The sequence below is a fragment of the Agelaius phoeniceus genome, chromosome 7 (assembly GCF_051311805.1).
Source record: "Agelaius phoeniceus isolate bAgePho1 chromosome 7, bAgePho1.hap1, whole genome shotgun sequence".
Lineage (NCBI taxonomy): Eukaryota > Metazoa > Chordata > Aves > Passeriformes > Icteridae > Agelaius > Agelaius phoeniceus.
The window spans coordinates 31,687,406-32,259,352 of record NC_135271.1 but is presented as its reverse complement, the minus strand read 5'-3'; the positions used below and the strand labels follow the sequence as shown (position 1 = coordinate 32,259,352).

The 571,947-nt window shown below is 38.1% G+C and overlaps 8 protein-coding genes and 1 long non-coding RNA gene across 22 annotated transcripts; 5 read left to right on the top strand and 4 right to left on the bottom strand.

The window, feature by feature from the left end:
• Positions 1 to 102,734: 102,734 nt before the first annotated feature.
• Positions 102,735 to 277,097, top strand: B3GALT1 (beta-1,3-galactosyltransferase 1). Of its 6 annotated transcripts, XM_077181447.1 has the most exons (7): positions 102,735 to 102,911; positions 180,648 to 180,787; positions 225,692 to 225,795; positions 225,942 to 225,993; positions 266,563 to 266,694; positions 271,514 to 271,552; positions 272,126 to 277,097. In XM_077181447.1, exon 7 carries the CDS (start codon positions 272,355 to 272,357, stop codon positions 273,333 to 273,335), a length of 981 nt encoding a protein of 326 aa, XP_077037562.1. In that variant the 5' UTR covers positions 102,735 to 102,911; positions 180,648 to 180,787; positions 225,692 to 225,795; positions 225,942 to 225,993; positions 266,563 to 266,694; positions 271,514 to 271,552; positions 272,126 to 272,354; the 3' UTR covers positions 273,336 to 277,097. The 6 variants fall into 6 exon arrangements, with proteins under 6 accessions (XP_077037562.1, XP_077037561.1, XP_077037563.1 ...); XM_077181446.1 differs by lacking the exon at positions 225,942 to 225,993; XM_077181448.1 differs by lacking the exon at positions 266,563 to 266,694.
• Positions 277,098 to 289,051: 11,954 nt separating this feature from the next.
• On the bottom strand, positions 289,052 to 366,369 carry STK39 (serine/threonine kinase 39). 4 transcript variants are annotated; one of them, XM_077181443.1, is made up of 17 exons: positions 366,034 to 366,369; positions 349,963 to 350,075; positions 344,928 to 345,036; positions 343,460 to 343,601; positions 343,026 to 343,081; positions 341,250 to 341,359; positions 341,050 to 341,151; positions 340,724 to 340,857; positions 337,465 to 337,513; positions 337,293 to 337,358; positions 323,291 to 323,413; positions 323,130 to 323,162; positions 321,102 to 321,169; positions 308,897 to 308,949; positions 306,988 to 307,056; positions 294,555 to 294,619; positions 289,052 to 290,542 (listed from the first exon to the last, which is right to left on the bottom strand). In XM_077181443.1, exons 2-17 carry the CDS (start codon positions 349,975 to 349,977, stop codon positions 290,468 to 290,470), a joined length of 1,269 nt encoding a protein of 422 aa, XP_077037558.1. In that variant the 5' UTR covers positions 349,978 to 350,075; positions 366,034 to 366,369; the 3' UTR covers positions 289,052 to 290,467. The 4 variants fall into 4 exon arrangements, with proteins under 4 accessions (XP_077037558.1, XP_054492331.1, XP_077037559.1 ...); XM_054636356.2 differs by lacking the exon at positions 366,034 to 366,369 and adding an exon at positions 365,532 to 365,883; XM_077181444.1 differs by lacking the exons at positions 349,963 to 350,075; positions 366,034 to 366,369 and adding an exon at positions 349,042 to 349,162.
• Positions 366,370 to 397,965: 31,596 nt separating this feature from the next.
• Positions 397,966 to 495,662, top strand: CERS6 (ceramide synthase 6). The gene is made up of 11 exons (XM_054636546.2): positions 397,966 to 398,277; positions 431,732 to 431,837; positions 434,167 to 434,297; positions 447,071 to 447,128; positions 460,272 to 460,322; positions 462,904 to 462,996; positions 469,023 to 469,151; positions 472,520 to 472,626; positions 486,360 to 486,516; positions 487,490 to 487,513; positions 489,801 to 495,662. The coding sequence occupies exons 1-11, from the start codon at positions 398,108 to 398,110 to the stop codon at positions 489,960 to 489,962; spliced, it is 1,188 nt and encodes a 395-aa protein (XP_054492521.1). The 5' UTR covers positions 397,966 to 398,107; the 3' UTR covers positions 489,963 to 495,662.
• A 4,557-nt stretch (positions 495,663 to 500,219) lies between these two features.
• SPC25 (SPC25 component of NDC80 kinetochore complex) lies at positions 500,220 to 505,034 on the bottom strand. Of its 2 annotated transcripts, none has more exons than XM_054636432.2 (7): positions 504,947 to 505,034; positions 504,519 to 504,687; positions 504,365 to 504,430; positions 503,493 to 503,639; positions 503,240 to 503,344; positions 502,835 to 502,933; positions 500,220 to 501,881 (listed from the first exon to the last, which is right to left on the bottom strand). In XM_054636432.2, exons 2-7 carry the CDS (start codon positions 504,670 to 504,672, stop codon positions 501,748 to 501,750), a joined length of 705 nt encoding a protein of 234 aa, XP_054492407.2. In that variant the 5' UTR covers positions 504,673 to 504,687; positions 504,947 to 505,034; the 3' UTR covers positions 500,220 to 501,747. The 2 variants fall into 2 exon arrangements, with proteins under 2 accessions (XP_054492407.2, XP_077037556.1); XM_077181441.1 differs by lacking the exon at positions 504,947 to 505,034 and adding an exon at positions 504,797 to 504,911.
• A 6,743-nt stretch (positions 505,035 to 511,777) lies between these two features.
• G6PC2 (glucose-6-phosphatase catalytic subunit 2) lies at positions 511,778 to 519,663 on the top strand. The gene is made up of 5 exons (XM_054636662.2): positions 511,778 to 511,995; positions 512,316 to 512,425; positions 515,462 to 515,573; positions 516,286 to 516,401; positions 517,608 to 519,663. The coding sequence occupies exons 1-5, from the start codon at positions 511,778 to 511,780 to the stop codon at positions 518,117 to 518,119; spliced, it is 1,068 nt and encodes a 355-aa protein (XP_054492637.1). The 3' UTR covers positions 518,120 to 519,663.
• Positions 519,664 to 520,255: 592 nt separating this feature from the next.
• Positions 520,256 to 549,972, bottom strand: LOC129122389 (bile salt export pump). Of its 2 annotated transcripts, none has more exons than XM_054636187.2 (22): positions 549,849 to 549,972; positions 549,014 to 549,185; positions 546,745 to 546,869; positions 545,796 to 545,970; positions 542,638 to 542,751; positions 540,588 to 540,698; positions 539,521 to 539,646; positions 538,521 to 538,724; positions 537,110 to 537,280; positions 536,538 to 536,739; positions 535,711 to 535,789; positions 534,649 to 534,784; positions 532,925 to 533,083; positions 530,199 to 530,303; positions 529,939 to 530,100; positions 527,927 to 528,130; positions 525,824 to 526,065; positions 525,567 to 525,723; positions 524,602 to 524,799; positions 523,628 to 523,834; positions 522,764 to 522,910; positions 520,256 to 522,206 (listed from the first exon to the last, which is right to left on the bottom strand). In XM_054636187.2, exons 1-22 carry the CDS (start codon positions 549,965 to 549,967, stop codon positions 522,006 to 522,008), a joined length of 3,516 nt encoding a protein of 1,171 aa, XP_054492162.2. In that variant the 5' UTR covers positions 549,968 to 549,972; the 3' UTR covers positions 520,256 to 522,005. The 2 variants fall into 2 exon arrangements, with proteins under 2 accessions (XP_054492162.2, XP_054492164.2); XM_054636189.2 differs by having other exon boundaries at positions 535,711 to 535,786.
• On the top strand, positions 532,546 to 537,007 carry LOC143694521 (uncharacterized). Its single transcript, XR_013183074.1, has 2 exons — positions 532,546 to 533,005; positions 536,559 to 537,007. It is a non-coding gene; the product is annotated as an uncharacterized LOC143694521 (long non-coding RNA).
• DHRS9 (dehydrogenase/reductase 9) lies at positions 547,151 to 570,959 on the top strand. Of its 4 annotated transcripts, XM_077181440.1 has the most exons (8): positions 547,151 to 547,263; positions 548,462 to 548,551; positions 548,922 to 549,225; positions 561,772 to 561,896; positions 565,881 to 566,211; positions 567,759 to 568,017; positions 569,247 to 569,410; positions 570,242 to 570,959. In XM_077181440.1, exons 4-8 carry the CDS (start codon positions 561,849 to 561,851, stop codon positions 570,490 to 570,492), a joined length of 1,053 nt encoding a protein of 350 aa, XP_077037555.1. In that variant the 5' UTR covers positions 547,151 to 547,263; positions 548,462 to 548,551; positions 548,922 to 549,225; positions 561,772 to 561,848; the 3' UTR covers positions 570,493 to 570,959. The 4 variants fall into 4 exon arrangements, with proteins under 4 accessions (XP_077037555.1, XP_077037554.1, XP_077037553.1 ...); XM_077181439.1 differs by lacking the exon at positions 548,922 to 549,225; XM_077181438.1 differs by lacking the exon at positions 547,151 to 547,263 and having other exon boundaries at positions 548,210 to 548,551.
• LOC143694551 (bile salt export pump-like) lies at positions 550,500 to 556,705 on the bottom strand. The gene is made up of 7 exons (XM_077181863.1): positions 556,630 to 556,705; positions 555,981 to 556,002; positions 554,796 to 554,843; positions 554,656 to 554,704; positions 552,623 to 552,864; positions 550,868 to 550,955; positions 550,500 to 550,526 (listed from the first exon to the last, which is right to left on the bottom strand). The coding sequence occupies exons 1-7, from the start codon at positions 556,703 to 556,705 to the stop codon at positions 550,500 to 550,502; spliced, it is 552 nt and encodes a 183-aa protein (XP_077037978.1).
• Positions 570,960 to 571,947: the final 988 nt, after the last annotated feature.

Sequence of the window (571,947 nt, the reverse complement as noted above, 5' to 3'; positions counted from 1 at the left end):
AGACAATAATCCTGTGCAGATTTTAGGGGAACATCAGCACCTGAAGAGCTCCAAGCATGAGAAACATAGAGCACCATTTTCACAATGTGTATTTAAACTCCTTACAGATCACCAGCTGCAACTAAAGCCACAGCTAAGCCTAAGTTCAAGTGCTTAGTCCCTCAGGTAAAATGCCAGCCTACCACTGCTTTCCAGCACTTTTCACAATCAGGGCTTCTATTCCTGAAGGCCTCCTGCTGTGGCCTGGGCACATTGTCTGCATTGATTCCCTTGTTCCAATGTTTGGAAAGCTTTGGTGCATCCTGAGTGCTGTATAAATAGGTCACTGCTGTAGGTTTTGTCTGTGGTCATATGGTTAAACCATTAAAATCACTGGAAATACCTTGAATTCCCTGCTGCTTACAGAGCAGGGAAGGGAAACACAAGATAGTTTTGTCAACAGAGTATGAAAATTTCATATATAACATATCTGTCAAAACAGAATGTCAATTCTGTAATACCAGTTCTTCTTCCAGTCTTTAGAAATAAATCTTCACCTCAGTTAGAACAATAAATTATCAAAACTCACAAACATTTCTGAAAATGTTCTTATGTGATCTGATTTCTGTGCTCATGTTTTCTCACCCAAAATCTCACTTTTCTTGATGCAGCACTAGCATGCCATGACAGTGTAGGAGGAGATGCTAAGAAGGCATTCTCCTCTCCACTTCTTTTATTTTAGCAGGGACAGCAGGTCATGAGTTTCTATAGCACACTGAAGCCATTTCCCCATTACCTGATTTGGTAGCAGCACCCAGCCACATGGAACATGCTTGAAACAGTATCCATATTATTCCTGACTGGCTGCAAGAAACCAGCTCCTTGACTACATCTGTGCAAATTAAAACAAAAAAGGCACTCATTCCCTGCAGTATTGTTATTGTAACACTATTTGATAACATATATCCTAAGAAGCTGCAATTTAGTACAGGAGACACCTGATTTCGGTGTCTACAAATGAAATCCTTTAGATTTCTACATGCATTTAAAATTTAATGTTAAACTGAAAGAGATCACATGCAGAGGAATTTTTTTTCCTCATCTCTCAAAACTCAACCCAAATAAAGAGAATTTCCTCCTTTTCAATGTTAAGTTTTTTTCCAATTTTTATTCTTTTCTTCATCATTTCCACATTTAAGTGATGATGCACAATTACTTTCTGAATGCCTTGTCTACGTTGAAATCTGTAATATTTGTAATATCTGTAATATATTCCATGTATATTACTTGAATAGTCATGTCTGTCTTAGGGACAGACAGCCCTGTGGTATTCCATAGGATGGATATTATATAGTCAGCAAATAATGACAGTGCTTTTAAAACTAATATGTATTATCAAACCAATAGATTTTCTTACAGCACACAATGCTAAATTAATACTAAATATGTAATTTGTTATATTAAATTGAAATAGGTCATTCAAAAGCACCCCTACACAGCAGTCCTGTTTTTCATCTGTTTACAGAAAAACATCTACTTCAATTCATTATTTGGCTGCACTTAATGCTAGAGTTGCACAGACAACAAGTACACTACAGCTGCTTTACTTATTTGGTCTCTGGTTTCACAAAGTTTTAGTGATGCACAATTCTATAATAATGACACTAAAAATGATACAACCATTATTACTGGGACCATAACTGGAATTGCAATCTAATAACTGAAAAGTGATGGGGTTTATCAGGTGGTGCAACCTGTTTCCCAGGGAAAGAGTGAACTGCAATATTTAATATGATAGCACCACTTAGTGTTCAAAGTGGATATGGCTTTGTAGTCAGTACTTTTCTTAACAGCTGCACTGCCACCTTAAGAAAAACAGTGATGACACTATTTATATCTCATTAATCTTATACATGAGAGAAGTAAAGCATGGATACATACGTGCTGAATATAAAGATATTGGAAGAAAAATGTTTAATACTTATCTTGATATAAATGACCCATATGGAAGTATTTACAGGATAAAAATCACTGCAGTTTCTTACCAGCATCTTTTCTTCAAAAGCTAAGACACAATTTTTGGCATGTTTAGTCCTTTAGTTCCTTTTCTACTTTGCTACTTATAATAGATCATCCTGAAGAACAGAACAGATTTACCCTCTGCCCACACTTCCCACTGAAGAATATTATACCACATAATCTGCCAACCTTTTATTCATGAACATGATCAGCAAAAGGAGATGGTCAGTAATTGGTTTCAGAAAGTCTTGGCTTGGCATTCAGCCATGTTAAAGTCACAATGCTTGTATTAATGTCATGGTCTCCTCACAAGGATTGGATATCTGGGAAATTAAAATTATCCTATTTTCTTCTCCAGCAATCCTTTTTTCTGTCAGTAATGAAATATTGCTGTCTCAGGGCTGCTTCACTGATGTCTCTGCAGTGCGCCAAGATCAGCAACTTCCTCAACAGTCTGAAAAAGATTTTCATTGGAAAATTTTAACATGCATTTATTCTAATCTTCCCTTCCTCTTAATTAGTAGTTTTACATTTTTCTACAAAAATTGTACCATCAGATTTCACCACTGAAATTTTCCAGTTAGGTTTCTTTCTGGTGTTATATTGTCTCTCTTCACCTGACTTTCCCTTACCATGTATTCTGTATTTTAAGATAAGCCATTTGCAAGATGCAACGAGTTTCTCGATGCAACGAGTCAATATTATCATAGACAATATATGTCCCAAAATACACAGTATGTAAATAATTATCCATAAAGCCAAAATCACAGTGTTCTGAAGTGCTGTTTCACTGCTTATTAATTGCAGAAAGTAATATGTTGGTCTGTATGATTCCTGTGCTCTTCCATAGTTTATCTACCAGTGGCTTGAACTAAAGAAATAGTGGACTATTATCAGCCACATCTTAAGATCTTTTAAAATCTACTAATGAATTAAAATGTGGTTATGAAATTATCTAACTATTAAAAAAACCAAAAAAGTGAAAAATTAAGCAGCAGGCAAAATTTGCAATTACAAATTTTCCTGTAATACACCCATTCCAAAGCAATGTAGAAGCAGTATCTGAAAGGTCTCACTGGGCTGCAGTCTCAGTGGCCTCGGAGGATGCACAGAAAACACTGTTTCAAGACAATGCTTTGAATTAAGGGAATTATGCACTGCTTTCACTCTTTCACCTGCCCGCCAACAGTGGTCTCCAACTTCCTGCTCAATACCTGCATATTTGTTTATTTATCTTATTTTAATGGAATTTCCATCCACAAATGCATCCTGTTTACAGCAGGCTGAATTGAACTTCTTGACTTCTTGTTGACTATAAGAAGTTTTAAAGAAAATTAGTATTTTTAGAACATCTTTTGTATTGCTAGATGTTTGGTTTCAATATGAGTGACTAAGCCAACATTGTAGAGAGATCAAGTTAAGCATTTAGTGCAAAACATCACTGGATAACTTGATGCTTGCAGCATTTGTTTATTGATTTCACTTTTGAAACGCATTCCTTTGCCATTTCACAATAAAACAAGATGAGGCACAAAGTGGATGAAAAAAAGTATTTTGCAGAAAAACGTACTTTGTTCAAACCTTGGCTAAGCAATTCATTTGCATACTAATATCTAAGCAAATCTGCTTAATTTTGAATATTAAAAGAAATATTAATGCAGTATTTCAGTATCATACTGATTAGTTTGTCCTGCATGAGAGCATAAAATCTCACCTGGATGTGACATGGATTTTTCAAGTATTTTCCAGTCACATCATCCTGATATGTTCAGAAGAAAAATCTTCTGCATTGCTGTGTATGTCTGTGACATCTGTGACATTTGAGAGAAAGGGCTATAAAAGACCAGAAAAGTGTGGATAGATGAAAATATGGTTAATATTTTAATTGCCATTTTATAAGCACTTTTAGAGTAGAAAGAAAAATAAAGATGTGTTTAATAATAAATAAGTTTTACCAGGAAATTAAGAAAAACTTCTAATCATAAAATGGGTTTGTAGAAATCTCCATTTCACAGCCCCATCAATGTAAGCATTTATCTCATTTTTGAACATGAAAACACACATAGTAATGCAGATGACGTTGAATATACTTAACATTTATGAAATGCATATAAGTATTCTGACTTAAAATCTAAATAAATGCTAATAAATTAATACTGAAAATTAATGCAGGCAGAGATTAGGTGCTTTTCAAAACTTATTTGTTTAAACCAAGTCTTACACTAGCTATTCATATTTACTATCTTTTTCCCTATATGTTGACTAATTTTTGTCTCCATCAGTTTTAATTGTACTTTCACAATTTATACTTGAAAATGAAAGAGAAATTTGTTCCCGAAATCAAAAGCAAAACTTCCATAAAGAAGTTTTCAGAGGACTATACTATGAAGAAACAAAATGATTACTTCAAACAAAGTGACTATTTTCTAAATTAAGGATTTTTTGTTTTCTACCTGCTGCAGTTACTGTGCCCACTGTGTTGTTTTGCAAAATAAACCAAGTTTACTAAGCCCACGAAATCATCTTGGAATCACCAGGACTGTGTGTTCACAGTATCCATCAGAGGGCACCCTCACCTAACAGCAGAATGTATTTTAAGAAAGGCCTGTCTAAAAGCTTCAGGAGGGAAGAAACCCTCTGGACACTATAGTAAGAGAAAAGTCACTAAATGCCCCATCCCTGGCAATGTTCAAGGCCAGCTTGGATGGGCTCTGACCTGGTCTAGCGAGAGGTGTCCTTGCCCATGGCAGGGGGGGATTGGAACTATAAGATCTTAAATGCAAACCATTCTACAATTCTGTGACCATGATTCTATGGAAAGTATTTACCAGCATTTTCTATACATTACACTGAAGGTAAGACAAGATGTGCCATTCTTTTGTAGCAAACCAGTAAACACATTGCCAAGTCCACTGTGGATCTCAGAATGGGTAGGCTGGAAGGGACCCTGGAGGTCATCTATTCCTGAGCTCAACCTGCCTGCTCAAGCAGGGTGACCCAGAGCACACTGCTGGGATTGTGTCCAGACAGCTTTTGAGTATCTCTAGAGAAGAAGACTCCACAATCTCTCTGGGCAACTGTTCCCATGCACAGCCACCCTCACAATGAAGTTCCTCCTTGTGTTCAGGTGGAACTTCCTGTGCATCAGTTTCTGCCCACTGCCCCTTGTCTTACTGATGGGAAGTGCCAAGCAGGGCTTGGATCCATCCTCCTGACAGCCTCCCTTCAGACATTTACCGACAATGATGAGGCTCCCCTCAGTCTTGTTCAGGCTGAACAGGCTCAGCTCCCTCAGCCTTCCCCTGAGTGAGGTGCCCCAGATCCCTGCTCACCTTGGTATCCCTTTGCTGGACCTGCTGCAGAACCTCCACGTCCCTCTGGTCCTGAGGGGCCCAGAACTGGACCTAGCACTTTGGATGTGCCTCAGCAGGGCAGAGTAGAGGGGCAGGATCAGCTCTCCTGAGCTGCTGGCAATGCTCTTGCTAATGCACCCTGGGACACCACTGACCTCTTGGCTACAAGGGCCCTGCTGGCTCATGGACAGCTGGTTGTCCTTCTCCTCAGAGCTGCTTCCCAGCAGGTCAGCCCCCAGCCCGTGCTGTTGTGTGGAGTTATTCCTCCCTGGATGCAGGGCTTTGCATTTGCTTTTGTTGAATTTCAAAAGGTTCCACTGTTTTTTCTGATTTTGCCAGTCTGTAGTTAGAGAGATCTACAGAGATACTGCATTCACTCTGTTTGTTTCCTTTAAATGAAGTCTGATCAGTAGCCATTGCCTTGTCTAGGCCCCTGTACATTTAGAATCTGATCTTACTTACAGATGTAGTTGCACTGAGGAGTACCTGATTACTCCTGATTTATGTATTGTAGCTAACTTATGAGAATAGACTTCTGCCATTTCTATGAAATACCAAAGGGAGCCTCTCTTAATCACTCCCTGACACATTTCTATTGAATAGCAGTAGTTCAAAAAAAACCATCACTGATTTAAGAAAAAAATGAAAGAAACTGACAGTCATTTCCATGCCTTGAATCACAGACATAATTAATAGAAAACTTTAAATATGTGAATAGAATAGTAAACATATTGAAAATTTTTTTTACATAAGAATAAAATTTATTTACTTGATCTCAAACTGTTCATTAACTTTTAATACTAACTTTTAGTGTCAGAGATTGTTTTGTATTGTTTCCAGAAGATGCAGGTTGTCTCTGATGAATTTTAGGAATATAATTACCAATTTTTAATGGAAAATTATTTTCATCCAAGCTAATAACCTATTAAGGATTATTAATTCGAATTGCTGCCCTTTGCTGCCAGAAAATGTGTCAAATGAAAGGAAATTCATGTCCTGATGTGTTAAGCTCAGCAACAGTTTCTTTAGATGCTTGTTTTACCTTTTCTCACTTTTTTTTTAGCAGAGTACCATTAATTACTTTTCTTTGTCTTAATATTTATTTAGCCTGATTTCTTTTCCACATTCTGCTCTCATTAGACCAAGGTGCACACAGTTATTTAAATGGCCCAAATCAAATAGAAGTGAAAATTAGAACTACTTAGAAACATATCCAGTAGCAAAAAATGGTATTTATTTACTAACGATACTTATTATACTAATATTTATAATTCTAAGACCATCACCTTTTCTAGGCTCCTTGATAAGTTTCCCTCTTGCTATAGGAATAAAAAAGATCTGTGTCTCTTCTTTCAGCACCAAAAATAAGTAAGTTTTAGGGAACTTTGAGTATTTTAGGAATATTTAAAACAGGAAAATTTATCTACGATGAGTAAGACCAGCAGCAATTGATACTTGACACTCAAAAATTTGTAATAGATGACACTGTATGTTTTGTTTCCCTCTGTGTATTTTGTTTCCATCATCATCCTTGTTACATCTTTGTTTGTTTGTTTGTAAATACGACTATTAACACCTGGTAGACAACCACATGTGTAATAAAGTATTTACATTAAAAGGACAAAAATACTAGTAGCCTAAGAACTTACAACCATTATTATTATAAATATGAAACAAATTATTTGTTTTATGGTGTTGGATTTTTTCCCTTTTCCTCAAGAACAACATGCAAAACACTTAGGTTACCCATGAAGCCAAAAAACCAGTAATTGATAATGTGCTTCACTTACTTCCCGTCCTTTTATGAAGTACATTTACTTCATGTACTTCCACAGAGCTCTTCTTTGTCTTGCAAGGCATTGCACTGATTTTCCTGAAGATGGAAAACTCTGATTTAGAGCAAAGCAAGCCTTCTTTATCTCCAGGATAAGGGGGAACCTTGGGCAGACAGATAGTTCAGTCTCAATACTTACTCATTCACACCTGAGATCAAAGACAGGAATGGTGACGATGCCTTGGGTGCCCACTGCAAGCTGACCTGCCCTGAAAAGGCAGTGGCACCGATGGCCTTGTGAAGGCTGACCTAGAACAGAGATGAGATGAAGTTAAAGAATAAAGTAGGTATTTATTAGGAGGCCTCAATGGATCCACCTTGGGCAGCACAAGAGCCCAGCCAGGGTTACACCCCAGGTGAAACCAAAATGGTCACAAAATGGACGATCAGTCACAGGATCTCACACTTTCATAAGTTTTGGTCCATTAGCACATTGGAGCTAATTGTCCAATTACAGCTCCAGCCCATGAAGTCCCATCCTTGTTTTTCTCTCTTCAGTCCACCATTGTTTATGCTCTTGGGCCTGAGACTTGCATCAGTTGTTCTTGGGTCCCCAGCTAGAGAAGGAATTGTTTTGTGTACCCATTCTGTGACGAGAGCTTACTAATATGAAGTATTAGTATTATTATAATTAGTATTATTCATATCCCCTAATATGAAGCCCAAACCCACACACTAAAGCAGCACAGAATCTGAGAAATACAAAAGCTAAACCTGGGGCATCAGCACTTCATCTCAGCGCAGCAGCAGGCTGCAGTGATTATCCCATCTATCTTTAATGTTACCTTGAGTGCTTCCACGTGTGCATTACAGCTGACAGGAGTACAACCAGGGCCATGAAGACATTGTCAGTGATTGTAAAAAGATGAATTTGACCTACTTACCCAGACATGAGTAGCATCTTATTTTCAAGCATCAGAGGTGGATTACACACCTTATCTATATAAACATGAAAGATAAAAATAACAAGAATTTGACAGGTGAGCTGAAAGGACTGCTATAAAATTTGAATTTGGAGGAGTGTGAGAGACTGAAGACAGGGAAGAGTTAGCCCCTGTCTTGGCTTATGCCTTTCCTCTCTCCAGCACTGAAAATTGAAAATTCTCACTTAGTTTCACTCAGTTCAGGCAGTAGGACAGGAAGGCATGTAGCAGGAGATTGGCTAAATGGTGCCTGTGAGGCTTTACTAATAGCATCTACCAAATGAGAACTTCATCTTCTTTTAAATGCCTGTCAGCTATACCATATTCCATATTGACATGACCATTTATTCTTATCACACCACAAGATAATTCACATCAATGGTACAACCATTCTGGTTCCAGTAAGGTTAAATATTTTAATAATTTTGTTTGTTTGTTGCACTAATTAATGATGCAGCCCATCCAATATTATCAGGCCAGAGTACTAACCTTCATATAACAGACCTAAACTTTCATCTGTACTGCATCTCACCTTGCTTTTATGAGTGCTCAGCAAGTGGAAAGCCTGACAAGAACACTCATTTATGATTAAACTGGTCTCACACTTTCAGAGAGAAGCATACAAATGGATGGAAAGCAGACTCAGAGGTCATGAGACAAAGAGGGTTCCCACATTAAAGAAAACAGGAGCAACCGAGTCTGTTTTATAAATGGATTACACTTTTAAAGCCTTGCGTGTAGGAGAGTTGTGAGCTGGTTTGAGTTTTCTTCTAGTAATTGCAAGATGAAAGTCTTGGGGAAACTTAATGAGACACTATTTCCTAGCAGTCCCTCTCCAGCAGGAATTTTCTTTCTAGCAAGGGCTGCCTAGGCTAGCTTTTGTTTCAGAGGCTGAAACAAACAAAAATAAATGGAGCATTTGTGTTATGAGGACAGTTAGATCCTCAAAGAGGATTGCTGTGTTGCTAGAGAACCTGAGCATCCAGATTAATATCAAAGGATTATGATTGCTGAAATACAGTTAGCTGAAAACAGATCCTTTTTCTATTTTTTTTCTTTCTTTTCTTGTGCAGAAAGATGCATTCAAGCATTCTGAACAAAACAGCACTTTGATCTGTTCTGTGGACTTCTGTCACATACAAATCAGAGAGTTCCTGGTACTAGAAGATAAATTGCTGATCAGTGAAATTGCATTATTTTCACAGATAAAATTATACACATTTACAAGAACCTTAAACAGTATCATTTACTCATCATGCTTTCAATACAGCATGAGTAGTTGACTGCATCTTGAAAGAAAGAATAAGTTGCAGTACTTAGGCAGAAGGAAAACTCTGTAGAGCCAGTTTGAGTGAAAAAACCAGAAGGAAGAATGGAAGGAAAATTAAAGAATAATACACATTTTTTGGTAGGAAACAGAAGATATGAGAAGGAAAAAAAAAATGCATGTAATTGGGAGCCTTTTAGACAACACAGTTCAAGATGACTTCAAAATAGATCTGGTCAGACTTTTCAAATTCCATTCTGCTGGGAAGGTTTTCACTCTTAATCAAAAAGAAAACCCAGAAATTGTGAAGCTCCCCCATGGGTATGAAATTAAGTCTGTCTTGTTTCATTTAGTTTAATTTCATTTCATTTCATCCATTCATCTTTGTAACTCCTTCTACTGACTTAATTCCTAGCGCTGATGAAAGTCTACTAGCAGAGTTTGTGATCCTAGGAAAAACCCAAAAAATCCACTATTGATCTCTTAGTACAGCTGTGATCCCTAAACTGCAGAACACTGCATTGGTAACTACAACATCATCATGAACAAGAATGCTTAGACAGCTGTTGTGAAGAAGGCAATCTAGAAATGAAGAACAGAGAAAGACAAGGCTAAGGATGCAAGAAGCTTCACGGAGATCATGGCAGATGATCTCCTTGGAATCCTTCAAGCACTAGAAGTTCTCATTCAGACTCTGATGCTGGACATGTTCTTGAGCTTTTACAGTAACTTTAAGTAGTGCTACATACAGAATCTACTGGGCAGAAAGCATGCAATTTTACCCATGGATTTACCAAACAAGACCTGAAACAAAGGAAAAGCATGCGGTCTCCACAGAAAGTAGTATAACTCTCAGTGGCTTTGATAAATACAATATAATCATCATTTTTGTTACAATGGCCTCAGAAGATAGGATTAAACAGTTTCAGATGAGCCATATTATTTAGAATCACATTTTGATTATGTGATTTACCCTCCCAGCTATTTAGGTTGTGTAACATCCACTGTCTGTTTAACCAAAATGGAGTAGCTGATGATGGATACTTTTATACTGAGTGAAATTGACTGTGCAGCTGTTTAAACACTGAAGGCACTCAAGCGACTGCTTGAGCTATTATTGCTAGAGGTACTGCATTCTGAATCAAGCTCTAACTAGGAAAGAAATACCTTTCACGTGATTTTCATGAAAAAATACCCTGAGAGTTACTGGGTGAGTACCACTAAAAATACGGTTTGTAAAAAAATTACTTAAAATTACACCATTAAGTCTGTTTTGAATAACATTTCCCCAGGGCTTACAGGACCCTGTTGTGAATTTTTCATAATTTCTATATTGGAAACTTAAGGAACATGATCTACTTGGAAAGAAAAAAGGATATTAACAACAACAACAACAAACCTACTATATTTAGTCCTATATTCAATAAATTACCTTCTTCTAAACCAGTAATGATCAAGGTGCTTTGACAACCTGGTTGGGTTATTTGCAGGAAGTGGAACTATTTTGAAACAAAACCAGTCTTCACTGAAAAGCATTCATGTTAATTGATAATTATCATTTTTTAAAAAATCAAAATTTAAAACTCTGTTTAGTTTTCTAATTAAAAACAGCCTGTGTATTAAGTTTAGCAATACTATTAGGAGCATATGTCCCTAAAAAACCTCAGAACAAATGTTGATTTTATTACCTTCATATTCCTCACAGGAACATAACAATACAGGCCAAAGGGATGTTCCACAGCATGGAGGGCACACTCAGCACAGAAACTGGGGGAGTTGGCTGGGAGGGGCCCATCACTGCTCAGGGTGGGCTGGGCACCCATCGCAGGGTGGGGAGCAGCTGTGTCCTGTTTCTTTTTGGTTTTATTTCTCTCTCTCTCATTTTCATGACAATTATTATTAATAATGATAAATTAATATCCATTAAGTAATATTATTGTTGTTATGGTTGTTGTTATTATTATAATTAACGCTATTATAATTTTTCCCATTACTAAACTATTCTTGTCTAACCCATGAGTTTTGCTTTTTCCCCCCAGTTCTTCTCCCCACAGAGGGGGCAGGCACAGAGGGGAGTGAGAGGGCATCTGCATGGTACTTAGTTTCCAGCTGGGTTTTAACTAAAACATGCAATTTCTTTCTTGCTTTACAATCTTTGTCACTACAGTAATAGGTAATAGTCTCTAATGTACAGAATTGGTAGGTTGCTAGTCAGTCCCAATTCAGCCTCAGGACTTTTACAATAAATCAGTTAATAACAAGTACATCACTGGCTTTGACTTGAATTAACATTTCATAGTATGTTGAATTTGGTGGTACACAAATTCGGTACCAAATTTGTTGAATTTGGTGGCACAATAATAGTTTTGAGTATGACAGATATCACAGACAACACTAATTCAGTCCTTCTTGCATTCTATAAAAATTATAAAAATGACACCCTTTTGGAGAGAAAAAATTACCTGTTTAGAGATGTCAAACCTTTCAGCCTTGCAATTTGCTTTTCCACAAAGAGCCGAAGCAGATCAAAAACCTGCTTTAAAATGGGATAAAATAATAAACTAGAAGTCTTAACAGCTTTTCAGAAATACAAAAAATAGCTGCAATTTGGTACATAACATTAATGGTGCACTATTAACTCCCAGCTGCAGGACAGACAGATGGCAGCATACAGCCATACATTTGCAAAATGGAGTAGAATTTCAACACTGACCTTCTGAACCAGGGGCTCACAAAAATTCTATACAAGATTTGCTTGTCTCACCAAAGCTTCATGGGGTACTTACAGGCTAAAAAAAAGTAACAAAAAAATAGTGTTCACTGTCATTACTGGTACCTTTTGTGGAAAAAATACATGTAAACAGAAAAGAGACTGCAAGAATAAATGCTAAACTGACATAAACCAAAAATGCTGTTTCTAATACTCCAGCAACTAAGCACACAGACATATTTGTTGTTACATTTTTTAGCAGAATATCTCTCTGCATATGGTCTTATGAAAAACAGTTACAAAGATAGACTAGCATATGGTTTTAGTTTGAATTGATACTTAAAGAGTTATTTTAAAGGGATACATTAAAGGCATATTTTAAGACTTTTGAGTGTTGCAAAACACACACAGCTTTCCACTAACTTCAGTACATCACACATCCAAATTAGAAATTATGTTCATGCTGGTGACTTTCCAAACAAGAAGGACACGTTAACCATGTTAAGGAACATCATACAAGAATGTCAATCTCCAGTAGAATTTTGGAAAGAACCTATCACAAAAAATATTGATAACTGCTATATGAGCAGAAACAATACTTAATGAACAATACCACAACATTTTTGTTTCATTCCAACATCAGAACCCACATTGTTTAGAAGTTACTTGAATACACAAGCCTCACATGTAAAACAGATGAATAGTAAAAAATCAAAATGTCAAAATTTAGGTCATAGCCCACATACACAAAGGAAATATATCACTTCATGAATCACCACTAAACTGAAAGATTGCTCCCTTCTGACCTGCCCAAGAAGTTTATGCTGATGTAATCAGACAGGAAGGATCTCTGCAGCAAGGGTTTCCCAGAAGAAGCTGTAAGGTACAGGAAGAGTAAGGAGGGGAAAGAAATTCTCAAGCTTGCATTTCCTAAGTGTTGGATGCACAGCTTCTTGCTAGCAAGTCAACAGAAAAGATTCCTGTTGTCACCAGAATATGAAAATGTGAAAGGTTTTCAAAGACACCAAGAACAAAGAAGAAGGTCCACAAGTCAATCACCATATGTTAAGATGGAAATGTGGAAATATAGCACTAGCACCATTGTTTTAAGACTTATGTGTTAAGGATATCAAGAAAAATTATGCAATATAGGTTTTGCTTCCCTGCCCTTCTCACAGTGATTTTTTAAATAGAAAGACTAATCTTGGCCAGATTTGATAAAAGTAAATCTGTCAGCTATTAAGAATCTAAAAGTTCTGGGCAACTAAGTGCAGAGGGTCTAGATGATATTAATTCCCTCAGAGATGGAATCACCAGAGCCTGAGTGCAGGAGTCATTAGTCACCAGAGCATCCAGATGGGACAGAACTGTTAGAAATACTTGAAGTTTGTATGTCATTCAAAGGGTAAAATAATACAGAAAGCCATAAATGTTATGTTCTGTTATTTCCAGTATTAAAAAACCCCAGTGGAAATGCTTTTATGATGTTATACAGCCTCTTTTATATACTGAGCATGGTTTTACATGACAATAGGCATCTAAGTATTCACATAAAATAGGCACATGATAATTTTTCAGATAGCTCAGATTTGTACACATAGAGTGCAAGATGAAACAGCCTGATATCCCTCTTCTGAAAGGAAACTTCACAAAAAGAAAGACAACTAGAAGTGCTATTTTCAGTTCCATCTTCCATCAATTCTGGTTTCAGCCAAGTGACTTGGGTGTTACTTAAGGCACTTAAGTCATCACTTGAAATATATTCTGGTTTATTGACCATGGAAGAAAAGAGAAGAAAGACCATATGACCTGTTGCTACAGCTGTGTAACAATTAAAAGGAAGAAAATTGGATTTCAAATCCACAGACTACAGTGGTTTACAGATACTGGGCTATTAAGGAAATTGTCTTTGGGAATAAACCCATTCCATGTTTTTTTGAATGTCAGGATTAAATTACTTTTATTGTTTCAGGAATCTTCATTCATTGACACTGTGCAACTGTTTCATGCTTGCATAAATTTGGAATGGATCCTGAGCTAATTAGTCGTCATGGAGTCCTTTAAACTATCCATTTGAATTTAATGCTAACTAAAGACCTTGCCAATCTGTTTGCCAGAATAGAGGCAAAACACAGGTAGCAATATCAGCAGCTGGATTTCTGTATCTCATTTATTAATGGGCTGGTTATATTCTTGAGTTCATTCTTTTATCTTATCATTTACATTATAGGAATCAAAAGACAAAGCAAAAGGTGAACCAAAGCACTTCATCAGGTCCTTTGCTTCTGAGTTCTGCTATTAAAGTTGCCCTTCTAGGGTCAAAATTTTTGAAGGTAACTGTTGCTGTTGCTTCCCTCTGACATGCAGCACGGCTAGTTTTCTTTTCAAAGCTTCTTCAGCTGAGTATGGGGCTCTGAAAGCTCTTCACAAATAGCAGGGTAGTGTTTTTCAGGCTGCCTTCTCCTACTGACAGATGCATGCTTGGAAGAAATCAATCTTTGTGGCTAGCCCAGTTTCCAGATTGGATATGGGTGGTCAGTTCTACTCAAATAAACCTCCCAAATCACTGTGACCTCTCCTCCATCCTTTACACAGACAGAAATTCTGAACAGCAGGAGAGGCAACTCAGATACACAGAGACATGGGTTTAGACAGCAGTAAGAAAGTAGCTACACTTTTTCCAGTATTACCGTAAAGAGATAATAGTGAGCCATTTACCACATAGCAGCACACTATCCAAAACTGTACACAGATTGACTTCTTCTATGTGTATTTCTGCATTAGAAGTAATTGTAACTTTGTGAATTCTTGCCATTTAATATTGCCACACCCTTAGGGAGATAAGGCAGGCAAGGTAGAGTGGTAGGGAAGCCACCTGTATGTCCAGAACTGCAGAGAAGATGGCATGGACATACACAGAGGTGAAATAATGTGACAGAACAGAAAGAAGTCTAAAGCTAGTAGAGCATTAGTTGGATTGGTAACCAAAATTACTCACAATCTGTCCTATTTCAATCAGTATATTCGTGTAAATGAAGGGCAGAAAGATGCTCAGATTTTTTAAAACAAAGCTTATAGATTCATTCCCAAATACCCTTTCTTCAGGCTAGTTGCAGCAACATAGTGCATAAGGAGACACTGGATAGAACTTTAATTCTTTAGCATATATCTGATAAAGTGCACAATATAAGAAAACATTTCAACATTACTCAGCTGGCCACTCCATTATTTCTGCCAATCAGATAAATGAATGCACGGGGTTACATTTGCAGTCCTTATTTATATAGATAGATTTAGAATCCCCCTCTCTTAATCCTCCTTTAAAGTAATCCCCTTTCATGTGTTCATTTTAATTGTGCATCTTGCTGATGCCTATTTTTTGTTTAACATAGCAATCAGAAAACCATCAAGTAAGTAACAGCACAGAAAGCACAGAAAGACTATTTCACAAGGGACTATTTCATAACATAATATTGAAAAACAACAAAAGCAATTTTTTTAATGGTGTAATTATCATGTAATTCCTGCATGAGGACTGAAGCAGCCTCTATATGCTCTGTTATGTGAATCTTTGCTTAACTTCTATGGCCAACCACAAAAATGTTCAAATAAAGTGCATTTTAAATTAATTGTGCTGATGTTTCAGACTGGGAGGTAACATTACCTAAGAACTGTATCAAATTCATGAAGCTGGGTCTGCACCTAAGCAACCAGACTTTGAAATCTCAGAGGCCTTTTCCTTGAGTTTGATGGATGAGCATAGCTGCAGTGGCAGGATACACCAGCCACCTGAGCAGCATTCCAAAGAGGGAGCTCAACTGGAGCAGAAACACATTTGGAAGCACTGTGTCACCTGCACCAAAATTAAAATGGTGCTTTCTGCCTGATTTTTTCCCCTGTGGCCAATTTCTAAGAGGAGTAATATTTTTGGAGAGAAGCAACATTACATATACAGAAAAGAACTTCTGTCCCAGAGTTGTTTTGGGTACTTGAACATATCTTATTTGCTTCTTACTATTCCTGCTTGGTGACAGTTCATTATCTGCCTGGCCATAGTGAAACCCTGCTGCCACGGGTTGAAATTGTCTTCACTGCAAGCATCTTCCTCTATTGGTTCATGGCTAAAGCATTTTGTACTGGAATAATAGTAGAGTCCTGCATCTATATGCATGAATTAAACACAATGGTATAATATCTCCGTCACCATTTACTTCTTTTTTGTAGCAGAAATGATCATTAATAAACTAAGGACAAAATCAATTACAACACTTATTACTGCCTGAAGGAAGTGGGGCAGAATGAAGACTGCTTTACTTCCACTGCTGTTGGAAATTTTACCTAATATCCTTTTAAAATCATAGAATCACTGAGAAAGTTTCATTCCTCTGTGTCAGCTTTTTTAGTGTTTCAGACTCAAAGCTATTTTTACAACTGTGTCTAAGTGAAGAGGTTGAGTGATGAAGATTGTAGATGAATCTGTAGACAGAATAAAATAAATGTATTTTTCCTGACTAAGTATTATTTGGCCATATTTTACTTTATATCCCCTCCAAGGGTTTCATATAGCTACACTAGACTATTTTTTTTCTATCTGCCTTCCAACAATAAGTTAACACAGTCTCCCCATGTTTTTGGCAACAGCTCAAAACTGACCTAAAATTTTCAAGATATATGACAAAATTTTGCACATTTGGGTACTTTTGCAGTGAAGAAGATGATTTTATTTGAATGTTATAAATGAAATTTAGAATGCTGTAAATACTTACAATTTGGTGGAGAAGAACTTTTTATATCCCAGCACACTTACTCCATCACTGTTTAATGGAGAAATATTTTCCCTGGGATATATCTTTTTAGCCTGCAAAGCATATTCAAGATTTTTTCTTGTTTCAAGTTTGGAAGCAAACAATACTATATAAGCCATCCTAATCTTTCAAAGTTCAATATGTTATCCTGGATAATTATATCATTCCAGTCATCATGCTTTCTAAGAATCTGTTTAATATTGAAAGCATAATAGAAAACTCATTAGAAAAATTGCACAGTAAAAATTTAGTTTAAAAATTGAGATACTCTCTTAATTTTCTATGCATTTATTTTTGTAATTATTATTGTCCTAGCTTTATAGCTTGGCAGTTACAGAAATAGTGTAATTACTATTAGCATCCTATAAAACATTTTAAAGTACTTTCATAAAATTGAAAATCATCTAGTTTGTGCCTCCGAAATTTGCAATGGAAAATGAAGAATGAACCCCGTGATTGAGGAGTTATTTAAAATTCCCTTGTTATTTTGGCTATCAGCAGGAACTGCTTCCAAATTACTGATGGCATTTCATAGTTCTTTTAAAAAAGTGCATACTTTCAGTTTTAAAGATTTAACATATTTGTCAACAGTGGCAATTTAAAATAACCTTTTTGTTTCAAATAATCCATATTAATTTCATATTTAGCATTATATGTGTCTTAACCTGAAAGTAATGGCTGTTGCTATAAGAGCTGTAGGACATATGAAGAAATAAGCTAATGTTTTTAGGTTCAGGCTTAGGCTGCATTTCTTGAAAAAAAGGCAAAAAAAGAAGTACTTCTTGCTGCAATCACCATGTATTTTCCATCCTGAATAAGAAGCCCCATTTTAATTTAACTTTTTTGTGAGTACTGTCACCATACCCTCCCACAGGTAAAAATAAAACACTGACTTTTCATATCAGAAGTCAAAGTACAGTTTTGTACTAGTGTAACCCTACATAGTCATGATTAATGACCTGACTGTGGCATTTTCATAAGGGTTGGAACTTTAATGTATAAGTTAAAATAATGGTTCCATTAAAATCAATAATACAATTCCCAGTGACTTTAGATGTTTAAGAATTTCACCCACTGCCCTTTGCTTCACATTGTTCTTGATTATTCATTTGGAGATTATATGAAAGATGAAAAATATCAGTTTTTATCTATTCATAATCTTTTAGATAAACTCTATAGGCTGTTGTTTCTTTAACATACATAAGTGTTCTTGCTAGGCACTAAGAAATCTGACTTTCAAGTATCTCTGTCCAAATCACGTGAAAGCAACCACTGAGTTGAGGCTTCCCTCGTAACACTGTACAGATACATACAGAAAAGCATATCTAAGTTTCAGCAGTTATGTATTCATATATTTGTTTGTGCAGTGGTGTGAAGATTAAAAATTTAAATTTCTTTTAAGCCTGAAAATTCTTTAAATGCTCTTTTAGAAAGCACATCTAGAAAACATTTTCAGTTCTTGAATAAATAATCATTAAATCACTCTTCTGCATATAGTAAATATGGATGTTAAGTAAAAATAAATCTAACACTAAGTAAGGGGTAAGAGATATAGAGCAGACAAGAAAAGCTTTTTGATGTATTCTTTCCTTCAGCCCATTGTGTGATGTCAGTATTGCAGAGCCAGAAGCAGGGCTGTACCAACAAAGCACCAGGATTTCCCTCTTGCATGTCAGCATGGTTCTACTGCTCACTCTCTATCACAACATGGGCACCAAACACACAAATTACAAAAAAAAAAAAAAGAATCTCAACTTGATTCAATGTTACTACCTGATATATATCCTTAAAGCACTTTGTCTTCAGGTGCTTTTGGGCCATTGGATCCTTATACTCATATTTGTCTCCATTAATTATACTGCATTCCAGAGGGTTCCACTTCTGAAAGTGGTACTGTGTCCTACTAACTAAAATGTCTAATTACAAAGAAGATGGCCAAACATAAAAAAAAAAAAGAGAGAAAGGTATGGGGTTTATGATTGAAATGAGCCCCATGACTTCATGGGTCTGTATCTAAAACTGGCATTTACATGGAAATTTTTATAAAGGCATTTGGTGTGAATTGATATCTCAGTATCTTAGGCAAAGATAATATTGATAAAACTGTATAACATGCTACACAGTCCAAACTGCAAAATAAATTTTTTTTAGCTACATTTTAACCATCTAAAGAGAATGCAAGCAATCAGATAAAGCTTTGATGTCATAGAGAAGACTGACTGATCCTAAACTATGCTATACTGTAAAACAGGTGCTCAATAGCATCAGAGCACTAAATTATTTGACTACACTGACCCTCAGCAGCATTACTAACATATCTATTCTTGTCCCAAGTATATCAGAAATGACTGGTTCAGTGCTGCCATCAGAAGGCACCAGAGATGAAAAGGAGATTTTTACCTGAACAGCCTGATTATATCAGGATTTGAGTTCTTGCTCTTCCCAATGAAATGCTGAATTTGTCAGGAGAGAATTGTGCCAAATGTTGGGCAAAAATTTCTGTGTGTACTGGTGCAGTTGACCTAGGATAGCAAAACATGGAAACAATAATTTGTAACTGTAGCTATCACATAAAGTAGATTAGCAGCTAAACTGTAGAAAGGCATACTAGAATCCTGACAGCTAGGAGGTTTGCAGAATCCCATTTCATGCTTTTACTTGCAAGAAGTATGAACACAGAGATAAAAAGCTGGCATGTTTCATCTTCCCTCTACTCTAGCCAGGTCTAATGGAATTCTGGCTATCAATAAAACAAAAGGGTGATTGAATTTTGACACTCTTCTTGTAAAAGTGAATAATAAAACAGAAAACTTTCATCTTTGACCATGGTTCAAGAGAAATTACCCTTGTGTTTCATGTTAAATTAATATTTCATGTAATTCCATTTAAAATTTGGAGTTATCCACTATCATTTGCTTATAATGATTTCATTTCCATTTGATTAGATGTGCTTCAGCTTATTGTCATATTCATTAACTACATCCACTGCCATGGGACTGTAATGCTAATCTGTTTGTTTGGATTCAATTCCCCCAGTCAAACAACCTGGGCAGAAGTGCTCTTTCTTGGTTTTACAGGTATGTAATGTCTACTTCTAAATCAAGAGTATGAACTTGAGATTACTGTCTCTGCTGTAAACATAGGTAAAGAAAAACTGAAGTTCCAACAAAGTGCCAGGCTGATGATGCTTACTTATCTTGATTCACTAATTGATTTTCTGGCCTTAGATATCTTTAAAAAGCAGCTGGGCTTTTAAAATACTGTAATTTTTCATAAACTGATGAGTAAGATTTTCATAACTGATGAGTGAAATTTGGAGCCTACTAGCAAACATTCCCGCTATGGTCCCATTTTCAAAAGAACACATTTACAATATTTACCCCCTAAATTTTGTTTTTCTGTTATACATTGTTTCTGAAAATCCTCAAGACTCTCAGAAGCATTCTTGCCTACATTTCTGTATGCACACAAAGATTTTCATCCTTCAGCATTTCTTTTGCAACTAAAGCCAATAGGACTTTAGTTTGTAAGGACATAGGGAGTATGTATCTGCATCACAAATTATGCCAGTGATTTTTTTAAGTCAAAATATGATTTAAACTGATCAGAGGATCACCTTATCTCATTCTTTTGAGATCTTCTGCTCGAATTTGTTTTGATCTCTAATACAGACTGACATAAAAATTAAGTTAAATGATAGAGGTGGCCTCAGACCCATCTAGAAAACCAGATGTAAATCCAGGGCTAATCAAGATTCAGTACTGAATTATAGGCTTGAAATATCACATGCCTGGGTGAAGGAGTGCCATAGAGAGAACTTTGTGTACATTGCTAAGATCTTAAATGCTCAACTCAACATCTTGTTCATAAAACAGTACTTGCCCATAATGAACTTACCATGATATTACCAGAGGGTCAGTCCAAAGGATTCTCAAAACAAGAGCCACCACTTCAATGCTGACTACCTTGAACATAGGTATTTCTGTGTTGAACTGAGGAAAAAGCACAGAAAATATAAATAAAGGATGTTTGGATAAAAATATGTAATGTTTACTGCAAAAAGCCGAACAACATCAAAACTATTCTTGTGAGTTCTTGCTTGAACAGAAATTAATCCTGAGCTTGAAAAAAAGACTTTAAATTTTATGATAATTATTTTAAGTGAAAAATGCTAATAAGAAAGCTTTAGAAAAAAAAACCCTAAATACAAACCAGAAAATTACCTACTGCTAATTTATATTTTAATTATAAATTGATTTTACCAGACTGTTTCTTCTAGTTGTTTCAGTACTTATCTAAATTCAAACTGCAAAGTGTTCTGGGTCTGAGTTCTTACTGTTTCCTTTGATACCCTTCTTGAACAGTTCTGGCCCTATTCTTGCCCCAAGAATATCCCTCTAGGGATCTCACTGAAAAAACATTACTCAGGACTATTTTACTTATATCCTATCTGATAAATTCATTCATTACACAGAATAGATCAAGCATAATAGAAAAGTTCTTTACAAACCAACATTCAGCACAAGTAGAAAAGGGATGGCAGGGAAAGAAAAATAATGGCAAAATCTGTAGGGCTTTTAGTGAAAGCAAAGGATTTGTTCAAATTCTTAATCTAGCCTTAACCTATTCCACGTAGTGTCTAAGAGGGAGAGTGGGAAAGAATAGATCAAACATCTCTAAGGCTACATATTAAGGAAAAAATATCCATGCTCATTAGGCCTTTTAAAATTGAGAGTAAGATAATTTTTAATAAATGAATTGCTATTTAGATTGAAATTAGTTGTCTCCTTCCCCTTCCAAAAGACTCACATTGGAGACTGCAAAAGAAAAAACAGTTATTTCTCTCTGTCCTACTCATACTTTAAGCCCACTGGCCAATGGAAAGACTACTAAAAGTCCATGTGAATTCACAGTAGTGCTTGACATTTTGTGCTGGTTTTTTAATTTATCAGACATAAATTAAACTCCAAATAATCCACTCCCCTTCTCTCGCCCTTTCTGGTAAAGCAGAGAATATGGCTTGGGGTCACAATTTGGTGAAAGCACAAAGAAAGGATAAGACATGCACAATAACAACAGCAACATTAACAGCAAAACCTTACAAAAAGAGGAGGTGTTTCGCCCCCAAAAGGTGTTTACCACTGGGAACAAAAGCACTGTGGGGTTGCCGTTTTCCTGTCACTCCCTTGGGCGCCTTTGGGCTCAGCCAGGCTCCCTCTCAGCTCAGCTGTGACTGGCACCACTGCTCTTGATCCCTATGGTATTACAAAAGTCAGACCCATCCTGCACATCAAGACCAGTCTTCTTTCTACACTTTGAAAAATGCATTTGGTTGCATAAAGGTTCTGAACAGCAACTGTGCAATTTATTAAAGCATGGAAAGAAGTATCTGAAACCAGCAGCTGGTTCATTTTAATCATTTGTCAAGATGTAGATAGGCTACAGAGCTAGCTCTTGAAAAATGAGGTTTGTGTCCCATAAAGTCAGATAAGGATCTTTGCTGTTGTGCTTTGCTTTCCAAGTTTGCTCTGTGTAGCCAACATCAAGCAGTGTCTCATGCTGTTGGTTTGTAACATGGGGAAAAGTCAAATATTCAAGAAAATTTTTAACATATTGAGGGATCTTGTCTCATGACACTTTCTCGGTTATTCTGTATCTTACAAAAAAGTGTGACTTTGACATTTTATGCTGCTTCTTACATCTGTATCTTGGAAATTTCAGAGATGTTCAAACAGTAATTCACAATCATCCAATAGACATCTGTCAAGCCCAGACACAGCAGAAGCAATGATTTCCTGTGGCTGATCTGGGACAAGGTGATTAATCAGATATTCTCTTTTGCTCAGACCTCCTGTAGAATTCTCAACAAGAATGTTTGAAGGTAACAGCTACTTGCTCATCCTCAGCCAAATTCAGATCTCTTAAAATTCAGCATGGTCCTATATGTAGAACAGAGAAAACCACCAAGGTAATGCAGATTCTAGGAAGAACAGCAGCCATATTTTTCTAGTAACAACTTGACAAATATACTGCAAAAGTAATTACAACACTTGAGCCAATATTCTATCATGAGGTTTCAAGTGTAGGGTTTTCAGTTCTTCCTCACTGACAAAGCTTTTAAAATCTTATCTGACATATCTTATTGTGTCTTTCATTTTACACGGTCTTTTTTTCTCTTGCTGGTATTGTTGCAGATATGAATCATAAAGTGTATTTGCATAGTGTTAGGAGTCTATTTTCTTTTTTACATGCAAGATGGAACAACATTCTTTAATTCTAAAAAATGTAGCTATTCAAAATGTGACTCATGAAATACTCAAGCTCTTAAGTATTTAAAAATACTACTAATGAGGCTGTCATTCAATCACTCATTTGGGCATACCTGTAATTTTGAACATGGACCTGTTGAACCCCACTCTTGCTTGAAGATAACAATGAAATTCAGGACCTTGCTGGATCAGAACCCAAAGGAAGTTCATTTCAATCTACAATAGCAGCCATTAAAAAGGTGGCTAATCTAAGCCATTTACAAACAAGAGATTTAATGTATTTATATCTGTTCTGTTCTTCATGTACCTAGAGACAAATAACCCTAGAGACACAGACTCCAGCTTATTAGAGCCCAAAACAGTATCTTACTAGTCCAGTCATACTTAAATTTAGTGGCAGAAACAGGAAATATATCTGTTTTCTCAATATCTGTTAAATACACCATCTCCTTGACTGTTATCTTCCCCTTCTATTTCTGTTCTCTCCTGTCACTCCCTCCCACCCCTTTCTCCTGCAAAAACATGAAATGAAAATATACAGAAAGGTCAAGGATAGAGAGTTTTGTTATTGATACATAGAAAGGGCTCACAGCTAAGTAATGACAAGTTTAGTCAGGAGTCATCCAACTCCATTCTCTTTCCTAAAAAATAAAAAGCATTTACCTGCAAAAACCTCCTATGGCCTTAGACAGGCTATTAAAATAGCAGTGTAATGTACTACCCTTCATTACTATCCTTTGTCTCACTAAACATTTGTTTCACATCTATCAAACCATTCAGTGCTACGTCCTGTTTCATATCATAATTAGGATCCCCAGAAAAAATAATTTATTGCTATTTTGTGTAGTACATAGAACAGTCAATAAAAAAAACCTCCAACATCTGGATATTTTATTTATTTTGGGGCTGTGTTTGCCTCCATTTCTTTTACTGCAGCTCTACTCACAGCTTTGCACTCAAACCGTCATGACTGCTGCATTTACGGTCTTCTCTCTAAATGACTCACTTTTCTTCTTTTGTCAGTATCTCTGGGTTCTTTAAGGGATCTTATTGATCAGAAGACAATAGAGCTGACACTTTAATTCAGCACTATCCAGTCTATGCTTCTGCAATTCCTTGAAGTGCACTGAAATTCCAGAACATCCTACTTTTGATTAAAAAGTCGGCTCTAAAAATATTCAGGTTTGTCTCGGTTTCAGATTTTGAATATATCTGAAAACAGGAAGGGCAAGAAAGGAAATATTAGTTTAAAGAAACCCACACACTTTCAAACCAATGCTATTGTTCAGCCATACCACAAAAGGAATAAAAGGAATTTAAGGGAGAGTGTTGAATGAAAGAATCAAATGTTCACATTCTCCACAAGGGAGAATTCCAATTCTACCTAACTCCAAAATCATAAAACCACCCTCTTAATCATGACAGGATCTGAGGGGGGAAAAAAAAAAGAAAAAAAAAAAAGGAAATAAAAACTGTTAGCAAGCTGAGCAGCTTTTGTCAAGGTTGAAAAAAACTTTTACATGGTCCTAGGAGCCTCAAACTCTGCAATTGTCAGGTAACATCTCCTGTGACACAGACGTACTGAGGAACATGAGAGCAGGAAACAGACACTTATCAGAAGTGAAGTCTTAACCCAATTCCATCTGAGATGAACAATGAAATCACAACTCCTTTTAATGCTGAAGGAAATCTTCCACACACCACTTAGTCTATTAAGCTCTCCTCAACTGTATATAAGTAAAAATTTACAGTACTACTCCTTCAGACTTCCAAATATATAACCTAGAATATTACATAGCTTATATAGACTTAGCAAAATATATTAAAATATTTATATATCAGAAGCATGTGACCTCAAATAAAGCCATGATTGGATGAATGTGTCCTCTCCATTAAGCTGTGGTGATCATTACAAACCTACTCAAATTTCCCATATTTTATTCCTTTGCAATGTATGTCTTTTTCTGAATGAGAATTTTCTCCCAATCTCAGGTATATTTTAATGTTTTGTTGTGCAGAACTTTACATGATTTCTTCCACAATTTCATGAGTCTAATTAAGGTATTTATTAATGCTTTCTAAGAAGGTAATTCCAATACTGTGGAATTACCATATTTTCTTCTGAGAATGAGAAAGATCCCAAGTGTAAAACTTTCTCTATCCCTGGAGCAACAGGACTGAAACATTACCCTGGAGAACTCAGTCCAGAATTTTTAATTCTCCAGGGACACAATGTCTTTAGGCATTCAGACTGATTAATTAATAAAAATAGAATCTGGGCTATCACCTGACCTCGAAAGCAGAAGTTCTTCATTTTGTATCCAGCTCTCAGATTGCTACTATCACAATAAATCAATGTGCAATGCTTATTGCAGTTTCAGCAACGCTTATCATGGATTGTATACAGTCAGTACCTTCTATTAATTTTCTCTAAACAGAAGGCTTTTCCTGAGAAAACTATTGTAATGTAAACTACACTCTTTCATACTCTTACACTTTTTAGAAGGTTTAAAATACTGAAAGGACTATCAGGGGCATTCAAATTAATTCTAAAAGCATGAAAATGGGAGGCAAAACACTTGGCATCACTTGTAGAAACAAGATGTGATCAGATTTTAAAAAAAATATGGATGTCCGCTGTGTATGTCTGCTCTGCCTTAGAATGTGCACTTGTTGAAAATTATTACTGGTTTCACTAGACTGTCTTGTCTGAAAAAGTGCTCTCTCCTGTACTGTTTTGTTTACAAATGTTGTTCGTGGAGTGAAGTGTTGTCAGTGGAATGCTTGAATAATACTGTGGACATACTGAATATGAAACTGCTCTCTCACTGGAGAAAACGGGAGCAACTATGCCAAGTCATTAAAATAGGTTGGTTTCAAGTCAGTTTATGGGCACACTCAGGGCCATATAGGGTTTTTAATGAAGATTTCAATGTAATAATAAGATATTAAATCTTAATCTCAATCTAAGGTATATAGTACCTGTTTTTAAAAATTAATTAATTGAGCACAGAATTGTGGCACAGTTGAAGCAAATTTCAGGAGAAAGATGATTTGTACTGATGTTCTGGACTAGGCATTGAATGATCTTGGATCCATTCCCAGTTCTGCCCTCAACTTCATCTCGAGCCACATAAGCTTCTTTAGACAATACTGCAATGCTGTTTAGATATTTTAAGATGCACAGAGGTTTATGCTAGGGTTTTGAAAACACTTAACTACACTTGGCAATTATATCCTCTGGAATTTGGAGACTCAACCTCAAATGTGGCCTGTAGACAGATGATAAAGAGCACAGAGTCCTCGTTCAGACAATACTTGATCCAAGTCTCCAATTGACCACCACACCTCAGCAACTGAATCTAAGAGTTAAGTCAATACCTTCCCGCTGCTGGGGACAGCTCACTTTCTGTACCTGACAGAATTTAAATTCCTGTGATTTAGGGTGATTAGCCATCCCATAGTCACTAAGTAGAGAATTTTGAATGGATAACCCTCTGGTTACCAGAATAAATCCCATCATTTAAACATGGATATGAGTTTCTGGTTGAGGTTTCTACATCTTTTTTTTTTTTCCCCTCAGTATTAACGTCCTCTGAAGAGATTCTGACTCAGACAGCGTCAAACGAAAATTTTGAGCAGAATAATTTGTCATGTTGAAGCTAGACATATTCTCAGAGAAAATATGTAAATAATTGGGAGTTCACAAACATTTTCATTTTACTGCTTACTCACATAAGGACTCTAATTAGTGCAAATCACTAAAGCCCAAATCGCTGAAATCCACTGACAATAAGACTCTTATGTTCCTTAACTCTTTCTGAAGTGATTTAAAATTAATGTGCATGGCAGAGTAGATAGAACTCTAACCTAAAATCTGTACAGCCCTAGAAGGTCCAGAAGAGGGAGTAATTCCCAGATATTATTTTTTTTAAGAGGGAATAATGTGCAAGGTAACCTTCAGGACAAGAATGACAGCTCATATGGAATATCTTAGCTCCTTTAATTCAAGACTTTCTATATAGCCAATGAACTGGGTTACAACTGTAAGTAAAAGAGAAGAGTATGAGAACAACAGAAGATAGAAACCACAACTGTTGATATGGTAAGATCAGGATGACTAAATCCAGTGGACAAATACACTTTTGTGCTGATGTACTGGGTGCTTTCCAAGAATCACAGAACCATCAGGGCTGGAAGGGAACTCTGGACATTATCTATTCCAACCCCTTGCTGCCAAGGCAGGGTCACCTAAAACAGGTTATACAGGAACATGGCCAGGTGGGTTTTGAATATCTCCAGAGGGGGAGGCTCCACATCCTCCCTGGGCAGCCTGTTCCAGTGCTCTGCCACCCACAATGTGAAAAAGTTCTTCCACATGTTGAGGTGGAATTTCTTGTGTTTTAGTTTACAGGTATTGCTCCTCCTTGTTCTGCTGGGCACTGCTGAAAAGTTCTTGGAAAGCATATGTTCCTGTTAGCTGCAGACCCACACAATAACTTCCACAGGCCATAGAAACTTCCACACTAAACATTAGGCATGTGTATGTCCACTATTGATTCCCAATTTAAGAATGATATTCCTAATAGTGCAAGGCAGGGAAATACTGTTTCAAGCATAAATCAATAGTATTTAGGATGCCAAGATTGTATCACTTCTGGTGCCAAGCCCATGGCCCATCTAAATGTAGCAAGGTGGGACAAATTGCAATGGCCATAATAATCATTAACAAAAAAAGGATGCTCTAGTGAGAGTGCATTAATACCTTGAGAGGACATATCACTCCATTCTGGGAAGCAGTTACCTAAATATGACAGAGGTCAAGGAACTTAAATGCTTTTGAACACTGCACAAATCACCCCAATTGTTGGAATGATACTTGCATATGAACACATCAATATTGCCTGTATACAAAATAAATGAATAATTAAAATACGTAAAGAAAACAGCCTAAGCTGTTTGTTTTGCTATTTAAAACAACAGGTTTACATAGTGCAATGAAATATTTATTCACCATGTTTTCTTTTTGCTGATCTATTTTTCTGGATTGATTACCTCTGAAAGCTTTCCTGACATGAGCTTTTGTATGCTGACAAAGGCGAGGTGAAGTGAAGCATCTTGATTAGCTCGAATGCAGATCAGCTTCTAGGCAAGCTTACCAGAGCAAGAAGAACAGAGAGCGTGTGGTCAGGGAAATGCATTGATGCTAAATTAGGTTTTAAAGAGAAGAGTAATCCACCCTCATATTTTCACAGAAAAACTAGCAGATAATACTTACAACTGAGCTTTTAAATTTGGGGTCAGTTCTTTTGAGAAACAGTAACAAAAAGAATGGTTGGCTTTGATTGCTGTGAAAGCTGAAGGCATTCTGGCAATGTGATGCCTCTCACTGAGCAGGCTTCAAACCACACCCATGCCTGGACTCCTAAGACCCCCTGACCTTGTCAAACTTTCATTATACTGGACTGAAACTGCATCACTGTACATTATCTATACACGTGTCCCTGAAAAAATATATTTTAACAAAATCCCACAGTTTTATGACTATTTACTGAGCTTAAAAGGCAAATAGACTCATTGAACTACTTCTGCATAATATATTAACATCCTCCAAAGGATTATGTTGCCCTTCCCATACATGAGGGTCTAGCTCTACTGTTAAATTCAACCTTCTAAAGCCTATGAAAACCACAGCTTACACTGTGCAGGAAGATGCACAACTGTTTGGCTGCCATTTTAAATACTATTAACCAGGTGCTTTCTCTGTGCTTCCCTTTCCAGTTTAGCCCACTGAAGTTTTAGCAATTGTTGGGGCACAGATTTTAAGTAGCTATGTGTTACCTCAGTATCAGTTTATTATTTCATAATTTATTAAAAATATGCAAGTACCATTAAAATTATTAATAAATCATCTAAGTTCCTACTGACACAAGCTCCAACAAATAGCTATATTACCCAAGAAATTAAAGAAGAACAAAAAAAGTGCCAACAAAAATGTGACAAATTTGAAGATCTATTATAGATGTTATGTTCTGTTGAGGAAAAAAAATTATGTTGTCTAGGATGAAAAGAACGCCATTCCAATAACAATCCTCAGTAACTACAGAGTCTGCTTAAGTCAGTGCCAACTAGTTGCTGAACAGTTTACAGGGCACCTGGGGAGGATTTTAGGCCTGATCAGTCTCTACCACAATCTTGATCTTGTGCAGGCCACTGATCATGCAATTTATCTACCTTACAATAACTCCAATTTATGCTGATTTTTAATAGCTGTAGTAGCAGCATTTTAAAAGGAATAATGTTTTTAATTAATAAAATAATTAACTAAATACCAAATAAAGAACTTGCTAGCTTTTTCTACTTTGACTACCACATTTTTCACTGTTAATTTCCAATATTTTGCTATTAATTTCCAATAGAGATTTCAGCCAAATGAATGTGTACTCATTGCTCGATAACTCCATTTGACAGCTTCTATCTAGCAAGATGTATCAAAGCAATTTTCTTACTACAAAACAAAACACATGGATTATTTTTCTCTTTCCCCATCCTCAGGATAAATACAAAATACAGATTTTAAGAAATGCAACACAGACTAAGGATGAGGTTGAATTTGATAACAGATCAGACGTGCTACAGCACTGAAGGGTCACAAGAGCCATCTCAGCTCTTCTACCAAAGTGCCTAATTCAAATTCTAGTGCTCAACTAAGTCAGTTTATTATTCCTTTCACATTTCTATGAATATTACAGACCACTGTACATGATAATTTGACTTCAAAGCTACCCACTAAATTGAGGGAGGAAATGCCCACCTGACCTCATGATGTCGCAGTTTGTGGCTGCAGGAAAGTACTTAAGCAAACCATTTAAGATGCATGTATTTAAGATTTCCTAAAGCAAATTTTTAGCAATTAATTCATAATGGGAATAGATTTTTTTAAAATTCCATTCCTTACTACTGGTAAAACAACCAAAAAATATAGGTTGGCTGCTTGTTCTCATCAATACATCAGTTCCTTGTGCGTACATATAATTGTCACCAGAAAGAAAGAATAGAAGCTTGAAGGTCAAAGATTATAGGGAAGCCCAAAGGAAATAAAATGCCAAATTTCTACCCATGCTTATAGGAACATAAAGGATTACAGTCTGAACAATATTATCTTTTTACCTCATTATGAAATCTTGCAAACATTCCACCCTTGCAGCTCAATTGCCTTTAGAAAACAGTCATTTCAATGAAAATTTATGATCTCTAGTTCTGGCTCTAGAAACTAATTATTAAAAATATTTTTTATGCAAAAAGAAAAAACAAAACAAACAAACAAAAAAAAAACCCAACCAAAAAAAACCACCCTAAAATCAAACAAAACAACCTCCCCCCCCAAAAAAAACCAACCAAACAAAAAACAAACAAGTAGAACAACCAAAACCCCCCAAAACATAAATGTGCTCTACAGACATTTAGATAGGCCTCTTTCTGCATACATCCTTAAGGTCATGGGGTTGTTTTAATGCTTTTTGAAGTGTTCCATTTATTTCACACTACAGGGACAATGCAGTTACTATGTTTTCACTAATAGCAGGCTCTAAGAGAAAAAACCAAAAACTGAGCCAATGATAACTTTTTTTATCTTCAGCTAGGCTGCAAACCCTGAATTCATTCCTGAACATCGAAAATGTTCATCTTTGCAAGTCTGGGAAAAAAGTGTAAAAAACCCCGAAGCTCTAGGAATCTGAACAGAACCAGAAAGTTCAAGCACCTCCTCTAGTTCCAAAGCACCTCTGCTGTAGATGTAAGAACTTAAGGATTTTGCCTGGAATATAAACAGAAGCTGCATTCGCACCTACGATTTCATATGGGCAGAAGTTTCTCTTCTGCATAGAAAGATAACCAAATTCTCTCTTATATTTTCTAGTTACTGCTCTGTCCCTCTCCTATAAATCAGGTGGCAAAAAACCACGGCACACTTACTCAATATAGTCATGGTACAAATATAACACAGGACAGGAAACAGCCCTCACACATCTGCCTCAACATTTGGGACTTTATCAAAAAGAATGTAGAGTAGAGCAGAAATTGGCATTGCTCTACCATGTAAACATACACCACCTACAAAATCTTCCCAAACCATCCATTTTACATAATGACTCTTTTTTCTGGAAGTATCTGGGCAAAAGACAAAACAAAGATCTTGAATTAATTAATAAAATTTTGTAGTATTGTGTGTTTTCTCCATTTTGAAAGCTGTGCTGCTAACACAAAGAATCTGTTATTAGAATGTCTTATAGCACTGACAGAAATTATTTAGGAGTAAGATTTCACATGTAAAGTTCACAATGACATTTTTCCTATGCTAAAATTTAATTCAAGAGGCATTTGCTGCATTTTAATAAAATGTGTCACTGATTTCAGTATTTTTTATGATTCTCTGTGGGAAATGGAGAAAATTTTATTTTACATCCAATTTAGTTCCCTTGCTCAGGCTTTAAGATATATTCTGGTTTTGAGTGCCATTTTCAAATTATCTGCCAATCTCTGTTCTCAGTACTTACTCTTGCTAAGAGTATTTTTTTTTACCATATGTTCACTATTACTCAACTGTTAAATGTATTTTGAAATGCATTCTTTGACTGAGCATCTAATTCAGGAAAGAGTTATGTGTTCTTATGTTCCCTGATCTCAGGGAAAGAACAGGTCATTGATCAGATTGCTTTCCACACTCAATGTATATCATACGGCTCAGCTTAACCTTAGATGATTTCATAACTGGTTTTGCATGAAGTACTTGTATGCAGAAGGTTTATTAGATTAACTAATCTATTTCCCAGCTAGGGAAGACCTTTAACATCACTTTCTGACTTCCAGTTATGAGCCAGGAATTGGGTATGACAAAACAAGATTAACATCCACATATTTACCTGAAACCCCAGAACCCAGGACGCACTTCACTGCTTGAGACAGAGAGAAGCGTTATTCTTTTGCCTTAATTTTCTCCATTCAGGAAGGGAAGAAATATGAGAATTATACACTTAGCACAGACCTAAAATAATACTATAAACACAAGAATTAAAGTCATACTTTATTCACTGAAATGTTAATCACTGAGCCGCATCAGCTTTAGCATCCTCAGCATCTCAATGCAAAATTTATCACATTTGGAAAAGGATGGGAGGGGAGAGAGGAAAAGGAGGAAGAGAAAAAAATTCAAACACCCATATAATAATAAATAATAATCCCATTTTTACTTCATGTTAGATCTCATATACGATATTCTATCAATTTCTCCTTATCCCTGGACAGTTCTTTCTACCATTGCAGTTTACCTCCAACTGATACAGATAATTTTACTCCTTCAGATAAATTTTCCCCATGCAACTTTTTGACAAGTTCGCTGTATAGTTGTTAATAAAGGATACATTAGTTTATAGGGATGGAAATAAGCCAATTTGATGTCAATATTAAGATAAGTAGGACTGTTCCAAGTAACTGCACAGCATTTTGGCTACAGTTTAGTGGTGTTCATGGAGAAAATACGCCTTGTGTTAAACAAGACATCACAGGAAACGACCATCATAGTCTCTCCTTAAAATCTCCAACATTAAGAATAGTTCACTGAAGATGAATAAAAACCAGCTAGAATAAGTCAATCAGGGCTAACTGCTAACAATGTATTCTGTTTACCCAAACATTTAAAGGCAGGGAAAGGGAGAGCTGATATCCCAATCACCTGATCCCATCCAAGCATAACATGCTTTAAATAGAGCTATGTAAGTTCTTTTTATCCCAGTCTTCCTGTGGTGTGAATGATTTTTTACATCATCATCCAGAAGTCCTTCCTCTGAATCCTCATTCAGTTGTAGCTCTGGGAGGAGACTAAGTCTGGATAGTCTTAAATTGTACATATGCAATCTTGCTCATAATAAAGAAATGGATTCCTAGTTTTAGTGTTCTTGAAAGGTTATCACTCAATGTAACCCCAAGAACACTGTAAGTATTGCAGAGCAGGTTAAGTTGCAAAGTGTGATTCTGCTTTATGACCTTCACAATTATTTTGTCATTCAACCTAAGGTAGCTCACAAAACTAGTACTAACTTAGACTTAATACATATGAAAAGGAAATCAAGGTTATTACTGTCTACAGAAATGAAGAAATCCTCGCAAACAAAACACATGAGGTAAAGTATTAAATAATTCATGTAGTTGAGCACTTTGCAAAAAGTGCTCACTGTGAATTGCATATGGATATCTGGTTTTATGACTGGAAAACTGATCTTGAAACACCAGAAAAAAACCTCATGTCATTAATTTTAAATTCAAAGCAATATTGAAAAGAATTGTATGAAGATCAACAAATAACTACAATTATTGTGGAAAATTATGAATAAAACATTAAATTGCAGGCTGTAAGCCCCTGGGCACTTTGCACCATTAAATGCATTTCTATTTTTATATCTCAGCTCTCTCTGAAAAAAGAAGAAAATGAAAAACTTAAAAAGAAAATTACGGTTCTCTTACGTTCAGCAAGAGAACCTTGAACACTTTCTTTGTTATGAATAAAAATTACATAGAAATGAAACTCATCTTCTAATATAATATCGTTTAAGTACAAAAAACAGGAACTTCTTCAACAAGAAGGAAATTGGAGGGCAGAAAATTTCCAATATAGCATGTACATCTTTGGGTACAATACATATATTCTGATGCACCAATTTTTCTGAAATTGGCATTGTATATACAAAAATACACCTCAAGAAGATATAAGTAATCTTTAGAGATTCAACAGAAGCAGCAATTACAACCATTACTTTCTCTTCTTATCAGGATCTCATGGTCCCTTGAAAATTTAGTTTGAAGGTCACTCTGATTTCTAGATTAATTAGATGGGAAAACTGTATGATGCCTTGATGCATTCTATTTTATGTCTGCTGTTTAGACCAGATAAATTAAGGTTTTTTTCCATAGGCGTACATGTTGTCTATGGTCTAAATTTATTTATTTGGGGCATAAACCTTTTTTTGGTATCATTTTATGTCATTTCTTTATGTAACAACTACTGTTTCAATGAGTATGATGTCAGTGGTCAGTGTTACAAAGGTCCTTGCTGTAAAATGCATTACTCAGAGAACTCTTTCAGCTTCATCATGTAAACAATGTTCCATTTCTTTATAATGGTTGAGTTTAAACATTTATACTTATCTCTATCACTACAGTGCAGTGTTTCTACTTTCTGATTCTTGTTAAAGCTGATAACCTTTTTCTTTGTTTTAAATCTCTGAACTCAATTGTTGTGGACTTACCAAGTAGCCACTTCCTTCTGTTCAGTATGCCTTTTTCAAACAATTGTTTTTCAAGCATTTAATATGAATCATTGCAAATTTCTGTCCAGTGGCCTGATTGCTAACATCCAAGCCAACCTTAGCCAAAAACGTTGGCCTTCTAAAACCAGCTCAGCTGCACATGCTTCAGTACAAACAAGGTCCTGTGCAGTGCTCAGTTCTCCTCCCCTAAGGCAGAGACAAGACAAAATAATTGTGCACTTGCTTTTTAAATCTAAAAATAGTTCTATAGGTGAATTAACCGTGAATTCAAAATCAAGTACAAGGGAGATAACGCAATCACATACACAGCACATTATTAAATTTACTATTATTTATTGCAAGATCAATGTGTGGTCTGATTTTCAGCTTCTCTCCTATACCAAATCTATTTCATTTTAGCAAGCTCTATCCTGATGCAAGACATTGAAGTCTCCTCACCCTCTTAAGCCTATTTCACAACATTCAAAAACCCTCTTCTGATTTATTTTCCAAATTTATTACTGACCAATAAACACAAAAAAATAACACATCTAGGTCTAATTCCGTATTGGTCAAAGTTAATGACACCCCTATACAGAACCCAGGAGGCTCCTAACTTACAAAGGAAATTACAGGTTTTGTTTCACAAATGAGAAACTCTTCTACATTCATTTACTGATAGAAAGTTGACTACATTGTTACTGAACCAAAAATACTGACTGGATCTTATAAATACAAAACCAACTATACCTTCAAAGGCCAATTACTTGCTGTTTACTTGTAACTTGTGAGGACCTTCAGAACAAGCTGGAGCTGTTTTAAGATCAGCCCTTGAAATAGAAAATGGGTATTAAAAATGTTGGACAATACGATCATTGAACACCTCACTTCACGCACAACATGCTTTACAGGCATTTCCAACATCCAATGAGTAAAGTAATGCTGAAAAAGCTGCAAAAAAATCTACCATTTTTCAAAGAGAGCAGGAAAATTCCAGAGCACAGGCAAATCCTAGAACTGTCCTGGATAAATGAAAAGTCGGTCAAGTTTACTTTTTTGCCCCACATGGTGGCCAAAAGACAACTAAGGAAGATTGGAGAAAAAGAATAAAACAATCTTTAAATGTATTGAAAAAAATAATCTCAACAATAATTGAATCCATTTAATTAAAAAATTTATTCAAATGCTTAACTAAAGTTTGAAATAATTTTCTGAGTCATATGTGGGTCAAAAGTTGAGACTGGAATCTGAAGAGCCAGTGTCAAAATTTAGCCTGAAACTTTAGATAGAACATTTGCTTTGTACAGTTACCAGCAAGAGCTAAAAATATATGTGATAAAGATGGAAAAATAATAAATTTTGTTAACTGTTTTTTTTAATTGCACCTTCATGTAGAGAATTCATATTCCATTGGTATAGCTAAATAACTCCAAATAACAAAATACCTGGTAGGACTGTGCTGTAATAGAGAAGTGCTTCTAAAGGCACATAAGTGATAAGTTTATCACTGAGCCAATGCCAAACATTGAATAGTACTAAAAGAAAAGTGCTGTCTACTTTAAGAGACCATAAGGCTTTAAAAACTGATCTTAAAATGCAAGAGAAACAACAGATATAACCCATGTTATGCTGAACCTTCTTCTGCATAACTGACATTAAAAATTTCACAGTAATTTAATTTTTTTACTATTTTAATACCAAAAGTAATTATATTTTTACTACTATATATTTGATCATAGAACATATTTAAGGAATTTAATGAATTCTTGCAGAGAAAAGTTAATGTCACTAAGACAACACCATAGTAGAAACCAAACCAGTATTCTGAATAGTTACTAACTGAGGGTGACTGCAATTGTTTCAGTAAGGGTATCTACAATGCACTGTAGGCAAGAATATTGACATTAGAGAAATTATCACTATTTCAGACTGCATAGGCAAACTACTTCAAGAAATGTCTAAAAAGCAGCACTTGGGCCTTATAAGTAGCACCATGAAGCAGGGCATTAGGAGTGAATTCTCCATAGACAAAATCACTGCAGTGTGCTCTGTGCTTATAAAAGTGTCCCAACCAGAAAGTGTCAAAATTTCTGATGAATTAGAGACAAGTGCCTCTTGTCCTTGCTTTAAAAATGCACATTTATTTCCTGTTTCCTTTAAAATAATAATTGAAGAACTACTTTGTGATGATTACTGTTAAAGAGGGAGAAAATAAAGATGAAAAAGCAAAAAAGGAGATGACAGGAGCTGATTCACAGACAGATCATGTTCAGTGTTTCTTGCTCACTATAGTTCCCCTGACAGCAGAAATACTTTGTATGCCAACTTCTGATTAGCATGAGTAGAAATACAGCATTAATTCCCAGAGGGATGTTAGACATTCAAGGAGAGCAGATGACTGATCATATAAACAGCAGCAGACAATATATTAATAAATCAGCAGTATTTCCAAGAGTGCTAAGTGACACTTGGCAAGTGACATAGTATCTAACTTCACAATACACATTACTGATGTTCTTGAATTGCCAAAAGGAAGCAATAGTTCACTCATATTAATAGTATTTTCTGCTTTAGTAGGTTCCAAGAGTACCTCTACTGGAGCCAACTCAAGTCATCTTCTATCTCAAATATGACTCAGCTGTCCAAGACCATTCCCACCTAATCTTATAATAATACCTTTTATTTTCATTATCATCCTTTTGATATTCAAGTAATACCTGCCTGATTGGCATAATTCAGCAATGGAGCGCAAAACATCCTTATACAGAATCCTAGGCTATGTGCACATTTTCTGAGATGACATGAAGGCACTAGGCACTGACTTTACAGAACATCATAACTGATGGAAAAGCTGTTGCTGCTCATAAAATCATAAAATTAAATATAAAGCCTTTCCCAGACAGCTGGAGAACAGGTTCGCTCCGGCCATTTATATCAGATAGCACAAGGGTCTCAAATTATGTAAAAATGATTCATGGTAGCTACCATACAGATGGTGTCCCCCTTCCTTTGGGGTCCAATAGGATAGGGTAAAGTAATACAATTTGCAGTAGGCCTCAAGTGTTCACAAAACAGAGGGGAGAGAAGAGGGAGGATAAAAGTCAAGCCACAGAACAAGTGCAAGTTCTTCATCACTCCCATGTTCACCTATAGTCTGAGTGCCAGAAAGGGTAGGGACCAAGAAGAAAAGCTGTGGTGTAGAAGTCTTTGATCCTCTTTTCCTACTAGGAATCTACATTGATAGTCAGAATACTAATGCTGCTAAGTTGGAGCAACTACAGAGGCATCACATCAGTCAGTCAAAATAAATCCACTCTGTTTTGACACACTGCATAAATTACGTCCTCTTATGTACTACCACAGAAATAGGATAAAGAAAAACAAGCTAAACCTGACGCCAAGTGTCATTTCTCTGGAGTATAACACAACATTGTCCCACTTGCCATATTCACTAGGGAGATGAGTGAAATCTCCACAGTGCCCTAATACAGCTGTTCACTTGACACTTTCCAGGTAAATTGATGAACTTAGGTTCAATTCAAGTGTTTGTCACTGCCAGCCTGGAAGCTGCTCCAGAAAATAGCATTTTCTGAGATAACCGACCTTGAAGTTCAGCTAACTGATACTGCCTTAATCAATCAAAAAATTGACCCAGCAAATAAACTGGTAGGTTTGTCTATAGCCAACCATATGGTCATCCCAACAAGCCTGCCCGTGAATTTGTCAGTAACTCATAAAATATTGCACAGCATTAAGAAAGCTGCTGGAGCTCTGGCAATAAAGTAATGTTGAACAGCTCCTTTCTGTACATGCCTGGATTTATTTCCAAATGAGACAGCACAAAATGTATCAAATATACATAAGAAACTGAAAATCTCAGTCCCTCAAGTGAGTCAGAATCCCTTTGTGTTGCTTTAGCCACATAGAGATCAGAAACAAACTCAATTTCCCCAGCCAAAAAAACTTCCCTGTGGTTGCAGAACTCATACGCAGTCCCTCTGGCAGACACAAAGCTGGCACTTCTATTCCAGCTTCCAGCCTCAGAACAGAAGCACAAGGGGCACTGCTGGACTTTCTGTCTTCTCTGTTGGCAGGCTGTTATTTAGAGGACAGTTGAAAGACTTTAGATTATCTCCAAGACTGCTCCAAACTGCACCAAGTTGGCATAAATCTAGTCTGGGAATCAAATGGGACTGCAAAACTCAAATACTCCAATTTTTTTTCTCAGATTTGACCCATTAGTTACCAGGTATTCTACTTCTTGCTCACTCAATCTCTCTTCCTGTTGCAATTTCCAAGATCTTCCCGGCCCTTTGAATATGAAAATTTAACAATGGCATTAATAAAGGAGGTCTTAATTACTGTGAATTCTTAAGTTATCTTAATTCAAAGGAAAAATATTAGTAGGGAAAAGAGATTAGGTGTCCCCCTAAATCATCACATTTGAGCTTTAATCTCAAACAAACCAGGCAGACTGAGAGAATACTTTTTTTATCTAGTTTTAATAACCCCTACCTATTTTCTCAGATTCCGTCTCTACATACTGAACTGTTTCCTTTTTTTCTGCTGGAACACTGCTTGGCTCACAGAGTGGCAGTTATGTATAATGATTATGGGATGCACTGCACTCCTCAAATAGATGCTTACCTTTACTTTTAATTCCTTAACAGCTAGGCTGCTTTCTAACTTGCAATTTTTGTTGTGTGTGGCTGGCAACACAATATGAGCCTTTTGCACCAAGCTTCTTTTTCCTCAATGCTCTCAATTTTCCTAAAAAGCTGTTTGTAAAATGCCATGCAAATTAGAAGAGACTGAGAAACTTCTGTGGGTGGAGAACATGTTAAAATAATATATTCATCCCTAATGGCAATGTCGGAATAACTGTGCTTTGCCCTTAGTCATGGATTGGAATCACACCTATCAGCCAGCAACATTATGCACAAACGTTTTCCCCCTCAATAGCAGAGGATTGTACAAATATTAACTGGTTAACTGAGGGGCAGCTGCTCTGCAAGGGGAGGTGAGCTGCAACAAGCCCAGCATCCTAAAACCCTTACAAGAGAGTTACATTAAATAAGGCTAATATAAACAAAATCAGGTTTTCAGAATACTTTTTTGCTAACATGAAAGACAATTAGAAAGGATAAAGGGCATAAAAGAAACAGTATTCGAAATATCTACTCATGCAGTATTCTCAGTATACAGATTATCTGATATCAAAGAACAGCAAGAAAAAAGACCCAATAAGACATTATTAATGCTATCTAATCACACTGATTCATACTAGACTGAAAAATCCATTAGAAATACTTAATAAGGAAAGATAAAATTAGTTTCTTCTATACTTAATTCCATACACACATTTATGGCTGCCCTAAGCCCTTTATGAAACTTAATGCCATCTTCAAGCCCTTTCCCACTCTTTATTAAAACTTAGAGATCTTACATGTGGAAATGTGTATTAATGATACATTAAGACTGCAGAGTTATAAGAGATAAATCAGAAATATTTATTTCTCACATATGCACTCCAATGGACCTTGACACAACATTACTTTTTGCTGTGTGATCAACTCTATCTTTACATATGTAATAATATTACTATCTTAAGAATCACGCACTTTGAACTTTCTGGCTTTAAAAGGAAATCCGAGTCCTTACCAGTGCATTGATAGAGACTTCAGACTCCATTAATTTTTATCTTCTTTAGACCAGAATGAAGGAAATATTGTCAACTACATTTGAAGGGACAAAACACATGTTTTCTGTTTTTTAAAGGCAGTTAAAATACATTCAGAGTAAACTCAGGAGAGTCTTTCCTATAGACTCAAAGGCTGGAGAAGAACTACTCAGCTTGTCATCAGCAAAAGTAAAATGCAATTACAGCTGGAGAGGAGGATTTTAAGCTGAGCATGGAAGCAGATAGGAACATCTGAAAGGTGAAATGACTACACAAACACCAAATCGACTGACACACAGTGTTTTCCCTAGGCAATGAGTATCATAGGTAAAAGTCTGAAGTGCAAGAGGAGCACAACCTGTCTGCAGAAGGCATGACTCCTAGAATGCTGACAGGAAAATTCTGCTAGAGGCACTTCTGTAATTTATTGTTTGTTTTGCCTTGGGGAAGTGGGGAGACAAAACAACAAATGGATATTTTATCACTGTACTGAAAATGTATTCAGTTTCCTAAACAGGCATATATTTTAGCTCTACCATTTTTTTCTGTTCACAAGAAAGCTAGTCTATGAGAGAAATCATGGCATTTCATAGCAATGACAGTTGCCAGTATCTTAACTCATTAATTGACTTCTTGGTTCCTGTTTTCCATATTTAAAATTTCTCTTGTCTTTTTCACTGTTATTTTTTAACCTTCTGTTTTCTTTTTTTTCTCTTTGTTAAAGTGTATTCTCCGTACTTAGTGATATTTCATTTTGCCAGACAAGATAATTTGGCATCACTTTCTTATAGAATCACTAAGGTTGGAAAAGACCCTCAAGGTCACAGAAGCAATGACTGGTCTGAACTGGAAGGGATTCACAAGGATCATCAAGTCCAACTCTTATAGGCCCATACAGGGACTATACCCACAACCTTGGTGCTTCTACTGCCAGGTCAATACTAAGATCATCAAGTCCAAGTTTGTAATCACAGAGTTACTTTGCAATACTTTGCATTTATATTATACTTTTTACTTTGTATTATTTTGGGGCAAACAATAAGTTTTTGTATTTTTGTTGGCAACCCCAGAGCTAATTAGTCTCTTGTTGAAGTGGGGAGAATTCATTCTGACCAGCACAGAGAATGCTTTCTTCTCTCCCATCTGAAGATGCAACCAGTTCTATGTGTATAAACAGATAATTCATATTTCCATAGGAAAGCATCAACATAATTTCTAAATTCAGATGACTTTTAAGTATTAACTACAAGCATATACAAGGTGAACTTTGTCCTTTTTTTGAGTTCTTCATAAAGCAAGGACACAACCTAAAAACTTTCCTGAATGACAAGTTTTTCCATAATGTAATTCTAGATACAGAGTAGGGTTCAAGTTTATTATCCACATGAGATCCATAACCTATGAATACAGTACTGTTAAAAAATGTCATTCCTTTCATAAAGTATATACTTTCCAGCTGGGTGCAAGTTAAAATAGTTTGATACTTATGTTCTTGTGAAACTAAAGTGCAGATGGACGTAAAATTTGTCATGGAGCCCAGAAAAAAAGACATCTCCAGGGTATTTTTTTTCTACTACAGCAGGCACATACAATTCAATATGTGCTCCAGAGCATTTAGTTCTTCTAAAAACAGTGTCAGCAAAATTTCTGGGTCTCTTTCATAAATATTTTAAAAATGTTAATCAGGCTGAAACATGAATGTTTTTTAGCAAGAAGGCTGTGCCTCATCACTGAAGGTTTAGCAAGAGGAAAGCAGCACAGAGTTGCAGCTAAGTAGATTCCAGCAACACTTTTATTGCACACATAACTGGATCAACATTTTACTAATAGAGTTAAATTTCAAGCATTCAAGAAGCTCAAAGTCCTGACATCCTGGAGTCTCACACAGAATACATACATATTGCTGACATTGCAAGCAATTTGCCTATGGTACCTCTCAAAGACACTCAAAAATCTGTACTACAATATTGTTGCCTGAAGGGTGTCTCTCACTTTCAACAACTCCAGAAGCTATATCAGAGAATTTGTCTGATTTACAAAAAACAATTTTATCAAGTTTTACTTTAAAAAGCATCCATTACAGCTCACATGTTTAACATAAACCTGCAGCTAGGAACATCAACAAGTCCAGCAAAATAACACACCAATGTCATTTCATATAATAATATATTTTATATAGTAACACACCACGGAGAATGCCACCTGACATGCAAAACTCTACAGACCATACCACTGTATTTCTATCACTGCACAGGAGTTACTAATTTCAGTAATAGCAGCATTACTGAAAAATGTTGCTTTGGCACACTGAATCCTATGACATCTACTTCTTGACTAAAAGCTGCACTCTTCATCAGTGTCTTTTCCCCTTAGGCATATTAAAGTCAAATTTTGAATTTATGCTATGCTGTCTCTCTCTCCCTCTAAATTATCTAAATATAGGAGTTTAAATTGAGGTGGTTTTTTTTTCCAAAAGACTGCACACATAACCAGATTTCAGTTTTTTCTTTTACATATCAATTTCCTAATGCAGCAAAAAGGAAGAAAAACATTACCTATCCATTGATAAAATGAAAACAGACATCCTAGGCAGGTGTTTTTTTTCTGTTTGTGGCTCTTTCTCATATGAAGCCAATCAGAATTTTTTAGCAGTCTCATGCTAATGACATGTTTACTTTATGAATACTAAGTTAAATCACAATGCCTGTAAAAGACTGGTCCCCAGGTTACACGCTATCAATCTCATTTCATGGCTTCATTTTTTTTACAAAAGCAACAGCAAATCAGAGAAGCTCCAAGGAGGCTCACGGCAGTTTTACACCAGGCTCTTTACAAACATTAAGGACACAGTCTCCAGGGCAGGGAGCTTACAAAAGAACACTCTGCTCCTAGAGGATCTGGGCACACACTCTGAGTGGCCCAACTGCTGTCAAGCCTTGCAAAGTACTTATTCACATAGATATAAATGCTTCTGATTACAGTTCTACTGAACTAATTTTAAACCACTTAAACACTCTGCATTTAAAAGCACAGAACTTCTGGGCTGACAACAGTCCCAACTTCCCAATAGCTCTGCAGATGTGGCTATTTCAGGAGTCACTGGTGAGAGAATGGCTTTAGCATGAGGTGCTGGGACCTGCACAGATGGGAGCAGATGAGGCAGGATGTGTCATTTATATCAAAGCCCTTGGCCAAACACCAAATCAGTCTCCATCCCAGTCTGACTGGATAAGGTACACTAAAAACAAACAATCCTTACAGAAAAAGTTTCCGGTTTTCCATGAGGGAATGATGTAGTCAGAAGTGTCAGCCTCCCTGTTTGCTGGGATGGGGGCTCTCCTCCTGATGTGCTGCTGCCTTCGTGGGTGGGGGTGGCCAGTCGTGCCCCACAGGCTGCAATCTGCACAAAATGCAGCACTGCCACACAAAGACAGCTTCATATGTGTGAGTAGGGGAAGGGCTTTTCACATCCAGTAACCTCTGGGTAAGCCAGTAGGGGTTTTTTCACTTGAAAAAGCTGCACATCCTTGATTGTTGCTAGACACTATGCCCATGCCCTTGTGCTGGATTCAGATGGGGCAGTTAATTTTTGTCGCAACAGCTGGTAGGGAGCTGTATTTGGGTTTGTGCTGAACACAGGGTTGTTCATATAGAGATGTTTTGTTATTGCTGAGCAGGGCTTACACAGAGACAAGGCCTTCTCTGCTTTTCATAGGGCCGTGCTGGAGAAGAAGTTTAGGGCTCATGGGAGGCTGGGAGGGGACACAGCCAGGACCAGCTGAGCACAGGGATATCCCACACCACAGGGTGTCATGCTCACCATACAAACCTGGGGAAGAAGGGGGAAGGGGAGGTGTTTGCAGTGACAGTGTTTGTTCCCAAGTCTCCTTACGTGTGGTGCAGCCCTGGCTGTCCTGGATGTGGCTGAGCACCAGCCTGCCCATGGGAGCTGCTGGATGGATGCCTTGCTTGGCTCGGTTTGTGTGCACAGCTTTTCTGGTACACATTAAACTGCCTGTACCTCAATCCCTGAGTTCTGTATCTTTTACCCTTCAGTCCTCTCCCTGATCCTGCAGGTGGGCAGTGAGCAAGTGACTGTCTGGGGCTTGGCTACTGGCTGGGGTCAAAGCACAATAGTCCCTAATAGCACAAATGGTTGTCACACAAATACAGGACTAGAAAGACATGATAAAAATTACCAAATTCACTTGAAAATATTAAAAATTAATGCCTTAGGTCTCTTTCACTTTTAAAATCTTTAATGCATTATGCAAGCCAGACTATTATTTTTAAATTCTTAAGATAAACGCTCTGGTGTATTCTCCCTGCCACAATCCTCAGGTAGCTGCTTACCCCAGCCTGTGAACAATTTGAGCTGAAAGGAAAGCCATACTGACAGAATTATTACTTTTTCCTTATTTAGTATTCTCCCTATAACTCTCCTTGTTGAATAACCACGCTCAACTTAAACCTCAATAGAGAAAACAAGGAAATCTGTAATAGGTTTTTGTGAATCCAAACATTTAGTTTTTCTAATTAAAGAAAGAGTGCAGCAATAAATAAATAAAATAGGCGCTGTGGTGGGGACTGCCTGCCACAGCTGACAAGGATTAGGAGACACACTCCAAGCACAGCTGGCTCAGAACAGCATTGCTGCCAATCTCCATGGTTTGGGAAGGGAAGGAAGAGCAAGAAGGGAAGATTGATGCATGCTAAAAATCCTAATCCTGATATCAAACTCTTCTTGGATTATTTTTAAGGTTTCCTTTTAATACCAAAAGTAATGCTCATGTCTGAAATGATGTCCCCATGCATTCTAAATAACAGCCCTCACATTTTAAAAGAATTCTGAATCCCATCAGGACCACTGGCTGCAGCAGGGTTATTAACACACTGTGGAAAACTCATCACATTCTTGTAAAAATCCTTTTCCTACAATACACGGGGGAGATGAAAGCAAAAATACCATGGATTGGCAATAAAAATGACAAAGTAGCAAAATTGTGAGGCTCTTCAAATGAGTTCACTCACCCAATCAATTTTAACTCAAGCCTATACAGTCACCACACTGACTCTGTGAGGTGGAAGGTCTTACAAAAAATTAATGAGACTGTGGATATTATTTCATGACCTGCTTCAAAGAGTATAACTAAATGCTGCTAAAAGATTGGCTCAGTATTCCCTCTACCTCCAGTTCTCAAAGAAATATTCATTCTGTGTGAGCAGAGACCAGAGAGTAGTTTCATGTCTTCTACAGCAGGCCCCAAACACATGTAATGCCCAAGGACTACCACCTCCAGTTAGCACTGCCCTTTACTTTCTAAGGAGGCTTTTCTTTAAGAGCTCATAGAGCTCCTTCACCCTTCCTAGCACCTTAATTATCTTGTGGTTACACAGAATTAATATTTCATTGGTGAGCTAACCAAAATCAATTAGCCACAACGTTGATTGGTAATCACAAAATAATTTGCCTTCTTAAGAAAGAAGTAATTGTCCCTATAAATTAAATTACAAAATATTATAAATTAGAAATATAAATTAAAATTATGAATTAGATTACAAAAATTATGACTGCCTTTCTGGACAATAAGGACATATCAGACTTAATTGACGGGTGTATAAGCAGCTTCTGAAGTTGTAAATTAATCTCATTCAGAAAAAACATTGTACATCACTGCACATACTGGAAAACAGGTCCTCTGTTAGAGCATCACCAGCATACAAATATACTGTGACTTATGTTGAAATTATTCAATGAGGAAGAAGGTGAAAGGAGGCAAATTACCTCAGAGGCAGGAAAGTGAATCCAGTGGCATTTCAATCCAAAAATATCTTCACTGAAGCTTAATGGAAAGACCCAGTGAGCAAATACACTCCCCACCATGACAATCTAGAAGGTGCACAAACCCTGTCCCTCCCATTGAAAGAGTTTCAGTAATGAAGCAAATTAAACTAGATGCTTTTATGACCTTTTTTAACTTTGTTTTCTTTCTTGACTTTGTCTTTAAGGTCTGTCTTGATACTAACACTTCGTTCAGATCACTCTTTTATTGTACAGATGTTACCCAATGCACTTGGACTAGCCTGTCGTAGTCTTTGTTCTGAGCTTTGGTGAATTGCTTAGGTCAGCTCAAGGCTTGTCCGCATTGATTTCTGCTTCCCTCAAAAAAGTGGGACCTTTTTAATCTCTGTTTCATACACTGTATCAAATTTTAAATCACCCACTCATTTTCAAATTGTTTAATATTGTCAAAACTGACAACCAAGGCTACACTTGTGTTGACTGACCCCAGTATACCAGACTGTAACACACTGAAGCTCCCATCTGCTGAACTACAGGAAGATTAAATATAAAATGCATTTACTTCCAGAAGATACTCACATGCTCATCATAATAATTATCTGATGCAATCACAATAAATATTAATATATTCAAAAGAGTAATAACTGCTCCAGTGAAACCTTTGTTTTCCCTTTTGAAGGCACATGGCAATAACTATTAAAAGAACAGTAATAATGTAAACAATAAATATTAGTAATACTGTCTTTCATGTGGAAAACTTAACCAGAAATCCCTCTCATGACAGTCTCAGAAAGATGGTTGAGATAACTACAGTATACTTGTTTTAAGATCCTCAGTATGGAACTCCCTTCTAACTTAGATGCAGTGGTATTATGGATAAAATCCCTCATGCTGAAAACAATGTCATACATCATTTCACCAGCCATTCCTGAGAGATGTTAAATGCAAAATTAAGGCATCCTAAATATTCTTCTCTATAATGGAGGGTGAGTGAGTAAGCAGAGTGAGCTCTGGTCTCTAGAGTTTGAGGGGTGGCCATCCACTGTCACCAGCTGTGCTTTTAATGGATGCCACTGTCTCTTGCAATCACATAAGGGTTATTTTCAATGAATTATACTAATGAAATTATTAATAACAAAGTCATAACACATTCTTCCCAACAAGCTAGCCAGTTGCAATTTTTCAATATGAAAATAACTGACCAATTAAAGAGTTGTCCCAATTGAGTGAATCATACCATAAACCTGGGAATTTCACCCAGATATGCAACACGTGTTGCCAAGGCTTGCTCTGCTCACAAATTCACAAAATGATACTGCTTTGTATGCTGATTCATATATTCCTGCCAAGCTGAAGCTGTAACAGTTATATGGGGCTGCAATTCAGGGCTCCCAAAACACTGCCTACAGTGATGAGGTTTTCATGTAACTCAGAACTTCTTATTTAAACTCAAGTTTCAGGGATTTTTTATTAAACTCAACATTAAAACTATTTTTTTGTGCACCCTCATCCTGCATTATATTCCCAAAGACATTTATGAAACTGCCAGCCAAATACAAATGGAGAACAGATGGTACCCTAAAGTAGACAGGTAATATGCATCTCTGGGTCACCTTTTATCATAACCATGAGGAACAAGTTGCTGTAATCCTGGTTATATCATTATAGATTTCTGTTCCTTGTTCTCTATAAAAGCAAAGAGGTCTATGTAGGATCTCTCTCCACTTTCACATTTGCTAAGAACAGGCTAACAAAGAAAGCCACTTTCAGAGGACTGAAATGTACATAAAATAGCCTCACAAGGACTGTGCTTGAAGACTTATGAGGAATTACAGAAAGCTGATACCAATCAAGAAAATTCTTATTTTAAAACATAATCCTATTGCTAAAAAAATTTAAGATATTAAATAGATTTTCTTAAGAAAAAGCTAAATGCAATAAATTGCTTAAGTTCCTCAGTAGCTCCAGTTAGGCTGCTCAGTTACAGGAGCTTTAAAAATATATAGGAGCATTCTATCAGCTCACAAGGACAGACCTGGGGGAGCACGTGGAAATTATGGAGGTGTAGCAATGAGATGGATGATCCTCAGAGCAGGGATTTCACGCTCAGCAATATTTGCCATGAGCTTTCTGAACTTTCTGTTTAAGACACACCATGAAACAACTCCCTGTTGCCTTGTAGTCATTTAGCCATGATCAAACTTGAGAGGGAAAAAACCTGCACAGTAATTTGGCAATTCTGTGTACTAACTACAGAGATGTAAATATAACTGGCAAGGGCAGAATAGAGGAGATTCTGCACATAGATTTTTACCCACGTCTCATTAAACACTAGACAGAAGCATGAGTAACATATAATCAACTTGTAGCATAGTAAGTTTTATCACTATTTCAAAGGCATGGGGGAAAGCTGAAAGAGTTTTTAAATATTTTAAATAAATTTATTATTTTATACATTCTATGGTCTTCTGTTTTTAAAGATTTCTTATCATTTTTATGAATTACAAAAAATGTGGCACAAAAGTGGAGCAAGAGGGTACCTTAGTGTACCCCTTACTTTGCTGAAGAGTCCTTTAAACTTCTATAGGAGAAGGAGCTTTAGTCTGAAAGTCAAAAAAGTTTCAACTACACTAAAGAAAGAAAAACTAGCATAAATCAAAGAAAACTAAGCATGTCACACCAGAGCTGACTGAACACTTATTCCTCCCCAGCTGGCTATGCAAGGAAATCTCAAGTTAGCCAAGTAACTGAGAGTAACAATGAAAAACAGGTGCTGCCTGTGTGAGGGTATTTTTATTATCTACAGCACAATCCCCCCAAAGATATGTCCCTAATGACACCAAGTCATTTGGGGAGAGCTTGCAGAAGATGTTCTATCCCTCCTGGCTGCAGTCCTTGGAAAAGGAGTTCTGAAGGCTAGGCTGGCTGTGCTGAGGAGCTCATGCCTGCCCACCAGGTCAGCAGCCCAGAAAACCCAGAATTCAGCTGCTTTTCCACAGTGCTGAGGTGGGCCAATGTCAAAAGGCAGCATCTGTTGACCACAGTCTTCACCTGCTAACACACAATTGTGACAGATGTGGACTGGGACAGGCGAGGGAGAGAAAAGACAGAATAACAGCCTTGGAACATAGCAGATGAAAACAGAGTGAAAGGGAGCAGAAGATCTTCAAAAATCCTTCTAGCGTTTTTCCTGTATGACTTACACTCTGTATTTTTCATTCACAATGAAACTTTTTAAAGCAATTCTGTTTGTTATTAGGAAAGCCAGCTGCATGGGAACGTGTGTCTCTTTATACAAATTGACAGTACTTTTTTATCCATTTGACTTACAATTTGCCAATTGTACTTTTCCTCCAAACCCTTCCTAGGTACTTAAGAACCAACAATTTTTTACTGGAAGGTGCTTTGTTCCCTGCCAAAGAGCACTGAAACAAAAGCTGTTGGCTGCAGCCTTTGGCAGTGCTAAGCAGTGTAAGGTGAGCACACGCAGCCCAGCCAGAGGCACAGCAGAAAGCATACCTTACCTCCATGCCTCACTAAATAATACATTGGCAACGCAAGCATGCAAGAGATTTGGTGTCTCGTAACTACTACCAGACGTGGGTCTATCAAGCCTCATGCTCGTTAGTCAAATGAGACCAATGAATTAGAGAATGTTCAAAATTTTCTTTCTTGAAATACGCTCAAAATGAGTGCAGCAGAGCCCCAACTGGAAAACTTGACTGAAAAGAACACAGTGGTAAGAACCTCACTGCAAATAGGCAATTTGTGCTTTTTTTGTTTGTTTTTTGTTTTGTTTTTGCAAATAGGCTGTCTAGTGGGGGGCCTGATACTGCTCATGTAATAGATGAGAATGATGTGGATAAAAGGAAAAATAATAAGCATGTCTTTCCTCAATCCCATGAATATGAATTATGCACTTTCTAGTCCTCTCTTATTAGATGATAAAATGTGTTCATTTTGCTGGTGAGGTATGAGAAATTACTGTTTCAGTGTGATTTGCCTTAAAATACTGGAACCTTGTTACACTAGCTAGAACAATGTCTGTCATAATTCAAAGTTGAAACAACATTTAAAGTTTTATTATTTACCTATGCATATTTCTATCAGGATAAAGGTTGGCATGTTAAATGATAGCCCCAAATAATGTATTTTCTCAAAATATGACTAGGAATTTATAGTAATGAAGAACTGTTTTAGCGCTTCATAAACTTGCCTGAGCTGGTTTTGTTAAGAAGTGTCTGAAATGTAAATGAAGAAATGTTACAGATACTGGAGGCTCTGCTTACCTGCAGAAGAAACTGCCAGCTTTTCAAGCAACAGCATCAGAAATGTGCCCAGCTATTGTGTGTGCATATAAAGAGTCCTAAGCAGAAGACAGATTATTTAGTAATGTGGTCAGTGAATATTGCAGTTGGAATACAGGCCTGCTGTTAATCCCTTCCAACTGAACAATTTTATTCTGTTCTTGACTAGATTTAGTGGAGATCTTGGGCAGATACTGATCTCCTCTTTCACCCCTCTGTGCCCCTTCCCAGAATTGCCACAAAGTAAGGGGTCAGCTGCTTGTTGATCTGTAGCTTCCTCTGGATCTTGTTCTTCAGTGCTTTGGGAAAAACATTGGGTTGAATGATATACAGTCCTCATTTGCAATGTGCTGTTTTTTCATAATTTATCCCAAGACGTCCTATGCAGCCTCATGCCAGGGATTCCTGAGAGTGCAGATTGATTAGAATCAGGATGCAACCAAAAGGGAGGTCTCAGATGCAAGAGCTAGATGAAGTAGCACAGCAGATCATGAAAAGGTTTTTGGGGTTTTTGATGTGAAGGTCTTTTTTGTGTTGTGGTTTGTTTTGTAAGGGTTTTTCATTGTTTTGGTTTGTTTCTTTTTCAATTGAGGAGGAAATCCAGCTCAATATGCAGTGGCAATTGCCACTTATTTGAAGACTGTTTTCTCAAGTTAGCAGAGGGCCTACCAGCACAATATGCATGATGGTATCATCCCATGGGGATACAAGCAACACTATTCACAAATAGTTCTACAAGTAAACTGTATCAGTTTCTCCTTCACTAGTGAACAAATGAAAGAGTTTACATGTAAGAAACATTTAAGATAGCAAGAATATGATGCAAATGCAGGTAGCCATTTTGCCAAAGGAACACAGAGCAGAACCTACGTAGCTTTCCTCAACAGCTTTCCTTGAATGCATATGATTATCTACTGATGGAATACAGAGTCTGTGAACAGTAGAGGAGGGCATGTCTCATTGACAGTGCAAGAAAAACAACACCGTTTCAATACCATACTGTGAAGACAGATTTATCAACAACTTTTGATTTTAAAAAAAATCCTGACATTTACCAGATCCCTGCAGTTCATGGGTACACAAAATCCTTTCCATTGCTGTTTGTTCAATTTTTCAGATTTATAACATTAAATGAAGAATTACTGTGGGCCTCTTATTAAATTAATAGGAGAGAGATATAAAAGATCCCAGAGAAGAAACACAAAAAAAGAAAACCTACAATTTGACTGCAGTGTTTGAATGCTATATCATCACTGGTCTCATAAAACAAATGCAAAGGTTTATAGGTAGCCTTCAAAAAGAACTACTTGTGAAGCTTATATAGCATTTTAGATACTTTTTTCACAAAAATTCCATCATCCATTTCTGCCAGAATGACTGCTCACTAACTAATTTTTTCATACTGTAATATTCACTTTTCCACTTTCTGCCATGGCAGCACACTTGAATCTCCAAACCAAGGAAAATGAGAGGACAGTGCTCCCTGCAAACTTTTAATCTGACTGAAACCTTTATCCTATCACATTAACAATAACTATGTTGCTCATTTTTATGGGCTCTTAGTTACCTGCTTATAGCAGGTGTGATAGGACTGAAAACATGACTGTAACAGACTGTACTTCTGCCTTGCCACCAGTCCCATTCATGAGTGGGCTCCTATTATGCACCACCTGGGAAGAGGAAAGTCACAGACCCACAGATCCAAATTTGCCTTCTTTTCAGTGAATTGGAGATATGAGATAGCAACTCATGATATGTTTGGGGGAGAAATAAATAGGCCAGAGGACAAATATAGATAGCTGAGAGCCAAAAATAGCAGACAAAAGAAAAAAGCTCTGATACTTGATAAAAGCAGCAGTATCTGTTCTCTGTGTCAAATAAGAGGATTTTACAGGATGGGCAGTAAAAGTTAAAAACTTCAACCAGCAGAACCAGTATGAAATTATAATAATGACTTATGTCAAAGTAAAAATCTGTGCTTTTCTCATTTCCTATATTTTCTTCCTACATTTTCAGAAAGGCACCACATTTCAGAAAGACGCTAAAAAGCTCAAATAACAATGAAAATAAATTACAATCCTAGATATCAAATATTCCTCAAACATTTTACTCGACATAAATTACTGTTGGTATTCTACAGTGGTTGAAACTACTATGAACAAGTAAGGAAAGAAATTAGAAAATCAGAGACACCAGTAATAAAAATTGTGAAAACATCAAATGACCTCTAGAACACACCCAAACCTGGTTTGGGTTTTTTGTTTTGGTTCTCCCCTCCTTCCCAAAGTTTCAGAGGTACACTTTCATTAAAATACATTTTTAGAAAGTGGCTGAAAGTAAAGTTTGGGCCTACATTCAAAATTATTCCAGACATAAATGCAGATATTACAATGAAATCTCTTTTGGGGTGGGAATCCAATCATTATAAATTACAGAATTTACACACAATTTCCCTTCATCCAACGCTTACACATGAACAAGGCAGATACTCACTTTATCCACTTATCAGGCATTGGCACCACAAGAGTAAAAGAAGGTAGCCACAATAGTTAACAGTATTTACTTTTGTCTACCACATTGGTAGACAAGAGTAAAAGAAGCTACCACAATTGTTAACAGTATTTGAGAGCTGTGAGGGACAGGCAGGTGCACTCCAGACTATTTTTGAAAAATGGCATAACACATACCCTGAAAATTACTGAAACCAATGAAAGGACCCACCAGCAATGAAGCAAAATATAGGAGAATGTGGGTATTGCATAAGCACTCTCAAGCAAGTTAGGAAAACGCTTCTCCACAGCCTAAAATCAATCCTTAGATGCAGCATAAATCAGGAGTATTTAAACCTACAGCTTGTGAGTTAGGATGAACATTGCTGCAACTGGAGAATTTAACAGCTGTTCTTCATTTTGGGCCAGAAGCCAGACCCACTCAGCATCCTCCATGGAAGAAGCACACATGGGAAGGGAAGGAAGGATGTCACTCTTTTGCTTGAAGGAAGGGTTTGGGAGACACTTTGTATCACTTTAAGAAACCTAGCAGGATGCTAACCATAATCCCAATGTAGTTCTGACAAAAAACTAAAGGAGAAACAAGTCTTGGGCCATCTTCTGGTTATACAGAAGATGAAAACTGTGAGTGAAGAAACTCCTTTCATATTGTTCAAGAAAGGTGGACCTTGAAGTTTCCTTTTAAAATAATTCTTGGAATACATCAAATACCCAGCACTCCTCATGTATTTTTAACTCCTAAGTAAAATATTACAGACCACATTAATTCTGGTTAAAAAATTACTTAAAATGCCCAAAGTCCAACTCCCACCAATGCAGATTAAATTAAACTCTATCAAACACAAGCATTTTAAAGAACAGCTACACACACACAAGAATACCTTTCCAAAAGAAAAGGACTCATGAATTGAGATTTTAGTTACTGGTTGGGCTGCAGTTCTTGTTAACATTTCTTTCTCCTTTCTGTTTTAAATTCACATTCTTTTTACTTAAATCTCCTTTAGAATGAGACATGAAAACTTACATTTGAGTATTTGCTACAGGGCAGAAACAAAATCAAACCTGTTGGGAGCTGATTTCAGGGAAATGGGAACAGAATTCATCAACGGGTGCAAAATAACAGAATGGCAATTTTCCTTCCCAAGTGTACTGTAAGAAAGACAGAATAAGTCTTTGTGAGCATAGTCAACTGATCAGAAAGGCTGGATATCAACACTTAGCAATTTACCTGACAAGAGTTACAGTGCAATTAGGAGAACTACCCTGGGTTGTGTTTCCAGGCTACCCAAGCAGTCTCTTAGCTAATGCAGTAGCCCTTCTCTCCCAGCTGATTTAAAATGCTATGACTCAAGCCACAACACAGACAGCTGTATCAGGTCTTAAAGAAATCAGCAGTCACCTGTCACAACAGCTTTCATGCAGCACACATTGATTACCAGGCACTCATTCATTAACCCCACTTTGTTTGGAATTCTCACTAATTACATGCTTGCTCCTTTTCCATTCATGATAGACAGCAATTCTGCTGTCAAGCTTAAGAATAAAATGTCTGAACAGCACCTTTAATTCACTTTATAATTCACATATTCCTCTTGAATGAACCCTTTCACTGACTCCTACTGGATCTAATCTTACTGGATCTCACATCTCCCATTGGGCAGTGGCTTCTGTCCCAGCCACCAGCCTGTGTCCCAACCTGTCCTGTGACCCACAAGGGCTCCTGAACCAGTCTGTGGTGGCCTCTGCTGGCACCATGCACTGGTCCCTGACCCCAGGTACATGTTGCATTGGCAGGGCATGCTGGAGCTGGCAGACTTGCCCCTGCAGAAGGGCTCCGTGGAGCTCCTCAAGCAGAGATGGGAGTCTGCCAACACGACAAGACCAGGCCCAATGTTCCAGCACTCACCACTCCCACCATCCCTGGTGCCAGACAGGATGGCCCTGGAGAAGATGCCATCAGACAGCAGGAGGGCAGATGCATTCAAGGAGGAGCCTTTGGGTGGATCTCAGCTGGAGCACGTCCCTGTCACAGTGGAGGAGCTGCGGAGCCACTTTGAGGCGCTGGGTGGCAGGAAGGTGAGTGCCTGGGTGGGATGGCACCTCCAGGGAAAGAATGGAGGGGGACCCAGAGCAGCTTCCCCAGCCTCACACTGCCCCTCTGCTGTGCCCTGCTGGGAATGGGAAGCACTGGCCACAGCTCCCATGGATGTCCTGGGGAATGTTTGCATCGGTTTGTAAACAGTAGTTGTCATCCTCTATTATTATCTATAGCTTTCCTTACTGGGTAATTTTATTGGTCTGTTTCACTGTAATGGTTTCTGAGTGGTGCTAATCGCCAAGCTATCAGGTAAATTAGTGTGCAGTTGTGCTTTGCTTGTGCTTTTTAGAAGAGGAAATACCAAGATATTTCACAGAATAATCTGAGTTGGAAGGGACCTACATGGATCACCAACTCTTAAGTTAAAGGCCTGAGCAGGGATCAGCCAACACAACCTTGGCATTATTAGCAGCATACTCTGACCAACTGAGTGAATCTCAGGATTTCATATTAATGCTGAGAGAAGAATTCCCAAGTGAAACTATTTACAAACACTCCAAAACTTTCTAAAGCATTTGCTTCTTATTTGTAGACCAGTACTCTACAAATAATGTTTCAATGAGAAACTTGCTGTGATTTTACACATTGGCTTTCATTGGCATTAATATGACAGGCCTGGCCAAATTGCAACCTTTTTTTGGCATCACATTTCTGTCTGAGAAACATCTCTGATTTCTTTGAGCTATCTGGGGAGAAGTTAGACTTTTTTGGAACTTTAAAAATGCTTCACAGAAGTAAAGGATACTGAAAAGGTTAGTAATTTTTAAGATAGGGTGACTTCATTCATTATTGTAGCTAGAAAGTCTTTCACCAAGTTTTATCTCTACTGCATAAAACCTGAAATGCCCTTGCAAGGTTTGGTTGCTGATAGAGTATTTTATACCTTCCACATTTGAATTCCTCACTTTTTGTTCACTTATCAGTTTAAAACCAAAAATTAACTTGTATACCCCACCTCACAATTAAAGACTTATTAATACTTGATTTCATAATGTGTTCTGCTGCAGGATGACCCTGCCAGTCCATGCAGTCATTTACCCATTTCATTTTAATGCCCAGGGAGATTTAAACATGGCTTTCTGGTCCAGAAACTGCAGTTCAGAATAATACCTGCTGACAATTATATAATTCATACACAAAATTGAGGTACTAAAAGGCATTATAAAGCTTTTTTATGTGAACAGTAAAATAAAAATTCATGTGATTCATGAAAAAATCTTTTCATTGGCTTTAAACATATAACACACAAAGTAACAGGAACCAATAAAATAAAGGTTAAAACTTTATGGGGTTATTGAGCACTTTAAAGACCATATAAAACAGCCATAGACTGCTTCTAAGTGGCATGTTCAAATGCTTTTAAGATGGAGACCTTTTTGGTTGATCTTAGAAAATTTTTTAAGGTAGCAAAAAACCCTTTTCTTCCTATGCAGCAAATCATTCAGTATTGCAAACATGATCAATCTTGCAGGAGTAAATTGGTTCTATTTTTAATCTTATTGGAACAAAGTGTTCCTTATTGAGTGAAAAAGAATAATATTTTGGAATTAAACAGCATTATTCTCTTGAGAGAATTGAAGACTTTTCTTTAAATATACCGAAGATATTTAAAGGTTCCTATTAAGCATTTGATGTGTATCAAGCTAGTGCTGAAGACTTAAGAGGTTAGAGTTAACAGTGGTGCTTATTAATATTAATGATTGCTAAGTGTTTTAGTAGTTAAATATTATACCACCAGCTAAGAAAATTCCCATGAAAAACAACAGAATTTGTATTAGGATGCCTTCAGAAGGCACATCCTGACTATACTTCTATCTTCAAGTAGTGCCTGACACAAGAAGATACTTACATCACAATATAATAAAAGGCCATAGAAAGGTTTCAGTGCTCTGACTGCTTAAGATTCAATCTCTTTCAGCCATAGTACATTTCCATGGGAAGGAGGGGGGAAGGATGAAGAATGAAATTCTGCATTTTCCTTGGATTATTGTAGTGGTTTCACCCCGAAGCCATAAAAAGTTTTACATATTGCTGTTTCTAATTTTGTTCTAGCCTAAGTCAAAGCCACAGAAACCACAGTAAAATCTGAAAAATTTAGACAAAATGTCTAAACAAAATGCCAGTGAACTACATCAGTTATCTTATGCACAAATGAATATCTTTACTAACTTTATACTCAGAAAAATTGCCAAATGTTGGAACCCTGCTTGGATTATCTCTTCACTAACCAGACTTTCAACACAGGGCCCATTTTATTACATTATTCCATAGGAAAACCAGAATTTATTCTGAGGCAAAAAAAACTGCTGATGAAATATTTTAAAAATCTCTCTTTCGGGTTGCATTTTTGCTGCAGTGCTATTATTTGTACATGTACAAAATAAACAGAGAAAATCCTGTCAATTAAATCATGCTAAACCATAAACCCACTTTTAAAGAACAAGATCAATCATATAAAGAACACTCCACTGCTTCTGAAGTGAAAGACATCATTATAGACAGTTGCAAATGTATTTAAACTTTTCCCAATCCTATTTATTTGCAAAACTTCATATTGCAATAAATAACACAAACTGAGGAAATAGTAAACACCAAGTTCAGTAATTTTGAAGCTAAATCACTTGGTGAATTCAAATTACTTTGAAATCACCTGAGGTTATTCCAGTGGAACTTGGATGTATTTCTTTCTTAGGAGTATTACTAAGTTAATTATTAAGTCTAGTTTTGGAGCCTTTTAATTTAGGCCTATTGTATCAGGCCTGTCCGCATCTTTTCATTATTTAGACAAACTGTTAAATAATTCCATTCTGTTAAAATGAAAAGTACTTTCCCCTTTTCTATAGAAAATGATGTTTCTTAGGAAGTAACAATATATTAAAACATCAATTTACTATACTGGTGTCTCACTCACTAACTAGTTTATTAGCACACAAAAGCATGGAAATGCTAAAGCAACTAAGACTTGTGTTTTCTGCAAAGTGATTATCTATGTTTTTCTTAAAATATGTGAAAAAATCCCAACTGAGGAAGTAATTTCATGCTTACTTCTTAGAGAAAACTATTCAAAGAACTCATTAAAACCATTCATTTAAATAATCTGGTATATGATCATAAAATTGTGTCCTTTGCTGAAAACATATTAACTGCTGCCAGGAAAATAAATGAAGGCAACTGATGTTTAATGTAAAAGGTTAGACCTTCATTAAAATTGTCCAAACAAGCAACATCTTTTCTTCCCTTAGCACTCTCAGAAACATTTATATTAATTTAGCATAGCCACATAATGTGGAAAAGAATGGAAACCCCATGAAAACTGTAGGTTGGTTTTGTACCCTGTTAGCACTTGCATCATTTCTATTTTTGCTAGGGATGAATGAAAGGGAGTGAGTGCACAGGATGGCCCCAAAATTCCCCTTGTTGAAATGCTTGCTATTAACGGGAGTGCTGTATGGTCAGCCATACAGCACAGATAGATTAGATAGAAGCATAAAGATGGATTTTGGCTTCATCTTGTCCTTAACTCATTCTTTTTGTGACACATGCATTCCCCCATTTGTTTTAATCAACATTCTCTAATGTCAAAATATTGCACAAGGAAAGACCAAAGTAAAGAATCTTTAATTGCAGATCGCGAAGAACAGCTTTTGGTAAAAATTCAGGATACTTTTAATTTTTTCCCCATTAAGAGGAAAGCTTTTTCCTGTGCTTTAGTTTCTAAGTAAGCGTATCAGCTCTTTACAGGTAACTTACAAAGCATCTAAAGAAACAATCCTCATCTCACTTTAGTTATTCCTATTTAACTCAGCTCTAAACTGGCCTGGCTTTTGACAGTTTGGAAGATCTATTACATTTTTGCCTATCTAGAAAGTGTATGTCAGACTTCTTACTGGAATTTACAATGTTTTACACTAGCAAAAGCAGCTGTTCTAGTGGTAAAAATGAAGCTTCCCAAACCTTCCTTTGTTCACAAAGAGTTTCCCAAACTATTACAGTATGTTATGCATGTGTGTGTGTGTATACACAGACACACAAAGGTCTTCTATAATGTATTGTAGAAGTCTAGAAAATGAGAAGAGTGTATTACACAAAAGGCTTTTTAGAAATAAAAGACTTTTGACAGTTTTTGAGACTCCCAGGACTTGAACCTGTATCACTGCAGATATGACAGAGTTTGCCTTTAGGTCTTTCAGTAAAGACCATTGATGTTAAAGAGCAATATCATTTAATTATGCTATTATTAAATAGAGTAAACACAGAAGAATCTCATTCACTTCAGGAAAACTGAAAAAAAAGAAAACCATCAGGTTGGGTTTTTCTTTCCATAGGCTAGTACTGTAATAAAAACCTATTTGTAGAATAGAAGTACCTATGTTTTTTCTACATGAAACATGAAAGAAAAACAAGTGATTTTAATTTAAAAAAAAAAAGCTGTGGTGGTTGCAAGAAGAAACTAGATTTTACAACTAACTGCATTTTCAAAAAATGGTAGTTTCTTTCCAAAGAGAGAGGACATTTGATATTTTTTATATTTCTTTAGGGCCTGATTTATAAATTACCTTCTGCTAAGTTCAGGATTATAGCAGACTGAAAATTCTTTGGCTCAAGTCTCCAGAAGGCAGAGAAAAGCAAAGAAGCTCTGCCTTCATGTGCAGATGCTATCTCTTATGTGACTCTGTGTTATTAAATAAGCACACCAAGAGGATGAGGAACTGAGGTATATGATACTTGGGATTTCTTAAGAAAAGTGTACACACAGAGTCATGAAAGCATTCTTTAAAGATATAATCACTTATAAATTATCCAAAAACTGGGTGTTGTAGAAATAACTAACATTTTTAAATCTTCAGGGATCAGTAAAGCTAGCACCTTTTAACTTAGAAACAAATCACCACGTGCATTGTGCTTTGTACAGTTTCATCTTGAGGGTGAAGGACTGAGTTTTCTAGGTCATCCAAGAAAATTACTTCTTCCTTTTCTGACACATAAGTCAGTAAATACCTCGCTTTAGCAAAGTCTATTTTTGTTGTATGGTTTCCAACCTATTAACCAGCAGCATCAGAGCTTGATAACCTCTGTGGAAAACTGACCACACAGCACATGGAAAGGCACAGCTCCTTCCCACAGTCAGTGGCCAGAGAACGATGTTTGGAAAGGTGTATTTTATTTACAACATGTTCTTTCACTTCATCTCCACATTTAGTTTAAATTTAGTTCATAATATTTTATAGACAATACTTCTTATCCTAAAAAATTTCTTGAGTATTTATCCTGTGTGTCAGAACAAATCTCAAAATATTTTCACTTTCATTCTGTCTGCTCTATTTTACCAGCCTGCGGTAGTTCAATCAATTCTTGAAGCATGAAAGGGATGTGGAAAGATGAGAAGTAAATACATCATTACTAGTATGTCTTTGGAAACAGCTCTTGTAGGAAAACACAACACTGAGCTGATTAGGAGGGAAATAAGCTTGTGACCTAAAGCCTGAGAAATCAGGCATACAGATGCTGGTATGCAGAAGAGAGCATATCCATAAATTAAACAAGAGTGAAAGTGTACAACAGCTTGCAGAGTACAACATGTAATGTGTCAAATGAACATGATCAAGTTAATCAAATAAGCATCTGCACCATACTCATAATTAATATTTCAACAGGATATTATACATGTAAAATAAAATCTCCACTATGTCTATTGGGTTATCTTTCCTCCACCCTAAACTGCATTTGTGAGAAGAAACTGTTAACAATTCTGTTCTTCTCTGACAGTGTCTAGTACAAAGAGGAATGGACTCACCGTGCTCCTTAAGTTGTGAGGTTGAAGTGAATGGGTCCAAACAAACCATACTCAGGAGCTGCATGTTACTGCCATGAACCTTCATGAGAGCAGAACAGTTTCTGTATTTTCAAAGTACAGCAGAGAGGACTTCCCATCTTTACATGTCCAAGGCACAGGCAGTACCATTTATGGGTAGATATTAATGTTGGCCATTATAGGGCAGAAGGTACAAATCACCTGCTAAATACACTTTACTACATCAGCCATCCTAACAGAAGAGATCCTTCAGGAATCCTTTCCACTATAAAGATCTCAGCTGTGTGCTTCTGTTTCTGCTCCTTTAGCTCTGCCTTTTTCCTGTTGGCAGCAATTCTGCTTGCTCTGTTGCCTCTTTCAAAAACATGCTGTGAAGATGCCTCCCAGATGTTCAATGCCTAGATTTAAAGCAACATGGCATGCTATCCTAAAGCTTAGCAATTATGGGGCATTTAGCAAATGGGAAATGAAAATTTAAATGAAAATACCACTGCCATACTTGAACACTGTTTCTTTTTTCTGTCATGATGTGATGGGATGTTTGTTTCAACTGTAACACCTGATTAACAAGTCTGGAATAATAGATGTTACTGCAGATTAGCCAGTCTGTAAGCTCTGAATACCCAGGGGTGTCCAAGCTATGCATGGTATTTCTTTAAAGCTGTTTATATGAAATTCTGTCACAGATATTAAAGATCACTGCTGGACTGTGGATATGAAAATGGTCCGGAGTAATACTAAATTTAAGATTCTCCCTAATTATACACATTGACTCAGAAACTCCATCATTTATAGCTCATCTTGAATTCCCTGCAGCTGCATCTCTTACATAATAACCTCTTTATATGCTCATTGTTAATCATCCATTGTTGAGTCTGTTTCATTTTTCCTTATTGCTCATTTTCAAACATCAGTCTACTATCTGACCAAATAAAATGCTATTTCCTAAAAAAGTGAATGCTGATAACCCACAATTTTACTATCCTTTATAGATAGTAATATGTGGGGAAAAAAACTAATTTAAAAGCATGCAATGAATATTAGGCAAAAAAAGCCTTTGCTAAAGATAGTTGCTATCTAGAGCCAACACAACTATTCTATTAAAAATAATAATTTTTAAAAGTATGGGTTAAAACTTAATTTAGCTCACTGAGAAAAAGTTTACAAGGAATTTTAAGTTCATGAGTGCTTTGACCACCAAAATTCCCAGCATGCAATTCTCTCTCTGGGGGCACACTAAGCAAATGATGTTGAAGGTGCCCTGTATAATTCCAGAATAAATGACAAATGCTGGGCACTGGAACATAGATTACTTTCTGTAATTTTGTAAGGAACATCAGAGAATGCACCACATATTTAATTTTTTTTTAATTATCGTATGTTTAATGGAAATAAATACATTTCAGCCTTGATAATGTGTCAACTCCTTGGACCTTGTACTAAGGGAAAGACTGCAGCTAAACTTAAGCGTGTGCATTTCACTTTTGGCTCGTGACTGCAACAGAGAAATCCACCTCAGCTGCTTGAACAACTAAAGGAAAACACTTCTTTCCACTTCAAAAAGTGGTATCAGTTAAATCTGGGAACCAGCTTTACAGGAAATTGTCAAATCTTAGCACCCAGGCAACATTTTGGAAGGATACAAAGGGGAGGGTTGAGGAAAGAGAGTATGTACAGCTCAGAGTGCCTACCAAGAGCTAGAAGTACTGGCCATTTTGTAAGCCATTTGCTTCCCCACTCTGCTTTTGTTTCTGCTTCGTATTTTAGTTTCTGTTTCACACCACAATATACTTCTAATAATTTGCAGCTATTTAAAATAATTACAAAAATCATGAAATAGCAAATGACTCTGGAAAATGACAACAGAAAGAATGTAAATGTCTGCAGCAGTGCTAGACACAAAATGATTATTTTAGAAAACACCACTTTCACAATCATTATTTTCTTTTGCTGAAAGGCAGGCACACACACTGAGACATTTTAAGAATGTTGAGAGGTCTAAACCGATAGGCCTCTGTATCTAAGTAAATTTCAGCAAGAAGGTGCAAAGAAAAGCAAATAGTGTCTGTGAATTTATAAGAAACAAACAAAAAGCTGGAACCCCCACATGTTCTCATGAAACTCCCAAAAAATAATGTTTGTTTCTACTTGCATACATTCAAACAGTAGCACTGATAAAGATTACTAAATTTCCACTGTACAGGTGAAAACACAGAGATAAGAAATTACATCCCTAAATATGCTCTTTAAGAGAAATACAATAAAGAAAAGAAGGATAAACATAAGTTGACACATGAATTTAGTAAACAGCAGTGTTCTTTTACAACTGCAATGCAAATAAGATAGTAAGTTTATTGTGGACAGTTCAAATAAAACTTGATTGCACTAAAAAAGACCAGAATTCTATAAAAAAAGTGTTGGTGTGGATCTTATTTAATATTGTGGTAGATGTTTTTCCAATTACTTTGGAATCACACGAACAGAATGTGCCAGTTATATTTGATTCAAATGTTTGGTAACATCTGTACATTTTAAAAGGCAAGAGAGATATAGAAAGAAAATTATTATGTTTAATTTTTCATTTCAAACCTCAGTTTGTGCCTCCTGTGTGGAGAGCCTTTTATGCTGCCTCAGGTCAGGATTCTGGAAAAACCCTCATAATATTTTTGGTTACTAATCACACTGGTTTAGCAGTTTCCATTACTTGGACCAAGCCTGGAAATTGTAGTCTGTGAATGTTGGTCAGAAAGCTAGGCTGTCTGTGATCTCTATAGTCTTACATTGCTGTTCTTTTTAATATATTTCATATTAAACACAGCTGTCTCAGGCCCAGACTTCACCTTCTGCATCTTTTTCTGGTAATGTACTGTTAGTTATTTATATAGACTTCTAGTACACACTTAGTATAAATTCTCTTTGATGTTTATGTGATTTTATTTAAATTTCCTTTCAAACACTGCAGTAAGTTTTACTTCTACCAAGTTGGTGGGTTTTTTTTAGTTTTTAGTCTTTGTAAATTTTATCTTGATTTATTTTTTAATGATATTTTACCTGCCCTGCTCTAAAAAATGATACTCAATCATTATAGTACCATAATACTTTAAAAAGGCTTATTCAAACTTGTTTGACTATTGTCAAATTACTTGGCTGTGGCCACAGCTTCTTTATGTGCTTATAAAAGACACAAGTATTTTGTCTGCCAGTAATAACAGTAGATATGGGCCACTGCACAGGATTAGTTTAGGCAGGGAAGTTTCTGTACCTACTGTATGTCCTCCAGTTGTCTATGTAATCCATTGTCTAGCTGCTGATTTAGCACCAATCTTCATTATCATGCTGTGAGAAATGCTGTAACATTGCAAATCAATATAATACAATTGGCTGCATATAACTGTGGGTGACCCTAGCAAAAACTGAGACATCACATTACCCAAGACCGTTTACAGTACAAATTCAAAGTATACCAGCTACTGTGAAAAAAAATTATATATATATATTTGGCTATATCCTAGCCAAAACAAGCAGAGATGGCAATTCTGCAAATAGATCTTCTGTTTCCTCAGGGGGACACAAGCTCTTTTCAGGGCCTCTGTTTCATGTACACAGCACAGCTATTTTATACCCTTCCTCCAAAGGAAAACAGTCTTATTTTAAAACTGTCTCCAGCTGAAAAGGTTACACATCTCTGGATCTGCTCTGGAGATAAAATGAATGAGCAGGTTCCAGGCAGCTACAGGGATTCTTTTCAAAGCCTCCAGAGAAATTCTGCCTTAGTGAAATGGAACATTGCAGAGCATCAGCCAAGAACCACGGCTTTGTCTCAAAGTTTCCTTACTGGCTTCAGAGAGTTTATGTAGCAGGTGTTATCAGCACTCCTCTCTAATAGTCACCCGAGGGGGTCTGTCATCAATCTTAATAATGCCATCAGCATTCCAGCAGATGGTAAACATGATTCCATGCACTCCCATTGCACCAGAATGGATTCTCACCACAATTTTAATTACAGATGAGAAATGTATCAGAAACAGTCTTTTCTCATGCTGGTATTTCCAAAGGTTTTTTCCAGACAGGAGAGGATTGTACTGTTTTATCTTTGTTTTGGTTTTTTGGTATTTTTAATTTCACTCTGATTGAGAGATTTACAGATACTATCAACTTGCTCAGCACAAGAACTAGCATCAAATAATTTCTGTGTACTCTCCAGCAAAGCAGGATTCTTGTTTTGAATTAGAGATTCTTGTTTTGAATTAGAGATACCAATTTTTTGTAGACCATGTAAATGTTAGTAAATGTTAGGAGTTAGTTCTGCAAAGTGCAACCTGAATTGCCATTAAAACAGTTATTTGAATAGAATCCTAACTTAAAATTAAAACCCAAGTAAAATGCATTAACAGATCAAGATTTTATGTAACTTTAAAGCAACATATTTGATTTGTAAACACTTATCCTACTGCTCCAGTCATGTCCTACCTCCTCATACAATTACAGATTTATTATTTTCCTTTCAACTTACACTTTCATCTTTTCTCTTTGGGCCTATTCCTTCTACCCCTCTTTGTGCATTCTTGCACCTGCATCCTTTTAGTAGATACCACATAAAAAGTGAAAGTTAGGTGGTAGACAGCTTTCCTTTAGGTAGCAAATGTAATGGATGAAGTTAACACACACAGGATGAGGAAGAGTGCATCTTTTGAATACATTTAAAGATGTCCTTTAAAAATATTTAATACTTTGAACATTAACAGTAGATCTGAAAATCTACTTTATATGCTAATTCTTCTTGCAATCCAAGGTAGTTCTATGTATGCAGAAAAGGTAGTAGTAATTTGGTAAATAGTTTTCCTCTATTTAAAACTTCATGTGTTCTGGCTTACTGACTTTTAGATTAGTGCAGGACTGGATAGCAAGTGGAAAATTCACTATCTAAATGAAGCATAGCCACTCAGTAGGCCAGTGAAATTGGAATCTTGACTGTTGGCATTTCTAACTGCAATGATTGCAAATTCCTTGAAATTTGGAACTCCGGTGCTTCATTCTTTTCATCATGTCTAGAGTATGAGATCAGAACATAAAAATAGCTTCTTGTGTCATCTTTTTCTGAGAAGCACATGCAAAAATAGAATATAATATCAAAGGCAGTACATAAAACTGAAGTAATTACATGACAGGAAGTTACTTGAGTATGGACAGACTTCAACAAATTATATCCAACAAAAATCAAATTGTATAATGCTTTTAACAGGCTGCTCAACAGAACAGTTTATATCCCAGTTAAATACCTGATCCCAACAATACCATACATGTAGATACAAAAGCTTGATATGAACTGAATGCATTAACCAGAAAGAAAAAAAAAATCTTTTACTTTTCATTTGGCAAGTTTTGCAAGAGTTGCATGCATTAGCCTCTGATTAATTACCTCTTGGCACTACCTCAGTGCCTTTTCAAATGTTAATTCTATCCTTATTAAGAAGATGTCTTTGACATCCACTGTCATTAGGCTATCTGTATAGATACCCCAATAGAAAAGAATGTAAATTAAATTTATCCAGATTAAATTGAGTTTATGGTAATCATAAGTCTCTTCCATAACTTTTTCACAGTAGGAAATACTGTGAAATTTTAAAAATAAATCTGAGCTCTAGCAGTGCAGCTGGAGCCATTGTGCAAGAAAATCATCACCCCAAAGCCCTCACTAAGACAGGGTTGCTCTTTGCAAAATAGGGTTAGAGCAGCTTGAGACTGAAAGTACCTTCTGCCATAGTAGCCCACATCTCAGAAATCTCTTCATAAGAGAATTTATGTGAAAACCTCTTCAGTAGGACCAAGACCAGTTATTCCTGTAATTCATATTAAAATGGTCCAAAAAATGCTTTTTTTTCCCCTAAATTCCTATTAAAATTTATGTGGAAAATACTAAGTTATTTAAATTTTATAGGTAATGGAATTGCTACCACAGAGATGTAAATTTGGAAAAACATCATAGATACATGCTACAAGTAAATAAAATTCAGAGTTAAGAGAAATGCAAATCAAATTTATATTGGTCCTTGGTTTGCAAGAATAAGAGTAAGAAACAGTAAATTCTGAAGTTTTTAGCCATTACTGGTATCTACAGGGAAAAAAAAAAAGAAATAGAAATTATAAAACAAAAACAAAACAAAAAAACCCCCCAAAAAACCAACAAAACCCCAACCTAGATGAGTTTTTGTTCTCAACGATGCAAATGGTAACTGAAAACACAGTATATTCTGAGTTCTCTATTTTGTTCTAATATGGTAGAAGTTAGAACATCATTGAAGTGATTCTCTGGTGTTCACTTGGGAAAGCACACACAATGCTGGGGCAAGATCATCCTGAGGCTGTTCTCATTTATGCCAGGTACTGGCTGCCTGCAGTACCTGGAGGAGCCAAATGTGATCTAACAACATGCACAGCTGCACTTCTTTTAATTTCTTCTCTCCCTCCCCATCCTTCATTTCTCCTCTGCAGAGCCATTTCTGCATCATGGATTGTCCATAAGACAATAAGGGTCAGCTCTTGAATGGTTTTAAACCAAAAAAACATAATTATTATTAGGCTGTAATTGTAACTTATAACCAACTCTGAAAAAGGCTACAAAATTAATAGCATTTTTAAGGCACAGCCCTTCCCATACAAAACACCCTATTCCTTTCAGCCACGTGCTGTCTCCTGCTTCCCCTGGCACACAAGCATGTCCCTCCTCTAGCACACCCTCATTCTGGCCAAGCTCTGTCTCCTACCTGTGCTGTGCATTGTAACCCAGCCTGGTGACAGAGCTTGTCTCACTGCCACTGTGCCACTTCTGACTGGGGTGCACAACCTGAGAGTATCGACAGACTAGTGAGGAAAGAGCATGGGAGTGTCATGGAGCAGAAGAACAGCTACTTCCTTCACTCCAGAAATCTTTATCTTGCTATTAGCATCCAAAAATACTTTCCATAATAGTCAAGGGAAATATGCTTCTAACTGTAAAAGCAATAATAGAATAATTAGAATTAGTTTAAAACCAATTATCTTTTGTTTATATTATTAAATCTGTAAAACTGATAAATAAAAGGCAACAAACCCTACAGCATTGGCTAAGATCCCCTGGGCCATGTTTAGGTAAATTTGTTTAGGTTTTCCAGTGTATTGTTTGTACCTCCTGGCCCTTCTGCTAGAACTACCCACCATATCCAAGACCACTTTTCAAGTTTCATTCAGGAGCAGCTGTGGTTGTGGAGGAACAGAGGGGGAAGAGGGGACAGACTGATGCACAAGATAATGGATGACTGGTGATACCTTAGGTATTTTTGCCAAAAAAATGGGCTTTACAATACTCCAGGTAACAAAACACCTTTAGCCTCTATGGTCTAATAATTTTTTTCCATGCTGACACATCATGCAAAAACTTCCTGTTGCTGTCAAGCAAGAGCTACTGTGACTGACTGTTAAAAAATGATGGATTTCCACAAGCCATAACCTATTGTGCATGTGCTGGAAGGAACACTCTTGCAATGAATGACTACTGGTCAGGATGTGAAATACAACCCATATTTAAGATAAGAACTAGCAGCAGGTCTGAGAAAAGCATAAATTTATTAAAGATGGGTGAAGCACAATTGTCCTTGATTGCCAGGGATGCACTCATTTTAAAAGAACATTTCCAATGCTTGTTCACTTTTAGCTTCATAAAATCCAAGGTGAACACATATAAATTGCTTAAGTTTTACTGCAAAAATGGCTTTTACAATTTATTTTTCATTATTTCCTTTGTAAGATTTCTATTTGAGAATTCACTATTTTGCAATGCATTATATTTCTTTCTTTTTTTCAGTAGTTACAGGAAAATACTCTCCAATCTCAGATAATCAACTCAGGGGTCAAATTATTCTGCTTCTTACACAAATCATGGATAATATCTAAGTCTAAAAGCAGTTAGAAGTTACTTCCATGAGATCACATACAAGAATAACACAAAATTTGTATACAATAATAAAGCTGCCTGCAAACAATAAAAAGGAAGTAGTCTAATGAAGCCTGTACATTTTGAAAACCTATACCATTTAAGTAATTAATGGCTCTAGCAGATAAGTGCTGCAAAATCTTGCTGGAGAGATTTACGCTGTCACCAGACCAACCACGTAGTCACTTATTATTCTGATAGTGTACTTCTTTTTCAGGAAATGGACACGCAGTGAACCTTTCAAGTTACTCCCTTGCAAAAAAAAAAAAAAAAAAAAAAAAAAAAAATTTATCTTTGCTACTGCAGCAGTTTCAGTTATTTACTTAGCATAAGACCTGTAGATGAGATTTTACAGCCATTGTGTCCAACTCCATACCGAGTAGCACATTGATTGCATGGAAGGAAGGAGAAGCACCCCAAAACACAAACGGTAACACATTGAAGCCTTAGTTAGCAATAATTTACCCATTATGCCTTGAAGGGTTGAGACCACAGAATGATTATGAGATGCTAATGATATTGTATAAACTATCTATATGGAACATTGGCCCACTACTGTGATAACCAAAATTCAGTTGATAAGGCACAACAGAATTGAAAATCAAATTTCTGAAGTACAAATGCTCATCTACATCTGATTTCCAAGACATTATTTGCTAGTTTTATGTATTCTTACATAATGATAAATGAAGTTAATAAAATTCCCTCTGTCACCTTTTCTATGCACAAAAGGTGTTCAAAGGAACAACTGGTAGTTAATCCATTGGTTGTCTGTACACTCCATTTGCCCCAAAACCCACATTTCTTTCCTATTTATAACTTGCAGCACATATCCTGTTGATGTCTTTTAACAGGAAACAGAAAGTGAGAGAAATTCACTTTCATCACCATTGAAGAGTCAGCCTGGGAACCATTCTGCCGTTTCTCAGGAGGAGTCCAGCGTGAAAAGAGGGAGAGCAATCTTTGAAAAGATGTCATCAGAAAATGGCCACAGCAACAGCTCTGAAGGTTAGCATTGCCCCATTGACCTGATACCTTGCTTTAAGGCAGTGGTCTCCAAACCTTTCTGATGGTCACCTCTACCATTAAAATATTTACAAGTCTACCCTCCTAATGTTTGTATATTTATTTACAAATCATGTATGTGTGCTACTCTACTAGTACAACCTTAGGCAACATATACCAAAATAAAAGTTAAAGTAGGATGGATGAAAAAAGAAATATTTAAAAAGTATTTATTCACAAAAAAATATGAGATCCCTGCACCTCAAAGGACTGTCTTGCATAGCCCCTGGGGTGCACATATTCTGCTTTGGAGACCAATGCTTGATGATATCAAAAAGTAGCTATATCTGTGCTTTGGTTTAACAGAGAAAGAATATGCATGATCAAATTTTCTGATTAAAAACCACTTATTGACTTCTGAGTGTCTAGGACTTGACCTTATATAAAATAACAGATTACCCAAATAAACAGCATTCAAAGACTTGTCCAGTCTCCCAATAAAATTAATAAGCTTCCTACATCATATCAAACAATTATTGATTCTACTTTTTTTATCAGAAAACGTTTAGACTGCATATTTATCTATGTCAGACTCTAGAATTTTAAAGGGAAAGGGAAGCTTGAATTCATAAGACCTTTTTTAGCTAATGCTGCTAAGTTTATTAAGCTCATAGTTCAAACTACAGACCTGTTCTTTTATCAAGTTTAACTTTCAGCCATTGGCTATCTGCTTTCCTTTTTTCCCCCCCTATCAAACTAAAGAGACATTTAATACCCGCTCATTTCTTCTTGGAAGGATAATTATATTTTATGACCATATCACTCCACAACTATCTAAGATTAACTAGACAGAGCTGCAGTTCTCTCTGTGGCAGCATTTTTTGTGCAACTTCTCTGCATCTTCTGAAGTTTTTCAGGTATCTTTGGATTTAAGAAGTATTTTGTGGTGTTTTCCACTTCTTTTAGAGATCTCTAGCACAAAGCCTTTTTTTTTCTCCTCTCTGATAAGAAAACAGAATCCTCCATTCCACATCCACTTGGCCTTTGAGTCTAAATATGGCACAGCATGTTTCAGAAGCATTTTTTGATCCACCAGGAATAACAAAGAATATGATTTAAGCAAAAACGCACAGTCAACAATTCGCACTTCTTATACATTTAGCTTTTTCCAAAAATGTGACAGCCCCACAGGGGATAATGTTTTTCTATGTTCCTGTGAGAACCATAATATCCCATTTTGGATTCAGACAGTCTTATGATAAGTAAATTCCCTACAGGCTCATTTTATCTTGAAACCACTGGTGAAAAATCTTAAACTTCTAATAGTTGAAGTCAGGCACTGAAATCTGAAACTCTGCACTTGAACAAATACTCAGGTCCTGAAAAAATAAGATCATGCTGATCCATAGATTATTTCTCCCATCACTGTGAGATTTGAGATTTTATAACCAATAAAAATATATGCCAACTTGCCTCAATTTTTCAGCAAGAACAGTACCCTCAAACCACTAAAGTGCTATGGAAGTTTTTCCTAAATGTTCCAGTTAGACCAAAATCTTATTTTCCTAGAAGAGGTATTGAGCAAAATTTACTGCTCTATGACTGAGTTCCAAAATCTTCTGTTGTCTCCACTGTAAAACAATGAAGGCAATGCTCTCATATTGCTGTTCATATGCTGGAGAAGCCCATACTGGATAGCTATGGAGGCATATTGTTGGAAAAAAAAATGGCAAAAAGCTAGAATTCTGAAGTTCTATTACACACAAATGATTGGTCAAGCTTCATTTACTTTATAGAATTAATGTAACTCATGACTAATAAAAGAATTCAATTCTCTGTAATAGATACCATCGTACAAGCTTCATATGACAAAGGCAAACAGATTTTGTTGGCATAGCTCAACTTCATAAGGCTCTTCTTACAACTAGTTCATTTTAAAACATACATGTATCTCTGAAAGAATCAGAATATATCACACCTTCAAATTTACTTGAATGAGCAAAGCTTAGAGCAAAATGAATGAGCAAAGGTTTAGATCATTTAATCTCTCATACCACTACAAAGAGTTTCACATTATGTTATAAACTAACTAGCTTCTTAAGTCAAAAAATTTCTGTTTAAAGCTAACAAGAGAATAGTTTCTATTACCTTCACTCCCCAGGTGGTTAATATTATGTATCTATTAAAATGTTTTTTAAAACAGTCCATTAAATTCATTAGCCTAATATCAGCAAGGAATTACCCACATCTTACTTCATGCACGTGAGTATTCCCATTGCACTTCATAAAGCTATTCACATGTTTATGACTATGCACAATCCAAAAATCCCTTGTTGAACCAAAATACCAAGAAAGATTTTTAACTCCTTAACATTCTTAACAATTACAGCAATGGCTAGTAAATTTCATTCTGGTGTGTTACATAATTCAATCTGCCTTAAAAATTAACTGACACTTTTTGGCTGCGGTGGACTATCTCTCTGCATTGCCAAAGTGTACTTTCAATTTTTTCATGGTTTTGGTTAGCTTGGGTTTAATGCACAGACTTATTTGAAAAACAGCAGTTCTCTCTCTCTTCTCATTTCTACTTTCCCTAAAAAGCTCTTTTACTTTCAGCTGATTTTCACTGACTCTTTCACTGCTGCTATTATTATTTCTTGAACTGTACAATTCTTTTGTCTACCATAACATGAAATATGCAGAATTACTGCATGGTATAGGCATAACAGCAAAGAAAATTTTCCTTTTGTAAGTTATGAGTAGGGTCAGGTAAAAATACTAAGAAACTGAGTATAATTACACTGATATCACTCTTCTATGCATGTCTGCATCTGATTTTTATTGAAGATTAGTATTACTTGTGATATTTGCTTGCTATATCCAAACCTTGAACACTTATGCCAGCTTTAGAGGGAACAGGCAGAAAGGCCAGGTGTGCCTTGGAAACCTTATGTTTGGTGGGAAACCCCTTCCCTGGCACTAGGTCCTGTGCCAGAGGAATGGACACTTGTTCAAAAGTCACTTTTTTGGTTGCATTTCTCCTACCACAGACAAGAGAGATGATCACAATATACTTCTTCCCTTTGTCTAAAAGAAGGAAAAATATCTTTACACTAAATTTAAGGCACTTTTTGGGGTACATGGAATTCTTTTGACACAGTCAAATGAGTGCAGAAAGCAGCAGAAGAACCCCCTAGTGCTAGTAACTCAAAGCTGCTTTTTCAAGCATCCTCTGAGCTGTTGTCTCCACATGCACTGTAGCTGAATTACCAATAGTTTTAGGTAAGTCTGTAACCTCTTCACACCTTGAAACAAGTTTAAAATGTAGTTAGCAATGGAGTTAATGTTCTACATGGCTTTAGTAATAAACCAACTAAAACACACCCTAATGTAAGATCAGTAAACAACTGAAATCTACAAAAGACTCAGAACAGACTTCAGTAAGCAAATTAATACTATAAAGTCTAAGGCTAATTAGAACATAATATATCTAATTATAATAAACTACTTATAGTACTCAAAATTACTTTTTACAGTATAAAAGAACTCAAATATAACACTATCAAAAAATACTACACTTGTTGTTTAAAATTTATAATTTTTAATTAAAAATGCTTATTGCTTTTACCCAAGAAATTTCCCCTCCTCTGAAAAGTTTCATTGACTTAAATTTTTCTGTACTCCCTAAGCTCTAAACTGAAAATAAGATAACTTGTTTAAAAATTGATGATACTTCTTTCTGCTACTGCTTCTATTTCAAGATTTAGAAAAATGTAGTTATTTTCCTCTTAGAAAATACCATGTTTGTTTGTACTTACAGTGGAGTCTCGCAAACTTGTAAGAGGACTATCTAAAGAGAGCACTCCCAGGGCTGATAACACACTGCTGGATTTCCAGGAGACTGTCTCCTTTAAAGAAAGAATGGCTATGTACAAGGCTGCTGTGTCCTTTGCCCATGTAAGACATCAATGGTTTCTTACCTTCCTACCTCTCCATTTGCTTTGCACAGTGACACATCCTGCATTCTTTATTTACCCAAGCTGACTGATGGACCATTATGGGGATCAAAATTTGACACCTAAATTAACAAACCTACTCAGCAAACTAATTGATGCATCAGTCTCTATCTCTGCTGAGAGAGATTTTTCATGCTATGGAGCTTTGGTCACCTGGACAATTCCCTTTAACTCATTAGAAGGACTGGGTCTTTCTTTCACTGTTGCAGGAGCTGCATTTATTAGGGCTATAGGCTTGTGATAGCCAGCAGCTTCTGCATTACTAAAATTATTACTAAATAATAAAATCATACTGAAAAGCACATTAAGTTTAGACCTCCTGCTGTTCAAACTAAATAATTTGAAATTGCTGCATTTTAAAATAGTTGCTCTATGAGACAAAGTGTATGAATAAGTATTGTTTTGTAATAAAATTATTTAAAATTGGCATTATATAAAAGTACTTACAAAAAAATACTTCTTAATTTTGTTTTACAACTCTCTTGAGATGTCTATCAATAGGATTAAGTATTTTACTGCAACTTTTAAAGTATTGACACCACGTAGCACAGAATGTATTTGGTTAACAGAATTTGTAAATTATTAAAATAGACCTCCTCACTACACAGTGAATTATCAGTCAGGAATATCCGAAAACTGTGTCTTCAGATCTCAGCCAGGAAAATCTTCCTCAGTTCTGCATAAACAGTAAGGGTTAAAAAGTGTGGTTTTACCATATCCTAAAATCCCAGCCAGAAGTTGCAGCTCAGATCCTTTGTATAATGAACATGGCAAAAACAGTATTTATGATTCTCTGAGTCATTCCTGCATACTGCTTTAAAAAAAAAAAAATAGGTCATAGAAGTATGCTTTATGTGCAAATAGAAAACAACTGATCTTTATCACTCTAGAGTTCACAGAAGACCAAGTTCTGTACTGTGCCTGGTGGCCTGGCAGCAGTGAGGAAACAATTCGAGAAAGTACAAAGGATGTCTCCAAAAAAGACCTTTGCTCAGTACCAGCACCAACATAGATCTCTACAGGTAACAACAGCATTTTAATACTATCAAATCTGGTCTGCCCTACTAGATAACTGAGGAAAGAAATATTAGTGCTTGCTTTACTGATGAGTTTTCATTATGACTAAGACAATATTTCTCTAATGTTCATACTCATATAATTTTATATTTGAGATGTACCACAGGATTCATATATTTTTTATGCAGATGAACACTCACTATAGATTAGACTCAAGTAGACTTAGATTGAGTAAAGCAGATTATTACTATGGCAGTATTTTATACCAAAACCTGTCTATAAACTATGATTTATACATTATCATGTGTCACATTGATATTTTCCATTTATTGCACTTGATGTTAAGTCATTTTCTTTCAAAAGGAGTTTTCTGCTTCCACTGAATTGAATCTAATAAATTTCCCTAGACAGATCAAAAATTGCACAGAAAAACCCAGACATTACATGGAAGTAGAACAAAGCAGTAACTAAGTGTTACTTCAGACAAAAGACCTTTACATTTCATTGCTTCATTAGGCTATACCATGAAAAATTGTTGTAGGACATAACAATTTTGTACTATGTGAAATCCCCTGCAATAAAGTGCTGTACAATCTGTCCTGTACACTCTGAAAAACAGTAAATTTCTTTACCATCCCGCACTTCTTGGAGAGATTTTTAAGCAATATTGTTCTCCCAGCTTTGTAGAAAAAGACACATTAACATTTGGCCATAGGCTTCTTTTAATGTTAAGTAAGTATCATCATATCTACCACTAATCTCTCATTTCTTATACATCAGTATCTATATCAACAATTTGTACAGACAACAAGCACAACTCCAGTTTGTAGGGAAGAAGACACAGTTTGCTGCAGGGCTATGAATGCATCTTCAAGCAAGCAGAAAAATGCCATAGTGGCACATACCCACAGTGGTGCATAATCTGTGCTAATAGGAAGTGCTATGTACATGCTTTTCAGATGATGTGGCCCACTCTACCTGCCAGTTTTATGGGTGAAGGAATACAGAGCCCTGTACAGAAATTATGTGACTTTTCTCTTACGCAGAAACCAATAATTTCATTTCTCTGATGTCTAGATGCATTTTCCCAGGACATCCATCTCTCCACAAAGCCACTAGAATAGTTCCATTTCTCCAGTCAAGATGTGACCTCAAAGCATACTTATCCACATATTTTTCCTCTGTGGCTAGTTGAGGAGGCTCTCTCAAATCATCAGCAGAAATAGCCACACACACTGAAAAATGAAATCACTCAGACCAAATGGAACCATCTTTAAATTTAGGTTAAATAACTTACTGCAAGACCATAAAATCCCATTTCTATGTAACATAACTGCACTTTCATGGAAAATGGGATTATACACTTAAGTAGTTGAAAGATTATTCAAGGTCACTGGATCCATCCTGGGGCAAAACAGAAAACACAGTTTGAAGACAGATCTCCAGATCTGGATAAATTCAAACTATTAATCCAAGATAAAATAAGGACTGTATACAAGGATGCAATTATTTTTTTTTTAAAGCAATTTTTAATTTTTTTAAAAGCAATCTAAATAGCTGGACATTCTACTACATATTCAATTATTGTATAAAGAGTTTATGACTTTTCATTCAAAATATTGTCATCAAATATGCAAATATGAACTATTCATCTTCCTGTTTTTCTCAGGCAGCAGCTATTGCTCTTAGCTCTCTACATTGTACTGGAAATTGGTTCTTTGTAATAGGTACCATAATACCAGTAGAGCTCAATACACTCATCTCCAAAATGGTGAGCAGCAATGAAAGCTGACCACAGACTTGCCCTGTGCTCATAAACTCAACCAGAGTCTGATTAGAGACCTGGTTTGTGATCTGACCACCGGCACCATAAGCACCTTCTGGCTCAGCCACCAAGATGAGAAGAGGCCATGAGCTTTGGTGTCACACCTGAGCAGGTGCCAGCCTGGAGTGCTTTGCTACCCCAGCTCAGCCACCTGACGGCTCAGGCACAGCCTCAGTGCCCAGTGTCAGAAACGAGCCATTGCTGGCAAGTGAGCTGAACCTCCAACACAGCAAAGAGTGGAATACAGAGAAAACATCTGGCATTCACTCACCCATTCAGTACAGAATGTCAGAACTGACACGGCCATAGCTACCCCTCCTTCACTGAGGGTCATTCCAGAGGCATTTTCTAAGATGGCTACAGTAGGAATTGACAATTTTCTAGCAATTGCAGAAAGACTGAATAATGGGACAATGTCAGTGAATGGTGAAAACCTCACAATTTTATGAAAATCTTTCATATAGTGCCCAAGACACCCTAAGTATATACATACAAATAAGCAAGGCTGACAAATCATAGGGATGAAGTGCAGATAAGTGAAGTTCTTTTATGAAATTTCTGCAAGACTCTCACAGAGCTGGTGTGCAGCGAGACTGTGCTAAAGAACATAAATAGATAAAAAAGCATTACTTTGAGGAAGAAATAAAGATCCATGCAAAAGAGTCATTCCATTGTCACTAACTTTGTAACTGAAGATTCAGGATCACAATTGACTTCCACTGCTGCTTACAAGTTTGTACATACTGTTCATTCAGAACAGAAAGTTCTAAATTTGCCAATACATAAACAAAATTATATTAGCCAACTTATGGCAGATTATATGTTGATATACTGCTATGTTGATATAATTATATGTTGTACCATAATGTACAGTTCAACTAAACATATTATGCATCAATTGTGAGATAGTAAAAGTCTCTTGTGCTTGGATGAACCTCTGAGCCATTTGATCCCCTTGAAATACATACTGACATAGAGAACTGTATACATGTTATATGCATATTTACATATAATGTAGTGTACATATTCTGAGCTGAAAAACAATTCTATTTTTGAAAGAGAAAGTATGTTGCAATTGTTATTAGAACGGAAGAAAACTAAAAATATCAGCACAAAAAAGCAAACGTTGTTCTAAATTACACAGAATTCTTATTGAAAAATGTGCCAGATTTGAATTATCAGTAACTGTTCTACCTAAATTATTGCAGTACAGAAGCACTAAAGTTGTTGTATGGGCCACTAACATAAAATGTGTGTAGCAATTACAGCTCCCTTCAGTAACAGAATCTGAATGCCTACATAAAAAGACCGCTCCTCTAACAAAACTTATACACTTATTCTTGGATTTACATGTTTATTTTTAAATACTATTGTTTTAGGTTAGAGTGCCTTATTACCCAGAGACACACCAGTACACTACAGTGCTCTGTGTTAAGCACCATGCAGATGTGCATGGGAAGGCCAGCAGCCCACACAAAGGGTGAAGGGAAACAAATGTGAGAGACTGGAGGATAAAGAAGTCTGAAAGAAAATTTAAAAATTCTGAGAAACCATCCACGAGCAAGCAGCATGCCGACAATCGTCCAGCTGACAGGGTTTTCTGAAACTTACTTATGCTATACCATAAATAAAATGTAATTGACCAATTTTATAGAATATACTACAAAGTCCATGGGATCTACAAAACATGCCACAACCATAATGGGGTAGACTAAATTAACCCTACCTACAGTAATGCTATATCTAACAGTTGGCACTTATAGAGGAGAGATGAAACCACAGGTGGTCTAACTCTGCACTTGTTCAGAGTAATAAATGAGCAGCATTTAACATCGTGTTACAGGAATTTCAATTAGCCATTTTGACTGACACACAAAATAAGAAATCCTCCACGTCCCTCTCCCTCCCAGCATGCCCAGAGCAAGGCTGGGTAATTATATCATCAAAATCTGGCTTATAATGTTTGGGCTGCATTTTCAATGGCCATTGCTATAGCATTAAATTATTATGGTCTTTTGCAATATGGCAACTACTTCATAAGCAGTACCAAAGTTACAGCAACAAAGCACTAGTGACATTCAGATTAGATTTGCTTCCTGACTACATTAAGTCATAATTGTATTTCTTTTTAATGCCCCACACCATTCAAAGGACACATAATGACTACTCTGAACATATTTCATGTCTCATGAATGAGCTTTTCCAGTAATGAGAGCTTGAATTACATATCTAAAGCATGCACATTAAAACAGAAAAACATATCTTAAATGAAAAAGCATATATATGCATAAATATATTAAAACTCATATCCACATAGAATGAAAAGGCATATTAGACATACACCTCCACAACCATTAAACTGAGAATAGATGGAAAAATTTACATTCATTCTTTCTGAACTGCCTCTTTTCAACCTGATATGTGGTTAGCTCAGCATCCCTCACAAGTGTTATGTACACAGAACCTGCAAGTGTAAAACAGGACATCCTGTAAAAGCAGGACATGCTGTGACCTGCTCTCCTCAAGCCTCAATGAGCTCCAACAGTTCAGACAGGATTGCTTTTGATACTGGTAGTGCACTTAATCATTTACTGCGACAGCAATAAGAAAATTTATTCCACCCTTTGTTTGTACAACTTTAATTCATCTTATAGCTGAAACAGGATTTGGCAGCACAGAAGTGGAAAAGAATTCCTAAAGCCCATGGAGGGAATGCTCATTGTTTCTATGCCATAGATCTAAGAACCCTTGCTGCCCACTGCAAGGCAGGAATCACAGGCCAGGCAGTGGATGACCCCTATATTGATTCAGCAGAAGTATTAATGGAGATGCAAGCTGTGCAAGCATTCCTTAGTTTGAAGGTGGATCCCATAAATATATGCTTTCTCATGGCTTGACTAAGAGAAAGAAGTAATTTCTTGCCCCACAATTAACTGAATTTCAAGTACTAATCAGGACTTGAGATGCAGGAAGCTTAGAGCTCTATGCTGCACTAGATGTACACCAGCAATCTCAGAAACACAGTACTGCCTCCATTCCTGTTCAAGTTACATTGAACACTTGGGAAACTCTTGCTGAAGGGACCAGAAGCTCCTTTCATTTGAAAGCTTATTATCAGTAGAAACTAATAGACAAGCTTCCTTCTAACAAATGAAGAAGAAAATATAATTTGACATGAGTGAAATTATTTGTTAGATGGCTCTGTGTGCATGGGAGAGGAAGCCCAGGACTGCTTAATAACATCAGTCTTTTTGATTTATTTCTTCTAATCACTAAGTCTCAAAGTACCCCATAGACACTGGTAATGATGTAACACAGGTTCAATGGCAGGCTTCAAATAAGAAAACAAATCACTGTCAGAATCTGAAGCCAAACCAAACACAGACTCAGAAATCAGTTTACACAGACATCTTGGACAGTGCTTTAAACTCCTGAGGATACACTGTTTATTACACTGCAGTTGTCAGGCTCGTAGTTACAAAATATACAGTCCCTGTATATTTTACAGGATCTTTTGGTTACTTTATGGGTCATATTTTCCACAATTGCAATTCAGCATGATTTTTGCATTGGAAGAACTTTATAAAGCATATGCAGGGAGTCATCACCTCATAGATATTACACTTCCTTTTAAAAATTTCATTAGCATTATGTCCACTGCCAGGCAACAAGTTGGAGGCACAGCACATAAAGCCAGAACAAGTCCTCCTTGTCACCTCTGCCCCCTTCCAGTCCAATTAGGCATTTCATCTATTCATGCACCTTGCCATATCTGCTGCGTCTTGCTGCAGTAACAAAGACTTGACATCTGCGTTATAAAAAAGCCAGTTCCAATGTTGATAGCAATAAATATCAAAGACAATAACAATGGCACTCTGCTGTAAAATGGCTGCTCTTGTTACACCATTTCTATCAGAATTAATTTCTGACAGCCCTCGAGGAAAAAAAAAATCTGATTTACTATTAGCTGTTAATGTGAATTTTTTTGGTTTGTCTTGAGGAAACATCAAGTAGCAGGCACCACACAGTATCAAATAGCACCAGGGAAGCTGAGTGCAACGAAATGACCTCTAAAGAAAGTCAGACAGAAGCCTCTCAAACACAAGAGGTAACTACTGATACATACCTGCTTTGTTTCTTCCTTCTTTACCTCTTGGTTACAGAAAGATCTGGATTTTCTGCTGAGAGCTTATCTCATTACATAATAATTTTTACAGGTGTTTCACTACATGTTTTTAATGTATTATTGTTTTATCATGATAATTTTTATATTTACATTGATATTTTTCATTGATGCAATATTTTAAATATGGTTTCAGAAGTATGTAAAATTCTTAGGCATTGCACTAAATCGTGAGTAAAGCAAAGGTTTTGTGCACAGGTTTCTCCTCATGAGCAAGTTATTCATGAAATGAAAATGGCTTCTACATTCACTCAGCATGACACAGGTAAGAAGTGGCATGAGAATAAATGCTCACAAATGAGCAATGGCAAATGCCTTTACTCCCACAGATGTACTGTTCTTAGCATTTAAACATGAAAACACACACTGCTCCAATTCTCAGCACAGCTCATTCCTGAGCTTCAGTGGGACTTCAGAAAGGAGTTAGAATTCAGTATGAAGAGATTATGTTTGCATAAGGATGTGGCTTTAAGTATGGTCTGAGTTGCTTGAAAGAACAGGGGACTTGACAACTTGTCCGAAAATATAAGCAAACACCAGTCCTTGTACATACAAAGCTGTGGGTGGGCACGGTTCAGTTTGTAGCTGACCTGAATAATCTGCAGAATAGCACAGTGAAGAAGATCACAGTGTTAAGACACTGCTGCTGCAGCTTAGCCCTTGAACAAGAATTCATGCATTTCATTGTCCCACACACCTCAGTCACCCTTTGGCCCTGCCACACGACTCAGGTATGGTAAAACAGTAGTTTATATCATGTCCCTTGACAATTATGGTGACGTTTTCTCTACAGATTTCTGTACTGATCAAGTTACTCTAGTCTTCCACAAGGCTAAACACAGTTTTTCCAAGATTTAAACGTTTTATAATTCACTGATAAAATCAATTTCATAAAATGCAGATTGGAGGAAAAACAATCTTTTTTATTCTTCTTCCCATTGCAGTAATCAATTCAGCTCAGAATGAAGAGCTCCCAAAGACTGTAACACAGATTTTAAAAGAGCAGATTGAGAAGGCAGCTCAGGAGAAGGCTGTTCACTCTGACAGAGAGATCACAACATCTGCTAAAGAAGTAAAGGTCTGTATTTTTAATGAGCGATCTTTCCTTATGCAAATTAGAAGTTAAGACTCTGGTCTGCCATGCTGTCTGATTTTCTATTTTGAATAATTATGATTTAAAATGTAACTTATGGAAGTGGTGGGAATATATAAACTTCAGGAATTAAGTGCACATAATATAACATGAAATACATTAGAAAGCTCCATAAGTACTTACTGTATGTGACAAAAACAATTCAAGGTAAAAACTTCTGCATTTTCTCCTCTGATGAATAGTTTCCTCTTTCCTTGTTTTGAATCTGTAAATATGTATAATTTGTCACCACAGACTCTCAGAAGCCTGGAAAATACCACTTTCAAAAGAAATTAAAATGAACACAAGCTACAGCTAAAGTTTGTTATGCTTATAGTGCAAAGTCTGCATTTGTTGCAGTAAAATCTCCAAGACTGCTCAATCATCATTTTGCATGAATTCCACATTTCTTTTCACATATATTCTATGATGCAAATATCACAGCTCTTAGCTCAAAAGATTGGTTTTATGCATTCTGAGCAATAGCTGATAGATTGTGTCTTTCCAGATCCTTTTATAATCCTATTGCTTGGATGCTTGCAGAACTAGCTTTTGTGCAGAATAGAAAAATTGTTTTCTATATTACTGTGCTTAAAAAAAAAAAGGGGGAAAAAAGAAGGAAAAAACAACCATAAACCACGGACAACCCAACACTTTTGCCCCTAAAGATGGAAAATAAGTATCAGGAAATCACATTGACTTCAACAGTTCATCTGCTACCGCTACAACTTCAGCAAGCAGACTACAGGAAATTTCTACACCAAGGAAAAACAGGATGGAACCTCTACCTCTGCCATTATTTGCTCCTGATACATGGAAGCACAGGAAAACTTCCAAATACTTATGCAAAAGCTCCAATGGAAATATCAATGTATTTTGAGTCCACTAGACCAGCCAGCTCTCCAACAAAGTCCACTGTGTCCACAGATCTGTACCTAAAGCAATTTATGTGAACTAAGACATTTATATAGTTGTTTACACCCAATATTAAGAAAACACTTAGAAAAACATTTTCTAATATTTTATGTCATGGATCTGTGTCATCATCTTATTGCAGGGGTTCCATACTGTTTCCTCCTTAGCACAAGTCCCATACCATCTTTGTGTTTCTCATGGGCATCTCCTCCAAACACTAACTCTTCCTTCTTCTTGCAGTAACCAACTCCAGTTCCCTTCTCAACCACCCACCCCACTCTTTTATAGCACTCTTCTTCTCATTGGTTACAGCTGTGGCCTGTTAAAGTCAGGCATGTTCCTAATATTTGATAATTGACCCAGCTACAACTCCTTAGGGTAAGATTACTTTCTACACTATTTCTTATATTCTATCCCCCTAAGATCTGAAACACAGAATTTGATTTTAGATATACAGCAGGATGAAGGCTTTGCCTTCATCATTCACAAGGCCAGAAAAATAATGCCCAGTGGCATGAAATCCAGAGAGGGGAGGTCCTGTCTCTAAGACAGGTCTGTGAGAACCAGCCTTTTGTTCCATTTCCATTCCATGATCCTCCAGCCCCAGATGAAGCTAGAAGTACTGCAGAGAAGGAACCATTGCAGGAAGAAATGGTAAAATACTCAGCCTGAATGTTTCAGATGCAGCCTCTTGACGTGCTGCATGCACATGCCCTGGGCTCTACAGGAACTATGGACAATGTCCTTGCATTAGGCACAGGAGGTGGTGGTGCAGGCTGATGGGTGTTTGAAATGCAGCCACCGAACTATGTGAATAAAAATCTCCAGAGAGGAACAAGTATCAGCTGAAACATACATCTAAGAAGTTTCTAATGGTGCTTTAAAGACTCTGAGGTACATGCTGGAAACACAGAACCTGGATAAACTTCAGCAGCTCAACCCAGTTATTTCCCTTAACTTGTTGCGGACAAGGCCTGAGCTGAAAAAGAAGCTGACCTCTTCACAGAAGATTAAAGAGAAGTATAATGTGTTTTGAACCTCAGTCATAGTGTGTTACCAGAGAGAGCTTCAAAGGTGGGAGAATGAAGCTGTCCATGGATAAGACACCGAAAAGAGGCATTACACAATAACCCACCAGATGAATGCAGCCTTTACCTGTGAAAATAAAACTCCTATGTGTAATCTCAGTGGAGGAAAACATAAACAGTGCTACACACATGGCAAAAAAGCTGAAATAAAGCCTTGGCACACACAGGATCCAAAGGAATTAAATTCATCTGAAACATCCACTACAAAAATCAGACAAGCAAGATCAAGGTCCCACAGGAGATGCAGCATCTCCTGTAAATTAGAGCACAGCAGAGTTTCTGATTCTGAATTGGATGGCAACGATACCCTAGTAGTACAAAAATAAGACATATTAATTCAAATAGATATATTTCCATGAAGTCCAGAAGACTGAGAAGCTGAAGATGCAGGAATTTAGGTTTAACATGGAGAGATCTATCCTGAAGAATTTAATGCAGCAAACCAAAAGATACTAAAAATAAATATTACAATTAAAATAGCATTGCTGTTGTATTTGAAATACATTAACATGTTAGAAAATGTACATGGAATGCACCTCACTTTTCATGTTTAAAATTAACACATCCTCTAAACTGAAGTAAAATGTCTGTATAAAACAGCTGTAGAGACAAAATAATGCTCATGTTTTATGCACATCCATTTTTAGTTCAGTAAAATACAAGATGTGACTTTAGACAAAGTGAACTGCGTTTCAGTGGGTTTTCTGTTTCAGTAAAATCATTGAAATGGTTTAAAAATTACTATGCAATTTTCTAAAAAACCAAAGTGCTATTTCCTGCTAGGTAATTTAACCAGTTCATAAATCTCTAGTCTGAATTTAGGCAATGAAACGAGATGTCAGGGTCCTGGTTTCACATCACTAAGGAGTGAAGCCACTCTGTGTTTCTGTCAAAGAGCTGAAGCCCATTATTTGTTTCATATTGAAGAAAATTTTTAACTATATGATGTGAATATATATATATTAATAATTGAATATGAAGTAAACATGGAAAATTAAGCATGACTTCTTTCTTATGGTGCATGTTTTACTTAAAAATTATATTAAAATAGCATTTAGATTGCAAAGTTATGCATTTGAAACATAGAAAATATTACATATCCTACTGAAAGATGAACATCAGTGTCCTCCTTTTTTGCATCTATTTTGGGCACTGAAAATGGATGGAATCCTGCAGGAAGACCAGATGTTGCCATAGCTTTAGCCATTTGATAGATGAACCAAATGCTTATGCTTGAACAGCAGAGGAAACGGCAGAACAAAGCTGAACACTCCTGCACCAGCAAAACTCCTGAAGAGAGAGCTTTGCTTTGGGATTCCCAGCACTGTGCACCAAGGGAGGGGTGCTACCTCTAATCACTCTAGGAGCAGAATTAAACATGAGTAGGTTGTGAGCCTGTAAAACGAGGCACAGCCTAGTGGTGATCCAACAAAATACTTCATGCGGTGGGTTGGCTCTCACTGCCAGCTAAGTCCACACCCACTTACCCACATCCCACAGTGGGCTGGGAGAACAAATCAGAAGAGCAAAACCGAGAGAGCCTGTTGGCAGAGGGAGAGGCAGGTTAACAGAGAAAGCAAAGCTGGGCCATGAGCAAAGCAAAAGAAGAATTGATGTCTATTCACTTTGGCCTCAACATGCACAACTGTAACTTGTAAACACAAACACTCTGAATGTCCCTCTTCCTTCTCCTTTCCCTCCAAAGTTTCTATTGCTAAGTATGATGCCATATGCTGTGGAATATCCCTCCAGTCAGCTGGGGTCAGCTCTCTTGTTTGCGTGCTCTCCCAAGTTCTTGCACATCCCCAGTCTACCTGCTTGGGACTGGGTGGGAGAGCAGAGGGGGAAGAAGAAGGGACTTTGACACTGTTCAGCAACAGCTAAAACACTGTGTGTTAGCATCATCACAGATGACATCATTAGTCACCAGCACTTGAGCCCAAATTCAAAACAGCATTCATTGTATGGGCTGCTATGAAGAAAACTATCCCAGATAGTCTCAGTAAAGGCAAGTATGTTAAGAGGGAGTAGAAATACCCAGTTCCAGTAGAATAGAGAGTTTTCTAAAAGTTAACCCTCTGGATTTTCTTTTTAATCTCTTTCTATCTGGTAAATATTGATGACCTCAAATAGCAGACCAGCTTTTTCCTCACTGATTTTCTAGGACCATTCACATGTGGTGGGTTGACCTGCTTCTTCCAGCCACTGTCCCATTCCACCTCCTCAACAAGATAAAGAGAAAAAATAGGATGAAGAAGCTCATGGAACAATTTAAAGACAGGGAACACCATAAGGACACTTACCAATTATTTTTATAGCCATGGGAAAAAATAATCTCCAATTAAGATAGATTCAGATTGTGAGAAACAACACCTCCCCTCCTGCCCTCTTTTTCATGGTCTCAGCTTTACTCCTGCCTTTCCTTGTCCCTCTCCCACCCCCAGTAGCACTGAGGGGATGGGGAATAGGGGGCTGGGGTTAGTCCATACCAGTTCCTCTCTACTGCTCCTTCCTTCTCATACCTTTACCTTGCTTCAGTGTGGGCTCTCCATATGCCACAGCTCCTTCTGGGAATACCCGCCTGCTCCACTGTGGTGCTCCCCAGAGGCTGTAGTGTGGATGACTGGATGACAGCTCCTGCATGGTCCTCTCCCCAGGCTGCAGGGAAGTACCTGCTCCCATCGTCTCCTCTACAGGCTGCAGGGGCATCTCTGTTGCAGCGTCTCCTCCCCTTGTTCTTCTCTGACCTTGACGTTTTCAGGGCTGTTTCTGACCCTTTTCCCCCTCATTCCTGGCTGCACATGCAGCTTTTGCCCTCTTGGAACATGTTTTCCCAGAGACAGGAGGAGCATGGCTGAGCAGCTCTGCCACGCACTGCATCCAGAGCTGGTTGTACCCAGCATGGGGCAGGCCCTGCTGCTCCTCACAGAGGCTGCCCCCAGCCACCAAAACTGCCCCACTGCCACACAACACACAATCCAATTTCAAGGAGATTAATATTGCCTCACTATTCCTAGTCCTGGAAGTTGTTTTGGAATAAATTTCCCTTAAATTCCCTTTTTGCTTTCCTCTTCTCTTGACTTGCCTTCTGAGGCACAACACTCACAATCAACCATCCAACGAAGCAAAGTAACCATTCAATGAGACCATTTTCCAGGATACATGTCACCATTTTTGCCCCTCTAATTACCTTATCTCCTTCCTCTCCTCCCTCTGCACATTCAGAATACTTGTGTACCTAAGAATATTCAGCTGAATCCTGGTGCTCGGCTCACAAGCAGTCCGTGCATATGGACTGCCCCTTTCTAGCATGCGTGCCCCTTACTGGTAGGAAACTTTCTATTCATGTTTTCTACTTTCTAGAGAAATAGTTTTCTTCATAATTAAATACACTTCACAAAGGCTTTATAAAGCTGTTAATATAAATGTAGCTACCTTAGTATTAAAATTCAACTGAAAAAAGTATCAGGTCTGACAACTACAATTTTAAAACACAAATAATTATGTCCATAGCATATTTGGACAATGTGAGTGAGCAGTCTGGAGGTTACCACAAAAGGAGTAACCCCTATTGTGTATTTGGCATGGCTAAGCAAAAAACCCTCATCAGAATTTCAAACATCCATCCCTACTTATTGATCTTTCATTGTACATTCAAAGCTTGTACATACATTATATTCAATTCCACTTATACTAGAAAACCTTCTATTATTCTACCACTTTTCACACAATAATTAGTTATTACAAATAAACGGAAGATACTGTACCTAGTAAAGTCCTTTCAAATGCATGGATTCATGCAAAGGGTAAGTAGTTTTTGACTTTCCAAGTATTACTGTTAGTTGAACAAAAAGGAAACCCTACAATAAACAACTGAGATACCAGTTAATAGAAAATGGAAAATGTTCTAACAAAATATATGGACTGATACTGTTAAAATCAAATCATAACATGTGGCTTAGACTAATGTGTAACCTTTTACTATGTGGTTGTAGAAACTGCAGATTCAGGAATATGAAACATGCAAACTCTGCCAACAGAGAGTTTACCCCATGGAGTGTCTTGTTGCTGATAAGCAGAATTTTCACAAATCGTGTTTCCGATGTCACCACTGTGGCAGTCAGTTAAGGTAAGAAGTACCTGCATGTTCACTCACACAACCCTGCTTTTGAATATAAGTACAGATGGTAAAATTATTTTCAACTGTAGGATTATTCAGCCTGTAGGATGCTGGGTTGACAGAGTGGTATCCTGAGTTCTCCTTTTCTTCTCTGCTCCTAACATCTACACTGTGACATGGAATGAGTCCTCTAAATTTCTTATAGACATTTCTTATAGAACTGTTCAGTCCCAGAACCTTCCAAATTCTTCCCCATATTACTTCCTATGGACCACTGCTGACCTTCAGGGTAGCATGAAACAGAGGCAGGATGAAACACAGGAAACACAGGAATTCAGGTGTAATTTAAGATTTGCAGTATTCTTAAATTACAAAAAAAGTAATCTGCAAAACACCAAATTTTCTCTTTAATTTTCCTCATTCATAAAATGAATTATGATGGTTCTCTGCATTAGCAAATCAGTCTGTAGCCTTCATATAAAATGTAGAATTTATGGCCCTATCTGACTGCAAAGACCCAACAATTTTGAGATTAACACACTCTGGGTTATTTACACACATTTCCTTTACTTCATTTGGGAGAAGAATCCAAATATAAATCAAACACAAATTTCTATAATTTGCACAAAGACTAAATTCTGCTGCTACTTTGTAGAAAAACTGAGGATTTGGACATTAACAAGATGAAGAAAAATGGTCCAAAAAGCCCAGAAGTGCTGTGGAACATTTCTATTTGAAACATATTCTGTGCAACAACCAAATGAGTTTATGTTCTTTCTTAAATCACCAAGCATGACTCTTCTCCTTCATTTTGACTTTGAAATTGTATGGAAATTCACAAGTAAAGATTTAAGATACGTTTTTTTTGGGGGGGGAGAGGGGGTAGAAAGGGAGATGTGTATGGTAATTTATTATATGTAAAAGCATAAAACAAATTTTCTTCCTTTTGGCAGCTTGGGAAATTATGCATCTCTCCATGGAAAAATATATTGTAAACCCCATTTTAAGCAACTTTTCAAATCAAAAGGAAATTATGATGAAGGTTTTGGACACAAGCAGCATAAGGATTTATGGAATTCTAAGGATCAACTTAGTTCAATTAACAAAACTCAAGCTGCAGAAACAAATCCCATTAACAGCATACCTGTTGAACCTAAACCAATTACAGAAGTTGATAAAGGCTTGTACACAGGTACTGATGGTGCCCGTCCTGATATTTTGGATAATAATTTGAAAACCACAGAAAGAGGTAAATTAAAAATGACATGGCCTCCTTCAACAGATGATGCAACATCTAAGAAAACATTCTCTATTGAAGAATCAGCTAAAGTAAATAAGTCAAAGTGGCCCCCAGAAGGTTTTGCTCAAGAAGATTCTAGTTTATATACAAATAAATCTCTGGGCAACAAAAAGGAATCTCAGAAAAATCCCACTGTGATGGAGCAAAATAAAAAAACCACCACAAATTCACAACAAAATCAACACTCATCCACTCTGCCTGAAAAAGAGTATACCAATACCGGTAAAGTAAAGAAAAATGAAGCAGGCAATAATGGAAAGGATGAGGAAGCTGGAAATGTGCAAGATAAGGTGAATAAACTAGAAGCATCAGAGAATAGGGAGCAAAGTGGAAAGGATATTAATGAGGGTGATAATGTAATTGTGGGTAGTACTGGGAGGAAGCAAGAGAAACAAATTAATGAAACTGATAATTCAGAAGTTGTACAGGTTACTAACATTGATGATGTAACACTACAAAAGAATCACAAAGAATGCAACTTGAATAACAACAATAATAATTATCCCACTTTCTCACATCGAAATATTTGTACACAGAAAACAACTCTCTCAGCTGTGTCTACCCCAAAGACAGCATTAAGCCATGCTATTTGCACTGAATCAAAACATGCCTTTGGAAAGCTGGACAGTCAGTCTGGAAATGAAGAAATATATGAGATATATGAACCTCCTGAGAGCTATTCTAGTGATTCTGTACTTGCACAGGATGAACAGAACTCAAAAGATGAAGATGCGGTTACTTCTAAGAGCCTTGCTCAATTCAATAACAATGCCACGTGTCAGAAGTCTCGTAGGAGCAGCACATTCAGTTTGAAGAAGGCAACTAACACAACATTGTCTGTTGATACCCAGTTGTTATGCACTGGAGAAGAATCAGGATATGACAAAAAAGACAAAAAGCTAAATACTATTTCATCTGACACTCTGAAGAAATCTTTTCTTAAAAAAGACAATCTGGTTTTAAACTGTGGTCTAATAGACTCTGCAGATGTAAGTAAAAAATCCTGCAGTCCATATTCAAAAGAACATGGAAATTATGATACAGAACTGAATTATATTAACGCTTGTCAAGAAAGTGAAATAATCCAATTGGCAAAGACTGACACAAATACAAGCTTAGATTTACTGAGCTCAAGACATATGGCTGTTTCATCATTCCAAGGCAAGAAGGTCGAGTTCAAATGGCTCACTGCAAATGAAAAAATTAAAAAAATAGATTTTATGATGAAAATTAATAAAACATCCAAGTGGTCAGCTATGTCTGTCACTCATTACAAAGTATGTCATAAATAGGTATTTCTTCAGTCTACTTATCTTAGTCTTTCATGAAGAATTTAATATCCAGAGATTGTAATACCCAGACTTTATTCAGTTAGTTTATATTTAAGACAATGAAGATGTAGATTTTTTTTTTCCATCTGTAATTATAAAACACCCCTTGTTTTTCTATGTTTCTGAACATTGCAATGAATATTTTATTACACTGTCCTGGAGAAACATAATCCATTTCAGTATTTATTATTTGTAACAACTTCAGATGTGAAGCACTCAGTGTGAACAAAGGAAGAAAAAGACTTATTGTTTTTTCTAATGTATTATTACTTTAACTGAACTGTTGCTCCATGACATATTATGTACACTGGTTGTGTTAGCACATGCTAGAAAATCTGGGGTTTGGTTGAGATTTTGGGGAGTTAATCTTTTTTGTTTCCGTTTTTGCAGTATAATGTAATACTTAGTTTGAAATGGATCATTATTGAATAGTCACCACAGCTGGTTGGTGAATAGCATTGTTTTGTCATATTCCTAGAGCTGCTACTAAGTTATACTGAGTAACAGGGGAGAAAAAAGTGTGTAAATTTTAACATTGATAAAACTAAACATCCTAAATAGAACTGAAACAGGGTTTGGGGGACAATGGGCAATGAAGGCTAGTGGTTGTTTCAGTAATTAATTCAAAGTCATTTTAGCTGAAACAGCTCTCCAGTGTCATACTTAAACCTGTACAAACTTAGGCAGATCCAGTAGCTTTTCTTTAAAACCTATGCTTAGGGATTAACATTTCCTCACTTAACACTATTCCATTCTGTATGAACCAGCAACATATCATTTAACTGTTGACAATGCATAATAAAAAAGCACTTTACAAAAAATATTCTGTGATTTTTTTTAAGATTAATTTATATATACTATTTTCCTTAAATTGTTTGTGAAATTCTTCATGCAATGACAAGTTTAAACCAAAGTGTCAGAGAGAAAAGGAATCATAATCAAAATACATTTTTCAAAATAATTCCTGAAGGACTCAGCAGAGACAGGCATTTGAAATAATTTACAGGAAATACAAGCTGATGTAAAACATTTAAGAAAGTGTGCCTCAGACTTCTAGAACAAAACATTGTCTGTACTACAACTCACTGCCCAAAGCAACAGGGTTGTGGGTAAGTGGGAAATCCACATGACTCCTCTACACTACACAGAAACAACCATAAACTATATACACACATCAGAAAACTAGGAATAGCATTTTTTCCACAAGCATATTTAATAGTATATTGCTCCAAGGTATTCTCAGTAAATGCAGATATAGAAGATCTCTTTAAATTAATGTTACCAGAAGAACAGCCTTTTGCACAAGACACTCCAATACCACTGTATTTGAGAACTTTATTTAAAAGCATTAGCCTACAGCTGCTTTTCAACACCTTAGAATCATTTCAGCAAGATTTCTCTCTCTCTTTTATTGCTCCCCCCATTTGAGCGTAACCATCATAATTTGTTTTTTAAAAGCCAAGAGATTACTACATAGCACTAAATGATTTTGCTCTCTTTTATGAATAGATAACAAACTAAAAATAACATCAACAAAATTCCTGCTAAGACAACAACAACAACAAAAAATCCAGAAAATGCATGCCTGAAGAAAATTAAAGGAATTTGACTGGCATATTTAGACTTCTACATGAATTAAAATGTTAAATCTCCCCCATTTCTCAAAACTTTTTATTAGACAGAAGATTGGTTTTGGCTGTATTAGTTAGGAAAGAGGAATTATCTTGAAGGTGAAATGGTGGTTTATGTGCACATGTGTAGGTGTGATCCTATGCAAGTTAATGATTCAGGAAAAATCTAACATGGCTGCAATATTTGTACCTGAAGTACAATCCTATGCCATTTGTCATCCTCTGCATATTTTGATGAATTTAACCTTGTATATACTACAACCTAGAGAAGTGACAGATGTCAATTATGATAATAAAAATTCACACCAAGAAATCAGCACCTCTGAAACTATCTTTGGAAACTATAGACCTTTCAGCTTCCCCCAAACAAAATCAAAAATGAGTCAAAGAAAAAGTGTGTTCCTTATGGCCAGCTAGATATGACTAAAACAAAGGCTTTGTTGAAATAGTATAAAAGAGCAAGACTAAACAGAAATTTTTACTCCCAGAGAGAATATTATGTAAAGTCAACTTACATAAAAGACATACCATATGGGGTAAATCTCTTTGGAAATTCCATGACTGAAATTCTGTTTAGTATGGGACAGACACAGAAGTGCAGAGCCTTCCTCTAGTGGATTCACCAGCTTTGCATTCTCTTCTCTTACTGAGTGGCTTTTTTACTTCTGCCAGTAGTGAGGATGAATGTTTATTGCAGAATTATTTATTTGAAGCACAAGCCCTATTATATTGTTTGGGGATTCTTATACAAATCATAAAGATGACATGCTCTAAACATGTTCTAGAAAACTAACAGCCATAGGTAATAAAATATTGTAGAAAAATGTAAATAACCTAAAAAAGAAAATTTAAGTAGGAGAGCTCTTCAGAACTTCAGCCAAAAGCTCAGTGCAGAAATAATCAGAAATAAGGTTTGAACTCACTGAGTCTTAAACTCCTTTCCTTCCAAGGCAAAATGATCAGAGATGTCACCCTGATGTATACACACACATTGGCACTGCAGAAGTCAGACTGTGGAGAGAATGCATATAGTAGCTGAAAGTGAGATTGAGATAAAGTGTGTAGAAAGTAGCAACCTTATATGTTTTCTGTAAATGAAATATTAAGTGAATAGTAACTCCTTAGCTGCTAAAAAACTTTATACATTTTAGAGAACCCATACAGATTTACTGCAGCCAAGGAGCTGGTCTATATTGGTTTGGGAAGAACTAGTGTCCATTAGAATTGTATTTCTGTGAGGGGAAGTTGCTATTCCAAGTTTAAGTACGATCAAGTTATCCTCTAGGCTTTCTAAGTTTTGCTACCTGAGTTTAAATAAGCAGCCATCAGTCTGTAAAAGTCTCATTCTGTGAGAAGCTTGATGGCTACTGAGAAGAATTCTGGTATTAAACCTCCTATTCTCTCAGCAGGATAGCTTCCTCTGGCTACTCCTAAGTTTCATCCCATGGGCAGGATATTCACCCTAAGAAAGGACCTTACAGTCATGGAGGGCAGAGCTGATCCATTTCCAGCACAGCTGCAGCCAAGCACTGTTCAACAGCAAAGCTGCACTGATGAGTAGCAGTAAAATGAAACTTTCCCACATCATTATTTAGTACAGGAGACTAGCAGTCTGAGCAGTATATTTTCACTGCCTGTTATTGGCTAGTGAAGATGTTCTACAGCTTTTAGAACACAGCAGGGTTTGTGTATTCTTCAATACTGAAAAGCACCAATTAGAGAGATTAAAGAGCCTGATTTAATGGCTGGGCCAGCACTGAATTTTAGAGAGCTTCTAAATTTGCAGTCCATTTGCAACTTCATTCACATAATTGGCACAAAAACTTACTTAGATTTACTTAAATTGTTTTTATAGGTGCAGCATATCAACAAATTCTTTTGAAGCCTTTGTAGAGTCAGGCATCCTCAAAACTCTTGAAAGAGACCTAAGTAAGACTTTGGCTGTACAGCTGAAGTGGACTCCCCCTAAGTGAAGTACTTGCTGAAGCAAAGGCTGGATTAGTTGGAAAAGTGTAAATGCCTAGTCTGTCTTCTGTTGAGCACTTATCTCCTTCATACATATCAACAGGCAGACCTACACTAGTTATCTTAAATGACACAGTGCTCAGGGTACACAACTGATCTATGCTATGGATCTGCCTCGTTCTAACACAATATGTCTTGAAATATCCCTCCCATAAATAATTATAGTTCAGGCCTTATTTTCAAAGCGCAGGATAATCATCAGAATTACTTATAAAAGATTTGGGTTGCTTCAGTCAAGTATACCTCCAACTGGTAGGTGTAATTGCAAAAACATTAACTACCCTGACTACACTCCCAAAAACAGGAAAACATGAAGACAAAAACATAGATTAAAGCCTTTGGCTCTTTGCATTCTTTCTTCCATTAAGAGGAAACTAAGTTAAATCCTTTGGGTAAATTTTATTGCCTTTCACAAACATTTCACCTTGTACGTGGGTTACATTTGATGATTTTGACATGAAAAGCATTTTTAAATGTTTTAAAGAGAGGATCTGCATTAAATTTGGCTTAGAAACATAATTAGATTGACCTCACTTTTGGGCTTTTTAAAATAGTAAATTACAATTCAGCCATGAAAGATCTGAATTTTTCAGTATAGTCCTTAAACAAAAGATAAGACAGCTCTGTAATGTACTACTTTGGGAAAAGAAGAAAAAAATGGCTGTTCCTCATTGCTCCCTCACCTCCCTTCTCCTAAGGCAGGGTATGAGAGAGAAAGAGTTCTAAAATTCTTAAAAAGAATAAGGTCTATTAAAAATAAAATTTATTTTTAATCTGACTGTACATCATCATTTTACTACAAAGAGACATGAAAAATCTACTACACTTTTCAGCAGGTGATTTGCAAAATCCCATAATCTGTTTAAATAACAAAAAACTAGGAAAACTTCAGGGTTGCAACCCATTTTACCTTTTGGCTCTTGCCACTGCAGCCATCACTATCAGTATCCATATAAAATTACTCTTAGACTGATGAAATGGTACCTGTAACAGATGCTGACAAGGAATAATGTCCTGTCACAACAAATACCTATGAAGGAGCCATTCCTTCCCCACAGAAACTGAATATTCCAAATCAAAAAGCAGGATGGTTTTCCACTAAACCTTACTAGGGAAAAAAAAATTGACCACAAAATTTCTTGATCAAGAAGTCATCTCTCAACAAAAATAGAGATGAATTTTCAATGAATGAGATGAAATAGTTAAAATAAGGGGGAATGAAGGTGCAGCTGTACCAAGAGGGGATGGAACACTAAACAAAGTACTTCAATATACAGCTTGGTAAATTAGATTGTCACCCTAATTGTAATACTGGTGCACATATCATAATAAAAATAAAAAACAATCTATTTGAAATATCCTCTTACCACTTATAATATGCCTCCAGTTTCTCTCTGCAATCACAGTTAAGATCTCTACAGGACATTAGATGAAAAGGAAGAAATAGATAGCTATAAAGTCAGCTTGTGCCGATGGACACAGAAAAAAATTCTGCAGTTCCAATCTTAAGAGCTTTTGTACAGCTTTTCATAAAACAATATTAGAGTGGAAATAGTACATAAACAGTGTCATATACTGTTCTAAACAGTGTTTAGAATCTCTTTATTATCTCCTATAAACTGCTTTTCTGCTTTGGTAGGACAGTACTGCTATACAGATTGGGTCTGGGTGGCCTTGACTGAGAAAACCATTTTGCCAGCAGTGGTTCTTCTGTGCCCAGAGAGAAGGAAAGGAAAAGTTGCATTACCAGGCACTGGCAGCTATCCATGCCAACAGCATGCCATAAAACAGCAACAGCATGGACTCAGCTTCTTGGGCCAGAATAGGAAGCCTAAACCTTTTCTTTTTTTCAAAAAAAACCATTAAGACAACAACCAAGAATACCTTTCTATGTTTCTGAAGGCATCATGATACAAACATTTGGCTAATAACGTATGGCAAACTATATCTGAAAATACTAATGTTATAAACTGAAATACTGCAGAGTGCAGCATTATCCTAATTTTTTATTTTTAGAGAAAGCATATGTGCACTATAGGAAGGAAAGGAAAATGAGGGGAAAATATAAGGCTAATTTACCTTATTTTTAAGTACCTCTAAAAACCCAGCTTTATAAACTTCTTCCAAATAGCTTCCAACCAATTCAGTGGAGTTTGGATTAAGTGTCCAGATATTTATGCTCTGTGACATTTCAAGACTACTGCAGCACTCCAGAAAACAAACCATTTTCTTTAACCAGCTACAAATTTCATCATCACCTACAAGAGACAGAAGTGACAGCATTGCTTTTTTGACATGAAGACCCTGATACAGAGAGAAGACGGTTAACAAATGAAATTCTGCACTTCCTGTACCTTTACTGAGTTTGTTCAAACATACTATATTTACTAATACCCCCTATATTACTGATTCATTCATTACTGACCTTAATTTCTAAACATTAATCATAATTCACAGGGTCAGGAAATAAGGTCAGACAACTTCAATTTTACCATTGTCCAACATCTGAGTGCTTGAATTTGAAACTTTAATGTTCTTTTAATATATCAGCTGAAGACATACTTACATATGTGCCAGATACAGTTCAAGTGATTGAGCTCTAGAAATTCAAAGTCTGGATCAACTTGAAAGTTATGAAAACTGTTAAAGACCAGCATCAAGGTATCCTGCTTTATGGATTTCTAGACTTTTAAAATGTTAGGGGTAATTCCTCCCCATTTTCAAGTCTTTGAATGATAAAATATAAATCATAGAATTTTCAAGAACTTTCTAGAATGATTCTTCTTTAACACACATTGAATGATTCGGTGAAGCAGAAAAAAATCCCCACCTACACCTGTCTGGGGTGGTTTCTGTAAATTACACACTCTTACTCAAGCTAAGCTGTAATGTTAAAGTCTATGTTTTATTCTATCCTACACAGGCAGGTATGTACTTTAATTGTGGGAAAATGTAATGCCATTCTAGTAATGATTTTGCATACTTGCCATTTAAAAAAATGCAGCTTTTGATTGCTGATAATTTTGTCTCATTATCCATTTGGGGAGAAGCTTTCTGCACAGAGGAAAGGACAGACAGACTGATTTACTTTTAAAGCTTTACCAAAAGGCTTTTTCCATTTCCAGGAAAAATACCTGGTAAGAGCATAGATTTTTTTTCCATTCTAAAAAAATATCTTTCAGCTGAAAAAATTTAAATCAATCTTTTGCCTCAACTTTGATCTGGTTCTCTTCTGGCCATATTTGCAATATAGCTTTCCATTTCATCACATCACATTATTTTTTTATGGTACAAATCATGTCCTCTTGATATACAGCCAGGAGAATATTTTTGTTAGGACTTCTTTCTGAATTGGTGCAGCAGCTAGAAGATCAATTGGAGATTGTAATCAATAAAGCCTGAGGTAATATTTTAAATAATTCAATAAATCAAAGTATTAAATAATTGTGCACGTAGCAGGATTCATCCCTTCTATGCTCTGAACAAAGTAAGAGTCCCAAGAAAAACACTGTGCAATCACAAAATTCAAGACTATAAAGATAGCTTTTGAGTTCAGGCATTCACATTTTCAAACTTAATGATCTTTTAATGTGATACATGAGTATCACGCCTGTAAGCATATAAATATATAGATACTCATGTATACATAAGTAGAAGCACAAGCAATCAGCAAATTACTGTAACACCAGCTGTGTATATATAGAACTAGGGAGCTCAGAGCCACTAAACTGCTTCATAATGAGGTGGCTTAGCTGCTTTCCCCCTCCCTCTTTTTCTGTCATATATTCTGTGCTTCCTTTGGTTGCTCTTCTACTATCATTAGAAGCTCTTTGGGACTGAGACTTTAGACAAATTTTTTCTTCCAGATTATAAGAAAAAGCACACAGCCAAATATTCCTGATGTAGTTCTTTTATCTCTGAATAAATTTTGGTACCAATATCCTCAGTCCCTTAGTGGGCAGACATCTTTATCTATGAGGAGGCCACTCCAGCAACAGAAACGTGTGAGTAATTTTTCTTAAAATGCTCTTCAACGAAAATAAGGGTAACAGAAACTTTTCTGTGTGTCAATCATAAAATAGTCCCAGTGATAACAATTCCAAGCTTTGCAGTGTTAGCACCAGGGAACATAACTCCAGTATTCTGGTAGCTGTGTACTTCAAGAAAATGGAAATTAAGGACCTGTCACATTCCACTACTGGTTGCATCCTCTTGCTGATAAGCAAGCAGATGACATAGAACCAAGCTCTCTGGTTTACAAGTAGCAATTGCCAAATCATCCTCCAAGAGGTTGAAAAATTGAAAAAAAAAAGGAAATTGCATGCAAAATTATAAAATAAGTGAAAACATTAATCATAATTAAACAGAACCACATTGATTTTTGCCAGCTGGATTCAGCCACTGACTGTGATGGGAAGGCTCTTCTCTCTTGGTTAACCCTCCTGAGAGCAGGATTAATTCTTTATAATTAATTTCTTAGGTAATAGTGCAAATATTTGTCAAAACAGTTGATCCACCACAAAATTAAATATGGGTTGGGGAACAATAAAAACTCTTAATTTATTTAAAACAAAGATAAAAAATACTCAAACTGACTGAATCAATGAAGGGGGAAAAAAACGTTCTTTATATGAACTGGTCACTCATGCAAGACAGAATTACTTGGATCTGAAAAATGGTTCACCACCCATCCATTCCTCTACTCAAAAGGCCTATCTTACATCACTGTTCAAGGCAGTTGCAATTAAATATATATTTATAGACTCTTAAAATACTTTTCAGTATATTCATTACATTCACAGTGACATTGCTCTGAAGGACGCTATATAAATGGAAGCTGTGCTTGCAAGTGATCACTGCAGATAAACAAATATCTTGAAGGACTCACTCTGCACACAAAGGAAGTTGCCTTGCTTTGTTTAGGGGAGATTAGCTCCCTCCAGCTGACATAATACACGGGAGATAACAAAAGGAAACACTTTGCCATGCAGTGTGAAATCAAATCCCAATGCACCTTCAGGGGAGTGCATGAGGGGGCAAGTTTGTGGGGGCAAGAACCCTTTGTCTCCTTACTTGTCTGTACAGTGCCTAGCACATAACTGTGATTTGCATCTCACAGCATACATCTACATGATATTAACAAAAGGGTTACCAAATGAGGCTGAATAATGCTAGCAAATTGTAACACAGTTAAAAATAAATAATCAAATATTCCTCCCCTGGATCTACAAAAGGAGTGCTGCATCCATGCACCAGTTAAGTATTCAAACCCTATGAGAAGGGAGGAGTGAAATAATGTTTACCTCTAAGAGGTCATTTTACAGTTTAATGTAAAAGATCTGCCAATTATAGTACGCTTACAGTACACTCCAGTACTACAGTACTGTTCTCCTAAAACCTGAAGTTAAAGTCTAAAGGGTATACAGCATCTGTGTTTCTTTTCTTCATAAAGGAATTTCAGGATAGTTCCCACCACCTGCCAGAATCCCCAACACCAGCACTTAGCCCAAAGTTCACATCTTGTTGGCTGTCTTAACAGCTAAAACAATTATTTAGTAGGTGTGATTCTTAACTTCTATCACACCTGTTGATCCTGGACTGAAAGGACTCCTGCTCACAGAGCTGTACAGAAATTACATTTTTATACTGTTTCAGCTATCAATAGGAGCAGCTCAGCTCATGTATGTCCTTTAGTGGTTTCCAGGAGTACAATATTGTTTTCCAGAAAGAACTGTTGAACTGTCTAATGGGACTGAAGGCTAAATTACAGTTTTGTGGGCTGAGATACAAAAAAAATCCCCCTAGTTTATCGGGGGGACTGTTAAGCTTTAGAATATGTGTACTGTAAAGCACTTTAATGAACAGACCCATATTTCAGGTGTGCTGCTTTTTTTTCTCATCTCTTTTCTGCTTTTAATTATTTGGTGCTTCTACACCATAACAACATCTTCCTCTGAGTTGTTTCATCTCATGAACAGGATATTTAGTTGAAATGTGGTGTTTTGTCTTTCTTTTTAAGGATTTAGCTCACTTACACACTGAGGTGTGCATATAATTGCAAAAAGCTGCAGTAGAACCTAAAAGTCCACTCTTTAATATGAACGTAAAATTCAGATATGATTATCTGAATTTCTGTTTACATTTTTGGATAAGTTTAAAGTATTAAAACTAGTCACATGTATGTTCTAGAAACTAGAAACATGTATGTACTAGAAAGAGATTCCTTTACAAGGATTATTTTTAATATTTCCCCCTTCTCAGCAGGAGTTATAAAGCTATAACTATGTAATGCTTTAGTCAGTTCTGTAATATTTGTAAACTGTCCACAGTAAATAAAGTGTGTTGGGTTTTGGGTTTCTTTCCAGATAACAGTATGACTGATATCAAAAGTTTAAAAAACCCTGCTTTAACAAAGAGTAAAAAACCCGATGCCTTTTCTTAAGTATATGATGCTACTATTAAAAATGTACTTTATCAAGGCTTGAATCAGTTCCTGAAATAATAAAACCCATTTGCTAGAAGAAAACATCTCTGAGCTGTTGCAAAGTGTCTAAGCACATGAGCATTTAAAACACTTCTCCTTATTTCATTCCAAACAAAAGTGGGTGCATTGAGTCTTCACACTGGACACAGCAAACTCAATTGCCACCAAAAGGAAAAAAAAAAAAAAAAGTAGACTGTTGAAGAGTGTGAGGTAAAGGGCATGACTTTCACATTGTTTAACAGTACTAGCAGTTCTGAACTCAGCACAGATGAGGGTACCTGCATCTGGTACAAGGAAACAAGGAATTCTGTCTGTAAATTGGATCTAATATTGGCATTAACAATGTTTCATTAAGGAATTAACAAGCATTTGCTTATGACCAGATTAACTTGACAGATTATTTGATTTCAGAAACTTTCTTATTTAGGCATGAAATACAATGGCAAGCCACTAGGAATCAATAAATCTCCACACCCTTTTGAATCAGCAAAGAAAGGATGAAACTAGGCAAGGGGTTCTACTGGACAAGCAAAATCCAAAACAGTGGGTAAAGACCATCAACACTGAAAGGAACCCAGCAGAAAAATACATTTCTGAAACATTTTCAAGCATTCCACCTTGCTTTTTAGACAGACTGGAAAAGCGGAAAGAGACATTTCTTCTCTGTATAACCGAAATCTTAAGAGTCTAATAATTATTAGTTCTAGAAGAAGAGTAGTAATAATGCAGTTGAAAATGATGTACTCCTCTCTTGCTCTTACATTCCCCCTTCCCCTGCTCCCCTGGATCTCTTGATCAGTTTCATTCCACCCTAATGTGAAGGGGTGACTTTGTGAGCATTTGGAGTCCTTGGCCAGAAGTCCGATATTCAGAGTTGTGACTTCTTCCCCCTCCTCTAGTTTCCCCTTAAGATCATTTTTATCTTTGCAAGCACACTTTTCTACCTTTTTCTTTCTTCACTGGTTTGCAACCCTAATTCTCCACCTGAATTTACTATGCTACCTTTTAGATCTATCAGGTAGTGTATCTTTGCAACCTCCAAACCCACTTTCATCCAGTTCCAGACTTGCATTTCTTTGAGTGACTGCAGGTGAGCCGTTTATCACCACGGGCCTCCAGTACCAAGCCCATGCCTCGTTCCTTAGTGCCTTATACCAATAATCCTCCATGATCCATCCTCGATGTTCACTCCTCCGGGTCCTGTGGTACCCCAGCAGACCCGTACGCCTCTACAGTACATCACTGGTTAGCCTGCAGAACACCTCGTTCTACAGAGTAACAACAATGCAAACCTATGGATGCACCACATAAGCAAAAGTTAGAAACAGGCACCTGGTCCACTGGCAAAAACCGCTGCTACAGCGGAACCAATTTAAACACAGGTGCGGGCAGGTGGGGCACTGCCAGCGGGACAAGTTGTGAGGCCTTGCAAGCCCCGCAGCGCAGCGACAGCCGGAGCGATGGAGGGTCCCGCACCGCGGCGCAGCGGCCGCCGAGGACGCGCTCCTGTGCCCGCCGGGCCGCGCCAAGGTCGGCGGCACCGGCAGCAGCTGCGGGATGATGCCTGCGGACAGGGATTCAGCTCAGTGGGATTTCCTTGCAAAAAATACATCTTCTTCCACTAAATTTTTCTTATTTTAAACAAAGCGCCCTGCTATGAAGCTCCATGCTCCTGTGCAGGGGGGAGCGGGCAGGCACACGCTCCCCACCGGCACGGCCGGCCCTCAGCCCGCTCACGTTTTCCAGAGCGGCCGGGGACGGGCAAGGTTGGCCCAGCTGCGCTCGTTACCACCACCGGCCCCCTCTGCCGGGGCTGCAGCGCGCCCCGGAGAGCCCGCGGCGCTGCCCCGCGGGCACACCAAGCACAGCGCCCAGCGGGGACAGCGGCCGCGGGCACACGGGCGGCACGGCCCCGGAGCGGCTCCCGCTGCCCGGAAGCGGCGCTGCCGCGCGGAGCGGTTCCCATTGGCCCGTTCCCGTCACGCCGTCCCGCCCCCTCGGCGCGGCGCGGGCAGCCATTGGCTGCGGGCGGTGCCAGTCGGCGAGGGCGAGCTCCGCCGGTGCCCGCGCTGCGCTCCCGCGCGGCGCGCGCTCTGCCGGCTGGTGCGGCTGCGGGCGGAGCAGGGATGCGCCCCGGCTGCGGGAGCGCGGCGCGGAGCGGCGGCAGCAGCCCGGGTGGCCGAGGGCGGCGAGCGCGGCCGGTAAGGTCCGGCGGGGGATGCCCGTCCTCGTGCGCATCCCTTGAGCACGGTGCCGAAGGGGCGGCCGGCGGCGCCGGGCAGCGGTGCCGGCACGGGCGGAGCGGCGAGCGGGCGGGATGCCGGGATGCCGGGGGCGGCCGGCGGCGCTGGGCCGCGGCGGGCAGGGGTCGCGGGCGGGCGCGGTCCCCCACCGCCCCTCGCCGTGCCCTTCGGGCGCGGGGGTCCCCGGGCGGGACCGGCGGTGCGGTGGGAACTTCGTCTGCCCCCGCCCGGCTGGCGGCGGCCGGCGGTGCCTGCGGGCGCCGCGGCGGGGGGCGACATCAGCTCTCCGGTAGGGGCTGCGGCGCTGCCCCTCGCTCCGCCGCCTCGGGAGGGCCGCCGAGCGGTGCCGCCGAGCGGTGGCCCCGGCGTTGCCGGCGGGGGTGCTGGCTGGAAAGGCGGCGTGGCGGGTCCCGGCGGCGGCGCTGCCCCGGGCGCGGCTGTGCCCCCTCGGTAGCGGCGGCCGCGGACGCGCCCCGGGCCCGCGCTGGGGGCGCTGAGCGCGGCCCCGCTGCTCCCGGGCGGAGGGCTGAACTTCACCCTGCGAGGGAGGATTCTGCTCGAAGGGATCCCGGACGCCCGGCGGGGAGAGTCACACAGGCGAAGGCGGCAGCGGTGGTGATGTGGCCGCAGACTGGATCTTAAAGTTGTTAACACAGTTAGCTCAAAGAAAAGTTATTTTAAAGTAAGCGTATCGGTGACGGCTGATACATGACCACTGGCTATTGAGACGGAGGAATTAGAAAGAGGAAATCCCGTTTATCCCTATGCACTCCTTTCCATTGTTCTTCAACCTACTGTACTTTTAGTGATAAAGGCAATATTGGAAGGCTTTGAAGTGTTGTCTAATCTTGTTAATTTAGATAAAACAGCCTTTAGATGTTCTGTAGAGATGTCGTTGTAAACATTAAGTATCTTGATTATATAACATTTCAAGGAATCTGCCAGGATGTTGCCAGACTTTGTGATGAAGAACCTGATCCTCCAATCATGGAAATAAAGAGGAGTTTTGACATTGATTCGGTAGGAAGCACATAGTATCCACAATTAACAGACCAAGGGAAATTAATTCATGTTACCTGTTGGTTATTTGGCATCTCTTGGGTTTGGGTATTTTAAACATTTAAACACTGCAGAAAATGTAAAGAGCATTTCGTTTGATTCGGGGTTTTTTTTTTGTTCCTCTGTACCATTAAGTTTCCTTTTCTACTTTCTAGGATTGTATTGATCTTGTTCACTCTTTCTTGATAGAGTATTCTGATTAGTTAGTTATAAGGACGCGTTCAATCACGTGATGCATAACGTGTTTTCAGAAATGTTTTAAATCATGACAGATGCAAGGGTGAATAACCAGTGCAAACACCATTGTAACACATACATGCCCTGCTTTAGGGAGCTGAAGCCCATTTCTACAGCTGTGGGGAAGGCACAAGTAAGTGTAAAAGATTTGAGGTGTGGAATTTAGAGCTGACACAGGTTAAATATTGTTCCCTCCCTGCATAGTTACCCACTAAATAACATTTTTGGCAGAATGTAAATTGCTAAGAAATTTCAGTTCTTGTACATTCCTAATTCTGGATAGATCTATACAGGTTCAGCAAATGCCATATTGTCAAACCAGTTTTTCAGAAACCTGAGTTAGTTAACCTGATTCAATGTCATCAGAGTATTTTGTATTACAGTAGAGAACAATCCTCGTCTAAGTATGTCACACACAGCCACAATGCAATGTCTGAGATGCACTCAGTTTTGCTCATCTGCCTCATAACATCACCCAGTCTTTCCTTATGTGCTTTTTCAGGAAAGAAAATCCGAAATTTTTGTGGTTGCTTTGTGGAAGAGAGCAGTGAAATCTTTATAGATTTCAAGCTGAAAACACTAAGCTTTCTTGCTTGTAAGTGACACCAACATTTAATCTAAAATTTTAGTTTGTGAATGGGTAAACTGAAGAACAGAACCTTCAGCACATGAGCAGACTGTATTTGTGACAGTCCTTTCAGTGGGGTTGTTCCCAAGAGAACATGCATGCAGGGGAATGTATGCCAATGTATTTGCTACATCTTTCTCTTAAATACCTTTTTTCCATGCACAATTCTGAAGAAATCTTTTGCAAAACATCAAAATATTTCAATGCAGTCATTTCAGAAGGGTGCTCGATTCAGTGTTTATTCATCTTCTTTGTCTGTAAGTAAATAATGAAACTTTTTGGAGCAGCAATCATTCCACCACTGAAGTCAATATAAGTGTATTAAGTATTTGCTTGTTAAAAAATATTAATCAGCTGTAGACTTATGAATATTAATAAGTATTATAGTTACATAATGCTCATACCTAGTTAAAAGTTAGAGAAAAATGCAGAAGTTTCAGAAATTTTTAGCTTGCTTTTCATGGTTTTCTTCTATATAAAAGAAAATGAGTCCATCTGTATGCCTCCCAACAGTAGATATCCTGAGTTTTCCTAAGCTGCTTTTGTAGTAGTAATTTTTACAGGGTAGTTTCACTATACGTCACATAATAAGAAATCTGGAACTGAAGCAGTCAGTTCTGTCATGTTCTCCACCCTGTTGCTTATTTAGTTAAATAAAGATGGATAATAAAATATTATTGATGTAATTTGCCATGACTAGTAGGAAAATTATTTATTTTGATACAGCTAGGGAAAACAAGTGGTATGCTTTTTAGAACTAAATGTACTTCAGAAATAAGTACATATGTACATTCAGTTGAACCAATGAAGAGATGCAGAAGCTCAGGGAAAAGATGAATGATGCATGTCATAATTGTTTTAGATTATACAAATGGTACACTGATCTGTTTGGAAAAGCCTATGCTGTTTTTGAACTGCAGTTAAAACATGGACTCATGGCTGTTAGCTGAGTCTCTATCAAACACAGCAACTCTACATGCTGGTGTGTGGCAGCTCTGCAGAACTCCAGACACACAGAGGTATAAAATGCCTCAGCACTCAAGTGTTCCCTTTGTTGCTTACCCACAGGTCTCAGATGTTTCCAAGCAGTGACAGTATCTGCTGCTGCCTAGCAGTGCCATGGGCACAGTGACCAAGAGTGCTCTGCTTGAGCACCTCTGTGTCCTGAGAATGCCTTTCAAGGAACTTGGAAAAGATACACTTAGACAGGAGTTCAGCCCCCAGTGCTGAGAACACAGCTCCTCAACAGAGGGAGAGAGGCAAAGGTGGGCAGGTTGTTCTTGGACTGACAAGGCTGCAGATATGTTGGTGGAAGAGATCAGCTTTCCCCAGCACAACCAGGAGAAAGAAAGGATGTACAAGAGTCTTGGGCCTGTCTGCACCTATTTTAATACAGAGATGATCAAGGTGTGATAATGAATGAATTACAGGTCTCAATTACAAGACACCCCTCTACTTGTATCACTACCTAAAACATAAAATTGCCAGGTGTTGCATGTATAGTGGGGAGTGGACATTTCTTAACCCTCTTGCATTCTGATTTTTGTAGCTCTCAATTCAAACTCCCAAACTAGTGAGAATAATCCAGATATCTGCAATAGTTTTGCAATATCTGCAAAACTCTAATATTCCGTTAAGGATTAAAATGTGTAATTTAATGCTTATATAAGTGTATAATTTAATGTATCACTACAAATACTTATGAAATAAATAAATATGTATTTTTGCACTAGAAGAAGTCAGCAGATACTGGTGAGGGAGCTAATGGTGAAGGGTGCAGTGAACAAAGAAAATGCTACATAACTGAAATCTTGTGAGAATACTGTTGAGCTACATTTATTCATTTCTGTGGAGTGCATAGCATACCATTTCACTTTGCAGGTGTTCTGTATTATCAGTAGTCTCAAAATATTGTAATTATAAAATGCCTATTTTATGTATAAACAGTTTCTGTAGAGGAAGGCAGAAAACACCCAATAGATACTGGCTTTTGCATTCAATTTTTTAAGACTACCATCTGAGTACCAGTAGGCTTTAACTATTACTGTCTTTTGAGACTTAGTTTAGTAAAAATGTGAATGACTTACATGGCTAACCTTGCTTCCCTTTGAGCAGTTCTGCAGCTCAGCCTTTTGAAGGGCTGATGTTTGTTTCTTTTGTCCCTCAGCAGGTGGCTACAGTTTCACTGAAATAGCTGATCTTGCTGTGGAACAACATCTGTGGCTTTCCGGGGTCACACTGCTTGGAGTAATGTAAATATTTCCTCCTGGGTCTGATCATTGTTTTTGTTTAAAGATACAGTAGTAATTTATTGCTTAGCATAGGATGTTGTGTTGCAATTTATACTGAAGGACTGCTGTTACTCAAATCTGACCTCCATCTTTCACAGCTGCCAAGAAGCAGGGGTGTAACTTGAGTGGATTTTTAAGAGCTCAATAGAAGATACTAAAGGCAACTGAAGTGCAGAACATCAGAAAAGCTCTGCTGGGTCAGATCAGGGGACCTTCATAGTCAGGGTTCAGTCTCTGACACAGACATTAAGGGATGCTGCTAGGGACTATACACAAACCTAGCTGTTTTATGAACCTGTTCTCTTGTACTCTTCTTGCATACTTGCTTGTCATATTACAGATCCTAGGTATGTATCTGCTCAGTGGTTTTAGAGCCATTTGTGGACCTGCAGACCAAGAACCTTTTCAAACTTGCTTTCAAGAATCTTTTTCAAACTTGCTGATGCTTTACTATCTTCACAACCTCATGTGGCAGCAAGTTCCAGAAGCTTACTACTACCTTTGTAAAAAAGCACTTAATTCTTTATAAACTGATGTTGTGCTGGCTTTGTAAAAGGTCCCTTAGTTCTATTACTAAAGGATTTAGCAAGCAGCTTTACGTTAGTTTATTTATCATCTTCATGACTTGATTGATCATATCCTGCTTCAGTCTTCTTTTCTGACTAAAGAGCCCCTCAAGTCTCTTTTTCTAAGGCAGGCACTCCATCCTTGTGGTATTTTGTTCTCTGACTAGAGCCTGTTCTTGAGATGCAGAGACCAGAAGTACTTGAGACATGGATCGACCAAGGTTGTATAAATGTGCACTGTCTTCTTCTCAGTGCCTTTCCTCATGATACCCAATATTTTGCTAGGGTTTTTCTTGCTGTTGTACATAAGGATCTGTCAATAATGACTGCTGGATTTTTTTCCTCCAGTCATTTGTCTGCTTGGTGTGTATGTGACTGAGATTATTTTTTCATGAGATGTATTAGCCTACATATATCTATACTGAAACTCATTTGTCATCTTTTTGTCCACTCTGAGTCCTGCACAGTGCTTCTGGAGCTCTTTGCCACCATGGTGGCATTAGTTCTGTGCACAAAGACAACTTCTTTTGTTTGTCTCCATTTTGCCAACAGTATTATACCGTATGAGGTTTTTTGCATGTATGTCTGTGAGGAATAAAAGTGCCATGGCATATCAGACAAGGGTGTTCATAGATTTAAAATTAATTTCACTGTAACACAGGCTTTGGTTTTTTGTTGGGTTTTTGGGTTTTTGTTTTTTTTTTTTTGCACCTCAGTAAACTCAGACAGGTTAATGCAGTGTCCAGAAATCCAGACCACATAAAACAGAAAGAAAACTCTAAAAAATGCCATTCCTAGCACTTATTCCAGCTGCAATGAAAGGGGAAGTGAGAATGGTGGTATATGGTATTTGATCCATGTTGATTGCTGTTAAAATTATTTTCAATTAAAACCAAAGAAGCTTTTAAAAATATTGGAGTGCAAAGTGATATTTACTCAAATACCTTTAATGCTTCCCTAGCCTCTCTATGGATTCAGTACACAACAGTGTTAACTCCAATGCTGTCTAATTAATCACCTTTCATTTGTGAACTACATTTCATAGTAAGATGAAAATAATAACTAAAGCTTTTCTTTCCTCCCTCCCAGTTGTATTAGAGGTTAGGCTGGAAGCCCGCCATAAGAAAGGATCTCTTCATGTTCCTTGCTCAAAGCCAGGCCAGTCATTTGACACTCAAAGCATGTCACTTGGAAAAGCTGATGCACTGCCAACAGCACTGAGAGAGAGGTTTAAAGAAACATCAGAAATGTATTATTAGTGTGCTGTGTTACTACTTAGTGTTACATAGTAATAAATGTGGTTTCACAGCGGGGTAAGAAACTCCAGCAGCCCTTCTGTGATGATCCTATTCTCCCTTCTCCCAGTCACAGTAACACCATCCTCCCCAGCCCTTTGGAGAACTACTTCAGCTCATAAGTCTGGCAGAAGATCACTCCTCTGCCCTGGCCACTGACTTAAAAAGCCAAAACAAAACAGAAACCCATTTCTGCCAGCTTGAATCTGCTTCACAGAGGACCTTATGAAGGCTGTGCAAGGGAGGACATAGAACTATGAAGGTAAATGCAAAAGGAGAGCAAGATGGTTGAACAGCAGCAGTTAATAATATGTGCTTGTCAAACCCCAGTCTGAAGTGCTGTTCTGTTTCTTGATTTATTGTTGTTCGAGTACTTGGCAGAAGTACAGGACTATTTTAGTAGGCAGCCTATTGCTTTGTTAATTTAAATATTTAGCTTAAAGAATTACATTTTACTTCCTTTGAAGAAAGGCCCCAGCTGCTCTACTACCAATTTATGAGGTCATATGCTGTGTAAATCTGGTTGTCTAAAAGACTGTTACCAACTGTAGTTGACTGCAGCAATAGGATTCTTCTTTCATCTTGTTTTGCTCTGTAATACAGTTCATCAGAACAGCTTTTTCAAAGTAGCAGGTATTTAAGTACATAACAAATGTATTTCTACTACTTGATTTTTGTCATGGGTGGTTTAAAGTTTTATTCCTGATCTATTAAATGGGTGCTGTTTGCTGGAATCTGTAGCAACCAAAACAAGGCGGTTTGCCAAAGAAAAAGGGTTTGGTGTATTCCATTTGCTTGGTGTGCTTGAAACCCACCCAGTGCTACTTCATGACAACCATGTCCATGTGCACAAGTAGCTGCAAAGTCAAAACTGCTTTCTGTTGGCTGATGCAGCTCAAAATTAGTTTAGTGAGCTCATGGTAGCCTGCAAGGATGTCAGGGATGGACATGAACACTGTCAGCCTGCAGAGTCTTTTTCCCCAGTACTTACAGGCCACAGAGGTGATAATTGCTGAATCTGTGCTGAATACATTTGGCAGCAGTGATAGAGCAGTGCCAAATGTGCTGCTTATCTGCCTTAAGCAGACTATCATTGTAAAAAGTGGAACTTGTGTTCCATTGTTCAATTGTGACAATATCTTCTTGTGTTAAGATGTGTGCATTTATCTAACATTTTTATAAGATATTTCAGAATCATCAGCCAAATTTTACTATAGTCTTCTGTACAAAAAAAATACTCAGCTGTAGGTACAATGGTACATGTAAGTTAAGCCACACCATTGTGGGCATCCAAAAAATATTCTACTAAGTTAATTTCTTTCATATGTATACTTTTTTATAAGGTCTGTTAGGCAGCTAGTAAGAGTGACATTAGTACAGTGTACTATGAAAATCTATTCTATTAATGTTTACCTAAAGCTTTCAGCATTTGCAATATTTTTCCATGTAGAAAAATAATACATTTAACTTGGATTTCAGACTTTGTAGTAAAGCAAATGGTTTTTCTTTCTGCCAAGCTTTTGAGTATGCTAGATTTTTGTTACAAGGCCCCAGAAAATGCACCTAAGTGCAAATATAATCATAAACCAAATTCTGTTGTATGTAGTTTATACTGTATTTGCTTAAAATAAGCTAGGCAGTAACAAAGCACTGCTAAAAGTTGGCAGTGCTTTGTTACTGCCTAGCTTATTTTAAGATTCAAATATATGAGGTTTTCATCACAATAATTAAACTTCAAATGAAAGTTTCTCACCAAGTTAGTGGCAACTAGCTCATGTTGAGTCTGATGTCTCTACTTGTTTGGGATTCACCTCCACCCAATCAGTTTGTTAAAGATCACATTACTTCTGCTCTGAAATACTTTTACACAAATATTTTGCTGTGTTGCAGCTAAGGTGAAAAAATGTTTTGTAAACCCTGAAGAGACTGGCCTCCTTGCTGGTGATTTTCATGTGCAGATTTCAGATTACTGTACAAAGTCAAACATTCCCATTGATTAACCAGGCATTGAACTGGGCCAGAAAAGTCTGGAATAGAATTTGAGCATCTAGTTTGGATCATAATAAACATTTCACATGGAAGATATACTGCTACTGGGGAAAAAAGTTTTTATTCTATCTAGTTCATTAAATTAGAAGTAAATGAGAGCAGTATTGAACATATTATGTCCTAATTACTAGTGAGGAGGAGATACTGAATACCATTTTATTAGTATCTTATTCTGAATATTTCTTAGGAAAAAAATTTTTTTTTTTTTTGCTCATGTGTGCATGAACATAGAGGCATCAAACATAATACTAGTTAAACTAAGAACTAATTTGTAGAAGTTCTGTACTGTTTATTCATTTGTAATAGGGAAATTAAATAAATTAAATACTTCTGTTATTGCTGCTGATCCCAAACATAAATAGACTCAATTCTGTTGAGAAGTTCCAAAACAAGATGTTTACTGTGAACTGGTTTTTTAGAGAAGAAACAGTAATTCTTTGTCTTTAAGATTGGGTATTGATACCAGGTGAAGTTCCCTGTAAACTGATTTTGGTACTGCAGCTCACATTCTAAAATGGCTCTTTATCATCTGACACAATAAGAGTTTTAATCTTATGAACTATCATGACAAAAGTAGGTAGCAGAAGAATTTAGAAATAAAAGCAGAAAAGCTCACCTGCAGGTTTTGGGAGAGGAAAGTCATGCATCAGCTGTCCACTTGCAGACTTCTTTTTAATTTCAGTTTTCTGAAACAAAATTCAGTAATTCTTTTAAGAATGTAAAACATAAAATGACACTGCAAAACAGCTCAGTGAAAATTCACAGAAAATAACTGAGTCAAAAGTAATAGGCTTTCCTCTGAAGGTGTTACACTTGTACTGGGTATCAGGTTATGCATCAAGTCATAGATAATGTGTAAATGAATGTGGATGATGCAGCAGAAGTGGTCCATCATACCACAAGCAGTCACAGTTGGCTTCTGCTAGATTTTGCCTTGCAAGGACTTATGAGAACCAAGACAGCCCACCTGGAGATGGAAAAGTTCCCTGAGCCTCTGCCTGCTGCTGCATTTCGCCAGTGGCTTTTGACTGAGGCTCTGACTGTTGCTGGCTGGGTCATTGCAGATCACTCTGGCTGGCTGTCCTGGGATCCCAGGTCCCCTCAGAGGCATGCACCAAGGCACAGGAGTTTGAGCCTTGGCCAGATTTTATATCATTTTAAATGATACATTACTCTATTAACCCCAAAGTCTGGGGAAGTCATATATCAGGTAAGGTATCCCAGATGAGGTCACCTGGAAATCATCTCCTTCATAATTTGAAAACGGTGAGAAAGGAAAATTTCTTTATAACCCATAAAAGTAAGCAACCTACAAGTGCTAATCAATCTTGTCTTTTGTAAACCATGTCCCTGTTTTCTGAGCAGCCACTCAGCCAAGTTACTGCATGCTTTCCTTTTGCTGCTGGAGATCAGTTTGAGGTGATTGCTCTGTGGAGAGACTTCTGGCATGAGCAAACAAAGTCAGTTACGTGTGAGCAATTCCTATGCACTTTGTACAGTTGTCAGTGAAATGAAGACTCAGACCTGTTGTAATTTTTGTGTAAGACCTTTTGGGCTCAGGTGGTTTTGACTGCATGTGACCTGATATTTCAGAACTATTCAGAATTACTGTTAATGCAGCCCTTGCTATCAAGGTACCAGTAAAGATTCTGTATGTTTTTCCAACTTTTATAGATTTACCCAAACTTTTTTAAAATTAAGGGGATTTTCCCACCTTTCAAACTATCATTTTTATGTTATTATTATTATTATGTTACATTATCAATTTTTATGTTATTGGGTCAAGTTTCCACTTACACCAACATGCAGTTGTTTACAAGTAATTTTTAGTTTTAATTTTTAGTTGTGCTTTTAACAACATGACTTCAAGCAGCTGTATTAAAAATACTGATTTTACATTTTAGAAAATGTTTTGTAAGTCTCTTATAGAAAAAGCATGTGTGTCAGGTAGAACAAAGCAATTACCATCCTGTATGTTGAAACATCCTCTCAATAAAAACTATGATTATTAATACCAGAAATCAGTTTTGGTATCAGTTATAATACAAATGCTTTTAGTAAAGAAACAGTCTTTGAGACTGAGGTATGAAGATTAAGAAGATGTTAAGAAGATTGCACACAGTGCAGCACACACATGGTGTCAGGTTTGGCTCCTGGATTCCCTGCTGCTCTGACCACCACGGCAGACTTGCTCAGGCCAGAGATAATCAAAGGAGCAGTCCTGGCTGGATGTGGTAGATCTGTTTCAGTCACATTATGCACATGGCATGGCCAGAACTGACTGGTCCCAGCCACTGGAGAGCAGCTGGGAGAGTGGGATGAGATCTGCTGGGTTGGGAAGTATTTTTAGGTGCAGGGACATACACGGGTACCTGGTGGCATTTGTCCTTGCCTGGGTGGGTGCAGTTCAAGGACATACAGCTGGGTCCCCTGGCTGAGCCTTTGCTAGTGGCACCACAGTTGTGTGAGAACACTACAGACTCAAGTGGCTGTTAACTGGTTTGTGACAGCCTACTCCTCTTGCAGAATCTCACACACTCAAGAGTGTGGCCTAGCAGTTCCAAAGTGACAGTAAAAATACTGGTCAGAAGTTTAGTTTCAACATTTCTCAGTTCAAAAATAATATGCTGTATATGTATTTATGCATTCCTACATTGTTAATCTGTTATCTTGTGTACTACCTCAGAATTCTCTAATTGCTTCCATTTTGTACATGTTGTTCTTACGTGCCAGGATTTCATAACTCACTGGATGACATTTTTGCCTGATTTGTCAAGGAGGGCATGGTACTAATAACAGTATCTCTTCTTAGTTATCTGATAGACTATTTTAATGGAGGAAAATAAAGCAATTTGTTTGACTTTCATATATTTTCATTGTTGAAAAATAAAACGTTGATCTTTCGAAGATGATGACCGCATCTTTCATATGTAAAACCATAAAGATTGTTGTAATCTTAGTTTCTTTTACTATACAGTAGCTAGGTAAGAATGTTAATGCTAGATGTATAAATACCAGGTTATCTCATAGTATATTAAGATTTTTTAGTTGTTTTCTCTTTTAGAAGACAAAGACTTATAGTATCTTAGCAGTTCTAATAGGTGATAATATGAAAGAAAACTAAAAGAGCCATGGAGATGACGTGGCATTTAGAAAATAATGAAACCCATATTGGTTGAATTGAGGACTTAAACCTGGAAGACTGTTTCTTTCTTTAACTAGTAAAACTTAGGCTAGAAATTTTTCAATGAGATGCAATGACATGCTCAAAGACAAATAGATTTTTCTGACTCTCTAAGTAACACAGTTACATTGTAATGAAAATGCAGGAGGTGTTCCCTGTGAAGCACAGCACTAATATTTCATGTATAACCAATATGGAAGTGATTAAATTGCTTTACAAGCAAAGGTTTGTAGCATAGTAACAGGAAACATTACAAGCTAATACTGCCTCTATCTGAAGATGTATTGTTTTGTGCTAATGAAATATTGTAATAACCTTGCACACCTTTAGAGAAGAACATCAACTAAAGCTCTCTGGAGTTATTCTTCAAACAGTATAATTATTCTGCTGAAATAATTTTTATGCAAAGAACAGTTAAAATAAACAGAACCATAAGAATGAAATGACCAAATTAAATGTTAACAAATGCATAAAAGGTGCGCTAGTATATAAGTATGCAGATAGAAATAAAATATTTTTTCAAAAGTAGAAGTAGTTGATTGCCAAGTGGGTTTCACATTAATGTCCTTATTCAAAGCCTGCTGGAATAACTAAAAGTGATCTCCAGTAACTCAGTTAAATTCAGTCAGTCTTAAGTTCCTTCCCTTCTTCCCTAAGAATGAAAAGCCAGGACTTCCCTGAATTTCAGTGAATCCAGTTTTCAGGATTTAGGTAGCTTCAGTATATTTAACAGCTTTCTTTAGAACACAGTGTTGTAAAGATTTATACTTTCCTTTTCCACAAAAACTGTAGCCTTCATGAGGATAGTATCTGTACTGAATTTGTTTACTGCCAGGAACACCTTGCTCAATTTTTGCACTATATTTGTACTGGAAATAATGAGAGAGATAAAAAAGTGGAAACAGTGTGAGTGTGGGTGAGAAATTTAATTTGGCAGTACAGGTAATATTATAAGTTGACATTCATTTTAAGGTTCTAAAGTAGATTTGAAATAAAATGGTATGTTCTGTTTCTTAAGGATGGTTTGAGCATTGCTAGAAAGCTTGTATATTATTTTTTTTATTTTCTCTGAGTGTAAAGTTCACAAAACTGTTTTTATTTTTTTTCTCTTCTGATCCAGCTAGATTTTCATACATGGGAAGGCATGCCACATCCATATGTTCTTTGTTCCTTTAAAATATGTAGCTCCCTCATCATTTGGGGTGTTCATATGACCCCGTTATTTCTTGTTATGAGGCAGTTCAGAACTGAACTAAAAGCTGTTACCTACAGATTTTTGTGCCTGTTAGCTAAAAAGGGAAACAGCCTGCCCCCTCTACTTGCTACATTATATAGTGGTATGACAATAGTTCTTTTAATTAGGTCATTAAGACATATACAGTAGACTTGGCAGACCTAAATTACAGAATGTCACAGAAAAGTCAATAGGATGTTTGTTCATGAAATGAGAATATCTGTGAACGAAAGACTGTACTGCTACTAATAAAACTTTGCATCAAGGTTGAATTCATAACGCACTACCAGCCATACTGCATTGATGGAAATGCAGTTTGAACTCCAATGTTTATTCAATATGGAAGTGATGAATACATGGCTCTAATAGAAATGCCTTTTTTTGTGCCAGGTAGTTACCCAGTGACTGAGGATGAGTACTTTGGTTCAGGAATTGGGCATATCAGTTAGCACTGTTCTAACCAGGATTTATTTCAATGGCATTTTATGAAATATGCCAATTTATGTATAGTATTTGACTTCAGCTGGTGGTGACACAGAACTTCTTAGAAAAAGCCTTTCTGCTTCACCATGTGAGATGCTGTCCAGGACCCTGTTCTAGGGTCATGTAAAAAATTGGCAACAACTCGTATGTGAATTTCACTTACACTTTAGCAGGGTCAGTTTCACTAAAGGGTACCAAGGGAGATGCTTGAAGTGTAGTCACATAACACATGCTTTGATTTTTATCAGAGGTATCTGTCAACAGAGTGGGGGTGGTTGCTGTCCTGTTCAAGTGAAAGGACAGATTTCGTTCCCTCCAGAGGTCTGTAACAGTTCCCAAAACAGAATTTCCTGAAGGGAAAGGACAATGCTGTTCTGCTTTTGCTATTTGCTGTGGCTAGCTAACAGGTGCTGTTTGCTCTTCTGTCCTAGAACTGCTGTCTTTTTGACTATGCACAGGGCTGCATGCCAGTGGAGGCTGATGTAGATCAGTACAAAAATAGCAAACTACCCTCTGCCTAAATGTGCTAACCTGAGCAGCCTTAGACTTGAAGGCTGGGCTTCCACTGGGGAAGTTAACTGTCTACTGTAACACCCTTTCCCTTGCAGAGGTGAGGCAATTCCTAAATATTGGTGGAGGGTTCTGTTCATTTGTGAAGTATTAATGTGCTGTTATTATTCTGTTATTACCTTTAAAATATTTTATGGTGTGTTAAAATCAATAACAATGTAACAGCAGCCACATCTTACTTATGAGGTGTGATGCATGAGCATGAGGCTAGTTGTTTCTAAACAAGGACTAATTTCTGTCTCTCCCCAGATATTACGTAAGTTCACTTAAATAGATTCTGGATGACACAAGAAGCAATAGTCTACTTAAAAGCTTATAGTTCTTTGAAAATAATTGCAATTCCATTCAGTATGTGAATAATGAAAGTCACAAAAGACTTCAGCATTCCACAAAATAAATCCAGGGTCTTCACTCTTGCCAGCATGCTGGGTGTTACATTTTCCACCTAAAATGGATTTCTAGCTCATAATTCTTGTATAAATGGTTAGTTTTTATTGGGAAGATATTTCTTGGTTTGGAAAAATACTATTTTTTCCTTGGTGCTAAAATCATTGAGGTGGAAGGTTTGCAAAAGAAACTTGAGCATCAGAACCCAAACAAGGCAAAGGGCTAAAAACGCATCTTAAGGACCATTAGTCAGAACAGTTTGAGGTGACAGTAGCCAAGATTGTTTTATATATGAAGTTCATCAAACAGAAAGTTGGTTTCTTTAGCTGGAAAAAATGCCTAAAGGGGTATATTTTTGCTGCAGTTGCTAGGGAGCAGCTTACACTGTATCTGTGGGATATAATGTGAGTCATGTAAAATGCACTATGCTGATAATTTACCTCAGAGTGGTTAGAGCTGAATATTACATTCACAGAGCACATCTCATTGTACAAAAAATGAAGATGAGATGGATGTTCTGAGTAATGTTAGGTGACAGAGCCACAGTGGTATACAAGGCACAGTACACATGTCAGTCAGCTGACAGGAGCATGTCAGTGCTACAGGATCCTTAGGTGGGGCTCTGATTAGGTGAGCAGAAAATTAATACATTGCCTACATGGGAAGAAAGAACACAGCAGAGGAAAAGTAAAACCTGTGTTTTCATGTATTTGACAGCTCTTTGGAATGAACAAAGTCCTGAGAATGCCAAATAGTGTAGTCTTTTTTCAAGGCCAGCTCACTTGACTGGCAGTCTGTGCTAGCAGTGGTATGTTGTTTAACAAAATGAGGATGGGTAAACTGGGGGGGATCTGAGTAGCCCTGCTCCAAAGTGAAAATGCTCCACTGCATTTGGAAACAAAACTGCTTAGCTATGAAATGTCAACATCTGTAATATAAACTTCTATAATTACTTGGTTACAGGACTTTGTAATTTTATTTCAGAATCTGTCAAATTGGAATTGTTTTGGTTGAAAACACAGTCTAAACAGTCCAATATTATTAAAACTGTAAATGCAATACATAAATTATACAGCTATAACACTGGATACTTGCTTTTATAGCAAGCATTAAGCATTTCCAAAAATTATCAAACTATTGCTATAGATTTCCATTTTCATATAATAGTTAAAATCTCAGCAATATTTTTTCCTTACAGCATCAATACAGTGATACTGTCTGTTAATTGCTTCGGTCATTTAGGCACTGGTGCACGTTTGTCTCACATACTGTACACAGAGATTGAGTGTGTTTTCCTCAGCAATTACTGCATTTGTTCAAAGTGAATTAGAAAATCAAAAATGTTAGGAATACTCTTTAATTAGATGATTAAAGAGCCCAGTAAGTAGTGTGATGTTCAGATAAAAACAAAAGGTATTCTGTAGCATTTTTAGGCCATGGTAGAATTCAGACAGGACAATGGGTTGTACTGTGCCATGAAAGGGTCTGCTGTTTCTTGAAATCCTGTATGGCAAATATTTATAGTTTTCAAGTAATTTTATCCTTCCAGACTCAGCTGCCTCACCTTGAAAGATGCTTTCAATAAGAAATCTCACAGTAAGCTGTCTGAAAACATGATGCTATTCCTAACAACAATTTGAAACCCATTGGACTTGGCCTTCACAAAACTTTGTGAACAGATACTATCAAAATGCAGCTGAAATTAATGAAGTTATGTACACTAGCTACCCTAGCCAAGGATTAAAAAAACTCTTTCATAATCTGCTTTTGCAATTTATTGACTTCTCCAACCTTTTCTAAATGTTAGAGGGTTTTTTTTCCTTCTCTAGTCAGCCTTTGACTCTTCCAACAGTTTAGCTCCTCTAAGTTTTTCATAAAGGTCCAACTTTTTTTTCCCAAAGACAACTTTTGATATTGTAGAAACATCTCAAATTGATTCCAAAGGCTCTGTTCACAGTACAGTCTTTAAGTGATACCTCCTTTTGAATAGATTTGTTCCCCATGCATTGTTCTGAGAAGCAGTTTCTAATTTCTGAAATGTTTCTTTTTTAATAAAATACAATAATTTCCCTCTGTAGTTTTTATATTTTTATATAATTGATTAGATTTTTATAATCTGTAATTATTATATACAGTCATATGTTTTTCACTTAGCTGTTTGGGTTTGCTTTTGTGAATGAAGGATGTAAAATTAATAATTCAAAAGAGAACATGACTAGACATTGTAATTGCTGTTGTATATAATTGTCTGCTATCCCACTTCTGTTCTACTTCACTTCTGAAGTAGCATAATGCATTTCTGTTAGTAACACAAAGAAAAATATTTTGTAAAGAAACAGTCTGAAAATATTTTAATCTATCTCTTAAAATATGAAGTACATTATTTCTATTCCTTCTTTCCTTCTATTCAATTTAAGTGGTCAGACTTGGACAATGGGCATGGGAAACACCAAGGCACAGTCAAATACTTTTCCTTTTCTTGGTACAATGAAAATATCTACCTGTTTTTTTAAAATGTCTGTTGTTTCTTATCTCCCAGTGATAATTTTTTTCAGTTGAAATGTTTGTTACTTACAAGATTGCTAGGATTTTTTACCAGTAATGATCCTAATAACCATATAAACAGTTTCTAAAATAACCTTGAAAATTCTGTATAAAAGCTACTTAGGACTAAGAGATTGTTATGCATTCTTTCTGAAGCATTAGAGCAGCAAGAAAATCATTAATTGTGGTTTGGCATTTTTCAAGTCCTTTTTTTTGCCCTGGAACATGTCTATTTTATTTAACGTATCAGATGGGAAGTTGCACCTCTGCTACAACTTTTTTGTCTTAGATTTATAGTTTGCTTTCCAACTAACTTAACTCTGTGGAAAGGACAGTTGCCTTGGGCTTTTTTTACAAACCTGAAGCAGATTTGATGCAAAGTACTGGATCCAAATAGCTAATGTCTTAGGGGAGGAAGGGGCAAAAGTTGGAAAATAAATCTAGAACTGGAATATAAATGTTTAAATGGGATGTAATTTGCCCATTCTAAATCACAGTCTGGATCTCTTAGTTATAAATTAAAATCTATTTTTTTCTGAAGTCCAGCTCTAATTTCTTAGCACCTTTTTGTGAAACCGGAAAAATTTTGTTCTGTCTTATTTTAAAACAACCCTTTCAATCTGAAAATGCCACCTGAGTTTTCAAATATTCACAGAGACCATACGCAATCTTACATAATGAAATAATATTTTTCTTTTATGTCTGTTGCCATGGTTTAAACCCAACCAGCAACCAAATGTCACACAGCTGCTTAGTCACTCCCCCACTGGTGGGATCAGGAGAGAATCAGAAGAGTGAAATCTGGAAAATTCATGGGCTGAGGTGAAGGCAGTTCAGGAGGTAAAGGAAGAGCTGTGCACACCAACAAAGCCAAACAAGCAGCAGCTCCCATGGGCAGGTTCAGCCCCTCCAGGACAGCCAGGGCTGCACCCCACCTCACAGTGACTTGGGGAGATGAATGCTGTGACCCCCCAATTCCAATTGTCCCCCTTTCCTCCATCTTTCCCATCTTTCTATGCTGAGCATGATGTCTCGTGGTCTGGAATGTCCCTTTGGTCAGCTGGGGTCCCCTGTCCCAGCTGTGGCTCCCAGGCACCCCCAGCCCCTCTCCAGTGTGGCCGTACAAGGAGCAGAAAGGGCCCTGGCTCAGAGCAAGCCCTGCTCAGCAGTAACAAAATATCTCTGGATTATCAACCTGTGCTCAGCACAATCCAAAACACAGCCCCCTACCAGCTGCTGTGCAGAAATTTAACTCTACCCCAGCCAAAACCAATAGTCTGTGAACTAAGATGGATTTTTAAGTAAATATCTGTCCATGAGGGTCATTCATAGAGATTGCAGTTAATTGATAATTTTCCTGGAGTTATTCTTGGTAGTTCTATTCATTGAAGTCTGCAATAGCACCATAGTTCAGTTTGTGAGATAGCCATATAGTGTTGCAAAATAGCATGCATTTCAGTGTCACATTTAATTTTAGAACTGTTCCACCAGTCTCCCTAATTTCATACATAATAGTATAACAAATAATGTTAATTATTATAGTATTCCTTTTTACATGTATGTAATTTGGATGCCCTTGCATGAAGCAGCATAAATATAAAAAAGGACAACAGCCCCTTCTCCACAGTACTTGAAGTTTGCTGTTAATGATTCAGTCCACATTAGATATATGAATTATAGAGTATATCTGCATTTGTAATTTTTGCTGTCAAGCAAAAACATTTTTAAAGGGAGGGAAATATCTTCTAGTAAGATGTATTTTCATAGACTTTAGTTTCTAATCTGATGGGATTGTTGACAATCCTCTGATTGATTTCTTAGGTCAACTGAGAATTCAGGTTTTCAAGACAAATAAAAATTTGTAAAGTCACCATGATTTACGATGTCTTGCTACTGTCTGCAAATGTCTTTGCACTTCCCATATTTTTTCATTTTTAAATACTACTACAGAGGAAAACAATATGGTAATAGTAGTGGCTTCTAATTTTACCAGTCATGATACTTCTTGTTGATTTTGTTGAAAAAAAAAAAAAGTAGACTTTGGCACTGAGCTGTTAAAGCTCAGATATTTACAGGAAGCAAAGTGAACATCTGTGAGCTCTATTTCCAAAGGAGCCATCACCCAAAAAGTGTAGGCACTTACATGCAAATCCTGAGCCCTCTGAGGAAAATGTTCAGGAATTTGAGGTGTGGCATAGGGAAAACACTGGAATGCTGCTTCTGCTCCTATAATAAATATCTATAGATATTTATGTCTGAGCTGGCTGAACTGCTGTGTCCATTCAGTTAGTTTGGCTGCTTTACACCACATACATACAACTTTAAATGCCCAGAGGTAGCAATTGTGTGAGGAATTCAAAGCCATAATTTCAAGGTGAAATCCTGACCTCTTTAGTGCCATGTATTCTGTAGTCTTAATGTACTAGACAGTAGCTGCATGTTTACAAAAGGCTGAATGAACTTTGGGCTGCCCACAGACAGCAACTGTGGGATGGACGAGCATTCCCTGCTGTTTTATGTTGGAATCACAAGCCAGGGCTGGAAGCTGTTTCAAGGTGACAGCACTGTAGCTACTCAAGGATGTAGCCTACAGCAGTAGACCTCCACATTTTAATTTTGCTACTATATGTGCTTACACATACATTAAAAAGTTTGGCTTTGCTGTGCAGAAGTGATCCAGAGATTCTGAACAGTAGTGAATCATCTGATTCTGCCATTACACCCTTAATTTTCCCTACAGTGTTTATCCCAGCATTTCCACCCAGTTCTGGGATGGCTGTAAATTGGTTATTCAAGTTGTAAGAAAAAGAAAATAACCTAGAACAGTGAGAAATAGAATGTACAGTGAATCACTGCCAAGGTCTAACAATCCTGTTCCTCCTAATAAAGACTCCACTATTGCTGCTCAGCAAGCAAATACTAGATTTCAAATAATAGCTTTGACTCATTAAATTCCCTTAGTCCCCCCACAGCTCTCTTTTCTGAAAGAAAAGATGCTTCTACAGTGTAGTTCATATAAATCAGATAATCCTACCAAATGGCTGGATTGTGCAAGAGAGACCAGGTTGTCTCCAAGCTGCCTGAAGATGGAGGTGAGGTTGGACAAAGCAGATAGCTGCATTTCAGTCAAGGAAGAATAATTTTAGGGGAATTGTGTTAAATGTGTTAAATGTGACTAGTGTCAGTCTGCTCAGGCAGTTCCTACCTGTTCCTCCATACATACAGACCAGCTACTCTTTCTATGTAAGAAAGCCACAGACCTATGTAGCAAAGTCTTTCAATGACTATTACACTTGGCAGAGACTGACCAAGAAGCAATTTCCTTCAGCTGGCTGCATTGTGGCATCAAGTTTTAAACCTTGGTTGACCCCTTATTCCAGCTCTAAGGATTGTAAGTCAGGCATGAATTAAGTTATGTTGCCAAGATCTCCTTAATGCAACTTTTAAATGTAAATAAAGTTGCAGGAGTGCACTGCAAGTGAGCTTTGTTATGATTGTGTCCTTCAGTAGGTGTCTCCTTCTCTGGAGATACTCAAAACCTCCCTGAATGGGATCCTGTGTAAGTGCTCTAAGTAATCCTGCTTTGGAAGGGAGCTTTGACTAGATGGACCTTCCAACCTCAATGATTCTGTGATTCTGCATTCCTCTGGGAATGAAGCTTTGAACTCTGATTGGGTTTGGCTTTTTTAAACTGATGAAGGTACCTAAATCAGTAACACTGTCTTAATTTAGCAGTTGCTTTTAAAAGGCAACAAGACCCACTGAGGAGCTCCATCATTGTAGACTGCAGTCACATCATTGGTTACTCTTGCAGGTTCTGGAGATGCTGAACAGGCCTCAGAGGCTCCATGTGGGTTATGCTTGTTTAGTGCAGGCTTGGTTCTGTTGTTTGTTGTTGGGGGTTTTTTAACTGCCAACTAATCTTGAGGAAACTTGAGATCAGCATTTCCTTGATGATAAGGAAGTGAAAAACTGAGAGCTCCTTGTCTGCTTTTCTGAAGTATGGCACCATTCAGATTGATAGCATCCACAAAACATCAGACTTATTGCACTTTCCCACTCTCCAGCTGCTCTGTTTGGTACCATAAGATATGGGGTCAGGATGGTATGCCACAATTATTCATTCTTTGACAAATGAGACTTCCATGAATAGGAAAGGGAGTTTTGTTCACCAATAGAATGTGAGGCAGTACAAGGATCTTTCACTAGCGCTGTATAGGGGATCTCTTTTATACCTGCCCTTTCCTAGGACAGAAAATTGGCATGGAATAATGAGAGCTTGTATTCAAAAGAGGGGCCTCTAAAGCCACAAATTTCTCATAAGCAGTTGTCAGTAATGTATGATTTGTGCCCATATGTCTGGCTCATTTTCCCCAATTACAAGGATTTTCTGTGGTCTAATCTGATATATTCTAGATGTTCAAAACAAAACTGAACAATTGTACTACATATATATTTTGTAGTCTTCATTAATTTGTTTGGATTCACAGCCCCCTGAAATTATAAAAAAAGTGTATCTGATAAAGATACACGTTTCTGATAGCGGCAGTTTAATTAAGCATTGTTTTTCACCAAAATTGGTGGTCCAGAAAATGACATATAATTGAAATTATAAATCACTGTTAATACTAATTAAAATTAAGATTACTGTCTGCCACTTGCATGCTTTGTTAGACATCTGATGACAGAAAAGATGGGTATGAAATACTGGTATGATCGTACAGGCCTCCTTGGCCTTGCTGCCAATCCTTTATTATTAACTCAAGTAGAAAACTTGGCAGGTGGAGTTGGGTTTCTGACCCTTTGAGAAGGGCACCTTCCTTTGACAGAAGGACCTGTTTCAAACCCCAAGTCAGAAACAGGATTAATAGGTGTGAAAAGCAGTTGTGTGCAGACCACAGCAAGCATGAAAAAGGTTAAGGCAAGATTCAAGGTCCAGACAAAGAGTAAGGCAGAGCAATGAAGAAAGCCATGTGGTTATGTGACTGTTACTTTGTTAGTTGTAGTGTATAGAAAACAGAAGGAATTAGTCATTAAGTTATTTTGGAAACCTCAAAAAACCCTCAAACCCATAAACAAACAAGCAACAACAAGCAAAACCAAATGAAAAGAAACTGAAAAAGCCCCAAACAAACAAAAAACCCACTAGGGAAAAGCTATTGCTTTCTACCTCTGCATTTAACATGAAATTATTTAATGTAAGTTTTTTCATTTACCCCTGAAAATGGAGTACATTGCCTAACACAGGCATCTTCATACAAAGGGCAAGAAATAGCAGTGACACCTGGATAAATATCTAAACCCTGCTGTATGATGATATGCATTCAGGGACTGTATAGTGTGTCCAAACCAATTTTTTGCACTAAATGGTGAGAGCCTAGTAGACAGAAACTTTAATGGTAATTGGTACCTATAAGAGTTAGAATAATGCAGGCAATAAATAATAAGAATGATCCTGTTCAAGCCAAAGGAATACTTAGCCTGACTAATTGGGGGGGGGTGGGGAAGAAGTTTCTACTATTTTTATCATTTTGTTCTTCATATGTATGTCCTGGGCTATCAATCAGCTTTCTCTACCTGAAGCCAGCTGGCAGGTGACACTGCAGTTTATTAACCACCAGTAAATAAAATGTTATGCTCCAGAAAAATTCAATTCCCAAATCCCACCCCTAAAAATCAATAAAGCTTCTCCTCCAGCTAAAGCATTTCTTATGAGTATTCATTTTTAAAATACAGCAATTTTCATCACCTTTCTTAAAAATAAAGATAAAAAATAAGACGAAATTAATATTAAGCGCAATGAAAACTATGATACTAGAAACAAGTCTCTTTTTAATTTTCATAAACATTTAACTTTTTTCTATTTGGGTTGAAAATTAAGTTATTTAAAATTAGTAAGGATGAAAAGATTTATTATATCAGTCCTTAAAAACTAAAATCATGTTTGGAATTTTGGATACTTCTACTGTAACTTTACTCTCACTCTCTGAAGTTCCTGTTCCTGAGTTAAACATCACAAGACTGGCTACTCTGTTGAATAAGATTTTATTGCATTAAGGTATATCATAATGCACCTAAATAATGTTGTTTTTGTCAGTCAGTACCCAGCTGTGGTTTAGTTTGCAATTTCAAACTATAATGAACTAATAAAATCCAACTCAATCTTTATTAGATTTTACATCTTTCCCTTGAAATATTTGGATGCACTCTCATTCAGGAGGTGGCAGAGCAGTGTGACCCGTCCCGTCATGGAGGCACGGGGTTCTGTGCTTTGCTTCTGAGGTCTACAGAAGCTGCCAGATTGTACAAATGCCTTTTCCACCTTCCCTTGGATATCAAAGCTGTATTTAAACTTTGCTAGTGTGGTTGTATCAAATTAAAACTCCTGGAATTCTCTGTGTCACCTTCTATTGCTGCCAGTGAAATCTGGAGTCTAGTGTGTTATGGTTTTAGCCTCAAAATAGGCTGCTGTTAACCCTTAGGATATTAACCACTCAATGCATTCCCTTTCTTTCTGATCTTTTCCAGCAGACTCTAGAGCTCTGTACCTCAAAGAGTAGTACACCTTGCTCTTGGTGCAAACTGAAGCATTCAGCCCTTCATGGAATCAATGCAGTCTAACAACTTTATCATATACATATCCTTAAAAAGATTCTGGGACTTTCATTGATTGACACAATATGGTCAGTTGTCCATTTGTTCTGAATTGAGTGTACAGGGAATTGTGTTACTTCCTAATCCCATACTCCTCTTCAGAGAAGCCTGTGCAGATCTCTGAGGAAATACCTATTCAGACCCTGTTGGTTCAACCCACCTCTGTAATCAACCACCACACTTTTAAGATGAATCTGGATGGAATGTAATCAAACTCCTACAAAAACAGAAAAATATCTATATGGAATTCTAACACAATAACTTGTTAGACAGCTCATGTTCACTAATACATGTCTTAGCTCAAAAAAAAAAGGTATGTAATATAGGAAAGAAAAATTGTATTTTGTTAATGATTATGCTAATTAAAAACATGCTGGAATATGGTGGGGGGGGGTTGTTTGGTTTGTTTTAAACTGAGCTTCTTCCATGCTCATACATTTCTAGATGGGAATAATACTAGTAGTCCTACACCTTTAAAAAGTTATGGGGCATATTTACAATGAGAAAGAATTATCATCTCCCTATGTTTAAGATAAGTCACATGGAAAAGGTACTTGAGCAAAAATGAGAAATAAAATATCTACAAGCGACGATGAAATTCAAAGAAACATCATCAAATAAGGCCCACAAGTTATCTCAAATCTATGTATCAAATTTGAGCCAATTCACTAAATTAAAATGATTGGAATTATATTCATGTTATTTCTGCCAGTTACATTTTCCTGGTTTACCCCAGAACATCAAGAAGGACATTATATACTGATAAATTTTATAGCATCTTATTCAATCACTAGAAATATATTGAAGCTTACATTTCTAAGAAGCATTGACAAGATGATAACTGCTAAAAATTCTGCCCAGTGTGTGGAACAGGCTATTTGGGGGTTTTCAGTATGGGAAAATACAGAAATATAAGAAAGAACATGAAAGTCAAGACAACCATTTTTCCCAGTTGTTTTTGCTTGTCTGGCAGTAGGAGTTATTTTTCTCCCCTGGGTAAGGTTTTACAGTCACTGGGAGTAAAGTAAAGCGTTTTTTGTGGTCCCTCTCAGGAAGCCATCTTCCGTGGCTGGGTCAATCCAGCAGTGGCCCTTTTTCCAGCCAAGCAGGAGCTGTGTAGCTGTGCCTTGCTCCCAGGATGCAGCAGAGGCTCCTCTCCTCTGCCACTCACCAGCCCTACTGCTAAATGCATCAGCAAATACTCCCGTTCAAAGCCATGTTTGGCACTGAAAGTCTGTGAATTTTAGTTGTGGCAGCTAATTGTTGGGACAAATGAACTCGCTGTTGGGAACAAATGATGTTCCAGCACCTCTGGAAACATCATCATGTAACACTGTTGGTGCATTTGGGTAAATTCAGGACACCAAACTGAAGCTCTGTCTGGTTCTAGGTAGCTTCTGAGAATAGGGATTCCTTCATTCTCTAGCTTTCTACAAAATTATTTTTCTACATTGGAAAATGGAAAATCCACCAGGCAGACAGTTTTCTGGTTTGAAAGCCTATGGGAAAAGTGAAACTAGTTTGTTTTGCCTTATCATCTGGATGAAGAAATAAATCATGTCATGCCTTTAAGAAAAATAATCACACTTTATTCTTCCCCAAATGGTAATATTGGTGCACAGAAATGAGAAAAGCTGTATTGCAATTGCACTCTTCTGATATTGCATTTGCTTTATTCTAATTTCCATGTAAAAGGAATTACTTGCATGTTAACAATAAGAAGAAAAACCAGGGCCCTTCTACCATTAGATAATCTAATGCCAAAAGCACTGCCAGAACAACTCTCCTGACATTATTTATGTAGGGGAGACAGTCAACATCTATTATGTTGTTTTCTTCATCACGCCCCTCCCCAGGCATGCTGAGGTGTAGTGTCAGAGACATGGAAGACAGCATTCAGCTACATTCTTACACTGAGGTGAGAAAGTCCCAACCAAAGCCAGCACAGTGAAAAAAGGGTAATTTGTAATAAAATGAGATAGATGGTATTGACAATCTGACAGGGCAAATGGTTGTTTTCAGTGGGAATGACTTGCAGTTAGCAGATAAGGTCAGACAGAGGATGTTTTGTATCCAAGTCATCATCAGCTACAAAAAAAGTTACTACTTTCCCCTGGGCAATTGGTCTTGTCATTCACACCTGTCTTTACCACTTTTCCTGATACAAACCTGACTTTTTTATTCTTGAAGCCTCTACGCTAACAATACACCTATATATCCTGGGCACAGAAGGTAAAGGGGGAAAATAGAGGCTTCCATTATCTAAACCAACATTTAAATACCTAAATAAAGCAGCCAGTTCCTTAGTTTGCTCATGAGGTATTCTGGTAATTCAATATCTTTTTCTTGACTGTATTCACATTTTGCAAAGGAAGGTTCTACATTAAAATCTAGAAGACTTATATAAATATATCACTCTGTAGAGTTGATTCTTGGTTTACTTTTATGCTCTTCCAGAATCATCCCATCCATCATGAATTTACTACAGGTCACTGGTCCCAGGTGAAAGTCAGGCTGTGTTACAGTGAGTAGGGAAGACAGCTACTTGTGTTATGCACACCCCAAGGATATTCCTCTTGGAGGAGACATGGAAGAAGCTCATGGATTTCTGGGCATTAATTTCTAAAAAGAGACATGAAGTTTTGATGCTGCTTTTCAGCTTTGAATTTTCTGGCTAAAGCAGCATGGTACTATTCAAAACTCTCATGTACCACTCCAGATATGCAGTAAAATGCCATATCCTCTTTGGGTATGTAACAACCCAACTGTCTGTATTAATTACATAAAAATGGCACTCTTTTTACTCTACTCTTCCCAAACCTATCACCTGATTCATGTAAAGGAAACATTTTTATACCTTTTAATTCCAGTTATAATCTGAAGAGTGAAACATGGCAGAATTTTAATTCAGTCTACCTTTTTTTCTTCCTGAAAGCATCAATGAGCATCCAGAGAATGCAGGGAGATAGTGAAAGTTCTTACTGTACCTTTAATCTACTGTAAGAATCCTTTTCTTGTTAATAATACATGTGAAAGAATGAACTTCAATGGACTGATTGGTTCCAGGTGCTCTAACTGTGTATCTCAAATGGTAACAATGAAAGCAGGGTTTTTAGAAATAGGAGAGTGTATTTAATATGTAAAAAAAACCACTTTATATCCATTCATTTTCTGGGCACTACTCTAACCACATATTTTTAGTACATACTCAGTTTTTGCACTAATCTAGGATTTTTTCAAGGCTTCCCTTTTGTGCCTTTGTCAAGCAGAATTTGAGTAGAATGCCTGAGTAAAAAGTAGAACACACTAAGGAAGAAATCTAGCCACGCAAAAAAAAAAAAAATTGCACATCATGCTGTAACAGTAAATAACCTTTTGCACTGTGAAACAAAGGGAAAGCTTGGTGATTTTCCAGTGTACTCACTTGGCACTCAACCCTCATCCGTGGGATCCTCATCTGTGTCACTTCCTATAATAGTGAATTCAAATAAATTAATTTTCAGTTTTCATTGTTTCCTGCGCTCTCTCTCCTTCTATTTGTTTATTGTTACTTACTTTTGTGAGCCTCTCATGAGTTTTGGTAAAAAAGCCAAATGTATATACAGACTTCTGATCTTTTTAAATAGGGAATAGATTACTGGAAAGAATGGGAAAATTATCAAATATAAATTGATATTGCTGGAAATTAGTTCGTTCTGAGTTATGTCCTATTATCAGCTGAATTCTACACAATGCAAATCAAAAAACATGGAAATAAAAGTAAAAAAAGAAAATTGAATTATTTCCAACTTCTCTTTAATAAGTGTTTCATTCGTAGTAGAGAACCAGAGCATCTTTCCTTCATAATTAGAACCAGAAAGCAATAAAGATTGAGTGAGGATCCTGGTACATGAACCTGACACCAGAGGGATGGAGGGTGGGAGTGCTCCAGGAAATATTTAATATCTGTGTGTGTGTGTTTGTGGTGTGTGTGTGTTCATACATGTACTCTGAAGAGAAACGGGAGATGGTGGCAAGAGATCATTAAAAGACTGAGGAAAAACAAGTGCCCAGTGAATAGAATTAATAACTGAGCAAGGAGGTTAAGAATGAAACTTGAAGGTGTTGGGGTGTGTTTCCTAAGCAGACTGCTCATACTTTGCAGGCAAGAGCTGTGCAACTGTGATGAGAAGATGGGAATGAGACCAAGGAGGAAACGTAGAAGTGGGCAGGTAGCCTGTAAGAGCAGGTTATTTTTGAAAAGGACAAAAGTCAAGATTTGCAAGCTGAGTCAGCATTGTCACTTATTCAAATACATACTCCTGAAGATCCCAGAAAGATGACATTAGGCTTTTAACTTTCCTTTTGTATCAATAAAATCAATAACTTGAACTTTTTAATGTCTATTTCACGATCAGCTTTTCAACTGAACCAGAGTGATTCCTGCAGGCATGTAAGCAATATAGCTTCCACAATACAAATGTTTTGTACTTGCATATTCTTACTAATCACTGTTTATGATCCCAACACTATTCATGGTGGATGTTCTGGCTTCTGGATAGTGGCTTTGTTAGCTAGAACAGATGCAAACATAGACACACTATCCTGTCCTTTTCATGTTTTGTTTCTTTAGCAAGAATATAGTAATATCTGCTAAGGATGGAGCCTGGAGCACATTTTTCAGAGAAATAATTTGAAATGGCCACCCAGCTCTTTCAGTGGCTTTATTTGCAGCCCAACATAAAAACACGATTTATTATTTTGTTGGGCAGAATAAATAACTACAATTCAATAAATCAGAAGCTGAGCTGAGGCTTAAGGGAGGACATTGTACCTGTGCACTGCTGAAGAGAGCAGTGGGGCCCCAAAGCATCCCCTATGTGCACCATGGGCCTGAGTCACCACCAGGACCTTCTGCATCATGCTCTCACTGCTCTATTACTGCCAGATATGAGCAGGCTCTGTGCTGGTGCATTTGTGCCTTTCCCTTCTCGTTCCAGGGCTGGACTATTTGCATCAGTGCTGTATGAAACTCATAAGAAATCACTGAAGTGTACAGAACATAAAGACCTCACAACAGTGTATTAAAACAAATGACTATCACTAAACCCTCGTCTGGGATTTTGAAGACATAGAACACATTTATTTCTCTAGGCATTAGGACTTCAAGAGCTAAATTTATATAATCTGACAATATGCAGCATTTGTAGAGCTGCAGCTGGCTTTTCATAGGTATTCTCGAAATAAAAACTATTTTATGTGCTGAGAATCCTGAGATGGAGCTGTTGAGAGTAATTAGGGAAATATAACCTTCCCCAGGAGCGATATGCTTTTGGAAACAGATTTTGAATCCTTTTTGTTATGAAGATAACTTACTGTTTAAAGAGAACTGTACAGTTACTCATGTTTGCATAATTATACCTTTATCTTGCCAGCTCACTGTGGAAAGCATCATAATGGAAGATGAGAAAATGTTGTAAGGGTGATGGAAATCTTTTTATTCAGACAAATCAGTGGTAGTCCTCTGCTATTGTTTTAAAATATCTGTCAAGATGTATAGAAAAATGCTCTTGTAACTTGAAATTTTAATTTTATTACAGTCAGTATAATGCTTCTTTCATATTAACATACAACTGGTACCTTAAGTAAACACTGAGGTCATGAAAGAAGGAACCACAACCATGGCAAAATTGAGTATCCTGGTCGTAGTGTTTTCCTCTATTATTTACTGATTTATCTTTGGTTCAAATGCAACATGCAGGGATTAAAATACATTTTCTGAACTTGGAGTTCAGGAGAATTTCCAAAGGCTTCCTGATCACAATGTGGGTTTTTGCAATGAAAGCAGCAAAATTGCCTACTCATTGCAAGGCTACAAAAGACAGAGAGATGGATGACTTTGGACCAGTGATACAGTTTTTTTATGTTATTATTTTAGTGATAAAGCAGAGGAGGAGGGAAATCACAACAACTCAGTGCCAATATATGACCAAATTATGCAGGCACATTCTAAATGATTTAATTTAAAAACTGGATACATGTCAAAGGAGATTTGAGAAGTTCATCCTTTAAAAATTTTAACAAGTTCACTCCAGAGAACAATCTTGAGGCAACCTATTCTCAATTACCAACCTTACTGAGGTCTATTAAAATCATGAAAAGGATTTGACCTGAAGGATTGATCAATTAAATTTTTCTCTGTGTAATGGCAGATGACTCACCTAGCAATGCTGACCTTTTTATGAGAGCCTCATGCTGGCATTAGGACAGGTTGGCCAGCAGGGAGAAACACAACAGAAGAAAAAAATAACTGGAATGTGATTCAGATTTGTGATGGAAATTGATCACATAATCCACAGATCATAGGAAATGCTACATCATACAGCAGACTGCTAAAGAGTGAGCTCTTGAGCTCTTTTTAGATCACTGTTCTGACAGTGGAACAGTCTTGTTGAGTCTCCTAACACCTTAAACCATAATGGAAAACAATCAAGTCTGACTGAGAACTCAAATTCCCACAGGAAACAGCATACAGTGCCTAAGAGATTAAGATACCCGTTCAGTGACGTAAAGGTCAAGTACCATTGAATAAAGGGAAAAACCTACTGCACACTGCTTACATTAGGCTTAAATTATAAAGCAAACCCTTTGTCAGAAATTTACTCTCACAAAATAACTCAATAGTACTAAGTGTTTTGATGATTTTTATTATTTTAGAAATTTTATCATTTATCGTTATAGGAATCAAAGTATTTATCATACTGAACTCACTTGAAGTGAGCAGATTTGGTCTAAAGATAGTTATTTCAAGAGAGACAATATTTTATCTCTGCTAGTAGTATCAGTATATGTGAAAAAGCCAAACAGTTCTGTCATGGACCAGGATAATGCTTAAGAAATGGAAAACATCTCTTCTGGCAGGTTGACTACTCATTTTTGACACCTGGCTGGTCCAATACTGAGCACTTAAATTTATGGCATATGACAGTATGAAAAATAAGGCATTGTGCTTGCATACACAGAAACCCTTTCGAATTTTTCACAGCTGACTTGTACAATATTTTCATTTTTTACTAAACAATTTCTTTCAGAAAGTTTTCTTATAAATGCTTGATTATACAAGGATAGTCATTCATTTGTCATGCCTTTAAAAGGTGTATGAAGTCTACCTAAGAAGCCTTTTGGGTGTGTTACAAGGCTATATAGTTTTTGTTCCATTATGTTTGCTGGGCAATTTAAACTACAAATGGAAAGTTGGTTTGCTTGAGTGCTGTTTGTAGCAAAGGCTGATAATCTACTAAAGTTTTTTGGCACTGAAACTTAAAAGTCTACTGTTAGCAAGAGAACACTCTCCCAGGTACTGAAAGAACAGTAGAAATCTGCATTTTTCAAATGGCAGTCAGCAGATGAAAAACAGATTATGTCCTTCTACAACCCTACATTTATTCTTGTCCCTGTATTCCAGTTGTCTTTAAAATGCTGAAAATGTACAAAATTGTTCATACAGTCCCTACTTGAAACAAGCTTCCTTATTTACTACTTCCTTCCTCACACAGTATATAAACACACAATTGCAGAAATCCCAGAACTGTCTTTTTGTGTGTTCCATAGCCTGTGTCCAGAAGTTTTGTTTTACCAGCTCTAGTGAAAACCAACCTGCATGTGTTTGTCAGTAGATTAGCAAACCGTTACCAAAATTAAATACTTCCCATTTTTTGGAAGTGCAAGAATGTTATGTAATATTACAAAACTGGTTGGCTTCAGTGAAATGCCCTGATAATAAGAACCATAAAATATTTGCATCTCCATTTAACCTTGATTCTCTTTCTGGTTGCTGAGCACTGAAAAATCAAAGCTAGTTCATTTTTGTATGATTCTGTGTACCTGCCTTATGGGACTCACTGCAGGTTTTTGGGGGGAAAAAATTCTGTTTTTCAAGAAGAAATCCCATAAGAATTAAAGTAATTTGAGTAATGGCCAAGATTTTCAGAGAGATTTACAGTTCTCTAATTTCCCCTACTTGAGAAAGGCAGAATTCACAAGCTCCAGAAGCATTAATTAGCTTGTCTAATTAAGGTATTATAAAAATTTACAAATAAATTACTCTCTTTTTTGTACGAAGAAATTTTTTTTATACTCTGTTGTGCCTACTTGTTAAAAGACCACACACACTTGCACTGTAGAAGGATTTTAGTACCTGGCCACAGACTGAAGTGCATGACAGGCAGAAAATCTTCAGTCACCTTGCAGTTTTGGCACTGGCCTCTTTTTGGTGCAGTACAGCACATGCAGCAACTTAGGGGCAAGGATTTGCTCCACTGGCAGTTCAGAAGGGAAAGTCCTGAGAAGAGTTAGAGGGGACCTTTGGCTCCTTGGAGTTCTAAATGAACAGTCAATTTAGCTAAACCATGCATTGACTCCATTTGGTTGGATTTTTTCTAACAGAAAAGCTTGAAAACTCTTTACAAGGTATGGGAGAGCTCTACTCAATACAGTGCTTTAATGCCTGGACAAAATCTGCAGCAGTAAAGATGGGATTTTTAGATGGTCCATATTTAAGATTATTAAAAATTGTTGTGAAATCCTTCTCCAATCCATTCTGCATTTCATATTACTCTTCAGAATATGAAGGGAGAGAATTAAAAGACCAAAAAAAAAAAAGACAAAAAAAGAGACAACTAAATTAGCTGTTTCACAAAGATTACTAAAATGTTGTAATTGCATATAATTATCTGTAACTAGATAGAAAAATATGTGCCATTGGAGATGTAACAAGAAGTTACTTCAGACAGCTGTTCTTTTCTGCCAGAACAGGCTGTGCTCAATTATGTAAAATCAGAATAATACAAAAGCATATTTTTATATTTTAAAGCTCTCACAATTTACTGAGATACTCTACATGGCTACACAGTACTGATCCTTGTGGGAGAAAGTATTTTGAAGAAAGTTATAAGAACTAGATTTGTTTTTCTTAATTCCATGCTAATTCCATCCAATACAGTTCAAGCAGCTGGTGCCCAGGACCGTGGCCATGTACTGTGGTGGTCCAGTGAAGATCTAGGTGGGGGGCCATGGAAGAAGGCAAAGCATCTGTGCTGAGCCATTGTCTCAGCAGCCTAATAGCAATTTCTGCAGATGGTCCAAGGTAATTGGTAAGAGGGAAACTTTTTGGGTAAAGTTCTTCATGTTTATTGTGCACTAATGATCCCATTTTGGAACTGGCAGGGTTTGCGCATTCAAGTTTGTTCAATATTGTACAATAAAATAGTATTTATAGGGTTTCCAGTAAGGCTAAGTGATATTCCTTTTTCCTTTTAGTAAGATCATCAGAAGAAAGCCTCCTTTAGTTTTAGCTGCTTTTTCAAATTGTTTCAATTTAGTTCATGACTCCACACAGGCTTATTTCATCTGCAGGATGACAAAAGCTTTCTTGATCACATGAATGTAGTTTTCTGTTAATGAGAACTCTTGAGATTTCTAACATGAGCTGCAAATTTACAAAAAAATGTTTTCTTCTTTTTAAGATTAATTTCATGGAATACTACTAAATTAGGTCAGGCATAAAATGTGCAGGCTCATGCCTCTAGAAAGAACATAACTGCTACCATTCACTAATAAGAATATATTCTAATAGCATTGAGGTTAAATCTCCAGGCATCCCTGTTTGCCTCTATTTATAACTACTAAAGTATAGGTGAAATACTAACCATGTGTCTCAGATAAAATGAAGAGGGAATACTATAACCAAAGTATGCTGAACATGATTTAAAGAAAAAATTTCACTGTGCATTTTATAGAGCTATTAAAGAAATATAAAATAATCAATAATGAGATTTATGGTGCTTCCTAATATTATTGATTTTTTTAGTGTATAGAGTAGGTTGTACTAGACACAATATATTTTCTAGTTTAATTACTGAAAATGGCCTTTTTCTGCTTTTGAATAGTCAATGCTCCAAAAAGAGAGGGGAAAAGGTAGTTTTTCAAGATACTATTTTCCTGTCACAGTTTTGATTTTCATTTAGAGTCCTGAGGAATTTATATGGTGTATCCAGTCATAAGTTTTTACTATTGCACATATCTTGCAAAAACTGTTCAACAAACATATTTCTTCATTAAAGAAATAACAGAAGTTCATCGTTACTTGCCCAGTCTGCTATGAAGATTTCAGTGTAAATGAGCTATATATAGCAGGTCTGTTATCATAATAAATTTTCATATTAAAAAAAAAATTATGCCTAAAAACCCCTCAACCCTCATTTGTAATATGTAATTGGTGTTAGATTGACTTTTCTCTGGTAAGATAATATTTAAAATAGGGATTACAAAATTTCATTGACCCGCTGGCATTTTCTTTGCCATCCACAGGGGTGTTTCCTCTGTCTTCAAGTGTAACAGAAGTGATTTTACTTAGTATTCCATTAATACTAATAGTTTGTTCTCTATAAGATAATTGCAGGATCACTTTTAGGATGACTGATAAGAATTCAGATGTAAAACTGGTGCCATTGGAGCAGAGATGGTTTTGATTCTGCTGGAGTTAGAGCTGTCAAATTCCTCCATGGAGAGGTAGAGACTACTAGAAAATCAAGATTATTCTGCTTCAAAAAAGTTATTTCCCATAATATAAAAAGCAAAGAGAAATGCCCTCCCTTAGGTAGTTGTTTTTCATATAATTTTTTAACTCTACGATTCATTTAGACTGTTTGTTATTTCAGGATGCAGAAAACTGGGTGATGGAGAAAGGCATGTAAAAGAGAAAATAAGTAACAAAAGGCAAAGGTCGTGCAGAACAAATCATTAGACTTACTGAGAAAAAATGCTGAATTCCCTTATGCAGGTAACTCCTCTCAAATAAACTCTCTTCAATTTGATTTTGTGGTGCTGCACTACTGGGCTAGGAAACCCAGTGGTAACTCTTGAAGATCACTGAGTTGCAGTGTCCTACTGGGAATATTTCGAGAACATATGTCCAGTCTTTACTGTTTAAAAAATCCTCTGTATCAACTTCACATTTCTCAGAGTGAGAGCTGCAGCATTATTCAAGCCTAATAAGTGGTACTGGATTTTGTAAAATTCAATTGCAAACCCTGAAAGTTTAGTGCCACATATTCAGGTTTCTGTTCTTTAGGTCTGTCCTTGTCCTCATCAAACAAAGAACATTCCAGCAGGCATTGATACAAAACAGGAAATCTCTTACTACAGCTTGCAACTCATTAAAGGTTTTCCCAGTTGGCAGTAGGGGGATAAAAGCTCTTATAAATGGATTGCAGGGGAGATAGAAATACAAGGAGAAAACTGTTATATGGATTAATGAAGAGTTGATGAAATTAGTCAATTTTAAAATAGTTGGCAAGCTGAATAAATGTATTTAGGTAAATATGCTCTCGAGAGATAGGAGGATCAGAATACAGCATAGAACTTGTAAAATAGCTATTTAAGTAATATAAATAAGGAAATGCTTGAGGAATTTTAATATTCAATATATTGTCAACATTTGTGCTCCTTTTAAGACGCTAAAATAAATCATTAATGTAGTTCCTGAACATCTCAAAATTAGTTTTGTAGAAGCATGAATACAGTTCTGTGAAATATCTGAAAAATGGGGACAAAGAGAAAAAATGAAAGCAACATCAATCTTTCTTCTAAATCCTAAACCTGAACAATGTAGTGCTCCCTGCCATTGTCCATACATTTGCACCAGCTGGTGGTATTATTCAGAATTGTGCTATGATTCATACACATAAAAAACTTGAGATTGTCACTTCTCTTGTAGTTTCCTACTAGGAGACTTGAGGCAAGATGGCATATGCAATCAGCTAACAGTCTTTTGTCAGGGACATCAGCTGAACAAATTGATGACTTTTTCTGTGCTGAATTAAACAGCGTTTTTTCCACAAGTGTCTCATACAGTGACAAAGGCAGAAAGTGCTGGCAACTGTTTGGAACTCTGAAAATGTGATTTAAAAGAAAGCTACCTAGAGTGTTTTGTTGGGAACTTCTTTATATCCTTGTTCCTCAGTCATCTGTGTTAGTTATTCATTATAGTTCTAGTAATTCTTCTTTACTAGTTATCATCTCCTAAGAGTCCAGTAGAAGTGTGGCAAGAATATTTGCTATTTTGGCTCCTTCATTTTTTTTTCAGTCTTCTTTTACATTGTTTTCATCATTCATGATCTTACCAGAAAATGCTTTAGAGCTTTTCAGGTCAACAACAGAAAAATAATATTCCTTATTTGAATAGTTTTGGCTGAGAGAAAATCAAAAGTGTTCTACATGCTGTTCTATAATTATTAAAGCAGACCTGAAGTTCTGTGTTTATAAGAAGGAAAGATGTTCATGTTTTTGTTGGCATTTCTAAAAATTTCACAGTTGCCTGAAAATGAGGTTGTTAAGGAATTCAAAATATGATGGTGACAATAATGCTATCTTAAATCAACACACCGACAGTTTAGAATAGTAAATGAGGAGCTCAGGTGCCCCGGAATTATTTGATTATTAAAATCAGAAAGAAGAAACATTATGTACCTCCTTTGACTCTTTAGAAACCTCCTTACATGGATAACGTCATCATCATTTTGAACAGAAAAAAAATGTGATTTTTTTTCATACATCCTTTAGCACAACATATGAATGAATAAAAGATTACACAAGTACACAGTTTTCATGGTTTGTTTCTCAAGATCCTTTTTTCTTTTGTTTAGTTTCTTATTTTGACATTAACATTGACTTAATATTCTGTATAAGTTATTTCACAGATAACATGTGTGAAAATTCCAGATCACTTGTGGATGACCCTAAGGACACAAATTTAATATTCAGATCTTTTCAGACCAAAGCCTGAGCAGGTTTAGAGTGAAGTGAAATGTGGCACTTTTTGTGAACTGCATGAGAAGTAAAGAGGGGAATGTAAAGCCTCTTGCCTTCTTTAGTATCTCATTTTTGTGACATATTTCTCCCTTTATAATGAGCATTTACATTTTGAGAAGCCAGACATCAAGTCATTGTCTATAAACACACAGTGTTAGGGAGGTGTGAGCTGCTCTGACATCATTTTGATCCTATTTGAATGACAGTGGTTGAAAGTTCACTGCTACTGTTTTGAATCCTTTAAGGTAAAGTGAAGGAGAAGGCAAATAAAAAAGTTCAAAGAGTGGAAAAAAGTGGGAAGGAAAATGAGGGGATGCAACAGATAATTCTCAAGTAAAGCATGGAAAACAGGAAGAGTCAAGAAAAAAAATGGGATATAACAAGTTGTTAATGATGACAGCCCTAGTTCTCAATGAAATGGGGATACTGGCTGTGTAGGTTACCATTCCCTCCCTGTCTGTTCACATTGTTCACCTCCTGTGCTGGTCTACCTTTCCTGTACTCAGTAGGATTAAGAAATTTTTGCCTCCTGGGGAAGTAGCAAAGTTTTATATTAAACACAATGTGTATAAATAGTGTATTTTTAAAAAAATATATATTATATATATGTATGTATAGATATACATATATGTGTAAGTAAGATCTCGCTCTTGTTTTGGATGTGCACTCAACTGTTTTAATCTACACTAGAGTCTAATTGGCTCACTGAGGAAAAAAAAAAGAAACTCCCATCATGTCTCAAAGGATATGAGTCCAAAGAGTCGTAATGCTCAATGGAGTTGCAAGCAAGTGTCAGGGCATTAGGGTGATTACAGACTTTCCATATTTCCAAGGAAAGTGGATTTCTTTGCTTGACTGGAGAAATAAGAACTCTCAAGCTGAAAAAGGAGGTCTCAGTAGACACTAAGTTGAGAATTTCAGCTCTATGTCATTTGAATTGATTGAAACATTTAGCTTGGTTTAAGTATGCTATTAACCTACAGTGCCCCCAAAAGAAAGCAATATTGTACTTCAAAGAATTCTGGAGGATTTCGTGTTGAAATCAGCTGACTTACTGTTCAAGGGGGAGACAATAATGCTGGTGGTGTTCATGTTTCCTGTGAAGTATGTGAACTGATCCATCACTCAGCTATTCTCTTAAATTATTTTACATGTTAAGAACAGCATTTTATCTACATTCCTCATTTACCTAGTTGAGTTAATCACATATTAAAATATTACTATGAGTGATACTGCAACAATAGGACAGCATTTAGCATCAAATACCACTTCATTATAAGCAAGATTTCATTTTCATACTACTCCTGTGTCTCAAAGTAAGCAACAAAAATACTAAAGAATTAGTAACAAGAGAAGGTATTGATTCAAGTTCCACATTTTCTTTTAACATAAGCCAAATGCTACACTTGTGTAATACCAGAAGAGGTAAAGCAAGTATAGTTTCTTCCTATTTAGATGTGACAGTCTAAAATAAATTATTTTTAGAAAAAGTTTACTTTTAGAAAGGAAATAGCATTAGACAGAATGTCAGAAGCCTCAAGCTGACATTTACCAGTCTTTACCAGAAGGAAAGGTAATTCTAGCTTTCTCAGTTTACAGCTGAAACTTGTCAGCACCATCCAATGGCTACGTCCACCATTAATACTCATAATACCTCTTAGACTCCAAAAATACCTTAGTAATCTTTGCATCAACTCTAGATTTCCAGACTAGTAGCTGAGTTTGGGCTTTTAAGAAATTTGGCCCTATATTTATGTTGTTTTCATGTGAGAGTGATTCTCTGAATCCAAATATCCCTGCCCTCTATCTTCTCTAATGCTGTACATGACTCAAACTCTCTGTCTCTCTTCAGAGGCTTCCCTGGGGATTGTTTTAGGGTCTGCCTTTACACTGTTGACAACTTTTGTGTCATTCATTCACTCTAAAAGAGAGCCTAAAAATTTAAGTTCCTAACCTTGTAGAGATTTCTCCAGATTCTGATGATGAACAGCATTTCTTTCATTTCCCTTACACTAGCACATAAAGTTATTTAGGATGACAGTGGAAAGTTAGAATTGGCCAGCAGATTGGCTTGAGGAAGAAGAGCAACCCTACAATACACATAGCAGACATTTTGTCAAATGCTGTATAAAAAGTAGAGCAGTGCAGTGAACATGAGATAATCTATATTCATGTCAGGATGCAAAGTTACTTAATTAAAAGAGAATAATAAGAAAATAATAAGAGAATCAATAAAAAAAGCTGATGGATGTAGTAGCTGTGAAGAGTTTCTTCCTGTTTCTTAACTGAGACAGCACTGGCTATCCAGACATAATACAGCACCATATATGCTAGCAAGGTACAAGATGGTTGCTAACTGAAAAATTGCTTGTTCTGCAGCAAGGAAGCCAGGTGATAAGTTACATAGTGTGCTAAGAATTTAGTTGCTTGAAAAATGAAAACTGGTTTGAAAATTCAGATGCACAGATTTCAAGATTACCAATGAAACAAAAATCTTGGTAGTTGCCCAGATGTCCAATTTTAACTTGGCTTTTAGTTGTTGTTACTGTCATTAACATGCCATGATTTCACTTAATAAATACAACAGAGTATTATTAAGAAATAAGCTGGAGTGTTTTGGAAAAGAACAGTTCAATGAGGCCACAGAGGGAAGGATAATCTCAGGGAGAAGAGTTAATAATAGTTCCAAGTAAGTTTATACTGACCAGTCTAAAGTCTGAAATATTTGTCCATGTTATTTTTCTTGGGAGAGATACAGGACATGAAACTTACTTTTTTTTTTTTTTTGACATTTTGCTTACATTCAAGTATTAGATAATGTACACAGAGATCTAATTGATAAATGCTGTCTTTTTATATTGGGTTTTAGGGGTCTGTTTTCTTCATGAAAATAATTATAGAAAATCTAAAAGGCAAAAATGGATTTAGTCTGAATTTCTTTTTGATGTAAGAGAAAGAAATTACTCATTTAAATCACATTTTCTAGAAGTAATGATAAACTGCTGCTAAGGAAACTAACATGCCATTTAAATATAACTGATTACTGTAATCCCTTATATTAACCCAGTGACTACATGCTTTGCAGTAAACATGATATTTAAAAGTAGTGAGAATGCTAAAAAAAATCTCTGCCAGTAAAATAAGAACTCATGCTCAGAATTCATAAAGATTTTTTTTAGTGAGGTGGTAATTTTCTGATAATATCTACATTTTATAGTATGTGTATTTCAAAGTGTCCTGATACATCTTAATTTTTCAGGTAATTATACCTTATTTTATTTAGCACAGCCTCGCTTTGTCTGTGGACTGAAAAACAAATAAACATCACTGTAGAAAGCCTGCAGTCTTAAGATTCACCTGGCAGAAATAATACTGGCAGCTTTACTACCAGTCTACTTTCCACATCTTTTACCCAAAAAATAGACTGCAATGTATTTCCCATTTGGAAAAACTCCATGGTGCTAGCAGTAAAACAAGATCAACGTCTAAAAACATTTACCTGTTAAGCTCTGTCTTTATATGCCTTCCTCTGCTTCCTTTTACTAGCAATTACTGTACTTTTACCTCTCAAGAAAAACAATTCAAAGTCTTTATTTTTACACCCTGAGTCTTGCTTTAACCATTGGACCAGCCTCAGTTGCAAAGCCAGATGTTTATGTTTCTTTAAAATATCAAAGTTGGGTGGATTTTCATGTTTAGAGATGCTTCAGAGGAGACACCAAAATGGTAGGTACCAAATCAGGCTACAATTTGCTGTCAGGGTCAGTGCATGTAAACTGTGTGTCAGGATTAAGCAAGTACCAAAGTAATCCTCGGTTGTGCATTGCTTGAATATGCAGCACGGAGGCAGTTTGGTACAAGGGGGCTCTTTGGTGCCAGAGGAGGCTGTTGGAGAGCAGCCGAGAGCGAGCAGGGCTCCGATGGCGCTGAAGTGCACACCTGGGTACACATCACTGCCCCAGCTTGAGAGAGGGGCTGGACTCACCTGTGTCCCACAGTTCCACAGCACTAGTACCTTTACTAACTGCAGTTACTGAATGATATTGAACTCTCACAAAAGCAAGTCCTGAGAGAGCTTTTCTGTAACAAACACAAAACCACAAGAAAACAAAATCGTCCGCTGGCCATTCCAGTAGGATGCTTTAAAATTATAAAAGTAAAAATTATTTGCAGTTTTCTGGATGCTCTTTTTAGTGAAGTTAGATATGCAAAATATAATACATTAAAAATTTAGCTTATAATTGGTTTACCGTATAAACAGACTTTAAGAACAACAGATAATGTGTTTTTAATACAAAACTCTGGAGTAACTTCAGTGCTTAAAAAAATAATAAAAAATATTATCTCTGTGAAGTTATTACTTCATTTACACTAGGTCTCTTGGTACATCTAGAATCCAAACAGATGTCTTGAATTAATTGAGTAGACAGGAGTGATAAACTTTCAAAGCTCTGCTGACCTTGTAGTAACTATCACAAATTGCAGTACCTGAAGAACTTATTCTTTTGCTTTTATGGTTAATTTTATCTTTGGCTAAAGGTCAAAATCAGTCCATTCAATAAGCAATTTAAAATTAAAAGTTCTAATAACATTTCAGTGAAGTTCTGTCATTCTATTACATAAAGTGATTAAATGTATGTAATTATATTATTAAATTTTCTAATGATTGGTTTTCATGTGTTAAAGAAGTCTGAAAATACCCCATGCCATTTTCAGAATAGTGTGTTTAAGTACATTTTCTTACATAGATTTACTGATGCCTGTAGGTTTTGGACTGTGTTTGGTTTTAAGCAGATTATTTTTCATGGACTTTACCTCAAAAAGTCTTAACTTTGATGTAATGTGGTATTTGTTCTGAAGCAGAAAGATAATTTTTAAAAATAGAAGTGTTAATCTTTTCATGCATGTTGAACTCAGGTTTCTGAGTACTTCCAACAAAATAATCTACCCTACAGGGTTTATTATACTGGGTTTATATTATACTGGGTTTATGTCATATAACTTTCTAAATACTACTTTTACAAGGTATGGATATAATAGTATCAGCTCAAATGATATTTTTAAACATAAATATACTCAATGCTTTACACTAGGAAAGCTAAATTAACATTTTTAAAAGGAAATTTTGTGCAGTAAGGAGAATTTTTTAAGTATAATAAGGAAATGTCAGTAACGTACTCTCAGTACTATTGTCAGTAATGCTCAATGTAGAAATCATGAAAGTAAAACCTAATTTCTGAATGGACAGAACAGAATATTTGTTTATATATAATATATATGAATATCTATTATATATATATTCACATATATTATATATGAATATATAACAGATAATATATCTGTTCATAATATATATGAACAGATTTGTTCATATATACCTTTTCACAAGTCAGGAACAGGAATCAGAAATTACAGTTCAAAATTAATCGAATCAAATTTGATTTAAATCTACCCAGATTTGTTAGAGGATTGTGTACAAGCATTCCTTGAGTTTGAGCTCACATTTATTTCATGAGCAAACACACACAGGTTTTCCATCAGCCCAGGTTCTCCAGGGAGAGCTTAGTCTTTACTGTGAGGGTCTGTGTGCAGGGAACCACACGTGCAGAGACCCCATCACCACTACTAGGTTGTAAGGTACAAGGCAACCTGGAGAGAGAAGATCAGGAGACTTCATGGCTTGGCTGCACTGCTACATATTCTGCCTTGTGGAGATTGTTGAATGAACTGAATTTAGTCCTTATTTAATTCGTAATGTAATTGCCTGGGAAGTCAAACTGGAAGGAAAGCTCCACAAACCCGGACAATAGAAATTATTTATATAAATAATGTAATACTAGAAGAAAAGGTGAACTAGAAAAACAACTCCAGGAACAGGGAAGCAGAGGATAGAAGAAAGAAGAGTTGAGCTGTGTTATTAAAATATAGTGATCAAAGATCACAAGTAATGCTTAACATTTTCTAAGATCAAATGAACAGCTTCCTAAAACTAGAGACTTTGGGACAGTGAATATCTCCAGTGATCCTTTATTAATACAACTGCTTAAAAAAAGAAATTTAATACACGCAAGAAAAAATAAATCCTGTGTTCCCCTTTGTGAGCTTCATTTTGTGAAAAGTTATTTTCAAATCTCATGCCTAAGAGAAGGAATTACAACTCCTGCTGTACACATGCAATTGCTTCAAGTCCAAAGTGCATGAATCTCCAGATTTTCTCTGTGGAATCCATTTAATCAATTGCTCAGATACAACAGACTATTTTGCAATAGTCTGTTGTATCTGAGCTCATACATGTTTAATGATATAATATGAGCTTCAGGACAAGTTCACGAGGTGACAGTGGTCCAGCCTCAAAATAAATTGAGTTTCAGCTTTCTGTGCCTTTTCACATGGCCAAAATCCCTTGAAGTGCTGGGATGTTACAGAGAAGCACAACAGTCTACTTAGCAGGAGGGCTGAGGACACTGAATTTGAGGCATCTGCAGTTTTCTCTAGCCCAAAGACGAGGAAGAAAACTTAGTGTTCCCTATGGTAGGCTGGAACATGAATAAAAGGGACCCCAATACATAAAAGGAATCTTTATAACACTGACAACATGCACAGGGAAAGCATTCAAAAGCATAATAAGGGTTAAAAAAAAAAGAATTGTCTGTAGGAAGCTGGGGCAAAGAAACAAAACTAAACAATGACTTCTACCAACTCCTTTCTGTTCATATATTCACTTCTATTCAGGATTCTTTACTGTGTCCTTTACTGATGGCTAAGTGCTTGGCATCAGCCCTGCCAGTGCATTCAGATCTGTGAGGGAGCAACACTGAGCCTCTGTCAGAAATCTCAATTCTTCAATGCCCTAGGCAGGTCATGAAGGAGCCTGGTATCTGCCCAAGCAGCACGGGCACAGATTAATGATTACCTTCCCAAGTTTCTGGCCATTCCAGCACAGTCCTGGGCAGTTGCTGGCTGCTGTCCAGTCAGCAATTTTCCAGTTCAGAAAGCTGTGAGTAGCTGTGAAGAAACACAAATCACAACTATCTGTCCTTGGCCTGTGCAATAATAGCCCATGGTCAAAAACCAGCCAAAGACAGAAGATACCCAAGAATTCGGCAATGCTATTTAACATTGGTGTCTGACATCTTTGCTGTTTGTAAAGGCACTTGGCTAAACTTTCTGTACATTTTGGGGATCATAGCATGGTATTTTATTCATAGTAACAAGTCAATATTATGCTGTGGAGATCTTTACAAAAAAAATCTGATTCCTATCTATTAATTAACATTATTCCAGCTACTAATTAAATGCCTGGGTTTTTTTAATATAATATACCTGAATTCTTATCTGATGATGCGTAATATATCCAAACCACAGTTATAACTTTGATGACATCAGAGGCTTGTTAGTGGTAACAAACATGATAGATTAGATTTGAACCCCCCTCCATTTATTTGCATTTTGTGGGAACTTCTTCAAACTCAAAGTTTAAGTGGGAAAAAAATCTTCCCCAAACTAATATGAGGATGAATGCAGCCAGTACAGCTCTGCACACTATTTTCTTTTACTCTTATCACTATGCAGTCAGAATATATCTAATATCATGTAAATTCTGATCTAAGAGAATTAGATTTGTTCCATATCTAGTGAATACCTTCAGTGTTTTGGAATAGTCAAGTCTTAAAGCTGGAAAATTAAGATGCTGGCCCAGCATACCATTAGCTTCAGATTATTAATGAAAATTTAAGTACATTAGCACAGTAATATAATGGAGCCTACTCTTCTTCAAAATATCTGGACTCTTAATGAAAAAAGCTGTAAAACAAAATGATCATGGGAGTCAAGAATAACAGTATTTATTTAAACTTACATGCTCCTACACAGTTTGTTCCTGACAAATGCTGGATTGGGCAAGATTGACTTAAGAAAGAAGCAAGTTGGGCATCAGCTATCCCAAGGTGAGGGAGTACAAGACACATGGAGGGGAGGCTGGTGCCAACCAGAAAGACTGAGGAGGCAGCCATGTTGTGGCAGTTCTGTGTTCCCCTTGGCATGCATATTTTCTTTGCTTAAAAAGTCTGCATCTAGCTATTTAGTGAGATGCCACTGATGTATTTTTAAGCCATCTCAGTTTGACTGGGTGTCTTTTCCTTGAAACAAGATCTAGAACAAGACATTGGTGGGAAGTAGATTATTTCAAAGATGCCGTTTTACCAGTAAGGAAAAATTGAAACAATTTTAAACCACTGTAATACAATCTTTGTATATTGCAGCTCCTGTGTGATCCAATACTCACAAAACTTACTTTTGTAGGAGCTTCTGGCTTTAGAGAATATTTTTTCTGGGTCTCATAGACAAATGAACTGTAAGGTTTGCTAACAACACTGGATAAGCCACTTTTTGATGTGAAAATATTCTATCATTTTGGGTGAAGATTTTCTACAGGTAAGACATACCCAATGGGCTCACAGTTTTAAGTCCTTCTCTAAGAGCCAAAATGAAGAGTTACTCACTAATAATCCCCTTCTGAAAGCCCAAGAATCCCCTTTTTGCCTAAGCCTAGGACAACATGAGAGAAAATGAGCAACAGCATCTGCTCTTCCTGGGAAGACTGACAGACAATAAAGGCAGCTGGATTGAGTATTGAATATCTGAGGACCCTTGAGTCCAAGAATTCAGCCCTGGTGTGTGGCCTTGTGATCAGAAGCAAGTGAAGCTGTAGCATATCAACTAAAACACAAAAGTGTTTGTTAGAGATTTCCTAAGAGCTGCCAATACTTCATTTCTATGAAAGCTTTATATGAAGGTTCTTAAATATGGACAGGAACTAAGACTGCAAATGCTGGCAGGGGCTTCAAAGAACAGGACACTGCAAGGTGGTGAACATAAAGAAGGTAGAGGCTTCTTTAGCACTTGTACACCACATAGATGCAAATTATTTCATTGTCTGTTTCTGCATTGTATTGTAAGCATAGCTTATTCTTCTCAGTGCTACCATATGGGGTGTGCTTTTGAACACTGTTTGACAGGTTTTTTCCTAGAATTTGCTCTGTTTAATTCTCCTTAGTTTTTCAGTTACAGAGGTGTTTTGGCAGAACAGGTTATAAGGGTTGGACAATGCCTTTGGTGTAGGCTTTTGGTCCATTTTGTTGCTTTATTGTGGGTGCTGGTTTGAACATTCACCCTGCACATAAGGACATGGAATGCTATGTCTGGTATGTCACCATTTGCTCTAGCCTGGCCTGCAAATTCTGCTAAGAAGCAACCAAGGACCCAGCTACACTTTTGGATATAACCCAAACAGAACTCAGGATAAATGGGGCAAAGTGTGTAAGGAAACACTACAGTTGAGAAAGAAATAACAGTACATAGGACTCAGTTCTCCTTTGCAGTATAATGATGTTTACTGGGAATATCCCTGTAGCTAAAGTGGAGGAATCTACTGAATGCACACTGTGCACTGCAAAGGTCTTCACTGGGATGTAGAGATCATGCCATACATTTACACTCAGCTTTATTACCAACTGATTTTCTTGTGGGAATGAGTCTTAAAGCAAGGGGGTTCTAAGCCTGTCAGAGTCTGAGATGAACAGGAAGGAGCATGTTCTGTACACCTGGCAGAAGAAGAACTTACATAAACTGCAGTTTTGAGCAGTACCTAATGTGGCGTAACTTTGGCAGAGATTATTCCAAAATGTTAAAATTACTAGAATGCTAAAACAACAAAATAAAAAATGGAAAGATTTACAGCTGATGTATATAAGATTCAAAGTGTATACCTGAAGCATGCCAGTAAAAAATATAAAAACATCAGTTGGACAAAACTAATTTATCAGATCATTGCAGCTCAAAATTGAGAATCAAGTATGACAGACATAGGGACATACATTCTTTTTGGGTTGTCAGGGTGAAGGAATCATTTCTAGGATGGAGAAATAAACTAGTCATATAATATGCCAAGGATGCATGATCTCCAGAAGCATATTTTTCCTATATGCTGTTTTATCTGAGCTGCTAGTTGAGAGTAAAACCAGAGATTATCCTTGTTGATTGGCTAGGATCAGAACAGGATTTAGCAATTGCAAATGCTGGAAATACAGGAGCTGAGATATTTATACATACACATTTTTGGGACAGTCAGGGCATATCTAATAAAATTAGTTCCAAAGTGATGCATGAGTCTGGAGATGAAGATATTAGTGTTTTTCATGAATACAAGGTCACAATATTTTAAGTAAATCATCTAGTACCAAACACAGTTTGCCTGAACCTAGTAATATGTAACCCAGAACTCCACTGAATGCTTGTCTAATCTTGCTGACAACTTGACCAATAATGCTATTTATAAAATGACCTACACTAAAAGAAGTGAAATACGATAAAGCAGTTGGCTTGCTCTGACTGCTGCAATAATGGTGGACAGTTCAGATGTGATCCACACATATCAAAACAGGTTTTTTTAATTTATTCAGATTGGAGAACAGCCTTATTTAATATATATGCTCAATTTTCTTTTCACAGTCCAATGTGCAGGAACAGTTGTCCCAAGTAGTACTGTGCCATGGCTCAGCGTGGTGACATTTGAACAGTTTTCTCAGACAAACATACACAGCCAGGACCCAAGAGTAAGAAGATGATAAAAAAGGCAGCAGCGCTATCACACCAACCTTAACACTGAAATTTTGATCCTGAAGATCAAAACTAAGAAGAGCTTGAAATAATATAGATACATCTCAAACAGTATTTCAGGTAAGGACATAACAGCAAGTCTCCAGAGAAAAGCATCTGGGTCCTGCCTTGTAGTAGAACCTCTAAAGCAAGGAGCAGTGTGGCAACTTAGATTAGCACTGGAGGTTTGTTATGTGGGTCAAGCACCAGACATTACAAAAGAAGGAAAAAATACCATGAATATTAAACTATTAGCAACTTAAAGAAGACTTTACTGCCCTAGGACTCTGAGTAACACTGCAGTCATTTAAATACCTGCTGTCTAGCAGATGTGACAGCCAGAGTATGTGCTGTTAAAGAGGCATCGTAAGATTTGGGGTGACTTTGTGTACTCTTTTTGTACTTCATCTCACTGCAAGACCCAGTAAGAGCAGCAGGTTTGATCAGAATATGTGAGGAATCCAGAAGAAGAAAAATTTTTGTATTCAAAGGTGCCTTGGGCTCTGAAGTCCATTTTAGAGAGAACTTGCATCACAGTTTAATACTTTAGTATGCCAGGTATATCTAAGACCATGTTGATTGCTAAAACATATGTTTTCTTATAGATCTCTATGAGTAATTAAGGTACAACTTTCAGAAAACATTGACAGTATTAACTCTTCCTAAGGAAACCACTAGCTCAGTTATACATTTCATTGTTTGTATTTTCTTTTTTAGAATTAAGTTCAAGTGAAAGGAGACTAAAACTACAGTTAGAGTATTTATGACTGTAAAAGGCAGAGTGTTACTGTTCAGTAAAATGTATGTTAAGTCTGATCAACTCTGTGACCAAGGGCACTCCTCGCAGAGCTAAAATGAAAACCAACAAGGATGTTTTGAGGACAACAGTAAATCCAGATTATGTCTGTCTGTTCAAAAGAAAGCTTACAGGTATGAGGTATATGAAAAAACACCTTTTTTGAATACTTATTACTGTCTCTGATCTTTCAAGATGATCAATTCACTGCTTCCAATTTCAATAAAGAGATTTAAAAGGGAAGAAGAAAAAGGAAAAGGAAGATAATGAACTCACAGGGGCACCTCTTAAGTGAACAGACATTCCAATATGATTTTTTTTGAAACAATTGTTAATTTTTCAATTTATAACTGCTTTCTTTCTAAAGAAACTTACACTAGTTTTTTACAGCTGGAAAGGATAGTATTACTTGGAAAACATTTATAGATAGAACTTATTTTTAATAGGCAGCAAATTATTGCAGCATGTTATGCAAAGGTTCTCGAATTTAAATGCAAATGCACAGAGAGAACACAGGGAGACTTGCAAGAACAAATCAAAGTACTGTAACATCATTTAGCTTTTCTAGGTAGGATAGGCTGGATGTGTAAGCCCCCTTATATTTATGGTTAGGTAATGGATTTATTGTGTTTTGGTTCTAGATTCTCCATCTTTCAAATTTTTCTTTGCTCCTTTTTTTCCTTTTGGTAGATACCTCAAAATGTTAGCATCAGCAGCAGAAAACAGATCAGTAAATAAGCTTTACAGAGCACATACAGAAATACTGGAGGAAATAAACTTAGGCATGAATTCTACCCTCCTCCATTTCTCCAGTTATTACAGAAATGTGGTGCCATATATAGATAATCTTGTTACAATGTAAGCTGCTGGAAATGGCTGTAATCATTCTGCCATTGTATAAAGGCAGGGATTTTTTTTTTTTGTGATGAATGGAACAGAGCTAAAATCAGGGTATTTTTCCACAAGATATTACTAACAAAGCTGAGAAAACAAGAAGTCTTAGCCCATGAAAATTAGAATGTTTGGTTTGGAACATGAATGACAAGACAAGGAGTCCCAAAGCTCTTCACAAAGATAGCAAGAATATTTCCTACTCTCAAAACATTCTTACTTGAAGGTTTTCATTGAAAGCTCCTCTTAAGGACTTATTAAAATGACTTAAAATGACTAATATTTAAAAATATTAGACGTTATTAGAATGCAATACTTCTAGGAAAACAGTGAGAACAATTCTAGACATGTAAACAAAACACTGAAAAAGGACAAAGAGCAAATATTATTTGAACGCAGTGTTTTACCCTATGCAATATATTTAAAGAAAAAAGTATTTATTATGTCAAAACTAAATACAGTATTAATTTTAAAAATACAAATATATGTGTAAATATATTGTCAAAAAAGGGACTCTTGTAAATTAACTGAAGAATTGTATCCCTTCTCTGTCACTGAGAAGAACTCTCTACATTTCCCTATTTTTCTAGTCTGATTGTGTAGGAACAAAATGCTATCTGCTAGTAATCTGAAAACCACATCATATGAAATTGTTTCAATAATGGAAGCTGTATGTGCATCAAACTACCAGCCTGTTTAAAAGTGCTTGAAAACATACTCTGAAGAGAAATTTACATTTCTGCATTTCTGTGCAAAAAGCATACAGCAAAAACTGTAAAATGTTCCTATGGAAGTGCTGGCTTTCTGTTGTTTTTCCCCCATTTATCTTAAGAAGGAGGCTGCCAGGTCGAGTTGTGAAGCAGGCCCTGCCTCTTCCTGCTTTGAGAGCAGCTGGGCTTCTTCTCTTTTGTGAAATTTTAACCTGACATTTCAATCTAAGTAAGTAGCACCAAGAACAAAGGTGTGACTTTCTCTCAAATGTCTCTGTTGCACACAAATCCTTCCATGGTTTTAAATGATGCCACATTCTGGGATAGCAGGGGAAGAGGGGAGGGTTACTATCTTTATGTGGTTCATTATATTAATTATATATACTTTGATGATATATATTTTATTCTATTCCATTTTTAATATTGTATCATTTACTATTATATTTTGCTAATACAATATTATGTTCAAAAGATTTATGCGTAAATCCTGACATTTCCTTAATTGCAGAAGTTCTAGCAAGGGTAAGTTATTGATGAATAATGTATCAATAGTGGGAGAAAAAAATTCCCCCCCTCTTTATAGTAGGGAATGCTCCTTTAATTTTGTCCTCAACAAAAAGTTTACACAATTTTGAATGTTTTTTCTCCCCTTGAACCTGAGCACTTGTATGGAACCTTAATCTTTGTTATGGTGAAAAAGAATCCATACTGCCTATGTCATATTTGAGGTAATTTTTAACTGACTATGGCAAAAAAACCATGATGCAGACTTACTTACAGTGATCCTGTTGCAGCTGGGATATCTCCATCCAGTGAACTGCATGATTCCAGCGTGACTGGCAGCAGAATCTGGCACTTCTGCTTCTGTTAATATTAATGTAATGAAGTATTTCAATGCACACAAGAATTTAAAAATATCAATAGAAGCATTTAAGGCTATTAAGATTCATTATATAGGCTTGACTTATACATGTAACTAGAAAACAATACTATAAAATTTAACTAATTAACTAAAATGCTCAAATATTTTACAAGGCTGAGATTGATATCCAGAAATATTCCATAGGATCCCATTCTGAAATTCTTTCCCCAAAACAACATTGCATTCCTTAATACTCCTCATTTTTCCTGGTCCTTTTACCCTTCTAGTTATCTAGATATTAAACTTTTTTTCTGACTACTGATTGTTTTTTGGTTCCAAAAAACAGAATTAGTCTTAGGGATGATTTAATGTCAACATTCCAAGGGAGCTAAGAAAACAAAATATCTTTGTTTGAAATGCTTATATTAGAAGTAATATAAGCCAACAGATAGAAATGATGCCAAATATGCTGCATCTTTCAAAGATTCCATTGCCAAGAGTACATTTTGAACTGGCCAAGTTCAAATGGGTTTCTTTTTATTTCTGAAAGAAGAGTGTTGGAAAAGTTGTGTCCAGCTTTTTTGAAAGCATTCAGCTGAAAATCATAAAATGCTTTATTTGTGATTATACTAATGTACTCCATATTGTCATCATTTTCAAGTCCTATGGACAATTATAGCTCTAGCAAGGATTACTTCCTGTTTGGAAGAAAGTGAGTAGATAAAGTCATTGGGTATTTTATTCTCTTTACAAACAGACTAATATCAAAAGCAATGCACAGTGTACTGCTCACAGGGCTGACATGACATCCCAAGAGCCCCAGAAACCAATTTGTTTCAACCTCCAGCAGCTCAGTTTTCCCTCCCACTGTTTTAAGAACTCAGACAAATTCCTTCCTTCATGCAGTTTTGCTGAAACAATTTGTTACTGTAAGCTGAGATGAACTTAGTACTACGTCACTTCCCCTTCTCCCACGTATTAAATCTTGTGAGAAAGATTTTGTTTTCTATTAGTATTTCTCTATTCACCTTAGTAAGGGCTGCTAAATACTTTTTTAAATGACAAAAATAAATCGGGATTTTCACAGTATTATCTTGAAAAAGGTTTTTTGTCTACTGTAATGCAAAAACCTTTTTCATGCAAGCCCAATGTTTCTTGACACCTTCCTGATTTAACTTTGAGACACCTAAACTTGTGAGAAGAGGAGCCCTGATCTCTAGTTCAAACAGTCAATAGGGTTTTTCCCTCCCACCCCTCAGGGCTACTGCCTGACTGACACAATTCCATGGCTGCTTTACTGCAAGATATATGGGCAGCTGCTGATAAGTGTGATTACACTTTCTTTTCCCAGATTTGCATGGCAGTGCAGTACATCTGCCTGAGCCAACTGATTTTTTGCTCTTTTTTTGATAGTTTGGGGTTTTTTAGCCAAACTAGTCCATGATCCAGTTTATCATCTGGCTGTACAAATGACAGTGGGGTGATGTAGGGTTGGCCATGAATAAAGGGAGCAGTGGGAATCACATCTTCAGTGAGGGGTGGCATTCCTAACAGGGCTAGGTGACTGTTCAGCTACAGCTGAAGTACAGCATCATGCCTTGATGGAGAAAAGGAAGAAGGGAGAATGAGATGAGGTTAACTCACCACAAAGTTAATCCCATATATTCCTCAAACACTTGGCAAAGAACAATGAATTCAAATTTTCAAACTGAATCCATTTGTATCATGTTTCTTCCTTTTGCCCAAATGTATGAAGTTCAATTAATGACTTGTATTAAATAAATGAGGTAGAACAATAATGGATCAGAGCAGCAGAATTACAATGACAGAAATGCTCACATTTAGAGGGAGGCAGAAAGCAATAGTAATCTTGAGAGAGAGATAAAGGGATAGAAAATGGAAACAGCACAGCACATCAATAAATAACTTCCAAATGAGTATGCAGTATACGGATATGAAAACATCTTTACTCATGCAGAGCTCCTAACATATCCTCTAGGCAGAACAAGCACTCAGCTAAGAGATACTCAATATTTCAGGTCAGGGTTTCTAGTAAACTGCAGGTGATGGAGTTCTTATAATCTACACCTCTATAAACTATTCAAGTTTAAAAAGCATCAAAAAGAAATACAGAAATCTGAAGGGATGGTTAAAAAGAACAACAAATTGAGAAAAAATAATACTATCAGGCATGGAGAGAAGAACATTAAAGCAATTGTAGGGGGAACAGTCCCAAAGTAAATCCATAGTGTGCATGTTGTGGGGTAATCTCCATTGTGAATAATTAATGTGACTTATAGAGAATAATGCCAATACTAAAATCTAAAGAAAAAATACAGTACATTAAAATTACTACTTTTGCAACCATAGAGGTACAGATATTAATGTTTGTCAACATTTTTTTTAAACCTAATCATTTAATACATTCTGCAAACATCTATATTTTAAATCCACAAGGGGATGGCTTCATCTATTTCTGTTTTCTAGTAGTGATTCAAAAGGCCTTATAAATATTCAGAACATTTTAAAAATGCTAAATTACATTTTTTAAGTAAATAATAATTTATATTTTTCTTTTCAAAGTAAAAAATTATTTTTATTTTTCAATAAATAATATATCACCTACCAGCCAAAGGAGGTGATTTTCCTGCTCTGCTCTGATGTAGCCTCATCTTGAATATTACATGCATTATGTACATGCATTACGTAGATACATTATGTTTTAGGCACCACAATATAAAAAAGGCATTAAGCTTTTGGAGAGTGTCCAAAGGAAAACAAGAAAGATGGTGAAGGCCTTGAGGGGGACCTGTATGAGAAGCAGCTGAGGTCACTTGGCCTGTTCAGCCTGCAGAACAGAGACTGAGGGGAGACCTCATCACAGGTCTACAACTTCCTTGTGAGGGGAAGAGGAGGGGCAGCACTGATCTCTTCTCTTGGTGACCAGGGACAGGAGCCAAGGGAATGGCCTGAACAGGTGGTCAGGGTCCCCATGGAAGTGGTCACAGCACCAAGTTTGACAGAGTCCAAGAAGCATTTGGGCAATGCTCTCAGGCACATGGTGTGACTCTTGGGGATGGTCATGTGCAGGGCCAGGAGCTGGACTTTGATAATTCTGATGGGTCCCTTCCAACTCATTCTATGATTCAATAAATATTACTGTTTTGTAATACATGTGTTTTAATGTAATTCATATTGATTTAATATCTACAGCATAAATTCAACACAATTTGCAGAAGTGCTGAGCATTTGTCATTCTTTAGGTAACATTTATCTTTTGTAAGGTACAGGCCCTTGTGAGCACAGCCTATGTAACTTCATGGAGCACTCCAGTGAAGATAAGCAAAAGTGAGACATGAATAAGCCTCTAGGGTTTGTTCCTCTCTTAGCCACTTCTTAACCTGAATTTGGTGCTCTTGTTCTAACTGTGCTCCTATGTGCCTTTCTGGAGTTCTGCTATTGTCCCTTCCCCATATGACAGATAAGTACTAGGATGATGTTTCTTAACTCCTTAACAAATGAAGAATGACTTAATAACACAACAAGAAAAAAAAAGAAGAGTAGTGCTATTAGTATTTAGAAAACCTACTAATCTTGGCTGAGACACACAAACTTCCAGTTTTCCCATAGCCTGAACACTCAGAGATGAGAGACATAATCTGAAGCAGTAGCAGAATCCTGATGTTTACAGGAGACTGCTCCTTGTACAGAGCTTATGTCTTAGAACACTACTGTTTAAGTTAAGTCCCTTAAAAACTTGAGTCTGTCTTTTATTATGATGCTACAGCAGCAAGAACAGGGTAGAAAATATACTCTGAATTCCAACATTACTGAAATAAGAATTTTCTCGATAAATAATGTATCAAAACGTGGAGGACTGGATGAAAGGGAAAACTTGAAAACATGCTGTGCAGTGTTTAAAATACCATGAGCTCATACTTGGAACACAATCATTATCATTTTTTTATGATTCTGTGATGGGAGGCTGTAGAGGGTGCAGCCAATCATGGAAACATAAGTCCTTACTTGCCAATTAGTCCCACATGAAAATACTTCACATTTTATAAGGGAAGAGTAATAGGTGGCTTATTCTGTCTCCATATCAAAACAGTTTCAAGGCACTAATCACAGCAGTGTGCTATAATTATTTGATTCAAACTACATTTAAACTATCACTATAGAGACAGAAAATGTCTAGGCAGATGCAAGTATCTCTCTGCTGGCATCATTACAGTTGTACAGAGGCTTCCTGATATACTGTGGATGAGTTGGTTTTCTCCTTAGCTAAACTAAGCTGTGTTGAAGGAAATGTCACATTTTGAAGAGAATACAGTTCAATTCTGAGAATACAGTTCAATTCTTCATTGCCTTGGTGAAGCCATGATAAAGCCTTGAAAAGACACACATGATCAACTCTTACAGTTTACAATAATGCTCAGTAGATAAGAACACCAGAACATTAGGAGTACGGTGAGGTTTCTTGCTATGGTAAAGTTTCCTAGAAAGTGCAAGCCCAGTGGTGAAACACAACCCTCCTGCCAACTCAGTACTATAAATAAGCATCAAAAGTATACACAACCCTTACAGGATTTATAACTTGTTCCAAAAGTACCCAAAATTTTTAATTTAAAGTACCCAAAATTTTTAATTTATTAGATTATGATAAAGTCTTGTTATTTACAGTATAAAACTGAAAAACACCATATAAATATATATTATATATTTATAATATATAATATATAATATATATTTATAATATATAATAACTACATATTGTACATATAAATTACATAATAGATACATAAACATATAATATATTAAAAACTATATATATTCGCATGCAATTCAGCACCCTCCATTTAAAAAAAACAACATTAATTAGGAAAAAAAAAATCTTGTTCTGATTTTTTGTTTCCTGGAGGCAGCATAAGAAAAACAGCTTCTAGCAGCAGGCAGCCTGGTGTGAGCAGCCATAAAGATGACCTGGTTAGAAGGTTGGGACACAGCCTGTCATCTCTCTGACAGTGTAACTCCAAAAAATACTTCTGATGGTGCTTTTCGGCACAGTTACTTTGCAGAGCCTGAATGCTAGAGAAATTGTCCTTGGCTCAGTGAGGATGTTTTCTGTCCTCTTGATATGGACAATGAGCCTGTGAGTGCTGGTCTAGCTTAGGGGTGTGTTGAGCAACATCTGATCATTTGGGTTCTCCACAGAGCTGATCAAAGCATTCTGACAAAATGTTTTTTACAGGACAAAAATACATGTTCATCATAATCTGTAAAACAACAAATACTTGCAAAATATGGTTTATAAGAACAAAGTGATGACTCTTGAAATTAGAATTTATGATTTAACTACTTCAACTAGGAATATGCCCTAATTTGACATTTTTTAAAATGCCAAACAAAATGCTGTGCATTCTTTGTTTTGAAACAGCTTTTTTGAAAGAAATTTGTAAATAAAATATGTAATTTAAAGGGTCAAAATCCTTTTGGGTTTATTGCTAGAAAATGGTTTGATTAAAACAAACTGATTTTGGAAGGGATAAAGATTCATTCCATGACAAATTTCAGAACATTTTGGTTCATATATTGGATCTCAAAAACTCTTCATTTAAAATTTAGCTTAATGTTAAATGTGCTAAGTTGCAGTTTAAACTAGAATTAATTACTGTCTTTAACAACTAAATACAATGCATTTGTATTGATACTTTAGACAAGAAGATAGCTGAATACATATGAAACCCACTGTTTCTGCAATTTGGGAAGGAATCAGTAGGAGGACTGAACAAAGAAATATCGTACAGTCAAGCTTCACATGACAGAACAAATGAAAATTCCTATCTCTACCAGAATACTGTGCAACATGAATCATAAGAGAGAAAATAAATAACAAAGACAAAAGAAAAGAGAGGCAATAATACTGAGTGCTACATGTACAACTAAAGAAATAAAGGAAACAGAGAGCCAAGTATCACACCGGTGTAATGGCAGAGGACAAATTTTGCATAGAATCTGTAGAAAGATTGAAAATATACCAACAGCTTTGACTTCACTGTGGAAGAAAAACCTCAGCCTTTGTTCATACTGCATAAAGTTTCCAGCACTCTGTAACATACCTCCCTCAGCCATTTGCAGAATATTGAAATAACTGTATTTTTTAATTTTAAAAATCCCTCAAATCTATGGAAATCATCAGGTGTGTCTGTGAAAACCCAAACACATCAATGTTTTCTTTTTCTCCCCAGTGAATTTTGTGTTCTTCAGAAGGCACTAATCTGAGAGCAGTATGCTGTTCATAAACTGAAGGACCCAGCACACTCTACCAGCATGCTGAAAATCTGGAGCTGGAGGAATTAATTCTAATGAGGGTAGGGTTTCCCTGCAGGAGAAGTCCTTGTTGAATCTGCCTAGACTGCCAACCTGGTTGCCATATGTCAAGCTAGGAATGTGGCAGAGATAAGCAAGATTCTAAAAAACCCCAAAACTGTTACCTGCCTAGTGTTCTTCTCAATGCATTTGGAGTCTAACTACCAGGGTGTGAAGTGCTCTGCAGTTCAGCCTGCACAGTCATCTTTGGAAGTGTGCTGATGCTGCCTGCATTTCACCTCAGATATCAGAATGAGCATGAAGAATTTTTTTTCAGGTGAGCTTCCCAGAACATTCAATATCAGATACTTGCTGCTGCAAATAAAGGCAGTAAGAGGCTGATCCCATATGCAAGTGGCATTGAGCCAACAGTGCACGTGAAACTCCTGCCCCAAATGGTCTGTGAGGCATAATCCCTATTTGGGAATTTTGTGACCTTACAGAAGGTTTGAATTCTTAACTTCCTTCAATGCAGTGAACTTCAGCACTGGCTCTCACAAAAGAATTGGGTAGCTTATCTTTCACCCCATGCTGGATGCAGGCATTCAATCCTATGAATCAGAAGTGCTGTGACTGCCTTGTCACATGAGAAAGAAGGGCTGACATCTTTAGGATTGTGCTTCTCAGCAAGGCAATGCTAAGAAGGAGGAGTTTGTAGGAGTGTCTGTGGCTGCAAAGTTGCACTGGCCCCTCTTCAAGCCTGGAAGCTGAAAGATTGTCTGCTTGACAGATCACAAAGAAAACTGCAGACTCAGGCATGTGGGATCCTGGTGCAGGACTGGAGCTGTGCTACAATTGGTACAGGTCTTGGTACCTCTTCTGCAATGAAAGGGGAATCAAAGGGGAGAGGATCAGGCTCAGTCTATGAGACTTCATATAAAAGTCTCAAGAGCAATAATCTCTATCTTCCTGCAATTTTTCTTTATTCTTTCTCTCATTTTCTAGGTTTTTTTTAATTTCTTTTCCCCTAAAACCTTTTACATTTTTTCCTGTAATGTTTCTCCTCTTCTCTGCTGTTTAACTTGCCCACAATTTTCAAAAACAATAGGATTATGAGTCAAAGAGAAGGATACAATTAACAACTAGTTACTCTTGCTGTCCAAGAAAAATAGAACACTACACAGTCGGAACTCAGAATAATAAAAGGCCTCTTTGCTAAAATGTTTTTATTTGAAACCTAGTTGCTCTAGCAATGGGTTCTTTCCCAACAGAGAAACACACTGAGATGAAAGAAATCTTGGAAAACAGAATTATCTGTCCAAAAATGCATTCTGAACAAAATACAATGGTTATCCTCTCACTATTGCAGTCAAAGAGACAAAAGGGAAAACTGTGTGAAAAAAGCAGGCAAGAGAGCTACACCAAACACGCCGGACTGAAGAGTAAGGAAATAAGTACCTAGATAACAAAATTACAATGACCTGATTATAACCTTTAAATTTTTAATATGATTCAGTATAAAGTTACAGTTCAGAGTTCCAATTTGATTTCCAGTTGCTAGCATTTTGCCTATTTGAGAATAGAGAGCAAAATAAAAAGGAAGACTGCAAAGGACAGCCTGAATCTCATCTGATATTGGATCAAGCTCCTAATTTTTTCCTGCATTTATCAACATGAAATGGACAATAAAAATATTGCCTATGTGTGTGATTCTTCTGTGGAATTTAGGCTACTAAATGTGTTGGGGGAAAAAAGTTAATTCTCTTCCTTGCTATATTGCTTATTAGTTTTGTGGCTTTGCAGACTCCTGTAGCAGCACCCTTATCAGATTATCTGCATACTGAACTGTGAGCCCTCAAGAGAGAATACTGAAGTAAGGCTTTGAAAGCATCTTGAACTATGCTAGCACAGGAAGGAAGAAAGCCACAGTGAGGTCCCTGCAAAGACTACCATGGACTCAAATCTGTGGCCAGTGTCACGACAGCCTCTCAGTAGAAACTGCCAGTTCTCAGTTTGCCCTTCTGTCCTTAGGGACAGCAAATATTATAGCCCTTCACAGTTGCACTTTCACATTTGCTTTTCATTTGCATTAAAGGAAATTTCTTATTTCTCTCATTGAACCATGATACAGGGAGAGCTTCTTATAATTAATTGTTACTTTCAAATATACGTTTTTTTGAGTTACAAATATGTACTTTTAATTCAAACATCGTAGTTATCCTTATGGGAAATATTTGATGGTACTGCTAATTCTATGCTGTAAATTACCATATTTTAAAATTTAAGTATGTGGTCTATTGTGAATTATCTGTGACAAAGCAATTCCCTTTTCAGAGAGTGGTTTCAGGGTAAAAGGCAAAGTGTTAAATACCATCCCCAATGTGTTGAAGGATACTTAGTAATAACAAGCTTAAAAAGAAAGGTTGTGCTGTGTAATCTCTGAGACAAATGGTATATTTGACAGAGCAAGTTTAAAGTGCTATGTCTTACTGGCAGTGTAAAATCACAAAGAGCAGTGCTTTCAAATGGTTTCTTTGGCATGTACATACAGGATTTCAAAATGTATTATCCTTACAATTCCCTATTCAAAAGTATGCATAAAAAAAAGCTGACCGTTCAGAACAAAAAGTAATATAATCACACTGTTTTCACAGAATTACTGTTTATTTATTGGAAGGCAATAAACTATTTTTTAAATTCTATAAGGCACTATGGGGATAGTCATTATTTATCTATGAATAGTTATTGTATTGGGGTCAATTCAATTTACAACATTATCTCAAATACTTTCCATTACTACTTTCTACATTTTGAAGGGACATCCTTTCCAATCCTTTGTATTTTTCTAAATAGTTGTAGCATTTGCTTTTAGTTCGCACAAAAACTTCATTACTGGTTAAAATTGAGTCTTTGTTTACAGTGTATCACAGAAACAAAATGAATGGTTTTGATAAAAATATACTGCTTCAAATGTTAGGGTAGGGAGAAATAGATTTGATTTACAAAAGAGTCCTTCAAGTCTTTGTCTTTGCTAGTATGAATGTAGAATAGCTTTTAGTACTGTCCAGCAGTAAAGGAGAGAACAGAACAGGTATTCCTCCCATTGCTATTTGGCTGTGTATATAGTACAATTTTGGTTAACTGAGTTTAGAGAGAGCTGTAACTTTGCAGTGCCCCCAAGAATCAACCAAAGCCTTTTTTTACAACTTTCTTAAATCAAAATAATTGTATAAATCACTGAGGCATCAAGTTTGAAAATATTTCAGAAGTCTCATATTTTTAATTTTAGAAAGTACCCTGGGAATCAGTTAGAGATAATACACAAAGATATAACCTTTGGCAGGATGAATTAAAGTCTAAACTCCAGATAATCTGTAGCTTGAACATATAATTGAATTTTCAAAACTGAAGATCTACAGCTTGTGTTGTTTGTGCAGCTGTTAATGGTATCAAATCATGAGTTCATTACAACTTTCTGATAAATTGTCTGATATATGATACATTGAAAAGGCAGGGAAACATCATAAATAAAACGACTTTCAACAACACAGCATGAATGGTCAATGAAGGATGACTTTCCTTCACAACTTCTAATTTGTACCTTAATGAGTTTCAGTGGACAGGACAATATAATTCTTATAAAAAAATAGAGGGGCAAAGCAATAACCTGGCATATACTCTGATTCTGCTTGCTCCTAGATTTTGAAGTAGTAGTCAGATTTTATTAGCTGCAAAGGAGGTATCCATGTTTTGGTTACCTGCTTACTGCACTGATATGGCCACACTGAATCCCACAATTTAGTGCTTCACTGTCTCTTCCCAAATAGACACAACAGATTTGTGCTTTGTAACAGAAGGAAATAACTCTGGCTGTTAGAGTAAAGCAAGCTGCCATCACAACTATTCACTGTGACTTTCTAGGCATAAAACCATTGTCATAGAAGGAAATTTCCTTGTAGGTCCCGCCACTGGATTCAGGGAGCAAAGGCACAGGCAGGGGGCACAATGGGGATGACACACAGCACATTCCCCTTGCTCCTACTGGGGCTTTCCTAAGCCTTAGAAGCCTTGTTCAGACTTAAAGGTAGAACAAAAAGAAAGGTGCAATTATGCAGGACAAAGGACATAGTTGAGATTATCTGCAACAATATCCTTGTTTTTTTCCTAATTCTCCAAAATTTACAATCTGTAAATTCTCTGCAGGCAGAGAAAGATGACACACATAGTTTATTGATACATGTGAAATCTCAAAAAGAGTTTTTCTCTTTGTAAAATCATCCCTTAATAAGAAAGAGGACTAGATCCTTGTTTTGATCTCCAAGTATTTGTATTTCTCCAAGTAATTATGATTATACTGTTTTAGGATTCTGAATTACCTGAAGGTGTCCTCTAAACGTTAATTTCCTTTTACTGGAATGATAGGATACTGTTTGAAACAAATGATCAAAGATACAGGGTTTCTTAAGATGAAATAGCTTTGAAGATCATAAACAGACCCCTGGAAGGGAAATCTACATGGAAATTATTTAGTCAGATTAAGAGGCAGAATTTGAGATGGCTCTAATTATTTCTGGTAGGAGGATGACAAATACAGGGGCAGAGATGAGTAAGGGTTCAGAGATCTGTATTCTGCATGGTTTTCAGTTTGGGGTTTTGGGTTTTTTTTCACTCAAAAGCAAGTAAGTTCACTAAACTATCTTGAGTCTGATATTAAGTATTCTTTCACTTGGAAAAATCAGTTACACACTGTTAGGGAATCTGCAGTCTAGCCCTAATGTCTTTTTTTTTTTTTAATTTCACAGGATTTTGCTTGCATTTGTCATGTTTAAATGTTTTATGTATAAATATTTAAGGGATCATTTGGAGGTGACAGCTAAGGTAGATAATTACTGTTGAGCCTAGACTCTGACTAAACTGCTAAATCCATGCTAAGAGAAACACCAGGAAGCCTCCTACTTCTCTTACCAGGAACTGCTGGTAACCTTTGGCAGATACAGAGTCACAGACATCCATTTTAGGCATACTCTGGTGGAGTTCTTTATGCAAGGCAAGTCATAGTCTCATGAAAGAAATCCTTTTGTCATTATTTCACCTGCATCCTGTCATCATAATTTTAAAAAGGTTTTCATGGGAATTTCTTAATTCCCTGCAATTCAACACTAAACAGTAGTTCCTTCCTCTTTTAAGGAGGTTCTTAGATGGCAACAAATACTACTGCTGCACAGAAGAGACAGGAGCTAACTCAAGTGGATGAAATAGTCATTGAGAAACAAAAATTGCAAAAATACTGAGAAAGAATGTGTTATCATGTACAATATTAAGGCTGACTTACTGTTTTTAACAGTTTAAAAGATAAGTTTGACCTTTTTTTTCATCTAGACAGTCCATGTTTGGAAGGATTCATTTCACATCACAGAAAACAAATTAGGCCTTTGCAATTAATGGTTTTAAACATTCTAATTCCATTGAGGCTTAGGAGGCAAGAAAAAGTACACAGAAGAGAAATCGTTTGGGGAAAACAGTAGGAACTGACAAAACCAGCAATGGATAGTGAGATGAAATTGAGAATTGAGACATGATGATAAGCAGCTTTTTAAAGATGCCCTCTGCTTGTGCTTTGTAGCTAAAGATAGAGGCCTGGTCATCTTCCCTGGCAAACCCTTCCATGATGGGCATTGTTCCCATGCAGTTGACACCTGACTGTTTCATCCACCTTGTTGTTGCCCCTGCAGGACTGGAAGGCTTTTGCTGCTGGCCTATAATATATTAACTCTCCATAGAAACCTAAGTATCATCATTAAACATCCTAGACAGTTACAAAGTACATGCATTAAATGAGATATAAATACTCAGATTTTTGAGATAATCTGCATACAAAAGATTCTTGGAGAATTTTAAAACTAGAATTTTGATAGATTTTTTTCAGTATAGATTTGGAGCACTGTCACAAAGTTAGGGCTTTTCTAGCTTTCCAGACAACAAAGTTGTCTTATCATAGCAACTACAATGTTACAAAAATGTTGGTTCATACCTATTAATATTTTTCTCCAAATTACATCACATGTTAGAAACTGGAAACCACCTTTACTGCATCTTCTGACAATATTTTAAAAAGATTTACACACCCTCTGCCAACAAATAAGAAAGAGACTTATATCTGAACAGGTACATTATTAAAAGTAGAAAAGCAGCCCAATTTCTGCTTTATTGTCCAAAACTCAATTTGGTTTCCTCTAGGAGCAACACATCATGCACTATTACCCAAGTGATGTCTCTCCAGATTAGTACAGGGAGCTATTCTCTCTGTTAAAGGAAGAATGCTTTAGGCCACAGAAGAAACATAAATCATTTAAAGGCCCTCTGCACAGCAAAGGCAAAGAAACTGGAAAAGGGCTAGGAAAATCTAATTTGGTGCTGCATTTCTGTTCTTGGTAGGGACTGTTATATCTTCCAGTTTTCAAGAGAAGCTGAAGTAGTAAAACCTGCTGAAGAAGATGTTTCTAGAGGTGGTGGATTTGCTGCACTGGGCAAGCTGCAGCCTTTTTTATTGTAATTGCAGTCACAGAAGTGTTCTGGCTTCCCTTTTACTGAGATTTGTTTTGGTCATTCCACAGCAGTCTATTGCAAACCCACTGGTTGGTGGTGCATTGGTGCCAAGATTTGATAACTTATTTCAAAACTCTGGCTTATTTGGCTATGTATGAGCAGCAGGACTTGATAACTCATTTCGAAGAAGCCTGAAATAATTCCATCTGGCCCTTAGCATTTCCAAGGCAAGCACAGTGCATTAAGCCCAGAAAAGGCTGTAGGTCACCAATGTGCTTTACTTTTGACAAATCTTCATGGGCTGTTTTTCTGAGATTGAATTTGTACTTTTATTTCCTCCTATGGAAGCCTACTTATTTTTCATTGATTTCCATTAAAGTAAGGAGAGCACTGATCCAGAAACAGTTCATGAATTGCATTATCCAGTTTAATTAGAGGGAACAGAAAGTTTCTCCACAGACAGAATAGTCAGCATTCAGCCTAAAATGCAACTTTGGACAGTAATGGCTGCAGCTAGCAATGATCCGAAGTTAGAGCTAGTGCCAATTACCCCTTCCACTCATTAAGCACTACATTAAGAATGATGCTATAGGATGCTCTCTGTTTTAATATTTAGTACTGTATAGCAAATATGTAGGTTTAAATTTCTTAGTTCAAACCTGTGTCAGAAACGGTCCAATAGCAAGTTCATTTGAATTATGTATGAAATCAAATTCTTGTTCTGCCTTTTCTAGCTGTCTATAAATCTTTTTCTACCAAGTCAATTAAATATTTGTAGTAACAAAAAGTAAATCTGTATGTACAACAAACACCGTTGTTACTTTGCTGCTGCAATAATTTTATGGACAGGATGTGAAATCTCAAAAGTTCACCGATTAAAGTATACCGGGGAGAACAGAAAGATATGCATCAGCTGGGATCTGTGCAAGGGAACTTAAAGGAAAAAAGAGTACACAGCATCTTAACCAGATCATGTAACCCTAAATTCGCTGTTGTAACATGATGATACTCAAGTACTTGCAAGAGATTAAATGGCATTGGGTGGAGGCAGTTCTCAGATTCTGGCAATAAATACCAGAATCTGGTATTTATCTGGTATTTAATCCTGTTCAGACAGGACAAGGTTTAATACAGTCAGAGCATTCCAGGAAATGTCATAGTTCCGTTTCACCATGTTGATATTATATTGTCATACAATTAAAAAGAAAAATACTAAGAGATTGAAAATACCCTATAAAACTTGTATTTTGGCTTGAAACAGTGGAAAAAATACTTTATGATTAGAGCATGAGGGCATGGCCAAGCTAACAGTTAGGTTCTCAGAGCTATCCAAAATGTCCTATTAACTTTTTTTTACCTCTTTGGCTTGAAGGACAACTTACCCTTAACAGAGTACACCTAGAGTATTGGGTCAGACACCATACCAACTGCTAAAACACAGCTAACATTTACTAACCTTTGTTTTTCTACATTTCATACCTACAGAAGCCCTAAACCATACTCTGGATTCAACTGAAACTGAGGTTTCAGTTTCTTACAGTTGTAATGGAAACTTTGTTTCATAGAAAGGAACAAAATGTCAAAAAAGTCAACGTGTATTTTCCCTGGATCTGATCAATAGACTCTGGCAGTGGGATACACAAAACTCAATTCTGCTCAACAGAATTTCTGTTGAGAAGGAAGAATTTCTGACTGTCTGCTCCACAACAAGAAGGACTAAAATAAACACAGCTGCAAATGTGGTACACCATCTTACCTAGCTAAAAGTACCTCATTTTGCCAATACGGGTTTGTATTGGGGCCACTTCCAGTTTTAGAGTATGCTTGTTTGGATTGTCTCTTCCGTCTGAGAATTGAGCTGGAAAATTTTTATAGTATTTAATCACCTTTGATAAACACATCAAAACTACTGAGAGAGCTACATCACACACTGTAAACACAAAAAAAATACACAGGATTATCTGAATTTTTTCAACAGGAATTACTACAACAGAGCTGAAAACTACCAGTGAAGGTACTTTCCATGCCTGTGTAATGGCAGCATCTGAAGCAAAAAAGAAATACGACCAGGTAGATTTTCAAATTTTGAGTATTGGTGTGAAAAGTCTACTAGTCAAAGTGGCTGCAGTTTGCATCTATTCACCAAGGGAAAGGCAGCAGTTCAGGCAAGTTCAGTGTGAACTGACCACCTGCACTGTGGGCTCTCACACTGATTCTTATCCCACATAAAGTTCATTCCGTAGCAGATGCACCATCAGTGTTCAAGTTGTCAAAAATGAAGTTACTTCAGCTGCAATTCAAAGTACACAGATGGACACGAGAGGTCATGGGTAGGATAAAATTAAATAGGTCGTGCATAGATAGCCTTACATAATCTTAATTGTTAAACAGTAAGCATGTAATTTTAAAACAATATTGGCATGGCTTAAAAGGCTATACTCAAATCCAGCACAGTGATCTCCTTTGTTTTGCAAATCTGATCAGAGGAGTTAGTAACACCAGGGAAATAATATATCTCTGCATGGAGAGAATTCATGGTTGAAAGGATGGTGGCACAAACAAACAGCCAGCAAAAATTTCCATTAAATGCAATGCTGGTGCCTCTGTTCTATTCCAGGACAATAAACTTCAGGCACAACTACTTGTCCCATGTAGATCCACTACCTCCAGCAGGCATGGCCCAAGATCAGGAGAGGATCTGCCCAGCGAGTACATGAACATGCCACCACCAAGGAATGTGGAACTGGGTGGGAAGCAGAAGACTTGAGTCTGTACTAGAATGAATGAATTAGACCTAGCAGGCAATCTAATGGATGGATGGATGAAAAAGGAAATTTATCTCAGTACATAGTCTGCATAGAAATAGTAAAAAATAATCACAGGATCATAAGGTATTTATTATGGCACATTAGAAAACCTTTTATTTTTCAAGAATTTACAGCAGCTCCCCACAGTTTCTTTCTAAAACCCCATAGCTTTGAACCTTTTCAAATACAAATTCCTTGCACACAGAATATACAGTATGTGCTTAGTATTCATGTAGGATTTTTGCAGGTGAAAAGCTTTTATTTTATTTTGATAACACTTTCCTAATTTGGATATAAATCTAGCTTTGTATCTTTTCAAAAAGAAAAACATAGTTTATTTATGTGATTATTCTCCCTATAAATCATATAATATACACTGAGAATATGCTGGGGGGGGAACTATTCTCTCTTTTTCTTTTTGCACTATAATATATCAGTTTCTGTGGCAATAATTTAAACTCCTAAATGTTGTTAATGAAATCTTCTATTAGTACTGTTCTGGGAAAGAGATATTTAAATACCTAGCTCTGAAACATATGGGCTTGGGAAATGTTAAAAATGTGGCACAGAATTCCTTGAAGAAGCTGTATTTAAAAAGAATATTATGCATCAATTTTGCATGTTGGATTCTTTTGTTTTTTAAATAAATGCCTACAATATGTAGTTCTTTTCTTATCTGTGATGGGATTCTCATAAATAAAAGGTCTCCAAAATTAGGCAGTCCTTACCATCACAAAGATGTCCTAGTTACTCAGCTGACATTTGTACTTCTAGCACTGGCCATCTAGAGGCAGTGTAAGCAATAAAGCAGATATATCCAAGCTCAGGTAGGTGTGACATGCCCCTGAGCATGGCTCAGTGTCACATACTGCTGCTGCAGGGGACAGCAGCTGAGCCCAGGGCAGTGATGCTCTGAGGGGCTAAGGGCCACCTGAGGTCTGCCATGAGAGCAGCAGGGCTGCATGCTCAGGTTCATCAATCTTCAGAGCTAGGGGAAGAAGTTGTTAACAGATAATCAGACAGACTCTGGATTTCATTTGCATCCTTCTGCAGCCTGTGGTACGAGTCTCTTTCTCAGTCACTTGAGCACTTTTACCACCTAGCACTCCTCCTATTTTTCTGTAGGACATGCTGATGTCACATGATGTCTTTTGCACTTTTCCAATGCCACATAACAGTATTCAAGGATTTGTGTGTTTTCAATAAGTATAAAAGTTTTTTTAATAACTATCTTTAGTGAGACATATTTCTGTTTGATGGTGCACAGGAAAAATACAAAGAAAAAAGACTGACTTTTCCTGGGGATTGTAGTCTCACAAATTACAAGAATTAGATATTCTTGTGGAATTCAGCACATAGTTTAATGCAAATCAGATCCACTATACAATCTAGAAATGTACATATGTTGAAACCTAGTTTTTTCCCTAGCTATTGCATTTTCTTCATTGTAATTGGTTCCTTAATTTGAGGCCATAAAGGCTGACTCTGACCCAATACTGGGCATAGATAAGTACCTTCTCTCAAAAGAAATTACATGTTCTGGTATTATGATGGCATTCCTTGTGGGATAAGATAAAATTTCTTTGCAAATGTCTGGTTTTTATATATAATGATTTTATTAACTGCTTATATTTATTTTCCTCCAAAAGATTTCTTCAATAATGTCTAAATGTATTTCTACTTAATAATAAACTGTCATCGTTTTCTACCAGAAAAAATTTAGAAAAGCATGATGAGGTGCACTGATAAGCACAGCTGTATCTTCCTTTCTTACATATGGCCTTTTTGCAAATGTGTTAAAGAATATACTTCTAAATTCTTGTTAATTTAGCATCTTAAGAAAAGTTAAAAATATTGCATGCGATGTGACATTATGGTTCAAGCATGCAGTGTTGTAAGAACCACCTAATGTATTTTCTTTACAAAAATACTAAAAAATTCATAGGAGAATGTGAGGATACAGAAAGAAAATTTTCTACCAATCCAATAAAACTGTTTGTCAGATTCCTCTGTGAATTGCAAATTCAGAGCAGAACTGACCATTGCAAAATCTCATGTAATTTTAAAAAGTCACTCTAACACCAGTAACTGATAACATTCTGAAACACCATCTTGAAATCCTGAAGACCAATATTTGTATCCCTGAACAGAGGAATGGAAGAACACACAGATTACATATTTCTAGTTGTGTTGTGGATGGAGGGTTACAGCTGGTAAGCCTGGACATGAACCTGAAAAACTCTTTTTCACCTCCATGATATAGTCACCACTAGAAAGCCCATCTATAATAATTGGTAACCCAATAGTCCTCCTACCCCAGTGTAATTGTTTTCTGAGTGGAAATACACCATCTGATCACCACACACACCCAGAACTGTATCACAAAACTACCATAACAACAGACTGGCTTCTTTTTACCAGGCTTCTCAATCAGTTGCCTAATGCTTCAGGAAAAACAAAACAGCTTATAAACCAGATTCTGAGTGAGAAAATGCCTGACTGAATTTTAAAATTTGTTCATTGCCAGTTACAAACTCATAGTATCTGATTCAACAGTAATGGATACTGGGCCTGGAGGGACAGTAAAGAATTAACTCATCTGAATCTAGTCAAGGATAGACACTGGGGGTTTTGTCTTACATTAATTCTACTATGCACGTTCCATCATATGCCAAGCGCGATGGAAAATAAAGGAAAAATAAGATTAGCTTAAGGTTTTCTAAATATAGAAAAGAAATAAATGATGTTTTATCTAATTGTTCAAGACACTGCTGAAGATAATGATTAACCAATGCAGGGTGGTGAGAGCAATATAAAGTAGGTTAATCATCTAGAGCTCATGCAAACCCTGTTAGCCTCTAGTCAGACATTTCCCTAAGGTATCAACATAATTTGAATTTCAAAAAAGAGATTAACAGAATATAGTTCTTTCTTTTTTGTTAAATAGGGATTTGGACCATATAAAATCAACTTTACCTTTGCTAAATTTCTGTGTAATCATCTGATCTGAGCTAGTAGCTTAAAACTGAGTTATGTATTTCCCATTAGCTCCAGAGAAGGTAGTGGCAAAGCTCCCACCAAGTTTTTTAGTCCTTAGTCCAAGATACTAAGTACTTGGAAATTCTCATGAAGTTAGATAACCTCTGGTAGATGAGAAAAGTTTTATGCCATGCTATGTTACATGTCTATGCTCTCCGTTCCATGGTGATACAAATCTGTACTCCATCAGGGAAGTTAATGTAGCTAACTTATGCCACCTGGGCATCTGATGTACACACAGAAAAAATAGCTAAAAGATGATTTCCCAATGTAATATTCATAGAAATGAAAAGCAAAACTAAGAGGAAAAACCCCATCATTCAAACCATGACTGTATGTATAGAAAAGCAGCATTTTTTTTTCACTATCTTTGTTTTCAGTTCTAGATTGTAGAATTTCCAAAACTGCTTCTCATGCTGTTAATAAAGTGTGTTACTGTAGTACTGAGGAGCAGAAATTTAGTGAGAATATATTAAATCTAATTGATTTTAGGCAGCCATCAGGGATATTCATAAGAAGGAGAAGTGACCTTAAAAATACTGAGCTCTTGCATTGCATTTGTAGGATGCGTCATTGTTCTCTCTCAACTCCCACTCCCCAAATTTAAAAATCTAAATTTTGCATTGCTGAGAACATTACAGGCATCATTTTGAAATTAAAAAGAGATGATGTATTAAAAAATTGTTTTAGGTATTTTTAAGTCTAGCATGGTTGATGTTACTTAATTTTCATGGCTTCGGTAATGACTGGATTTATAAATTTTACAGTAGCAAAGGTAACAAATTCTCACGAGTGAGTAAGCTTCTTGAGTCAAAAAAATTGTCTTGTAACTTCTGTTTCTCAAAATGAAACAAAAAATGACAAAAAAAACCCCACCTTAGAAACAATTCAACAAGTCCCACTACTATACTACTATTAAAAGACAATTGCTAGAAATAAAAAGCTTGCCTATTAAGTTCCTCCATCAAAACAATTAAGTTTGAGTGGGAATTCAGAGGGCTTTTGATCTACTAAGTACTAACTACAGTGTCCTCCTAATGCAAGTCATGCATAAACAATTTACTTAGCTATTGAAAGTTCTGAATATGAACCATAAAGGACTGGGCATTTTAACAGTCTAAAAAAGATGCTAGATAGGTAATTTTGTATGTATTAAAGGCAGTGTTAGAGATTTATAGTCCTTTTAAAAGGATAGAGGAAAAGCAACTTAAACAATCCTGATAGGAAAACTCCTGAACAGCACAAAGATTAGAGTATCACTATACAAATGACAGTTACTTGCCATATATATTTTTTTTTCTTTTTATGTTTTTACTAGACTTAGATCAGCATTCAGCTCCTCAGCACATGTTTTGAATTCTGCTTTTCTGGAGAGTCTTACCCTAATTTTTTCACATGAATTTATTTTTTTTTTTCTTTCTTTTAAAGCTGAGCTTCTTTTAAATGTTACAGGCTACACTGTCTTAAATAAGTCTTGATTTTATACTTATGTTTTTGGAGATGATGGGGAGAAATACAGATGACTAGAGAAGCTTGCACATTTAGACATTGACAGATTTGCAAAAATCTTTCTGTTTCATCCTAATCCTATTTTTTTAGGCTATTCTCTGATTGACTAAACTGACATCTTAGCAAAAATTATCAAACCCATTTCCCTTTGAGCTTCATTTCCAGTTTAAAAGCTCAGTCATCCATAAGGCACTTTGGACTTCAAAGATGGTGAATCAGACCCATAGCTATGGCATGTGTAACCTTGGAATTCATCATATTCTGTATATTAGATTGGTATTTGCCCCATTTTCTAGAACAATGCCAGACCCAGACAGACAATGTTTATTGACCCTGTTTTTTTTGTTGCAGCTTAAGACATATACCTCCATAGTTGACTCTTTTCACATCTCTAATTTAGAAAAGATTAATTCTTTTCCTTGTAAGAGGAAATATAATTGCCATATAATCTCAAGAGCCCAAAATTACTTCTTCAATCTGATTTTGTGCTTCCTTCAAATTACATTTTTTTTAAAGAAGGAAAGGAAGAGGAAAATCAAACAAGCTAATTTTGATTTTATAAATAAACCCACAAACCCCAGATTCTCAGTACATAGAGGAAAACTAATTGCATACACAATACTTCTAAAAGTAATAGGGGAAGCATGCATTTCTTTCTAGAAATGAAATCATCTGGGATCTGATATAAATTCTGGAAAATTGATATATTACACTAGATTTCTTTATGTAATGTCATTGAAAATCTTCATGTTGGAAATTCCAATCATGAAGTAAATCAAGACAAAATTATGACCAGAAACTAGGAATTATTGACTGTTTAGGTACTTATATACACAGCAGCACTCTCATTCTTCCTCATAAGGGCTGGGAATCACAGAGTCTGGAACGTATTTCTTATCCTTGCACAAATTTTGGAAGTCATGGTCTCCATTCTATAGAAGAGGGCGAAAAGCCTAGAAGCCATGGAGGGAATCTGAATTCCCCTGAGTCCTACTCACTAGGCTAACTCTGTTATATTCCAGACATAATGGTTAACCACATCTTTGTCACCTTGAAACAGCAAACTCAGTTGGAAACTATACATATCTAATTTTTCGGTGCTATTAGGGGACATGAAAACATTATGTTTGTGATTACCATTTATCTTCTAAATACGGTGGAACTTTTAAAATTTTAATGTGACCTGAAGGGGTGTGTTTTTTAAAACAGTTCTGTTAAAAGACAAATAATTGATCAGATAGTTCCATGTGTCAATAGTCATCACAAAGAGCTTCTGGTGACAAGAACCTCTTAATTAAGTTAAATTAAATTAAATTTCTTGACAATATTTTTTTGGTCTTCCAAAGACCCCAGAACAGGGTTTGGTGGTCTCTGAACTATGTCTGATTTGAGCTGAGCTTTTAACTCTTCTGTCCATTGCAACTATTTGCTCTGTCCTATCCTGCACCATCATAAAATAATTATTGTTTACGACTCACAACAATAAAGATCAGTAGCATTTAGGCCAGTGCCTCTGCCAGGAAGAGGACTAGAGGCAAGAGAAGAGCAGAAGCAAAGAGTGTGAGATTATTCACGTGCTGCAGTTCTGACTCAAACCACACATGCCAAAGGGAAAGTGACTGATTCAGTTCTATGGGTCCTTCTACTTTGATAATTTGGCAGCTAACAACTTTGTGATCCTGATAAACTTGCTTTCAAACTCCTGTCTTGGCTGTGCTACTCACAGAAGGAGCAAGCAGAGAGGAGAAACAAAGCACTGCTTTTCCTGTCTTCACACTCTCCAAACTCTCTCTGCACCTCCAGTTCTTCTCCGGTAACATTCACAACATCACTCCTCTGCTAATCTCTTCCTGTGTAACACACTTCAAAACATGATTTCTCACATATAACCAGGGAGAGGAGATACTTTGCATAAGAAAAATGAAATCAGAGACAGAGATATCTCACAAGTAAGTTTAGGACATAGTGTGGAAGTTTGGACAACACATCACGTAGGATGTAAGAGGACCAAAGGAAGCAGGAAAGAGAGAGACTTAGGCTCACATTGCCATTGCAAAGTTCATCCAGCTCAAAAGTATGCACCAGCAGCAACTGCAAATACAGTTAACTTCTTACCCTACTAATCCTCATTTTACATACTTGTTTATACATAGCCCATTCAGCCTTCAGCAGCAGAGCTGTCTGAGATTTGTAATGTGACGTTTCATGGATGCATGAATATTTGAGCTGTAATTATTTTATCCAAACAGGTTTGTTCTACTTTAATCACACTGTAACTAGATTTCAAAATATGTGTCTTTAGAAAGCACTCAGGGGGAAAATAGGTATCAAAATCTTATTAATTGTATACACAATAAAAAAAAAACAGCAGTATAGAGCAGTGCATGAGGGTAGGGAAAAAAGGGGGGAAATCATACAATTATTTAAAGCACAGAGATTAACTATTTAGACTCCTACAAGCAGGCAAATTTGTAATAGATACTGGTAGTCTCAAATACTTGGTAATAATTAATATAGGATGATGAAATCCATTTAAAAATAAAAAATAATCAAGAAGAGTCTTTTCTAAAAAAGTAAGTCAGCATCATGAGCTAAAAATTAAGGAATAAGACACTCTAAATTTAACAGTAATTTTTAATCAGAGGCTGAAACACCAAACAACATAACTAAGATGGTTTTGCAGTTAGCAATTGATCTGCTGTATATTTGAAAAAAACTTCCAGGGCAAAAGGAAGTATAGCCTTTTGCATTACACTGCAATGAGCAGATTAGTTAAATGAAGTAAGAACTGTAATAAAGCCCATTGTATAACAAGGAATGCCCCATCTCAGGCAGACAGCTGGTTTGCTGAGTTCTCATATCAAGGTACAGTATTTCTAGAGCACTGATTTTTCATCAGGATGGAATCCATAATGCTACAAAAGTGAAGAGGCACAGAATCAGCCCTCTTCTTTTATACAAAGGATTATAAAAGGAATTAAAAAACATGGACATTTTAAGCAGATTTAATTGTTCAGTTGAGATAAAAGATATTAAAAGTACTAAAAATAGGAACTACTTTTTTTTCAACTGACAAAGCATCAGATGTTATTTGTTCTTTCACTCAGAAAACAGAAACCAGTTGTTTGGATGTCACTGTTGGAAAAATCATTGTGTGAAAGTTAAAATGCTTACTGGAAAAGCACAGTTCAATTAAGCATAGTCTGCACAGATCAGTCAGAGAAGGTCATGCTTTCCTGACACAGGAGTACTGTGAAGACGTTACTGCCATGACTGATGAAAGGAATTCAGTAGATTTATGATACCCTGATTTGACAGTGCCCTTCCCTCAGAAATTAATGACTACAAGACAGTGCTAGGACATCAGGAGTAAATGAAACTGTTAGTTAAAAATAAGAGCTGGAAAAATACATTTGAAAGCTTTTTTTTTTTTTTCAATGTTTTTGGGGGGAATTATGTAGGTCTAAATCAAACTTCTAGTACACACAAATTATTTAGCTTGGGACAAGGGTACTGACTCCTTTTAAAGGGCAACTAAATTACAGGGAGATTACATTACCCAGAGGAATCAGCAGATGACCAAGTTGACTCTGTTATTTAAGATGCTTAATACAGACCAGCTGGACAACCACTTACCATGGAAAAATAATGTGTTATCCCATGGTGAAACACAAGATCTTTACTGTGTCTTTGGAAAACTCAAGCATAAATTAACTGGTCTGTACCTACATTCAGCATCTTTTTAAATGCCTGCCTGGAAGATACAGATGTGTAAAACTTATTTCATAAATTCTTTCAGTGCCCCTAATGGAACAAAAAACTTCTTATATAAATATTAAGCTACCCAATACAACAAGAGCAGATCTAGTACAGAATCTTAAGAATTGCTGATAGCACTTGGAAGGTGTCATCTATGAAATGCAGCAAGTTTTCAGAATAATTGCTGAAGAACTCTATCAGATACACATTAAAAGTTCTTTGTTTCCTCTAACTGAAACTTGTGTTATTAAGTTACATTTAAAAAATGCTGATTTTTCTCCCAGATGAGAATTGGTATAAAGTAATCAGAAAGAAAACCAAGACTGTCAAAGACAAAGTCCAACTGGGCTAGAGAATCAGAAATGATGAGTGCAAGAGATAAGCTTGAAACTAGGATAAGGGATAACAAAAGGCTGGATAAAACATACATATCCATAACGATGGGGTATTATCACAATACTTTTAGAATCAATTAAACTTTCATTTGGTTTTTTCCCCTGAACTTTTTCTTCCCTTGATCTGGTCTGAAGGGATTTTATTGTTCATACTTTTGAGATCAGTATTTTCTGCAAAGGAGACAGTCTGCCTTTTCTGGTTCATAGGTTAAGACACCATGGTCCTTGGAGCTTTCAGCCCCAGTGTAGGTTCTGTACATGCACAGGGATCCTTCCCCAGTGAACTCAAGACTCCAGACCCCAACATGATTTCCTCTGCTTCACAGCACGTCATGTACAAACACTAGCCAGTAGCCTAAGCCCCTACAACTCAGAAATCTGAGATTTCCAGAGGGTAAGCTGATCTGACTTGGTTACTGAAACACTGCTGTAGATACCAAAAGAACTAGAGCAGATGGAGTGACACCCCTAGCTGCTTAGTTTTGAGCAATGGGAAAGGCAGTTCAGGTATGGACGAACACTGGAGCTCATTATCATTTTAACCAAGCCATCTTTATGTAAAGGTTTTAAAACAGAACCAAGTTACCATGGAAACTGATTGAAGCAAAGACTTACTGTAAATTCTTTTCTAGACAATGATAACAGGACTGACAGGTGGGCTGTAAAAGGAAAACGAGTGCAATACAGAGTAAGGCATGTTGACCTGTTTCCCCTTCACAGAAGTGTTGCCATTTATAGTTCTGCTTTATCTCTACATTTTCTATGGTGATATACTGAAAATACTTTAGAAGAAGTTCCCATCTAAATGAACCTTTTATTTTGTCATAATCATATTTGCAAGGGGATATACAAGAAAAGAGAAAAGAGCTAAAGGGCAGGGCACTCCACTTCTTTTCCCAAATTATTCTGTCTTACTAGAACCATCAGGGAGGGAAGCCATCTCTCAGGAAACACATTTGCATAAAATGCCCTTTCTCACCAATATTTATATTTTGGTCTTGAAATACACTCTAGGTATATTTACATCCTAGCACAGTGCTCCCCTTGTACACTCTGAAAGAAAGTAACAGGAATTAAGTGATTTTACTCAAGAAATACCTCTTTTCCCTTTCCCATAAATTTAAAAGTATACCTATTTTCTATAATATAATAGCAATCCTACTAAAAAAAAAGACTTGTCTCTGTAAATATCTTTCTTAGCCTGATGAATGATGGTAAGAATAACAGAGATTAGAGTACCCAGTCCTTAAAACACAGTGCCAGAGTTTTAAGAAAGGAAATTGGCAGAATGAACAGCAAAGCTTGTACCTTTTCCACTTGGAATAGTCAGCTGGCAGCACTGGTAAAGATTTCAGCATATGAATATGCAATTCTTTTTTTTTTTTAACTCTGTGCTGAGTGTTGCTACCTGCTGTGCTTAATATCAGAATTTGTTATCATTAGAGAAAAATAATGTCTTTTGCAATGTAATATTCTACCAAAAGGAAGGCAGGAGAAGGGGGAGATTCTTGATTTCAATCTGATACTTTTCTAGCCCAAAGTTTCTTCTTGGCTCTACCTCCCAGATGAGCTGTGTTTGTACATGGCCTTCTGACACAATCTATAAAACATTTTTCTTCCAAGTTTTAGGAGGTTTGCTGTCATCAACAGACAGGTTTGGTCCCAGTGTACTGGAACCACAACAGACAGTCACCTTTTCCAGCAGGTTTGCCTTGCAGCTAAAAGTAACAGCAGCAGCTGCTTTTGTTGTTAGAAGCAAATATATTTCTCACCTTCAGTCTCTGCCTTTCTCAGCACTGAGGGGGTGGGGACTTGACAGATGGTTCCTGCTATGAAATTGCAGATAAAATGGTATTTGGTGTATGGCATAAATTTCCAGGCAAATAAGAATGTTTTTCATTTAATATCATCCCTGTGAAAAGCTGGATACTTAATAAAATGTGGCATGCTCTAAGGCAACACATCTTACATGTTAAAGTGTATGAGGATGAGCCTTGTGGCAGAGCTCCCTGATAAATGATGTACAAGGCAACTTTTACTTGTCATAAGTGAGTTTTGATGTCTGTGTTTATTATATGTAAAGCTTTTTTGTAATCAGACAAAAGGAAACACAAATCCTAATTCTACTCTTTTTAAGCTAATTACATCTTCTATTCTGTCCACTGGACAATATTGGGGTGTCTGAGCCACAGAAAGCTGCCAGTCCAGGCCCAGCTGTGAGGCACACTTGTGCAGAGGTTTGTGCAGTCCTTGAGACTGGACACTCAAGGATTCCTTGCATTGAAGGTAGAGCCATTTAAAGAAATCCATTTTAAGTACTTCTATGCTTTTTGTCTTCATTCTGACACAAATCCTACTGGAAAAGGGTCAAAATATATATCTACTGTCCTTCTCAAGCAAATAAAATTCCTTGGCACTACTGTACATTCCCAATTTTAATTCTTTTTCATATCTGGTTGTATGACAAAAATGTCTTGTTTCAAATAGTCTTCATCCGATTCTACTAAGAGATGTTTATCTTGGACTTACTTAAAGAAGTCAGAGGTTTAGAAATAAGAATGTTGGTAATAGTTAAGGTCATAACACAGGACAGTAAAATTTTAATTTACAAATTCTCACCTAAAGGCATGATTACTCAAAGCAAAGGTGGGGAAAAGATGCAAAAGAGATGGAGAAGGGATTGTTTGGAACTGCAAAAAGCCAAGATATAAGTTCTGGGAGAAAAAAAAAACCGCAACAAAAAGAAACAAAAAACCCAACAAACAAACCCCACAACCCCCCAAAGAACAAAACAAACCAAAACACACCACCAAAAAACATCAAAGAATGATAAACCAGAAAACAGAACAGATGAACCTTAGAACCACAGTTCACAAAATTGCCATTTGCAATTTAAGGATATCAGAATTCTGTGAAAATCACTGAACTTTGCAGAGGTGTCTCAGATAGGCACCTTGTAAACTTCAAGACCAGGCCTAAAAGAAATCAGGTCAGTGCTGCAAGTAAACTCATCTGTGACACCTCTGAGCATCAATGGGCACTCTAAAGGTGTTGTTTGGGCTTCCAGAGGACAATTTGACAAACACTTGTATTCTCTGTTTCTCATAAATATGTATTTTCTGTTTTAAGACACACATTATTTCTACATGTTTGTGTTGACACATTTTGTGAAAAAAATGTATATAAATAGGTTTTGTGCATGAAATTAAGTGGTTAGTAGCATAAAATTATGTCAGTATTCATATCTGCAAACTTATTACTTCAGTACTTGACCCCAAGTCTCTAATAGTTCTATCTCTGTTTTCATGGAAGACAGAAAAAAACACAATGAAACAAGAAGTCTGTCATTTACACATATGTAACTCATGCATTTTTGTCAATGCAGGTTTTTCAATATAGACTTCACACTGGTTTCATATGTGATGAGGAGACAAGCAAACAGTGGAGAACAGCAGTAGATGCGATGAAGATAAGCAAGAAAGAAAAATTAAGGACGAAAAGACAGAGCTGTTTCTAAAAAATCAGGTAAGGAATTCAGCTGATTCTCTATCAAAGTGTAAAATGTACAAATAATTGTGCCAAATAGTTTATCCTGCCCTTCCTAGTATTTCTGAGAATTCCTTCTATATGTGTCTATATATATACATATATAGGACATATATACCCACACAATACATATACCCTACTAACCCCCAATCACACAATGAATCACCTTTTTGAGCAAAATTGCTGTTACTCTCAGTGCAAATATTTATATATTGCTGGTATCCTACAGTTCTTTTAATAAAATCAATTTCCTGTATTTATTTCCTTTAAATAAACCATTGTACTAGTTGCTACAGGAAGCCAATTGAGTAGTGGTTGGACAGAGGAGTAAAAGGGAGTTGTGCTGTGTGTGCTCCTGTTCCCTCCCAACAGCCCCAAGTTCTCAAACCCTTGGGGCATTACAAGCACACTGCAGAAAAGCACCATCTGCTGTCACCCACCCCTCCCTTCATACAGGTGACAGGTGGAAAGTTCCTTTAGAGCTTGAGCACACTTAGATTTCCTAAGCATGACCAGAGAGGAGTAGAAATATATTTACCAAAGACCAAATCTGGACAAACAGGGAAGAAAAATTAATCCTTTCCTCATCTGCTCTCCTGCTTTGGAGAAAAGTTGCTGCACCACTTATAGTGTCACAATGGGAGACACAATGTGGTGGAGACTGTATAACCTCTACTCCCTAAAACAAACTGGACACTGGGCTCACTGCACATTACCTGATGGAACTGTTCACAACAGAAACATCCTATAAACTTTTCAGTGATACTTACTTTCAGAATAGTCTGAAACTGTATTTTTGTCACAAACAGAAGATGAAAAGAAAACTACAGCTAAACATTACAAATCTATCTACTTAATCAATAACTCTCCCTTCCACTCTCAAAACTAAAGGTAACCTAAGATGCTGGTATAGCAACACACATGAAGTATTAAGAAATGGTTACTTACAGGGTTTTGCATTCCTAAGTAACACCATCAGCTTATCACACCAATTTAGTATATCCACAAAGCTGAAATTCCTTTAGAGTTTGGCCCTAAGTACTTTAACTCATCTACAAAATCCTTATTTATGCTAATATTTAGTTTTCAGAGAACAGCATCTAACGCTTCCAGACAGCATGCTTCAGAAGACTGACTCCAAACCTATGGATATTTAAAACTGAAAAAACACATTCTTGAATTCCCAAGAGCTCTAAAGACATGAAAAAATACAACAGTCCTTAGCCAAGCCTCACAAACTATACAAAACTCATTATTACTGTTAACACATCAATTATGTGCTGCACAATTCATGATAACACAATACTCTGCTGATAACAACTTTGTGGAGTTTGGGAGGACTGCCACACGCTGGGACGTCCTGCCACTTCCAGGTGTGCTGTTGACTGATGGCTGCTGCATGTTTGCAGAGTATCAGCAAGGATGCCTCCAATGGGAGAAGCAGCATCATACAGCTGGAGTTTCTCTAAGATATGCAATATTCATCAGTTACAAACTTGGGAATGTCACACTGTAAAAGCTACATGATAAAAGACACTGCATGGTGTTACAGTTGATTCCATTTGTCATATGGTATGTTATTATATTGCATTACCCTGGGGAGGGCAATAAAAGGGAAAGAACAGAACACACTCAAGGCATATAGAAAAACAAGGGCAAATTGCATAGTTCCTAATTATATCAATAAGATCTGTAACTGAAACAGAGATGCAGCTAAATAATGAGTTGAAAGTGCAATACACTACTTTCCAGCTACTGAAAAGCAACAAACTCTATCAGGAATATTTTAACAGGAAGAAATTGCCAGCCACTGCATGTAGAGGTGTAGCGACAGCATTAAAGCAGATTTGACTTAAAAGTCAGCAAATGCTATGTGCAATGCTACACATATTCCCAAAATATGGCTTTACATCAAAGACAATTTTACATGGGGTAGGCTGGAGAAAACATTTATTCAGTAATCTCTAAATGAGATTCCATAGGCATGGCTATAATAAAACCAATAAATGAATTATTAAAACAATAAAGTGGGAGCCTATTTGCTGAAAACAGTTAAAGTAAAACAATAATTAAGTATGTCCATTTGATATCAGGTGAGTGAGCTGTCCCTAGGACCTAAGAAATTGCAAAACAAACAACAACTCCACATTTAAAAATGCTTTCTATTTACAATATATCAGAATTCACAAGCAGAATTTTCTGACTGAAACAAAATCCAGCCCAGTTTAGATCATTCTTTGGGAGCTATTATTCAGTCACCACTGAAATTTTAAATGAGAAATATTGTGATACCAAATACCAGAAACATACAGGCCTGCTGGTTTTAGGAGTAGTTTGGCTCTAAATGCCACAGTCTATTAAATAAGAAATTTTAAGATCTGTTAAAAGAACAGAATATTTTCAAATTATTCATGATAATTGTGCAGTATTTCAGATGACATCTTCAAATCTGTCATTTATTCAAGTGTTCCATTTGAGCAGCCAAAAAGTAGATTGCTCCATTTAGCCAGAACTCTAGCAGGATTAAAGCAGATGGACTCTATTAATTCCAAATATTTCCTATTATGGGTTATGCAGTGTGCTTTCGTGTTAGTTTTTACCAGCTATTAGGAAGATTTTTTTTAATAAGTCATTTAAGTGTCTCAATGCCATTTGAAGAAAACAGAAGCTCACAGGTGAGTAAATAGAGGATCATGGCTGTATGGCCCTTGCTAGCTTGTATTCACTACCAAAACCCACTGGGGGCAGTTTACCAGTCTCAAGGTTTGCCACAGCTCTGGTTAACACCTCTAAATACTACCAGCAATGGTAGGAGAGGCCAAGCTGTAATTGCTGTGCAAATTACTGCATCCATTTTCATCTTTCAGCTAATGATAACACCAACTCATGACACGTTCTCCAGTGACTTATCAAAATTGATGAAGTTTTCACACATTTATTTCAGTGTATGTGTCATTCATACTTCTGTTCCAGCCATAAAAAAGGCTGGTGGCAGAAATGACTGATGTCACTAAATGAAGGTTATTATTCAGTGAGAGATTAAAAAAGGGAGGGAAAAAGCCAGTTCTCACTACTATAGTCAAGGGTGTTCCTTGCTAAGCAAGCAGGAATCTTGAATATGACTTAATGGACAGCTCAAGTTTAAAGACACACTGTTGGAAATAGACTTGCTCAATTACCAAATATTCTTCTGTTATTATCTTCTTTAAAGGAAATCTGTTTATTATTACATGACAGAGCAATATTTGTATATTTTTTGTTCTAAGAATGAATTGAATTCCATATTAATGAACGATAACTAGTGGTTGACAGAATTAGTGTTTACCTTACCCTACTACATTGGGAATTCAAAACCAAGTTTTAAATACTTTGATTTCTGCTATTCTGATAAACTCTGTCACCTTGACAACCACCATAAATGAATGCATTAGTTATGATAAATTTTCAGAGCAGCAGTTCTAAATTTAGAATGGAAAGTATCTTTTTAAAATACTTAGTAATTTCTTCTGGAAAGACAGAAATGTTTAATTAAATGTGGGAAATAGAATGTCAGTATGAATTCTTCAGACTAAAATCTTATCATGTCTTATCATAGCATGGTTATTATTTCTACTACTATTTTTTACAAAATTGACAAATTATTCAAGTTTCACATTGAAAAACTCAGAAAAACATCAAGAAAATGATAAATGATAGAGTTTGGGAGTTGAAGTCAAGGAAAGAATCATGTTCCAAAGCTTTCTCATGATGAAGTTTTTTCTGCTAGTCCAATTCATTTAGGCACTTACTTTTTTTATTAATTGATCATGACCATACTATAGTATAATATTGATTATCTTACATGTGTTCACTTTCGATGTGTTCAGTTGGAAATGCTGGTAGGCCAAGAATTTGCTGTGTTTCAGAGGAAGAACAGTCAATTACATTCAGCAAGAAGATCAGAAATAAGGTATTTTTATCCAACCACAGTTTTTAAGTAAGCAAGGTTGACAAGTGGTAATATCTTAAGAGGATTTCAGAAATGACAGAATCTTAAAGATGTAACCTATTCAAGAGTACACTGACCACTATAAAACCATCCTGTCAATTACACACACGTTGCTTTTTAGTGAAAATGCAGCATTTGAAAATTTGGAAAAATGGTTATGTAAATAATAAACTGGTTATATAAATAATAACTGGAATAATAAAATTGCTAGTACAGTCAACTCTGACTTTCACTTCCAGAGGCACTACTAAATCCAATTTTATAAATACACCTCTATTCAAAAACTTGAAAAATAAGCAACTTCTCTGTGCCTTAGAGGTGCCTCAGACCTAGCTAAACACAATTTGTGTATATTTTAGGCCTGCCTTCTTTTGATATATAGTTCAGTTGTCAACTCTTATAACGTTTCTTCTAAAAAGATACTCTGCTGGATATTTGCAGTACATTATGAACAGATGTTATACCCACTCTGCTAATTTGTGCTAGAGTACTTGTCTCTTCACTGGATTATTAAGTGTTGAAACCATGAGTGAACAATAGTATAGTAAAGAAAATATTTAGGATTTCATTGCTTTTTCTAAATGAAGTTATTCACAGCTGGTGCTTCCAAGTTCTTCCTTAGTCCTCTTCCTTATTTTGCTTCCAAAATGCTTCATCAATGCTTCCTCATTCTAAATCTAAGTCTTATTAAGGCAGCAAAAGCTGACAGACTCTTTAGGTAAACAAATGGAAAAGACTCAAATCCTGATCACTCAGAATGATTTTCTGTAGTTAGAAGAAACCTCACTATCATTTGAGAGTAAGGGCCACAATATGCCCTTAACAGTCCAGCAATGTTATTTGTTATTTTTAGGGGAAATTTTCAGTAAGCAGATCCCATTTTGCAAGCAAGGCCTTTTAACTGCCCTGTGTACAATGCACAAATGGCCAATCCACTCACGAGAACTGAACAGCTCCCTGTGCCCTCATTCCCACAGATGTATCTCTGTGGTTTTTGATATAAAGGAAAACAATTATTTGAAGTAAACAACAGAATCTGAAAAATTAACAAGATGAAAAGTACAGAACAGTGTTTTCTGAGCAAGACTCTGCCACCCTTCTTTATGCCCTCATCTCCAAGAACATTACACCTGATCAAGCTGCATCCTAAAAGCAACATTAATTGCCTTCCTGGAACAGACTAGCAAACTGCATGCTCAGATGATCTCTATAATTTCTTATTTTTAAAGCCAGTGACTGCAATAACATCATGCTAGCAACAATTACAGTATAAATCCTACATAACTGTGGAGAAATAAACCTGCACAGCACCTAAGCGTCCATCAAAATGCAATAAGTGGGAGGTTTTTTTTAAACTGGAAAATGTAAGATTGAGCAGGACTGAAAATACCCTTTTGTAATTCCCTGCTTATCCCAGCAAAAGACAGTCTGATTTCTAAAAAGTGAGCTAAAATGTAAGAGATATAAATTCCTTTTAGCTGTTTAGAATATTTTTTTTTTGACATTGCAAATGACAGTAAATGTGATTAATGGTTGCTGATAATTGGAGTTTCATTTGAGCGGTTATTACTTGTCAGTGACAATTAATAGCTCCACAGACCCCCCATTCATTTCACAATATTAAAGAATGATGGCTTGTGGGAATTATGCTAAACTAGCACATTCAATTAGATTTTGAATTTTATAGTATATTGAATAACAGTTTATGGTTTTATAATAGCAGTGATGGTTTATTGTTGCATGGTAATCACTCTCATTACATGTAAGCATATCTGGAGATTTACAATTTCTATACCCATTAAAATTACTCAATTACATGTTAACATTTCTTTAAAACTACACAGTGCTTTGGTCTTTATCAGTAAAGATAATTTTTAATGACAGTTACATTGTTTTTTTCCCAGTATTTGATGGGCAAGATGCAATGTTTAAGGGATGCAAAAGCAGCTCATGCTCCTTGGTACCAAGCACCAGCTGGACTGACACCTGGCATGGCCACCCAGCTGCAAGTGTCCTGCTACAGCTGGCTGGGCTGTACACACATAGCAGGCACTCATTGTCTCATCTGATCACTCCCAGAATGGTAGCAAGAGAGGAGGGAAACCTTCAGTAAAGGGAAAGATACAGTTTTTGGAGAATCACCTCCAAACTTGAGAAGTATCCTCACCTTTGGCCTTTTCTCCGGTAAAAAAAAAGAAAACTGCAAAACTTCCTGCAGTCTGAAGAGGGAAAAAGCCAAAAAAAACCCACAAAGCACTTCAACAGGAAGGGAGAAGGAATCATTACTGGCAGAGAGAAGCCCATGACAGAGAAAGAGCTATGTAAAATAAAGTTGACAGAAAATGTTATCTGGATCAGGACAAAATGGTGCATAGACTTTAATGTGAGAGACTAGAAAGGGTATTTTTTTTTTAATGTGACAACATAAAACTTAATAAAACAATTTTTGAAGTTTCTTAACTGAGAAAGCAGCAGGCTCTGAGGTTTAACATGCTCATAAGATAAATCTTAAAAATGTAAGTATACTAATAAAAATTCTGCCACTCAGGAAGCCAGTGCATTTCTAACACAGACATCTATATTGTCAGGATGATGACATCTATGATGTCACAGATGATTCAATAAAGTTTAATAAAGTGGGAAAAGGGACAAAGTGGAGAAAGAGCTTTATAAAGTTAAGGTACCTACTGATTTCACTTGCATGAGTGCTTTGGTGTAGGAATTTTCTTGACTTCAATTTTCTGATGCAGAGAATACCAACTGTATGAGAATACTGTAAATAAATGTTTTTTTCTGCTTTGACTCTTATTTCAACATGCTCCTAAAGTCTACTGATAATTTTACTTTTCTACTTTACTCTTAGAAAAATTATCTAATATACCTCCCAAATAAAGAACATTCAACTAATTCAGTCTTGTAATTTTCTTCCAAACAAGGAAGTTATCCTAGTGTAATCCAAGGTAAGATGAGAACCTATCTCACAAAGCACTGAATTATTTTAGCAAGCTAAATTAAGGGAAGAGTCAACAGTAAAAATTATTTATGATAATTCTAGCAAAATTCGAAGTCAAAACTGCCACCCATTACACATTCTATTTTATGGAATAATTCTCCACCCAGCAATGAACATTTCCAAGTCAATGCTAAACTCAGAATGAAGTCAATGAGAACAGGATCAAGACCTTTCTTATTACTATTTGATTAGTTTGTACAGGTTTGCAAAGGCAGAAAATTACTGTTGGTGATAGGGAAACCTCCAATTATGTACTTGTTTGTTTTACTGGAAAAATCATAATATGAAAGTTTGGTTGATTATAGAGATATATGTAAAACCTCTCTGACTTACTTGACTTGTGGCCTTTGGACCATCTGTTCAGAAATATTTTTTCTTATGTTTTCACGATACTACTATTAGTTATTTGTTGTATATTAGCACTTCACAGCTCTAATTAGCATTTGTTCTACTTTGGCAGAGACTCTATAGACCAGGTGAAACCAAGTGCAGAATAAGTTGGGACTAAAAAAACTAACCAGCTTTGCAATTCCCAAAGTAAATTTTGGCTAAGTGTACATTAGGTGGCTTTTTAGACCAGTTGTTTTTCTTATAATTTCTTTTCAATTCCCAATGCTATCTGGAAAATGAAATTTAAGGAAAAAAAAAAGAAGACATTAAATTCAATTATGACATAAAACATCATGACTAAGGAGAACGAAGTACATGGCACACATATCAGTAATCTGATGGAACAGGACAAGGGAGTTCAAAAAAGCAATTCAGTTCTATTCTTTGATCCAATTTAATGAAACTTTAATCTTTCTATTGTAAAACACAAATTCAGGCATTGCAATGCCTGTAGATACAATTCTAATGTCTTATTCAGACAAATCATTTTTGCTGGTCAGTAACTCTCAGGTTTGATAATATCAACAAAGAGAGTCCTATAAAATGTGTTCCATTTCCAACACTGAATTTATCAGGTGGGCCTTCCTTAAGAACTTCTGGCAACATCATATAATGCATATCAGTAATTCAATTACTATTTTAATATATAGTATTTTATTTATTAACACAAAAGGGAACTAGATATTTCCTTAAAGTAAACTCCAGAGTGTAGATTCCCAGTTTCTGTGTGCCTTGCTCCTTCTCAAGTACCCAAGAGTTTTAGTATGCCTTGGCCCATAAGATAATTCAAATATGCATATATTCAATAGTATAAAATTCATCAGAACAGGTATGCAAAAATTTAGAAGCTGAAACATGCATTTTCTGCTTTGAAGAATTGTTTGTTGTTTTGTTTTTTACTATGAATAGCACCTGTAAGTATTGAGCATAGCAAAGCCAAGCAAGAACATAAGCTGGAAGCAGAAAAGATGAACAGGCAACACAAATACTATTTTATTCAAATGAAATTGAGGTTGTCTGAGTAAGTTTTATAAACTTGGACAAAACATCTGCTAGAAAAGCTTTCACTAAACCATCAGCTTCTACATCTTTTCAGAGGATATATATTCTAGTGGCTTTGTCCAGAAAACTAATTATATTACTATGAAGTGAAATGGGAAAGAATTCCCCCACATGCTCTGGAAGACTACAACATCAGAGATAAACATTATCTTTAACCCTTACTCTAAAACCTATGCATTTTTTAGAATTTGTGGGGTTTTTGCTTTTTTACTAATCATAAGAATTATAATGAATGTAGCGCTGGAGATTTTGACCTAATAGAAGAAACCAAAAATTTAACAATATACTGCTGCTGTGTTTATGCTTACAGTTTGTAGCTTCATTCCTGAACTTCAGAAGAAGCAAGATTCTTTTAGCCTACACTGTTGGTGTAAAAATTTTCTCTCCCCTACTTCTGCCTTGCAAATAAAAAAAAGCCCCAACAACTTCAAAAAGAGTTTGGCTACAATTTTCAGTAGAAGGCTCATTAATATTTGCTGTCATTTCAGAGCAGGAAAGACCACACAATTATATTAAGTTTTCAACAGATGTCTGTATCACAGCTGCTATATTAACATCATTGCTATGCTTATCAGGTGCATGAGTTTCTCACATAAGCCTTCTCAGATTCGTTCTTCTTACTTTCTATAACTTATGTTCAATAAGCAGACAAAAGTTTCTCTGAGCTATCCTACAGGAGGTAATTGTTCTACACTCTCTGCAGTTTCCTCTCCAGCACTATAACATACATCAGTTGCTAAGTGTTTATTAATTAGTGCACTTGCAGTTCAGTCTCTTAATGAGTGAAATTAGATTTTGTGGCTTTAACCTAGAAGAACATGGACTGAAAACACACACGTATATAAACAGGTCAAATTACTTCCTTGGCACGTGGGAGAGGGACTTGTAGACTTGACTTTTATTGCAGGTGGCACTTGACTTGATGTTCACTGATTGTATCAATGACTAGAATGATCGCACCAAGTATGCCCTCTCCTCTCATGGAAAAACTATTTATCCACTCCTACAAGGGGCTGTACCTACGACAGCAAATGAGTCAATAATTAATCAACCACTCATTTGAATTCTGCTTACATTTGCCTGAAACTGACAGTCTTGGTGAGAGACAATTAACCAGTCTTGGAACACTGTCAGTGCTAGGAATGTACCACTTGAGTTCATTCATTTGGAAAGTTGAAGACTACATTGTTATCATTCCCAGACTTGATTCAATAGCTCCTATTTACATGCACACACTGAAGAGAACAATTGTGGTTTCACCATTTTTACTAGAAATATTGCTGACACCTATGTGCATTAAGCAAATTATGCCCAGAAACCTTGGAAACCACGATAAACACAACTGTTTGGAAATATTCCAGCAAACAGATTTTTTCAAGATCTGTTTCCATAAACCAGAAGTATTTTCCTGAAGTGCTTTGTATTTTATGAATTTTCACTGAATGGAAGTCACATTGATAGGATCACTGTGTGGGCTTGTGACAGGTTGCTCCAGGAGATACAGAAATGTTTCAGATCTTTTTAGTTCTGAGCAAATATGATGTTTTGAGAAAAATGGGATTAATTAATGCAAAATGGAAATATTTTAATAAGCTTTTTAAGGCACATTATTCCCACTTTTCGTATCTGGTTCCCAAAGTAATATTGAGAATGACCTCTAAGAAGTACTTCAAATTTTGGGCTCTAGTAATGGCCACTTAAAGCCTTTATAATTCTGCAGGTAACTGCAGCTATATCATCATACAAACAAAAGAAAAAAACCCATCCCAAACACAAGAAGTTGCAGATGCTTTTTCAGATACAGAATTAGTGCAACTTTCAAGAAATAATTTTTGCCCAAATTTTTTGTCAGCTTTGTTAAGTTTACCTGATATGCCTATGTCAGTTACAAATTGTTTCTACAAGAGCAGATTTTATCTTATGATTTGTATGACTATCAGTAGAGATAAAAACCCAGGAGAATAAAAGGCTTTTTATTCATGCTAGATAGGGAGCGTAATTAGCAGTAATTTAATTCTGAGAACAACTCTCACTTTATCTCCCTTATTTCACCGAAGAGCTACTGCTGAGATACTTTGCCATATTTTTTTCCTTCCAACAGGAAGAAATGCACCTTGAGTTGTCCCTCCTCTCATTTTTATCACAAAGAATTTGTATTAAGTATTTACAGTGTTCCAAGATTAAAACAAAATAAACAAAGAAGAAAAATAAAACCACCCCCAAACAAAACAAAACACCACAAAAGTAAACAACCAAAGCCACTAGAACCTTGTCTATAATTCATTGAGATTTGACTTTGATGAGGGTTCTTCCAGTTGAATTCACAAGGACACAAGGTAATTTTTTAGCCAGCTGGAATAAAAATAGCTGCTTTTTTAATATTTTTCCTTTTTTTTTAAAGCAAAGTTCTTCATCTTCTCTAATTCTAAGCGGCAAATACCAGGAGGAGAACTGCACAGTAATTTATGAGTGCCCAGAAACAACGAGTTTGCTGTATGGTTCTTCTGTAGGGAGTTACACTTCTGAGTTTCAACTATGCAATATTTCAGAGTGAAGTGAACTTCATCACTGCAAGATTCTTACAGAGGAGATCCCCCCTCAGCTACTTCTTGCAGAAATAGGCATCCTAGGCAAAGTATGTGTAAACTTTGGGCTACTGTCTGGCAGTTCAACAAGAAAGACAGAATACCTGTTAAATGTGCATTACTCAGATTCACCACTTTGAAATTAGTCATTTAAGGTTGGCTCTATTCAGTTCTTTCAGCCTATAAAAAACTGACAGATGGGGAAGCTGCACTACAGTTCAACAGAATAACACATTAGCTTCTAGAATTCTTCTACCTACATGCTCTGCCTGGCATCCCACTTTCTTGGAGGCCTGAATAGATTTGAATTGCTACCACACTAAAAAGCATAGCATTACATTCTATCAAATTGGCTGGTAGTCTCTGATTATTTCCTCTTGGAAGCAAGATTTAGAAAAGTCGTTTAATACAAACATTTACTTTGTAAGAAGGCTCTCCTCATTATAAACCTCTCCTGTAAACACTATCAGATGGAATTTTTTTTTCATATTTTTCTACTGCAGCTATTTCAGAAAAGGCAGTACTCTGACGTTCTCTGAAATTTATTTCAGCCACTCTGCATGACTAAGACATTTTGTAAACTCAGAGTGTGAATATAGATTAAGATAATGTGATAAATTATGCAGAACATAATTGATGAGGAAATGGTTAAATGGGAAAAAAGAACTGCAATGTGAGTAAATTTGCATCAAATTCTAAACATTTTTATTGTCTATTATCATTTTGATTAATCAGTACAAGTATGCTTTGTTTCTTTTATTTCTCTGAAGGGAAGCAGGCAGACTATATTTCTTGGTAGCCTTCTTTTATTTTTCATTTACAATTAGAGTCTCTACTCTTAAATTGTAGGACTTGCTTTTCTAGAACATTTATAAAGATTTAGCTTCCTAAGTACTTGAAGTTATTGGCTATAAAAAACTTCATATATTCCCACCAAGAAAGAAGCACAATGCATGCAGACTTTGTATCCCTCTGAATTACAGCAAAGTGGCACTGAAATTTTCAGTAAAAGTAGTTGGTTTTGTTTAGAGAGTACTATTTCATCACTATTTCTGGTTAGAAACATTTCTGACTTTTAGCGTGGAAATGTAGCATTTGTGTTGGAAAGTCATTCTTTGGTAAGAATGTTTTCTGAGAGAAAATAAAATAACATACTTAAAAGAAAATAAAATACTTAAACTGTATGTCAATATTTTTTCAAATGAGAAACAGCAACAAAGGCATATGGGAATTTTGGGGGTTTTTTCAACTTTCTTTCAAAATGATTCTTAGTGGTAAAGCTGTATCATGTAAGACAGTGCTTCCCCAGAAGATGTCAAGGTATTTAAAAGACGTGTAGATGCTCTTTGGGACAGAGTTTATTGGTGGACTTGGCAGTGCTGGGTTAATGACTGGACTTGATGGTCTTAGAGGTCTTTTCCAACCTAAATCCAGATTCTAAGATATAGCTCTTGCCATAAAAAATTTCTATATTTCAAAAAGTAACAATCAGAAATAAATTATGTCTGCAAAAGGCTTCTCTATTGGTATTTTACTTGAAAAGCAATGGAAAAATCTAAAATTTCAAGACACAACAGTGTCTTTAATGGTCTACATTGCTTTTTTATTCAGACAGAAAAGTCTTCATCAGCAAATTGGTTAGTAATAACTCTAATAGCTCTCTAGGAATTCATTATACCAATAAACTATTTGTTAAATTAAATCATGTCAAATTACTGAAAAAAATTCTCAAATGAGGGTTAAAGGCTGAGACTTCCAAAGGAAATCAGTTTTCAGTTATTACCTGTTTTATGGTGTATGGGTGCTATATGTGTAGGTTTTTGCTTCTTTAAAAAAAAATTAAGACTGTGTTGCATAAATTCCTTATTGTGCCTCATTATGCTGTATACTTGACTTGCAAATTGAATTCTCTGTGAAAGAACTTGATAATTGTTGTTCGTGAGCTCTGTAATAAAACAGATTGGGATTTTTTCCTATGATCCAACAATTTTCAATAGAATAGGTCCTTTATAAGACATATTTTAACACTCCTGTAGATTAATAATGTGTTAGCAGAAAAAGACAGGTTAAGCCTTGCTCAGTTATCCCTCCATTCCAATTACACTGTGACATTAAATCTTTGACATTTAATAACAAAGACCATTTCACCCATGGCTGCCTCAACTGCAGACAATTTATGAAACAGCATCCCCTCCTAAGAAACTGTTCTAAAAGGTGGCCTTCTCACATGCTGATATGTCTAACTGCCCATGTAAATTAAATAAGTATGTAAAATTGGTCATCTTACACTTACCTGATGGTTTTGACTACAGAAAGAGGGGTTAAAGAGCTGGCATAAATTTTTTTTGTAAGTGCAGTAGTGTTAATGGACCAAAATAAGAAAGAAGCAGGGTACAAAAGAAAGTATTTGCATGTACATATGTCTTATTTCTTTATAGTCTTTCACATTTTTAATTTAATTTACAGGTTTAAAAGTCTTGAACTGTTTTTCAAAAACCTGCCATTAAGCAACAATTTAGTGACACTACTAAATAAGCCTCTGAATTAAAACTAGTCTTGTCTCCTCAAGGTGAACTGAGTGACAAGGTGTAGGACCAGCTGAAGATGCTTTCCAGGACAAGCATACACACTCCTTATCACAGACTATAGGCAAAGAAATCTCAGCTGGCTGCTCATCTGGCTCCAAAAGTCAAAGATTCAGAGTTTGGTCTGAAATAATTAGCCTTGTTGAAGAGCAACTGGCCTCAGGGTTTGGACTAGAACCTCCATGCAAGACCAAGCAAAAATATACTAATGCATCAGCTGACTTGAGGATTGTCTTGAGGACTTTTGCAGCAAGTTCCACTACATGGTGGTGTAAAACAATACCCAAACCATTTCAATTATCTTCTGCCTCTAAAATAACAAGTATATTAAGTCAGGTGTATATAAGACTATCATTTTCATCTTTTCCTGAGAGAATTCAGAGAGAATATTGTGCAAGAAAAGCATTTTTGGCAAATACTATTCCCCCTGCAAAACGTTACAATTTTCTACCACCATGCACCCTAAAGAAAAACTGGAAATAAGGTGCACTAAGTGTTGTTGAGTGCTCGCAGAAAATCTCACTTTGACCGCATTCAACTACTCTGGTTCTAGATGATGAACATAATGTGAGAGAGGTTTCCCTGTGTGAAGGTGGCATCAACCATGCGAAGAAACAGGCTGGAAAAGGCTAGACTTGTATACAGCAAGGGTACACATTTCCAGAGTTAATTTAAATTTATATTTTGCTTGAATACCTAGATAGTAAAACAGACTCTTGAAAGTACTGCAGTGCACATTTCTCTAGTCCTTTCTCATAGATTAACTGTTTCCCTTCCTACAGCAGTAGGACTTGCCATGGGTTTACTGTTTCCATATTTATTGATCAGTGGTTTCTCACCTGCAGAGGAAGGTGCAATGGTCTCCTTTCCAACAGCCTTCAGCTGTGCAAAACAGTTATTTATCACATGCAGGAGGGCCTGCTAGTGTGGAACTGGCAGGCAGCTACAAGTGTTGGAAGTCCCACTGACTTTTTCCTTTGAAAACATGTTCCTTAAAGCTCCAAATGAGGAAATCATAATAATAATTATCAAATGCTTCAAAATAATGCTAAACTGAGTTCTGAGGCTATGATGATACAGAAATAATTCACTATAAACATACATCCCTGATCCTCATATGGGAAGTTGGAAAATATTTATGATGAAGTACAATTAAAGTCTGATTCACTGCCATTAAAGCTGATGAGGGTTCTACCCCTAACTTCCATGGCAGCAGTTCATAAAAATGTATTTACGGGGGAAAGCAAAAGTAATTAATATGTATGACTGCATGAATTCTTATATATACAGATATTATAGCTCAATACATTCCTGTTTTCCAAAGTCAATGCATCTGAAAAAAAGGCAACAATTTTGTCCTGTGTCTAATTTATTGTTCTTATCTTATTACGATATATTTTAATAATGTGTCTTCATGTTTCCCATAAGCTTTTTTTTAATGTCTAAAAATGTCTTCAAGCTCTTCTATTTCTGCTATGAGTTAAATTTCTATATACATTATGGCCAAGTTTCTGCTAAAAAAACCAACAAAACTTATCTGTGAACCAGGAATTGAATTTCCTTACTCTACTTAAATGCCAGCAGTAATTACAACACAGGACTTTGTCTCATGAAATTTTTTTCGTTTTTTAAACCAAGAATTAGAAGTTTCAAATTCAAACGAACGTATTATTTGGTTTATCTGAAAATGCAGAGTCAGATCCAATTAAACACAACTAACTTCAAAAACTGCCACCACTTCTGAGGGTGAATCATATTCCTGCCAGCAATGGGAGAGTCTCTCCAAAGTCTCTCACCAGCCACAAACATCATTTAGCCCAGAGGGACCAATTCTGCTGAGCTCCTCAATGCTGACATTGTCCAGTTAGTGTGGCTGCGGGTTATCTCTGCAAATGAAGCACAAGGGCTGTTCATCTCTATAAAGTTTCTTGGGCTTAAATGAGCAGAGGAACTGAAGGACCAGCGAACTGTAACTTGTATGGGACTGATGAACTCTGAGAAGGGAGGCAAGAGATGGCAACTAACTACTCCAATACAGAAATGGTGATCATAGAGCAGTTCTGTACCTTCAAACAGCATTAATTTTTTGTTTCTACAAAGAGAGAATTGACAAATCCAACTCCTAAAAATACAACAGCACAGTCAGCTGGAGGATCCTGATAGAATATGCTGAGAACTAAATAAGAATTTACATAAATGTAGCAATTAATGTATAAAAGCTACTTGTAGATCATAAATAAGTCAGTAATTAATGACATCTTGGCCTCCTAACAAGCTCCAACACTTTAAGACAGACTGAAGCAAAGTAGCTATTTTAGAATTTTTTTGCATTCAGGGTCCTCCAGAGAAAAGATTCAACAGGATAGTCCTGCAGAATATCTCACTAAGAAATCTTTTCTGTGATGCAACTGTAGTGCTATCTTGGCTTTTCTAACTGGACAGTTAGAACTTGAGAACTGAAGAAATAATTTGTCTCTGTAGATCTTCTCCATGTGCTCATTGCCTGGAATTCTGCATTAAGATGTACAACTTTTTATATGTCATTTTAAATCAGCCTGCAGCAGGTACACAGTTATTTGAAGCTATATTCCAAACATTCAATTGAACAGAACCACACAGTCACAGAAAACCCATTCTGTCACCTAGACTGTCTATCCATTGAATAACTGGCCTAACCTGCCTCTCTGAGTGGGATGCTGAATTTTCCAGCTTTTATACTTAAGTACATTTCTTCAGATGCATAAAAGAACCCCTTGTTCTTCTGTAAAATCTGTTTCCTTTCATCTGAGAACTAAATAAAATATCTGGAAGTATGTGTAGGGAACAGAATGAGGAGAAGTGAATTTTGGCAATTTCTATGTTGAAGGAAACAGATACAGTAAAGAAGACTTCAAGGGCCCTAAAACCATAAAGAACCTTGCTTATGAGGTGAAAGGTGGAAAATTAAAAATTTCAGAGTAACATTTACAGACAGGAAGATTTTAATCAGCCTGAAAGCAGATGATTCTTCACCACTAAGTACTGTCTCCATGATAGCTGTAGTTCCATAACTATAATTAATCAGCAGCAGAACATATGCTGTTAAGCCAACTACAATTTCTGAAAAAATGTAACATATTCAAAACACCATCTAATTTCACTAATCTCTATTTTTACAATATGCTCTAATAGGATTTAATGCTAGTAGTCTTTCAAGAAACAGATTTATCTGGGGAGTCAAGGCTAAAATATATTATTAACATGGATAAAAAGTTTTCCATTCAGAAAGAAAAACCATGGCGTATATCTGATTATTTGATAAAAAATGTTAAAAAAACAATCACAATAAGGTGAAGAGAAAAGTTTTGAAAGGATCTATACCAACAAACTACAAAAACCACTGATGTGTTGCTCAGTGATCCTCAGTAAAGCTGAGCAAGAAGTTTCAGACAAATTAGAAACTTAATTCTAACTGTGTGTCCACTCCTGGATTGTAAGATAAAAATCATCTAATTGTTTTCTCAAATAAATCAGAACTACTGATATGTCAGCTCCATGACTGTCAGCCTCCCTGCCCAACAAACATCTATATATCATTGAACAGGGCAACTCACTAGCTGGATGTCAGACAAACTGTTGGAACAAAATTTTCACTTCTCTCACCTACCTTTATTTGCTCTTAGCTCCTTTCCTTCCAGACATCACCATGTCCACCATGGTAATGACTATTTTAAAGCACTGTCTCTCCTTTTGTCTGTTAATACTCATTTCACTTGGAAGGGGGTAACTTCATTCCATATTCCGGTTCCACCTTCTGCCCTCTGTGACTGTGCAATTATTTAAAAGTAAAAAGCTAAGAGGCATGCAAGTATTTTTAAAATCCAGTCTGTCATGCCTACACGCCTTCTCCAACAAATATCAGTCCTATCTCAAAGGTTAAAATTTTCTATTTTGTTGGGAATAAAAGCATTTAATCTGAACACATTCTCTTCTTCAGATGTCCACTTACAGCTGTGAAAAATTATTTTTATATAGCTTTATTTTTCAGCTATTTCACTGCTTTTAGCTCACAGAAAGAAAAAAAAAAAGGTGTATTCATTTGTCATCTATATTTCAAATATCCTGCAGAAGTGTACTAGATAAAAAACTGAGGAAAAAAAAAAACTGACCAAGTCTATGGTTTATATAAGTTCTTAAGAGCTGATTTTTCAATTAAGCAATTTCCAGAGCAAGCCATATCCAAGTACTCTATGACAAACACAAACTTAGTCTTGCACCAAGAGACTGAGACACATTTCCACCTACAGTAAACATTAGCATTTCCATTCCTCCCTTCAAAGGGTGTCAAGAATGGCATTGTCACAGAACCAATTTTTCCATTATACCCTGGGAAAAAATGAAAAATTATGAACAGAAGAATGCTTCTGTGAGATTGCTAATGTACAAGTGACTTGTGCTACAAAGACATAGGAAATTTTCATAACTGCCATTTGAGGAAGGGCAATGACACTGATTATTCTATCACAGACTAATCTGCACCTTGATGTGAAATTATGTTCCGGTGTGATAACCTGTGACCCCTAACAAGGATCAGACAGATGTGTCACAGCTGGTTACTACCTGAAAGCAGAAGGTACCTGTGTACCAAGTGACTGCTGTGTGGATGCAGGTGTGTTTGTAAAGCTGCACTGCTGCAGAAGATGCAAAAACATTGTAGCTGCCTGGCAGAACAGAAGCATTACAGTCATATCAGTGTGGCCATGCTTCCAAAATAGTGTTTAACAAACTTCTTTTTCCTTTTTCTCCTTTCTGCTTAGGCCCATCTGATGTGAGGTATAGTCATGAGTTGAGCATATTACTGAGTGTGGGTAACACACAGAAAACAGAAGGCTGGGTCTCCCCCAGGCAGCCTGAGCCCATTCTGCCCATGCTCTTAGGGAGCTAGATACAAAGTCTGTCCTGCTCACACAATGCTCTGCTCTGGCTGTGCCTTGCTGCATCTGCTTGAGCACAGGCCCTTCAGGTGAGCTGCCACCAGCTCCACTCACTCCATGACCCAGGAATGTCTATTTTAAGAGACTAGAAGAAAATTTAAAAATCAAAGAAGAAGGAAGGAGAGAGTACTGATAAGCTTGGTCTTCAAGAAGTTGGCAAGGACACAAGAGAGAACAAGAAGAAAAAAAAAAGCTTCAGTAACAGGGGAGAGAAAAAAATATTATGGAAACTGTCCTGTCATGACAGGTTAGAAAAAAAGCCAGCAGCAGACCCAGAAATAAAAACTGATAGTGAAGCATGAGAAAGGGCAAATGAACTTTGCTTTGCAATGTGAGTGTGATGATGATAGGACATAGCAGAAGTGCAAGGAAAATAGCTGGATAATGAACCTAAGTAAGGGATGAATGATGAAGTGTTGGGAAGCTGGATATCATTGCTCTTAATTACAGTGTTATAATTGAATAAGATGTCAATCTCATGTGTGTAAGGCAGTGTTTCCTAAAGCATGAGTTGGGCATGACACCCTTGGAGGATTGTGTGGATGCTTTGTACTGCACACCCTAGATAGAACCTCCTGCAGCCCTCAGGGCGTTTCATTCATAGAAGCAACTCTGCTTTTAATCTGGGTCACCTTTAACAGCAACCCCTCTCAATTCTCATTTCTCACTCAATTGGTGTCCTTCCATAAGTCTTCTCTTGTTCTGCTGCTGTGACTGCAATTCACAGAACACTGGATTATGCTATAGTTACCCATGTCTATTTGGACATGCATTTTAATGGATAGTCTGGATATAGCACCAGGTTAAATTCAGGGACACACTAACTGAATGTGAAGCACAACACAGAAAAGACAACATTCAAATGAGAGTTTGCATGCTAACACTGCAAGCATATGATATTTAAGAAACAGATCTACCTTACACTTTGTTCCTCTCCAGGATAAATAGGCCTGACTCACTATTTGCTGATTGGATACCACCAGCACCATCTCAGGTGGATGAGCTTGGTAAACTACAGCTACTTAGATAGAAGAGACCTCACCCATCTGTTGGAAGAACAACAGGTCCTGAATCAAGAGGCTCCCCACACATTTTCTGTTCCATGGTGCTTATACAGGGCTTGCACTTATTCATTGATTGAGCAGCAAAGAATATTTTTTCTGTTTTCTGAGGCTTCTATGCCTCCATATGCTGCACTCAGACTTATACCATAGGCAAATTCAAATCCCTGAAATCCTAGCTAGATATGGAGGGAAGTCATCAGACACAGAGGCTCATATCATTCTCAGCTTCCCAATGGTCTGTAACTTCATCCATTGTCAGGCCAGGGAAAGGGCCAAATAAGATCAAAAAGTGCCCAACAGCAGATTCATACAGGCTGCACTCACTGCCTTTTGCTGCCATGCAGTGTAAATAGAGCATTCATCCAAGGAATAAGAACCATCTTTCAATCGGTGCCTTAAGAATATGTAAGTGTAAAATTTTTCTAGGCAAAGCTATTCCAGTTTTGGGTCTCTAGTGACACATGAGGCAGAGATAATATCAGCTAGGCGAAACAGGAGCAAAAGCAAAGATGTTCTTAATGATACACAAAATTCTAATTAAAATGTCTCAGCAAGCATTGAAATTTATTTGCCACTGTTATTGTGACATGCATACTGAATTCAATGTCTAATCAGTGCTAATCTGTTCCAATGCTTGCAATATCAGCAACATCATTGCAGACCACAAGTAGAATTACACAAATAATGAGGACAACTCAGAAAAACAATTTAGAAAGGTCCTTAAATCCAAAATAATAGCAAAATTACAAGAAATTCTGTGACCTCAGAAAACTGTCTAATTCTCCTTCAAGCCTCACTGAAATCTGCAGCTGGGGGCAGTACTTGTTCCTTTAAACAAGATAACCCTGGTACGGAAAAGTGTCAACACAACTGCTATAATTATTTCTATCTTAAGAATAAAGATTTTTCCCTGCCTGCCTACAGTCCAGACCAGGATTTTTCTGTCTGTAGGAGCCTAATTCATTTGTTCTACTGAAAAAGAGAACATACATTGTAAAGGGCTTACTTTTCTTGGTCCTGTTGCTTCATTTGTTCTTTATGAACAGATACAACATATATACATTTTTAAGATCTCTTACAATGCATATGTTGTTTAATATGATCATTTGCTTATGATTTAATTGATGCCAAAACAGAAGCACCTACAAACATTTTTAATGAGTTGCTTTATTTTTTAAAAAGTACCTCAATAGCTTCCTTAAGGATCGGGGGCACCGGCTGAGCAATCAGTTGATGATTTTTATCATAATTACAAGATTTAGCATCTGCCAGACCAAAACCTGTTTCCTAAAGAACAGAAGGCCTGACCTTGAGTGGAAAATAAATCTCAAGTCGCAATTATGAAAATTATAATTTCTCCCTTTTCCATGAAAAGTTTGCCAAGAAAGTTAAATTAATTTCAGAAATATGTAGGGACACTGCTGTTAAACTACATGGAAATCTGAATATAAAAATTCCTTTATGATCTTCTTCCAAAGTATTCTAAAATCCAAGTCAAGTGTATTTTAATCTTGCACTGGTACAGACCTCCTTGCTTCTCTAAAAGGCCACCAAAATGCCACTGAAGTTAAAATGGATGAGTTAACCTTTTGAAAAGTACTCACAGCCCCACAATTATTCTGACCTTTGACTGTACAATCTTTTAACTTTCCTAGCTATTCATTTAATGCCCATTTGTAATTTTTAAAATTATTACTACACGATTGAAAACATTTTTTTGGCAATCCATCACTATGACATGTAGCAGTTTGCAACAATGAAGCATTTTGGTACAGGCAGTCTTAATTATTTACCAATAATAAATAAGGCATAAGACTTATGTAGGGGAGGCAAAAACTACAAGAGGGGTGGAAGCCCACAGAGAATTGCTGTGAAATGTTTTTACAACCATCTTAATGCATAAATCTGCTTTGATAGATAGATAAGTGCTGAGATTAAAAAAAAAAAAAAAAGTAAAAACAAAAGCAAACCCTTCCAGCCTCCCTCCAAAAAAACAGATGTGGTTATGGCTCATCCTTCAGCAAGCAGAGAAGGTGGTCTCCAGCCTTGGAGACTTCACTTAGAAGAACAGGGAAATGGTCTGGATTCCACTAAATCCTATACAGCTAAGGCAGAACCGGAATTCTTACCTTGATTCTGTTCATAATGAAACGGAAATTACACTGACTAGCACTAAAATGTCATCAACAGTCATGAAACAACAGTTTATCCCCCATTCCTTCCAAGTTTGGAGGTTGATTTAGATTACCAGTAACCTGTCTCCTCCACTGACAACAATTCTGTAGATCTGTATCAACAGCGTACTACTTGAAGCACTGGTGACAGTACATTTTGGTCAGCAATGTGACTTCACAGCCCAAGTGATCTCTTGGGCACTTCTGCATCTCCAGAATACCTTTTCTACATGGTCTCCTCTCTTAAATGTAGAGAATCTAAGTTTGCAGGGCCATTTCAGAGCGACAACACCCAGTGCAGAGGGTTAGCAAAGTCAGAACACATTTCTGCCCTAATCCCATGTTGAAACAAATTCATAATGGGAGAGGAAACAGACTGTGATGCCAAAAGGAAATCTATAAATCAGATGCAAAATTATCACATGGAGCCAATTGAAGAGCACAACAGCATCACCAAAACAAAACTAGTATTTATTACTAAGCTCCACTGGCTTTGGGAGTACTTTTTAACCTACTTCTCAGTAAGGACCAGTAAGTAATCAATATTAGGTCTTAAAAGTCACTCGTGCACTGATAAATACAAAGGCCAGAAGGCAAAAGCATCCATAACTCAGCAGTTCTGTCACCTACATTTCTGTCACCCCTTCCTTATCACCTGGAATTTTTGAAACTGTAAAATAGAAACATGTCCAGTTAAAAAGAATGAAAATTGAATAACCTAAGCAAAGTAAGGCCAAAAAATGTATCATGAGCCAACTGCTTGATATTGAGTAACTCTCAGAAACTGCAATGCACAAACCCTGGAGGTAATAACAACAAAATCCATTTTAAACCACAATGTATGTAGCTATGTTTGAGAAATTATTCAGACACCTTTTAATTAACATTATTATTTCAATTGTTTCACAGGAATCTTAGAATAGTTCATTCTCTCTTACAGCAAGCTGAATAGATAATACTGTAGCTTAACCTTCCTACAAAAAAGTAGTCTATACTTCAAGTTATTTTACTGCTACCATATTATTTTTTGCAACTCTAATGTCTGTCCTTTATTTAATATTCTCCAGATATGCATTGAAAAGAAATCTGAGAGTTTAAAGTGAATATCACTTCAGCATTGATTAATCTCTCAGCACACAAGAATTGTAACAAGTCAGTCCTACATTCAAACTTCGAAGAGATTTTTAATTACTGAAGAAGCAATGAAACTTCCAAGAAGTTCACTAGAAATATGTCAACTTATAAAAGAAAAAAAAATCCTAGAAACAAGACATTTTAGTGGAAGGGAAAAAGCAATCACGGAATTTTCTAAAGCAGTAAGAAAATTGACATGTAGTCAGGTTTAAATCACAGCGGAAATAAAGTAAATATCAAATGAGAAGAGTTGACTGCTGGATCCCAATGGAAATGCCTCAAATTAAAGCAGAGACATGCAAGAGTGAGAAACCTATCACAGTAACCTTTTGCAATCAGGTCTGCATTACAAAACTATTTGCGAAAGACAACTAAACCCTCATCCAGTGTACGTGGCTCAGAATTAAAGGCTAGTATTGAGACAGTTCCTTCTCTGGCTGTTCTCATAGTCAGAATAGCAGGAATCTAAAGCAGTCATTGATGAACATGAAGAGCTAGACTGAAAATTGATTATGTTAGGATGAAAAATGTTCCAAAGAACTTCCATTAAGTATGTTATTAAATTATCTGATCAAATATATAAGGACATTGCCATAACATTAAACATAATATGCTATGAAGTCCAGCATTTTTCCTCTTAACGGAACCTTGAAAACATGTCAAGTATATCCCATATATTATTCATCAAACTGACACCTTTCGGGCTGGCAATTTTTTACTTTTCAATATGTATTCAGAATATGTATTTCTGACAATTGTTTAAAAAAAAGTAGCCTTATCAGGTGCGCACTACCACCTAAATATTTACTTCTGCTGACAGCAGAGGTGGTTGAAAGCAGCACTACCTCTAGACCATGCTGTCCCTTACAAGTGCATCAAAGTTAGAAAACAGAAAGAGAACCAGAAGTTGGAGGTTTGTAATGAGAATTCGCCAATTTTTCAAAATTAAACCATTATGTAGACAACTGAATGATTTCAATAAAATTATAGCAGAATTCAAAAGCAGATCTTCTGATGAAGCTAAGAGAACCAGCTTCTCACAAGGAAGTTTCCCTGGTTTTCTGTCGGCACATTTACCCACTTTGCTAGCAACTTGCTGAAGGCCAAAACATAAAAGTTAGCCCAGTCTGAAACATGCAGGCGTTTCATTTACCATCTATTCACACAGTGTATCAAGAATAAGACTGAATAACTTAAATGTCATAACACTGAAATTAAAAATGCCCAATGTATAATATTTCCAAAATGAAAGAAGTTCTTCATTGACTTCTGACATTATCCATCAGGCTATATTTTAGTTGAATTAGGCCACTGGAACCCTTTCCAAACTTAAAATCATCATACATCATTACAACTTCATTGGCTAAAATGGCAAAATAACATTAGGAGCAGCATCGCGATTTCACCTGGCAAATAACTGCTATTAGGGTCTTATGTACAGAGACATAATAACAGAAACATAGGTAATTACCAATATCTAAAATTAAGAGATAGTACAGTTTTTCTATACTTCACAATTCATTATAACTTGGCATTTTGATCTTCTGTATGGGAAACTGTTTTAACCCTGGTCTTCAATAATGCTTACTATTACCTTCAAAGGTGGGTAAACTGTTCCATTTATTCAGAAATAAGGATGACTGTCTCAAAGCATAAACAGAAACAGTTCCCTAACTGCCAAAGATCAGTGCTGGAAATTTAAGGTTGTTATCTTAAAATTTTCTGAAAAAACACCAACAGATGCAGTTAGGGATTGAGGCAAAAACAGTGTTAAGTTCATCCATCTTCTTTCTGTTCTGTGTAAGAACATTAGAGTTCAACAGTGAAAAGATCAGCATTTTGGAATTAGCAGATAAGAAAACTTGCCAGGCACTCTTGACATCAGTTTCTGTTACTCAGAATTGAAAAGCTTTTATCTCATTCTTTGTCACAGTCAAAAGAGATGACTGCTTCTCATGCTTCTAACAGTGGAGTGGGTCCAGGAATATATTAAATTGAAGCCTTTTTAGTTTTTTGTCATACATGTTTAAAAGCAGAGTTTTGCCTGTTTATGCATTCTATACGTATTTCAGAACATGGTCTTGAAATGAGCATTACGTGTACTAGGTTTTCATTCTCAAGATTTTCCACTAGAAGAAAGGAATTTTGATCACAGTCCATTGTGAGAGATGAAAAAGAATGGAACAGTTTTTTCAGGGATAGAATTCTAGTTCACTAATACTAACATGTATCCTTCCTATTAAATACCAAATTCATCTAGCATAATGTTCACAGGCATAACAGCAGTAAGAATGCACAGTGAGATCTCAGGTTATACCACTATTTCCTTATTAAACACTGTAGAGAGATGAAATCCAGAGCTTAGACATGGAACACATTAATCTAGAAATCTAAACTATCTTAAATATAGGATGATATAAAAAGCATAAGAAAGTAAACCTTTCAAAGAAACTTTTCAAGAACTGGAATGAAATAAATGCTTCTGGAAGTTGAGAAAAAAGTAGTTCTCAAGGACATGTGGTAAACTATCATTTATCATTCTCTCTAAATGTGTGATATAGATGTACAGTTAATAACAGATTTTACTCTCAATGGTACACAAACTGGGATCTGAAAGTAATACAGTCAGTTATAAAACCAGCATACCTCCTTGTACAATGTGGGAAGAAATATCGTCTCAAAACGGCATTTTGGCTTTATTGCATATAAGAATGTGATAAAAGCACAAAAATCTACCACCTTTTGATATCATAGATGAATTTATGGATTCACAAACTATAAATCCCGTGAATTTCCCAAGGAATGTTATTTTACTATTTATTCATTTTTGTAGAGCTCCAATTCCTGAGTAGATTATTCCAGTAAGACATTTTAGAAATAATTTTTACTGATAAATGTTTCCATGGCAAAAAACGTTCTTTTTATTTATGTGCAGTGTGTGACTCAAGCAATGGAATTCTTCTACTGTTCCACTCAAAAGTGTTTTAGTATAATAAGTATTTATATATATTTTCCTAATTTTCAGAATGATTTCGCAAAAAAACTTTATAAATAGGGAGAAATCATTGCATCACGGGTGTGTACTCATTCCACTTACAAGTAATTAATTAAAAGCCAAAAAAGCATAAAGAAACTTCCTATGACACTCAAGTTCCATTTTCCCTTGAATGATCTTCAAGCAATAAATATTTCCATATTCACTCCATAGCATGTCAGTAGCATATAACCACTTATGATGGTCAGGGATCCACCAAGGATCACATACCCACACTGAATTAAAGTCAGCACATCATCTCAACAGTAAATTTGTGGAAATTATTAATAATTTACTTGCCATTCATAATTTACTTAATATTTTTTTGCCTTTTTTACTTACTAATGAAATGTCTATGAGTGGGTCACAATTCTCTCATATTTATTATTCATTACAACTGTTTGCTGAATAATTTCTGCAAACAGCTCCTCTTTTGTAGCTCAATCCCATTGTGAATGTTTATTATTCAAAATTTAGTCTGTGAAACTAATTAAGCCATTATTAGACTTTGTTCAGTGTTTGCCTGAACATTATTTTTATAACCAGTATGAGTTCTCCAAATACCCTCCTCTCAAGTATGAACTTAAATTGTATTCTTCGATGAACACTCCTGTAAGGCTCCTTTGCTAAAACATTCATCACAAGCAAACAGCATGAAATAACTGAATTTTAAAATCTGTATAAATATTGGGGGTTATTTTGTTTTCAGGACCAACTACGCCTACTAATAAAAGATAGTATAATCTCAATTACTGACCTGCTTAAATGACCCAACAAGAAGGTCCTACTCTTCCTCTCCTAGTCAAAATAAGGAATACCAGAGTAGCAGAGCTAGATGCTTTATTTTACATGTTTCTTGTACCAAGTTTTTCCAAGTATTCCAAGCACTGCTTGAAGCAATATGGCAATCATTTATTTAATTGCTAACATCATTGCAGGGTGACTCTAAAACTTCTAGGGTTTTAGTGGAAAGGAGAAGAGGAAAAGGGAAATACCCAAAATGAAAGTGTATAGTTTATACATCACACATACATCACACTCTGGATGTATATAGTTTATACACCCAGAGCCCCAGAATTTTCATAAAACTGACCTCCAAGTATTTGTAGAGATTCTCATCACACATCAAGAACTTAAAGCCTTTTCACTTTGTTTTTCTGGTTTTATTACATTTTGAGACCTGGCATACATTTGCTCATGTCTTCAGACTTCTTGCCATCTGAAGGGCACAACAGTTTTTTGAAACCCTTGTTTAGCTGCTGGGACTTAAAGGTAAACACCAGGTATTGAGAGATATGTAATGAATATGAGAGACCTGCCATTGCTGAAAGGCAGCAGTGTTCCAGAGCTCCTTTACAACTTTGAGAGGACTGTAGCACTAAGAATTAGAATTGAAATAATATCATAACAGCACACAAACTCACAAAAAGTTTTCTGCAGAGGGATGCATTTTACACTGATTCACCCCTTGATGGTAATTTAATCTGAACTCAAGGGCAGTAACACTATTAATACTAGCAATGATCTGATTCAAAATTCAATGATTGCTAGAATTAGTAATTCCACTGGATTTTAAAGAAACCATTCAGAATTTGTCTCTTTGGGAAACAACTTTTTTAAAATGTACAAGGGAAAGATTTTTTTTAAAATTTTGCTCCATTTCCACTAGTGAATACTAAGACAACTTAGTCATATCTTCCTTTCCAGGAAAGGTCTCATATTTTCTCATGAAATTGCTAGCTACATTCTTTTACCAGTGTGCTTTCTTCTTTGTGTTAGCTCCAGCCTTATTTACAAAATTGGAATGATGCAGTGGGAAAAGTGTTTTAGAATGAAAAGGTATTTGAAGCACAATACTGATTCAGAATAGTGGAAAAATACTGTAATTAGAATACATTTAATGAGAAAAGGAGACCGGGAGGGAAAACTTGTGGGGTTTTTTGTCAAAAATATTTTGAGATATTTTTGTATTAATTTTGCACATTTTACACATTCTGTAGCCATTATCTCTCCCCAATAATATGAATAATTAATCTAGTATCATCACTCCTCACATCTTATAACAGTTAAGGCTTTTTTCCAGCTGGAAATCTATGCACTGGTTACATTATTTATTATCATTTCAGAGGTACATTGAATGTAGACAATTTTTGGATCTTTTTCCTTCCAGGTTAGGAGCTGAGATTTTTCCCTTTCTTATGTGTTATCTTGGTGTGGATGAAATCACAGACAATAGCACACACAGCATCCCACAGGGAGCTGCAATACATTTCATGTCATTGAGCTAGCCACAGTTAAGAAACTACATGCTGCTAGTGAAAGCTACATTGCAAACTATTCCATGCACTTTGCTGCAATTTCTGAAAATTCAGAACTTTTACAGCCTCATTAAGGAAGCTTCTTGTCTAACATAGGCATCTTTAATTCAATTTTGATGTCAGCTCCTGAACAACAGCAAAGTACCACCACAGCAGCTTTACTTTAGACTGTGCTGTCATTGGATTTAATGTTCATACCACATTTTTTAAGACACTGTGAATGGCAGTGAATCTTGCAATGAATGTTGGAGATGCTATGAAGAGACACATCACTTTCACTATATAAGCAAAAAGAAAAGCTTTAGTGAGTGCCTGTGTAAGATCAAGAAAAACGTTTAAAGTACTTTAATACAATTGTTCTTTAAAAGAAAAAGAACCACAATGATTCCTAGTACAAATACTGCTATTTGTTCACAAGATGTCAGACCTTCTATCTCCTTTCCAAATACTTCATACACTATGGGTACCTAATGGTCTATTACCTTAGACTTCTTCAGGTGCATTTGCTGATCACTTTAGGTCATCAGGCAGTGGAGATGAAGTACTAAAAGCAAAACACACATCCTGAGATTTTTCCTTTTGTTCCTACTTATGGTTCCCTTTGGAAATACAGGCTTTATCAGGGAAAACTGCTACTTTTGAAATAAATTCTAGTGGTCCAGTGAATTGAACCTCCTTGAGGTGTATTTTTCTCTGTGTTGCCAGGAGAGTTCATCAGGACAATCTGTATCTGTCAGCAGTTCTTGAAAAACCTTGTAGCAAGCCTGCAATAGTACTGCCATAGAGATGTAGATAAGTGACACTGATTACAGAAAGAAAATTCTACCAAGCTTACTTCCAATTGCTGGTGAAGAATACACACAGGATTAATGTGCATGCTTCACTAGAAAAAAGAGTTATATTTTATTTATTATGAATCTCAGACATTTGGGACTTCAGTCTTCCAGGACAGTTATTTTTCCTTGGGTTATAGAAATGGCTTTGCAACCAGTTACATGTTTTCAATTTTACAGTCTTCTTTCCTGAGCATTAAAGCAAGCTCCATGAAGTTAACACAAATTAATTATATCTAACTGGCTGACACCTCTGCAGGTCTATAATTGTGTGTTACCTTGCAACTCTATATTGTCTAAATGATTTCTTGTTCCTTTTGGCAATTCCACACACTGCTGAAGGATTACTAGAGAAATACTTCTTATTACAATATTGTACAGAAAATTTAAATTCTTATTCAGATGTAGACAATATTTTGCTGAAAGACATTTAGTATTAGTTTAGAACCTTCTTACTGACAGCTGCTCAGCAGGACAAAATCTCTTCATTTGATCAGAGTCTTCAGGCAGTCTCATGAAAGCTGTTACTGAGAAAGAGAAATTAGGGTTCTCCCTCTCTTTCACCTTCAGTAATGCATTTATCTAAATGTGCAAGGAGTCTCAATTTTAATGTTTTTAATCTACATATATATAGAGGGGGGTTAAAACTAGAGGTCCCCTTTAATCCAAACTATTCTATGATTTATGAAGGGTATGGTTATATTAATAAAAAAACTGACAAAGGATAAATACAAAACAAAACCGTGAAGTTTCACAAAACTAATTTGTTGCATAAAATTGAAAAATAGCAGAAATTCTGAATGATAGTTAAAAGACTCTGTTAGTAAAACAGTTGCTTCAGGGTGCAGTTCAGTATGATTTGCTGACTTATTTTTTGGTACCACCATCTCTATTTAGCTGTAATAAATTTCACATTATAGCACCATGTCACATAAAAAGGGGAGATTTCCTTTACCCTTTCCTTTACTCCACTCTGCATATTTGTCTGTCTGCACCTCAGGGAAGCTGAGACCCTTGTGCCCAACCAGTCTGTCAGTACCCCAGTAGGGAGACCCTTCACTGAGCAGTCCTGCTGGACTGGAGGGGGCTCAATTGACTTATTCAGGGACCCACCTACACCATGGGGGAAACCCTTGTGCAGGTGTTTCCACTCTATGACCCCTTAGTGAGTGCTCCTCTTTACCCCCTGCCAACAACTGCCAGCGCCTGTGAAGGACTCACACCAGCAGCTGACAGAATAACACCCTTTATTAATAAAAATTGTGACAGATTAAGGTTCTAGGATTCTCAGTGATAATATTTGACCACAAAAACATATACAAAGAAATATACAGGCAAGCTCTAATCTCCAGTAAAAGTATTTAGCACATATAGAGCATGGTTCTTACCCAATAGGTATTCCTATTGGTAAGAAAACACATTCAGCTAGTTGAACAATCCCTAGAGTTATGATGGAGTCCTCCCTAATTCTTCCCCCATTCTTGGCTTACTTTGATACAATTTCTTGGTGTTTAGGTTTTGCTTGAGTGACTTTAGCCACACATACCTTTTTTACTGATTGGTGTAAAGCTCTCTCACTGCTTTTAAAGACAGAGTCAAAAAAATACAGATCACATTCCCAGAGAGGGATGGTTATATCTTGGAACCACTTTGGAATGGAGGTGGTGTGTTGATATTACAATTAGACTGTAATGACCAAAGTTCATCTAAGGAGAGGGATTTCACCACAGCTGTTGGCTCAGCAGCAGGACATCCTCCCCCCTCTCCCTGGTTGACACTTGCTATGTGACTTCTCAGCTGCCAGGTACCATCGAGCTCCCCTCCCTGCAAGGATTTCAACAGAACCTGACCACTCTGCTCCACCCTCCATTTCATCCCCTTTAGCAGATGCTATGGTGGCACACTGGGGGTGTGGGGAATCATCATAGAGTAGGTCTCGAGCATGCCAACCACATTACATCCAGGGAGCAACAACTGTATTTTTCCCTATAATTTCCGTAATGCTAAAACTTCTGTTAGGATGTGAATATAACTTCTCTGTTTCCTGCAATTTTACAACCAGCCAACTTTCCACACTGCCATCTAAAGAATAAAAGAAAACTCTTCATTCTAACACATGTAGGTTCTCCAATCTTTGCTTTCTACTGAACAACCTTTGTACTTATGTACAGTGGTCCTTTTCCCTGGTGACCTAGAGATTCATTAATCAGGCATAGAAGATGGTAAAAGCCATATGAGATATTGATTATTTCCTAAAAAAAGGGTAACTTGGAAGTCTTTTCACCCATCCACTGTGCCCACCTATCAATATCAAAATACCGGGTTCTGAGGCCACAGGGCTCAGTTTACTCACACAGTACCAAATATTCTGTTCATGACCATGTTCATGCCTCTCTGCATTGCAGTTCATAATCAAGTGTAGGGTGCAGCCTTATTCCCAAGTCTTGTGGGACAACTTAAAAGATGAATTAGATGGATATTATGAAGATTTCCAAATAGCAAAACACACAAAAAATTGATTTTCTCATTTTTATCTCATGAACCAGATTTCTTTTCAGTTGGATCACAGCTGACCACATATTCATTTTCTCCCAATTACAAGGCATAAAAATTCCTCATTTTGTTCTTGATACTCGTTTCCCTGAAGCTTAATTTACGTTACTATACTATTGTGTGTAACTGGTTTTATGTCCCTTAATGTACTGTTCTGTTTGGAAAAACAAACCAAACAACAGCAGCAGCATTCTGCCTGTGGATTTGTCCAATGTCTGGTCACCATCCTTTTCTATTTTGTACATAAAACTGAGCAAGATAGCTCATTTTTGCTGCCATAAAGAGAGATTGCATCTAAGTGGGCTTGGAGCAGACAAAATGTTAATCTTGACTTGAACTGAGAGTATTTGTAACTAAGCACACAAAGAGACAGGATTTGGGATGTTAATTAGGTGTCATACTGCAATGCTTATCTCATAATTCCACATTCAATGGACTTCTGAAAAAAGCTGGCTTAAGAAGGTCCTGCCTTTCCTTTGAAGCACTGTAAATGCTTGTGAAATTCTGCTATAAACTATGTCATGAACTCATCCAGGTTAAGAGTAACTCTCCAGAAAAAACTGTTATCCCAAGTTAATAGGCTTACATCTCTATAGTACATATTTCAACAATACAGTTGGGAGTGACCACATGGTCATGGGTGCTTAAACAGTCTCAGCAGCAGAGCCCTCCATATCCAGACTTTTAGCCCCAGGGTGTGGGCTCGTCCATTTTTCTACCTTGTAAAAGAAACAAAGAAACTCTTGGCTCTGTATTTAAAAATTTTCAAAAGTTGGATGCTTACATAAGAACAGGGAATAAAAAGCCAATTTATTCAGAAATTTCCAGCTTCAATCATCAAATCACTTTTTTAGTAAAGATGTCTTGAGGATATCACCAGAAAAGAAATTTGGAATGTGTCATTAGGTCAATCCAGTGTATCTCAATGTGGACCTTAAAACAAAAATGGCATGGGCTGCTCTTCATGTAGATCCCAAACATGAGCATTTTGCATGTGACTGGAGTATGTCATATGGAGTAAAAATGCCAATGGGGGTTTTAAGCTAAACTCTAGAACAAAGATTATGAGAAAGATTTCCATATTACCTAAATAAAATGGCTTCTTCTATGGGCATAAGATTGAAATTTAAGCATGTCTTGCTGACTCCTACTCATCTGTGAAATATCAAGAGTCAGCACTTTATAATTTAAAAAGAAAAATCTTGTCACTGCAGTGCACAGAAAAGATGAGATTCAGAGGATGAAACAGCTGTGCAGAGAATGACCTTGACGTTTGTAATCCCACTTTCTTTTGCTACAGAAATGAAAGAAGGTCTAGGTCTTACATTAAAGAAAGTAGGGCAGAGACCAGAATTTCTTTAAGTTTTGCCACTGCTTCCTGCCACTGCAGTCAGAACTGCTGTGTATTCTGAGCACACAGTCTGGCAAACAAAGGCTTAGGTTTTCAGAAGTTTTAACAATTCATAGGTACAAGTTAAGTGAATTGACTTGCTCGCATTAAAAACTCCAGCTCTGGACAAATATTAAAAATTGTGTTCTTTGAGAAATTAGGTAATGAATATTTCACATTATTCATTCAAACTGGTCTGTACTTTGAGGATATATTATTGTGCCATAGTATGCTGTAAAACAGAAATAATAGTAAATACTCATTCCACAAGAATATTATGAAATGTAGACACTAACATTTCTAGTTTTCATGGAGCCCATCAGTCTTATGAGAAAATCAACAGTGTCCTATTCAGAGAAAGATTTGAATGCTGCAGTGAGTCAGAGGGCCACAAACTGAAAGAAGCTCATTTTTAAATGACATATTTGCAAAATGTCTGTTAAGTCAGTACTGTCCATCTTGTGACATGAATGAGGCAGGCAGGGAGAGTTGGAGAAGAATGGTGTGCTCTCACATAATTAAAGCCTGCATCATAACACAACACATTTCAGCCCAAGTTCTTTAAAAGTTTGGCTAAGCTCCTAGCAACTGAATGAAAACTGTTACAATGAGAAGTTCTGGGAACTGTAAATAGAGCCTTGTTCCCCTGCCTTAGATCTAACACACATTTATTACAAAAATCCTCATAAAACTAATGAAACACTTTGCATAATAACACAAGAGCAATTTCAAAGAGCATTCCAATGGTGGAAGATCAAATTTTTCAAAAGGCTTTGTTTATGTTTCAAGAATTTTGAAACAGAAATTCTCTTTTGAATATGAGCTACTTAGTTATTTTCTATGCAAGACAAAAGTTAGGAATGAAAAAAAATTATATTGACAAGATCTGTTCATGATATGAGTCTAGTATAATCACTCAGATTATGACCTCAGAGTCAGTGTGGTTTAATTAATATTTAAGTGCATGTACTATAGCTACAATCCCAGATTCCTATCTATTATCTGACAGATGATTACTACTATTTGGCATTCAAACAGCTTCCAAAAAATAGGAAGTGAAAAACCGACTAAGAATAACATTTAGTGACACAGCACTCTGTTATGCAAAACAAGCCTACATTAAATACTAGATCTCATAAAAACACACACACACACAAACTTGGTCATCAAAGTACTGAAGTATTAAAGCACAAGCAGGCCCTAAACTAAGGTGAGTTTGGGGTTGTGTTTTCTCTTTGTTTAGATTATGGTCTCACATTTCAGTTCTGCAGATTAAAAGTTTGTGTGGTAGTGCCCATGAGACCCTAACATCACAGATAAATCTGAAGAATCAGAAGCCTCAGATCTGTGTTTCTGAGGGTAAACCTGAGCACTGCATCCATACCAATGCTATACAATATACTGTACACTGCCAGGCTTTGCAATACTCCTTGTCATTGCCCCACTGGTAATATTGAAGAATGCCATGAATTCAATCAAAAGCAGCTACAGTGACATCTGCAATTAGAAAGTGATTCTGCAGTTAAGCTATTCTTGCCTCCAAGTTAACAGGATTTTGCTTAGCATCTGAAAAAGGAAGTAAGAAAGGACAAATACACAGGAAGCAATCTAGTACTCCTAAATATCTGATTGTTACCACTTGAGGGCATGTTGACTTACCTCACCACTGAGAATTTTTTCATTGTCTTTTTCTACATCCTTTCATATGATAAAAATTGTTTTTAATATTGACACATATACATTTTAAAACTACCCAGAGACACATTTTTACTTCTATATACTGCTGAAGGAGAAAAAAATTCAAGCTGAAATGTATCAGCTATTTTTGCTGATGCCCAAAGTATGTACTCCTTCCCTTATTTCTCTGTAGCTCTTAGCTTGGATTTATAAATCCTGTCAATTTTATTGGTGTGACAGACCACACTGTCACCATAAGTTGTTATTCTTAAAAATCTCACACTACTTACAAGGCATTTGTCTTAGGTTTACAGGTCCTTCAATGAACATATTTACATGCAAGTCAATCTCTTTTGGTTGTAAATTCAAAGTGAACCTTTCAGGTGTTGCAGGGCTTTTCTAAGGCCAAAATACCTAGTTATAAAAAACCTGAATGATGGAGCACCATTAACAGGGATTGCCAGAACAGATTACAACAATAACGTGAAGAAAGTGTTAAATTACTTATACAGACATTTCATCAAAGTCTCTGCTCAACTTCCTGTTTTTTTTAATAGATGACAGATCTAGTTAAGATTATCTTAAGTCAAGAACTGGACAACTCATGGAATGATAGAGATGAGAAATAGAAGTACTGCCAGTAAGGGAGCTAAGCGAGCAAAACCCAGAGCAACACTGCACTGCAAGCGGGAACTCAAGAGTAAGAGCAGGAGTCAGGGGCTAAAGATCAGGGATGATATCCAAGGCACAAGGACAAGGTACCAAGGTACAGTAACATTCAGTGTGAGTAAAACAAAAGCAACCTGCTGAGTGTCCCAGAGCAATGAGTGCATTTTGGGCAGCTACCAGTCAGTCTGACACCAGTTTTCAATCCTGGGAGACCAGTTCCATGCAGGCCACCTCTGTAGTTTAGCATTTAAAAAAGAATAAATGCATCTCCATTTGAATTTTATAAACATAGGACAATTTCCATGTACAAGTATAACATGAGCACTTAAAATACCGTAGATACTGCTATGTAGTAAGAGGTCTGATTAGGTTATTGAGAGCTTTTGAGTTTACAGTGATCTCAGCCCACCATTGTTTTCTGGGTTTTTAGTCTTTTCTTCATTTCAGTGACAGATTTTAGTCAGATTTAGAACTTTCTCCCTATGTACAGACATATTGCTTGCAAGAAGCATCACTGTATGTGTGAAAGCAAATATGTGGCTGTTTATTTTATATACCATAGCAGAGAAATTGTCTGCAATGTGTGTGTGAACCTATCAGCACAGAGGTAGAAGAGGTATTACACTTCATCTGCAGCTGAAAATTCTGTCAATTGACAGAAAAGGGGCAGAGTGACATGGGAAATGCAGACAGGCAGTACATATAAAGAGACAGATAGCAAGTAGACCAGAAAAAAAGGATATGAAATACATTTGATACAGGTGAAAGATGTCAGCTTATTGCTTTTTATTTACAGCCCTGCATAGAAATGTACAGTGCTTTGCCATACAAAAATTAAATTGATGCAGATAGCTCAAGGAGTAGGCATGTGAAATCAGAATTGACAGGAAAAGAGAAGTAGAATGAGTTTAATTATTGTGGAATAGGACCTACTTTATCCTCTGGTCATCACAATAAAAAATGCAATTAAATATTCTGAAGAAATAGCCAGTGTCTTGGTAATGAGACTTAAAATGTCATTATACAATGTAAAGTGCTCAGACAGGAATTAGTGATAAGCAGGTAAGTCTTGGAGAAAAAAAAAGTGCCAGACTAGAAAATACATAATAGTAAAAGCAACACAGGGACATATCTGAGAAAGAGGTCTTAAACACTAAGCAAAAACTATTTCCTGGAAGGATGTAATCTCAGACCAGCCTTTTCTATAAAAATTACAGAAAAGATAAAACACAAACAGAACTTCTTATGAAGAAACGCCAGTTAATTTCTGCTCCCAAAATACACCCTAAAGATAGCAGAATCCAGAAACATTATCTCAGAATACATCTTTCACATTTGTACACACTTAATTGTTCTGTGTGATGCAAAAATATTTTATTTACTTCATTAATACTTGAATTTTATGAAGGAATTGAATCTTGTAAGGATTCAAAGATTCAAGAGCAGTTGAAAGGATTGCTTGAGATCCAAATCTAGAATAATGCTCAGCTAGCATAGTATTTCACATTCAGACCCCAAAATTATGATTACTCAACATGCAAGTGCTCTTTGGGTTGCCTCCACCTATGATCTTTGTAGAAAGGAAGTAAGTTCTGTGAAGACTGAAGTAAGAGAATGAATAAGGTAATTTTCTGTGAAGTTAATTATAGCAAAATTACTTGTTTATTTTGGGTTTTTGTAAAATTATCACAAGGCTTGTATAAGCATAATGGATACATGTATCGTGCCTATAAATTCTCATTCATATGGGATAAACCACTGTAGCAATGCTTTGAAGTTAACGAGCCTTCCCAGTTCATTACAGATAAAAATACTGAGTTCCACCTTCAGTATGAAATTAATAACTGTTAGCAGCGTAAGCAAGCTTTGAATTTAATTTCGGGTACCACAGAAGCAGCAACAGCAATTTCTTTTCATACATTTGAGGTATATAAAGACAGGCAGCAAACACCAACCCTTCAAAAACTCCCCAAAATGTTTTTAATTACTTTTCTAAATTTTTTAAAATGTAAACTTAAGACAGTAACACATAGCAAAAATTGTTTTTACTTCCAGCACTTTGAAGCAGTAATCGTTTATTATTTTGCACTTGATAGGATGAGCATTATTTACAACTCTAAACAATCCTGAATTTTGAAAGTCTGACTCTATTTCACAAAGCAGCAAAATGATGTTTTACACGGGATGCGTCAGAGAATAAATACTTTCAGAAAACAGACAACTTGACAATATTTCTAATGGGAACACTTTCACCTAACAGAAATAATAAAATGTATTTTCCCAATGGACAAGGAGTTACTTTTTAGCTGGTTTTCTTCTTAAAGAATCACAAAAAAACCCAAAGCTTTAAGATCATCAAGTCTAACCATCAACCTATCACTGCCAAGTCCACCCCTAAACCTTGTCCCTACGTGCCTCATCTACTTATTTTGCATATGTCCATGGATGGTGACTCAACCACTTAAGTGGACGGACTGTTCCACCACTTGATAACCCTTTTGGTGAAGAGTTGTTTCTTCATATCCAATCTAAACCTCCCCAGCACAACTTGAGATCATTTCCTCTTTTAATCATCATCAATTAAACGCAAATTGATGTTCTGCATCACACACCTTCTTCATAACTAAAAAAGTGTCAAACACTTCCCATTTGCGGCTGTCATTTAACATAAAAATTCATGAGGCATCTGAGAATAGCTTACTAGATCACATTTACATGGATAACTCAGTCTGCACAGGCTAAGTAGGACTGAATTAATGAACGTACTGTTGCTTCACATACCAAAAGCATGGCTAAAGGGATAATCCTCAAATGCAGAAGCAGGGACTGGGAGATGCACTGGCTGCAGTCATTGAAGTCCACTGCAATCTCAAGAAGCTAATCTTGCTCAGGTCAGGGCACTTGATCCATGTTATTGGGAATGACTCAGGACATAAGCAATTAGCCTGTGTCCACACTTAATGTTTTCTTTCTCCTCTGTCCTGTTTCATTCCCAAACATGCTGTGATTGTGAAAGGCAGAATGTGACACCATAAGAGACTTACATCTTCTCTGCACAAACACAGTCTGGGTGGCAGCAACAGAGAAAAAGCTTCCCCTAGGGCATACACTAGGATTATCAGCAAGGGAGGACTACTTCTGGATTAAAGCTTTGGCCCACTGTCAGCTACAGCAAAACTCCCACTGAAGTCAGCAGAGCCAGGATTTCATGTCTGTTGCAGCAATTTTGACACCCTGCCTGTTCTGCCTTGGGACTTCCAGCCAGCACAAAAAGGGTCTTAACAAGTGCCAGAAGCCTTTGCATTATGAACTGCAGGCAGAAGCCCTGAAACCATTCACATAAAAACAACCAAATACTCATCAGCCATTTGAGAAATTTAAGACACTGCCAAGCTCCAGGGGATTCAAACCTGCATGCGCAAGTATGATGTTTCACATTAGCACACCATGCTGAAATACTCTTGTCTGTTAAAGTGCTGTCTTTTTTTTCTTTTTATGAAAGTGTTATGGCAGAAGATTCATGTTTTGACTGAACACAGAGCAAGAAGCAAGCTAAATTATATACTCAATACAAATCTCATGCAATAATGATGAAAGGACTGTAAAATGACTGCAACAAAAGCACACACTTCATGAAGTAAAGTCTCCTCTAAATTCAGTATGTGTAGGCAATATAGGGAAAATGGAAATGCATTAAGAAAAGATGAAAATGTAAATCAGACTGGCCAAAAGTCTTAATGACACTGTAAAATATTATGATAAGTCTCTGTTAAAAATATACTTAGTCTTTGTCACTGCATATAAAACAGATAGAAACCTAGCGAGATGTCAGAAACATAACTGTAAGTCAAGCTGGCATGGAATTACAGTGCTCAACAAACTCAAAGAGCCAGTTATAAGTCCCTGACCTATGACAAATTTTTGCTGACTTCAGCACTAAGCAAAAATAACTCAAATAATTGTGGGCTGCAGGACTAGACCTTGGTCATTATTTTATCTAAACACAGGAGGGCCTCAGTTTAGTGAGGATGGCATGAATTTTGCAATGAACACCTATTTTAAAAGCAGTCAAATTCTGCTGCTACTATTCAGTGAAGAAGCAACCACTTGATCTCAGGCAGCATACAGATGCCCTACTTACAATATGTTACAGTCATTACAAAAGAAATGGATATTTATAGTTGTATATATTAGACTTACATTGTCATATAAAGACAGACACACACACAATATACTCTATTAGATTAGTTTAGATTAATTTAAGATGTTGGGTTTTTTTCCTAACTCTTTGAGACCATATTTTAATAGAAGCTTTTATAAAAGGTTTAAAGCTTAGAACGGGATATATTTAGAATTCCATTCAGCTTCACAAAAAAAATATTTGATCAAAGAAGTGCAATTCAAGATCTTCTAGGAATAAAATTTCTCATGCAATACTTAACATTTCCAAATAGAAATACCATCAGAAAAAAACAATACTTGAGATTCAATTCTAGGTTTTCAGAAACAGCTACAGAAAGTCAAAGCAACAAAACATTTCATTCTAAAAGCTTTAGCTGCTGTTTTTTAGTTCTTTATCAACAGTCCATCAGCCCTTAGCTTTAAGAATAGCAATTATGATAGTGGTCATAACTGGTTTATGCTTGCTTAAAAAGATTACTGCTGAAGTTTACTGAACTACTCTGGCTTGAGTAAATGCATGGCAAAACCCAAGCATTGGAACACCAATGACGCCACTCCCACTCTTCCTTTTGGATGGAGGCAAGGGAATAAAGCCACACTAATATCAATGAAAGATAACTAGCACAAAGTAAGTCATACATTAGGCATCATCCTATGCAGTGATAAATTCTTTGGCGAAATGCATGTTTGGAAGAAAAAAAAAAGGCTAGGGAAAATGAATGTACATTAAACATGATCATCATTCTGATGAGATATTTAGTTATACAGCCCTCTCCTAAGTTATACTTCCCTCTTCTACTGCTAAGTAGGAGGACATATCATGATAGCCATTCTGCAGAACATTCATCATCAGAGAATTAGGTTCCTTACAAAGCTTTTTTTCTTAACACTTTCTTATTTGTGTCTGTAGCCAGTATTTTCTATTTGTAGGAAATTATATATATATAATTTTTTTAAGCATCCAAGGAAAAAAATAACATGAGTTATTCCTCTAATATAGTTGTCTAAAGGCAGAAAAAAGTCAGATATATTCTCAGATATTCAGAACTGGATCATTAAAAAATTCTCGTTCACAGGTGGTCATTTACTAATCATATACAGACAACAAGGTGCTTTGATTCCTGTTTCTATAATTCTAAATTATTAACATTTGACTGTTATATCTAAATATTAAAAAAAATATCTTCAGACTCTCCATCCTATTTCTTTTTCAGTGTTCTAGAAATCCTCCTGGATAATGCCCCAACATTCCCTCCCTTCACACAAAAAGCTTGACATTCTATGTTTTCTGATTAGTTGCTGACATTTTTTCATGCAACTATTTAGTGAGAATTTTTTTAAAAAAGTGAAGGATCACAGAATCAGAGTTCGGAACAAAATAAGTCAGGTGTTACCTTCAGAAAACCTTTTAACCTTTTTCAACTTGAATTTTCTTTCCTGGGTGTTCCTTTGGTTTTATGCTATGCTATATATAATAATCACTGTTCTGTCTTCAGTTTACCTTACTTTGTACCTTCATTTACACTTTTCTTCATCACATTCCTGTTTGTCTAAGTTTATTTTTCATTGCATGGACCTAACCACCTCCTCTCAGCTTGTCCCTACATTCACTCAAGCCCACACCAAGTGATCTAAACTAGCTTTAGCCATGGCTTAAAAATTTTAAAACTTGCCTGAAGCCTTTATACCTCCATCTTTCCCCTCATAAAGAAGTTGGAATCTCAATAATCTCAACATGAACAATCAGCATCAGGAGAAAAAGTGCTTGCCTGGGGCTTTTTTTTCCAAATATTTTAGAATATGTTACTAAGAATAGTAAGTGAGAATCCCAAAGTTACAATAAAATGGTGTTAGCATCAACAAATACATCGAACTTCATTTTTACTTAACAGTGAAATAACAAAGCAGAACCAGACTAGAGTATTTTATTTGAAAATTTTCTCATTATCTCAAAGTGATACCTACAGCTTAAATATAAAATTCTAATTTCATATACAGAATTGAATCTGCTGTTTGGTTAAGTTACTAACTAGTCCCTTAGACTAATTCACACATATTGTATACACAAAGTTGAGAATACATTTTTTTTCAACTGTTGGATCACCTGATGAAGCTCTACTTAACTACAAATGATCGAATGCCTAACAAAAATACAGGAAGAAACAAATATGGGAATTGTGCTGGATACTGGACTCTTGACAGATGTTCCAAAACCAGTTGATACTGGGCATTTATTCCCATTTGTGTCCCACAGCTGTTTCACAGCCACCTTGTATTACCTTAACAAGCTAAAGTGTGTGGACTCTCCCTGAGCAGAAGTGTAACCAAACCCACAGGGATGGGAGCACCAAGAAACATTTAAACCAGCACTCCACCTTTAATAGTGGGTAGAATTCTAACAAGACCAAGCACTTGAGTTTTGACCACTTAAGAGAGTTTTCCTCTGCTGCAACTTAGATCCTTGGGTAACAGTCTTCAGCACATAATAGCTGAGGTCTGCCAGGAGGTCTTTGAAAGAGCCCTCTTCTCTGCATTACATACACATTCTTACAGTCTATATGTCAGGGCAAGAAGCCCAGATTTTGTCATCAGCAAGAGCACTGTGCAAGATTGCTGTCTTTTCTAAAAGCATTCCCTCCAGGGAATTCAAAATGATCAGGCAGTTTCAGAAATGGCAATCTCAGCCTGGGCTGAATACAAATCAAATACATAAATGAAATTGCACATCACTTAACACTTACTGATGAGAGTATTGACAGCAGCATGGCCTTTTCCCCTAGCCAGGATTCTTTGAGTCTAATTTTACACACCAAAATAATTACACTGCTCTTCCATACTGGTATCAAGATGCTCCTGACACTACACATTGCCAGATTTCAGTGGGCTGAAGGTTACCTATTAGGGCAGACTCATTAGTGGCCAATATGTTTAATAGGAATTTAACAGTCACTACTTTGTGTGTTGTGAGGATGTTTGTTTCCAAAATAATTACAGCAATAAATTGTAAATACAAGTCTGAGTTTAATTCATAAAGCAATTCTATACTTTTAGAATGAATAAGTTCTAATTCCTTTCCATCTTTAAACTACAAAAATCAGAAATAATTTCTCACTCTTTTGACCCTAGTCAAGATTTTAAACTCTTTTGGATGCATAGCTTAAAAACGCTTTGTAGTTTACAGTTTATGTCCTACCTGCTTAAAAGAAATATTTCACACTTATTTGAAATTCAGACTGCAAAGTGAGTGATTGGTGGGGAAGCAGAAGCAGCTCGATTACTATGGAGAGGCAGAATTTTGTAAGAAGCCTCACTGAAAAAAACTAATGCCAACAGCATTTATGATTCTCAACTCAAAAAAAATTTAATAAAATCTAGTATATTTGAATCTGCATAAAACCTATTCTGAAAATAGATTGATATTGCTAATATTTCTTAATTGAAGGAAACCAACCACTGATTCCTCTTCCACTTCAATTATGAAATGAAGGCAAATCATCTTGCATCCTTTTCATCCCATCACATCCCTTCTCTACTATTTGCCCAATTCATAGGCTACATCCCACTCCAACAGAAATGTGCTTAAGAGTGTGAGAAGATGATGCATTCCAAACAGGGTTGTTGATGGCTGAAGACCGTAGTTCAGCCTCAGCATGGGTAACTGCTGGCACTACAATGCTTACCTTGAATGAGACAATATTGGGAAGGTAATATACAAACAGCTAACAAAGGTTAAAAACTTCAGAGTTTACCACATTAGGCTCTAAATTGCATTAAATAGACTGAGGGCCAGAGCCTAACCAATCTTTTTACATACGACCAGAAAATATTGCATTTCAGTTATGTTGTGCTACAAAAAGTAGCAATTCTAATCCCTAATGTTTTTTCAATTAGAAAATGAAGCAGTATTTTTTTTAATGTGAATTTTTTAATTCAAACTATTCATAGGAAAATTTAAAAGAAACTGTGATAAAAATGTCACAGAAAACCAATTCCAAGATACTCAAGTTACAGACCTTTTCATACTTCTGCCTCTCTTACACCAAAATATAGTGGCAACTTCATGCAGTGCCTCTAGGCATAAAACTCCCTGATATAAATTCAACAAGATAGAGAGCAATTATACATTCTGACCTGAATTTCTTCATTTCTCACATATTTCTAAAGCAGAGGTGATTTCTATTTGCATTTTACAATTTTCCGAGTCCGCTAATTGCAAGGCATTCTAACATAAATGCAAATTGTCTGGACAGCCACCATCCAGTTTCTAATGGACAGGTGCTCATATAAAAATTCAACAGCATCAGCAACAAGCTAGCAGTAACCAGCAGGGTGAGGGTAGAGAGAAATGACTTGACTCTCAGCTGAACTTCCTGTTTAACCACAAGGATAATCCAATTAGGTCAAGGTCAAGTATGTGAGAGAGCAGCTGTGCCACACAGCAAATAAGGGTTGCTGGTATATTGATATATATAGTAATAGTGTTTTGATTTTCTCAACCACCATTTCATGTCTTGCAATGCAAAGCTGCTGCAGGAGAAACAAAGTGCACTCCTGCACTCTTAGCCTTGCTTCTGGGCTCTGTAGGTTCAGGTGCCTCACAGGCTGCTTGAAGCCTTGTGGCAGGGCAGTTCATTAGCACTCACTGCAGCACTTCAGTAGCCCACCTCTTGTCCACAAGGAAAACATTAAAGCTGTCCAACATAGTAACTAATAACCAACTAATCCTCCTCCCATGGGATGAGATATGTTTAAATCTCCCTGGCAGAATGAAATGAGTGGACTGGTGGTGACATTCTTATCCACAGAAACTTATTCTCAGATGTAGCACACTTAGGACCTGAATTAACTACTACAAATAGATGCTTGCAACATTTAGTGATTCTGGGACCTGTAGTGCTTTGGCTTAATAATTTATGATTTTCCTTCTTCAGTAAATGAAAAAAAAATTGATTTATGGCAGTAAATGCACAGGTACTGAAAACGGCAGCTGTAGTTTTTTTGATACCCATCTGTCCTCCTCTTACTCCATCTGTTTCCTTCACTCATTGCACTGGAATTCAGCTTCACAAAATGCAGTCCAAACTCTTTCATGTAGCACAGTGTAAGTTACCTAGTAACCCAGCTAAAAAGCATTTTCAAAATAAATCACTCTCCTTGTACTCTGTAGAAGGCAACAGACATGGATTTTGTGGTTAATATATGTCTGAATGGTTTTTTCAACAAAATATACAACTGTCAGCAAATTTCCTCTGATTTCAGATGGTACACGTGGAAATAATACCATAAAGGCTCATTATTTTAAACAACTATTGATTATACCCCGGGGATTTTCACCAATTCCACTTGATACTGCTTTTAAAATGGTAAGTACCTTCATAATTTTATGATTTATAGACTGCCTCGATTTTATAGATAATACAACAGTAAAAATGCACACTAATATATAATGTCATTTGATTATATAGCTTTTATTAAACAGTGTTGACTGACTTTTTTTATTCTTCAACAGTTCTTTGGCCTGTTAATGATTAAAGATTTGGATTTCACTCTTTACACTAAATGTAAGTGTTTAACAGGAAAAGAAAACCTAAGAAAGCACTCCCTCCTTTACAATCCAATATGGAACATAAAATATAAAGGCTGAAATGAATTTAAGGAAGTTCTGCATAGTACAAATACAAAAGCTACTACTAAAACCCATTTGTTCTACAGAAAACTATAAGCAAAGGCTATTTCCATTATTATCCCATATTTAAGTCATTGTGGTACACGAGGTCAGTCAATGGTCAAGAAGGGAGGTTGCTGTTACTCTATAAAAGGGCTCACACTTTAATTATAAGTACCTCTGTTCATGGTATCCTTCACTTTCACACTAATGTGGTACCTTGAATACCTACATGCCTTAAATACTTTGGTTTATGCATTTACCACTTCATTATTGCTATCACAATAAAAGGAGACATTTACATTTTCTTTGCACTACAAAGCTCTTTTAACTGACACTGAATTTATACAGAATAGAATACTCAATACTAGCATACAGAATACAGTGGACAGGAAAACACACAACACTGGTGATAAGTTCCTAGGTGATAGGAACTATTTCTAATTTCCTTTTTTTTTAGTGCCATACATTATTTTACTAAAAATTCAGTAGCACAACTGCCTGAAAGAATTTTTTCTTTCAGTCAAAAGCAATAAACTACATAACCTCTTGAGATACAGAAGTGGTTATAATATAAGAAAACTTGAAAAGATGTGGTAAGAATTTAGGTTGGAAATGTTTTTCCAAGTTGAAAAATAGAAACAAATTATGATAATAAGACTTTATAGAAATTTCATATTGCAGATCCATTATCATGATGTAGGTGACTGAAAAATGCGGACTGCAATTCTTTTAATCTTTATGTGTATTTAAATACATAAAAGTCAATTCTTCCTTTCTGTGGCAGAGTTTGAAATACTTGCAAATGAAAGCAAAGAACTAAACTGCTGCTACTAACCATACAGAAAAAAAAATTAAGTCTGTATACCTGTGGTCTTTAAAAAGCATTAAAAATTAAGCATTTGCATAAAGATAAAGAAAGAAAACACATGCAAAAACATTTATCTTTTAGACATCTGCATGCTACTTATCTCAATCTCTTTCATAAATAGGAACTAATTATGGAGAGCTTGAAACCAAGACAATGCCCTACAAAGAGGCAACCTTTTGTAAATATACCCAAAATAGTGTGAGTAAATCTGTATCATACAGATTCATATTTAACACATAGATCTTTTTGGTCTAATCTTTCTCCTTTTATAAGCAACAATAAAACTTTTACTAATTCCATTAAAAGCAGAATGAGCCTTGATGTATTCTTTCTCTAGTAAAATTACCTGCACTGCAGAGTACCAATATTAACTGTGAATGGTAGAATTGTAAAGGCTCTAGTGAAACAAAGCATTCAGATCTCTAAATTAATGCCTGAGCTCTGACTTTAAGTGAAGACAGAGATCAGCAAGTCAGCTGCTGCTCATATTGCTTTCTTATTCATAATTGAAAAACCAGAGGCTTAGGGAGTACTTGGCAACCTAATCCATTCCTTCCCAGGAATTTTATATACGGTTCCTTTTAATATAATTTTATTCTCCTGCTTTCTTCTCCTGCTATAAATATAATTTCAGAAACAAGTTTCATCCAAGGCTAAATTTCAAACCTCAAAACTGACACAATATAGGGGTCAGCAGTGAGGATGAAATTTCAAATATGCTGAATCAATCCTGCCAAGGTGGTATTAAGGCTCCTCAGTTTCAAAGTGTACCTCAGCTGCTCTATTTGGACAGTAATGTTCCCCAGAGTCACTGCAGAAGTGCATAACAAGCTGTTTCTCAGAGCAAATAGCAACTCTTTATATATCAGCAAAAGAAGGCTGGCAAAGGACAAAATAGAAGACCTTTCAGCCACTCAGAGCTGCAAAGAGCCCTTAGAAGGACTGCAACAGTCCTGAGTCAGAAAAAATATTTTCTTTGCAAGCTGGGAGGAAGAGGTGGTTGGATGGACCCAAGGAAGTCAGCCAAGTTAAAAGTTGCATGCTGGATTTCACAAAATTAAGCACAACCACGGCCTTTATTTTTAGACACCTGTGCTAAAGGAAGGGAGATTAAGATGCCTGAAATTATTATTCTTCACAGGCAGGGTCACTCAGAAATCTGATCTGTATTATTGCAGACGCTTGTAAACACTGATTCACCAGGATACAGCACTGAGCTATAATTCACACTTAGCACAGCAACCCAGCAGCCAAAAACCGTGTCCCATTAGAACAGTATATGAAGTGACAATTTGCTGTGCTGCTATACAAAAATCATAATGGGAAGAAATACCTTCAGGATTGCCCTAAAATACCATCTGTCCACAGAAAAAGGCAAAATACATGGATTTAAAGACAATATTTTGCCAGCCAGTAGCAGCAGTAAGCATTATCCCTTCCCCCTACCCTTTACCTTAAAAGGGACTATTCTAAATCACTTGAGTTTGGCATATACGTTTTCTGTGACAAAAATAAACCGAAGCAAGTGAATATGTAACAATGTGCAAAAAAGCAGAGCCCAGGGTGGAAAAAACAACCCAGTGCACATGTTCTGTTTGCCATATACTGCTACCCTGAAGTGCAGAATATTTGCAAAAATATAGGGAACTCTGAATGGCAGCAAGAGGCATTTGCAGCCTAGATCAGTCCTAGTGTGTGCCTTCAGAGACCAATTTTACACCAGCTCATCTTTAACCTAAATAGCATTTACATGAGTTTCAAATAAATCACTCATTCTTAGTCCTAACTTCCTGACTCAGTGCAACAGCACTATCATGTCAGTCCACCTTAAAGTAAGGGCAAAATGAATTATGTAACTAAGTCTAAGTGGATGCACTGGGCATAGTAAAGGAGGAATGCAGATGAACATTTAAAGCTAAAGCTTTAAAATTAGATCACAGAAAATGCATTTAAATAGTTACAACAGCAATTATTTAATTTCAAACTACTCAACACTATGAGACCACAACCTGAAAATTTATTCTATGACTTTAGATTTTTAGACAGCTGCTAAACTACCAGATTTCAGCTTTCCTTGGTTAACTGATCAGAACGTGCTTTTCATTCATTCTTGGTTTTAAACTTTTTTGCTAATGCAGAAAATCTGCATAATACCAAAAACTGAGACTCAGAGATGGAACTTGATCTCAAAATAGCAGGGCTTGTTGCAGTTTTTGGTATTTTTCTAGTATTTAATTAACTAAAAACTTCACTTCAGAATTATAGTTCACTGACAAATAGCTTCATTACACGGTGATTGTCTGTGGCATTTCACATTCTTCCAGAAGGCTGATTTCAAAAACATACAAACTTTGGAGGGGGGAGTAGCAAGAAGGAAACAAACTGAAATAACCTTAGCTTACATTACAAAAAGGAAAATTCCCTGTTCAAGTTCAAACTAAATGGCATCTTGGAGGTGAGAACAGAACAGTAACCACATCAAGCAACTTGTGTGAATGATGACTTGGAGAACCTGGCAAAGAAAAAGAGGAGAATCCTCAAGGCAAGAGATGCAACAAACCAGCTACCTGCATGGATTCAAAGAAAAAATGGGAAATTTTGACAGTGTGTTTACAGAGCCTTTTGAAAGACAGGAAAATAAATTGGAAGGGTTAAATAGGATTTATTAGTCTTTAGAGGGATAAGTCTTTCTCCCTTTTCAACTTGTGCACCATCACATTCAACATTATCAGCAGGTCATTCTGTACCTTCTCAAAGTTATAAACAGCAGTCCAGATGCCACAAGCATGGCAAAAGAGATGGCAACCTTGGCTGTGCCTGGTCTCTATGCTACTGAGTAATCTATTGTAATCAAGGCATTAAAGAATAAACCCATTACAGTTTCATGATGGCAACTTGAGGAGATACACTAAAATTGCAGTTTTGTATGTATATGGGGAGGGTTAGCCCTCTGCAGAGGGCCACAGGTCTGGCATGGAATTGCTCTTCAGCTTGGTAGGCAAACAACATGCACTGATCTTCAGCTCAATAAAATGGGGATGCCTCCACTGCAGAGCAAAGAGGTGACATTTCACTTCACTCAAGCATCAGATCTCCTAGAAAGAAACTATATTTCCTTGGTTTATTTATACAAGTTCAGAGGATGCTGATATCCATACTTGCAAAACAACCATTGAATGCTCTTATATAGTAAGGAGAACTGTAGAAATATCCAAGACCGAACCACAGATAGGCCCAGTTCTCCATAGAGTCAAGGCTGCATATTCATCCACGATAACCACTGGTGCCACACTGAAATACACCACGCTAATGGCCAGTCTGTTCCTTTCCTTGTTGTGCCCAAGCACTCATAGGTAACGTACAACTGCTTGGTAGCTTTTGATCTCTTCTGGTCAGGCCAGTACTGCAACCTATTTTAACCTATTTTGGATTAATTCTTTGTCTGTTGGCTTTGTCCCTTCCTTTCAGACACTGTTCAGGTTTTGGCTGGGACACAGTTTTCTTCATAGCAGTCTGTGTTTTGAATTTGTGGCCAGAGCAGTGTTGACAGCATAACACCATCTCTCTTCATACATTACAATTTCATTGCATATATGTGGATGACTTTGACAATCAATTTGCAAAAAAAAAAAAAAAAAAAAGGAGGTTTAGGATCTAGAAGGTACATTTCCAAAGTTTAAAACAAGAGGTACACTCAATCCTTTTAATGAATAATAGGCTAAGTATACACACCACTTACAAGTGGATTTCAAAAGGTTCCACATTTAGAACAAGTTCAGGAAACAGATGAGATGAAATTTTTAAAAAAACTACAAAAACAACCCTAGCAACACATCAAACAGTGATTACTCCTTGCTATTCATTTACATACAGCATTCTGTCAGCCAGTAACAATCATTAAGCATTACCCCTTTCCCCCACCCTTCACCTTAGAAGGGACTATTCTATATCCCTATCTATTCCTGTAAAAACTGATCAACAGCAGTTTTATGTCTTTGTTAGAATTACTGCTGCTCAAAAGTGGCAATTCTAGGACAGATTTTATTGTTTTGGCTACTAACATAAAAAAGTTCCTGTCCTGCTGAATCTTTTATTTCTTCTTCCCATGTTGTAAAAAGCACCCTGATATCTCTGTAAAAGATACATCACAGCATAACTGCATCCTCTGCATTAAAGACAGGATAGTGAAATGTAGGATCAGCATTTCTCTGACAGTGCCTGCATGTCTTCTGGTTGCCAAGGTACAAAATAGATTCAAATTTCTGGGGTTTTCATATATGAAAACATCTTTTGGGGAAAATGTCCAAACAAACATTGTGGATGAGAGATTTTCTTTGTTTACAGAACAGACTACATCATGAGGATCAAACTTATCCACTTCATCTCTCACCAGTAATCTAAAAAACACTGCATGTTTAGTAGTTGCCTGAGGATTTGCTTTCCTTATCTCTTCAATCTTGACAAAGGGACCATAAAATGTGCCAGGTAAAGGTAGCTTTCACAGTTACTAACCCAGACCACCTTATGTGGAAACAAATCAAAAGCACAAGTTCATTCCACAGAAGCTGTAAAACAGTTTCCATACAAGATTATTTTGGCCCAAGTAAAGTGACACTAAAGAAAGATTATGTTAAAAAGCATTCAACTGTGCATCAGCTCAGATATAAACTAGCTGACATTCCTTACAGGTGTATTGTGTATCCATCACACCCAGATGAATATCCTCAGGCTAAGATATATTGAACTACTAACTGCTTTCACTTAGGAGAACATGCATTGGCAATATATGATAAAGCATCTGAAGCAAAATAATGGAAGCAAAAATTGGACACATGACTAATTCGCTTTTTACTTCATCTTGAATCCAATACCATGGTGAAATTATTGCACAGGACTACAGTTGCTGTTACTTTTCAGCAAATAATGAGCATTCTTATTACTACCAGTAAATATTTCAAAATCCAAACACAGAAAATCAAATATTTCCTTACACACAATAAAAATCCTATTTAAAGAAAAATTCCAGAAAAAACAAAAGAATTTGAATCAATTCAACACTGACACTCAAAGACACATTTTACATGTAGTAATAACTGTACATCCTTGAACCTTTTCAGTTTTATAGATAAAAGTGGAACTGAATGTTTAATTGTATGCAGATGGTTATTTTTATTTCAGTAAAGCTAGCACAAAAATGGTCTAACAGAACTTGGGTCTTTAGTTCATTCCATAACTTCCTGTGCATTGCAAAGGCACAAGACCATAACTAATCAAGATTCCATGACAGGTATGAAATGAACCTTAATCAATGCTCTTAATGTCTCCTACTATGTAACCTCAAAGATGAAGTCTAAAGCCTAAGTATTTTGGACAGTGCAAGACAATGATCCTGAAATACAAGAATAAATTACATTACACTTACAGAACAATCTTGACAAAATACCATCAGAAGATATAGCCTCTCCTAGAGTATCAACAAATGTTCCAGGAAATAGAAAAGTGTCTATTTTTAAAAGAAGTTTGACAATTCAATTTTAATTCTTGGTGCATCTGGTGTCATTCTGAATGCACAGCGTATCACAGCATCTCTGGATGAAATAACCAAAGGGCAGAACAATGACAAACTCACAGCATTGCCCATGGAGAATCCTGCTTCAAACTCCCACCCAGGCAGCAAACATTGTACAGTAGCCAAGGATGGGCATTACCATTCACCAATAATACCCTCAGTTTCAAGCTCCCTTTATCTAATAATTAAGTAATATGCCATGCACAAACATTGCTTATTCCCAGTTTGCTGTGAGAGTTATGTTGTTTCAATTCCTATTCCAAGCACAGAAGCTACCAAGTACCTCAGACCCCATGAGCCCTTCTTGGCATTATATGGAAATGGCTTAAGCACATATCCCAGGTCTAATAATTCCAAAGAAAACAGAATCTGACACATTAGTTTTAAAGTGACTGACTACAACTATAGAATTAAAATTGCATCAGGACATGATAGGCAATGAAGGAAAACATTTGCCATTACGGTGACTGAAGATGCTGGAGGTAGTGCTGAGACACTTTTGTGAGCAGTGAGATTAGGAATGGAGAGCCTTTAACATTTTTCATCTGTCTTGACTTGCCTGATTACCTGGATATAAAAATTTTGGTTCACTATTTTCTAATTTCAACCTTGCAATGCTACTTCATGTCTCCATAGAGCCAAAATTCCTGGTTTGCACAAATAGATTACTAACTGCTCAGAAAGGTGTTGAAACTTTAGGATCTCCATAGGCACCTTGACCCAAAAAGTTGAGTTGATATCAGAAAAATCACTAATGGAACAGTGAGTCAGAACAAAAGTATTGATTAGAAACACTTGATAATGTTGTGGCTAACCATAATGTATGTATGTCCTACCCTAGGGCAGCTTCTGGCAGATGTGTGGTCATGTTTACTGGAAAGGTTTAATTTTTTCACATTTAGGCATATTTCTATTTTTGCAAACAGACTAGGAATAGACATGAAGGGAATTTCTTTTTAAATCTAAAGGAACATAAACCAACTAGAATTGTAGAATACATTCAGAAGAATGTAATCTACAAGTCATTTAAATGCACACTAGTCAATACCTGCAATGATATAATCATCTTTTCTTTTACTTCAGAGCTATGTCAACATTAGGTTTCATTTCACTGCAAATGCTAGCAGTTAAAATATCAGGTTTTGTACATACCATTAGAGAAAAGGTCTTTCTTCTCATTTCTATATGTAGTACCAAGGTATTAATTTGAAAGTTCTGTTTGCCTAAATAGGGTACCCGGAGTTTTATATTGTCATTATAATGTCATTCCGTAGCACATCTATTGCACCTCTAGCTACCTGTTAGTGCATAAGTAGGCCAGGCAAATCGGTGGTTCCAAGGATCAAACTTTGCCCACTGCATGAGAGGATTATGTCAGATGAGGTGCTAAGAATCAGCCATTATATATCCTTTCTATAAAAATTTAAACCACTGAGAGCTTCACTTTCAGTGTGTATTTCAGGAGCAACATAGCATTTAGAATAATTAAACAAGCAAAAGGCACCAACACAAGTGACTGGATGTTTAGGCTTCTCAGTGGGCTATAATTTTGTGTATTTCCTACTTTTATCAGTCATCACATTTGTCTAAATGCACACAGATTAGAAATTTCATTATTCAAAAACCTGCACCCCTGAATCACAAAGGCATTTGCTTCTCTGTCAAAGAAAGCAGAAGGTATTTGAAAAAGACTATTAGCTGACTTAGCAAACATGACAAAGGCATGGTAAAGTTACAGGGTAGCTGGTCAAGAGTGTCTAACTCCATATTACAAGATGGTCCACAATTTAAAGGTCTGGAAAAAAGGATGGAAGAGGCACTATTGTCTGGTTACTAGTTAATAGTATTATCTTTCTATATACCCAATCTGAATATACAGCCATATATTCTTAATGAACACAAAATATTTGTAAACTTAGTTTGGCATTTTCCTAGTGCAAATATTTCAGCACTGATTCAGCATTCCCCAAATTTTTCACCTCTGATACTTTCTATAGAACAACTGATTGACAGAACCCTCAGAATTTTAGTAATCCTATTACTAACAAAGCTGTAGCATTCATAGATTCTTAGTATTTTATAATCCCATTCAGGTATATAACTGCTGATTATTTTACTGTAATGAAGTTATGGACTGACAGATACTTCTACAGATAGTAAGAATGAACAGTCTGAGTAAGATTTGCAACATGTTCAGACTTGGTATTTAGTAATGCTTAGCCTAAAAATAATCAACAAAATATTAATCCATATCTAAATGTCATTGGGAATTTCAGAGACACCTTTGTAGACCAAGAAGCACAATCTGCTTTTTGCACCTGAAATCACAGGCAGGGTTGGAAAAAAATAACACAAGAGTGTATTTTTCATCTTGCTGTGAAAGCACCAGCACATTTAAAACATCACTCATAACAGTAAATCAAAACCTCAGTAATGCTTGTTGAAACTGGCTTTTAAGATGGAGACTGAGCAAAAAGACCTTTTAAAATCAGTTTTAGGGAATATATAAATTGTTTGAACATTGCCATGGACAATCAGTTTTAACAGCATATGTCCAACAGCCTAGTTACTTGCTGTTCTGGGAGCCTGCCAAAGAAAGAGATCCATCCAGAAATTATGAGGGGGAAAAAAAACCAAGAGAAACTGGGTAACAGCACGTAACTTACACACACCTCTAGCTAGACAAAAGCTTTTCATCTAGCATACATAATCATAAAATCAGTGCTCCTGACCAATCTTGATTTTAATAGAGAAATACTCCTTTTAAAAAGCCTGGAATTCCCTATTGACAAACAGTGCAGCAACACATAAGATTTATCCTACTGTGCATCTTTCCCCAGGAGCAGCTGAGAATTATTAATGATACAAGCATCACTGAACCACTGAATGATGTAAGACCACCTACATTTTGTAGATAGAGAAGAGCAGAGGCCATAAACCAAATCAGCAGGAAACCTTACAGCACAATTAATATCTCCTAAAATATACTCCTGTTTTAGCTTCTAGGAAATGTTTCACTGGAAGATAATATTTATTAAAGCAGCAGCTATCCCCATTTCTCAGATTATTATTTCTGACAGACACTGGTTACCAAGGGTTCAGTTCACTGTTAATAAAGACCTCTGGTGAGACCAGCTTGAGCAGCACTTAAGCGAATTCTTTTGAAATAAAGCTGTGTCTGCCCTGAGAAAGCCTGGTCTGGGTGTGTGCTAACAAGCAGGGTTTTGGTTCAGCCACTAAGAGAAAATCTTCAATACCTAACAGCAGGTTTAACCTCAGCTGCTCAGCCCAGAGCCAGCAAACCCAGCATGGGGCAGCAGGCAGCTCCACTTCAGTGGCTCTCACAAGCCGCTCCCATCTGGTTGTACTCAGCACCTCTGCTGCTCTCACACCACGAGCTGCAGCCTTGTGGCTTCTGCCCTGAAGCAGCCAAGTGAAGGAGCAGCCCCCGAGGGCAAAGGCAGACCAGGCCAGCAGGGCACCACAGGGCACAGCTCAGCCATACTCAGCCAGGCCTGCCCTGCCCCACTGGCTCATCCAGCACATCCGCCTGGGAATTCAGTTTGGTTCAGAAATGTACTTTTGCTTTTCCAAAGTGAAATGTGCTAGAGACACCTTAAATCCAGGCCTGTCTCCAAAATCTCATGATATCCCAGTGCCCACCTGGCCAGTTAAAACTCCTGCACTCTGCAGAGAAATTTTATGGATATGAAACAAAGGGAGGAGGAGTTTTGTAGCCCATGAGCTCTGTTGTCTAAGAACAAGGAGCTCTAATTTTTACTTTCAGGACTATTTATTTCTTTTACACTTAGAATAGAAAGGATCAGATGAATACCTTAACTGCAAGGCCTCAAACAGGACATATAGGAGACCTGCAGCTTTCCTCTGGTGCAGCGTCTCCCATGTTACCAGTGTGAGACAGACCATGAGCACCACTGTGAAGCGCTGAATTCAGTGAATGAGCCTGGTGATGGCAAATGGGGATGTCACACTGCACAGCAATAGACTGAACCTTGCTTTTTTGGGAGCTGACTACACCCCTTTACTCAATCTACCTGTGTCTCAAAGCCAGGACTGCAATTAAAGCTGAGTCCTCCAAGTTCCTTGGGAAAGGAGAATTTATCAAGACAGTTTAAAATTTATTTTGCTGTACTGTGTAACAGAAGTCAGTTTGCCTCTCACAGGACCTAAGCATTTAGGACTCTCTTCTTCCTTGTTTTCCTTGGCTTTTTTGATGGACTTTCCTTTTTTTTGTCTTTTTAATTTTCATCTACCTAAATTAAACATTTCCAGGAACAATGGCATGTCAAATTTTAAACTTCTACTTCCTATAACTTAATACTTCTAGTACTGTAACCTGTGTTTTTCCTACCAGACCTGATTTACACAACTCTTTTCACACTTCCTAGTAGTCAGTGGCTGCAGTCATCTAAAGACTGCATTGTAAATAACTGCAACAGCAGGAAAGGCATTGCCAGCAAAAAACATATAAGAATACTGAAGTGTTACTTAAAAATAACATTAGTTTCTGGACAGATGTGCAAGAGCTTACTTTCATATTAGTCCATGTAAGCCTACATAATCTCCTGACAATCCGGAATCTAAAATAAATGCTTTGTGCATCACTGCATACTCATTTGACCAAAGGTTTGATAACATGCTTTGGTTTGATATGGATGACTGAGATTCTAAAGAAACTATGTGCAGCAACAAGCTTACAGAAACATACAATTTATGGTGAGATTTGACAAATGCTCTGTACTTTTCTGAGAGCTTTTGTACCACAGGGGATAGTGTGGTGAATACGAGTGGTAAAACGCCTGCTGATTTTAATAAAATTTAAGTCATACAAATGATGGCTGCACTGAATCTCCAACCCTTACGAGGTACTTGCCCCTCCAGGCACTGTCATTCCCCAGTATTCTCTGCACTTCCAGTTGTAAGAGCCCCATAAAATGAAATGCTCATATTTTTCATAAGTTATGCTTTCACCCATCCAGCTACTCAAGTCTGCATTAATTCTGCTTTTTATGTAGCAGACAGTCCAACAGGAGTGACTTCTCAGTCTGCCTAATGCCTCCCCTTAAACCAAAGGTTTATTTACAACTGTCCAGTATCACACCCTTTAGAGGCCAAGCAGACTGCATAGAGGCACACCTCCCTGAAGAAGTGGAAAATATCTCAATAAATGAAAAAATTACTGTGAACTTCCAGGGAAGAGCAGACATTTCCCATCTGTTCACACTACTACTGTTGCTATTTATAGAAGCTACCTTGACATTAAGGACTTCTCAAGTGATACAGTCAGGTTTAGCAGAAGGATGTGGACTTTCTGCAGAGAGGAATCTGGCCCTAAGTTACAACACAGCTGAAATGAATCAGAGCTACACAATTCATATTTAACAGAACAATGAACAAGGTGCAATATTAATAATATTAAAGTTCGCAGTATTAATAAAAAAATCTTAATCACATTATTTTTCACAAACACCACCAAGAAACCAAATTCTAGGAAAATCATAGACATCTCTGTACTATCTCTACATGTCTTATTCTCCCTGACTAGCATAAGTAATATGAATTACAAAATACCTGGCTGAATGCAGCAATATTTCCTTTTTGCCATGACTGTCCAGTGTTAAAGCTGAATATAAAACATTTCATTACTTTAACACTTACTTTAGGCTTCAAAAACTAGTGCATTTCAAATAAACTTTTGGTGAAAGCTTTATTTCATGTCTCAGCAGTAACAAAGTCTATTATAATAACATGCATGAGATCTAGAGGTTCAGCAGAAAGATGATTGTAACCTTTATATCCACAGCAGGGAGATAGCTATTTCCTCTCCTGTCAGGATGATTTATTCAATAAGTGAAGAAAATATGAATCTTAAATTGCATTATTTTTTTCCCCTGCATCTCAAGAAACAGCAGAAATCTTAGGAAATTAAGAACATGAACAAGTACATGAACATTAAATATTGGGCTTTTTGGAACAATGAACTGAATCTCATGAACAAAGAATACTGCAAATATTCCATACTTGGGATGGTTAAATCAAGAAGGCCTCTCCTCTCTCTTCCCTCTAACTTTTTGTTCCTTCCCCCATCTTTAGTTTTTACCCATCTTCCTTTTACAGAGGAGTTTATGAATTGTTCTGTATAGATAAGGATTCATGCAGTTTATATCCAAAGACAAACTCAATCTATTTTTGGTAAATTAATTAGCAGAAAAAAAAATTATCTACTGGGAATTTTAAAAACTGAAGTTTAAGCAGGAGAGGTTTGAAAGAATGAAGTACCAGGTATAAAGAAGGAAAGAGTTTAAAAAAATCAGGTCATTCTCTGTACCATACCACCAATAGAACAGAGTCTATCCATGAGGTTCAACAACCTCATCCATAAGTTCAGCGCCAAAATTTTTGGTTTTCATTTCTATCTGATGCCTTATCTAAATCACCTTCTCCATCTCTTGAGTATATTTCCCTAAATTATAACAGGAGGAGTAGAAGTAAGGTAAAATTTAGCATGAAATCCTACATTTTCCCTAGAAAGTTTAGTGGTCTTAATTTCAGAAAATGCAACTGCAGCAGGAAAGGATCAGAAAAGAAAAATGGAGTTTAGTCTCTGGCAGCACTATAGAGCCAATGGTACTGTGGTGACTAATAATGACACTGAATGCTTTCAGGAGGTTCTCATTCACTGTAAATTTTTGCAGCAGTACTGTAAAACAGCAAACAGTATCAGGAGAGGTCACAGTAACTACATGCTCTCTAATGAAGTTGTTTCATGGTATAAAACCAGGAAATCTAGCAAAGCAAAACTCACATAAAAGACTATGATTAACTCTCACATTTGCTACCTTCTGAACTGTATTTTTTTAAAAAAAGAGACTTTGACAGCATCAAGAAATATGACACTAATGAAATCCATAACACAGCCTGAGCAGATGTCATGACAAGATGAGAACAGAGCAATGTAACCACAAACAGTGATAGTGGGTGAGGATGAACCAAGCATCACTAAGAATAAAGAACAATGAAAGAGTGAAATTGTTCTATTTTCTCATCCAAATTTCTCAACTGCTTCATTCAAAGCCCCTTCTAATAAGCAAGTAATATAGGAATATTTTAATTATACAATTTAGAATGAAGTCAACCATGTAATAAAAACCACAGGGCCACACTTAGATTATGTAGGTTCTATTAAAATGGGATGTGTTTACTTCCTGATTTTAAACAGAGCTCTTCTTGCATTACCCTAAACCAACGTAGATTTAAGATCTCCATAATCACATTTAGCAAGGCACTGTGTGCAAAGCAATAAAAGCAGTTACTCAGTAGGGTTTACGATGCATATAGGGTCACATCTTGTTGACTTTTTTTATTTGGTGTTTAGGTCAACTTTACAGACCTACATGTAAATATATTTCAATGCACATTCTCTACATTGTTTGAAGGGCCAGCACATGTCCTCAATTTTCCCCTCTCTACATGTATACTTGTCTCATAATCTATGCCCAGTGCTCCTGTGAGGATAAACAGATGTGTGAATTCAGTTATCTTCCATCAGTTGTATTTATCCTTGGTCATCAAATAAGAGGTTTCTAATCCCTACAACTAACAGCTCAATATTCTTCCATTATCATTTATTATTACATGCAGGCAATGAACATGCATGCTTAGGCACTGAGCTTAAGCATGATCCTATAAGTTGTAAATACATTCCAGGGAGCTGTTAAAAGGAAATCAGAAAGGTGCATTACCCAATAAAGTGAGATCATAAAACCATACACTTTAGTCACTTCAAAGAAATGAATGTACTTCCCCAGACTCCTTTTGTAAAATCCCAATCATCCAAATAAATGACCTGTGAAATAAGCCTCTACCTAAATTAGTCTATAACCTTCAAGTCCTTCCGCCACCAAAATCTCAAGTCTTTAACATGACCACATTCCTCTCATAAAGTAATCTCTAAGTTTCATAGGTTCACTCCTCAAGGAATATATCACAAAGGAACAGTACAATTTCCCCTCTATTTACTTTAGGTTTATGAAAAACATCACAGGAAGGTCCAAAGCACCATTTGACTGTGGAGAACTGGTTACTATTGCAAAATGCAGCAGTCTGATACTGCAGGCATCCTCTCAAGAACATGCTTCTCCTACCCAATGTGCAACTACTGATTTGGCTCATCCCCAAACTTACCAGAAGCTATGAAACTGCAATCAGTATCCCTCATAACTTACACCACTAAAGGCCCTGGTATACAGTGTTCAGTGTGGAAAACATGAAGTGGAAGAAAGCACCACTTGCACACTATTTCTCACATGCCATTTCTTTGTAACACCACACATTATTATTCCAGATACATATTTAACTTCTCATAAAAAATTCTTCTGTGGTTTACGAGGAGAGGAACCCCCACAGTGCTGGAATATGTAACGGAAATAGGAGCATTTTGATTTTATACCACAGACATAAGTCACTTGCTAATTGGATTCTTACATTTGTACATCAGCCTTTCATCTCATGCCTCACTGCCCAGGAAACAGTTGCATTTGTTCTCGGCTCCCTAATTCTGATATAAATATATCTGATAGTAAAACAGTCATTCATTCAGACTCACCTGATGCTTTAGATTTTCCCATCTGAAGTGGGGCTTGAGGACATGAAAGGTGTTTTGCCTGTAAGGTGTCCTTCTCCTCACCGTGTCCTTTAGGTGATGTTCACAGAAAAAGTAGGACATCAGTGATCATTGTGTCCCATGGCTCCAAGTGAGACAGGTAGAATGTGGATAAGCAAATCTACCTGAGCAGATAAGGAAAAAAGTTAACTTCAATAAGTTTTTGCACAGTGAATAAATATTTATGCAAGAATCAGAAATTTCTAAAATTGGTTAAACCACAGGGTAGAATCCCACAAGCAAAGACACCTATAGATGCATCCACAAAAGCCAGCACAGCTCCAAATTGTCCCAGCAAATCCAAACCCATTTCAAGCTGTTGTCAAGCATCAATGCAAGACCCACTTATATGATGGCACTCTGCAAAAAAACCCCACCTTTTTATCTGAAATAAGAAATATTTCTATATATATTTGAAATAACATATATATGTAATAACAGATATTTCTATAGCATAGGTTATAATAGTCTTTTATTATAACTTTCATATAACTTTATTATAACTTTCAATAATTTTATTATAACTTTTTTTTTTAAGATCTCCAAATAAAGACAAACAAAACCCCTAACCTCATTTTACTTCAGCAACTGCTAAACTACTGGTATCATATTGTAAAGTCATTCCAGTTTATAAGGAACCTTTCAGAGACCTAACTGATAAATTAGATAATTAGAAAAGAATATATGAAAATCCTACACCAAAAAGAAAAATCAACAGTCAAAGGACTAAAAGCAGTAGAACCACCTCTGTACTCAACAGAAAATTCATAATCAATGCAAAAAATGTGTTCAATACTCTGTTCAGTCTCTAAGGGTTATAGTAATCGATTCTTTTGTCAATTCACATTTTCTGAATTATTTTCAGAATTTCTTCACTTTTCATACTAATTAGGAGATAACTAAGTGAATGCTTAGCCTCCAATATTAGGTTTATTACCCCACTTTTTTTCCCTGTAATTTCTCAAAAAAAGTACCAGTTCTTTATTTCAGAGTCTAAATCACCTTTTTAATTTTCTCCAATCTAATTAGCATTTTCTTTTTAGAATATTCAGGTACTTGTTGGCACAAACCAAAGAAAAGTTTCAAAAGTAAATGTATGAGAATACATAGAAATAAAATGGTAAATTCAGACACACAAACAACACAAATTTATCCAGTGATTAAAATAAAGCACTACTCTTTTGCTTATCCAAACAGGCACAACTAATTAGGACTTCACCATTTTTTTTTAAATTGCAGTTCTTCTTTGAGGTAAAAATTTCAAAATACATTTTGGCAAATAAACATGAACACTGAAGAAATCATGACCTAAATATTGATATTGCACAAACAGAAAAAAGACTACATTAATCAGATGAATTATTCATTCCACAAGTTATAGGAACTAGGATGATACATATCCAGGAGTTTCACTTTAATAATTTTTAGGCAAATTAAAATGCCAGTTTTTAGCATTTATATGTAGTTCCATGCATTGCTATGACTAACAAATCTTTATAACTTTAAAAGTAGTCACCAATCCTAAAAAGAGAATTTGCTAGCTGTTAGTGCCTCAAAATTAACAAGATAACGGGAGCAAACCCATTAATAATTTAGCAAATAATATATTGCTAAATATCAACTTTTACATAGCACCCATCTCTCTTTAAAAAAATGTGATATGGAAGGAAAAGTGCCTATCCTTAGTTATCAAGTCCCTGCAGCAAGCAAGTGCCTGAACTCGTTTATTTCTGATCTTAAAAGTCCCAGCTTTACCTCACTCATTGAGTTGCTTCATCTCTACCAGTCATGAGGTTCACAAAACAAATAAAAAGCCACAGAGCTCCATTTCCAAAAGCTGGCCACAGCAACACTGCCTTCCCAACCAGCTGCAAGAGCCCAACACACACCCCCACCCCAAGCCCAAGGTGGGATTGTTTGTTTGTTTGTTGTTCTGCCAAGCAGATCCCCCCAGGCAGAGTCACAGCCCAGGGCTCTCGCTCCATCCCATGTCCAGCCAGACTCCCTGTGCCAGGGCTGACAAGCTGAGAAGGTGGGGGGAAAAAAGGGAAGGATGCTTTCCTGCAGGAAATTCATGGGTTGAGCATCATTACTTCAGATTAATCTGACTTTTCCCTGCCCTAAAATAGCACTGAGGTCTATCTTCTCATCTGCTCTTCAGCACTGGCTCTGCCCAGCCCCTGTCCTCAGCCCTGGGCAGCTCTGCAAGAAGGGGAAGACAGCAGTGCCATACAACCTGTAGTTAGGAAAATCCCTGACCACAGACTTCCATTCGGAGATTATTTTTTTATATAGGAATAAAATTTGAAAATATAAACCTTCAGATCTCCTCCATTAATACACATGAATTACTTTAATGGGGCAACAAAAACTTGACCAGCTGAAGTCCGGTCTTATAACTCCTACAGGATTTATGGGATTAAATTTGGTGTCTTTTTAGAGTCTCACTACTGTATAATTCTTTACTTTTAAGCCTCTTTCTCACCATGTTTCAGTCCCAGAAGTTCCCTCAAACCATGCAAATACATTTCTGAAGCATGGATTAGGTCTCTCATATTTAATAAAAAGTCTACTTAAATTATTTTTCAGCTTTGTTCAAAGTGAATATTGTGAAGTCTTTCAATGAACTGAAGATATCTCTATTCTGTTCAAACAAATCTACTCCAATATTAACATTTTAAGGACTTATGTAAAATATTACCAGTACACATATTGTACATCCAGTGTTTGTCCCACAGCAGCAAAGCAGAGCAATCTTTTCGATCCCCTGCTGTATTGCAAGTCAGAATCATACTTCAGTTGCTTCATTCTGTTTTGTATAACATTATCCATAAAACTTTCACCTTTTTTTTTTCCCCAGAATTACTATAGTCAGTAGTAATTACTTAAATCTACAATCAATCAACCTGTCTCACACCACAGCTTCTCTCCCAACAGAAAGGGCTAAATAACTCACAGGACCCCGAACCTCATCTGCATTCCCAAACTTGCATCACAAATTTGGAAGCCATTTTACAAAGCGACCTGCTTTATAAACCTCTATAATGTGATTTAACCCTGTGAGATGGGGCTCACACTGTGCTGGTGACCAAACAAGGCCACTTGTGCAGCAGTACTCGTCTGAGCCCCCAGAAGGGGCCAGCACCTTCCTTGTCCCTGGAGGAGCCAGGCAGAGCTCCCAGCAGAGGGGCACCCAGGGCCTCACTGGTCACACACCTGAGAGGATGCAGAGGTTGCTCTGTCCCAGCCACCAGCTGAGCTTTTACTGCCAGCAGCTCTGCACTGGGGACACACCTGAACTCAAGGCAACACCATCAAGACCACAATATCTCTTTCCCTCCCATCTCAGCATGTGTGGTGGGCCACCAGCCTCTCAAATTATCCCAGAATTTGCTTCTAAGTTCACTTTTTGACAGGCAGGCCACTCATATTTTGTATTTAGGCAGAATGGAACTATAGCATTACATTATTTGTAATTAACATCACACTCTGGTTCTGGTTTTATGCCCAGTTCTGTAGGAGAGATCTTACACTCTAATCAACGTGCTTTAATGGGATTTTATTTTGAACTCCTTAATGGATCTTATTTGCTTTTATACATTATGTCCATTTTTTTCTGCCTACAGGGTCTATATTCTGCAACTTAAATATTTGATTCTAATCCTATTAAAACAAACAAATCTATAAGCATTTAAAGGCTGGTTAAAAAAAGAAAACACCTCACATTTCTGGACTGCTAAAACCACTGCACAGCTATGCATTTTCTCTCCGTCTCTCAAAAAATTGATTTTTAGAGCTTTGCCATGAGCCTTTGCAGTGCTTAAGACAAATAGATTGTATTACTGAATCCAGCCCTCAGGAATCTTACTTCAAAATAAATCAAAACCAGAACCATTCTTTCCTGCAGGCCCACTAAAAACTTGTGTAGAAAAAATAATTAACAGCTTCACAAAAACAAAGTAAGTTTCATGTGACTAGAGCAGTGTATAGAACACTAATAGCATGTTTCTACTGGCTAAATGGAAAATGAAGATAACAGAAAAATACTAATAACCCTTGTGTACAAGGACAGTCATCTCCAAGTAGGAAAATTAATTAATAAATTATTGCGCAAAGCTGTCATTTTTATGTAGCTGTCAACTGCTTCAGATTCATTTTTTTCCAAGGTCTAGAAAATGAGGTCAAGATCAGTTTCTGCCAATTAATTCAGAGAAAACTGTTGTAAAAATCACAGACTTTCTGAAAAGCAAGCATTTCCTTTGGGCTCATTAATATTCTAGTTAGGGAAAAAAAAAATTTCAAAGTTCAAAATAAAGGGTCACATCATTCAGCCATAGCAAACCATCATTATTTACATACTTAGAGAGAGCTCTCTCACTGCTACATAGACATACAAGTATGTTATATAGGTCACTATTTATAGTCACTAAACCTGTGGGTTTACTGACTTCTATTGTCCCACACCAACATGTATAGATAATTAATACAAATGAGCTAATCTTTTGCCCTTCTATAGTTGTGCAGCCCACAAGCTGGTGTCAGTGCAGCTGGTCCTTCCCTCCCTTGCACTCCTGCCCACAGCTGTGCTCAGCACTGACCCCTCAGACAGAACTCGAGGCTGCCCAAGCTGCCCTGCAGCCACAGCACCCCCGGCTGGGCCAGGCTCCCTGCCCCACCTCCTGAACACCTGAAAGCTCTTTGCACTCCTTTGTTCCAGGAGGCTGTGCTCCTCCCACGAGGTTGATTCTCAGTGGAGGCTAGAACTCATCATACATAACCACCCTGTTCACCTGCCACAGCCCCATGACCAATACAAGATGTTTATGAGCATCTGCAAGAGGCAGCTGCATCAACTTCTGCCTGCCAGGAGAATCCCACTGGGGGCTTGAACCTGAACACTTGTGGAAAAAGATATAAACATTAGTATGGGAAGGAGAGACATAAAAGGCTTTAATACTTGGTATTATGGGCATTGTAACTGATTTTAGGTTTTTGCTTATATTATCAACAGTACTCCAGGTTGCTCTTATTGCATAAAGAATATATTTTTCAGTTTCCTCTGCAAAATGCAGCTGAAAGAATGCAAGAGCATTCCCCGAAAACTGTAACTTTAAACCATGATTTCAATTTCCATTGTACAGGAAGCTGTGGCTGGTTTTATTGTTATTTCTTCACCTGTCCTCACCCATTCATATTCATTTCAACTTACAATTCTCAGCAAATCAGTTGAGGACACTGACTTTGCCTATCTGCCTGCCAGATTTGGCATTGAGGTGGAGGGATCAGCTAAAAAAGCCAGTGAGATTCTGGTGTTATTAAGCAGCTTCCTAAAAAAGCTGCTCTTCACAGAAAGCATAACTATAGTGGTTTGGCCTATCTATCAGCTTGGGAATGAATATGGCCTCAGAGCAAAGTTTGGCCCTCCTCAGCTTCAGCTATTCACATTTACCTCTAACTTTAGTTTTAACTTGAATCTTTGAAGCTCCTGATTTGTGTTAGCTGTGTTAGGTCAGATTTCCTGTCTCTGCTGTAAATGACATTCCATTTTCATCCAAGCAGGGGTTCCTGAGGTCCTCTTGACCCAATCAATTAGAGAACTTATTTTTCTTGTGGCTAAGCTACAAGAAAAAGCTACATTTTCCTTTCATCCATTTAACCAGCCTACATACACTCTCTATCAAGTGAACAGTAGAGCCACAGCTTGGGCCATTTATTTGCTCTATGACTTTTCAGAAGGAACTAAGTTGCCTGTATAAAACTATAGTTCCCTAGGATGCATTCAGAAAGCTTCACACAGCTTCTGAGAGTGCAGGAAAAGCAACTGGACCCAAAGGGTGCTATGTTCCACTTTTGCACATGCAAAACCAGGTCAGTGCTACACACCCATCCACCACTGACTGTGAGGTCCTGCTCTGTGGTATTAATAGTAGTTACTTATGTAGAGGTGAGTCAGTGCAGTTTATCTGTCCAGTTTTTTCTATGTGCAATATTCACTACTGCAGAAATACTACACTGATATTTAGAACTAGATTTTTTCTACATAAAGCTAAACACTTAAAAAAAAGGAGATAATCATGCCTTTCTATTGAGAATCAACATTAATCCCTGTAACTTTTGACACATCACCAATTCATATCTCAGTTCCATTTGCTATAAGTTATACTTCAAACCAAACTCCCCAGATTTCTGAGATCTACACAAAATCCTTGTTGCACCACTTCCCTCACAAATGCCCCAGAGCATTACCTGTCCCATCATACCAAGCACTGCTTTCCAGAGGCTTCCTCACTTCATCATCAGGACACTGCCTTCACTGTCCCCATAGAGGATGCAGCATCTATCCCACTAACTGGAAAATTCAGCAGTGGACCAAGAACCAGCTCTGGCCTGGGACAGACAAGTGCTGTAGTGTGTTTAAGAAACCAGCCTCTTCTTTGCAGTGCCTGATAAATCACAAATGCTGCTAGTGCTTTGTGTTTCTAGATAAAAAAGCTAGTAGATATCCTACAATCTGGTCTTTAAAACTTACATATAGGCAATTTTTCACACTTAGATTGGGTGTTAGAATCTGAAGTTTTAATCTTCCATTTTATTCAATGTGTCACAGCAGAAAATACCACAGTATGAACAGAAAAAGCTGAGATAGGAAAAAGCCAAGTTTTGGTTGCACATCTGATGCAGATGAGCATGTTTTAACTTGTGCAAATCACAGCCCCTCTTCATTCATATTTAAAATAATGATGAAGATAAAGTAAGTCACTGCTCTGGTGTTTTATTACGGAATGTTGTTAATGTCAGTCCATATCTGCATTCAAAAAGAAAAAAACTTACAAAAATATTTTATTCCCTTCGATTATTTTTTTAAAAATTTATTTCTGGTAAAGAGTGAATCCAACACCTTCATTTTTGTCACTAGACAAAAACTTCTGTCTTCTTTTGTAAGAAGCAGTATCAGCTCTCAATTCCTGTAACGAGCTGTACAGAGGTGGAGAAAATGCAATGAAGAAACAGGACCAAAATTCAACACTAGTCACTCCAATTTTCTGTAACATTCCTGAGCACTCAAAGTTTCCTATTTCAGATCAATGCATAAATTATATTTAAATTTTATTGTGACTTTCACTATGTTCTCAGAAGCACTCACAGCTGTAATTTGCCATTTTAGTCTAAATGAAAGGAGTACATTTTGCTCTCATTGAGCCACATAACCTCATTGACTTCAGTGAAACAAAGAGCATGAGAATGAGTCAAGCCTAAGTGCAATTACAGGATGTACACAGAATGCTCCATGTGCTATTTACAATGTGATCACATTTTGGAGTGAAAGGTAAAGCTGATCCTGCTACAGTAGAACAACAAGATAATTTTAAAGGAGCAGCAGTAACATATGATGTGCTACTGAGTTCTGCTTTAGTGCTTTTCATTTGTTAGCATTTTAATTTGGTACTGAACAAAACTAACAAGTTCACAAACAAATATTAATGCAACGATAGCAGCATGCTGCAAGGTAAAAAGATGGCTACAGCACATTAAGGTTCTCCTGTTTAATTTAAATCAGGGAATGGAAAAGGACATCTTATGACTTTTCTTGGAAATATTTTCTATATGGAGAAAACACATAAAGGCATGCTATGAAATTAACCAATAAAACAGTGTTTCAAGGCAAACATTAGAATATTAAATGACGAGTACAATTCAGGCTTGTTGCAACTCCAGTGACCAGATATAACAGCTCCAGTCTCTTCAGGCAACCTTTAGAGGTTGAATTTTCACATCCCCATACCCAAGTCCTGAAGAACATGCTCAGCAGCCACTTCACCACCTCCTCACCCAGCCCTCAGTCCTGTTCTGCCTTAGCAGCTTATCATGGCTCACGTGCATATCAAAGCAGTCACGATACAACGGCTTCATAAAAATCACCCAGAATTCACAAGTTGCATCTTTATAAAGTCCCCAACTGCCAGACAATAGTGTAAATGTATAAAAATATCCACACAGGCATTTTGCATTATAGCTCAGCAACAGAAAATTACAGTCATTATAAGTAATGAAGTCTCTGTCAGGCTTCAGTGATGGGAAAACTGAAAGACACTTAAAGAGAACATCCCTCTGCCTTCCCCACACACACATCCATTTACTGGTGCTTTCCAACATGGGCACAGCATGACAGTGAGGAGAAGCAAAGTAGCTGCTCCACCCACCACATCTAAGACACTGCAAGGTGAAGATTCCTTTGGGAATCAAACTTTAGGAGAGGCTCAAAGCAAACACAATTTCTGCTCTGTGAGCCAACAGCAGTGGTGTAGAGAGGAGGTGCAGACTTGAAAGCTTCTGCTGCTCCAGCATGCACCAAGCAAGTCCTGTAATTGGGGATCTACGGCTTTGGGGGGATGTGTCCTTTGCCTATCCTACATCACTGATGCAAATCCTCATGGAGATTGGATTACTTTGTTCTTTTCTCTATGCTTTCTATTAAACCATGTTTGCAAAGGATTAAAACCAGTAAAGCCAGCTCCAGTAAGGCTCCAATGATAATGTGAAACAAACATTCAAAGTCCTTGAAAATATATGCAGAATTTAGACCCATTTTCCTTAGACAGAATTGAGAAGAATAAAGCAGGTCACAGTAAGGACAAGTCAGCTTGCAGACACAATCTCAACTGGCTAAAGCAAATAAGCTTCCCATGTCCATCATCTGGCTGGAACCACATGGCTGTGGCTGGCCACAAAGTGGAAACTGAAGACCAGATCTGAGTAACACTAAACAGATGCCACAGCTTCCACAAGTTTCCAATTTTGCAGCACAGTTTTATATCCTGAAAAGCAATGACCTTTTTTTACTGCCAAGTTAGCGATATCCTCCTTTCACTCCATTCTGCAAAATTACCTGGCCATGAATAGGAAGATAAAGATTTTTAAAATATGAAAACTTTAAAAACATGAGAAGTAACACCTCAAGCCTGGATTTAAATCATGTTGTATGCTGAAATGTCATTATTTTTTTATCAGAAGGTTTTAAAAAGCCAAGTACCCCATGGCTTAGTAGCCTGAGACATTTAGTGAGGACTGCTCACTGAATTTTGCTATAGATCTGATTGGTTTGAGATGCAAAAAATGGTTGTAATTTAAGTGGGTCTCCAATTTTGGGAAGATAAATATTGTTCTATCCTCCTTTGACAAAGATAGAAGCATCATCAGCACAATTGTGGGAAGAGTGTAGAATGGCTCAGCATTGCTCTTCCCAAATTCATGACCAAATTTCAGAAGTGATCCAAAAAATTGTAGGAGCAGATGTGTGTCAATTCAATCACTACAGCTGACTGCAAATGCATGATAAATTACATTTTCTGATATTTTCCCAGACCAACTTTAAAATCCTAGAGTGATTGGATGTAATCTATGATTGGAATAACAACATAAGCATCATCAGAGAAGTGTATTTCACAAAACAAAGGTTCAAATAGCACAGCTACTCGCAGAATTGGTACTACTTCATTTGGCAATCTGTGTGCAGATTTGTCACTTGTTCAGCTGTTCCTAATAGGGTCATTTCTGTAGCAGGCCTATAGTGGCTTATGCTTCAGGATGATATGAAGTTTGCAATAGCACTCTAAAAACATTCCACATTATAAAATCAGAGTGATTCACTTGCAATGTGAGATGATTGGATAGCCTGCTCTGAGAACTTCAATTTCACTTCTGTTGATATGCCTTGGCTTTCAAAGTGCTTAACCTCATTTCTAGGATGGAAGATGTTATCTGGTCTGTCATTAATGGTCTGGAGATGATAGAACTTCTTTTCTCTTTAATCATCATCATAAAGTTCACAAAATTATTTGCTTCAAAGTAGCTTAAGTTTGAGATTCTAACCCAAAACTTGATGACAAAAAATTCAGGGCTCTGTTTAGATGTGACAAGGACACCTGAAAGCTAGGGAACATAGAATAAATATCCTATTACACCTGTCCTATGTGGCAGGTCACCAAATTAGTAGCACATAGCAATTAAAACCACTCAGATTTTTAGCTAGTGACATCTCCCCTTGACCTCCTGGCAGCAGCAGAACTTTCAGTGCTTAACTTCACAGGGCGGGATGAGCAAGGGTCTAATACAAAGGGAACCTTTAGATCAAAATAGAAAATTTGAAATAAAATGCTCTACAGTAAGTACTGGAGATATATTTGCATTAAAAGCATTTATGAACAATTATTTCAACTATTTATATCCTGTACTACCTGCTGGCATCTTTTTAAATCAGATCCTATTAAGTTATATCCCCAAACTTAAAAGCTCACAGCATAATGAAGAAAACCAAAGCCCAGCAAAGCAAATTACATAAAACTATAAGTAGAGAGGAAAATATGCAAATTAGAAGGATAATGGAAACTAATTAGTGTATTTTCTAAGTACTCCTGAGTTTGCAGAGAGAGGTAGCACTGTTTGTGAGATGATTTTATATAGCAGACAAAAGAACAGATGTGATTTTAGGTACACAACACCAGCAAGGCCTGAAAAAGGAAGCCACAGACTTCAGCCTAAGGGCAGCTTGCAAACAAATCTCCATGTTTAAATTAATTATGGTAATCATTTATTAAATTTGAAAGAAAAAGCACCTTTGGAGAAGAAAGTAGTATTAGCAAAAATGGAGATGATTAGGTCCCGTGGGACAAGCTTGACAGATAACTAATTAATTATTATCCTTGAAACATTGAGGGTGTCCTACACAGAAAACTAGAATGTATCATTAAAAAAGTAACTATTGAATACATGATTTGTATCCAAGAGTACTGAGGAATTTCTTTCCCATACTCTTCTTACATGAAATGATGATGTTAGAGAAAACCAAATTCTCACATTTCATCCTGTAAGAACTTTCTAATCGCAATAGTAGCAAGAACCAGAATGTTGTTAGAAGGTAGGGAGAGGGATCTCTGGAAAAATTATTTCACCATATGAGCTGCTGGTGGAAAAAACTACAGTTTAAATACACTCAGCACATAACTAATTTGATTGCTGTTTTATACCAATGTAAAAATCAAATACATTATGTTCTTGTTAATGGACTCACTTGAAACAGATTGGGTCAAAATACAGATATTTATACACAACAGTCCACCAAGATTATCTCTCAGGTTTTGTATTATTGAAGTTTTTCAAGGAACTTCCAAAATGATGTATTCCCTGAGACACAAATATTCATTTCTTTTGATACAGATTTTTTCCCCCTATTTTATTTTCCTCTTAAAAAAAATAAAAATCAATAGATTTTTGGAAACTGGACAAGTGGTCTGCCACAAGAAAGGAGTGGAAGGGAAGATGTAGCAAAGCAGAAGCGGTGTAACAGTGAGCCTCCTGAAAATGTCAGTGTCTCATTTGAACCCACAGTAGTCAGAGAAGCAAAGTTCAGGATGATACCAATGAGAGTTGCATCTAATAAGGATGAGACCATAACTGTCTCTGAATAAGAAACACTCCCACTTTTAAATAAGTGCCTGATATCAGAGCATTCAAGAGCTAAATGAGCTATTTTCTTTTGATGTTTTAAAAGAATCCTAAATCTAAAACTGTATCTACCAACTTAAGCAATGCTCTATTCATTTTATCTCCAAGCTCTATTATCAAGAAACCAAACAAAAGACATTTTTGGTCAGGATTGCTCAGTTACCTTGATTTTACATTTTTAAATAAATATCTTTGAAATCTACATTCAAATCTCCAAGTTTTATTGATATTCCTTTTTGATAAGTGGAAGTAAAATAATTCCCAGAAAGATAACTTTTCCAAGAGAAATGTAAAATGAGTGATGACAAGACCTTCATTCTCATTCCAGTAACTCTGATCCTCCTTGAATGCTTCCTGACCTTACCAGTGCCAAGGAGACCATATTAGGAGTCTTTCATTTTAAGTATCTAGATATGGCAATAAAAAAGAATTCTGCATTCATAATTGCCCATAATGAACAGGCACTTCTGCTAGCATCAGAGGTGGAAGGACACAATTTTTCCTGGTGCTGTGGCTTTGGGGGGAGCTGGAGAATGCTTCAAAACTCATGCAAACATAATGACTAATTCATTGCAGCAGTCAACTTCAGCACATACAATGCCTATGGTTTTTCAAACTGTATGCTAAACCCCCATGTGGTAAACATGTGCAGCTAAGTCCAAGTAATTGCCTGAAATTTACTCTCTTATATTAATCTTCAACATAGAAACATAAGAGATTTTTGGGTTAGAAGACACCCTAAAGATCAACTAGGTCCAACCTAGTATAGTTTGGATTCTGTACAGGATCATATCTTTCAAAATCTATATAGTATTTAGCAAGGTTATTATTCAAAACAAGTAAGCAAAATAGCTTTTTTAGGCTGGTTTTTCTTTTATTTACTTTTTAAGTAAATGGAAATAATTTGTTAACTCAGACAACCTGGTCCCTCCAACTACACTAGAGAAATCTGAAAGGGGAACTTTTGGTATAGAAGAGAAAGCCAAGAACCTCGACTACGTGACTGACAAAACGATCAAGGCTTCTACTTTTCAAAATGTAGAAACTGGCAGCATCATCAGTGTTAGATCACCAACGTGGGTGATCTTCTGACAGACAAACAGTATTGTCATGAGCAAGTGCACTAGGCAACTGCTGGGCACGTTTCTTTTGATATCTTCAGCAGCATCTGTAATGTTCACGTTAAAATCTGGAACTGTCATTTGTTAAGAGGTGTTTAGGCTTGGTTTAAATCCATTACACTTCTAATGCTAACCTGATGGTGCCAAGAACCATTTCCACCAAATGCTTTATTCAACAAGACTTAGAGTTTTGTCAGATGTGCTTCCTGTCATCCTCCGTTATGCCAGATCTTTTGATATCTAGCAGAAAAGCTAAAAGTAAGGATAAGGGTCAGCAAAATGTAAGGAATAGAAAACTTTTCTTTCACTTCTCCTGTTTTCATGTTGTTCATCAAAATCACAATTTAAAAATCTCAGACAACACAAGTTTCATTTTCATTTTAATTGCTTATCAATATAATGCTATAATAACTTAAAAGCTATGCAGCAGATTTACCATGAGAAACAGGCATTATAGTGTGAAAATTCTAGACTACTGTTCTTTATACAGAGAATTTAGTGCTAATTATGCACTTTTTGTGATCTCATTTTTGAAGGAATTCCTGTACATCAGAAGACAAAACCAAATATTTAAAAGTCTGAAGGTCAGATGAGGGTCTTATTTCTGAGCATGCAATAGAGAGCTGTAAATGTTACGTGAACAGGCACTCTTCCTCCAGTTATGTGGTGCTTACATTTCTAATTACAATAAGAGAAAAATAAGATCTATTTATTTCAAAGCCTTTAAAATTATTATATTTAAAAATTAAAGCAAAATTTTCTGCATCTACACATTCAAATCTAAATCAATATAATATTGAGGGATGCATTTATATCAAAATTCCGATCATTAATTTTCTTTCTAAGCAATATCCTTATTAAGGAAGATGCAGCTCTTTAGCTAGAAAATTAAAGAAACTATTACAGTTGCACTGATCAACAACTATTGCAACTATCTAATGAGCTCTTATATTGGAGTGTACATGTTTATTTTTACAAACATCTCAGAATCTCCACTACAGACACCACCCATCATAAAGAGCCATTTCATCAGAAACAGATCATTTTTCTTTCCACTGCAGACTAGATCCACCAGTTGACACAAAGGAGCTGCAGATGCAATGCCTGCTGCAGCTTAGATTCTCTCCGGAGAATCTGAGACTCACTTTATCCTGACTACAGTTTATTTCTCTGCTGCTTGTAAAGCACAACTAAGAATGCAAAACAGTTGACTTGTATGTGAGAACATCAGAAGTCCACTGGCATTTAAGAATTTTTGTTTGTCTTGCAGTCTGCTTGGTTTTTGTCTTATTTTTCTAATGCAAAGTAAAGACTCTAAAAGCTTTATTTAATTTGAAAATAACTGTGTTTATATTAAAATGCAAAACATTAGCATTAGAAACTTGATCTGGGCATAGCCCAGTTCCTACCTGCCATTTTCCCTTAAGTTTAGCTCCTGTGACAACAAAATAAGGGAGAAACCTGCCCCCCAAAAAGGTATTAAAAACAATAAGCAGAAATGCTGGACATGGACAAGGCTTTGGGTGGTGAAGGGACAGAGGTGATAATGAGAATTCTAAAAGTAGCAACAGAAATAATCACCCAGACATTTGGGAGTTGAAAAGCACAGGTCCACTTTTTGAGACAGCCACTACTTCTTTCAGTATTAGCTAGACATAATAAAGAAAAGAGGGAATATAAAATTCCCATCTGGTATTTAAAATTCCAGAAGCCTGACCAGCTCTTTAAATGTTATCACATGCTAAAATAGGAAAAGCCAGATGCTACATTTATAAAGTCTATGTGCTGCATCCTCTCAAAATCCAAGAGCTGCCACTGCTAAATCTAGTCTGTTTGGATAATTAATCAGTTAAACAATTAACCTTTACCAGAGAAATAAAGCAGTGCATGGTGTGAGATACCAACAGCCATGCACTGCCCAGGCCAATTGCAGACACCAGAGACAGAAAACCAGGCATCAGCAGGACTTGGAAATGATCCTTGGTAAATCAGCCTTTCCTCAGAACACATTCTGGATTTCTCATGTTTGGAGTCTACAGCTGTAGCTGCTGATCTGTAGTTAACTATGCTGCCATGGGGCAAGACAGGGTTCACAGTAAACAACTCTATTTCTTCCCACTACATCTATCAAACAGATCTAGGCTCTATTCAAAATAATTTAAAGAAAGAAAAAGAAAAGCAGCCAAACCAGAGGCCAAAACACATACTAGAAACACATTGTGGAGCCATTTCAGAAGTATTTGGTACTATCTTGGGTGTTCTTCAAGAAGGCTACTAAGCAACAAAAAGCTTGCAAATGTCACAAGACCATGCCACTAGAGATGAAAGATGACAGCAACAGCAGTAGCACAAGAAGCTTGACACTCATTTATAAATTTAGAAGTCAAAACTGTAACTGGAAGCAGTATCTGTATGTGCATGTAATCTTGGAGCAGAAAGAATGAATGAGCAACAAAAAGGAAGAATCTCTCTTCAAGCAACAGCTGACAACAGGGTTTGTGTAAGTGTTATTAATGCTGAGAGACCCAGGCAGACTGCAATAACCTCACAAAAGTAAGAGGAAAGACCTGACCACACTTGGCCAAAACCCCTCTCTTAAGCCACCCAGAAAGCACTGCACTCCAAGTTGCATGCAAGCTGTTAGTCCTAGGTGACCTCAGCAATAGATGTGAGCTTGGGCTGGTTTGCTCCCTGAAGGCCCTTTCTTATGCATTGGGTGGGATACAAAATATAACATTGTTCAGGCAAAGTCTTTGCTGTAACAGACAGCCCCAGATGACATTGTCAGGTATGTGCAGCAAACCAAGCACCTCTTCCCAAATGCAATGCCTATGATTAAATGCATTATTTAAACAGAAAGCAGAGCAGCAAAGAGATGCATGCTCACTTTTAGCTGGCTGAGACTACTTCTGCAATCACCTTGTTCTTACTCATCAAGTCATTAAATTGCTTAATATCCACTGGATGTCAAGGAAAAGCTTCCATCAAGCAGGAGAGCACAAAGTGTGTGACTAAGCAGCATACTATCACAATTATACAATCTTATGAGACCTCTTCTACCACACATTGCCCTTGAAAATTTCAGATTATTCCAGAGCATGAAAAAACACTGAAAAATATGTTTAATTTACACATGGGTGTCCTACACTTGCAGAAGTCTATATCCATGGACTCTCCTGGGGGTATTTTGTAGAAAGATACAGAACTAAACTTCCAGACCTTAACAAAGATGCACTGGGATGCTGCCCCAGACCCAACATGGGAGGTAAAATCATGGGGCATTAGCTCTGGCTCTTTTTGAGCCCATCCCCACTGCCAGCTGTGGGGAGGGCAGTCCAGGCAGGCACTCTTGGACCAGCATCCAAAGCACCCCAGTGTTACTGTCTTAGTGGAAAAGTTCCATACCTTCTCAGTGATTCCTCATGGGCACCTCCTCACAGCACTGACTTGCACACCACACAACCAACTCTCTCTCCTCAAGCAGCTCACCCACTTTTTTTATAGCACTCATCCTTATTGGGCACAGCTGTGGCCTATAAAGGGCAGGCCTGTTCCTAATCTTTGGTGATTAGTACAGCTGCAACTCCTCAGGGGTGAGATTGCCTTCTGCACTATCTCTGTTCTCTTACATTCTATCCCTCCACACCCCAGGACTCCAGCCTCCATCTCTTTCAGACTGAAGGACAACTGGGTGGCTGAGAATACCATTGTTTTAGGACTGAAAAATCCTTCACTGTAGCATTGTAGCACCAGGATTCAGAACTGCTCTGGGAAAGGAGTTATCCTGGTTTGTAGCTTATCAGACAAGAGGAGATAAATGAGTACTGCCAACAGGAAAAAAACAGGGCCAAGCATTCACAGCTCCTCTTAAGTTCAGTTGCAGTAACACTGCTGAATTTTGTATAAACCTTATAACAAAGGGACAGTAACTACACTAATCAGAAATATTTTCCCTAGGCAAGAAGAAATTATTCAAATAACACACCACAGCAAGCTGTTACAGTCCTGTGGTCCTGACAATGCTGTATTGAAACAAAAAATGATCATCCTTAAAAAAATTTCCTTCATACCCTAGCATTTAATCTCAAATGTCAACAGTAAATCTATAGCAAAATGAGTTTAATAGGCTCTGTGGGCATTCAAGATCAACTGCCAAACAAAGAAGAAAGGCACAATTGAAATGCCCACTACATTTCTTTTCTGCATCTATCACTTAAAGTCATAGCTAAACTCATTTCTAAAACATACTGCAAAAGGAACTTCACACAGCAGGTTTTTAAAAACTTAGAGATCCACCAACAGAGGTGATTTAATTGGTTTGGGACCTATTTTTCAGGTTGGTTTCTTATGAGCACTGTAAAATGCTTAATCCATCCTGCAGAAGATTGCTCAGTCCCTCTGAAGGGCAGTTTTTAAGCAGCAGGTGCCATGGGACACTGTTATTCAATAGGAGTCTAATTTATGACTGGCATTCAAGGATACAGATGCCAGCTGTATAAAGACAAGTCCCTGCAACCTCTCTCACCCCCGGAACTTGAGATGCTGGAGCATGCTGAAATGTGAGACCTTCTTCAGTGACTCAAGAGGTATACAGAAAAAGAGGTAGATGCCGTAGAATACATAGTCTTATAGACTGACATGGAATACTGTGCTGCAGTCTCTGGCTTTGTGATATTGAGCAAATGTCTTTGACATTTTTATCTACAGAGGTGGCTGAGAAATGACCTACCTCTCAATCCAATATATCTACTTTTGGAAACTAGCAATGTTATTCTTGCTACTGCTGGTTTCATCATTTCTCAAATTAAAAAATGTTATGCCTAAACTTTTAGTTACTAGAGCAAGGCAACTGATTTTTCATGTATGATACTATCTGATGGCTTTTCTTCCATATGTGCTAGATATAGATATAATTTACAGGTTATTTCCTGCCAGCCAGGATGATAATCTGTTATTGCTTGAGGAAGAAAATACTTTTGGTGGTCCAGATACACTGTACTGGGCACCTAAAGAGTGATTGTAGATTTTTGTCTGTTGTCATATCACTAAGACACTAAAAATCCCATCCATGCTTCTTCCAAACAGCCTAAATTAGACAGCAAGCTTATTCATACTCAGCTTGTCAAGTCACTTTTAAAAACTGATCTTGGTTTTTGGAGAACTTTTTCCTATGTTTTATAACTCATTGCAAAGCAATCTTCTTATGAGTGTTTTTCATATACGCTGTCATTCTGAAGTCTTTAAAAAAATGTTATCCAACACCAACCCTGCCCTCTCCTCCTACAAGAGAGAGACTACTTGTAGTAGTTTATTAAAATGGCAACATATTGCCATATTAAAATTGCTTTTATGATCATAAATGCCACTTATTTAAGTCACCATTACTTTGGGCATCTTGGATTGCTGCAAGGTCGAGTGAACACCTAGAACAAGAACAGGTTACGCAAAATAAAGTTATACCTGAAAGATGACGAGGCAGATTGACTTCCCCAACTGTTTTGGTCACTAACCCTACCTAGATTTGAAGTATTCCCAAGTACAGTGACTAAATAGTGTGTATGTGCTACTCTCAGGGGGTAATATTGTTCCTAGAAGTGTTTAATCCCACTCAAAGCCCTGATAGCCAGAAGGTGGATCATTCTGCCACTGCGTTACCCAGTGAAGGTGCAATTTATATCAGGCTTATTTTGAAAACACATGTCAACAGGAGGAAGATGTACATATCAATCTGGCAAAAAACTGCACACCTTTTAGTAAAAAATCCTCATCTTTAGCTCTATTTATTGTTATAACTTCATTTAACTGCAAGAAATTTTCTAAAACTTCAAAAAGTCAATCTGTTTCAAACCATAACCACAGAAAGGTAAATAATTTTGACACCAAGTAACTTCTGGCTTTTACTTTGGATGTATATAGAGAAAAATTACAGGCAAACCCAAAGCTTTATTATTTTTAGCTGACCTGAGGGATTTAGCAATTTAGGTTTGAGATACAGATTTTTAAAAAGGATTAGCTGCATATTGGCTCTTACCTTCCTAGCAGTGGACACTTTAATCAACATTTGGAGAGAAAACCATACCAAATTTTGTCGCTTTCAAAACATTTGGACTAAACTTGTTAATAGCATTGGCCCAATGACAAAGGTTTGACCCCACATGCAAGAACTATAGGAACCTGATGAGTAAGTGATTGATATGCCACCTTCAAAACCACAGCCTGGGATTGCATTTTGCCACAATATTGTACAACCCTTGGCAAGCGACCAGCAGTCTATCCCTCCTTACACCATCTGGAGGAAAAAAACAACAGCAAAAAAGCCTCGGCACACTCTCTGTTTTGGCAAAGACACGTGTGGGAGAATAGCCTACCTCAGCCAAGCTGTCTTTGGCTTCTAAGAAGAATCTGGCTGATTCAGAAGCTTGTGACAGCCTCTCACTATGTTTTCATTTTCTGTCAAAATCAGAAAATCACATCCATCTTCAAAATAGCAGCACATTCTCAAATGCTATTCTATTCATGCCACTTAAAGCTGCTAGATGCACGATCAGATTTCCTGTTAAAATCCAATTAGGTTTCCAGTTTAACTTCAGAGTGATCTCAGGAGAGTTAAAGGATCCAACAGTTTATTTGGTATTGTGAAAACAAAAAAAAAAGTTTAAAGGGAGAGTATTTTTCTTAATTCTTGACAAGTCCTTGAATTGTTTTCCAAAACTTTCCAGTAGTTACTGAAATTTAAACATAAATATTTGATAGGCAGGCAAAAGCTTTTTGGTTTTTCACTTGTTTGCAATTGATGCAAGAGGAAGAAATAGCTGAGTGCTTGGTCTTATTCTTGTGTAAGGAAATCTTGGGGCTATTGCTACAGTTCCCAAGGGAATAAGGGGACCTTCAGCTCTCTAATACTTATTTAAGGCAGGAGTGTGGTCATGAACACAGGTCTGGCCCATTTTGTCTCATCCTCTCATTCCAAAGTGACGATGCTTCTCGGCTGTGCTGATCCAGGCTTTTGTGTGACCGTGAGGCACATCTGACCAGGGAACTGATCAGACTAAAAATCATCATGAAGCATTAAGGAATGCATGAATATTTTTGTGGCAGTGCCAGCTTACAGACACACTGGCTCTAGTTTCCCAGATGCAAAGAAATGTTTTCCATCTTGATCTCATGTAGTTTTTTTATCAGCTCCTGAAGCACTCTCCTCCAAAAACAAGGCACAAGCAGTTGAGGAGGAGCAAGATGAGCCCCTTTTTCATGCTCTTGCTTTTCCTATTAAGGAGGGGAGCATTAATCCCCCTCACCCACTGAGGGGTCCTGAGTTCTGAGAGGGCCATGTCCTGGCTGGAGGTGAGAGACTGACTGCCTTGTGGCAGCCCAGAGTGACCCAAGGACAGGCAGCCTTGGCCCTGCCATGTGTCCAGCAGCATCCACCACTGCTCCCCTGTCTTGCTGCAAGAGGCACCTGTAGCAAGAGGCTGAGAGGAAAATGATCTGGAATAGGGGTTAGAAAATGTACAAAATTATTTGACTTTATCTCAAAAAATTGCTATATGGAGTTTAATTGATCCAGCCAGTGCACAGGAGGAAGAATTGAAATGGAGTTTTTTACCCAGCATATTTTTCACAGAATGAATTAATGCCTTGCTGAAAAGGAGATTTGCAGTTGGCATTTCAGGCAGCCTTACTGCCTGGCTCTGGAATTATTTGCATTGTTGTTCACACAAAAGGAGAATAAACTCAACCACTTGACTTCCTTTTTCCTGAAATAAATGTCTAAGATCACAGTTCAGAAAGGAAAGTAAATGGCAGATGGCAGCATCTTTGCAAAGTACACACACTCTGAGCTATACAGACAGGGAAATTGTTTTATTCAAAGAAAAACACAAAAAGTGAGGAAGAATAACAAAGCAGTGAAGTTCTCATTAAAAGTACTGGGGTAGCTTTTGGTTACATTGTTACCACATACACAAGAGACAAACAAGAAATTATTTACATCCTTTGTTTTGTGGCATTACTTTTCATTACATCTGGCAAGAAAGGTTTTTAAAGAATAAATTGAATTTTTTTGCACTTAGATCATTTGTCTTCCTCTCACCTTGGACCATTCCCTATGGGGAGGCTTCACTCTGCAATCCAGGCAGGATTCCCTGTCTTCCTCTGTGTGCCCAAGAGCGTTTAGCCAGACACCACCTGCCCCTCCAGCAGCTCTTGCCCCACTTTCCTGAGAGTGTCAGGAAGTCATTCTTTCCTCCCAAGCAGCAGAACAAAGCATTACTGATGTTTGCATCAATTTTCATGTTTCCTGCCCTTTTTCCACATAAGGAGAATGAATCTGAGCACACCTTCTTCCTTGGTGGACAGACAGATTGCCAGTGGAGACAGACCCTGGCTGCATCATGGAAGGGAGTCCCATGTTGAGCACTTGGTCACACAGCAAAGCAGGGCTCCTGTGTGATCCCACAGTAGTTGGTCCTAGAGCTGCTTTACTGCATTTCTTTTCACTTTTGCTTCCTGCTGCCTTTGATATCAAAGTAGCCAGGAAATAAATGGAACCAAAAATTGCAGACTGCTTTAAAATCTCTTTTGTTCAAGAGATCTTTCAGATTAAAATAATGCTGAAAGGAGATTGCTAAAAGTGAGAAAAGGTATGCTTATGCTGAGAGAGCCCTACACAAGAGTTAAAACAAGCTCAGGAGAATCCCTGTTGTTTCCAGCCACCTTATGAACCAAACACCTTCCTCCAGAGGTCTTGGTTCACATTATTTATATAGCAATCTCTTCTGATTCTGCTCAAAGACTAAGCACCTCCAAAGTCTGGAAAATGATCAAAAGGGGTGTTTGATCTTATGCTGCTTCTATAAGAAAAATCTCCCAGAAGAACGTGTCTCTGTTAAAAGTACTCTATTTAATTCTTACAACCTTGTGGTATGTATCAAGATTTGGACCCTTAAATTGCTTGGCATATTTTATTACTGTGTTATCTGCCTCCTTGGGGTATACAGCTGCTCAGTGAGCTTGTGTTTATAGAGCTCTTGAAGGTCCACAGATGGAGAGTGAAGAGAAGCAATCTATATTTTTTACCATATATTCATGTACCCTCTTTTTCCTTAAGGCTTGGCCTCGAACACATGGATAACTAAGGTTTGATATGATTCCCTTGGGCATAGTGGCAGAACATATTTTCTGTTTATTGCTTCACAAAGTTGATTTCTATCAGTATTGCACTCCATTCCCTTCCTAGCAGGAGCTGACACATCCCAAAGAAAAGTCGGTGATAAAAAGAGAATTTTGTCTGTTGAGCTGCATCAAAATCAAGGCAGAATCAAGGCACAAGACACCAAAGCAGAGAAACCTCACTGTGGTCTTCAACACCCTCACAAGGGGAACAGGAGGGGCAAACATCAGTCTCCTCACTCTTGGGACCAGTGACAGGACCCAAGGGAATGGCATGAAACTGAGTCAGGGGAGGTTTGGATATCAAGAAAAGTGTTTTTACCCAGAGGGTGGGTTGAGCACTGGAACAGACTCCCCAGGGAAGTGTTCACAGCACCAAACCTGACTGAGTTGAAGAAACATTTGGACGATGCTGTCAGGCACTTGGTGTGACTCTTGTGGTGTGCTGTGCAGAGCCAGGAGTGGGAACAGAAAACACTGAGCTACACTGAGTCCAAGTGGCTGCATCATCCTCTCTGGAGCAGTCCTGTAATCACACTCTTTACCTGTGCCACAGCAGTTTCAGTAGGAGTCAGTACAGAGGAGCAAGACTGTTTTCCCTGCTTTGCAATCCTGAATATACTTGAGGTCATCTTTTATATAACAGTTCTTTGCCTTTGTTTTGAGAAATCCTTCAGTAAGGGACAAATGAGTCTACATTTATACCTACATCAGCCCACTACAGACCATGCAATTACAGGTGGAGAAGCCAGCTGAAGAGTTTCCAATTATTCTGGGCAGTTCTGGTTATGCTTCCTTAATCACAATAGGATAAAGAGAAAGCAAAATGTGCTATCAGCATAATGAGCCCACAGAAATGGGCCATTACATTTAGTGACAGACAGACAGACAAACACATAAGGACAAACATTAGGAAGAAGTTGGTTTAGCTATTTTCCTAGTTACCAGTCACTTTGAATACCCCTAATTAACAATGCCCACAGACAAAAGATGTAAGAAATTAGTTAGTATTCCTGACTGCTCACAGAGATATCTGGGATTTGAAATTTATGTTCCCTAGTGAAAGCTTTTAAAGTAGACATGGAGGACATCTCTAAGGACAAAAGTGATGAAAGTAAGTCGATGAAGAATTCAGATTTAGTCTTTTACCAAAATGCACTTCTTCCTGCTGCTTTATCAGATACCTAAGATTATCAGCCATATTCTGCCCAGCTGGGAGATAAGAATTATTAACAAAGAAATTCTTACAAAATATTCATCAATAACACTTTGCAAGAAAACTTCCTCAATTTTTGCTTTTAACAATTCTCACAGGAGCCAGGTTAAATTCTGATCTGAGCACAAAAGGACAAGCTGTCTACTGGTTGCCTTCTACAGAGACACCCAAGCTACTTTCACTGATATTAATACACAGTTTTCACAATTTTCGTAAAGGAGATACAGTGGAAAAATAAAGAAACAGTTTTTCGAGCAAGAGGGTGGACTAGGTAGGCATAGCTGATAACCCCGAATGAGGTTTCACTTCAGCTAAGGAGGCAGCCACCCATTTATGATCCCAAACAGTATTTTCCAAACATCCTCTCAGCTGAGGACACAAGCTGCTGCACTTTTGAAATATCATAGAAGAATGAGGACAGTTTTACTCCCATGGATTCACCAGGATATATATTTACCAAATAACTACAGCATGCACTCCTTTATTTGATTCATCCAAGAAACTCCAGTTATTATGAGCCCGTCTCAAAATCATGCCACAAGAGATAGGGCCTCTTATGTTGAATGAATGTTTGAGTGTAACATTGTCCAGCCATCTATTCAACTGCAAGCTTCAGAAAACTAAATGCTGACAAATAGTCTGGGGTCATGTCTGTGAAATGCTCCATATGCGCCAGCTGAGTCTGAGGCTAGCTTGCTCTCAAATGTTAACAACTTTGCAAAAGCAATGCCCTCTTTTCTGCAGCAGATTTTTTTCTTGTTCAATCTCCAATAAAAGTAGGTTTTGATTGAGGTTTGAGAAAAACCTCATCTATCATTTAGTTATGACAAAGTGAAAAGAAACCTGTTTCTTTGTTCTAAGGCAATTATGTACAGCTAAAAGCCAGAAGTGCTGGCCCTGAGCTGTGCTGAGGTCAGTGGGCCTGTGAGCACCCACACTGGCTGGTGGCCACACCAACACTTCTGCAGAAAACCACTCCAGGTATTTAAGGCAAACATCCACGGCAACAATTCCCCTTTTCAGTCAAAGAGCGAATCCCTTTCCCAACAGGCCTGTCCCTTCTCTGCAGGGTAACTCTTTTGGGAAGCCCAGGCAGAGCTGCAGGGGCTGGGAGTGGCAGCTGGAGCTGCGAGGGACAGAGCCCCGGGAACGCGGAGCTGCGGAAGGCAGGGGGCACAGGAGGGGGCACAGGAGGGGGAACAGGAAGGGACACAGGAGGGGGCACAGGAAGGGGCACAGGAGGGGGCACAGGAGGGGGCACAGGAAAGGACACAGGAGGGGGCACAGGAGGGGGCACAGGAGGGGGCACAGGAAGGGGCACAGGAAGGGGGCACAGGAGGGGGCACAGGAAGGGGCACAGGAGGGGGCACAGGAAGGGACACAGGAAGGGGCACAGGAGGGGGCACAGGAAGGGACACAGGAGGGGGCACAGGAAGGGACACAGGAGGGGGCACAGGAAGGGGCACAGGAAGGGGGCACAGGAGGGGGCACAGGAGGGGGCACAGGAAGGGGCACAGGAGGGGGCACAGGAGGGGGCACAGGAAGGGACACAGGAGGGGGCACAGGAAGGGACACAGGAGGGGGCACAGGAAGGGGCACAGGAAGGGGCACAGGAGGGGGCACAGGAAGGGACACAGGAGGGGGCACAGGAGGGGGCACAGGAAGGGGCACAGGAGGGGGCACAGGAGGGAGCAGAGGAGGGGGCACAGGAGGGGGCACAGGAGGGGGCACAGGAAGGGGCACAGGAGGGGGCACAGGAAGGGGCACAGGAAGGGGCACAGGAAGGGGCACAGCCAGCCCTGCCCGCCTGGTACAGCCCAAATTACTCCAACATCCAGGCTTAAGGCAATGCTTTCAGAAAGCCCTGACCAGGAGAGCCCCAATAAACTGAGGGATCTAATTCATAACGAACCAGCTGCCAAAAAGAGTTCCATGATTTGTTCTTAAACAGGAGAAAGAAAGCAATTAAATTGCCATTTAGTTGTTTTATGTGGGCTGTTTCAGCACTTCTTCAAAACAAAGAGAAAATCCTGGTTTTATAAAGATAGATTCATTGAAAAAATCTGAAGTGGAAAATACAGAAAAGCCACTCAGGCAGATTTACTTTCATGTAGACAACGTTTAACTCTTAAAAGACTACAGCAACTCTTTCAAGATTAGGGAAGTTTTAGTAGGACAGGAAACTTTTGCTGAAAATTCTATAACTTGCATTTTCCCTATGGAAGCTTTTGGTAAGATTCCCCAGTGGACACTACATTCTTAATCTTAGTTCACATTACAAGCAGGTGGTAAATACTGAAAAACAATTTATAAATACTACATTTATTTCCAGAGATCAATTCTTCGATTTAATGATGAACTACAATCAAAACCATCTGCAAATCAGCGTTCATGAAAGGAGAACTGTTAGTATGAAATATGTACTTGTGCAAATACTTGCTTTCACATTCAGGTGCTGCCTAAGGTAAAGTCTATCATCAATATATTTGTGAACAAGGAATGATCCAGAAATATTTGTCCCCATTGTCTTTGAGGAAGAGAAGGGAAGCCAGCCTCTTTTAACATATGACAGCTATGAACCTTCTTAATAGAAGAATTTCTTTTTCTAAAAAACATGGACCTGAAATGAAGGTTTGTACTTTCCTCCATTCAGCCTAGGACTGTGGCTTCTGCATCTGTTACAGCACCTTTCCACAATGTTATAGAGAAGAAAGTCATTCTTTGCAGCACTGATTTGGTTTCAGATGCATTGCACACAGGCAGAATAAGCATTTAGAGTATTTAAGAAACTTTAAATGAAGTTCCCAGAAAGGAGATTGCAATCTTCTGCTAAATCACCTGTGCCATCTGTCCAAAATTTCCCCCAGAAACTATGAAAACATACAGCCTAGAACATAAGAGATCCCCAGATTTCCATGTAGATGTGTTCCTAATGTTCAGCATAATTATCTTCTCAACAAGATTTAGTAATAATGACAGACTTTTCCTTAGGTAATTTACAGATTTCATAAATGGTGAAGACATTTCAGCATCTTGGTCTATATACAGATGAAAGCCATGATCATAGAAAACTTACAAAAATGTCTCTTCAGGGAAAATGAGAAGAGTTTGCTACATTTACTAAATAATTTAGCGGCTGCGTTCCCTCTTTTTTCCAGGGAAAGGAAAAGGTACATTTTAGCAGAGATGCAGAGTGTTAATTTGACTCAATTGTGTTCTGCCTAACAGACTCCTGGGTGTCAGGATGAACAGCTGTGATCTCCCTTGGCTTCTCACCCAGGGTCATCCCCAGGACTCAGTCAGCATCCTGCCTGCTGCACCCAGCACCTCCCTCAGCAGTAGTGGCAGGGCATGGATTACAGCTGTGGCAACCAGCCAGGCTTCAGGAGCTGTGGCTCCTATCAGGGGTATCCACTGTGATCTAGACACATTATTGCAACTGCACTTACATAGGACAGGCTTTTTTGAAAAAAAGATCAACAGCCTCTCACAGAGACAGCAGCATTCCAAAATATTGGCAAAATATTGCCCTTGATGAGTGACGTTAGCTGAACTCATTTGGCATCTGCCTGAAAATTACCCATGAATAGTTATCAAGATTCTCAAATGTGCTCATTATCTGGAGGATTATTCTTCATGTGCAGTCAGCTCATAAAAAGTTTGCTGCAAATACAGTCCTCATCCAGACAATTACTTACAGAAGTTACACAGTAAAGCTTTGTGTGCTCTGACTGGCTGGCTCCTCTGGCTTGCACAGCACGAGCTGTGAACAGTGCAACCAAATGCACAATTTTGTGTCACAGTACGGAAACACAATGCTGAACATTTGCTTTTTGTCATCCTCTATCCTCAGTGCTTGAGTCTTTTATTACTTATAGTATGACTATCAAGTTAGAAAAAGGGACAGATTGAATTAAAACAATTTTAAAAAAAAGGATCCAAGAGCTTAAACATTGCTATTGTCCTGCTAGAAAGCTTTCTTTCATTCAGAAGAAGAAAGGAAAGGACATGACACCTTCCTTTGCCTGTGTACTTATCCCCAAATGTGATACAGTCTATTCCAACAGACAAAATCCAAAGCTGATAAAAGCTTTCCACTCTCCCTCTGATATCCCATATCCTCCTGGTTAGAAGGTCTTTGAATTTCAACACCAAATTAAAGAAGATCACGGCACAAGTAAAAAAAGTCATCCTTATAGTGATGATATACTGAATCCATCATCTAAATGTATTAAAATACAATATAAAAATGAATTTGCTACACACTTAAATATTGAAGGCAACTTTTGACATACTTACGATTGATGAGGTTAAAAATATTCTGAATAACTTCTGGGCAAACTGCTAAAGGAAGTACAGTAACGTGGGCTTTCAGTCATTATTCTGATCATAGTGATCTTAGTTCACATACTTTACTCCTCTTTTGGAGGAGTAATGAGTAATGAGTAATTAACCCAAAATTTTTAATTCACTATAATTTGAGTACATAAGTTTTACACTGATTTCACTCCATATAATTCACATCCTTGACATACAAGTCCCACAAGGCTGTAAATTTGTTACAGGTCACAAGACATGACAACAAAAAGGTCTGCTGTCACAGACTTTGATACTGTGAATAATTTTGCAAAACTCCTAGAATTTTTCCTGTGTCGCAGCTAAGCCTGAGTTAGGATCTTGATTAATTAGCATCATCTTTAATAATAGAATTTGGCAACCTCTGAAATTCTTGACTGCTAAATCATCACAAAGTAAGTCTTTCACTGCTTAGTTCATATTTCCTAATCAAGCCAGGTATTTTCTTATACAAATACAAAATACACATCCTTGAAATTACTGGGCAGGACCAATGTTACCAGAAGTAATCTGTAGGAGCATTTGCCCTGTGGCCAGAAAAATACACAACATAGCTACTTATCCAACCCCTTTGTGATCCTACAAAGAGGAAGCAAAATCAGTCCTGGAGGCAAAAATAATCTCACCTAAATTACAGACCAAGACTTCTCAGCTACTTGCATTAGCTATTTGTACAGGTATTGTATTCACACTATTTGCCAATTTTGCTTATGCTCTTTTCTTTCAAATTTCTTCCCCACGTATAGCACAGAGCTCAAGTAAAGAAGGAATATGAACTTTAATTTTTACATTTTCACCTCACAAAAGCTGGAATAGGAGGAAGCTCTCATTTTGGTTTTCCCCTCAATCTTCCTAAAAAATAAGTAAATATAAAATTTCACTCATCAGGAAAACTACAGCCTGTGCACACTTAACCACTTCACCTGCACTTTGCTCAAAAATTCTGCAGGGTTGGTGTAGAACACTCCAAACCAAAGCAAACCATATCAACTCTTTTTGTTCTTTTTAAAAGACAAGTAAACAAAAAAAAAAAAACAAACCCACCAAATATGCAACAGGAAAAGATAAATTTGTTTCAAGACCCAGCAATCAAAGGATCAATATAAGAAGCATTCATCCCACACAGCTACCTACAGATTTCATAACTGAGAAAAAAATTCCCTACAACAGATCAGGATCTTTTTTCAAAATGGAGTAAGGTTTTTGTTTCTTCTAATCCTTTCAGAGCACACAAGATTGGATATCACAGCCATGACATTACAGGACTGAAAAGCAATTTTATGTAATTTTGCAGTTTGTAAGAGCCATTGTTTACAATTTTCCTTTCCCTCAGATCTGCACAGTGCTCATGGTAACTAATGCACCTACCCTTCTGAAAGAAAAGATGTAGAACACCATACACTTTTAGATAATGCAATATATAGTTTCCTAAAATAATACATCATATGCAGAATATTACACTTACTTGTGAGACCCTAATTCTGGAGTCCATTAAAACAATAACTTACATATCTCTCATGCTACAGCTCCAATCCATGACTGCTGTGTTTCTTTCTTTATTAATGCAGTTTTCTAGACTTTACACTCTTGTGTCTTCATTATATTATGGCTTTTTGCACTTGGTGGTTTTCCTCACTGGCATTTCCAGTGGGAGCATTAGCAGAGCTTCACAGTGAAGTGAGAAACACTACCAACCTACCAGACCAAGGATGGGATTTGCCTTTCTTAGAACAGTATCTCAGCAGGTTGTTAAAGCAGGATACATCCCCTCTCTGGACATTACAGTAGCATCTGTGTATAAATTTATCACAACCATATTTATTTAGGATGTACATGTGTCTGCCCTGCCAAGATTGTTGTGTTCTGCAGCCCTGTGGAACAATTAGAGATCCCGTTTAAATGCACTGCTCCCAAACATTTGCTGGTACTGCTTGATGGGAACAGACTGCAAACCCTGAGTCCTGTGACAAGCAATGAAGGAGATCATAGCCCACCTCAGGCTAATTAAATTGCCCCAGTTATAGGGCAAAATGAATTGAAAGTGATGAAGCTCTGAAACAGGCAAAAAATTCACATTACCCTAGTTTGTAAAAGGGAAGAGCAGCATGTGAGTTCTGGTCATTAAATAATTAAAAGTGCATGTAATGAAGACTAGCAGGACAGTACTAGCTGTAAGAATTTATAAGGAGAATACAGTCTGTATAGATTTAGCAAATGTTCAGGTTGTTTCTCTGTTGTTGTTAAACGGCAGCATGGAATAATGCACAGGGTACCCAACAGTCCTTTCACACTGATGGCCTGCCGAGGGGGTGGTCTGACTGCAATGTGTCAGTGGTGTGAAATCAGAGAGGACATTTCTAAGACAAGGCTTCTATCTTTTTAGAATACATATTTTGTTCTATTCAAAGTAAATATTAAATATTTCTGAGACTCTTGCAAAAAGCACCTCTGTTGCAGGCGTCTTCTATCCTTTAGCTCTGAAGTAATGCAACAGTAAAACTCAGGAAGGTGGAGCCTGCAGGCACTCTCCAGCTACTGATGCGCTTGGAGTCAGCATTGAGCTAGCAGGCTTGAGGCAGCTTGTCTCATTTCCACAAAATTATGACAAACTGAACTGGTTCCCAGCAAAATTGCCAAGAGCAATGGAAGGTTCAGGGCTGGCACATTCCCTCAATCCAGGAAAGTCTCAAAACTACCTGATGCTGGAGGCAAGACTGGAGCAGCCCAAGATAGGGCTGCCAGTGCCAGAGCCCTGTCCAGGCTGGTAACTCTCTGCACACCAGCCAGTGAAGTACCACCATTACTAGGCTGCCATTGTGATTCATTTTACATGGTCCCAAATTACGATTGCTCATGGAAAGACTGGGTTGGGGGGAGAGGAGAAGGAAACCAATAAGAATAACTGAATTGTGTTATTTTATTTTTAGACTTTTATGGAGTCTGCTTGAGCGCTGATCTTTGCATGGGTAAGACAGCATACATATCTCTCTCTCTCTTCTGTACCTTTCCCAATCAGTTCCATTCTGTCTGATTTCCACCAAAGTGTGTTCTTGTGAGCAGGACACACATTAACATTTGGACCAAATTAGATTTGTATTTGTGTCCATAGCTGTCACAGATGCCGCTGATCCTAGAACAAAGTACACTATTTTAAATTTTTTAAATAATTTTAAAATGTTCCACAGGATATTTTGAAAGACTGGCCAGAAGAAATGCTAAGAAGCAAGAAAATGAGAAACCATAAAATCTATTTTCATATACCTTTAAAATTATCTAAATGGTCAACATGCTATGCATGCTTGTCTTCTTTTATATAAAATCATCTTTGAGAAATTACCAATCATAAAGGCATTACTTCAGTTACACTGCTCTATTCCAGTACACTACCTTGCATTTTGGTATCTCATGAGAAAAAAAAGAAATGTCTGAGAAATGCATTAAGACACTTATCTTATTAATGGTCAACCATATATAAGCTCATTTTCATGCCCTAGGCTTTTATGGTCTCACAATGGAAATTTTTTCTTCGTATTTTTCAGAAATAACAGAAAATTCCAAGAAATGGAAGCCGCTGCTAGTGAAAGAAGAAAAGCTGAGTATCATCAGGGTTAATAGCTCCTATTTGAGATCCATGAATGATTACAGAGTTACTTTTCTATATCGAACTTTCAAGTTTCATTAATAATATGCTGCCTCTCCAGGACACAGGTGCACTCACGCTACAAAGGCTATCGGTTCGTCACATGGAATAGAAGAGCTAGAGGAACAATGGCTTCAAAGGTCTCGTGTTTATACATTTTGACAGTAGTTTGTTGGGCAAGTGCTCTTTGGTACTTGAGTATAACTCGTCCTACTTCTTCCTACACGGGCCACAGACAGGTCAGTAGCATATCCATAGCCAGAAAAAATGTCTCCTTTGGCAACATAAGAACTCGACCTATAAATCCACATTCCTTTGACTTCCTTATCAATGAACCCAACAAATGTGAGAAGAGCGCCCCGTTCTTGGTCATTCTTATCAGTACGACTCACAAAGAGTTTGATGCAAGGCAAGCCATTCGAGAAACGTGGGGAGATGAAAACAACTTCAAAGGAATTAAAATCTCCACACTATTTCTTCTTGGGAAAAATGCAGATCCTGTGTTAAATCAAATGGTAGAGCAAGAAAGCCAAATTTTTCATGACATTATTGTGGAAGATTTTATCGACTCTTACCATAACCTCACTCTGAAAACGTTGATGGGGATGAGGTGGGTAGCAACATTTTGTTCAAAAGCAAAGTATGTCATGAAGACAGACAGTGATATTTTTGTAAATATGGACAATCTTATTTATAAGCTGCTCAAACCTAACACCAAGCCAAGGAGAAGGTACTTCACAGGTTATGTTATAAATGGAGGACCAATAAGAGATGTTCGCAGTAAGTGGTACATGCCCAGAGATTTGTATCCCGACAGCAATTACCCACCCTTCTGTTCAGGCACTGGCTACATTTTTTCAGCTGATGTAGCAGAACTGATTTACAAAACCTCCCTTCATACCAGACTTCTACATCTTGAAGATGTGTACGTTGGACTCTGCCTTCGGAAGCTGGGCATTCACCCCTTCCAAAACAGTGGCTTCAATCACTGGAAAATGGCCTACAGCTTGTGCCGGTACCGCAGGGTGATCACAGTGCACCAGATAACACCAGAAGAAATGCACAGAATTTGGAATGACATGTCCAGCAAGAAACACCTTAGATGTTAAGATTTCTACAGATGTAAATACCTTTTTTAAAATTTTGGTTGAGTTTGGTTATTTTTTGACAAAGCGATCTGCTGACTTACAGGTTAAACTGTGGGATATTAACTGTGAGAGGATTTTTAATGACTGATTTTTCATTCTCACTTTGGCTACTGGTTTACAAACTTCAGGCTCTTTTTCATAAGGACATTATGCCAACTGAAAGAATCTGGAGTCAAATCTCAGATTTTGTAAATTATCATCTATTGCACATATCCATTCTTGCATCTGTGTGTAAAAGGACAGTAATAAACTATTATGAGCTGCTTAACAATTCACACCCCAGCCTCTGAGATATGACTCAGGCTCTAAGAAATGAAGAATTACAAACATACTTTTATTCTCCTTTTGACACCCTACAACCGTCTCTATTTAGAGCCTTGTTAATAAATTAAGCAGCATACATTTGCACTGAAATTATGTACCTACTTTGACATGTGTATTTTATAGTACGTGTGCAATTCCCAAATAGCTTACTAATGGTGTAATAGCAGAATTTAGACAGGTAAGAACATCAAAGTTTCATTGGCCTTAGAAACAAACCCACACACTGAAATATATTTTCATCCACCAAATGGCATTTCTTTAAATTATTTCAGAATAGCCCATTTCTTTACACTTCTTAAAATAGCCCATAAGGTATGTAACACAATTTAAAATTAAGTAAATCTGTAGTGAAATAAGGCAGGGGAGATATATGAAAAGCTATCCTTAAAATATATGAGAAAAGCATGAATATCTTAACTCTTAATTTCAAAGCAAGGCAATGTCTGTCATTCGTATTAATGGCTTCTCCATTAAACACCTTGAATAGCAATATATAATTATACTGAATGCTAAAAGTGTCAATAAGCAGCATATTTCAACATCAGTCAGTGCACTATTTACCTGAAAACAATTAACACAAAAGCAACTTTTTTAAGGGGAAGCTTTACTTTGTGCTGCAGTACATATAGAAACAAGTCCTAACAGATTTTTAATGGTGTGGAAATGAGGACTTTAGTCCAATAAAAGAATGCAATAAATTTTCTGTTGACTGGACATAAAACAGAATACATAACATATATGTACAAATTTCACAAGAAAATAGAGGAGTTTTAAACAAAAAAACTATTAAAGCTACACAAATTATATCCTTTTAAAAAACCTTTTAAAGTTCTTAGTTTACTCATCACAGTCAATACTCACTGAGGTCCCTCTCAGGAGATCAAGTACACAAGACTTATTCAAGTTTCATAACATACTTATACGTATTTTGAATATGAATGTTTACGAAATGTCATGAAAACTCATTGATAAATTCAGGCCATCTCTATTCAGTACCACCTTATAATAAGGAGGTGAATATGGTATTGCTCAGCAAATAACTTGGAATGAAGAACTCGCCCACAAGTTACAAAAAACCAAAACACGTATATTATCAGCTGAAGATTACTTACATCATGCTCAGCACACACAGAGTCTCATTCATTGCAGCTGGCATTATGTGTAACATATGCAAAACTGTTAAGCCTGTATGTTATTCAGAATGTCTATAAAGTTGTCAGAAATTAACTGAAGAAGAATTTAAAGGGAAACTTTGACCTGATTTTGCCATATACAGACCCAGCACTTTACAACAGTAACAGAGGAATGAAGGTGCTACCCTAAAAGGTTTGCAGTTTCATGGAAAATTGTTAGTCTTGTTCACAGATGCAGCACTATCATTTCAAAAGAAACTACTTGTAAATAAGGTAAAGTGTACCTGGCTTTTAAGGCACTAGCAGGAGCCATCTCAAGCAAATCTATGTCAGATCTGAAGATGAAGCTACACAATAGGCAGCCTAGGAGTTACTGTTAACAGGAGCTTGTGTACCCTTCATAAATAAAAATAACCCAAACCAAAACCCCAGTAATTTCATAAGAACACTAAATCTCTTACAGCATAATTAAAGATTTATCCTTCCCTAGTTGATCTAGTCCTTGTTAAAGCTGCTATGCCCTATTAAATCCAGAACTTCCAAGGTACAGCTAATTGCATAAGTGAATATATAACACACTGATTGGGTGAAGTTCAGATTTCCTTACACAAGCCCCATAATATTCTTGTTTATGAATGGAAATGTGGGAGGAATTCATCCCCAGTCCTTGGGTAAATCAGATAGCACAGATGCCATCCTGCCCAGAACATACTTTGTAATAATTTGAACCCGCAGGCTGCAATCACTTCTGCTATCCCTCTGCACTGTGCAGCAATTTGGGGGTTCTGAATCACAAACAAATGGATTTGGTTGCCTTATTTCTGCTGATGCTTCTGTGGCCTTTGCTTAGTAACCAGGAGGACAGCAGGGCTCCCAGTCCAGATACCTCAGGGCTCAAGCAGCATGGTAGCCTTGAATTTCTCCTAAGACAAGTAGACTGCATTAATAATTGCAAGGCACACCTTGAAAATAATATCTGAGAAAGTGTATTTCCTGCCATTTATAAACAGACAGACCTTCAACAGAAATGTAAATGTTCATCTTGAAACTGATGTACATATTTCTAAGGCATTTTCTTCTGTATTCAGCTGTATATATGTGTCAGTCTGCTTGCTATGTAGAATTCTGTTATGCATGGAGCTGAGTGAGGCATTATATTTGTCCAGTGTTTCAAGAGCCTTAAGCATGTGTGCCCTAACTTTTGAATGTACAAGATACTTTTTCTTTTGCTGTCAAGTGAATTTAAAACAACACAACAAAATCCTAATTTTCTACTTGTATTAATTTTCTGGTATTAGATTTCATTAGCTCGTTACACTTGGATTTATTGTTTTCACTTTGCTCAGAAATTTCACTATTGGAACCTGGATGTGGAAAGGTAGCAATACATCTACTTATGGGGACAGTTTTCCCTTCCACTCAGTAGTATTTGTGCCATGTGGGATACTGTTAAGAAACAAATGTTTTCAATAGACTTCCTTTAATCAAAAAAATATTTACATTACTTAAAGGTCATTTTGTTTCATTGGGCATGGGACAAATGACAACTTGGTTAAACATGCTGGCTTCTAGTCACTTCAAAAGTTTGACTGTAATCACATTTTGATTCCAAAATGCATATGAAAAAAGCACATTGAGCGAAGCAGCTGGGGGGAAAGTGCCTCTCTTTAGGAGGAATTTTTTCACAAAAGCATTTTTTCCTTTTTTATTTTGCTAAAACTGTGAGAGTATTCAAACAGAAGCCTCAAGGTTCATTTTCCACATTTCCTAATAATAATGTTAAGTATTAATTTTGATTCTTTGAGGGTTCTTTGTCTTTATAATGTAGATGGCAATGGCAATTTGTAAATGAAGAGTGTAATTAACTAGAAAAGCTTGTCAACAGTAACCGAAATTTAGGTGTAACATTATATATGACTGGCTGTACTTATGTATTTATTTGTCTAAATTGTATATATTGTTTTATCTGTAGTGTCTGTAGGACTGCATTCTTTTAGATTAATGTATTATTTACAGTTTTGTGGGATTGCCAGCAAAGCTGCTAATCAAGATACTATTTTTTTGTATCAATGTCAAATAATAATAAAAAAAAAATCAAGTGAAAAATGGAAAGTGTCTTGTAAGTTTTCTTCTTCACCTCTTTCTAGAAATGTAAATTGTATTACCTGAAAACAAGTGAATTGGCTCATTTGTCATGAGGAAGAATATTGTGCTGTTAATGCAGATTTTTTAAAAAAAAATTAAATAAAATAAACCAAACAAAATACTACTTTTATTCATTATTTGTGCAACAACTTCATCAAGCTGATGTCCATATGGATCAGGTATATTACTTCATCTAAAGCTTCTGAACTTCATAGCAGTAATATTAATGCAGCCATGGCAATATCTGGCAAAGGGATCATCCTCTGCTCTGCCCTATTTAGCTGCTTTGGCACCCCCAGCCAATGAAACCCAGCTTTGGCCATTCTGAGGTGGCAAAGCTTTTTGACACCCTCAGCAGGGCTCTTCTGCTACTGGCATGGTGTCTTAACGTGTGGGCTTGCAGCCATCAAAAGCTGCACACAGGAGAAAAGGAGAAATGTCCCAAAACCCACATCACATAAAACCACAATAAAGGTGTTTGAAGTTGCTGTATCATCAGCTGGGTCACTCATATAGAGAGAAGGGGTCCTCCTAGTCTCTCACAGTGACCATGACAGTGCCTTTTGCTTCCCCCACACCCCACAAAGCACCAGAAAATAAATGAAGAATCACAGTCTGAGTACACTCAGATTACCCAGTAAGTCTCATGTAGCCTTTGTCCCCCAACACACATATCTTAACATGTCTCTCAGGGAGGTCTGGGCAACTTTAGGGTCCTCATATCAAAATAAAAGCAAAAAACCAAAATAACACAAAAGTAGGAAGAAGTCCCTTTTCTTGTAAGAACATCAGAAAAATTAACCTCTCCCCATTCTCCCCTGTGGTTTGCTACATAGAACAAAGCATCTAACCTCTTTTCCACTGGCTTTGGAGCTCAATATCCAAAACTCATTCATGAAATGGAGGAAAAATAACCCCACCCCTGAGAAGAAAGGTAGCTTTGGCAAACCAAAGTGGTCACCAGAAGTAGCTGAAGCCTGCAACAGAGTCCTCAGGCATCCCAGCAATGTCTGCAGCGATGCAGCAACCTTACAAACCACACTGAGATGCTTTAAAGCAACCAAGAGTTTCACATACAGCAAAACCCCTCCAATCGTTTTCATCTCTCTTGTTTCCACCAAAGCAGCCTGAGTCTAATTGCAACACTTACATGGTGTTTAATTAATAGACAGCTTGGAGATATACAGATATCAGCACTAGCAGGGCAGATTTCATGTAGCTTGATTATCTTAATTACAAGCATTCTATTTTCTCATTTACTTAATTGATTCTCATAGATTTTCCAGAGAAATTTGCAGTACCCTAAGTGAAAATAATATAGAAAACCTTCTTAAAAGTGCTGACATTGGCCTGTTACAGCAGCAATGCACCAAAAAAGGAAGATCTATATGACACAGAACATTGTACCGAATAGCATCTGCTTCCTTTTCTCTTGTTAAAAAATATGAATTTATGAAATGGAAGAAGAGGAGTCATCTGGGCAGAAGAAAAAAACAAAGAATGTACCTTATTTATTCAACCGCACCTGCAATTAAGTTGTGTCAAGTATCTCCTCTGATGACTTGCCTAACACAGGAAAAAAATCCATTTTTCTGCTAGGTCTGCATATTAGCTGAATCTGCATTATAGCTCTGCCTCACCTGAAAGAGCCAAGAGCAAGAGGCATTTATTAGTCATGCAAGATTTATCCTTGAGCACTTGTTCTGCAAAGGCAGCATTACATATCAAGCTGGACAGAATTAAGTGTGGTGGTTTTGTAATGCAGACAGCTTTTATTTGGGTGAAGCAAATACCCCAAACTTGAGGTGTGCTAGCTAATACCTACCATATCTGCATCTATCAAGCATCCCTTTTCTCTTTAAGAACTCCTTTCTCTGGCCTATTTTCTAACATGACATCTTTCTCCAAAGAGAAACAGGACCTCCAGGTATCTCAGGATAGCAGTAAAAGCAAGGGGGAAGGAGAGAACACCCCACATCATCATTACAAGCTTTTCCCTTGATACAAAAGTCACTTAGCCTTGCTCTGTCCTTCTGTACTTTCTATCTGCTTCAATCTGGTACATTTCCCTGTTATTTCCCAAACTCTTTCCATTTTCTTTATGTGATTTTGCATAGCTCAGCATTCTCCCATCTAAAAGTATCAATTCAAACCAGCCACAAAGATAAGAACACAGTGTTTCTAAGAAGAGAGGGCCCTTACCTGACAGGTTTACAGTCCTACACTGTCTAATACCTGGCAAACTGATTTCAGCAAGTTTCAAGGGACAAGCAGCACTTTAAGTTGTTTCTTCAAAAATCTTTTCTTTGATATTACTTGGTTCAGGTATATAGGGGAAAAAAGATCTATCATCTTTCATCTCGCCTCTGCCTGCAGAGATCACTATCACAAGTCTAAGGGTTGTTTGGCTTTTTTTCCTTATTCCTTTTACCTTTCCTCACAACCTTGGATAGTTCATCAGAACTCAAAACAGCATTTTTTCATGTTTCACTTTAACTCCCACTTAATCAAGTATGCTTTTTTCCACAATTTCAATGTTTTAACCTTTTCATCTGCTTCTGCTCTCTGTGTTGCCTTTGCTCTCCTCATATCTCCCTAACAGTCAGACATCTGGTATTGAATCTGTTACCAGAGTATTTGCATGAAGGCTGAGCACAGCAGTACTTCTCTCTGTCGCTGTCTTTGAGCTATCAAAAACTGCATTATCGGATTCGTTTCACCAGACAGGACACCTTATCTTACTAATATCACATTCATAGCAGAAGATGAACTTCCGCTAGCCTTTGGAACAGACTCTGAGGCTGCGAGGCTGCCGTAGCTACGGACATGGCAGGTGCTGTACAGGGAACGTCCCAGCGTGCCCGTTCCCGAGGCTCGGCACTTCCAGGGCCACACCCGCCCCGCTGGGACCGGGGTGACAGACACAGCCGGGGTGACACAGGCACGGCCGGGGTGACACAGACAGCCGGGGTGACACAGGCAGACAGCCGGGGTGACACAGGCACGGCCGGGGTGACACAGGCAGACAGCGGGGTGACACAGGCACAGCCGGGGTGACACAGGCAGCCGGGGTGACACAAGCACGGCCAGGGTGACACAGGCACGGCCGAGGTGACAAGGCACGCCCGGGGTGACAGACACGGCCGGGGTGACACAGACACGGCCGGGGTGACACAGACACGGCCGGGGTGACACAGACAGCCGGGGTGACACAGGCACGGCCGGGGTGACACAGGCACGCCCGGGGTGACACAGACACAGCCGGGGTGACACAGGCACGGCCGGGGTGACACAGGCACGCCCGGGGTGACACAGGCACGGCCGGGCCCGGCGCTCCGCGGAGCGCTCCCAACAAGGGAAGTGCCGTGCTCTGACCCCATCCAGCCCCGGCTCCCGCCGTGTCCCCGTGTCCATCCCCGCGGCACCGGCGCTCTTTGTCACACGGCGCTGGCGGCTCACGGCCTCTCGCGTCCCCCCGCAGCTCAACCCCGCGACCCGCGCCAGCAATTCCCCAGCAGCTGCCGGCACACCCATACTCCTTGCAGTCTGGGGTTAATTAGTTTTATACCGAACACCATTTCCCCTCACAAAGGCCACCAAAAGGCCCAGAGCATTCAGAACAAACCGTGCAAGGTGCACTCAGCTCTGTGTTACGTTTACCATCACTTTGGCAGGATGGGTTATAAAATGAAGAACTGCTGCCCATGGAGAATGATGTCCTCTTAGGATGAGCCAGCCTGCACTTCCCCAGCACCGCTTCATTCTAAGCATAGCTGGACTTTGAATTAGTAACACAGCTGATGCCAAGGTTGATGATAGGCTGCTTTAATTGCTCATTAAAAGGCAGTATTATTTACTGCTTTGTTTCTTGGATTCAGCATTTCTACACATGGGGATAAAAGTAATGGGCTAGGATAAAGAATATATACAGCATGTAATTAAAATTACATTTTTAATAGGGGAATATACATGCACACAGTGCAGGTGCTGTCACAGAAGTAGAGGTTATGGAAGTATACTTTTTAAATTGTATTATACTGCAATTTAGCTGTCACTTCAAACAGATGGGTGAGTTGTGCAACGTTTTTAAACTGATTTAATTACTTGCAAAGGTATTGGCTTGTGTTAATTGGCACAATAAATTACACAATGGTTCACAGATTCCATTAAAAAGGACTTAGAACATGTAGTATCAATAGGAAAATAAACTGAGCCTTGCAAGTCAGTATTTGACAAAATAGTTATTATTGGCTGTTTGTTTTATCAATTCATAAACAAGACCAAAAAAGCCCACCATTCACACAAGACCACGTGCCTAACATGATAGGTATTGATGTATAATTGTATCTCAGAGACAAGTAAAGACAATATATCCAGCCATATGCCCAGAAGAATGATCAGACTAAGTAAATGTAAATAGGTGACCCTTACTTTCCCAAAAATACCCCACATGCAGTTTATCTCGTGAGGGATAATTACTGCTGCCCTTCTTTAGGACAAAGCCATTTACTGAAACACGAGACACTGGGAAGAAGGTCCATGAGCACATGTAACAGCTTTTGAAATATCTAGGCTTCTACTCTTGTCAATTTAAGGTTTAAACTCCAGATGTTGCTTCTTGTCTTAAACTCCAGGAATATCCAAAATCCCCTAAAGTCAACAAGTAGTAAAACGTCTAGCCTATTAAGTACCACAGCAAACTACACCTGTATCAGACAGACAAACAAAATCTGTAGCAGCAATGGTCATCAAACTCTGTAGCAGCAATTTTAGGAAAGCCTTCTAGCATAAGCAGGCAAAAACCTTGCAGGATCTTTGGTTACACTTTGGCACAAATTCTACATTGGGGAAGAGCACATTATAACTTGGAGAAAAGATTATGGTGGCCCAAAATATTACATTTTAGGATTTCTATGAACTAAGGAGAGTGAACCTTTAGCAGACAAAGTTATCTCATTTGTGACAAATCACCTATTTCCTGAACATTTAAAATGAAATGCTTTTGAAATTTTTTTCATGGTTTTGAAACTGCTGTATGTGAAATGTCATTGAAAACAAGCCTGCACTTGTATCTTCTGCTGAACACCAGAGATACACCACTTCAAAGGAGTACATTACATATTATTTGAATGCTGGGACAGACACATCAGTAAGTAAACTAAAAATCATATGAATTGTCAATATTAAAACTACCACCTGGCCATGTTTCCCCTTTCCAGCAATAATTTCATAATTCCTTTTCTATGCCTTTCATTTCAATAGCACCTAAAAATTTACTATTTTTTAATGCACCACAATTTCTGTAAACTGCATTTTGTTTAATGTAATGCAAACTTTTAAAAGAAAAACCAGAAAAAATCCATCTGGAAAATTGTACTTGCATGTGCAAGACTGGCTGGCAACATGGACATGAAATACAGAAATAAAATGAGAAAAATTTGCTTTTTCCTCAGCAAGTACTGTGAGGATGGGTGACAGCTCATGAGAAGACATTAGGGCAAACAGCACTGCCCTTTCCCAGGTATTACTTTTACTAGCTGTGCTACTGCTGGAGAGCAAGAAAACCAGATCTAATCAAAGACTGAGTGTTGGTACTAGAAGACCTTTACAGGTCCCTTCCAATCCAAACCAGTCTATGATTCTGTGTTACTGCTCCTTGCAGGGGGTTGGACCAGATGACCCTTCAAAGGTCCCATGCAACCCAAACCCTTCTATGACAGGAAGCAAAGAGAACATCACATCATCACCACCACATGTCAAGAACCCCTGGACAGAATGAGGAGCAAAGGGACCTTATGTACAAGGACTAGACAAAAAATGTGGGAACTGCAGATGACAAAAATATTCATTAATTTGAAACCTATGTCAGATAACAAAGATTTAGAAAAATAAACATGTTCTGAAATTTCATGTACACCACTGCTTCTAATTTGCATGTTTATTCTCAGTTTGTTGTAATGCCAGGATGTGTTCTTGCTTTAAGCAATAATTCACAATGGGTGAGACATTATTATCTGTGGGATTTTCTGCTGCCTGGAACACATCAGACAATTGGCAACAGATTTATCTGAACAGTTCTGAAAGTACGTATTTGTGAAACTGCAGTTTTAATCATATCAGGAGCCACACCATGATGAAAAGCAGCATTTTCAGGAGGAGTAGTACACATTCTGTCTTCTTCCCACAACTCTAACATCTTTTCCAATAAACTCAGATCACTTCATTTAGGCCAAAATTACATGTTTGATATAATAAATATAAATCCATACACATAAATACACAGAATTCCATGAACACAAAGCATTTCTAAATGAGTAATTAATGTAACTAAGTTGTAGCTCAGTAGCTCTCATCCAAGAGTCTAGATACATCTTTGCAAAAATCCTTTTGGAGAAAAAACAAAAAAAGAAAGCATCAAGCAATAGAAAAGTGCAGGAGTTTCCTCACCCTTTCCATCTTTTGTAGAGCATCAGGTTTATGGGTGATTTGGCAGTGCCCCACCTGACAGGCAAATTTACAAGGTTAGCACTGAACCTAATCAGAGATAATCAGAAAACTCTTTCTCTCTGCTGTAATTTTCTGCTTGGATAGCTCTGCTATGCTATTATAAATAAGAAAAGCTTGCAGCACAAGCAGGGTAGAAGACTTTAGAGAGATTTTAGTAATCACCTTCCATTCAAATCACACCTACTCTTTAATCAGGATTGGATCCTGTTGCATTTTATACCCCCAGGAGTAAACTGACTCATAATTGACACAGATTGGGAGTGAAATTTTAGTCCCACTGAAGCTGTTGTGAAGTATTAGTAATTCATGGGGCCAAGATTTCACTAATGGTCCTTCCCTCTGGATCCTCTGTTCTAATTCAAGGCAGATTTCCCCACCCTTTTCCTATTTCTCATAATATCCAGTGGTTTGTTTTAATCAGAGGTGATCTAACAAGGAGAGAGAAGAAAGAGAGAGTCGGAGAGAAATAGATTCTGAATGCAACAGGATTCCTAGCTGATTCTATGAGATGATGGGAATAGTTGCAGGTTTAACAACCTCAACCAGATAACTTTTGCACTTTTCCTCATTGTAAACACTTCACAAAAAGCTTTCCACAAAGCTGAAAAAAAGAGTTAGGAATTTTATTTAATTTCACAAATTGCCCATCTTGCACTATCAGAAAGCTGCAGCTTTCAGCTTATGCGATAAGATCTCTGCAACAGAAGCAACCTGGGAAACTGTAAAATCAATTTCTTTGCCCAAGTACAAAGTCCTGCAAAAAAGGCATAGTAAATTTACCTCTAGGAAGGTACTTTTTACATCAGAATAGAGCCCTGCTAACTTCTGGCTGCGGCACATTCAGAGGCAAAGACCCCAGCTCAGCTCCCGCCGGGGGAGCAGTGAGCGCACTCGGCGGCCCGGGAGCAGCGGAGGGAGCAGCGGAGGGAGCAGCGGAGGGAGCAGCGGAGGGAGCAGCGGGCAGCACGGCCTGAGCCCGGGGAGGCCGGCCAGAAGAGGCAGCACTGACACCCACGCTCCCTTCTCCCGAAATATTTGTGTTTGCTGACCATTTACACTTGGTTCTTCCTTGGTCAATAGCAGAGTAGTAGCACAATGCAGGGCACTGGCAACAGATTCTCCTTTGCCAGAAGGAAACAACCAAACTTACAGCAACCTTAATACAAATAGCAGAGGTAAGGTAGCAGTCTTCAAAAGCTTTCCTTGCCCTCTACACTATAAACCACCACAGGTACAGTACAGGTGTGGGTTGTGGGGTACAGTACAGTCCGGTGGGTTTGCCCCACTCCAATAGCAGAATGCCAAAACCAATTCCATGCTTTCAAAAACAGACGCAGGTAGAAATGCAGGCTTCTCCCTCAAAGCAATTAGTGCTACACAGCCTATCTTCCAGAACACAGCAGTTTTACTACCTGTGAGGTTACATCTTTTTGCCTACTGATTTATTTTTATAGGACAAGAGTTGCACAAAGTCCACCTACTCAAACCCCCTCTCTAGTCACTCTCTGGCTCTTCTGCTTCATTATTTATAATTGCCTGTTGATGACAGCTACACACACTGCTTTTTATGTGAAAAGACAATTTTATTACCAAATAACCACCCATTCCTATACATTCTGAGATGTCATAACTCAATTTTCCTCAAAGGAAAGAAAGTGAGATTGATGGGGTCTACAGAGTAAACATGGCACAACTCAGAAAGCCTTTTTACTCAAAGTTAATCTAAAGAACCCCAGCACTCCTACTCATGAACAGCATATTTCCTTAATGAGTCTGAATGATTACACAGATGAAAAAGAACCAGGCAACAATTTTGTCTCTTTCCATAAGAATAAATAAATAAAAATAAATCTCCCAATTTGAAACATTACTGATTTTTTATTAATTTTTAGAAGGGGAAAAAAATGAGTAAAGGCATGTATTTTCCATCTACTCCAATTCTATTTTGTGTATCTGTCCCTCTACATAAACACATCCACTTGCATAAGTGATTTCCTACACCCTACTGAGACAATAAACAAGCACAGCCTTTCAAATTCATGCTTAAAAATTATGCACGTCCCAAAAAGGGCAAGATTGCCTCCTTATTGGTTTATGCAGGGAAAATTATATTTCTCCTTCTTACCACATACTCTTCCATGTCTCTGTAATTGCTCACTGAGCCACCATTGCCCATATTTGCAATGTTATTAGTAGCAGACAGCTTTTCAACTACTCAGTTTGATTCAACATCTCAGATGAACACAACTGTGAAAGCAGCTTGATGAGCATCAATCTAACAATCATAAAGCAGATATAAAACCACATTTTTATGTCCATTGCAATGTTACTCTTAGGCATTGAGGGAAAATGAATAACGAAAATGTCACAATGCTCAACTAATATGCCTGGATTATTTCATCAGCTGGGCCACTGTGCAATAAAATGCAAGGAAACCAGACTTTGCTGGAGTTTTTGTGGTTTGAGTAAACCTGGCTGTTCCTTAGCAGAGCTCATGCACAGGGAACTCAAAGATGTAGGTTCCTGATCCTTTTCCAACTTCTCATTTTAAAATAATTAGCATTCTTTGTGCATGCACATGCATGAGTACACCGCAAGACAGTGGAAAGGCTGCCCACTTGATGCAGCAGAAAAACCCACAGCAAGTGACAGAATAAGGTTCTATCATAATTGATTCAGAGAAAAAATAGACTAACTGCTATTTGTTATCAACAAGGTTTTCTTTTGGTTTTTTGCTGCTTTGGTAAAATGTGGGAGGGTAAGGTGGGAACGGGTGGCAGCATCCTCTGCTCCCTGCTAAATAGAAATCAGCATTTTCAGTGCACTCAATTAGCAATGTTTTATGTCTGTGTCAGAGTCCTCATCAGAGCTAATTGATTTCAGGCACAGGCAAATCTCACCATTCAACATCATTATGCAGAGGTAGGTGGTGAAAAGGAAAACAGATCTCTGATTAAAGAAAAGCATGAGGGGGAGGCACACCATTTATAAGCTGCACACAGCATTCCCTCTCAGAGAAATAACAGTGTTTAAAAACATTTTGAAGAGAGATGCCTCACAATCAAATTTCATAGGACTGCCCTGGAAGCCCCAAAATTGGAGATGTGACAATGGACCAAGTTATGTGAAAAGGCACACATCTTTATCTCAGGAGAGAACATGGGGGAGAGAAAATTCAGTTATGTTTCCTGACTAATTTCCCTGCTCCTCCTTCCACTCCTACTCACTTAGGGTGTTCTAGGGCAACAGAGGAAATTGTGATAGTACATAAGGTAATATTTTAGAAAACAAGAATACTAATCAAACGAGACAGCTGAATTGCAGTTTGAATGCACAACTCTGTACACGTTGGTGGGAAGATTTGAGGTCAGCACTTGTCAGAAGGAAGACACGTGCTCCTGTTCTCTTGGCACAAAAAGCATATGTTGCCAGCATGGGAAACAGCTTTCCTGGCCTAAAGCCCACACTGGAGTCCCACAGGATAAAAGGCTGGAAATGTCCCTTCTCTCCCACTTCTTTACACATGCAAAACCAGTCTCCAGATCTGGCTTTGTGCTAAGCTAAATTCTATGTTTATATTCATCCTAACACTTTGAAACTAATAAATGCAGAACTGCATTCTGACTGACTTTCATCTCAGTCCACAGAGCTACTTTCAGCAAGCTGAAGCACAGCACACTGGCATGGCTGGCTCCGTGGACACTGACATTAATCAGTCCACAGAGCCTGCAAGTGCCCAGCTGCAGGCACTGGCATATAATCACCATACAGATGATTATATTTTTAGCACCATCTAATTAAGCCCTATTTTCCTGGCCTTAGAGACAGCTACATGGTAGCTCCCCTGTTCCAGCTTCACCTCATTAATTAGAGACCTTTTCTTTCAAACAAGACAGGTGCTGTAGCCAGCACCACCAGCACCACTACTATTTTGGGGCAAGTAATGTCACATATATAAGAACTTCACCCAGCTTCTTAACACTTTTCATGAAAACATGAACAAATTAATAGCTGCTAGATTTCTCCCTTATTACTCAACAGAGAATGTGTATAAAATAATAGAAAATGATGTGTTTATAATAATATAAATTGCTATGATGTTCGCCATTTACTTCTACTCAGCTTGCTCACTGCTTTCTACTGCGATGCACTATATATTTTCAACTTCTTTTTACCTTTTGTATATACTAAAAGTATAAACTACTTACGAATGTCATTTTAACACACTAAAGCTTTAATTACCCTTTCTTTCTACCTTTTCAAAAATGCATTTTGCTCACATTGTATTTATACACAGTATCTCAGCAGTAAAAACAAGAAAAAAGTTTTAAAACCCAACACAGCTGTGGCAACAGTACCACATGAATTTGCTGCCTCACTGAACCACAGAAGCATCACCATATTTCCGCATCAGACCACAAGTGAGCAACAACTGTTACGACTTTATCTTGGTACAATACTGCTGCCTGCCTCAATTAAAGCATTAGATTCTTCATTTAGATACCTCCTGCAGCCCCAACCAGCACAGCAGATGAGCACTTTTGACAGCTGCTACTCACATCCTAACACTTTTTCCCAGCTTCTGGGGAGGTGTATAGCGAGTGGAACATGATTTTCATCCAGATATATATTCAATATATATACTGATATATATACAGAACAGTGAAAACAAGAAGCTTCCCTGAACATTCACTTCATCTGAGAAAGTATTGGAGCAGTAGTGTTATTGACTAATTGGATTAGTCAATAACAGTGCAATGGTTAGAGAAATGTACATTAAAAAAATCCCATAGCAACGCTCAGAATTTAGTCCCTCCCCATCGCAGTGCTGCCAGTTATCACCTGGGTCACTGGTGTGAGCAGGTTTCAGGTCCCTTTTTTACTTACTCGCACTCGGGCTCAAAGATGAAGAGCCAGCTGCGAACCGCTCCTGCCCCGCACACGGCCGCGCTGCGCCCTGAGGCCGCACAGCCGGGCCAGGCCTGCCCGGCACCCAGCCACGGCCAGCACGGGCCCGGACACAGTGCCCAGGCCCCGGGGAAAGGCTCGCTCACCCCTGTTCGCAGCCGCACGGCTGCCAGGAGCCAGCCCAGCCCAGCCCAGGGCCCGCAGACAGTGCCCAGGCCCCGGGGAAAGGCTCGCTCACCCCTGTTCTACACCGCACGGCTGCCAGAGCCAGCCCAGCATAGGGCCCGCAGACAGTGCCCAGGCCCCGGGGAAAGGCTCGCTCACCCCTGTTCGCAGCCGCACGGCTGCCAGGAGCCAGCCCAGGCCGGGCTCGGCGAGCAGCAGCAGCCCCGAGAGGCCTGACCGGCCCCAAGGTGCCTCACCTGGGCCGCCGACCCTTCCCGCTCTCAGCCCACACAAACCAGCAGCACAGGTTGTGCCCCGAGAAAGACATTTATTTCTTGAAGTAACCCCTTGGGAGACTTAGAAAACGCTTCGGCAAAATCTTAGCAACCCTCTCCTCCACCGCCTCCTCCCCAGCTGCTGCCCCCAAACTAAGGGCAGCAGCCTTTTGTAATAACAACTCTAATCCACTCAGAGCATGGAAACTCAAAATACAAATCAGTTTGTGCAATACATCTTTATTTTAATTTTATTTTTTTAATCTTTGCAGTCATCTTGGAGTAATCATCATGTAAACAGTAGGATGGGATGGGATTACATTGAGTTGTATGCAAATAGTTCTAGAACACCTCAACGATTATGACAAGGCATTATAAATAACTTCTCTTAACAATATATATTTGCCATTTTCAGTACATTAAAGAGCTGCCACTTATCTAGGATTAACTAGGAAGTAGTTTAAAGTGTAACCTCTGAGAAACATGTCTCCAAATGTGGAAGTCTTTCTAAGGTTCCCTAGCTCCATAACATCCATGTCACAGGTTAAGCAGAGGGCTACTTGGGTCGAAGTGTTTTCTTTGTAACAGAGTTTTACTTGATCATTGCACAAAGCCCTATTATTTTCACTCCACCTAGGTATTTAGCAGAACTTCAAATAAAGCTTTAGTTCCATTCTTCAAGTTTTTATTCATTTGTATGAAACTGGTCTTTATCATTAAGGGTAAGTCAGATCAGAGATGGACACAGTAAGCATTCTACCTTAACAACAGTTTACAGTAGCTCTAGCTCATAGACTCCCCAATAAAGCATAGTCAAAATATTCTAACACCTTTGCTACTGTATATCCCCTCCTCGCTCAGATAACTATATATATTTCTTGTACCATATGTATGGTACTTCTAGAAAATGGAGATTATTTATATAAGCAGCCTCAGGCACATTCTTAAAACATTAATATCTGCAAGGCACCTCCCACTCCCTTGAGGATCAGTTTGTGGACTTGTTTTTTGATACACAACCAACAAAAGCTTGCTAATGCCAGATCAAATGATTTCAAAAAACCCCTAGAAGTTACTAAATACTTCAAAGACATACCTGAAACTTTTTTAAATAGTGGGAGATTAACTGCAAATAGCACATAATCAAGTCAAATAATTTTCTTATTACTAGTATGTGTAATGCATAAATATATGAAAAATAAAATTCACAGTCATTTTTTTAAACTAGAATTCAAGTTTGGCTAATATTTCTAAACTTTTATATGTATGTTAATTTCTAAATGTAACAGAACAGAGGCAGTATTATTAACCACAAGTACAGGTAAAATAGTATCACCCAAAGTCCATGAAAGAAGTAAGCTTGATAGAAAGTTCCTTTTGTAACCAATAAATACAGCCACCTGAGAGCATTTCCACAGGCTTTTCACTCTGGGGGAATCCAAATCAACTTCTAAGAGGCATTTAGGAGCATTCTGAACGTTAACAGCAGCGGTGTAGCTGTGGGCTTTGCTTGTTCTGACATTGTGAATTGCTAGATAATGAAGCAGAACTCAGTGTGTGGTGCATTAATTTTCCTTTGCATCTAAGCTGGCTTTTTCGCAATCTCACAATTCGGCTTGGGGTCAAGGGACAGCCATCAGCTGACACTTAACTGAGCAAAACCAATCAGTTTCACTTCATCAGGAATCTCAGTGCCATCACAGCCAGAGGCCTGCAAGTACAAACAGAAATGTTTAGTATATCATGCTGCACAGGAGCATTTGACAGCCAGGATATAAAGTTTCCCCATATCGCCCAGTCAGCAAACACTTGATTGAAGGAAAGCTTTCAGACTGCTTCATGTGGCCTCAGTAAGCATGCAACCAATTGCATCCTTAATTTTAGCAAACTCTTGTCATTAATATTAAAAATTATGGAAAAAAATACTGGAAAATGGACACCGAAATACCCAAAATCTTTAAACCAAACTTTCCAGACTAGAGCCAAATTTGCTTTTTCATGGGAGTAAACAGTTTTCACTCATGAAGAGCATCTAATATACATGTATAGAATCTGCTTTTTACCACTGTGCTGTACACAGCAAATGTCTCACGAGTCCAGTCACCAAGTTAGTTCACCAAACAGCTGAATTTTTAAACAAGAAACTGAAGCGGTCTTCAGTAAAATAGTAAATAATAATATTTGCAAAAGGACAGCTCCCTCCTGACAGTACAATCTAGTACTTAAAACTGTACAGTTTAGATTCTTCAGTAAAGCCTGTCACAAAACAAATTGGCACAAGTAATCTGTTCATTTTTCATATATAACAGTAAGAATATAAAATCACTTTGCTCAGAACTAAACAATTACTTTAGGTCTGTTTTAGAAAAAAATATGCTGGAGGCAGAGTATTTCTGTCTTGATTTTTAAACACCAAAGTTGCTTCTGTAGGACAAAAGTAACATTTTAAATAACGGGGTTTTATACATTTTTATCTATATGGTACAAAAGTCAAAATATTAATAGAATTGGATTAAAAGTGTGCAATGCTAACTTATGACAGATGCCTTCAGATTCATTTGCATATCACAAAATATCTCCAACAGAACAATTGGTCCACCCTATAAAAAAGCTTTTGATCCTTTTTTGCATTAGTAGCACTTGAACCCTCTAATAGAACTGATTTGTGAACATGTGCTGTAAAGTTAAGAGCTCTCAGATTGTGCATAGAAGGTGCACTGACACAATCCATTCAATTTTTATGGCCAGAAAAACAACCGTGTTGACACTTGTGGAAGTATTACATCAGGCTACTCCTGCAAATTTACTTTGAGCAGACACAGAGAACAGAAGTTCTCTCTTCAGATAGTATTTCATATCTCTTATTCCACAGAAGCAGCAAATTAAAGGTCTGAGATCATCAATCCTGGTTACTATTCAGATATCTGAATGGTGCTTGGAGTGGGAATTTACCAAATAAATGGAGTTTGAATTTTGCACTTAAAATTTAATGCTAAATAGTGCTACTATTACTAACATTTTTCTACTCTCTAGCTAGCTATCAATCTCCTCCAAGTCATTTTAAGTAACATATCCAGATGCATATAGATATTTAAATGCCTTTCTTATCAATAAGTATTAATTTATGTATATTTAATGCACCTGGAATCTATTAACTTATATTTTGTGCTTAGCATAAATAGAAATACTATACACAAACTGCAAAATAAAAGTGCTTGGGAGAGACTGAACACACTCTTTCATTATTGGGTTTCTTTCCACCCTTTTTCATAACCAAAGTCCTTACACAAAATGCAAATTATGCTGTGCAATGATTTTGTGTTTCCTTGAGTGTTTCCAAGATTATTTGTGTCTTAAAGCAGCCTCCTTCCCAAAGTGTGGACAGCTGGATCATAGAGGGAAGTTTTCATTCTGTGTTAGCCAAGACAACTAGGGGATATTTAATACTATTTATGTTCTGCAGAATTACGTCATGGCAAGAGCAAAGATAGATTGTGTATAAAATATGCAAGAGAGGGAATCCAACCCCTGCCATCCAGGCACCTCAGCTTAAAAATTTTCTTTACTATTTTGATAATAATTAAATACCAAAAAATAGTTAAGACATAAACTGTTCCTTTTTCACCCCAAAGATGGACAGTTTGCTGTTTGAATAGAAATATTATTTACCAGCAAACTACCTGTAACAGCAACATGTAAGCAGAGAGATATTAACCAGACTCCTTGTCCAGAAATACTAGCAACTAATCCTAGACTAAGAAGTATTTTTCAATTGAATTTTCTGAATGGATATAGGATTAGCTACATTTAGACCTTTAATCCCCATTAAATATTTACCAACAAAATTTGTTTTAATCAAGTTGCATACAAGTGCTCAAATTCAGTGAGATCTTGCTATGAGGTAAGAAAGACCCAGACATGCATACAAAGATATGAGAGAGATCTCATAGGCAACAATTCACTTAGCAACTTCACTATACAATACAGAAATAAGCAGAAACAGAACATATATTGAATTAATCCAAGGAGAAAAATAAATTAGGATACTTCTTGTTATGGTCTTTCCTCATGAAAATAGCAACTAGTGCAGGAAACTTAGGTCAAAAGTATGAGGAAAAAACTAAGGTTAAAAATTAACCTCCAGAATTCCTACCCATCTAGTGGAATTTACCTACAGTAGGGACAAAGACATTGATTTTGGATTGTCTGCTAATACTGAGTATGGTAAGGAGCAGGATAATATCAGCATTCACTCACTGGAATTGAAATTCTATGTGACATTGACTAAACCTCAGAAATAAATCCAACTGAATCACCAAAAAAATAGAAAAAATATCCCAACCTAAATTTTCAAGTGGATTTGTTTTCAAAATCATACATAACCTGGATACTATGGGATATTACATTTTGGAGTCACAAGCCTCTATTTTAAGTGTGGCAATGAGAAACCCAGGCTTCTCAGAGCCTCTGGAGTATCTGTTACCTAAATGCTCTTGCTGAGATGTCATTTACTACACAATAGAGCCAAGTCAGATGTTTAGACAGCAAGAGCACAGATCAGCTGCAAAAAGAAAAGCAGTAGCTTTTAAGCTGTATTTATAGCAAAGGCCAAAGAAATGAACTTGAGTTACATGTCTTTATTCCCCTACCCCAAACCCTTCTCACAAACAATGTGGAAGTTCAGGGGATTTCACTGGATTGAAGAGGAAAAATGAGTTCAAATGAGTCAGCTAAAACTCCTCAGATCTGTATAAAGAATGACATGGGAAGAAGAGTCTTGAATTAATACATCATCATCAATTAGGTCTAAAAATGGCTATCTACAGCAGCTGCTTTTATAAACAAAGCTGTGATTCTGGAGACCTGCTTATCTAACAGACATCCAGTCTAGTCTCTCATGTGACTGGGTCACTCCCAGCAAAAGGTGCTGAAAGCTAATTGGTATTTACAAAACTAATAATTCAGTAGCTTTAGGTATATACATTTTTCAACTTAATTTTAACAATAAATAAAAACAAACACAGCACATCAATTCTGGCTCAAGTTTTTGTGATTTAAATTTATTAAATTAAATCTATCATGCTACGATCAATATTGACCAAAATTAAGGACCCATGGTCCAGTGTACAAAATACAGCACAGAAAGGAGTCCCAGGCCCCAACCCAGGGTCTGATGACATACATACAGAAGATAGAAAGAGGTAGAGAAGCACAAACAACAATAAAATACACTGGGAGAAAGACCAACATGCAGGGGTGGATGGTCAACTGAAAGAAGATTGAAAAGGACTAAGGGGAGAAGTAAGCAGTGGAGAAGGTGATCTGTATGCAAGAAAAATGGGGACAGGTGTTTGAAAAAATGGGATTGGAACAATATGTCCATCAGCAGAGGACATTTCAGCCAGGGGTGAAGGAGTGTAAACCTAGCTATTGCAGTTTTCTCTGCTTTACTTCAATTATTCCCAGGAGTTTTCTTACTGCAGCTTCTCACCTAAACCTCAGGCTGCCTCAGAACTCATGTGACTGAACTGCCTTCCCCATGCAGTTATGGCACTGTCCTGTCAAAACAGGGTTTCAGCTTTTTCTCTAATACATGGAAATTTCAGTCACTTTATATGTCAACACATTTATTCAACAAAGTATCCGTAACTGAGATAGAATCCAGATTCTTATGTGAATATTTTGATAATTTGTTTGTTTCTTCCATTGATGCTTTTACTTACCAACTTAAAAGTCAATGTTTTCAAGGCCTTTGGATCATCTACTATCTTCTGTAAGTTAGCAGCAACTGTAAAAAAAGTCAAAAAAATGTGATTTACAGAAAATTGCATTCAACTTGACATCAAGGCTTTTGTTGAATCTTCTACTTAATTCTACACATATATGTGCTGTAAATTACCACTCGAATCATTTAATCCCTCTCTAGCTGTTGTTTCAGAGGGCAATTGGGCTGCCATAAATCCTACTTCCTTTCTTTCAGGGTCACTGATAGCTTGTGACTATGTGAACTGATTCAGTTGCATGTTTCATATTGCATGTCTTTAGGAAGTGCAGCCTTTCATTTAAAGTCAGCCTGCTGTGGAACAGCTGAGGGAAGTCAGCTGCTGCTGGGCTATTCCCCCAGGAGCAAACCTTCCAGCTGCCCTCAGGCAGTTACTGGCAAAGGTATTATTAGTGCTTCTGCAAACAGCAGCCCACGATCAGCAAGTGTTTTAATGAACTGGCATACAGTTGGCTAAGGTGCATCAGGGATGTATTGAGTCTTTAAAAACCCTAACCCCACTCCTGATTGATTCTTTACCAGGGAAGAGATTAAAAATTTCCAAGTAAAAATAGAAAAATTGGATTTTTAATACATGTAAATAGTTAATGTTAATTACTTTGTTGTTGTTGCTACTTAAACACTGTATCAGAATTGAGTGGTATTTTGGATGGTTGTCATTCCTCAAGAAAGCCAAGAACAGTGCTCAGTAAAAGACTACGGGACACAGCTTTATTTATTTACTTATTTTTACTTTTAATATGAACTCAAGTCAGAGACTTTTACATATTAAATATGCTTTATTTTTGTTTTTCTGATGGACCATATCTAGAGTGGGAAATGTGTAATCAAATAGAAGATTAGGAGGATTTAAGGGAAAATGTCACATATTTTCAGGCTATGCTTGAAAACGAGAAAGCAGACTTATAAAGAGTCCATAATATTAGAGTACAAGTTTACATTAAGAATAGTCAAACCTGCAGTTTCCTCCAGAGAGATCTTTTCAATTTTAATCATACATATTCAGCATTTTCAAGTACAACTAGCATTTCACCTCTGACTTTGATACTGTGTTTTACATTTTCTGGACTTTACAGAAAGGCAATAGAAATCATTTAGCCAAAATAATGTCATTAATCACAGTCAATCAAGTAACCATGAATGCAAATCCTCCCAAAAGCCTACTCTTTCTGCAATATCTGAAAGCATATGTAATTATCATCAACTAAGAGCCAAGTATTTGCACACACTTATCTAGCAAAACCATACCATCCTGCTGGTATCTTTTTCATTTTTCTAACTCCTTGCTTTTGTTTTGCTAGGTCTTGCCCTTATTTAGACCACAAGGGCAAAAATTACAGGCATTTTGAATTTGAAATACTTAAAGTCAGTATTTCAGGAAACTTTAAAATATGGTTCGTTACCTTTAGGGATGAGACCATCATTACTCTTTTCACCTTAGTGCAAGCCATACCTTCTAGGACCTCAGTAAGTACATAGCTTTGGATGTGTCATTCTGCACCTAAACTATTTAAAATCTGGGTTCAAGTGGTAACCTAAGTGGTCACCTAAGAAAAACATAACCCATAGACTGCAGGTGTCCATGGCATCCCTAGTTTGGTAAATTCCACTGGAAACAGAGCCTGCAGCACAGGCAGTAGAAGCCATCCAAGCAGGTGAAAGTCCTTCCTGAATGCCTGCAGTCCCTTCCAGTCATTTCTCCAGAAGGTCTGGGGATCCCAGACAGTGAAGACATCCTCAGAATTATAAATACAACAACATACTCTACAGTTGAATACTTATCCAACTTTAAATGCAATTAAAGGTATCATTTGCAGTAAATAAAACTGACTTACCATTCCTGTAAATATATTTCTGAAAATTTAGGACTATTACTAAACCTACACAGTTTGGACCACTAAGTATGCAAATTTTCCCCAAAGACACCAAAAAAATTCATGCCAGGCATACACTCGTGACAGTAAAGAATGCTTTCACTTACAAGCAGTTGCTGTTACTGTTCAGGCCTATACAGAATTAATTGTCACTTCAGGCAAGTAAAAAACCCAATTATTTTTAAGTGGAACTATTAGGCTTTATAGATTAAAATCTCTTCCAGCTACTGGATTTAGGCTCTTCTCATTCAGGAAAATTATTTACTAGGCCAAGACTCACTAACCCTCCCAGTACAGTTCACGTGCAAAGCTCTAATTTGGCTTAAATACAACAAATGAGACTAAAGTTTCTAAATGCTCAGTTTCTAGATGAACTCAATCACATCTGCAAACATAGTGAGAAAAATAACCATCCCATTCTCACTGCCTTCCCCTACGCCACAGTCCCAACAATTCTTGTGTTGCAAGTTGGTTTAAAAAATCAATTTAGTACAGTAACACCCTCCCTAAAGTAAAAAGGAGTTTCATACTAGGACTTTGTAGAGAGGCAGGAATTGTTTTCTCCACTGGTACTTAGATTATTTGGAAAAGTGAAGAGCATTTTAAAATACACGTCTCTTTACACCTTATCTCTAAGTTAAGTATACTGCAGTTCCTATTGACAAAGCCATTTTTCTTTGAAATAATCTGAAGTCATGCCTTGGATGCTGTACTTGTGAAATTCATAGATTAGCCCCTGCAAGCAGCACTAATTGATAATTAAACTCCTGTTGGGAATTCACTGTTTCTACAAGACCTGGATATCCTATACTCTTTTATTTTGCAGAGTGTTTTCTCAGTATGTTATGGCCATGCACAGAAGAAGAAACATGAACAAGAAAAAATTAAGTGGTGATGGAAAAATCTTTGCCAGCAGTAACCTCAGGTAAATAGAGTATACTTCAAATCATGCCTTGGAGTAAAAGCTCTCTTTAGACATTAGCAGCAGTTAGGACAAGAGGCTTTTTGTTGTTTACAACAATAAATGAGGTCCTGTTCACTTTCTTCAGAAGGCTTCTGAAGGACATGTAATCAACCTACACACCACAAATCATTCCAGGTTCTTTTGCAGGTTTTGCTCAGTGACAAATGGTTGTGCCACTCTGACAAAATAAGAGTCTGCACTTGCAGAACATGCAATAGCAGAAAAGGTCAAACCCAGCATATAAATATACAGAACACAGGGTGTTAATTGCAGATGGAATAAATTAAAAGGCCCCATATAACTAGAGACGTTTGCATGTATATAAAATACAAATTACTCTTTGCTATATTACAATTTTGGCCAACAACATAAATTACAGTTTTTAAATGAGTGATTTATATGACGTAACAGAACAAAAAAAGGCCCCCTTCAAGATCTTACAAATACAAGATAATAACCAAACTGGGCAGTCTCAAACAGCTGTTTTTCTCCTGTGATGTGACAAAGTGCTCTCTCTCTGGTTACTTAAAATTCTTAACACGGCATGAAACTTAACCCTAATGGCTTCTGAAGAGGGAAAACTTCTGGAAAAGTTAAAATTAATGAGACAGTAAATAAAGCTATATGAAGTACAGTTAAACTATTTCCAGTACAATGCCCACCCAGCCAACTAAGCCAGAGCCATCTGGCATAAACACAGACACAAGCAGAATCTAAAGCTTGAGATGATATTTCCGGGGTGCTCTCAAAAGAATAATCATTCATCTGCTTTTCCATTTTGCAAAGAATGGATGGGTAACCTCGGAAATAGCTCATGAACTCATGCTTAGGTTCAACAGTTTGCAAAGCTAGTGCATATTGTAATACTGAAATTCAGATATGAGGAAAGGGAAGTATTATTCAGGCACAAAATTACTGTCACTAAAAAAAGAGAAAAATTATAACCTTGGAGAAAATGAAAAATATTTTTAATAAGTTAGAAGTGAAATACTTTTTATGTAGTCTAAAACTCAGTCTATAAAAAATAGCTACCTTCAACTGCTCCCTACTTCATCAACAGTACGGCTGTTAGAGAAGACAAGCTCAAACCTCCACAGATTTATTGGCTTTCCTGCTGATTGTTTCAAATATTACCTCTTCTCCAACAGTAGGCAGTTATTTTACCATTTTCATCTGATACATGGAGCTCACCATAATTAACTGCCTTGGGAGTCTGCTGGTTTGAGGATTAATGCTGTGTTCTCCTGTATAGGTCTTAGGACACAGGGTGCTTGAGTAGCAGGGAATACTTTTAAGTGGAATTATCACTCCTAAAAATTCAGCTACTGGTAGGGTTTTCCTCCAAAGGGCTGAATTTATTATGCATGCTCTTGAAGCCATTTCACATATTGCAAGATGTTCATTGCAATCTATGCACTCATTTATATTTCATGCTACACAGTGGTTTTCATGCATTTGCAAGTTCAGAACGAAGTCGAAACTAAGTTTTAAAACCTAGATAGTACTGTATTATAGTATTTTATACAAACAATGAAAACAATCTGTGTTTAGACCTTTTGGTAACAATTCCTCCAGATCTCTGTCTTGTTATTATCTAACAGCTCACCAATTGTCTGCCTTAAAAGATTAAAGGGCTCTTCAAAGAGAGATCAAAAAGTTCACTTAAGTGTAATGTGATTCCATTAGTTCAACCATTCAGGATGCTTTGAAAAAATTCCTTCAGTTGCTCTACTGAGCAAGGGAAATGTTAAAGCACTTGAAGATCTGTGGCAGCTAACCAGCAAGTGTTTATTGTAAAGGACTGCAAGGACCTAGACATGATTCTTGTAAGTAAGAAATAAAAGAAAACAGAAAGATCAACAGCAAACCTGGCTTCTCCTCTGAGAAAGCTATTGGACATTGATATGGCAGAAGCATTAAAAACATTTAGAAGTGTATTATTTATGAAGAGTGTGTCATTAGGAATTTATCAAAGGGAGATTAAGGCTCACAAATTTGTCTGAATTCTCAAAGTGTGTTGCTGAATCAGTAGATATAGATAAAAGACAGTGGAAATGATCTCCATTTCAACTTTTGATACTACGATAATTTCTTACAGCTCGATTTGCAGCTTCACCATCAGAAAACACAGCTTAAAGAGGGCAGGTACAGGACAACAGAAGGCCAAAGCACTTCTGCTTTGAAAGGAAGACCAAGACTGGAAATGGTCTCCTACAGCATCCCAGTGAACAGGGATCCTAGTGAACAACTTCCACCTGCACTTTTCACAATTTAAAACAATTATTAACACCACTTGAGATCTGTGGTTCATATGAGTTCTGAGCCCCAATACTGTATTAATTTCTTATTCCAAACAGACATCCTAGGTTTAGGCTGGCTCATGTAATTTTAGACATTAAGGATATTAAACAGCATTTGGCACCAGGCCATCTGGTTCCAAAAGAACAAAAAAAAGAAAAAAAAAGAGAAAAAAAAGAGAGAGGCTTGGCTGGGACCAAAGCTTTAACAACGAACCAGTTACCCTAGGTAATTCAAATGAATGGCAGAGACATCAGGGGGGATATTCCTGATTGACTTCTACCCACAAATAAAGACTTGCAATATTTACCCTTGCTCAAACTGAAAAAAAAAAACCAACTCAATACATGTACAAAATAATAGCAGACCTTGAATGTCTTCATATTAAGTGAATTAAGATCAATTAACATGGAGTATTGATATCCAGGGGTCACAGGCAAAAACTGGAAAACTAAGGCTTGGTAAAGTAATATACACATTGTAATTTTTCTTTAGGTAACTGATGGAAAAATTCACACCAACAGAAGCAGCACATTTTATAAAACAGGAGTACTGTATCCAAATAGAAAGTGGCATAAGTTAGTGCTAGAAATCTACCTATATCAGTTCCAATAACACATTATTAAGCTCCAGAATTCTCAATTACTTAGTATGGCTATCTAATTCCAAAGAAACATTTTATATTCTACAGTCTGTGAGAAGAGGAAAAAAAAAAAAGAAAATACCATAACTGTGACAATTGGTTTTATTGATAATTTAAAATATTAATTGTAGAACTGGAAAATTGTAGCTTTACCCAGAAACTTATAAAAAATGAGAGTTGATATTTCAACTTGATTCTTCTTCCCCCAGAGGATGTGAAAAATGCTTAGGATAACCACTGCAAATTTAAAACAAACTAAAAGGATAAGTAAACAAAGTAAAAGGATATTCTACTTTCCTTTCTAAAAGGATAAATGGAATATATTTGGGTAATTAAATACTTACGTATATTTCAGACCTTGATTCTTCATGTGCCTAATGGAATAGATTATTTAGGAAGGTGAGGGATGAGTATATACATATTTTATCACTTCCCCTTCGTTTTGAGGATCCTGAGCATTCTAGACCTCAGTCTATTCTCAAATGAACATTTATAATAAAAATTTAGACCTGCTGCCCCAGCACTGCTATCAGGGCTATTTAACAAGCCTGAGATATTACAGTAAATTGTTCTCTTAAATTCTCTATACAAAAGAATGAGAGTACTGGGTTGAAAAATTCATTTCCCTATGACTGAATGTAGATATCAAATGCTAGTTTTCAGACACAGGTTTTGGCAACAGTTTGGTAATCATCAAGATAATGAAGACAGCTCTAACAAGTATCTTCATCACACTGGATTCGATCTGAAATATAGGTCTATGCAGAAATAAGGCAGATCATATTCTGCTATGCATATTATTACTTTGCAATCTCCTTTCCTTATCAGGTCTTCACAAGTCCTCCTGTCCCAAGTTCAGCTATGAATTATAGATAATGTTCTGACAAAACTATTAAGAAGATGAAATAGCAGCCAGGCTACTTCAATACCTTGTATCTGAAACTTGAAACAAGAAGAATATATTTAGAAAAGACTCCCTGATGTGCTGGAGTTAGGTTCTGAAATAGAATACATCTAGTTTGAAGAACCTCAATAAATCTTTATTTTGACATACTAGCCCCTGGCAGAGAAGTGAATGCCAAGGAAATAAAGAACAGCAAGTAAATTACTATTGAAAACAGGAACATTACATACATTGCTGCTTTTGCAATTTCTGATTCAAATTCACAATTGTTTTTGTTTTGTTTTCTTCTTAACTAGAAAGGAAAGTCATTTAAACTTTGATTCAAATCTATGAGGAACAGAGAGTTTATCACTTACTGTATCAGGCAAAACTCAAACTAATCCCACTAATAACCACATGGATTAATTCCTCATTCGCACACTTAAGTAGGAACCAGTGGACTGCAGGATGAAAAAAGGAACTCTCTTTGAAGGCAGTTATCAATTCTACCTTTTATTTTTCTTTAAAATAACTTATAATTATTAGTTACTTTATCATGGCTGTAAGACAGGTACATTTACTATGACACATGAACACACATTTGTGTGTGTGAAGAATAATTTGCACACTTGGAGAATTTCTTATAGCACATATTTATAGTTCTGCTATAAACCACAGCAACAGTGATTATTCACCTAACACAAGGTTTTTTGCACCTTGAACCTTACATTTTCACCACACTGAAAATTCATCACAGTGGAACTTCCGTGAAACCTGCCAGCTTCACACAATACACTTCCTCCAGTGCACCTTTTACATCCAACATAGGAGGTCTAAAATAATTTAGGTGCAATTAGACACAAAAATTCATTAGCTGCAGGTGCACCTCAAGCTTCCAGAACTCCTGGCAGTCTCATCATTATGAGTCACCCTTCAGTGCATTAGCTCTAAATGAGCCAGATGTGTTGAAATATTTAAGTCCTTGTTAAAGCCCCCAGGGATTTTAGAGATATTCTTCCACTTGTAATGTATTTGCATATCTTGCTAAAGAGATACTGAGTTATGTACACATGTTGAAGGCACGAAGGTTTCTACAAAATGCCTGAAAATACAGTCAGGCTTTCATTAAATCTATATGTTTTCTTTCTGGATAATATAGTAAAAGTAAACACAAAGTATTTAGTCTATCTAATTTAGTTGAAATTAATTTGTAAGAATCTATAAAGGCATTTTCTCATTACAAACTTTATGGGTAAACTGAGCTTTGGAATAAATAAAATCGTGATACATTTAATAAAAATTCAGTTATTTAACTCAGTTTGAACCACAAGTAAAACAAAACTTCTAAAAAATTTCCTAAATATTACAAAAATCAGTGCATCTCAAAATATCACTGCTATTAAATGACAAACCTAAGGTGCCTTCAAATGGCAGTGCAGTTCCAGTTAGCCACCCATACTGCTCTTTGAACACAAAAATGTATGCAGTATGTCTTCCACTCGTGCAGCTCTATCCCATTTCCTAACTGCAGTAAGATGAGTTGGAATTAGTTAAACAAAAGTCATCACTTCATTCCATTTCAAAGATGACTACTCTAAAAAGACAAAGTAAAATGAGGTATAAGCAAATGTAGAGCAAAACCTAGGAAAGCAAAAGGATATTTACTGTGTAAGTCCATTTCTAGGAATGTGGATTATCAGTGCCACCATAAACTAACTGTACTAACAAGCTGGGCTGGTGCTTTTTCATCATTCTATTTTAGTTTATGACAGTACCTTCAGCATCAGCAGACATACTCTAAGACAGTCAGCTGTTTCAATTTCAAATGCTTTACTACTGTGAGTAATTGGTAACTATATATTATTGCTACACTATGTTATATATATTACTTACTGTTTAGCAACCCTTGAAATAATGTTATTCTGGATTTGGTCAGATACATGTTCTCTAAACTCATGGTTATTACCCTATCCACAGCCAAGCTGGGCTTTCTTTATAAATCTAGATGCCAATTTAAGTTCTGTTTACTTACAAAGTCATTGTATCAAACTATTATGGCATCTATTGTATTCACACTTACAAGAAAATATTCAAGATATTGATGAAAAAGCTTGCTACATTAAAAATATAACCTCATTACAAAATACAATCTGTTGGTTTTCAGCTGGTTCTTCTAAACACATTAGGCCTTTCAGCAGGAAGCTTTATTTTTAACTGACTAAAAGCTTTTCCTCTGGTTACTAAGTGGATGTCTCCAACATCTCCAACCAAGACTTTCAGCAGTAGTTTACGTCACATGTATTTAAAAGTGAATGTGTATCTTCTATGATGCTCAAAGTATTCAGAGATACTTTTTTGACAAAAACATCTTTTAAAAGGTACATTAGTATAGTAGAGGGCAACTGCACATTTCTTGATGGCATGGACATCAAGGCTTTTATTTATTCAGTATTCAGAAAGGGAAGGGTGTGGTGGTTATGTATATACTGCAATTTAGTAATTGTAAATACACCTTCAGGTTGTGAAATTTAAGCAAGAACTCCAGGAAATTAACTGTAGTCTAAGGCTTCATTGTAATTATATGCACATTGTATACACCAGTGGAGTAGGACTGCAACTACGTGATTTTCAATAGAATCAACTGTTGATATGATTTGAGTTTTCCTTATGGTATCAAAAATATAATGAAGTATTACCTGATGAACATTTACCACCTAATATACATCCATTGCATACAGAGACACATTATCTCAAAAGGAACTTTGAAAATATTCCCTCTCTGATTCAACATAGATATTTCTGCATAAAAATACCTCATCAGCAAGATACCACTGGCTCCAAGGCTCATTCCCCTCTGCAAACACAAATTCTAGTCTGCTTTTAAACAAATCTCTGTGCTGATTCCCCTGATCTAGGGACCTTGTGTGAAACAATGCTAAAAGAAAAGAAATCAGCCAATCAGAGCCAAACCTGAACATCAAGCCAGGATTTCTCCTTTTCTGCAGAACCGATAGCTGAACTTCATGTACATCAGAAAGGAAATCTTCCTGGGAAGCCTGTGTTAAGTGAGGCAAATCCAGCAAGATTCAAGTGAAGCTTGTTGATGCTTGGAAGCAAATTCTATAGAACTTAAGGTGTCAGCTTTTAAATTCTATACACTAACAACTTCAGCTCACACATGCCATGGCCATTCTTCCACAACAGCATTTGCTGAGTCCTATTTAAATGTCCTTTCAGAAGATCAGCCATTATGCCAACAAATTGTTGAGTTCAACATAAAAACATGGATTTTCACCTTCCTCTCTTGTCCATGTCTCTACATATTTTAACATCCATGAAAAGAATCTACAGGAACAGCTTCCATGAGACTATCTCAGAATCTTGTTTTCATTCAGGTTACAGTGGCTGAATTTCTCCCTGTGTCAGCTAAAAAATGAAAGGCAATTTATCACCTGCTTTCAATCTGGAAACTAATGGAATCAGTTCTTCTGGTGAAGAAGGTTAACCAAGCTCTTCCATACTATTCCCTTCTTCCTATATAGGAAGATTTTAAACCTTTTGAGTGAACAAGGTGCTAACATAATTTTACACAGAAAATTATTTTTGTAAGCTGATTTGCATTTTAAACACCATCTGCTCTCTTATATGACCTCTGGCTTTAAACTGAAACACTTCTTAAGATTGCACTGTTACAGTGAAATATTCTAACAAAGTGCAAATTTAATTTTTAACTTAATTAAAAGCAAAATTGCATTTTGCAGAAATCTTCCTTCAGTAAAATATGAAATCTGAAGTAATTTTCTAGGAAGGTAACAATGTCCAAACATATTTGAAAACTTCACAGGTGAAGCAGACACAAGATTATAACATGAATTCACTCAAGAATTGGTGCCTGTGGAGCTTGAGGTAAGTTACATCATAAAAAACCCACCATACAAACTAAATAAAGATTAATATAAACTAAAGAGAAATTACTGAAATTAAATACAATTTGATTCATTTCATTAGATAGAAGAAATTTTATTTCCTTTGATTTTTTTAGTACCACAGTAAAAGATAAAACATGAAAGTACAGAAGGAACCATCATAATACTAAAAATCAAAGTCTGATGCAATTCAAAACAGGGACTAAGCAAGGAAGTAAACTTTTATCACTAGATAGTGTCTCTAACCAAGCCTGATAGGGAAAATCTTGTTTAAATATTTGTGCTTCTTCAAGGACCAAAATGCTATCACTGTGGTATGGGAATTTATCACAGGAGGGACATCTATTTTCATTTGCCTTTCCCCCATCATGCCCCTTGCAAGATGATAACAAATCCCATTCATGCTGCCATTTTCACAGAAGTACTGGCACTTTGCATTGAAATGGAATTTTGCAGCAAAGGGAAAATGAAGAAGGGAAAGGATTTCTCCCTGGGTCCCAGCAGGACTTGCACTGCATCATCACCAGCTATGACTCAGAGTGCCACCTGACTGCCCAGGCAGTCCAATAACAATTCTTTTGTTATCCAGAAAAAAAAAAGTCTTTTTTTTCGAAATGAAAATTCTGCCAGAAATATTATCAGCAGTCTGGTAATGAAATTTTTCATACTGGATGTTTAAATGACAACAAACCAAGGCCAAGCAACTCCTCCTCCTGAACCCTTAAAATAACCATGCAGTAGAAGTGACTTTAAGAGCGCCTACAGCTTGTGTCATCTGCAAGCCTCTTTTTTCTTTATTTCTAAAGAAAAATACTTTTTCTTTAGAAATAAAGGTAAAAGAACTGATAAGAATTTTAGTTCTTAGATCAGCTAGAATTAATCTGTATTCTGATAATCAAAAAGTACATTTTTTGCTTCTCTCAGAAGGAGTTTAACTACAAATGCAGTTAAAATGTATTTTAGATAATCTTCCAGGCAAGTAATGAACTTCTGGAGCTGTAAAACACTCTCCATACCACTGAGGAGTTTGGTAAGGAAATCTTAACCTACTGATAAGAATTTGGTTTTGACCACAACACAAAAATTGACTTGGTTTTATTCCTTAATTCAGTTCTCCCTCATCTAGCATATACTATCCCCCCCTCTGATTTTGGTGATTATACATCTGCTGGTCTTGAGCATCCAGAAAAAAGGAAGAAGATGCAGAGAAATAAGCACTTCCAAATTAATCATCTTTATGAAGCACTGAATTTCAAGAAAAAAAATTAAAACATTACTAAGCCTGGAATAGAAAAATAGAGAAGCATCCTTCAGTCACCAGAAAACATTTCTGAGTACCTTTTTTTTTTTACTACAGAAATAACACCACTAGATGCAATTTCCATAGGTCCTGAACACTGTCTTCCTCCTCCTTCTATGAACCCAAACAGAAGACTAACTTCAGAGTTGCCAAAGCACACTCTGCAGTATCCTACTGACAAATAATTTTATTGTTACACAAAAAAAAATGAAGTTATCACAAAAATGCTCAATCATAGACTTGTCAATAATCCTTCAGGAGAAATATGTTATATCACCCCTCTCAAACCACTGAAGAGATCTGACTTCTAAAAGCAATTCTTGGACTGGTATCAAAATTGCCTTGTTGATTGAACTATGCATACATGAAAGCAAAATTAGGACAAAAAAGATTTTCTGAAAACCAGCATCAGAGAAAACATTTTTTCACATCCATTTAACACAAACTTGTCACAAGAGTATAATTGCAAACAAAAATGTAGTTTACCTATAACTACATCATGGCCATCAACCAGGCCTGCAGAGAACAGCTCCTGAGAAACGCCATCTGCTGTGTCTGTCCAAAAGGTGAAAGGAATAAGTGTGAGAGTCCAGAAAAACAACAAAATGTATCAGTCATCCAATGCACTTCAACAAAAAATATATTTTAGTTCCAAAACACCCAGGGAGGCAGGATTGAATTCAAAATTATCTTTAATTAGGAGAAAAAAAGATCATAATCTTATCAGCCTCTGCACAGCAAATCACATAAGGTAATGATTCATTGCAAACCCCCCAGACCTCTCCTGGCCACCAGCACTTCTCTCTTATCTGACTACATCCTCATATGCATTTTGCAAGTTCAGTATCTTCACAACCAAGAAAATAAACTATGCATTAGCGTGGTTTTCTTTATGCCCTCCTTTGTTGTGCATATCTACGCAGAAACATGGTTGAGTAGGCTTTCTTGTTTGTTGCAAGTGGCATAAAGGACTTACATGAACAGTCATTATTTTGAGATCTAGGTTTTAAATAGCTTTTAAGTATTGTGAATCAGGAAATTCAAAGCTTTGGATGGATTTCCTATTAACTGCTGTACCTGAGTGGGTGAATTCCTAAGTCCCTGTGACTAGTACTTGCCCTGGATAAAGACCTTAGAAGGTTTATATGTAAGTAGGCAGGAACAGCAGGAACAAGCCTAAATTCCAGCTAAATCTCAACTGTAATGTGGCCCCAGCACCAAACACCCAAATGGAGCTCATGCTTTGAGACAGTTAAACGAAGTTTTATCATTTCCTCAAGAAACACACACAGGGAAAAGCAAGGTAGCTGTGCCAGCTGCAGCTTCTGGAGATGAGAAGCACAGCTGCCTTCTGGCTGTCTCAGTGAGTGACTATAGGAACAGTCCTGGTCTATCCTCTTATTTCTGACCAAGTAGGAATTCTCAGATGGCTTAAGTAACTGCTTCCCAAGTAATTCTTTTGGCAAACTGAGATGTTCTGTGCCCAATTAAGTAACAGGCCTTTTTTGTTTTTACGCATTGCCAAAATCAATGAGAAAAGCAGGTAGACAACAGAGAATAAATCCATGCACAGAACTACTGCACATGAAAGATACTATGATTTACTGTGAAAGAGACACCTCTTCCAACCTGGATTTAATTTTAGGTGAAAGCTCTTTGAAGGCTTCTCTAAATAAAGTGAATACTGACTTCTAAGGAATATAAAATAGGTTCATAGTTCAAAGGGTTGCAGATTAACAAAGATGATACCTTCTTACACAAAATATTAGCCTTCTATGCATTTCATCCCAGTAACACTTGATTTTTTCAAACAAAGGCCGCTGTACAAGTTCTTACAGCTCTTAGCACTGGAAAGCCTACAGTTCTATAAGTATGCAGCAGAGTTTAAAGTTTCAATACCAGAATTTCTTTCTGGTGATAATACCAAAGCTAGAGATACAGCTAAACTTTCAGCTGAAGACAGCATTTGAAAAATGGTGTGCATTTTATAGTGGTTAATAGAGCGTCTTTTACTATAAAAGGAAAAGAAGCTCAAATATTACTACCATCACCACGTACACTTTTATGGCTACTATATTCTATTTCCTACAATGTTTTCCAAATGTGAAAATGGAAATATTGCTAGGCAAGATCTTATATACCATATAGATAATTTCAATAAGACATGAAATTGATAAAAGTCTACTGTGAATAAAGTTTTCTAATATATATATTATGCAACCTTGCCACTAGAATTTACATACATTTGCAATTCCTACTCCACTGAGGTTCCATATAAAGCTCTGCACAGTAGGAAACATTCCAGAGAGGCAGTCTGCATGAAGCATAAGCAGTAATCCATTTCTGAAATGCCTTTTTAAGCAGTAAGAGAATAATTCAGTTGCAGGAGCCTTACCTCTGCCTGGAGTAAACTCAAACCGTATGTCATTAAGTTCTTTCCTGGAGTTCCTGAAAAACAGTCAGTGCATACATTAAAATGTAATGAAGGACAGAACCACTATTCAGTTCCTACACCCAAAGAATACCTCTGGCATTGACAACCACATTTTGTGTGTTTTCTTGAAAATACTGCTCTCCCAAAGTACACAGACTGGAAAGACTCCATTGCATTTTCATGGCAGCATTTTGGGAAAACTAGCAGAAAAATATGCTTGAGTTGAAAATGCATTCAGTACCATAAAGGATAAAATAAAGTCCTCTGATAAATATTTTCCTTTTCATATTCAAAAGACATTCTGCCATATTGACTCTAATAGTTCAACACAGTTTGAGTCAGATACCTTATCCTCCAAGGACAACAGTAGATTCACTTGGACTTAAAGCTCCCTATTTGGGGTCACATTTATACAAAGATGTTTAAGAGACAAAGTATCCAGCAAATGTTAAATGCTGAAAAGTAGTGGTGATGCACAGTGTTTATAAAAGGGTAAATTCTTTACTCCAAATAAGTAAATTCTTTCACTGACCATCCTTGTCTCAGCAGTGAGGTTCCACCTACACATAAAATGAGCAGTAAAATGTTAAATCCCAAGGTTTTTTCGTCTTCCTCCTTGCCTCAAAGAATGTTTTAACCAGTTCAGTGTGTGATACAGTCTTAAGGGAGTTAATAGCAATGTTATAGAATTCCTTTACAGCCTTATACTGCGCCCCATTCCATGCATGTTTACAGCTTCAGGTTTAGTTAATAATTTCTTCCATCAACAAAACATTTGCCCCTGCAAAACAGACGTCCATCTCGTTTTTGGAAATGACAAGTCAGCTGAGCACAGGGAGGAACCTAATTGCTGTAGCCCCTCTTTTTCCAATGAATAGCTCAATCCACTTGAAATGCTAATGGCAACAGAATGTGCTTTGCAGTTCATTATTCTTCTCCTCAGCAAGGAAACTGTATGCAAGCTCCTATTTCAGCATACCAGGCCATGAAGTCTTGCTGTGGGAAAGCTAAATCCAATAGGTAGGCATATTCAGCTCTGACTTACATCTATTACTGCTTGCTAAATACTTCTAGGAATGTTACAGAGCCAAAACCAGAATCATACAGAAACACAAAAGCCAGAATGACTGGCAGCACACACAACAGTAAGAGAGCAAACCCTGAAAAATGAGTGTGCCACATGCAGTGCTTAAAATGAAAAGTATTCATTTACTGAATCTACTAAATGCTTCAAAGCTAAAGGAGTTTCGGGTTCCCCAAATTCTACTCTAAATAAAGAACTGTAGAAGTTAAGATCGTGAACACAAAGCTGCAGATAATGAAGCTAGCCAGCTTCATTATCAGCTTCTTTCTCTCTCTCCTAGAAAAATATGAGTGGCTTTCTGTTAAAACAAACAACAACAACAAACATAGAAAACATCAACTTGAAGACCTATCTCCAGGTTCCCTTTTGACAAAAACTGTTCTCCAAAAAAAAGGAAAATGCACAAAAACTTAGCATTATTCTTAAATAAGAAATGTTCTGACTGAATGTCTGATGTAACTCAAATACTCATTTCCTGCACACACTTCCGAAGAAACAAATCAAGTGAATAAAGACTTTCACACCTTTGTAGAGGTAAACCAGGAGGTAGGAACTAGATCACCTTTAAGGTCTCTTCTAAGCCAAACCATTTTGATTCTGTGACCAAGAAACCTAATCCATTAGGTTCTCTAATTATATTTTTCCACAGACCTCCCATAAGCAGTATATCTACTATATAAAAAGGCACCAAGTAATTATGAACTCTTATGAAAATCACCAGCTTCTCACAGCTGTTTGAAAGACGAGCTGCTCCTGTTACGCTCCTTCCTCATGCAGGATGCACATGGGCTGTATGTTAATCTCCAAATTCCAAAATATCCCAATTAAAAAGTTAAGGAGTCAAATCAGTTTATTTTAGTCAAGGTGAAAATTTATTAAAGGTTGATATATATTCAGCAATCCAACTTTACTATTGAGAATTGTAACACTCTGAACTATTTTGAACTTAGGACACTGCTGCTTTCTTTATAATGGTATTCAGCTATTCAGGAAAGAAAAACAATGAAAGTTTGGCAAGATTAATTTGCTAGAAGCCTGTAAGTGCTTTTGCTTATTGTTCCATTACCTGCCAGACGTTTATTGATTTCCATAAATTATGTATTCCAATATATAATCCACCAAATAGCAGATGCACTTGAGTTCTCCCCTAAAAGCACCTCATGCTCTTTTCTAGCCTTTAGACACTTCTCTGGTTCTAGTTAATGTCACTGTAACTGCAAATTAGTTTGCTAGCTCCCTTGGTGAAAACTGTTTGGATTTGTTGATTAATTTGCAGGCAGAGTTTGCAAGCAGCGTTTCATTTGTTCCTTTTTTTATCTTCCATCCATTACACTCTTATCATGCAGCAGCATACAGACTTGATTTCTGCTATATAGAAATAGGATTAGAAAAAAGGCACTTAGTATCTTTGCAATTAATAATTTTATCTTCTTCATCATTTCTTAATGGTTCCTATTTTCTCAAATGCATTTGTGAAAAAGTTATTTCTGTTTTAAAATGCCAACTCAGACCTTTACACCATCTCTTATAATACCTCTTATGTGCTTCTAGCTCTGTGCCATTACAGACTAATATACCTTGATTACCATGGATAAAACAACACCATCCCTCATCTCTTTTTATAATGTAGTAAGTTTTAAGTGCTTTGTGCATTTTTATTCACTTCAAGTTTCTTTTCATTATGCGTTCACCTCCAACAGGAAGAAATCCAAATGTTTTGAATAAGGGTGACACCAAAGCATGCCATGCTAAGGCATTTTGGCAGCCATCTTACCAGCAAAGTAATTTCAGAATCTAAAACTTCCCACTTTGTGAAAGCATGTTCTGCAACTCCTCATTGTTTTTTTGTTTTCATCAGAAGCACCTGATGTGCACACCAAGATTGCTAAATCTGATTTCAAGGGAATAATACTTCCTCAAGGAAGTTGAAAAAGCACAAAGGCCACCCACTTAGCCCCTCACCTACAAACTTTGGCAATCCTGTCATTAGGATATAAAAGATATTCTGTTTTGAAGGAAGTTATTTGCAAAACAATGCTAATATTGACCAAAATCACGATTAGAGAATAAACAAATTATGCAACTATTCAGACTGACATGGTTCTACTGACAAAATCATAAGACATGAGAGAGATTTCAGGCATTTGCATTTAAAGAAGCCTTCAAATAATTACCTAATGATAGCATGATTCCTGCTACAGTCAATTATCTCTGTTCCACATGATTGACAAAAGATGTGCGTTGTTGAATTAAAATAGAAAATTGTTTGTGTAATGATACAACTGTAAATTAGAGACATTAAATGTCATTATTTCTTTTGTCCTTAAAAGCAGAATGTCTGTCATGTAAGTGCAATTCAGGAAAATGAGATGTCTTGGAATTAAACTTTAGGACTAAAACATGCTGGAATACTTTGATTATGTATCAAGCAGTCGATTTTCTTTCAATTTTGCCATCTTTTTTACCCTCACAAATTTATCCATCATTTCTTATGCAGAGTTATCAAAAACATCAGCTTCTATTTCACACAAGCTTCAGCATCTTCCATACAGCCCTCAGGGAGAGTCTGTATTCCTGGATGAGATGCATCCTACCATAGCTAAATAACTGTATATTCTTCCTTCCCAATGTAAGAAAAAAATTTCTCAGACAAGGTAAACCAAAAGAAGTGTGTGTGTGCAGGTGTGTAAGAACATCCACATTCTGCCTCTGCATTTCTTGCCTAATTTTCAGACTTCAGTTACTCAATCATCACATGTGGTTTCCAAAACCTGATGTAGGGAGCTAAGCATCCAAGAATGCAGGTACTGACAGAATGGTAACCACCACAGCTGACTCATGACTGCAAGAGACAACAGCAGAATGCAGAATATGTATTCTTTTCTAGAAACAGAAATAAGCTCATCTTTAACCAAAACTGTAGCAATTTTATTATGAAAGCACCATTAAATGGTGCCACATGGCACCCTTCACCAGTCAGTTTTTCCCCTCCTCATATTCCTAATAAGCCCTACTCCCACCAGGACAGAAGCTCCCTCACCATGAGGGACTGATGACACTGGCCAAGTCAGTGCGCTTTAACAAAAAACACGTGCTAAAAAAAAAATTAGGAAAAAAAATTATCTCACTTGTACAAAACTTCAGACCCACAGATGTTCCTACCATCTACAATTTGAACTGCATTGAAACTACCATGGAAGCAAAGTTAGAATGAAAAAACAAGACAGCATAGCCTAAGAAGCAAGGGTAAGCAGCTTGGCATTTGCACTACCTCACTGCAGTTGTTGCTGTAATTAAAATCACAGAAGAATTCAAATGACTTGCTCATTTAGACTGCAGAGAAAGCAGAAGTTCATATCAAAATGAAGTGGACTAATCAGAGTGATAGGTGGGTTATACATCCTAGAGGTGTACTCATCCAGTTTTCATTCTACATCTCTAGGGCAAGATCTTAGTGCATACAATGCAAGAAATATAATTGAGGGGGGAGAAGGACAGAAGAGTGGGGTTTGCAGGTTTATTTAAAAGAAACTTTACATGCATTTTTCTTCGTGCTGGAAAAAATGCTGGAGAGACAAATGTTTGGCCTCACCAAATGTCACTCAAATTTCAAAAGGTCATCTGCCTTCTCTCAATAAAGTGTCACCCATTTTTGTCTTTCACCTGCTTAAGGCAGAAAGCCCAGGACAAACACAGTTCCCCATGAAGTCTATGTAGCCTTGTTTTCACACTGGTAGCTTATTTCACAGGTGTTGGGGTTTTTTTATTAAAAGCAGAATTTTAAGTATTAAATGCCTGCACTGATGATCCATAGTACCTGTTTATTATATCAGTTTTGATTAATTAAAACTTTATTTCAACTTTATTTCCAGAACATAGTTAATAAACACACAACAGTGAAATACAAACTGGCACTTTACTTTCAATATTATAAAGAGGATGAGGGAATAAAATATTGGAATAAACAAGTAAACAAATTAATTCATCCCATATTTAAGGTTTAGCCAATCTCAATCCTCTATACATTTATGTTCTCTGCCTTACAATTTTCTTATGCTTCAGCTGCGGAATTTAGCTATTAATCTAGGGCACAGCAAGTGAGAATCCTCTCCTACCTCAACAGAAATCAAAGTTCACTTTTTTCCTGCTCCTACCCCACTTTCTTGATTTCTGAAGTCATGATACTATGCACACAGATGAACCAAAGCAGGAATAAGAGGCATTTATATTTATTCATGTAATTTTGTGAATCAGAACACAAAGGCTCCTGTGGGATTATATAAACACAAGAGAACAGAGCATTTGTAAAGAAGCATTAGCCTCCAGAGGATTCACCACATGCTTGTGTAAACGCCTTTATTTCTGACACTTTGATGCTCAACTGTCATTTAATAATCAATACCCAGGCTCCTCCATTACAAATTACCATATTATCAAGAGCAGATCATGCCTGTTCAGCACTGTGGAGATGGCTCTGCTCTACTTACTTTTAATTACTTCAGGTCAATTGTAAATTAAATGAAAAGGCATCACTGCTAACTTTTGGTAAGAGCAAAAGAGATCTTTGAATTCTCTTCTGCTTCCAGATGAAGAAGAATGGGACTAAAATCTCTCTGTATTAATAAAATGTGGTCCCAAATAATTATTTTAAGTTCATCAAAAGCTTACCATTTACCTCAATGGTTCTGGGAAAACTCTGAGTTCAGAACTTAGCTCCCTCTATAGATATTACTGGAAGAAGGAAATACATTTAATATATGATGTTTCACTATCAAGTTATAGGACTCAACAGTTTAATTTAACACAAAAAAATGCCACTACTATTTAATCATCACATGATCTTGGGTAAAGAGCAGATCCCTCAGATGATACAAACACTTGTTAATCAGTACACATCAAGAGGTAGCAGCAACACTAACAGCAAAGCACAGCCAAATGATGCTTTCAAGAGTGGAAAACATAATGCCAAAATGAAACATTGTCATTTGGCTGATAAGCTGTTGGAATGACACAGCAGCAGTTACCTGTTAAAGATTTACTGTCTCTATGCCACTTACTGTACAAAAAAGGCAAGTGCACATTAAAAAAAAAATCAACCACAAGGGAATTGTTATGGTCACAACCAGATCAGCCTGGAACATTGCCCAAGGCTCCAGAGCAGCTGATAGCTCCTCCCTCAGGAAGGGTCTTGATAACATCTTTCTATCCATAGCTGAGAGGTCCAAGTTGCTTAAGATGCAAAAGAAACTAGAGTCCTTTCCATCTAGTGGAAATGGATGGGATATGATAGTGAAACCTTGAAAATGTCTGACAAAAAAAACACAAGAAAACTGATACATTTTAGAAGTGACATATAAACGTTAAATCATTTCTCTCAATCCACTGGTTTACAGCCCCAAGTCTACATATTATGACAAAGAAGTGTTAGGACTAGAGACATTTTAAATATATCTATATCCAAATATGCTACTTCTCTATTTCTGCAGTTGCTGATGCCAGAAGCTAAATCAGAAGAACATTAAAAGCCCTTCAATTTTTTTGACTTGCTATGTTCATTTCCAGCTAAGTCAAGCAGCAAATTCTGAAACAATATTTTTTGCCTCAGTTATCAGTGACTCATTTCAGTGCACAGGCAGTGAAAAGCAGTATTCACTTGCATCATCTTTTTTGAAATTCACACTTCCTACCTGCTCTCATACATCAGCAGTGGGAATAACTTCAAAAAGCTATCAAGTTTTTTTGCAGCAGAGATGGCAATATTGATCATGAGGTTTTTTCCTCTGAAAGTACTCTCAAGTAGCACAGAAGTTTTTTTAAGAGCAGTGGTAAAGATTTAACTTCTGAAAAGCATTAGTTTATGACAAGTACTTGAAATACAAGGAAGGGCACACACAATTATGTTTAGAATTTATTAATGTAGTAAAATCTTAATGCTTGGTAGAAACCTAGAAGGAACTGGAATTAAGTGCAGAGAACATCAGTAATGTTAAAAAAAAAAATCACCTGGAAGTATTCAGAGAGGATTTCAATAACAGAGAGGACAACATGCACATAATTTGATCACTTTGTTAAACATTACAGTGCATTGTGGTTATAGTTGCCTTTCTGGATTTGCCTGTAATTTAACTTATCCACTCTGAGTGTATCACTGTATGTTTTGATACCAAATATTATTGAGCAGTGCACACTTTAAGGAAGTCAAACCTGCATTAAAGTGTTTTTTTATTAAAAGCAGACTGCATGCTTGCATGACTGAAGTGATACACCATCTGCCTGACTGATAAGAAATACCACAGCAACTTAGAGATTAAACAAACAAAGCCTTGCTTTGTATGCTTCTGTATGCCTGGTGCACAAGAAGAGGGATTATAACCTGTTATTCCAGTAACAAATTCTTCAAGTTCAGCGTTGAAAAATAGCCACAATGCTTGAAGCAAAATGCCACTTCCTTAAATCAGAAAGTGTAAAAGGCCAATCATTGCCAGGAGGCTGGGGGTGTTTCAGAATAGAGCTCTAGAAAAGTGATTTTATTTATGAAATCAAGACAAAAGACTTACAACAACTTCTACAGGTATATGGAGTTTTTTTAATAGAACCTTGTAATTCCCCAGTGCACAAAACAGGCTTTGAGAGGAAGGCACAGAGAAACTTTTGACTTTATCCAAATCAAAGAAAGTTTTAATCATGTTGAATCACAAACTGCCTGGAAGTCTGAATCCTTTTAATCCCACTGCCTCAGAGTTTTACAGCGCTGATCACCTGTCAAACAAAAGGAGACTTCTAGGTAAACCAGAAAGACACCTGGCCACCACAAAAATTACAATCTGTATATCATCCATCTAAAAGTCATGGATCCTGACTAGCTTATCAAAAAGAGTGGGAAGCATGGAAAAAAGTCTAAGCTTTGTTTTAAACTCTTCAAAGGTTTAATCTATTTATCCTGCCAAACTTTCTCTTTACAGTAAATCAGCTTCACCAGCAAAGTCTGCTCCTATGTTAAATTCTTGTCCCACCTGTGTCCCAGTGCACCTCTTGGGGCCATTTACTGGCCCCACTAGGGCAATAACAATTGTGAGGCAAAACAAAATAAATAAAATCAAGTTTATTTAAAATTTTGCCTTTCCCTCAAAAATATCAGAAGTCACAAACCAACCAACTGAAAGCTGGCTGCTGCTTTACAGGGACCCAACACAGTCCCAGAACATCCCCACCAGTGGAAAGATGGAGTACCACACAACTAAAGTGGGAACCGAAAAAAATTACTTCAAATGCTTTCAGCCCTGCCCAACAGCACCACATTCACAGGCCAGTAAAACTCATTTGCCAGTAAAATATTTCCATTTGCCCCTTTTATTCTTCCACTGGCTTAATTCATTTAGTGTGCAGGAACTGTATTAAATTAGGTCCTGGGACATTCCAAATTACTGTCAATAAATTATCTGCCTGTCATGGAGCTAATTTAACCATCTTAGATTGCTTCAGATAATTTGCAATTCTTAACTATTAACCATTAACAAGTCTCCTAATTTAACAGAAAATATCTGTTATTAATCCAAGTAGTCAAACCCTCTACTAGTGACCTTCCTAAATCTGTAACAGCAACAGCTTGGTTAGATTGGAAATTTCAAATCCAGGGTGGTAATTCCTGCCCACTTCCCTTCCCTGGTGCTGTGAACAGTCCTGTTGGAAGACTCAATCACAGGCAATTGCCTTGGCCTCTCCCTGCAGAGTTCCTGCCAGGGTCAGATGCTGAGACACGCGGTGTTCACAGCCTTACTGGAAACAAATTTGGATTACAGATTTCATTCCTCCCTACTCTCAAATACCACTTCCTCTTGAGGGTGAGGATATAGAAGCATTGGCATTTCAAAGTGGCAATTGCTCAGGCTGGGTCAGAGTTACACACTGTGGTAACTGATCCAGCCAGTGAGAACCAGTATTTTCAGCTCACTGCAAAATTCAAGCACGGTCTCTTAACTACATCAGAGCTTTAAAACACTAATGGCCCATATTAAGCATTTAGTACTAGATCCTTTCAAGAGCTTTTCAGGGAATTACCTAAAACAGCCTGCTGATAATTTCCCTTTTGGGGCAATGTACTCCAAGACACAATACTGCAAAAGATAGAAAAAAAATTGGAAATTGCTGTCTCCAGCCCATGAAATAACCCTGACAGTAGAGAATTTTTTGACAACTTAGCTCACACTGAGAAAACTATGAAAACAGAAAGGCATTAAATATCTGTAAGGACAGATAAATCCGTTAGTCTGGATGGTTTTCCCTTTTCTTGAGTAAGGTAGTTAAATACCACCATTTGTATAAAGAGTACCATGGGATTCTTCAAAAATTATTTCAGACTGTGAGCTGTGTTTCTGCTCCACAACAAGGCATTTGCAGTAAACAGAGGATGGTGTTAATTTAGCACACCCTACTGAATCACTGAATGAGTCCAACCCTGCTGTGACCAGGAAAAAAATAATAGAACCTGACCATCCAGGTAAAGAATTACTTAAATGCATTAATTCTTCTGCCAGAAGAATTGCTTCATGAAAGCAATTTTTAATTTTTATGGGTACTATTAACCTTGTTCTGGAACATACTGCTAGGAAAAAAAAATGCAAGCTAACATCTAAAATGCAATGGGGGGTGTCATGGTGTAGCTTCACTGTAGAAGAGGAAAAAAAAAAGCAGGAGCACTTTCTTCCTGCCCACCTCTTGTCACTTTTAAAGGTTGCCCATCTCTTTACCCTTTGCCCTCTCCCAAATCCCCAGGCACTACTCTTTAAACCTTATGGTCCACACTCCCAAGCCTCATACTAAGTTGTTTCTGCTCAAAAAGCTCTGTTTGCATCAACTTGCATGACAAAGTCTCAACAGGGAAGAGGGTCAACAGTGAACAGGAAGCACAACTCAAGTGCTACCAAAGGTACCTTGCTAAAGACCTTATCTATAGTCAGCCAGTGGCTGCCTGAGCTTTGGTGAGTGTTCCATAAGCAAAATAACTCCTGCCTTTAAATTAGCAAATATACAGAAATTCTAAGTACTGTCTCTGCTGCTGGGTAGAGATATAGGCAGCTTGTAGCCCTCACAGTCAAATCAGCCCTTCACAAAGTGCCAAACAAAAGAAAAGTGTGTTACTTAGTGCAGCCCACACCCCTACACTGCCCCCAAACGCACACACACACTCTGCTCATGTGCTAGCTCTGACCCCACTCACATGCTCAGGCTGCCAGCAGAGGCAAAGTCTGTGCCAAGATCTATAACTCTGCCCCCCTCCTACCACTGAGACCAGACACAGCCAGAGCTCACATAGGACAGAGGTTTGCACTACACAGCATTCTTCCCTCAAAAGCAGGAAAGTTAAAATAACAAAATCCTGCAAAATTACACACCAGATTTTTGGTTTTCTCAACACTGCCAACAGAGTTCCCAGGCCCAAGAGCATATCTGCCTTTCAAGACTGGTTTTTTTCTGTTTAATGGAAACTTTGTGATTCCTAAAACAGAAATTCTTGTTTCTTCCCTCTCTACCAATAATCACCTGTATGTTCATAAATATAAGAAATTAACCTCATTACTACAGACTTGCTTTTAGAGAAGGTAGGGAGAGGGAATTTTTTCCAGCCATGAATTAAAGAGGATCCTTAAAAAGAACAGAAGTTCATTGTGCAAGTAAGAGCTTGGAAACTCAAGTCTCCCAGGATCAGTCCTCATTCACTTGTGGTCTTATTCACTTATGCAGTCCTTATTCACTTATGCAGAAAACTGAAAGCATAATTCCTGATGTTTCACTGTACTTACGGGTCTAAAATGTTTGCCCTCTGAATACGCCAACACTGCAAATAACTGGGTAAGAAGCTAATCACTCTCTGGGTTTTATGATCATTTATAGATAACCAAAGCACCTCACTGGTACATCCACACAGCAGTACAAATTGGTCTGTTTGTAAATGGTTTCATCTACCTGCCAGCAGAGAGATGAAAAAGAATATTGATAGCATAACTGGGCAGTTATGTAAATTGGACAACTAAAATTATTCCAAATAATCTCTAAGTCTTTCCTATCCCCACAATAAAATTCATTAATCCTCTTTTTTACACAACCTTTGGCAGCCACGCAAATTTTTTTGCAGCTGCCACTAGAAAAGTAGTCAAAGGGAAGAAAATAGATTTTGAAACTTGGCACTCATTCTGTGTAATTGGTTTTTTTCTGATTACAAACGGTGGAACCAGTACACTAAAAATTTTTGATGCTACTGTTTTAAAGGTATTTGTTATGCATAGATATGATATTTGTTTCTAACATACTGGTTGGAATTTTCTAATTATTTCTGGCTTCTCATGTTTTTGTTAGCATAAAAAATAGTAACACTGAACTTTTCTCCATAGCGATAATTAGGAATTTACAACCTCACATAGATACCCTGTCAACACAAACTGGATGTAAGCAAGTTTTAAAGTGAGTGGTAATAAGCTTTTTAAAAAAAAACATTAAAAAAGCTATCATACACATAAAAAGCTATCAAAGTTTCATATGCAGAAATAGTTTTATCCAAGAACTAGACTGCATAATTAAGTAATTCAAACCTTAGTTATAAACTAATTTTAATTAAAAGTAATCTGACTAATTTCAACTAAGTAAAAATTTAAGTCAGACAAAATATTTGTATCCATTTTCTAAAATACCCATCTCTTTTCCACAGTGGCTGATCAAACTTGCCAGTGAAAAACATTTTGAGTAGGCAACTTGTAATACAGCTATGGTTTATTTCTGTCAGAGGCTGACTGCTGAAGTGTGAAAGAAACTCATTAAAAGCTTCTCACTGTGATTCTGCATTATAAGGAAAAAAAGAAAGAAAATACTTAATGAAGGGTACACTTAGCCTGAAGACACATTCATATTCTGCTTTTAATTTTGCACTATTTCAGTAAGCAATTAAAAGACAGCAATTAGTCACAGAAACACTATTCATACTGGTCATACTGGGAGATTATACACTTCAGCACTGATTTTATGTTAATATTATGAGAGTAATGAGGGAGATCAAGATAATACAGCTAAATAAATAGAAGAATCTTTTACCTTAATCTTAAGACAAGATTCACCGCACATGGAACTTCACTGTATTCCTCACTAACAGCAGGCTGAGACTATTAGAGAAAAAAGCAAAAAGTCTTATAAAGGATGCCAAAGGGAAAAAAAAAACACAAAAAACTTTCCATGCTAACAGTTTGAAGTTAGCACAGAATATTTAACACATTCTCTAACTTTAAACACTTGCAGTACACAGCCTATAATATAGCTGATACCAGTAAAATTCCCATATTTCAATTACAGAGAAACAAGTAATAAATAAGGCCTGCATTAAACCACTGAGTGTAGGAGCTTGTAATCCACCTTGCACCAAAGCAACAATTACCTATTGAATAATATGCACACAGTAAGAATTCCAAACTGCTACTCACATTACTTTTGTGTAACAGTTTTGGTTGTTAAGGAAGTCTTACATCTACCCATATGCAAGGAACTAGCAGCACATCAAAGCAGATATCAAGCTCAGAGGATGTCTTCAGCCGAGAAAAATCAGTAACACTGATATCTTTCACCTTATCACTCCTCCCTCACACTGTGATATCCTCCCAGCTCTCAACTAAAATCTCAATCAAGTCTCAAGCAAAAGCGTATCCTACATACAGAATGCACCAGGCTCCTCTACCCTACTATGATTTCATACCCACCTTGGCATATTTTCACCAGTCACAGAACAGTCTGTTCAGAAGTCACAAAGGGTTCAGAAGCCCTCCCAAAATAAAGACTTGCATCACAAATTTCATTTGACTTTTTTTAAACAGTTTTCCATATCAAAGCCACTTTAAAAAAAATTACACAAGATCTGTATTTTATTATCTGTGTATTTTCAGCAAACATTATTGAATTTTTGGAAAATTCTTTTTCACAATCACTAAAATGAGAGCAGGGTTTTTTCTGCTTCAGTTAAATTCCTTCCATTCATATAAGCTACTATTATTTATGTGTCTTCAACAGACATGTTATGCCAATATAGAGGAATGTGGATCCCAAAGACCCCAGAGGCACACACCAAGTGTGTCACACACTAGTGACAACATGCACGAGTCTTAGTTCCAAGTCATCTTCTAGAGCATTTCAGGAAACAAAAATCAACAGAAGACTTCAAGCAGAGGGTTTTTTTCTCTTTCATAAACTAAGCAACTTTTTAAATTATGAGTTACCTGAATAAACCAGGTCACAAGTAGTAGAACTCTCAACATTTAAGACAGTAAGACTGTGTGGTGAAAATCCTACTTTTGTACCCTGCTTACATAAAGTATCTGAGATGCTGAAGAGCTGTGTAAATTAGGTCTGCAATGGAGACACTGGGGTCATCACATGAGCTAACAGGACTAAATCTGACAGGAAGTTGCTAGGCTTTCAGAAGATTTCTCTGACACCAGTGAAAATCAGAGAATCTAAAATAGCAGGTGAAGTGGCAAGGGTCACCCACCCAAGGAACAGCTATGTTTAAAGACCACTTAGTCTGTAAGCCATAATTCTATTAAACAATTGATTATAGTAGTGATGCTTCCCACACTTAGCACAGGGCCATGAAATTCTATATGGTATTTTATTCTTCTGAGTTAACCTAATATGCTTCAGTACTGAACTATTTTATTGTCTATGGAAGGAAATATTTTAATTATAAGCTACATGTCATGATATAGATACTAAGAAGAAAAAATATTTGGAGATGACCTAGCTACTCCAATGCAGCCTTCATTACCAGTACAGACAGCAATTAGTGTCATCTAGTTACAAAGATTCATTAAAAAAAGCCAAATTACCTATCTTCATGAAGTCTCCTGGGCACAAACATAACATGACTTTTAAAGTCCTATCCATCTTATCCACTGTGTGCTGAAGTTCATTGTTACAGGCACAATGGCATAACAGCTCTATCCTCACAAGCACTTGCCATACAAGGCAGCAGAACAATACTCCCATCTCAATTCACATTTTTAACAGCAGACATGAAAAAGAAATCTCTTTACTCAAATGCTTGGAAGAAAAATAAATTGATCAAGACATTTTTACCTCTGCATTCTCCTCCTCCTTCAGTCTTCGTGACTGGAAAACAAATGCAGTGAGACATGAGCTATGCAGCTTTATGCAACAAAGATCCAGAAATACTAACAATTAACATAAAGACAGAATGTCTTTTAGAGTATAAGTGTCTTGGCACAAACACAAGATACCTTTTCCTGAGAAATAGCAGCTTTGCCTTCCTCACTCTTCTCATCCATTTCATCATCACTCCATTCCCAGTCCCCATCTTCTGTTTTATGGAGGTGACCACTGGAACCTGGCACTCGTCTGACCTACCAAAATATTGATTACTATTACACAAACATCTTTCTTGGTGTTCTGGTTAATCAACAATTATTTGCAATTTTTATTCTGTGTGCTCTCATTAATTTGCTGCAGGAGCCACTAACATATTCTAATAATATCTGACCTCCTTAAGCCAGTGGTGTTTCAATGCCTTGCATCAAATGAGCAGTGATCAACTTGCTTCTACATTCTGTTGGTTGGTGGCAGTGATGGAAAACACAAAAGAGGGGAAAAAAACTAAATATAAAAATCTGACTAGAAAAATTATGGTGCTTTTCAGCATAATGAAACTTAAAATAAAGACTAAACTGGTATTAACCCTGCTCTAAACCCCTATGGTTTGCTGCAAACCATAATGTGCAGAGACATGCAGCATGGGACAAATTCCAGCTGCTTCTAAATCCTATCAGGAACTATAAACAGCAAGATGCATAATATGAAAATAGTTTAGACCACTTCAAGTCTGAGACCATGAGCCTCCAAGGAAACTGTGATTCAGGCATTAATACAATTTTTCCAAAGCAGATTTTCATAGAGAGCTGGGCACTTATGCTATTCCTGTACTGGGTTTAGGCCAAGCACAATTTGGAGCTGGCTGGCCAGACACCACAAGAGCATGAGTGATCAGAGTCTTCTTCCAAAACATTGTTCATACACAAACAGGTATCTTGATGTCTGTCTGGACTCTTCCCCTCTTCACTTCCCAAACACCCACCTGCTCCTCTCCCTTCCCTTTTGCATACATAAGACTAAACCAGAGAAGAGAGTGAAGACCTCACCTCACTTCTGCATTTCCTTCAGTCCTTATGATATTCCTCCCTTACATTTATTCCCTTTACAACTGAGTTAGAGTGCCCTACTCAGTTTCTCCATATTTTTTTCTCATTTGTAACTAAGAAGAAGGGAAACCTATGGAGGACACTGAGGGAATACCCTATGCCATCTCTTGATGGACAAATTCTGCACAATTTTCCCTGTTTCCCATAGCAAGTTCCTATTGGACCAATTTTAGCCTAGTCACCTCCAAGCTTGGTAGAAGCAGCTCATTTGTTTTTGGGAGGAAGGAGTAGGCAGACACCAAAGCAAGCAGTAGCACAGCAATTCTTTCCCCAGCTGCAATCAGCCCAGGCACAATCAGTGGGCTCTTACACTCTACAGCATCAGGGATCAGCACAGACACAAGGTAATCTAGCAGGCAATTTGCCTGCTGCTTGTGGATGTAATTTATTATCCTTCAAGGAGACTGAGCTAGGCTTTTGTTTACAGCACAGGCATCTTCCAAATGGCTCTATACAAACCTAGCAGAGGACATCATCCACAACTAAAACCATGCTTTTCCAGCACAGTAGGATATATTGGTTTACAGACACATTCAAACACTGCATCGTGCACTAAGCAGTATCTTCTCCTGCTACTTCCATTTTCAGCTGTTTTGGAGACTTATTCTAAACAGAATTATTTTAATGGGGCTTAATGATGCTTGCATCATTTGCAGAGAGGAGCTCATTTCAAGTTTTTAAATAGACTGTCTTTTAATAAAAAATAAACAAATGGCCCAAGTACAAAGTAAAATACCATGTTAAATTAAATTATTTTCTTGAGAGGTTTCTGAAAGCAGGAAAACAAGTTTAGTGGTACTCTGTTTCAATCAGACTGATTCCCACCAACACACATGTTCACAAGAAAGAAATTATAATTTCAGCAAAGTACCCAACCTCTTCAACTTTCAGAAATGTGAAATTGTTATCTAGAACATTTTTTTAACTGGTGCATGTGCTTAACACTTGCAACGCTTGGCGAACTAATTTGCACAATTTTTAGACTAACAAGCCTGGCTTTGATCACTCAGCTCTAGTTAAAGCCACAAAGAATCAGTCACATATGGAGGGCATGTACCCTACCTAGGTGAAGGAAAGAGCACAACTGGCACACTATGCCTGCAAATAAATTGTCTCTTTGTTCATCGTAAACATCTCACTCTAGTATCAGATGTTGGATGGAAATATACATAATTTATATAACATATTAAATTTCTGTTCTGGCTATCATTTGAGATACTAGTAGCAGAGACTGATACCACAGGCAGCATGCTTGCATTTCACTCCAATAATAACAGCATTAATGCAGTTGAGAATGTTCTATATATTTCGCCTGATACCCTGCTACAGGTCTTCCATTTTACAGAGAGAAATAAAGAAGCAAACAAAGGAAGCTATTTATATACAAGGGCACAAAGCAAATCCAGGACAGAACATGGAACCTAAACAAACTTCCTGTGTATCTACAGAAATAAGTAGTCAGTTGGTTACATTGCATGCAGTAGCCATACAAATGTAATTTCCCCATCAGCTTCAGTCAAAATACACAAAATCAATAATTCCTTATGCTAGAATTGTATATCTTTCAGGAAGTATTTCAGAGAGAAAGGAAAACAAATTAAAACATGCTCAATCCTAATTTGGATTTTACTGATTAAAAATCTAAACAATCCTTCCAATTAGGAACTAAACTGAACCATAACTTTTGCTAATAAAGAAAACAATGAAAGTTCAGTTTTACGAGACAAATTAACGCATATTAGAAAACATATTTCACATAAGTTGGAAGACAGAATAAAAAATTACTTTGAATGACTGGCAGTTAAACTACAACCAATACAAAAGCAGTTCAGAACATTGTGTTAATGTCCTCTCTTCTTAAACCAGTCTGAATGCTGCAAATATCATCATGGAAAAAAACCTTAGTCTTATGTTTTTCTCCTACTAGGGAAAAAAGTTAGAATTTGCAGTGTTTCATAGTCATACACAGAAACTATTGGAATACTCCCTCCCAGAGAAATCAATTTTCAGAACATTGTAATGTACAACCAAAAGCTGTTTCTAGGAGGAAAAGCTTTATAAGTGACTGCCAACATTACCAGAGCTGTGGAAGAAAAACATTATGAACATCAATTAAAGCAGAGAATGTTGAACAAATCAGTGAGTGAAAAAACCATGACCACCACAGAATATTAAGCCTTATATTAGTAGTAGTATTGTTGTATATGTTGTTCTTGGTTAAAGCTTATTGCAGAATTCAACACAGTCACAAAGATTTAAGTTTAATTTAAACTGCTGACATAACTCTTTGTCCCCATCTTTTTAAAGTAGGATACAGATAATTTAACATTCCCTGCCAATTACACCATGCACTAGGAGAATGTGTGTTAACAGATGAACAGGGCAACTGTAAATCCCACCCAGGGAAGGTCAGGCCTAATCAGCCTGACAGAGAGAGAACTTCATCAGCAGAATGCAGAAGCTGCCACATTTCCCAAGACTTGATGAATAGAAGGCAACAATGTAGAGAAGCAAAACATAAATTGTTTTTTTCAAGGCACGATGTGCTCACTATATGTAGATGTTAGAGACTAGGGAAAGAAGAATCTATTATTCATTACTGATTCTTTAGCTGCTGCAATCTCTTTGCAAGTTTATTTTTGCAAAGTGACAGCAAAGGGAATGAACACTTTTTGAACACTAAGCATTTGCTACATCCTTATTCACAACTGCTCAAAACAGAAAAGAATTGGCCCCACTTACAGATTATTTTATTTCAGTGCCTGTAAGTTAATAAAGAAAGATATAAAAAGCATACACTGTGGGATACCAGTGCATACACATAAAGCATTACTGCATTTCATACATGGTAGAACACGTGATCTTAGACTACATTACAAATCCAGTCTGTCAGTAAGAGCAATATTATGCATCTACTTTATTTTTCCTCCTTCTGCAGGAAGATGACTGAACTACTAACACTGACTTTCCCACTATCTGAAATATTTAAGGTTTTCCTATTGAAGCTCTGGCAACCAAATATTTGCAATAGGGTCCTGGAGAGATTTAAACCAGCATTTTTAAACTTTGTTCCACAGAAAGACTATGGTGACCTGAAAGCATGGGAAGTAAGATGCATTGGTGTAAGTAAAACTGATGGCATTAATAAGCATTAGCATTGAGTATCATGGAAGGTGCCTTGCCACCCTCCATATAGAGGTAACGGCCCAAATTTAATTTGTTCCTGAATTCCTGGAGAGTAGCAGATGTGTAGATTCCACACATTTAAAGCACATCCACAAAAGTCTTTGTGGAACCCTGACACTGCTTCCTATTAGTTTCTAACTAGAGAACAGTCAGTGCTGTTGTCCAGTTTTAGCATTTGTGTATCTCTACAGAGGGCAAGCTATACTTTTTTATTTTTCATTTTTAAACATATATCCTTCCAGAAATACTGCAGCTGGAGATAAAAGTGTCTTTTATTTTACCACAGCTACATATTCGAGTACAGTAGTGGAGATATACTAAATCCCACATACCCCAGAGAGCAGTAATGACAAGGTGATTATTTAAAAACTTCACCTTTTTCATTTTCTGCAGTCTGTCCTCATAAAAGCCTAAATTTGATTTTCAGGCAGAAAAAAAGAAAGACCAGTCAACTGATGCTGTATACCTTCATGTCGCACTGGTTCTTACAGGAGACTGGACTCCCACTGCTACACAGATCCCAGAAGATCTTATAGAAAACATATACTCTTCCAAGTATGAATATTTACTTGGTAATTGATAAGGAGAGGGTTTTTGCATAGCCATTGCTCCCCTCCTTTTTTTTTTCTTTAATCTCAAGTTTCAAGAGCTTCACTTCTCATATGACATTCTCTTCAAGAGAAGTATTTATAAAACCAGTTCCATGCTAGTTATTTTATGGAAAGAACAGTGATGAGGAATAGGACATAACTGAATAGTTTTGGGTTTAGCACCACACTTTGCTCAGTGTATTTTTCTCTCAAAAGAAATCCCTAGACCAGTTCCTTCCATACACAGCTTAAGCTTATAGAGCAAACAGATTTTATAACTTTTACCTTTCACCATCCTGCAAACCTTTCCTGAATGCTTCCAAAGACAAAAAAATCAAATTTTCATCTCCACCCCATGCATGTATTTTTTATTTCAATGCAACAACGAAAATCAGCCTATCATTGTGTATTCAATTATGGTGCAAGTGTTTTGCTTAAAACAGTTACAGCTTTAATCACAGCTTAGCTCCTGAGGTTAATGGCAAGAAGTCACTTTCTACAGTATATATTAAAGTCAAAGAACACTGTTCTCTTTGCATAAGAACACCTACAGTGTAATCACATTTTTGCAAAAAAAACCAAAAACACAAACTACAAAAACCCTAAGGTCCAAGACAGCACATGAATTCCCACATGTTCACATCATCCTTTGTTGAAGAGTTGTAGCAGTACCTCAGGAGAAGCAAGTCCCCATCCAACCCAGTCTCACAGATCATGGGAGCATCCTAACCCCTTCTCTGCTGACCATTCTTAAACTCCTCTGAATTCATTCTATTGTGAAGTCTTATTTTTATTCTGATGGAAACCACAAAACTTCTGCAAGCCTGAATGTGCTTTATGCAATTCAAACCCTTTGTTTTTCTCACAACAATTTATGCAGGCTATCGTTATTAATGGGATGTACCACTACCTTGTAAAAAACAATTCTGGCCATCTGCTTCGTAGAACTCAAAAAATGCTAAGATATCACAGTAATTTGGTGTTAATGTCCTCTCTTCTTAAACCAGTCTGAATGCTGCAAATATCATCATGGAAAAAAACCTTAGTCTTATGTTTTTCTCCTACTAGGGAAAAAAGTTAGAATTTGCAGTGTTTCATAGTCATACGCAGAAACTATTGGAATACTCCCTCCCAGAGAAATCAATTACACTGGCAGCTTAAAGTCAAGAAATACAAGGATCATTATATCTTTCTTCATGAAAGAATACTTAATACAGGAGACTGATAATTCTGCATCGAACGGGATTTCTTCAGCTTTCTACTGGATCTGGAAGAGCACCCTTTTTAAGGGATAACACAGCAAAAGTCAACAAAAACCAGATCTCTGTTTAAAAAAAAAAAAAAGACCACTTACTTGAAATATTTATGGAACTGGTTTGTTTTTATAAGCCAAACAGTATCATGGTTACATGATGACAAGTGTGACACCCAAGGGCATGGCCATCAGTTGAGAAGACTGCCATGAAATCTTACCTAGGCTCCCAATTTAGAAATGGAATGCAGTGCAGCTGTCAGTGAGAGGAAAACAAAGCCATTACTAGCTGAAGAGAGACAGGATGAGGGAGCACATTCCTGAACCTCTAGAGGAAATGATGAGAAAAGTACCAGTGAATCAGTGTACAAGTCCTCCCCCGCTCTGGGGCATTCTTTGCCCAACACCCTCCTCTTTTCCACTCTTCACCAATTCTTCTATTGCTTAGAGACAGCAAAATGTAGTGGCTCAAAGTAAGACACTATTTTGTTATCAAAATATCTTGTTTACAAGTGCAGGTATTCTCTGAACTCTTAATTCTGCTTTCCTCAAACATGAGGTTTTACCTAAATACTGCAACATACTTATTATCTCTGCTTTCAGCCTGAGTCCAAAATTGGAATCTGATTTTGCTTTGAGAAATTGCAGTTTTGCTGAAATTCCAGTCACATGGAAAACGTGAAATTTAGTAACTCAGTATGATTTTTGCTTTTCAGACATTATTTCTACATTTATTAGTTCAATTACATAAAGTTCATTCCTGAATGTTATTAGCTGCAAGTAATTCTTTCACTCACATTTTAACAATAGTCCTTTCAGGCATGAACTGTACCTGTGCTCAGGAGGATGTTTTCAATTAATTGTGCAGAGGAGATACATTGTTCCACAAAAGGGTCACTCTGCCTCCAATACAAGGAATCCCAAATGGCTGACAGGCATGACCCGATGGCTAATTCACACATGCAGAGTGAAGCTCTTTTCTATCCTCTTTCTTTTCCCTGCCTGCTTCCCCTCCACCCTTCCAATCTAATTAAGGTGCCAAGGCCAAGGGTACCTGGCAAGAATCAAAGAAAGCAAATCAAAGATACAGCAAATTGCTGAAGTAGCTTAGTACTCTGAAAGATGATGAAGACAGATCCAGATCTTTAGAGTTTTCTTTCCTGGCTGCTCAGATGAATGCACATCATGATGGTGAATCACTGGTAGAAGACATTCCACTAGAGGGATCACTAGAGCCACCTTGATAATCATAATTTTCCAATTCCACCATGCTTTTCTATCATCCAAGCAGTGTACTTTCTTAAAATAACCAGAGGTGAAAAGAAAGAAAAATACAGCCTTATGTAGAGCTTTCATTATTCAGCAAAAAACTCATTATAAGGTAGGTTTCACCGACAGCATTAGAGACACAGTAAAGAATATTTAGGAAAACAGTATATTACTGTAGAATTCAAATAAGAAATTACTATGACTTTCAATTACTTTCAAACTCAGAGGCTTGAAAGTACCATTTCAAGGTGAAACTTTAATTTTTACCTTTTTCTATTTTCTCCAAGGTTTCCAGTTGCTTATGTACATAAGAGAAATTACTGTAATACACATTCTGCATCTCACACAGATTTTAAAGAGACCTGAATTTATTCAAGGTCTCTCTCAAATATTAAGGTGATCAAACTTAAACTTGAGTGTAGTTCTTAAAAAAAAAGTCATAAATTAACATGAAAATAATTAACATAGTTCTGCAATTTTTATAAAATCTGATTTTCTAAAACCCCAGTGTTTCTGTTTCAGTCAGATATCAGGAAGCAGCATGCATTCTACCAGCCTACTGCATTTAAAATCGCAGAGCTGGAGGGAGACTCGCAGCCTGTGATGCAGACTCAGCTCAGGCAGGATGGGTCCCGCCGGCTGCACGGCACTGGATGTGGCTGCCCTCTGCTGCCAGTAAATCCCACACTGCCGGCATGCGCATCCCTGACTCTCTCTCTTCCCATACTGACTTTACCTTTAGCTGCAGCTGCGCTGTTTGAATAACCTTCTCGAGGAGCTGCTTTTCAGAGCTAAACAGAACTATTACTGTTCCAGACCTTCTTTCTGCTCTGCTGGCCTTAATCTACTTGTTCTGGCTAAAACCTTGAAGTTTTCAGCTCCAGACATAATTTTAACTCCTTGAGACAAGAGCACTTTTCAGCTAAATTAAGTCCCCTATAGTATTACTGGGTAACACCATCTCAAGGATGTCCTTGTCACCTGTACTTCCCTTGCAGCTCACCCCAGGAACTTCCAAAAATACCACCGGTATCAAGCACAAGTGCAGGGGGAAAAGGAGTGTCAAAACACATGACACACAAAATTATTTTTACTATTATACTTGTAAAAGCTTTACAGGGTCTAACCAGGAAAACATATTTACACTTTCTTCAGATGCTTGAGCCTGGGCTCTTTTTCTTTTTGATTTCCCCCTCTTTTTTTTTTCTTTTTAAACTATGAGGGCTAAATATTTAATTTCTCCATATAAAAGCAAAAATTCTCCCATACCTACTCATCAGTCTTTAAGCAAATGGTAACAGGTGGGAATGCTGCTTCTGAGCCACCTGTCTTTTAGAGAATCCTCTTTGTACCTGCATGACTTCCCTGACAAACTTCCCAAAAATATACAAAATCACAAGTATTACACACTTCCACATCCTGCCAAAACTCCCTGTTACCTTTATGAACAAAGACAGGCAGAAAGGCTGCGTCTTCCAGAAAGGAAATCCCATGACAGTAAGCTGATGCTGCCTGATCAATTGACACAACATTGATTTGGCCTATAAACTGGGAAATTTATTAAATAAAAACTTAAGTCCATTGAGACACTTTTACTTAGGGAGCCATTCCAAGTCCAAGAGAAGCAATCTGGTATTGGATGTCATGCAAGTGAAATGTTTGAGGTTTAATTTCTCAGAGGGTAAACAGGTAAAACCAGCACCTTGCTGCACATTTTCAGTGACAGAAAACCAAATCCTTACAAAACAGGGTAATAAAATAGGATTATCTTCTGCTTATTTACAAGGCTTAATCCCTGATCAAAGACTACCACCAGCATCATACACACCCAGACTTCCTTTATCCTGTCTTGATTCTTTAATCATGACTCCTTCAGCAGCACTTACAAGAAAATCCTCCTCCAGTTCTGCAAGTTTCAACAGCTTCGATAAATGCCAAATACTTAGAGCTACTGCTCTAAGCAGAAGAGCTTTCAATACACACCAACCCCCTGTCAGTCCATGTTCAAGATGTTTTTGAACAAGTCAACAGGTCATGAACACAACATTAGCTGAGGAGCAGATCAATTCAGTCACACATGAGACAGGGACTTGCTGCAAAAATGAATTCTGAAGTGTAACCATGATGGCCCATGGACTGGAACACACCTTCCAGTCGGGAACAGGGCTACTTTTCAACAACTAAGATGAATCATGTACAAGCTTTTAAACTCTGCCATAATAAGTAATCCAAGTTATTTTAGATATGCATATGGCTATTTGAAGTACAAAGGCACTCAACTAAGCCATACTTTGTTTCAAAGCTCACTTCTTTAGGTAACAATTAGATCTATTTGAAAAGGCACAAAATCCATCCTCACAAACAACCACACAGTTAGTATAAGCACCCTATGAAATAAAAGATGGACAAACTCATATAGTGCATGAAGTTCCTTGCATCTAATGGCACAAGCACAGCATGGCAAAAACACTAAGTTGTCTTCTTCCTTACACGAAATGTTAAAACAAAGCTGATGCAACTACATGTGTCTGCCCCTTCCAATTCTACTACCCACTAATGCAGGCACTGCCTTCTCATTATTTGAATTGCTGTCAAATTTACATTTGGACACTTGGAAGAAGTGTTTTTATTAAATTTCCCTTCCAACAACTACTTGAAAATAAAAAAATTACTAGACATGGTGTGAGTGGCAATTTCTCCTTTTTTTTTTTAAGTGATATTCAACCATATAAATACAGTTCCACTATTTTTTTTTTTAATTTGTAGCAGTGTTCTGGATAACCTGGACAATTAATCCTCTGCAATGGAAGGCTCTCCCTCACACAAAGCCTTGCCAAACACATATTTATAGTTCAGCGACTGCCTTTCAGAAAAAGTGTTCCAGTATAACCCATGTCCCTTCCTTTTATATGTCAATATTATTTAAATAAGATTTTCTTATACTGTAAAGAAAAATTAATATACCATTATATTAACAATCTGATTTCAGGTTCATGTTGCTCTCTGCTTTGCAATTCAGCTGGAGTCCAGCTGTACTAACAAACATCACAGGTGAGATGTATCTATCAGATTAAATCCATTCCTGAAGCAAGGAAGGACTGCACATGTATGTCTTGCTGAGGTGCAATCATGATGTTATAGCTGTCCAAGAAATCTGGGATAAAATATTTTTCTCATTAAATGCAGAGGATTGATGATATCTTATGTAATGAAATATGACCATTACCTTAAAATAGCTGTACTGAGAGGCTAGAATTAAAACCCATCCATAAGAGCATTTCTAGTGAAGTATAATAAAAACTGGTATCACTCACAGTAATCATCTCTTCATACTGTCAACAGGTTTTTCCCACTAACACAAAACTCTCAGCTCTAAAAAAACTTTCTATTTCAAGCAACTATTAGAAGTTTTCTGTTACAAGTTTCTATTACAAGCACAATGCAATACCATCATTCCAAAAATAGAATCCAAGCCAAATTATTGCTCAGATTTTTTTTTATTAGCAGCACTTCAGACGGCAATAAAATGAAATGCAGATACATGTTTTTCCCTGTTCGCTTTGGAGAAGTGGCAGTCATGCAGGAGATTTGAAAAGTAAAAAAATAGGATTATAAAACCAAAAAATTGACCCAGGGCCTTTAGGCATACAGAGTACTTAGAGTTATAATTAATTTTTTAGTGTGACAAGATTTGAAAACTGACTGCGGAACTCTAAAAGCTGTTTCAAATTGCTCTCTTCCAATACAGCAATCCTAATCACAAATGAAACAACTTAGTGTTCAGTTCAAAATTAAAACTACTTCAGCACATGCTAATAAGTAGTATATGCAAACTCTTATATGGTGGGCTGTTTTATGGCAGCAGTGCACATGGCCCTCATCCCAGCAGGACAGGGCAGGCTGCTCTACCATCACACCATCTAACCAGGCAGAGGCATGGAGTGCCAGGGCTCCTACATTGATATCAATAACAAAAGTGTGGCTTCAGAGCATGTCCCTGCTTACCCAACCATACTGAGCTCAGACCATTCCTCAAAGCCTTTCCTTCAGCTCTTGTTGATAGCAGCAAATAGCAGCGATGCTCTCACAGGTGAGCAGGCCCATTAGTGAAACCCAGAATTGCCAGTAAGAAGTTGCAGGGTGTAACACTCATTCCTGTGGATCAGTACCAATATGTATCGAACCAGGTCCTGCACAGGAAGAGGCAGGACACGCTCCTCCTGGGTAAGTGGCTCAGCATTGTCCTTAATTACTAGGCTAGGGCAAGGAAGGACATCATTTAAAATTCAGCAGAATTAAAAGCAAATAAAACAATGGAACAGGGGAAATGTGCATAAATACATAGCTTACAATTCTAATGTTACACAGTATTTTAAACACACAGTGAAGATGTTGCTCAATTATTAAATTGGGGTTTAAAGCGGGACATATCTTTATAGCACCAAATGTTCTCCTCACACATACAAGACCTGCGTATTTGCTTTCAGGATTTCACAAAGAGACCTGAACTCATATTTAGAAAAAAACAGATGCCAAGAATAAGCTATAAAGGCAGAAGCAAACACTATGTGGGAACACTATGTCAAGAGAGAAGAATTTCAAGTTAAAACTAAACTGAGACTGGAGTGCTGGGCAACAAGGCAAAGCAATTATACATGTGGTAAATGGAAGAAAAATTAGATTACCAGAGGGCAGATCTGACATCTGTACTAGCAGTGGTGCTACAGATCATTAGTCATAGGCATTTCACAGCAAGTGCCACAGAAGATAATTTAAGCAGTGATGACACCAGCTCCTTCCTATCTATTGCTCTAGTAATATTAGTTTTTCAATTACAGGTGTTACTTCTTCCAAGAGAAACCTCTTAGACATTTTACATGTAAATGTTTAAGCAACCAAACTCAACTTACACAAGCTTTTTAAACAAAACCCCAGAGTTTTATTATTAAAGTACATTTATATTTTATGGTGTCTTAAAACAGCAGCTACATGCACAGTTCTAACAAGTAAATTAAACTTTAAATCCCCAATGAATTTTAATATTGTGTCCTTTTAAAATATAAATAATTTAGCATTTTCAGTAACTAAAATCAAAATATATTCCCCATTTATGATGTAATTAAAGACATATTAATTTGTATCCACCACTGTATAGCTTTGATTTCAGAAGATTCACACCTCTTTCAAATTAGAAATAATTGTCAAAGAAGCAATTCAGAAAATTATTTCTGGTGGCGTAGGGCAGGCTATCCTGCATTCCCCTCGCAGTTCCAAGTGCTCTGTTATCTAAAGGAGTATAAAGTACTACGTGCGTGCATGCATGCGCTAACCGGCAGTGTCTAAAGCTGACCCGGGATGCAGCGTGCAGGAGGCCCAGCTCTGTCAGGAGCCTGGCTGCTACCAGCACATGTCTGGATCCCTCCTGCGCTGCCGGGGTGCAAACCCAGAAACACAGGACGGGTTTTCTCCGGCTGGATCTTGGTTTGTGTGGGCATTGCTGCCACCGCACGGCCAAACCCTGAACACTCCTCCTCCCCCTTCGCAGGCTCCAAACTGCTCAGCACGACACTCCTGCCACAAACCCTCTCAGCAGCCCCTCCTACTCAAGCCTCCCAGAGCCCACCACCGAGTTCCCAAAATTACTTCCATACGAAGAAGATTCGAAGGAACTTGAAGCACGCAGATCTTGCTGACAGTCTCTTTCAAATGCAAGCCACCAGCTGTGAGAACATGTCAGTGTTGTAGAACTACACTACACCAATAGTCCCAAAGACAAGAGAAAATGGTGCAGGTGCTGGTCAGGGTAGCTGCAGCCCAACTGACATGCCAACAAAGGCTGAAACAGCTCCTTTTCTAAAATAGCTTCCTCCAAATATCCCCCCAGCAAAGCCTGCTTTTAGAAGGCTGGACTCAGCACACCACTGTGTCTGTCAGCTGCAGAGACTCAGCAGGCTCTGAGCAGGCACATCATACTGAAGAGAAATGGTGAGTTAAGTCACAACAGAAAGGGAAAAGGGAGTTCAATAATTTTTCACACACAAACAGGAGTCTACATTCATTCCTGTTTCTTAGCTCTTATGAACAGCAGTTTGCTTCATATTGAAAGATTTTACAATACTTACCTATTAGGAGTCACAATTTTTTTTATTCTGCTGCCCATGACTTGGTAAGCTCATTTATACATGTGCCAAAGGCACCACAGAAATACAAGCATAGCTGTGGATTTAACTCTGTCACCTGTGGAATAAGGCTCCACTGGTCTGAAAAACTCAGCAGCACTCTTGCAGAGTTTTAACCTTTTTGGGAATAACATTTGAAATAATCCAAAGAACCAGGCTGTTTTCAATAAATACCATTTAAAGTATCTTCACCCTTTCCTTAGGTGATCAATGAAGATATGAACTGTGCAGTTTATGAACCTATATGTTTGCAGGTCACCTTTTTTCCTCACAACTACTTCACCTGTAGCTTTCTAAGAGGAAGTGAGAAAAAAAATCCTATCAAGTATGACAAACATCATCTATCATTTTGACAAGGTCAGAAAGGAAGTAAAAATGCTTCAGGGCTTCCTAGAGAAAACAAAGCTACAGAAAACATTCATTCAACACTCACTATCTTTGATGGACTGAATTAAAAGTATGGCTCAGTTAGTCAACTAAAAATATAAGGCAACTGAGGAGTCTCTGCTTTATCTTCCACACTAGATGGAAAAATATGTGAATACACTCACCTTTTTTGCTCTTTGTGCTATATTAGGTGTTCTAGTGAGCAGCTTTTCAATCAGGTATTCTCTATTCTGCAAAACCAACATTTGTTAAGTTAAAAATCAATAAAAGGAAAGAAGACATTTCACATAGATTTTAAGGCAGAGCAAAATTTACTCATAGGGTTAAACGTTTTACCTTGGCTTTCTGGAAAAATTTGCATTTTAAAAGTTCTGCTGCTGTGGGCCTGAAAGATCAATAATAAATTAGAACAGAAAACAAAGACCCCTCCCAGTGAATACAGTACAGACGTTAGTTAAATGGTACGTCTCTAATACTTTGAATTAGTACTGTATGAATGGGGAATGAATGATCATAGCTACTGAATTAATTCACACAAACTCACTTACCACACATGAAAAAAATTAAGCCTCTCTATGGCAAAAATACCAAAAAAGAGAGAAAAAAAATCAGTCTCTTAAGCTGCCATTTCCCACCCTTTTTTGTTCAACACAAATGCATTTAACCTTTTAAAAAAACAAATAAGACAAAAAAAAAAACCACAAAAAAGGCAGGTATTGCTTTCTTCCCCAAATGACTATGAATACAACTAAAACTTTGCTCCACAGCAATAAAAGCATAGTTACATTTTCCATACAGCAGCATCGGTACCTCCTATTGGCATCCTTTTACCTCATTGATGTCAACAGATATTCTCAAGAGCTATACTGACACTATTTACAGGGTGCATAAACCAAAGAGTCATCAGGATAATCTTCCAATCAAACAGACAAATACAAACCAAAACAACAGCTGTAAGGTAAAAACTGACACTTCATTTTTACTTGCAGCTCTGTTTAAGTCTGTTTCAGCATTTCCAAGAGATAACCACAATCTCACAGCTATCAAAGTGATTACAACAGCAGGTTTTGTCTCCCTAGATTCAGGAATCTAAAAAGACACTTATCTAGCCAAAGCCAGACTCTGGTACTGAAGCAGACTCTGAAGAGAAAGTGAAGCATCTCTTGGGATGAGATAAAATCGTTTCCATTAGGAGCCCATACAGGACTAATTTTGATACAGCTAAATTTAGGGAAGTCAAAATCTTCAAGACCCATAATTTCTAAATAAACAGAAGAAACATCTGCTCTAGTTTTCCATTTGAATTCCAGCAAGAGATTGAATAGAGAACAAACTAGGTAAAACACTTAGAAAGCTTCCATTTGGAAAATCTCAATCTCAAAAAAACCCAAAAATCTGACCTAATTTATTTCTTTGAGGACAGATCAGTAAAGTTAGTGAGCAAAAGAGTAGTAGTAAATAGTCTGTATGTATATATCAGTTCATACTTGCAAGGAATAATGAAACAACTTGACATTAACAAAACATTGAATTTAGACAGACAACAGGTTCCATAGAGCACAGTTTTCTTCACCTCCAAAACACCAAGTTCTACAATAAAGGAGTTTCAATCACTGCTCCTGTGGAGACCACCAGACTTGGTAGTAATTCATAAATGTATCTTGGATGAGCAAAAAGGAAGGGAAAACCATTTAAAAGAAAAAATAGCTTCTGTGCCAAAATTTTAGAGTTCTCAAAGTACAGTGCTATCACATCTTACAACAGGGTTATGCACACTTAAAAGCTACATTTTAGTAAAGCTTCATCCAAACTAGTGTTCTCCATTCCTCTACCATTAATTATGCCAGAAGCTTCTGAACTGGCCTGGACATGTTTTCTGGCCCTGTTTTCCACACAAGCTGCAGCAATGAATTGCAGCTGTGGACTGTGAGCAGCATCCTTGGCACTGTGGAGAGAGAAACACCCAGAGAGATCCCCAAAAGAAAAACATCATAGTCTGAGACAGCAGCAGTGCAATGCCTGTCCTAGAATTTGCCACAAAGAGAGAGGACTTCTCCCACAACTGACATCATGGCTGCTGGAGGGATCTCCATGCAAAATTACATCCGGGATTCCAAGAAATATGATGACCCCCCCAGTATAAAAAAAATTGCTCTATACCCGTTTCTATCTGAACATCTATTTGCTGGTCTAATTGTTCCATTCAAGGCAATCTGCAGTATGAAGTTATTTCATGTGATTTAATAAAGCTATAAATTTAAATAAGTACCTTAAACACCAAAGCCTTTACTACATGTCAGGTAACTCAACATTATGTATTCAAGGAGACAAGGAAACCTCATTTTATTTACTTCTCATTCATTTATACCACTTTAATCTTGCCTGAAAATTGCTAGATACAGGAAACTAAAAGAAGCTTGATTATCAAGAGCTTGATTATCCATTATTATTATTATAATACCTATCTGTAAGCAGCCAAACTGCAGCACTAAGCTTAAAGCATCAGGACTTGCTACTAAGACCAACAAGGGTAAGGGGTTTGAGAAGCTGAAAGCAGTACACAAATGAACATTGAGTGAAAAAAATTTCAAGTATTTCAAGAATAAAGATGTGGCCACAATCTTTGTTGTTAATTGTACCTGTTCTCTAGTATTCCTGCTGTCACCTTTTCAATGTGACTCCCTACAACCATATCCTGCACTTGGGCTAACATTACATTAGGAAGTACACGCCACAAATGACACACACGATCAGGATTGCTTTCTCAGAAAAATCTTTCCACAAAAAATAGTATCTCTGAAACTCTAGAAAACAGTGATACACTAAACACTTTAGGAAATAAAGCTAATTACAATGTGCTTCCTACAATTCTTCAACAGAAAAAAGCCTGCAAAAATGAGTGTGCATAAAAATGAATAAATAAATTAATCATTCAGGGAACTTGGGATACCAACAATGGTTTTGAAATAAATGTTTAATACTTTCATCACCTTGATTTAAAAAACACAGCAAGAAAGAGCAAATAAAGACACTATGACATGCAGTTCCCTACATAAACATGAGGAAAACTCAACAAACTTGGAGCCCCTAACTTTACAGTAAAAAAGAAAACAAAAACATTTTAGCAAGTCATTTTCTCTGGAAATATCCCAGTTAAAAACAGCAAGTTTATGCCACAAAATGAGAAAAATCAACATAAAATTATTCATTTTTAATTTCTTTTAAAGGCCAAGAGAATGATATATTTGGTTACCAACTGTTCTGCTGCTCAATCTGAACAGTCTTCTTAGACTTGTGCACAGTATCAAGATTTATATCTTCCTTCAGATGAGAAATTAAGATGTAGAGCAAGAACTTTTATTTGATCCACGTTTAATTCAATACTATGTTTAAGTATAAATACATTAGGTTAACAATCAGAAAAGTAGTAAACTTAGGGAACAGTTAAAAGGCAATTTCTTCTCCCCAGATGGACGTGACTGAAGACTGCTATTTCCAAAAGTCAAACCATACACTTAAAAGATTCTATCACTGGAACTTAAAGTAGTCTATATTTTCAAAAATAATGCTATTTTACATGGCAATGGTGACTTACCTTTTGGAAGGATCTTTTTGAAGGCATAATGAGATTAGTTTCCTAAAGGATTTGCCATACTTTTTCATCATCTCCTTGTCCTCTACACCTGTCTCTAAAGTGGGAGGGTCATTTTGAAGAGTTAGCATTAACACCTAAAATAAACCCAAAAATGAGGTGTCATAAGCAAAACCAATTGGAAATTTAGAAATTAAAAGAAAAAAAATACTCCACAGAATACATTTATTTAGATACCCTGAGTTGCTATTGAAAATGCAGTAGTACTAACTATCTAGCAGCATTAGTAATACAGCTAACAGCATTAACAATTACAAAGTGATTGTTACTTTCATAGGAGGGTATTTGTGATAAGGTGCTGCTCCTGTTGCTAACTCAATGGCTGTTATCCCAAAACTCCACATATCGGCCTTGAAGTCATAACCTCGCACCTGAAACAGAACCAGAACAGAAAACAAAGGTGGTGATGTCTCAAGTTCCAAAATAAAAAGATAAAATGTTTTAAATTTTTGATTAGCATTAGAAATACCTGCTCCATTACTTCAGGGGCCATCCAACAGGGAGTACCAACAAATGTTTTCCTTACTTTGTTACGAGTAACATCACCTCCAGTTGCTAAAAATGCACTAACACCAAAATCTGGGAAAGAGGAGAAAAGTTGAAATCTGTTAAACTGCCAACAACAAAGCAAAAGTTTCACATTTTAGAAATAACGTCAGTTCCTGCAGGAAGGCTTATAAAAACTCTCCATTGCAAAGCTGACCTTTGCTCCATGATACACTGTTCATGAAATGCTATAGAATAGAAGGTACAGTTTTATCAGGGATAATCCACACTAAAACATCCTCAGGTTTAACCTCACAGTATGTGTCTTCCTGGATAAAGTTGCAAAGGACTCCAATACATCTGTCACCTAGGGTTTTCAAATATTCACTTTGTGCCAAGGTTTGCATCTGATATTGTTCAAAGACAAGGCGCTTCTTCTGCATAGCAACTAAACATGAATCTGATTTGAACAAGAGACAATACTTGATGTAATTTCAATTCTTATGAGAATTGGACAAACCAAAGGCAATCAGAAAAGTCATCACTAATATTCAATTAATAGTAGACCAGGACATGAATAACTTTTTCCAAATTCTGAAATAGAATAAGAAAAAAACCCAAAAGGCTGTGTTCTGTTAATCTGTTATTACTTCAAGGACAGCTGTATGATGTAGTAACATCATAGAGGGAGAAGTAGGCGTGTAAGTGGAAGAAAGAGCAGGTTCCCACTGTATGTAGAAATACTGTCAATTTTGAATGGAGCTGTATGAAGAGTATTTTCAACTATACTAGTTACAATGCAGTTATACTGAAATAGAGTATTTCACTATAGACTTCAAATTATTCCCTAATGCTTTCCTGTTGTTACCTGATTTTAAGGTTGAAAAGAAAACACCTCCAGTAATTACAGAAAAATGTAGATTTATCATTATTAGACACTGGCATATTAAAGCCCTTAAAACACATGTTTACGTGGTACTTTGAAAGCATAATTTATATAAAAATGACAACTTCTGTCTATAGCCATTTTTATTACTGAGGGCTCTCAGTGCTCAGTAACCCTCTTTAGACTGTGGGAGGCCTGGCAGTGTGCTGGGGGAAGGGGCAGGTATCACCACCTGCTCCCATTGTTTTCCAGATAATCTGATACCAGTCTGAGAGATGGGATATGAGCCTTGCTCTTACGAGACCAAATAATTCAATTCTTACAGATTACAGCTCAAGAAGCACATCAATGCACTCAGAGGACATTTAAGATGCTAAACTGTATCCAACAGATACCACTGCCAGACAAATGGCAGATATGCCAAAAATAATTCTCAGTGAGATATATCTCTTACAGCTCAGTAACTAGTAAACTTATAGTCCAAGTCCTTATGATGGACAGTACACACAGATTGTTGGATCTCCAAGAACTATTACAATTACTTGCAGAAAAAAATGAAATTAACAGAAATATCAGCTTCTACAATTTGCAGGCTGTTTAAGGTGCATGGGTGAATAAAATGGAAACATTAAAAGGACATTAGAAAACTTGCCTTAAATATTTGATGTGACACAGAGAAATATTGAATAATTTGAGTCAAGTATCATTAATCAAGAATCCTGAAATCTGAAACTGGATAACTTGTGGCTACAAAACCCCAAAAGGAATAGTTAAAAGCCAATAGAAAAACTTTCCCCCTTGATACCAGTTGCCCCAATCCAGCTGCAGTTACCTTTTGCTTTTATTTATTCATTACTCTACCACCACCATTACCTGCTATTTGTACAGAGCCATCCTCACCCAGTAGAATGTTGCCAGCCTTCAAATCTCTAGAATGGACAAACAGAGGTTAGCATGAAAGCACATACTGTGCATTTTATGCAAACAAATAAATATTGCACACTGAATAGTTTCACAATAGAGCATTTTCAAATTTAAAACCGAGAAAGGAAGCTGATGTGTAAAATGTAACTGAATAACATGAAAACAGAGTGCAGAACTCCAACTCTAACAAATTTTCACATATAAAAAGACCAGAATTCAGCTCAAGCATAAAGGAGCAAAACTCAGGAATAGATTTTAAGAAGGTAGATATTTAGGTTCAAAGTCTGGTTTACCATCTTTTATAAATACAGTCTCACAAACTAAAGCTTTCAACAAGCTACAGTCAATTTTGAAAATGCTTTTCATTATGTATATGCTCCTACCTGTGAATTTGCCCATTCCTGTGTAGATAGTCTAAGCCCTCCAAAACTTCTTTAAGAATTGTTGCTATTATGGGTTCTTCAAGCACACCATTTTTGTGCTCTCCTCTGTTGACAATATACTTTATTATATCAAGCATTGAACCTGCATTACAGATCCAGGAGAGGAAAAAAGCATATACAAAGCATTATCATATCAGATTCCTTAGAAAGCTGTATTTCTTCATTCTTTCTATGCTACTGCAATTTAAATTTTTGCATGTATGTGTAAATGCTCCATGTAACTAGCTCTTAGAATAAAGCACACCACTAACCCATTCAAACAAGATATAGAGCACTGCTTTTTGTCAAAAATACTGTAACACTTAATGCTCCATTAGAAAGATCTGCTAACACTTGCAAAGCAACCACTAATTAAAAATTCAGGAGTACCCCATATTTAAGCAGACATGTACTGCAAAGATCTTGGATTATTATCCAGTTTAGATCACACTTCATGTATTCACAATGTAAACACACAGCTGCAAGATTGGAAGGAGACAAATACAAACAAATGATAACATTCCCAGTGACACACAGTTTGACATAGAACCTCAGTTATTATACACTTCAAGGCTTTTAATGGAAACTTTTTTTTATCCAAGTACTATTCAACAGCTCACAGTAAACTCCTGTCATGAATCACTTGTTTCTCTCATGGTCTATGCCTGCTTCTGCTTGAACTGACCAATTCAACAAAATGTGACACAACAAGTGCTATGAGCACTTCCCCTCCTTGTTTTCCAGCATCATGGTGAAGCAGCCTGCTGCCATCAAGACTAATCTTGAACAACATCAGGTAACAACCGGGACCAGAACAACCATTTTCTTCTGGGGCCTCTCTTTTCTGAACTACAAGCACATTAAGTTCAGCCTCCTTTTTCCTCTTTCAGAACTAAATAAGAATTTCATACCAGTAGCTATTATCATAAAAAAATGCAATGAGTGTTTGGTTAGCTTAAGCAATAAAAAAGGATGCAATATGCGTAATACTTGGCCTAGGATGGATCTTGCTTGAATAAGGAATGAGTAATACTCATTATGAAATCAGATATATATGCATTCTTATAAAAATACAGAGGATTCTAGAGAAACTCCATAAAACATCACACTGAGAGGATTGAATTCATTCCAATCAGTTTTCCCTACACAGCCTTAATAGAGAAGTTTCATAAATTGGTTCAGAATGAAAATTAAATTCTGTTTATATAACTACTGTATTTCAGTAATTCTGAGCCCATCCTATGAATACAGTTATACAAACTTTGTAAGCTTGCACATTGCTCCTTAACATGCCTACATCTCGAGGTTCATCCTATGCAGTGTCTACCCCTTTCTCATTAGTTTAGCTCAATGAACTCACAGGTGGTACATTAGGGAAAAAAAATCCTACAACTGCCTTGCAGCTAAACAAGTAAAACCAGTAACTTACCCCCACTTAATAGCTTCATAACCAGCCACAGTTCATCCTTCACCACAAAAGATGTGTAATAGGTCACCACATTAGGGTGATTGCACTGACTCATTGCTTGAATTTCTTTCTGTAAGAAATACAAAGCCCAAAACAACAGAGCCAGCTATCAGTTTTGCTAGTATAAAGTTTAATTTCCAAAGTGAAATACTATAACAGAACTAAAGTATGTACAGAGTATGCATCAAGGCATTAAAACATTTCAATTTACCTAAAGATCTGCATGCAAGAAAAAACATTATTGCTAAGAACATGAGGGAAGTTTGGCCATAACATACAGGCATAGCTACACCACTTTTCTCCTGAGAACAGCAAAGAAATTACTGTTAAAATCTCAAATTCACAGTAAGCAATGAAGAATGAGTAGTCTCCAAGAGCTGAAGGTGTGGGTAGAGGCTGGACAACAAAATGCAAGGAAAGGTCAAAATCTACTGCATTTTCTGTTCAAAAGTGATATGAAGAGAAGAATGGGAACAGGTAGGAAAGGAGGAAGGAAGCCGTCGAACAAAGGACAAGCACCACTGGCTCAGCTGCTGTGGGACAGACAGGTAGACACCAGAGCCACACAAGTAAACAGAAATAGAGAAAAAGCAATATTACAGGCTAAAAGTCATAGGAAACAATTGACTAGAGGAACACAGAGTCACTAACAGATGCACAACGTGGCACTACCAAGTAACAGCATCTATGACACGCCACAGCTGTACACATTAAGAATGACTGTCTTGTATCTGTTAATTCAAGCAGAGTTCTTTTTCTATTCACTCTTTCACATAATTGTTCTGTAACACCTTTCTGGCACTCTCATTCTTCTGCCAATCTTTACACAGGAGCATGAGGCCTCTTCTGTACCACAGGGTTTGAACTCACGCCAATTTAAGATGTCCCAACCCTACTTCTCCCTCTTTACTTCCAGCCACAGAGCCCAAATCCACCCCTGGTGCTAGAGGACATGCCCCTGGAGGGTGAGCTAGTCTGGAAGCCAATCCAGCTAAAAAGGTCTTCCTCCTCTCCTCTATCCCTGAAAAGCAACTGTTTGAGGGGAACCATTTCTCTTTGACTCAACAGCACTTGTGCAAGTTACACACTAAGCAGGTCCCACTTAGGTTGATTCAAGCTGCCAGAAATGGCATTTTCAACTTTAAACTTCATTTTAGCAATTGTTTGAAAGAGGTTCTTTGTTATTTGCAATGTATTCAAAATCACAGCTGGTTTCTAACAAAAAGTTAATTATATGTATTAAAGACTGGGATTTAATCTCATGGTGCTTGTAGGAAACTATTAAAGTCATGCTGTAGTTTGACACACATTTCAGCTTGTTCTGCTGTCCATAGTCCTCCTCCTTAGACAATTTGTGAACCCTGAAACACAGGGTGAAGGAAGAATGCCTGGATAATGAATCAATGAGCCAGAATAATAAGAGCAATTTGCAAGATAGCTCCCTGTCATCCCCCAGAAGACAGTAGGTGAAAGACAGAAGACAGACATGTAGAGTACATTTCCCTCTCCCAGAAGACATGTCATCTTAAACACAAGTCCAATTACTGCCTCATGTTCTTAATTCAGCTACCCATTCCAAACCTTAACTGTAACTCCCCCAGTCCTGGTTACTATTTCATTTCTTACACTGTTACATTGTTTTCCTATGCTGATAATACAACAGTGACTCAAAAAGTCCAGCTGACACCACTGGGCAAAAATGCATCTCATCTATTTTTCTTAGACATTAATAATGCAGAAATGTGACTAATTGACTGAGATAATCTTCACTATCTTTAACTGAAAAGTGTTTTGAATATTTTACCTCCCTGCATCAACTCATGGGCAACAATTGAGCTACCACAGTAACCATTGCCAAAGGCACCTTGCATCTCAGCTTCCATGACTTTTTTTTAAAAAGAGTCTTTGCAAAACAAAAATAAACAAACAGCACCTCATGAGAGATAAGGGATGAAATTTTAGTCAAGAAAGAAATAATATCAGACTTGTGGTTCTAGAAAACTCCTATCACAAACAGAATAGTAAGCCTCCACAGACTTCATCTATTTGGCTATGGCCCACGATATGCACAGGTGAGAAAGAAAAGAATTCATTTAAAATACACTGCCAGGGAAACGGCTTGCAGCAGAACATTCAGGAGAAAACACTGGAGCTTTCTCCACATTTATGCCACCTCAGACATTCAACAGCAGCAAAGAAGTAACAGCAATTTAAGTCTCTCCCTCATCCCTCTCTTCCCCCTGCCTTGCACTAGTATAGGCATTTGTGTGCTTCACCAGGCAATATGCCCAGGTTAAACGCTAACCTCTTTCAGCCAGGTTACTCCTGATCCAGTTTCACGGAGCAGCTGCATAAAAATGTCTTTCAGCCTAAGGGCAGGTGGGTGACACAGTTAATAAGCAACTGCAAGACAGCTCCTTTCCGTGCTGGGCTGCAGCAGCAGCGGGCCGGGCCATGAGCGGGCCGGGCCCTGAGCGGGCCGGTGCCGCCGCCCCGCGGGCCCGGCTCCCGCGGCCTCCTCACACAGCCGGGGGCTCCTGTACGCCTCCTGCCCCCGGGGTAAACACCGCAGAACGGCCAACAGCCTGGAAAATCCCTTCAAGCAAATTCTACACAATGTTCTGGCCTTTGTGGACTTGAGGGTTTGATTGTTTTAAAAACCTGGAGGTAAAAGAACAGGGAGGACACCCAGTCAGGACAGTGCTAAGGACAGGACTTTTCCCTTGGCTTAGGGGGTAAAGGTACACTTAGGTTGCAATAGTGAGAACACGGGACATTGCAGGAAACAGAGTATCGAATTTCAGGAGTTTGGCAGTTTGTGTAACCTCAGTAATATTTAAACTCCCTCCCACACTGCCTTTCTATTTTAATTGACACTGGCCCAAATCCTGTCTGCTTCTATGGGTTGATGCATTTCCACTTCTCTCAAGGCCACACAGCTGAGAATTTGTGAAGAGTGCCTGTGCACAGTATTCATAAGCACTCTGCACCATCATTTTAAAAAACAGCGTGTTCAGAGAACAGACAGTTTTAGAACATCCCTGTGCCAACAAAAACTGTTTCATCAGAAAAATGATTAAAAACTGATTAAGCTCAAAATTTTTAGACTCAAATTCTGCCAAAAACACAAGAACACTAAGTACTATCAACTGAAATGAAAATGTTACTACAGTTGTAACAAGAGTTTTGAAGGTCAATTATGCCTTTTTCCAGAAAAGTCTCTATTTTTCAAAAAAAATTTTAAAGTTTCTCTAATAGAACTGAGTCATAGGTATACTGAAGAAAAAAGCTAATTATGTATGTGTACGCATGCACATATGTGTACACACTTCTATAGCTCTCCTAACCAGGATCCAGGAAAATCCCAATTCATGTTCAGACCAAAACAGCTCAACAAATTAAAGAAACAAAAAATCTGAGCACAGAAAAGCAGAAATTGACTTATGCTATAAAATAAAACAGATGGTATGGACAGTTGTCTTTGTACCAAAAGAAAGCAATATAGTACCAAAAATTCAAGACCTACTGCCTCATTTGACAGACAGTGGAGACATGTCAACAGTAAAGACACTCAAGCATTTGGCAAGGTAACTTTTTACAAGCTTGTAACTAACTGCAATCGTTTCTCCAGACCACAACAATTTCCCTTGCAGATTTCTGGCAGTTTTGTCTGGTTTTGCTTGTTTGCTTGTGACGTTTTAATTCTTAATTCCCAGTATTAGTTCAAATTCTAACCAAAAATTTCCAATTCTGACCAATTTATCTTACAGTTATTAGTATTTATTTTTTAATAGAAATGTTCTTTGGGGACTGTAGCTGTTAATACATCATGCACAGCATCTCACCTTGGGCTTAAAGACAGTTCAGAATTTATCTTTTGAGTTTTCAGTTGACAGAATTCTCACTGCCTCAGAAGCAACTTCCACTACCACAATCCTCGTAAAAAGCACAACAAAGTCGCATACAAGCGGTCACATAAACTCAAGGCAAATGCCATCAATCACCAGGGGAAGAGCATTTTGGGTCCTCCACTGTAAAAAAGCCATTTTATCTGAAGAAACTGGACGGACCATACCCTCTGTATCAAATTCAAGATATCTTTTGCACTGGCAATTCCCTGCTGAGGAGATCATTTCCTTCAGAGGCAGGAATTTCTGCATTAGAAAAAGCCCACAGTCTCTAGGCTGTAGTATAACCTGTGGAACAGAAGAGAGTGTTCTCACTTTTAGAATGGTTCTGTGTCCTTCAAATCTTCTTATGCTGCCTATACATAAACACACAAGTCTTACAAGCACCTATCTAGGAGCATTAGAAAGCAATAGGTTTTGTGTTTCAATAGTTCTTCGTGAATTTTCTGGATTGCCATAACCAGTGCAGAGGAAAAACTCTCGCAGTTCCTTTACAAATGTCTTCTTACAGGTCCCTTTCCTCTCTGACCAGTGGCCCAAACAAATAATATTCTTCAAACATTCTTGTTATGCCTATCTGATAAATTTGTGTTACTAGCTTTAACAAGAGTTTCCTTGTTACATGGCTGTGCAGCCATTCCTCCTTTTCTCCTTAAAAGTTATCATTATGAAATGATCCAACATGTTTTAGTGCTTCAGACATTTTAAGGAGACTTACTAAATTTTTTCTGCATATTTTTAATCAGTGTTTAACCAAAGGAAAATGTATCTTTCCTCAGTATTAAAAAACAGACATCTAGACAGTAATAGCTTAAAAACTGAGCTTCCAGAAAACAAGAGTTTAGGGTCCTGCCACAGTAATCCCAGGTTGATTATCTCAATATTAAAGTTTGCATATATCGTTTTTGTGACATGAAAAAATATGCATTAAAAATTATCTTTAGGGAATGGTGTAAGTCTTTAAGATTATTTTCAAATCCTTCTCTCATATCCTGCATAAAATTCTACCTCACTCTTGGACCAAGCAAAAAAAAAGTCAAAACAGAAGGTAAGTCTCCATGTAACATGCTGCCCCTTTATCTACTTACAAGTAATTCATCCATACTGGTTTGGCATTTTTCTAAGTTGATCCTCTTTATTGCTACACGTTCTTGCCTGGGTTTGCAGAGTGCTGCCTGGACAACTGCTGTAGCACCGCTACCTGAAAAAGGGCAGGAAAGGAACAGTCAGAGATCAACAGAGATTCACAGATGAGGTAAACCAGTGACCAGCATGAGAAGCCCATACTGACAAAGAACTTCAAAGCTGCTGTTTATCCTTTTTCAGTGCTTTCTCCACATGCATACCTTTCCACTAGCAAGACACCTTTCACACATCTCAGATGGAAAAGAAAAACCTGAAAGTTTCTTTTCCATGTACCACAAAAAATTACAAAGCCAATGATTTCAAATGACATACTCATTTATCAAGACATAACCACTACCTCAATGCATTTTGTAGTTCATTACACTTCTGTCTTTGGATACAACTGTTTTAATCAAGAACATGACCTGCACAGTTGATACATGGAGGGGTGGGTACTATGCTTTATCAATTGTTCTTTTTTTCTGTACTTTTAAGCCAGTCCCTATTTAACCAGGTTTTTTGCTCCCCTATCCAATGAACAGAAAAAAACCCCAGTAAACTGTACATGCCAAATCTTCTACAGTTCCACCAGTGTTCATGCTCATTCATCACGACTGGAGTAACACCCTACAAGGAGCATGCTGATCCTTGTGAAGAGCACAGGAGGCACAAGTACCACACCAACAGTGACAAGATGCACGTTACTGAATGGCCCAGCAGAGAAAGTCACTGATGTTTACTTGGCATGCAAATCACATATGGCCACACAACTATGCTGATAACAAAGCCCAGGGGAATTGAACAAACATGGGGGGAAGAAATGGAATGATTTTCTCTAGAATGCTTTATTAGTGAACCACAGGAGTAAAAGGCATTGTTACTTTTATCAGGCACCCGCTGGCATTGACCCAATCAGTATTGTCTCACTAAACTAATGAAATGATTGCCAGTAATATTCAGAAGGAGTTTTGCTCAAGTTGCACATCTTGTTGCCACATCAAATATAACAATGTGTTCTTCCTCAAATAATTACATTGTGCTCATGCATGCAGAAATCTAAAAGCTCCCAACAAGTTTCTACCCGTAATTCTAAATATTTCAATATAAATTATGGATTTCTGGTAAGTCATTTGAGCAACATGTTATATTGGCCTGCTTATAAACTATATTCTATTTATTTGGCATGTCCTAGATGAATACAAATTGTGAACAAAAAGCCTTTTGTTGTCAAGCTCTACAAACGTGGATTCAGTTACCAGCCGACTTAAGAACAATTGAGAGCTTTTCCCTCTGCACATCTGAAAACAGCACCAACAATACTTCATGACTGAAAGTTATTGTACATGTTTTAATTGCTATTTGCTTAGCTATTTTCATGTATTGATGGTTCACATGATGTTTTCACTAAAATCACAAAACTTTTTAACTGCATATGAATTTTGTGTCAAAATTCTGAGCTCATCTTTAAAAAGAAAAGTCTCTTTAGAAAATCTCTCAACAGGACTAACTAGTCATGTTTCTGCAGGATGTGGTCACAGACAAATATTGACATGTCCTGTTCTGTCTGCTTACAGAATAAAGCCTTTAAAAATTCCAATAATGTAGGTAATAAAAGAATTAAGAGATTTTAAAAATTAAATCAGACATCCCAAGGAAGAAACCACCAAGTCAGCACAATTCAGCTAAGGTAAGACTCATATACATCACTTTAATAAATTCGTCTTGCAGTAGACATCAAGACACAAATCCTCTCATTACTCTGACTACACAAATATACATTGAAACAGGAGAAAGTATTTTTAACTATTAAGAACACAGGAAAAAAGACCAAGATTTTCCTTATGTATCTTTTTCATCTATGCCTTTAGTTTTATCTACTTGTAGAAAACAACCAAGATCTTTGCTTTTAACATAGATTTGTATACAAAAGCCTCTAAAAAGACAAACAGAATAAGCATACAGAGAATTTATTCACCCAATGCCATGAAAAAAGCTTAACTTTTCCTCAAGTTAAATGACAGCAAGTAACACTTCAAAACACTTTGGAAAAATAAACTACCAAAAAAAGTATACTTTTCTGTGTTTTCTTCTCAGACAAAGGTGACTTACAATGGGACGTTCTTCACCACATGACTAAGAGGTGCTGACAATGCAAAAAGCTTTTTAGGTTTAGAGTAAAGCCAATATACCAAGTTTCTTCTTTCTCCAGCTTTTCTAATTCTCTACACAAAACACTAGTTTGAGAGTAAAGTCAAGTCATGCAGTCTTCTCGGTTTGACTTATGTACATAACATATCAAACCTGCTTGAAAAAGCAGTTTCACACACTGAAGCAGGAGCCAGACACTGAGTAGCTATATGCCTCCCTCCTCCTAAAGATGTTCTCTCTTTCTCTGGCTCACAAAGTGAACAGCCAGGGATAGAGATAAGGAAAACCTGCAGCTTTCACATCTGGTCAAAAGAGTCCTTTTGTCTCACCTACCAAACAAGGAGAAGTGTGAAGTGTTCCATAGGAGCAGCTATTAGAGACCAGACTACCTAAATAAGCATTTCAGTTGAAAGGTAACAGAATGCAGAACTAATGAACCTATCAACATACAGTGAAACTAAATTGTCACAAGCAACCATTTAGCATAACAAATTAGGATCACAGAAAATGATTGCATAGAATAGATTACAGTCAACCATTCCTTGTCAGAAGGTAGGGCTTCTTCAGATATTGAGCCTTGCAAGTCTTCCAAAACCCTCAAAGCAGAGAATACTAACTACAACATAGCCAAAACAGACTGGTTTAACACCCAGTCTCTGTTTAGGAAACTGATATAGTATAATGAAATCTCAGGTTGCATAAAACCATGAAGCCTTTACAGCCAGTTGTCTCCTGCAGAACAAAACAATTACCCATGGTAATACTAAAAAAAAAAAACAGCTTTGTAAGAACAATGGGCTTTTCCACTGCTGGAAAAGTCATTCTGCTACAGACATGTTCTCTTTGCCAATTTCAAAAGTTAGCAGTGAAACAATGCAATTTCAGACCACATCAAGATGCCTACTACTCCCATTTCACAACAGACAACAGGTCAGAGTTTCATCTTGCCCTGGTGTTTTTGCTGCCATCCTCTCTAGTGTGAGCATGCCCTCACAGCCAACCTGTCCCTTCATGCTACAGGCCATGCACTCCCTACCAGTCCCATCCTCAATGCAACAGAGCCATTAGAATTGCTTTTAACCATCTGGGTTCACACAATAGAAACCTTCACAAGAGCTTCTTCATATGGCCAACTGCACCTCTTCTGAAAGGATGTAACCTAAAAGCAGTTTTCTGCATTCCACTTTGCACATACTCCACAGAGAGCATATAAAAACTCCACAAATAGTCATCTGGGATTGAAGCTTACCCAAACAAGTTCCTTCCAGTTGTTCTAAATTTGACAGAAAGGTATTTTTTCCTCTCTCCTTTTTTTTAAAACATGAATTTAACCCTTGCAGATCCTGACTTGACAAAGAGAAGGATATTTGACATTAACCTTTTAGTTTTAACTGCTCTCCACTAGTCAAGTCTCAAAAATACAGTGGGGTGAGATGGTTGGACCATATCACTGGCATATTGTACGTGCCCACATCCTTCATACAAGGATGTGACACTTCATTTATTCCATTATTGCTAAAGGTCTGATACTTTCCACTTATCATGGCACAGTAACTGTATTCAAAATAGACCACAAACATTTCTTTTCAATTTTGTTCTTCTCCTTAAAAACAAAAGCCCATTAGCCCATAATGATTCATCCAGTTTCTCTTTTAGTGGCTCAGTGTTAGTCTCTATAGTATTTCACCACAAACCTCTTTTAAAGATCTCTGCAGTTTAGGTCACTAACAAAAGAGACCTTCCCCAATACTACACTGGTTCTTATTTTGGAAGAGGAGGATGAAACTTGTTGAGAATGGTAAGTTTCCTTGTTAACTAGGTATCTGAAGGGCTAGAGAACAGTTGCAATTGGAGTAGACTAAATATCTTATCTCAGAATCTATACAGTACCAACCTATGGCACCTGCATTTTTGTACACTTCTGCTCCCCCAACCTACAGAACCCTCCTAATAATACTTAATTTCCCATGACATCCTAGTTTTGAAGAAGAACCCCCCTAGGTAATACTTAAATGTAACTCCTATACAGTGTAACTGCAGGATTCCTTTTGCATGGAGCAGAATGCATTTGTGCACAAATCTAGATTAGGTTTCTACTTGTGAATACATGTGGAGTTTTTAATGTAATATACAAAGTACCTGTACTTATATATAAGCTTGGAAAGGTATGTTGTATGTGCTGTATGTTGCACACAATATTGTGCAGCATATTTCCAGCATTGCTAAATGTCTTATGAACCAATCAGCCCTTCAAAATATTCCACAGCAGCCCTGGGCTGAACCTGGCTGGTCTCTTCAATTTGGAAAGAATTAATTCTGTTGGTGGCAAAGCAATACTTTTGGTTAACAAACAGAGAACAAAGAATATTTAACTCCTTTCGGTTGCTACATTTTAGCCCACAATACTCTAGACAACTTTCAGTATTACTCACTTTCTTTCATATTACTTCCACTGATTAAAATAAGTTATAAATCAGCCAGGTAAAGCTCATTTACACCTCCATACTGAACTCAATCTTTTGGAAACTTAGCTTCTTCACAGAAAACGAGCCATTATTTCCCTTTACATCTTCACATGACAAATACTTGAGTTTTTAAGAAGCTCACAATAATCATTCCCGCCCTAACAATTCCTGCCCACTTTGTGTTCTGAATTCATGCTAGGATCAAATCTCTCTCCTTATACCTCACTTGGATACTACTTTGCTTATCCTAGTAGTTATGATATAATTCAGTTAAATACACTAAGTGTTACATTAAATCAATGCCCACACCTAGAACTGCTACTTCTGCATTTTTGACATTCAAAGATTGATCTCTTTAATTCCTCAATGAATTTGTTTTGCAGTTGGACATTTAAAAACATTGCTATTATGGCTAGAGAACCACTGGGTTACTCAATTGTTGTACTTACCTTTTTGTGGGAAATTAGCTTACACAAAATCAGAGATCTAGCTGAGATCCCATACTACTTTTTAAAAGCCCATTGTATAAACAATCCAGAAAAATCTTTCCAAATATGCTATACAGATATTTCAGTGATTGTAGAGAAGTCATAAATAGCCTAAATGTTGATGCCAAATGATTATGCATCATAGAAAAGTTCTATGCAAGTGTTAAGACAACCTGTGCTAAAGCAAGCTTCAGCATTAACCAGATATGATATTCTCCATTCAGAAGGAAAAAGGCAGGGGGATTCACAAACAGCAATAAACCCCCACATGCATGAAAAACAGCCACAGGAGGAAATGACCTAGCTTTCTGAGATATTCTCTTTATTATCCCACTAAAATAGTAAAATAACTGGTTATAATAGGTGTTTTGCCTAGATAAATTACAGGAAATATTTTAAAGTTTACTGTGATATAGCTCTATGTCAAATCTTTAGAACAGAATAAAATTTTCTGCCAAAAGCACGTGAAATAGAACTATTTTCTTGAACACACAGGGTACTAGCATCAGAGTATAGCAAATACATGTCAATCACAAACTAATTATTCAGGAAATATGACAAATTGGAACTGTACAAGAAAGTTGAGAAGCTCTACCAATGATCTGGAAAATACAAATCTTACTTCCCTCCATCAGAGAGCTCAGATGTACTATATTGCAGGATTTCTTCTGAAACATCTTTCTTATCTGAAGAATAATCAGCTATCAACACCAGCCATGGGTAAAAGAATTTTAAGTGTTCTACTGTCACTGACAAAGGTATTTAAGAAATCTGTAGCTAGAAAGTGAAACCAGATATATTTAGATCTGACATAAGTTTTTTTAGTAGTGACTGCGTTCAGCTTTAAAATGTAGTATCAGCCTAAGTGATGGCTTTTTGCTTTCAGACACTTTCTTGTTAAGGACACTTCTGCCTAGAGCCATACAGAGCTCAGCACTTGTCAGCTTGATACAATGCCATCAACACACTAAGATTAGACTGAAAAGTCCAAGGATGATCATTAACTATGTTTGGGGCATTCAAGTAAACCTTTCATGGAAATGTCAGCATAACAGCTGGTAAGGAAAACCTAAACAAAAGCAGTTCACTTTCAGTAGGTGTTATTTTCTCCCTGACTCGTCCTTTAAAATAGGTGAGTCATCTAAATAAAGTTGAAAGGAAACTGTCTAGGGAAACCCCCTATTATAAACATTACTCAAGATGAAATTCCTTTTGCTCTGTTCCACATCTCAATTATCTTCTTAAGAAGTTTTATTTATAGGTGAGCAATGTCTACATTAAAAAATCCACAATCTCACTGTTTGAGACATCAGAGTTATCAGAACTGCAATTTGCCTTGTGGAAATGTCAGGATAAAACTGGTGTGACCCACAGGCCCTGCTCCTGACCCCGTGTAAAGCAAGTGGCATAACTAACACCACTTGATAAGGCAAGCAGGAATTCCCTGTGACTGAATGAGTGATGTATTCATTCCTTTCCCCCTTATTCTCAGGCACTGAAGGTCCTGTCAACCAAGTAGACAAATCAAACAGATTTCTCCTTCCCTCCTGCAGTCTCATCCCACTACACCCTCCCTCCCAGCTTCAAGATTCCTGGGAATCATGGTGATCACTCCCTCTTGTACAGCACTGAACATCCCAGATCCCAGTGCTGGTGATGAACTCATCACTGGGAAGTACAACAGCATAGGGAATACTACAACTGCCTGTAACATCAAGCACTTACAAGTCCTGAGTAAGGAACTTGGACTCAAGCTGCTGGTGGACACTGAGACACTTGTGGCCAGAGATGCTTTCATCATCATCTGCTACCTCTGAGGACTGACTCGTATCTTCCATATCATCTTCCAGTCCAGATTATGATTGTTATATTGACACTTCAGACAATGCATTGGGTTTTGACCTGATCTGCAGAGGGTTCCAGTCATTGGAAACAGTAAGCTAAGTTGTATTAAAAATTCTATGATACTATGCTGGGGCTGCCATGGGATAAGGACAAATGTGGATGTACAGTACTCCACATTAATGTATCCAACAAATCCATATTCATTCTGCATTTTTCCAACAAAAAGCATGAAAAAGAGTGAAGGATACAACTTGATTAAGAATTTATGGATTTTATCTGCCATGTTATTATCCATTCATCCTCATTTGAAAAGAGCATGGATTCTGATCATTTCATTCTCCCTGTTGTTTCATCATCAATATAGAAACCATTATTCAATATGCATACAACTCTAAAAATCTGGGAGGCAAAACCCATGCTGAAAATTTCTCTGTATAACTATGTGAGAACCTGGTATCTGGTATTCACTGTGGAACCAAAAGTTACCTTACCAGGGTACCATCAGAACTCCACAGAACCCCCTTATAAAAATAGAACAAATTGAAGATTTGCTATGCTGAGTCAGATCTCCTGCCTAGAAAGAAGCTGTTAAAAAAGAACTACTATTCATTTCTGAAGTAGCACTATAAACAAATTGTGGTGTTGATTTAGTCAGCATATTTTATTGTTTCTCATTTGGTTTGAAAGTAAACACTTGGAACAATTCTAATATGATGAATGCAGTATTTTCCAAGTATTCCGGATGTCACCACATAGTGCATCATTCTCTTCCGAGAATGAAAAACAGCAATCCACCAAAACAAAGGCATTATTGCTACTGTAGTGTCATAAAGATCTCGAATTAATCCAGCAGTGTTGAGCTACAAATCTTCAGCTAGTTCACCCCAACAAAATGGGCCTCCTAGAATTTGAGTCTACTGTGACCACACATTACAAGCAGAAAACTTACCTATTTCCCATATATTGCTCCTCATGAAACAATGGCAGAGTTGGAGCAATATGAATACTATCATATCATTAAGTTTTCATTAGGCAATTCTAATCCAATTCTAATGAGGTTCCTATTATTAGTCTGAAGTGGCTTAGAGTCTGGAAGCACAAGACACTAAGAGGAATAAATTATAAGCTTAAATTCAGTGCCTGTAATAAAGCGTCTTCAAAGCAAGAAAGTGAGAAGGAAAAAGCAACTTTATAATTACATGGCCATGCTTCTGAGTCCAAAATGTTACTTCTCAGAAGTCTAAAGCAACAGCTTAAGTTTATGCTCTTGTTCATATTACTCCTAAAAGACAGAAACCACAATTAACAAACACAGTATTTTCCTGGTCAGTTAAATTAACTATTTTTGTACCACTACCCTGAACCAAGTATACTTGGCACATAGACATTCAATATGGATCTTGACTTTCAAGACCTTTAAGCAGACAATTCTTCTGAAAGGATGATTAGGAGCACAAAAAAGCTCCAAATTTTCAGTCTGCTTCCAATTCTAATTTTTCTAAGTGCAGAAGCATAGCTCAAAAGCTACGTAATGATTATGTTACATCAGCCTATAGGACACTCTCAAGTTTCATCTATATTTAATTTACAATCAAAATACCTCAGAGGCATTTAGACATTCACAGGAATAATTAGGCTAATAAAATAATTCAGAAATTGTTATTTGTAAAGATAAAGGATTAATGGAGACAGCTAATTTATCATACTGAAGTTTCACTTATAAGGAAAAAATAACATTTTACAGAGAATTCTTTCCTCAAGACTTGTATACCATACCAGTCTCACCTCATTCTGCCTGATAATGTTCTTACATTTCTGCTGCATGATAATGTTCTTAAACTCACAAGCTTCAACCACACAACCCTTGTGCACATCCTAAGACCTTCAAACTTAGCAAGAAACAGTCAAATCTAGTGGAGCTGTAAGGATTTTATCCAACTGGAAGGGCTGTGCTGTAGAAGGCAGAAAGGCAGAAAAATCCACTCACTCAACAAAGCTCATTCTTTATTTACACAGGTAAGAAATATCAACATACACTAAGTATGATTTTTTTGGGGATGAAGGGAAATTTACTTTTAATTTTGGGCACCAGAAAATGTCCTAGTGACATATTTGTTTTCTAAGTGCTACAAGTACTACAAGGTACTCCTCTGCTCAGCAGTATCCCAGTGACTCCAGCAAACCCAAGAAGTTAACAAGAGTAGGTAACTTAATTTGATTTTTAGGGTCTATTCTTTAAACATTAAGAATTACTATTATTACTGAAAGCAAAAAAAAAGCCTCTATCAACTGCTGCCTTACAGTTCCAATTTATTTTGGAAGGTCAAATGGACAAAGAGAAAGAGAGAACCAAGGCAGTGCATACAAGAATTAAATATGACCTAGACAAGTAGCCACTATACGAGCCACCCAGATCTCCTTTGCATGGAGAGCTCACTGTGTTTTCCCTTCAAGCCAATCAGAACAGATGTGGTTTTGTTTCCAGTTAACAAAGAGAAGCTCCATTTGACAAACAGATTCTGGAAAAAAAAACCAAACAACTGGTCTAGGACCTAAGAGAAAGTGATTCTTGACAAAAAGAAAAAAAAAAAAGTAAAGCAGTTCTTAAGTTGTTTCAGAACAACATCTGACCCAATCTAAAATAGCTTTGCCAAGTCTGAACTTGGCCCCTGCCATCAAAGCACAGTGCTGGTTACAAGAAGTAGCTCTACTCTGAAGATGCAAAGCCTTTCTGGTGTAACACTTAGCAAGGGGCAAAATCATGTAATCCCTCCAAATTTCTACATGCTCAGCAGTAGAGTGGCTCCTCTTCTAACACTCAAGCAAATCCTGCAGAGCCAGGACTTGGCAGGTATTGGGCCTTAACTGTAAGTAGAACTTGGATGGAAGGGAAAGAAAAAGCATAGGGAGAAGAGAGCAACCAATAGGGAAGTAGGCAGATCAGAAGAGCAGGAAAGCACATTTTCTCTAAATTATCATTACACAGCACCAGCCAACTGCCTGATGTGTTGATATATATATTATAGTAAACAAGGTAACTTTAAAACAAGCTTAATATCTTCATTACTTCCAAACAGAAGAAACCCAAAGGAAGCTCTTTTTTTTCTTATTTACAATTTACATTAATTTTGTTTTAAAATTCACTAGATTATAAAAAAAAGTTTGAACATTGAATCAATTAAAGTTTTACTTCGATTGAACCAATAAAAACTACAGCTATGTACAACCATGTCTCCAATTAGGGTATTTCTAACACACTTCCATTAAAAAAAAAAGCATCAAGACAAGTCCCTTCCCCAACACTACCATGTGGAGACAAAGCAAATAATTAACAACTTCAAGCTCTGCAGGCCTCATTAGCAGCACAGCACTGTGAATGTTCCACAAGGTGTTTTTCAATTGTACCATGACCAACTTTATGCTGGCAAATGAATTAAAAGCCACTCCTTATTAAAATACTAAGTGGGGATTTAATATTTCCACAGTTTCTACAGATGGTTATTAGCAGACAGAAAATCTCAACCAATTATTTCCCAAAATGTAAAATTTAATTTACAAAATTAAACTCTTCCTGCCAAGCTGAAATTGTATTCAGTTAAAATTAATATTACAAAGGCTGCATTTAATATGTGCATGTAAAATATGCTTAGGCTGTTGTAGTAACTTTTAAGATTTATTGTTAAGGAATAGAATTTACTTTGGAGCAGAATTAAGGCAGACACTTTTCTTTTTACCAAAACTTTTTACAAAAAGACATTAGGTAGCATTAAGTGTTGCTTATTAAATTATGCAGACTCTCATGCAAGAATTATGGAGGTTTTGCAAGAGCAAATACAAAATTTTACCATAGCTTTAGTTGTTCGTGTGGTATTTCATTCAGTACAGTGTGATTTACTTTACAGCACATACATAAAAACTACTGCAAAAGAAATACCTTCAAATGTTAAAAAAAAATCCTGATTCAGCACAGGGATAAGAAATTTTGGAAAATGTGAATGAGACATGAGCATCTGATTAACAGAACAAAGAACTGTAATTTCACCTTTAACTGTAGAGGCTTTTTAAAACAGTGTACAGCACTGCCAACATGAACATGGGTTCCTGAGGCTCATCAACATTGATAGTCAAAGATCTCTGATTGCAACAAATATAGGAAAGTCTCTTCTCTGTCAGACAAAGAACCATTAGCAACACATGCAGCAGGGGAGGAAAAAAAGTCAATCACATACCCTGGAAGCACCACTAAAGACCTCAGAGCTATTAACCAAGAGTGATTCTCAGGCTGCTTATAATAAGAACCATAGAATCAGAACAGGCTCACATACTACCTTGTTCTACTCAAAATCCCAACACACTTGACTTAGCAACACTGCACCCTATGAGGCAAGAAACCACAAGATAATTTTAAGCTCAAAGTTAGAAAAAAAAATAGACAAACACAGCAGTTCAACTAAGGTGACTTTTTAATGATTTGCAGCCAATACAGATAATCCGTTTCATAAAAGTAACCTTTTATTTCAATATAATTCTGGTCGTTTCCCAGCCAGAATAATTTTCCAAGTCAGTTGAAGCAGGAGAGAAAAATATAATTTTATAATGGAAACTAGTACCCAAGCTAATCACAAGATAATCCACTGCTTCTCCATAACAGAATCCACCTTCCATCAGAGCAGGATGACAATAAGTTACATCTGGTAGAGAAGCACCAACTCCAAAGTAGTTTTCCAAAATAAAGTCGAAGCTACTTGATCATACCTAGACAAAAAAATAAAATAAAAAAACCACCACCCAAAATAAAACAAAAAAACCAACCAATATTTTATGCTGCTCTGTCTCATCCACATGATGTAGGGCTCATTACAATTTGAAAGGTTGAAAGACTATTTTAAAAAAACTGAAAACTGAATCAAGTGTTAATGTTGATTACCATTTAAATGCTTTGTCTTTGAATATTGATATTGCTTCTGAGGGAAAAAACCTCATATGTACATGACAAATTCAAAGAAATTCTAATTTCAGTTATTTTATTCTGAACACTTGGTTATAAACCCAAACTGCTTAAGAACACCTCTCACAGTACTGCTTTTATTAGCTGCTATTTTTTTAATCCAAGTCATATTCATCTTAAAAAAAGACAAAAAACAACAAAATCCCCTCTACACATACTAAAATCCACTGAGCATTTAAATGCATTTAAATCTTAGAGATCTCCCAGGTCTTCACTAATTTAAATCTGGCTCTACCTTAATAGCAATTACTGTTCTTATCTGTGTAACTACTGCCAGAAGGTTGGATCCTCCTTTCCTAACAATTAGGAATCCCCTTCTAACATGCTTTTATATATGGACAGCCTATATTAATCTGAATTAATGTAAAAGTTTCCTCTTTACGCTATATGTTTACAGAGAGCCATCAGTGTTTTTCTCCCACTCCAGAAAATACAAGCATCTAGGCATTAATTGGAAGAGCCTCTTCCTTGCACCAAACCTGTCAATCACAAAGCCATGCAGCAAGTCGAACAGGGAATCTGATCCAGCAGGAAACTGACCCGGCAGAAGAACTAGTTCACTGTCAGATCAATGTGATCCTTTCAGCAGCTGCCTGTTAGAGCAGATTAAATGTATCATGAAACTGCACACAAAGAGTTTACAGAGAACTGGCCAGCCTCCTGAAAAATAAAGCAGACTTGGAATAACATCTCATAAGAAGCACTCCTTAAAGCTAGCATTTTCTCCTCAGCAGACACTAGAATCTCCCAGCCATCCTGAAGGATACAACAGACAGGAAATGAAAAAAAAATAGCTTTATCATTGGAAATCCATATCATGTGGCCTTGGTTTTCAACATAGCATGTGGCTAGACACAGATGAGCAATAAGAAGGGTTTATGCTCTCACGGAGAAGAATAGAACTTCTCCAACTGCTAAATGCAAGGGATGGAGATGACCCACAAGATTAACAATTATTTTCATTTCATAATCCCAAACAAAACTTTTTAAAATTCCTAAAACAGCTATTCCTGCATTTCTGCTTTAATTACCAAAGAATCTAAAGTCTATTCTGTCAGAAAGCATGGTGATAAACCATTATGGTGTATATTTCCTCCTGCAAAGCCCAAAATGGTGCTTCACTGCATTGTTATTTTTTCTCACTTAACTGGGAAAGGGCTGTTGTAACTGAACTCAGCTGGCACTACACAGCTCCTCAGAGAGAACTGTGTGGTGCTTTCCAGAGGTGATCAGCTGTTTCAGCAAGAGGTAACTACTCCTGTTCACAACGTAATTAACCCTGGCATAGCGCATGCAAAGGGTTGCTGCTGAGCTAAGTTCAGACTGTGTCATTCTCTCCTCCCTCAGATATAAAAAAATATTCTTTAAGAGTCCCTTACCATGTTCATTAAAACCAACAATATTCATCCTACAGCTCCAAAATTATGTTAGCATGTGGTCAAACACATGGAATTTACAGGGGCCTTGGTTTGGCTGGGCTTTTTTTTTTTTTTAGAAAGTGGTGTGGGGTGTGTTCAGTTAGGGTTTTTTACTATTTTAATAATATCCAGACTAAATTTAATCTCATAGTGAGTCTCCTGTAAATTAAGAAGGTGTTAATGAAAAGACATGTTTGTCTAAGCACAAGAGTTTTTTAGTCAAGTAGTACAAAATAAATCTCAGCAACTTTCAAAGAAAGTCATGGAATACACCTAAGCTTCGTGAAATCACAGCAGGCAAGTTCAGCGTGTCCAAGAATCTGATTCAATATATCCTGACCTCAATTTACTCCCTAGGTATTCAGTTAAATAACATCAATATTTAGGAGCACTCATAGGTAACTAGCAAAGAAGTTTCTCTACAGATCAGTGTCTGCAAGTCCAACAAACATCCACTCATTCAATGGATGTATACAAATATTTATTAGCTGTTAGGATTACAGTTTAAAAGCTTGTATCTTTTGATATGTAAACAGAAAGAATAAAGTGGAAAGGAGGTTTTAAAGGAAATTCTCACACAGGCATTCTACAGGCACTGTAACAAAAAACAACTACTATTTAAGTAACTCATATGACCCATATTACACCCCAGACAAGGATTAATCCAACACCTTTGAGGCCTTTTTCACCTTAAAAGAGAGATCTCCTCAGCAGAGATACACCTGTATGCTAGTAGAATCACTTCCACTTGGCTAACTTTGACCTATTCCCCAGACTGAGGAAGACAATCCTCTGTCCAGTAAACCCATACTTTTGGGGGGGCCTCCACAGGTAACATCTGCTCAATACTGAACATAGTCAGCCACCTCCAGGGACCTGAACCCTCATGAGTCCCTATTCACAGCCTGGAAGTACCAACAGAAACACAAAGGGACCACCTGGGTCAACAAAAAGCCATCCCATTTTAAGGAAGAAGTACTTTTCTCAACTATTTTGTTTCTGCCTGTGGAAAATAAAAAAGCTTAATGACAAAGCTGAATATATACAACTTCCAGATTGATAACATGAAGTTCTGGTGGTCATCAGCCTGGCAACAATTAGCAATTGGTGTAATACTGAAGAGAATCAACAACATCAGCAAGCAAGTCACCTGGACATTTCTCACTTAAGTGGCCTTATTTGTAAGAAACAGCAATCAGAGCTAGTCTTTGTCATCTGCAGTGTTTGCTAGAAGTTTAAAACGTCACATACAAATAAAAGCTATTTTTCCCAAAGTAGATCTTTAGCAACAAGCAGTATCTAGGGCAAGAGATGAAAAACTTTCCATCGCACATACTTTCAACAACAGTTAACATTTCACAAAGTAAAATTCAAAATAACCTCATCCAAATAAAGGGAATGGAGACTGAACACATCTGATCTGCATTAGCTGGATACGTGAACCAAGTGCTGAACCAAGAAAGCCCCCTTCCTTGGGAGGGGGCCAGCAGACGGGTTAAACTTCACATGGCAAACCGGGTCAAAAGCAGGTTGACTAGGGTGAAAGCGAAGCTGCAATCCCCCGCTGGCCTTATGTGCACTGGCAGACATAGGGCCGAGGGGCATAAGGAGATGCGAACAAGATGAAACGGTGAGGGAGAAGAGGAAATATTTTAAATAGGTATATACGTGTATATATATACACACTGATTAAGAGAGAGTCGTCACGTGAGCAGCAGATCTACGGGTGAGATTTACCTCCCCCATGAAAGCACCGGAAAAATGCAGAGTAATCTAAGCGGATGCACGCACATGTGCGCATCCACGGACACACACAGCGTAGACACACCAAGCACACAGAGCGCATCTGCGGAGTTGCCGGGGTCCCAGCGCAGACCGGCAGGTCAAGGCTGGAGTGACGATGCACCGCAGGACAGCGGCGCCTCCGCCGAGCCGCACCGGGCGGGGCACGGCGGGTTCTGGCAGGAGCCGCCGCCCCCCGGGGCCGCCCGCTGCCGGGCGGATAAAGTTTGCAGCAGCCGCCGCTGCAGTGCCGGGTGCGTCCGCCGCAGTGAGCGAGCCCTGCCTGCGGGAGAGCGAGCGCCGGTAGGCCCGGAGCCGGCCGCGGCATCCCTGCCTTCCTTCCCCACCTCCGCCCCGCCGCGCCCCCGCTCCACTGACCGATCACCTCCTGCAGCTCGTAGGCGTCCCTGCAGATGGGCCAGCCGGCGGCCGGGGCGGCGGGTGCGGGCGCCGGCTGGGGCTGCTGGACGTGGACCGGCGACTCGCCCTGCTCCGCCATGATGCTGCCGGAGCGCCCAGGCACCCGGCGACCTTCTCCAAACTTCCCCTCCAGCAACACCTTTCAGCCGCGCTCTGCCTCCTGCCCGCCCTGCCCGAGCAGCCGGCCGCCCGCCCGGCGGAGGGAGGAGGCAGGGCACCGAGGGGGAGGAGGCAGAGGCGGGCGTCGCCGCCGGCCCCGGCCGCTCGCCCAGCGCCGCTGCGGAGAGACGGAGCCGAGCGCGGAGCCGGGGCCCCGGGCGGTGTCGGTGCGGAGCGAGGCGGTGCCCCCTGACGCGCCCCCGCCCCAGGGACAAGCGCGGGCGCTCTCCCAGGTGCGGCCCGCGGGAGCGGCCCCGCACAGCCCGGGGCTCGCCGCCTGCCGCGGCGCCTCGTAACCCACCTGCCTGCCTGCCGCTCCAGCCATCGCCCGCTCATCCCGCGGCTCCCTGGCATGCTCTGTGCGTCGGGAAGCACCGCGAGGTCCTGCCCAGGGCAGCGGGCAGAGTGTGTGCAGGCCATGGCCCTGCCGGCGGAGTGCCGGACCCCGCCAGGGCCGGGCAGCACCGGAGGGAGGCAGGGAGGGAAGCCACGGCGCGGGGCGGATGCTGAAGCACCTGTTAGGCCGATAGCATGAGCACACAGGCTGCTCTGGAGCACAGCTCACTAAAAGTGTCACTGCTGAGTGCGCTGCTGCTGCTCAAGATGACTTGTATTCGAATTTGAGGAACGTGAAGAAAGCATTTTCTTTCATCGGTGATCGTGCTGCAGTCCTGCAAAGTGTTCAAATACCATATGACGAGTGGCCCTCTCCAGGATGAGTAGGACAGCTGCACTGTGTCACTTCAGTGCAGACACTGCCTCAGTTCATGACACCGAGAAGGACTGAGGACAGTTGAAAATACTCCCCTCGGCTAACCAGTACCAAGTGATTTAAACAAATAAGAATCATACTTAAACATCTCTAGCGCTTCCCATTATACAGTGCAACGTTAAAAAAAAACAACTGGGGGTTAAACAAAACTCTACTCTTAATAATAGTATGGATTTTTTCTTTTACACTCTTAGTAGTGTCAAGTGTTCAATATCATCAGGATTTTACTTAACTATGAAGTAATTTAGAAAATAGTTATTTGTGTAGTCTATAGTCTCCTACTTTGAATGCTTTGCATTTTAAGACTTACAGAGCTCTGAGAAGAGTGGTAACATAAGATTTCCATATAGCTAAAAATCTTACTTCCTGCTACAGAATGAGCTTAAGGTAATTAGAACTAATACCGGATGCAAGCAGGAAGGCTATAGCACTATCAAAAAGAACATAACCTCATAAATTGCTAGAAAGTATGATGAAGTGTAACTTAGAGTTAAGAAAAGATACACATAACAACTAACACCTCTTAGCTACTTTGTTCTTTTTGGGATAATGCCCTTTGACTAACTAATTTTGTGTGTGTGTGGTTAATTCAGTGAGGACTCAGTTAATTGAAGGTTATTTCAAAAAGGAAAGCAAGTTACTTCTAGTTTGTTGTTGCTGAGAAAGCTGAAGGAAGTCCTAGCCACTGCTTAATCATTCCTCAGGTGTATCAGCAACTCGCAAATATTTCTGCACTGCATTTCCATTTTCTCCTAAGCAAAAGTTTAGCTTAGTATAGAGACTTCTAGCACTAGAATAAAAATATCGCACTTTTTTTGTTAAACTAATGATTCCTCTCAATCTCATTTTTAAAAGCTACATGATTGGAGTATTTTCCTATATACAAATTAGAAATTATTTGCCACAAAACTGAAGGTCAGCAAGACTTGGAAGAGGAAGTATTAAATTGTCATTCGGCATTAAATTTAATGCCAAGACCTTTCTGCCAGGAATAGCATAAAAAAATAGTAAAAGAGCAACAGCACAGGCCAAATCAATCAGCAGAGAAAATGGGTTACTCACTATTGATGGAAAACAGCCAACTTCTCCATCTGTACTCAGTAGTTGTTGGGGGGGGGGAAGGAGGTTGGAGGTGGTTCGTTTCTGAGCCACGAATTTCTGTGATGCTACTGCCATATCTCTTTAAAGTGCTGGTTAACATCTGACAACATTACGGTTATTTTTGTCCTGATTATTGCCCAATTTGCCCATCTAACCCTCCTACAATTTTGGGGATTTCTCGAGTGCACCTGCACTCTGTAATTCGTTGAAATTACCATCTTCCCCAGGAGGACCCTTCCCGGAGAGCAGTTTTATGAGCAGCGGGAAGTGTTCCGTACGCTCAAGGACAAGGTCTGGCCGCAGCTCGGGGCCGGGGCCGCTCGCCCCCTGCTGCAGGCGGCGGGGAAGGGCCCCGCAGCCCCAGGCTCGGCCGCGCCCTTCTCCGCACACTGGAAAAAACAGCAACCTGCCGGTTTAGAAGGCTCCAGAGAATCTGATAGGACTCATGTACAAATCACTGCTCTCCCAACTGATGACCGTTCAGAATGGTCCCATCTGAATGTGATTTGGTCTGTCTGAGTGCCTGAAGACATAGGAGTCCATGAGATTGTCTGGGTCACTGAGTTCAGTCACCAAATGATTGATTCCAAAGGCTTTATATAGCCAGGTTACAATCAAAACCAGTGAAATATAAAACCATATAGGCCACTATGGCAGGAGAGTTAAAGCCACGCTCAGACCTTTTGAAAGTTCCCCACAGTACCCACTGCAGATAGGACAAAAACATGTTCAGAGCAAAGTAAATCAGACTCCTTTTCTAGGCTTGCAGAATTTGGCAAGATAACATTAGTACTTACAACGACATTGCAGACCAACTAATTAATTTCAAACATAAGCATACCTATATAAAAAATGACAGACAAGCATAAGGACTGGGGTCCATAAGCAATGGTATGTATGCTAGTAGCATAGACAAGGGACAGCATCCACCCAAACTATTTTTTTCTGAATAGAAAGGCAGCAGATGCAACCAAAACAGCAATATAACCTACCACAGACTAACCCAGAGCAAGAAGGAACTCTTCTCTCTACTGTCACTTAGTCTACCTCAGAGAAATGAGCGAAGTAAAACCACCCTCTCTTCCATAAATGGCCTAAAAATGCAGTTATGACTATAACATACAGCAGCACAGCTCTCTCCAATTAGGTAGGTAAGGTCTGAAAGCCTCTAATTTGGTAGCACTGAGGGATGACTATGCTTTAAACAATGAGATATGAAGGCTGATGTGACAGCAGCTGGTGCTGATGGGAGCAGACTAAGTGATTTCAGCCTCCCTTTCTCCTCTAGTGAATGCACAGTTAAATAGGCACCATGCCCATTATTGTTACTAGGATGCTTCCTTTCATCAAAGCTTACAGCTTAGCTTGGTTTCTGCTCACAGAGAGCACATGAGTATCTTCTTGGCAATTCACATTACAAAACACATTATACTTAATACAGAATCATTTGGGTTAGAGGTTAGAAGAGACCTCTTGAGATCATCCAAGCCCAACCCTGCCCCAGCCAAGGCAGGGTCACCTCGAGCAAATTACACAGGAATGTGTCCAGGTGGGTTTCAAATGTCTTCAGAGACAACTTCACCACCTCCCTGGGCAGTGTGTTCCAGTGCTCTACAATACTTAATGTAAAGAAGTTCTTCCTCATGTTGAGATGGAAACACTGGAGCATTTACACTGAAAACCCTTCACTGGAACTGGACACAAAGTTCCGCTGACGTTAATATGCATCAAAGTATAGTGATGCTTTACAAAATAAGCCATTTCTATTTTTTCCCTAGGTTGAAGGCCTCTATGCCTTCATTTCTTTTCTTCTCCCTTCCCCCACTTTGTAAACCTTTGCAAGCTGTTCCACTCAGCAGATTAGTCCTTTTAAGAACCTAGGTAAAGCTGTGTTCGGGATATTAATGATTATTAATTATGAGCCAATTAAGATCAAGCTAAATTTTGTTGCTATATAGTGAAATGGGTATTTGAATTATTTACTTATGCATCACACCCCAAGCTGTTACTTATCCTGGCAAAAAAAAAAAAAAAAAAAAGTATTTTTTGTTAACCAAAACCTGTGGTTTTCAGGTCACAGGTTTTGTCTCAAGCCCTTTGAAAGTGACAAGCCCTGACAGGAATATTGAAGACATAAAAAGAATAACAGAGCCTGGGTGAGCTTCTCTGCAGAGCAGATGCAGCCTGTGTGTTATCAGAGCTGGTTCCTCAGTATCACAGCTGGGAGCCCCTGTTACAGCAGCTAAGCCCCCACATCTGCCCACCCAGCTTTTCAAACCAGGCCATGGGAACACATTGGGCAGTTAACTTGCTCTTGCTGCCAAACCCCCCAAAACTTTAAAATCACCAGCTAAATTAATTACTATGAGCCCCAGTGGATAATTAACTAAATCATGATGACACATCAATCACTATACATTTCAAACATTCAAAATCCAGAATTTTGCATGCATTTAGAATATTTATATGCTAGCCATTCATGTATTAGGAACCATAGCCTTTTTGGAACCTGCAGGAATCACAATCTGAGCTATGATTATTTGAATCAATTTAGGATACAGTCACCATGAAAATGACAGTGAACTAAATGTTATTGTTGCTTCTGAACTACAGTTTAATATAATTAAGATGACGTGGAGGTGTCCAACTTATTGAAGCTTTTAGCAGGAATAAACTCTCCATAGCTGTGAATGAATAAAATTCAAATTTATAAAATATTTGATCTAGGAACTCCTATGGCTTTCATCACTGTAGGATATGAACATCTCATGCATATTAATAAATTAATCTTCACACACATACAAAAAGACTGGGGAATATAATTACCTCAGTTCACAAGTGGAAAGAGAAAAAGCTTAAGGGATTTGCTAAAGGTCATGGAAGAACTCTGTAGCAAAACTGGGAGCATAATACATATTTTCTGAGGATGAGATTTCACACAGCCACATAGGATCAGGGATTGAACCTGGTTGACAGCTAGTTCCTGGTTTGGGTCATCTGAAAACATTGGCTAGTTACTGGTTAGCCAAACAAGCCACACACAGGATAAACAAGGGACACTTGAAAAAAATGCAGCCAATACTGGGGAATACAAAATGCCACCACTTAAGCAGAAGCACAGCTTTAGCTTTGTTAGATGATCATGGAAGGACTAAAGCAATACATTAACTCAAAAAGGCCACTCATCATTTGAGTAAATGACTCTAGCCCTCGTTCATTTTCTTTTTATAGTATCAGGGAAGAAACATGCTGCCATCTTATTGCAGGGGTTCCATACTGTTGTCTCCTTATTATAAAAGTTTCATACCTTCTTGATGTTTCTCATGGGTAGCTCCTCCAAGCACTAACCCATTCTTTCCCACAAAGCAGCCACCCAATTCCAGTTCCCTTCTCAACACCCACCCCACTCTTTTATAGCACTCTTCTTCTCATTGGTTACAGCTGTGGCCTGGTAAAGTCAGGCCTGTTCCTAATCTTTGATAATTGCCCAGCTGCAACTCCTTAGGGGTAAGATTACTTTCTACACTATCTTGATTTTCTTATATTCTATTCCCCTACAGAAACAGTCCATATTTTACTGGAAATCTACAAGCATCAATGCAGCAATGTTTATAATGTGCTTGAGCTCTTGGGGTTTAAAAATTTCTAAAAGTTTTCCTTTTAGTTTTGGGGATGAAAGCTGAAATAATTTTGTAATCTAAATGCTGTAAGTGTGCCTGTATATGAAACTCAACAATTGAACAAAAAACTGTGATTACATTTAGATGTTCTTTTTTTTCTTCTGATTGTTTTTTTGGGGTTTTTTTGTTTTGTTTTGTTGCTTTTTGGGGGTTTTTTTGGTTGGTTGGTTTGGTTTGGTTTGGGGGTTTTTCTTTTGATTTTTTGGGTGGGTTTTTTTGGTGGTTTTTGGGTGTTTTTTTTTTGTTTGTTTGTTTGTTTTTTGGTTTTTTTGGTGGGTTGGTTGGTTGGGTGTTTTTTTTGTTTGGTTGGGGTTTTTTGTTTTGGGTTATTTTGGTGTTTTTGGGGGTTTTTTTGTCCTGGAATATTTGGGGTCTGATGAGCAATGCTTCCTGGGAAATCAAAACAGCACTTAAAATCAAAATAAGCCTCACATTTTATAATTTCTCTCTAACGTTATGATTTACAAATGAGAAATTAGATTGTCCAATGCTGCTGAATAAATTTCCCTTCAAGTAAGTCAACAAGATTCCCAGTCAAACTTGAGCATTATAACAACCTCAGGCTCCCATCTCTCAGAGCAGCTTGCTTGGCTTTTATTGGACTGGCAGAGCTCCTCAGTCCAGGCCACCCTTGAGGAAGAAAGGATGAAAAGCTTCTGTCTGAGTAAGCCATGTCAGCAGCAGCAAGGGCTGGGCTGCCTGGGAGGGCAGGTGAGCCAGGAGCCACACGTACCAGCGAGGCAGCAGTGGCCACACCAAGCAGGGGACATCCTGCCAGGAGCCCAGACAGAGCCAGCTGACAGTGCAGGGACTGCCAGGTGACTCCAGGGACAGGCAGGTCCAAGCTGCAGCCAGAGAGCTCCGTCAGCAGGCAAGGTCAGGATCATGGGTGTGCAGGACTGGGCTCCGCTGCTGTGTAAGGCAAGGACCAAGCACAGGCACAGCATTGCTCAGGCAAGAACCACAGGCAAAGGTCTGAGCCTGAACACAGCAGAGGACCCAGACAAGACTTCTCATACTTCTTTCTTGCTGTTTTCACAGCACCTTGATCTGAGGTTACAGAGCAGCACCATGTCTGAGCTGGCCTTGGGTACAGACAGTAAAACCCTAGGTGTAGGGAAAGAGGTAGCAAAACTAGTTGGTGTGCTCAGAGCCCTGCAACATGTGCTTAGCATCAAGAACTCGAGTGTTTCTCTTGTTAGGAGTGTTTGCCATACCCACCATTAATTTCCAGAGTCACGTGACAGATCAAAAGTACTGTCAGTGTAGGTTCAGAGTTTAATTCAGAAAATTGCCTATTGCCCTAATTCTCTCTACTCTAATAAAGTGCTGAAACACTGCAGGAAACTACCCAAAGGGGAGAGTATAGAAGTTACCATCCTTTCCTGTGTATCAGCTAAATCTCATAAAGCTTCCTGGATTAAGACAAGCTATGGAATAATGTCTGAAACAAAACCCCAGCAACACGGAGTAAATCCAGCAAATGAGTAGCCTCTACTCTAGGAAGATTAAAATACCAGTTAAGGCATTAAAAATAGAACTCAAACTAAAGGAAAATTTTCCTCAAAACAGTGAGGTGCTTTAAAATTCCTAAACACTTCTTTCTCTCCTCTCTGTATCTCCTAGGATGTTCAAAGTATTGAAAAAACCCAAACATTTGTTGACTCAAAAATTTAGGTGTTAGTTTTCTTTTAAAGACCTTTACCAATTGCTTTGGATCTTGCATAATTTGTGTAATTCAGAAAAGGAATTTAAATGTAGACTTAAAAATAACTTTTTTTTTCTGACACATATTGTTATTATGATTTCTTTAAAAATGTCCTCACTCTGACCTGGCATTCTGGCCAGTACAATTGCACCTACAAAACTAGGTACAGCTGCAGAAGCCACACGTTGACTAGTTCTGTTTGCTGTGCTTATGTAAGGGTGCTTATTGTATTGATATAAAAGCCTGATTTTGCCAATGTCATACTAGGAAATGGTGCCAGTAAAATGCAAATTATCTCTGTTGGTAAACAAGTCCTAGCATAGGCATGGCTTTTTTTTTTTACCAGTGATTACACCACCAACACGTGGCTTAGTGCTGGTATGAAAGTACTCACTGATCTAGGTCACACCACCGAGCCAGAGCATCACTGGAGAGGAGAGGTGTAGTTCTGAGATGTGATCTCTGAGTGGCACCAGAGAGAGCTGTATGGGAAGAGGATGCTGCAAGCCAGGGCAGCAGGCACAGCTTGCTCTGCGATGTGTAAGGTCCAGAGAAAATATTGAGGGGTAACAACCCAAAGGCAAGAATGGTATTTCATGGGAAGAATGGAGTATCTGGAAGCTCTGGTACAATTGAATATCTAGATAATGATCTTCAGAGGTCCCTTCCAACCCTAACAATTCTGTGGTTCTCTGATTCTGTGATCCAGCAGTACAAATGACAAGAGGAAGATATTTAAACAGAACTTTCATCTGAATCTGTACTATTCGTGTGAAAAAAAACCCACAACAAACTAAAAAACTCTTGGGGTGTCAGCTCATTTCCTACAGTAGCACCTCAGACATGATTTACTTAGAATAAGTTTACTATGAATTTTTATTACAAAGATGAGCAGTGTATTCCACATATATCTGAAATGTACATGTGTGATATCTTTTAACCAAAGGAAAGAAAAACTTCAAGGAAATATGCAACCTGTCTAAGCTGTGTGCCTTTATCTACTTATCCTGTTTTTTTACAGTTGACTGGGTTGTGGCTGGAAATATGAACAGAAACATCATTCCCAGTCTTTCAATAATCCAGAGTCTTGGTTAGCCTGCTGGCATGCTGAGACAACTCAGGTTATCCACTCTAGGAAGAAATCTGCAGAGGGTGGAAAAAATGGGACTGAGAACTAGCACAGCCTCGAGGGAGGAAAGGTGGCAGAGCTTTAAATCCAGGTGGCAGAGTTCTAAATCCGGGAAGACTACTAACAGTACTACTGACAGTAGCACTAAACATCATGAAAGTCCTGAAAGCCTTTGCCTCCACGAGTGAAAAAAAGTAAAAGGCAGGCAGATAAATAATGATTAAATTAAAAAAAAAAAAAAAGAAAACAAAACAAAAAAAGAAAAAAAAGAAAAAAAGAAAAACCACCAAAACCAACCAACCAACCAAATAAAAAAAAAAACCAAAAAAAAAACCAAACCAGACTTGAACAAAATGTGGGCTGTGATTGTCAAAAATAATATTCTTAAGGGCACACCTTACAAACCTAAAGCCATTAGCACAAATGGGGACAGGAGGTGTCCAGCTCCACTTAACAATTCTGGAGCAAGATCTTACTGATATGCTAATTTTAATTTTTGTATAAGACAGCCGAAGTCTGATCTTTAAGATCAAAATGTAGGTTATATGTGGATTTCAAAAGCAAACAAGATATGCCACAACACAAGTTCAGTGGAGAAAAAATAGTATTTCCTGAAGACAAAAAAAGGGAAAAAAGGCATGGGTAAAGTCTTTCATAGACCTGTGTATGTCAATGGCAAAAATACACAATTTAATATTCTCAATATTCTGGAATATAAATGCTAAAGGAGTATCTCAGCTAAGCAGCTGATTGGCGAAGTCAATCTTTTTTAGCTACATAAATATTCGAAGCTGAAGTTTGTGTGGCACAAGTTTGGGCAGATCACAGTAAAGTTGATTGTCTTTATCCCTTAATTTAGTAGATTGCTGAAAGTTCCTTGCCAGTAACACGATCCCCATTGAAAAGGATTATAGAGAAACAGTGTCAGATTCAGTTTCATTGATGCCATATCCTGTTACTTAATAGCACAAAGTATAATTTGACAGGCCTAGCAGGTGGTAACCTGCAGATATTTTTGATAGAAAATTCCCAACTAGAATACTTATAATGGAGGAAGCTGGATGCAGAAGAGGAGATGGGAACAGGTATCAGAGATGACAAGTAAGTCTGATCTCCTACCAGAGACAGGCAAAGGAAAAAGGAACACATGGCACTTTACCCAGCTCCCAGAAAGGTGTGAGACCAAACACATACAAAATGAGATGTAGGAATAATGGCTCGCTGCAGAATTGAGGCAAGACCACCAAATCCCCTGATATAAAACAAGCAGAACAAATGGATTTTCTACATCAGTAGTGGCAGTGGTATTTCAGCTGAGAATCACTGTCATTTCAAAGTCGTTAGACATCTAAGTAGACTCCATTTTTAACATGAAAATTTTAAAATATTAATATATTTTTTAAATCTTCCCACAAAGAAATTTGAAGCATTAAAAACAGCAAAGGACTTCCCTATGGTCATTTACAGCACCCCAACTGAAGGCCAGAGACTCCTTTCTCTGCCACAAGCTTTTTAGCAAGCAGATGTTTGAATGTATTCCAAGAATGTATTAATACCGTGGTTAAGGAACTCAGTGGGGTTTGTATTTGCTTTAAATAGGATAGTTTTTCTCTAAGAGGAAGAAATGTGGTAGCCTTTAATAATGGCAAAAGAAATTAATATTTCCTTTGCTGCCTTGTCAAGCAAAGAATAAAATATGAGTTTGGTTTTTTTAATGCTTCCAAGTCTCCCAGCAAGTGACAATACATAAAGGGCTTTTTGTTGTCTCCCACTTAAAGGGACAAGTTTATGTTCTCTTTGATGCACTTTTGAAGTTATGTATTAATATATTTCACTGCTTGAAACAGTACAATATGTAAACTCAAAATATGCAGGAGTTATTTGCAAGAATTCTCTATTCTGCTCCAGTAAAATGGTACTATTTTTAATAAAATAAACAAACAGCACAAAAGCTTTCTTTTAATACAAATTGTGTGCATATTTATTGATATTCCCTGGCAGATTATGCAGTACAAATGCTATATTGAACAATTAGAAGAAGAGCATGTTGAGAAAATATGTTTAATTTTAGATTCAGATCTTGTCCTCCAAATGTCTTAAACCAAATAATAAAGATTTACACTTTTAATTAGTGCCTTAGATTATGGGCTGTAAAGTAAAAAATATAATAAAAAAATTTACTGCTCTGGGCTTATGCAAGACTTTCCTGCAATATGCATAAAATAGTTTTGTTATGTTTGCTTGAATTAACATTTGAACTGTACAAAATACTAGTCCTCTTCAAAGCTGCCTAGAGACTCTGGTAAAGTCTTTATCCAACTATGTAACTTCTGTGAAACATTGATGTATGAGTCAAAAATCAGGAGGAAAGTCTTAAATCAGTTTAAGTATTTTTTATCCCAAACCTACCAATAATACAGATTGAAAAAAAAAAAAAAAAGAAATGGAAAAAAGAATTTGCCAGCTATATTTGCAGGGAATGTAAAGGTGACTCATGAGAGATGCAGGACTCAGTCCTGCTGTCTAAGGCACACTGGGCACAGTACAAGTGATGAATGAATGATGAACCCTTCAGGAAACCCTCCCTGCTGACCATGATGACCCCGAGCTGGAAATGGTGCTGCTCATTCACCATCATCACTAGAACTTTTCTTAGGGCACACATCCAAACACATTTAAAAACCTGTGTACTTCAATGACAATATGAAATCTCTCAACAAGCCTCAAAACTCACTGTTACTTTTAAATGAAAATCTTATATTCTGCAGAGCTGGGCATGGATTCAAGTACTAGACAAATATATTAGGCAGGCTGCCTTCAGCCATGGGAATTGCAACCTGGCACACATTATGAATCAGGAAAGTAACTTATATTGATTTGTATTAGTGCTGATCTTATATTCCTCAGCAAGTTTCGGGCGACATTTCCTCTGTCTTGATGAATTATAAGTTAATATTGCTTGTAGAGACAAGTCAGACAAACACAAAGAACTATCACTTTCAAATGAGAGGTTTCAAAACAGAGAGAGCTAATGTTTTCTCAGGTTTTGAAGCATTTTAACCTTGTGGCCCAAAAGCTGCCAAGCTGGCTAGCCTGGATGCTAGAACCACTTACTTAATGGAGGAGGAGTAATACTGCAAGGCAGGCAGACAGGCTTCCTATGGTTGCAGAATCAACACAGTTCCAGGCTCCACCAGCCCATCAATCTTCAAGGTCTCTGCAGAGACTGCCACACAGCATCATTTAGTGGTGCCCCCAAACTGCAAGGAGAGAACAAACTGATTTCTCTCAGCCAGGTGACAGGGCCAGGGACACTCTGTAATCAGAGGCAAATAGACCTACCTCTCTTGCAGACTTCAGTTTCTAGGTTTGAAGGCTGATCAATTCTCTATAAAAGATGTAATCTCTCATATTTGTCCCACCATAGCTTTACAATACCATTCCTTACTCTTCCATAAACCTTTATTATTTTTACCCATGGGCTTATTCCTGGAACTTATCACAGACCATGGGGTGAGCACACACCATTTAGGTGCATACAAGGGAGAATATATTTTCTGGTTTTGTTTAGCATTGGCTGTATTCCCAGACTTGAAGCTTTCTGGAAGGTGACTGTGTACATCTGCATCAGTCAGAGAGCAGCAAGGACAAGGCAGTCTGGGAGCTCTGGGTGCCAGCAGGGCCGGTGGCAGGGGCAGTCTGGCATCACCCCAGCCAGGGAGGAGGGCAGGTCTCACAGCTGTCACAGCAGGCTGGCCCAGCTCACCAGGCCATGCTGTGGCACAGTGGGCCTCCAGCACAGGCAGAGCAACCCCTGAAAGCTAACATTGCATGGTGAGGGACTCAAGGCCTGAACAGTCATGGCTTTGTTTTAGCTCAGGTCTGTCCATTGAGAGTTGAGGTTTGCAAAGGACAGGGCCTGCTGGTGGGACCTATAGTCAAAGAAGAAGCAACGCTCCTTGACTTGGGTCCATCAGGTCTAACAGAGCTATAAAGTTTAGGATCTCACAAGTGCAGTAATGTTGAAGAGAAGCTGATGAAGGTTAACTTTCTGTACTAGTTATATTGTGCTTAATGGTAATCAAAGCAAAAAATTCAGTGGCCATCTGTGTAACGACAGTAAAATTTTCAGAATTTTATTAATGCATGGGGATCCAGAAAGTTCACAGCTGTGCCTGGCTCTTTCTAGCACTCCCTAACACTGGTCAGAAAATGTGTCAACGTGTTTCTCCCAATGTATATCAGTTCACTGCTGTTTTATTTATTTAATAATACTCTTTAACCTATTCTCATCATGTCACCTGATTTCTAAGCCATCTTTCCTTGTCTCTTCCCTATCTTTTCCTTGTCTTTAGGGAAAAAAAAAGTTATAAATTAACAGCGGAATTTGAATGCTGAGAACTACCATATAAAATATTTTCCTTTAATCAGAAAGGACACCTACATTGACATGCCTGAAACAAGTCTTATAAAAGTCCATATTGGAATAATAGAGGGAGAAAGAATTGCTGCAGGTTTACTTGTTCAAGAAAGTTTTCAGTGTATTTTCAGCAGCTTTATTCCCTGGTGTATATGTGCATGCATAAGGAACATGCAACATAATTTTATTGGTATCCAGTGCAGTTAACAAAGCTCTTTGTAAAAGAGCTACAAAAACAGATGGATGTGAGGGTACTCAGAGAAGTTGTAAGCTACTAGAATTACCCTACCACCTTCTGTTCCTAACAGTCTCCTTGGAGGGTTAAATGGTTGTTTTGCAAAGGTCTTTGGAAGTGTGTAAAAATCCATCCCACCATCATGCCAGCATATCAAAAAGATAAATCCTTACACAGTTTACCATATTTCAAATACAGTATTTGGCATTAAATGCTTTTTTTAACCTACTTCTAATGCTTTGATTTTTTTCCTTCAAAAAATACCCCAGTCTAGAGCTTACCATTGGACTTCAAACACTCCCCAGAGTCCAGAGGGATGGGAGAACAGAGACACCAGGTTCTCCCAGAAAAGCCCAGTCCTTCTGCCTCTGTGGGGAAGGGGTAAGATTAGACACAGGCAAATGAGACAAATCTCAAACAGATTCACAAAAAGCCAAGCCCTTCCATTACCACCGTCCTGTGGCTTGCTGAGATGTGCCAGTGGCTGTGGGAGTTGCTGCTCAGGGCAAGAGGGAGCTGCATTTTGCTTCCCAGAGGATCTTGTTCCATCTCCTTGGGTCAGAGCATCTGCCCTGCACCAGGCACAGCTGAGAGCTGAGAGGACTTCCAGCCTGGCACTGTGGAACAGAGCAGGGCTGTGTTTTTCTCTGATTGTACTAAATTAAATAGGAATTATGGAGCTGAAATTTATATCTATTTCATTCTTGATTTAATAAAATCTTCTATCAGAAAGCAGAAATCATTGCCCATGCAACACTTAAACTGATTAATTACTTAAATAGCAGCTGAGAAGGAAGAAGCAACTTTTAGTTAATTACCAACTCTGAAAATTCTGTCCCCAGTTTTTTGTTGTGTATGTTTTAAGCTGTTTACATCTTCTATGGTAAGAACTGCCTAGACAGAATTCTCATGTGCCACAAATCTTAGAATCAACCAGGCAATCTCTCTTTAGTGTCATTATGGCAACTTAAGTGACTGTTACAAAATTTAAAAGTAAAAACACTTTCCTTTATGTTCCAATCATCATTATTATGACTCAAGTGTTGGAGAGAGTGAGGGAAAGAAGAGAAAATGGAAATCACTTTCCAAAATCATAGTTAATGATTCATAGTTAATCATAGTTGGACTCCATGATCTTAAAGGCCCTTTCCACCCTTAACAATTGTATGATTCTAAGGCATGTATTTATTTTAATCAGCATTACTGTAATTTGGGCCAAGGTTTTTTAAAACCTGTCTCTTGCCATTTGTCTGCATTTTGGTTTTGGAATACAGTCTTTTGGGGTGGCACAGACTGACCAGAGTAAATGCTTCTGGAGGCACATGGGGCTTTATTTGAACAGATTTCACTTGGGGCAATGGTGCTGCCAACAAGTATCCTGGGGGGGCTCAGCTCTCCATGATCAAGGGATCTGGTGTGACTGAGGGTTAGAACTGGGTAACAAATTACCATGGGCAGTTACTATTTCAGGAGGCAGAGTCTATCAAGCAGTGTGCCAGTCAGTGAAACACTTCCAAGGGCCATACAGGCAGGTCCCAGGGATAGTTTAAGAACACTGAAGAGCTGAGCCAGATCCCGCCTCCACTGAAAATGCAAGAGATCGAGCTAGAAATGGTGCCTGAATTCTGCACAGACCAAGAAGATTTGGATGCACAACAGATCCAAATTTCAGGATGAATTACCAAGAGTCCTAGTGGACTTTAGGACTCTGCCAGTAATATTATACACTGCCACACTACCTATTTACTGTGGAAATTACATTTTTTCCTGTTCTGCAGACTAAAATTATCCCTGTTTGACAGCTGGAGAGGAAGCAGAACTACAGTGATATGAAGCAATTTGTCTAAGGTCATGTTGTGTTCCTTTCACAGACATAAAAACATGAATTCATGTTCCTTGGCTCGCAAGCTAGTTCTGGTTCCTATTCTTATTCTTACATCTTAATCAAGTGATCATTTTTTTAATGGTTTTTACAGATTTCTCCTCCTGACACAATGATAAATAGTTGTAAGCATTTAAGTAGCTTGCTAACCTGTTTTAAGACAGCAGTGGAATGTACTTGAAATAAAGGCCAGAATCAATTTTTGAAAGCTGAAATTAAGATACAAAAGGAGCTCACTCACCTGATAGAAGTACTTTTGTGGCCAGTCGTTAGGCAGCTCTGCTAAACTGGTTTCACAAAAGTATTTCATAGTGTACTCATGATGAGAAGTGCTGCTGAACAGTTCATTTTGTGTAGAGCAAAGCACTTAATTCTCAGCTTCAAGGAAATCTTTGATCAGATTGTTCACACAAGTGTCATTGAAGGCTTGTCATGGCTGATACGGCCAGAAAGTATCAAACAAGGAGGGTAAGCACACATGCTCTGGTATCACTGAAGCTATCGGAATTTTCCCAGGAATATAATAATAAAACAGCACCATTATGCTAAATTTAGGTAACTAATAAGAAGTTATTTGCCATATTTTTTTAGAAGGCTAAAAAAAAAGCATGTTTCATTAATTGAATACACTTGACTTAGTGGGGTTCCTAAACACATTTTTAAGTAAGGTTTAAAAAATCTTACAGCAAACAGGCTTGTTTCATAATTGCCAAAAATTATCAGTATTAGTATTAAAATAGCTTTAAAAACTTACCCTACAATTCCCCCAAACTCATAATTTCCTTGCATGTCTTATATTGTGAAATTGTAATATAAAGGTAAATATAGAGGTATTTTTAAAAATTATGTTTTATTTTTGTCACCCCAGTTTACTTCCACAACAGAAAAGAAGATGAAATTATCTAGGAGGTCATCACGTAGGAAATTATCTAGGAGAAAGCATATCTCATGAAATTTTAAAGCAGTCTTTCTGAAGTTTGTCAGATGAGACAAAAGATTTTTCAGTGCTGAAACATGCAATCTACTGTAGATTGGAAGTGAAAAATTAAACTAATCATATGTTTCATAGAAGTCCAAACTAATTTACAACTTAAAATGAAGCAGCACTGCAGGTTTCTCAATGCGCATTGGTGGCCAGAAGAGCAAACAAGTCAGTAAAAGGCAAGAAAAGAATAGCAAATACACTGAGATGGAAAAAAAATCTGTCATTGTTTGTATTAACACTGCAGCATCAGCTGCATAGTCTTCATAACTACATTTCAAATGGATATCACAAAGGGAGTTAGAGTGGTTTCAGAAAAAAAGGTAAATCAAAAAAAGATGGGAATGGAATCAAGGGAATGGAAAAACTCTCACATGGAGTCCAGTTAAAAATACAAGATATGTTTGCTTTAATGTGAAGATAAATAAGAATATGGTAGGTAAAAATTATATGATGAACTTACTTGAAGCTTTCTGTCTGCAGTACTTTTACAGGAAAGAACAAGACAGCATTCAATTACACTGAAGAACGGGCATACAAAATGAGGCTCTACACTGGGCAGCTAATATAATCTTTGTATTCCTCCAGCATGAGGAAAGTGATGAAGACTGACAAGTGATAGTCAGATTTCTCTAAATAACAAATAGCCAGAGTTTTAACTATGGTCAGAGCTCTCTGAAAGGTTTTTTTAGGTATTTAAAAATCTCCATTAGATCAGGAAGAAACCAAAAGCATGTGCTGGGTGAGAATAGAAGACACAATGTTTCCCTCATACACTGGCTGCATATATTCTTCTGAAACACCTTGTACTGACTGCTGGCAGACAAAAAGAATCCTTGGTCTGATTCAGCTGCCAAGTTCTTGATTTGTTCTGGGACACATCAAAATATTAAGTTTTTGACCTTACCTTTCAGAAATATATTAATTGCTTTAACTGCACTGACAATCAATCATGATGATACTAAATACTAGCATGTGCCTGATGATGAATTTCAGACACTAATTTAGAAGGCTGGAATGCCCCTTTAAGTCTGTTTGCAATGGCCTGCACTATGTGTCAGAAGAGCTGCAGAGCCCTGTCCCAGACCACCTGCAAAGGCTGTATCTGCCCTGAACCCTCTGGGCTGCATTCTCACCACGTGGCTCTCTCTGACATGATGTGTTTTTCTTCAGCCTCCTGCAGCCATAAGCTCCAGAGCCTCTGCTCTGTCCTCCTGCAGGCCTCCTAGTAGAGCAGGCCAAAGGATTATGAGAGGTTCTCCCAGCAAAGCAAGGTTTCTTGTGCAGTAGGTATCTTAAAGCCTCAAACAGGAGAGGCCTCTGTAAAACTGTGCCAAAAGGAAGTGTCCTCTGGCTGTAGCTGCTTGAATTTTTGAGGTATCTTTGCTCTTTTTCTGCAGGGATATTGCTTTGTATTTGGGACAAGGGCAGGGTGCTGGGACAGTATTCCTTTAAGGGAGGAGCAGGCTAGGTGTGGGTAGAAGGAAGTAATTTGAAACTATTTGTGTTTCAGAGGTCTCCAATTAAAACACATCAGAATACAAATTGCTCAGCTTATATTAATATTTCCAAACAAAGCAATTATTGAAAAAGGAATACACTTCATCCAGATATTATTATTCCTAACATAGTATTTAAATGGTGAGCAATCACCAAGTAACTGCTTTTGTTCTGGTACAATGAGAATCTGTGGTTTATACACTGTTAGCTTTTCAGGCTAAACCCTAGACCTTATGCTAGGGTTCATTTTAACCAGCTCATGACTGCAAACTTTTCACAGCTTGGTTTACACTAGGATTTGAAAAGGTGTTAATAAACAGTGCATGTTAAACTGAAGCATTCTCCAGCAGAGAGGCAGTAGGGTAAGCATAGCCACAGGCTACATAAGGATAACAGCTGCCAAGTGAACTGAAGGATTTTTCACGGTGGGGTATTCCTCTCTCCCCATTCCCAGCCTGGCAAGATGGATATGATCTTGCTGCCAGCAAATGCCACTGCCCGAAACTCTTGCATGCCAGAAAGCTGACTATTTGCAACACTTGGTTTCCACACAGCATGTGCACAAGGAGGCCAGATTTCCAAACAGCAGAGTTTGCCTTAGAGGTGAGGCCACATCACTCAGACTTCCAGGGAGTTACACAATATCCATACCAGCCTCCTACTTTCCTGCCAGAACATGGTCTCCAGACTCCCTAAGGTTGATGGCTTGGCTTTTTTTAATCGTGCCCTCAATTTTGCATCATGCTCTCCTGGACATCTAGCCCTTGGGTTAGCTTTAAGGTATGGTAGATGTAGCACATTCTTCAGTAATTTGTCTGTAGTGTGAAGCCAGGAGGAATGCCCCAGGAGAAGACTATGTGTTTGCCATGCGAATATATGCAAAGCAATTGGAGTAAAATGACTTCTCCCCTGGGGAAATCTGTCTCAGAAAAGAACTTTGATATGTAATGATACCTACAAGGGTCCACCAAAGTGAATGGGTGTGGGACAGTCCCACTGTGCCTTCCAGAACCCCGGGCATGTGGGCAGCATGTGGGCTGCAGCTGTTGCTCATCCCTGTGGCATGTTTCCCTCCTGGCATGTTCACACAGGTGGCATTGCAGTGTGGAGTTTTCTTTGAAAGCATGTGACTCTACTTGTTTATGTTTAATTAGTGTATTCCTCATTCATCATCAGTTGCAAAAGGGAGTGGACCCCCTGCACCTTGCCCTGCTGGCCCATTAGCATGGGGGGGCAGGAAGGCAGCACCAGTGGGAGCCCAGGGTTAGCTGGGAGGACAGGGCAGCGTGGGCTGTGCTGTACCAAAGCCAGGTGCTCCACCAAGGCCACCCCTGTGGTGGGCACCAGGCACCCTTGCAGCAGTGATAGAAGTCAATCAAGGAGTCAATCATTTCTGTCCCCCACAGCTGCCTGATGAGCCACAGCCTGCTCTCCCCCAGGTTATGGCATCTGAAGACAAAAAATTCAAAAGGTCCATTAAACAGATTTTTCTCTGAGTAAATCCCAGTCTAGAAGCCTGAAGCATAATGGAGTGCCAAGTCAATTATTTTTTCTTCCAAGTGTTAATCTTCCTTAGCTTCTGGCTGTCTTTTTGCTGATTCTCAGAAAGGGTGATTTGTAGGTGTTTATTGCTGGAATTTGAAGTGATTTAAAATTAATGATTAAACGTAGCATGTCTTTCAGAACTAAGTTATTAATATATTACTAATTTTCTAAGCAGTTAATACTTTTTAAGGACTCTTAAAATTTACTAGTACACTTCATATACTATAGTTTATGCAGAAATGCCAATTAACCCACACAATGTGCAGTCAAGATAGATGAGGATTAAGTCCCTACAGCCATTGTAATAGAAGAGAAGCAATGACCTGAAAATTGTGTCCTTAGTTCCTTTGCCTGTAATTAATATAAATTCACCAGTGAAGTGCCTTTCCTCTTTTTATTAATCCCTTCTCTACAGTCCTGGATCTCTGTTGTTCAAGCAATTAGGACAGATGTCATATGTTTTCTTGATTCTTCAGATCTGACTTCAGACTTGCAAGGGCTGCACAGCCAGGCTTGCTAAGCTGGGGGCTTGGGAACAGGATACAGCCATCCTGGATATGTAAAATAAATTTCCAGTTATGCAGAAAATGCCAATGTGTGTAACCAACCAGCTCTCCAGCTCCTATTTTTTGTGCCTTTGTCTTCCTTGCACATCTGTGAATAAGCATTATGTCTCCTCTTCTTTACTCAGTGTCAGCCCTTCCACATCAAATTTTGTTCGTTGCTGTCTGCTAGCCCACAAGTAAAACAATCAGTGCAGAACTATGGAGGATGTTCTATGGGCCTGGAGCAGAAGCTGAGAATGAAGGACTCATGACCTTGTCTGCAGTCACAGAGGCATGGATCAGGATAGGATGACCAAAATATTGTAATAGGGGGCAGAAGTTACTGCTTCCATGCTGTCCCCCATGTTTCCAGAGGCACATGGTGAAAGTAAAATCCTACTGTTCTGACTCCAGTTGCTGTGGATTGCACACATTTTCACACATTGTTTCTGGTTTGCAGTTCAGAGCTACACAGCTGTCAGTGGAACCAGGGAAATGAGTAGAGCTGTAGATACATGTGGTTAGCTGAGAGAATATTTGAATATTTGAATATTCAAATAGAATAGAATATTTGAATAGAATATTTGAAACTGCTCAAATCCTGATGTGGCTATCAGGATATCAGAAAAAAAGGCATAACTAACAGAGGCTCTGAGAGACCAGTTGTGGTGAATGCTGTGAGGTAATTCAGATTTCAGGTTGGCAAAGAAGTCATTACAGTATTCCTTTTCCCTCTGTGAAATTAGTTAAGATTTAGCCTCAAAAAAAAAAGAGAAATGCAGTCCCTTGTTTGTCCATGAAGACAAAACATGCTGTACACTGTTTCTGCTATTTTACAAATGCATAAATTAAGGTTAAGGGAGGAAGTAGGACTTCACTGAGACAATAGAATTTCAAAAGTAATAGGATGCTTATGCTGTTTAGTGTCACAGGAAGACTAACCGGTGTTTTGGTTTAGAAAGCTTGTCCCATCAGCTGAGTTATTTATAACATTATACTCCCTTATGTCCTTATATATACCTCATTTTTTTTCAGAAGGAGGGGGTCTTAAAATTGATAAAATACTCCTTTAAGAAGATCTGAAATCAAGGAGAACTAGAAATCTACAGCAAAATGAAATTATGGAGAAGGCATGAGTCAATGTGTTGGGAAACAAGCCAAGAGTCATGGTGACAAAAGGATCTCTTAGTCACCACCTCACAATCCTATAGTAGGACCGTGGAAGGAAATGCATCTAGTGACTTAATAGGCAATATTGATATGATTAGACCAGTGCTGAGAAGCAGCTGTAGAGTCATATGTATAAGATGGAATTACATTAAAATTAGAAGGTCAGAGGATTTAAGGATTTGGAATATTAAGCTTAGAAAAATGGTAAACTCAGAAGTCAAAGCTGCTAGACAGTTGGTCTTTGGCACAGTATCAGTTACTGCACCAGGGGAAGAATAGTGGCATTTAATTGGCATAGCTATGTAGTTTGAGCCATGTAAAGAGAGGCACTTGTCCTGCTTGTAAAACCACCAAAGTATCTTCAAGTTATGCATACACTTTTTTAAGGCCTTTAATGCTAGCTGGGAAGGCAAAGATTGTTAAGAGTCTTTTTTTCAGTATCCATCCTGATATGTGTCAACAGTGCAGACAAGATGAGAAGAAACTTGCTATTAATTGCTGGAAAATACCACGGTACTCATGGTGATTTCTGTGATGATAGTGGAACAGTTCACTGTTAACAAAAGGTAGATCTGCTTTCCATTTACAGTACTTCTACACAGGTAACACAGACATCCTGTCAGCTGACCCCCAATATTATGACATGGCCAACCCAAAGAGGGGCACTCAGTGGCTGCTCTGCTAGCAAATCTCATTCATGGGCCAGGGCTCCATAAGGTATTTTTGTAGTGCTTTTAGCTACTAGATTGGGAAATAGCATATGAAGTGTCCCTTAAGGTAAGTGCTGGGTTGTGGACAAGCCACTGGTCTCTACTCCTGCCAGGCAGACAGGAGCCTTCTCACCCTTAAATAATTTATTGTCAGGTGCAGTTCCTTTCATATCTTCTTCACTTGATCCTTGAGTCAATCTGAGTTACCATCAGAGCTCAGGCTTCTGCTACTGCTGCTTCCTGCTCCTCTGAAGTCAGTGGCAGCAAAATCCTGCTGCTGGGAGTGTTTCTCATGCACCTTTCAGTCACTCTTTTTCTCTGTTACCTCAGCTTTTTGCAGAATTAACAGCAAATGCTGAGGTAGACAAAGAATGAAAGATGAGGTTTTAAAAAACACAGATCCATTTATCTCCTTGGCAATATGCATTCCTTATAGCTGGTACCTTTTTCCATACTAAAATTGAAAATCTGGTCATGTTGTTTCACATCCAATTGGTATTAGATGCATCCTTACTCGTATTTGCCTTGCTGGCTTAGGGGACGACTAAACATGCTGAAAATGTTTTGGTAAACATGACAACTATTGTCAATATTTCTGTGTGAGTGATTTTAAAAGCATATTTTAGCACCCTCTTAATTCCTATTTAAATCAGCCTCTACCTCTATACTTGGTTCCTAGGATAATCTAGTAATCAAATCAGCATGAAGTAAAACAGAACATCATAATTCTGTGAGTGCACTAATAAACACAGTGAATGTCTCAAATAATACTTCAGTAAAAAGATACATATTTTCATGGCTTAACTTTACTGAACATTGTATTTGAATAATAACTGAGTGGGAAAATGGCCACATACACAGGAAAGAGCAGAAGAGAGGCAGGTAAGTGAGAAAGAAAAAATGGCATAGAAGCTAATAAAAAGTCTGCAGAAAGAAAGCATTAAGAAATTGTTGATGCAGAAAGTCAAGGAAATAAATAGCAATTACAGATTTAAATACATAATTAATGTTATCTTGTTACAAAAGAACACCTGCAAAGCACTGGCAGCTGGTCTTTTTACAGTTACCGATTGGTGGAGTAAAAATAAAAGGAGAAAATTGTCACTGCCAAGTGTTGTTAAAAGGAGTTGACAAATTGACATTAAGTCCTCCCTCACATGGTGACTATCCACACTGTTATTAGCTCAGCCCATCCTTGCAGATGCTTGCACTTTGTTTAGCGCTCAGTGTTATGATCCCTTAATTCCTCCTCAGTTTGTTCTATATCATATATAGATTTGGTGAAACACAATTCAACACAATAAACTAAATTTACCAAAGGAAAAGCAGGAATGGTTTTCCTATTTTACTATATTTTCTTGATGAATGACTTCTAATTTTAAAAGTAATTAAAACTTAAGTATATGGATACTGACAAAATACTTGTATTTATGAAGTGGGATTTTTCTACATTTTATAATACTACAGAGCCTGAGTCAATATACTCTAGTGTGTAACCCTCATAAGATTTATTTTGAGGGTTTAATCCCAAGACTTTGTTTGGACCCTCTACTTTCAGAGTGACTTATGGAATATTATTGTAGCGAAATAAAGACATCAAACATGCTGTTATGGTACATGGAAAATCCTGCACACATACTGGAACAAGCAGAGGATTATAGCAGTTGTATTGTGACTGTACCTGCTGACTAACTTCAAACAGGATGTAAACACTCATGTAGCAGGAAGGCACAGCATATGACCCAAAATAACATGCCAGAGAGTTTTCATTTTGCTTCTCAGTGAAAACTCAAGGTAGAAACGATATTTTCATTAAAATGGTAGAACTGTGCCCATCCTGTCGCCATCATGCAATAGCCTTCCCTCCAAGGCATCCTCTAGAGGACCTGAAAAACATAACACAACATTAGTGTGTTTTAAGGAAGTGGCATTTATTTAAAGACAGGCAAATTGGTGAGGGGGGTGGGGTGGACTGGTTGGTATATTTTGGAATTCAATGCAGCTCTGTGTGTCTGCCTCTGCTTAACCACAGCTCATGTGAAGGGGGTTTGTGTTTGAAATTATATAGCTACAGGATTTTAATGAAATTATATAGCATGTCTTGCTCTATCATTTCCAGGAAAAGTTTGCTATGGTGCAGGCATATCTTATTCCAAAAGTGAGGCAGCAGCTCTATTCCCCATTTGTAAGGGCCACAGCACATCATGAGCAGCATAAATTGAGCTCTGAAAAGGAAGACTGAAGAACCTGAACTGGTTGTGGCAAGACTGGAGAGAGCTGACCTCATTGAAGAGATGTGGGTTCAGCTGTAATAATGTCAGAGTGCTTCTCTTCTCGAGGGCAGAACAAAAGTAACTTGTACTTGGTGATCAAATCCACTGGAAGGTGCAACAGGATAAAGAAAGATAGTATTTAGCTTACTTAAACTATGTCTCTGTAACTTCCTTTCCTACTCCCACTGTCAACACCAAGTCAGCTGCATCTTCATTCTCTGCTGATGTCCTAAGTGCACAGTTAGAAATGAGTGCATTGTGGTTTGCATTATTTCATTTGTTTCTGTGATGAGTTCTTATTTCTAGAAGCAGCATTTTCTTCCTGAGGTTTAATCACTTAGGGTTTTAGTAAATTAAAGTCTCTTTTATTGATAAACAATAGCAAATAATGACAGTGATGAGAATGCTAGTTAAAAGATTATGATTAAAATTAAATTATACCATTTTCTCCCTATGGAATATCTTTTCCAAGAAAAAGTCATTGTATTGACAGAAACTGCATAGATTTTTTTTTAAAGAAAGTCTGCCAATGTTAATTGATATTATTCAGCTACCTTCATTTGCTTGGCTCAGAGTACTCCTATTTAATTTATCTGCCTTGATATGGACCTCATCCACCAGGGAAACTCCCTTACTTTTGCAGCTGTATTTATTCTTATCTTTTATGAAGTGGGTTAGCTAACAAAAAGTAGTTTTCAATGTACAGTTTATGTTTGCAAAGTACCCAAATTCCAGCCAGGCCCCCTTCATTGTGCAGAAGGAAAGGCTTCCTCAGCACTGCAGCAAAAGCCAAAGTGTAAGGAGGCCACATTAGCATGAGCAGGGTTTTGCAGCAGTGCTGATCAGCATGTAGTGTGATGCCTGAATTTGGTTAGTCTGGAATGAGCACCACCAACATCAACAATATCTTTAAAAATCCTCAACGATAACTTTAACTGGGAAATGAATGAAACAGTACAACTGTGCTGCATGTGGCAAAAGGGTGCCCTTCACCAAAATTCTACTTCCAGAAAGTTATTCATTGGTGTACCTGGTTTGTTCAGGTCAGTTTTATAGAAATTCATTAGATGGTACATCTAATCAGTTAAAATAGCCTTCTCCTATTTTTTTGTTTCCGATTTATACAAAGTTTAAATGTACACTAGTTACAGAAAAATAACAAGAGCCTGATGACAGAGAAAATAATAAGCTCAGCCCCTGCCTTTTCTATTAGTCTGGTAATATTCCTTAGAAACCAGAGACAAAACTGCCACTGACTTCAGAAATGGATTGCAAGGAATTTGGCAGCAATTTCAAAAGCCTTCAGCAAGGCTTTCAACACTGCATCTCACAATATTCTCCAGGAAAGGTGGACTGGATGAGTGGACCGTGAGGTGGATTGAAAACTGACTGAATGGCACATCCCAAAGGGTTATAATCAGTGCCATGGGGTCTAGTTGGGGGCTTGTCACTAGTAGTGTTCCCCAAAGGCTCAATAGTGTTTAACTTATTTGTCAGTGATTTGGATGGAGGGGGAGATGCCTACTCAGCAAGTTCACTGAGGACACAAAGCTGGGAGGAGCAGCTGATACCTCAGAGGGCTGCACAGCCCTTCAGGGCCTTTATTGGTTGGAGAGATGGGCAGAAAAGAACTGAAATGCAAAAAAGGCAAATGCAGGATCTCTTAATCCTGCATCTGTGAGATAATAACCCCATACACCAGTACAGATGGGGGACCTGGGGGTCCTGTTGGACAACATGCTGTCCATAAGCCAGCAGTATGTCCTTGTGGCCAAGGTGGCAAAGGTATCCTGACTACGTTGGGAAATGTGCAGAAACTGATGCACAGGAAGTTCCACCTGAATATAAGGAAGAACTTTTTACTGTGTGGGTAACCACACACCAGAACAGATTGCCAAGAAAAGTTGTGGAGTCTCTCCTTCACTGCAGATATTCAAGAACCCTCTAGATGCAATCTTGTGCTCCAGGATGAACCAGCTTGAGCAGGGAGGTTGGACCACATGACCTGCTGTGGTCCCTTCCAACATGACCCATTCTGTGATTGTACACAAATTATATAAAACCACAAAACCACTAATACCTAGGGGTTTTTTTCTTAACGCTACATGCTTTTAAGAACTCTGGCTTCTAGGTCAAAGAGACAAAGACATTAGAGCTTTAGAATCTTTTCTAAAAAAAATCACCTCAACTCTATATACATACATTGTGCTAAAAATAAGTTTCTAATAACCACTTTTAGTCCTGTTTGATAAAATTTTGATATAGTTAAGTATGCAGATTATAAACTTAGGGTTGCATGTCTTTCCAAGTACTTCCTGTTAAGTTCCCTAGGCTGAGTGAGAAATTTTGCAGCCTTCCGTACCATTCCATGAGGCTGTCTGTGATGCAGTCAACTTTAGAATCAGCCTCATTTTATGGAGCAGGAGGAGCCTTGATCACACCAGGATTTTCCCCTGCACCTGAGAATAAATTGAAGGAGAGATATATCCCTGAACAGATTCTGCTTCTGTGCCCATGCTGCTGTGCCTGGACACAAAGCAGCTATTAGCCTGGGTTGACCAGTTGATTTGGAGGATGGATAGCAGCTTTGGGTATCAAGAGGGAGACAAAGGCTCTGAAGAATACAAATGGGCTGCAGCCATTAACTGGAGGAGTGTTATCCATAGGAAGAGGTAAAATGATGACACTGGTAAAAGACTAAATACAAAATTTAAATCAAGGTGTAAATAAAATGTTTTGTGTAATAATATAGTACCTATACATATAACCTGGCAGACAAAGGTTTTTGGGCTTTTTGTCTTCACAGGAGGAACAAAAACAACCCCTTTTTCATAGCTGGGATGACAGTACTCTCATTTTTCTGTTGAATAATTATCCCCCCTAAACTTGTAAAAGACAAAGTGTTGTTCTCTGGTTTTGCCTCTCCACAAGTCCAGAGAAAACAGAAATAGAGTATTATACTGGCAATTCAGAAAATGCTTAAAGCCATGCCTAACTAATCTACTGTGTCACTGCCCATAATAGATGTGGCCTGTATCAGAGGGAGGAGATAAGATAGCCAGGTTCCATTTTTGGAGTCAGGACTGTATTTACAGGACACAGTAAGTTGTCACGTTCTCTACAGAGCATAAACAGTGGTAGTTACCCCAGCAGGAAGTGTGGCCCATTGAGTTACCACTTCTGCTTTCTGGTATCTTTTCCACTTAACTGATTTCAGTGCAATAATGTGTGACTTATAATCTTGAGAATTTGGACACAGTCAGTAAAGCTAAGGAAATCTTTAATTACTATCGAGAGTTTTAAAGATAAACTTGTAACAAACAATTATTGTGTGTCTGATTTTACCCAGTCCTTTGATTTATATTTTACTTCCAAGTCACATTAAAAAATGAAACAACCTTATTCTTGCAATGTCATTATGAAATAAAAAAAAGGATGTTTTGGTTTAAAAATGTCAGAATATATACATGATAATTGGTGGAAATTAAAATGTTAATTTAATAATTTCAGCATTAATTTAGCAATATTTTCAGCCAACCTGAATGTATATTTGTAAATTCTGTACAGCTGTGACATAAGTATAGTGAAATTCATAAAGAAGATATTTAAAACTGTGATAAGAAAATACAAATTTATTGCTAGCTGTTAACTGTACCCTAGCTCCTAGGAAAATAGTAATTTACATCTAGATGGGGTTTTAAAACCAAATACTAAATAGCATTGTCGATATTCAGATATGAACACAAAGTATTACCAAGTAGCTGCCAGATGACATAGTGACAATGATGTTAAATGAGCTTTGAAGAAAAATCTGGGATGACCAGGTGAATGTTCTTCTGAGCGGAATGTAATTACCTGGCAAGCTGTCTGAAAATGACTAGAGAATAAGAAAATTTAGTTCTGACAGTAATTTCTGGAGTTTTGGGGTTTAATAAGACAGCAAATGACTGCCAGGCTGACAGGATTGGAGCACAGCTTACAGCCACGGCATGGGAGGTACTGATCTCACAGAAGTTCACACTGACAATGCAAATTCCCTGTAAGTGATATGACAGGTCAGCATTGCAGTAGCTGACTTTTTATGCTAGATTAGAGCTCCCATTGCATGGAGAGCCAGGTATTGTCTGTCCCCTCATAGCTGACACAAAGCTGGCAGAGACTCCAGATTGTATGTTCATTGACAAGTCGGGCACACCAGTGTGGCTGGTCAGAGCCCAGATTTCACTGAGCACTGGAGACAAGGCCTGGCTGCTGAAAGTCTGCAGTCCCATGGAGCATGTCTGGATGCTGGGGAAACAAGATACATTCAGTATACAATAAATTTTGGTGTCATGCAGGTTTGAAAAGTCCCTTTACTAAGTAAATTCTAACGTGACTCTATAGCCCAAACCTAGCCACATGAATGGGCATGAAGCAGATGTTTCTGGAGGGCCAGTTGAAGTGTGACACAGTGTACCTAGTTTAAGATAAAACCGGCACTTTTTCCAGCTGCCTGTCTTTACTGAGTTGTGCAAACCTCATTATAAGGTTTTTTTCCATGATAATTTATTTAAAATTGGTATGGAAGACTCTGACTACTCTTACTGTAGTTTGAGTGGGCCTAGTTCAGTGTGGAATACATTTGGGTAGTTAAGTAACATTGCAATTAAGTGAACTATGATGGTATCATAATTAGGACATACATTTTCACACACTTTCTCTAGAAATCTAGAACAGGAAGCCAAATCAAAGTGAATAATGAAAACAAATGAAGCATGGAGACATACAGACTCAGGCAATCCCTGCTTTCTACTCTCCTTCCGAACTGTCCTCACAGGGCAGCTCTGCTTCAGCTCAGCACAAAGCAATAACCATCCCAAGGCTTGTAAACTTTTCTTTCAGCTAGAGCTATTTGTCCATGTATCTTTCCATGGCAGCCAAACTAATTACCATGGCATGTCTTTCCAAGTGACAAAACTTGCTTGTCTGCCAAGATAAAACATTTGGAGGGCTGTGAAGTGATGTAACCTGGGTACACCTCTGTATTGCTGTATTTTCAGTGCTAGTACACAGAGCTGTTAGTGACTTGGATTCAGGGCATGTTGTGTGGGGATTGGGTGAAGCCAGACTGATCTCTTCAGACTAACACAACCCCACACAGAAGTCAGGACTGATATGACTGGCCTGACATAGGTTTTGTAATGAAGACTGCTGTTCTGTTAGTGGGATTCTTAGGTGAAATTATTAGAAAAGCTGGCAAAGCTAGTAGCACAAGAAGCTAGAAGGGAGCACAAAGCTGCTGGGACCAGCAGGTAGAAGACATGTTAGAAGAATGGCAGCTCATTGCCATGACTTGCACTGCCACTTCCCCTGTGCCCATGGCCCTTCATCTTCCCCAGAAGGGCACAGAGCAGTCACACAACACTCGGGCAGTCCTTGGCCATGCTGCTTGGCACATCATTAGCAGTCTAATGACATTGACCTATGGAAATGGGACTGGCACCAATGCTTTTACAAGTACCAACCATAGCCATCTCTTCTGCTTAGGAGCAGTTCAGATTTGGGTAACAAGAAGTCTCAGTGCATCGTGTTATTGGCACCTGTACTACCCAGTTCATTAAAGGGACTGGTCCAGAGTCTTATCACAGCTGCCTGTAAGCGAGCCCAATGCTACTCCAGAAATACAGTAGACTAAATGAGATTTTTTTTTTTAATGGCTGATTACTTTCAAATCTTCAGCAAATCTTTAAAATCAAGAGGTTTTTCTGCAGCTTCTCTTCTTTTAGTGGACAAACTCCTCCAGGTGGCCAGCAATATGGCTCAAGGTCTTGAACTAGCAATGTGTAGGCTGTCAGTTTTCTTTTTTCCTTTTTGGAATGGTAACATAAGTTCAGTAAATTTTGCAGAATCCATGTATCTGGTTTTGTTTAGTTAGTACTAACTCTTGTTAGTAATTAAAAAGTTCCCAGGCTGGGCTTTTGAGGAAACATTCTTAGTTTCAGCCCTTTACCTTCTTTTAGGACAGCCAGGTTTTAACACTATCTTGGAGTAAGTTCGTTCAAGATATGGGACCACGGTTTTTTAAGTTCTACTCGGCTCCATTTTGTGGGGGGCAGGAAAGAAAAACACCGTGGTAATATCTCCCTTCAAAGCACAATATTCAGGCATTCTTGTTCCATAGTCATATCTTGGCTACAGCTACAGTTTGAATTCAATTAAAAGCTTTAAATTGGTCATCCTCCCAAATATTTCCAAACTGTCATTCACTTTCACCTAGAGATCTATTGTCCTAACATAACTTCAGTCTGAGACAGAAGTCAATTACACTAACTGTGCAGCAGGAATTAACCTCTTCTGCATCATCAGATTATTACTGTTGCTAGGTTCATTTTGCAAAGATCTTTCCTTTATTTGTACATAAGTAAAGATAAGCACCAGCGCTTGTGATTCTCAGTACTGACTGGGAAATAATTACCTTATTGGAATGAGAACAGACATGTATATTGAATGTACTTCTAAAACTGATTGGAATATTGAAATAGGCTGCAAAAAGACAGGTCACCTTCAACTATGGGATAATGACACCGATTCTCTGATCAAAAATAGCTTTGCCATAAATACAATTATTAACAAAGTAAATGGTTATCTGTGTTTTGACAGATAGTAAAACAATATCTAAAGAACTTTTAATCAAAGTTGATGCTTCTGAGGTCATTCTGAGGATGTGCCCTTATACTTCCATTTAAAACTCACTTGTGCACGTCCATTGAGAAAATGGAGTGATCTGGAGGATTTGAGAGGCGTATGTGTACGTGCAGGAGACAGCTCAGGTGTAAGTGAGAATGTGGTGAAAGACAAGCTCCCAGGGGAAATTCTAGGAGTTCTCGGAGTTCTAGGTCAGCTGGAAGAGAGACGAAATATGACTGTGAGGAGAAGGCACAGAAGTTGGAAGGAAGAAGGATAGGCAATTTTTTGGTACTGGATAAAAGCACTCTTGGTGATCTGAGCGAATAAATGTTTTCTTATGCTCAGAAAAGCTTACTTTTATGTGGGGAAAACTTCATTAGGGATGTGGAACTCATGGTCTGCTTTCCCTCTGAACTGAAATTCCAGCAAAGCTCCGGATTTGGACAGGTCATGTCAGAGAAGAATCCTGAGACAAAATGAGGGAAGAGCTGGGACCAGGCAGATCTGGCAGTGGTTCTAGAACTCACACTTTTTTCCAGACAATTTGAAGGAGAGACTGTACTCTCTCCCCCAGAAGCAACCACAAGAACTGAATTGGAATAATAATACAGCCACTTAGGAAATTGTCTCATCAATAAAACAAAAACATTCACTGGCAGCTTTACCTGCATGGCTTGTCAGCCATCCTGCCAAAGCATTTCCTGAAACTTCCCTGAAATGCCCTAGATGGAAATTATCTCCATATACAGAAGTTGTTTGCTTCCTTTAAATTGATGTGGCGTTTTCCACAGCATTATGTTTGACTTATGATTTTATTCAGCACAGAAATGAGGAGCTGTGCAATTAATTTTTCAGGAAGGGCAAATAGAGCCAGTGGGGTAAAAAGAGCAAGTTAGCATAAAACATAAAAGTGGGATGATAGAATTCTGAACTATGTGCAGAGGTCTGGGTCTCAGTATTCAATAGCCTGATGGAAAGTGTGATGATACAGTGAAGAAAACAGAAGGCATCTAAAATAAACTGAGGCAGGGCAGAAAAACAATGATGTTACAGGAGCTACTACTTCAAGTAATTTTGTGTGTGCCAGGACCACCATACATACAGTCCTGTGGCAATAGCTATAGTAAAGCCTGCTGTAAAGTTTAGTCAAATCAATTGTAGTTTTCCTCTTGCAGCATATCTCTAGCAACACATGGCAATGATTTAAGGAATCAGAGGTAAAAATCTACGTAAAACGAAAGAGGTTTTTTTTAGTCAGGAATGCAAAGCTACAGTCCTAACCTCAATCTTGTTGCTGATGAGTCGTGTGCTTTTCCGTGCCACATTTAGATGTGTTTGCTGTACTCGCGTCCAGAGTAAAGCCACTGCATGTTTGAGAGCCCTTCACCCGGGACAGTCCCGTTCCCGGTTAAACACCTCAGCAGAGAGGGCGGGGAGCAGCGCTCCGGGCAGGAGCCACTCTAAGGGACCGGACTGCGGAAACCGACCCCGGCCCACCTGGCTACGCAGAATTCATAGAGGGCTCTTCACTGCTGCCACCTGCCCACTCCTGCCGGGCGACAGCCTTTCAGGCTCGCCGGGACCCCGGCTGGGCGGCGACAGGCCGGGTGGGTGACAGGGCGCGGAGCCGCCAGGCCGGCGGGCCCCGGGCCGGCGCTGAGGCGGAGGCTGCCCCGGTGGGTGCAGCGCTGCTGCTCGGGGCCCCGGCCGCGGGAGTGCCCCTGGGACGGGGTCCCTCTCGCTCGGGCCGCGTCACTCCGGTCTCGGGCTCCGGTGCCGTCTTTAGGCAGGGGAAAGGGGCGGGGGAAGGCGGCTCCGGACCGCCCGGCCGGGGCCCCGAGCAGCGGCGGGAGCCAATGGGTGCCGGCGCGGCCGTGTGACAGGCGGGGCGGCCGCTGCCCCCGCCGGGCGGGGAACCTGCACGGCGGCGCTTGGCAGCATCATCCGCGGCTGCGGGGCTGACACACGCCTCCATCCTCCTCTCTCCCGGCAGCCGCTCACACGCGCCTCGCCGCGGGCGGAGCGGAGCGAGGGGCGCCGCGGCAGACAAAGCAAAGATGGCAGGGATCCTCGCCTGGTTCTGGAACGAGCGGTTCTGGCTGCCGCACAACGTCACCTGGGCGGACCTGCAGAGCACGGAGGAAGCCGCCTTCCCGCAGGCGGAGGACCTCTACCTCGCCTTCCCCCTGGCCTTCTGCATCTTCATGATCCGGCTGCTCTTCGAAAGGTAACGCCGAGCCCCTCGCGTCGCCCCGGGCTTGGTGGGTTGGGCGGGCCCAAGGGCAGCCGCGGAGCTTTGTCAGACCGGCGTCTTCCCCGCCGCCGCTGCACTGCCGGCCTTACCGGGCCCTTGCGTTATCCCTGCCCCCTCGGTCGGTCACGTAGCGGGCCCGATGCAGGAAGGTGGAGGGGTTCGAGAGGCAGCCGGCGCGCCGCTCCCGCTGCCTGCAGCGCGGCCCGGCGCGGGCGCTAGGAGGCGAGGTCTGCCCGGGAATGGGCGCAGCCCTCCCGCCACCTGCGCCGGCCGCGGCGGGCGGGGGAGACGGGCCCTCCGGCACCTGTGCGGATCGGGGCGCCTGCCCGCGACCCACGGGCTGCGGCGGGGTCCTGTCCGCCCCCATCACGGAAGCTCCGCCAGAAGAGTGGCGGCCGGCCGCGGTGGGAAGCGGTCCCGGCAGGAGAGTTTGCCCGCGCCCCCGCCGCAGGGCCGCTCTCCGCAGCGGAGCCCGCGCTGGGTCCGGGAGCGGCCGGGAGCTGAGGCCGGCGGCTGTTCCGCTGTCCGGCTGTTCAGCGTGGGGCCTCGGGCGGGAAGGGGCAGTTCTTGGTGAGCTGAGCAGAGCTGTGCGTGGCCAGTGCAGATGGTGTCGGTGAGCGATGCCGAGTGTTGGAGCACTCCTGGGGCTGTCGGAATGTGGAAGCTCAGTGATGAAACGCGCAAGGCGCTGTTCATCTCTGAACCAAACTCACCGTTCTTCGAGGCTGCTGAACTCATAAACCACGTTTCACAAATACATAAATACGTATATATGTATATTTAAACATAAGGCGTCAGACTAGCGATCGGTCGGCAGGGACGGTGTTTTCCGTGCGTGCTCCCGAGCGGGTGCTGAGCAGGGGCCGCCTGGCACGGGGGGCAGCTGAAGCCAGGTGGGTGCTCGCTTGCGCTCGCTGCTGCGCCGCCTGACAAAGGTGCTGCTCCCTCAGCCGCTGAGAACAAAAGAGCCATTCCTTATGCCAACACCTACGTGTTTTCAGTGTTGTTTTCTTAGGCATGCTGTTAGGGTAGTCAAAGAAGATAAAGAAAGACCGGTAGTTACTACATGCCAGAGAAGGGCTGTAAAGATACTTTAAAAATGATAAAAGAGCTTATCTGCCAGGTACTACTTCAAATTTCCTAAGCATTCTCTCTCCCTGGTTAGAACTTGCCTGTATTCCTAGCTTGGTTGAGAGAACCATATTTGTTTTGAAAAATAAGCTGTCACAGGCTGTTGTTATCTTCTGTGTTGCTTTACAGATTTACTGAACAGCAAAAATTGTCATCTGCCTGAAAACCTGAGGTTGTGAAAAGTTAATCGAAGCAATTGAGTTAAATACTGCAGTATAGTTACAAGTGGAGTAATGAGTGCAATTACAAGTATTTAGATTATGTCAAATAATTAATCTTTTTTTGCAATCTGTATGGTGTGTACTTCTGAGTGTTGAAAGCGGGTGCATGATATTGCATCTCTTGTCATCTGAACTGCAATAAGCATCACAGCAGGACTGCGTTTGATGGATGAACAGCTAGTCAGAGATACAGTTTCAGCCTCAAGTTTAACTCACGTTTCTGCTAATCTTGAGGTGGCTTGATTGTAGAAGCTACTCTGATTATGTAGTAGTTTGTATCCACTTACTCTGGTTAATGTTTAATTTTGCAAAGCGTTATATTTTTAAGTGTTTATTATACATATAGATGAGAATACCAGTATTTTTTAAATTCTCTTGTATTCATTAGGCAGATTTTGAAATTTATATCTAGAAATGTGTTCTGCTAACCTGATTGTAGGTGAGAGACCTCCAAAGATGTTTTATTAACAGTTACTTGGGTATGTGTTTTTTCCTTTTAAAGGTAAAAATCAATTTCATAACTCCCCTGTGAGAATAGGATCAGGCTGTTTTGTGTGGGATTAATCCACATGGCATGGTACAACAGTGATTTTTCATGTAGAACATTTTATTACAGCAGGCTGGGCAAAAGCAACGGAGCCTGTTTCCACTGATGAAAGCAGGGGGATTGTGTATGACTTTGAACGATCAAGCTTTATTATTGCTCTTTGTTAATTGGTTTTTTCAGATTTCTGTGCTTTGGTTGTTGGGAGCTACAGAAATCCTTCATGCACATCGTCAATTAAAGATCTGAAATTATGCATGATTTAGAAGGGGGAAGAGAGGAATATCTTTAAAACTGATTTTTTTTTTCTTCTCTATATTAAAACATGGGTTTTTTTTAAACTCAAGTTGTGGATGACTGATGTATGTGCTGCATCCTGCAACATACTCTTACAGATGTTTAGCAGCTATGGTGATAGCAGCTAAAGAAGAAATAAAATTAGATTCTGTGACACATTTTAGGAACTTGCAGATTTATTTTAGATCTATGACTGTACTGTAATATTTGTAACATCAATGTATTGTCTATTTTGTTTTGTAAGATACCCTAGCTCTAATACAGGTGCTCTTGTAATTCTGTACACTGGTAGGTAAGCAAGGTGTTAAGAATCTGATGATGCGTTTTATATCCATTATTTTCAGACTGCTTCATAGCAGCTGACTGCTATGCTGCTGTAGTAGTATGGTTTATTCCTCTGCTTCATAGAAAGGGTTACTAACTTCATGAATCCTCACAATTGTAACAAATACAGTTTGGGGGAGGTGGACTTTACACGTCTTTGCTTACAAAGTTCTTGACATGTTTGGGGGATGCAACTTGCAATGCTGAAAGTTGATATTATGTTTATATTCTATATACATATGTATTTGTGTGTACATATTTGCAGGTGGTATTGAAATGATAGAACTTGGAAATTTTGTACATATACATGCATTAATTACAGAGTTAATCCTAGGAAGATTGTTGTTGTTGTTGTTTGTTACTGGTTTGGTGAATCAGCTAACCAACCCAAGAAAATAAGCTAGACACTACTTTTTTTTTTTTTTTTTTTTTCTCCTTTCAAATGGGTTACTTTTTTATTGATTTCCTTGTCCTGCTATCCCTGACCAGCCCTCTTGAATGAATGGAAAAGAATGATTAGAACATTAATGGTATGCTCAGTCAACTCAGCAAGTGGGTCTGATGATGATGAGTGCTCCCAAAATAAGCTTTCGTCTGAGGTACAACCTCATAGCCATGAGATTTAGTGGATGTATCTGCTGAGGTTATTGTAGTTATGGTGAGGTGTTAAAATACCTTAAAAGCCTTTTTTCCCTTCCTTCTAGTCCATCTTTCTTTAAACACAAAGTACATTTTAGAAAATTACAATAACTAAGCACAAAGATAGTGTTACCTAGTAGTTTGGAAGATGGCAGAAGTTTAGCAATGCAGTGAGTAATGTGGAACATATTTCCCCTGAGTATGTGTCCATTTTGTGTGCCTTACTATGTTTTTTAAAGGCATGTAACAATTAAGGATACCCCCTGTACTATACAATGCCTTAAGGTAATGTAAGTCTCAATAGTAAGTCTCTGTCTCCCTGGATCCTTTCCAGTTCTGCTGTGGCAAAGACTGCTTAAAGCTGAATTGAAACTGGTCTTACTAAGAGCAGGGTGTTGTAGTTTTGATTGGCCTAAAAAAGATAAATAAACACCTGTTGTTCTGGGTAAATATAATTTTTCTTCTTTTGTTTATGGGATACCATGGCTCTTCTCCCTCTGTGCTAGACGTCACTGCTCAGAAGCAGCATCCTTTCCTAAACTCCTAAGCATTTCCTCTGTGAGGAGTGTGTGCTTATACAGAAACTGTATTCTCTCAGCAGTCAGTGTGCTTGATGGACACAAAGCAAGAGGGTAACGCTTCTGTTTTAGAGACTTCTCTCAGAAGAGAAATTGACTGAATTCTTCAAAAGGATTCCTGGCAAAACAGATTTCTGATGTGGTCCAGCAATCTTCTGAGTCAAGCAGCCTGATAGTACTGCTTTCTTTACACTTGGCTCACCTATTGAAGTTACTCATACTTCATCTTTGCACTGTAGTTGCACTTTATTTTATTTCCCTCATCTTGTAAGCAGCAGTTTAGGCTCAGATCTAATGAAGTCACTCAATGAACCAGCAAACCGCTTATACTGCTTATATTGTAATCCAGCCTTGATGGGGAGCAGTTCTCAAAGGTGATGCTGATATCCTGCAGTTGATGGAATGGCTCATAAGGTCAGAGATAGCTTGATTATATATAGCAACAGCCCTCCAGCTGCACTGACTTGAGCTGAGCCAGCCACATCAATTACTACTACTCCAATCAAGATACTGTAGACACTGAGCATATGGAAATTCATGGCTTTTATTCGAAACTGCTTTTGTAATGATAATTCAGTCTCAGAGGTAACCTCAGCTGATTTTCATTTAGTATGACACAGTAGAATACCTAGTGAGTCTGGGTGACATGATACAATGACTGTATGAGCATGTATATATATTTTTTTCCTACCTTTAAAAATTCATTCAGATGACAATACATACAGTCTTATGAGTGTTTCTGGTGTTTAGTGTATATGTACAAATTTTATTTTTTTACTCCATAGGACACCTAGTATCAGTGTTTTTTTACAATAAAAGAGGCTAGACAGGATACAAATTTTGGAAGTGACTGTATTAACTTCCTGTACTTCCAGCGGCCCAGAACCTCATCTGGAGTGGTTGGGTGGGGCACTGATGGCTCTTTCTGTCAAAACCTTTTTCCAGGCTGTAATATTTATAGATTTTTTGCTTACTTCCCTGTGTGTTAGGCAACATCTGATCATTCAGGTGTAATTCATTTGTATGTAATTGGGTGCATGTGTTCTGACAAAAACTTTCTCAGTTCTTTCTTTACCTTTTTTTTATAATTTCTTTTTTTTCATGAGATGACATATAGGGCTTTTTCTTTTTACTTGATTGCTATTTACTAAATGTTTAATTCTGTTGAAATTGAATAGGATATTGAAATTGCTAACTTGTATGAAAAGACAGACCCTGTAAATAAAATAACTAAAAAGATATTTATTTTCAAGTTTAAATCAATTTCATTTTAAAAAGTAACAATAGATCCTTACCAGTAAATAGCTTTAAAATGCATTTATAGCTTGCTGATTGTACTATTCATTTCTATGTGTTTAAGTTACTAATTTTCTGTCATTTATCTTTTTCTTTATATAACCAGTTTTTGTTTCCTAGGGTTTCAGGGTTGGGCTTCAGCCACTAATACTTGCAGACGAACACTTCCCAACAAAAGGATTGTTTTACCTGGAGAGCTGCTGTCTGTCTTGGCCTCTTACCAGCTCAGACCAGTGCAGTGCATGCTCATGCACACCGGTGCTACCAGTGCAGGCTGGTACACATCTCTGCTGTGTAATGTGGTTGTGTGCTCACACAGAGGCTTAGAGTGTTCCTTTAAAAGAAGGTGGAGTGGATAAAATGCACACTATTTCAATGTCCTTCATATAAGACCATTTACAGATGTGCGTTAGTGTCGGTCTTAAAATTAGGAGTTAAATGGGAAATGCGTGCTGAGCTCCAGAAGAGAATGCCATTAAAAGTGATTCCTAAAATATCCACGTGAGAGAAGTGTGACAGCTAAACCACAGCTCTGCCAATGGAAAGGTTTCAGTGACAGGTCACTAGTGGGTGCTGGGAGCCTATTAGTGAGGCAGAGCTACGGTTAGTGGGGTTTTGTCTGAGTGCAGGTTCCAGTTACTGGTAGCAACTCCAGTTTGGTTCCAGCCTGGATTCCTGCAATTGTGCAATTGGATCCAAATTACCTGTGTTATGTCTCTTTCTGCTGCCCTGCTTCTGCCTCTGTCACTGATTAATAGGTGTTTGCCAAGGGTTTATTTTTGGAAAAAGAATAGCTTCTGGTATGCTGCCCCTTTCTAAGCATCTGCAGACCAGTGTCTTAATCGTCCATATAAAATATTTAGTAAATTAACATTTGGGATATTCTGTTCCCTTAAATCTATCTCTGTTCCTGTCAACAGGGTTGATGCCTGAGCTGAACAGTGTTTATTTGACTGTATTTTGGGGGAAGGTCTGTTCTTTTTTCTCAAGTTGTTAAATATCCCATGCCTGCCCTAGGCTGACAGTTTATTAGCATGTGGTGTTTCTGTGCCTGTCTCAAGAGGGTCTTGGAGTTTTGAGAAGAAAGTTAAAATTACAGCATAAAACTATATAACTTTTGTAAGTGATGTAACCTTATATAATATCCAGCTGTATGCTTAAGACTGTGGTTGACACCTGATGGACAGTGAGATGCATATGATGTGTATCAACAGTTCCTTGGAGTTGTTGATCTAACACCTGGATTGCCCAGTGAGTGACTTCCTTCACTCACTGGGCACTTACAGATTTTGTGAGACAGCCAAGGGAAAGGAAGGGTCTCTGACCATGAAACACGTGAATCTCTGATTATTTGGAACAGGAGGAATCACTAATGTCTTGCTTTAAGGCGAGCAAAGTTTCTGACAGTTAGATGGGCTGAGAACTTCTGTCCTCTGGGAGGAAATGTTTTTAGCACATAGTCCTTACAGAAGACCAACTCTACACCCTATGGTGTCCATCAGTTTCTGGTGATGCCTTTCTGGTTATTCTGAACTGGTCAAACTGCAGCCAGGGTGAGAGAACTGGAGTATTTAGCACAGTCAGTTGAAATCTTAGAAATGGTTTTCAGGTGGAACTGTAACACAAAGTTGTGACTTCTGCACATAAAATAGAGAGTAAACTGTACTTTTTTTTCCCCTATGTAGTTAATACCTCTCTTCATAGCAAATTCTGCTGTTGTTAAGCTTTAATGTTTCTGAGCAATTGTATAGCCTCATGTAACTATTATTGATGTAGCACAATCAAATTTTAACTCTCAAGGTAATTGTACAATTAGTAAGAAAATTTAAGAATTGTAAAGGAGCGTAACATCCCATTAACCATGTCATGTATATTGGCTATTAATCCAAGTTATGTTTTGCACAGGGAGGAATGAAATGCTAAGGGTCTCCAGACTACCTTGTATTAATGAAATAACTTGTTCACTAACCTAAAACTCATTTTAATATTATAAATGATGCACATTAGTTTGGTCTGAAGTGATGAAAAGCCTTCTCTGTGCTCACAGGTCACACTAGGATAGTTAAAGCAAAATAGCTAAATCACTTGTATTTTTTTGCAGTGCAAGTGCAGTAGAAGCTTCCTTTTAATAATATCTTCACTGTATTGGTTTCTCCTGTATGGATGAGGGCAATAGCCTATAGTACTATATTAAAAGAAATAAATCTAGCTGACATAGTGAATAGTCGTGCACAAACAGAGGTCAGAGTTTGGAATGTGTTCATTGCCATCAAATCTTACGTTCTTGAGGCTATTTGAGTATTTGTGCTCTCAGTAGTGTTTATCATTTGCAAAAACTAGTAGTTCTATTTTTATCAGTAGTGAAATAACATAGCATGTGGTGTCATCAAATCTACTCACTGCCCATTTGCCATCCTCTGAGGTAAACTTAGTATTTTCTAGCTCTGCAAGCAGAAAGAGAAAAAGGCTTAATTTTGATTTAATAAAAATGATGCTGAAATCCTCACTTCAGCATTGGGATCTCTTCAGTCCCTTTTCACCTCTGTTCCTGACTGATTTCAGTTCTGTATGACATTGATGAAGTCCAGATACCTGAACTTTAATTGGGACTGCTGTTTACCATGTCTGTGGGACTCCTGTCTTTTCACTGAGAAGACAGTGGAAGTGAAGACTACTCTCAGTTCATACTTTCCTAAGGTTTTTGACAGAACTTTAAACTATGAAAACTGCTTTTGTACCAATGCTGTCTACCTTGAAATGGTACAAACGAGCTAAACTGCCTAGACTAATGAGAGATGCTTTCCTTCAGTGGCAGGGAATTGCTTATTTGGAAATAAGACTGTGCTCTATAGCTCAAAGTAAAGAGCTTACTCAAAAGCAGTCCCTGATCACAGAAGTAATGTGAAAGGAAGATCAGAGTGGTGTGTTGTGATATCCCTTGTGCTTGCTCTTCCTCCTGTCTGTTGTGACTGTGTGATGTATGTATTGCTGAGACACAGTTGCCTCCATAGTTATAGACTGCTTGGTGTGCTTTTTTTAAGGGCACTGCTCAAACAAGGTGTGTGCTTAAGGTGCACAGAAATTAGCCTTGACATGGCAACTGCTGAAACACTGTAAGTGGGCAGTGTAAATGTGGAATGCGAGTGTAAACCAGTAGGCATTACAGTGTGACAAAACAGACAAAATTAAATCTACATGAAATGAAAGTGAGCTCAGAAATTTTTGGAGTGGTGGGTGAACTCAGGTAGCACTTCTCAACCAGGAGGAGACCTGTGCAGCTGGGGAGCTGGAGGGCTCCACTCTCTCATCAGCTGACTATCAGGGCTACAGCTCTCCTGAGCTCTGCTATAGCAGATGAGACCAGTGCTTTGTCAGGACCAGAATCCCCCTTACAACTGGTAAGACCAGTTGTTTCTGTTGAAAACAAAGTTCTAGGAAATGAGTGGGTCATGAATATGTGCTTGATGACAAGCTTTTCTGCATTTATCCATTAGCTTTTCTCAAAGATTTTCTGCATTTGTCCATTACCTTTTTCCACTTCAATACTTGTGGTTGTCCAAAGCATGCTGCTAGCTGATGTGATCAGGTCCAGTTGGGTATAATTAATTCCTGTTATGGGCATCGTGTTGGAAAGAAACTGTTGAGAAAAAGAAATGCAGATGGTTAGACCACAAGCAGAAACGTGTTGTGTATGTATTGAAGCAATAATTGAGTGGTTGATTCTTATCTGTCAATTTTTCCCACACAGTGGTATGAGAGGAGGGTGAGAACTGATATGATAAGAGAGTAGCCTGAAAATATTTCAGTAGTTCCGGCGCCAAACATTTCCCAGTGTTACAACACTTGTACTAAATTAACAGTGATTGCATTGTTATGATGATGACAAATTGAACTGTAGATGGAGTCCTGGGAGTGCTGGTGGACACAGATTCTTCTTAGTGGTGTACAGTGAAAGGACAAGAGGCAATAAGTAATCAATATGCAGGAAATTCTGTTTAAACAAACTTTTTCTTGGGATGGTGGTGAAACGCTGTGACAGGTTACCCAGGGAGGCTGTGGAGTCTCCAGTTGTGGATGTACTTGGAGAACATGGACATAGTCCTGCTCTGATCCAGCAGACTTGGTGGTCTCCAGAGGTCTCTTCCAACCTTGGTGATTGTGTGAAATCACAAACCTCACAGAATGGCAGAGGTGCAGGCCTCCAGGGCACTCCTGAGACCTGTGTCTGGATGAAGTTTGTAAACTGTGTTGGAAAACTGAATAGGAGAGGATTAAGTTGAAGTTTACTGGAAGCTTACAGAAGAAAATCAGGGCAGAGCACATAACATTTGATTGAATGGACATCTGGAGTTCCCATTTTCTGTAGGATGGATGTTTTGATTTTTATTGTAGTCTGGTGTGTGAGCAGATGGGATGTAAATTGATAAATAGATATGGACCTCCTCTACCTAAGACAGGAATTAACTTATGGGTACCCAGAATGAAGTCTGAGTTGCTTTGAAATAAACACATTCTGTTCCCCTTCTAGGAGGAATGCTTTGGGTTTCCTACAGCATAAAATTTGATTATAATAGGCCATTTTGAGGATAATTATACTTTTGTTCCACTTAAGTTTTTTCTTCTCAACACTGCAATATTTTAAGATGATTTTGGGTTTGAAAAAAATCATGGAAAGAGGTGCTTAGACAACAGAAAACAGAAATCACATGCTTTACTGGAAAAGCTTTTATTCCCTTTGTGTTCAGGATAATAAGAATAGATCAGACTTAGGGAAAAAAAGAGAGAAGCAGTCTTTAGTCTCACGTTCAGTAATTCTTTATATTGGTAATAAAATGCATAGTTGAAAATATATTTGTATATGTGTGTGACAGAGAGTAATTTATATGCCACAGTGGTGTCATATCACTCTGATGCAATGTGCTTTTTTTCTATTTTGTTTTTAACATCCTTACATCAAAAAATAGTTGTAAGGTGTGGATGTAAAATACTGACTGCTCTAGAAAATGAGATATTTTGAAATGTCACTTTTTGGGGTGATAATGAAACAGTGATACTTGACACAAGAAACATAGCTTTTCTCCTAATTAGAGGTACTGTCATGTGTGCTAACCTGGAATTGTTATTTTCTAGAGCATTTACAGGAAACATGAAAAATACTTGATTTTCTTCCAGTTTGGAATGAAATGGAAAGTTAGAAATGTCAAAATTTCATCAGGAGCAGATGTCCTGGCTTTCAGCCAACACTGATAAATGGATTTGGTTACAAGACAAGGATGTAGAGATAAAAATGAGATCTCTGTAGCATTACCAGCCTCCAGAATCACACATTCTATTCCCACCAGAGTTAGCCAGTTTGTATCATGCATGATACACAGAAAGTTTCATTGTGTTTTTCTGCTTGTTTGTTTGTTTTGTGTTTTATTGGAGGAAAAAACTACCCCTTAACAGGTACTGTGTAAAATTGCCTCTTAACAGGTTGATTTTTTTGAAAATAGGCTGATGGTTTGTTAGAGATGGCAAGAGTTGGAATCTCTAGCCTGACATTTACCTTCAGTTGCAAAGATGAAGAGTGATGGCAGAAATAGGACACTACTTCATCTTGCTTACTCTTCCACTCAGAGCTGCCTCCGGGGTTTGCAGAGGGCCCAGCTGCTTGCATCCATCACAGGAGTATTCCCTGTGTTTGGCCTTGTTTCCCCAATAGCTCAGGTGTAACGCCTGAGTGGTTTAGAGCTTTAAATACTAACAACAAACCTCTTAAGTAAGTTGCTTCAAAGGAAAGAAAACTTCAAATTTCCCTTGAAGGATCTGCTTTTACACTTATTTTTAAGGATTTCAAGGGTTTCAAGTTGATCCTAATTTTATCAAGGATCTTTCTCAGTTTGGTGGAAAAACAATGTGTTGGTCATCCTCAACTGAAAACCCTTCATGTGCTTATCAGGAAGAAACCATAGCTTCTTTGACATTTTCTTTCTGTAAAGTCCTGTATCTATTACAGGAAATATTTTTTTTAAATGGTTTGAAAATAACCCAAGTGCATTGACTAAGAAAATGACATCTGCTAAATAATCTGCCATCCTCTTCCAGCTCTCAGACTGGAGCACAGCACATTGAGAAGCTATAATCAGAGAGGAGGTATCTGTCAAAGCAAGGATGTTGCCAGCTATGTGGTCCATAAAGTGATTCTGGGATTTCAGTCCTCCATAATCCAGTGTTTTGTGCACAATATGCACAGGACCTCTGCTTCCCTTGAATACCCATGGCTGACTTGAGACCTTGACCACAATAGGAAGGTGATATTATGGACTTTGTTGGACTTTTTTGTTTATTTGTGGTGGTGGGTTTCTGTCTTGGGGAAGGCTTGTTGGAATGAAGAGCCAAGGCACTAGAATCCAACATTTTACCTTCCTGTTCAAATGTAGAAATTTCAAATAAAAAGCAAGATTAGTTCATCTTCATATATAAAAACTGTCCTTAGAATCCAGATATTACCACTTGCATCTTCTTTTTCAGACTTGTATTAACTTCACCTGGGGCTCCTGTGAATCTCTTGCAAAGCTTTAGGCCTGCCTGGTGCACATGGACTGGTAAATCCTAAGTCATACATGAAAAAATAAGGGCCAGGGGTTTTCATGCTCCCATCTCAGTGACTTCATAGAGTTTGCTGTGGAGCATCCTGGATTCCATACATCAGGGTAGTTGTTGGTCTTCCAACATTAGCATTTGTTTTCCTTAATGTAAAAAGAGCATTAATTTTGTGAAACTGTATTACATGCATAAAGAGTTTTTTCACACAGTTTTATCAGGTTATTTGCAAACAGTAAGGTCTGCAGGAGGTGTAAATTACAGCGTCTTTGAGGGTGGTTGAACTGATTTGAGGATCTGCATTACACTTGAATATAATTTATTTACTCAAATGTCCTGAGTCTGATCTTCTGCCAGTATAAATTAGAAATCAACTTTTGCTGAGTTTTACCAGCATACAACTTCTGTGAAAGACCAGAAGTTTTATGACATTATGCATGGTCATGTGTATCCATGGAATTTTAGTAATATAGTAATCTAATCTAGTAATTAGGTTGCTGTTTTAGTAATTATGAAGCAAAGCAACTCTATCTCTACCTGTATATATAAATATGTAAAAAAATTTTTTTTGCACTGCATTTTTCTTTCCTTGACTAAGTGCCAAGTTTCCCCCCTCTTCCACTTTTTCTGGACTAGTAGTATGTGTGTAGCCAAAAAGTATTAATTTTGCCTGAAAATCCTCACACACGGAAGGTTAGTTAACATTTCATGTCAACTAGAATGACTTGTTCTTTTTTCACAGAGTAAGAAGTGCTCCTGCATTCTGCAGGATGATGGAGCAGTGAAAGGGAGCACACTGAAGCCTTGCTACTCCTTCCCTCAGTCCTTTAACATGAACAGCTCTAACAGTGACTGAAGCCCGAGCCTGCTGCTCGGTGACAGGCTGCTGGTACACACCTTGTGGGCAGCTTTTCTGGGTCCTGCCTCAGTTCTGCTCTTGCACAAAGCTGCTTTATGGTGGAGAAAAAGGTCTGAAACATCTGTGCAGTGGTTGTAGCTGCTGTCTGCATGTGGTCAGGGTGGCCTGGCAGCAGTATTCAGGTGTTGCCCTAGCAGGCAGTGTGCTGCAACTGCAGTCCTGTCAGTCCGTGTGATAGGCAGTTTAATGTGAATCCAGGCATTCCATGTCTACTGTAGTCACTGCCACAGTAACAATATTAGCAGCTATTGAGAGCTCTGAGTACAATCAGAAAAAGGAAAGTGTCTTCCTTATGATGATGATGACAATGTTTGTTCCACATGTGATGATTTTGTGATTTAGAGAGTACAACAGGGTAGGTGTACATGTTGATAATAAAACAGGTTGTAATGATGACCTCCATCACTGTCTCAGTAAGTCTGCCACTCTGCTCCACAACAAGGCTTTTTTGCCTTGCCTGCTACTGCTGCAGGTATTTGTTTATACTGAATGACATAAAGAGGCCTCTGAATGAGTACACTTGCATAATGAGCAGTGCATTCATTGGATCCACCCTATGTTTTCTTCCAGCCTCCATTCACTGAGCTTTCTTCAATTGAAGGCTTGGCAAATGTTCCCTCTCAGCTTTGCCTACAGAAGAGTGGTTACCAACCATGAAACTTAATCATAGGAGTGAGCCTTGCATCCTTCTGACCCTCCACACTTCTGGCCTGTAGGAGAATAATGAAAAGTATTTTGGTCTGGTTTTGCTGTTGACGTTGAAAGAGTGAGGCTCCTGATCTCAGGAGGTCTAAATTTGAATATTATAGTCAAGTAGAGGACTAAAACTTAGTGTGCTTGTGTTTTCTGATTATTTTGAGTAATCTATCATGGGGCCTGGGATCCTTTTTTTATGATATGGACATAACTACAGTAACTGCTTATTGATTCTAAAAAGTTTTTAGTGAGAACTATGACAGATAGCAAGAAGTTTTTAGAACTTAATGCAGAGTGAGAAGCTCTAAGCTCTAACAGCCACTGAAGAGTTAATCTTTTTTTGCTTCTTAAGACCTTCTTGACTATTGTCTTGCCTGGAAATTTTCTAGCTTATTACTTAAAAGAAAGAAAAGAAACTTCATGGTTGCAAAATGCAAACTGTCAGGCTATCTTAATTTTAATGGTATCACCTTGTTTATCCATTTACAGTGTTCCCAGAAGAGTCATACACATTTTCCTTTCTCATTTCTTACCTCAGAAATTGTATTGAAAGCATAGTAATAATAACAGTAGTAACAGTAGAGTTGATTATTTGCCTGTTTTGAGGGGGTGTTTTCTGATGCAGGTCTATAAAGGGAACTTAATGCACATGAACAGTTGAGAAAGGTCTGAACAATAATACGATGATTGCATCGCTGCCTGTGTCTAATAAGGCTGTGTAAAAGTAAAAAACCAGCAGAAGGAAATGCTGATGCTGTTCTACATTTGGCATGGGATAATGCTTGGCATGAAGACCTGTGAGTGGAGGAGTGGCAGTGCACTACACCAAAGAGATGTGTCCTCTTTATTCGGCTAGAAAGAAATAAATTTTCTAACTCACTAAAAATATGGATTGAAATAATGCTTTTGGACACCTGAATGTTATCTAGGACACAAAAGAAAAAATACTTACAAAGTTTTTCTCTTGTAATTGTTGTCATTTTAATTAAGGACTTTTTACTCTTAGGGTTTATTTATGACAATAGCACACTAGTGGAGTGTGCTTCAGCTCTGAGTTTGTAGTTCTAGGTTTAGATCTTTCTTCTGCAGCTGGATTATTTATGGTATAAATAAAATAATGATAAAATGTAAGTTCTTTTGGTCCTACTGCAGAACAAGCTGAGCGAATTTGGCATTCCAAAACCTCTTAACAGCATTAAAAGAATGAGTTATAAAACCAGAAGTTGGAATACTTCTGTGCCATCAATAAATATTTGCATCTCAGATGACAGATCACGACAAGTCAACCCCCTCATGAGTGTGAGTAATGTAGATAATTTTTGTGGAGATGCAGTGCAGCAGCCACATGACTTGTGGTGTGACAATCTGCTGCTCTTCAGTATCTTGACACTTCTGTTGCTTACTTGAGATTTAAAGTTTAGAGAACTAATTACTCACCAAACTCTTCCTGTACTTGCTATTTAAAAATGATTAATGAAAGAGGTTGAGGACCAGAGGTAGGGATGGGGCAGAGAAGTAGGACTGGAAGGAGCTCACAGATATCTTATGGAGTGGGAGAGGGGAGTGGGACTAAAGATATGTTGTGTGTGGGGAAAACATGACTGTGATGTAAGTCTGTGCACCTGGGCGGACTGTGGTGTAACCTGTTTGTTTGTGTCACCAGAAACAATGTGTTTGCAACTATTCCCTTCAGATACACTTCTAAATTCAAAGGTATATGAGAACACTTATATCCTAGGCAAGGAGGAGGCTTGATGTATGCATGTCTTGTCTTCCTCAAGTTGCTAGTGAAACATGAAACAGACCTGAAAATTCTTCAGAAGAATCCGAATTTTACCTTTTTTCAATTTCTTTTTGGCAGTAAGAAAGCCATAGCATTGTATTATTGCAGTCTGGTCCCACGTGGAAAGGTGTAGCATGCCTGGGCCCCACACCCACCTTCTTGCAAAATCATTAATGAAGACAGATGACAACTAAGAGTTGCCAGCTGTGTCAAAATGATTATGGACTGGTATATATTTAGCTCTTCTGATGACATCTAGAAATCTGTTATTTGGGAGGGACAGCACCCTTTCTTCTCTTTCCAAAATAAGTCAATTAATAACCTTCCAGGTTTGTTTGGAAAATGTAGGTACTGTTATTTCTGGAAGATCTTAGTGGTAGATTCAGCAGAACCCTGGATGGTCAGTGAGACCAGGAAGTGGTTTGAAAGGTAACTGAAAGGAAATAAAGGAGATTTATGTAAAGTGTCATTGGGGAAAGTGACTTGCATCTGTAGAGGTTAAAAATAGTGTTAAAATGAGACGATTTCTGATTGATGAGCTGAGAGTTCCAAGAACAGAGGATTTACAGCTGAGGTGACAAACCCCAATATAGCCAAGAACAATGGGAGACCTTGAGTATGGAGCAAGTAGGTGAAATTTGAGTCCGGTGAGCCTTTTGTGAGAAAGAGAAATATTGCTATTGTTACTTGTCTAAAGTGAATTCTGCTTTGTCCATTGCAACTGCCTGACAAACTCTGTTGTTGGCAAACCAGGACTGATAAAAGGATTCTTGATTTTAAGATAAAGAACATTTCCAATCAGCTAGACAAGGCATCCTTCATGTTCTCAAGCTATCACAGTACAAAAGTACTGCTTAAATCATCTGGGGACCCTAATAGCGTGCTACTCCTATAACTTGAATAGGAGGGAAAGTTTCTTTTATGACATTAAGAATAATGCCAAAGAATTGTTCGTGTTTTATGGTGTGCTGTAAGGGGGGATGTGTGCCTGTGTGTGTGAGAAAAATGGTAATGTTCTCTAGTAACCCAGAACAGTTATGATTGCCTGGATCATCTAGAAGCACAAGATGTTTTCAGCAATTAATTTATAGACTGAGCAGATGTTCATTGTGGCAAGAACCCAATAGAGGACTAGAGCTGTTCTCTGAAAGACTCACAGATATTTTCCCAATAACTGAGGCTTAGGGAAAAAAATCTGCAAACTTTATTTGGGGATTTTGAGAAACACCTGTTTCATAAAGGAGATCTTCTGTTAAGTTTGTCTTTAGACTATCAATCATAAGATACATTAATGATCTAACACAAGGAATTTAACAATTGAAAAAAATTGCTTTCTTTAAATAGTTTGAATGGTTTTGAGAGCTATTGTAAATTGTATAAAACATTAGTTTGAGTAGCTTTTTTAATAAATGAAGGAGAAAGTAATTTCCAGCTTAATTTTTGTGATGTCAGCTACTATTTTAGAAGCCAAAATAAACTTGGCATCATAGAGGAAGCAAACCTAGCTGACAGTGTTGATCTGCTAGACATCGTTAAATAACAGCACCAGTTTCTGATTGATTTGTGGGGAAAAAAACCCCATACTAATGCAAATGAAGTTTCACAAGTTATTGTACAATTTATCTATTGAATAGGGTAATGAAAAAACACCTTTTTGAATCTCAGTGTTTTTCATTGTGGGGCAATATTTAAAATGAAAGATAAATGAAGGAAGTATTTAGGTAAATGCAGACATACTATCTCACCACTGTTCAAAGGATTAACACAAAATGAGCTTTGCATTTTTCTAGAAGCAAAAGATCTGTTTTAGACCATCATGCATGAACACAGCTCAAGGAGAAATACTGAGTGTTAAAGTACAGGCTTCAAAACTGAGTAAATGTGCCAAATGTTGCTACCTGACAATGTAGTGGTTCCAGAATGTTTTTAGTTTGGCAATTCTCTTGCAAATGCTTGTTTTTCCTACTTTACTTTGTCAACTCCTCATATCTACCTCAAGAATTCCATCCTTGCCATTTCTTTGCTTACCCTCTGATCCAGTATACATTCAACCGAGGGTTCAAATTCTGAATGTCTTTCTGGGTTCAGGTCCAAGATGTTTCCCCCTTCTAAATGTTTCACTGTCAAAAACCTGATGAAACAAACATGAACCAATCAGCTCAAAAGAGAGCCCAAATGTTTTCCTCAGGATTTCCATAGCTGTTTATCTAAGGTACTAAGGCAGTAATTGTTTATGGCTTAATGAGTTAAGGGTGAAAAATTATTCAAGACAATGAAAGTACAGCTGTAACTGCTATAAATAAGATACTACTCAGAAACAAAGGCTAAATAGGGCTAGTTTAGATGAGTTATGTGTAGCATAGCCTCAGCTTCAAAGGAATTTAGCCAAAGGCAGGAATCGTAAAAGTGAAAAAAATTATCAAAGACAAAGGTTCCCTGTGCACATTCTAGAGTTTAGGGTGCAGTCTGTGTAGTCTGCTACTCAGCTGTATACTGTGCTCCAAATGGCTTTTCTGGGTGGTCTGGGATAGTCCTGGGTTTGCTGGGGAGAGAGAATGGCTTCAACAGCATGACATAAACTCTGCACAGCACCTCTGTGGAAAGTGAAATGATGATGCTTTCCATTGAATTGAACTAAAAGGGCTCAAGACTGGCTGTGAATTTTGCCAGCCGGCTCTGCACGTGTCACATTGCACGCTGGCCATTCTTTTCCACAAAGGAAATGAACAAGGCACTCCTGCCTAGCAGCAGCACCCTCCCCTCTGCTCCAGCACTTGCTTTCCTACCACTGGAGCCCCTTGGCTGCAGTCCAGTGCCCCTCACATGGAAGGCACCAACAGCAGCAGCACACAAGGCTGCTGGCACCACATGGTTCAGGAGGTGCTTGCCAGTAAGAGTTGGGACTGGTCCACCCCAGCCTTCAACTGCCAGTCAGCAGTCCTGTGGCCCTGTGGCATTCAACCATGTGCAGGTTGTGGTATGAGCCTTGCCAAACCAGTTAGGTTGGCCATCACTGCAGTAAGTCAGGAAGTTGATTTCTTCACCTTCTTGCACAAACTTGTCCGGTAGCACATTGCATCTGGTGGAAATAGGGTTCAAGAGTGATTTGTTTTAGTATTTGCCTGATACAAAATGGCAATTTTTTTATGACCATGAAATAGAGTCTCTTCTGTCTCTGCAACAGAAGGAGAGAAATGAGTAAAAATGAGTAAGCTGCAATTGGACTGCCTTAGTCCCTACATTTTGTGAAGATTGAAAAACCCACTTAATGCCTTTGTGATGGTGAATATATGAATTCCAGTGTGTGAGTCCTTTTTTCCAGACAAGAATTGTTTAAACAATTCTCAGGGTGATGAGTAGATATAAACCTAATAGTATAGTTTCTCTTTGAAATCTAGTGTCAAAATGGAGATATTTATGAGATTTCTAAAACTGTTCACCAGGAAACTGTACAAAATACACTAGCAAGATGTCATTAAAAGCAGCAGATGCTATTGTGGTTTTGCTGCAAGCACAGCAAAAGTGAAAGCACAGCAATTCCTCTATTTTTTCTTCTTTCTAGCCTATATTTGTCTGTCTCTTGCCCCTTTCCTTCTACATCTATTTTCTGACATGCATCATTTATTTGATTGCTAATGGACCCTAGTACATTGAGTACATGTGCTCTAGGATTAGGATTTGTGAATAGGAAAGACTATAATGATTTAATTTTTTCCCCTTCCATCTGTAGTTGCACAGATGACCCCTCTGATATGTACCAGGCAGAAACAATTTGAGACCTGCATGACAGGTCTGTTAATTGATTCCTTCAATAACTGCTGAAATCTAAAGGGGGGGAGGGCTGGGGAGGAATGGCAGTGAGGTTGACTAGCAAAAGGTTTGACCTAGTTTTTTCAATCTGCATGGCTGTGCAGACAGACTCAATTATAAATCTGCTGCTTTAGAAGAGCTTTTTTTCCCCCCCTATGTGAACAGCTGCATTGATTTTGAATGTTCAAATTTGGTGTGTTAAAACATAAAATTTTGTCATTATTGTACATAGTGTAATGTGTCATGAAATATGCATGTGTGGTGAGGAAGTAAGGGAAGTCACCTACTTCTGGTGGATTTCTGTGGGGTTTGCTGCTTTCTGCCCTGCTGCTTGATCCTCTCCTGTGTGACATTCCATGCTTGGCTTTTTGTCCTGCCTGCAGTATTTCTGTGTATGTGAAATACACTCACTATTTGCTTTGCATAGGAGTTATCTGGTACTGCTTTGCATACAAAGCTAAAGGAGGCTGAAAGACTTTTGTTTTGAATTTTTTGATAGCATCTCTAAACTAATAATTTGGCCTTCTTATATCTATTTATAGCACTTGCCCTGGCCTTTGCTTGGTTTGCTTGTTTGTTTATTTTTCTTTCCTTATTTAGCAATGAAGCACCAGGGATTAGTACTAAATTCTGCAGCAGCATGGGGATTCATGACAGGCTTTGACCAGAGCTTTGATCCTCCAGATGCTCTGAATAAACATGACAACAGACATTTGAAGGGGGATATTCAGTTGCTGAATAGATTTATGGATAATGTTTTTCTTCCTTTTGATTACAGATTCCTTCTAGAATGCTTGGTTAACTGATGGAGTTGGCCAGCCCAACAAGGGATTTTTACCTCTTCTGCATTTCTTAATAACTGGTTTGCTTGTTGAGCTGTTTGCGTCTGCTACAGGAAAACCATAACCAACTGAAAACCAGGAAACTGACTTCTGTTCCTGAAGCTGCTGTGAGATCCTGCTGAAATGGTATCAGGAGACTGCATAAATCCATCCTTGCTGGTTACAGCCTGGCTTCTTAGCTCTCTGCCCGGAGGCTCTCTTTCATTGTGCTGTAGGCAATGGCCTTAGAATATGGCTTTGTGCTGCTTTGCAGTTTCTCACCTTTTGCTTGTGATGTCTGCTCTCTTATGGCACTGGCTGTGGCTCCAGTGTTGGTTGGTGCCAGGTGGAGAGGCCCTTGAAAGGGCAGGAGTTTGCAGCTCTCAGCTGGCAAGGAGGGGACCAGAGTGCTGGGGAAAGAGCAAAGCAAAGGTGGTGCTTGGAGCAGAGGAGGTTCTGTAGGCTTTGTGGGAACTCCTCCGTTAGCCAGCCTGTATGTGTCAGTCAGCAGTATTGCCCTGCATTAGGCTTGGAACTGGATACATGCTGCTGTGCCCTTGTAGCACCATTCATCAGCCCTCCTTCTTCCTTCCCCCTTTGGTTTGCCAGTGCTTCTCTCTGAAGCTGGAGGGATATCCCTGTAGGTAGGAGCTGATCTTGCAATGGAATAATTTCATCACTGTTTCCTATTCTAAAGGAAAATTTGGAATTATGCCACAGTCCAGGGTATTCTGAAGACTTTTGCTTTTCTTTATGTGCCTGGCTGTAGCTGGTGGAGTCAGCAGTCAAGCTTTTTTGGGAGCCAAGCTGTGCCAGTAATATTTCTCTAGAGGGTCATGGCTAACATGCATGTCAAGAAAGTGACTGTTAGCCCCAGGAGCTGAAAGGAGGTGCTCTGAGTATCCTTCTTTGGCATCATATCTGCTGGCCTGACATTCCCAGTCCCACTCTGAGCAGTGATCTTGGGCTGAGGTACTTGGTCGTGTATCTTGGATATAGACATCATGTCTAATTTGTTCTCAAGGGAGGACAGAGTTAGATCTGTGATTCTCTGTAAAGTTGCTAATTACCATGTCCTCAGTGCTTGCAAAGCCTTGCTGCAGTTCAGGCACTGTGCAGACACTTAACTGATGTGCATGCTGAGTGTTTGGAGTGTATGCAGCAGGGAAGTGTGAGGGTCTGGGCAGCACGCTGGCCAAGTGCATGTGGTGGGCTGTAACATCTGTGTTTGCCTAGGCTGTTATGGGCAAGGCTTCAAAAGGAGTCCTGCAGTAACTCCTGCTTCAGTATTTCTCCTCCCTATTCCATCTTCTCCTTTCTTTGTCCTCTTGCCAAGTGTACAGCACTCCAGAGTTCAAGTACAGCAATATTGCACATGGCTAATCTCTAACCCAGCTGGGTGAGAGACTGGCTGTCGCTTCCATTTGAGTTGTCAGATGAACAGAGTAGATAACATTCTGGAGAGACTTTGTGCTTTTTGGGCTGAGCTGCTTCATAATTGTCCATGTGCACCAGAATGCTCAGTTTAGTGCAGTACCCAGAGCAGTGGGAAGAGCTCTGAGGACCTGTGGAAGAGCTGATCCCCAACAAGGCAGTGTGTTTGTATCTTGTGTTCTGCTGGGAGGGTTTTGGGCGAGCTTTCAGAGGCATGTACACACTGCTGCTTTGCTCAAACTGCACCCAGACATTGCCATCAGAGTCGTTGTAAAGGATTTTTTTTCCTTTTTAGTTGTACTCTTAAGAATTACTCAGTGACTAACCTTAGAAATTATGTTTCTTACCATTAAAAAATGTAACTGACAATCTACAATTGTGTAAAAATCTTCTATAATTATAAAACTTGTATGGGTTCCCAGTTTTGGTTTGCATCCCAAGCAGCATGCATTGTGGTGTGTTTAAAAACAAATAAATAAGCAAGACAGTTCTAATGATCCAAAGGAGATGAAAAGGATTATGGCACCCTAAACAGGAATACAAAGAGTAACAAATACTTGCCACTTGAAGGTTTTGAGTAACTATTTATCTTACACATATTTTGTGACCAGCCAGGGGAGATAGGTGCTCTGTGTACTTTTCAGCATGAAGCACCCTTCTTCTTATTTTTTTCAAATTCTTAATAGTAAAAAGCCACCTTTTCTGTTACTATCTTAGCATCACTTATTTGAGGCACCTAATAGCAACCACTGGGGAACAATGTTACAGTGTCAGCTCAGGCTTCCTCAAGTACCCACCTGCCCAATTTATTTTTTTTCCTTCAACTTCTGCTGGTAGAGGTGGGTGTTTATATTGCAATACTATTAGGAAACCATGATTTGGTCAGGTGTCCTGTAGTCAGGTGTCGTTTGAAATTGTAGTGTGCAAAGTTGCTGACAAAAATCTTGTCATGAGCTAAAATAAAAAATAATTGCAACAGTTTCTTGTGTGTTTTGATGTAGAAAATACACTTGCTTATGGATCCAAAGTGTAAATCATTCAGAAATACCCAAGACATGAGATGACTTCTTTTTTTTTCATTTGACACATGCTGCAGCATGTTCAAATGCTGTCACAGCTGGTGGGCCAGCATTGCTGCTGCAGGGTGAGCTCATTGCTGCTGCAGGGTGAGCTCTTCTAGATGGCTGATAGCTGTGCATGCAGCTCACCAGTGCATCCTGCCCCATGGCTCCCTTCCCTGGCTGAGGTTTCTGGCTGCAGCAGCCCAGGGAGTTGTTTCCAAAGTGTCGTTTGGGTGATCCGCTAACAAATCCTATTATTTGTTAATGGGATTTGTTCTTGCACTGTTTGGTCCGATCACTAATTGTTTATCATGCATTAGGGCTACAATGAGATGCCTGTCAGCTGTGTTTTGAGCTTTCTGTGTGCAAGACTCATTGTTTGCCTGTGATGGCAGGTTTTGCTTTGGGACAGCCTCAGTGTGGAAGGCAGAAAACATAAGGCTGTGCATTTCAAACACTGCAGTGTAGTATTTCCTGCACTCTGGTGGGCACTGCTTTCCCCAACTCCCCAAGACAGGCTCAGAGGGTCAGTAACTCATTTGGGGGCCTGAGTGTTCTGCACTTCTGCATACAGAGCTGCAGCTGCGTTCCAGATTGCTGCCCTACCTTTCTGAAACAGTGTCCTGTTGAGCTGGCAATTAAACAAGAAAGCTTTAAGAATATTTAGTAATAGAATAGAAAGATGAAAATGTACAGGAACACTTGGAAGCTAGTGAGGCCTTGCTTTTCATCTTTGTTGAATGTTTTGATCAGTCCATATGGTATTTAATGATCATACAATGCAGGTAGAAGCTACTTCTTAAAAGGGGTCCATCTGAGCTGGCTTTAGAGATTTTAGGTGTGAGCACTTGTATAAGTATTTTAATAAATCTTTTTCTGAAGCACTTATTTGGAAAAAAATATAAAAAATCTTTTGAATTATAGATATCCTAACATGTTTTTTAAATCCTTTTTCTCAGAAGAGAATACACTGTAAGAAATACAAAATCAAATTTCCAAAGCAGAATCTGAATATGGTCCTGTGATGGCTTAACTTGAGCATCTAGATAGTTCACCTTCAATTTTCCAGTGTCTCAGTTTAGTGATGCTGTGTTGATAGAGTGAATAAGATCAGATCACTGATCCAGCTGAAAACTCCATGCTCTTCTGGGCTGGTGTGCAGTGATAGTCTTCAGTTTCTTGAAGCCCAAATCGGCTTCTTCTGTGGCTGCAGTAAAAGTGGCAGAAAGGGACAAGTGAGGGAGAGGGAGCCCAAGCATTCAGGGCTGCCCTCGCTCAGGGTGTGGTACCTGGGCAGGTAGGAATGGCTCAGACCAGCCTGCCACATTCTGTCTGCCAATTTTGAACAGTCCTTATTTGCTTAAGTAATACCAATTCAAAGATAAAACAGGGAAAATAATTTATTGTGTTGTTTGGCTGTATGCTTCTTTAGGAATAGGTTTCCTGAATATCTACATGTGTCTCTTACCTTTTTGTATTGGAAGCTAATCAGAAATAAACCAAGGAACTACATTTTTGTACCAGATAGGAACTGCGTTTTGTTCTGAGTTTGTGTAAAGTGTCTGGAAAGAAATAAGGCTCTAATTCTTGTATTTTAGTAGTCAGACACTATGCTGAAGTTTGATTGTATATACACACATATACTAAATGTACGTACACACAAATATATAAAAATATATTCTATTACATATGGTTTATATATATATATGGTTGTTTCGGTGTACATATATATTTGTGTTCATATACATACAGAAAATACAGTGAATTAATACTATTGTGATCATTTTTTGTGGTTAATACCTGCCAGCCAGAATGAAAATTGGTTCCTCTGGAAGCTCCTGCAAAAGATTTGATGATTTTGTGACCTAGCTCTTGGAATCAAAGCTTAACCTCCAAGTCAAACCAACCATCCCTATTTCCAGTACTTACAGAAGTACAACCATCCTGCAGGGAGGAATCCATGACCAACAATTCCCTCTTCAAAGGGAACAGAATAAAGATTTAGTATGAGCACTCTCTCAGAGCAGGAAAGTTCCTGAAACATGTCCTACCTCCTAAGAGAAATAGGATTTGCACCAGAGGTAGTGGTTTGCCCATTACATTGAGGCATATATTGAAATTCTCTGTCTTATGCCATGACAGCCCACCAGCAGTACAGAAGCTGAACTCAAGGACAAAGAGAAAGCTTGAAAATATTGAAATCCTTTGTTGTGTGTGCTTTTCTTAAGTTTGTGGCACTGCCAGGTGGTGTAATGACAATGTTCAGGAGCAGAGCATGCGTTCAAATCATGCAGGCAGGCTGGGTCATTTGCTCAAACACAAATGCACACTTGGAGCAGTCAGACAGAGGTTTGGGCTTTACTTTTCTTGCAGCTCCTGCCCTTGCTAAGGGCCTTGTTGCATAACTCATGGAGCAGGGCAGGAGGTAGGATCCTTGTGCCCCTCAAGCCCAGAAATATTTTAGCAACTTAATTGTTTTTTAATGTTCCATTGAATATAAAGCATTATTTATCTTCTCTGCTTTGAAAAAATGTTTTCTAACCTGATATAACTTAATAAGTTTCTGTTCTTGGTGTACAGTATAATTTCCCAACATTTCAGATACTTGTTAATATTTTCCAGAAAGTTGTTGCGGAACTCTTCAAGTTCTGTTCTGTGACTTGGTAAGATCTTTAGACTGTTTGTTGTTAGTGATTGCTAGGGGGCTAGGGGTTTTTAACAACATCCTTCATTATTTGGCCTTCTGGTAGTAAATAGATCAGCAAATAGAACAGAAGGCAAATACATTAGAATGTAAGGGGACTTTGATGAGACAAGTTACCATGTGCTGATCAGGCTGAGACCTACCATGGGGGAACCTGGAGGAGTAGCATTGACTTTCTAGTGGGCAGAGCTATGTTATTTATCAAAATGATTGCTGAGACTTTTGCCTTAAACAGTTGCTGTAAGCCACTTAGCACCTTCTGTGTCTTGCCCAAGTGGCAGGTAATTGCAGTTTCTTTTGCACGTTGGAATCTGCCTTGGTGGGTAAAGGAGAACTGCAGTACAAGAATGTGCACCTATCAAAAGCCCAGTGGATGGCATGCCTTGGCTGTTCCTTTACTGTAGATATGGGGATCAGTCACAATTTTTAAATGTTTTTTGCTCATATGTTAAAGATACCACCAAAGTAAAAGATAAAGTAATGCTGCAGGGCCTGGGGGATTAGAACAGTGTCATTGTGTTACAGTAACCTACTGCAATTTAAATATTAATTTCAAATTAAATTTTCAGTCTTTAATTTCTTTCTGTGCTGTCTTCCTGCCCTTTTCCCTGTCCAGCATCAAATCCCATTTGGACCCTGTGTCTTTTCATATGTAGATGTTTTATGGTTGGTTCCTTGCTTTGGTTGTCCCACACTTGCCGAAATGAAGCGACTTATCAGCTCTGCATTTTAGAATTGGCAGAGGAAAGTACGAAATCTATAGTGTCAGGAGGGACAAAGGATGCTTTGGGATTGACTGTTCATTTTTACCCAGTGCAAGAAATGAAAAAGCAAAACCAAAACTAGCCAGCAATGAGTTCAAAATGAAGCGGGATGGTTCTCCTCACGGAGTCTGAATTTACACTGGAGAGCTCTGCCACAGACCGTGGAAAGTTTTCACAAGCTCAATGAGCTACTAGTGCAGCCTGGGGAGGAAGGGTCAGCTCTTTGGGGACTGCTATGTGCAAAGATGCCTTTTTTGGTCTAAAAAGTCCCTAAGCCACAACTTTCTAGAAGTTGGGAGAATATTTTTGTCTTCACTGACCTTTAGCAGTGGGCTACAATTTTGGAGCCTGAATTTTACCATTGACCCTGACTTGTGTGTCCTGATTTTAATGCAAAAAGGGTGAGAGTGATATCTTCAGAATAATATCATCCATACCATCTATTCCCTTGGTGATGGTGGTGGAGGGCAGCTGAGAGAAGGCACCATGGGTTAGAGGTGGGGGGACTGGAGTCTATCACCATTTCCATTCCTTCTCCTTCTCCCTGATCTGTGCTTGGAAAGTTACAGAATGACTAAACTTTATTTTTAGAGATTACAAAGAAAGAAAGCATTAGACAGCTGGCTGCAAAAATATTTATTTGTGACCTTTGTCTGCATTTGTGCAGTGCTTGTTGCTATTCTGGAGCATGTAGTTTCCCTTGATTTCACTCTTAGAGTTTAAGGAGAAACTGAAATGCTTAAAACTTAACACATACATATATTTAAAAAAAATTGCTTCTATATTTGGAAAAAAGAACTATTTCTGTTTGTAAAGTGCTGGCCTTATTTGTTTCCCATTTTTGTAGTAACATACGGACTGGAAAAGCAACTGGAGCACTGCTGGTAGAGGCTGGGCTGGAGTAGTCCCATAGTGGTGGCAGAATACCTCCTGCATGAGTCAGTGCCATTATGAACTAACCTGCAGAAAGGATGAAGTAGATTTTCCAACTCTGTAGGGCACAAAGGATTAGCACTATGTGGGAATAGGGTCTGGAATTGGGTCAGTGATCAGTGGGGTCTGGCCTGCAGCTTGTGATGGGAGCTAGCAGGTATGCAAAGGTAGCTCAAGCCAAATGTTACTGGGCATGGTTTTTGTTACTGGATCAAAATCTTCAGAAAATGGGAGTATTTTTAACTTTGCACCATGAGGAAATGTGTCCTTGAGATGTGTATTTTCAGTCAAAAAGGCAGGAAAATATAAATGTGAGAAATCCATTGCGAAGATGAAACAGTTTGACAGTGATTGAAAGAAAGGTATGGGTCAGTCATATGAGTTGTGTTTCTTAAGAGTAACTCTGTTAGGACAAAGCATTTCCTAATACTGCTGTTGAGTGATAAGGATAATTTGTTTTATTTACTTAAAATTATGTGGTTTTGCTCTGTACTAACCAGTAAGTCTGAAAGCTGAAATACAGATACCAAATCTGTTTTTTTACACAGCTACCTTAGCTTTTGGTTTTTTGTAAACACATGTGGATTGCCCCATATAGTTTTTATTTTGTATAATTTAATGTGAGGTATGGGATAATGATGCTGATGTGGGAATTACAGCTAATGCATGGAGAGGAGAGGAGAGCATTGAACATCTCAGATGAAAGGCAGGTACCTATGTGTGCTTTTCTGAAGTCATTGCAGCAGGGTTTGGAATAGATCCCCCTGGAAGGCTTGGCTCTGTGCTGTCCTTTACACTGCCCTCTGAGATGCTGCTGAGGATGCTCTGTGGGAGAAGGCTCTTGCTGACACACAGAGTTGTGTGCTGGGCTTTTTGCTTGGGCAGACAGGTTCTTTCCTTTGAAAAGGTTCCATTGTGGGAGTTCTGACCCATTTCTCAGCACATCCAAAAAATGTCAGTGAAGTTAACTTTCCTGTATACATACATTTTGGATGAGATTACCTCCATGAAGAGCCCTGCCTGTGCTTCAGACATTGTGTCTTATTGGATCTTCTGTAACATAAATTATTGCGAAACATAAAGCCAAAACCGCTGCTGGGATAGGTATGCTGAAGCAACAACCCTGTTTATCTACTGATTTTGTTCTAGAACTATTGAGATTTTTCTGGATTTTGTAGGGTGTTTTGTTTGTTTTATTTTAATTATTGCTAATACAAGTAACTTCTGAGTTAAGTAGGCCAGCTATACCAAAATAACAAATTCAGTAATTGTTTTTGAGTGTTGTGGCAGTAAATCGGTTGAGCATCTGCTCAGAAACAAGCCTCTTCTGCTTTTACTGATCCTTTGAGCAAATTTAGATTGTTTCTGTTTAAAAGCAGCAAGCAATGTCCAACAAGTGCGACAATTGTAATCATAAATCCCTGGAATAATCTGTGTTTAGTGAGCATAAAGTAGATGAGCTGGGAAAATTTGCTCTGCATCACTCTTTCAAAAAAGGAGCCAGACTCCTCTAAACAGATCTGTGTACATCTTTAGCACAGAGAGGAATTTTTGCTTGTTTAACTACCTGCCCTGATATCTTTTAAGTGTACTGATAGGAAACTGAGATTTTATGGACATATTTGATTGGCAAGGAATAGTTTGCTTGGTTTTTTTAGGAGCTCACAGCTGGCTTGTGTTAGCAACATGAGCAGACTTTTATGCAAGCATCACTTGAACTATGCCAATGTCTGAGAGTTTTTACCTGTTTCACAGAGATACTGAATGTATGCAATCAGAGCCTACCACTTATCTAGAGTGTGGTATCCCTGGAGATCCTCTAGTTATACTTGGGGTGACTCAGAGATGTGCTGCACACCTTAACATTCACCACAGTTTTTTCTAATTACTGTACATAGATGCATCCTCAGCACAGAAAGAGGAGACTCAACTCTCATCGTGCATTGACAAGTAATTAACTCAAATATTATTGTGGACATGAAAGGCTAAAAAGCCCCTGCATATTCTCAGGGTACATGGGGATGTCATAGCTTACGTCCTGCCTGTTTGCTTCATGATATTTTTCATCTGTTGGCAGAGGTCATGTAGGAGCAGTCTCCAGGGTGATTTTGTGCAGATCCTTTGTGCCATGCTGAGGTATCTTATCAGAAAATAGATTGTTAGTTAGGGAATGGATGGTATGTAATAACAGGCCATTACTCATGTCTCTTGGTCCATAATGTGACCTACTTTTGATAAAAATGAATGACAAAAGTGACTGATTTAAGCTGTGATTAACCAAGATATTTTAAGAAAGTGTGAAATATGCACTGGCTTAGCTTTTCTCACTTGCACTAATGAAAATTTCTGAGTGGGCTTCTGTATTGAAGTCGGCCACAAAATAAAGTTACTTAAGTGAGGGAAGAAACTTTGTGTGCTTAAAATCCTACTAGGAAAAAAAAAGGCTTACTAATGCGTGGGATGATGTGTACCTAAAAGATAACAATGACAACATCATCATCATCAACAACAACAACAACAACAACAACAATAATAATAATAATAATAATAATAATAGTCTAAACTTACTTTGCCAGTTATTGCTGGGTTTGAGACCTGGTAGGACTCTTGCAGATCCTTCCCTCTGATGATGACTTATTTTAGATGTGCCAGTTTTAAGTGCAGAAGTATAAAAAACCCTTTTTCCTCTGTATCAACCACCCTTGTTTTGATTTCGGTTCTGTTGAATGGGTAATCTTATCCTTTTGCAAAAATAATTGGTTAACATGTATCACTTACCTAACACTGTCAATTATTTTTAGACTAGTGTTTCTCAAATTGATAGTTTAGAAGAAGCATTATTTTCTTTTCATACATTAAAAAGAGTGTGAGTTACATGAATTTAATATTCATTAGCTCTGTTAGCTTAATTTTTGGTTTTTTGTTGGCTTTTCTGGGTTTTTTGGCCCTCTTTGGAAAGCCTTGTTAGTTCTTGCAGACCTTTAAGTCTGTTTAAAAAATCCCGAACCTGTAATCCCTATTTACCTGCTGTGGGCTCTGTTGTGGTTTAAATATGTACAGAGCTGCTGAGAAACTGAGAGACATGGATTTGCTAAAGGGCAGCTACTCTGGTCAGCTGGGAAATGGCAGATGACCTGCCGTTGTGAAAGCACTACATTCACATCCTATCAGAGGGCCTACAGGCACATTCCCAGTGCCCCAGATGACCAAAGAGTTCTGTATCTGTGTCTGGCCACATCCAGGGCAAAGATGACATGTTACAAGTAGGCCTGTTTGATTTATAGTAAGGAAAGTTAAAGCCTTGGGCTTGGGCTTGGGGGGGGGTGTTTAAATGTGGCTTCTGTCTGTGAATGAGGAACTGCCTTTAAAAAGGGTACTGCATTTTGATTTTAATTCCCTTGTTTGTGTTAGTCTTTCCTTTCTAGATCCAGAATAGATGGGGCTATATTCAGCAAAATGTGCTTGTCCTTAAATTTCTGTGTAATTGAATACCAGCTTTCAATTCAGCTGGACTGAAATCCATTGAAAAGGAGACATTAGTGTGATGTTGGTTCAGATTTCCATGTTTTAAAGAGAAAAGCTGGCAATATACTCAATTCCGCTCTCCTTACTCTTTCACAATAGTTGCTCCCTCTTAATTGCAGTACCTTATGCAATAAATGGTCCCATGGGATTCACTAAGACTGTTTAGGGAATTGAATACCACAGTGCTAGCAGAAATGGAAAAAATTAACAGTGCTTTTAAGAAGTACAGCATTTGGCAAAACACTCAGTTTGTACATGTATCAAACATTAATTCTGTTTTTCTACTTATGAATCAATTTAAATTATTACAGAAGAATATCATGTTAATTAAGCTTTTTATGGCACTTGTGAAATTTGGGACCCTGTTAAATGAATTGTAGTTTAAATGACTTTGAACTCTACTTCTGTAGCCTTGAAAAACATTTTTTATACTCTGAAGTATATCTTGATTTGGTTGGGTTTCTCTTTGAAAAAAAGAATCTCACATTTTACAAGTTCTGCCAAAAACAGTCACATGGACAAAGCTTGGCTCATGCATACTTGAATTAGTGCTCAAACCTGCTCAGTATTGCAGGTGTCTAAAATGTTTCAGTTAAAACTGCTTTTTCTTGAGTGTCCTGGTGGGACCTTTGTGGGTTTTTTGTAGCTTTGCCTGTCCCTTTATCACTGACATAGTTGGCCAAAATAATCCTGGGTCTTGCAGCTGTGTACTGTGGACAAGCTCTGCTTTAAGTCACATGCCCATTCCTCCCAGGCATGAGACAAACATAAGCAACAAAGGCAGAAAAGCTCATGTTTGTGTTTAGAAAATGTGTTTTGTTTTAGGTAATGGGTATAACATCTATATTATAATTTTAAGGTTAAAAAAAACATCCCACTGGGTCTGTGCTTTGTCCTGGATTTACCTAGGCTATTCATTAACATCACATGTAATTTTAAGAATATAATTTAAGCAAACCCAGCTGGTTGGCTTAGATTTAAATTAATATCAGCTCAGCATGAAACATGTTGGAATTATGTCTTGTTGAATTTTTTTCTAACTGGGACTTTTTATCTGCTTTTTTCCTTTTAAATTAGCATGTTTAGGGAACTGCCTTTCAATTGGAGTTATATCATGGCTATCACATTCCTTCACTCAGGAGAAGTAGAAAAGCAAAACAGAAGTTGCAAGATGTATTTTATTAAAAGAATAGCGAACAAATAAAACAACAGAAAAACCCCCAAGCAAACAAATAAACCCTCCAAATAAACAAAAAAATCCTAAATCATGTCTCATTTCAGAGGAGACTGACTTAAGAAGTGCACAGAAAAATCCATCTGAAACAATTTTTATTTTGATTTTTGTGTTTATTTAATGACTGTTTCTTGATCTTGCTGTTGATGGTGGAGGCTGAGCTTGGTTTCCTCTGTGAATGCATAAAGCTGCTGCAGTTGTCTTCTGTTTCTTTTATTTGTTTTCACTCTGCCTACAGCATTCCCCTGTCCCTCTACTTTTAAATGTTTCCTCTAATGGCTTCATAAAATTAGCTTTAATAGTGATTGACATCACCTTTATTGTCTCTAAGGATTGACTCTTGTCTAGCTCTGTGGCTTACTCTTCAGGAAAATGTTTTATTGTCTTTATTATTAAAGACTTGAATTTCCATCTGTTTTACAGCTTTTTGATACAAAATAAGGACATAGATGCTAATATTCTGAGCCCTATTGTTACATTATTAAGTGTTTTAGAATTCTTCAGTAAAGTAAACTTCTGAAATCAAATTGCATTGGCTTCTTCAGCTATCTTTTTGGTTATCAGCTAGCAGCAATTACCAGCACTGCTTTGGTTATGTTTTGAACTTAAGAATGCAATTCTCACTTCTTTTGTCAGCTTATACTTTAACACACAAGTTTCCAATGTGGCTTGATTAAACTGTATTTACATCTAATATGTGCAGAGCTTACATGCTTCTTTTTCATGAGTTGAAGACTGGATTGCCTTCTTGAGCTTAGTAGTGAAACTGGATTCATCAAAGCTCTGAACTCTAAAGCAGGGAATTTACACCTGATGCAATGCCTTTAATTTGGTTGATGCTATAGAGGTAGCATGATGGTTACAATCTGCAATCAATTTAGGTTGCCACCAAAGTTTTACAGAGTATAAGGGTTTTTTTTTACTTCTGTAACACGCTAGGAGCAAATAGTGAGATCACCAATAACATTGCATGTGTTTTTGAATATTTGTCCTCTCAGTCAATCACCAATTCAGGCTACAGAATTGTCTTTCATATGGATTTGTGTCAATGTATCAAGAATTTTTCTCCAGGAAAACAAGGTGGTCTGGCATCACCCATCTTTGTTTACCAAATGCTATTGCTGTAACCACTATCACATTGATTAGGACTTAATTCCCTTTAATCAGCAGTGCTGTCTTAAACATGGCAGAAACAGCAGTTGTAGCTCATAACAGGGCTTAAAATGGGGCTTGTGTGTGCATAAGAATTCCAGGATTTTTTGTAGCTTGTGGTCATTCAGCTGGATAAATGTGGAACCACTTAAGTACCAAGTGCTGTTTTGGTCCTTGTTGGCAAATGAAGTTTAGGGAAAGAGAAGCTGTTTAAGTGAAGTAATGAGTTATATAGCTCAAACATAGCAGAGGTTCATAGTGTTCAGATATGAATGGGATTCCTATACAATGCTTTTAGCTTTCATGGGAATTCCAGATTTAGACTCGTAGTTACAAATAATTTAATTTTTTGTGAGTAGAGTGGTGGTCTTTGACTATATGCAAACTACACAATTCAGCTCTAAAATGTCTCAGAGAACTTGTGGATTGGTGTTAGGATTTTGGACAGCCTCATACTTCAGCAGAAGAGTATTGCTTGTGTCTCTGTACCATGAAAATTTTATGCTTTTTGGAAATTGTATTGACTGGGCAGCTTAAATGCTTCCTGCCTTTCAGGATTCAGAAATTCCATTGTGCCAAAGGAGTCCTGAGGTGGTAGCTACTTTGGAAACTGATTTTTAAAAAGGCTGTGTTTGGAGGATAATATTATGTGTTCCTCAAACTGCCCTGCTCTTCCCTTTAGTTGGTGCTTCTCTAGGTGGCATTCCTCTCATGCTTTTGTTCTAATCTCTTTCTTCACAACATGAAAGAAAATCCTCTGTTTCATGTGTTCTAGGACTTCTTTTCATCTTTCGAAGTGATGTTCCTTACTTTGTGATGTAATTGCCTACATGAGCTTGTTTTTGAGCTGTAAAACTAGGTATTGTTTTTGTTGGCAGGGTTATAATGTTTGCCATTTACCACATGCCATTGATTGGTAACAGTAATGAAGTAAAAAACTGAATGTTTTCTTCTCTCATTTTTCTGTTTCTCACAGGTTCATTGCTAAACCATGTGCCTTAGGCCTTAAAGTCCAAGCCAATGGACCACAGAAAGCTCAACCTAATGCTATCTTGGAGAAGGTTTTCACAGCTATTACAAAGGTAGTGTGTCTGACTCAAATATTTACCTTGTGAAGTGGGATGTGGCACTGTGAACTATGTCTGAACAAAGCAAGGCTAACAGATAAATGCAGTGGGCATTTTTGCATCTCATATCACAAATTCAGATATTGGGGATGTCATTAATGCCAGCTTGAGTGGTTGTGTATCCCTTTATGATGTCTCCTGTAAGTTTTCAATAAAAAATTGTCACAGAAACACTTTGTAGATGCCATATGGCCACCTACATTTTTTTGATTCTTATCTGTTTTTGCTTCTTATCTATTTTGCATCAATTTTGCAAAATTGTTGGGGTTTTTAGAAAAAAAGGGTTTGTTGTAAGCCAGTAATATTGATACTGAGTTTTCCATGAAACTTCAAAGCTACTCCTTCTAGGGAAAGGCCTGTTTTGCTGGTGTCCCAGCTAAAGGAGAGCAACCTAGAAAAGTGGGGAGAAACTGACTTAAAAATGTTTTATTTACAGCTTGCATATCTTTCTTGTACAAGATTTCCCCCCACAACTTACATAACTGTCTCTACATCTCACACCATATGACATCTCAACCTGTTTGTTGTTCTGTCCATGTTTTCAGGCATCCCAAATTTTTCTGCAGGAGCTTTCCATTCCCACCTTGGCTCCAGACTGCAGCTGGGCAGCAGTGTAAACAGAGAGTATTAAAGTCATAGAGGATAAAACTGGGTTCAGTGTCACAGACAGTGAAATAGGCTGTGGATCTGTCTTGCTTGTGTGTCCTATACTACCCAGAGATCACCATGGCACTTGCTGTGACTTTGTCCTGTTCTCAGGGAGGGAATTGCATGTGCCTTGTTTCTGAAAGCTTCAGGATATACTCTCACACAGACTAAGCTGAAGGAAGAATGGTTAAGTTTTGTTAGTTGTGGGGTTGTTTATTTGTTTGTTTTTAATATTTCGTCATAAAATCTGGTAGTCAGACACAGGGCCTGAAATATCTGTGAGTGTGAAGAGCTCCAAACAAAAGTGTCTGCTTTCCTGCAAGAATCTGGTAGCTGCTCTCAGAGAAAGTGTCCAGTTTCTGGACCTGCCTTTTCTGAATCCTATACAGCAGTTCTTTCTAGTCAAACTCCCAAGAGCTGCATCAAACATTTCATTTTTCTAAGGTTACAGAAATTGCTTTTCTTAACCTTCTATTGAAAAACTAGTAGATACTTTGGTTGACTAAAAAACTTTGTTGAGATGGATGCCAAATCCATCCAACTTCAACCTTCTCTTGTCTCATCCTTTAATTTCCTTCTCTTTCCTGTGTTTTCTTGGAGGCTGATAGACAAAACTTCGGCCTAACAGAAATTTGTTTGTTTGTGTCTTGCAACAATTAAAAATTTAAGGCTCTTTGTTGTAAGAGCTCTTGTACTTCATTCAATATATGTAACTGGTTTGCAGAAATAAAGCTAAAGTTCCAGAAAACAGATTGTGCATTTTTCTGTTTATTTAAAAAATGATGTGATCAGGAGAAATATATAAGTAGTACATATGCCTCACTGTACATGTAGAATTGCTCTATGATTGGAGATTCATCCAGTACTGCTCTTCTAATTAAAGACAAACTAATTTTCTTTTGCCTTACCTCTGCACTGGTTTGCACCCACGCTAATGATGTGAGACTTCTACATTTTCTGCTTTGGAGAATATTCGTGTGTATTTAGTTTTACAGAAAACAATTCCAGAAAATGTCTCCCTGTTGTCAAGGTGATTTGCCTTTTGAAGTTGCCACTTTGTTTAGCGACCTCATTTTTTAACATTATTGTGCAGAAACATGGGATTTATCTTTTTTGCGTGTCAGTCAAACCATCTTCCCTAGTGCAACAGTCGATAGGACAAAGATCCTGATGTAGGAGAGTGGAACAGGTATTAGGACAAAGATCCTGATGTAGGAGAGTGGAACAGGTATTAGGACAAAGATCCTGATGTAGGAGAGTGGAACAGGTATTAGTGTGTGGCAGGCAGTGGAGTGTTTGTAAGAGCCACTGCTCCAGAAATGCATGGCATTTTATGGCTGCTAAACTTCACTTCCAAGTTTCAAGTAAGTTTCAATCCCATTGTCCCTTAAAAGTTTTTTATCAGTAATGGACCAGCATGGCATATTACAGCATCTGTCCTTCTAGATTAATTGTCATTGTAAATGTATTCTGACGGGAATCTGCCAATAGAGATTTCTGTGAATGTATTTCTGTGTATCCATGTGTCTGACAGACAGCCTTGGTAAGAAGGCAAGAGTCAATTTCACTGGTTCTGAATTTAAAGTGTTAATGCAGTTGAGCTAGGGAATAATTTTTGTGCTTCTCTGTTTTGTAGCATCCAGATGAGAAGAGGCTGGAAGGGCTCTCCAAGCAGCTGGACTGGGATGTGCGCAGCATTCAGCGTTGGTTCCGACAAAGGCGCAACCAGGAAAAGCCCAGCACCCTTAGGAAGTTCTGTGAGAGCATGTAAGGATGCATGTTCCCTTCTTGAGTCTTGTTGAGCCTGTGTTCTCATCAGTTTTCCCCTTTGTTTTTCACAGGTACTTTTGCAGACAGTTAGAAAATTATACAAATTGGTAGAATATAAATAATGAGAAAATTAATCTTCATTGTCCTGGAGGAGTCAGATTGTACTTTTCAGGTATTTTCAGTGGTCAAAAGCTTCCAGAAATCATGTTGCTCTGATTCTACACTATCAGGGCACCAGCTAACACCAAATCACCTGATGTTAGTGTGCTGTGCTTACAGCACTACCTTTAGCCATACAAGCTGATGGATGTCTGAAATGGAGGAATAAAGATAAAAGGCAGTTGGGTTGTTAAATAAAAAGAAGACAAAAGATAAATTGTCTAAAGATGATTGCCCTTAGTTAAATCTGTCCATCACAGCGCTAAGTGAGGTACTTCAGAAAGTTTTGACCAAAGAAATCCTTTGGTATGGGGTCTGTAGCCTTTTCATAGCTATTCAGTTAATGGGGTGGCTTTTCAGACATGTAGTGACTGTGTGTGACAGGTGCTTTGAAGCTCTGAGCTCCTGAAGTTCATGTTCCCACAGCAGTCATGGGAAGGGGAGCACTCCAGTCTTCAGTAATTCAGGTGCCAGTGGAGAGTTTCGACAGAACAAAGTGTGCCCTTATCTCATAAGCAAGAGCAGAGCAAGCAGAATGACAGTGATCTCTGCCTACACCTTCATCCTGCTGAGCTGCTGTTGTCCCTCCAGAGAAGGCTTCAGTTTTCCTGGGAACAGCACTGATTGACTGTGGCGTGGGAAGAAAAGTGAGAGAACCCACGGCAAATGTGGATCTGCCTAAAAAGAACTCCAACTCTTTTCACATGGAGACGATTTAATTTACTGCTAGACAAAGTGTTCCTTGGGCCCAGAGTGGCTTTTCCATGATGAAAGGGAAGAGGAGCTGTGCCAGAAGGGCTGTAGGCCATTTTTGACTGCCTTATCTTTCTTGCAAATGAATAGCGTGGGCACTATCTAAGGTAGAGTAGCTTCAATGTGACAAAAGCTGAGAGTGAAATTTAATGATAAACACACTTGCCTGAGATGAATGATGCCAAAGATCCAGCTCCAAACACACTATGCCAGTAACTTCATTACTAGATTCTTATTGTCACAGATTTCTCACGTTTTCTAACCCTTCCCTTCTTTTCAAACAATTACAATTCTGATCATGAACAGAGTGCAGAGAAACCCCAAAACCTACACTGCTCGCTGCTTCTTGAGAGGGAAGGGGTGTTTGGTGGGTTTTTTAGTTTTGTTTTGCTTTTGTTTTGTTTGTTTGTTTTTATAGGTTTTTTGTTGTTTTGTGCTGTGGGTTTGGGTTTTTTTTGTTTTGTTGTGGTTGGTTTGGTTTGGGTTTTTTTTTTTTTTTCGTGGGGAGTATTTTGATGGTTTTGTTGGTTGTTTGAATGGAATAATTCCTTTGCTGCCAGCGTTTGTAAGATATTCAGGCCACGGGCAGATGATGGTTATATGAAGAAAAACACAGTAGTAAAATCTCCTGTTTATAGATACTGTTTGTGTCGCAGCATTATAGTGAAAATAAATTACTTTTTCAGGAACCTTTCATAACCAGTATTCACGCCATAGAGTTGTGTCTGTCAATGTGGAAGAGAAGGTGTAATTTGATTTTTGGAGCCACAGAGACCCTAATGGTAGACCCTAGTGGTGTTACATACCTGCTTAAGCTTTCAGATGTTATGGTGATAAGTATTTATATGAAACATGAAATAGATAATTTCACTAGGTGGTGATTAATGTACATAATCACCAGGTGGTGATTAATGATCCAGTCAGAAAGTAATAAATGCAGCACTGAGTATTATTTTACTAGCAAGTCAGTCCTCATATCCCAAGGATTAGGTGATTCTGGCATGAAACCTGGAGTTCAAGTCACAGTTTGTAGTCACTAGGAAAGGTATCCACCTAGTAAACCTCAGATTGCAAAGCTCAGGCACTTAGCCCACTCTATTAGTTGCAGAGAATAGTCTGTCCATAGCTTTTCTTTCTATTTTGTGAATTTAGACCATTTGCACTCCTTTCTTCAACTTGAAAGTCCAACATGCGTAAAGGAGGGGAAAAAAGTGGTCAACTAAGTGTGCAAAATGAACTTTTCTACTTCCATGTATTTCTGTTGGGTTTTTATTATTCTTTTTTCTCTCTCCCTATGGCACAGCCTAAATCAAGAATATTACCTTGCTTATTGCCACACAGAATACAGAATCCAATAATGTCTTTGTTAATGTTTGATGTGTCAGAAAGCCAATGCAGGAGTGATTCCCAAACCACTTCCAGTGTCTTCCCAGTTTCAGTGTATTGTTTCTGCTCATACTACCAGTGTGTAGGCATGTCTGGTTTTCTCAAAGGAAGAGAGAGCATTCTGTCCTCTCCCCTTGTTGTCTGGCACAAAGGGAGAGAACCTGTGATGCTGTAAGTTACTAGCCTGGGATTTTGGAATGTCATCAGGCCGATGGCTTGTCTGTCCTACAGCTATGTACATTTAAGCAAGCTGTTTATTAGAGATATTTATGTGGTTTCTAAGGAGTGTCTGGAAGAAACATATGGCCAAGAGAGATGTTTTGAGTTTATGCAAGATTCTGCATGTGAAAACATGGAAATGTGCAGACTGAAGAGCCAAAGATCTATTTTTTCCTCCCCTTTATTCTCTAGAAGAAGTTTGGATACTAAATTGTCTGTAAGTAGGGTGTCTTTTAGTTTTGATGTAGGGGAGAGAAGAGCCTCTCTCTTGTATCCTAGCTAGATATTCTTTTTCCTAAGGAATTGAAATTTTGTTTATGCACATTTTGTTGTTGCTTTGGAGGAAGATTTTATCTGTCTGTGCCTGTATATGTGTGTGTGTGTGTGTGTGTGTTCATATATGTGTATAGATATAGAGGAGTACCAATTGGGAGGTTTTTTGCTTGTTATACGCGTTTGTGTGAAAATTCTGTGGGCTGTTTGCAACTTCTTGGACATACTGCTTTTCTCAACTAGCAGAGTAATTCTGTCCTACAAAGTTGTACTGGAAAAATAACTGTGCAAGGGAAAGAAACGAAGACAGCTGTTTGGTTGTTGAAATTCTGAACTGTGCTGATGCACATGATAACAGAATGTGTGAAAGAATTAATCAGTCTGTGCTCTGTGTTGAGCAGTAAAGCATTAGAAAATAAATAGGCTTTTAGCTCTGAGTATTTAATAGCATCAGGCTCTCCTAGGCCAGCTTCTAACACACTTCTGATCTGAGGAAAAATTTGTGGTAGATGGTACTTTGAGTCCATTTAATTTTGATTTGTCAGCTGCTCCAGTGCTAGATGGAATGAAGGACTTACCAGTGTTTCATGACTAGAAAAGCAAAGGGGGGATGAGTCTGTGAAGACCCACAACATGCTCTGCAGCAAGTCTGGTAGTTACTCTTCAGTGGCCACAGAACTGCACTATCTCCTTTGTTTTCCTTTGCTGTTTTCCATGGAATGGGAATTGCTGTTACTTGGGCAATCAGATATTTTGTATTGTGTTGATAAGTGGATTATGACATGAGGGGCAAGTAGGCTCAGGTGTTGGCAGAGTCACATTTGTGAGGCAGCTTTTGGATGAAGGATGTAGATGTTCAATGAAATGTGAAGGGAGTGGGAGTCTGTGAAATTGTTCCAGAACAGGGAAGATGTGACTTTGCTGAGTGCAAGAGGTGTTTATTATGGCTTCAGGTGGTAGGGCAGTTGAGAAAGGAGACTCTTAATTGCTAATAAATGGTAACTGAAGCGCAGAGTAACAAAGATGATCTGGCAATTTTTATCTGTCCTAAGCATGTAAAATACTGCCTTTTTACAATAGTACTATAAGAGTTGCATGTAGACTCTGGAGTTAATACATTCAAGGACCTATTACTCTCTTAAAAGAATTATGTCTAGTAACATCACTGAAGAGAGATGTGCTTGAATGCAAAGCCTCTGTAGAAAGTAAAAGTGAATGAGGCATTTATACTGAGACTCACGTCAGGGAAACTAGAGCTATACAAAAAGGCCTGGAGTCATGTTTGACTATGTAAAACCAAGACAGAAATCCTGATCTGTTTTACATCAGGGTAAGATGTAAAGTTGCTCCACAAGAGTAGCACTCAATAGTTCTGCATGTTACTGATTCCTTTGCTACTCTCTAAGCCATATATGAAGTCAGTATGGAAAAGTATTGATGGAGCCTTTTATTTTATGTAAATGTATGTTTTTGTATGATGTCATTCAACACTGGTTCACTGATGGCCTCCCTGCTCAAAGAGAAAGAGAGTTAAGACAGTATTGATTGCCTTGAGTTATGTAATACATAGTGATTTGTAGCTTGAGTCCCTGGACACACAAATAAGTGAATGGCTGGCAAGTTGTCCTAATTTTAAAGTTGTGAGAGCACAGTGCAGCCATGTCAGCAATTTTGATTCTTCTCTAACACTTGTTCTCTGCTAAATCTATATTAACCATCTTCCATGTACCTCCTCTCCAGTACACACTTCCAAAGGCAGACTCTGGGCAATCATGCCCGGCTGCTTCAGCGTGGTTTGCTGTGGGTTTATGCCTTCAGCTTTGCCTCTTGGAACATCTGTCTTTTTAGGCTGGGCCTCAGGACTTCTCACTGCCCTAACATGGTGTTAGGGAGAAATTACAACATTGGTTAAGTGTCAGGAGTTGCCAACCCTCTTTCCCGGCTATTCTGCTGGAGCAGACAGGCAAAGATGTCCATGCCATGTCCTCAATAATATGCTCACTGTATTTTAAGACTTTAGTGCTTTAAGCGCTTATTATTTTGCATCTTGTGAAATTCCCTCTTCCCTCAAGTTGAATTATTTAAAATTATGAATTCCCTGCCCTTACTGCCTTCTGTGACACAGTTTTTAACACAATTAATAAATTTAAATTAACTCATGCGCTCATCCTGCAAAGACACCATCACTTAGCATTATCATTGTACATTAAGCAAGGTTATAATTAACTAGATTTCCATTCTCTTGTGGGTTGTATGGGCTCACCATTATCTTATATTGTGGAAATTAAATAATTTCTCCCTAAGTTCTAATTAATGTGAACACAAATCCAAAATTACAGTCACAGTATAACAATTTAAGACAACTAAAGGAAAACTGAAAAGACTGCAGTAGCTACTGTTTTCTTGTGTTCTCTGCACCTTAAACTGTCTAGTTCTTCATTGTGGCAGAACAAGCTGCCACCTTCAGTCAGCCTCAGCTTTAAATAAAGTTGGCAAACTGGAGACAAGTGCCTTGAAACACTGAAGAGTTAAGTGGCAATAAGATATTATTTTATACACAGCAATGAATGAATTTTATTTTATACACTGCAAATCCTTACTTCTCTCTTCTCCCTTGTATTTATGTTATTACACAATTTTATTTCATATTTGATTGCCTTTCATTTTATAGATCCATGGACTATGCCTCTTCACAGAGACACAGAGTTAAGAGGAGAATTAGCTTTCACATTGTTTAACATTTTTCACTTACATATAACTAGGCATATAACTACACTGTTTTCTGTGTTAGGAAGTTGTCTGCCAATGGCAAGGGGCTTGCAGCTGTCTCTGTGAGAACATGTACGTGATGCTGATGGAGATGAGAAACTTCCTAGTTTGTCTAATGCTTTTGGGGATGATGGTAGGTAATGTAGCTATAGGCACATGGTAACCTATGTTTGATACAGCTTCTGTCTTCTGCTTTGGTGTCTCACCATTGACCTGCTGTGGCAGCACACAGAGCCCAGGCTGCACTGGGGACCTTTCTGGTAACTTCATCTCTATGCTCCTGTTTTGCATTATATGTAAACCCATGAACTCATTACATTTTACTGATACTATCAGTGTGACAGGCCCTTCTGCTTGTATTGACTGGTGACCAGGATTTGCTCATACAGGCATGTTTATTTTTCACTTCCCTGAAGTTCAAGAAACTAGCAGATTTAAAAAAGGGTATGTGAGATTTAAATACTTCACTAATTTTTTCAGAAGATTCAAGTAGTGCATCAGCTCATGTAGTCCTGGTTATTGGCAGGGTAAATCTTCTAAGCTCAGGCCCTGAAACAGCCTGAAATTGTGACTATCAGACAGGAAGTATTCAGTATAAGGTGCTGCAGAAAGTGTGCTTTGAAATTCTTGATGCTATCCCTTATGGTTAGTTTTTGACATACTTTAAGACTAATGAATATAGTTTGGTTAGATGGTGCTTCCTGGTAAATTTGGAGTTCTATCTTCTTTATCTGCTCTGATAAAAGCACTTTTGCAAGAACAATAGTGCAAAAATTTCCTGTCCCTCTTTCTTTGTACAGTGCTTGGAATGCTGAGGGAAAATAAATCTTTAAAGATAAAAAATGGACCAAAAAAAAGCCTTCACTGTAATGAGCAACTTGTAGAGGTTTTTTTTAAGTTTTCAATGATCCAACAAGCAATGAATGAGAGACACAGAAAGGGATGGAACATAAATGACAAAGTAAATACATTTCTTTGGCATGTAAAAGGGAAAACAAAATTGACAAGATGAGGTTTGAATACTCTGCTATAAACATTGCTTATCCTCCAATTTTAGCTAGAATAGCCCTGCAACTCCCACTTGGAAGTTGGGGAGGTTTATCTTCTGAAATGGAAATACAGAATGTGAAGACAAAGCAGGCCCTCCCTGGCAGACTGATCTCTGCCCGTGTAGTCAGAGGCTGTGTGGCTGCTGTGCACAGCCTGGGATGTGCTGCTGGCACATCCTCAGGGAAATGGGGAAGCAGCACTGGCACCCAGCCTGCCTCCACACAGGTCAAACCCCTAAGGGTTCAGCATCTGCTTCAGCAGGGCAAAAACCACTCTGGGGCACACTTAATGCTACAGGAAAGTAACATTCAGCATGGGAACAAAAGAAAAGAGGTAATGCATGTTGGTCTAAGAAGGTGGTTACCTGACACAAAGGTGCCCTATGCATACAAATGTTGGCCATCATTGCTGGACAACATTATTAGGTGAAATTCAAATGCAGTCTGGAAGATCCAAGTTTTCATTCCTCTAGAACTGTAAAGGAGTGGGACAGTGAGCAGCTGCTGTGTCTGCAGACAGGTGAGTCGTGAGATCATTGTGAGAATGGAGAGAGGAGGTCCCTGTTAGAAAGACTTTGGATTGGTTTCTCTCTCCAAGACTCATCAGCTGTTTGCATTGAGCATCACTGATGAGAAAACAGGTCTGCTGGTCAGACCACAAGGCAGCAACATCTGGTTTTTCTGTGTGTGCTTCCCATGAGCTTTCCAGATAATATCTCTTTGTAGGTCAGGATTTGGCAAGGATCATAGGTCTCTGAGGTCTTATTTTTATTTTATGTAGCCCTCAAAGTACTCAGAAGAGAACAGTTGCATAATCATTGAACAGAAACTATGAGGCCTAGAATGAGTTACCAAAACACCTTTTGTATTATACATATTTTCTGGCCTAATTATAAAACCACACTTTATTATTTATAAAACTGCATCACTTCAAAATTTATTACTGTGTTTCCTTTCCTCTTTTCTGCGCTACTAAATTTTGCTCTTAAGACTTTCAGAGATGCATTTCGAGCATACAAATTTAGGACAGGACTGGTCTCAAGTGGCACTGTAATACTAAATATTAAATAACTGATTCAAACTGCAACCAAGAGGAAAATTAGATGACAGTCAAGTCTTAATCCAGAAGATTGAAGAGGAGAGCAATGCAGTGTTCTCTATTTATCATGCCTGATATTTTACACATCTTAGTGAGTTGTGCATAACTGCCTTCTTCCTTATATAACATCTGCTTAACCACAGTGCAGGAACTATTTACCATTTGCATGGTCCAGGCTGACTCCATGCCAAAAGAGGCAAGAAGATTTTATTCATTTATTTACCTATGTATTATTTTCAATTAACATTTTTTTGTATCTGCTTGCATCTGTCAGGCTTTGTGGAAATGCAGCAAATTATCATTACAGAAATCTGGGAAGGCAGGAAATTGGAAGAGTGGAGCTTCTTCCATCAACCATACAGTCATACTTGCAGCTTTGCATTAGAATAGGTATCAGGATTGAAGATAAGTAAAGATTTAGTGGAGTCTACTGTTTGACCTCCTATTTATTGGATGGATTAAGCATTATTTTTCACTGTTCTGTCTTGTATTTTTACATTATTTGTTGCCTAAAAATAGTATCTTTAGGGACGTTTTTTGTTGGTTTTGGGAGAAGGGTTACCTTTTGTTGTGTTTAGTTTTGGTTTTAACTTAAAGTTGGAGTAATAGGTAGGTAGACAATGTCACAAATATTAAGAAGTTGATCCAGAAGTTCAGAGTCCATTTTTTTTAGGATGATCCTGTAAATATTTGTCTTTAGAGGTAGTCATCTAGAAGGAATGTAAACCTCTGGCTATGTCAGAAGCAATATTAATTGGATTAAGTATTCTTGAGTGAATCAGAAAGTTGAAGGCTGTCATACTGTAGTTGGGGGAGCAGAAAAATGCAATTTGAGGATAAAACAGACTGCTTTAAGTCACAGTGAGCATGTGTGGAACTTAGTGGTGCTTCTCATTTAAAAGAAATGAACACTGAATACTGCTTAAGCTCAGCCTCAGAAATGCTCCTTTGAGCACTCTCACAGTGAATAAAATTTTCACAGCCAAAGGAAAGCATTGCAGCAAAAAGTAGTTTTCAGTCCCAGCTAATGAGTCCATAGCCCAGGTACATGTTTGTGCAGTCCATTCAGATTGTGAGGACTGGAATGGAGAAGCTGTGTAATGGTACTTCAAGCCTTCTCATCTCCAGAACCAAGACCTGCAACTGTGGAGATTGCATGAAGCTCAGTTTGACTTTCAGTCCAAAGCCTGAGCACAGAGGTCTGTGAGCCACTGCCAGAAGGTGAGCAGGGGATGATGGAGAACAGCAAAACTTACATTTTACTGGAATCCTTCATTTACACATGGAAGTGTATTTCCATGGAAAAACTTCAGGCATCTGCATTTTCTCTGAAAATAGTTTTCAGAGCCAGAGAGCCAGTTTCTTCAAGTGCAGACAATGTGGTGAGCCTATGACTAGTTGCTAAATAACAATGAGGTTTTTTTAAGGTTAACTGTTTTGAAGTGTGGCATTCTTACATTGCTGTTTGTGGCCCTGTCTGTAGCAAACCAGTGGCAAAGGCATCTCTGTAAATAACAGCTACAATTCTGCAAGAATAATGGGTTTTATGTTTTTAACATTCTGTATTTACTGTGTTTGGTGTTTTGTTGTCAGCAGTTAGATAGCTTTGGATCCTTGCTGAGCAGCAGACACTGGTTTGGCATCAGAGCCATAAGCACTGTGCACTGCGAGCTGGGTGCTGCAAAGTTCTGCAGGAGTGCCAGTGTTCACAGCCTGGCCACTCAGTCTTCCTGCAAAAACAGTGGAAAAAAGGGAAAACTGCAGGAGCAGAGAGGCCTTGTGGCTCTTCACCCTTGCCCTAGGGAGAAGTGTTGTCCATTTTTCTTAGGGAGGCACCCCTGCTGAGCTCACTCAGCTGGACATGAGCCCCATGTGGTGAGCTCTGCAAAAAGTATGGAGTAGGGAAGTGCTTTGCTTGACCACTGATTAAGCCTTTTTTTTTTTTTTTTGTTAGCCATAGTTTAATTTCATATTTCAGTGCAAAAATTCAGAGGAAAATTTAAAGGAAAAAATTTCATTGGTGTGATGAAGGGAACCTGACAAGACATAAGCATGAAATTGGTGAAGTGCTTGCTCAAGTGGGCACTTTAAATAGGTTTTGCTGAATTGAGCATGCCATGGGTATATCAGGTTAGTTGGTGGAGGCTCTCCAACTTTTCCATCTTTTTAGATGATGTTCTGTGTCATGCTGAAGCATCTTTAAAATTTCATTAGCAGCTCAAAGTTAAAGGGGTTGAGACTGCTGTGGACTGGGAATGCATTCAAATGTAGAACAGGAGCAGTCAGATATGCTGCTGCACCTTTGAGGGACTCTACAGCATTCTTTTTAAGACTACATTAGAAAATAATTTATTTTTCTGTTATGGCAGAGTCACTCTTCAGCTTGACTTTTTTGCTGCAGGGTGTCACATTCATGTTTGAAGCACTGGCCTGGTAAGCAACAGCACAACCTGAAGAATTTGCTGGAAGGTCCATAAGTCCATTTGATCTCCCTTGTTCAGATGCAAGCCTGGTTCAGTTTGGAAGTCTTATAGTGGAGGACTAAAGTGAACCTCATAAACCTTATTGTGAGCAGACAGATCAGGTCTTTCAGAGCTCTTGTGCCTTGAGTGCTTTCGTCTAGGTTTGCTGGATTTAAACTAACTTCAGCCTTTCAAGCAGCACACTTAGTCTGTAAATGGGTAATTCAGGTTTTGTCTCTATACAACTGACCAAAGGAATGTTTGAAGTCTGAGGGACAGAGTAAATTCTCACAAAACAGAGAAGCTTCAGCTGTTTTCATCTTTCAGTCAAGCATGAATTGATGTGGCAGTGGCCCATGATGGAGTGCTTCACCTTGTGGCCTCATCTGTATGTCTTTAATAGGGCAGAGAATATTGCTGGGGGAAAAGGGGAACAAAAGATATTTTAGTGTGCATCTTGCCTTGCTTTTCCTGTTCTCTTGGGCTCTGCTACTGCTGCCTTAGAAGAAGTTGCTTTCCCTGCTGAAGACAACCAGCTGTGACCAAACAGCAACAGTATCCAGTGACATGTGGACACTCAGCATGAGCTGCCCATGCTTAAGGAGGGTATTAGAAAGTGTCCTAGGAGGCACCTAGGACATCTTCCCTTTCTTGGGTTCTCTAACTATTCAGACTGTGCTTAGGCTAGAGGCACAGACTTTTCAACATTAGATTTGGGACTACTACCTAGGACAAATTTGAGACAGCGCTTCATCAACTACCACTTTGTGAATTCAGTTGGAATAAAACTCAATAACCACACACTAAGAAAGGTGTCCTCTTCCATGATGTCCTGTGCAGACAGAAAGAACATTTTGCCCAAGTTCCCAAATGCAGAGATGTTTTGGACACTGGGCTAAACCGTGAATAGGTGTGATTACTGCTCATAACATTTTCCCTTTATTTGCATTTCCTCATCAATGGGCTTCAGTGAGACCCAAATAGAGGCATTAAGAAGTATGTACTGTAGATTGAAATCCATCATTCATATTAGAGTACTTGTTGCAAGAGAATTGATTTGAGAGTTCACCTTTGGAGGAATCTTGCTTGGACATATCTGCACTGTATGAAAGGTATTTCTCACATACATTCTGTCCAAGTACTCTATGTTCACAGTGTCTTGAAAGTGCCAGCATGAAAACAGCGTACCATGTTACTACAGTGCCCAAACCCTTGAAGGCTTTGCTATTTCTCTCATATCAGTTTAATAAATCAATTTCTTCCATGCTATAGGACTACAGTGTAAAATAGAGTTTCTGTTCAACTGAAGTATTGCACTTTAAATCTCATTGATGTTCTTACACTCTCCTCAAATTGGCAGAGAGTTATTTATGTATGACACAACTGTCTTTCTAAATACTTGTAAAAGTAGTTTTGAAGATAAAAGTTTGGATTAACCTTTAACATAGGAACATTTTCAGTTTTGTAACCATTCCAGTAATGTTTGAAAGCACTCCAGTGCCAATTAACTGGAAGCTAATAGTTTTGCCAATGGAGAGAAAGTTGTAAGTGCTGTAAAATGTGTCATTGAAGATGATTCACGTTGCAGCATTGCTTCACACTAAGGTAGCTAAATCTCATCCTGCTATAAACATTATGATTATTACTTCTCTGGTGTTTATATTAAGCATGTTTGTGTAGTCAGTCCAACCCTTGGGAAAAAAAAAACAAATGAGGAATTCCTCTAAGAATTTATACGGCACAAGGTTATGATTTTATTTTCTTAGACTTACAGTAGTTCTTTCATAAGTGAGTAATGGGTCCAAGAGATAGGAAGTTACTCTGTCTTCTTTTCTTGAAGACTGGAGAAAGACAGAGGTGAGGATGATTTTGTATTAAATCTCCTGGTGTTTTCTCTTATTTTCCATGGAATCCTGTTCTTAACTTCTAGTTTGCCTCTATCTGAAAAGAAAAACCAGAAGCTCAGCAATTATTCTGAGTGCATTTGGGAAAATGTAGATCATTTTTATCAAGGGATGCATGGGAAGTGGATGTAAATTATGGATATATATCTGTATCCAGCATATCTATCTGTCCTAAATGCACTCCCTAAAACCAAGTGTGGAGTGCTGGGATCTGCCAAGTGAATTTCCAGCTCATTGTGAATGGCACTTTTCATTTCTAAAGAGTCTGTTTGACAGGCAGTATTCCCAAGTCACCTGTTGAAGTCTTAATAAAATTCTTATTATCTTTTTCCTGGTGTCTAGTAAGAGATGAACTTTCCTGCAACAGATGGGTAAATTGTCCTCTCTCCTCCAATGTCCTGCTAGTTTTCATTAAACTTTTAAAAACTTAATATCTTTGAAAATGTGTGAGGATTTTCTTCCCTCCGTTTAGATAAAATCAGCAAGTATTTTCAGAGAGCTGATGAGAGGCCAGGAAAAGCAAAATGAGCACAATGCTTGATAACAGAAGTTATAGAAAACCAGACCAAAATTTTGCTTCAACTTCTGTTAATTTAACCAGGGTGTGGTGGTTTGGTGGTGAAATAAGAAATCATGTGTTGAACTGTAAAATATGTAAACCTGGTATCCTAGAGTTAATCTCTTGTGCCTTTTGCAGGTGGAGATTTACATTTTACCTTTATATATTTACCTATGGAGTACGGTTCCTGAAAAAGGTAGGCACTTATATTATTATGCTTTCATAATCACAGACTTGAAGTCTTGTACAGGTACGATATAAAGCTCAGGAATAAAGTCAATGTTCACAAGGAGTGAAAATTGAAATTTAATTTGCATTCATAAAATGCTTTGCTACTAGCATTGGTAAGGAATATAAGTTCTTATCAATATTTAATGGGGTTCTTCTGTGTGAGGAAATGGACCAAGATACCAACTTTGAAAGAGAAGATGATACTTTGTTACTAGCTGCCAGCTCCAGTCTACTGTTTTTAGATCAGGTTTAAATTATTTGTGACTGCAGAGTGGGTGGGTGGCCCACAAAATCATTTAATGTGAAGCATTTCCATCCAATCCTCATTGCCCCCATTCTTTGTAAAATGGCAAATGCTAGATGTGACCATCCCCATCTTAGTTTTCAGACTTCTGAATGAGATGTTTTAGCACTGAAGGACTAAAGCTAGCATACACTACAGCATTCTTTGTGTATTTATAAATCACTAATATTTGAAACATAAAAGATAAGTAACCAATTAAATTTCCACTTTGATCATGTATATGCAAATTCTTTGGTTTCTGAATGAAACTGAGATTTTTCAGCTCTACCATTTGTTTCATTTGCATGTCTACAAAACACTTCTTTGCAGAGTACCACACCAATAGTCATGTCAACAAAACATTAAGTTCCAGTGAGTGCCAGTGGCATTAAACTGACTGTTTTGCTTATCATTAACACAGGAATGAGATAATGTTTTTGTTTTCCTCAGTAATATTTGTAGTTAAATAAATGGTGGCTTTGCTCATTAAGAGTTAATGGTCTGACTGTGCTCCAATTAAATGGAAAAAATATCATTATCTTTGGTGATAAAGAAACAGAGCAAAGAGTTCAGGATTAGCTTGTTTCTTGCTTGCTCACCCTTGGTGCTAAGCAGTGCCTGTATAGTGCTGTAAAATGAAAAAACAAGCATATGGAAGCAAAGCTTCCAGGTGACATATATAGACTTTTCACATTTAATTTCCTTTCTTTAATTGCCCATGAGAATTACAAACTCACAGAAGAGGATTAATTTTCTGTGAGTCTTCTGAAGTCTGTACTGAGACTTGGAAACCTGAAGTTGCATGTAGGTATTCTACTGGGAAAAGAATCATCAGCTTGGATAAACAAATCAGACTGAATTTTTCAAATTCAGTCTTGAAGTAAGGCAGATGATACAAGTATGCTGTGGCTATATTTAAAAAATGCTGGGTGCAACAAGCTTCTGTGTGTATGCAGCTGATGGAGTGTCCTTCCTAATGAATCACCCCCTACGGGAGGACTGAGAACTGTCTGGTGGGTAGTTACAATTTCTAGTGGTGCATCTAGCTTGCAAAAGAACAGGGAAAGCCATGTTGAAGTGTAAATTTGACTCCAAAAGGCCACTCAAGGGACATAAATGTATGGAAGGCAAATAAAAAATAGCAGGGTAGTATGAAGGAAAAAAACTCGACAGGTAGAGCTCCACTTCTTCTGTTATGAAATTTCCCCTTTCTTGAAACTATAGGATGTTTCAAATGAAGGAACTGAAGTGCTTATCCTCATGTGTGCACTAACCACTGAGCCAGTGAGCTTCTGTGTGACAGCAGGAGATGTTCTGTTAGTGGCCCACAGTTTCTGTGTGCACATTGAGAGAAACTGGCTTCATGCTTTTTTGTGAGAGACAATGTTGTGTTCTGTTGCTCAGCTGAGCTGACTGATTCTTTGCCTCTTTTTGGAATAAAATAGCAGCAGCGATACATGTACATGCTATAGCCCAGAGAGAGTACTGTAGAAATTGTGATTTGTAATTTTCAGATTGCTTGTAGTCCAGAATTTTAGAGCCTAAAGTCAGACCACCTTCATTAGAAAGACATGAAAAGAACTTGTTAATAAAGTGGTGGCTGGTTATTGACATTGTTTCTGTATTACAGTTCACCTATTATTCAGATTGTTAACTTTAGATGAAGAAAATAATGGCTGTTATGCACAGCCACTTCATAAAATTAAATTGCTATATTCAAAAAATATACTGGTGCTCTAGACAGTTTTCAGTCTTTGTAGCAGTAGGACAGACTTGATTTTGTCATAAAATTTCCTCAGCTATTGGAAAGCTATTTGCAGAACACATTGCACGTTACATCATTTGGAGCAGAAAAAATTACCTGCATCAGAATATTCAATATTTCATTTATTGTTTCCATCTTTTGTTGCCCTACCTGCTGCATCTACTTTTTCATGAAACTAATGCTGCTGCATATTTTGTGGAACAGAACAATAAAAGAAATGCAGCATCTTGGAAAAATGCATACCACTGTTTGGATTAGGTCTGATTGTCTGATTCATAGAATAAGACTCCTTAAAGCAGGTAGATTTTTTTCTGGTTTTAGGACTGAAATACCAAAGCATGAGTTTGGAAAATATTTACCACCTTGGTTTAAATCACAGCTGATTCTAGCAAACAACACTGTGGCAAAAGCTGGGAGGGAGGGGGTTTACCTCCAGAGCTCTTGGTGTCTCTTTCACTTATTAATCAATTGAGCAGGCCTTCTGCTGGGCACATTTTCTGCTCTAGTCTGCATCTGTTGTGATGCTTCCTTCCCACATTCTTCCCAAAAGGTTGTTATATTATCTGTTACTGAAGCCTTGTAATTCCTTTTGTTCAGAGAGCTTATTTGCCCAATGCTGGATAAATATTCTCATTTAAATGAAGAATGCCAGAGGCCACTGTGGAGCCCTTTTAACACAATGCTGATATTTGATATTGTACTGTGCTATTAGCAGAGGGATAATGTGATACATAGGCCACTAAGGGAGGAAATGAAGCCCACATTTGGTAGATTGTACTTGCTTTAAAATTGATTTGGATTCTCTGGAGGGTTTGATTCCTTTTTTATTTTTTACTCATAAAACCAATTGCTGAGTTTCTGTAAGTCATGAAAATTTTTAAGCTAAAATAATTTTGGATGTTAAAATTGAATTATAACCTTTTTCCTTTCTGAAAAACACCTGAACATTAGGTGATAAATAAAACAATTTCTAATTCACTGAGTGAGCAAAAAAGAATACCCATGCTCTGGAGTCTTTTGAAGAATGCCATTGTGAGAAAGGGGAAATACCATATTACATTTTTAAATAAGCATCACAAGTGGAAAAGGTTTCCAGGAAGACCAAAGTTAGATGCTATCTCATGGAAAAGGAATTTGTTTCAGATTTATCTTCAGAAAGGCATAAAATTTGTTGAGGGCATTTAGGAGAGATTGATAGAGTGTTTTGAATGCCTGAGATCTAAATCATGAGTCATGCTGTGAGAAAGATCAAAGCTACTGAAGAAACCTAGTTTTAAATGACTGCAGCACCTCGGTGTACATCAACAAGGAGAATGAAAGCATTTTGGACAATGAGGCTTTGTAAGAGAAGGCGAGTCAGCATAGGAAGTAATTCACTGTGTAAGCTGTTGGAAGTTAAGATAATAACTGCATCAGGCAAAAGAGGACAAAGCTAGGCAAGCTGGCAGAATTTATTTCTGGCTGAAAGGAAACTGAAGGGTTTTGAAAGAAAAAGCAAAAGGAGAATATCAATGGTATCCTAATTCAGTAATAGGATGACAACAGGACTTTCAAATGTATACAACGGGGACAAATTTTACATAATCATAGGAAGGAAAAGCAACACACTAATTTAAAAAATGCATCTAGAATTGAATTTCACTTTATCTGTTTTGAATCCAGCTGGGGGTATTTAATAACATCAGAGTAGTAAGTAAATGCTGTGTAATCATTAAATTGGCAAGTCAAGCTGGTACTGAGCCATGTACAGCATCTCTGCTGCTTGTGCATTGCGCTGTCGTTTGGGGCAGTCAAGGAGGGGCTGCCACACCTCATATCCCCCTGTGGACTGGTTGCTAATTTTGCCTTCAGCACAGTCAGTATTCATTTTCTTGGCAGCCCAGCTTTCTGAAAGACTGAAAATTTTTCAGGGTCATATCATAAAAATGGCAGATATAGAAAAAATTCCTCACAAAGTGTTATATTTGGGCAATTTTATGATAAAAATAGTATTAATTCATCTGTAAACTGAGGTAGCTCATTCATACCTGTAGTAAAGTATTAGCTCAGCACTCTATTGCCATGAGCTTTTCATGTTTTTCTATTCAAATTAATGAAGCAGTCCTGTTTTTCACAGCTAATTAAACCTGAGCAAAGAGTACATGTTTGGATGTAAGCAATAGTAATACAGGTTATTATACAGTAATAGTAATACAGGTTATTACTAATGTAACTGGTGCCTTGCATTGCCCTTGTTCAGTTGCACTCACTACTGACTTGGAGGAGGATAGCTGTATTCTCAATTACATTAGTAAAACCTGTAGAACAAAATGTATTTTTATACCAAAAGTGCTTCAAATCATTAAGCTGCTTCATTTTATCTTTCAGTAGTAGAGGAAAAAATCTTGGCAATGAATAAATATATCATCAATGATCTTTTTTGGGTTTTTTCCTATTATATTCCCTTCCTATGTTAACCTGTCACAGCTCTCAGAGCTTTATCATTTCTTCTCCCTATTGATGCTCTTGGCTACTGGCTCTTGAACAGTGCCAGGTTAGCATGGGGAAGTACTGCTGTAAATTTGAAACTAATTCAGAGTTTTGCTTCTATTTTTTAATTGCTGTTATCTCACAGGTAACTTAAGAAGTTTCTTCAGGGATTTTTGCCCTGTTCCCAGAAATTGTAGGCTCAAGAAGATGAGGAAGAGAAAATTCTTTCCTCTTGCCCAGTTACTTTAGGTTTTTTTCTGTGGCACAAATTTACTATTTATGGTTTTATACTAAAACTTAGTACAAATTTGTGATTTATGAAACAAAATCTTATGCAATTTATGATAGTTCCCTTGTTCTCATCCCTACCAGCCAGTGTTATTGCTAGTTGTTTTAATAGATCAGTTGCAGAAAACTGCAAGTTATGTCAATAGATCCATCAGCAGATGACAAATGGAAACATCAGACTTGTGTCTTTGCATTTCCTTAGCAGGAGGGGAAGGTGAAAAACAGAGAGAAAATGAATATAACATTTTATGTAAGTTTAGACATTCTGGGAAATTATTTTGGCTGTCTTCTTTTGCTTTAGAGAAGAAAATGTTGTTATTATGGTCACTGACTCAGAACTGAGCAGGAAAAAATTCCTTGCAAGCTGTGTTTTTATATTTAAATTAATTAACATTTCCCCCTTCTGTCTTCCTGTTAGAGGTAAACACAATATGAGAGAGATTCTCTCACTGGGATTTTTTTTCATTTAGTACTTAGTACTTGTGGCATTATTACATACACCAAGAAATGTGATTCTTGGGGTGTTCTCTGCAGGGCCAGGAGTTGGACTTGATGATCCTGATGGGTTCCTTCCAACTCAGCATGTTTTGTGATTCTAAGTATTTCAGTTGTAATGAAAAAATGCAGTGGTTGCAGGAGTGGAAGGGAAGCAGCTGCTTCAGTGTGTCCTTACTCACTGTTGCTTAGGGCTGTGCCTCATTTTAGCTGTGCTCAGTGACCAGGGTGCTTAGAGATGGGTTCCAGTGCAGTGCCCACACACTGGGGTGGCTTTTGGCCTGCCTGTTCCAGCAACCTGTCTGAAGGAGTTCTGCTCGCTCAGTCAGGTGGGACTTGTGGTGTCTGTGTTGAGAAGCAGTCAGCTCCTTCTGCCAGGGTTTTAGTGGCACTACTTGAGAGTGGGAAGTTCACTAATGAAAGCTCTTCTTCACCACCTGCCCATTATGGCACTATGGGATTCAAATATATTCTAGCCTCTCCAAGGCCCTGTGAATTAGAGAAAACCTGTATTTCCTATTAAAGATTCTGCAGTTGCAGTAACTTCCTAACTTTCAGACTGTCAGAGATGATCCTGAGACCTTGCTACAATGTGCCTATATGAAAGTACAGTAAAAGACATCAGCTGGGGCTTTGGTTTGGCCTTTCTCTATACAGTGTGTTTCCAGTAGGCAGTGTAGGTTCATAAATACCACAATCTTAAACATCTGGGTTCAGGCATGAAATTTTATTTGATATTTACCTTGGTATGGAGTTACTACTATTAAAATTTGACTCTGGCTCCCTTCATGGACTGCATGCAGTGGTGGAACATGTTGTATGTCAGTGAAGCAAGCCACAGCGAATCCTGCAAGGGAAAGCAGCTGCCTGAGGATTTCCAAAACTCAGCATCAGGAGTACAATGAGTCTGGTAAACACTTGCCATCAACACATGGTATTGGAAGGCAGTGGCTGGCAGAATCAGACACATGGACTCTTCTGGCAGAGCAGCCACAAATAGGAACATAATTACAGAAAGTAGATATGTAATGTTGAGTTTAATTATTCACCACTTTCCTGTATGCCTTTGAGTAACCATAGTATCAGAGCACTGGAAACCCTGGAGCTTTGTTGAAGCTGCATGCTGTAGGAAAATTAGGAGTAGTCTGAAATGATATTACTCTGCAATGATCAATAAGGGTTGAAGTGCCCTATTTTATTTTTTTAATTATTTGCTCTTGGGATTTTTCCTGGTCTCTTAAAAGGTTTAATTTTATGCAGGTCTCCCTCCTACCAAGATAAGGTTTCCCAAGTGTAAACTTCAGTACTCTCTCTGAACAAACTAATTCCAGGCATGCAGTTATGTGTTGCTTTTTTAAATAAAGTAAATCCATAAATATCCTCCTAGATGCAAATGCTAGGCTAATTGATGTGGTCTGGCATCGTGATCAAAAATAGAAGGCAGCTCTAAAGCTAATGTACAGCTGCTTTGCTTCATCAAAGGGTTGTCAGGCATCTGGAGTGCTCGGGTGAATGTGTCCACTACTTTCTATGCACAGTTCTTACAGTGTAGATTGAGGAACTACAAAATACATTGAATAGTGTTTCTGGGAACTCTAGTCTAGCTCCTGTAATATTTATGTAGATATCCAGCTGCTCTAAGATGTCATAGCACCAATGGCCACTCAGCTTGCTCATGACCAAACAGTCCTTGAAAACGTTGTCATTACACATGAAGGCAAAAGTTTTTAAAAGTTTTGTTTACTACAAAGCAACCAGCAGAGCAAGTGTCAGAGGAAGAAGGTACACTAAAGAGAGCAAATATTTTGATGGCTGGGCTTGGTAAGGGGACTGGTGGCTGTCTGGGAGAGGAGAGAGAGAGGAGATGCTGCAGTCACCAAATTCTCTGTCTGGAGTGTTCTTCAATTCTCTTCAGTGCATTGCCTTAATATAAGAACCCTTCCAGATTCTAATTATCAGTTCCTTTTGCCAGCTTCATTTTCCTCATGAGCTGTAAATTGAAAGTAAACTTTTATCAACACAAGACATAAGCTCCAGATCTCTGTACTATCATTTTATGTAATACATTAAAACTTGAATTTGTATTTTTTTCTAAAACCTTTTTTTGAACACACATATATTTGCATTTGAATGTCAAGTGCATTGTGCAGTGATTGTTATTAATCTTAGCCTTTATAGTTCTTCCATATTTTATGGTTTCCCATTAGCAGAAGTGTTATGTTTGGAAGTCAACAGTGCAGATTGCTGAGAGGAAACACTGAGCACTCTTCATTGCAGAAGCATTTTTTCCCCTAAAACCTTTTTTCTACAGACACAAAGCACTAAACTCTAGAGGGAAAAAAACCCCAGTTCTGCAGAAACTTAAAACAGCTTGCTTAGTCACAATATATGAAAAAAGAACCTCAGGAGGTTCATTGACAATGTGTCATATTGTCTTCACTTCTGTAGTTAGCTATGCCAAGAAATACCAACAACTGCTTGGATCTGTGAAGGATTTATGAAATTTCTATTCCTGGTGTGAGAAGCAGCTGCATCCTAAACCAAATCAAGTCACTGCAAGGAAGAACCTGCACAAGTTGATGCAAAATAGTAGCCATGGATTTTGTTGTTTTGCTGAGTCCTCTTTGTTCCCAGCATGGTGTTTTGTCAGAACTCGGTGATTTTGTGGGTAGAGGGAAGCATACATGATTTTGATGTGTAGGTGACCTGCAGTGGTGCTTGCAGAGTCAGTTTATTGCACAGTTCAGCCTGTGCTCTTGGCATCGTTGGCTGCTAAGGCCGTGCCCTCAGAGCCTGTCGTGCGTGGCCAGTGGAGACTGGCAACTGTCTGACGTGTGCTTTAAATCAGCAGAACTTTAGTTTGAGAAATTCTTAAGTAGTAGCAAAACAAATACAACAGTAGCAAGGGATGTTGCTGTATTCAGGGCAGCTTTTCAGAGGATAGTAGGAAAAAGCACATCTTTAGGAAATCAGAGAGTTTCCAAGACATCATAAGGCAGACTTAGTGCAAGATGGTAGAAAATTTGAAAAGCTGACTCAGAAAGTTCTGGTTGTTGTGTTACGAATTTTCTAAAAATCAAGAACAATGAGGAATCATTTCATTTTCTTTCTGCTGGAGAGAAGGAAGCAGCAAAATATTTATACTTGTGAAAAAAAGAAAAGGTGACTTTCTGTAACTTTTTAAGTGTTGGCTTGTTTTACGACAATTAATACCAAGGGGTTTTTCTGTAGTTAAGAGGAATAAGAATGTATTTGTTTGTATTTTATATGCAGAAGCAAATATTTTCATGGATATATATGCTCCTTAAGATTGAAAGGTGGCAGCAGGCTGCAGTTACACTGATCTTCATTGAGCCAAGAAGATAGGGAAGGAAGCCCAGGATCATTGTGGAATTTGTATCTAAGAGTCTAACTTATTAAAACATCTCTTGGGTTTGCCATGCATGGATGGAGTAATTTTTATAGTAGAACATAGAGCCACTGGCAGAGGAGAGTAAGGAATGATGCTTTTGGTATTGCCAGGTAATCTAACTTTCCTTCTAATGTCAGCAGCCATCCAGCACACCATGCCAAGAGGATGCAGGTGTTGCAGGGAAAATAAAGAAATCGAGCATTTCAATTTACCTCTAAGCAAGTGCTTATTCAACCAAGTGATGTCCAAAAGGAATTTTTATTAATACATTGTAAAAGAAAAAGGTTGCTATAATCCCTACCCATAATTGGGGGAAAATTACTATTGACATACTATTTCATTTAGACAAGTAGAAATGCACAAAAACAAATCCAACCAATGGAATAAAACCTAACAAAAAAAACCTACTACCCAACACCACAAAAAACCTGTTAATTATGAATAGTTGTCCTTCTCCTAATGTTATGAAAGGTGCAGTTGACTAAATGGCTATCAGTTCCAGTTCCTGGATAATAAAACATCTGTGCACAGTGTCAAATGTTACTGTATTTTGCAGTGAACAGGAAGCTGGTAGTCTCCTCCTGTGCTGTTGCAGTTGCACTTTGGGTAGATGAGATGGAAAGCTGGGGATACACTGAAGGAGGGAGGGGTCTGCCAGGGGGAGCAGGAGCTGCTGCTCTGCCTGTGCTGGGACAAGGCAGCTGCTGCTGAGGAGGAGAGTTTGGCTGTGTCTTGCCCTGTACAGGGTATCAGACAGTGGAGGTTTGCCCCTGGGGTGTAAGAGCAAATTGCACACAGCATTTTGGGGCTAAGTGAGAGCTGATCAAGAGGAGATCTTCTGGCCTTACTTTGCACCACTTGTTTCTGTGAAGAGCAAAGCAAGGACCTGCTGTAACTTAATGAATGGAGGTACAAATACCTTGAGACATCTTTGGCATCTTTGCCCCATATCAGCCTCAAAAAAATGAGATCAGGAGAGCTTTGCTGAAAGTATATATTATCTTGACTGTAAGTAATAGTGCTTATTTCCATTCCACTTAATATTGCTTGTAACAAATGATACAAAATTCTATTCAAATGCATTAACCAAGACAGATAAAAATCTTGGCAGAGTAGTGAACATGTACACAGTGAATGCTCTGTATTTTGCTGGTTTTGTTCAACGGTTTCAAAAGCTATCTAATTTGAAAAGCAACTTTAAATATTTTCTTTTTGGACTAAGGATGTCTTATTTTGATTTGAAATGTGTTTTGAACATAAATTGACTCTAGTGAAATGTGGGGATTCTGTCTTGATGTTCCTGGATTTTTACATGCTGGATTCTGGTAAAAACAGATTTCTTTTTTTGGTGGAAAAATCAGAGGATTTTTCTTACTTACCTAAGAATTTTGGAAGAACCCCTTTGGGAGGTACACCATGACCTCACAGTCATGACTAAATCAGGTGCATAACAGCTCTTTTGTGATAAACAGGAAGTTTTTTATTGTACTGCTTATTTTTCCCCCTTCATTTACTTTCACAATTGACCTTTCACATACTAGATTCTAGCAGCATTTTTAGCAAGACCTGGAGATTTTAACTTCTTAGGACTTTCTAAAGCCAGGGGCCAATTAGATGCTTTCTCTAGAGATAAGTAAATGAGGCTTCTGGCTAAGTGTGCAAACATCAAAGATAATTTTGGAAGGGTTTTCTGGTTTTTTTTTTCCAAAATCCTTAGTAATTTCCTTGTCTCAAGAGAAGTTTTCTTTCTGAAGGAATTCTTTAAAATTACTCTATTTAATCACAGAGATGGAGAGAGATTTGATGGAGTTTTTAACAGATATTCCTGTAAAGGAATTATGGTGATTTGTTCCTTAATACTGTAAGTCTCAACAGATTGAACAGCTGTTTACATCCTCTGTCACTGACATTGCATTCATTTGGCACTGCACCTAAGTGTGGTAGAACTTCAGTTTCCATCTGAGCTCCTTTATGTTCTGTAAGGCAGGCTGTCAGTAGTGCTGGTGTAGTCCTGGTGCTCTGTGCCTAGCATAATTGGTACTGAAGTATTCGGTATTCTGTTTCCAGGTTAAGTGGGGGCCTTTTTGTTATCAGGATCATTGCATTTCCTCTCTTCTCCAATCCCCTTGTGTCCCTCCCTTCCTCAGACGTTATATACCAAGAATAGGAAGTAGAATGAAAATTTGGTATTCAGCAGGCAGCAAAAAGAGAAGGATGCTTTTATGTTCATCAGAAAAGGATTTGTTGTGGAGCCAAGTCACTGACCTTTTCTTCTCATCTAACATGGGATTTTCAGGTCGAACTGTGCTCTGCTTCACAGTGACCTTGCCTGTTATGAGGAAATTTGCAGACGTCCTAGGAGCACACACAGGACTCACTTGAGCCCTGGAATGTCGGTCTAGGTCCCTTATGATTAATCCACCTTTCACTGGTGGGTCTAGGTCTCACACTGCAGACTCTGTGAGCTTTTTTTAGGTTGTTCCTTCCTACTGAAGCCTCTACACAGTATTCCACAGTTGTGAAGTTCACAGAGGACTAAATAAGATGCTTCTTTGTCCAACTGTAACCATGGTTTACTTTTAGGTGTTGAGTGCAGTCTAGGGCTGTGCTCATTGTGGAGGTCAGAGAGGAAGGCTGTGCTTAAACCAAGCTCTTCCTCCACCTCTTCCCTAAAACCCTCCAGACAAGCATAACCCAAGTGCCCTGCTGCTAAAGCTATTAACAGCAACTCAGAGATGCCAAGGCAAGTCAAGGGGAAGGGGACACTGGGGAGCAAAGAAGGGTAAGAAGGTGCTGCAGGCGCCCTGGTATTTTAAGTGCTCTTGCCCACAAAGGATCCATTAGGTTCCCAAACAGCTACTCAGAAGCATTTTGTCTGAGATGGCAGCATGGCTTTCTGAGCCTTATGAGGCTCAGAAGGGGCATCTATTCTGCTGCATTGGTCTTTGAGGCTTAATGCATGCATTACATTATTTGTCAGTTGTGATACCCTGTAGGGCTTTGTGGTTATAGGTTCATCAAGAAAGGCCTATTTTATTTAGCAATCAGCATTTAAATTGCTCATAAACCTCTGTATCTGTAGCTCCTGCAGCAAGCATCTCTATGAAGAAGGCTTAAGATGTCATAATATTTGAAAGAGAAAAATATGCTTTTTTTGCTAGGACCTGTAATTTAGGTAGAAAAATAATTGGGTAGGAAGCATCTCTTATCTTTTGATGAATATGATATGAAAGACAGTTACAGCTTTTCAAACCTGGCTAAAACTATGAATTATCCTAGAATATTTATGTGGATCTAATTTAGGCACCTGTCAGACAGAAATATTTTAGATTCTTTATATTGTCTTGCAGAGATACTGTGGCTGTTTCCAAAGACCTTTTTTTATTGCATGAAATGAGGGAAACTTGTATAGCACGGTAAATACTGTGGAGACCTTAGAACTAAATAATTGGTTCCATGAAGAAGTTATTTATGATGGAGGGAAGGATAAATTTGGATGGGCTTTAAGCATTCTTACAGCATCCTTGAGAGAGGCATATTAGAATCTCTAGGAGGTCTGTTACTTCAAATGCTGGCATACCTTTCAGGCTACTGTAAGAACTATTCTTTGTCATTTCAGAAGCACTGGGGGTATTAGTGTGAAAATTTCATTTCGTCTCCTTTTTCATTAAAGGGCATATTCAAAAATCCTTCCTACCTAGGCTGATTCTCAGCCTGGGGGCTTTACCATTCTGCCTAGTGTCTGTTTTCTTGCTTTGATGCTCACCCACTGTATTTTGGATGAGTTTGATATGGTTTGCCTGAGCTGAGCTGCTCCATCTGATGGTAAAAACAAGAACAGGCCTTCTCTCAGGCAGTAAGGATTTATTTGAAAAACTGTGATCCAGGGGAAGCATTTAATGCTGTAAGTGTAAGCTGTGTGCTGCCTTAATCCAGGAGACTGACTAATGATGTTCTGTCCCCTTTGTACTCGAATGTAGAGTAGATAAGGCTAGGTAAAGGTGAAGGATGGATCCTGTATGGGAGAATGCCTATATATAATAACACATGCAAGGAATTTTCTTTGAAACATTTAAGCTGGCTGAGGTACAAATTTCCTGTGCTATTGAAAATAGTGTGAGATACGACCATCCAAACATGAGCTGGTTACTTTCAGTCTGCACTCTTGCAGAAGTGAGGCCATGGGGTACCAACAGAAACAGGCCAATTGCTCTAATTCATGCTCTGAAACTCTGAGAAGTTTCCTTGTTCTATTTGGTTTTCATAGTCTCAATCAAAAAATGCAAATTCTAAGCTGTTCCTGTATTTTTTGTCCTTCATTAGTATTAAATATGTACACTTAACATAGCACAAAGTGGTCTGTACTGACCATTGTTTTGCTTTTTCTTCCTTTCAGACACCCTGGCTCTGGAATACCAGGCAGTGCTGGAGTGGGTATCCATATCAGGTAAAAGTTACAGTGCTGTCTAAGAACAAGCACGACACTTCTGCAGAGCTCTGGTTTTGTAATGGTGGAGCTTTGTGCCAGTATGTTTGTGTGAATGGGCTACTCAGCATTTCAGAACGTTGCTAGATTCTTCTCATCTTGCTTGAGTTCAAGATGGGAAAAGATGGACATAGCTGTCATACCTGAATTCCACACATTAAATTCCAAAAGCTCCAAGAAGAGTTTGCAGCTTAAGGAATTTGACTTAGGGTGTAAATATATATGTGTGTGTGTATATATATGTATATATACATACCCTATATGTCTAGGGTATTTTTTTTTCCTTCTGTAAGAGCAGGGAAGGGGGGAAAAAAGCAATTGCCTGACTGGAAAGTGTGAATAAGAGTATTTTCCCAAAGACACATGAATCCCTGTGACAGTCAACAGCCCTTGCCAGAACAGAGACTGAGCAGAACTGTGTTTGGATGCTACTGTTCTTGAAGTTTGTGTCTCTGTTGGAAATAGTTCATAGAGACAGTTCAGCAGAAATCTTGATCCAAGAAATATTGAGGGAATTTGGTCATGTAGCCTCAGAAGAAATAATGACTTAAATTCTATCCAGAGACTGGAAGGTGAACTAAAAAACATTAGGGAAGCAGCAGCAGAAATTGAATGGGGGAAGTGCTGAAAGTTTATCCCTCAGAAACTTCAGGTACAGTTGTTTCTTAGATTGATGTAGCTACAGTCACTGGTGCCTCTCAGCCCCATTTCCTACTTTTTTTGTGTTATTACATGCAAGAAGAGGTTGACTGAAAACAAAAGACCCTGAAGCTTACTGATTGAAGAACATATCTTTACCAGACTTACCAGAAGAACAAAGTCATTTAAAAGTCGGTTACAGCTTTTAGAGTGTGGGAGGTAAAATTACTATATCTAATATTGTTCTAGTAGTGGTGAGGGTCCAACATAAAGCAAATTGTCAAATTCAAGTCATTATGAAAATCACTGTCTTGAAGATAAAAATATCTACTAGGTGCTAATCAGGGCTAAGTACTGGGGTTTCAGTTTTTTCTGTTGGTTTTTTCCACAACTAGATAAAATTTCAAATCTTTTATTTGCTACAACTCCTTTGTAAATTACTGAACAATGCACTGCAGAAATCCAGCTGGACTTTACTGTAGACATAGTCAAACGGATCATTTGGGTGATGACACAGCCATAATCACAGGTTAACCTATTGAGGTTAGGTCTATGGAGAGCTGGAACCTAACATTTGAACTAAGTTAAACACACTATTGATCCAAGAAGGAATCTGTGACATCTTTAGAATTGTCCTACACTATCACTATGTATGGCTTGAGAAATACAAATGCTGTTGTTAATAAAGCAGCTGAAAAATCTTCATTTTTTTACTAGAAGTTTTCCCCAGAGAGTTCCCTTGCAATAATGATGCAGTTCATTGCAAGCTCTTATTTCTTTCCCTCTTTAATTATACATAATCAAAAGTCTGTTGGCAGTCTCTCTGACTCAGAAAAGAGTTATATTGGCCCAAGAGATGGCTTTAAAGGATAGATTTTGAGTTACACGTTTTTCATAAAGCATAAGCATATGTCTATGTTAAATTAACACCCATAGCATATTTCCTGGGAATCCAAGGCCTGGCTTTCAGCTGCAAGGAACTTGTCTGCAAAAGGGAATGGGAATAAAAGGTGCAACTGAAATACCTCTTGCCAATGGAAACAGCTCATACCCTCCTTGGCTGCACAGTTGTGCCAGTGCAAGGGGCTCTAGAGATGATTTATCCAATCCCTTGGGAGATGCCCTCAGGAGCTTCTCCTTTGCCAGTGTCCCTGTCTGTGCTGCCATGGAGGTGTGACTATCATGGAGGCACGTTTAAATTAGAGTAGCTCCTAGGACTGGCTCTCTTAGGCTGAGGGTCAAAGTGTTTATGTGTGCTACCAGTTACCTTCTTTGAAGTTACCCCAGGTTGGTTTTGGTTGTGGATTTTTTAAATTTCTTTAATTTTTAAACAACTCTGTAACCATGTTGTATAACAGACAAGATGCTTGCATAAATTTATTTTACTTTCTTCTTTCCAAATGTTAATATGTCCCCAGAAAATGGTTAAATTCTTCAAAAATGGGCATTTCTATTATAAAGAGCTCTGCTCAAAGCCCACATTTTCATCATTATCAGATGAGATTATATACTAGCATTACTTTTTTTTCTAGTCTACTCTAGTATTGTTTTTTTGCTATGCTTTAAACCCACATTATTGATATACAGCAAGATCTTTCAAGTAAACTTTCAAAACAGACTTAGAAATACTCAGAATTTAGTTTGCTCTGGGTTCCAAATGTACAACATCATAATTTTTGGTATTACAGTATTGTCAGGGCTAAAACATTAGAAGAGAGTATGTTGGGAAGCTTTATTTTTCCAGAGCCATCAGAGTTTGAAAGGGGCAACCATCATCTTTCTTTATATAGGATGCTTATGCATAATTCAATAATCCCCTGCAATTAAACATGTTTCCTATAGATCACAGCTGCCTGTAATGTCAGTTAGACTCTATTAACATTTTCTCATCTCCATCTTTCAGCCCCTGATTCCTGACCTGCATTACTACTACATAGTTGAATTGTCTTTCTACTGGTCCCTAATGTTTTCTCAATTCATTGACGTCAAAAGAAAGGTAAGAACAACGAGACTGAAAACACAGAGAGCTTTAAGCTTTAGCATATAATTCTTTACTTGAGGAATAGCTGCATTACATGTGCAGTGAACTGGAAATACAGTTCTTTCCAGTGTTCAACTCTTGCAGATATTCATCACTGAGAAACTGTGATTGTCTTACTCTGCTCCTTGTTGCTGTAATGTGAGGTTTTCCTGCACATGGAAAGAAGAGCCTGGAGAAAATATTGAAGGGCAAATAGCAGAGACCAAAAGAACCTTCTGCTTTCATGCAGTGACTTGAATGGAATTGAACAGGTAGTATCTGGTAGATGTGCTGCTTCTTCTAAGAGTTAAACAATGAAAGACCAAGAAAAGGGCAAGACTGCCTCATAAATTCACAGTATCACTTTGTGAGGTAAGATGAGGGCTTTCAGATTTTTCTACAAAAGGACAACAAAAACATTTAATATTAAGAAGTTATGTTATATTTAATTTTTACCCTTCCAGTCATGTAGCTGAGCATTGCTATTAGAGAGTTGTTAATGAAAAAAACCAAGACTCTATCCAAATAGAAATATTTTTCTAGAAATAGTTGCAACCTGTTCCATATTCCAAGTTCTCTCCTCCGAGGAGAGTCCTAGTCCATAGCAGAACAAGCAGCACAACAGTTACTCTGTAATAACAGTCCATTGAGCTATTCTTGCAGGGGCTTTAACGTTTCAAAATTGTTTTTTTTAAACATTTGAAAGGATTTTATAATATCTTGATGTGTTTCCTTCAGCTGTCATTTAAATAAATGATTATAGGCTATGCTAATGGAAAAATTCCTCTTTATTAGAATTGTAGCAGGAGCATAACTCTGAAAAGAGTAAATGAAGGATGCATTATGACCTGAATAAACTCATCTGTCACTTAGAACCACAGTGTATTCCTGGGAGTCCTATGCCAGAGCTACCTATATAGAAACACGCTCCTCTATTTCGATTTCCAGATTATTCCAGATGTAGAAATCTCAAGAAAACATCCACAAAATTTAAATCCAAATTGGAGGATAAATTGTAAATAAAACAACCAATTTATGATGAATACATATAAATCCCCTGCTTGCATTGTCTGTATATGCTAAACATCTGTTAATCATGAGCTTGAAATGAGTACAACAGTTTCACAAACTGAGATAGAGACAATGCTTAAGGGAGCTGTATGATAATGGAGATGAATTTAAGTCAAGAGAAATATTAACTAATATGTTACACTGCAGGGGCCAAGTCTGTTTCTTAGTTATATAGAAATGACTTGTACTTGTTATCAGAAAAACTTTGGGGCAACCTGCTGTGGAAATAGGATGGGACCTGGAGATGGGGAAGTGAATTGCTAGCAGCCTATTGACACCCCAGCCACAGCTCCTGTCCCAAGCACCAGCTCTGTCTGAGAATGTGCAGTGTCCAGCAGAGAGCAGGAGCACATCTGCAGTGCAATGATAGCAAGTCAAAAGCCTTTCATTATCAGCAGCCAGCAGGGAACAGGGGAGATGCCATATTTATAAATGACCTATTAAACCACTCACCGGTTTGGACTGTGGAGACAGCTCTTTTTGTAGTGTAAGCAGAATTGATAACGAGAAAGATCAGATTGGAGAAATGCAGCTGTGCCCTGGTGTCACACAGTAAAACTGTTTGGAGTGCAAGCTGCCAAGGAAACCCACTGAGCTGAAAAATGTTACTACTAGAGACTTACAATAGCTGGCAAAAAGGAGTACAAGCTTGACAGAGTCACCAGTTCTTGCAACACCATAGTAGTTCTCTTTTAAAAGAAGACTGAGTTAAAAAAATGTGGAGGCCTTGTAATGCACCCCATATGCAATGTGTGGAATGGTGCCCACATGAAATAGGGATCTGCTCAACAGGAAGCAGGAAACTTGCCAGCTAATATCAGATGTTATTGTAATATTTCACAATTGACTTGTATGGAGCAGATTAACAGTTCTCAACCTGAGTAAGCCACTGATGTTTTCATGTTACAGTGAAAGGAATATTTTTATCTAAATCTTGGTTATCATTTTAGATACTTTAAATTCAGCAGCAGTGGCTGTGTTGTATTCTGGGACAGTCAGAAGTGCCCAGGCAGTTCTGAGCACTGCAGGAATTCAGCCAAGTGGTTTTTTTCATGTAGTTGGGTTTGTCTGAAGGAGAGGTGCAGTGTGTCCTTGCTGGAAGCAGCAGCCCTCAGCACTGGCCTAACTCCAGAACTGGTCTTTTATCTACTGTAGATCAAGAGAAATGTACTTACTGTTTCCCATCTCCATTTTATTCTTCTCTGATAGCAAACTGATGACTTCAAAAATTACTTCCAGGGTTGTTTTTTGGTTTTGGTTTGTTTTTTGGGTTTTTTTTTTTTGACTTTCAAATACTTGTTTTTCTTTATTTAAGTGTTACAAATTCCACCAGATTGTCTTTGCCTGACTGGAGGTGTGAGCAAACTAGGTTGCTGCACAAACCTACTATTGGCATTAAGTCAGTGATGAACTGTGTGTATCAACTTCTACAGTTTTATAATGGCATGCTTTTAGCTTCAGAAATAACTATTTTGCCATAATGATTTTCTCCCTTAAGGGTGTTCATTTCCAAAGACTGAAACCTAGTATGAATTGGTGTTTTATCATCTTTTTCCAGCTTCCCATGCTCCTGTTTTGTAAAATACTGAAAAAATAATTAGAAAAATTAAAAACTGAAGTTTGTCAGTTTCAAAAGCACCTGATGAACCTTAAAAGCAGTGAGGCTTATTTACATGCTTTCTGGATACCTGATGTATTGTTTAATAGAAAAATATTTGGCAGGGACATTTAAAGGAATGTATTAAACTTCTATTCAGAGTTTTAACAGGTTTGTAGAAGGACTAGGAGACCTTTCTGTGTATTCACACCTTTTATTTCCAAGCATTTGGCAATTCCTAGAGCTTCTGTGTTTTGCTTTTTTTTTTTTAATGACAGTTCACTCATTCCAAGAACAAAATGATCTGTAGGTGCTGATTTTCTTGAATACTGAAATTTGATTCTAGAAAATTTACACTATATTTTGCTAGATTTGGATACTAGATTTCTTTCTTCAAAGAGACTTTTCTTAGCAAAGAAAGACACACAGAATTGGTTTCTTTTGTTTCAGTGGAAGCAGTTTAGATTGCATGTGTTTTGCAGACCTTTCCCTTTCCTTGCTGATCTGTAGTATAAGCCATGCAGTTGCTATTTTGCCCTTCAGTGGCACTAATGCTCCATGGCCCCTTGGCAGTTCAGTCAGTGAGTGTGACACATTAAACAAATGTGGGTGGCAGAGACCTTAATTCCAGAGGGCTTGTCTACAAGTTGAGACCCATGGGGTTTCTCTGCTGTCTGCCCTCTGTTCTTCCCACTGATGGTGTCTAGAATAGGTTCCTTCTCCTATTCTTAACCACAGATTTTCTTAACCTAGGCACATGACATCTTCCAGCAGTTACAACTGGAGGCTATGAATCTTCTGTAAATAAACACATCTTTCACGAACATACATGTGATTTGAAATACATTAACAAAAAAACAAACAAAAAAACCCCACAAAAATTAAGAAGCCCATTCCTGTACAGCTGCTACTGTATGTGGGTGAAAATGCTGGAGTAGGATGGGAACACAGGGAACACAGGTACCACTTGGTATCTATGTGTTCAATACCCTTGTGTATAACTAAAGTCTAACAGGTAGCATATTCAGAGCATAGTATTAATTAATGACTTTTGAAAGTGTCACAAAGAGGAAAGAAACAATCCCAATAACAAATCAGTATTATTTATATAATTACTACTTTTTTTCAACAGTTTTCCGTAGGTCAGTCCAGCACCTCTGTTTCAGAGGTGGCAGAGTCAAGTAACTGTCTTTTTTAAGAAACATTATTACAGGAGTTCCCCTGACAGCATTTCTTTAAGAAGAGTCATGCAAAAATGCAGAAGACTGCTGCCCAAGATCATTAGGATTTCTTAGGAATAATCCATATTGTCAGGAATGCCTTGAAGAATATCCAAGAGGGACTAGAAATCTTGTATTTGTAGAACATGAATGTGTCAGCTGTGAAAATAGAGGAGATTTTCTACTTGACTTTTTGCCCCATTAGGACTGCCTATGTGCTAACATAATTGCTTTTGGAAGGGAAATTAAGAACAGTGCCATAGTGCCTGCAGGTGAAGGAGGTAAAGAGCAGTATGACCACAGGGCAATAATAGTAGCTTACCCAGGGCAATAACAGTAGATTACCCTTGTAATCCCATGTAAGAAGGTAGGTGCTTTGCTGGTTTTATTATTGTGATGTGGTGAAATGGTCTTTATCTGTGTATTTGTAGTTCCTGAAATGACTGAGATGCCATACCCTTGTTTTTCCTCAGGACACTCAAAGGCAAACAGCCTTTGATTGTCTTTTTCTTCTGTCTGTGTTGGAGGTACTGGCAGTGCCTACTGAGGAGCAGGAAATAGGATCTTGTAGCACCTGACAGCACTGAACATAAGTGATAGGCTGGGAGCAGGCCCTGTCCCTCTGCAGTTAGTGAGACTGCCCAAGCTGCAGGTTTTTCCATGGACTGCAGGTGCTGGTACTGGGAGGCAGTGGCACTGCACGTCCTTAAAACCAGTGGTGCCTGCTGCATTCCCAAAGAGAGCTGTGGGAACACTGTGCAGGGTGCTTCTCAGGACTGAGCAGACAGTGCAGTCAGGGGCTGGAGCTGCTGCTTTTCCAGAGCTGCCCCTGTGTTAATTGGAGCTCATGGCACTTTCCATAGGGCCCTCCTGCTCGGCACAGGTTCCCTTTGCAAACCAGATGCTGCCCCTCTAAAGGCACAGTTTTGGTTTTCTCTGTTGTAGGCCACTTAGCTGAAGACTACCACAGCTCAACAGGACTGGCCAACAAAAGCTATCAGAAAGCCAAATTCCACCTCCCAATACACTTGGTGAGCAGGCTGCTTTAAGGAACTGCTCCTTTTGACTGCCTGGATCTCTCTCCTTTCTGACAGCTCTGCATGCGAGCCACTGAATCTGCTGGGAGCTGTGCTACAGATTTTACATCTGGTGCATAGAGAAACTTCCCAGTTAAATGTTGCCCGTGATCTTAAGGGTTTTAATATCACTTCTTCAAAGCTGTGCAGGTCATTCAGCAAATGCCAGCAAGACTATTTTTGACTGATTCAGTGCCTTGCTGAGAAGAGTCTCATTAGGTCCTGTTCTCTCATTAATCAGTCTGGGAGCCTCGTCCAGGCAGGCAGGTTTTTCCCTCTGCTTTATCTGCCCCGTGGCAAGTATCTGTGAGGGTACTTCTGGGAGCACCTCCACTCCCAGATTTTTCAATAGTAACAGTTACTTTATGGCCAAATAACTGAGTTACTGGTGTGGAGACCAGCTAGCCTGCATCATTTGGGAAGGCAGTGGGTTAGAACCAATTAGGAGGAGATGCTCCAGCTCACTTGAAGACTTCCTGACCCTGTTACAGTGTGAAGACAAAACACCTTGATTAAAAACAAACAAATAAAAGTCTGGATCTGGGATTCTCCCAGTTGTTCTTAGCAGCTGCCTGCTGTCCTAGTGTACTAGTGCCTTCCTTTGTAGCTATTTTCTCTCTTCTGAATGGTGAATTATTTGGCACTTGGTTATGTATATTGTTATAATCATATGTTACTTGATGCATAAAAACTACAGTGGAATTTGATTTGCATGTACATATGCCTTTTCAAAGTAGCTTCAACTGCAAATGTTTACTTTATTAGGTTAAATTATTTTGAACTGAGAAGTGTGGTCATTGCCTAGCTTTCAATAATGTTTTTGCATTTGGTTAACATATAATGATTTTTTTATTCAGTCTAAATGAAATATAGAGCAGGGTGTATAATACACTTATATAGTAGATATTTTTTATAACTTAAATATAATGCTGGATTTAAGAAACAACCATCCAATTTTGTATATGAGTACAGAATATCAGTGTTTGCTTCATTGTATTTTTTGTTTTTTATGTCTTTTCCTTGCTTCTGCTTCTCTAGGACTTTGGAATCATGTTTACACATCACATTGTAACAGTCACCCTGATTACCTTCTCATATGTGACCAATCTGACACGAGTGGGAACCTTGATCTTGTGTCTCCATGATGCAGCTGATATTGTCCTAGAGGTGAGATCATTCCTATGTCATCCTGTCTCTAGGCAGAACCTTTTTACTATGCAGAACAAGTGTTTCCTAAGCCATTTCAAGATGGTAATGGTGATTAATATAGTGTATTTCGTTGCCTAAATATCTTGCACTTGTAGCAGTGCATATTTCTGACTTCAGACTGGTTTCTCCTTCAATATGTTTCTTGTACAGAGCAGAGACTGGTAATGCATTGCATGCCAGGGAGGGTTACATACAGATTCTAAATACAGCATGGGAAAATCAAAAGCTAAAATTGCAAAATCTGGAAAGTGGTGAAAGTGGCTCACCTGGTTCTTAACCCCTGTGACGTGGTGTGTGGAGCAATGACACTGACATTGCTGAAAGAATCAAGGTGTCACGGTGTGTTTCTGTTCTGCTTTGCTGGGCAGAGGGTGTTGGACAATTTAGTGGCTTATTTGGGCATGGCCAGTGAGCTGACCTCTGACTTTCCGGGTTCCCATGCCTCTGGATCCCAGTACCAGCAGCTGTATTTGGAGAAGAAGGGATGATTGAAATTCTTTTAAGGCAAGATGGTCTGAACTTCCATAGTGGCAACTTAGAGATGTTATCATCCTTTATCTGCATCAGTTATGGGTCATGCTGGAATTTGACTGTCTCTGAACTCTCCTCCAAAGTTAATAACTATTTTGTCTGAAATTATTTTTTATTCAAGTACCTGCAAGGATACCTGTTATGCAAGAAAATAGACTTACTGCATGAGTCACCTATTGCAAAATCAAGATCCTGCCATTCTTATTCAGTAGTGCTGTAAATATGGTTTTGTTTTTTAATCTTTTTTGATCTAGAAAGCACATGGCTTCCTGAGATAGAAACCAAAAAAGAATATGGATTTTTTGGGATAAAAATAATCATATCTTTGCAAGTTTATTTTTCTGTTTCAGCGATGTGTATAGCTAGCTGTGACTTCACCTAAACTTTCTTCATTCCTCTTTTCTCACCACCAGAAAGAACTACTTAAAGATGTTTGTTCTAGATCAGACCAGTCTCTGTGGAACTACAAAAACACTAGAGAGCAGCTGTACTAGGCTAGCTAAAACTTTACCCTCTGGTTATTAACTGAGACAAATTGCTGGTGTTCTCACCGGTTGCAAACATTGATCAGATATGCTTCCTCATGAGGCACATACTTAAGTGGGCTTTCTAGTCAGGTCTTTCAGTCTGGTTTGACTGGAAATTCTGCTAGGGCAGTGGGTCACAGCACTGGTGCCATATGAGAGGAGATGGACTCTTGCAGAGTGCTGACATTACTGAGGGGAAGGTCAGTGCAGAGGAAGAAAACTATCAAACTGCAAAAGAAGTTGGTTAAATGGCTTGTGGTGATGGGTCAGTTGTGCACCTGACTTGTGTTACCTATTACATATTTGTAAAAATGAAAACCTTTTTCTGGAGGGCGCTAGACTCTTTCCATCTACCATTTCATAATGGAACACATCCACTGGAAAGCTGGAAAGCACCATTTTTTGTTATTCTCGTTGCAAAATGTAGTGTGCATTGGTGGGAATACTGGAGGTGATATTTTTTCCACTGATCTTAAGGTATCTGGAAGTATGGAAGAGCCATAGTAGGATTTTCAAGAATTTTCAATGCTGTGTTCCTCAGTTGTAGTCATGGTTTTTAAATTCAGAAGATTGTGTTCTATTGTCTTAGGTGGCCAAGTTCCATCCAACAACAACATATTCATTCCCCTTTTTTCTAGTCTTTCTTTATCACTATAATTTGTAGAATTATTGTAATTTGTTATTTGAGAACCAATGCCCCAATAGCTGTACTGTTTTTGAGAAATGGCATGATACTACTACAAGTTGCTATAGTAATATCAGCCTCATGCACTAAGAAACCAGTTTTTTAGACTGCCACCATGGAAATACATCCAGAATTCCTGGACTGAATTTTCCATCATCTGAAAAGCAAGGAAGTTAGTAATGCTTCTGCTTTGAATATTGGCACCAAAGTGTTCTCTTTCCCTTCAAACTAGGCTATTTCCTTCAAACTGCTAGGAAATTTGTGTGTGTCCTCTAGAAAATAGGACTGATTCAGAAGGGTTATGTTTTCTTCACAGCAGTGATGTCTTTCCTCATATTCTGGGAGCTTCTTAACTGGGTTTCTTTAGTGAGGAATAATCTTCATGTTCTGGTTTTTAGTTGAACATTGCAGAAATTGGGTAACATCCAAAAGTGCAGGTTTTGGTTTTGGCATGCAGATTATCTCTTTCTCTGGTTTGAATTCTGCCCTATTCTGTAGGGCTGGTTGTAGTAATTTTGCTCCCTCTTAGTACTCTGGAAGCCTGCGCAAATATCTTCTGGGGTACTGGGAGCTGGATGCAGGTCCCCTCAGAAAGGAGCTTTGAAAGGGTTCCCAGTGGCTTAAGTGGACACAAAAGAGTTCCCAGTGTCTTAAGTGGACTTTCTGGATACATTTGACAGAAAACATGAAGAAAGACTGACCCTGCCTCTAAGCAGATGTTATTTTAAAATAATTAACTGCTTGCACACATTAACACTGTAGAAGCAGCATGGACATCTTAAAACAAGCTTCCTTCCCTATATACCATTTTCTTCAGGGAAAAAAGGGTAAAGAAACTTCTGGGAAGATCAGTGTTTTAATGAGCAGTTTCAGAGAAGAGTAATGAATTAGTGAGTCCTTCACTGGGAAAGAGTCAGAAGATTGCATGAAGACAAGTGAGAAAAGCATGTAAATATAAGCATAAGACAACAAGTTAGAAAGCAGAAGCTGAAAAGAGAGCCTTGGGAAAATACTTGAAGGGGAGGGGTATAATCTTTGAGGTGGAAACTATTCTGTTTAGGCAGAAAAGGAAGAGATGCTTCAGAAAAATGTAGTACATGGGGTGTACTGGAGAAATTGAGACAAAGTTTATATATAGCAGCTACTAGAAGGTCAGAGAGCATGGGGCACATGGAAGGTAGATGGATGCTGAAAATGCCAGTGGAGCATACTGGAAAGGTGAGAGATAAGCAGGTAAAGAGGTTGGGGACAAAGACAACATAAACATACTGGGGTTCAGTAAAAGGTTTAGTAGAGTTTTGCAAATCTGAAATTGTAGAATCTCAAAAATGATACTGAGTGGGAAATAAAGAAATTAAATACATACTCTATTTTTATGTAGTCTGGTTTGGGATTTTTTCCAAAGAAGATATTTTTCAGCTGCTTGGTGAAGAGGAGTTCCAAGATCACTGTGAGGTGGCCCAGTGAAAATGTTAGCGATTTCATAAAAATTTGATTTCTTCTTTTTCTTACAGCTTATATACACAGTACAAGAGAATTCAGTTGTCCTCATGGAAATAAAAAGACATATTTTTCTTTTGCAGGCTGCCAAAATGGCAAACTATTGCAAGTGTCAAAAACTGAGTGACCTTCTGTTCCTCACATTTGCCGTTGTCTTCATTGTCAGTAGGCTTGGCATATATCCCTTATGGTGAGTAAGGACATTGTTTTGCTCAAGCTCTAGGCACCAAACAAGCTTGGAAATAACTATGTTATAATTGAAAACGATTCATTGCTGTTACTCTGTTTCCCAAAGCACCAGGGAGGGTTTCAGACATAACCAGGTGTTGAAACAGCCTGTTTGCTAGAGTGCCATTGCGTTTACTGTGTGCTAGATGAGAAATATCTGGCCCTTCTGCTGGTTTTAAGCTAGAAGTGGGCTGGAGACAGCAGAGCTTCAGACTAGCAGGTGGCTGGCTGTGTTAGCAAGAAAGGAGAGGAAAATGAAAATATTAGTCACCAAAAAAAACAACCAGCAGCTAAGCTTGAAGCTAGAATATTCTCAGTAGCTTTCAGTGCATGCTTCATGAACACCTTCAGCTTAAAGAAAAACACAGTGGAATAAGTAAAATCTGACCTGCTGAAATACGTATAAAGATGTTGTTGCCATACAGATTGAGATACTGCAGACTACTCCTTTTCCACCTCTCCTTTGAACTGGGGCTCCTGGGGCAGCTGTGTAACACTTCTGTCCAGGTGTGAAATTACACAGCTCTTACTGTGGTCTCACATCTTCCCAGACAGTCAGCTGCTTGCATGTGCTCACGCTCTTGTAGGTACACAGACATGCATGCACACAGACTGAGCACAGTTGTTTGGTTCTTTAGCTGGGGTCTTCTGATCAGGGGGCAGATGGCTAATTAGGAAACACATGGATGTACTTCATGTAAAAATGCATTAAAGTTTTTCTGCATCCTGTGCACTATATATGAGGAGGGCTGAGAGAAGGTGTTGGCCTTGGCTCTTTTTTCAATATTTTCTTTTTTATAAACAGAACTAGCACAGATACCTGTATTTCCAGGCAAGTAAGAGAGGTCTTTCATTGCATCAGAAGATTACCAATGACAGTTTTGTTTTTGGGAAGCAGCAAGAAAGCCAGAAATTGTACCCTTTGTAGAGTTTATTTAGATTACCACTGAGCTCCTTATATGCAGAGGATTTACAGATGCCAATGTCAACCTCCCTGCTCCAATTTCCTTTCTAAACCTCACTAATGATATCTCTTTGAGGTTTTGTTAATGCAAACAGGGTAAGAGCAAGATGCCCTTAGGGAGCTGTGTCATCAGCTCTGCTTAACCCTACAATGTAGAAGTCTCATTTAGCATTTGATGACTCCAAAGATATTGTCATAATCCCTACTGTGTTGTGAGTTGGTGAACAAACATGAGAAAACATGAGAAAACACGAAAATGGATAGAAACACAATCTGCATGTGTGTGAAACACTTGTTATTTTCTTTGAGGAGCATTTTTTCCTTTCTTAAACAGTTTTGCTTCCCTTCCTCTGTCCTTCCTTGAAGCCAACTGGGCCATTCACTGAATTTCTGTAAATGAAATAAGCTGGGTTTTTTTACTTCCATGATCTCAGATAGGAAAAATGGTGGCATTCCTGCTCATAGGATTTCACCTGACCCCTGTTTTCTGTTTTATATTGAGAAATGGAGGGAGGACCCAATTTCACCAGTGCATTTGTGCTGCTGGAGACTGCAGTATATGAGTGTGCTTAAGGGAGGGCTCAGTCAGATGAGGACTGGATGGGTTTGCAAAGGGGAACTCATACTTGGCCAACCTGGTAACCTTCTATGATGAAACTACTGGCTTGTAATTACATAATTACTGGATTATTGGGCAGAGCACACCCTCAGCATGTTTGCTCATGTTCCCACCTGTGAGGAATGGCTGATACACCACAAGGTTGTGCTGCCATCCAAAGGGAAGGAACCTCAGCAGGCTGGAGATACAGCAAACAGGAGCCTCAGAAGTTCAGCAAAAGCAGTGCAGAGCCCTGCAGCATTTTCTGGGGGCTGATCACCAGGAAAGCAGCCTTGCACCAGGGAACTGGGGGCTCCAGTGGACACTGGGGTGAACATGAGCCAGTTCTGTGCCCTCGGGGTAACAAAGGCTGCTGGAACCCTGGGCTGCCTTAGGAGGGGGTGGGCAGTGGGCTCAGACAGGTGACCCTGCCTTCCTACCAGCCCTGCTGAGGCCACATGCAGAGCACTGTCCAGTTCTGGCCTCCCCAGTAGCAGAGAGGCACAAAGCTACTGGAGACAGTCCAGCTAGCAGTCACTGAGATTGATCAGGGGACTGGGGCGCCTCTCACATGAGGAGAGGTTGAGACAGGCAGGATGGTTTAGCACAGAAAAGAGAAAGCTCAAAATGGGTATTATCAATGTAGAAATACATGAAGGGAGAGTGTAAAGAAAACTGAGCCAGGGATTGTCCATTGACAGGAATGCAGCAACTGACAGTGTGCTGTGTGCTCCCTGTCACAACCAGAGTGGCTACCCTGGTGATCCCTCTGCCTTGTCATGCTTTAACCCCAGCTGCCAACAAAGCCCCAAGAAGCTGCTCACTCACTTCCCACCAGTGAGATGGGGGAGAATCAGGAGGGTAGAAGGGAGAGAACTCATGAGCTGAGATAAAAACAGTTGAATAGGCTGAGGCAAGACCACACAAGCAAAGCCAAACAAGGCTTTCATCCATCACTTCCTGTGGGCTGGCAGGTGTTCAGCCATCTCCAGGACAGCAGGGCTCTATTTGTAATGGTGACCTGGGAAGTGCAAACACTGACACCCTAAACATGATCCCCTTCCTCCTTCTTCCCCCGGGTTTGTATGCTGAGCATGACACCATATGGTGTGGAGTATCCCTGGGGGCAGCTCTGCCAGCTGTGTCCCTTTGTAAATCCTTGTGCAGCTCCATTCTCCTCACTGAGGGCTGTGTGAGGAGCAGAAAATGCTTTTGCTCTGTGTGAGCATTGCTCAGCAATAACAGAAACATCCTGAAATTACCAACACTGTTTCCAGCACAAATCCAGAATATAGCCCTATGCTACCTACCGTGAAAAAAAACTATGCAAGCCCAAGCCAGTGTATCCCTTAACCAATGAAAAATACATTTATGTATTTGAATATGCAAATCGTTTAGTGTGGTATAAAAATGTTCTTTGATTTTTTAAAGACCCTTTTATTTCCAGACCAAAGCCTTGATGTTTGTCAACTTTGAAGCATTGCTGGTAGGAGTACTGTATGGGCCATTTGCTTAAGAGTTGGACTCGATAATCCTTGTGGGTCCCTTCCAACTCAGAATATTCTGTGTATCTCTTCCTCATGGCTACCCTTAGATAAAGCCAGAGGCAGTTTCATTGTTCTCAGCTGTACTGCAGGCAATGCATATGGGAGTCAGAGTTGGCAGGGATGAGCCATGGCATACATGAGCTTGTCTCCCAAATCCTTTTCCTCTATGAAACAGCAATTCTAAATCTTCAGCTCTATTAGTTTGCATGTCAGCAAAGATGACTCACTGGAGTGGCAGCAGGCCAGGAAGTATAGTTTTGCTCTCCTTTGCTGAAAATTCAAAATAGCAAAATTTGGTGCCTGATTAATATTACATAAATATGCAAATTTTGCTAGCATAAAGGCTGAGAGGTATAAAATCAGTGTGCATGTAATGTAAAAGCAAGGCTGTAATTTGTAAGAAAACTTCCCCCACACAGGAAGGTGAATACCCCAGACAGGCTGGCAGAGACGTCACTTCCCAGGCCCTGCTGTGCTGCCCCTTGGCACAAGAGCCACTTCATTGTGCATAGAGGTGCTCATAGAGAATTCAGAATGTATCAAATGCTGTTGTTTGAAGGGTGTTTAACAGCAGGGCTAAGACAAAAGAAACTGGCAATTAGGTATATATTTAGCAGTCTTTCTGCAGGCATCTGGAGTTCATTTCAGCAATAATTCAAAAACCCCAGGATACTTTCTGCCTCCTGCTGCTAAGTGAATGTAGGAGTAAAACTGCTATTTTCACTGACAAGACATTTTGCTTGTGAAATTCTCCCACTTGCACATAATCACTGTTCTAGCAAATTACAACATAGAACACAACTCTCCATGAGTCAGGGGGAACATGGTGCCTTCTCAGGTGAACCAGGATTGTAGGGAGAATGAAAGCAATCTCAACCAAAAATTAATATAAATTATACAAGCCCTTGTCTAGTCTAATCAGGCTGGGTAAAGCAGTTAGTTCAAGCTCTCAGGGAAGATGGGCTTATATTTATTTACCAGGTTTAGGGGCCAAGCCAGTTAAATTCAGGCTCTTTCAAATTTCTCTGACTAGTTACTAGCATGCAGTTTTCTGGAGTTTTTCACTTCTTTTGATTACTTTTATAATGAGTTATATTGTCTGGGAGGTAAAAACATGTGTTTCAGGGAAGTGTTGCTGACAAGTACTGCTGTCAAAAGACAAGGACACAAGCAAACAGCCTTGGCATTCATGGCTTGACCTGTGAATTCTCAGCATGCTCGTATTACACACATGCACTGAGAAATATAAAATAGTGCCTTAACAGTGCAGATTTAAGTGAAAGCCTGATTGAAGCAGATTATAAAGAGCAGAGGTCATGTTCTGCATATGCTGTCCCACAAGTTCTCATCTGGACAAATTTGGAATAATCCAGGTAGTCCTTATTATGCCCTTCTGTTCTTGATCTCTTTGTACACTGTCAGTGTCCAGAGTGTTGTATCACATTAAAAGCTGTGAAGATGGACAGTCAACTACTTTGATTAGTTGGTATAGTCTTGTTTCATGCCAGTAGGTACATCTTAGCTGGATCTTCTTTTTGTGAGTCTGTTTGGAAATATTCTGGGGGGAAAAAATGGAAAAAAATAATTCTCACTGTTAAAATTCAAAGCTGTTTCAGATGTATGTTTCCTCATCAACTGCAGTGTGTAGCTTCTAAATGAGATTTTGGTGCCAATGTACCTTATATAAGTATGGGTCAGCCAATCCTCAGAAGAACAACTTTGTTCCTTGCTATTCTTTAATTTTTAAAGCTTGTTCATGGCAGTACACACAGTCTGGCTCATGGCTGATAATCTAATTGCCTTTACATGGCAGTGAGTATCTGCATGAACCAGACAAGCCTGGTGTGATTCTTCATGAGTTACAATTCACTTCTGTTCAGCATGGTGAGCTCTAATGAGCCCTAGTTACTCATTGCCAGAGCTGCAGTCATCTCTGCATGACTGGCAGAACAGCTCCTCCTGAGTTCCACCACTGGCTGAACACCAGTGTGGGGCATAGCCCTGTCCTTAGTGCACACACTGTGTTTCCAGACAGTGATACAGTACTGCCAGTTTGAACTGCTCTCTTTCCTTTCATTTATCCTGGAATCAGCTTCTCTCTGAGCAAATAGGGCACTGCAGAACCCCCATAAGAAGCAGCTGCTACAAAGATTTGCTGACCCTCTCATTTTGTTGTTTAGCTGATATTGGCTGGGTTTGTACAGCTCTTAAGAAGCAGTGAAGTTGAATTGTTGTCTCTCATGCTGGTTTTCTTTCCTGGCACGTTTTCTCCTGCCTGGCCCTTGGAGTATGTGCGCTGTGTGGGAAGACAGCATGTGGACCCCAGCAGAGTCACTCTGCTTCACTCCTCTGAACTTACTGGTGAAACAGAAAGCTCCAACCTACCCTTTAAAGCACCCTACAGTGCCAAAGCAATACATAGGCAGTGGTTAAAGCAGAGTCCTGGTCAGGTTCTCCACATAGTGAGAATTCAAGTAGTTAGATGAATCCCAGCTGCCCAGACCTTGTCTGCCCTCTGAATGAACACAATTGTTTTGCAATGGTTTTGGTTACTGTTGTTGGATTGTAAACCTTTCTAGCCTAGCTAGGATAATTTAATAATAATAATAATTTGTTAAGATGATCTCTTCTGACACTGTTTTAAGCTCATTTTGCCAAGAATATTGTCTAAACCAGGGCACAATCATAATCACATGTTGCTTGTGGGTAGCAGATACTGAAAGAATAAATTATGATTTTGATACTTGATTTCTGATGCTATTCATACTGTCATTGAGTGGATGCTGTAGAACTAGCAAAAATTATCTGCTTACATTTCAGCCTGTTTGTAGTTTCAGCAGGCAACTTATAATCAATCAGTTTATCAAGACCATTTAATAACAAGGTTTTGGCAAACTAACAATAGTATATTCAAAGAACTCATAGACTTCAATTTATGGATTAAAAAGAATGTTTAATTAACTAAATCTCTATAAATTTACTCACAACTCTCATCTTAGCTCTTTAGAAGAGTGTATATAGTGTTGTCATCCCATCTGCTTCTGACAGAACATTATTAGATGTTATCCTTTCTAATGCCTAGTTATTTTATTTCCTTCAATTTTTTACAGCATTTGTGAACTCAGGCCTCTGGAGTTTTACAAGAAGCAAGGGTGAAATCTTTGGAGTACAGGTTAATACTTATCCAGCTATTTACAGGGAAGCTATAAGAAATGGAAAGGTTAGAGGCATCAGTCACCATTATGGGCTTGCAATGTAAATAACAAAATGTGGCATTTGCTCAGAGTTGCCATTTTTAAAATTTTCGTGTGATCATAGCAGGAAAAAATTATATGAAAAAAGATTTCATCAGACTTCCAAAGCCATTCTTATCCTCATTTTTAGTTTCTATAGACTGTACTCTGTGGCTATAATAATTCATTCTGTTGTAAAGGATAGCCTATTCAGCTGGGTTCTTACTTCTTTTTTAATTAAGAAAAATGTCCTGTCTAAAACCTGTGCTCCAATTGGAAACAGGACAAATACCTGTGCAGTGGCACTTCTCTTGTTCAGAATTATTCTGCCATAAATGTGTCAGGGCAAAGGAAGCAGCACGGTTGTTTTTCTTGTGGCCAGACATCTTAGCCACTTTTAAATCAGCTCAGGTAGGTAGTTTGAACTTGTGCAAACATTCTGCCTCTTCTCAGCCCCTTTTCTCTTAGAGATATCTTTAGCCCCAGGCACATATTTTGTGGTGCTACAGAGTCAATACAAAAGCAGAACAATGCTACTGCAAGCTTCTGACAGATGTGGGATGTAAAAATCATAGCTGTGCAAAAGCAGGAGAGTAAGTTAACTTACCAGCTTGAAACAGTCAAGACTTTTGACCACCATGATCAGCAGCCCTGATGGAGCTGGCATCTGATTTGTGTTCAGCTAGGAGGGGGTCATGGTGGCTGAGCACCCTGGGAGAAACCTAGCCCCATGTAAATGAGCACATTCCATAGCTTTCATTGGTGTTGCACAATAGCAGAGCTTGACCCTTAATATCTCTGAAAGCACAAATAATTATTAAGAAAATTGGATTAAACTGAAAACTGTTTAGAGATTATTTCAGCGACATTGATGTTGCATATAGTTAAGCACAACTGCACTTAGTTTTACTCAACAGAAAGGGGCAGGAGGATGGCTTTTTTATACTCTGATACTCTGTTTTGCAAAGATTGGAAACTATATAGTTTACAAGAAATGCTTTTCCTCTTTGGAGAATAACATGCACTCCAGGAAAATGGATCTTGATATATGTTCTCTGTTGCTCATATAAAAGTTTTATATGTGCCTGAAGATTTTCAGATTTGGAAGTGTCATTCTTAGCATAACACAGTTCTTCAGTACCTGTGAGTTATTATCATGGGCCTTTACACAAGCATTTTGTCATAACACATTACTGATACAACATCTTGCTGACTATAATTACCTTCTGCTAGGAAACTTGAGTTCTCTCCATAACCTGATGTCTATGAAGGACTCTTCTGAGGTTTGAGTTCGGATTGTGAAAGTGCCTATGACCTTGTATCTTTTTTTTTTTTCTATCCACAAGAGTGTAAATGCTACTATTCATACCAGTGGCTGCAAAATCAGCTAATGGGCAGTAACTGCTGATGAGAAGGAATTGAGTGAAAAGCACAGCTGAAACCAGGACAGTGACAGCTTGATCAGGTCTCTTCTACAGTACATCAAACATGAATAATTTCCTGCCTGCTCCATCATTTTAGTTAAGTAATTGGAAATCCTATTGATCTGCACACAGGACTTAAAATAACAGTCTCAGTGGCAGGGCTGTAATTTCTGCAAAGACATATTGTTGCTGATTAGCATTAGGACAGGAGCCACCCATCCCCACAGCAGCTGGGCATGTATTGGTACCCTGTCAGGAGATCCTCTGCTGTGGGGCTGCTGCAGGTGAGCCGAATGCCGTGTGGAGGTGACCTCACTGATAAAACTGAAGTGTGTGGATTTAATGTTGCTCTGAATACTGACTCAATAGGTTATATTCTTTCTGTCACTGCATTTTGCAGAGATCTTTCATCAGCTCTCTAAAAGAAGGAGGGTAATGAGCATCACCAACCAAACAATCTGATGAATCAGTCTGAGATGCTGTTGAAAGATCATCTCTCTCCCTCTCTCCCTCTCCCAGTCCTTTCCCTGCTTCATTGCTTCTGTGTGGGTGACTGGTTCATCTGACTGTTCTCTGTTCACAGTGGGTCTCTGCTACTGCTCTTGTATTTACCATGCACTGAATACTCTGGAGGGTTGAAAATGTAAGAGACAGCAGGATCTGGAAAGGGAAACAAGCTTGTTCTCCCACTCAGCAAGAACCAAGAAGCAGAACAGTGATATAGACACAGCAGCTGGCCAAGTTGAAACTCAGATGAAAAACTTGGCAGTGTAGCCCTTAATGTACTGGATTTGCTATAATTAAATATTTAGCTGCACTGCAGCTTGAGGACTCCAGTACATGGAGTGCTATAAACCAAAGTTTCCTCAATTTGATGACTGTTTTGTGTACGATTCCATACACTTCTCAGGTAAAAGCTGTTTAGGTCATTTGAAGTTTCATGCAGAAACATCTGTGTGTAAGGTCTGTTGTGTAGCACTGGCCTTAAAAGTAACTAGGACAGCCTGGGATATGAAGTCCTATCAGATTTCAGTCAAGGTCTAAATCCTAGAGATGAATCTTGCCCACTGATGAAAGTATCTGATTTATCATCCTGTGGCTGATCAACATGTGCACATACATGTACTCTCACGCTCCACTGCTCTTCATCTATCTGTGAATCTCAGGGGCATTTTTTTCTACCTATCACTTTTATGGCATCTGTTAAAGAAGTAGTTTTTTATCAAGCTAATAACTCTCACAGCATCTTTATGTGGCCAACAAGGTGTGCCAATACTTTGTGCCCATCTTTACCAAAAAATGACCTGTGTAAAAAAATTTGAGAATTTCTTAGATCACATACGTTAATATAACAGCTAAATCCACAATTTAGAACTCCTGACTCTTTATTCTCTGGTCATAGTCACTTTTACCACATATAATAAAGAATAAATGACTATGTTTTGGTGCAAATGTTTGGGTTTTTAAAGGAAAAATTTTAAAAAGGGGCAGAAACTTTGAAGCATTGCTGGTAGGAGTACTGTTGAGTTACTTGCACCAAACAGGATAATTAATGTAACTACATAATTACATAAATGTAATTACGTATATTCTTGGTAATGTATGCAGTACTGAAAGGTGTCCCAATACAGGTGTTGCGGTGCAATATAGAATACTGTTGTCTAATATACACATAATGGGGATAAAGACATTCATTCTGAATTATTTAGACAAGCTGGTATTGTATTGTGCTGTTCTTGGTCATATCTGAGCCTTCCATCTCTTGTGCTGTGTTAACAAAGTGACTTTAATTCAGCATGTTGCAGCAGAATATTGGGCACTGGACAGTGTTGCAGAAGGGAAGGCAAACTTGCAGTAGCACTAATTTCAGCTGCAGTTTCTGCTCCCCTTGGATGTGATAATAGTGCCCATCATGCTGCTATGCATCATTCTGCAGAGTTTATCTGTAATTTCTTGCTTGTCTGGAAGAATACCTGTTCCTTTCACATGATCTTCCTTTTCAGCTCTTTTTGTTTCTCTCAGGATCCTTTCAGAAGCAAACACAGAATATTTTTGTCAGTTCTCAGACAATATAGATAAGGATTTTACTCTTCCACCCATTCCTCTCTTTCTTTATCTCCCTTCATCTCCAGGTTTTCCTTTCATCCTTAGTGCAAGACAAGGAATCAACTTGCCAAGAATTAGTAGCTGACACCCAAGAGCCTGGATTTGGGCCCACTAAGTAGGGGAGTGTAATGTTAATGAGTCACTGTGGATCTGTTACCTCTAGTGTCCCAAGTACGGCTTTGCTGGCTAGATAAAGAGCTAGAGGAAAAACCTGTGCTACTGTTGGTGTGTTGCAGGTGATTGTTTAGTAGTGGTTGAAAATGTGTTCATTCTATTCTGAGTGTTTAATTAGAGTGGTACTACAGTAAGTACAGGATTATCTCTCCCAGTGGCTCTGATATTGTGGCAGCGTTCCTGAAAAAATACCACAGATTTCTGTAAGAGTAAATTGGAACTTAAGTGGTGAATTTATTTTTATTTGCTTTCATCAGCCATACTGCTTAATTCAAGATGCTAAACTGAGTGCTTCACACAGCCAGGTGCACAACCCTCCTTGGAATGCATTTAACGAGGGAAGAATACCTTCTATGAAATTGTGTTGTGTTCTCCAGCTTCTCAAAATCTTCCAGGGGCTCAGAAAACAAACAGTCCAAAAATTATTTTCAAAAGCAGAAGCTAACATTTAGTTGCAAATTGCAAAGACTTGAGAAATGCTGACAAAAGTTTTCAGAAAGGTAGAGCACTTGCAGCTTAACGTAATTTTCCCCTGTGAGATCAAGTCCAGCTGTTTCCAAGTCAGATACCCAAAAATCAAAGTTTCCACCATTCATTATGAAAAGCTGCAATTTAATCACTGGAGAGCTTTGAAAAGTCCCAGCAAGAGTGTTTACAGATTTAAGTGCTTTTCTGACTATTTTAATCCAATATTTATTTGCATATGCATCTTATAGGCACTTTCTCCTCCATCTATTTTTGTTCTGCTATTTTCAGTCCCTATTACTTGTGTAGTTGATTAAAATGCTTCCATTGAATACTTGAAGCAGTGAAATTGATGGAAAGTGGTCTAACCTGTCTCTCCTCCCCTTCTTCCTCAGTCTCTACAAGTAGAATTTCTCGGTATATTCTGACTCATAACCTTATGAATTTTTCCCCATTTCAGACTTCTAATATGAAATAATTTATTTATTTTGAGAGTTTATTTGCTCACTTCTATTTTTTCTGTAATTTTCTGTATTTTTCACTCAGGTTCTGCTCTGTAGGTGCTTAGATATAGCCTTAGCTCCACGTGAACACCTAGCCTGCACATCAGACCACTGAACCCTCTTAACATTGCTGGGCAATTAATAGGATCCTTTTTGCAGCTTTAATGGAGATTTCCAGTCCTGTCCTTAGTTTGCCAGACATAACAGATTAGAAAACAGTCTTCTTTTTCACTGGAGCTTATTTCCCTGTCTAATACGCAATATATGAGTCATTTGCACATGGGACTGTTTTTGATACCAAAAGCACTCTTTTTGGCCTTGCTTTCTTCCTGACTTCTGCAAGAGTGGACTAACTCATCTCTAATGCTGCTTTTTTTTACTTGACTTCTGTGGAAGTCCCCAGAGATGAATTTGGTCCAGTTAATAAAATATAAACAGACACCTGCAGAAGGTTCACTTACAATTCTGTGGCATTTGAAGTTTTAGACATAGAGACAGTTGAGTGTAAACAATGGTAACTTTATATACAGGAGTTGTTGATTTCAAGTTTGAATTTGATATAATGGTTAGAACTGCAGTAAGCACTGGTGAAGTTGAACAGAGCTGACTCCACGTCTGTTTCGATGTGATGAGAGTGTCCCCTTGAACTGTAAAGTGGGGTGTTACTGTGACAAATATAGCTACCACTGGCAGAACAAATTGCACAAAGCTGAGACTGAAGAGTTCCACCTGACAGAAGCAATAATATATTGGGGTTTTTGCAAACTGGAAAACATTTTCTGGTGCTCACACCATAAACAGAAGACAGTTTAAAAACACTGTCTAGGAAGGTTATAAAACACGCAGCTTCTGTAAGAAGGCAAAAATGAAAAGGTAGAAGTACTATGAAGTACCCCTACAGTATTAAATCCAGTGTATGAGCAATCACTGGTTGATTTTTGATCAATGGTGTTACACACATTGGGTGTTTCATCATTACCACTAAATGTGGTATTCCGGATTTTGTTTGTACATATTTCATACTAGTACTACTTTTTTTTTTTTTTAATTGGTTTTATGTTGCTGGAAAGGGCTGTGGGGAATGTGGTTGTTTATTAGAAAGATGAGACAAATGTCCATAATTTCTCCGGGGAGTTGAGCGCTGCTCTGTGCCCGTGCGGGGTCCCGGTGCTGGCCGGGCTGAACGCGCCATCTAGTGACCAGCGGGGCTGGGCGAGTTAAAACAGGAGCAAAGAACAGAGAGGCAGCGGAGTTTTTAATGAATTTCTGCATCAGCAGGGAAAGTAGATGAAGTTTGACAAATCCTTATATTGCCTTATTTTTTCCAACCTAATTAACAGCCGTTCCTAGATTGTTATTTGTTTTTTAAAATACCATTGTTTCTATTGTCTGTTCTCCACTCTGCTCTCAGGCTGTTTGCTAAGATAGATTGAAATCACCTGCTGTGGCAGGGTATTTGAGCAGAAAGTTAGTGCTGGATTCACAAAGCTTCAGAAGTCATTATAACATCAGTTTACTGCCTGCATCTGAAATGCTGATTCTCAAAAATTTGTTTCAAATGTGTAGAACTGCCTGGATTTCTTAGGGTCATAGAATGATTTGGATTGCAATGTCATTTAGCCCAACCCCCCTGCAATGAGCAGATGTTGTCATCTTATTGCAGGGATTCCATACTGTTCTCTCCTTATCACAAAAGTTTCAAATCTTCTTGCTGTTTCTCGTGGGCAGCTCTCAGAGCACCGACTCTTCTTCATAAAGTGGCCAACTGACTCCAGTTCCCTTCTCAACCACCCACCCCACTCTGTTATAGCACTCTTCTTCTCATTGGTTACAGCTGTGGCCTGGTAAAGTCAGGCCTGTTCTTCATCTTTGATAATTGCCCAGCTGCAACTCCTTAGGAGTAAGATTGCTTTCTACACTATCTTGATTTGCTTATATTCTATCCCACTACAAGCAGGGACATCTTCATCTAGATCAGATTGCTCAGAGCCCTGTCCAACCTGGCCTTGCATGTTTGCAGGGATGGGGAGTCTACAACCTCTCTGGGTAATCTGTTCCAGTGTTTTACCACTCTCATTGTAAACATCCTCTTCTTTAGATTTAGTCTCAATCTACCCTCTTTTAGCTTAAAACCATTAGCCATTGTTTTATCTCAACAGGCCCTACTTAAAAGTTTGTCCCCATGTTTTTATAAGTCCCCTTTAAGTACCAGAAGGCTGCAATGAGGTTTCACATCCCTCCCTGTCCATTGTCCACCTGTCCTGGATGTAACTGCCAAGCCTCACTCATGGTTGTACATAAGTGGTGTGCAAATCGGATTTAGTGCAAAACAGTGGCTAATATGGGGGCCAGTAACTTTTGTTATCAATCAGGGAAGGAGTTATTTGGGTCAACCAACACCTGCTAGCTGTAGAGATGAAGAGAAGAAATGCACACTGAAGACCTTTCTTTTTTGTATGCAATGTTTACAAATCAAGTTAAATATTGAAAGCAACATTTGGGTGTTGTTTCTCTCTGGAGACACCTGTGTGATTTAGTCCAAGTCACTGTTACTTTGAAAACCAACTGTCCATGTGGATTCCATCTAATGAAGTACTTGTCATTTTGATTTTAAAATAACTTCTTTGAAATTGTTGGCTTAAGGAAATGGTTATTATTTTTCTGTCCCTTGTTTTTTCTAGGATATTAAATACAACGTTGTTTGAACTGTATGAAGCTCTGGGCAATTTTCCTGCCTTGTGGGTCTTCAATGTGCTGCTTATGGTTCTTCAAATTCTGCACTGTTTTTGGTCTTACCTAATCATAAAGGCAGCCTACAAAGCTATTTCAAAGGGCAAGGTAAGACAACACGGTTCTGTTTCATGATTTTAAGTTTTCCATTATCAATAGAGGTCACTTTTTGTTTGGGTTTGGTTTTTTTTTCCCTAATCCACAACATACTAGTGAAGACACATCTTGTTTTAGATAAACTCTTCTTTCCTTTCCTGAAAACTTTTTCCCACTCCTAATGATTGTCAGATAGGTTAATAATACTCTGTATAGTGATTGTCTTTATATGTACTTCTGCAATTCCTTTTTACAATGTGGTACACTGAACTAAACTACATTAGGGAAACCAGGTTAAAGAAACCCAACAAGTAAACTGCTTTCTTGGGGCTGCCAGTTTTTTTTTCTTCTTTATAGTAGTTCATAGCAAAATGTTCATTTCACAGCTGGAAATGATAGCAGTAATAATACAAGATTAAATTCTGCTGTGTTTGCTAGTGGCAAAATTACTGATCACAGCCTCTTCTGGGTTTTGGTATTAATGAGGTATTGCAAAGAGCTCTGTATTTTCTTTCTAGTATTCCCAGAGCAAGACTGTTTGGGCTAGACTTTTGTGTCTTGCTGCCTGTGGTACATTTGACAGGAAGATGTCACCCCCAGAAATACATTACAGTTGCTGTGCAGACACAGGGCTTGTGTGCAGATGGTAAAACTAATCCTTACAGATCATGTAAAGTCAGGACACTTTGCCCCATTGATGTGACTGACCCAAAGTGAATGGGATTGTTCTCCAGAAAATTGCTATCTATGAATGTACTGGAGAGCTCAGCCATGCACTGGCAGAGCCCAGAATCTGCCACTCCATCTGTGAAAGACAGTGCATTCACGAGCTGTGTTTTGCCTGGTAGGCATGCTTTAGTCTGCTCTGCTTTTAGAAGTTATTAGCCTCAGCTGTCCTGTCTGAATTATACCAGTGACTTCAAAGACTGCTTCCTCCTGTCTCTTACTCTGCTTGTGTATCCTTTCCCTTGTGCTGTGCTGGAAGGCTGGGAAGTGGAACCCCTTGCACGTAAGTTTCTTTAAATTTACTAAGCAAAAGATTTATTCTGACAGCACTGGTGTTTGTGGTTTGGTTTGCTTTGGTTCTTTTAATTTGTGGTTTCTTCTTGGTATTTATCCACTGTTTGTATTTATATATTTAAGTAAAGACTATCTTGAAAGCCTATTTTACTTCTTGGCTATGCATCACCTAAAACCATTCAAACCCACTTCTATCTGTAGTATCTGGGTGCTATTATGCTTCACCTTTTTACATACAGGGATAGATAAATACATAGATATAGATTGTGTATACACATACTTACATATGTATATATATCTCAGCAGGATAAGCATCTGCTCTGTCAGCATTCAGGGCACACACTTGAGACTGTAATTCCTTCACCTTGTAGTTCTAACAATTGCACAGGAGAAAACTGAGATTGTACAGAGTTAAAGCAGAGTCAGACACTTGCAGTAACACAGTGACCAGGTTAGAGATGGATATGTATGACATATATACAGAGGATTAATTTTCCCTCAGATCTTAAGTTCCTCACTTGCAATGCCATTCTTTCTATTTCTGCAATAAAAGTAAGAACTGTTTTCACAACACATTACAGATATCTTACAGATAAATACTAAGTACTGCAAGACGTGTTGCATTCATATCAGGTTTTAAGTGCAAAGACCTTGCCTGCTTTATTGCTGCATTTAAAAAAAAAAATGGGATCTGCTCCCGTTTTGCAGAACTGGCTACAGCATAGAATCTTATTTTGATTTTTGGCTTTGGGGCAGGACCCTAGCAGAAAAATTGGCAGTGAATCTACTAAGAGAATTTAAGTTGAAGCAGAATTGTTCAGTCATCTGCTCTGCCATCACATAGATCACAGATGCTCAGTACTGTCTGCTGAGACCATTCTCTTCTGTCTGATAAGGGTATAATTCTAAGTGTATTTCTGTACTGCCGCCAGCTGCAATATAAAAGTTCTTTCATATGAAAGACGTTGAAGTAACCTATTAATTGAAGCTCTGTAAAGTATGGAACCAAATTTCTGACCTCAGCTGAAGTCCAGTTTCACAGGTGTCAGAATTGTGGGCTTGCTAGACATTGGCATTGAAAACTTTACTTACTGGGAGCTGTATGGGAACTGTTTTCTTTTTTCACTGGTTCCAAGCAGAATGGTGTCACTCAGGTACTGTGATTTTGCAAGGGCAACACTGAGAGCTCCAAAGGCAAATGGCTCTTTCTGACATGAGAATGGAATTGTCAAGAAGATTTTGCAGAGGAGAGAATTACTGTAGCGAAAAATTACACAGTGGCCCTGTTCTTTAAGCATTTTTAGTTCTTCAGGAAAAAGACTCGCCATGTGTTTGCCCCCTTTTATGTCCATTTGCTATAGTGAAGTCAGCTGTAATTGCCTGATTTTGGCAACCAGCAGATCAATTGTGGATCGATCATGAAGAAATTGGGATGCTCAGCTATACAAACAGGAGTAGAAGCAGGCATGAAAATGGTATCCTTAGAGCTGCATGCCAGTTAAACTTCAGACCTCTTTCTGTTGATGCTGGTTTTTTTGTATTATATCTGGTGGACTCTTGATAATTTTGGAGATTTTCAAGATTTTTCAAAGTCAGCTGAAAATTAGCAGGAAATCCCTAGCAACTAAGGTCCACCTGTTTCTGAAACCCCTTTCCAGTGACACAGTGGGGCACACAGTTGAACTGTGATTCCTGTTTTAGAGATTGAACACGTTTTGCAAGTGCCATTCTCACCTCTTGTCTGAAGTCAGAGACTGGAGTTACTTGATGTGGTGGGTTTTATTTCAAGCAGTACTTGGGTCTCCTCCTGCGAGCACACAACGCTGTTCCCTGGAGCCATGTGGTCTCCAGTGAACTAGGAATTAAGGGGCAGGAAGTTGGGTTGAACATTTTGTATTACCAAAGAGCGGCACTTCAAATGAAATACAGTTGTAGTTAGTAGAGGGGCAGAGGGGCTGAGCCTAGGTTGAATTTGGGAGCTTGGATTGTTGTTTACTTCGGTCTGTGCAAAACTCTTTGCCTTGAGCACTTGGCCATACTACCTGCAGTGCACCAGTGCTGAGTTCTCATCCTGCCTTTGCACGTGGCATAGTATGTGCAGACATCTGTGTTTGAAGTGAGCACAGGCAGGCAAAGACAGAGAAGTGTGCCAGAGCTGAAATCGCCTTCAAAACTCAAATTGAAAAGATGTGTGAATTCTCTGATTCTCTTGAACCAAAGAGCTGAGTTGTTTCCTTACAGTCACCTACTGCCCACTTCTTTTCCACATTCTACAGGTAGCAAAGGATGCCCGAAGTGATGTTGAGTCAAGCTCAGATGAGGAGGAAACAGTACCTCGCTCAAAGGCCCCGCACAGCACGGTCGCCACCAACGGCACCAGCGGTGCCAACGGGACAAATGGGTATCTCACTGGTGCCACTTCCTCAGAGGAGCATTAATCCTTCAGTTCAATCATGAGACACGAACAGAATGAACTGTTTGCTACTGGAAGTAAATTATAAGTCGTGAATGCAGTTTATTCATGTATTTCAGCATCAGAAAAAAATTAGGAGTATCAAAGCATTCTGATAGCACACTGCCATATTTCCTGTTTGTGAATGAAGACAGCACACCATTCTGTATACGTAGGCATGCTGAATGTGTATGTAACTGACACAATGGGAGCAGTATTTTCACTTGTACTGTCTGAAATATTATTTATTTTTTATTCTTTTGGGAAATTCTGGACAAAAGGGAATATCCATTCTCAAACTTTGTGTCTTGGATTCTCGGTAACGGAGAGCATCGTGCTCAGATCTCTTCTGTCCATCCCTGTTGGTTTTGCTGAATCTGCTATAAGTAATAGTTGCTTGATTTGTTACTTACAGTAAGATAGAACATAGCTTTATAGATTTTAGATCTGCTTCAGATATTTTTGCTATCTTTATGTTTTAAAGTACTGGTTTTGAAATTGCCTATCAAATCACAGTTACTGTTCTTCCAACATAATTTGGGGGGGGGGGGGGGGGAAGTGGTAATTGTGGGATATTATTTTAGCGTAATTTAAAATTCAATTTGATGGTTAAATTGCATTAGAAGTAGACTTGATTTGTTGTGCAAATACCCAAAAGCATTGTTGTCAGAACTTTGGATAAATTTGTTACTACCTTTTTTTTTGGCCTTTCAATTTTTGACCTCTACAGATTGTAGCTTTTTGCAGAGATTCCATGTAAGAAGGTGTTTCTTCAAATGCACCATTCTGAATCCAGACTTAACTCCTGAAATTGTTCTTGCGTGTTCACCTGATTGAGAGCAGGGGTGTAATAGGAAAATACAGCAGATGAAAAGTTCATTTCTTCTTCGGACTCAGCTCAGTTTAGGTATTGTTCTCAAAATTATTGCTACTTCCTTAGCAGAGTGAATAGAGGGAGGGCAGAATGTCATACATTACTAAAATTAGTTTATTTTTCATGTGTAAGAACTTGAGCAAAATTCACTTAGCATAATTCACAGCAACCTTTGAATGCTCAGCAGTATTTCATCACCTTTACAAATAAAATTAGGGGGCTTTTGTAAAATAACTTTGCATTCCTTTTTATCCAAGATTTACAAATAGTGTCCCAAAGAAGACATAATAACAGCCTAAGTAAACATCTTTTCAAACATTATATACGTACTTCTTCCAGTCTCCAGATCAAAGTTCGATGTAGGATGCTAAGGATCATACAGCTCTTGCAGGACACTTCTGTGATTTGTGACAGCAGGGCCAAAAGTAGGCAGGGTTCTTGGGTAACAGACTCTATGCAACCTACTGTTCAACAGTATTGTGTGTGCACACAGAACTTATAGACCTTATAGACCAAAGATTGACGTACACACACACACACACACACACACACAGACCACAGACATGTATACATACAAGTTAAAAAAATAACGGAAGGAAAAAAATCTCAAGTGTGTCTTCTATATACAAAGGGATTGGAGTGCTGTGTTCAGCTGGAAACCTGAGCCCTGAGGTCGTTTCTGATTCCTTCCACCTATGCAAATAGTAAAATATAGATGGTTTCTGATGCCATAAAACATGTTTAAAGACTCTGTTTATATAGACATCAATGAAGAAAGTTGTGTTGTCACTTCTTTCTTTTGAAAACTGAGATTTGTCCTATTCTACTGGTCACTCTTTAAAACTTCTAAAACTTTTATTATCCATAGAAACTCCTGTGTGTTAGGAAAAAGGTGGTGTGCTAAAAGCAAGATTGGAATGGCATGAATGGAAATAGTACCTCAACTTAGTAAAGAATAAAGGTAAGAAAACTCAGAAACTCAGATCACAAAAGATCTGTCAGTTCTACTACCCACAGAGCATCTTTTGAAAAACCCAGATAACATTGTAATCCAGCAGCTGCATAGCTTATATGTCCATGAATATATCTGAGGGAGCAAGGGAGCCTTACTTAAATCTCCTTCTCCCCATAAAGTTTTTCTGCCTCTGATTTTTTTCATCTGTCTCCTGTGCATTTGATTTCATACAGTTTTCTGCAGGGCAGGTTATACATGTGAAAATATGCTGATTGCAATGGAAAGTATCCTATCTATGGTGTTTGCAGCTGTGTAGTAATTACTGTGAAGATGATTCCAGGATTTTAAAATAAAACCATCCTGGGATCAATTAAATTAAGATTATAATTTTTGAAATCTGACCTGCTAAAATGATAATGGAGAACATCAGTTTAATTTCATGGTGTTGATTACTGCCACTGAACCATTTCCCTTCTGCAAAGATGGTTACAAAAATGGCATTCTGGAAAAATATTTTGCCTCACATGAGAACAGAATGTTGCTCTGAACTGTCAACATGCACAACATAGACTACATGCTGCAATGTTGGTGATGCAGGGCTGTCCCCAGCAGCAATCCCTGTGCCAGAGGCCTTTAGTCCCTGTTGGTCCTCCTCAGCAATGCTCTGTAATGTTCATTCAGATGTAGAGTCAAGGCTACAACCCTTGAGATGATTTACCATCACTGCATATGCTGTTAGGGTATCACAGAATCATAGAATGTTAAGGGTTAGAGGGGACCTTGAAGATCATCTAGTCCCAACCCCCCTGCCATGAGCAGGGACACTTCACCCTAGGCCAGGTTGCTCAAGACTTTATAAAACCTGACCTTGAACAGTGCCAGAGTTGGGGCAGCCACAGCTTCCCTGGGCAAGCTGTTCAGTATTTTACCACCTCTGAAGTAAAGAATTTCTTTCTAATAGCTAATCTAAACTCTTCTCCTTTTTGCTCCAGTCTTCTTATCAACTTCATAGCCCTTCTCTGGACATGCTCCAACAGTTCTATGTCCTTCTTATGTTGGGGACACCAGAGTTGGCTGCAGTACTCTGGGTGGAGTCTCACGAGAGCAGAGGGACAGAATCCCCTCCCCTGCCCTGCTGCCCTCACTCCTCTGGATGCAGCCCAGGATACATTTGGCTTTCTGGGCTGTGAGTGCACCCTGATGGCTCACAGTGAGTTTTTCACCAACCATCACTCCCAAGTCTTTCCACAGCGTTGTTCTCAATCACTTCTCCACCCAGCCTGTAGGAGTCCCTGGGATTGCCACAACCCAGGAGTAGGACTTTGCACTTGGCTTGCTTGAACTTCATGAGGTTTCCATCAGCCTCCCTCTCAAGCCTGCCAAGGTCCCTTGAGCCCCACTGTTAAATGGTGCATCTGGGATTGAAACTCTTCACTTGAGGTTTAAATTCAGTTGCATCTGTGAAATGCTAAAGCATGTATGCAGTTACCTTGGTTCAGCTAACACACAATGACATACTTAGCCCCTATAATCCTGGCTTTTTGGAGTCTGTTCTTAGCAGTTAGTATAAACTTCATACAGATAAGTCTGGAAAATAAGTGAGGTAAGAGAGATTCAAATGACACATGTGGGGGAATAGGGTAAGAGGAAGCCTTAAGAACTTCACCAACCTTTGCTAAACAATGATCTTTCAAGCTAGAGGTTTATTATAAAAATTATGAATTCACACTTTTTTCTGTCTCTGGTGGGAAGGACCAAGTGATTTAGTGATCAGACATGGCAGTGTGCTTTAATTCATTGTTTCAACTAATGGGTGTGAAAACTTTGGCTTCATCTTCCACTCTGCAGAGAAAATGCCATGCAATTATTTCCTTTTTCATTTGAATTTGATTGCTTTTCTGATTAAGAGCTTTGCAAGGTGCATTTGGAGGTCATCGAGTATTTAGAGGTTGATTGCACATATTTTAGAAGATTGACTGAAATTATTCGCATGGTTCATGGTAAATGTGAGACCTTAAAATGTTCTGTATATTCACACCTTTTGTAGAATTGTAATTTAGTAATTCTAGAAATGAGAGTTTGTACTCTATAACTTCTCTGTCTTTGAGTTCTATGGTCCTTGTTTATAGTACAGTACATGACACAGTGGTTGAGATGTCAAGGTAGAAAAATGAGGAAATTAGAGTTTATTAGTAAATAGTAAGAATTTGTCTTCTCTCCTAGACAGAGCCCAGATTACAGTAAAATAAGATTCAGGTTATCCTTTGTGTGGTGTTTCCCATATTGGCATATTTTGTATCAAAGAAAAATACATGGTGGGTTGGTGGTTTTGTTTGGTTGTTTTTCATAAAGAACAACATTGCAGAAAAAGGTAAAAATACCTGATCAAACAACATGGGTGGACATTGGAGTCTTTTGGGTCTTGATCAATGTTAAGTAGTGCTAGTTTTAAAATACCAAAGTGCCCCATGCTGTTTCCTTGTTGCCCTTTTGTAGTTTTTTCTATCTGTTATTTATTTAATGATTCCAGCAGAATTGGTACAGGTGTCACAGCTTCATATCTCCTGCCTCAGCCTGTGACCATTCTGTGACCATGTGATTGCCAATGCCAAATGCTTTTTCTGAGACCAAGTACATGCACTAAAGCTTTGCTTACAGTGAAGTGATTCTTGTCTTAAATCTGTATGTGATTCAGGTGAAAATCACTTCCTGGTTGTGAACAGGACATGAGGGCGAAAGCTGTGACCCTGCAGCACACGCCACTGCTGCTCACTGCTGGGTGATTGAGGCACTCCCTGTTTTACTCAGAGTGCTCCACTGGGAAGCCTAATGCCCATTTCATTCATTTTCTCATTACCACAGCCTTCTGTATCTCAGAGAAATATGGGCTACCATTGGTTTTATACAGCTGATGCTTTGGTATTTTCTTAATCTCTTTGCTACAACTCATTTTTGTATGTCTCCTATTGTCTACTTCCTGTGACATTTGTGGGAGAGGAGTATTAAATACTTTTTACCCTTCTTGTAATGTAGACCCTCTTAGGCCTAACTTCAGTGTTCTGCAAACTACAGTTGCCTTTAAACCATGAAGCAAAACCAGTTTGTATTACTTGTTTTGACTGGTTTTGATTTGGAACAGGGACCTAATGGGAACTTCAGTAAGACAACATTATTCTTTTTTTCCCTTTTCTTTTAAAAAGCTCTAGTGGAGGTTTGGAAAGGTGGTGTACATGTACAGCCTTTACACTGTAAAGATTTCTGATTGTAGTTGCAATGAAAACACAGTGTTTGAGTGTGTCTCTGCAGACTTCTCAATCTTTGAAATTGCTTTCATTTAAAAAACTGGAGGAAATACCATGAAAGGATGTTTTGGAGTCACGTCAACGATCACATGTGTCAGACAAAAGGCAAAAAATACTGTCTTACATGACTTAAAATGGGTGCAACAAAACACATTTTCTGACTTCTGCTGAGCTTCAGCTTTTTGCTGTTCTTGTTTACACAAGCTCTCATACCATACTGTGCATGTTGACTGCTGCAAGTCAGGGGGAGGCAGATGTGACACATTTTCACCTGTGTTTTCATGACAATCCTGTGCTTGAGCAACTCTTTCAGAAATGTGGTGATGTGTAGGAACTCCACTGTTCTGGATACAGTGATGCACTAGCTAGAAGTCCTTTCATGTATAGCTATTGTGTGGAACTTTGGGAGTTATTTTGTCTTTTATTTGACTGGGTTTGGGGTTTTTTCTAATACAGAGAAAAATTATTCCTCATAAAATCTCTGGAACCAACCAGTATTGTGGGCTATTTTAATTTGGAGACAGTTTCATAATAAACATAAGTATTAGAAATGTAGATTTTGTTTTCTTATTTTTTTCTATGAGATGCAGACAATGTTTTCCTTTGTTTTAGCTCAAAGGTTTTTACCCACACTGTAGACTCCAACACTCTTTGGACAGATCCAAGTATGTCTTTGCTGCATTCATCACTGTAGTACTTTATGTTATTTCTTGTATGAAACTGTTTGTAACCTGAAGTGTTGGAAGATCAAGTTCTCTCAATACAAACTAAAATATTTTCATTACCGAAAAAAGGACAATTTTCTAGGATTTAAACATCAAAATTTTGCATGGTAATAACTCCTGAATGTCCAACTGGGCCCACTTTGGAAAAGCTGTCTTTTTTTCAGTGAGCAGATTTTCTTTAGAAATACACATTCAGTTTTCTTTTAAGGAGAAACTGTCACTCAGCAAAGCACCACCTACTAGCCTCCTGTGGAAGTGAGAGAAAAGAGCTCTCTTAGGACTGGCTCTCCATAGGAAAAGCTGCAGCTCACCAAAGTAAAGCCTACAAAACACCATTATCAGGCAGGCTCTGCTGCAGCATTAAAAGATGATGAGGAAGTACTTAGAAATGGGATGCCTGAAAAAATTCTGGTAACTTCAGCACAAAGAAATTTAGGCAATTTAGTCCTCATAACACAAGTATCAGTCATATAGGGATCTTCACACATCAGTTGAAGTTTTACACTGGAAGAGAAGTAAGCCTTTTTGCAAATGGGGTGTGCATTGTGTTAAAGAACTGTAGACCTTTAGCAATTGTAGTTGTTAATATGGCTCTGTGATAATATATAGAGACTCTTGTGTTACATTTAATATAGCATTTCAATTCATGTTTATTGAAGGTATTTATGAAGAGATTTACTTATGTGGAATATCGTCCAGTGGTATGTCTAATGTCTTTTGCTCCCTATGCCACATATGCTCCTCAACTTATGCAGCACAAGGGAGAGCCAGTGTGTGCATAACGTGATACAGAGAGAGACCTTAATGCTCTGGCTCTAAGTCTGTAAAGGACCCTTTGCACAGGAAACAGTGGCTCTCAGAGGACAGCAGGAGGACAGCTGCTTCAGGAGAGTTAGAAGGCAATGACACAGTTTCCTGTAGATTTAGAAGGTGAGTGAAGGGAATCCAAATGTGTAGCTGTACCAGATGAGCAAATTTCTGCACGACTCAGTAGCTCATCATGCTGTGATGGACAGAGGCTGGGAGCTTATGTGGAGGGAAGTTAGTCCCAGGTCTGCTAGTGTGGGTGGAGGGTTCGTTTCCCTAAATTGTGCTGGGGTTTTTGGTCTTTTTGGTGATCCATTCTGCTGCAGCTAGTCCTGCCCCTGGACAGATTTTACACTGTCTACTCTTGTCAGCCAGTAACCTTCTTAAGTGGCTTAAGTGGGTTTCACAGAACAAGATGCCAATTTGTATTTTATGCCCACCTTCTCCAGCCCTGAGTCTGCCAAACCAATGATGATTCTTGTAGAGGGATTTCTTAAATGCAGAGTTGTGTGCAACAATGACATGTTCCTGAGGTTCTGACTTTCAAAGGTAATTGTTTACATGTGACACAGAACTGTTAGCTTTTGGTCACTGGAAACTGTAATATAAAAGTAAGTATTAGAAGTTGAGTATTGAGGGGTTTTTAAGAGTAACATGACCTACTTGTAATGTTACTGCTATAGTTCACTGATCAGATGAAAAGGTAATGTACTCTTAAGCTACTGGCTGGCAACATATATTTACATTCCTAAATTATTGCTCTTTCATGGACATCTGAAAAACACCACAGTGGGTGAGGTTTTTTATGCTTTTTAAACATTTCAAAGTGTAAGGTACTCTCCCTAGAAAATACTGTGCAGATTATTTCTCAGTTTTCCAGAACAACCAAGCAAAGTCCCTGCACAACTGCTATATTTCTTGCATATTTACATGAACTTTTTGCAATCTCCCCTCACAAAAAAAGTCCTGAAACCCAAAGATGAAATGTGATCCTTCCTTAATTAAACTTGCGTCAGCTCTCTCACATTAATCTAACTAGCAATTTTATGTCCTATTTCTGAGCCTATGATGAGGATAACCTCACCTTTTAATTCACAGTAATGGTAATTATAATTACTGTTGGGTCTCCTAAGGTGTCTTTGAAGGAGCTGCTTCCTACCAGAAAGCAGCTATTTGCTATTTCATAGTTACTTTTGTTTAGTCCCTCATTTAGGCTTAATTTAAACTTAATTCATCCAAAGCATTTAGTTCTCATTTTTACATGTGGTCTCTCACAGAACTATCTCCCAGGGGAGATCACTGCCCATAGCTGTTACTTTATGGGACAGTGTATTCATATTTCAGTTCCAGAAACGATTTGCATGTAAATAGTCTAGCTCACTTACAGGTCCAACATTTGGTCCTTCAGCAATGTTGAGGAAGTGATGACCCAAGTTGTGGCACCACCTGGACTGGGTGGATGTAAATAACAGCCAGGACTGCTGTCCAGACTACAAACAGCCTTTTCACATGATTTTTTTTTTAATAACTGCTCCACTTTAATACCAATTTCCTACTAACTGAATCTCATTTTTTCTAAGGCTTTTTGTTAAGGAGCATGTGAACCATTGAGATTATGTATAGTTAAGCTGTGATGGTCTGCACTACTCTTGCAACTTGTCCAAGCATCCAGCACAAACACAGCAGCTGTTTTGCATAGAAGAACTCCTCTGTAAGATTTGACAGGTAACTATTATAGACTGCTAACTGTATTATCTGGGAGAAGAAGAATGGGTTGCTAACAGCAAAGGGAAACAGCAGGAGCAGTTGGGAACAGTAAACCATTTTTCTTGTGTAAATTGCATTCACATTGATTGTGGATTTCATATTTTGATTCAATGGGATGCCATTAGCACAACACTTAGTAAAGGTGATGCCTAGTGTACTACAGTCCCAAGCAGACTGTCAGAATTGTGGACTAACCTTAGAGAAGGCTGGAGCCTAAAAAGATGGGTAATTGCTGCAGAGTTGCAGTTGACAGCATTGAGAATTGCATGCCAGAAGAGGATTTTCTTCTTTCCTTTAGAAACATGAGTTGATCAGATGGCTTATCTGCCTTTGCAATAAGTGCAGGAAAATACAGGCCAGTAAGTCATGCTGATACAATACTAAAAAAATAAAATTACCTATTTGCTGCATTGTCTTTCCATTATAAGGTTGGGTCATACATGGAGTTAAACAAGCAAAATTCTCTCATTAGCTTTGCATGGGAAGATAAGTATTAGTTGTTTGCCTATGAGGTAAGCATTTACATTAATGTATTGTGCTGTAACTTAGCTAGTAAACCACCCACGAGGTCACCTATCACTTCGACCTATTCCTCACTTAGCCAAAAGGTTAATGTATGCAGTCTTCTCTGAAAAGCCTGATTTCCTTTATGGTAATTGCAATTGCCATCAGTATGAAATGTAGCATGCTTCTAAATCAAAATAGTGATACATAGCTGGTGTTCTAACAGACCTGTTTCTCTGCCCAGCCAGTTATTCCAGCTGAAGCTGTGGAGTAGAAGATAATGGATAATGAAGAATTGAGCCCATGATCCAGTAGCTAGTGCAAGTCAGTCAAAGAGCATGTTTCCACATAGAGAGTTATCTATCAGTCACAAAACAGGTGAGTTAGTAGCAATTTGCATTGTTCAACATGCTGTGACTGAAGAGGGAGAAAATCACACTGAAGTTAATTGTATCTTATTTCAATTAATCATTTCAGTGCATAACTACTTATGTATATCCATAAAAACGTCATATGAAAAACCACCACATGCTTGCATGGCTAAACACTATTTTTAGCTTCTGTCAGTCTCCCCAGCAACTTTTGAATGTGTTGCTCAATTAGTCCAAATTTGAAAAGAAGATTGTGTTGCAGTTATCTCTGTCCTTATAATGTACTTAAAGTTAGCAGTCAGGTACAGAGGAGAACCACAGATCAATGCACTGGACAAAGAGTAGGCAGGGTGCAACTGGTGTCCTGCAGCTTCAGCAGCAGCAAAGCAGGAGCCAAATGGCATAACTCAGGAGTGGTTCTATGGCTCTGATCCTTAGAGTGTAAAGAAGAGCTGAATATCACAGTGAAGAGAATGGCACTGTTCAAGGACAAACCCACAGATCTGGAGGAAATCAGGCTTCATTGCCTCTGCTTCTGCTACAACAACTTATAAATAAGCTCAAGACTCTAAAGAGTTCTCTGTGTACAGAGCTGTCAAAGTAATTAGGGATAATATGGATAAAAAGAATGGAGTGCCACTGTCTGGCAATCAGAGCCATTCCTCCCAACCCTTCAGGCATACAATCCCGTTCTAACAGTAATGCCTCATATAACTGAATTGCAACTATTGCTTTCAAAAAGGTAAGACTAATACCACAATCATTTAGTATAGCTTATTCACACAGTTGAAATACATACTCTTACTGTGCCTGTGGGACTGATTTATGCATGCATATCTTTGTTATGTCAAGTTCCACAAGCCTTTTAAAAAGTTATAAATCACAAGTGAGTTCACAGCAATGTTACGGTATTACAATGACAAAACTAATTTAGACAATTTCAAGGTTCTGAATAAATGCAGTTTATTGACACAGTAGAGAAGACAGTATGGCACAAACAGAGCATTCTTCCTGAGAAGTACCTGCAACTTAAATCCTGTTAATCTGATTGAAAAGAAAGCAAATCCACTAATGAACAATGAGACCCTAAAGTCAGGTTCCCATCCCTCATCTTTTTGTACCATTGCCAGTTACAGAATTCTAAGAGAGGACACAGGGTTTGTCCTGAGAGAGGACACAAAGCAGAAACTGAGGATTTGTTTTATTTGAGATGTCACTATAGTAATGCTTAGTAATTCTCTGCTGCTATTCTATTCCAAAATTGCAGTGTAATCAATTGGCACCTTTACCTTTCTTACTGTTCTTTGTGTATAACTGGCTGTAACACAAGAAAAAAAATCAATAGGGCACACCAAGGAAAATGATGCACTACTTAGGAAAACAGCAAATTATGCCCTATAGAGAAGAAGAAATGGAAGATTATCTCTTTTACTTTTTTTGTTAAGTTGTGCTCCTAGAAGATGAGCATGTAAGTCTGTGGTGCACCCATCAAGCTATATGGTTAAGTTCAGACAAACCAAATTATTTAAAATACAGTTCACATGTGACTGGGAAATATTCCCAACTGTACTAAGAATATCTGATCAGATCAGATCTGATCTGATCACCACATTTAAACATGCCTAAATGACTAGGTCGTACATATTAGTTTTTGATTCACTAGAATTTCTAGGACTGAACTTCATCAAGACTTTATTTGAACTATGGTATATTATCAAATGAAGCATTTTCTTTCTTGTTATAACAGTCCTTTTAAATATTTCTGTAAAAATGAAAACAGTTTACAGGATAGAAAAAGAATATTTTCAATCAAAGCTGAGCATTGTGGTAGTAATAGTCTTCTTGATAAGATTAAAAATACACACATGATTTATCTGTCACCACTATATTTCATACTTCAATACACTATACTTCAGGCTTTGCCATGTCAAAAGATTTCCAATGACAAAGTTTAACAGACCAGAAGAAAAACAACCATTTAGATGCATGAATAGAAATGCTAACACAGTACAGTACAAGTTAAGGTAAAAATCAAGACAATGACCTATGACACAAGTAACTGAAGTAAGTGCTAAGCTTCAGCACACTTTTTTTAATACGTTTCAGGCCTACTTCAAATATGGAAAAACTTTAAAGACACATCAATGCTTTTGGAAAAGATAATCAAAATAAAGTAGCTTCTGTAGTTTGTGTATCTCCCTGGGGCAGCTAAATACAAACCATTGCATCATTAATGCACGTAATGGATCAAAATTTACATGTCCAGAGACATTCAGTTAAGGCAGTAGTTGGTGATACCAATGTTCAAAGAATGATTCAAAATGTGTCCAGATAACAGTAGATTAAAATACTGCTTTCATTATCTTTATTTAGAAATTAGGAGTCAAACATTGATAAATACACCATTTCACCAACAGGAAGGGAGTAAGAGTGCTCTACATCCAGAAAGAGAGGTACAAACCAGTTTCATGCATGCTGTTTATATGATAAAGCAGTGAAAGCTTTTCTGATGTTGGCAACAAATGCAGAAAAATTGTTAGTTTCTCTCAGTTTAAGCTGTAACTCTGCAATACAGTCCAGAGGAGGAGTACAGGAATTCACTAGAATGACACAAATTTGCAAAATATTAGACTACTATTAAAAGAATAAATCCATACCAGTGTTTTCCTGCACCTATGAAATACTAATGTAGTTTCTTGTCATTTTATGTTTTCACTTCCACCTGCATTATTTTGGAGAAGCCTCATTTTCTTTCAGCAAAGAGAAAGCCTCAAAGAACTTAACAGGTTTTTTGCTTTACTGACCTCCCACTCAGTGCTGTGCTCCTGCCTGAGTTGTTACAGCAATTCCCAGGAATCCATAGCCTACTCAAAAACTGAAACACATTCCTAAACCATGTTGTTGCTCTGCAGACAAGCAGATTGTAAACTGATGTAGCCCAGCTTATGATAGACTTTTAACTTCAACAGTTTAGGTCTGAATCAGTAAAACCAGAAATCTGTTCAGTTCATACCCAGAGGCATGGCAGAGCCCCAGTAGCATCTGTCTAGAAGCTATCCAGCACTCAAATTCCATAAATGAACTAAGATCCATATAGCCAAACCAGCTTTGAGATCCAAAAGGCTGTGCCCTTACAGAAGGGGAATGCTGGATTTCAAGTTTTATTCTTTCATCTATATCAGTCACCCTTTTTTTGCCTCTAGGCTTCTAGAACAAGTTGAAATATGCCTGTCAGCATACACAGGCAGAAACTGTAGCAGAAACAAACTGCAAATGAAGCATCCTCATCTCTGTATGTGGTCCTTCTCTTGCTTTGCTTGATACAAAGTAAACAGCATCTCCACAAATGGAGGGCAGCGAATTTAAGCAGTCCTATTTTCATGTAAGTTAACAAGACAAACATAATTAAAGAAACAATATTACCATTGCAAGATTTTTCATTTGGCAATTGGAAGATAAAAGATTACAATTAAATTGCACTTTACTCCTCTCCTTTTTTCAAATAGACGTGTCAGATTCAGTCCTCTAATTTAAGTATTCAAAATACACATACCTTCATAGTCACCTTGTTCATTTATGGAAAGGGTACACACATATGGCTTATCAGGATCTTTGTGGTCAATGTGTCTGAATATAAACTGTAATTGCTCATCTAAAATGAACACAAACAGAAGTAATTAACACCATTAACTTCTGCTGCAGAGTCACAATGATGATTAAAAATCACAATACAAAGTTAGTTTCAATTAATATTCTTAGAACACTGACAAATTAAGCAACCCTGGCCTCTTTGCAAGACAAATGCATTTTAGCATATTTTGCCATTTGAAGGACAAATGTATTAGCTGGGCTAATCCAACTGATCAAGTGTGTAAGCTATGTGCTCTTCACTGCACAATCCAACATGAACCACATTGTATCAGTGCACACAGAAACTATGGAAGCTACAGAAACCTACCTGGAATTCTACGCATCTCCAATGCAAGATGCTCTTGAAACAAAGTTTTAATCTTGCTCACTTGTTCCAGTTTCTCCTTGGCAGCTTTATTTTTAGAAGATTTTACTAGAATTTAAAAGTCCACTGTAAGTATCAAAGGCAAAACAAGCACATAGAAACCATCTAGAACAGCAGAAAAGCCACAAAGAGTGAGTGTTAAAAACAACCCCTCCTTCAGTTACAAAAATTTACTTATTATCCTTTTCTTTCTTACTTTCCATTTTCTTCATCAACTCTTGTTTAAGCTCTTGGATGCTGTCAGTCAAGTTCTTCTGCTGCTCTTGTTCTTGATTTAGCTTTGATTTTATTTCTGTCAACTGCTCTTCCTTTTCTGCTATGTATTTGCTCTGCTGGAGAATCTCTGAAAGGAGGCAAGAAAATATGAACATACACAGTTGATTAAGTATGTCCCTGCTATTTAAAACTTAAGTAGTTTGAAATTATTTGTATTAATAAAACACAGTGGAATGCATGCTACCATAGCTGCAGAGAGAAGTCATTCCTAAGAGAAGCTACAAAGTATGGAGCTGCTCTGATACTTAAATGAGATGAAATTTGTTTCTGGTGCCAGCACTACATACATCTCAAAGCATGAAGATGGTGGCTCCTGCCCACAGGTAATGACAGAAAGCCAAGAATGGAAACACTGACTGATATGAGAGCTGCAATCATTTTTACCTGATATTCTGAAGTTTACAAAATTCAGCAAAGTTAACCCTAGACTGATGAGCTCACAGTATTCTCTTACTAATATGGAAAAGACATAAATAACTTCACAATACTTAGCTTTACTAAGCAATTTGATTTACTTTTTCTACTGCAGTCAAAAAATCTGACACTATTGTTTTAAATACTTATGCTCTATGCAGAAAACATATTTTTGCATTATCAAGGAAGTTTTTCAACAAATTGATTTTGACTTGAAATTTACATTGTAAATTTATATTGTAATCAACCCATTATGTTTGGGTTTAATTCTGTCTTCATTCTGATGTTATTACTTACCTTTTCAAACGTGAAGCTAAACATACTATTCAGCTATACTAAGTTAATTTTATAAAGGTTGTACACAATAAATAACCGTACCATTGTTATACTCGTGAATTTTGTCAATCATCACGTCCTCTTCTTTCAGCTTCTTGGACCATTTCTCTGTAAGGGAAAGTTACTTCAGTTATCTGAAAAAGTTTGATGACAACTTGCAAAAAGCAGAGTTAACAGGAGCATAGAGCCTTTGTACCTGTAAGAGCTTCTAAAGTCTCCTTGCACAAATCTCTCAGCGCTGAAGTCTGGTTGTTCTGTTCAGTGCCATAACTGATTTTAAACTGGATCCAAAACTCTTTCATATCTCTTTCAAAGAGTGTTACTTCATCTTCCGCCGGTGCATTACCCATAGCGCTGTTCCAGACCTGTACGGGAACAGACGCAGCGTCAGGGCGCGGGAGGCAATGGCAGCACGGCTAACTCAGAGCGCGAACGCTCCGGGCTGGTTCTACCGCCCCGCCTTGTTGTTCAAACCTCTCCGCGCAAGTTGTTTTTGTTGTCACCATCGGCTCACTGGGAGCCGCGTTTCCCTCGCCACTCTCCCGACGCTCAGCTCCCGCGCCAGGGGAGGTTCCCCCCACCGCCCCTCACCGCCCGCCGGCCCCATCCCCGGCCCGCACCCACCGCGTCCGCGCCGCGCCGCTTCCCGCCGCCAACGGCTGCTCCCGCCCGCCCCGCAGCAAGCGCGCCGCTGATTGGCTGAGCCCCGCCCCGGGCCCGCCGGCCGTTGCTGCGGCGACGAGCGCGAGGCGCGGCCAGCGTGAGGGGCGCGGCCGCCATGGCGGGGCGGGCTGGCGGTGCTATGAGGGGCGGCTCCCGGCTGCCGCCCGTTCCCCTCGGGATTGCTGCTTGGGAGGCGCTCTCTGAGTCTGCTGCCTGCAGGGCTGGTGGGGGAAACAGCCTGCTCGGTGCTGAGCAAACAGCGCGGCTCATTTACGCTCCTCTGAAGGCACAGCTTGTTCCCCCTGTCTGGTTTACTCGTGGAACACACTTACGGTAACTGATCTTAAATTTTGTGAGTTTCCCGATAGCCTTTTAATTTGACCGACTTGAATTCTCTCAAGAATGTGGATGAAGCTCGTTCTGACAGGAGAATGACCTGCAGGGGTAATTGCAGTCCTTTTGGTGCAAACAAAACCACCATACAGCAGCCCTCCCTGTACCCAGCCAAACATTTGCCATAAATGTCTGTCAAAGTGAGTTTGCTCTTTATGACAATGTGACTGGTTTTTCTCCAGTTGTTTGTATTCCCTTTTAGCTCTTGATAAGCACTAGTTTGTGATCCAAGATAGCAGCTTTCAGTTTATTAAGAAAGCTACTTTTAATAATTTTTTTACCATAGCTAATTAATTACTCCTAATTTCGTTTATGCTAGTGCTATCTAGGTAATCCCAGAACAATGTATATTTAGCATTGCTTTGAGGATTGCTGTCTAAAAGTACTAATTACTATCTTCCACCTGTGCAATGCTTAGCAAAGTCTGAGCTGGGACCACCAACCATTAGTTCCATTACTCTTACACAGATTTCTTGTATAAACCCTTTTACCCCACTGTATTCCTGTCTTGTTTAACTTGGACACATTGTTCTCCAGATTTCACAGTTTCCTCAGCATTGTTCCTAAAGCTAATAAACCCCTGTTTCTTACCTGCTTCACACTTAAATGTGCTGAAGTTGGGCTGGTCCAAGGATGATTACCTAGCTGCAAATGGATTTGGGCACTCTGAACCTGTACCTTATGGCTTTTTTTATTTAGCAACATTTCTTGCCTAGGCAAGTGCATGCTGTTAATATAAAGTTTCAGTGTTGCTCCTGACAATGTTAGCTTTTATTATTTGGGTTCATAACTTTCTGAATACACAATTTTCCTAGTCCCTGGAGTTTTGTAAATACAAGTTAAACTAATCTAAACAAGTCCTGTTTTCTCAACCATAATCTTTTGGTGGGTTCTACAGCTGCATAACGCAGATAATGAGTTCACTCCACAGTAGCTGGCTCAAAAATGTTAGGTATCTTTTCTTCATCAGTGAAGTTTTTCTAGACTCATTAGTCCTATTTCTTTGTTTTACACTTTCACCCACCAAAGACTAAATGCACGTGACATTTACTGGCAGAATCCATACCTTAATTTATCTCTTTTCTGATTCATTTAGAGGTTTTGAGAGACATGAACTGTACTATAACCTATCTTCAACCTTTCCCACTACTGTCCACCATCAGTTTACCAAGTGTGTGTTTCAGGGAAGCACAGTGATTTTGGCAAGTCCTAATTTTCAGTTCAAACTGATGGTTTTTGCCAGCTGCAAACAGGAATATGGCTTCATGGCCCAAACTAGTGCAGGTCAGATGCTTCTTCAGTCCTCTTCTGGGTCTGATTAAAGAGGCTCCATAGACAGAAATGCTGGCAGCCAACCCACCGTAACTCTAGCCCAGACAATTGTTCTGAATTGTTGCTTTCCAAATGTCTGTCCTAGCAAGCCATGGAGTAGTCATGGATGGAAAAAAGTTTCATGGTGATTTACCCTATTTTTAACACTATGGGCTTGGCTGGAGACCATTAATTGTGCTATTTCTGCATTTTCCAGCTCTTCATGGGTGTCCTTTTAGGCCCAGCCTACTTGGTTAAACTCAGGGTTCCTGGGGGTACAGCAGCAGCCACAGGGTGACAGTTCCCTGCAGTCAAACTGAAGGGCAGAATGTTGCCAACAAAAATCTGCTGCTTTATTTTATTGGTAACAGAAAGTATGTCCTGGGCAGTTCTGGGTTAAGAAGCAGCTGAAAAGTCTAGCTCAGGGCTGGAGAGCTGCTGAAGCTTATAAGGACATTCTAAAGGAGCACAGAATTGACAAGCTGGTAGTAATAAACTGACTCAGCTACTTCTTGTGGCAGGTTTCTGACTCCCTGGGCTATAGTTGGCATAGAGCTAGTTTTAACAGTTAGAGCAGGCTAGGGATTAGAGAGTGACAGTAAGACAGGAATCTTATTGGAAAGGGAATTGAAAAAATGGGTTGGGGATTGTTGCTCTAATGGGTTCAGTTCCATTTCTGCCTGCAGTTCATGGAACTTGAAGGAATTTTACCCCTCTAGGTTGCTTCTAATTTCTAAAAGGTAGTTCTTCATACTTAAAATAAGTAAAATTCCTTATATGTGACTTTTTCATAGGCATGCCAGAATTGTATTCCATGCATTGTTTGTATAATTTATACTGTTGCACTTATAAACAGAATGAAATCTAATTACATAACTAATTTACATTACTAATGTAAACAAATATTAAGGTCTGGCAGGTCTGGTTATTGTTATAGTGCACAGATTAGTTTTGTTGGCTTTGTGTGCTTGCATAGTTAACTTTATAGCAAAGAGTAATGACTGTACTAACTGGGAAAGATTGGATTAAGGTGGCAGAATGAAGAGAAGGAGACTGGGTCACGTTAACTATTGCTAAACCTCTATTGGTCAGCTCAACCCTAAAAAAGCCTGAGTCCAATGAGGAATGCTTGAGGACATGGAATAAGAAAGAAAGTAAAAAATGAGAGGGCACAAGCTTCTTGAAATATTCTTCTCTTCCTAATTAAAAAATTAAGGTATATCTTTTCAGTGTTCCTCTAGGAAAACGTTCACACCTGAGAAAATGCCTGTCAGCTGTTGTATAGAGTGTCTGCTGGTGAACTTAGCAAATTGCTTGTTAATCCTTGTAGTTGGTCCAGTGTCAGTGGAAATACTGGTGTGGAAATTCATGTTATTGTTCAATTAACTAAGCATAATGTACCAGAAAGTTAGGCCCATTACATAGGCGTCCATTAACAGTGTTTCAAAAAATGTTTGCTTTGGTGGCTTTTCCATGCCTTGCAAACATTTACTTAAAAGCATCTGTTGACTGTTATGTAATATTTGCTCTAATATGGAGGTGCAAGGCAGCTGTAAACATTTTATCCTCCCTTCAGTGGATCATCAGCATGACTCTTGCTTTTACATTTTATGTGTGTGTATATACGAAGTCTTTGTTTTTGTGTGTCTTGGAAAACACAGTAAATCAAGAAATTATCAATAAATTTTAAAATGTATGAACAGATAACATTTGAAAGGTTTTTGCTTTGAGCTAAGAACTAATTTATGTGAAGGCCAAACCTTGGCTCTCCAATATCAAAACAAGAGAAAGTTTCAATTTAAAAACCTAATTGCCTACACATTCTGACCATTTTGTATAGATCATTAGGTTCCCTGCAATTCCCCATACTAAAATACAGGAAACAGTTTTATTTTGAGTGAGTTTGAAGCACTAGGGGGATTACAGAAGCTTTTTGCAGTGCTTTGCATAGAGGAGTGAGGGAAGGTCTATTGAGGAAGTGCTTTTCCTTTGTCAAACAAGTTACTAACTATAGTATTTCAAGTCATGTTTCACCATCTTTGTTGGTTATTACAGCTGGGAAGGTCTTCAGTGTCTCAGAGTTGTATTGGTTGTGTAACACAACAGGCAGGACAAGAGATTACTAGCATGTCAGTTATTGATTTCCTCTTGGATGGAGCAGAATCATGGCTGACTCCAGCACGGTGGGAACTGCCTCTCCCACAGAAACACACCTGTTCCAAAACTTCCATGGTGTCTGTGAGGTTTTTTAAACATCCTTTATAAACATGATTCCTCTGGTATCTCTAAGGTGAGGATGTAGGAGAAAATGAAAGACTCAGAAAGAATATAGGAGAAAATGAAAGCCTTTTCTCTTACTGTTAGTCTTTATTATGTCTAAGGTGCTTATCTTTCTCTATCTAAGCATAAGACTCAGCAGCAAAATCCTGGAAGTTAATATCAAGAGGTCTTGAGCATTTATATTAAAAGAGGTTACTTTACTGAAACATTGCCAAGACATATCTTCAAGCATTAAATTTACAACGTTTCTGGAGGGCCAAAGTGTGCCTGAGGGGTTCTGCCTGGAGAGGTCAGCCTGAGCAGATGCATCGCTGTCCTGGTGCATAGATAATATGGGTGGGTGGGTGGGAATTTATAAATAAAGCAAACATGCAAAAAGTTATTGCAATTATTGCAATGCTTTTGCACATCCTGTGTCAGAGGCAGTTTTTCAGATACCACTGACTAACAGTGGTGCCATTAAAGAGGGACTGTAAAATGACCTATTTTATTACTTGGTAGACTCTCCTGAGGACATTAAATTGTATTTGATGGAAAGTTATGGACTGCAAAGTATTTTTTCCTAATAGGACAATAGTTATTTAGACTTAACTTCATTATAATTGTTACTCTTTCAACCAAGTACTAGAAGTAAGATGTCTGTTATTCAGCTGCCAACTGACTTGGCATTTGCACTCATGTTTGAAGCTAACTGTCCTTGCTGAACTAGATTGGAAAACAGCAGACCTCAGATTTTCTACATTTCTGCATACTAAATCCAGACATGTCTAAAAGAGTGATATTTTTATTGTTATAGTAAGTCTTACTTATCTTTAAAGGCAAGATACTTTAGCTGTAAAAAAATGTAGCGAAAGAACGTTTTCTTCAGCAAGAGAGTACAAAGAGTTATTGGAGAGAGATTTCTAAATAAGTATGGTCTTGAGGAAGTACTGGGAGAGAGAAAATTAATTCCTTCCATTCATTTCTATGAGAGTTGCCTTGCTGCACATTCTGGAAAACAGTAAAGGTATACAACTTAGCAAGAAACAAACATCCTCAAATATTTTCAGCTAAAAAATCTAGGATGGATTTTTTTTTTAAATATCCTGAAATTTTGAATCTGGAAGGGTTTCCCTTGAAATCAGATACCACTAGTTAAAGTGAATAATTCGGTCAGTATATAGAAAAATATTGTAGTTATTCAGAAGTAGCACATTGAAACTTTTAACTTTAAGGTTTTCTATATGTCTTAATGCAATTGGTAGCAATAAACATACAGGATTTAAATCTGCTAAAAAATTTCTGAAACCAGACTATTATTAGCTAAAGTAAATGGGAGTAGTTAAAGTAAATGTGAGGTTGTGTCAGGAAGAGAAATCTTCTACGTCCATTTAATTGTCATGCCTTATTTGTTGAATCTACTTAGTGTTTCCATGTGACTTCCCTGACCACACATCATGAAGCCCTCTTAAGCCATTAAGCCCCTCTTCAGCAAAAACAGTTAAGTGGTTCATATCTTTGTCTCCACAGCTTGTGCAGTTTAGCTTGAAGTGCATGGAAAGAGTATTAGGGAAGTGTGCACTCCATATATAGAGCTGCTTTTGTCTTCTGACTCCCACTGTTTCAGATACACAGATAATAATTTGATATAAGATATGACTACATCAGAATATTAGAGCCTGATAAAGAGCTTGAAGTTTTCCTCTGATTATATCAGAAGTTGGTATCATCAGGCTTTTATTATCCATTTAATCTCTTGTAGAAAAAGTTTTTTCATGAAGCCACCTCAAATGAACGTAATATTTTATGCTACAGTTATTAGTACTAATATTGATAAATCTGATATGCTAATATATTGTCTGCTGAAATCTTTTAAACTCCTGCAGTTTGGCAGACTCTGTTTGCTCTTGGCTGTTGGTTCTGGAGAACTGCTGTGCTTCACTTGGGAATAGTTCAGGGAAATACTCCTGATGATGTGTTCCCAGCCTTGCTGTGGTTCGTACAGCAGGTCTCATTTCTGTCCGGCTGGGCAGCAGAAGGGGGGGCTGCAGAGGGCGCAGGACTGGTGCCGTGTAAGCAATGCCCAAGAATGGTGGTACCGAAAGATGACTCACACTCTGAGCATCATCTGCATTGGGCCTGGATTAACAGGCCTCTTGTAGGAAGGAAACAATTGTTTTTCAGTATTTTAAGGATATTGTTGCTTTAAAAATAAATCTAGAGCTCGACAGCATGGTTGATATAGGGATGCTGGTTGCATTTTCCCTGACTGAAAAAATGTGTTGTGCAAAGTATTAGTAACAGCCAAGTTCTGTTTCAAAGTGAAATGTACAGCTTCAGTGACAGTTCTGTGAAGATCAGTAATTTGTGTATTCTTTCTGTCCTCTGCACAGGCAACACTTAATGAAGCACACACATTAGTAAGATGTCCATCCTGCTGAGAAATGAACTGTGAAAAAGTTTAGGCAAACATGTTCCAGCTGCTCCTACAAAGGATTGCACGAGTCACACATTTTGTTTCCACAAAACTTTCCCCACAATTTGCTGCTGCTCAGCATGTACTAACATGTACTTCACTTAGCTTCCTACAATTAAAATTTGCAAACAAAAAAGCTTTCCAGTGCTAGCAGACTCATATGCTTTCCCAGAGATTTGGAGCCACGTGTTTCAGGAATGGCTGGGTACACCACACCAATATAATATAAAGGCAACGTCAATCACCTTCTCTCACTTTTTAATAGCTCCCCTACGTGATTCTCATTCTCTGTCACTAGAAACTTAAGATTAAAGGAACTTTACTATATTTCAAGTATAGTTTAATCCATTAAGATGGATCTCCTCCACAGCAATGGAGTGCTTATCATTCAGCATTTACAGAGGGACTACAGGGCTTACCAGGATTTCCTTAATTTTATGTCACATGTTGGTGATCCTCGGAATATATTTTCAATTTATTTTCCTCTTTGGTTTCAGCTCAACCAAGTGGTTGGTACTAAAATGATATGGGTGGCTGTCATTGGTGACTGGTTCAACCTCATATTTAAATGGTAAGAAAAATTTGGTATTTTTAATAATAGTTATTATATGTACCTCAAGTTTAGAAAATTTTCTGTGAATAATGTACTAGTAGATTTTTCCCTGGTAATTATAAAATAGAAATTCACAATGAAGATATTGAAGATATGTTTGAAACAACCTTGTAATAAGATGAGAAGAACCTGTAGAACTATTATAGAATAATTAGCTTTGCAAATAGAGCTCTTCATATTATTTGTAAGATTCTTTATCATGCTTTGCTGAGGCCTTCTTATGTAAAAATATTTTAATTTAATTTCTTCCTTTTTTTTTTTTTTTTTTTTGGGATCAGGATTTTATTCGGCCATCGCCCTTACTGGTGGGTGCAAGAAACAATGATTTATCCTAATCAGTCAAGCCCATGCCTTGAACAGTTTCCTATAACATGTGAAACTGGACCAGGTAAGAAATGTTGCAGATTTTCTTGGTATATTTGATAGGGATAGTGGCTTCAAGGGGGAGAGAATGGCACTTAGGAAGGTCTTATATGATTCAGAAATCTCAGAGCTCATGCATAAAATAGCACACAAAACAAGTAGAGGAAAAGGAAGAAACACAATAGGTAGGTATTTGCTGTATGACAAGAGTATTTCCTTCTTTTCCTTTAAAAGATGCAAGGGAGGGGGACTTGCTTTAAAAATAACTACTACTAGAATGAACTGGGGTATTGGAAATAAATTTTCACAAAACTTGTGAAATACATTGTTTATTGGGTTCCAAGTCAGGTCCCAGGGCTGTTGAGTTTGAGGGCTTGTTTGCTGTTGCAACAAATATTCAAACCCCATAAACTAAGTAGATGATTCAGTGCAAATAACAATAGTCTCAGCAATTGATTACATAATGTATCACAAGGGGAAAAGAACCAGAACCAGACACTGCCACTGAATGTGTGTGTGGGAGTATGTGTACAAATATAAGGGGAAAAATTATTTTTGAATTGTACCTTTTCAATATATTTTCACTTTTTATGTCTCATTATTTTCTCTGTGGAAATCAAATGCAATACTGATCAAGCTAAATGAACTTGTGCAACCCTAATAGGTGCAATAAGATGAACTTGCATTGAGCTAACTGAATTTAGTTTAATTTGTTGTGCAAGAAAATACCAACTGTGGAAATTATATGCTTTGCATCTTGTCGATGCCACTGGGAGCTTTGAAACAGTTTGCACAGCTGTATTTTGTTAACAGTACTCTGCATTACATCCCATTGTAATTGTGAGCAAGAAGCTTAAACCCTTGTATGAGGCAGGGTTTAATAATGCCTGGTCTTTATGTCTGCAGTCTCTTTCAAGTTACTTCATTTGATACCTAACACAAAGTATTGAAGCCTTCAGATCTTCTCAAAAGCCTTGAGAACTGAGCCCAATCAGTGCTGTGTAGATCCGAGCCCTGGCTCAGGAGACAGTCAGTCAGTGTGTTTCATTTTGATTCATTGAACCAGAAGGCGTTTCCTCTTGTTACTGTCTTTCTGAAAGGTCATTCCTATTTCTGTCCAGTGGGTACAACTGTCATACTGATTCCTTCCTTGCACTTACAATGACCACATTTTTTCCCACCTCCAGACTTGCACGGGACCATTAAGACTGTCACTGACCTGTTTCTCATTAGCAAGAGGAGGCACAGTCAGTGCCGGTGTTACACGCACACAATCATTGTATAAGCTTACATACTTTTAAAATAGCAATTTATGTTCAAAGATTAGAGAGGCAGCCACAGACATGAGAAAAGCAGCTCCAAATACTGCTAGGATAGCCTGAACCCCAAACTCCATGTCTCAGCAAAAGGGAAAGCTGAGGGAACTGTTCATATGACTACATGGCAAACAGTTTAGGACCCGAATTTGGTTTGCATTTCTGGAATTAACTGAACCAAAACCCAGCAGCCATTTGTTTTCTAATGTTTGTAAAACTTTAAGAATCTAAACCTTAGGGCAGAATTTATGCTGTTTTGAGTAGGTAATTTGCAGATAAGCTAAGAAATATTATTCCTAGATGGCATTTTCCTAGATGACAACAAAGAGACACTTTTCCATTGCTGACATACAACATTATTGTTTCCTCATCAGTGACATTTGTTCCATTGTGAGGTTTAGGAGTGCACATCTGATAGGAAATTAACAAAAGAACTGGTAGAGTGACTCTAAATGTAGTGCCAAGCAGAATAGCAAAAATGAATGCAGGGAGTTAAAAATCATTGTGCTCGTCCTGCCTAGACGTTTCTGCTTTGCTACTTCACTGAAATATTCTTTTACTCTACACACTACTAGATAGTGCTGGCTCATAACACATTCTTGAGCCCAAATTATTTCTTCTGATAGTGAAATAACCCTGTCCCTTCTCTGTCTCCACAGAAAGCCAAGATGTTAAGGTCCCAGGTTTACAGATTCCAATGATCTAATTTTTTCTTTCCCTATTTTGATTTGTTGAATGTAAATCTGGTGAACATGAGAAAGGAAATTGCAGAGTAATTTTAGGAATCACTTCCCTTGCATCATGTCATCGTACCTTGTTTTATTGTGATTTTCACAGTTGCAGGAACTTCTCTGTGGTTTCATATTGCTTCTAGTAAAATTGAGATTTTTACTTTTTAAATTAAAACAAATTACACACATACCTGGACTAAAAAGAAATCACTGTTGTTCTCTATATGAGAGAGTGTTCCCTATTATAGACTGCTGTAGGTGGACTACTGTGTGCTGTACCTGTAGGTACAGCAATTAGAGCGTCATATCATGTGCCAGTTTCATTGACAATCTGCTTTTAATCTGGTTGATATTTTACAGCACCTTAAAATTTATAAAATTAATCAAAGTAAATCATAAAGACACATTTTTTTCTGTGTTTCAGATGCATTTCTAAAATTATTACAAAACTACTCAAAATGTTAATTACCTGCATTGTAATATTGCTAATGAGACACAGCTCACAATTGTTAACACCATGGTAATTGCAGAAGCAGATAAAAAGCAGCTTGGAAGTGCTATCTAAAGTTTTACTGGTCCTTTAGTTTAGAATGAGCCAAATTCCTGTTGCTCCTGTTAATTATGGGGAGGCTCACTCAAAACTTTCTTTTATGTGATCCTCATACATAATTTCTACTTCCATGCTACAGCTCTAAGACAGCCCTAGGTGCTTTTTAAAATTTTTTAATCCCAAGTAATGGGAAAATTTCCTATCAAGATTCCAACTCACACCAATATAAAATGAGTAAGCTATTACCTTTTTTATTTCAGACAAGTATAATGGATTCCCTATAGATGAACCTTCTGAAAAATTCTTATGGAAAAAATTAACTTTTGAGAAGCAGTTTCAGCCTTTGTTAGCCATTTTCCTTCTAAATTATTAGGTGCCTGAGTAACTACCAGTAGACATTTTCTGTATGACAGATGTCACAGTCTTCATTCTTGAGTTGAATATTTCCTTTTTGTTTTTACTAGGAAGCCCATCTGGACATGCCATGGGATCATCCTGTGTTTGGTACGTAATGGTCACAGCAGCACTTAGCTACACAGTTAGATGGAAAGATAAATCAGCTGTTACTCTTCACAGGTCAGTGTCTTTCCATGATTCCAATTCATTATATTCAGATATTTCTTTAAATATATGCTATGTTTTTAGTGGACTTAATTTAAACAAATATTCACAGTTTGGTCTATTTTGTGAAAAAAAACAACAACTCTTTATTATGCTCTACTTCAGCTGAAGAAGAAGTATATTAAGAGGATTTATCTGTTTGTATAGTCTGGTATTTATTTACAGACATTGCATACAAATACAGACATTGCATACAATATCTATGAATCAGTCCTGAATCTTCACATAATGCTGACAAAATTCACTGTAATGTGTTGCTCAGCTCTGTGGGAAAGTCCTGCAATTGCTTTGGTGGCTGTTCTTTCTAAGGCTGCAAGGTTGTTTTCACGCTGTGTGAATTTTGTCATGAAATAATTGAGTTTTGCATATAGTTATGACTTCATGATGAGAGATCTATTTAAAGTATTAGTCCTAATTTAATCTGCCATTGATGACTTTCATCACTTAAACCACAGAGGTGTCTTTGACCTGAAACTTCTGAGATCTATTCCTGTAACTGCTTTTGATAATATTTTAGTACTGACTTCAAGTTTTTAATCATCTGATTCTAAACTACTCAGTAAACGTGTGCTGGTAAAAGCATGAGCCTTACATGATGGGTCTTGGGGTAAATAAGTAGATGAAATATCTTGTTTTAATTTTTAAGCATCTTCCTTTTCCCTCTTAGACTAACATGGTCATTCCTCTGGAGTATTTTTTGGATTATCCAGATCAGTGTGTGCATCTCAAGAGTATTTATAGCAACACATTTCCCTCATCAAGTTGTTCTTGGAGTATTTGCTGGTAATGCTGCTATTTTTTCTTTCCTTTTTAACCTATATGCAATTTTTTTTTTTTAAATATGAGAGAAGACAAGAGATTTTTAGTAGTTGGACTTGTCTTGCAGCCCTGGTGATGCTCTCCACTCTCTGGAAAATCAGCGATTTGATTTTAGTCCGAAGGTAAAATTTGTAAGGTAGAATGTGCCTGGTGCCTGTGTAATTCACAGTGAGGGAGTGAGCCCTTGTCCACATGCCAGTTGATGCTGACTGTATTTTGTCCACACTGCCCCAGACTGGCTGTGACTGCTTTGGACTGCCTGCATCTGATCTTTAACTGTGGAAGACATCAGAGAGGAAATTGCTCCTCCATGGCTCTGACCTTTCCTCTCAGGAGGAAGATATTCGGGTCACTTCAAATGGCGTCCAGGTCCAAATTACATGAGTGCAATGTGGACAAACACAGAGACCTGGGGCAAAATGGAAGAAAATTGTAAATAGCAGGACAAACTCCCCTGGGTGATTTAAGATGCTAAAATACATTTTTCAGAGTTACTTAAGCATATTATAAATTGGTACTCAGGGAGTGCAAACTATAACAGTATCTCTGGTATCTATATGACTTTAAGGAGGGTGACCAGTGCTTTGAGCAGGGGCTTCCTGCTCATGTTCTCTTTCATGAAAGCAGTGCAGCCTGGGCAGCCCTGGCTAACAGCTTTCCCTCTTCACAACCAGGATAAAATGAGTACAAGAGAAGATAAGTGTGTTCTGTGTCTTTTCCTTCAACACTCAAAGCCTGTGTGGGAACTGGTGTTGAATTCTGCATTGCTGGAGCCAGTCTTTGAGTGAGGGACTCTTTTGGAAAAGGAATGTTCCAGTTTACATCTAATATTTGATAGGTTGTCATCTGGGAGATGCAGTCAGGCCTTAAGGTATGCCTCATATCAAAACCATGTAGTGCTTGGTTTTGGGTTTTTTGGGTTTTTTTTTCCAAAGTGGCAGTTTTGAGTGGGAGGAAAGGTTTTGTAATGTACTGCAAAAGGGGTAAATTGTGTATGTATATGTGTGTGTATAAATATATATATAAATATATATAGACACACATGTAGGTATTTATTACATAGATATATTCTTCTGTCTTTAAAAGTCAAATTCTATAGGGACACTGTAAAAAATGCTTTTCAAAGTACAAGTGTGTTGTTCCTTGTAACACTGAGTTTCTAATCCACAGGCATTCTTGTGGCAGAAGCGTTTGAGCATACCCCTGCTATTCAGACAGCAAGCTTGAGAATGTACATCAAGACAAACTTGTTTCTTTTCCTCTTTGCCCTTGGCTTTTATCTGTCCCTCAAGCTTCTTGATATTGACTTGCTATGGTCTGTTCCAAAGGCTAAGAAGTGGTGTGCCAACCCAGACTGGATAAACATTGACACAACTCCATTTGCTGGACTGGTGAGGAATTTAGGTGCACTCTTTGGTTTAGGTCTTGGAATCAATTCTGAAATGTTCATCACGAGCTGCAAAGGTAAAAATAGCTGCAAGATAAGTTTCCGCATATTGTGTATAGCTGCTTCTTTAGCTACCCTGCAGCTGTACAATTTTGTTAAGATACCTACTCATACTGAGTATTTGTTCTACATTCTCTCTTTTTGCAAGAGCGCAGCTATGCCTCTCACTGTAGTTGCCTTGGTTCCGTACTGTGTCCACTCGTTAATGAGGACAACCGAAAAAAAACTTAATTAGGTAAAGTTTCAAAATGGTTAGCACTGTGGGGATGGATGTGAACTGTTTGAGAACCCCCTGAAAAGGCAGTTTTGCTAATTCATTTAAACCAAGAGGATGCCACTGCATCTGTGATGTGCTCCTGGTAAGTAACCAGTACATCCAAAATCAGTACACTCAAGCAGCTGAGACATATTAGTTGCTGATTTTATTCCTAGAAATATTGCAAGCGCACTGCAGTATGGTTAGAAATGGCTCAATACTCTGGGTCATAATGAAGTTTTAAAGTATAACCAACCATCTTTATTTAGCTATATGGTGGTCTTCTAGTTCTGTCCATCTCTAGCTAGATAATGCTTCAGGCATCAGCTGTACATAGTGATACTCAATGTTTCATTTTTGTATAAATAGATACTGTGTGTTATACTGCTACATAATGGTGTGACAGTATCAAACCACCTACTGTACCCAGGCACTGTGAAAAAGGCCAGCATAGTTATAAACAAGGCTTTAGATTTAATTTATTGAGCTTCCTGAGCAAATCAGCTTCTGATTAAGTCAGATGAGAAAAAAAAAGTTTATTTCCATTGGACTCTGTAGAATATATTTTTGCATTACTGTGTGGTTTTTGTCATTTTTACTTTTTGGAAGGGGTCACATGAGTCATGAATTATACAGATCACAACTTTGATAGGGAAAATGCTTAAATATGGTGTAAAAAATGTTTGGTTTCTGTACATCTACACAGAGCAACAAATGAAAAAAGGTGTCAATAATGAAACTATCTCAGTATATGACCTCAAGAATGTTGTCATGCTCCTGTATTGCAAAGTTAATTCCCTGCTAATTCTCTCAGATCAACAGTCACAAGCCTGAATCACTGTTAGCAGTTGTGTAAATCATGAAAATATGGTTGCAGACTGTCATTTCAAGTTTCTATTCTTTGTTTAACTAAGCACACAAGTAACTAATATGTTGAATATATGTTTGCTATATAAAATGGATTTTCTAAAGGGGTACTTTCCATTTTATTCATTATTTGGCATCTATTGTTGTATATTCCCTTTCAGTGCACAATCTTTAAGTAGTACTTTGCTGATACCATCCCATAAAACTCTCTCTCTGTCTATATATATATATAGCCTTAGTATGCCTGGTATGAGTAATGAGGGCTGCATATATATGATCTGAAAGCAGTAAGACTTAGAGGATGTAAACATTATAATGCTTCTAGACTTCCAATTAGGTAGGAGGTAATTGAAAGAATCTTATTTAATTGGGTAAACAAGGTAAATAGTTTGGTGTTGGCCTTTGGGAATTAACAAGATACAAATTATAGAAGCAAATCTGAAACAGGCATCCTTAATTAAGAGCCTAGTAAGACTACCATGACTTAAGAAAATTAATCATCTGCTTTTAAGTCTGAGGAATATTCTGCCTCATGTATCTCCTGATAGCTTCTCTAATGGTTCTCTGAACTTCTTCCCACAGCAGCTGACCTGAAACCACTCTTTTCTATAATTGCGACTCCTTAACCAAAATCACTAAGTTCATGGGACTAGACACAAACAATGAAGAACAAAGACAGCTGGGACAAAAATTTCAGCTGTGTTCAAGTTGCTGTGTGCTTTGTTATTCCCTACCATGTGAGAGGACCTACAGAGCCATGGCAGAGCAGTAGCAGGTTGATTGAGTTGTTGTTCTGTTCCTGGCTCCTCCTAGCCATCAGTAGGAGATTCTTCATGCACAGCTGTCCAAGGTTCTTACAATAGCATTTGCATTTGGTGGCAATTTGAAGCTGGGAGTTATGGGTAGGGATCACATTTCGAGGCTTCTAATCACGTGAGAGTCTCTGTTTCCCAACACTGACAAAGAATCTGTTGGAGTAGCACCCTTCCCAAAATTTAGCTCTCTGTTTCCCAGTTGCCTGGAAAGAGGATAACGTTATACTGAAGAGCAGCAACACAATCACCCAGCTTGGGCCCTGGCCCTGTGCTCCTGCAGGGAGACAGCAGGCTCCTGTGCAGGCAGGAGTTGGCCTTGTCTGCAGCTCTGTCCTGAACAGCAAACCCTTGTCACAGACATGGTACTTGATGGCTGCTGCCAGATACTCAGTGCTTAGCTGAAGGGTAAGAGAAGAAATGCTAGAGCACAAGAGCCAGTAAAAAAATACAATTTATTGATTTAATTTGGGTCACAAAGGTATTGCCCTTTAGGAAAAAGAATTATTAAACAAGTTTACATAGTCATCGTAATTTTTAATGAAGAGTTATTATTTTTCTGTGTCCTTAAATAATAATATTAATTAAATACCATATACATATGTCTGCAGGTTATTGATAGTCACTCTGTCAATAGTTTCCTGAGCCATCAAACTACTTATTGCTCTGAAATGTAAAAAGGTTAAAAAGATTAAAGCAAATAATGCAGCTTTTTCTTTTACTTTTCAGTTAAGGTTTAAAATACAGACTTCCGTAGAGAAATTGCCATTTCAGTGCTGGTTGTGTGATTTCAGTAGGCTATGTGGAAGTGATTCTGTTAATGGAGTTGTATAAAAGTTGAAATTGTGTTTTGCTACCTGGAATTAAGGGATGTATCCTAATAACATTTTTACCCTTACAGCTCTATTTACAGTACTGCTACTGTTGCAGTGTTTTATAAGAAGTGGTGTGACTTCTTATAAAGTGAGTAGAAACTTGCCTGCCCACCCCCTACCCAGCCCAGATGCAGATTTTAGGACATGGAGAATGACCTCCAGTTAATACTCTGTTGTTTAAAATTAATATTTAAATATTGAAACTTTCTTTCTATCTGCTTTTCTCCAAGATCCTAGTCACTAAAGGAAACAGTCCTGTTCTGCTGCAGACAATAACCAATAACATATTTCAGTGAAACTTGTAGTAGATGCTACAATAAACTGTGACAGATACAGGTTTCTACCAAAAGAAGCTCCTTCCTGACCATTGTAATTTATGAATATATTGTTGCTCTGTTATCAACTGTATTTAATACAAAGAACTAATAATGCCTATTTTTCCCACCTGCACTCATGATTGCATTACCTTCTGAAAAAAGAACATATCCATCACCATTTCAGTAGAAGTGGCTTAAATAACTGATTATTAACCATAGAATTTTACATTAATTTAACCAAGGCATTTATTCCTATTCAAAAATCTTTTTGACAGCTGATTAGAATGATGAGTATTAGCTGGAGAGTGGTGGACTAGGAAATGATCCTCACCAGCTTCTGTTCCTTACCTTGGTTGCTTTCCTTACTTTTGTGGAGCTGCCCTCTTTGTAAGTACTGAGTGGTTTGTTGAAGGGGCACAGCTGTGTCAGTGCTGCAGGTGCACACAAGGGAAGCCCAGCCTCCCCCAACAGCACAGCTGATGTGTGTGGCACAGTGGGTGAAAGAGTGGGGCTTCTGCATGCACAGGAAAGGCCTGAAATCGTCTGCAGACCAAACGTTAGCACAGATTGGGTCCCTTCAGATGTACAGCATCATGTGAAGGGTTGTTTTCACTCATTCAGCTTACCTAGAGAAAGGACAGTTTCCTGAACACCAGAGTCTTCCTTGATTGCTAGGTGAGGCATCAAAGGACTGTGCAGTCTGACTGCAGGTAGTGGCAACTCCCCAAATCACCAGGAAAGATCTTTCCCAGTTTCAGGGTTTTTTTCCCTTATCAGTGGGCTAAGATACTTCCTAAATGCATCAGCCTGTGCTTAGTGCCTTGCATGTGCTGGCCAAGTGTGCCTGATGCAGACAGCTACATACATTAAGGGTTCCACAGATCTCACTGTATTGTAGAGCACTCCCTCTGTAGCACAATGGAGCACCAACATACACATACCTACCACAAAGTATTTGCTTACAGAAATCTTTCAAATTGAGAATCACAGTAATTCAGCTAATTGGGGCTCCAGTAGTAACAAGTTTCCAGTAGGCTCCTTCCATGGCCATCAGTTCATCATGAGTGCCCCTTTCAATGATGAGTCCTTGGGACATCACAGCAATGATGTCAGCATTCTGGATGGTGGACAAGCGGTGGGCGATGATGATGCAGGTGCGCCCTTCTCTGGCTTTATCCAGCGCTGCTTGCACAGTCTAAAGGCAACAGACAAAGTGTCTGAATAAAAATGTGCAAATACAACAGGGCTCAGAGCTGGAGGAACCCAGTTGTTTCAGATTAATTAACCATATTGTGCAACACTTGTAAAAGGAACAGTGGGACTAAATCAGAGGTTCCGATATTGATGTGCTTAGCTAGGTCATGACTTCTGTTTACCAGTATTACAAACAAGAGACAGCTAAACATAGAGGTAGAAATAAAGGAAGGTCTTTGCTCTGCTGCCATGCTAAATGTCAACTGAATGCTTTGAAATCCAGGCAATTCAGACATTTCTGAAGAAGTGCTGCCTCTCTTTTCAGAAGTTTAAGAGCACCTGGGGCTGGCTGCTTTTTCTTACAGCTGTACCTGAAGTGCAGGCACTCCTCAGAAAGATCATTAAAGGTGAAAGTGCTGAATTCACAATTTGGAATAATGTGCAGTCATGCAGCAGAGTATGCTGGCATATCTATAGAACAGAAAAGGTGGTATGGACCAGCTATGTATGTTGTAGGCCATTAACTTTTCCTTATCGATATCATCACTGCGCATTTACCTTTTCACTTTCTGTGTCTAAGGCAGATGTAGCTTCATCCAGTAATAAAATTTTAGGGTCTCGTATGATGGCCCTTGCTATGGCAATGCGTTGCTTTTGCCCACGAGACAGCTGGGATCCCTGAGCCCCAACATTAGTTTCATATTTCTGAAAAATACACAAAGAGATTATTTTATTCAGGTGTAATTTAACACACCAGTAGACAGCTAAAGCAAGAGCAGGAGAGAGGCAAGAAAGTCGACCACTGCGGACCACTTGCAGAACCTGGGAATGCAGAAATAATGTACAGCAGCAAACATGTTTGGGGTGAGGTTTCCAAGCTGTTCTTTGTCTGCACGTGGCCCTGAGGCCCAGGCAGCACAATGATGAGCCTGGAAGGAAAATGTGATAGCAAAATGTTAGCTGATTTTTCTGAGGCAAAAAGAATTCTCCCTGCCCTAGATTTGGGAGAAGAGGCTGAAAGTGATTTAAAGGCTTTCTAGAAAAGTGCTTTGTTTGGGTCCCTAAACTGTATCCATTCCCTATATGTTCTTTTTATATTTATATTATTTCAGTGCATTTAAACTGCTCAAGTGTACATAAGCAACCAGCTTCAAATATTTTTTGTCCAAGTGTCACGTCCTACTCACAAGGCAAATCTCCCACAGCTGGGAACAGGATTTATGTATGTGCCTGCTGTCTAAGAATTCAGTAATAACTCACACCCAAGTCTTAAGGAACACAACAAATGGTCACAGCACCCTCTTGCTCCTACTGTCACAGCTGTAAAAGGACATAAAAAGTGCATGCATGTAGCAACTTCATCTGGTTTCAGAGCAACTCCTGCAATGAACACTGAGCAGCCAAGGCCTCGCAGGTACTTACGTTAGGCAGAGACATGACAAAATCATGCAGTTGAGCCTTCTGGGCTGCTTCTATGACTTTTTCCATCGTTGCTTCTTTTGTGTTACTGCCGTATTTGATATTATCAGCAATGCTGCAGTCAAATAGCACAGGCTCCTGTGACACTATTCCGATTTTTGATCTAAGAAACTGCACATTTACGTTCTTAGAGTCATGTCCATCTATTAACTATGAGGAAATGGAATAAAACTTGAAACATCATTACAAAACAGCAGCTTGCAACACCCAAATAGTTTATAGCAAAATAAGTGATTTAACCATATGATTAAAACACAAACACAGCTGATTGAAAGTGGTTGAATTGCTTGTCTCTGATTCCTTTGTGCATGATGTGTATTTTGTGAAATGGCTTTGATCCATACCACAAAATACACTAGACCATTTGCTCAACAGAAGTCCTAGTGAACTATTTAATTGCTTAAACTTAGGCACATGCTTTATTGTCCTCCTGACATAGTGATCACCACACAGATTTTTTCCAGAGAAAGATAAATAAATCTAGATAGGTAAATATTTACATTAGGAAAACATAAAAAAGCTTTCTAAGGTATCAGTAATTGAATAACTGGAAGTTCAATCTAAGCAAGTTCCAGGCTCTTTGTGGCTCCATTCAGACTTGATTTTGCTTGTGCTCTCACAATTCACAACACACATTTGTATGTTTCATACAGAAGCTACCAAGACAAATGCCTACAGCCTACCTAATGCATAAGACTGCACCTGAGGCAGGTTGTTCTCTTATCTTATCTGAATATGTCTGAGGTAATACTTGGGAACTGTCGAAACAGTCCACATGTGTCCTTTTGAGAAGGAGAGGAAGCCTCAAACTGCACATTATGAGCAACCACTGCTAGGCTGCACAGTAGGACACAGGCAGAAGGCCCTTGGAGCACTGCTGAAAACCAGAGGACAAAAACCACATTTTCTTTGCTTACCACACTTCCTTTCTCAGGGTCATAGAAACGCTCCAGAAGTTGCACACTGGTGCTCTTACCACAGCCACTACTTCCAACAAATGCCAAAGTCTGTCCAGGTTTAACAGATATAGAGAGTCCTTTCAGGACCTGAATATCAGGCCGAGAAGGGTATGTGAATTTACAGTTAAGAAATTCAATGCTTCCCTTGAAATCATCCTGGTGAAAAGAAAAATGAGAAAGATGTTAGAGTGAGCTTGAGCTCTACCCTGAATTGTAAAGTACAAGACAACTCTTCCTCAGATCCATTCTTGCATCTTTTGCTTAAAATTTGACATTTGTACTTATGAAATTATCTCAGGAAAAGGAAAAAAACCATACTGGAGTAGCTGTCCTAGGGGTGAAGCAATTAGTGATAACACTGTTTCTCCACTTATTCTTCCCTGCATAGCACTGGTCAGAGGCATAAATTGGAAATGGCATTGCCTTGCCAATGGGCACGTTTTTCATTTTAATATAGACACTGTGTATAAAATAAATCATTTCAATTTTCTGGGTCTGACTTTCCAATTCACCAGAAACTGAGCATTTTCATTTTGTCTGACTCAACAATTCTTTGCCTCTTTATGAACACCTGCCACCAGTTTGATGTAAATGGAAAAACCTCCATCATAATCAGCAATAGTAAGATTTGCCATGAACTGTAAAGCAGGAAATAAGAGCTTGCTGTTCTGTGAGTCATAAAAATCAGTTCCATTCCAATTTACAGTAGGTTTACACTGACAAATTTCTACTGGCTGACTTTATACTACTCTTTATGTCTAGTACAGAGCTTGCTTCAAAACCAGCAAAGACAAACAAAACTTTTGCAATCAGCATAACCTTCTTGTAAAGCATTGATCCTCATTGACTCCTAAATCACTAGTGCAAAATCCATGCCTGTAGTGAGCTGACTGACATCACAAATTACACATCTCCATTCTTACCCATTTCTCCCCTTTTTCACTGTAAACACTTATTTTAGGATGCCGATCAACCAGTTGAAAAAAGCGTGCAGCAGATGTTTTGGCTTTGGCATAGTTTGGGGTGTAGGAAGAAGCTCTTCCCAACGCAGTTCCACTGGTGACAATTGCAGAGATCACCCTGTGGAGAAGGGGGAAATGGTCATTCTTGGGAAGCCATCAGGAAACTGAACACCACACCGAGTCCAGAGACCTCTTTGTGGCTCTGAGCAGGCTCTCACCTGAACACAAAGCTGTAATGGAGCCCTTCAGCGTCAACGAGAAATCCCCCGTAGCGGTAAGAGACAGAGTTGGCAATGAACACAATGCTCTGGGCAAAGCCAAAGCAGACTCCATACACGTGTGCTTTTTTGATTGCAGCTTTGTAGGGCATATCCAGGTGCTTCTCAAAATTCTCAATAAACATCTTCTCTTTTCCTATCCCAGCTACTGTTCTGATGTTAGAGAGAGCTTCACTGGCAATCTGGAAGAGGGAAAAAAAAATGGGTAAAAGCTCCTAATTTTTACTTGGAAATGTAGAGTCTGGTCTCACAAGTGCATGATTCTTTCATGAACTCAGGACACTGATGCAATATGTAAATTCATTAAGACATCATACAGACTGGCCCAAACATCATACAGCCTAAAGAGAACTTTTCCTACAAGCAATTTCCTATTGATTTCCTCGAGAGCAATGCTCTGCCTGCTCCACTGGAGCTGTTACTGTAAGCCCTTTTAGGGAATCAGGCACGTGCTCTCGCTTGTGACTTATTTTACATAATGTGAATAAACGTGACACCCACAAAAGAAAAAATTGTTTTAGGAACTTCTTTGGTTGCATGGATTTATTAATTAAATATGTTTATTTCAATTGTTTTCTGTTACTTTTAGCAAAAGTCAAAGAAAGAGTTAAAAGGAATAGCATCCCCAACTTCCATTTCATAAATTGAATCCACTTGAATTTACTAAGTTTCCTCACCTGCTCACCCTCCCTCCTGCTGATGCTCAAAAGGCTGATGAGATAGAACATATGAATCTTCAGTGACAAAATTTCCAAGATTTTTATCTTGTACATAGGCAAAGAGTAAGCAAATGCTTGCCTATGCACATATGAAAATGCAACACAGGAAATTATGAGATAATCACCACAGAAACTTGTGTGGGACTTGTATTAGTTGTAGGCTTCATATTATAATTTATTGCCAGTCAGAATTTGGGTTTATATCCCAACAAAAGAGTACCACAATTTCACCTACAGAAGTAAATTGATAGCTTGTTTGGTCCTAATTTCACCCTTTTAATCTCAAGTAATTTTACTAAGAAATTGTATTAAAATGCTGTCGTTTGCTCGGACTTTGATAGTAGATTCATAATGTAACACATTCCTTTGGGAGGCAAATGTGGTATTATAGCTTATGAATGTTTTCAGCATGTAGGAAAAGATCTGAATGTAGACAATCAGAAATCCAGTTTCAGGGTTTGTTTTTTTTCTGGCCAAAATTGAGAGTCAAAGTCTTGCATTATCACTCAATGTGAAGGAGCAGATAATAGGTATTGAGAATTGGATTGTGCAGACGTTTTCCATGTTTAGCATGGCTCATGAGCAATTGCTTTGGAAGAATTCAGTGTTTTTTGCATTTGGATGCAGTGCTGGCAAATAAATTAGAAAATAACACCAGAAACAATCAATCGTCACCAAAACTGCTGAAGCATTGCTTAAAATATGACTTCATCATAGCCTCTGGGTTGTTCTATGTAAGAGCTGTTGCCTGGACTGATTAGTGAAGTTTCTCTCCTTGTCAAGAAGTATTTTTATTTAAGACTTTTGTAAATAATTAATTATTCTGGTTGTGGGCAATTGGTCAGGTCCTAATTCTTAAGATGGAAAGGGCTAAGAGCTTAATTCTTAAGCTGCTATGACCAACCAAAGGCACAACTGTCCTTTTTAAAATCCACAGACTGATTTGTGGTTCAGTGCCAGATTCTCAGGTGCGAGCACTTCTAGGTGAACAGCTATCACTGCTTTCTGAGGGCAGCTTAATCACTGGCCATCAGCAAATGGGAGTTTACATAAAACCCAACAAAGGTGAACCAGACTGCTGAGAGATCTGTGTCTGCCACTTCAGTCCAAGAACTTTTGCAAGGTCAGTCACAGTCCATGCAGCAAGTGCTTTTGCAGTTAGGGAGTTCCCAATGCTGTTTCAATGGTTTAACAAGCTGAAATATTGCAACTTATTCACAAACCATTACCAGTTTCATGACATTTGAATTACTGATGGTCCCTAAGGACTGATTTTTCATCTACGTGTGACTGTGAATATAAATTAGTCTTTAAACAGCATTACCCGTCCAGTAGCTTCCAGTGCTTTCTTGTCCTGCGAGGCAAATCCTGTCAGCATTTTAGCCTGCACAGCTCCAGATAAAGCCAAAAATGGCAGGAAGCACATTATTACCAAACTCAGTTTCCAGCTGAAGTAGAAGGCAATGACCATGGCCACCCCAATGTTAGTAAAGGAGTTGACAATCATTCCTATCTGCGATCCAGTTGCCTTTGAAGAAAAGAAACAGACATCATTGATATGTACTTCAAAAACAATTTAAACAAATCTTCCGATAAAACTTAGAAAACTGTAAATTAAAATAACATAAGACACTAACAGCTAGACTGCACTGGAGTTCAGCCAGTCTGGATATACTGGTTCCAGTTATTTGGATGAAGAGCAGGACTGCAAATGTCCAATATTCCTTTGATCCACCAAATTTTCCATTGAGAATTCAGAAGATTGTTTCTACTGTTTGTGAGAAAGATAATGTAATTATTGAAATCTGTTGCCTTGGTTCCCTGGAGAATAACTCATCTGAATACATTGTTTAGCTTCTACATTTATCTATGTAGATTTAAATAATCAGCAGGACCATTTTATAGCTTAGCTATTAACAACAAAGCCTCAGCAGTGCTAAAATCAGTAAGCGACTTCACTGAAAAGGGATGAAACCAAGTTGTATTTCTGCCTATCCCTTTATTAAGGAAAAAAGTTAAATACAGCTTTGACATCATCTTTATTGAATTTTCTGCTCCTTATGTACTTCAACAATGCTATTCTTTCTAATAGACTTATTTACTCAAAATTAGTTTTCTTTCATAGCAGTAAACAGCACTCTAAATATTAGAGTGCTGTTTACTGCTATAAAGAAAACTATATTGCTATGTATTAGAATAAAAATGTACGTTTGATATCCTTGATGATTTTTCAGTCAAACTCATTTGCAGAGTACAAACTTGGCAGCACAAAATGCTCATCATCTCCTCCTCCTCTGACCTGCAGCAAGGAGTGTGTTAGGCAGTGAAAGGTGCAGGGCACTGCTGCACAGGTAGCTCTGGTCTCCCTCACCCCCTGCAAGCTGTGGGTTGGATGGCTGTGCCTCACTGTTGTGCTTCAAACAAAGATGTCCCTTAGGACATTAAATGTTTAGTCAGAGTTTTACCAGTTTATTTATTTCTATTAAGACACCCTGTGAGGTTTCCAGCAGGTTTCCCTGATTCTGTAGAAATTGCTGCTGACCAGGGCTTTTGGAAACCTCTTCTCTAAAACCCCCCATTAAAAGTTTTTTAAAACTAACTTAAAATCTTCAGTCAAGCTGAAACATGACAATTTTTGCAACAAAAGAAATCTCTATGTCTCCTTCCTTGTTTCTAGAAAATTGCCTGCACTGCAGCCCAGCAAAATGGCATCTGACTCACTTCTACCTAAGGATCAGTTCAGATAGGGAACATATATAGCTCAGCATGATTTAACCCTCAGCCACTAAGGAACACAATGCATGCAGCTGGGGTGTCACTTTCCCAGACACTGAAACTGGCTGCAGGATTCCCAACTGGAGCAACAGCCACTACTGCAGATTGGTTTTTCAAGTGGGTTGTTAGTTTAAATCAAAATTGTCACAACATGCACAATACCATGCTGAAAACTGGAAAACATGGTTATTAACGACTGTCAATAACGTACTATTTTGACATGTTTTTAAAATAAACCCTTTAACATTGTGACAAAAAGCTAATTCATCTCCAGAAAAAAAAGAAAATCAAACTTCTGCACTGGGTGTTCCTTCTCATTCCATTGTTGGTTGGTTTTTTATTGATTTTTGTGTTCTTTTTTTGTACTTTTAGGGTATACCATATACTAGTATTGGTTCCAAAGTGGCAGTCTATTAATAGAAATAGCTGAATTGGCTTACTAAGAACTGACCTACACTGATCTGGCTGGTTGCATGGAAGCTAATTTCTGTGAACCACATGCCAAAATAAGCCTTCAGTCAGTGTCTACAGTAAAACAATTCATAAGGTGCCAGGTCTTACCCCTTGGACCTGTGAGGCATCTGTTGCAAGCCTGGTAGTCAAAGCCCCAGGGCTGTTCTTCCGGTCATCAAACCAACCAATGTCTTGCCCGAGCATGGCCTGGAAACCAATTTTCCTTAATCGTCTTGTAAGCAGCTCACCAGACTTGGCAAAGGTGTATCCCTGGGGTACATGAGAATAAAAACAGACTGTGCAGAGAGAGACACACACCAAGAAAGGGAGCAAAACCAAAAATATGTATTGCTAAATTGGACTGTTACCTGGAGAAACTGTGTGAAAAATGAGAGAACTCCGACTAAGACAAAGAGCACACAGACACCATTGATCTGGTTTTTTTGGTTTTCTTCATCAAGAATGGAGAAGGTCTTTGAAGAAAAAAAATTAATAGAAATGTCAGTTTTGCTGTGTGTGACATATGTACTTGATTGCCAAGTGCAGAAACCCATCCTGCAACCAAAGCCAGAACACAGAGCTCTCCCTCACCCCCTGCAAAGGTCAGATTCTTTATTTTTCCTAAGGTGAGCCTGGATTAAAACATAATGGGTTTTACTCCTGTTAACCAACGAGTTCAGTATGCTTGGTGTCTGCACTCATTACTCCTTTTTGTGGCCTATCCCTGGTTATCATTAACCCCTCACCCCCCACTGTAAATAATGATAACAAGAAAATAGCAATGTAATAAACAGCATAGCAACAAAACAACAGTAAAATCTGTCCTGTAAAATCAAACCATCCCATTCCACAGCTATCCTAACATGGTTACTTATGTTTTTAATCTGTGCTCTTTATTAAAAAAATAACACTGATCATGGCAGCATGCAGCATGGACAATATCAGCAGTATTAAAAAGATTTGTTGCTGAGGTGTCCATTTTCAGATCATATAAGTCTCAACAGTTTTAGTGTGGACTGTCTTTCATCTGGAGCCATGGGACTCCATGCTCAATAGGAGTAAGAGCACACCTTTCAGTTGAGTTTCACTGGAAAGGATCCATATTCTGAGACAATTCCACAGGAAGAACCAAAGCATCAGTAAAAGAAACTACTGAAAACATTTTCAAAAGGTACATACACAGTATCATCTAGTTCTTCATTGACTTTTTGGGACTTATTTCTGAAAACTTTGAGGGCAGACTTAGCTAAATTTTTCCTTTCACTTCATAGCTGTGGGGATTTTACCCTCACTTCCCCAGCATATTTGTCCCAGAGTACAAGCCAACATGTCTGACACAACAACATTGCAGATATTTGGGCAGATCTGAAAGCAGATGTATATTCCATCTGCCTGACTGCTTTGGCACCAGGCAGAAATATTTTATATTTATGAATAATAAAACACAATAATAAAACACAGATATTGGATATCACAGATATTATCCCTCATGTTCATTATGGCTTGCTTTTTCTTGCAGCCTCTCTCCTTTGATTGACTGAGGCCTTCAAAAGAAGGAATTAATCCTTGGCAGTGAAGGTATTTAGCATCATTAGCCCCAGACCTCCCAAGGTCTAGAAGACTCCTCTCCAAAGGAATCAAAGATTCACAGTGGAATGTGTATAGCAGTGTCTCACCTGCTGTCTAGTGAAAGCCACAGTCCTTGACATGAGGTCTGGACACTCAAAAAGTGTTTGGAGGTGGCACACCTATGCCTACAGGCCAAGAATTTTGGGCAGAAATTTTAAGTGGATCAACAGGGCCTGGAACATCCTTTTTTCTCCTGCTCACAGGATCTTAAATGCAAAACTGCAAGTAAATGTGATTCAAAGTTCTAAGCAACTTCCCAGTGAGAAATGTCTAAGCCAAAACAATACTCCCAAAAAACCAAACATCAAAAGGTCAATCTTTTTTTTTTTTGACAGATTGTTGGCACTACTCTTAGAATCCTTTTCTATCAGGAGCTCAAATGCTGGGTCATTCATTCATTCATTTGCTTTTTCCTGCCTGTAAGGTTTTTGACCTCCAACATTGTCTACATTTTAGGGCATATATTTTTGCAGTCATGTGTACCTACCATGACCTTGGCAAGTGAGTGAGAAGCACATCAGATGGGTAGCAAAACCACAAAAAACCCGTGGCATTCCTATTTTGTTCCCAGTGAATGTGTTGTTTACTTAATAAGATACAGCTTGAACAGATGGGATTTCTCTAGCCTAATTCTTGAAAATTCAGGACACTTTCCTAGGCACCAGTCAGAGCAGCACTGAATATCTTCAGGCAGCCTCCACTTCCCCACCAACTTGGCAAGCATTTCCCCAGAAAGCTTTTACACAAAAGGGGATGCATCCTTTTGTCTATCACCACAAGTTTTTGAAGAAATAAACACTCGTTGAACTTGACGTGTTTCAAGAGAGGTGGTGGTAGCGGATTTTGATAATGTTGTATCTTTTAGTGAATGTTAAAGTTTAAAGCCTATTCCTACTTCCTGCTTCCAAAGCTATTGATGCAGGCCTACTTGTTGCTGGTAGCTGTGGACCCAGGTACAATTACCTACCTCTCCCTAGGCATTCTGCAGGGAGCAGGCAGCAAAAATGTGCCTGAAATATGTAAACAAAAAAGTGAAGTATTTTTTAGATATGATCCAAAGCTTTCTCAAAGGCTTTCCAAGTCTGTATAAGAAAATTCTGCAGAGAATGACCTTTGCATGTGTCTCTCTCCACTGTACCTGCATGTGAGGTATTTTTTGTCTCATCTAAAATAAACTGTATGCAAGTATAGAAACCCATTCCCAACAGTTCCTGGAAAATGAACAAAAGAGATAATGAAGAACACATGACAAATGCTGATAAGCTTGCCCCTTTAAAGAGCTCTAATGATAGTTTGATGACAGTGATATAAATATCTACTGAATAATTGTTTATAGGCAAGAAGGTTAACCCCATTTTCATTATGAGATCCAAAGATTTGCCAAAACATGTCAAGTTAAGCATCATATATTCACTCTCCTCTGTTGCAGAGCTAAAATACACTTTAAAATGTTCCCATAACATACCCCAAGAATCTGACTGAATAACAAGGCATAGAGTGGATTGACGGCTCCATTCACAGCTGCTGCCAGAGATCCAAGCACCAGGTATGGCCATTCAGAGGCATTGTATTTCAAAATTCTGGTAAATGGTACAGGCTTGGCATCTTCCTCCACAACAGGTTCCTAAAAAAACCAGGTTGGATTTCTGAAGTGAATGCATTCCATCAGTGATTCTCTCCCTTTGACAGTGAGATAAAATAGCAAGCCTAGTTTGTTAAACTAGTGGACCAAACAGCTGCTCTAGCTTTGGACAGGAGGGGCAAATGGACAGGAGGATGCTGTCTGGACCTCTTTTGTGGACCTAATAAGTCAAGTTTAAAAAACACTTAAATAAACAACAAACTTTATCATGCCTGGGGGAAAAGAGAGAGATTCAGATCTTTTGCAGCTCTAATTGTTCCAGCTGCAGAGGTTATTTACAACCAGTTTGAGATTTTCTGCCACTGAAACTCAGGCTATTCCCTTTTTCAGCTGTCTCTAGACAAGGTGTGATGAAATACCCAGTGCCAAAACTTAAATTCCCTCCTCACAAGCAGCTTTATCTGTCACTCATTCAATCTCTTAAATACTATTTTAAAGTATTGTGAGTGACCACACTGATCAGACTGCATCAAATTAACAGGTATGTGATATCATTAAAACAAGAGAGATTTCAGAGTGATAGCTGGATTCAGGCTTTTTACATGGTAATTATGCCTCCCTTCTGTGAAACATCCTCAGACTATATGCTGAATTCCCATAATTATGCCCAGAAAGGGAATATTCATCATCAAATTATAACTTATCCTTCAGTTTGATTTGTACAGAATTTTTGTAACACTTTGTGTGCTCAGCCCTACTCATCTCCCTCAATTCATATGACTGGAAACAGCCAGACAAAAAAGACGCTGTGAAGACCTATCTTTTGGAAATATGGAGGGAGGAGTGGGTGGAAACATCTTGTATTTTCTCTTTTTTCTGAGCTGGTGTCAGAGTGATAGCACTCAAGCCCTCTATTTATCCACAGAATAGGCTTGGCAATAGCAAGAAGGGTAACTTCTATCTGCTGCTCTCTGTACTGAACAACTGCGGCCATGCAGATTGATGCAGGGAGCTTCAGAGGCACTTTGGAAACCCACTGTGTAAATTCCTACATATTCTGTGTCATTTTAAGGCATGCTGGCCTTTATTTTCCATGCCAGTTGATTGCATGAGGATACTGAAGTGAAAGGATTTTGGGTTACGTTGCAGTGAGGGTGTCTCTCTGCTCAAGTCTCCAGATGATTTTTAGATGAAAGTGAATTTATTCTTTACTGAACAAGAAGCAGTGCCATTTATATCGCTGAGGGCCCATTAATTACATTTCACCCACTGAGCATTTTGCTTTTTGTCCTTTAATTCAATTTTTAGGAATGTATGTTTTTCAACTAAATCTACACCATATTTACCAACAGGTAGAGAGCAAATAGCAAAATTTCTCTGCTAGAAATTTTATATGGACCAATAATCAAAACAGCCATCAAAGTGCAGCCTAGGGTTTACACAGAGATAAGAATTGAAGCTGTGGTTTTGTTTAAGGAGAGAAAAGGATCAAGCCAAGATGTACCTGCCAAGAACTCTTAAGGTAAAATCACATAGGTACAGGTGATCATTAATGAGTAATATAACCTATTCAGTTGAAAATTTCATAACAAACTATTGGACCTGACCTTTTTTGCTTTTCCATCATCTTCTCCATAAGAAGGGGCAAGATAGTTAGACTCTGCATGGTCTCCTCCAATAGACAGTGGAGGGTCAGGGACCACGTTAGAGAGCTGGGATCTTGAGCGCTGCCGGAGTGATGCTCTGCAAAGAGAACAGAAATGGCCTGCTCTTTACAGCTTAGTAAAAACAACAACTGCTTGCAAAGCAGGTGCAGTTTTCATGTCAATTAAATCAGAATGCACTGAAGCAATTCATAGGAATCCCACAGACTTTTTCTTTCTTGAATATGTTCTCTCAACTTCTCGGAAAGAAAATTTTTCACCAACTGGGACAAATACTTTTCAAAATCATATTCCACTCACACCACTCAGACATTGTCTTAGATGGACCATGTACTGTGTATTTGTTAAGTAAAACTGGGGTGTGTCCTAGTACATTTGCACAAGTTATTAAGACACCAAGTCAAATCACTACCAGTAATTCAGTCCAGCAAAACAGGAAGCTGAAACAAAGCACCTCTCTCTCTGACCAAACATAACTCTGCAATGTAGGAGATGTATTCATTTGCACATGCCTGACATAGGCTTGCCTGGAAGAAATAGTAAGTGTCTAGATACAAAAAGTCTGGCTGTAAAATCATCAAGTAGAAGCCATAATAAAAATGTGCTTGTGGATTGCATTGATTTCTCCAGTAATTGCACAGCAAGTTATTTTTCAAACGACTGGACAAAAAGTGCATTAGATATTACAACTAAGGCTGTATGTTAGTAATATCAAACCCAGAACATTAACAGAGTAGATCAAAATTGGAGACAAGGTACTACGGACAGAAAGGACCAAAATTAAGAGCCTTGCTATTTATCCATGAATTTCAATCTGTAACATTATTACTCAAGCTATCTCTTTGCAAGAGAACTCTATCTCAGTAAAATGCTTGCAGCCCTTCAACCCTCTTTTACATAGCACACAGAAAAGTTATTTATTAGGATTTTGGAATGGTGGGATGAAGTAGAAACATTGAGAGTAGTCTGGAAACATTGAGATTTACAACCATTTTTAAGACTCACCGCAAACTGGCCTGATAGCTTCCCCTGCTGAATGACTGAACATTCTCAAGATTTGGCTCAACCACATTATTCTCTGCTGCTGCAAAATACAGTATAGAGAGCTCTGAACTTAGTGCCAAAATTGAATACAACCTAAATACACTGTGGTTCTGCAAAAAAGTGCATAGCCTCCAAGCCATAAATGGAATACTTTGTATAAGGAAAGAGATGTATTATAACCTTGCTACTCAACCTACATGTTTCACAAGTTTTATATTTGTATTTGACATAATGAAGTTAACTGAATATTAGCCCAAGGACCGTCTCACTTCAGATGTGACTGCTAAAGTATTTTTAACTATTTTAACTCTGCAATTGCTCTCTTATTTCAAGATAATAATATCCAATGCATGCTTCACAAAAATACAACGGATCATTCTATTGAACCTTAATTTCCAGAAGCTTTAATTCAAATCTGCCTCTAGCAAAACACATAGGATGATTTCAGCATAGTCTGTAATGTGCCTGAATCCCAAATGCAGCAGAACAGGACTTTTGGCACTCAGTGAAGTTATAAAATGATGGATATTTCAGGTCAGAACTAATGTTTCAGGGCAGACTTATATTAGGAAGGTCTTTCAGTGCATATGCAGCAAAACCACTTTGGCATGGGCTATCAGTGTATTAATTCTATGAATTATAAAAATCAGCCATAAAAGCAGAAGAAAAAAAAAAGCAGCTACTAGCCCTCACAAAAGGTTAAAAAAAACCCAAAAAACTCCAAACAAACAAACAAACAAACCAACTCTGCATTCTGTGGGATTTTATAAAAGAAAACAAATGCTTACTTTGTGTTTCTTCTCTGTTAGGTGCTGTGTCTCCTTTGCTTTGTAAGGTCACCAACATGAAATAAACCCCTTTCCTCTGCAAGAGTTCCTCGTGAGTTCCCCTCTCTACAGCCCTGCCGTGCTCAAAGCCGACGATGACGTCGGCAGCTTTGATGGTTGACAGGCGGTGAGCGATGGAGATCGCCGTGCGGCCGAGCCGAGCCTGGGGGAGACAACAACAGCGCCACTCCCAGCACAGCAGCCTGAAATGCTGCCAATGAGCTCTGCAATCTAAAGGCTCGTCAAAATAACTGGCGTCCTTCTAGTGGGTCCTTCAGCCCACTTTAGCTCCATCCACAGCCCGCAGAGAAGCATCTGTTTCTGGGCAAAGGGAGCTATAGGTTTCTGTTGATGTCCCAATGTAAGTAAAAATTATTCTCAGTCCATAATACTAAGTTTCTACTTGTACTTATAAAACAGTTATTAAGAAATGCTTCTGACTGATTTGTTACAATCCAGGAGCACCCTCTGCAGAGTGCATTATAAATAATTTCTGCCCATTCGAGTCTGATTTTTGCTATGCTATAGCAAACCTTATGAAGCGCTTCTTGGACAATTGCTTCACTTTCATTATCCAGTGCTGACGTAGCCATATCCAGGAGCAGGATTTTGGGGTTTCGCACCAAAGCTCGAGCAATAGCTATCCTCTGTTTTTGACCTCCACTCATCTGGCTTCCACCCTCTCCAACATGAGTGTCAAATTTCTGTGTGAAGAGAAAAAGTTAAAGAGACAAGAAAAAAGCCTGTTAAGATCCTGGTGAAGGTGGTGGGAAAATGTCTCAGATTTGTCCTTGGAGTAGACTTGAAACACAAACATTGTTAGTGTAGCAGATTGAAAGAGCAACAGGTGAAATAACTTTCCTCATAATGTACAAGATCATTTTGCCTGAATCAGGTTTTCAACCCCATACCAAAAGTATGCACTTAAAAAGGTGAGATGTTCTGGTTCACCTTGAAACAGCTATATCAGCAGAAGCTGAAATGGAGAGGGATCACCCACCCACTCTCCATCAGATGACAGACAAGCAAACTTTTCCTAGCCTTGTCTGCTGATGACCTGTGACTCATGAACACTGTCTGTGATTCACGGGTACCATACTCTGGCAGCATTGGGTTCAGGTAGAGAATTAGCACACAAAGCCTGGCATATTGAGAGACAGGATCATTATATTCACTTAGAGCTAAAGCTTTTTTATTCCTCCATTTCCATGAAATAAATAGGGGCCTTTGAACAGCCTTTCAGTAAATAGTTTCCTGGAAGCCTTGAAATGCATAGATGGAGGATAAAGAGAATGTACTAATATTAGTTAAGGGTACTTGAATCATGTCAAACATTCACTGTTGTAACATGTCATTTCAGAAGCTACTTGGCAAAATAACATTCTAGGAAAGTAGAGAGCTCCATACTACCCAATTTGGGCTTTATAAGGACGAATAATTGAAGCCCTGTCATCATTAGGGAAGAAACTGGAGAAGAAGGAGCCTCCAGCTGGTTTACAGAGCTCGTACAAGGAGGTGAGGTTGTGAGCATCAGTACAGACAGGTGAAGTAACAAATGCTGGCTAGTGAGAGGCTGAGCTCTACATTGCTTTTGGCCTGAACAGAAACAGATCTCCAAAACATGAAAAATACAAATTTTTAAACCATGCTGTGATTATTCCCATAATATTGAATGTTGTGTAAATGATTCCTGAGGAATTAATTCTTTTCAGGGTTGTATTTTGGGGTGGGGGGGTGGGGGGTGTTTGCTTTTGTAACTTCATGGCATACATGGCATAAGACGTAAATGACTGTGATCAAAGGAAAGGTGGTTGCCTCCTATCTGAATTAATCTTATGTCCTTCCACTTGAGCACACATTGCTGCAGGCTAGGAGGGACAAAAGGACAAAAAGATTCTTTTTTCTTACCAAATTCTGCCAAACACTTTCCAAGGCATAGCATACCTGTGGTAAGTCCATGATGAAATTGTAAGCATTGGCCTGCTTGGCTGCTTGGATGATGTCCTCCATGGTAGCCTCGTCCCGGCCGTAGCGAATGTTCTCTGCAATCGTGGTGGCAAAGAGCACTGGCTCCTGCTCAACGACGCCGATCTGTGAGCGCAGCCACTGGATATTCAGGGAACGGATGTCGTGGCCATCCAGGGTAATCTACCATTAGAACATGGACACAGAATCAGGGAAAAAATCAGGGACGTTATGCCCTCCACTTCAGGGACAAAGAAAGACACAGTAGAAGTGAAGGGCCTGTGATGCTGTGTTTCCATGACCAGCATAAATATCAGATAAAGAAGGTGGTGTAGCGGTAGTAGGAATATTGGCTCAGAGTTGTGCTCTTTGATTTCATTTCCCATTTCTGCTTAGCACCAGAAATAAAACCAGGTGAAAAGTAATCATGAAAGTGATGATTATGTAATTTACAGTAATTTGTTTCTTTGTTTTTTATATGTTCAAATATAGGTCAACATGTACGTGCTTATCTGTTCCTATCTGATATAGGAACTCATAAATGAAATGAGATTTTGAATAGCTATAATTCGTATTCTTAGCCAAGCCATTACTAAGTAGTAATTGCATATACTTAAGTGATATTATGGGTTAATGTTTAAATGTTCAATACTGTGTTTTCCAGGAAACATTTTTCACTCCTGAATTATCATTTCTATAGGTATAGTTTTTACACAGATTTAGCACTGAATTTTTATTTTCTCCTAAACAAATTGCTTTTTCACATAATTGTTTTTATAAGACTACTAAGCACAGTTTTATAAAAGAAATGTGTGGAAAGATATTTCACTCATTTAAAAAATAATTGGGAAAAAATAAAGAAGAAGAAGAAATAAATGAAAAGGAAGTTAGTAGTATTGCTTCCCACCTTGGAGAAGAAACCATGCTATTCTTTCAGTTTCTAGGGCCAGAGAAACACATTGTAGGCTGGGACACTCACCATGCCATCAGTGGGGTCATAGAAACGCTGGATGAGCTGTATTGTTGTACTTTTCCCAGCTCCACTAGATCCAACAAAAGCTGTTGTCTCTCCTGCTTTAACCACCATGTTAAGGTTATCCAAAATCTGGATAGGAAAAAGAAAAGAAACAGAATCTATCTATTTTAATTCTCCACGGTCATACAACCAAGTGAGTATATTCTGTATCTTAAAGTAAAGATTCAGAGCAATTTTACAAAATTCAGAAAAGTATTATGAAGGAAAAAGATAAAGCAAGCCACATATTTTTACTCTGTTTGAAGACTTTGTAGATGCAGAGCACACATTTCTACAACAGGCAGGCAGATTTTGACCTTTCATTGTTCCTGTTGTTTATCATTAAGAACTAGTCAAGTTAATACACTAGAGAAGTTAATTAATTATATTCCCTTTAAAGAACACTCTGTGTGTATTGTGAATATATGCTACAGCATAAATATTAAGAATGTAACATGAAATTTTGTAGAAAAATCTGATACAACATGTGCTTCCATCTTTAGAAGTAATAGCACTAATATGCTTGTCCAAAAACATGCTTTTCCAAGGAGAATTTGCCGATTCAAACACAGGAGTAGAGAAAGAGTGGGATATACAGCCTACCCTCCTGTCCCTTTCCTAGCCTTTTAATGGGTCACATGGTGCATCCCCAGGGTAATGGAAGAGTTTTATAAAATCTCCTTGCACCATTCAGTTTATTACTTTGTGTTCTGTCTCGTATACATTGATACAAGGGCATCACTGATTGCAAGAGAAGCTGTACGCAGGTGAATTTGCCCAAAATTACAGGGAGTTTATGTTCAGCAGCAAGGAATATGCAGATGTGACAATGGATGTGTCAGAATGGTAAAATAAGCCAAACAGTAAGCAGAAGAACACTTTAATGGAAGAATTATTCAGTCTACTTTTAAGCAAAGAGTCTGGGCTTCTGGAAAATAATCTCTACGGAAAATCTAGAAATTGCTGGCACAACCAGGATATTTTTCTTGTTTACAATAATTGTGTTCACAGCATGGGTGGTGAATAATTACCTTTATGTCTGGTCTGGATGGATAATTGAATGTTACGTTATGAAATTCAATTTCCCCTCGTACTTTATCCAGCTTGTAGCCATCTTCTGACATGCAGTCAATGGTGGGTTTCTAGGATGAAATTCATTGGGTTATTTATTTGCTGTTAAACAGTCAAGAGTGCTGCAGTAGATAAATACAACACCATACAAAGCCATGGCACTTCTCCAGCACTTGGCTGCATGGAGCCAGCTGCAAGCTCTGCCCCAGGGCTAGCAGGCAAGGGACATGGGATTGAGGGCCAGAGTGATGGGGGAGTTGGCACTGGTGGGTAGCACAGACAAGAAGGATGCACCCTCTTCTCATTGTAGGCTTACTGCAAACACCACGGCCAAGGACTCAGGCAGTTTTGGCTGGAACTGAGTAGCTGACTGACAGAGGCATTCTGACTAAGCTAATTTAGCCAGCTCCTCAGGGATAAAATGGCACTACCTCACTCAAAAACATCCTCTCACAGCACTGAACAACCAATCTATTGCTGAAAATCTTCAGGCCTTGCCCCTTGGCAATTAAAACATCCATCCTTGTGCACCCAGTCCTAAGAGCTGAAATACTGTCGTTTTCCTAAGAAGTGCTTCAGGTCTCACATACTTTTGGCCAGGTGTTGGGTATTGTGGATTTCTAGACATGAGCAGAGAACTAAGAAATTTGAGGAATCACAAATAAAATTTTCTAAGGATAGATTTCTGAAGCATGGAATACAAACAGTAAATTAAAAGTATAGCAATGAATATTTGATAATTGAAATGTGCATGCCTTTTTAATATAGCCTAACAGATTGAAAGGAAAGTTCAAATGAGAAATGTGTATGTTCTAGGATGTTAAGAACAGCTACAAGACTGGTTTCACTTTAGGAATATAACTTACTTAAGTTCTGATACTAATCTGTGATGAAGTTTCACTGATCCTGCAAATGGGAACCTCAACATGACTAGTTTTATTACCAGGGCAGAGCTGTGCTTGTACTGTCTAATCACAAATCTACAAATATGGCAAGCAGATGGATGTAATTTTTTCACCCTTTCTCTAGATAGATGAAATGTGACGTTTGTTTGCTTTTTTTACCCTAAGGTTATGTGACTCAGCCTTATTCTGAATATTGTGATTAATCCTTACTGTTGCAACTCTTTTTGATTTTAATTTTTTTCTCAGAAAAATACATCCATAATCCATCTCTATTTTCAGTTCATTTTAGAGCTTTAGCTTATGAAGTGTGCGTGTTTTATCATTATTACAGAAGTTTGAAGGGTTGCTAAAAAGTTTTAGCATTACCATAGCCTTATGTGCTCTGTAGAAGACAAGCAGCATTTTAATGTGTTTACACAGCTTTCAGCACAATAAAGCTTGTCAGTGAACAGAGATAATACATACTTTAAGAAATCAGCAGTATATTTCCAACCACTAAATTTGTAAAGCTATAGAAAGGAATCTTCAAGAAAGGAATCAATAAATGTCAGTGGCATCTCAGGGTCTCTCATACAATTATTTCAAGTATCTGTTTAGATAATATTGTGATTAACATTTATGACAGCTGCATGATCAGTGCCTGTGCCCATTTGGTCCCATTTCTGCTCAGGGTAGCTCTGGGACAGGTGACAGAGGCCACCTTCACCACTAATGCCAACAGAGCCACAGCTTTTGATGCCATCTGGAGTGTGGGAGCTATGGGATGGTTGCTGCAAGTGTGGTTGCAGAGTGGCTATTACTGCCTGCCAGTACACCTTCCATGGGCCAGCACTGATTAAGTAATTGCCTGTAAGGAGAAATGGGAACAAGGAACAGCAGCAGCCAAGGTAAAACGTCAGAACTCACAACCAGGGCACTCAAGAAATCTGTTCAATGTGTTCTTTGAGTCCATGTGCATCCCACTAGACTTTTCTATTGCAGTCAGTTTTTCCTTAATGAGACTCATTTTTCCTCATTTACACTGCAGATAAAACTAGTACCACTTCAGCCATATTTAATTATTCTTGCACTACAAAGTAACACAGCTTAGAAATGCATTACTTACTTTATCTATTGTCTCAAAAATGTTTGTTGCAGCCCCACGACCAGTGGCAAATGCTTCCAGACAGGGAGATGCCTGGCCAAGATTTAATGCTCCTATTAAAACACCAAAGAAAACCTGAAGAAGTGGAAAAAGAAGTTAACAAAATATGACATCACATTTTTACTATAGCTTACAGCTTAGACAGGCAAACCCAACTACAGTAGCTTTATGACTTCTCATGCATCTGCTGAACTGAAGTGATCCACTGTATGAGCATTATTAGCCAACAAGAAATAAATAAGCGCATTTCAGAAGGTATTTTTGCTGTCTTTTACAGATCTGCTTGAGACTGAAGTAAATCAACTCATATTTGTCTTTGCCTAAAAAGTTTGCATCTGGGTATTTACTGAGATGCCACTGATGTATTTTTAAGCCATCTCAGTTTGACTGGGTGCCTTTTCCTTGAAACAAGAGCTAGAACAGGACATTGGTGGGAAGTAGATTATTTCAGAGATGCCTTTCACCAGTAAGCAAAAATAGAAAGAAGCTTAAACCACTGTATTACAATCTTTGTATATTGCAGCTCCTGTGTGATCCAATACTCACAAAGCTTACTTTTGAAGGAAGTACCAGCTATAGAGAATATTTTTTCTTTGTCTCACAGAGAAATTAACTGTAAGGGTTCCTACAAACACTGGATAAGCCACTTTTTGATGTGAAAATATTCTATCATTTTGGGTGAAGATTTTCTACAGGTAAGATGTACCCAATGGGCTCACAGTTTTAAGTCCTTCTCTAAGAGCCAAAATGAAGAGTTACTCACTAATAATCCCCTTCTGAAAGCCCAAGTATCCCCTTTTTGCCTAAGCCTAGGACGACATGAGAGAAAATGAGCAACAGCATCTGCTCTTCCTGGGAAGACTGACAGACAATAAAGGCAGCTGGATTGAGTATTGAATATCAGAGGACCCTTGAGTCCAAGAATTCAGCCCTGGTGTGTGGCCTTGTGATCAGAAGCAAGTGAAGCTGTAGCATATCAACTAAAACACAAAAGTGTTTGTTAGAGATTTCCTAAGAGCTGCCAATACTTCATTTCTATGAAAGCTTTATATGAAGGTTCTTAAATATGGACAGGAACTAAGACTGCAAATGCTGGCAGGGGCTTCAAAGAACATGACACTGGAAGGTGGTGAACATAAAGAAGGTAGAGGCTTCTTTAGCACTTGTACACCACATAGATGCAAATTATTTCATTGTCTGTTTCTGCATTGTATTGTAAGCATAGCTTATTCTTCTCAGTGCTACCATATGGGGTGTGCTTTTGAACACTTTTTGACAGGTTTTTTTCCTAGAATTTGCTCTGTTTAATTCTCCTTAGTTTTTCAATTACAGAGGTGTTTTGGCAGAACAGGTTATAAGGGTTGGACAATACCTTTGGTGTAGGCTTTTGGTCCATTTTGTTGCTTTATTGTGGGTGCTGGTTTGAACATTCACCCTGCACATAAGGACATGGAATGCTATGTCTGGTATGTCACCATTTGCTGTAGCCTGGCCTGCAAATTCTGCTAAGAAGCAATCAAGGACCCAGCTACACTTTTGGATATAACCCAAACAGAACTCAGGATAAATGGGGCAAAGTGTGTAAGGAAACACTACAGTTGAGAAAGAACATAGGACAGTAGAAAGAACATAACAGTACATAGCACTCAGTTCTCCTTTGCAGTATAATGTTTACTGGGAATATCGCTGTAGCTAAAGTGGAGGAATCTACTGAATGCACACTGTGCACTGCAAAGGTCTTCACTGGGATGTAGAGATCATGCCATACATTTACAGTCAGCTTTATTACCAACTGATTTTCTTGTGGGAATGAGTCTTAAAGCAAGGGGGTTCTAAGCCTGTCAGAGTCTGTCATGAACAGGAAGGAGCATGTTCTGTACACCTGGCAGAAGAAGAAGGGAAGGCAATACTTAGTACATCTCAATGCAGTATGGTGGCTGTATGACTTTCTGAGAGAGCAGGAAAAGCATATTTCAATGTTTTGTATCTAGAAATTCCCCCTCCTGCCCCCTGCCAAACTAGGAGTGTATGGTAGAAAATACGAAGTAGAAGAAAATGACTGGAAGCTGTGAGGAAAGGCATAAGGGACACTCTCTCCATTGGCAGCTACAGTTTTTCAGCTACAGGGTAGCTCCCCACTGTTTGCCATTTGTCATTTGGAAACACTGGACTATAGCAAGGCAAAGAAATTGCTGATTTTGTTTTTCACAGCACTGCCTCATATCAACTATGGGTATTGAGAGCTGGTGCAAATTATTTCCTCCTTGAACAGAATGACTCAGGTTTACAATGTTCTCAGGGTAATTTGCCAAGTTCCATTTAGCAGGAAACTTTGCTCTGTGTGTAGCAGGTGGTTGGGAACTCTGATGGTATGCAACAGGCAGAGAAGGAGCAAAAGTACATGTCTCATCAGAATACCCAGCACTTACTAAGGTTCAGGAAAAGTTGTTCTGAGTTTGGACTGGAGTCTGCCATTTGGGCAGTCCTGGCTTAAGCAACCAACCAAAATACCTGTAGATGTTGGCTTTGTTGCATTGAGGCCAGAAGTGTCTGAAGCACCTACTGAGCAGAAGTGAATGCATTGAGTGCCATGCAGGTTAACACAGTTTTTGTACATGCTGTAGGAGCCACAGCCAGGTATGTTTTTATCTGCATACATGTTTACATGGCCTTTGTAAAAACAAAACAACAGGAAATGGTTTCTCAAAGGAACACAAAGTGTTCATGAGAAATTAGATGTGACAAGGCTTTCTTTGGTTAGGTGTCTCTTTACCACAACATTTTTCATCATAAAATTCTTCAGAAAAGCCAACATCCCAGAAGCCCATGCTGACCCACAAAATGGAAAAGCTAGTTTCAGGCCTCTGATAGTTGTGTGGGCTGTCAAATGAAGGCATTATTCTGATAACCATAGGTAATATTCAAAATATTTAAAATAAACATAGATTTTTTTTTTTAAATCTTATCCACTTGTGTCATACATATAGTGAGTAATGATCTTTAAAAGACATAAATAATGTTTGTTACCATGGAGCCACCAGACACCAGAACAGATATGTGTTCCAGAATTATTATTTTAAGAACAGTCCAGAAAAGTTGCATCAAGCTAAATTGAGTACCTGCAGAAGAGTGCCAGGTGAATATTCTTCTTCCTCAAGGACAAGTTTAGAGCCATACCAAAAGGCTAATGCATAACTTAAAAAAATTATACACCACATGTAACCACTGAATAATCCCATTATCATTCCTTTTCGAATTCCCCAGTGCTGAGCAAACACCAAGTTCTTATCATATCTGTAGAAAGAGAGAAAAATTAGGGGGAATTAAATAAATTTGACAGAAATTTCAAAATGAGCAAAGATCATATGACGCACCTTTGATGACTCAGCAGAATGTCCACACATAAGGTCGAAACAGAATCACTCTGAAGTGAGAGATCACTGCTGAAACCAGCAATGCTCCCAGATCATTAAATCCTTGTATGTTCTAGTGTAACATGCACAAGAAAAGCCACACTCATTGCAGATACCTCATAAAGGGGTTTGGAGTTTTAGCAGATTAACACAGGATTTGACAATCTGGCCAACACTCCAGAGCACATCCTACAGCCATATTATGTTTTCATAGAATTTAAGAGAAATTTGCAGAATTTCTGATGTTTTTCTGATGAAAAATGATGTCATGATTGAATGTCATCATGAGGATGTCCTGATGAAACTAATTCTCCTACTTAGCTTGAAACTACTCAAAGTTTCCAGATATGCTGCAAAAGTGATACATCAGACAGCATTTAGGGAAAAATTTGACAGAATGTTCCTACAAGTAAGGGTGAATGAAGATAGTATTGCTGATGCTTTATTTCTCTGATAGACTGAATTATAAAACTAATTCTCCATACACTACTTGAAACCTAAATTTCTGAAACATACATACATTTAAGTTTCAAAGCTATTAGATAGTCATAGTTGTAGAATATAGCAATTAATTGTTATGAATCTGATGTGCATTACAGCATTACATTGCTTCAGGAAAAAGAAATCAGAGACCTTAGAGTTTGTTCAAACAAACCTTTCAACTTCTTTCTTCTCCCCACCAAAAGCAGCCACTGTTCTGATGGATGAGAGCACTTCGTCAGCCACAGCTCCAGCTTTTGCATAAGCCTTTAATTCTCGGCCTGTTAGTTTTGCCACAGCCTACAAAAGCATAAGCAGTGCTGGTTACACCTGAACTTCAGGTACAGAAAAGGACAGAGATGAGCAATGCTGGCTATCACCCTGTGCTGGCTGCTCTGTACTGGGTCACCTCCTGCACTCCAGGCATGCTGCACACTCAAAGACTTAGATCTTCTAGTGCTAGGGCATACACCTTTGTAGCACATGTTTTGCAACAGCTCTGCTCCAAGTAGCTGACAGAAAGAGCAGCTGACAACTGCTGCTTTCCCTGCCTCCCTCCCTCCCTCTCTCTGCTCTAACTAGGCTGAAGCAGATTGCACACTGAGGGTTTGTGCACAGTGGGAGGAAGGGGGAGCTTAAGCGCCAGGAGCAGCCCTTTAACCACCGTGGCAGATCCCAGCTTCAGGAAGAAGAGGTAGCTGTAGTGGTGGGGGAGGATAAAAACAGATGTTGCCACCACTGTGCTTTGTTTCATGGGATGATAGCAAACAGGTCCCTACACAACAACCAAGAGCTCACTGGATGCCAAAAGCTTACTTAGACTCAAAAAACTGCTCAAATTAATGGAAGAAAATGTAGTAATTTACAATTCTATGTGACAGTGTTCACAGGGGTTTTCAGGTGAGAGAAGAGACGAAAATGTTGACTTATTGTTCAGAAGGCTTGATTTCTTATTTTATGATATATATATTACATTATAGTAAAAAGAATAGAAGGAAAAGTTTCATCTCAGAAGGCTAGCTAAGCTAAGAATAGAAAGGAATGAATAATAAAGGTTTGTGTCTTGGATAGAGAGTAAGTTAACTGGGCTGTGGTTGGCTATTAATTGTAAACATCTAAGATAGGCCAATTACAGATGGACTTGTTGCAGTCTACAGCAGCAGATAACCATTGGTTACATTTTGCTGCTGAAGCTTCTCAGCTTCTCGGCAAGAAAAATCCTAATGAAAGGATTTTCATGAAAAGATGTCTACGACAATTCTACACAGAGATACCATATTGACTTGGGAATGAGATATCATTAGAAAGTATAATGTGTCAGTCTTTGCTTTCTCTTTCCAAATACCCTACCCCTTGCATCTATTAGTCCTTTTTGAAGACAGGAAACCAGGCCAGATTGACTTTGGGTCTATTTTCTTTATGGTGTAAAACAAAGACTTGGGCTGGAAAGGCTCATAATGAGGAAAACCTTAAAAGTAGGTATGTGTCTGGAAAGAGATGGGTAAAGTAAGAACGGAAAAGGAGAAAATTATAAAGATAAAGGGGAATAAGGTGGAACAAATGAAGAAAAAACATTTTTTGTTTTATTTCATTCCCTGCCAAGCTTCTGCTCTCCCACTTCACATGAGTCATTATTCATATCAACTACTTGCAGCCAGCACAAGGTGATAAAGGAGAGCTGGAGGACAAGAAATTAGTCACAGTTACATTAGGTGTTTGATAGCAAAATGATAGCAAGCTGTTCCTGATGTGAAAGAAATGAGATTGCCAAAGGACTGAACCCAACAAAAATGAAGAAGATGAGCAGGAATTACCCAGCCCTGCTGAGTGTGGGAGAGGAGATGAGAGGGCAGAGGATCCTGCAGTTTCCCTTTTCACTGTCCTTTGTACAGTGACAGGAAGTTTGTAGGAAGTGGATGGAGAAGCAGAACAGGAACAACTGGAGAAGGTGCAGCAGCTTCTGGGAGCAGGGACAATTTGAGGTAAGTTTGAGTAGTTGTTTTCAACCATTTTATGTCTCTGAAACTTAGAACCCATAATGTCACTAATTTACATAGAGAAATCAAGTCCTGTATCTTGTAGCCAGCCATCTAAAGCAGGTATGTAGTAATTGAGAAAGGCAAAGACCTGCTTCTGATCTCAGCATTAATACCTACAGGTATTAATGGACCTACACAGGACCTACAAGAAGGTAAGCTTACACTCCCCTCTAAGAAGCAGGTTTTATTACTCTGGGAATCAGAAAAAACAGTGAGAGCAAAGCCCACCTCCCCTCTACCACACCCCTCCCTCTATCCTTCCCCTCTCCCTCAGTGCTACTGGGACCATAATCTGTCTCTCTTCACTTTTAAGGGGTGTGATCAACTTCACCAGTCCTCACAGCTTTCTGGCCAGATCTTTCCTGTTCATTATTGCTCAATGGGAACCTTTCACAATTCACTTACCAAGCCATAGAGAGCTGCTCCAACCCCAAGCAGAGGGCTGACTGCAATGATAACCAAGGTCAGTTTCCAGCCACTGACAAATCCCAGGAGGAATCCACCTACAAAGGTGGTTATGCGCTGGATGAAGATTGCTACTTGATCAGCAATAGCCTCATTAATTTTGTTAACATCACTGGAAAACAATAACAGCAACAAAAGGCAACAGAAGAGTGGTGAGCATAACTTCAGTTTGTGTTGCAGGTCTTGGCCACATTTGGGTTAGCTGCTTTTCACTGGAGAGGGCCCATCCTCATCCCTATTCTTTCACCATTACCCCATACAAAGACCCTGGAGTACAATGAGAAAAGCTGATGCCTTTGCAATGGCAAAGCCTTTTAAGCATGAATATTGCAGAGAATATACTGTCCTTTCCCAGGAAATGTTCTGGCAGCAGACTGACTCACTAGCTGGCTCTTCCTACTGTGCCCCAGCTGATTCAGGAAGTGTGCACTGGCAGCCAAATTACAGATCACTCTGAAATGACTGGGCACAAAAGGAGAAGAAAGGAGAGGATAAACTGGAAAAAAAACTCCACCCCAAAACCCATCTAACCCACCACCCACCCACCCACACATTTGCTGTCAGACAAGGCATGAAAGGGAAATAATTGTGGTTCAACAGTTATGGTACTTAGTTCAAAGATGGGAGGGCTGATCAGTCTGGTTGCTGCTCCCACTAAAATAGCTGTATTTCTACCAAAAGGTGTTTGTCACATGCCTGGTTATTGGCATTCTGCAATGTTTGGAAAGAATTGCAACATATTTTCTGTAGCATATGAGTTTCTTAGATTACTTACTCAGAAATTCGGGTGTTCAGTTCTCCTACAGATGTACAATCAAACCAGCCTATATCCATTCGCATTATTTTCCTGAAATAAGCTTTCCTGATTTTCTGTATCTGACGAGCTGCAGACATAACCCAAAAGCAGATCTGGGAAAAGCACAAAATAGCTGATAATTGCAGTAAAAAGTCTTTCTACTCCCAACAAATCAGAAAAAGCAATTTGACTAGAATGGGAAAGGCTGTTGATAAAATTACTATTCAGGTAAAATACCTTCTGGCTGCATAGACATGATAGCTGTTTCGGTCTTTAAATAATCCAACAATTTTATATAGCCTCTGGATCAGGCATTTGTCTCAGTTCTGATAAAATGGGAAGAGAGGCAAGTTACTTATGCTGTTACATGACTGCCATATGGACAACATTTTTTTCCATCTACAAGTATAAGTAATACAGAGATGGCAGCCATCCTACCTCTGCAGAATTCTTGGATAGTTTTCAGGAAGAAGATTGACAAGTGATGTTTGCGATTATAAAAAGCTTCAAAAGCCATGGGCCCTTGAGCAGACTTTGCAGGAATCATCCAAGCTTTTGACTCACTTCAGTCATAAGGACCAAACAATTACTACAGAATATGTAGGGTATAATTCTTGTTCAACATTAGTTTTACACTAGTATTGCTCTGTAATATCTCTGTAACAGAAACAGGGCTCAACACAGTTGAGATGCCTACTGGGAATCTGCATGCCCTTCAGCTGTTATTTTTGGAGGGCATGTGGATTCCATAGTAGCTACACTTGATCAAGTATTGCTTGTGGTATGGGTAAAATGCATCCTTTTACAAAGGTATGCATGCCCAAATCCTAGTAGCTCTCAGATTGCCAGAGCTAACATATTTCAGCGATGGAATGAGAACTGAAAGCATCTGTTCTGCTCAAATAAGTAGCTAAGCAGTTAAAACCAACATAATAATTATAAATTTAATTATTTAGTGATTTAAACTTTGAAATCAAAATGGAAAATAAAATACTGACTTGGAGGTATCCTAACACAAGTATGGCACAACCAATTCCTGCATAGTATCCTGCAAACTTGGTCATTTCATATTCAATGTCCAGCAGCCTGAAAAAAGGAAAAGGAAAAAAAAGGAAAAAAGAAGCGAGTAGTACTTTTTTAAGTTTCTCACACGTTTCTAATCTGATCCTCAAGTTAGATTCAGACCAGGTGGAAGTCAGCTTGTTTTGCTAACAGAGGCATTGTTTCCCAATATCAAAGCTATTGCCAGTGGCTGGTTTCCTTGTTCTGGCTGTTGCAAAGGGGTTGGGAGCTGGCAGCTACCAAAAGAAGCTCCACCATCCTGCAGCACCCCTGCAATCCCCAGGAAACGCCTCCAGACTGCCTGCTCCAAAACAGCACAGGTGAGAGGCGGTTTCAGAGAAGAGCTGCCCAACAAGTTTTCATTAGATGTTGAATGTGCTTGCTTTGTGCCAAGCAACTAATAACATTCAGATTTCAACTGCATTTTATAGGGAGAAGTGAGGGCTGCTAAAGTCAAATAAAATATTACTTTGTACCATAAACTCACTAGTCTAAAATGATCATTTGTTCTGTTACACAAGTAGTAGTGATAATTACTCCTCATATCAGGGCACTTAATTGCTGCTTATGCATTTAATCGACTTTGAAATAGGTTGTTATAGGTTATGCATTTAGAAAATTTTTTCAAAAACATCCTGCAGAACAGCAAATTTTATTTAACTTACCCAGAATTTTGTACCCTGAAATTTTAAATCACAAGGGAACATTCTGCACCTGACTTGATCTCTGACAAAAAACAGTCACGGAAACAACTTAGGTTTTTAACCTAAGTTATCTGACACAGATATCCAGAACAATTTTACATGCTAATTAGGATCATGGAACAGATCCTCCTAGTAACTGTGCTAAGGCATATCATAAATAAGGAGATGACTGGTGACAGCCAGTGTGACTTCACTAAGGGCAACTTATGCTAGACAAATTTGGTGGCCTTCTATGACAGAGGTACAGCATTGATGGATGAGGGAAGACTGACTGATATCATCTTCTAACTGGATTTGTGCAAAGCATTTGATACTATCCTGCATGACATCCTTGGCTCTAAACTGGAGAGATGGTGGATGGACCACTTGGTGGATAAGGAATTGACTTGTAATGATGCACCAAGAAGTGATTCTTAGGAAAGGTTACAGGTTCAAATTTGGCCTTTACAGATATCTGAATGAATTCTCTAGACTCCATTTATTATATTTAATGGAAAGAAACAGCAAGTCTTATGGGGCAGTTCTTTTGATCTGCCTCAGACATCCCCCATAAGCTAAGATGAATTGCATTGTAGAAATGCTCATTTCTCTCTGTGACAAGTTTAGGTAACTTGCTCAGAAGTCAGCAGGCACCTACAGGTAACTAAATTCTGACCAGAATGACCAGAAGTCATTACTACCTACAGTGTAATCAGAGAAAATATATTCATGAACTCAGATATTTAGCATATATATCTGTTATCCAAACAATCATAACAGAAAAATATTCTTGCTGACAACTATAACTGAAAGACCAAGATCCAAGCTAACCTTCTGTCCCTCCAGATAATATTGCCAGCTCAGAAACAGGACTATGTAACCAGAACCATCTTATGAACAGAAAATATAAGATTTAGAGGCTGAACAGAACCTTCAATAGCAATGCATTCTCTCTGACAAGCTATGATAACAATGGGATATGATAATAATGATAACATCTATACTTACCCACATCTGATTGTGGTGTTCTTTTCATTCTGATGAATAGTACCATTAATCCACACTATGGTATTATTTACACATGTCTTGTTTGGGTCTTTAAGCTCTTGCATTTCAATGTCATATTCAATAAATGTGTCTGCCATTGCACCAAACACAAGCAACACAGCTGGTTGGGCCACTCCGTGAACAACAGCACACAAACTACCAGCAACCATCATTAAAATCTCCATAGATGATGAAAATCGAAACTAAAGAGGGAAGAAAAAATTATGGTCTCTGCTGTGAGGCAGTCCTCATACTGGTTGTGTAATGATAAATCATTAATTAGGTGGATCAGATAAAAAAACATTCTCTTTTAATTTCAGAATTATCTTCAATATAGAGAGAAGAAAAATCTCTCTGTCCAATCTAATCTAATTACATCTGTGATTGCAGCCTCATAAATTATTACAAGCTTCCTTTTAACATGTGAATGAATGTATTATCAGATAACATTAATAGCTCAATATCATTCTCCATGATCATCATTCCAGAAACTAGGTAAGAGATTAAAAATAGTAACTATATTTCATATATATAGTCTGCTTTGCAGACTTCCAGTGGAGAAAGTGGGAGGGGAGGAAAAAGCCTTAGGGCATTATGTAGAGGCTCTGAACAGAGTCAGCCAATTTCTCAAAAGTCTGTGGTGCTGCGGTAGAAAACCAACTAAACATCTCAGAGCAAGTTTTCATAGCCAAAATTCATTCTAAAATGCTTTGGCTGAGCCAGGCTCTTAATCTGAGAGAAATGTGTAGAAAAGAGTTTTCACACAGGTAGCTTGGTAAAGATACAGTGATTTAAGTTGCCTTTGTCATGATTGCATGAAATCTGATTCTCAGGGTGAAGTCAGGTGCAAATATATAGATTAAACTGTCCATATAGACTATCAGTATCAAATGCTATACATTAAAAATAGGAGTGTCAAGAGGAGTCATAGCCTGCTGAGGAACCTGTCCAGGTTCTGTAGGTGCTATAATGTGTCCTAGAGAAGAAAGGGTGGGAATTTACAGCATCTATGGAAAGGGACATCAGGGCAAAGACAATAGAAAGGGAAAACCAGTTAACACAAAAGATAAATAAAACGTCTTCTACAAAAAAAAGAAGAAAACAAGGTCAGAAGAAAACTGTACCTCTGTACACTGTTTTACAAACCTTGTTCATAAGAAGCCTAGGAATTCACTTGATTTTTGAAAAAAGCACACAGAAAATGCACAGATATGTGATATCTGATTTCTCAGCACATCTGAAGCAAACATACTGTATCCACCAACTGCATTTCAGGAGTTAAATATCTGTGCAAACCTCTCTGCTTGCCTTCTGTGGGGACAGACTGTTGTCTCCACCCAGGCAGAGCTGAGATACTTAGCCAGGTACATTGCAAGGTGTGCTACTGCACTAGCCTGCTGCTACAGTCAGGGCCATACTTGTTTGGGCACATTACAGACTAACTGACTGGGCTGTGTGCAAACCAGGAGTAGTAAGATCTCTTAGCTGCATGCTGCTGGGTTGGATACCTCTTGACGACATTTATTTTAAAATTTAGATGAACCCATTGGAATTACATCAAAGGCTAGATGTAACTCATACCATATGGTATTGTGCATCCACAAGTTTCCATTGCAACCAAATCTTCTAAAACCCATGCAACAATTATGAGGGAGCTAAATTGTCTGCCAAATATCACACAGAAGACTTCTGGCAGAAATAAGAATGAACCAAGGTCACCTAAGTCCCTGCTATGCAACTTAGCTCATTTCCATTATGTACCTGTAGCTTAAATATAATGTGTTTAATAGACATTTTTGACACCAAACTGACAAGACAACAAGGGGTTCTAGTGAATTCCCACTGAATTTTATTGGTAGGATTTCAGGCCAAAAGATTTAATCCTTAAAAGTTCAGCTTAGTCACAGCTATACCCCGAAACAACCTTATTGGTTATTGTCACTTATTCTGCAACATAATACATGTCAAATATTTATAGATATTGCTTTCATTACCAGCTGAAAGAAGCCAACATGAACACTATTTTCTTTCTTCTTTGATGACCTTCAACAACAGAAAACATAAAATTATGAACTTGTATTTTAGTACATATTTTGTTTTATATGCTAAGTATAAAGAATTGAACTTAACTCACTTTTCACTTTTCTTCTCTAGAAAAGGTTCTTCAGATGCATAGAAATTTCTGGCAAAAAAGATAAGATTTTACATTATTACTTTTACTCTCTTGGTTGCTTCTCTAAAATTACATTTTACTTGAGACATTTTGCCCAGAATTTTAAGAGACAAGCTGTTTCTTTCAGATTTCCTTGGAATCAGTGATTTGATGGTTCCTTGAAATTTTAGGCAGAGACTAGAATGGAGGTTAGGTTAAAATTTTCTAAAGGTTTATACTTTGTTCCATAAGCAGCTCCTCAACACACTGTTCCTATAATGTAGATTGTGGGTTCTTTAAGGTCTGCTAAAGAAGAAGAACCTACTGCTCAAATTGTTGGATAATCCTTCCTTTAAGACAGAGAAAGTTCCTGTTCCTATAGCAAGGGATCCTCATCAGCTGTGTACATTCAGTGATGAATGAATAGGGATATTCTGTTTGTGCTGGGTAGGTTTGGTTTGGTTTTAATGAAGCAAACTATTCAAGCTGTATTTGTCATAACCTGTTTTCAGAAACCAGATCCTAGAAAGCCTAAAGGAAGCTTTCCTTCAGGTGTGTATGGATCACATGCGTGTTACATGTGTAACAGAACTTGGGTTTCACAGTGGAAAGACATGGTAGACTTCTAATACTGGGCTGGTGCTCTCTTGGCTCAAGTTATAGTATTGCTAGTGGCCAGCCTGCTACAGAGTTGTCCAAAGGTCTAGGAATGAGGGGGCTCTTAATTCCAATCAGACCTCTAATAATAGCTGAAGGTCAAATTCTCTAAATCATCCCAAATTTTAACTATCCCGAATTCTACACTTAAATCTTAGTATCTGAGAAATTTTGTTTTAAAATCTCACAGTTAAGTTTTAAGAGAAATTAATCAAGTGTGATTAAAATTCCTGAAAAAGTGATTTCTCAAACTAAAAACACTGAAGAAAGATAAATTTGAATATCAAAAACATTTTCAGAAGGAAGATCATATTGCTAGCATTTGTGTTTTTGAAAGTTTCTAGGACTGCTTTGGTCTACCTGTTACAGTTGTCTCAAATAAGGAGGTTCAACCACTAGAGAACAGCTTTTTTAAAAAAAAATAAATATTCCATCAATTTGATCCAATAACATTAACTTCTTTGAATATTCCTAGAAATATTGATTGCTCCAATAATGTACATGACTTACCCTGATTTCTTGAAGCTGTTACCTGTGAAGGAAAATAAATACACAGTCTAGTTAATGATTATTGTTAAAGTACATAACCTTCTGTAGACATGTGAAACATAAACTCTAGAACTCCGTGGGATCTGATCATTTGCATATTGCAAAGGAAAAAGGGAAAAAAGACAAGCTCTGATAAGAAGAAGGAATGCAGATCTTAGCATTAGCTAAGATCTTAGAATTAGTTCATTAGAATTCTGCTGAATACATGCATGACTACAAATATGAGTGTTTGCTGGGAGAAACTGTGTAAGACAGCACTTTTTACTTTTTTTTCTTCAATAGAACCCTTTTACTTGTACAACAAAGTACTGAGTGCAAAAACCTATGCAGATACCTTGAACTTGTTAGTTTATAAACTTGTATGAACTATATATGAACTTGTTACTCATAAAGATTGTCCATGAGTGGGGACTATTATATTTTTTACAGAAAAGTTTTGGGGGCAGCATACTTATGACAGCAGGTACCATATAATCCTATTTATATAACCCTATTTATTCCACAGACTATTTGCTTGTATTCTGTAGACTACTTCCTTTGCTTAGGCCACCCACCACCTATTCTACATGCTTTATAACATAAGGAGGTGACTACAGAATAAACTTCTTACATTTGCCATCTGAGTCAAAAGCATAATTATCCTCTCCCAGTCTCTTGATGCTACGCAGAACTACTGGGTCAGACATGATGATTATTAACTTCAATCAAAAATCCTGAAAAGAGATGAGGTGTGGGGATGGGAAAAGAAAGAGTATCAGCTTACATTTGTTTGTGAACATAAAACAACATTGTGTTAAACTCCCCCTTTGCCCTCATGATCCCAGAATGACGCCACTGATTACAGCACAAGTTGTTACAGGACAGATGTCATGGACTCAGTGAAACCCCAGTGTAGAAAAACACCTCAGAGAGTGCCCAACCCAGCCCTGGCAGGCCTATGAGGAGGCTGCCCTGCAGGGCTTGGCAGCTCCTGGCAAACAGCTCTGTCCCCAGGCAGGGCTCTGCTAAAGTGAACTACTGCCTCTGTGGGTGGCATCTGGGAGGGTAACTCAGAGGCTGAGACCATAACAGGACAGATCCTGCCTCAGTTACAAGGGAGCAGCAGAACCTGCCCCTGCCTTGTGCTGTCCCAGCTGGCAACAGCTGGGAGAACCATGACAGGGGGCAACTAGGGCTCGGGAAGGGAGAATGGTGGAAGCCCCATGGCCACATCGACATCTGTGCCATCACCACCAGCTGCACTCCCACAGCTCTTGGCTACCAGAGCTGCTCCTCTGGGCAGTTTATTCCTGTCGTCACACTGATGTGCTGAGCAGATATCATACATGAAAAGAAATAAGAAGACAAAGTTAATACCTTTTTGTTAAAGAAGTGCTTTCATGAGGAAAAATCTGCCAGGGAAGCCTGGCATCCAAGATGCATCCAGGGGGAAATGCTGCAGAAGTCATCCCCAAAATAAGCCCTTTCACAAGCAATGTTTTCTCATCTACATCTTTTCTTAGTGTAATGTATCCCAAGGCATAGTTATTGCACCTTCTTCCAGTCTTTAAGTATCAACACTTACATGATTATATGTCTGTATAAAATACTCACAACCTCTCATTTTAAGCATTACATAACATAGTTCAGTTGTCCTTATTTCATTTCAACAAATGTTTATCAATTTTGTAATTGATAATTGTAACTTTTTTTAAAGCCTGAATGCTGATGCAGTTTTAAGTAACAGGAAAAGTAGGAAAACACCAATGATTGACAGACTTGACTATCCCACATTTCTGAATAATTTTTCCTATTTTTTCTAAAGCTCAACACATCAACTGCTGTCCTGTTCCTTAGGCATCATTCATTATCTTACTTAAACAGATTAGTACAGCAGATTAACGTGCTGTACTAGATTATTAAAAAAACCTTCCTCAGGGTCTGAATTTTTAATGGGGATCACTTAGAACATTTTGAAAAATACTGTTGTCGATGTTGCAATTTAAAATCAAGATAATAGAAATCAGAGAAAATATAAGGTAATAGACCTACCCATGTGTGTGCAGAATACAACCTAGTAGCAGGGAAATCTCAAACTGCACTCAAATGAAATAGCATCTTACTCTAGCCAGTTACAGTGCAGCTGCTGGATTTTTGAGAAACAAAAATCTTTGAGGAACTCAAAATCCAGATTTAAATAAGTGATATTGAAAAATGCTAACAAAGGAACACATCCTGTAAATGGAGTAACATTAGGACCTGATCCAAAGTCCTTTGAAATCTATTTCAAATCACCTCTTTATACAGATCAGATCTTTAACATAAATGGGAGTGGAGGGGTGGAGAAAAAAAAAAAAAAAACAATTAAAATTATCCCTGAAAGCACTATCCTTCATGTTTCTCTGAAGTTAGGTTCCTCACATATTGGTGATAGCATTTATGCAGAAAGACATATATTAATTCAAAATAGAAGTTAAATGTCTTGTTCTTCAAACAGTCCCATTAAAAAAAAATAAAACTGAAGAAAAAACCCAAAACCAAATGAAAACAAAAAACCACCAACACTAAGTGTGCACAGGAAATGCAGCATTTAGGTTAAATTGTCCCAAAGGAAAAAAAATACCAATACCTTTCAGTTCAGGAAGTGTCATCAGTTAACTCTGAAATAATAAACAGGACAAATTTGTTACTCACCTGTGGCTGTGAAAAATCATAGGATCATAAACAAATTGCAAGGACTCTGTTCAATTAGTCAGTAAAGCATTTGAGCATTTTCCAGCATATTTTTCATTATTTTAACCCATTTGTCAGAACTGAATCTTTCAATTGGGCCTTGGCTATTTGCACCTGGGTCAATAACCATGCGGTCACAATGTTTTCAGTTCATTGACATCTAATGGAGTGTTTAAATTTGACTAATGCAATCTCAAAACAAAGTCAGTGCACTTTGAAAACAATTATACTTGAGGAGACCAGACAGTTCTCTGGAAAACAACTCACAGTTGAATGCACAGAAAGAATTAATATAGTATAATTTTATCAGCAACTTTATTTGGCAGATAATAACTGTGTATGCTCTTGTCCCCACCGTCCATAGCAACATCAGCTGAATAATGTGAGAATTGGTTCAGAGATTAAGCTAAATTCAGATTAAAAACTTGCTCAAAAGCTTGGTTTTCTAACTAAGTCTGCCTGTTTCCACATGGTTTCTAACTTTTTCCAATTTTTCCTTTGAAATGAAGATTTTACAGCCTGGAAGCTCCTGAGTAGTAGTGAATTTTTATTGGATACAAGCCCTCCATGAATTTTTCAATAAGGGACACTGATGAGGACAGAGTGCTATGACCTCAGAAAATATCACCGCATAGCTTAGAGGGAAATGGCAAACAGGGTTTAGTTCCTCTGTGAAATCAGTTCTACTACAGAGGCTCCTGACTGAGAGGATAAGATAGAAAGACAATGTCTTAATCACAGTGATTGTCAGGTCTCTTCAGGACTTCTGTGCTCTCACACTTCCTATGATAATGCCTCATGCCCACAAGTGTGTCACAATTAAATGTAGCTAAGCAGAAATCCAATTTTCCTCAGTTAGCATCATTATTGTGTTTACAATGACAGCATAACTAAGGGCAAACCCAGTGTCTTGCTCCCACTGTTTTACAAAAAGAAGTCTCCAGCTATACCGCTGTACACAGCAGAGATTTAAGAATAACACTATTGGAGGTAACATCACAGTGATAATAATTAGTCCACCACGGCACAGAGTCAGAGTAAAACAAACAGTTACTGGCAGTGCAGGGACAGTTACATTCATGGTAGTGGAAAGGCTGGAAGGAAAATTATATGATGAGCAGAACTCTGCTTTATTTCAATACCCACTGACAGCTTCTTCAGGAGCAAAGGCAATGCAATGCCTTTGGTTTTCTAGGTACTTTAGCAGAGTTCACACTGGCACACTCTTGATGAGCCCTTTGGGTTTTTGGGTTTTTTCGTTTGTGGCCTCCATAAAAAAATGCAGGTAGATCTTTACATTGCAAAGTTGGACAACTGCAGACAGACTGGACCTGTCAGTCTCCCTGGCAGGCTGGAGATAAAACAGACTGTGGAAAGCGCTCTAACTGAAAGTCTTGTAATTACAGCACTTCTATTAATTTGATATAAAGTTCCACTCACTGATGAAAGCCCACAGGGATCAGTTTAAGTCCCATGTTTGTAGACATGTCTGTTGTCATGGCAAAAACAGGCTTTTTTTCTTCAGTCCAGCTAAATTGGCTTTTATTTTTGTTTATTGACCAGACTGCAGATCAAGCCAAAACTCTGTTGTTTTTATATTGATTTACAAATATACATTATAGACTGCAACACAGCTGCAGGCAAATGAATGCTTCAGCAAAGGAACACAGCAACTCCAAGCAGAGTAAGGGATATTATAAAGAAAATGGTACTTTTAATAAGCTTTGCAAGAGAAGGAAAGCCAGCCTGTGTACTGGGTCTGTTCTGCAGGCATACATATGCCAAAAGAAAAATTTCCTTGACCTAAAGGAACTCAGAAACACTATACAGGGAAGGCAGTTACCTAATCCGTTCCTCATACTTTCTTCACTACTGATGCTGCAGAGGAAGTAAAGCAATAAAAACTAGCATCTCTCAATTGCATCTTTTACAACATGCTGGGTAACTTCCAGCCAGCACAAGAAGCTGCATTTCACCAGCATACATACTTATGTAAAGCACCACAAGCAGCCATAGGGCTTGCAGTAAAAATGGGTGTATTAAACCTGCCATGTCAGAGCAGAAAGCAGATGTATGAGCAGAAAATAAAAGCAGTGATCCTGTTCCTACTATTATGCTTAAAAACATGTCAAGTGATTGCAATTTCCTTTTAAATTAAGCTTAGCCAGAGCAGAATTTGACCATAATAAGTGCAACTTCATTGCATCTTGCCCTGCAAGAGATGGATTGTCCACAAGCAATCTCTAAAAGGTTCTGTTCTTTAAATCCGTTTAAATATTTTTTTATTTGATTGCATTAGGCATTCTCTGTTTTCTGGGCCAAGAGTGCTCACAGAGAAATATAACTGAACTTTTTCTCTAAGCAGAATTTCATCCATCTTATAAATAAAAATTATAAATTATTTACTTATAAATTCACTACTAAATCAATTGGAGTATAATCCCAGATATGCAGGCTCTTCCCAAAGGTATTTTACAGTATTGATGTTTTCACACAGCCTAAGTTTCAGCAGGTGAAGTGCTCCAACCTGCACCCTCATTCCTGTGCTCAGGAACCACAGGCAAACCCCCACAGCCTAGTGGTGCAAATTTATTGCTTCAGAGGCAAAGAGGCAGTATTTGCTCCCTTCTTTTCTGACACTTCAGCACTGACAGCAAAAGGTTTTAGTAAAATAAAGCTTTTCTGGGCTGCATTACTTCAGCATCCACAGTAATGGGAAAGGTTCTGGGTCCTGCTTGCTTTGCTTGACTTTTTGTTGTCTGTTGGCCTCAGCTCAGTAGATTAGTTCTCCTTAATGAGCCTTGACTGTCCCCCAGGCTCTTTAAATCACTATATATAGTCAGCAATGCTAATACAACATACGTAGGTGAGGCAGGCATAGAGCATAGCCAGAAGATTAATACTAAGCATCCCTAAAATAGACAGATCACGGTACAAGTCATTAGCAATAGCAGGGAGAGGGGCCCTGCTGATGTGCTGATTAGGAAAGTACCACCAGACACAGAATTTATGAGATTTTTTTCTTTTAACCAACATGCAGGTCTTGGCACACAGGTTTATGAGCAAACTGGGCTGTTTCTACGTTCTGACGCTGGAAAAAACTGGTGAAGGCAACTCATGAGCATGTGGAGGTATAGACTGAGCTTGCAGATGTCTCCCCAGAATGTGAGTAGAACTTACATCTACTGTTATAGTGAGCAGTACCTATTATATGCATTTGCAGGATATCTAAGAGAGCTAAACATTTGTTTTCTAGTGCACAGACAAGAGAATATGCAGTCCCTTCCTTTCTAGAGTAATTTTAAGAATTGTTGCTTATCTTAACACCTACAGGGTCTGAATAAAATGCTAACACAGAAATGTTCTTCCCAACATGTGGAATCTTTCCCTACTTCAATTTTCAAATACTGGATCTGTGATCTATGATTTTAAATGGTTTTGTTTTCCTAGGGCCTTTATGATGCTGTGGTAAAAATGTGAAGCACAAGCCATACAAAGAAGATACAATCACAGAGTTTTCATCAGCTGAAAACTCATTGTACCAGACTACATTAATCTCCCTACAAAATGCTGTATAGGAGAGTTTGGAAGTGTATTTCTTTTCAGGTAAAATATGAATTTGTTGCCCACCAAACCAAATTATCACATATTTACACAGCATACCAAAAAGCACTCCTTTTTCCATGAAACAGAAGTGCAAAGCTCTGCATGTGCAGGAACAGCTCACCCAAGAGATCTGATGTTTTGTGACTGCCAATTTTTTCAATTAATTAACTGAAAATTAGAGGTTTTTAGCTATGGAAGGGTGACTCTGGAGAGCTGCTGGATGATCTTTCAGTGGGCTGCCTGATATATATAAACCTTCCACTGTGTGCTATGTGAGTGCTCATTCTGAAGAACCACAGTGCCTAAATTTCCCATTGGCAGTTTTTCCTCAGGATGCCTGCAGGTCATTCTAGCCCTTGCAGAGCACTGACTTCTGGAGCTTTGCACTGCCTGCACAGTGCGGGGTGAAGGAATCCAAATCACACACAGGCCCCACACATCACTCCAGCCTCAAATTCTTTGGCATAAGCAAACTTCCTGTGGGAGTAAATTAACACCCTCCTGCAATTATGGGGTCTGTGTGCTTTGGTTTCCTTTAGTGCAGAGCAGCAGAGGGATGCTGTACTTTGCATCATCTAGGGATCTTAGAGGGCTCTCAAAGCAGTGATGCTGCTTTTCTCTAAAATCAATTGATTTTATAATGGCTCATGTGTAGGCACGAGAAGCCAAGCTCTATCACACAAGTTCTCAACTTGCCAGGCAAATATCAAAGTTTGATGGAAAACAGAATTTGCCTTTAGTTATTTACTGGCTACATTATTAATCCAAATGCAATATTTATGAAGATACGTCAATACTCTTGAAATATCATGCTGACATTTTCTCTGGAAATGCACTGTTTGCAATTCCATGCAGCTATTTCAAAATCAGTATGATCTTGGAAGCCAAGTGGCTTTTTTTTTAGCTTTTGTAGAATCTTCACAATTATCAAACAAGAGATATTTTGAATAACATTGTGCTTTCACAGAATTAGAGGATTTTCTTGTGAGAGAACTTTAACTGAGACTTTTTCTCTTGGTCCTGACCCCAGGTTCCTTCCAGTAATGACATCATCTAGCAGAATACATAAGGCAGAAGGCTCAGGCAGAGCAAAACCTACCATGATGCTCAGGTCACTGTGTTACTGGAGAAGGAGTGCTAGCACATGGCAAGAACTAGGCAGTAAGGAAATACAGACTTAGTAACACTGGCCCAGGGCAGTCAGGGGAAAGAAGAGCAGTGGAGACTCCACAGTGCTGCCTTCTCAGCTGCCTCCCCTAATCTTTTGTCTCACAGAGCTTCTGTGCCAATTATTGCTACATAAACACAGTGGCTAACACTAACCAGAGCAATCCCTGGCATTTTCCTTGCAGAAGCCAGGTTGGCATCCTGGCCAAACACTCCAGCTCTTATCTACAGAGCCTCTTTTCAAATTTAACTTGTTTTCTAGTAGTGCAAGCTCACTGCCTACTGCTTCCTCCCTACAGCACAGCCGAGAAAGGAAGATGTGATTTACAAGTCCTGTTTTCAATTAGGTTAATTGTTTGCCCAAAACATGAATTATTTTGTTTTATTTTGTTTTGGAAAAAAGGAAACTTGAGTCCTAAAGTTATGTATATGTGTCACTGCACTAGCTTGCCAAATCCCTTGCTGTGATTTAGTGGCACGGGGTTACCAGAGTCTGCTGACAGCAGGTCCTCTCTCTTTTTGTGTCTAGCACTGCTCCAAATTCTAAAAGGGCAGTCAAAGGAAATGTCATTGCCTGGCACATCATTGCAAATGGACAGGGGGGATCCATGATCAGCTGCTAAAATATTCTGTTTTCAGAGACTTTATTTTATATTACAAAAGCCTTTGTTAGCCTTAGTGCTTTCACATTGTTGTGGTGGCACTTTGTCAGAGCACTCTCTGAGTCCTCTCAGAAAATAAATGTCACCAACACAGGGAAAAATTACAAAGATGATTTCAAAGTGCACACATTCAGGAACACTGCAATCCTTGTCAAATTTAACAGGGACATTCACAGCAAGAAAGCCAAGTGTCTAACCAAAGTACTTGAGCTAGAGGGTTGATTATGTCAACCTCAAAATAACAGTGAGATGGGCCACTAAAATAAGCACTGCAAACATCCCAAAAATTTGGGATTTCAGTTTTCTTCTCCTTCTACTGCAGTTTACAGGAGGGCTTTCACTGAAAACCCTCCAGTAAACTGTAGTAGAAGGAGAAGAAAACTCTTACCTGTATATATTTGCTTACTGGTTTAAAATCAGAGGTCATTAGTCAATGGCTCAGAAGTTCATATTGATGGCTACTGAGGCACTCAAATATCATTAAGAGGTAATGGATGTTGTCACTTGTTATACTTTATTAGCTTTGTAACTGATGTAATTATTTAATGAGAGTTCAACATCCATTCACTATCAGATTCCGAGAATTCTTTCCATAACTACTTGGTGACGTGACAGCAAAATTTAGGATCAGAATAAATGCAAATCAGTTCATGAACTCAGTAGAGACAAGAACAACAGACAGACTCTAGCAAACAGGCCTAATAGATTGAGCTTCCTTTAATATTCATGTCTTGACATAGAAATAATGTTACACAGAAGGCAGCCTTTAAAAATGTCATATTTAAAGGTGAGATGTCTGCACATCTATACATACATAGGTAACTAGAGCCTAGGTGACTGCTTAGAACCTGTGAAAAAGTTTCTCTTAACTCTGGAATGTGCTTGTTGGCTTTTATGAATTAATTTGGTTTAGTTCTTGTAAAAACCAAAATACAAATAGAAAACTAGTAATCAGTTATCAAGGTTAGGAAACCCTGAGTTTCCTCAGGGCCTTTTTTTTTTTAAGGCAACATCTCCATGCATTTCCACATTTCTTTATATAAACACACTTTCTATATAGCATGTTCTGCTATGCTGTGTATCACTGCTAAACAGGCAACAAGTGACAGAAGACTCAGGCACTGCCCCAAAGTCTACCTTGTCTAAGGGGCAGAGAGCAAATCACTCACTGTCACACAAGTCACATAACAAATTAGTCATCAGATCCACCACTGCAGCTTACACTTCTCTTGAGTTGTTCCTGGGGTCACTCTGCTTCTGTGTTACAGATAAGAAAAGCAGCCTGGGTAGCACCATAAAAGTGGTCAAAGAGAATCATCCTTTTTCCCAGGGGAATTTCTCTCTCTGGTACCAGCATAAATAATGACCAATGTCCACAAATAAAACCTTTCAGAACTGATAAGGTCATTCCTTTCAGTCTGAAATGTCCTTAAAGGACAGAGCTGACTAGAAAGTCTGGTCAGCAAAGCTTGAAAGCGGGAAAATCTACTGAGAAGAAAGATACAGAAGGTTTTGTCAAGGCACACATTATTCATGGATCCCGATTGCATTGTGCCAAAGCTCCTATTCCTGCTCTCCTCTAACATACAGCGGTCTGGAAGGGCTGCAACCAGAAACAAAGCCCCTACCAGGAGTTGCGTCCCAGGAAGTTGGAGGGTTGGCTGAGCACATTTGCTTCATTGGGCTTCCACATCATTAACTTATTTGCTTGTAGCTCTCACTTTCAGACTCACTGCACATAGCAGTTTTGGCTTCCATACTTTCTCTTATCATTTACTGGATCATCAGAGACAGATACAGAGTGAGAAACCTGAATGGAAAGCATGTCTTCATAACAGGCTGTGACACTGGACTTGGAAACTCACTGGCTAAATGGCTTGACAAAAGGGGATTTTGTGTCATTGCTGCATGTGCCACAGAAAAAGGAAGCCAAGAGCTACAGTGCTGCTCTTCACTCTCACTGAAGACAGTGAATCTGAACTTAGCAGACTCCAGCAGCATTGCCAGGGCTGTGGTGTTTGTGACTGAACAGACAGCTGGCAAGGGTAAGTGACAAGGCAACTTCTCAGAAAGATGATTCAATATAACCAAATCTAGTCTAGCTAAAAGTTCGGTTGCCTCTCTACTCACTGCAGAGGCATTTTTAATCTCACTGATGAACCACATTCACTCCTCAGCTCTGTCATTTCTCAGTTCAAAGATATTCTCTCCAGCAATACTGCCCATTGCTTTCACCAACAGGATACCTAAAAATCTATATGCTCTGTCTGTTAAAAGCAGATCATTCCCAGGTGTGTTTTTTAAACTCCTTCTGATGTAGTTGAAGAATGTCACTGGAAGGAAGGTACTAACTGTACCAGGAAATTTTCTTGACAATTAAGCCCACTCAATTAAAAATGGTTAATTCAGGGCCTCTGTAGTCCTCCTCTAGTAAAGATAAGAGTATATTTTTGCATGCCTTGATAAGTCTGACATTTGCATTGTACTGAACAATTGCACTGACTGCAACAGTGAAACACTTGCAATTTCAGCCAGTTTTGTTAGAGTTGCTGTAGCTGTCACTACCCCTATCATACACCTCTGAGTACTCCTGTAAAAGAAGAGGAGCTCACCCTTTGATACCTATGAGACTTCAGTGTTGGGTTTGGCTAAAAAGATCTGCATGGTAAATATATTCGACTGTGGCAATACACATTTATCAGCATTGATAGCTCAGACTAAAGGCTACCAAAGGGCATCACAGCACTGTAACTACCAGTTGTAAACACAGTTACACCAACTATTCAATAGGCTTATTAATAAATTAAGTACTTAAAACAGCAAAACATGTATCTTCTACCATAAGACTTTCTCCTCAAAGCTTGTAATAGGCTTTTGGCCTTATCGTGAATATTCCAAACCATTCTTGAATGCAGAGATTGAGAGCAAGTATAACAAAATTATTAGCACTTACCTCCTCCAGCAGGCTCTTGCTCCCAACTTGTAGAAAGCCCCAGGTTCTCAGCCAGGACAGCCACTGCTAATGCTTTTCATTCAGTGTGTAAGACTCTTTATGGAGGCTGAGTGCTGGACTTTCGGCCTCTCACCTCAGGCACAGCCTGTCCTCAGCAAACTCTAGGAAACGTCACTATTTATCTGAAGTTCCTCGAGTAATTTCTAAAGGTAGTAAAGCAGCAGTATCAATACACAGGGCTAAGCTAGTATCTTTAGAAGCATTGACTAAGAACACATTTGGTTCAGACCTTTAGACCCCAAACCTGAACAATCAGTCTCTCCACTTCTATGCAGACCATTTGATTTTCACAGGAATACAAACACGTATTAAGAGCCTACATACCTGAGCGGATCTGGATAAAGCCCAGCACGGTGGCCCACACCTCCAGACAAAATAGCTTTCCTTTAACACTTTACCCATGCTCTTCAGCAAGTTCTAACAGGTGTACAAACTAGACCATCCAAACATATCCCAGATAACTGTATTCATCTCAGTGAAGTTCTTGCAGACTGTGTGCTTGGTTCCCAATGCACACATGATACTCCAGGGTAAGATATTGCCATATACTGAAATAAAATGGTTTTGCATTCCTCCTAGGGCTTTTTGGCTTGGTGAGCAATGCTGAAGGATCAGCACCGGTAGGACCCACTGACTGGCTGAGGATTGAAGACTTCCATTCAGTCCTGGATGTTAGCCTGCTTGGACTGATTGAAATCACACTCAAGCTTCTGCCACTTCTGAAAAAAGCTGAGGGCAGAGTTGTCAATCTAATTAATGCCAAAGGTCTCATGGCTTTTGTAGGGGGTGGGTACAGTCTGTCCAAATGGGGCATGGAAGCTTTCTCTGACACTTTAAGGTAAGTAGCCAGAAACACATGCATGAATCCAAGAACAAATTCCAGACATGCTGAGGAAGGGTGACTGTATGTTTGCCCATTTTGATTCTGCTCTGGAAATCTTGCCTAAAGGGGAAAAGGAAAATAAGAGGACTGGTCACTTTTTTAAGATTTCACTCTCCAGTACTATGGACAGACCCAGCAAGAGGCTGCACCTGGAAAATTTTCATGTCCCAGACAAGTTGTAAGTATGCAGATTTCAGGCATGTGAATCCAGTGCATGCCTGAAAGTAAATCAAAAATATAGCTGGTCAGACTTCCAGTTTCTTGGGCAAGTTATACTTGCTTGTATATTTTGCTCTAATTCTCCTCAACAATCTGAGCTGGGAAATTCTAGACAGCAACCATACTACCAAAGGTAATTGTAACTTCAGAAAATTAAGCTGAACACCTTTGCTGAAACAGCTGTATTGCACTGATTCTAGAAAGCTAAGGCCCAGCCCAGTGAGTCAAGTCTTCATGAGTCAGAACGACTAGGAAAGCTGGTTTCAAACCATTATGAGTACTTACTTAATGAAACTATATATCCCAAAGAAATAGAAACTAATGGCTAACATATATGTGGTCCATTCCTTTACACACTGTAGAACATGGGTTCCTCGGTCTCTTAAGCTGCCCAGCAAGACAAAAATGCCATTTTCACCCCAAAAGAGTTGCACTGCAACTTGAAATTACATTGAGGGAACTACACTATGAGGAAGCCCACTAACCTTTATTGCATTAACATTTAATAATTTAACCACAGCCATTTAGCCATAGGACAGAGAATGAAGTTCTACTCTAATTGAAATTTTTTTCACTTTTACATTTTTTTCAGACACTTTAATAATCTGCTGTTGCTGTGAACTAAAATAATGCAACAGTATATGAAATTGTCAAAAGCTTTCGTATGATAAGACATGACTAAGATGCACTTAGCTGTTACACCCTTTACAAGAGTCCAACATAAACCACACAGAGAATTGTGAATCTACTTGACACTGCTTTTTTCCCGTCAGTTGTCTGCTCTGCTTTTACAGAACAAGTACACTGTTATGAATCTAATTTGAACCTTTCAAAATAATTCTGATATATTAAGATAATAAAATTCTCAAATATTAATGAATGTGAAATATTTTCAACTTACTCATGATTCATAGTTGCACCATTATTGGATGGTCAGGGAGATTACTGGGTTTCTTTTCTTCTAGGATAGAAATGCGGCATTTTGGAGTGAAAGTAAGCATTGTTGAGCATGGTTTCTTTAAGGCAGAAGAAGTTAAGTCAGATATCATTGAGAAAAACCTCTTCAAACTTTGGAACAGACTGACTCCTGAGATCAGGGACTCCTATGGAGAAAAATACTTAGTTGAATGTAAGTAGAAAAAGGATTGTATGAAAGCTCAGGGGGAATATTATTAACATATATAAATACCTGAATTGAAGCTGTAAAGACAACAGAGCCAAGCCCTTTTTAGTGTTGTCCAGGGATAGGATTCAAGGCAAAGGGCACACACTGAAACACAGGATGTTCCTGCTGAACATTTCAGTGTGAGGGTGACTGAGGAGTAGCACAGGTTGCCCAGGGCAGCTGTGGAGTCCCCCTCTTTGGAGATATCCAAAACCATCTGGACATGTCCTGGGCAGCCTGGCCTAAGTGACCCAGCTTAAGTAGTGGGGCTTGATGCCAGGGGTCCCTCTCAACTTCAACCTATCTGAGATTCTGTGAACATTTACTTGACATCATTAATGCTCATTAAGGACCCATCACTGACTGTTCTTTACTATGTGCATGTTAGATGAGGCCTGAGATATTACTTCACACATGAGACTGGTGAGATACAAGGTCATGCTACCTTTCCTTGTCCCTCAATACTCACAGGCAGGATGCCCAGTGGAAATGAGCTGCTATGGCCATATGCTACATTTATTGCTTATTGTTATCTGAAAATTTAGTGCAATGTGACACAGAACATACTGTACAGAACATCTGGCTCAAGTATAGGCCAGAGAGGTTTTTGTTTATTGGACTTCTGGGTGTTGTGTAGCCTTTATTGTCTCTGCTTTGCTGTAGCTATACTGCTTTCAGCACTTGAGACAGTAGTTTAAAGCAAGCCTGAAGCTGTAGCCAAACCTTTGGATATAAAGAACACCCTCACAGAGATGTTGCATATAAATGCTTTCAGGATTATTTTTTTCTTTACAGATATAAAAGTCCAAAGATCATCAGTGAAAAGACTGTGTGACTATGATATTTCTAATGTCATAAAATGCATGGAACATGCCCTGATAGCAAAGTACCCCAGGACAAGATACAGAGCTGGATGGGATGTAAAGTTCTTCTGGCTGTTTCTCTCCTATGCCCCGAGCTGTCTGTCTGATATGCTGCTGACTATTACACTTCCAGCTCCAGCAGAGAGCAGGAGACCAGCTCATGGAGTTCTGATGAGTGTCTAGAATTAACACAGGATCAGCTCTGCAGAAATAAATATTTATCCTACCAAAACTAGATGTCCTCTTCTTTACCAGTTATTAGACTGTTCAAATTCTTCTCAGAAGACATTTTCCCCATCCCTCACCCAAACTTACCTGAAATTCTGAGTTCACAGGTAGGCTTGTAAATCCAGCATGTTTTTGAAGGCTGTTGCTCAGAAATTATAACTCTATAGGATCTGCATTCATAAAATTTTCAGCTACAAAACTAGTTAATACTATTCACACAAGACATGACGTCAAATAATAATGAAGTCCAGCTATCACAGCATATTCCAGAAATTACAATTATAGTATCTGACCACTTGATTATTCAATTCTGCAGGAAAAAAACCACAAGCAATTTTACAGATATGCAATTCTAGGGAAAATCAAAACTTCACTGTTCTATGCAGAGTATCGAAAGGCATACTTTTACTGTCTTCCTAATATTAGTATAGTTTATGGGGAAAATACAAAAACAATGTGCATTTGTATTTCTTTCATCCTCAGTGTGTTTTGCAAGCTAAAATTATTGTTATTTCACTTATCAGATGAAGTAGGTCATTAGTGTAGGCTATAGCAAATCCTTTCAGTTGTACAGAGCGTGTTCAGAATGGCAAAACATAAGCTGACATTACTGCACCTTTTGTACACTATTTCTATCTCTTGAGCTGTTGGCCAGAGGCTTACAAATTGGTGCTCCTAGAGATATTAAAATTGAAGGGGTAAAGGTTTTATTTGCTGAAGTGCTGTGCTGGTGATTAATCATTAATGTGCAATTCAATTAAGCTTAAAAAAAATACCATGTGCAGGTCAGAACTCCAAATACAGGAAAAGAAGTTTCATCACTATGTATGAGAGGGCATGTGTGTGTGTTTGCAATGGGAAAAAAAGGGACAGTATGTAAAATGTGCTAGTAACCTTCAAGTATTTCATTGAAGTTGTATTCTCTAGCAAATGGCTTCAAGAATAAATATATTTTACTTCATTTCACAATAAATACTTGCAGAGAGAGAAATCTTTCTATCTGGCCAGGCAGCTCTAAAGAGAATGTACATGAAGAAATTAATGGTGTCATTTATCAGCTCTTTAGTCGCAGAATACAGGCAGTTGCTGAAATCTCTAAAAATCAGCTTTTTTTGAAACAGAAAGAGTCCAAAATTTAAGAATTCAAGCAGGGACTGTCCTGATAAGGGAAAAAGAATACAAGTGAAAAATTGATATAATCTAAAACTTCTGTTGTACAAAGAACCAAAACCTAAATTTTACATAATCAGAAGGGTATACTGATGAAGAGTAGATAATCAGAAGGATACTCAGTAGCTATGCTGCTGAGAGGAGGAGTCCCAGTTGAAGCTTAGGAATCCTTCACCATCAGATATGCTAAACAACCAAACCTACATACTACCTAACTAGGGAGTAACCCAGGGACTGTTT

Excerpts from the sequence above, each read along its gene's own strand:
- B3GALT1 (XM_077181450.1), top strand. The coding sequence starts at position 272,355 with ATGGCTTCAAAGGTCTCGTGTTTATACATTTTGACAGTAGTTTGTTGG.
- STK39 (XM_054636356.2), bottom strand. The coding sequence starts at position 365,652 with ATGGCGGAGCAGGGCGAGTCGCCGGTCCACGTCCAGCAGCCCCAGCCG. Across the intron at positions 343,602-344,927 it reads TATGAAGCTATTAAGTGGGG|GTTCAATGCTTGATATAATA; the intron begins GTAAGTTACTGG and ends TCTGTAATGCAG. Across the intron at positions 341,152-341,249 it reads CCCCTGAAGTAATGGAGCAG|GTGCGAGGTTATGACTTCAA; the intron begins GTATTTCTAATG and ends GTTCTGTTTCAG.
- CERS6 (XM_054636546.2), top strand. The coding sequence starts at position 398,108 with ATGGCAGGGATCCTCGCCTGGTTCTGGAACGAGCGGTTCTGGCTGCCG. Across the intron at positions 460,323-462,903 it reads GGAGTGGGTATCCATATCAG|CCCCTGATTCCTGACCTGCA; the intron begins GTAAAAGTTACA and ends TCCATCTTTCAG. Across the intron at positions 486,517-487,489 it reads AAGCTATTTCAAAGGGCAAG|GCTGGGAAGTGGAACCCCTT; the intron begins GTAAGACAACAC and ends CTGTGCTGGAAG.
- SPC25 (XM_054636432.2), bottom strand. The coding sequence starts at position 504,672 with ATGGGTAATGCACCGGCGGAAGATGAAGTAACACTCTTTGAAAGAGAT. Across the intron at positions 503,640-504,364 it reads AATTCACGAGTATAACAATG|AGATTCTCCAGCAGAGCAAA; the intron begins GTACGGTTATTT and ends GCCTCCTTTCAG. Across the intron at positions 502,934-503,239 it reads GGAGATGCGTAGAATTCCAG|ATGAGCAATTACAGTTTATA; the intron begins GTAGGTTTCTGT and ends TGTTCATTTTAG.
- G6PC2 (XM_054636662.2), top strand. The coding sequence starts at position 511,778 with ATGGATCTCCTCCACAGCAATGGAGTGCTTATCATTCAGCATTTACAG. Across the intron at positions 512,426-515,461 it reads AACATGTGAAACTGGACCAG|GAAGCCCATCTGGACATGCC; the intron begins GTAAGAAATGTT and ends TGTTTTTACTAG. Across the intron at positions 515,574-516,285 it reads TCAGCTGTTACTCTTCACAG|ACTAACATGGTCATTCCTCT; the intron begins GTCAGTGTCTTT and ends TTTCCCTCTTAG.
- LOC129122389 (XM_054636187.2), bottom strand. The coding sequence starts at position 549,967 with ATGTCTGCAGCTCGTCAGATACAGAAAATCAGGAAAGCTTATTTCAGG. Across the intron at positions 539,647-540,587 it reads CATCCAGACCAGACATAAAG|ATTTTGGATAACCTTAACAT; the intron begins GTAATTATTCAC and ends TTTCCTATCCAG. Across the intron at positions 524,800-525,566 it reads GTGAAAAAGGGGAGAAATGG|GATGATTTCAAGGGAAGCAT; the intron begins GTAAGAATGGAG and ends TCTTTTCACCAG.
- LOC143694551 (XM_077181863.1), bottom strand. The coding sequence starts at position 556,705 with ATGTCTGACCCAGTAGTTCTGCGTAGCATCAAGAGACTGGGAGAGGAT. Across the intron at positions 552,865-554,655 it reads ATGTTGGCTTCTTTCAGCTG|TTTCGATTTTCATCATCTAT; the intron begins GTAATGAAAGCA and ends TTCCCTCTTTAG. Across the intron at positions 550,956-552,622 it reads AACACCACAATCAGATGTGG|GCTGCTGGACATTGAATATG; the intron begins GTAAGTATAGAT and ends TCCTTTTTTCAG.
- DHRS9 (XM_077181439.1), top strand. The coding sequence starts at position 561,849 with ATGAGCATGTGGAGGTATAGACTGAGCTTGCAGATGTCTCCCCAGAAT. Across the intron at positions 561,897-565,880 it reads TGCAGATGTCTCCCCAGAAT|CTCTCACTTTCAGACTCACT; the intron begins GTGAGTAGAACT and ends ATTTGCTTGTAG. Across the intron at positions 566,212-567,758 it reads TGAACAGACAGCTGGCAAGG|GGCTTTTTGGCTTGGTGAGC; the intron begins GTAAGTGACAAG and ends CATTCCTCCTAG.